This window comes from Mustelus asterias, assembly GCF_964213995.1.
Source record: "Mustelus asterias chromosome X unlocalized genomic scaffold, sMusAst1.hap1.1 SUPER_X_unloc_1, whole genome shotgun sequence".
Classification (NCBI taxonomy): domain Eukaryota; kingdom Metazoa; phylum Chordata; class Chondrichthyes; order Carcharhiniformes; family Triakidae; genus Mustelus; species Mustelus asterias.
In genome coordinates, this window is record NW_027595346.1 from 1 (window position 1) to 493,562 (window position 493,562).

Consider the following 493,562-nt stretch of genomic DNA (forward strand, 5'->3'; position numbering starts at 1 on the left):
GAGAGAGAGAGTGCGTGTGTGAGAGAGAGAGAGTGCGTGTGTGAGAGAGAGAGAGTGCGTGTGTGAGAGAGAGAGAGTGCGTGTGTGAGAGAGAGAGAGTGCGTGTGTGAGAGAGAGAGAGTGCGTGTGTGAGAGAGAGAGAGTGCGTGTGTGAGAGAGAGAGAGTGCGTGTGTGAGAGAGAGAGAGTGCGTGTGTGAGAGAGAGAGAGTGCGTGTGTGAGAGAGAGAGAGTGCGTGTGTGAGAGAGAGAGAGTGCGTGTGTGAGAGAGAGAGAGTGCGTGTGTGAGAGAGAGAGAGTGCGTGTGTGAGAGAGAGAGAGTGCGTGTGTGAGAGAGAGAGAGTGCGTGTGTGAGAGAGAGAGAGTGCGTGTGTGAGAGAGAGAGAGTGCGTGTGTGAGAGAGAGAGAGTGCGTGTGTGAGAGAGAGAGAGTGCGTGTGTGAGAGAGAGAGAGTGCGTGTGTGAGAGAGAGAGAGTGCGTGTGTGAGAGAGAGAGAGTGCGTGTGTGAGAGAGAGAGAGTGCGTGTGTGAGAGAGAGAGAGTGCGTGTGTGAGAGAGAGAGAGTGCGTGTGTGAGAGAGAGAGAGTGCGTGTGTGAGAGAGAGAGAGTGCGTGTGTGAGAGAGAGAGAGTGCGTGTGTGAGAGAGAGAGAGTGCGTGTGTGAGAGAGAGAGAGTGCGTGTGTGAGAGAGAGAGAGTGCGTGTGTGAGAGAGAGAGAGTGCGTGTGTGAGAGAGAGAGAGTGCGTGTGTGAGAGAGAGAGAGTGCGTGTGTGAGAGAGAGAGAGTGCGTGTGTGAGAGAGAGAGAGTGCGTGTGTGAGAGAGAGAGAGTGCGTGTGTGAGAGAGAGAGAGTGCGTGTGTGAGAGAGAGAGAGTGCGTGTGTGAGAGAGAGAGAGTGCGTGTGTGAGAGAGAGAGAGTGCGTGTGTGAGAGAGAGAGAGTGCGTGTGTGAGAGAGAGAGAGTGCGCGTGTGAGAGAGAGAGAGTGCGCGTGTGAGAGAGAGAGAGTGCGCGTGTGAGAGAGAGAGAGTGCGCGTGTGAGAGAGAGAGAGTGCGCGTGTGAGAGAGAGAGAGTGCGCGTGTGAGAGAGAGAGAGTGCGCGTGTGAGAGAGAGAGAGTGCGCGTGTGAGAGAGAGAGAGTGCGCGTGTGAGAGAGAGAGAGTGCGCGTGTGAGAGAGAGAGAGTGCGCGTGTGAGAGAGAGAGAGTGCGCGTGTGAGAGAGAGAGAGTGCGCGTGTGAGAGAGAGAGAGTGCGCGTGTGAGAGAGAGAGAGTGCGCGTGTGAGAGAGAGAGAGTGCGCGTGTGAGAGAGAGAGAGTGCGCGTGTGAGAGAGAGAGAGTGCGCGTGTGAGAGAGAGAGAGTGCGCGTGTGAGAGAGAGAGAGTGCGCGTGTGAGAGAGAGAGAGTGCGCGGTAGAGAGAGAGAGTGCGCGTGTGAGAGAGAGAGAGTGCGCGTGTGAGAGAGAGAGAGTGCGCGTGTGAGAGAGAGAGAGTGCGCGTGTGAGAGAGAGAGAGTGCGCGTGTGAGAGAGAGAGAGTGCGCGTGTGAGAGAGAGAGAGTGCGCGTGTGAGAGAGAGAGAGTGCGCGTGTGAGAGAGAGAGAGTGCGCGTGTGAGAGAGAGAGAGTGCGCGTGTGAGAGAGAGAGAGTGCGCGTGTGAGAGAGAGAGAGTGCGCGTGTGAGAGAGAGAGAGTGCGCGTGTGAGAGAGAGAGAGTGCGCGTGTGAGAGAGAGAGAGTGCGCGTGTGAGAGAGAGAGAGTGCGCGTGTGAGAGAGAGAGAGTGCGCGTGTGAGAGAGAGAGAGTGCGCGTGTGAGAGAGAGAGAGTGCGCGTGTGAGAGAGAGAGAGTGCGCGTGTGAGAGAGAGAGAGTGCGCGTGTGAGAGAGAGAGAGTGCGCGTGTGAGAGAGAGAGAGTGCGCGTGTGAGAGAGAGAGAGTGCGCGTGTGAGAGAGAGAGAGTGCGCGTGTGAGAGAGAGAGAGTGCGCGTGTGAGAGAGAGAGAGTGCGCGTGTGAGAGAGAGAGTGCGCGTGTGGAGAGAGAGAGTGCGCGTGTGAGAGAGAGAGAGTGCGCGTGTGAGAGAGAGAGTGCGCGTGTGCGAGAGAGAGTGCGCGTGTGCGAGAGAGAGTGCGCGTGTGCGAGAGAGAGTGCGCGTGTGCGAGAGAGAGTGCGCGTGTGCGAGAGAGAGTGCGCGTGTGCGAGAGAGAGTGCGCGTGTGCGAGAGAGAGTGCGCGTGTGCGAGAGAGAGTGCGCGTGTGCGAGAGAGAGTGCGCGTGTGCGAGAGAGAGTGCGCGTGTGCGAGAGAGAGTGCGCGTGTGCGAGAGAGAGTGCGCGTGTGTGTGCGAGAGAGAGTGCGCGGTGTGCGAGAGAGAGTGCGCGTGTGCGAGAGAGAGTGCGCGTGTGCGAGAGAGAGTGCGCGTGTGTGCGAGAGAGAGTGCGCGTGTGCGAGAGAGAGTGCGCGGTGTGCGAGAGAGAGTGCGCGTTGTGCGAGAGAGAGTGCGCTGTGTGCGAGAGAGAGTGCGCGTGTGTGTGCGAGAGAGAGTGCGCGTGTGTGTGCGAGAGAGAGTGCGCGTGTGTGTGCGAGAGAGAGTGCGCGTGTGTGTGCGAGAGAGAGTGCGCGTGTGTGTGCGAGAGAGAGTGCGCGTGTGTGTGCGAGAGAGAGTGCGCGTGTGTGTGCGAGAGAGAGTGCGCGTGTGTGTGCGAGAGAGAGTGCGCGTGTGTGTGCGAGAGAGAGTGAGCGTGTGTGTGCGAGAGAGAGTGAGCGTGTGTGTGCGAGAGAGAGTGAGCGTGTGTGTGCGAGAGAGAGTGAGCGTGTGTGTGCGAGAGAGAGTGAGCGTGTGTGTGCGAGAGAGAGTGAGCGTGTGTGTGCGAGAGAGAGTGAGCGTGTGTGTGCGAGAGAGAGTGAGCGTGTGTGTGCGAGAGAGAGTGAGCGTGTGTGTGCGAGAGAGAGTGAGCGTGTGTGTGCGAGAGAGAGTGTGTGTGTGTGTGTGCGAGAGAGAGTGTGTGTTTGTGTGGAGAGAGAGTGTGTGTTTGTGTGTGTGCGAGAGAGAGTGTGTGTTTGTGTGTGTGCGAGAGAGAGTGTGTGTTTGTGTGTGTGCGAGAGAGAGTGTGTGTTTGTGTGTGTGCGAGAGAGAGTGTGTGTTTGTGTGTGTGCGAGAGAGAGTGTGGGTGTGAGAGAGTGTGTTTGTGCGTGTGTGAGAGAGAGTGTGGGTGTGAGAGAGAGTGTGTTTGTGCGTGTGTGAGAGAGAGTGTGTGTGTGAGAGAGAGTGTGTTTGTGCGTGTGTGAGAGAGAGTGTGTGTGTGAGGGTCTGAGAGAGAGTGTGTTTGTGCGTGTGTGAGAGAGTGTGTGTGTGAGGGTGTGAGAGAGAGTGTGTTTGTGTGAGAGAGTGTGTGTGTGAGGGTGTGAGAGAGAGTGTGTTTGTGTGTGTGTGAGAGAGAGTGTGTGTGTGAGGGTGTGAGAGAGAGTGTGTTTGTGTGTGTGTGAGAGAGAGTGTGTGTGTGTGTGTGAGAGAGAGTGTGTTTGTGTGTGTGTGAGAGAGAGTGTGTGTGTGAGGGTGTGAGAGAGAGTGTGTGTGTGTGAGGGTGTGAGAGAGAGTGTGTTTGTGTGTGTGTGAGAGAGAGTGTGTGTGTGAGGGTGTGAGAGAGTGTGTTTGTGTGTGTGTGAGAGAGAGTGTGTGTGTGAGGGTGTGAGAGAGAGTGTGTTTGTGTGTGTGTGAGAGAGAGTGTGTGTGTGAGGGTGTGAGAGAGTGTGTTTGTGTGTGTGTGAGAGAGAGTGTGTGTGTGAGGGTGTGAGAGAGTGTGTTTGTGTGTGTGTGAGAGAGAGTGTGTGTGTGAGGGTGTGAGAGAGAGTGTGTTTGTGCGTGTGTGAGAGAGTGTTTGTGTCTGTGTGAGAGAGAGTGTGTGTGTGAGTGTGGGGATTAAATTCTCTCCATCTCGAGGCCTCACAGTCCCAGTCTGTTAGTCTGCCTGTGTCTCATTGTCTATACCTCCCTGTGCCAGTCCCCAACGCTCTTTCTCAAACTCTCTCAGTCTGTGTCCTGCCTTCCGCTTTTAACCTCTTCTCTCTTCATTTTTTGAATGTATCTTTCTGTTTTCTCACGCTCTCTCTCTCTCTCTCTCTCACTGTCTGACACGCACTCACCATTTGTCTTTCTCTCGCTCTTAGATTTCTTTCCGTTTCTCTTCCCTTCCCTTCAGACTCTCTCTCCAGCCTATCCTCTCTACACCCTGTCCTCTCTCTCCACCCTGTCCTCTCTCTCCACCCTGTCCTCTCTCTCCACCCTGTCCTCTCTCTCCACCCTGTCCTCTCTCTCCACCCTGTCCTCTCTCTCCACCCTGTCCTCTCTCTCCACCCTGTCCTCTCTCTCCACCCTGTCCTCTCTCTCCACCCTGTCCTCTCTCTCCACCCTGTCCTCTCTCTCCACCCTGTCCTCTCTCCACCCTGTCCTCTCTCTCCACCCAGTCCTCTCTCTCCACCCAGTCCTCTCTCTCCGCCCTGTCCTCTCTCTCCACCCAGTCCTCTCTCCACCCTGTCCTCTCTCTCCACCCTGTCCTCTCTCTCCACCCTGTCCTCTCTCCACCCTGTCCTCTCTCTCCACCCTGTCCTCTCTCTCCACCCTGTCCTCTCTCCACCCTGTCCTCTCTCCACCCTGTCCTCTCTCTCCGCCCTGTCCTCTCTCTCCGCCCTGTCCTCTCTCTCCACCCTGTCCTCTCTCTCCACCCTGTCCTCTCTCTCCACCCTGTCCTCTCTCTCCACCCTGTCCTCTCTCTCCACCCTGTCCTCTCTCTCCACCCTGTCCTCTCTCTCCGCCCTGTCCTCTCTCTCCGCCCTGTCCTCTCTCTCCGCCCTGTCCTCTCTCTCCGCCCTGTCCTCTCTCTCCGCCCTGTCCTCTCTCTCCGCCCTGTCCTCTCTCTCCGCCCTGTCCTCTCTCTCCGCCCTGTCCTCTCTCTCCGCCCTGTCCTCTCTCTCCGCCCTGTCCTCTCTCTCCACCCTGTCCTCTCTCTACCCTATCCTCTCTCTCCGCCCTGTCCTCTCTCTCCGCCCTGTCCTCTCTCTCCACCCTGTCCTCTCTCTCCGCCCTGTCCTCTCTCAGCCCTGTCCTCTCTCTCCACCCTGTCCTCTCTCCACCCTGTCCTCTCTCTCCACCCTATCCTCTCTCTCCGCCCTGTCCTCTCTCTCCGCCCTGTCCTCTCTCTCCGCCCTGTCCTCTCTCCGTCCTGTCCTCTCTCTCCACCCTGTCCTCTCTCCGCCCTGTCCTCTCTCTCCGCCCTGTCCTCTCTCCGCCCTGCCTCTCTCTCCACCCTGTCCTCTCTCTCCACCCTGTCCTCTCTCTCCACCCTGTCCTCTCTCCGCCCTGTCCTCTCTCCGTCCTGTCCTCTCTCCGTCCTGTCCTCTCTCCACCCTGTCCTCTCTCCGCCCTGTCCTCTCTCCGCCCTGTCCTCTCTCCGCCCTGTCCTCTCTCTCCGCCCTGTCCTCTCTCTCCACCCTGTCCTCTCTCTCCACCCTGTCCTCTCTCTCCACCCTGTCCTCTCTCCGCCCTGTCCTCTCTCCGCCCTGTCCTCTCTCTCCACCCTGTCCTCTCTCCGCCCTGTCCTCTCTCCGCCCTGTCCTCTCTCCGTCCTGTCCTCTCTCCGTCCTGTCCTCTCTCCGTCCTGTCCTCTCTCCACCCTGTCCTCTCTCCACCCTGTCCTCTCTCCGCCCTGTCCTCTCTCTCCGCCCTGTCCTCTCTCCGCCCTGTCCTCTCTCTCCACCCTGTCCTCTCTCTCCGCCCTGTCCTCTCTCTCCGCCCTGTCCTCTCTCTCCGCCCTGTCCTCTCTCTCCGCCCTGTCCTCTCTCTCCGCCCTGTCCTCTCTCTCCGCCCTGTCCTCTCTCTCCGCCCTGTCCTCTCTCTCCACCCTGTCCTCTCTCCACCCTGTCCTCTCTCTCCACCCTGTCCTCTCTCTCCACCCTGTCCTCTCTCCGCCCTGTCCTCTCTCTCCGCCCTGTCCTCTCTCTCCGCCCTGTCCTCTCTCTCCGCCCTGTCCTCTCTCTCCGCCCTGTCCTCTCTCTCCGCCCTGTCCTCTCTCTCCGCCCTGTCCTCTCTCTCCGCCCTGTCCTCTCTCTCCGCCCTGTCCTCTCTCTCCGCCCTGTCCTCTCTCTCCACCCTGTCCTCTCTCCACCCTGTCCTCTCTCTCCACCCTGTCCTCTCTCCACCCTGTCCTCTCTCTCCACCCTGTCCTCTCTCCACCCTGTCCTCTCTCCACCCAGTCCTCTCTCCACCCTGTCCTCTCTCCACCCTGTCCTCTCTCCACCCTGTCCTCTCTCTCCACCCTGTCCTCTCTCCACCCTGTCCTCTCTCTCCACCCTGTCCTCTCTCCGCCCTGTCCTCTCTCTCCGCCCTGTCCTCTCTCTCCATCCTGTCCCCTCTCTCCACCCTGTCCCCTCTCTCCACCCTGTCCCCTCTCTCCACCCTGTCCCCTCTCTCCACCCTGTCCCCTCTCTCCACCCTGTCCCCTCTCTCCACCCTGTCCGCTCTCTCCGCCCTGTCCTCTCTCTCCACCCTGTCCTCTCTCCACCCTGTCCTCTCTCTCCACCCTGTCCTCTCTCTCCGCCCTGTCCTCTCTCTCCACCCTGTCCTCTCTCCACCCTGTCCTCTCTCTCCACCCTGTCCTCTCTCTCCACCCTGTCCTCTCTCCACCCTGTCCTCTCTCCACCCTGTCCTCTCTCTCCACCCTGTCCTCTCTCCACCCTGTCCTCTCTCTCCGCCCTGTCCTCTCTCCACCCTGTCCTCTCTCTCCAGCCTGTCCTTTCTCTCCGCCCTGTCCTCTCTCCACCCTGTCCTCTCTCCGCCCTGTCCTCTCTCCACCCTGTCCTCTCTCTCCGCCCTGTCCTCTCTCCGCCCTGTCCTCTCTCCACCCTGTCCTCTCTCTCCACCCTGTCCTCTCTCTCCACCCTGTCCTCTCTCTCCACCCTGTCCTCTCTCTCCACCCAGTCCTCTCTCCGCCCTGTCCTCTCTCCACCCTGTCCTCTCTCTCCACCCTGTCCTCTCTCCGCCCTGTCCTCTCTCTCCGCCCTGTCCTCTCTCTCCGCCCTGTCCTCTCTCTCCACCCTGTCCTCTCTCCACCCTGTCCTCTCTCCACCCTGTCCTCTCTCTCCACCCTGTCCTCTCTCCGCCCTGTCCTCTCTCCGCCCTGTCCTCTCTCCACCCAGTCCTCTCTCCGCCCTGTCCTCTCTCTCCGCCCTGTCCTCTCTCTCCGCCCTGTCCTCTCTCTCCGCCCTGTCCTCTCTCTCCGCCCTGTCCTCTCTCCACCCTGTCCTCTCTCCACCCAGTCCTCTCTCCGCCCTGTCCTCTCTCTCCGCCCTGTCCTCTCTCTCCGCCCTGTCCTCTCTCTCCGCCCTGTCCTCTCTCCACCCTGTCCTCTCTCCACCCTGTCCTCTCTCCGTCCAGTCCTCTCTCCGCCCTGTCCTCTCTCTCCACCCTGTCCTCTCTCTCCACCCTGTCCTCTCTCTCCACCCTGTCCTCTCTCTCCGCCCTGTCCTCTCTCTCCGCCCTGTCCTCTCTCTCCGCCCTGTCCTCTCTCTCCGCCCTGTCCTCTCTCTCCACCCTGTCCTCTCTCTCCACCCTGTCCTCTCTCTCCGCCCTGTCCTCTCTCTCCACCCTGTCCTCTCTCTCCGCCCTGTCCTCTCTCTCCGCCCTGTCCTCTCTCTCCGCCCTGTCCTCTCTCTCCGCCCTGTCCTCTCTCTCCACCCTGTCCTCTCTCTCCGCCCAGTCCTCTCTCCGCCCTGTCCTCTCTCTCCACCCTGTCCTCTCTCTCCACCCTGTCCTCTCTCTCCACCCTGTCCTCTCTCTCCGCCCTGTCCTCTCTCCGCCCTGTCCTCTCTCTCCACCCAGTCCTCTCTCCGCCCTGTACTCTCTCTCCACCCTGTCCTCTCTCTCCACCCTGTCCTCTCTCTCCACCCTGTCCTCTCTCTCCACCCAGTCCTCTCTCCACCCTGTCCTCTCTCCACCCTGTCCTCTCTCTCCACCCAGTCCTCTCTCCGCCCTGTCCTCTCTCTCCGCCCTGTCCTCTCTCTCCACCCTGTCCTCTCTCTCCGCCCTGTCCTCTCTCCACCCTGTCCTCTCTCTCCACCCTGTCCTCTCTCTCCACCCTGTCCTCTCTCTCCACCCTATCCTCTCTCTCCACCCTGTTCTCTCTCTCCACCCAGTCCTCTCTCCGTCCTGTCCTCTCTCTCCACCCTGTCCTCTCTCTCCACCCTGTCCTCTCTCTCCACCCTGTCCTCTCTCTCCACCCAGTCCTCTCTCCACCCTGTCCTCTCTCCACCCTGTCCTCTCTCTCCACCCAGTCCTCTCTCCGCCCTGTCCTCTCTCTCCACCCTGTCCTCTCTCTCCGCCCTGTCCTCTCTCCACCCTGTCCTCTCTCTCCACCCTGTCCTCTCTCTCCACCCTGTCCTCTCTCCACCCTGTCCTCTCTCCACCCTGTCCTCTCTCTCCACCCTGTCCTCTCTCTCCACCCTGTCCTCTCTCTCCACCCTGTCCTCTCTCTCCACCCTGTCCTCTCTCCACCCTGTCCTCTCTCTCCGCCCTGTCCTCTCTCTCCACCCTGTCCTCTCTCTCCACCCTGTCCTCTCTCTCCACCCTGTCCTCTCTCTCCACCCTGTCCTCTCTCTCCACCCTGTCCTCTCTCTCCACCCTGTCCTCTCTCTCCGCCCTGTTCTCTCTCTCCACCCTGTCCTCTCTCTCCACCCTGTCCTCTCTGTCCACCCTGTCCTCTCTGTCCACCCTGTCCTCTCTGTCCACCCTGTCCTCTCTGTCCACCCTGTCCTCTCTGTCCACCCTGTCCTCTCTGTCCACCCTGTCCTCTCTCTCCACCCTGTTCTCTCTCTCCACCCTGTTCTCTCTCTCCACCCTGTTCTCTCTCTCCACCCTGTCCTCTCTCCGCCCTGTCCTCTCTCTCCACCCTGTCCTCTCTACACCCTGTCCTCTCTCCACCCTGTCCTCTCTCTCCGCCCTGTCCTCTCTCTCTCCACCCTGTCCTCTCTCTCCACCCTGTCCTCTCTCTCCGCCCTGTCCTCTCTCTCCGCCCTGTCCTCTCTCCACCCTGTTCTCTCTCTCCACCCTGTCCTCTCTCCACCCTGTCCTCTCTCTCCGCCCTGTCCTCTCTCTCCGCCCTGTCCTCTCTCTCCGCCCTGTCCTCTCTCTCCGCCCTGTCCTCTCTCTCCACCCTGTTCTCTCTCTCCACCCTGTCCTCTCTCTCCACCCTGTCCTCTCTCTCCACCCTGTCCTCTCTCTCCACCCTGTCCTCTCTCCACCCTGTCCTCTCTCTCCGCCCTGTCCTCTCTCTCCGCCCTGTCCTCTCTCTCCGCCCTGTCCTCTCTCCACCCTGTTCTCTCTCTCCACCCTGTCCTCTCTCCACCCTGTCCTCTCTCTCCGCCCTGTCCTCTCTCTCCGCCCTGTCCTCTCTCTCCGCCCTGTCCTCTCTCTCCACCCTGTCCTCTCTCCGCCCTGTCCTCTCTCTCCACCCTGTCCTCTCTCCACCCTGTCCTCTCTCCACCCTGTCCTCTCTCTCCGCCCTGTCCTCTCTCTCCACCCTGTCCTCTCTCTCCGCCCTGTCCTCTCTCTCCGCCCTGTCCTCTCTCCACCCTGTTCTCTCTCTCCGCCCTGTCCTCTCTCTCCGCCCTGTCCTCTCTCTCCGCCCTGTCCTCTCTCTCCACCCTGTCCTCTCTCTCCACCCTGTCCTCTCTCTCCACCCTGTCCTCTCTCTCCACCCTGTCCTCTCTCTCCACCCTGTCCTCTCTCTCCACCCTGTCCTCTCTCTCCGCCCTGTCCTCTCTCTCCACCCTGTCCTCTCTCCACCCTGTCCTCTCTCTCCACCCTGTCCTCTCTCTCCACCCTGTCCTCTCTCCACCCTGTCCTCTCTCTCCACCCTGTCCTCTCTCCACCCTGTCCTCTCTCTCCACCCTGTCCCCTCTCTCCACCCTGTCCTCTCTCTCCGCCCTGTCCTCTCTCCACCCTGTCCTCTCTCTCCACCCTGTCCTCTCTCTCCACCCTGTCCTCTCTCCACCCTGTCCTCTCTCTCCACCCAGTCCTCTCTCCGCCCTGTCCTCTCTCTCCACCCAGTCCTCTCTCCGCCCTGTCCTCTCTCTCCACCCAGTCCTCTCTCCACCCTGTCCTCTCTCTCCACCCTGTCCTCTCTCCACCCTGTCCTCTCTCTCCACCCTGTCCCCTCTCTCCACCCTGTCCTCTCTCTCCGCCCTGTCCTCTCTCCACCCTGTCCTCTCTCTCCACCCTGTCCTCTCTCTCCACCCTGTCCTCTCTCCACCCTGTCCTCTCTCTCCACCCAGTCCTCTCTCCGCCCTGTCCTCTCTCTCCACCCAGTCCTCTCTCCGCCCTGTCCTCTCTCTCCACCCAGTCCTCTCTCCACCCTGTCCTCTCTCTCCACCCTGTCCTCTCTCCACCCTGTCCTCTCTCTCCACCCTGTCCTCTCTCTCCACCCTGTCCTCTCTCCACCCTGTCCTCTCTCTCCACCCTGTCCTCTCTCCACCCTGTCCTCTCTCTCCACCCTGTCCTCTCTCTCCACCCTGTCCTCTCTCTCCACCCTGTCCTCTCTCCACCCTGTCCTCTCTCCACCCTGTCCTCTCTCCACCCTGTCCTCTCTCTCCACCCTGTCCTCTCTCCACCCTGTCCTCTCTCTCCACCCTGTCCTCTCTCCACCCTGTCCTCTCTCTCCACCCTGTCCTCTCTCCACCCTGTCCTCTCTCTCCACCCTGTCCTCTCTCCACCCTGTCCTCTCTCTCCACCCTGTCCTCTCTCCACCCTGTCCTCTCTCCACCCTGTCCTCTCTCTCCACCCTGTCCTCTCTCCACCCTGTCCTCTCTCCACCCTGTCCTCTCTCCACCCTGTCCTCTCTCTCCACCCTGTCCTCTCTCCACCCTGTCCTCTCTCTCCACCCTGTCCTCTCTCTCCACCCTGTCCTCTCTCTCCACCCTGTCCTCTCTCCGCCCTGTCCTCTCTCTCCGCCCTGTCCTCTCTCTCCGCCCTGTCCTCTCTCCACCCTGTCCTCTCTCTCCGCCCTGTCCTCTCTCTCCACCATGTCCTCTCTCTCCACCCTGTCCTCTCTCTCCACCCTGTCCTCTCTCTCCACCATGTCCTCTCTCTCCACCCTGTCCTCTCTCTCCACCCTGTCCTCTCTCTCCACCCTGTCCTCTCTCTCCACCCTGTCCTCTCTCTCCACCCTGTCCTCTCTCTCCACCCTGTCCTCTCTCTCCACCCTGTCCTCTCTCCATCCTGTCCTCTCTCTCCACCCTGTCCTCTCTCTCCACCCTGTCCTCTCTCTCCACCCTGTCCTCTCTCTCCACCCTGTCCTCTCTCTCCACCCTGTCCTCTCTCCACCCTGTCCTCTCTCCACCCTGTCCTCTCTCTCCACCCTGTCCTCTCTCTCCACCCTGTCCTCTCTCTCCACCCTGTCCTCTCTCTCCACCCTGTCCTCTCTCTCCACCCTGTCCTCTCTCTCCACCCTGTCCTCTCTCCACCCTGTCCTCTCTCTCCACCCTGTCCTCTCTCTCCACCCTGTCCTCTCTCTCCACCCTGTCCTCTCTCTCCACCCTGTCCTCTCTCTCCACCCTGTCCTCTCTCTCCACCCTGTCCTCTCTCTCCACCCTGTCCTCTCTCTCCACCCTGTCCTCTCTCTCTCTGTCTCTGGGAAATGCAGTGTTCTGACTGTTGATGAGACATGTGCACTTTTAATGGCGTCGTTTTTGTCTCAAGGGCCGACAAGCGTGCTGCTGAGAAAGGGAAGGTGTTTGTGAGTCGCCGCTCGATGCTCGAGTAAGTACCAAAGGTTTTAGCGTGAGCAGTGAAAGCGTGCAGATATTTCCACAGCTGGATGAAACCCCTCCCTGTGCGGACTTACTCAAGTTGCATTTTCAAAAAAGGAATTGCAGAAATACATGAAGGGGAAAGGCAGCAGGGAGATTGGGAGAGATTAGCTGATTGGATAATCTGTGCTGGTTCATTCCAAGTGAATTGTGGAATATGGGGAGCTGGGGCACGTTGCCATGATGGTGTTGAATGGCCGAACAGGATTGAGGGGCCAAATGGTCAGCTTCTGCTCCTTTATGTTCATATTTTGATTCCGGGTGGAAGCGGAGTACGGGACAAAGGACGGACAGACCCTCAACCTGTATGACCCCATTCCCCTCCCCTGCTTCCATAGGGAGGTGGCGGGCAAAGGTCAGACAAGGTTGTATTGGAGCAGTGCACGCCCCCCCGCCTCCAAACTCTTCCCATCAGCCTCCACTGCCCAGCACCGCAAATTCCCTTCACCCTTTTACCCCAGGCTGAGGAAGCTTCTGGAAACCAGTGGAATCGAGAGGGCAGAGTGCATTCTGTTCTGTCCCCATCATAGTGTGCGGGAGAACTGGCCATTGGCGTGGGCAGCCCTTCTCCGGAAGTGGGGCATTGATACCCGCTCGGTGCCAGCTGCCTGTCCAAGGTGTTCATCCTGCCCTCCCGCCCAGGGAGCTGCACCCTGAGCCATGCTCACATTCCCAAGTTGCTTAGCCGTGCGTATGCAATCCGGTCAAATACCATCCTCTTCACTGTTGCTGAATACAGCATCAACCAGCCCAGAGTCACCTGGGAACCGGGAATCCTCTTTGGCCGGAATTCCAGAGTCACCTGGGAAGTCTCACCAGCCAGAATTCCAGAGGCACTCAGGAACCCTTGGCAACTGGAATTCCAGACTCACCCGAGAACAGGGAATCCTCTCTGGCCGGAATTCCAGAGTCACCCGGGAATCCTCGCCAAGCACAATTCCCAAGTCTCTCAGTAACTGGGCTCCGAATGCCGCCTTCCCTGCAATCAGCAGGAGCTTTCCTGCTCTGGCAGCCGACTGGCCTGTGAACGCAGGCAGGGAGATGCCCGAATCTTCGCGCAAAGCTTTCCCGCGCAAATACAACCCCAGCCTGCTGTGCAAATGCCATAGCTTTCGATCGGCAATAGTCGAGGACTCGGTGTGTGTGCTTTTTGGGGAAAGAATGATTGCGAGCACAGCACGAACTTCTGCTGGGGAAAAGATTGGGCTCCCTTTCGTTACAGCTGAAAGAAACATTGCGAGTGAGAGAAATGGATAGTGAGAAATTGCTGCTGATAGCCTGTACCCTGCACAGAGCTACCCAGCCCAGCCTGCTTTGTGACTCACAACTCCCATCTCAGCATCCTCACCATTCCAGCATTGTTTTTTAAAGTTTATTTATTCATCACAAGTAAGGCTTACATTAACACTGCAATGAAGTCACTGTGAAATTCCCCTGGTCACCACACTCCGGTGCCTGTTCGGGTCAATGCACCTAACCAGTACGTCTTTCAGACTGTGGGAGGAAACCGGAGCACCCGGAGGAAACCCACACAGACACGGGGAGAATGTGCAAACTCCACACAGACAGTGGCGCAAGCTGGGAATCGAACCCGGGTCCCTGGCACTGAGGGGCAGCAGTGCTAACCACTGTGCCACCTGAGTTTCTGCTATCATTCCTGCATTCTCCAGTACTCCGGGGGTGGGGGGGTTGAGGGAGGTGGGTGAGGGGGGTAGGTGGGGGGGGTGGGGTGGGTGCGGGGGTGGGTGGGGGTGAGGGGGTGCGAGGGTGGGTGCGGGGGTGGTGGGGGTGCGTGCTAGGGTTGGGGGATGGGTGAGAGGGTTGGGAGGGTGGGTGACAGAGTGGGGGGTGCGGGGGTGGGTGAGGCGGTGGGTGAGGGGGTGGGAGTGTGGGTGCAGGGGTGGGTGAGGGGTTGGGGGGTGTGGGTGAGGGGGTGGGAGTGTGGGGGGGTGGGGGTGTGGGTGCTGGGGTGGGTGAGGGGTTGGGGGTGTGGGTGCGGGGATGGGTGAGGGATTGGGGGGTGTGGGTGCAGGTGTGGGTGAGAGGTTGGGGGGTGCGGGTGAGGAGGTGGGAGTGTGGGGGGTGTGGGTGCGGGGATGGGTGAGGGATTGGGGGGTGAGGGGGTGGGAGTGTGGGGGGTGTGGGTGTGGGGATGGGTGAGGGATTGGGGGGTGAGGGGGTGTGGGGGGTGTGGGTGTGGGTGCGGGGATGGGTGAGGGATTGGGGGGTGAGGGGGTGGGAGTGTGGGGGGTGTGGGTGCGGGGATGGGTGAGGGATTGGGGGGTGAGGGGGTGGGAGTGAGGGGGTGGGAGTGAGGGGGTGGGAGTGTGGGGGGTGTGGGTGTGGGTGCGGGGATGGGTGAGGGATTGGGGGGTGAGGGGATGGGAGTGTGGGGGGTGCAGGTGTGGGTGCGGGGGTGGGTGAGGGGGTGGGGGGGTTGGAGAGTGTGGGTGCAGGGGGGGGCGGGGGGGGTGTGGGTGCAGGTGTGGGGGTGGGGGGTGTGGGTGCAGGGGAGGGGGTGGGGAGGTGTAGGTGAGGGTGTGTGAGGGGGTGGGTGAGTGGGTGAGTGTGTGGGTGGGGGTGTGTGCTTGCGAGGTGGGTGCGGGTGTGGGTGCAGGGGTGGGTGAGGTGGTGGCTGCGGGGGTGGTTGGGGGGGTGTGGCGGTGGGTGCGGGTGTGGGTGCAGGGGTGGGTGGGGGTGTGTGGCTGTGGGGATGGGTGTGGGGATGTTTGAGGGAGTGGGGGATGGGTGCGGGTGTGGGTGCAGGGGTGGGTGTGGGGATGTGCGAGGAAGTGGAGGGGATGGGGGGTGTGGGTGCAGGGATGGGTGAGGGCGTGGGCTGCGGGGTTTTGGATGGTGGGGTTTGGGATAGTGTGGGGGTGCTCGGGGTGATTTGACTCCACTGTTGAGTGAATAGTCAGGGTATTGTTGAATTTGAGAGTGAGCTTGTCTCCAAGTTGTCAGTGTTTAATCTCAGTCTCTCTCTGGTCTTTTGCAGTGAATTGTTTGAGAGTCCCCACATTCGCACAATCTATCACATGTTTATTGCATTGCTGATTGTCTTTGTCGTCAGCACAGTGGCCATGGAATTCATTGATGAGGGCAGGTATGAACACTCAGCGCCGACAGGATCACCTGGACTGACCTCGACACAACACTGACCAATACCAGCATCATCCCATACCCGGGAGCGACTTACACACTGGAATCTAAATGAGAGTTCAGGGTGGTTTATATATAGAATAACAGATACCCGGGAGTGAGTTACAGACTGGAATCTAATCGAGGGGTTCGGGGTGGTTTATATATAGAATAACAGATACCCGGGAGTGAGTTACAGACTGGAATCTATTCGAGGGGTTCAGGGTGGTTTATGTACAGAATAACAGATACCCGGGAGTGAATTACAGACTGGAATCGAATCGAGGGGTTCGGGGTGGTTTATATATAGAATAACAGATACCCGGGAGTGAGTTACAGGCTGGAATCTAATCGAGGGATTCGGGGTGGTTTATATATAGAATAACAGATACCCGGGAGTGAGTTACAGACTGGAATCTATTCGAGGGGTTCAGGGTGGTTTATATATAGAATAACAGATACCCGGGAGTGAGTTACAGACTGGAATCTAATCGAGGGATTCGGGATGGTTTATATATAGAATAACAGATACCCGGGAGTGAGTTACAGACGGGCATCTAAATGAGAGTTCAGGGTGGTTTATATATAGAATAACAGATACCCGGGAGTGAGTTACAGACTGGAATCTAATCGAGGTGTTCGGGGTGGTTTATATATAGAATAACAGATACCCGGGAGCGAATTACAGACTGGAATCTAATCGAGGGGTTCGGGGTTGTTTATATATAGAATAACAGATACCCGGGAGTGAGTTACAGACTGGAATCTAATCGAGGGGTTCGGGGTGGTTTATATATAGAATAACAGATACCCGGGAGTGAGTTACAGACTGGAATCTAATCGAGGGGTTCGGGGTTGTTTATATTTCGAAGAACAGATACCCGGGAGTGAGGTACAGGCTGGAATCTAATCGAGGGGTTCAGGGTGGTTTATCTATAGAATAACAGATACCCGGGAGTGAGTTACAGACTGGAATCTAATCGAGGGGTTCGGGGTGGTTTATATATAGAATAACAGATACCCGGGAGTGAGTTACAGACTGGAATCTAATTGAGGGGGTCGGGGTGGTTAATATATAGAATAACAGATACCCGGGAGTGAGTTACAGACTGGAATCTAATCGAGGGGTTCGGGGTTGTTTATATATAGAATAACAGATACCCGGGAGTGAGGTACAGGCTGGAATCTAATCGAGGGGTTCAGGGTGGTTTATCTATAGAATAACAGATACCCGGGAGTGAGTTACAGACTGGAATCAAATCGAGGGGTTCGGGGTGGTTTATATATAGAATAACAGATACCCGGGAGTGAGTTACAGACTGGAATCTAATCGAGGGGTTCAGGGTGGTTTATATATAGAATAACAGATACCCGGGAGTGAGTTACAGACTGGGATCTAAATGAGAGTTCAGGGTTGTTTATATATAGAATAACAGATACCCGGGAGTGAGTTGCAGACTGGAATCAAATCGAGGGCTTCAGGGTGGTTTATATATAGAATAACAGATACCCGGGAGTGAGTTACAGACTGGGATCTAAATGAGAGTTCAGGGTGGTTTATATATAGAATAACAGATACCCGGGAGTGAGTTACAGACTGGAATCTAATCGAGGGGTTCGGGGTGGTTTATATATAGAATAACAGATACCTGGGAGTGAGTTACAGACTGGAATTTAATCGAGGGGTTCGGGGTGGTTTATATATAGAATAACAGATACCCGGGAGTGAGTTACAGACTGGAATCTAAATGAGAGTTCAGGGTGGTTTATATATAGAATAACAGATACCCGGGAGTGAGTTACAGACAGGAATCTAATCGAGGGGTTCGGGGTGGTTTATATATACAATAACAGATACCCGGGAGTGAGTTACAGACTGGAATCTAATCGAGGGGTTCGGGGTGGTTTATATATAGAATAACAGATACCCGGGAGTGAGTTACAGACTGGAATCTAATCGAGGGGTTCAGGGTGGTTTATATATAGAATAACAGATACCCGGGAGTGAGTTACAGACTGGAATCAAATCGAGGGGTTCGGGGTGGTTTATATATAGAATAACAGATACCCGGGAGTGAGTTACAGACTGGAATCTAATCGAGGGATTCGGGATGGTTTATATATAGAATAACAGATACCCGGGAGTGAGTTACAGACGGGCATCTAAATGAGAGTTCAGGGTGGTTTATATATAGAATAACAGATACCCGGGAGTGAGTTACAGACTGGAATCTAATCGAGGTGTTCGGGGTGGTTTATATATAGAATAACAGATACCCGGGAGCGAATTACAGACTGGAATCTAATCGAGGGGTTCGGGGTTGTTTATATATAGAATAACAGATACCCGGGAGTGAGTTACAGACTGGAATCTAATCGAGGGGTTCGGGGTGGTTTATATATAGAATAACAGATACCCGGGAGTGAGTTACAGACTGGAATCTAATCGAGGGGTTCGGGGTTGTTTATATTTCGAAGAACAGATACCCGGGAGTGAGGTACAGGCTGGAATCTAATCGAGGGGTTCAGGGTGGTTTATCTATAGAATAACAGATACCCGGGAGTGAGTTACAGACTGGAATCTAATCGAGGGGTTCGGGGTGGTTTATATATAGAATAACAGATACCCGGGAGTGAGTTACAGACTGGAATCTAATTGAGGGGGTCGGGGTGGTTAATATATAGAATAACAGATACCCGGGAGTGAGTTACAGACTGGAATCTAATCGAGGGGTTCGGGGTTGTTTATATATAGAATAACAGATACCCGGGAGTGAGGTACAGGCTGGAATCTAATCGAGGGGTTCAGGGTGGTTTATCTATAGAATAACAGATACCCGGGAGTGAGTTACAGACTGGAATCAAATCGAGGGGTTCGGGGTGGTTTATATATAGAATAACAGATACCCGGGAGTGAGTTACAGACTGGAATCTAATCGAGGGGTTCAGGGTGGTTTATATATAGAATAACAGATACCCGGGAGTGAGTTACAGACTGGGATCTAAATGAGAGTTCAGGGTTGTTTATATATAGAATAACAGATACCCGGGAGTGAGTTGCAGACTGGAATCAAATCGAGGGCTTCAGGGTGGTTTATATATAGAATAACAGATACCCGGGAGTGAGTTACAGACTGGGATCTAAATGAGAGTTCAGGGTGGTTTATATATAGAATAACAGATACCCGGGAGTGAGTTACAGACTGGAATCTAATCGAGGGGTTCGGGGTGGTTTATATATAGAATAACAGATACCTGGGAGTGAGTTACAGACTGGAATTTAATCGAGGGGTTCGGGGTGGTTTATATATAGAATAACAGATACCCGGGAGTGAGTTACAGACTGGAATCTAAATGAGAGTTCAGGGTGGTTTATATATAGAATAACAGATACCCGGGAGTGAGTTACAGACAGGAATCTAATCGAGGGGTTCGGGGTGGTTTATATATACAATAACAGATACCCGGGAGTGAGTTACAGACTGGAATCTAATCGAGGGGTTCGGGGTGGTTTATATATAGAATAACAGATACCCGGGAGTGAGTTACAGACTGGAATCTAATCGAGGGGTTCAGGGTGGTTTATATATAGAATAACAGATACCCGGGAGTGAGTTACAGACTGGAATCAAATCGAGGGGTTCGGGGTGGTTTATATATAGAATAACAGATACCCGGGAGTGAGTTACAGACTGGAATCAAATCGAGGGGTTCAGGGTGGTTTATATATAGAATAACAGATACCCGGGAGTGAGTTACAGACTGGAATCTGATCGAGGGGTTTGGGGTGGTTTATATATAGAATAACAGATACCTGGGAGGAGTTACAGGCTGGGATCTAAATGAGAGTTCAGGGTGGTTTATAGATAGAATAACAGATACCCGGGAGTGAGTTACAGACTGGGATCGAATCGAGAGTTCGGGGTTGGTTTATGTATAGAATAACAGATACCCGGGAGTGAGTTACAGACTGGAATCTAAATGAAAGTTCAGGGTGGTTTATATATAGAATAACAGATACCCGGGAGTGAGTTACAGACTGGAATCTAATCGAGGGGTTCGGGATGGTTTATATATAGAATAACAGGTACCCGGGAGTGAGTAACAGACTGGAATCTAATCGAGGGATTCAGGGTGGTTTATAGAATAACAGATACCCGGGAGTGAGTTACAGACTGGGATCTAATCGAGAGTTCAGGGTTGGTTTATAGATCGAATAACAGATACCCGGGAGTGAGTTACAGACTGGAATCTAATCGAGAGATCGGGGTTGGTTTATATATAGAATAAAAGATACCCGAGAGTGAGTTACAGACTGGAATCTAATCGAGGGATTCAGTGTGGTTTATATATAGAATAACAGGTACCTGGGAGTGAGTTACAGACTGGAATCTAATCGAGGGATTCAGGGTGGTTTATATATAGAATAACAGATACTCGGGACTGAGTTACAGACTGGAAACTAATCGAGGGGTTCGGGGTGGTTTATATATAGAATAACAGATACCCGGGAGTGAGTTACAGACTGGAATCTAAATGAGAGTTCAGGGTGGATAATATATAGAATAACAGATACCCGGGAGTGAGTTACAGACTGGAATCTAATCGAGGGATTCAGTGTGGTTTATATATAGAATAACAGGTACCTGGGAGTGAGTTACAGACTGGAATCTAATCGAGGGATTCAGGGTGGTTTATATATAGAATAACAGATACTCGGGACTGAGTTACAGACTGGAAACTAATCGAGGGGTTCGGGGTGGTTTATATATAGAATAACAGATACCCGGGAGTGAGTTACAGACTGGAATCTAAATGAGAGTTCAGGGTGGATAATATATAGAATAACAGATACCCGGGAGTGAGTTACAGACTGGAATCTAATCGAGGAATTCAGGGTGGTTTATAGAATAACAGATACCCGGGAGTGAGTTACAGACTGGGATCTAATCGAGAGTTCGGGGTTGGTTTATAGATAGAATAACAGATACCCGGGAGTGAGTTACAGACTGGAATCTAATCCAGGGGTTCAGGGTGGTTTATATATAGAATAACAGGTACCCGGGAGTGAGTAACAGACTGGAATCTAATCGAGAGTTCAGGGTGGTTTATATATAGAATAACAGACACCCGGGAGTGAGTTACAGACTGGAATCTAATCTAGGGTTACAGGGTGGTTTTTATATAGAATAACAGACACCCGGGAGTGAGTTACAGACTGGAATCTAAATGAGAGTTCAAGGTGGTTTATATATAGAATTGCAGACCCCGGGAGTGAGTTACAGACTGGGATCTAATCGAGAGTTCGGGGTTGGTTTATATATAGAATAACGGATACCCGGGAGTGAGTTACAGACTGGAACCTAATCGAGGGGTTCAGGGTGGTTTATATAGAGAGTAACAGATACCCGGGAGTGAGTTACAGACTGGAATCTAATCGAGGGGTTCGGGGTGGTTTATATACAGAATAACAGATACCCGGGAGTGAGTTACAGACTGGAATCTAATCGAGGGGTTCGGGGTGGTTTATATATAAAGAATAACAGATACCCGGGAGTGAGTTACAGACTGGAATCTAAATGAGAGTTCAGAGTGGTTTATAGATAGAATCACAGACACCCGGGAGTGAGTTACAGACTGGAATCTAAATGAGAGTTCAGGGTGGTTTATATATAGAATAACAGATACCCGGGAGTGAGTTACAGACTGGAATCTAAATGAGAGTTCAGGGTGGTTTATATATACAATAACAGATACCCGGGAGTGAGTTACAGACTGGAATCTAATCGAGAGTTCGGGGTTGGTTTATAGATAGAATAACAGATACCCGGGAGTGAGTTACAGACTGGAATCTAAATGAGAGTTCAGGGTGGTTTATATGTAGAATAACAGATACCCGGGAGTGAGTTACAGACTGGGATCTAATCGAGAGATCGGGGTTGGTTTATATATAGAATCACAGATACCCGGGAGTGAGTTACAGACTGGAACCTAATCGAGTGGTTCAGGGTGGTTTATATGGAGAGTAACAGATACCCGGGAGTGAGTTACAGACTGGAATCTAATCGAGGGATTCAGGGTGGTTTATATATAGACTAACAGGTACCCGGGAGTGAGTTACAGACTGGAATCTAATCGATGGTTCAGGGTGGTTTATATATTGAATAACAGATACCCGGGAGCGACTTACAGACTGGAATCGAAATGAGAGTTCGGGATTGGTTTACATATAGAATAACAGATCCCCGGGAGTGAGTTACAGACTGGAATCTAAATGAGAGTTCAGGGTGGTTTATATGTAGAATAACAGATACCCGGGAGTGAGTTACAGACTGGGATCTAATCGAGAGTTCGGGGTTGGTTTATGTATAGAATAACAGATACCCGGGAGTGAGTTACAGACTGGAATCTAATCGAGGGGTTCGGGATGGTTTATATATAGAATAACAGGTACCCGGGAGTGAGTTACAGACTGGAATCTAATCGAGGGTTTCAGGGTGGTTTATATATAGAATAACAGACACCCGGGAGTGAGTTACAGACTGGAATCTAAATGAGAGTTCAGGGTGGTTTATATATAGAATAACAGATACCCGGGAGTGAGTTACAGACTGGAATCTAATCGAGGGGTTCGGGATGGTTTATATATAGAATAACAGGTACCCGGGAGTGAGTTACAGACTGGGATCGAATCGAGAGTTCTGGGTTGGTTTATATATAGAATAACAGATACCAGGGAGTCAGTCACAGACTGGGATTTAATCGAGAGATCGGGGTTGGTTTATATTTAGAATAACAGATACCCGGGAGTGAGTTACAGACTGGAATCTAAATGAGAGTTCAGGGTTGTTTATATATAGAATAACAGATACCTGGGAGTGAGTTACAGACTGGAATCTAAATGAGAGTTCAGGGTGGTTTATATATAGAATAACAGATACCCGGGAGTGAGTTACAGACTGGAATCTAATCGAGGGGTTCGGGAGGGTTTATATATAGAATAACAGATACCCGGGAGTGAGTTACAGACTAGAATCTAAATGAGAGTTCAGGGTGGGTTATATATAGAATAACAGATACCCGGGAGTGAGTTACAGACTGGAATCTAATCGAGGGATTCAGGGTGGTTTATAGAATAACAGATACCCGGGAGTGAGTTACAGACTGGAATCTAATCGAGGGATTCAGGGTGGTTTATAGAATAACAGATACCCGGGAGTGAGTTACAGACTGGGATCTAATCGAGAGTTCGGGGTTGGTTTATAGATAGAATAACAGATACCCGGAGTGAGTTACAGACTGGAATCTAATCGAGAGATCGGGGTTGGTTTATATATAGAATTAAAGATACCCGGGAGTGAGTGATAGACTGGAATCTAAATGAGAGTTCAGGGTGGTTTATATATAGAATAACAGACACCCGGGAGTGAGTTACAGACTGGAATCTAATTGAGAGTTCGGGGTTGGTTTATATATAGAATAACAGATACCCGGGAGTGAGTTACAGACTGGAATCTAAATGAGAGTTCAGGGTGATTTATATGTAGAATAACAGATACCCGGGAGTGAGTTACAGACTGGAATCTAATCGTGAGTTCGGGGTTGGTTTATACATAGAATCACGGATACCCGGGAGTGAGTTACAGACTGGAACCGAATCGAGGGGTTCAGGGTGGTTTATATAGAGAGTAACAGATACCCGCGAGTGAGTTACAGACTGGAATCTAAATGAGAGTTCAGGGTGGTTTATATATAGAATAACAGATACCCGGGAGTGAGTTACAGACTGGAATCTAATCGAGGGGTTCGGGGTGGTTTATGTATAGAATAATAGATACCCGGGAGTGAGTTACAGACTGGAATCTAAATGCGAGTTCAGGGTGGTTTATATATCGAATAACAGATACCCGGGAGGGAGTTACAGACTGGAATCTAATCGAGGGGTTCGGAGTGGTTTATATCTAGAATAACAGATACCCGGGAGTGAGTTACAGACTGGAATCTAATCGAGGGATTCAGGGTGGTTTATATATAGAATAACAGATACCCCGGAGTGAGTTACAGACTGGGATCTAATCGAGAGTTCGGGGTTGGTTTATATATAGAATAACAGATACCCGGGAGTGAGTCACAGACTGGGATCTAATCGAGAGTTCGGGGTTGGTTTATAGATAGAATAACAGATACCCGGGAGTGAGTTACAGACTGGAATCTAAATGAGAGTTCAGGGTGGTTTATATATAGAATAACAGATACCCGGGAGTGAGTTACAGACTGGAATCTAAATGAGAGTTCAGGGTGGATAATATATAGAATAACAGATACCCGGGAGTGAGTTACAGACTGGAATCTAATCGAGGGATTCAGGGTGGTTTATAGAATAACAGATACCCGGGAGTGAGTTACAGACTGGAATCTAATCGAGAGATCGGGGTTGGTTTATATACAGGATAACAGATACCCGGGAGTGAGTTACAGACTGGAATCGAAATGAGAGTTCAGGGTGGTTTATATATAGAATAACAGATACCCGGGAGTGAGTTACAGACTGGGATCTAATCGAGAGTTCGGGGTTGGTTTATAGATCGAATAACAGATACCCGGAGTGAGTTACAGACTGGAATCTAATCGAGAGATCGGGGTTGGTTTATATATAGAATAATAGATACCTGGGAGTTAGTTATAGACTGGAATCTAAATGAGAGTTCAGGGTGGTTTATATATAGAATAACAGACACCCGGGAGTGAGTTACAGACTGGAATCTAATCGAGGGTTTCAGGGTGGGTTATATATAGAATAACAGATACTCGGGACTGAGTTACAGACTGGGATCTAATCGAGGGGTTCGGGGTGGTTTATATATAGAATAACAGATACCCGGGAGTGAGTTACAGACTGGAAACTAATCGAGGGGTTCGGGGTGGTTTATATCTAGAATAACAGATACCCGGGAGTGAGTTCCAGACTGGAATCTAATCTAGGGTTTCAGGGTGGTTTATATATAGAATAACAGGTACCCGGGAGTGAGTTACAGACTGGAATCTAATCGAGGGTTTCAGGGTGGTTTATATATAGAATAACAGACACCCGGGAGTGAGTTACAGACTGGAATCTAATTGAGGGATTCAGGGTGGTTTATGTGTAGAATAACAGATACCCAGGAGTGAGTAACAGACTGGGATCTAATCGGGAGTTCGGGGTTTGTTTATATATAGAATAACAGATACCCGGGAGTGAGTTACAGACTGGGATCTAATCGAGAGATCGGGGTTGGTTTATATATAGAATAACAGATACCCGGGAGTGAGTCACAGACTGGGATCTAATCGAGAGATCGGGGTTGGTTTATATATAGAATAACAGATACCTGGGAGTGAGTTACAGACTGGAATCTAAATGAGAGTTCTGGGTGGTTTCTATATAGAATAACAGATACCCGGGAGTGAGTTACAGATTGGAATCTAATCGAGGGATTCAGGGTGGTTTATATATAGAATAACAGATACCCGGGAGTGAGTTACAGACTGGAATCTAGTCGAGGTGTTCGGGGGGGTTTATATATAGAATAACAGATACCCGGGAGTGAGTTACAGAATGGAATCTAATCGAGGGATTCAGGGTGGTTTATATGTAGAATAACAGATACCCGGGAGTGAGTTACAGACTGGAATCTAAATGAGAGTTCTGGGTGGTTTATATCGAGAATAACAGATACCCGGGCGTGAGTTACAGACTGGGATCTAATCGAGAGTTCGGGGTTGGTTTATATATAGAATAACAGATACCCGGGAGTGAGTCACAGACTGGGATCTAATCGAGAGATCGGGGTTGGTTTATATATAGAATAACAGATACCTGGGAGTGAGTTACAGACTGGAATCTAAATGAGAGTTCTGGGTGGTTTATATATAGAATAACAGATACGCGGGAGTGAGTTCCAGACTGGAATCTAATCGAGGGGTTCGGGAGGGTTTTCTATAGAATAACAGATACCCGGGAGTGAGTTACAGACTGGAATCTAAATGAGAGTTCAGGGTGGTTTATATATAGAATAACAGATACCCGGGAGTGAGTTACAGACTGGAATCTAATCGAGGGGTTCGGGGGGGTTTATATATAGAATAACAGATACCCGGGAGTGAGTCACAGACTGGAATCTAAATGAGAGTTCAGGGGGGATAATATATAGAATAACAGATACCCGGGAGTGAGTTACAGACTGGAATCTAATCGAGGGATTCAGGGTGGTTTATAGAATAACCGATCCCCGGGAGTGAGTTACAGACTGGAATCTAATCGAGGGATTCAGGGTGGTTTATAGAATAACAGATACCCGGGAGTGAGTTACAGACTTGGATCTAATCGAGAGTTCGGGGTTGGTTTATAGATAGAATAACAGATACCCGGAGTGAGTTACAGACTGGAATCTAATCGAGAGATCGGGGTTCGTTTATATATAGAATAAAAGATACCCGGGAGTGAGTTATAGACTGGAATCTAAATGAGAGTTCAGGGTGGTTTATATATAGAATAACAGACACCCGGGAGTGAGTTACAGACTGGAATCTAATCGAGGGATTCAGGGTGGTTTATATATAGAATAACAGGTACGTGGGAGTGAGTTACAGACTGGAATCTAATCGAGGGGTTCTGGGTGGTTTATATACAGAATGACAGATACTCGGGACTGAGTTACAGACTGGGATCTAATCGAGGCGTTCGGGATGGTTTATATATAGAATATCAGATATCCGGGAGTGAGTTACAGACTGGAATCTTATCGAGAGATCGGGGTTGGTTTTTCTATAGAATAAAAGATACCCGGGAGTGAGTTATAGACTGGAATCTAAATGAGAGTTCAGGGTGGTTTATATATAGAATGACAGACACCCGGGAGTGAGTTACAGACTGGAATCTAATCGAGGGAATCAGGGTGGTTGATATATAGAATAACAGATACCCGGGAGTGAGTTCCAGACTGGGATCTAATCGAGAGTTCGGGGTTGGTTTATAGATAGAATAACAGATACCCGGAGTGAGTTACAGACTGGAATCTGATCGAGAGATCGGGGTTGGTTTATATATAGAATAATAGATACCCGGGAGTGAGTTATAGACTGGAATCTAAATGAGAGTTCAGGGTGGTTTATATATAGAATAACAGATACTCGGGACTGAGTTACAGACTGGGATCGAATCGAGGGGTTCGGGGTGGTTTATATATAGAATAACAGATACCCGGGAGTGAGTTACAGACCGAAATCTAATCTAGGGTTTCAGGGTGGTTTATATATAGAATAACAGGTATCCGGGAGTGAGTTACAGACTGGAATCTAATCGAGGGTTTCAGAGTGGTTTATATATAGAATAACAGACACCCGGGAGTGAGTTACAGACTGGAATCTAAATGAGAGTTCAGGGTGGTTTATATATAGAATAACAGACACCCGGGAGTGAGTTACAGACTGGAATCTAATTGAGGGATTCAGGGTGGTTTATATATAGAATAACAGATACCCAGGAGTGAGTTACAGACTGGAATCTAATCGAGGTATTCAGGGTGGTTTATAGAATAACAGATACCCGGGAGTGAGTTACAGACTGGGATCTAATCGAGAGTTCGGGGTTAGTTTATAGATAGAATAACAGATACCCGGAGTGAGTTACAGACTGGAATCTAATCGAGAGATCGGGGTTGGTTTATATATAGAATAAAAGATACCCGGGAGTGAGTTATATACTGGAATCTAAATGAGAGTTCAGGGTGGTTTATATATAGAATAACAGACACCCGGGAGTGAGTTACAGACTGGAATCTAATCGAGGGATTCAGGGTGGTTTATATATAGAATAACAGATACCCAGGAGTGAGTTACAGACTGGGATCTAATCGAGAGTTCGGGGTTGGTTTATATATAGAATAACGGATACCCGGGCGTGAGTTACAGACTGGAACCTAAACGAGGGGTTCAGGGTGGTTTGTATAGAGAGTAACAGATACCCGGGAGTGAGTTACAGACTGGAATCGAATCGAGGGGTTCGGGGTGGTTTATATATATAAAATAACAGATACCCGGGAGTGAGTTACAGACTGGAATCTAAATGAGAGTTCAGGGTGGTTTATATATAGAATAACAGATACCCGGGAGTGAGTTACAGACTGGAATCTAATCGAGGGGTTCGGGCTGGTTTATGTATAGAATAATAGATACCCGGGAGTGAGTTACAGACTGGAAACTAAATGCGAGTTCAGGGTGGTTTATATATAGAATAACAGATACCCGGGAGTGAGTTACAGACTGGAATCGAATCGAGGGGTTCGGAGTGGTTTATATATAGAATAACAGATCCCCGGGAGTGAGTTACAGACTGGAATCTAATCGAGGGATTCAGGGTGGTTTATATATAGAATAACAGATACCCAGGAGTGAGTTACAGACTGGGATCTAATCGAGAGTTCGGGGTTGGTTTATATATAGAATAACAGATACCCGGGAGTGAGTTACAGACTTGAATCTAAATGAGAGTTCAGGGTGGTTTATACATAGAATAACAGATACCCGGGAGTGAGTTACAGACTGGAATCTAAATGAGAGTTCAGGGTGGTTTATATATAGAATAACAGATACCCGGGAGTGAGTTACAGACTGGGATCTAATCGAGAAATCGGGGTTGGTTTCTATATAGAATAACAGATAACCCGGAGTGAGTTACAGACTGGAATCTAAATGAGAGTTCAGAGTGGTTTATATATAGAATAACAGATACCCGGGAGTGAGTTACAGACTGGGATCTAATCGAGAGTTCGGGGTTAGTTTATATATAGAATAACAGAAACCCGGGAGTGAGTTACAGACTGGAATCTAAATGAGAGTTCAGGGTGGTTCATATATAGAATAACAGATACCCGGGAGTGAGTTACAGACTGGAATCTAAATGAGAGTTCAGGGTGGATAATATATAGAATAACAGATACCCGGGTGTGAGTTACAGACTGGAATCTAATCGAGGGATTCAGGGTGGTTTATAGAATAACAGATACCCGGGAGTGAGTTACAGACTGGGATCTAATCGAGAGTTCGGGGTTGGTTTATCGATAAAATAACAGATACCCGGGAGTGAGTTACAGACTGGAATCTAATCGAGAGATCGGGGTTGGTTTATATATAGGATAACAGGTACCCGGGAGTGAGTTATAGACTGGAATCTAAATGAGAGTTCAGGGTGGTTTATATATAGAATAACAGACACCCGGGAGTGAGTTACAGACTGGAATCTAATCGAGGGATTCAGGGTGGTTTATATATAGACTAACAGGTACCTGGGATTGAGTTACAGACTGGAATCTAATCGAGAGTTCGGGGTTGGTTTATATGTAGAATAACAGGTACCCGGGAGTGAGTTACAGACTGGGATCTTATCGAGAGTTCGGGGTTGGTTTATATATCGAGTAACAGATACCCGGGAGTGAGTTACAGACTGGAATCTAATCGAGGGGTTCGGGGTGGTTTATATACAGAATAACAGATACCCGGGAGTGAGTTACAGACTGGAATCGAATCGAGGGGTTCAGGGTGGTTTATATATATAGAATAACAGATACCCGGGAGTGAGTCACAGACTGGAATCTAAATGAGAGTTCAGGGTGGTTTATATATAGAATAACAGATACCCGGGAGTGAGTTACAGACTGGAATCTAATCGAGGGGTTCGGGGTGGTTTATGTATAGAATAATAGATACCCGGGAGTGAGTTACAGACTGGAAACTAAATGCGAGTTCAGAGTGGTTTATATATAGAATAACAGATACCCGGGAGTGAGTTACAGACTGGATTCGAATCGAGGGGTTCGGAGTGGTTTATATGTAGAATCACAGATACCCGGGAGTGAGTTACAGACTGGAATCTAATCGAGGGATTCAGGGTGGTTTATATATAGAATAACAGATACCCAGGAGTGAGTTACAGACTGGGATCTAATCGAGAGTTCGGGGTTGGTTTATATGTAGAATGATGTGGAGATGCCGGCGTTGGACTGGGGTAAACACAGTAAGAAGTTTAACAACACCAGGTTAAAGTCCAACAGGTTTATTTGGTAGCAAAAGCCACACAAGCTTTCGAGGCTCTGAGCCCCCGAGTCGCGGAGCAGAAACTGATAGCCAGGTTCCGCACACACAAGGACGGCCTCAACCGGGATATTGGGTTTATGTCACACTATTTCACATAAATATTTCTGCTTTTTTCCTCCTGAGTCTTTATCATGCGATCCTAGAATCAGAATTTATGTCACACTATTTGTAACTCCCACAGTTGCGTGGACCTGCAGAGTTTCACTGGCTGTCTTGTCTGGAGACAATACACATCTTTTTAGCCTGTCTTGATGCTCTCTCCACTCCCATTGTTTTGTTTCTTAAAGACTGGATTAGTTGTAAGTATTCGCATTCCAACCATTATTCATGTAAATTGAGTCTGTGTCTTATAAGTTCTGTTTGTGAACAGAATTCCCACTCACCTGAAGAAGGGGCTCAGAGCCTCGAAAGCTTGTGTGGCTTTTGCTACCAAATAAACCTGTTGGACTTTAACCTGGTGTTGTTAAACTTCTTATTATATGTAGAATAACAGATACCCGGGAGTGAGTTACAGACTTGAATCTAAATGAGAGTTCAGGGTGGTTTATACATGGAATAACAGATACCCGGGAGTGAGTTACAGACTGGGATCTAAATGAGAGTTCAGGGTGGTTTATATATAGAATAACAGATACCCGGGAGTGAGTTACAGACTGGAATCTAAATGAGAGTTCAGGGTGGTTTATATGTAGAATAACAGATACCCGGGAGTGAGTTACAGACTGGAATCTAATCGAGGGGTTCGGGGTGGTTTATGTATAGAATAATAGATACCCGGGAGTGAGTTACAGACTGGAATCTAAATGCGAGTTCAGGGTGATTTATATATAGAATCACAGATACCCGGGAGTGAGTTACAGACTGGAATCGAATCGAGGGGTTCGGAGTGGTTTATATCTAGAATAACAGATACCCGGGAGTGAGTTACAGACTGGAATCTAATCGAGGGATTCAGGGTGGTTTATATATCGAAGAACAGATACCCAGGAGTGAGTTTCAGACTGGGATCTAATCGAGAGTTCGGGGTTGGTTTATATATAGAATAACAGATACCCGGGAGTGAGTTACAGACTGGAATCTAATCGAGGGATTCAGGGTCGTTTATAGAATAACAGATACCCGGGAGTGAGTTACAGACTGGGATCTAATCGAGAGTTCGGGGTTGGTTTATCGATAGAATAACAGATACCCGAGAGTGAGTTACAGACTGGAATCTAATCGAGAGATCGGGGTTGGTTTATATATAGGATAACAGATACCCGGGAGTGAGATATAGACTGGAATCTAAATGAGAGTTCAGGGTGGTTTATATATAGAATAACAGACACCCGGGAGTGAGTTACAGACTGGAATCTAATCGAGGGATTCAGGGTGGTTTATATATAGACTAACAGGTACCTGGGATTGAGTTCCAGACTGGAATCTAATCGAGAGTTCGGGGTTGGTTTATATATAGGATAACAGATACCCGGGAGTGAGTTATAGACTGGAATCTAAATGAGAGTTCTGGGTGGTTTATATATAGAATAACAGACACCCGGGAGTGAGTTACAGACTGGAATCTAATCGAGGGATTCAGGGTGGTTTATATATAGACTAACAGGTACCTGGGATTGAGTTCCAGACTGGAATCTAATCGAGAGTTCGGGGTTGGTTTATATGTAGAATAACAGTTACCTGGGAGTGAGTTACAGAGTGGGATCTAATCGAGAGTTCGGGGTTGGTTTATATATAGAATAACGGATACCCGGGCGTGAGTTACAGACTGGAACCTAAACGAGGGGTTCAGGGTGGTTTGTATAGAGAGTAACAGATACCCGGGAGTGAGTTACAGACTGGAATCGAATCGAGGGGTTCGGGGTGGTTTATATATATAAAATAACAGATACCCGGGAGTGAGTTACAGACTGGAATCTAAATGAGAGTTCAGGGTGGTTTATATATAGAATAACAGATACCCGGGAGTGAGTTACAGACTGGAATCTAATCGAGGGGTTCGGGGTGGTTTATGTATAGAATAATAGATACCCGGGAGTGAGTTACAGACTGGAAACTAAATGCGAGTTCAGGGTGGTTTATATATAGAATAACAGATACCCGGGAGTGAGTTACAGACTGGAATCGAATCGAGGGGTTCGGAGTGGTTTATATATAGAATAACAGATCCCCGGGAGTGAGTTACAGACTGGAATCTAATCGAGGGATTCAGGGTGGTTTATATATAGAATAACAGATACCCAGGAGTGAGTTACAGACTGGGATCTAATCGAGAGTTCGGGGTTGGTTTATATATAGAATAACAGATACCCGGGAGTGAGTTACAGACTTGAATCTAAATGAGAGTTCAGGGTGGTTTATACATAGAATAACAGATACCCGGGAGTGAGTTACAGACTGGAATCTAAATGAGAGTTCAGGGTGGTTTATATATAGAATAACAGATACCCGGGAGTGAGTTACAGACTGGGATCTAATCGAGAGTTCGGGGTTGGTTTATATATAGAATAACAGATACCCGGGAGTGAGTTACAGACTGGAATCTAAATGAGAGTTCAGGGTGGATAATATACAGAATAACAGATACCCGGGAGTGAGTTACAGACTGGAATCTAATCGAGAGTTCGGGGTTGGTTTATAGATAGAATAACAGATACCCGGGAGTGAGTTACAGACTGGAATCTAATCGAGAGATCGGGGTTGGTTTATATATAGGATAACAGATACCCGGGAGTGAGTTATAGACTGGAATCTAAATGAGAGTTCAGGGTGGTTTATATATAGAATGACAGATACCCGGGAGTGAGTTCCAGACTGGGATCTAATCGAGAGTTCGGGGTTGGTTTATAGATAGAATAACAGATACCCGGAGTGAGTTACAGACTGGAATCTAATCGAGAGATCGGGGTTGGTTTATATATAGAATAATAGATACCCGGGAGTGAGTTATAGACTGGAATCTAAATGAGAGTTCAGGGTGGTTTATATATAGAATAACAGATACTCGGGACTGAGTTACAGACTGGGATCGAATCGAGGGGTTCGGGGTGGTTTATATATAGAATAACAGATACCCGGGAGTGAGTTACAGACCGAAATCTAATCTAGGGTTTCAGGGTGGTTTATATATAGAATAACAGGTATCCGGGAGTGAGTTACAGACTGGAATCTAATCGAGGGTTTCAGAGTGGTTTATATATAGAATAACAGACACCCGGGAGTGAGTTACAGACTGGAATCTAAATGAGAGTTCAGGGTGGTTTATATATAGAATAACAGACACCCGGGAGTGAGTTACAGACTGGAATCTAATTGAGGGATTCAGGGTGGTTTATATATAGAATAACAGATACCCAGGAGTGAGTTACAGACTGGAATCTAATCGAGGTATTCAGGGTGGTTTATAGAATAACAGATACCCGGGAGTGAGTTACAGACTGGGATCTAATCGAGAGTTCGGGGTTAGTTTATAGATAGAATAACAGATACCCGGAGTGAGTTACAGACTGGAATCTAATCGAGAGATCGGGGTTGGTTTATATATAGAATAAAAGATACCCGGGAGTGAGTTATATACTGGAATCTAAATGAGAGTTCAGGGTGGTTTATATATAGAATAACAGACACCCGGGAGTGAGTTACAGACTGGAATCTAATCGAGGGATTCAGGGTGGTTTATATATAGAATAACAGATACCCAGGAGTGAGTTACAGACTGGGATCTAATCGAGAGTTCGGGGTTGGTTTATATATAGAATAACGGATACCCGGGCGTGAGTTACAGACTGGAACCTAAACGAGGGGTTCAGGGTGGTTTGTATAGAGAGTAACAGATACCCGGGAGTGAGTTACAGACTGGAATCGAATCGAGGGGTTCGGGGTGGTTTATATATATAAAATAACAGATACCCGGGAGTGAGTTACAGACTGGAATCTAAATGAGAGTTCAGGGTGGTTTATATATAGAATAACAGATACCCGGGAGTGAGTTACAGACTGGAATCTAATCGAGGGGTTCGGGCTGGTTTATGTATAGAATAATAGATACCCGGGAGTGAGTTACAGACTGGAAACTAAATGCGAGTTCAGGGTGGTTTATATATAGAATAACAGATACCCGGGAGTGAGTTACAGACTGGAATCGAATCGAGGGGTTCGGAGTGGTTTATATATAGAATAACAGATCCCCGGGAGTGAGTTACAGACTGGAATCTAATCGAGGGATTCAGGGTGGTTTATATATAGAATAACAGATACCCAGGAGTGAGTTACAGACTGGGATCTAATCGAGAGTTCGGGGTTGGTTTATATATAGAATAACAGATACCCGGGAGTGAGTTACAGACTTGAATCTAAATGAGAGTTCAGGGTGGTTTATACATAGAATAACAGATACCCGGGAGTGAGTTACAGACTGGAATCTAAATGAGAGTTCAGGGTGGTTTATATATAGAATAACAGATACCCGGGAGTGAGTTACAGACTGGGATCTAATCGAGAAATCGGGGTTGGTTTCTATATAGAATAACAGATAACCGGGAGTGAGTTACAGACTGGAATCTAAATGAGAGTTCAGAGTGGTTTATATATAGAATAACAGATACCCGGGAGTGAGTTACAGACTGGGATCTAATCGAGAGTTCGGGGTTAGTTTATATATAGAATAACAGAAACCCGGGAGTGAGTTACAGACTGGAATCTAAATGAGAGTTCAGGGTGGTTCATATATAGAATAACAGATACCCGGGAGTGAGTTACAGACTGGAATCTAAATGAGAGTTCAGGGTGGATAATATATAGAATAACAGATACCCGGGTGTGAGTTACAGACTGGAATCTAATCGAGGGATTCAGGGTGGTTTATAGAATAACAGATACCCGGGAGTGAGTTACAGACTGGGATCTAATCGAGAGTTCGGGGTTGGTTTATCGATAAAATAACAGATACCCGGGAGTGAGTTACAGACTGGAATCTAATCGAGAGATCGGGGTTGGTTTATATATAGGATAACAGATACCCGGGAGTGAGTTATAGACTGGAATCTAAATGAGAGTTCAGGGTGGTTTATATATAGAATAACAGACACCCGGGAGTGAGTTACAGACTGGAATCTAATCGAGGGATTCAGGGTGGTTTATATATAGACTAACAGGTACCTGGGATTGAGTTACAGACTGGAATCTAATCGAGAGTTCGGGGTTGGTTTATATGTAGAATAACAGGTACCCGGGAGTGAGTTACAGACTGGGATCTTATCGAGAGTTCGGGGTTGGTTTATATATCGAGTAACAGATACCCGGGAGTGAGTTACAGACTGGAATCTAATCGAGGGGTTCGGGGTGGTTTATATACAGAATAACAGATACCCGGGAGTGAGTTACAGACTGGAATCGAATCGAGGGGTTCAGGGTGGTTTATATATATAGAATAACAGATACCCGGGAGTGAGTGACAGACTGGAATCTAAATGAGAGTTCAGGGTGGTTTATATATAGAATAACAGATACCCGGGAGTGAGTTACAGACTGGAATCTAATCGAGGGGTTCGGGGTGGTTTATGTATAGAATAATAGATACCCGGGAGTGAGTTACAGACTGGAAACTAAATGCGAGTTCAGAGTGGTTTATATATAGAATAACAGATACCCGGGAGTGAGTTACAGACTGGATTCGAATCGAGGGGTTCGGAGTGGTTTATATGTAGAATCACAGATACCCGGGAGTGAGTTACAGACTGGAATCTAATCGAGGGATTCAGGGTGGTTTATATATAGAATAACAGATACCCAGGAGTGAGTTACAGACTGGGATCTAATCGAGAGTTCGGGGTTGGTTTATATGTAGAATAACAGATACCCGGGAGTGAGTTACAGACTTGAATCTAAATGAGAGTTCAGGGTGGTTTATACATGGAATAACAGATACCCAGGAGTGAATTACAGACTGGAATCTAAATGAGAGTTCAGGGTGGTTTATATATAGAATAACAGATACCCGGGAGTGAGTTACAGACTGGGATCTAAATGAGAGTTCAGGGTGGTTTATATATAGAATAACAGATACCCGGGAGTGAGTTACAGACTGGAATCTAAATGAGAGTTCAGGGTGGTTTATATGTAGAATAACAGATACCCGGGAGTGAGTTACAGACTGGAATCTAATCGAGGGGTTCGGGGTGGTTTATGTATAGAATAATAGATACCCGGGAGTGAGTTACAGACTGGAATCTAAATGCGAGTTCAGGGTGATTTATATATAGAATCACAGATACCCGGGAGTGAGTTACAGACTGGAATCGAATCGAGGGGTTCGGAGTGGTTTATATCTAGAATAACAGATACCCGGGAGTGAGTTACAGACTGGAATCTAATCGAGGGATTCAGGGTGGTTTATATATCGAAGAACAGATACCCAGGAGTGAGTTTCAGACTGGGATCTAATCGAGAGTTCGGGGTTGGTTTATATATAGAATAACAGATACCCGGGAGTGAGTTACAGACTGGAATCTAATCGAGGGATTCAGGGTCGTTTATAGAATAACAGATACCCGGGAGTGAGTTACAGACTGGGATCTAATCGAGAGTTCGGGGTTGGTTTATCGATAGAATAACAGATACCCGAGAGTGAGTTACAGACTGGAATCTAATCGAGAGATCGGGGTTGGTTTATATATAGGATAACAGATACCCGGGAGTGAGATATAGACTGGAATCTAAATGAGAGTTCAGGGTGGTTTATATATAGAATAACAGACACCCGGGAGTGAGTTACAGACTGGAATCTAATCGAGGGATTCAGGGTGGTTTATATATAGACTAACAGGTACCTGGGATTGAGTTCCAGACTGGAATCTAATCGAGAGTTCGGGGTTGGTTTATATATAGGATAACAGATACCCGGGAGTGAGTTATAGACTGGAATCTAAATGAGAGTTCAGGGTGGTTTATATATAGAATAACAGACACCCGGGAGTGAGTTACAGACTGGAATCTAATCGAGGGATTCAGGGTGGTTTATATATAGACTAACAGGTACCTGGGATTGAGTTCCAGACTGGAATCTAATCGAGAGTTCGGGGTTGGTTTATATGTAGAATAACAGTTACCTGGGAGTGAGTTACAGAGTGGGATCTAATCGAGAGTTCGGGGTTGGTTTATATATAGAATAACGGATACCCGGGCGTGAGTTACAGACTGGAACCTAAACGAGGGGTTCAGGGTGGTTTGTATAGAGAGTAACAGATACCCGGGAGTGAGTTACAGACTGGAATCGAATCGAGGGGTTCGGGGTGGTTTATATATATAAAATAACAGATACCCGGGAGTGAGTTACAGACTGGAATCTAAATGAGAGTTCAGGGTGGTTTATATATAGAATAACAGATACCCGGGAGTGAGTTACAGACTGGAATCTAATCGAGGGGTTCGGGGTGGTTTATGTATAGAATAATAGATACCCGGGAGTGAGTTACAGACTGGAAACTAAATGCGAGTTCAGGGTGGTTTATATATAGAATAACAGATACCCGGGAGTGAGTTACAGACTGGAATCGAATCGAGGGGTTCGGAGTGGTTTATATATAGAATAACAGATCCCCGGGAGTGAGTTACAGACTGGAATCTAATCGAGGGATTCAGGGTGGTTTATATATAGAATAACAGATACCCAGGAGTGAGTTACAGACTGGGATCTAATCGAGAGTTCGGGGTTGGTTTATATATAGAATAACAGATACCCGGGAGTGAGTTACAGACTTGAATCTAAATGAGAGTTCAGGGTGGTTTATACATAGAATAACAGATACCCGGGAGTGAGTTACAGACTGGAATCTAAATGAGAGTTCAGGGTGGTTTATATATAGAATAACAGATACCCGGGAGTGAGTTACAGACTGGGATCTAATCGAGAGTTCGGGGTTGGTTTATATATAGAATAACAGATACCCGGGAGTGAGTTACAGACTGGAATCTAAATGAGAGTTCAGGGTGGATAATATACAGAATAACAGATACCCGGGAGTGAGTTACAGACTGGAATCTAATCGAGAGTTCGGGGTTGGTTTATAGATAGAATAACAGATACCCGGGAGTGAGTTACAGACTGGAATCTAATCGAGAGATCGGGGTTGGTTTATATATAGGATAACAGATACCCGGGAGTGAGTTATAGACTGGAATCTAAATGAGAGTTCAGGGTGGTTTATATATAGAATGACAGATATCCGGGAGTGAGTTACAGACTGGGATCTAATCGAGAGTTCGGGGTTGGTTTATAGATAGAATAACAGATACCCGGGAGTGAGTTACAGACTGGGATCTAATCGAGAGATCGGGGTTGGTTTATATATAGAATAACAGATACCCGGGAGTGAGTTACAGACTGGAATCTAATCAAGAGTTCAGGGTGGTTTATATATAGAATAACAGACACCCGGGAGTGAGTTACAGACTGGAATCTAATCTAGGGTTTCAGGGTGGTTTTTATATAGAATAACAGACACCCGGGAGTGAGTTACAGACTGGAATCTAAATGAGAGTTCAGGGTGGTTCATATATAGAATAACAGACACCCGGGAGTGAGTTAGACTGGAATCTAATCAAGGGTTTCAGGGTGGTTTATATATAGAATAACAGACACCCGGGAGTGAGTTACAGACTGGAATCTAAATGAGAGTTCAGGGTGGTTTATATATGGAATAACAGGTACCCGGGAGTGAGTGACAGACTGGAATCTAATCGAGAGTTCGGGGTTGGTTTATATATAGAATAACAGATACCCGGGAGTGAGTTCCAGACTGGAATCTAAATGAGAGTTCAGGGTGGTTTATCTGTAGAATAACAGATACCCAGGAGTGAGTTACAGACTGGGATCTAATCGAGAGTTCGGGGTAGTTTCTATATAGCATAACGGATACCCGGGAGTGAGTTACAGACTGGAACCGAATCGAGGGGTTCAGGGTGGTTTATATACAGAATAACAGATGCCCGGGAGTGAGTTACAGACTGGAATCTAATCGAGGGGTTCGGGGTGGTTTATATACAGAATAACAGATGCCCGGGAGTGAGTTACAGACTGGAATCGAATCGAGGGGTTCGGGGTGGTTTATATATATTAAATAACAGATACCCGGGAGTGAGTTACAGACTGGAATCTAATCGAGGGGTTCAGGGTGGTTTATATATAGAATAACAGATACCCGGGAGTGAGTTACAGACTGGAATCTAATCGAGGGGTTCGGGGTGGTTTATGTATAGAATAATAGATACCCGGGAGTGAGTTACAGACTGGAATCTAAATGCGAGTTCAGGGTGGTTTATATATAGAATAACAGATACCCGGGAGTGAGTTACAGACTGGAATCTAATCAAGGGGTTCGGAGTGGTTTATATATAGAATAACAGATACCCGGGAGTGAGTTACAGACTGGAATCTAATCGAGGGATTCAGGGTGGTTTATATATCGAATAACAGATACCCAGGAGTGAGTTACAAACTGGGATCTAATCGAGAGTTCGGGGTTGGTTTATATATAGAATAACAGATACCCGGGAGTGAGTTACAGACTGGGATCTAATCGAGAGATCGGGGTTGGTTTATATATAGAATAACAGATACCCGGGAGTGAGTTACAGACTGGAACCGAATCGAGGGGTTCAGGGTGGTTTATATACAGAATAACAGATGCCCGGGAGTGAGTTACAGACTGGAATCTAATCGAGGGGTTCGGGGTGGTTTATATCCAGAATAGCAGATGCCCGGGAGTGAGTTACAGACTGGAATCGAATCGAGGGGTTCGGGGTGGTTTATATATATTAAATAACAGATACCCGGGAGTGAGTTACAGACTGGAATCTAATCGAGGGGTTCAGGGTGGTTTATATATAGAATAACAGATACCCGGGAGTGAGTTACAGACTGGAATCTAAATGCGAGTTCAGGGTGGTTTATATACAGAATAACAGATACCCGGGAGTGAGTTACAGACTGGAATCTAATCAAGGGGTTCGGAGTGGTTTATATATAGAATAACAGATACCCGGGAGTGAGTTCCAGACTGGAATCTAATCGAGGGATTCAGGGTGGTTAATATATCGAATAACAGATACCCAGGAGTGAGTTACAAACTGGGATCTAATCGAGAGTTCGGGGTTGGTTTATATATAGAATAACAGATACCCGGGAGTGAGTTACAGACTGGGATCTAATCGAGAGATCGGGGTTGGTTTATATATAGAATAACAGATACCCGGGAGTGAGTTACAGACTGGAATCTAAATGAGAGTTCAGGGTGGTTTACATATAGAATAACAGATACCCGGGAGTGAGTTACAGACTGGAATCTAATCGAGAGTTCAGGGTGGTTTATATAGAGAATCACAGACACCCGGGAGTGAGTTACAGACTGGAATCTAAATGAGAGTTCAGGGTGGTTTATATGTAGAATAACAGATACCCGGTAGTGAGTTACAGACTGGAATCTAATCGAGGGGTTCGGAGTGGTTTATATCTAGAATAACAGATACCCGGGAGTGAGTTACAGACTGGAATCTAATCGAGGGATTCAGGGTGGTTTATATATCGAATAACAGATACCCAGGAGTGAGTTACAGACTGGGATCTAATCGAGAGTTCGGGGTTGGTTTATATCTAGAATAACAGATACCCGGGAGTGAGTTACAGACTGGGATCTAATCGAGAGATCGGGGTTGGTTTATATATAGAATAACAGACACCCGGGAGTGAGTTACAGACTGGAATCTAAATGAGAGTTCAGGGTGGTTTATATATAGAATAACAGATACCCGGGAGTGAGTTACAGACTGGGATCTAATCGAGAGTTCGGGGTTAGTTTATATATAGAATAACAGAAACCCGGGAGTGAGTTACAGACTGGAATCTAATCGAGGGGTTCGGGGTGGTTTATATATAGAATAACAGACACCCGGGAGTGAGTTACAGACCAGAATCTAATCGAGGGATTCAGGGTGGTTTATATATAGAATAACAGATACCCGGGAGTGAGTTACAGACTGGAATCTAAATGAGAGTTCAGGGTGAATAATATACAGAATAACAGATACCCGGGAGTGAGTTACAGACTGGAATCTAATCGAGGGATTCAGGGTGGTTCATAGAATAACAGATACCCGGGAGTGAGTTACAGACTGGGATCTAATCGAGAGTTCGGGGTTGGTTTACAGATAGAATAACAGATACCCGGGAGTGAGTTCCAGACTGGAATCTAATCCAGGGGTTCGGGTGGTTTATATATAGAATAACAGATACCCGGGAGTGAGTTACAGACTGGAGTCTAATCGAGGGATTCAGGGTGGTTTATATAGAGAATAACAGACACCCGGGAGTGAGTTACAGACTGGAATCTAATCTAGGGTTTCAGGGTGGTTTATATAGAGAATAACAGACACCTGGGAGTGAGTTACAGACTGGAATCTAAATGAGAGTTCAGGGTGGTTTATATATGGAATAACAGATACCCGGGAGTGAGTTACAGACTGGAATCTAATCGAGAGTTCGGGGTTGGTTTATATATAGAATAACAGATACCCGGGAGTGAGTTCCAGACTGGAATCTAAATGAGAGTTCAGGGTGGTTTATCTGTAGAATAACAGATACCCGGGAGTGAGTTACAGACTGGGATCTAATCGAGAGTTCGGGGTAGTTTATATATAGCATAACGGATACCCGGGAGTGAGTTACAGACTGGAACCGAATCGAGGGGTTCAGGGTGGTTTATATACAGAATAACAGATGCCCGGGAGTGAGTTACAGACTGGAATCTATTCGAGGAGTTCGGGGTGGTTTATATACAGAATAACAGATACCCGGGAGTGAGTTACAGACTGGAATCGAATCGAGGGGTTCGGGGTGGTTTATATATATTAAATAACAGATACCCGGGAGTGAGTTACAGACTGGAATCTAATCGAGGGGTTCAGGGTGGTTTATATATAGAATAACAGATACCCGGGAGTGAGTTACAGACTGGAATCTAACCGAGGGGTTCGGGGTGGTTTATGTATAGAATAATAGATACCCGGGAGTGAGTTACAGACTGGAATCTAAATGCAAGTTCAGGGTGGTTTATATATAGAATAACAGATACCCGGGAGTGAGTTACAGACTGGAATCTAATCAAGGGGTTCGGAGTGGTTTATATATAGAATAACAGATACCCGGGAGTGAGTTACAGACTGGAATCTAATCGAGGGATTCAGGGTGGTTTATATATCGAATAACAGATACCCAGGTGTGAGTTACAAACTGGGATCTAATCGAGAGTTCGGGGTTGGTTTATATATAGAATAACAGATACCCGGGAGTGAGTTACAGACTGGGATCTAATCGAGAGATCGGGGTTGGTTTATATATAGAATAACAGATACCCGGGAGTGAGTTACAGACTGGAATCTAATCGAGAGTTCAGGGTGGTTTATATAGAGAATCACAGACACCCGGGAGTGAGTTACAGACTGGAATCTAAATGAGAGTTCAGGGTGGTTTATATATAGAATAACAGATACCCGGGAGTGAGTTACAGACTGGAATCTAATCGAGGGGTTCGGAGTGGTTTATATCTAGAATAACAGATACCCGGGAGTGAGTTACAGACTGGAATCTAATCGAGGGATTCAGGGTGGTTTATATATCGAATAACAGATACCCAGGAGTGAGTTACAGACTGGGATCTAATCGAGAGTTCGGGGTTGGTTTATATCTAGAATAACAGATACCCGGGAGTGAGTTACAGACTGGGATCTAATCGAGAGATCGGGGTTGGTTTATATTTAGAATTACAGACACCCGGGAGTGAGTTACAGACTGGAATCTAAATGAGAGTTCAGAGTGGTTGATATATAGAATAACAGATACCCGGGAGTGAGTTACAGACTGGGATCTAATCGAGAGTTCGGGGTTAGTTTATATATAGAATAACAGAAACCCGGGAGTGAGTTACAGACTGGAATCTAAATGAGAGTTCAGGGTGGTTCATATATAGAATAACAGATACCCGGGAGTGAGTTACAGACTGGAATCGCAATGAGAGTTCAGGGTGGATAATATATAGAATAACAGATACACGGGAGTGAGTTACAGACGGGAATCTAATCGAGGGATTCAGGGTGGTTTATAGAATAACAGATACCCGGGAGTGAGTTACAGACTGGGATCTAATCGAGAGTTCGGGGTTGGTTTATCGATAGAATAACAGATACCCGGGAGTGAGTTACAGACTGGAATCTAATCGAGAGATCGGGGTTGGTTTATATATCGGATAACAGATACCCGGGAGTGAGTTACAGACTGGAATCTAATCGAGGGATTCAGGGTGGTTTATATATAGACTAACAGGTACCTGGGATTGAGTTACAGACTGGAATCTAATCGAGGGGTTCGGGGGGGGTTTATATATAGAATATCATAGACCCGGGAGTGAGTTACAGACTGGAATCTAATCGAGGGTTCAGGGTGGTTTATATATAGAATAACAGGTACCCGGGAGCGACTTACAGACTGGAATCTAATCGAGGGATTCAGGGTGGTTTATAGAATTACAGATCCCCGGGAGTGAGTTACAGACTGGAATCTAATTGAGGGATTCAGGGTGGTTTATAGAATAACAGATACCCGGGAGTGAGTTACAGACTGGGATCTAATCGAGAGTTCGGGGTTGGTTTATAGATAGAATAACAGATACCCGGAGTGAGTTACAGACTGGAATCTAATCGAGAGATCGGGGTTGGTTTATATAGAGAATTAAAGATACCCGGGAGTGAGTTATAGACTGGAATCTAAATGAGAGTTCAGGGTGGTTTATATATAGAATAACAGACACCCGGGAGTGAGTTACAGACTAGAATCTAATCGAGGGATTCAGGGTGGTTTATATATAGAATAACAGATACCCGGGAGTGAGTTACAGACTGGAATCTAAATGAGAGTTCAGGGTGGATAATATATAGAATAACAGATACCCGGGAGTGAGTTACAGACTGGAATCTAATCGAGGTATTCAGGGTGGTTTATAGAATAACAGATACCCGGGAGTGAGTTACAGACTGGGATCTAATCGAGAGTTCGGGGTTGGTTTATAGATAGAATAACAGATACCCGGGAGTGAGTTCCAGACTGGAATCTAAATGAGAGTTCAGAGTGGTTGATATATAGAATAACAGATACCCGGGAGTGAGTTACAGACTGGGATCTAATCGAGAGTTCGGGGTTAGTTTATATATAGAATAACAGAAACCCGGGAGTGAGTTACAGACTGGAATCTAATCGAGGGGTTCGGGGTGGTTTATATATAGAATAACAGATACCCGGGAGTGAGTTACAGACTGGAATCTAATCTAGGGTTTCAGGGTGGTTTTTATATAGAATAACAGACACCCGGGAGTGAGTTACAGACTGGAATCTAAATGATAGTTCAGGGTGGTTTATATATGGAATAACAGATACCCGGGAGTGAGTTACAGACTGGGATCGAATCGAGAGTTCGGGGTTGGTTTATATATAGAATAACAGATACCCGGGAGTGAGTTACAGACTGGAATCTAAATGAGAGTTCAGGGTGGTTTACATATAGAATAACAGATACCCGGGAGTGAGTTACAGACTGGGATCTAATCGAGAGTTCGGGGTAGTTTCTATATAGCATAACGGATACCCGGGAGTGAGTTACAGACTGGAACCGAATCGAGGGGTTCAGGGTGGTTTATATACAGAATAACAGATGCCCGGGAGTGAGTTACAGACTGGAATCTATTCGAGGAGTTCGGGGTGGTTTATATACAGAATAACAGATACCCGGGAGTGAGTTACAGACTGGAATCGAATCGAGGGGTTCGGGGTGGTTTATATATATTAAATAACAGATACCCGGGAGTGAGTTACAGACTGGAATCTAATCGAGGGGTTCAGGGTGGTTTATATATAGAATAACAGATACCCGGGAGTGAGTTACAGACTGGAATCTAATCGAGGGGTTCGGGGTGGTTTATGTATAGAATAATAGATACCCGGGAGTGAGTTACAGACTGGAATCTGAATGCAAGTTCAGGGTGGTTTATATATAGAATAACAGATACCCGGGAGTGAGTTACAGACTGGAATCTAATCAAGGGGTTCGGAGTGGTTTATATATAGAATAACAGATACCCGGGAGTGAGTTACAGACTGGAATCTAATCGAGGGATTCAGGGTGGTTTATATATCGAATAACAGATACCCAGGTGTGAGTTACAAACTGGGATCTAATCGAGAGTTCGGGGTTGGTTTATATATAGAATAACAGATACCCGGGAGTGAGTTACAGACTGGGATCTAATCGAGAGATCGGGGTTGGTTTATATATAGAATAACAGATACCCGGGAGTGAGTTACAGACTGGAATCTAATCGAGAGTTCAGGGTGGTTTATATAGAGAATCACAGACACCCGGGAGTGAGTTACAGACTGGAATCTAAATGAGAGTTCAGGGTGGTTTATATATAGAATAACAGATACCCGGGAGTGAGTTACAGACTGGAATCTAATCGAGGGGTTCGGAGTTGTTTATATCTAGAATAACAGATACCCGGGAGTGAGTTACAGACTGGAATCTAATCGAGGGATTCAGGGTGGTTTATATATCGAATAACAGATACCCAGGAGTGAGTTACAGACTGGGATCTAATCGAGAGTTCGGGGTTGGTTTATATCTAGAATAACAGATACCCGGGAGTGAGTTACAGACTGGGATCTAATCGAGAGATCGGGGTTGGTTTATATTTAGAATTACAGACACCCGGGAGTGAGTTACAGACTGGAATCTAATCAGAGTGGTTGATATATAGAATAACAGATACCCGGGAGTGAGTTACAGACTGGGATCTGATCGAGAGTTCGGGGTTAGTTTATATATAGAATAACAGAAACCCGGGAGTGAGTTACAGACTGGAATCTAATCGAGGGGTTCGGGGTGGTTTATATATAGAATAACAGATACCCGGGAGTGAGTTACAGACTGGAATCTAATCTAGGGTTTCAGGGTGGTTTTTATATAGAATAACAGACACCCGGGAGTGAGTTACAGACTGGAATCTAAATGATAGTTCAGGGTGGTTTATATATGGAATAACAGATACCCGGGAGTGAGTTACAGACTGGAATCTAATCGAGAGTTCGGGGTTGGTTTATATATAGAATAACAGATACCCGGGAGTGAGTTCCAGACTGGAATCTAAATGAGAGTTCAGGGTGGTTTATATGTAGAATAACAGATACCAGGGAGTGAGTTACAGACTGGGATCTAATCGAGAGTTCGGGGTAGTTTATATATAGAATAACGGATACCCGGGAGTGGGTTACAGACTGGAACCTAATAGAGGGGTTCAGGGTGGTTTATATACAGAATAACAGATGCCCGGGAGTGAGTTACAGACTGGAATCTAATCGAGGGGTTCGGGGTGGTTTATATACAGAACAACAGATGCCCGGGAGTGAGTTACAGACTGGAATCGAATCGAGGGGTTCGGGGTGGTTTATATATATAAAATAACAGATACCCGGGAGTGAGTTACAGACTGGAATCTAATCGAGGGGTTCAGGGTGGTTTATATATAGAATAACAGATACCCGGGAGTGAGTTACAGACTGGAATCCAATCGAGGGGTTCGGGGTGGTTAAAGTATAGAATAATAGATACCCGGGAGTGAGTTACAGACTGGAATCTAAATGCGAGTTCAGGGTGGTTTATATATAGAATAACAGATACCCGGGAGTGAGTTACAGACTGGAATCTAATCGAGGGGTTCGGAGTGGTTTATATAGAGAATAACAGATACCCGGGAGTGAGTTACAGAATGGAATCTAATCGAGGGATTCAGGGTGGTTTATATATAGAATAACAGATACCCAGGAGTGAGTTACAGACTGGGATCGAATCGAGAGTTCGGGGTTGGTTTATATATAGAATAACAGATACCCGGGAGTGAGTTACAGACTGGGATCTAATCGAGAGATCGGGGTTGGTTTATATATAGAATAACAGACACCCGGGAGTGAGTTACAGACTGGAATCTAAATGAGAGTTCAGGGTGGTTTACATATAGAATAACAGATACCCGGGAGTGAGTTACAGACTGGAATCTAATCGAGAGTTCAGGGTGGTTTATATACAGAATAACAGACACCCGGGAGTGAGTTACAGACTGGAATCTAATCTACGGTTTCAGGGTGGTTTATATATAGAATAACAGACACCCGGGAGTGAGTTACAGACTGGTATCTAATCTAGGGTTTCAGGGTGGTTTATATGTAGAATAACGGATACCCGGGAGTGAGTTACAGACTGGAACCTAATCGAGGGGTTCAGGGTGGTTTATATAGAGAGTAACAGATACCGGGGAGTGAGTTACAGACTGGAATCTAATCGAGGGGTTCGGGGTGGTTTATATGTAGAATAACAGATACCAGGGAGTGAGTTACAGACTGGGATCTAATCGAGAGTTCGGGGTAGTTTATATATAGAATAACGGATACCCGGGAGTGAGTTACAGACTGGAACCTAATAGAGGGGTTCAGGGTGGTTTATATACAGAATAACAGATGCCCGGGAGTGAGTTACAGACTGGAATCGAATCGAGGGGTTCGGGGTGGTTTATATATATAAAATAACAGATACCCGGGAGTGAGTTACAGACTGGAATCTAATCGAGGGGTTCAGGGTGGTTTATATATAGAATAACAGATACCCGGGAGTGAGTTACAGACTGGAATCTAATCGAGGGGTTCGGGGTGGTTAAAGTATAGAATAATAGATACCCGGGAGTGAGTTACAGACTGGAATCTAAATGCGAGTTCAGGGTGGTTTATATATAGAATAACAGATACCCGGGAGTGAGTTACAGACTGGAATCTAATCGAGGGGTTCGGAGTGGTTTATATAGAGAATAACAGATACCCGGGAGTGAGTTACAGAATGGAATCTAATCGAGGGATTCAGGGTGGTTTATATATAGAATAACAGATACCCAGGAGTGAGTTACAGACTGGGATCGAATCGAGAGTTCGGGGTTGGTTTATATATAGAATAACAGATACCCGGGAGTGAGTTACAGACTGGGATCTAATCGAGAGATCGGGGTTGGTTTATATATAGAATAACAGACACCCGGGAGTGAGTTACAGACTGGAATCTAAATGAGAGTTCAGGGTGGTTTACATATAGAATAACAGATACCCGGGAGTGAGGTACAGACTGGGATCTAATCGAGAGTTCGGGGTAGTTTCTATATAGCATAACGGATACCCGGGAGTGAGTTACAGACTGGAACCGAATCGAGGGGTTCAGGGTGGTTTATAGACAGAATAACAGATGCCCGGGAGTGAGTTACAGACTGGAATCTATTCGAGGAGTTCGGGGTGGTTTATATACAGAATAACAGATACCCGGGAGTGAGTTACAGACTGGAATCGAATCGAGGGGTTCGGGGTGGTTTATATATATTAAATAACAGATACCCGGGAGTGAGTTACAGACTGGAATCTAATCGAGGGGTTCAGGGTGGTTTATATATAGAATAACAGATACCCGGGAGTGAGTTACAGACTGGAATCTAATCGAGGGGTTCGGGGTGGTTTATGTATAGAATAATAGATACCCGGGAGTGAGTTACAGACTGGAATCTAAATGCAAGTTCAGGGTGGTTTATATATAGAATAACAGATACCCGGGAGTGAGTTACAGACTGGAATCTAATCAAGGGGTTCGGAGTGGTTTATATATAGAATAACAGATACCCGGGAGTGAGTTACAGACTGGAATCTAATCGAGGGATTCAGGGTGGTTTATATATCGAATAACAGATACCCAGGTGTGAGTTACAAACTGGGATCTAATCGAGAGTTCGGGGTTGGTTTATATATAGAATAACAGATACCCGGGAGTGAGTTACAGACTGGGATCTAATCGAGAGATCGGGGTTGGTTTATATATAGAATAACAGATACCCGGGAGTGAGTTACAGACTGGAATCTAATCGAGAGTTCAGGGTGGTTTATATAGAGAATCACAGACACCCGGGAGTGAGTTACAGACTGGAATCTAAATGAGAGTTCAGGGTGGTTTATATATAGAATAACAGATACCCGGGAGTGAGTTACAGACTGGAATCTAATCGAGGGGTTCGGAGTTGTTTATATCTAGAATAACAGATACCCGGGAGTGAGTTACAGACTGGAATCTAATCGAGGGATTCAGGGTGGTTTATATATCGAATAACAGATACCCAGGAGTGAGTTACAGACTGGGATCTAATCGAGAGTTCGGGGTTGGTTTATATCTAGAATAACAGATACCCGGGAGTGAGTTACAGACTGGGATCTAATCGAGAGATCGGGGTTGGTTTATATTTAGAATTACAGACACCCGGGAGTGAGTTACAGACTGGAATCTAATCAGAGTGGTTGATATATAGAATAACAGATACCCGGGAGTGAGTTACAGACTGGGATCTAATCGAGAGTTCGGGGTTAGTTTATATATAGAATAACAGAAACCCGGGAGTGAGTTACAGACTGGAATCTAATCGAGGGGTTCGGGGTGGTTTATATATAGAATAACAGATACCCGGGAGTGAGTTACAGACTGGAATCTAATCTAGGGTTTCAGGGTGGTTTTTATATAGAATAACAGACACCCGGGAGTGAGTTACAGACTGGAATCTAAATGATAGTTCAGGGTGGTTTATATATGGAATAACAGATACCCGGGAGTGAGTTACAGACTGGAATCTAATCGAGAGTTCGGGGTTGGTTTATATATAGAATAACAGATACCCGGGAGTGAGTTCCAGACTGGAATCTAAATGAGAGTTCAGGGTGGTTTATATGTAGAATAACAGATACCAGGGAGTGAGTTACAGACTGGGATCTAATCGAGAGTTCGGGGTAGTTTATATATAGAATAACGGATACCCGGGAGTGAGTTACAGACTGGAACCTAATAGAGGGGTTCAGGGTGGTTTATATACAGAATAACAGATGCCCGGGAGTGAGTTACAGACTGGAATCTAATCGAGGGGTTCGGGGTGGTTTATATACAGAACAACAGATGCCCGGGAGTGAGTTACAGACTGGAATCGAATCGAGGGGTTCGGGGTGGTTTATATATATAAAATAACAGATACCCGGGAGTGAGTTACAGACTGGAATCTAATCGAGGGGTTCAGGGTGGTTTATATATAGAATAACAGATACCCGGGAGTGAGTTACAGACTGGAATTTAATCGAGGGGTTCGGGGTGGTTAAAGTATAGAATAATAGATACCCGGGAGTGAGTTACAGACTGGAATCTAAATGCGAGTTCAGGGTGGTTTATATATAGAATAACAGATACCCGGGAGTGAGTTACAGACTGGAATCTAATCGAGGGGTTCGGAGTGGTTTATATAGAGAATAACAGATACCCGGGAGTGAGTTACAGAATGGAATCTAATCGAGGGATTCAGGGTGGTTTATATATAGAATAACAGATACCCAGGAGTGAGTTACAGACTGGGATCGAATCGAGAGTTCGGGGTTGGTTTATATATAGAATAACAGATACCCGGGAGTGAGTTACAGACTGGGATCTAATCGAGAGATCGGGGTTGGTTTATATATAGAATAACAGACACCCGGGAGTGAGTTACAGACTGGAATCTAAATGAGAGTTCAGGGTGGTTTACATATAGAATAACAGATACCCGGGAGTGAGTTACAGACTGGAATCTAATCGAGAGTTCAGGGTGGTTTATATACAGAATAACAGACACCCGGGAGTGAGTTACAGACTGGAATCTAATCTACGGTTTCAGGGTGGTTTATATATAGAATAACAGACACCCGGGAGTGAGTTACAGACTGGTATCTAATCTAGGGTTTCAGGGTGGTTTATATGTAGAATAACGGATACCCGGGAGTGAGTTACAGACTGGAACCTAATCGAGGGGTTCAGGGTGGTTTATATAGAGAGTAACAGATACCGGGGAGTGAGTTACAGACTGGAATCTAATCGAGGGGTTCGGGGTGGTTTATATACAGAATAACAGATACCCGGGAGTGAGTTCCAGACTGGAATCTAATCGAGGGGTTCGGGGTGGTTTATATATATATAGAATAACAGATACCCGGGAGTGAGTTACAGACTGGAATCTAAATGAGAGTTCAGGATGGTTCTTTATAGAATATACATTATTCATGTAAATTGAGTCTGTGTCTTATAAGTTCTGTTTGTGAACAGAATTCCCACTCACCTGAAGAAGGGGCTCAGAGCCTCGAAAGCTTGTGTGGCTTTTGCTACCAAATAAACCTGTTGGACTTTAACCTGGTGTTGTTAAACTTCTTACTGTCTTTATAGAATAACAGACACCCGGGAGTGAGTTACAGACTGGAATCTAAATGAGAGTTCAGGGTGGTTTATATATAGAATAACAGATACCCGGGAGTGAGTTACAGACTGGAATCTAATCGAGGGGTTCGGGGTGGTTTAAGTATAGAATAATAGATACCCGGGAGTGAGTTACAGACTGGAATCTAAATGCGAGTTCAGGGTGGTTTATATATAGAATAACAGATACCCGGGAGTGAGTTACAGACTGGAATCTAATCGAGGGGTTCGGAGTGGTTTATATATAGAATAACAGACACCCGGGACTGAGTTACAGACTGGAATCTAATCGAGGGATTCAGGGTGGTTTATATATAGAATAACAGATACCCAGGAGTGAGTTACAGACTGGGATCTAATCGAGAGCTCGGGGTTGGTTTTTATATAGAATAACAGATACCCGGGAGTGAGTTACAGACTGGGATCTAATCGAGAGATCGGGGTTGGTTTATATATAGAATAACAGATACCCGGGAGTGAGTTACAGACTGGAGTCTAATCGAGGGATTCAGGGTGGTTTATATATTGAATAACAGGTACCCGGGAGGGAGTTACAGACTGGAATCTAATCGAGAGTTCAGGGTGGTTTATATATAGAATAACAGACACCCGGGAGTGAGTTACAGACTGGAATCTAATCTCGGGTTTCAGGGTGGTTTTTATATAGAATAACAGACACCCGGGAGTGAGTTACAGACTGGAATCTAAATGAGAGTTCAGGGTGGTTTATATATAGAATACCAGACACCCGGGAGTGAGTTACAGACTGGAATCTAAATGAGAGTTCAGGGTGGTTTATATATGGAATAACAGATACCCGGGAGTGAGTTACAGACTGGAATCTAATCGAGAGTTCGGAGTTGGTTTATACATAGAATAACAGATACCCGGGAGTGAGTTACAGACTGGAATCTAAATGACAGTTCAGGGTGGTTTATATGTAGAATAACAGATACCCGGGAGTGAGTTACAGACTGGGATCTCATCGAGAGTTCGGGGTAGCTTATATATAGAATAACGGATACCCGGGAGTGAGTTACAGACTGGAACCTAATCGAGGGGTTCAGGGTGGTTTATATAGAGAGTAACAGATACCCGGGAGTGAGTTACAGACTGGAATCTAATCGAGGGGTTCGGGGTGGTTTATATATATAGAATAACAGATACCCGGGAGTGAGTTACAGACTGGAATCTAAATGAGAGTTCAGGGTGGTTTATATATAGAATAACAGACACCCGGGAGTGAGTTACAGACTGGAATCTAATCTAGGGTTTCAGGGTGGTTTTTATATAGAATAACAGACACCCGGGAGTGAGTTACAGACTGGAATCTAAATGAGAGTTCAGGGTGGTTTATATATAGAATAGCAGACCCCGGGAGTGAGTTACAGACTGGAATCTAATCTAGGGTTTCAGGGTGGTTTACATATAGAATAACTGACACCCGGGAGTGAGTTACAGACTGGAATCTAATCGAGGGATTCAGGGTGGTTTATATATAGAATAACAGATACCCGGGAGTGAGTTACAGACTGGGATCTAATCGAGAGTTCGGTGTTGGTTTATAGATAGAATAACAGATACCCGGGGTGAGTTACAGACTGGAATCTAATCGAGAGATCGGGGTTGGTTTATATATAGAATAATAGATACCCGGGAGTGAGTTATAGACTGGAATCTAAATGAGAGTTCAGGGTGGTTTATATATAGAATAACAGACACCCGGGAGTGAGTTACAGACTGGAATCTAATCGAGGGGTTCAGGGTGGTTTATATATAGAATAACAGATACTCGGGACTGAGTTACAGACTGCGATCGAATCGAGGGGTTCGGGGTGGTTTATATATAGAATAACAGATACCCGGGAGTGAGTTACAGACTGGAAACTAATCGAGGGGTTCGGGGTGGTTTATATATAGAATAACAGGTACCCGGGAGTGAGTTACAGACTGGAATCTAATCGAGGGTTTCAGGGTGGTTTATATATAGAATAACAGACACCCGGGAGTGAGTTACAGACTGGAATCTAAATGAGAGTTTAGGGTGGTTTATATATAGAATAACAGATACCCGGGAGTGAGTTACAGACTGGAATCTAATCGAGGGGTTCGGGGGGGTTTATATATTGAAGAACAGATACCCGGGAGTGAGTTACAGACTGGAATCTAAATGAGAGTTCAGGGTGGTTTATATATAGAATAACAGACACCCGGGAGTGAGTTACAGACTGGAATCTAATTGAGGGATTCAGGGTGGTTTATATATAGAATAACAGATACCCAGGAGTGAGTTACAGACTGGAATCTAATCGAGGGATTCAGGGTGGTTTATATATAGAATAACAGGTACCTGGGAGTGAGTTACAGACTGGAATCTAATCGAGGGGTTCAGGGTGGTTTATATATAGAATAACAGATACTCGGGACTGAGTTACAGACTGGGATCTAATCGAGGGGTTCGGGGTGGTTTATATATAGAATAACAGATACCCGGGAGTGAGTTACAGACTGGAATCTAATCGAGGGATTCAGGGTGGTTTATAGAATAACAGATACCCGGGAGTGAGTTCCAGACTGGGATCTAATCGAGAGTTCGGGGTTGGTTTATAGATAGCATAACAGATACCCGGAGTGAGTTACAGACTGGAATCTAATCGAGAGATCGGGGTTGGTTTATATATAGAATAAAAGATACCCGGGAGTGAGTTATAGACTGGAATCTAAATGAGAGTTCAGGGTGGTTTACATATAGAATAACAGATACCCGGGAGTGAGTTACAGACTGGAATCTAATCGAGAGTTCAGGGTGGTTTATAGAATAACAGATCCCCGGGAGTGAGTTACAGACTGGGATCTAATCGAGAGTTCAGGGTTGGTTTATAGATAGAATAACAGATACCCGGAGTGAGTTACAGACTGGAATCTAATCGAGAGATCGGGGTTGGTTTATATAGAGAATAAAAGATACCCGGGAGTGAGTTATAGACTGGAATCTAAATGAGAGTTCAGGGTGGTTTATATATAGAATAACAGACACCCGGGAGTGAGTTACAGACCAGAATCTAATCGAGGGATTCAGGGTGGTTTATATATAGAATAACAGATACCCGGGAGTGAGTTACAGACTGGAATCTAAATGAGAGTTCAGGGTGGATAATATATAGAATAACAGATACCCGGGAGTGAGTTACAGACTGGAATCTAATCGAGGGATTCAGGGTGGTTTATAGAATAACAGATACCCGGGAGTGAGTTACAGACTGGGATCTAATCGAGAGTTCGGGGTTGGTTTATAGATAGAATAACAGATACCCGGGAGTGAGTTCCAGACTGGAATCTAATCCAGGGGTTCGGGTGGTTTATATATAGAATAACAGATACCCGGGAGTGAGTTACAGACTGGAGTCTAATCGATGGATTCAGGGTGGTTTATATGTAGAATAACAGGTACCCGGGAGTGAGTTACAGACTGGAATCTAATCGAGAGTTCAGGGTGGTTTATATATAGAATAACAGACACCCGGGAGTGAGTTACAGACTGGAATCTAATCTAGGGTTTCAGGGTGGTTTTTATATAGAATAACAGACACCCGGGAGTGAGTTACAGACTGGAATCTAATCGAGGGGTTTGGGGTGGTTTATATATAGAATAACAGATACCCGGGAGTGAGTTACAGACTGGAATCTAAATGAGAGTTCAGGGTGGTTCATATATCGAATAACAGACACCCGGGAGTGACTTACAGACTGGAATCTAATCAAGCGTTTCAGGGTGGTTTATATATAGAATAACAGACACCCGGGAGTGAGTTACAGACTGGAATCTAAATGAGAGTTCAGGGTGGTTTATATATGGAATAACAGATACCCGGGAGTGAGTTACAGACTGGAATCTCATCGAGAGTTCGGGGTTGGTTTATATATAGAATAACAGATACCCGGGAGTGAGTTCCAGACTGGAATCTAAATGAGAGTTCAGGGTGGTTTATATGTAGAATAACAGATACCAGGGAGTGAGTTACAGACTGGGATCTAATCGAGAGTTCGGGGTAGTTTATATATAGAATAACGGATACCCGGGAGTGAGTTACAGACTGGAACCTAATCGAGGGGTTCAGGGTGGTTTATATACAGAATAACAGATGCCCGGGAGTGAGTTACAGACTGGAATCGATTCGAGGGGTTCGGGGTGGTTTATATATATAAAATAACAGATACCCGGGAGTGAGTTACAGACTGGAATCTAATCGAGGGGTTCAGGGTGGTTTATATATAGAATAACAGATACCCGGGTGTGAGTTACAGACTGGAATCTAATCGAGGGGTTCGGGGTGGTTAAAGTATAGAATAATAGATACCCGGGAGTGAGTTACAGACTGGAATCTAAATGCGAGTTCAGGGTGGTTTATATATAGAATAACAGATACCCGGGAGTGAGTTACAGACTGGAATCTAATCGAGGGGTTCGGAGTGGTTTATATAGAGAATAAGAGATTCCCGGGAGTGAGTTACAGAATGGAATCTAATCGAGGGATTCAGGGTGGTTTATATATAGAATAACAGATACCCAGGAGTGAGTTACAGACTGGGATCTAATCGAGAGTTCGGGGTTGGTTTATATATAGAATAACAGATACCCGGGAGTGAGTTACAGACTGGGATGTAATCGAGAGATCGGGGTTGGTTTATATATAGAATAACAGACACCCGGGAGTGAGTTACAGACTGGAATCTAATCGAGGGATTCAGGGTGGTTTTTATATAGAATAACAGACACCCGGGGGTGAGTTACAGACTGGAATCTAAATGAGAGTTCAGGGTGGTTTATATATAGAATAACAGACACCCGGGAGTGAGTTACAGACTGGAATCTAATCTACGGTTTCAGGGTGGTTTTTATATAGAATAACAGACACCCGGGGGTGAGTTACAGACTGGAATCTAAATGAGAGTTCAGGGTGGTTTATATATAGAATAACAGACACCCGGGAGTGAGCTACAGACTGGTATCTAATCTAGGGTTTCAGGGTGGTTTATATGTAGAATAACGGATACCCGGGAGTGAGTTACAGACTGGAACCTAATCGAGGGGTTCAGGGTGGTTTATATAGAGAGTAACAGATACCCGGGAGTGAGTTACAGACTGGAGTCTAATCGAGGGGTTCGGGGTGGTTTATATACAGAATAACAGATACCCGGGAGTGAGTTCCAGACTGGAATCTAATCGAGGGGTTCGGGGTGGTTTATATATATATAGAATAACAGATACCCGGGAGTGAGTTACAGACCGGAATCTAAATGAGAGTTCAGGATGGTTTATATATAGAATAACAGACACCCGGGAGTGAGTTACAGACTGGAATCTAAATGAGAGTTCAGGGTGGTTTATATATAGAATAACAGATACCCGGGAGTGAGTTACAGACTGGAATCTAAATGAGAGTTCAGGGTGGTTTATATATAGAATAACAGATACCCGGGAGTGAGTTACAGACTGGAATCTAATCGAGGGGTTCGGAGTGGTTTAAGTATAGAATAATAGATACCCGGGAGTGAGTTACAGACTGGAATCTAAATGCGAGTTCAGGGTGGTTTATATCTAGAATAACAGATACCCGGGAGTGAGTTACAGACTGGAATCTAATCGAGGGGTTCGGAGTGGTTTATATATAGAATAACAGATACCCGGGAGTGAGTTACAGACTGGAATCTAATCGAGGGATTCAGGGTGGTTTATATATAGAATAACAGATACCCAGGAGTGAGTTACAGACTGGGATCTAATCGAGAGCTCGGGGTTGGTTTTTATATAGAATAACAGATACCCGGGAGTGAGTTACAGACTGGGATCTAATCGAGAGATCGGGGTTGGTTTATATATAGAATAACAGATACCCGGGAGTGAGTTACAGACTGGGATCGAATCGAGAGTTCGGGGTTAGTTTATATATAGAATAACAGCTACCCGGGAGTGAGTTACAGACTGGAGTCTAATCGAGGGATTCAGGGTGGTTTATATATTGAATAACAGGTACCCGGGAGGGAGTTACAGACTGGAATCTAATCGAGAGTTCAGGGTGGTTTATATATAGAATAACAGACACCCGGGAGTGGGTTACAGACTGGAATCTAATCTTGGGTTTCAGGGTGGTTTTTATATAGAATAACAGACACCCGGGAGTGAGTTACAGACTGGAATCTAAATGAGAGTTCAGGGTGGTTTATATATAGAATAACAGATACCCGGGAGTGAGTTACAGACTGGAATCTAAATGAGAGTTCAGGGTGGTTTATATATGGAATAACAGATACCCGGGAGTGAGTTACAGACTGGAATCTAAATGACAGTTCAGGGTGGTTTATATGTAGAATAACAGATACCCGGGAGTGAGTTACAGACTGGGATCTAATCGAGAGTTCGGGGTAGTTTATATATAGAATAACGGATACCCGGGAGTGAGTTACAGACTGGAACCTAATCGAGGGGTTCAGGGTGGTTTATATAGAGAGTAACAGATACCCGGGAGTGAGTTACAGACTGGAATCTAATCGAGGGGTTCGGGGTGGTTTATATACAGAATAACAGATACCCGGGAGTGAGTTACAGACTGGAATCTAATCGAGGGGTTCGGGGTGGTTTATATATATAGAATAACAGATACCCGGGAGTGAGTTACAGACTGGAATCTAAATGAGAGTTCAGGGTGGTTTATATATAGAATAACAGACACCCGGGAGTGAGTTACAGACTGGAATCTAATCTAGGGTTTCAGGGTGGTTTTTATATAGAATAACAGACACCCGGGAGTGAGTTACAGACTGGAATCTAAATGAGAGTTCAGGGTGGTTTATATATAGAATAGCAGACCCCGGGAGTGAGTTACAGACTGGAATCTAATCTAGGGTTTCAGGGTGGTTTACATATAGAATAACAGACACCCGGGAGTGAGTTGCAGACTGGAATCTAATCGAGGGATTCAGGGTGGTTTATATATAGAATAACAGATACCCGGGAGTGAGTTACAGACTGGGATCTAATCGAGAGTTCGGGGTTGGTTTATAGATAGAATAACAGATACCCGGGGTGAGTTACAGACTGGAATCTAATCGAGAGATCGGGGTTGGTTTATATATAGAATAATAGATACCCGGGAGTGAGTTATAGACTGGAATCTAAATGAGAGTTCAGGGTGGTTTATATATAGAATAACAGACACCCGGGAGTGAGTTACAGACTGGAATCTAATCGAGGGGTTCAGGGTGGTTTATATATAGAATAACAGATACTCGGGACTGAGTTACAGACTGGGATCTAATCGAGGGGTTCGGGGTGGTTTATATATAGAATAACAGATACCCGGGAGTGAGTTACAGACTGGAAACTAATCGAGGGGTTCGGGGTGGTTTATATATAGAATAACAGGTACCCGGGAGTGAGTTACAGACTGGAATCTAATCGAGGGTTTCAGGGTGGTTTATATATAGAATAACAGACACCCGGGAGTGAGTTACAGACTGGAATCTAAATGAGAGTTTAGGGTGGTTTATATATAGAATAACAGATACCCGGGAGTGAGTTACAGACTGGAATCTAATCGAGGGGTTCGGGGGGGTTTATATATTGAAGAACAGATACCCGGGAGTGAGTTACAGACTGGAATCTAAATGAGAGTTCAGGGTGGTTTATATATAGAATAACAGACACCCGGGAGTGAGTTACAGACTGGAATCTAATTGAGGGATTCAGGGTGGTTTATATATAGAATAACAGATACCCAGGAGTGAGTTACAGACTGGATTCTAATCGAGGGATTCAGGGTGGTTTATATATAGAATAACAGGTACCTGGGAGTGAGTTACAGACTGGAATCTAATCGAGGGGTTCAGGGTGGTTTATATATAGAATAACAGATACTCGGGACTGAGTTACAGACTGGGATCTAATCGAGGGGTTCGGGGTGGTTTATATATAGAATAACAGATACCCGGGAGTGAGTTACAGACTGGAATCTAATCGAGGGATTCAGGGTGGTTTATAGAATAACAGATACCCGGGAGTTAGTTACAGACTGGAATCTAATCGAGGGATTCAGGGTGGTTTATAGAATAACAGATACCCGGGAGTGAGTTCCAGACTGGGATCTAATCGAGAGTTCGGGGTTGGTTTATAGATCGCATAACAGATACCCGGAGTGAGTTACAGACTGGAATCTAATCGAGAGATCGGGGTTGGTTTATATATAGAATAAAAGATACCCGGGAGTGAGTTATAGACTGGAATCTAAATGAGAGTTCAGGGTGGTTTACATATAGAATAACAGATACCCGGGAGTGAGTTACAGACTGGAATCTAATCGAGAGTTCAGGGTGGTTTATATAGAGAATTACAGACACCCGGGAGTGAGTTACAGACTGGAATCTAAATGAGAGTTCAGGGTGGTTTATATATAGAATAACAGATACCCGGGAGTGAGTTACAGACTGGAATCTAAATGAGAGTTCTGGGTGGTTTATATATTGAATAACAGATACCCGGTAGTGAGTTACAGACTGGAATCTAATCGAGGGGTTCGGAGTGGTTTATATCTAGAATAACAGATACCCGGGAGTGAGTTACAGACTGGAATCTAATCGAGGGATTCAGGGTGGTTTATATATCGAATTACAGATACCCAGGAGTGAGTTACAGACTGGGATCTTATCGAGAGTTCGGGGTTGGTTTATATCTAGAATAACAGATACCCGGGAGTGAGTTACAGACTGGGATCTAATCGAGAGATCGGGGCTGGTTTATATATAGAATAACAGACACCCGGGAGTGAGTTACAGACTGGAATCTATATGAGAGTTCAGGGTGGTTTATATATAGAATAACAGATACCCGGGAGTGAGTTACAGACTGGGATCTAATCGAGAGTTCGGGGTTAGTTTATATATAGAATAACAGAAACCCGGGAGTGAGTTACATACTGGAATCTAAATGAGAGTTCAGGGTGGTTTATATATAGAATAACAGACACCCGGGAGTGAGTTACAGACCAGAATCTAATCGAGGGATTCAGGGTGGTTTATATATAGAATAACAGATACCCGGGAGTGAGTTACAGACTGGAATCTAAATGAGAGTTCAGGGTGGATAATATATAGAATAACAGATACCCGGGAGTGAGTTACAGACTGGAATCTAATCGAGGGATTCAGGGTGGTTTATAGAATAACAGATACCCGGGAGTGAGTTACAGACTGGGATCTAATCGAGAGTTCGGGGTTGGTTTATAGATAGAATAACAGATACCCGGGAGTGAGTTACAGACTGGAATCTAATCGAGGGGTTTGGGGAGGTTTATATACAGAATAACAGATACCTGGGAGTGAGTTCCAGACTGGAATCTAACCAGGGGTGCGGGTGGTTTATATATAGAATAACAGATACCCGGGAGTGAGTTACAGACTGGAGTCTAATCGAGGGATTCAGGGTGGTTTATATATAGAATAACAGGTACCCGGGAGTGAGTTTCAGACTGGAATCTAATCGAGAGTTCAGGGTGGTTCATATATCGAATGACAGACACCCGGGAGTGACTTACAGACTGGAATCTAATCAAGCGTTTCAGGGTGGTTTATATATAGAATAACAGACACCCGGGAGTGAGTTACAGACTGGAATCTAAATGAGAGTTCAGGGTGGTTTATATATGGAATAACAGATACCCGGGAGTGAGTTACAGACTGGAATCTAATCGAGAGTTCGTGGTTGGTTGATATATAGAATAACAGATACCCGGGAGTGAGTTCCAGACTGGAATCGAAATGAGAGTTCAGGGTGGTTTATATGTAGAATAACAGATACCCGGGAGTGAGTTACAGACTGGGATCTAATCGAGAGTTCGGGGTAGTTTATATATAGAATAACGGATACCCGGGAGTGAGTTACAGACTGGAACCTAATCGAGGGGTTCAGGGTGGTTTATATACAGAATAACAGATGCCCGGGAGTGAGTTACAGACTGGAATCTAATCGAGGGGTTCGGGGTGGTTTATATACAGAATAACAGATGCCCGGGAGTGAGTTACAGACTGGAATCGAATCGAGGGGTTCGGGGTGGTTTATATATATATAGAATAAGAGATACCCGGGAGTGAGTTACAGACTGGAATCTAAATGAGAGTTCAGGGTGGTTTATATATAGAATAACAGACACCCGGGAGTGAGTTACAGACTGGAATCTATATGAGAGTTCAGGGTGGTTTATATATAGAATAACAGATACCCGGGAGTGAGTTACAGACTGGAATCTAAATGAGAGTTCAGGGTGGTTTATATATAGAATAACAGATACCCGGGAGTGAGTTACAGACTGGAATCTAATCGAGAGTTCAGGGTGGTTTATATATAGAATAACAGACACCCGGGAGTGGGTTACAGACTGGAATCTAATCTTGGGTTTCAGGATGGTTTTTATATAGAATAACAGACACCCGGGAGTGAGTTACAGACTGGAATCTAAATGAGAGTTCAGGGTGGTTTATATATAGAATAACAGATACCCGGGAGTGAGTTACAGACTGGAATCTAAATGAGAGTTCAGGGTGGTTTATATATGGAATAACAGATACCCGGGAGTGAGTTACAGACTGGAATCTAAATGACGGTTCAGGGTGGTTTATATGTAGAATAACAGATACCCGGGAGTGAGTTACAGACTGGGATCTAATCGAGAGTTCGGGGTAGTTTATATATAGAATAACGGATACCCGGGAGTGAGTTACAGACTGGAACCTAATCGAGGGGTTCAGGGTGGTTTATATAGAGAGTAACAGATACCCGGGAGTGAGTTACAGACTGGAATCTAATCGAGGGGTTCGGGGTGGTTTATATACAGAATAACAGATACCCGGGAGTGAGTTACAGACTGGAATCTAATCGAGGGGTTCGGGGTGGTTTATATATATAGAATAACAGATACCCGGGAGTGAGTTACAGACTGGAATCTAAATGAGAGTTCAGGGTGGTTTATATATAGAATAACAGACACCCGGGAGTGAGTTACAGACTGGAATCTAATCTAGGGTTTCAGGGTGGTTTTTATATAGAATAACAGACACCCGGGAGTGAGTTACAGACTGGAATCTAAATGAGAGTTCAGGGTGGTTTATATATGGAATAGCAGACCCCGGGAGTGAGTTACAGACTGGAATCTAATCTAGGGTTTCAGGGTGGTTTACATATAGAATAACAGACACCCGGGAGTGAGTTACAGACTGGAATCTAATCGAGGGATTCAGGGTGGTTTATATATAGAATAACAGATACCCGGGAGTGAGTTACAGACTGGGATCTAATCGAGAGTTCGGGGTTGGTTTATAGATAGAATAACAGATACCCGGGGTGAGTTACAGACTGGAATCTAATCGAGAGATCGGGGTTGGTTTATATATAGAATAATAGATACCCGGGAGTGAGTTATAGACTGGAATCTAAATGAGAGTTCAGGGTGGTTTATATATAGAATAACAGACACCCGGGAGTGAGTTACAGACTGGAATCTAATCGAGGGGTTCAGGGTGGTTTATATATAGAATAACAGATACTCGGGACTGAGTTACAGACTGGGATCTAATCGAGGGGTTCGGGGTGGTTTATATATAGAATAACAGATACCCGGGAGTGAGTTACAGACTGGAAACTAATCGAGGGGTTCGGGGTGGTTTATATATAGAATAACAGGTACCCGGGAGTGAGTTACAGACTGGAATCTAATCGAGGGTTTCAGGGTGGTTTATATATAGAATAACAGACACCCGGGAGTGAGTTACAGACTGGAATCTAAATGAGAGTTTAGGGTGGTTTATATATAGAATAACAGATACCCGGGAGTGAGTTACAGACTGGAATCTAATCGAGGGGTTCGGGGGGGTTTATATATTGAAGAACAGATACCCGGGAGTGAGTTACAGACTGGAATCTAAATGAGAGTTCAGGGTGGTTTATATATAGAATAACAGACACCCGGGAGTGAGTTACAGACTGGAATCTAATTGAGGGATTCAGGGTGGTTTATATATAGAATAACAGATACCCAGGAGTGAGTTACAGACTGGATTCTAATCGAGGGATTCAGGGTGGTTTATATATAGAATAACAGGATCCTGGGAGTGAGTTACAGACTGGAATCTAATCGAGGGGTTCAGGGTGGTTTATATATAGAATAACAGATACTCGGGACGGAGTTACAGACTGGGATCTAATCGAGGGGTTCGGGGTGGTTTATATATAGAATAACAGATACCCGGGAGTGAGTTACAGACTGGAATCTAATCGAGGGATTCAGGGTGGTTTATAGAATAACAGATACCCGGGAGTTAGTTACAGACTGGAATCGAATCGAGGGGTTCAGGGTGGTTTATATACAGAATAACAGATGCCCGGGAGTGAGTTACAGACTGGAATCTAATCGAGGGGTTCGGGGTGGTTTATATACAGAATAACAGATGCCCGGGAGTGAGTTACAGACTGGAATCGAATCGAGGGGTTCGGGGTGGTTTATATATATAAAATAACAGATACCCGGGAGTGAGTTACAGACTGGAATCTAATCGAGGGGTTCAGGGTGGTTTATATATAGAATAACAGATACCCGGGAGTGAGTTACAGACTGGAATCTAATCGAGGGGTTCGGGGTGGTTAAAGTATAGAATAATAGATACCCGGGAGTGAGTTACAGACTGGAATCTAAATGCGAGTTCAGGGTGGTTTATATATAGAATAACAGATACCCGGGAGTGAGTTACAGACTGGAATCTAATCGAGGGGTTCGGAGTGGTTTATATAGAGAATAAGAGATACCCGGGAGTGAGTTACAGAATGGAATCTAATCGAGGGATTCAGGGTGGTTTATATATAGAATAACAGATACCCAGGAGTGAGTTACAGACTGGGATCTAATCGAGAGTTCGGGGTTGGTTTATATATAGAATAACAGATACCCGGGAGTGAGTTACAGACTGGGATGTAATCGAGAGATCGGGGTTGGTTTATATATAGAATAACAGACACCCGGGAGTGAGTTACAGACTGGAATCTAAATGAGAGTTCAGGGTGGTTTATATATAGAATAACAGATACCCGGGAGTGAGTTACAGACTGGAATCTAAATGAGAGTTCAGGGTGGTTTATATATAGAATAACAGATACCCGGGAGTGAGTTACAGACTGGAATCTAATCGAGGGGTTCGGAGTGGTTTAAGTATAGAATAATAGATACCCGGGAGTGAGTTACAGACTGGAATCTAAATGCGAGTTCAGGGTGGTTTATATATAGAATAACAGATACCCGGGAGTGAGTTACAGACTGGAATCTAATCGAGGGGTTCGGAGTGGTTTATATATAGAATAACAGATACCCGGGAGTGAGTTACAGACTGGAATCTAATCGAGGGATTCAGGGTGGTTTATATATAGAATAACAGATACCCAGGAGTGAGTTACAGACTGGGATCTAATCGAGAGCTCGGGGTTGGTTTTTATATAGAATAACAGATACCCGGGAGTGAGTTACAGACTGGGATCGAATCGAGAGATCGGGGTTGGTTTACATATAGAATAACAGATACCCGGGAGTGAGTTACAGACTGGGATCGAATCGAGAGTTCGGGGTTAGTTTATATATAGAATAACAGATACCCGGGAGTGAGTTACAGACTGGAGTCTAATCGAGGGATTCAGGGTGGTTTATATATTGAATAACAGGTACCCGGGAGGGAGTTACAGACTGGAATCTAATCGAGAGTTCAGGGTGGTTTATATATAGAATAACAGACACCCGGGAGTGAGTTACAGACTGGAATCTAATCTTGGGTTTCAGGGTGGTTTTTATATAGAATAACAGACACCCGGGAGTGAGTTACAGACTGGAATCTAAATGAGAGTTCAGGGTGGTTTATATATAGAATACCAGACACCCGGGAGTGAGTTACAGACTGGAATCTAAATGAGAGTTCAGGGTGGTTTATATATGGAATAACAGATACCCGGGAGTGAGTTACAGACTGGAATCTAATCGAGAGTTCGGAGTTGGTTTATACATAGAATAACAGATACCCGGGAGTGAGTTACAGACTGGAATCTAAATGACAGTTCAGGGTGGTTTATATGTAGAATAACAGATACCCGGGAGTGAGTTACAGACTGGGATCTAATCGAGAGTTCGGGGTAGTTTATATATAGAATAACGGATACCCGGGAGTGAGTTACAGACTGGAACCTAATCGAGGGGTTCAGGGTGGTTTATATAGAGAGTAACAGATACCCGGGAGTGAGTTACAGACTGGAATCTAATCGAGGGGTTCGGGGTGGTTTATATACAGAATAACAGATACCCGGGAGTGAGTTACAGACTGGAATCTAATCGAGGGGTTCGGGGTGGTTTATATATATAGAATAACAGATACCCGGGAGTGAGTTACAGACTGGAATCTAAATGAGAGTTCAGGGTGGTTTATATATAGAATAACAGACACCCGGGAGTGAGTTACAGACTGGAATCTAATCTAGGGTTTCAGGGTGGTTTTTATATAGAATAACAGACACCCGGGAGTGAGTTACAGACTGGAATCTAAATGAGAGTTCAGGGTGGTTTATATATAGAATAGCAGACCCCGGGAGTGAGTTACAGACTGGAATCTAATCTAGGGTTTCAGGGTGGTTTACATATAGAATAACAGACACCCGGGAGTGAGTTGCAGACTGGAATCTAATCGAGGGATTCAGGGTGGTTTATATATAGAATAACAGATACCCGGGAGTGAGTTACAGACTGGGATCTAATCGAGAGTTCGGGGTTGGTTTATAGATAGAATAACAGATACCCGGGGTGAGTTACAGACTGGAATCTAATCGAGAGATCGGGGTTGGTTTATATATAGAATAATAGATACCCGGGAGTGAGTTATAGACTGGAATCTAAATGAGAGTTCAGGGTGGTTTATATATAGAATAACAGACACCCGGGAGTGAGTTACAGACTGGAATCTAATCGAGGGGTTCAGGGTGGTTTATATATAGAATAACAGATACTCGGGACTGAGTTACAGACTGGGATCTAATCGAGGGGTTCGGGGTGGTTTATATATAGAATAACAGATACCCGGGAGTGAGTTACAGACTGGAAACTAATCGAGGGGTTCGGGGTGGTTTATATATAGAATAACAGGTACCCGGGAGTGAGTTACAGACTGGAATCTAATCGAGGGTTTCAGGGTGGTTTATATATAGAATAACAGACACCCGGGAGTGAGTTACAGACTGGAATCTAAATGAGAGTTTAGGGTGGTTTATATATAGAATAACAGATACCCGGGAGTGAGTTACAGACTGGAATCTAATCGAGGGGTTCGGGGGGGTTTATATATTGAAGAACAGATACCCGGGAGTGAGTTACAGACTGGAATCTAAATGAGAGTTCAGGGTGGTTTATATATAGAATAACAGACACCCGGGAGTGAGTTACAGACTGGAATCTAATTGAGGGATTCAGGGTGGTTTATATATAGAATAACAGATACCCAGGAGTGAGTTACAGACTGGATTCTAATCGAGGGATTCAGGGTGGTTTATATATAGAATAACAGGTACCTGGGAGTGAGTTACAGACTGGAATCTAATCGAGGGGTTCAGGGTGGTTTATATATAGAATAACAGATACTCGGGACTGAGTTACAGACTGGGATCTAATCGAGGGGTTCGGGGTGGTTTATATATAGAATAACAGATAACCGGGAGTGAGTTACAGACTGGAATCTAATCGAGGGATTCAGGGTGGTTTATAGAATAACAGATACCCGGGAGTTAGTTACAGACTGGAATCTAATCGAGGGATTCAGGGTGGTTTATAGAATAACAGATACCCGGGAGTGAGTTCCAGACTGGGATCTAATCGAGAGTTCGGGGTTGGTTTATAGATCGCATAACAGATACCCGGAGTGAGTTACAGACTGGAATCTAATCGAGAGATCGGGGTTGGTTTATATATAGAATAAAAGATACCCGGGAGTGAGTTATAGACTGGAATCTAAATGAGAGTTCAGGGTGGTTTACATATAGAATAACAGATACCCGGGAGTGAGTTACAGACTGGAATCTAATCGAGAGTTCAGGGTGGTTTATATAGAGAATTACAGACACCCGGGAGTGAGTTACAGACTGGAATCTAAATGAGAGTTCAGGGTGGTTTATATATAGAATAACAGATACCCGGGAGTGAGTTACAGACTGGAATCTAAATGAGAGTTCTGGGTGGTTTATATATTGAATAACAGATACCCGGTAGTGAGTTACAGACTGGAATCTAATCGAGGGGTTCGGAGTGGTTTATATCTAGAATAACAGATACCCGGGAGTGAGTTACAGACTGGAATCTAATCGAGGGATTCAGGGTGGTTTATATATCGAATTACAGATACCCAGGAGTGAGTTACAGACTGGGATCTTATCGAGAGTTCGGGGTTGGTTTATATCTAGAATAACAGATACCCGGGAGTGAGTTACAGACTGGGATCTAATCGAGAGTTCGGGGTTGGTTTATATATAGAATAACAGACACCCGGGAGTGCGTTACAGACTGGAATCTATATGAGAGTTCAGGGTGGTTTATATATAGAATAACAGATACCCGGGAGTGAGTTACAGACTGGGATCTAATCGAGAGTTCGGGGTTAGTTTATATATAGAATAACAGAAACCCGGGAGTGAGTTACATACTGGAATCTAAATGAGAGTTCAGGGTGGTTTATATATAGAATAACAGACACCCGGGAGTGAGTTACAGACCAGAATCTAATCGAGGGATTCAGGGTGGTTTATATATAGAATAACAGATACCCGGGAGTGAGTTACAGACTGGAATCTAAATGAGAGTTCAGGGTGGATAATATATAGAATAACAGATACCCGGGAGTGAGTTACAGACTGGAATCTAATCGAGGGATTCAGGGTGGTTTATCGAATAACAGATACCCGGGAGTGAGTTACAGACTGGGATCTAATCGAGAGTTCGGGGTTGGTTTATAGATAGAATAACAGATACCCGGGAGTGAGTTACAGACTGGAATCTAATCGAGGGGTTTGGGGAGGTTTATATACAGAATAACAGATACCTGGGAGTGAGTTCCAGACTGGAATCTAACCAGGGGTGCGGGTGGTTTATATATAGAATAACAGATACCCGGGAGTGAGTTACAGACTGGAGTCTAATCGAGGGATTCAGGGTGGTTTATATATAGAATAACAGGTACCCGGGAGTGAGTTTCAGACTGGAATCTAATCGAGAGTTCAGGGTGGTTCATATATCGAATGACAGACACCCGGGAGTGACTTACAGACTGGAATCTAATCAAGCGTTTCAGGGTGGTTTATATATAGAATAACAGACACCCGGGAGTGAGTTACAGACTGGAATCTAAATGAGAGTTCAGGGTGGTTTATATATGGAATAACAGATACCCGGGAGTGAGTTACAGACTGGAATCTAATCGAGAGTTCGTGGTTGGTTGATATATAGAATAACAGATACCCGGGAGTGAGTTCCAGACTGGAATCGAAATGAGAGTTCAGGGTGGTTTATATGTAGAATAACAGATACCCGGGAGTGAGTTACAGACTGGGATCTAATCGAGAGTTCGGGGTAGTTTATATATAGAATAACGGATACCCGGGAGTGAGTTACAGACTGGAACCTAATCGAGGGGTTCAGGGTGGTTTATATACAGAATAACAGATGCCCGGGAGTGAGTTACAGACTGGAATCTAATCGAGGGGTTCGGGGTGGTTTATATACAGAATAACAGATGCCCGGGAGTGAGTTACAGACTGGAATCGAATCGAGGGGTTCGGGGTGGTTTATATATATATAGAATAAGAGATACCCGGGAGTGAGTTACAGACTGGAATCTAAATGAGAGTTCAGGGTGGTTTATATATAGAATAACAGACACCCGGCAGTGAGTTACAGACTGGAATCTATATGAGAGTTCAGGGTGGTTTATATATAGAATAACAGATACCCGGGAGTGAGTTACAGACTGGAATCTAAATGAGAGTTCAGGGTGGTTTATATATAGAATAACAGATACCCGGGAGTGAGTTACAGACTGGAATCTAATCGAGGGGTTCGGGGTGGTTTAAGTATAGAATAATAGATACCCGGGAGTGAGTTACAGACTGGAATCGAAATGCGAGTTCAGGGTGGTTTATATATAGAATAACAGATACCCGGGAGTGAGTTACAGACTGGAATCTAATCGAGGGGTTCGGAGTGGTTTATATATAGAATAACAGATACCCGGGAGTGAGTTACAGACTGGAATCTAATCGAGGGATTCAGGGTGGTTTATATATAGAATAACAGATACCCAGGAGTGAGTTACAGACTGGGATCTAATCGAGAGCTCGGGGTTGGTTTATATATAGAATAACAGATACCCGGGAGTGAGTTACAGACTGGGATCTCATCGAGAGATCGGGGTTGGTTTATATATAGAATAACAGATACCCGGGAGTGAGTTACAGACTGGGATCTAATCGAGAGTTCGGGGTTAGTTTATATATAGAATAACAGATACCCGGGAGTGAGTTACAGACTGGAGTCTAATCGAGGGATTCAGGGTGGTTTATATATTGAATAACAGGTACCCGGGAGTGAGTTACAGACTGGAATCTAATCGAGAGTTCAGAGTGGTTTATATATAGAATAACAGACACCCGGGAGTGAGTTACAGACTGGAATCTAATCTCGGGTTTCAGGGTGGTTTTTATATAGAATAACAGATACCCGGGTGTGAGTTACAGACTGGAATCTAAATGAGAGTTCAGGGTGGTTTATATATAGAATCCCAGACACCCGGGAGTGAGTTACAGACTGGAATCTAAATGAGAGTTCAGGGTGGTTTATATATGGAATAACAGATATCCGGGAGTGAGTTACAGACTGGAATCTAATCGAGAGTTCGGGGTTGGTTTATACATAGAATAACAGATACCCGGGAGTGAGTTACAGACTGGAATCTAAATGAGAGTTCAGGGTGGTTTATATAGAGAGTAACAGATACCCGGGAGTGAGTTACAGACTGGAATATAATCGAGGGGTTCGGGGTGGTTGATATACAGAATAACAGATACCCGGGAGTGAGTTACAGACTGGAATCTAATCGAGGGGTTCGGGGTGGTTTATATATATAGAATAACAGATACCCGGGAGTGAGTTACAGACTGGAATCTAAATGAGAGTTCAGGGTGGTTTATATATAGAATAACAGACACCCGGGAGTGAGTTACAGACTGGAATCTAATCTAGGGTTTCAGGGTGGTTTTTATATAGAATAACAGACACCCGGGAGTGAGTTACAGACTGGAATCTAAATGAGAGTTCAGGGTGGTTTATATATAGAATAACAGACACCCGGGTGTGAGTTACAGACTGGAATCTAATTGAGGGATTCAGGGTGATTTATATGTAGAATAACAGATACTCGGGACTGAGTTACAGACTGGGATCTAATCGAGGGGTTCGGGGTGGTTTATATATAGAATAACAGATACCCGGGAGTGAGTTACAGACTGGAAACTAATCGAGGGGTTCGGGGTGGTTTATATATAGAATAACAGATACCCGGGAGTGAGTTACAGACTGGAATCTAATCTAGGGTTTCAAGGTGGTTTATATATAGAATAACAGGTACCCGGGAGTGAGTTACAGACTGGAATCTAATCGAGGGTTTCAGGGTGGTTTATATATAGAATAACAGACACCCGGGAGTGAGTTACAGACTGGAATCTAAATGAGAGTTTAGGGTGGTTTATATATAGAATAACAGATACCCGGGAGTGAGTTACAGACTGGAATCTAAATGAGAGTTCAGGGTGGTTTATATATAGAATAACAGACACCCGGGAGTGAGTTACAGACTGGAATCTAATTGAGGGATTCAGGGTGGTTTATATATTGAATAACAGATACCCAGGAGTGAGTTACAGACTGGGATCTAATCGAGAGTTCGGGGTTGGTTTATATACAGAATAACAGATACCCGGGAGTGAGTTACAGACTGGGATCTAATCGAGAGATCGGGGTTGGTTTATATATAGAATAACAGATACCCGGGAGTGAGTGACAGACTGGAATCTAAATGAGAGCTCAGGGTGGTTTATATATAGAATAACAGATACCCGGGAGTGAGTTACAGACTGGAATCTAGTCGAGGGGTTCGGGGGGGTTTATATATAGAATAACATATACCCGGGAGTGAGTTACAGACTGGAATCTAAATGAGAGTTCAGGGTGGTTTATATATAGAAAAACAGATACCCGGGAGTGGGTTACAGACTGGGATCGAATCGAGAGTTCGGGGTTGGTTCATATATAGAATAACAGATACCCGGGAGTGAGTCACAGACTGGGATCTCATCGAGAGATCGGGGTTGGTTTATATATAGAACAACAGATACCTGGGAGTGAGTTACAGACTGGAATCTAAATGAGGGTTCAGGGTGGTTTATATATAGAATAACAGATACCCGGGAGTGAGTTACAGACTGGAATCTAATCGAGGGGTTCGGGAGGGTTTTCTATCGAATAACAGATACCCGGGAGTGAGTTTCAGACTGGAATCTAAATGAGAGTTCAGGGTGGTTTATAAATAGAATAACAGATACCCGGCAGTGAGTCACAGACTGGAATCTAATCGAGGGGTTCGTGGGGGTTTATATCTAGAATAACAGATACCCGTGAGTGAGTTACAGACTGGAATCTAAATGAGAGTTCAGGGTGGATAATATACAGAATAACAGATACCCGGGAGTGAGTTACAGACTGGAATCTAATCGAGGGATTCAGGGTGGTTTATAGAATAACAGATACCCGGGAGTGAGTTACAGACTGGAATCTAATCGAGGGATTCCGGGTGGTTTATAGAATAACAGATACCCGGGAGTGAGTTCCAGACTGGAATCTAAATGAGAGTTCAGGGTGGTTTATATATAGAATAACAGATACCCGGGAGTGTGTTACAGACTGGAATCTAATCGAGAGTTCGGGGTTGGTTTATATGTAGAATAACAGATACCCGGGAGTGAGTTACAGACTGGCATCTAATCGAGAGTTCAGGGTGGTTTATATAGAGAGTAATAGATACATGGGAGTGAGTTACAGACTGGAATCTAAATGAGAGTTCAGGGTGGTTTATATATCGAATAACAGATACCCGGGACTGAGTTACAGACTGGAATCTAATCGAGGGGTTCGGAGTGGTTTATATATAGAATAACAGATACCCGGGAGTGAGTTACAGACTGGAATCTAAATGAGAGTTCAGGGTGGTTTATATATAGAATAACAGACACCCGGGAGTGAGTTGCAGACTGGAATCTAATTGAGGGATTCAGGGTGGTTTATATATAGAATAACAGATACCCAGGAGTGAGTTACAGACTGGAATCTAATCGAGGGATTCAGGGTGGTTTATATATAGAATAACAGGGACCTGGGAGTGAGTTACAGACAGGAATCTAATCGAGGGGTTCAGGGTGGTTTATATATAGAATAACAGATACTCGGGACTGAGTTACAGACTGGGATCTAATGGAGGGGTTCGGGGTGGTTTATATATAGAATAACAGATACCCTGGAGTGAGTTACAGACTGGAATCTAATCGAGGGATTCAGGGTGGTTTATCGAATAACAGATACCCGGGAGTTAGTTACAGACTGGAATCTAATCGAGGGATTCAGGGTGGTTTATAGAATAACAGATACCCGGGAGTGAGTTCCAGACTGGGATCTAATCGAGAGTTCGGGGTTGGTTTATAGATAGCATAACAGATACCCGGAGTGAGTTACAGACTGGAATCTAATCGAGAGATCGGGGTTGGTTGAAATATAGAATAAAAGATACCCGGGAGTGAGTTATAGACTGGAATCTAAATGAGAGTTCAGGGCGGTTTATATATAGAATAACAGACACCCGGGAGTGAGTTACAGACTGGAATCTAATCGAGGGGTTCAGGGTGATTTATATGTAGAATAACAGATACTCGGGACTGAGTTACAGACTGGGATCTAATCGAGGGGTTCGGGGTGGTTTATATATAGAATAACAGATACCCGGGAGTGAGTTACAGACTGGAAACTAATCGAGGGGTTCGGGAGGGTTTTCTATAGAATAACAGATACCCGGGAGTGAGTTTCAGACTGGAATCTAAATGAGAGTTCAGGGTGGTTTATAAATAGAATCACAGATACCCGGGAGTGAGTCACAGACTGGAATCTAATCGAGGGGTTCGTGGGGGTTTATATCGAGAATAACAGATACCCGGGAGTGAGTTACAGACTGGAATCTAAATGAGAGTTCAGGGTGGATAATATACAGAATAACAGATACCCGGGAGTGAGTTACAGACTGGAATCTAATCGAGGGATTCAGGGTGGTTTATAGAATAACAGATACCCGGGAGTGAGTTACAGACTGGAATCTAATCGAGGGATTCCGGGTGGTTGATAGAATAACAGATACCCGGGAGTGTGTTACAGACTGGGATCTAATCGAGAGTTCGGGGTTGGTTTATATATAGAATAACAGATACCCGGGAGTGAGTTACAGACTGGATTCTAATCGAGGGGTTCAGGGTGGTTTATAGATAGAATAACAGATACCCGGGAGTGAGTTACAGACTGGGATCTAATCGAGAGTTCGGGGTTGGTTTATAGATAGAATAACAGATACCCGGAGTGAGTTACAGACTGGAATCTAATCGAGAGATCGGGGTTGGTTTATATATAGAATAAAAGATACCCGGGAGTGAGTTATAGACTGGAATCTAAATGAGAGTTCAGGGTGGTTTATATATAGAATAACAGACACCCGGGAGTGAGTTACCGACTGGAATCTAATCGAGGGGTTCGGGGTGGTTTATATATAGAATGACAGATACCCGGGAGTGAGTTACAGACTGGAATCTAATCGAGGGGTTCAGGGTGGTTTATAGAATAACAGATACCCGGGAGTGAGTTACAGACTGGAATCTAATCGAGAGTTCGGGGTTGGTTTATAGATAGAATAACCGACACCCGGGAGTGAGTTACAGACTGGAATCTAAATGACAGTTCAGGGTGGTTTATATATAGAATAACAGACACCCGGGAGTGAGTTACAGACTGGAATCTAATCGAGGGATTCAGGGTGGTTTATATATAGAATAACAGGTACCTGGGAGTGAGTTACAGACTGGAATCTCATCGAGGGGTTCAGGGTGGTTTATATATAGAATAACAGATACCCGGGAGTGAGTTACAGACTGGAAACTGATCGAGGGGTTCGGGGTGGTTTATATATAGAATAACAGATACCCGGGAGTGAGTTACAGACTGGAATCTAATCCAGGGTTTCAGGGTGTTTTCTATATAGAATAACCGACACCCGGGAGTGAGTTACAGACTGGAATCTAAATGAGAGTTCAGGGTGGTTTATATGTAGAATCACAGATACCCGGGAGTGAGTTACAGACTGGAATCAAAATGACAGTTCAGGGTGGTTTATATATAGAATAACAGACACCCGGGAGTGAGTTACAGACTGGAATCTCATCGAGAGTTCGGGGTTGGTTTATATGTAGAATAACGGATACCCGGGAGTGAGTTACAGACTGGAACCTAATCGAGGGGTTCAGGGTGGTTTATATAGAGAGGAATAGATACCCGGGAGTGAGTTACAGACTGGAATCTAATCGAGGGGTTCAGGGTGGTTTATATATAGAATAACAGATACTCGGGACTGAGTTCCAGACTGGGATCTAATCGAGGGGTTCGGGGTGGTTTATATATAGAATAACAGATACCCGGGAGTGTGTTACACACTGGAATCTAAATGAGAGTTCAGGGTGGATAATATATAGAATAACAGATACCCGGGAGTGAGTTACAGACTGGAATCTAATCGAGGGATTCAGGGTGGTTTATAGAATAACAGATACCCGGGAGTGAGTTACAGACTGGAATCTAATCGAGGGATTCAGGGTGGTTTATAGACTAACAGATACCCGGGAGTGAGTTACAGACGGGGATCGAATCGAGAGATCGGGGTTGGTTTATATATAGAATAAAAGATACCCGGGAGTGAGTCATAGACTGGAATCTAAATGAGAGTTCAGGGTGGTTTATATATAGAATAACAGATACCCGGGAGTGAGTTCCAGACTGGGATCTAATCGAGAGTTCGGGGTTGGTTTATATATAGAATAACAGATACCCGGGAGTGAGTTACAGACTGGAATCTAAATGAGAGTTCAGGGTGGTTTATATATAGAATAACAGATACCCGGGAGTGAGTTACAGACTGGAATCTAAATGAGACTTCAGGGTGGATAATATATAGAATATCAGATACCCGGGAGTGAGTTACCGACTGGAATCTAATCGAGGGATTCAGGGTGGTTTATAGAATAACAGATACCCTGGAGTGAGTTACAGACTGGGATCTAATCGAGAGTTCGGGGTTGGTTAATAGAGAGAATAACAGATACCCGGGAGTGAGTTACAGACTGGAATCTAATCGAGAGATCGGGGTTGGTTTATATATAGGATAACAGATACCCGGGAGTGAGTTATAGACTGGAATCTAAATGAGAGTTCAGGGTGGTTTATATATTGAATAACAGATACCCGGGAGTGAGTTACAGACTGGGATCTAATCGAGAGTTCGGGGTTGGTTTATAGATAGAATAACAGATACCCGGGAGTGAGTCACAGACTGGGATCTAATCGAGAGATCGGGGTTGGTTTATATATAGAACAACAGATACCTGGGAGTGAGTTACAGACTGGAATCTAAATGAGAGTTCAGGGTGGTTTATATATAGAATAACAGATACCCGGGAGTGAGTTACAGACTGGAATCTAATCGAGGGGTTCGGGGTTGGTTTATATATAGAATAACAGATACCCGGGAGTGAGTTTCAGACTGGAATCTAAATGAGAGTTCAGGGTGGTTTATATATAGAATAACAGATACCCGGGAGTGAGTTACAGACTGGAATCTAAATGAGAGTTCAGGGTGGATAATATATAGAATAACAGATACCCGGGAGTGAGTTACAGACTGGAATCTAATCGAGGGGTTCAGGGTGGTTTATATGGAGAGTAATAGATACCCGGGAGTGAGTTACAGACTGGAATCTAATCGAGGGGTTCAGGGTGGTTTATATATAGAATAACAGATACCCGGGAGTGAGTCACAGACTGGAATCTAATCGAGGGGTTCGTGGGGGTTTATATCTAGAATAACAGATACCCGGGAGTGAGTTACAGACTGGAATCTAAATGAGAGTTCAGGGTGGATAATATCCAGAATAACAGATACCCGGGAGTGAGTTACAGACTGGAATCTAATCGAGGGATTCAGGGTGGTTTAGAATAACAGATACCCGGGAGTGAGTTACAGACTGGAATCTAATCGAGGGATTCCGGGTGGTTTATAGAATAACAGATACCCGGGAGTGAGTTACAGACTGGGATCTAATCGAGAGTTCGGGGTTGGTTTATATATAGAATAACAGATACCCGGGAGTGAGTTACAGACTGGAATCTAATCGAGGGGTTCAGGGTGGTTTATAGATAGAATAACAGATACCCGGGAGTGAGTTACAGACTGGGATCTAATCGAGAGTTCGGGGTTGGTTTATAGATAGAATAACAGATACCCGGGAGTGAGTTACAGACTGGGATCTAATCGAGAGTTCGGGGTTGGTTTATAGATAGAATAACAGATACCCGGAGTGAGTTACAGACTGGAATCTAATCGAGAGATCGGGGTTGGTTTATATATAGAATAAAAGATACCCGGGAGTGAGTTATAGACTGGAATCTAAATGAGAGTTCAGGGTGGTTTATATATAGAATAACAGACACCCGGGAGTGAGTTACCGACTGGAATCTAATCGAGGGGTTCGGGGTGGTTTATATATAGAATGACAGATACCCGGGAGTGAGTTACAGACTGGAATCTAATCGAGGGGTTCAGGGTGGTTTATAGAATAACAGATACCCGGGAGTGAGTTACAGACTGGAATCTAATCGAGAGTTCGGGGTTGGTTTATAGATAGAATAACCGACACCCGGGAGTGAGTTACAGACTGGAATCTAAATGACAGTTCAGGGTGGTTTATATATAGAATAACAGACACCCGGGAGTGAGTTACAGACTGGAATCTAATCGAGGGATTCAGGGTGGTTTATATATAGAATAACAGGTACCTGGGAGTGTGTTACAGACTGGAATCTCATCGAGGGGTTCAGGGTGGTTTATATATAGAATAACAGATACCCGGGAGTGAGTTACAGACTGGAAACTGATCGAGGGGTTCGGGGTGGTTTATATATAGAATAACAGATACCCGGGAGTGAGTTACAGACTGGAATCTAATCCAGGGTTTCAGGGTGTTTTATATATAGAATAACCGACACCCGGGAGTGAGTTACAGACTGGAATCTAAATGAGAGTTCAGGGTGGTTTATATGTAGAATCACAGATACCCGGGAGTGAGTTACAGACTGGAATCAAAATGACAGTTCAGGGTGGTTTATATATAGAATAACAGACACCCGGGAGTGAGTTACAGACTGGAATCTCATCGAGAGTTCGGGGTTGGTTTATATGTAGAATAACGGATACCCGGGAGTGAGTTACAGACTGGAACCTAATCGAGGGGTTCAGGGTGGTTTATATAGAGAGGAATAGATACCCGGGAGTGAGTTACAGACTGGAATCTAATCGAGGGGTTCAGGGTGGTTTATATATAGAATAACAGATACTCGGGACTGAGTTCCAGACTGGGATCTAATCGAGGGGTTCGGGGTGGTTTATATATAGAATAACAGATACCCGGGAGTGTGTTACACACTGGAATCTAAATGAGAGTTCAGGGTGGATAATATATAGAATAACAGATACCCGGGAGTGAGTTACAGACTGGAATCTAATCGAGGGATTCAGGGTGGTTTATAGAATAACAGATACCCGGGAGTGAGTTACAGACTGGAATCTAATCGAGGGATTCAGGGTGGTTTATAGACTAACAGATACCCGGGAGTGAGTTACAGACGGGGATCGAATCGAGAGATCGGGGTTGGTTTATATATAGAATAAAAGATACCCGGGAGTGAGTCATAGACTGGAATCTAAATGAGAGTTCAGGGTGGTTTATATATAGAATAACAGATACCCGGGAGTGAGTTCCAGACTGGGATCTAATCGAGAGTTCGGGGTTGGTTTATATATAGAATAACAGATACCCGGGAGTGAGTTACAGACTGGAATCTAAATGAGAGTTCAGGGTGGTTTATATATAGAATAACAGATACCCGGGAGTGAGTTACAGACTGGAATCTAAATGAGAGTTCAGGGTGGATAATATATAGAATATCAGATACCCGGGAGTGAGTTACCGACTGGAATCTAATCGAGGGATTCAGGGTGGTTTATAGAATAACAGATACCCTGGAGTGAGTTACAGACTGGGATCTAATCGAGAGTTCGGGGTTGGTTAATAGAGAGAATAACAGATTCCCGGGAGTGAGTTACAGACTGGAATCTAATCGAGAGATCGGGGTTGGTTTATATATAGGATAACAGATACCCGGGAGTGAGTTATAGACTGGAATCTAAATGAGAGTTCAGGGTGGTTTATATATTGAATAACAGATACCCGGGAGTGAGTTACAGACTGGGATCTAATCGAGAGTTCGGGGTTGGTTTATAGATAGAATAACAGATACCCGGGAGTGAGTCACAGACTGGGATCTAATCGAGAGATCGGGGTTGGTTTATATATAGAACAACAGATACCTGGGAGTGAGTTACAGACTGGAATCTAAATGAGAGTTCAGGGTGGTTTATATATAGAATAACAGATACCCGGGAGTGAGTTACAGACTGGAATCTAATCGAGGGGTTCGGGGTTGGTTTATATATAGAATAACAGATACCCGGGAGTGAGTTTCAGACTGTAATCTAAATGAGAGTTCAGGGTGGTTTATATATTGAATAACAGATACCCGGGAGTGAGTTCCAGACTGGGATCTAATCGAGAGTTCGGGGTTGGTTTATAGATAGAATAACAGATACCCGGGAGTGAGTCACAGACTGGGATCTAATCGAGAGATCGGGGTTGGTTTATATATAGAACAACAGATACCTGGGAGTGAGTTACAGACTGGAATCTAAATGAGAGTTCAGGGTGGTTTATATATAGAATAACAGATACCCGGGAGTGAGTTACAGACTGGAATCTAATCGAGGGGTTCGGGGTTGGTTTATATATAGAATAACAGATACCCGGGAGTGGGTTTCAGACTGGAATCTAAATGAGAGTTCAGGGTGGTTTATATATAGAATAACAGATACCTGGGAGTGAGTTACAGACTGGAATCTAAATGAGAGTTCAGGGTGGATAATATATAGAATAACAGATACCCGGGAGTGAGTTACAGACCGGAATCTAATCGAGGGGTTCAGGGTGGTTTATATAGAGAGTAATAGATACCCGGGAGTGAGTTACAGACTGGAATCTAATCGAGGGGTTCAGGGTGGTTTATATATAGAATAACAGAAACTCGGGACTGAGTTACAGACTGGGATCTAATCGAGGGGTTCGGGGTGGTTTATATATAGAATAACAGATACCCGGGAGTGTGTTACAGACTGGAATCTAAATGAGAGTTCAGGGTGGATAATATATAGAATAACAGATACCCGCGAGTGAGTTACAGACTGGAATCTAATCGAGGGATTCAGGGTGGTTTATAGAATAACAGATACCCAGGAGTGACTTACAGACTGGAATCTAATCGAGGGATTCAGGGTGGTTTATAGAATAACAGATACCCGGGAGTGAGTTACAGACTGGGATCTAATCGAGAGTTCGGGGTTGGTTTATAGATAGAATAACAGATACCCGGAGTGAGTTACAGACTGGAATCTAATCGAGAGATCGGGGTTGGTTTATATATAGAATAAAAGATACCCGGGAGTGAGTCATAGACTGGAATCTAAATGAGAGTTCAGGGTGGTTTATAAAGAGAATAACAGACACCCGGGAGTGAGTTACCGACTGGAGTCTCATCGAGGGATTCAGGGTGGTTTATATATAGAATAACAGGTACCTGGGAGTGAGTTACAGACTGGAATCTAATCGAGGGGTTCAGGGTGGTTTATATATAGAATAACAGATACTCGGGACTGAGTTACAGACTGGGATCTAATCGATGGGTTCGGGGTGGTTTATATATAGAATAACAGATACCCGGGAGTGAGTTACAGACTGGAATCTAATCGAGGGATTCAGGGTGGTTTATAGAATAACAGATACCCAGGAGTGAGTTACAGACTGGGATCTCATCGAGAGTTCGGGGTTGGTTTATAGATAGAATAACAGATACCCGGAGTGAGTTACACTTGGAAACTAATCGAGAGATCGGGGTTGGTTGATATATAGAATAAAAGATACCCGGGAGTGAGTTATAGACTGGAATCTAAATGAGAGTTCAGGGTGGTTGAAAAATATAGAATTACAGATACCCGGGAGTGAGTTACAGCCTGGGATCTAATCGAGGGGTTCGGGGTGGTTTATATATAGAATAACAGATACCCGGGAGTGAGTTACAGACTGGAAACTAATCGAGGGGTTCGGGGTGGTTTATATATAGAATAACAGATACCCGGGAGTGAGTTACAGACTGGCATCTAATCTAGGGTTTCAGAGTGTTTTATACATAAAATAACCGACACCCGGGAGTGAGTTACAGACTGGAATCTAAATGAGAGTTCAGGGTGGTTTATATATAGAATAACAGATACCCGGGAGTGTGTTACAGACTGGAATCTAATCGAGAGTTCGGGGTTGGTTTATATAGAACATAGAACATAGAACATTACAGCGCAGAACAGGCCCTTCGGCCCACGATGTTGCACCGACCAGTTAAAAAAAAAAACTGTGACCCTCCAACCTAAACCAATTTCTTTTCGTCCATGAACCTATCTACGGATCTCTTAAACGCCCCCAAACTAGGCGCATTTACTACTGATGCTGGCAGGGCATTCCAATCCCTCACCACCCTCTGGGTAAAGAACCTACCCCTGACATCGGTTCTATAACTACCCCCCCTCAATTTAAAGCCATGCCCCCTCGTGCTGGATTTCTCCATCAGAGGAAAAAGGCTATCACTATCCACCCTATCTAAACCTCTAATCATCTTATATGTTTCAATAAGATCCCCTCTTAGCCGCCGCCTTTCCAGCGAAAACAATCCCAAATCCCTCAGCCTCTCCTCATAGGATCTCCCCTCCATACCAGGCAACATCCTGGTAAACCTCCTCTGCACCCTCTCCAAAGCCTCCACATCCTTCCTGTAATGTGGGGACCAGAACTGCACACAGTACTCCAAGTGCGGCCGCACCAGAGTTGTGTACAGTTGCAACATAACGCTACGACTCCTAAATTCAATCCCCCTACCAATAAACGCCAAGACACCATATGCCTTCTTAACAACCTTATCTACTTGATTCCCAACTTTCAGGGATCTATGCACACATACACCTAGATCCCTCTGCTCCTCCACACTATTCAAAGTCCTCCCGTTAGCCCTATACTCAACACATCTGTTATTCCTACCAAAATGAATTACCTCACACTTCTCCGCATTAAACTCCATCCGCCACCTCTCGGCCCAACTTTGCAACCTGTCTAAGTCTTCCTGCAAACTACGACACCCTTCCTCACTGTCTACCACACCACCGACTTTGGTGTCATCAGCAAATTTGCTAATCCACCCAACTATACCCTCATCCAGATCATTAATAAATATTACAAACAGCAGTGGCCCCAAAACAGATCCCTGAGGTACACCACTTGTAACCGCACTCCATGATGAATATTTACTATCAACCACCACCCTCTGTTTCCTATCCGCTAGCCAATTCCTGATCCAATTTCCTAGATCACCCCCAATCCCATACATCTGCATTTTCTGCAGAAGCCTACCATGGTGAACCTTATCAAACGCCTTACTAAAATCCATATATACCACGTCCACTGCCTTGCCCCCATCCACCTCCTTGGTCACTTTCTCAAAAAACTCAATAAGGTTAGTAAGGCACGACCTACCTGCCACAAAACCATGCTGACTATCACCTATCAATTCATTACTCTCCAAATAACTATAAATCCTATCCCTTATAATTTTTTCCAACATCTTGCCGACAACAGAAGTGAGACACACCGGTCTATAATTCCCGGGGAAGTCTATGTAGAATAACAGATACCCGGGAGTGAGTTACAGACTGGCATCTAATCGAGGGGTTCAGGGTGGTTTATATAGAGAGTAATAGATACATGGGAGTGAGTTACAGACTGGAATCTAATCGAGGGGTTCGGGGTGGTTTATATACAGAATAACAGATACCCGGGAGTGAGTTACAGACTGGAATCTAATCGAGGGGTTCGGGGTGGTTTATATATATAGAATAACAGATACCCGGGAGTGAGTTACAGACTGGAATCTAAATGAGAGTTCAGGGTGGTTGATATATCGAATAACAGATACCCGGGAGTGAGTTACGGACTGGAATCTAATGGAGGGGTTCGGGGTGGTTTATGTATAGAATAATAGATACCCGGGAGTGAGTTACAGACTGGAATCTAAATGCGAGTTCAGGGTGGTTTATATATCGAATAACAGATACCCGGGAGTGAGTTACAGACTGGAATCTAATCGAGGGGTTCGGAGTGGTTTATATATAGAATAACAGATACCCGGGAGTGAGTTACAGACTGGAATCTAAATGAGAGTTCAGGGTGGTTTATATATAGAATAACAGATACCCGGGAGTGAGTTAGTGACTGGAATCTAAATGAGAGTTCAGGGTGGTTTATATATAGAATAACAGATACCCGGGAGTGAGTTACAGACTGGGATCTAATCGAGAGTTCGGGGTTGGTTGATATATAGAATAACAGATACCCGGGAGTGAGTTCCAGACTGGAATCTAAATGAGAGTTCATGGTGGTTCATATATCGAATAACAAATACCCGGGAGTGAGTGACAGACTGGAATCTAAATGAGAGTTCAGGGTGGTTTGTATATAGAATAACAGACACCCGGGAGTGAGTTACAGACTGGAATCTAATCGAGGGATTCAGGGTGGTTTATATAGAGAATAACAGGTACCTGGGAGTGAGTTACAGACTGGAATCTAATCGAGGGGTTCAGGGTGGTTTATATGTAGAATAACAGATACCTGGGAGTGAATTACAGACTGGAATCTAATCGAGGGATTCAGGGTGGTTTATATATAGAATATCAGATACCCGGGAGTGAGTTACAGACTGGAATCTAAATGAGAGTTCAGGGTGGATAATATATAGAATAACAGATACCCGGGAGTGTGTTACAGACTGGAATCTAATCGAGGGATTCAGGGTGGTTTATAGAATAACTGATACCCGGGAGTGAGTTACAGACTGGAATCTAAATGAGAGTTCAGGGTGGTTTATATATAGAATAACAGATACCCGGGAGTGTGTGACAGACTGGAATCGAATCGAGAGTTCGGGGTTGGTTTATATGTAGAATAACAGATACCCGGGAGTGAGTTACAGACTGGCATCTAATCGAGAGTTCAGGGTGGTTTATATAGAGAGTAATAGATACATGGGAGTGAGTTACAGACTGCAATCTAATCGAGGGGTTCGGGGTGGTTTATATACAGAATAACAGATACCCGGGAGTGAGTTACAGACTGGAATCTAATCGAGGGGTTCGGGGTGCTTTATATATATAGAATAACAGATACCCGGGAGTGAGTTACAGACTGGAATCTACATGAGAGTTCAGGGTGGTTTATATATCGAATAACAGATACCCGGGAGTGAGTTACAGACTGGAATCTAATCGAGGGGTTCGGAGTGGTTTATATATAGAATATCAGATACCCGGGAGTGAGTTACAGACTGGAATTTAAATGAGAGTTCAGGGTGGTTTATATATAGAATAACAGATACCCGGGAGTGAGTTACAGACTGGAATCTAAATGAGAGTTCAGGGTGGTTTATATATAGAATAACAGATACCCGGGAGTGAGTTACAGACTGGGATCTAATCGAGAGTTCGGGGTTGGTTTATATATAGAATAACAGATACCCGGGAGTGAGTTACAGACTGGAATCTAAATGAGAGTTCAGGGTGGTTTATATATAGAATAACAAATACCCGGGAGTGAGTTACAGACTGGAATCTAAATGAGAGTTCAGGGTGGTTTGTATATAGAATAACAGACACCCGGGAGTGAGTTACAGACTGGAATCTAATCGAGGGATTCAGGGTGGTTTATATAGAGAATAACAGGTACCTGGGAGTGAGTTACAGACTGGAATCTAATCGAGGGGTTCAGGGTGGTTTATATATAGAATAACAGATACCTGGGAGTGAATTACAGACTGGAATCTAATCGAGGGATTCAGGGTGGTTTATATATAGAATAACAGATACCCGGGAGTGAGTTACAGACTGGAATCTAATCGAGGGATTCAGGGTGGTTTATAGAATGACAGATACCCGGGAGTGAGTTACAGACTGGGATCTAATCGAGAGTTCGGGGTTGGTTTATAGATAGAATAACAGATACCCGGGAGTGAGTTACAGACTGGAATCTAATCGAGGGGTTCGGGTGGTTTATATATAGAATAACAGATACCCGGGAGTGAGTTATAGACTGGAATCTAAATGAGAGTTCAGGGTGGTTTATATGTAGAATAACAGACACCCGGGAGTGAGTTACAGACTGGAGTCTTATCGAGGGATTCAGGGTGGTTTATATATAGAATAACAGATACCCGGGAGTGAGTTACAGACTGGAATCTAATCGAGAGTTCAGGGTGGTTTATATACAGAATAACAGACACCCGGGAGTGAGTTACAGACTGGAATCGAAATGAGAGTTCAGGGTGGTTTATATGTAGAATTACAGACACCCGGGAGTGAGTTACAGACTGGAATCTAATCTAGGGTTTCAGGGTGGTTAATATATAGAATAACACACACCCGGGAGTGAGTTACAGACTGGAATCTAAATGAGAGTTCAGGGTGGTTTATATATCGAATAACAGATACCCGGGAGTGAGTTACAGACTGGAATCTAATCGAGAGTTCGGTGTTGATTCATATATAGAATAACAGATACCCGGGAGTGAGTTACAGACTGGGATCTAATCGAGAGTTCGGGGTTGGTTTATATATAGAATAACGGATACCCGGGAGTGAGTTTCAGACTGGAACCTAATCGAGGGGTTCAGGGTGGTTTATATAGAGAGTAACAGATACCCGGGAGTGAGTTACAGACTGGAATATAATCGAGGGCTTCGGGGTGGTTTATATATAGAATAACAGACACCCGGGAGTGATTTACAGACTGGAGTCTAATCGAGGGATTCAGGGTGGTTTATATATAGCATAACAGGTACCCGGGAGTGAGTTACAGACTGGAATCTAATCGAGAGTTCAGGGTGGTTTATATACAGAATAACAGACACCTGGGAGTGAGTTACAGACTGGAATCTAATCTAGGGTTTCAGGGTGGTTTTTATATAGAATAACAGACACCCGGGAGTGAGTTACAGACTGGAATCTAAATGAGAGTTCAGGGTGGTTTATATATAGAATAACAGATACCCGGGAGTGAGTTACAGACTGGAATCTAAATGAGAGTTCAGGGTGGTTTATATATAGAATAACAGATACCCGGGAGTGAGTTGCAGACTGGAATCTCATCGAGTGGTTCGGAGTGGTTTATATATAGAATAACAGATACCCGGGAGTGAGTTACAGGCTGGAATCTTATCGAGGGATTCAGGGTGGTTTATATATAGAATAACAGATACCCAGGAGTGAGTTACAGACTGGGATCGAATCGAGAGTTCGGGGTTGGTTTATAGATAGAATAACAGATACCCGGAGTGAGTTACAGACTGGAATCAAATCGAGAGATCGGGGTTGGTTTATATATAGAATAACGGATACCCGGGAGTGAGTTACAGACTGGAATCTAAATGAGAGTTCAGGGTGGTTTATATATAGAATAACAGACACCCGGGAGTGAGTTACCGACTGGAATCTAATCGAGGGATTCAGGGTGGTTTATATATAGAATAACAGGTGCCTGGGAGTGAGTTACAGACTGGAATCTAATCGAGGGGTTCAGGGTGGTTTATATATAGAATAACAGACACTCGGGACTGAGTTACAGACTGGGATCTAATCGAGGGGTTCGGGGTGGTTTATACATAGAATAACAGATACCCGGGAGTGAGTTACAGACTGGAATTTAATCGAGGGATTCAGGGTGGTTTATGTATAGAATAACAGATACCCAGGAGTGAGTTACAGACTGGAATCTAATCGAGGGGTTCGGAGTGGTTTATATATAGAATAACAGATACCCGGGAGTGAGTTACAGACTGGAATCTAAATGCGAGTTCAGGGTGGTTTATATATAGAATAACAGATACCCGGGAGTGAGTTACAGACTGGAATCTAATCGAGGGGTTCGGAGTGGTTTATATATAGAATAACAGATACCCGGGAGTGAGTTAAAGACTGGAATCTAAATGAGAGTTCAGGGTGGTTTATATATAGAATAACAGATACCCGGGAGTGAGTTACAGACTGGAATCTAAATGAGAGTTCAGGGTCGTTTATACATAGAATAACAGACACCCGGGAGTGAGTTACAGACTGGAATCTAATTGAGGGATTCAGGGTGGTTTATATATAGAATAACAGATACCCAGGAGTGAGTTACAGACTGGGATCTAATCGAGAGTTCGGGGTTGGTTTATATATAGAATAACAGATACCCGGGAGTGAGTTACAGACTGGGATCTAATCGAGAGATCGGGGTTGGTTGATATATAGAATAACAGATACCCGGGAGTGAGTTACAGACTGGAATCGAAATGAGAGCTCAGGGTGGTTTATATATAGAAAAACAGATACCCGGGAGTGGGTTACAGACTGGGATCTAATCGAGAGTTCTGGGTTGGTTTATATATAGAATAACAGATACCCGGGAGTGAGTCACAGACTGGGATCTAATCGAGAGATCGTGGTTGGTTTATATATAGAACAACAGATACCTGGGAGTGAGTTCCAGACTGGAATCTAAATGAGAGTTCAGGGTGGTTTATATATAGAATAACAGATACCCGGGAGTGAGTTACAGACTGGAATCTAATCGAGGGGTTCGGGAGGGTTTATATATAGAATAACAGATACCCGGGAGTGAGTTTCAGACTGGAATCTAAATGAGAGTTCAGGGTGGTTTATAAATAGAATAACAGATACCCGGGAGTGAGTTACAGACTGGAATCTAATCGAGGGGTTCGGGGGGGTTTATATCTAGAATAACAGATACCCGGGAGTGAGTTACAGACTGGAATCTAATCGAGGGATTCAGGGTGGTATATAGAATAACAGATACCCGGGAGTGAGTTACAGACTGGAACCTAATCGAGGGGTTCAGGGTGGTTTATATAGAGAGTAATTGATACCCGGGAGTGAGTTACAGACTGGAATCTAAGCGAGGGGTTCAGGGTGGTTTATATATAGAATAACAGATACTCGGGACTGAGTGACAGACTGGAATCTAATCGAGGGGTTCGGAGTGGTTTATATATAGAATAACAGATACCCGGGAGTGAGTTACAGACTGGAATCTAAATGCGAGTTCAGGGTGGTTTATATATAGAATAACAGATACCCGGGAGTGAGTTACAGACTGGAATCTAATCGATGGGTTCGGAGTGGTTTATATATAGAATAACAGATACCCGCGAGTGAGTTACAGACTGGAATCTAAATGAGAGTTCAGGGTGGTTTATATATAGAATAACAGATACCCGGGAGTGAGTTACAGACTGGAATCTAAATGAGAGTTCAGGGTCGTTTATATATAGAATAACAGACACCCGGGAGTGAGTTACAGACTGGAATCTAATTGAGGGATTCAGGGTGGTTTATATATAGAATAACAGATACCCAGGAGTGAGTTACAGACTGGGATCTAATCGAGAGTTCGGGGTTGGTTTATATATAGAATAACAGATACCCGGGAGTGAGTTACAGACTGGGATCTAATCGAGAGATTGGGGTTGGTTTATATATAGAATAACAGATACCCGGGAGTGAGTTACAGACTGGAATCGAAATGAGAGCTCAGGGTGGTTTATATATAGAATAACAGATACCCGGGAGTGAGTTACAGACTGGAATCTAATCGATGGGTTCGGGGGGGTTTATATATAGAATAACATATACCCGGGAGTGAGTTACAGACTGGAATCTCGTCGATGGGTTCGGGGGGGTTTATATATAGAATAACATATACCCGGGAGTGAGTTACAGACTGGAATCTAAATGAGAGTTCAGGGTTGTTTATATATAGAATAACAGATACCCGGGAGTGGGTTACAGACTGGGATCTAATCGAGAGTTCGGGGTTGGTTTATATATAAAATAACAGATACCCGGGAGTGAGTTACAGACTGGAATCTAATCGAGGGATTCAGGGTGGTTTATATATAGAATAACAGATACCCAGGAATGAGTTACAGACTGGGATCTAATCGAGAGTTCGGGGTTGGTTTATATATAGAATAACAAATACCCGGGAGTGAGTTACAGACTGGAATCTAATCGAGAGATCGGGGTTGGTTTATATATAGAATAACAGATACCCGGGAGTGAGTTCCAGACTGGAATCTAAATGAGAGTTCAGGGTGGTTTATATATAGAATAACAGATACCCGGGAGTGAGTTACAGACTGGGATCTAATCGAGAGTTCGGGGTTAGTTTATATACAGAATAACAGATACCCGGGAGTGAGTTACAGACTGGAATCTAAATGAGAGTTCAGGGTGGTTTATATATAGAATAACAGATACCCGGGAGTGAGTTACAGACTGGAATCTAAATGAGAGTTCAGGGTGGATAATATATAGAATAACAGATACCCGGGAGTGAGTTACAGACTGGAATCTAATCGAGGGATTCAGGGTGGTTTATCGAATAACAGATACCCGGGAGTGAGTTTCAGACTGGGATCTAATCGAGAGTTCGGGGTTGGTTTATAGATAGAATAACAGATACCCGGGAGTGAGTTACAGACTGGAATCTAATCGAGGTATTCAGGGTGGTTTATATATAGACTAACAGGTACCTGGGATTGAGTTACAGACTGGAATCTAATTGAGGGTTTCGGGGGGGTTTATATATAGAATATCAAAGACCCGGGTGTGAGTTACAGACTGGAATCTAATCGAGGGGTTCGGGATGGTTTATATATAGAATAACAGGTACCCGGGAGTGAGTTACAGACTGGAATCGAATCGAGGGTTTCAGGGTGGTTTATATATAGAATAACAGACACTCGGGAGTGAGTTACAGACTGGAATCTCATCGAGAGTTCGGGGTTGGTTTATAGACAGAATAACAGATACCCGGGAGTGAGTTACAGACTGGAATCTAATCGAGAGATCAGGGTTGGTTTATATATAGAATAACAGATACCCGGGAGTGAGTTACAGTCTGGGATCTAATCGAGAGTTCGGGGTTGGTTTTATAGATAGAATAACAGATACCCGGAGTGAATTACAGACTGGAATCTAATCGAGAGATCGGGGTTGGTTTATATATAGAATAAAAGATACCCGGGAGTGAGTTATAGACTGGAATCTAAATGAGAGTTCAGGGTGGGTTAATATATAGAATAACAGACACCCGGGAGTGAGTTACAGACTGGAATCTCATCGAGGGATTCAGGGTGGTTTATATATAGAATAACAGGTACCTGGGAGTGAGTTACAGACTGGAATCTAATCGAGGGATTCAGGGTGGTTTATATATAGAATAACAGGTACCTGGGAGTGAGTTACAGACTGGACTCTAATCGAGGGGTTCAGGGTGGTTTCTATATAGAATAACAGACACCCGAGAGTGAGTTACAGACTGGAATCTCATCGAGGGATTCAGGGTGGTTTTTATATAGAATAACAGATACCCGGGAGTGAGTTACAGACTGGAATCAAATCGAGGGATTCAGGGTTGGTTTATATATAGAATAACAGATACCCGGGAGTGAGTTACAGACTGGAATCTAATCGAGGGGTTCGGGGTGGTTTATATATAGAATAACAGATACCCGGGAGTGAGTTACAGACTGGAATCTCATCGAGGGATTCAGGGTGGTTTATATATAGAATAACAGATACCCGGGAGTGAGTTACAGACTGGAATCTAATCGAGGGGTTCAGGGTGCTTTATATATAGAAGAACAGATACCTGGGAGTGAGTTACAGACTGGAATCTAATCGAGGAGTTCAGGGTGGTTTATAGAATAACAGATACCCGGGAGTGAGTTACAGACTGGAATCTAATCGAGGGATTCAGGGTGATTTATAGAATAACAGATACCCGGGAGTGAGTTACAGACTGGAATCTAATCGAGAGTTCGGCGTTGGTTTATAGATAGACTAACAGATACCCGGGAGTGAGTTACAGACTGGAATCTAATCCAGGGGTTCGGGTGGTTTATATATAGAATAACAGATACCCGGGAGTGAGTAATAGACTGGAATCTAAATGAGAGTTGAGGGTGGTTGAAATATAGAATAACAGATACCCGGGAGTGAGTTATAGACTGGAATCTAAATGAGAGTTCAGGGTGGTTTATATATAGAATAACAGACACCCGGGAGTGAGTTACACACTGGAGTCTAATCGAGGGATTCAGGGTGGTTTATATATAGAATAACAGGGACCCGGGAGTGAGTTACAGACTGGAATCTAAATGAGAGTTCAGGGTGGTTTATATGTAGAATAACAGATACCCGGGAGTGAGTTACAGACTGGGATCGAATCGAGAGTTCGGGGTTGGTTTATATATAGAATAACGGATTCCCGGGAGTGAGTTACAGACTGGAACCGAATCGAGGGGTTCAGGGTGGTTTATATAGAGACTAACAGATACCCGGGAGTGAGTTACAGACTGGAATCTAATCGAGGGGTTCGGGCTGGTTTATATATATAGAATAACAGATACCCGGGAGTGAGTTACAGACTGGAATCTAAATGAGAGTTCAGGGTGGTTTATATATAGAATAACAGATACCCGGGAGTGAGTTACAGACTGGAATCTAAATGAGAGTTCAGGGTGGTTTATATATAGAATAACAGATACCCGGGAGTGAGTTACAGACTGGAATCTAATCGAGGGGTTCGGGGTGGTTTATGTCCAGAATAGTAGATACCCGGGAGTGAGTTACAGACTGGAATCTAAATGCGAGTTCAGGGTGGTTCATATATAGAATAACAGATACCCGGGAGTGAGTTACAGACTGGAATCTAATCGAGGGGTTCGGAGTGGTTTATATCTAGAATAACAGATACCCGGGAGTGAGTTACAGACTGGAATCTAATCGAGAGATCGGGGTTGGTTTATATATAGAATAACAGATACCCGGGAGTGAGTTACAGACTGGAATCTAAATGAGAGTTCAGGGTGGTTTATATATAGAATAACAGATACCCGGGAGTGAGTTACAGACTGGAATCGAATCGAGAGTTCAGGGTTGGTTTATATATAGAATAACAGATACCCGGGAGTGAGTTACAGACTGGGATCTAATCGAGAGATCGGGGTTGGTTTATATATAGAATAACAGATACCCGGGAGTGAGTTACAGACTGGAATCTAATCGAGGGATTCAGGGTTGTTTATATATAGAATAACAGATACCCAGGAGTGAGTTACAGACTGGGATCGAATCGAGAGTTCGGGGTTGGTTTATATATAGAATAACAGATATCCGGCAGTGAGTTACAGACTGGAATCTAATCGAGGGATTCAGGGTTGTTTATATATAGAATAACAGATACCCAGGAGTGAGTTACAGACTGGGATCGAATCGAGAGTTCGGGGTTGGTTTATATATAGAATAACAGATACCCGGGAGTGAGTTACAGACTGGGATCTAATCGAGAGATCGGGGTTGGTTTATATATAGAATAACAGATACCCGGGAGTGAGTTACAGACTGGAATCTAAATGAGAGTTCAGGGTGGTTTATATATAGAATAACAGATACCCGGGAGTGAGTTACAGACTGGAATCGAATCGAGAGTTCAGGGTGGTTTATATATAGAATAACAGATACCCGGGAGTGAGTTACAGACTGGAATCTAATCTAGGGTTTCAGGGTGGTTTTTATATAGAATAACAGACACCCGGGAGTGAGTTACAGACTGGAATCTAAATGAGAGTTCAGGGTGGTTTATATATAGAATAACAGATACCCGGGAGTGAGTTACAGACTGGAATCTAAATGAGAGTTCAGGGTGGATAATATATAGAATAACAGATACCCGGGAGTGAGTTACAGACTGGAATCTAATCGAGGGATTCAGGGTGGTTTATCGAATAACAGATACCCGGGAGTGAGTTACAGCCTGGAATCTAATCGAGGGGTTCGGGATGGTTTATATATAGAATAACAGGTTCCCGGGAGTGAGTTACAGACTGGAATCTAATCGAGAGTTCGGGGTTGGTTTATATGTAGAATAACAGACACCCGGGAGTGAGTTACAGACTGGAATCTAATCGAGGGGTTCAGTGTGGTTTATATATAGAATAACAGATACCCGGGAGTGAGTTACAGACTGGAATCTAATCGAGGGATTCAGGTTGGTTTATATATAGAATAACAGATGCCCGGGAGTGAGTTACAGACTGGAATCTAAATGAGAGTTCAGGGTGGTTTATATATAGAATAACAGATACCCGAGAGTGAGTTACAGGCTGGAATCTAATCGAGGTGTTCTGGGTGGTTTATATATAGAATAACAGATACCCGAGAGTGAGTTACAGACGGGAATCTAATAGAGGGGTTTGGGGGGTTTTATATATAAAATAACAGACACCCAGGAGTGAGTTAAAGACTGGAATCTAATCGAGGGGTTCGGGGTGGTTTATATATCGAATAACAGATACCCGGGAGTGAGTTACACACTGGGATCTAATCCAGAGTTCGGGGTTGGTTTATACATAGAATAACAGATACCTGGGAGTGAGTGACAGACTGGGATCTAATCGAGAGTTCCGGGTTGGTTTATACATAGAAAAACAGATACCCGGGAGTGAGTTACAGACTGGGATCGAATCGAGAGTTCGGGGTTGGTTTATATATAGAATAACAGACACCCGGGAGTGAGTTACAGACTGGAATATAATCGAGGGGTTAGGGGTGGTTTATATATAGAATAATAGATACCCGGGAGTGAGTTACAGACTGGAATCTAATCGAGGGATTCAGGTTGGTTTATATATAGAATAACAGGTACCTGGGAGTGAGTTACAGACTGGAATCTAATCGAGGGGTTCGGCGGTGTTTATATATAGAATATCAAACACCCGGGAGTGAGTTACAGACTGGAATCTAAATGAGAGTTCAGGGTGGTTTATATATAGAATAACAGATACCCGGGAGTGAGTTACAGACTGGAAACTAATCGAGGGGTTCAGGGTGGTTTATATATAGAATAACAGATACCCTGGAGTGAGTTCCAGACTGGAATCTAATCGAGGTGTTCAGGGTTGTTTATATATAGTATAACAGATACCCGAGAGTGAGTTACAGACTGGAATCTAATCGAGGGGTTTGAGGTGGTTTATATATAGAATAACAGATACCCGGGAGTGAGTTACAGACTGGAAACTAATCGAGGGGTTCGGGGTGGTTTATATATAGAATAACAGATACCCGGGAGTGAGTTACAGACTGGTATCGAATCGAGGGGTTCGGGATGGTTTATATGTAGAGTAACAGATACCCGGGAGTAAGTTACAGACTGGAATCTAAATGAGAGTTCAGGGTGGTTTATATATAGAATAACAGATGCCCGAGAGTGAGTTACAGACTGGAATCTAATCGAGGGGTTCAGGGTGGTTTATATATAAAATAACAGATACCCGAGAGTGAGTTACAGACGGGAATCTCATCGAGGGGTTTGGGGGGTTTTGTATATAAAATAACAGATACCCGGGAGTGAGTTACAGACTGGAATCTAATCGAGGGTTTCGGGGTGGTTGATATATCGACTAACAGATACCCCGGAGTGAGTTACAGACTGGAATCTAATCGAGGGGTTCGGGGTGGTTTATATATATAGAATAACAGATACCCGAGAGTGAGTTACAGACTGGAACCTAATCGAGGGGTTCAGGGTGGTTTATATAGAGAGTAACAGATACCGGGGAGTGAGTTACAGACTGGAATCTAATCGAGGGGTTCGGGGTGGTTTATATACAGAATAACAGATACCCGGAGTGAGTTACAGACTGGAATCTAATCGAGGGGTTCGGGGTGGTTTATATATATAGAAGAACAGATACCCGAGAGTGAGTTACAGACTGAAATCTAAATGAGAGTTCAGGGTGGTTTATATATAGAATAACAGATACCCGGGAGTGAGTTACAGACTGGAATCTAAATGAGAGTTCAGGGTGGTTTATATATAGAATAACAGATACCCGGGAGTGAGTTACAGACTGGAATCTAAATGAGAGTTCAGGGTGGTTTATATATAGAATAACAGATACCCGGGAGTGAGTTTCAGACTGGAATCTAATCGAGGGGTTCGGGGTGGTTTAAGTATAGAATAATAGATACCCGGGAGTGAGTTACAGACTGGAATCTAAATGCGAGTTCAGGGTGGTTTATATATCGAATAACAGATACCCGGGAGTGAGTTACAGACTGGAATCTAATTGAGGGATTCAGGGTGGTTTATATATAGAATAACAGATACCCAGGAATGAGTTACAGACTGGGATCTAATCGAGAGTTCGGGGTTGGTTTATATATAGAATAACAAATACCCGGGAGTGAGTTACAGACTGGAATCTAATCGAGAGATCGGGGTTGGTTTATATATAGAATAACAGATACCCGGGAGTGAGTTACAGACTGGAATCTAAATGAGAGTTCAGGGTGGTTTATATATAGAATAACAGATACCCGGGAGTGAGTTACAGACTGGGATCTAATCGAGAGTTCGGGGTTAGTTTATATACAGAATAACAGATACCCGGGAGTGAGTTACAGACTGGAATCTAAATGAGAGTTCAGGGTGGATAATATATAGAATAACAGATACCCGGGAGTGAGTTACAGACTGGAATCTAATCGAGGGATTCAGGGTGGTTTATCGAATAACAGATACCCGGGAGTGAGTTACAGACTGGGATCTAATCGAGAGTTCGGGGTTGGTTTATAGATAGAATAACAGATACCCGGGAGTGAGTTCCAGACTGGAATCTAATCGAGGGATTCAGGGTGGTTTATACATAGACTAACAGGTACCTGGGATTGAGTTACAGACTGGAATCTAAATGAGAGTTCAGGGTGGTTTATATATAGAATAACAGATACCCGAGAGTGAGTTACAGACGGTAATCGAATAGAGGGGTTTGGGGGGTTTTATATATAAAATAGCAGACACCCAGGAGTGAGTTAAAGACTGGAATCTAATCGAGGGGTTCGGGGTGGTTTATATATCGAATAACAGATTCCCAGGAGTGAGTTACACACTGGGATCTAATCCAGAGTTCGGGGTTGGTTTATACATAGAATAACAGATACCTGGGAGTGAGTGACAGACTGGGATCTAATCGAGAGTTCCGGGTTGGTTTATACATAGAAAAACAGATACCCGGGAGTGAGTTACAGACTGGGATCGAATCGAGAGTTCGGGGTTGGTTTATATATAGAATAACAGACACCCGGGAGTGAGTTACAGACTGGAATATAATCGAGGGGTTAGGGGTGGTTTATATATAGAATAACAGATACCCGGGAGTGAGTTACAGACTGGAATCTAATCGAGGGATTCAGGTTGGTTTATATATAGAATAACAGGTACCTGGGAGTGAGTTACAGACTGGAATCAAATCGAGGGGTTCGGGGTGGTTTATATATAGAATAACAGATACCCGGGAGTGAGTTACAGACTGGAATCGAATCGAGGGGTTCGGGATGGTTTATATGTAGAGTAACAGATACCCGGGAGTAAGTTACAGACTGGAATCGAAATGAGAGTTCAGGGTGGTTTATATATAGAATAACAGATACCCGGGAGTGAGTTACAGACTGGAAACTAATCGAGGGGTTCGGGGTGGTTTATATATAGAATAACAGATACCCGGGACTGAGTTACAGACTGGAATCTAAATGAGAGTTCAGGGTGGTTTATATATAGAATAACAGATACCCGAGAGTGAGTTACAGACTGGAATCTAATCGAGGGGTTCAGGGTGGTTTATATATAAAATAACAGATACCCGAGAGTGAGTTACAGACGGGAATCTCATCGAGGGGTTTGGGGGGTTTTGTATATAAAATAACAGATACCCGGGAGTGAGTTACAGACTGGAATCTAATCGAGGGTTTCGGGGTGGTTGATATATCGACTAACAGATACCCCGGAGTGAGTTACAGACTGGAATCTAATCGAGGTGTTCAGGGTGGTTTATATATAGAATAACAGATACCCGGCAGTGAGTTACAGACTGGAATCTAATCGATGGGTTTGGGGGGGTTTATATATAGAATAACAGAAACCCGGGTGTGAGTTACAGACTGGAATCTAATCGAGGGGTTCAGGGTGGTTTATATATAGAATAACAGATACCCTGGAGTGAGTTCCAGACTGGAATCTAATCGAGGTGTTCAGGGTTGTTTATATATAGTATAACAGATACCCGAGAGTGAGTTACAGACTGGAATCTAATCGAGGGGTTTGAGGTGGTTTATATATAGAATAACAGATACCCGGGAGTGAGTTACAGACTGGAATTTAAATCGAGGGGTTTGAGGTGGTTTATATATAGAATAACTGATACCCGGGAGTGAGTTACAGACTGGAATCTAATCGAGGGATTCAGGGTGGTTTATATATAGAATAACAGAAACCCGGGAGTGAGTTACGGACTGGAATCGAATCGAGGGGTTTGGGGTGATTTATATATAGAATAACAGGTACCCGGGAGTGAGTTACAGACTGGAATCTAATCGAGGGTTTCAGGGTGGTTTATATATCGAATAACAGACACTCGGGAGTGAGTTACAGACTGGAATCTAAATGAGAGTTCAGGGTGGTTTATATATAGAATAACAGACACCCGGGAGTGAGTTACAGACTGGAATCTAAATGAGAGTTCAGGGTGGTTTATATATAGAATAGCAGATACCCGGGAGTGAGTTACAGACTGGAATCTAAATGAGAGTTCAGGGTGGTTTATATATAGAATAACAGATACCCGGGAGTGAGTTACAGACTGGGATCTAATCGAGAGTTCGGGGTTGGTTTATGTATAGAATAACAGATACCCGGGAGTGAGTTACAGACTGGAATCTAAATGAGAGTTCAGGGTGGTTTATATATAGAATAACAGATACCCGGGAGTGAGTTACAGACTGGAATCTAATCGAGAGTTCAGGATGGTTTATATATAGAATAACAGACACCCGGGAGTGAGTTACAGACTGGAATCTAATCTAGGGTTTCAGGGTGGTTTTTATATCGAATAACAGACACCCGGGAGTGAGTTACAGACTGGAATCTAAATGAGAGTTCAGAGTGGTTTATATATAGAATAACAGATACCCGGGAGTGAGTTACAGACTGGAATCTAATCGAGAGTTCGGGGTTGGTTTATATATAGAATAACAGATACCCGGGAGTGAGTTACAGACTGGAATCTAAATGAGAGTTCAGGGTGGTTTATATGTAGAATAACAGATACCCGGGAGTGAGTACAGACTGGGATCTAATCGAGAGTTCGGGGTTGGTTTATACATAGAATAACGGATACCCGGGAGTGAGTTACAGACTGGAACCTAATCGAGGGGTTCAGGGTGGTTTATATAGAGAGTAACAGATACCCGGGAGTGAGTTACAGACTGGAATCTAATCGAGGGGTTCGGGGTGGTTTATATACAGAATAACAGATACCCGGAGTGAGTTACAGACTGGAATCTAATCGAGGGGTTCGGGGTGGTTTATATATATAGAATAACAGATACCCGAGAGTGAGTTACAGACTGAAATCTAAATGAGAGTTCAGGGTGGTTTATATATAGAATAACAGATACCCGGGAGTGAGTTACAGACTGGAATCTAAATGAGAGTTCAGGGTGGTTTATATATAGAATAACAGATACCCGGGAGTGAGTTACAGACTGGAATCTAAATGAGAGTTCAGGGTGGTTTATATATAGAATAACAGATACCCGGGAGTGAGTTTCAGACTGGAATCTAATCGAGGGGTTCGGGGTGGTTTAAGTATAGAATAATAGATACCCGGGAGTGAGTTACAGACTGGAATCTAAATGCGAGTTCAGGGTGGTTTATATATCGAATAACAGATACCCGGGAGTGAGTTACAGACTGGAATCTAATTGAGGGATTCAGGGTGGTTTATATATAGAATAACAGATACCCAGGAATGAGTTACAGACTGGGATCTAATCGAGAGTTCGGGGTTGGTTTATATATAGAATAACAAATACCCGGGAGTGAGTTACAGACTGGAATCTAATCGAGAGATCGGGGTTGGTTTATATATAGAATAACAGATACCCGGGAGTGAGTTACAGACTGGAATCTAAATGAGAGTTCAGGGTGGTTTATATATAGAATAACAGATACCCGGGAGTGAGTTACAGACTGGGATCTAATCGAGAGTTCGGGGTTAGTTTATATACAGAATAACAGATACCCGGGAGTGAGTTACAGACTGGAATCTAAATGAGAGTTCAGGGTGGATAATATATAGAATAACAGATACCCGGGAGTGAGTTACAGACTGGAATCTAATCGAGGGATTCAGGGTGGTTTATCGAATAACAGATACCCGGGAGTGAGTTACAGACTGGGATCTAATCGAGAGTTCGGGGTTGGTTTATAGATAGAATAACAGATACCCGGGAGTGAGTTCCAGACTGGAATCTAATCGAGGGATTCAGGGTGGTTTATATATAGACTAACAGGTACCTGGGATTGAGTTACAGACTGGAATCTAAATGAGAGTTCAGGGTGGTTTATATATAGAATAACAGATACCCGAGAGTGAGTTACAGACGGTAATCGAATAGAGGGGTTTGGGGGGTTTTATATATAAAATAGCAGACACCCAGGAGTGAGTTAAAGACTGGAATCTAATCGAGGGGTTCGGGGTGGTTTATATATCGAATAACAGATTCCCAGGAGTGAGTTACACACTGGGATCTAATCCAGAGTTCGGGGTTGGTTTATACATAGAATAACAGATACCTGGGAGTGAGTGACAGACTGGGATCTAATCGAGAGTTCCGGGTTGGTTTATACATAGAAAAACAGATACCCGGGAGTGAGTTACAGACTGGGATCGAATCGAGAGTTCGGGGTTGGTTTATATATAGAATAACAGACACCCGGGAGTGAGTTACAGACTGGAATATAATCGAGGGGTTAGGGGTGGTTTATATATAGAATAACAGATACCCGGGAGTGAGTTACAGACTGGAATCTAATCGAGGGATTCAGGTTGGTTTATATATAGAATAACAGGTACCTGGGAGTGAGTTACAGACTGGAATCTAATCGAGGGGTTCGGGGTGGTTTATATATAGAATAACAGATACCCGGGAGTGAGTTACAGACTGGAATCGAATCGAGGGGTTCGGGATGGTTTATATGTAGAGTAACAGATACCCGGGAGTAAGTTACAGACTGGAATCGAAATGAGAGTTCAGGGTGGTTTATATATAGAATAACAGATACCCGGGAGTGAGTTACAGACTGGAAACTAATCGAGGGGTTCGGGGTGGTTTATATATAGAATAACAGATACCCGGGAGTGAGTTACAGACTGGAATCGAATCGAGGGGTTCGGGATGGTTTATATGTAGAGTAACAGATACCCGGGAGTAAGTTACAGACTGGAATCTAAATGAGAGTTCAGGGTGGTTTATATATAGAATAACAGATACCCGAGAGTGAGTTACAGACTGGAATCTAATCGAGGGGTTCAGGGTGGTTTATATATAAAATAACAGATACCCGAGAGTGAGTTACAGACGGGAATCTCATCGAGGGGTTTGGGGGGTTTTGTATATAAAATAACAGATACCCGGGAGTGAGTTACAGACTGGAATCTAATCGAGGGTTTCGGGGTGGTTGATATATCGACTAACAGATACCCCGGAGTGAGTTACAGACTGGAATCTAATCGAGGTGTTCAGGGTGGTTTATATATAGAATAACAGATACCCGGCAGTGAGTTACAGACTGGAATCTAATCGATGGGTTTGGGGGGGTTTATATATAGAATAACAGAAACCCGGGTGTGAGTTACAGACTGGAATCTAATCGAGGGGTTCAGGGTGGTTTATATATAGAATAACAGATACCCTGGAGTGAGTTCCAGACTGGAATCTAATCGAGGTGTTCAGGGTTGTTTATATATAGTATGATGTGGAGATGCCGGCGTTGGACTGGGGTAAACACAGTAAGAAGTTTAACAACACCAGGTTAAAGTCCAACAGGTTTATTTGGTAGCAAAAGCCACACAAGCTTTCGAGGCTCTGAGCCCCTTCTTCAGGTGAGTGGGAATTCTGTTCACAAACAGAACTTATAAGACACAGACTCAATTTACATGAATAATGGTTGGAATGCGAATACTTACAACTAATCCAGTCTTTAAGAAACAAAACAATGGGAGTGGAGAGAGCATCAAGACAGGCTAAAAAGATGTGTATTGTCTCCAGACAAGACAGCCAGTGAAACTCTGCAGGTCCACGCAACTGTGGGAGTTACAAATAGTGTGACATAAATTCTGATTCTAGGATCGCATGATAAAGACTCAGGAGGAAAAAAGCAGAAATATTTATGTGAAATAGTGTGACATAAACCCAATATCCCGGTTGAGGCCGTCCTTGTGTGTGCGGAACCTGGCTATCAGTTTCTGCTCCGCGACAGCGCAGAGTCGCGGAGCAGAAACTGATAGCCAGGTTCCGCACACACAAGGACGGCCTCAACCGGGATATTGGGTTTATGTCACACTATTTCACATAAATATTTCTGCTTTTTTCCTCCTGAGTCTTTATCATGCGATCCTAGAATCAGAATTTATGTCACACTATTTGTAACTCCCACAGTTGCGTGGACCTGCAGAGTTTCACTGGCTGTCTTGTCTGGAGACAATACACATCTTTTTAGCCTGTCTTGATGCTCTCTCCACTCCCATTGTTTTGTTTCTTAAATACTGGATTAGTTGTAAGGATTCGCATTCCAACCATTATTCATGTAAATTGAGTCTGTGTCTTATAAGTTCTGTTTGTGAACAGAATTCCCACTCACCTGAAGAAGGGGCTCAGAGCCTCGAAAGCTTGTGTGGCTTTTGCTACCAAATAAACCTGTTGGACTTTAACCTGGTGTTGTTAAACTTCTTACTATATATAGTATAACAGATACCCGAGAGTGAGTTACAGACTGGAATCTAATCGAGGGGTTTGAGGTGGTTTATATATAGAATAACAGATACCCGGGAGTGAGTTACAGACTGGAATTTAAATCGAGGGGTTTGAGGTGGTTTATATATAGAATAACTGATACCCGGGAGTGAGTTACAGACTGGAATCTAATCGAGGGATTCAGGGTGGTTTATATATAGAATAACAGAAACCCGGGAGTGAGTTACGGACTGGAATCGAATCGAGGGGTTTGGGGTGATTTATATATAGAATAACAGGTACCCGGGAGTGAGTTACAGACTGGAATCTAATCGAGGGTTTCAGGGTGGTTTATATATCGAATAACAGACACTCGGGAGTGAGTTACAGACTGGAATCTAAATGAGAGTTCAGGGTGATTTATATATAGAATAACAGACACCCGGGAGTGAGTTACAGACTGGAATCTAAATGAGAGTTCAGGGTGGTTTATATATAGAATAGCAGATACCCGGGAGTGAGTTACAGACTGGAATCTAAATGAGAGTTCAGGGTGGTTTATATATAGAATAACAGATACCCGGGAGTGAGTTACAGACTGGGATCTAATCGAGAGTTCGGGGTTGGTTTATGTATAGAATAACAGATACCCGGGAGTGAGTTACAGACTGGAATCTAAATGAGAGTTCAGGGTGGTTTATATATAGAATAACAGATACCCGGGAGTGAGTTACAGACTGGAATCTAATCGAGAGTTCAGGATGGTTTATATATAGAATAACAGACACCCGGGAGTGAGTTACAGACTGGAATCTAATCTAGGGTTTCAGGGTGGTTTTTATATCGAATAACAGACACCCGGGAGTGAGTTACAGACCGGAATCTAATCGAGAGTTCGGGGTTGGTTTATATATAGAATAACAGATACCCGGGAGTGAGTTACAGACTGGAATCTAAATGAGAGTTCAGGGTGGTTTATATGTAGAATAACAGATACCCGGGAGTGAGTACAGACTGGGATCTAATCGAGAGTTCGGGGTTGGTTTATACATAGAATAACGGATACCCGGGAGTGAGTTACAGACTGGAACCTAATCGAGCGGTTCAGGGTGGTTTATATAGAGAGTAACAGATACCCGGGAGTGAGTTACAGACTGGAATCTAATCGAGGGGTTCGGGGTGGTTTATATACAGAATAACAGATACCCGGAGTGAGTTACAGACTGGAATCTAATCGAGGGGTTCGGGGTGGTTTATATATATAGAATAACAGATACCCGAGAGTGAGTTACAGACTGAAATCTAAATGAGAGTTCAGGGTGGTTTATATATAGAATAACAGATACCCGGGAGTGAGTTACAGACTGGAATCTAAATGAGAGTTCAGGGTGGTTTATATATAGAATAACAGATACCCGGGAGTGAGTTACAGACTGGAATCTAAATGAGAGTTCAGGGTGGTTTATATATAGAATAACAGATACCCGGGAGTGAGTTTCAGACTGGAATCTAATCGAGGGGTTCGGGGTGGTTTAAGTATAGAATAATAGATACCCGGGAGTGAGTTACAGACTGGAATCTAAATGCGAGTTCAGGGTGGTTTATATATCGAATAACAGATACCCGGGAGTGAGTTACAGACTGGAATCTAATTGAGGGATTCAGGGTGGTTTATATATAGAATAACAGATACCCAGGAATGAGTTACAGACTGGGATCTAATCGAGAGTTCGGGGTTGGTTTATATATAGAATAACAAATACCCGGGAGTGAGTTACAGACTGGAATCTAATCGAGAGATCGGGGTTGGTTTATATATAGAATAACAGATACCCGGGAGTGAGTTACAGACTGGAATCTAAATGAGAGTTCAGGGTGGTTTATATATAGAATAACAGATACCCGGGAGTGAGTTACAGACTGGGATCTAATCGAGAGTTCGGGGTTAGTTTATATACAGAATAACAGATACCCGGGAGTGAGTTACAGACTGGAATCTAAATGAGAGTTCAGGGTGGATAATATATAGAATAACAGATACCCGGGAGTGAGTTACAGACTGGAATCTAATCGAGGGATTCAGGGTGGTTTATCGAATAACACATACCCGGGACTGAGTTACAGACTGGGATCTAATCGAGAGTTCGGGGTTGGTTTATAGATAGAATAACAGATACCCGGGAGTGAGTTCCAGACTGGAATCTAATCGAGGGATTCAGGGTGGTTTATAGAGAGACTAACAGGTACCTGGGATTGAGTTCCAGACTGGAATCTAATTGAGGGTTTCGGGGGGGTTTATATATAGAATATCAAAGACCCGGGTGTGAGTTACAGACTGGAATCTAATCGAGGGGTTCGGGATGGTTTATATATAGAATAACAGATACCCGGGAGTGAGTTACAGACTGGAATCTAAATGAGAGTTCAGGGTGGTTTATATATAGAATAACAGATACCCGGGAGTGAGTTACAGACTGGGATCTAATCGAGAGTTCGGGGTTAGTTTATATACAGAATAACAGATACCCGGGAGTGAGTTACAGACTGGAATCTAAATGAGAGTTCAGGGTGGATAATATATAGAATAACAGATACCCGGGAGTGAGTTACAGACTGGAATCTAATCGAGGGATTCAGGGTGGTTTATCGAATAACACATACCCGGGACTGAGTTACAGACTGGGATCTAATCGAGAGTTCGGGGTTGGTTTATAGATAGAATAACAGATACCCGGGAGTGAGTTCCAGACTGGAATCTAATCGAGGGATTCAGGGTGGTTTATAGAGAGACTAACAGGTACCTGGGATTGAGTTCCAGACTGGAATCTAATTGAGGGTTTCGGGGGGGTTTATATATAGAATATCAAAGACCCGGGTGTGAGTTACAGACTGGAATCTAATCGAGGGGTTCGGGATGGTTTATATATAGAATAACAGGTACCCGGGAGTGAGTTACAGACTGGAATCTAATCGAGAGTTCGGGGTTGGTTTATATGTAGAATAACAGACACCCGGGAGTGAGTTACAGACTGGAATCTAATCGAGAGTTCGGGGTTGGTTTATATGTAGAATAACAGACACCCGGGAGTGAGTTACAGACTGGAATCTAATCGAGGGGTTCAGGGTGGTTTATATATAGAATAACAGATACCCGGGAGTGAGTTACAGACTGGAATCTAATCGAGGGATTCAGGTTGGTTTATATATAGAATAACAGATGCCCGGGAGTGAGTTACAGACTGGAATCTAAATGAGAGTTCAGGGTGGTTTATATATAGAATAACAGATACCCGAGAGTGAGTTACAGGCTGGAATCTAATCGAGGGGTTCGGGGTGGTTTATATATAGAATAACAGATACCCGAGAGTGAGTTACAGACGGGAATCGAATCGAGGGGTTTGGGGGGTTTTATATATAAAATAACAGATACCCGGGAGTGAGTTACAGACTGGAATCTAATCGAGGGGTTCGGGGTGGTTTATATTTCGAATAACAGATACCCGGGAGTGAGTTACAGACTGGAATCTCATCGAAGTGTTCGGGGTGGTTTATATATAGAATAACAGATACCCGGGAGTGAGTTACAGACTGGAATCTAATCGAGGGGTTCAGGGTGGTTTATATATAGAATAACAGATACCCGGGAGTGAGTTACAGACTGGAATCTAATCGAGGGGTTCGGGGTGGTTTATATATAGAATAACAGATACCCGGGAGTGAGTTACAGACTGGAATCAAATCGAGGGGTTCGGGGTGGTTTATATATAGAATAACAGATACCCGGGAGTGAGTTACAGACTGGAATCTAACAGAGAGTTCAGGGTGGTTTATATATCGAATAACAGATACCCGGGAGTGAGTTACAGACTGGGATCTAATCCAGAGTTCGGGGTTGGTTTATACATAGAATAACAGATACCTGGGAGTGAGTTACAGACTGGGATCTAATCGAGAGTTCAGGGTTGGTTTATACATAGAATAACAGGTACCTGGGAGTGAGTTACAGACTGGAATCTAATCGAGGGGTTCGGGGGTGTTTATATATAGAATATCAAACACCCGGGAGTGAGTTACAGACTGGAATCGAATGGAGGGGTTCGGGATGGTTTATATATAGAGTAACAGATACCCGGGAGTCAGTTACAGACTGGAATCTAAATGAGAGTTCAGGTTGGTTTATATATAGAACAACAGATACCCGGGAGTGAGTTACAGACTGGAATCTAAATGAGAGTTCAGGGTGGTTTATATATAGAATAACAGATACCCGAGAGTGAGTTACAGACTGGAATCTAATCGAGGGGTTCAGGGTGGTTTATATATCGACTAACAGGTACCTGGGATTGAGTTACAGACTGGAATCTAATTGAGGGTTTCGGGGGGGGTTTATATAGAGAATATCAAAGACCCGGGTGTGAGTTACAGACTGGAATCTAATCGAGGGGTTCGGGATGGTTTATATATAGAATAACAGGGACCCGGGAGTGAGTTACAGACTGGAATCTAATCGAGAGTTCGGGGTTGGTTTATATGTAGAATAACAGACACCCGGGAGTGAGTTACAGACTGGAATCTAATCGAGGGGTTCAGGGTGGTTTATATATAGAATAACAGATACCCGGGAGTGAGTTACAGACTGGAATCTAATCGAGGGATTCAGGTTGGTTTATATATAGAATAACAGATGCCCGGGAGTGAGTTACAGACTGGAATCTAAATGAGAGTTCAGAGTGGTTTATATAGAGAATAACAGATACCCGAGAGTGAGTTATAGGCTGGAATCTAATCGAGGTGTTCTGGGTGGTTTATCTCTAGAATAACAGATACCCGAGAGTGAGTTACAGACGGGAATCTAATAGAGGGGTTTGGGGGGTTTGAAAAATAAAATAACAGACACCCAGGAGTGAGTTAAAGACTGGAATCTAATCGAGGGGTTCGGGGTGGTTTATATATCGAATAACAGATACCCGGGAGTGAGTTACACACTGGGATCTAATCCAGAGTTCGGGGTTGGTTTATACATAGAATAACAGATACCTGGGAGTGAGTGACAGACTGGGATCTAATCGAAAGTTCCGGGTTGGTTTATACATAGAAAAACAGATACCCGGGAGTGAGTTACAGACTGGGATCGAATCGAGAGTTCGGGGTTGGTTTATATATAGAATAACAGACACCCGGGAGTGAGTTACAGACTGGAATATAATCGAGGGGTTAGGGGTGGTTTATATATAGAATAACAGATACCCGGGAGTGAGTTACAGACTGGAATCCAATCGAGGGATTCAGGTTGGTTTATATATAGAATAACAGGGACCTGGGAGTGAGTTACAGACTGGAATCTAATCGAGGGGTTCGGCGGTGTTTATATATAGAATATCAAACACCCGGGAGTGAGTTACAGACTGGAATCTAAATGAGAGTTCAGGGTGGTTTATATATAGAATAACAGATACCCGGGAGTGAGTTACAGACTGGAAACTAATCGAGGGGTTCGGGGTGGTTTATATATGGAATAACAGATACCCGGGAGTGAGTTACAGACTGGAATCTAATCGAGGGGTTCGGGGTGGTTTATATATCGAATAACAGATACCCGGGAGTGAGTTGCAGACTGGAATCTAATCGAGGGGTTCGGGGTGGTTTATATATAGAATAACAGATACCCGGGAGTGAGTTACAGGCTGGAATCTAATAGAAGTGTTCGGGGTGGTTTATATATAGAATAACAGATACCCGAGAGTGAGTTACAGACGGGAATCTAATCGAGGGGTTTGGGGGGTTTTATATATAAAATAACAGATACCCGGGAGTGAGTTACAGACTGGAATCTAATCGAGGGGTTCGGGGTGGTTTATATATAGAATAACAGATACCCGGGAGTGAGTTACAGACTGGAATCTAATCGAAGTGTTCGGGGTGGTTTATATGTAGAATAACAGATACCCGGGAGTGAGTTACAGACTGGAATCTAATCGAGGGGTTCAGGGTGGTTTATATATAGAATAACAGATACCCGGGAGTGAGTTACAGACTGGAATCTAATCGAGGGGTTCGGGGTGGTTTATATATAGAATAACAGATACCCGGGAGTGAGTTACAGACTGGAATCAAATCGAGGGGTTCGGGGTGGTTTATATATAGAATAACAGATACCCGGGAGTGAGTTACAGACTGGAATCTAAATGAGAGTTCAGGGTGGTTTATATATCGAATAACAGATACCCGGGAGTGAGTTACAGACTGGGATCGAATCCAGAGTTCGGGGTTGGTTTATACACAGAAGAACAGATACCTGGGAGTGAGTTACAGACTGGGATCTAATCGAGAGTTCAGGGTTGGTTTATTCATAGAATAACAGGTACCTGGGAGTGAGTTGCAGACTGGAATCTAATCGAGGGGTTCGGGGGTGTTTATATATAGAATATCAAACACCCGGGAGTGAGTTACAGACTGGAATCGAATCGAGGGGTTCGGGATGGTTTATATATAGAGTAACAGATACCCGGGAGTAAGTTACAGACTGGAATCTAAATGAGAGTTCAGGGTGGTTTATATATAGAACAACAGATACCCGGGAGTGAGTTACAGACTGGAATCTAAATGAGAGTTCAGGGTGGTTTATATATAGAATAACAGATACCCGAGAGTGAGTTACAGACTGGAATCTAATCGAGGGGTTCAGGGTGGTTTATATATAAAATAACAGATACCCGAGAGTGAGTTACAGACGGGAATCTAATCGAGGGGTTTGGGGGGTTTTATATATAAAATAACAGATACCCGGGAGTGAGTTACAGACTGGAATCTAATCGAGGGTTTCGGGGTGGTTTATATATCGACTAACAGATACCCCGGAGTGAGTTACAGACTGGAATCTAATCGAGGGGTTCAGGGTGGTTTATATATCGACTAACAGGTACCTGGGATTGAGTTACAGACTGGAATCTAATTGAGGGTTTCGGGGGGGGTTTATATAGAGAATATCAAAGACCCGGGTGTGAGTTACAGACTGGAATCTAATCGAGGGGTTCGGGATGGTTTATATATAGAATAACAGGGACCCGGGAGTGAGTTACAGACTGGAATCTAATCGAGAGTTCGGGGTTGGTTTATATGTAGAATAACAGACACCCGGGAGTGAGTTACAGACTGGAATCTAATCGAGGGGTTCAGGGTGGTTTATATATAGAATAACAGATACCCGGGAGTGAGTTACAGACTGGAATCTAATCGAGGGATTCAGGTTGGTTTATATATAGAATAACAGATGCCCGGGAGTGAGTTACAGACTGGAATCTAAATGAGAGTTCAGAGTGGTTTATATAGAGAATAACAGATACCCGAGAGTGAGTTATAGGCTGGAATCTAATCGAGGTGTTCTGGGTGGTTTATCTCTAGAATAACAGATACCCGAGAGTGAGTTACAGACGGGAATCTAATAGAGGGGTTTGGGGGGTTTGAAAAATAAAATAACAGACACCCAGGAGTGAGTTAAAGACTGGAATCTAATCGAGGGGTTCGGGGTGGTTTATATATCGAATAACAGATACCCGGGAGTGAGTTACACACTGGGATCTAATCCAGAGTTCGGGGTTGGTTTATACATAGAATAACAGATACCTGGGAGTGAGTGACAGACTGGGATCTAATCGAAAGTTCCGGGTTGGTTTATACATAGAAAAACAGATACCCGGGAGTGAGTTACAGACTGGGATCGAATCGAGAGTTCGGGGTTGGTTTATATATAGAATAACAGACACCCGGGAGTGAGTTACAGACTGGAATATAATCGAGGGGTTAGGGGTGGTTTATATATAGAATAACAGATACCCGGGAGTGAGTTACAGACTGGAATCCAATCGAGGGATTCAGGTTGGTTTATATATAGAATAACAGGGACCTGGGAGTGAGTTACAGACTGGAATCTAATCGAGGGGTTCGGCGGTGTTTATATATAGAATATCAAACACCCGGGAGTGAGTTACAGACTGGAATCTAAATGAGAGTTCAGGGTGGTTTATATATAGAATAACAGATACCCGGGAGTGAGTTACAGACTGGAAACTAATCGAGGGGTTCGGGGTGGTTTATATATGGAATAACAGATACCCGGGAGTGAGTTACAGACTGGAATCTAATCGAGGGGTTCGGGGTGGTTTATATATCGAATAACAGATACCCGGGAGTGAGTTGCAGACTGGAATCTAATCGAGGGGTTCGGGGTGGTTTATATATAGAATAACAGATACCCGGGAGTGAGTTACAGGCTGGAATCTAATAGAAGTGTTCGGGGTGGTTTATATATAGAATAACAGATACCCGAGAGTGAGTTACAGACGGGAATCTAATCGAGGGGTTTGGGGGGTTTTATATATAAAATAACAGATACCCGGGAGTGAGTTACAGACTGGAATCTAATCGAGGGGTTCGGGGTGGTTTATATATAGAATAACAGATACCCGGGAGTGAGTTACAGACTGGAATCTAATCGAAGTGTTCGGGGTGGTTTATATGTAGAATAACAGATACCCGGGAGTGAGTTACAGACTGGAATCTAATCGAGGGGTTCAGGGTGGTTTATATATAGAATAACAGATACCCGGGAGTGAGTTACAGACTGGAATCTAATCGAGGGGTTCGGGGTGGTTTATATATAGAATAACAGATACCCGGGAGTGAGTTACAGACTGGAATCAAATCGAGGGGTTCGGGGTGGTTTATATATAGAATAACAGATACCCGGGAGTGAGTTACAGACTGGAATCTAAATGAGAGTTCAGGGTGGTTTATATATCGAATAACAGATACCCGGGAGTGAGTTACAGACTGGGATCGAATCCAGAGTTCGGGGTTGGTTTATACACAGAAGAACAGATACCTGGGAGTGAGTTACAGACTGGGATCTAATCGAGAGTTCAGGGTTGGTTTATACATAGAATAACAGGTACCTGGGAGTGAGTTGCAGACTGGAATCTAATCGAGGGGTTCGGGGGTGTTTATATATAGAATATCAAACACCCGGGAGTGAGTTACAGACTGGAATCGAATCGAGGGGTTCGGGATGGTTTATATATAGAGTAACAGATACCCGGGAGTAAGTTACAGACTGGAATCTAAATGAGAGTTCAGGGTGGTTTATATATAGAACAACAGATACCCGGGAGTGAGTTACAGACTGGAATCTAAATGAGAGTTCAGGGTGGTTTATATATAGAATAACAGATACCCGAGAGTGAGTTACAGACTGGAATCTAATCGAGGGGTTCAGGGTGGTTTATATATAAAATAACAGATACCCGAGAGTGAGTTACAGACGGGAATCTAATCGAGGGGTTTGGGGGGTTTTATATATAAAATAACAGATACCCGGGAGTGAGTTACAGACTGGAATCTAATCGAGGGTTTCGGGGTGGTTTATATATCGACTAACAGATACCCCGGAGTGAGTTACAGACTGGAATCTAATCGAGGTGTTCAGGGTGGTTTATATATAGAATAACAGATACCCGGCAGTGAGTTACAGACTGGAATCTAATCGATGGGTTTGGGGGGGTTTATATATAGAATAACAGAAACCCGGGTGTGAGTTACAGACTGGAATCTAATCGAGGGGTTCACGGTGGTTTATATATAGAATAACAGATACCCGGGAGTGAGTTACAGACTGGAATCTAATCGAGGAGTTCGGGGTGGTTTATATACAGAATAACAGATACCCGGGAGTGAGTTACAGACTGGAATCTAATCGCGGGGTTCGGGGTGGTTTATATATAGAATAACAGATACCCGGCAGTGAGTTACAGACTGGAATCTAATCGATGGGTTTGGGGGGGTTTATATATAGAATAACAGATACCCGGGAGTGAGTTACAGACTGGAATCTAAATGCGAGTTCAGGGTGGTTTATATATCGAATAACAGATACCCGGGAGTGAGTTACAGACTGGAATCTAATCGAGGGGTTCGGAGTGGTTTATATATAGAATAACAGATACCCGGGAGTGAGTTACAGACTGGAATCTAATTGAGGGATTCAGGGTGGTTTATATATAGAATAACAGATACCCAGGAATGAGTTACAGACTGGGATCTAATCGAGAGTTCGGGGTTGGTTTATATATAGAATAACAAATACCCGGGAGTGAGTTACAGACTGGAATCTAATCGAGAGATCGGGGTTGGTTTATATATAGAATAACAGATACCCGGGAGTGAGTTACAGACTGGAATCTAAATGAGAGTTCAGGGTGGTTTATATATAGAATAACAGATACCCGGGAGTGAGTTACAGACTGGGATCTAATCGAGAGTTCGGGGTTAGTTTATATACAGAATAACAGATACCCGGGAGTGAGTTACAGACTGGAATCTAAATGAGAGTTCAGGGTGGATAATATATAGAATAACAGATACCCGGGAGTGAGTTACAGACTGGAATCTAATCGAGGGATTCAGGGTGGTTTATCGAATAACACATACCCGGGACTGAGTTACAGACTGGGATCTAATCGAGAGTTCGGGGTTGGTTTATAGATAGAATAACAGATACCCGGGAGTGAGTTCCAGACTGGAATCTAATCGAGGGATTCAGGGTGGTTTATAGAGAGACTAACAGGTACCTGGGATTGAGTTCCAGACTGGAATCTAATTGAGGGTTTCGGGGGGGTTTATATATAGAATATCAAAGACCCGGGTGTGAGTTACAGACTGGAATCTAATCGAGGGGTTCGGGATGGTTTATATATAGAATAACAGATACCCGGGAGTGAGTTACAGACTGGAATCTAAATGAGAGTTCAGGGTGGTTTATATATAGAATAACAGATACCCGGGAGTGAGTTACAGACTGGGATCTAATCGAGAGTTCGGGGTTAGTTTATATACAGAATAACAGATACCCGGGAGTGAGTTACAGACTGGAATCTAAATGAGAGTTCAGGGTGGATAATATATAGAATAACAGATACCCGGGAGTGAGTTACAGACTGGAATCTAATCGAGGGATTCAGGGTGGTTTATCGAATAACACATACCCGGGACTGAGTTACAGACTGGGATCTAATCGAGAGTTCGGGGTTGGTTTATAGATAGAATAACAGATACCCGGGAGTGAGTTCCAGACTGGAATCTAATCGAGGGATTCAGGGTGGTTTATAGAGAGACTAACAGGTACCTGGGATTGAGTTCCAGACTGGAATCTAATTGAGGGTTTCGGGGGGGTTTATATATAGAATATCAAAGACCCGGGTGTGAGTTACAGACTGGAATCTAATCGAGGGGTTCGGGATGGTTTATATATAGAATAACAGGTACCCGGGAGTGAGTTACAGACTGGAATCTAATCGAGAGTTCGGGGTTGGTTTATATGTAGAATAACAGACACCCGGGAGTGAGTTACAGACTGGAATCTAATCGAGAGTTCGGGGTTGGTTTATATGTAGAATAACAGACACCCGGGAGTGAGTTACAGACTGGAATCTAATCGAGGGGTTCAGGGTGGTTTATATATAGAATAACAGATACCCGGGAGTGAGTTACAGACTGGAATCTAATCGAGGGATTCAGGTTGGTTTATATATAGAATAACAGATGCCCGGGAGTGAGTTACAGACTGGAATCTAAATGAGAGTTCAGGGTGGTTTATATATAGAATAACAGATACCCGAGAGTGAGTTACAGGCTGGAATCTAATCGAGGGGTTCGGGGTGGTTTATATATAGAATAACAGATACCCGAGAGTGAGTTACAGACGGGAATCGAATCGAGGGGTTTGGGGGGTTTTATATATAAAATAACAGATACCCGGGAGTGAGTTACAGACTGGAATCTAATCGAGGGGTTCGGGGTGGTTTATATTTCGAATAACAGATACCCGGGAGTGAGTTACAGACTGGAATCTCATCGAAGTGTTCGGGGTGGTTTATATATAGAATAACAGATACCCGGGAGTGAGTTACAGACTGGAATCTAATCGAGGGGTTCAGGGTGGTTTATATATAGAATAACAGATACCCGGGAGTGAGTTACAGACTGGAATCTAATCGAGGGGTTCGGGGTGGTTTATATATAGAATAACAGATACCCGGGAGTGAGTTACAGACTGGAATCAAATCGAGGGGTTCGGGGTGGTTTATATATAGAATAACAGATACCCGGGAGTGAGTTACAGACTGGAATCTAACAGAGAGTTCAGGGTGGTTTATATATCGAATAACAGATACCCGGGAGTGAGTTACAGACTGGGATCTAATCCAGAGTTCGGGGTTGGTTTATACATAGAATAACAGATACCTGGGAGTGAGTTACAGACTGGGATCTAATCGAGAGTTCAGGGTTGGTTTATACATAGAATAACAGGTACCTGGGAGTGAGTTACAGACTGGAATCTAATCGAGGGGTTCGGGGGTGTTTATATATAGAATATCAAACACCCGGGAGTGAGTTACAGACTGGAATCGAATGGAGGGGTTCGGGATGGTTTATATATAGAGTAACAGATACCCGGGAGTCAGTTACAGACTGGAATCTAAATGAGAGTTCAGGTTGGTTTATATATAGAACAACAGATACCCGGGAGTGAGTTACAGACTGGAATCTAAATGAGAGTTCAGGGTGGTTTATATATAGAATAACAGATACCCGAGAGTGAGTTACAGACTGGAATCTAATCGAGGGGTTCAGGGTGGTTTATATATCGACTAACAGGTACCTGGGATTGAGTTACAGACTGGAATCTAATTGAGGGTTTCGGGGGGGGTTTATATAGAGAATATCAAAGACCCGGGTGTGAGTTACAGACTGGAATCTAATCGAGGGGTTCGGGATGGTTTATATATAGAATAACAGGGACCCGGGAGTGAGTTACAGACTGGAATCTAATCGAGAGTTCGGGGTTGGTTTATATGTAGAATAACAGACACCCGGGAGTGAGTTACAGACTGGAATCTAATCGAGGGGTTCAGGGTGGTTTATATATAGAATAACAGATACCCGGGAGTGAGTTACAGACTGGAATCTAATCGAGGGATTCAGGTTGGTTTATATATAGAATAACAGATGCCCGGGAGTGAGTTACAGACTGGAATCTAAATGAGAGTTCAGAGTGGTTTATATAGAGAATAACAGATACCCGAGAGTGAGTTATAGGCTGGAATCTAATCGAGGTGTTCTGGGTGGTTTATCTCTAGAATAACAGATACCCGAGAGTGAGTTACAGACGGGAATCTAATAGAGGGGTTTGGGGGGTTTGAAAAATAAAATAACAGACACCCAGGAGTGAGTTAAAGACTGGAATCTAATCGAGGGGTTCGGGGTGGTTTATATATCGAATAACAGATACCCGGGAGTGAGTTACACACTGGGATCTAATCCAGAGTTCGGGGTTGGTTTATACATAGAATAACAGATACCTGGGAGTGAGTGACAGACTGGGATCTAATCGAAAGTTCCGGGTTGGTTTATACATAGAAAAACAGATACCCGGGAGTGAGTTACAGACTGGGATCGAATCGAGAGTTCGGGGTTGGTTTATATATAGAATAACAGACACCCGGGAGTGAGTTACAGACTGGAATATAATCGAGGGGTTAGGGGTGGTTTATATATAGAATAACAGATACCCGGGAGTGAGTTACAGACTGGAATCCAATCGAGGGATTCAGGTTGGTTTATATATAGAATAACAGGGACCTGGGAGTGAGTTACAGACTGGAATCTAATCGAGGGGTTCGGCGGTGTTTATATATAGAATATCAAACACCCGGGAGTGAGTTACAGACTGGAATCTAAATGAGAGTTCAGGGTGGTTTATATATAGAATAACAGATACCCGGGAGTGAGTTACAGACTGGAAACTAATCGAGGGGTTCGGGGTGGTTTATATATGGAATAACAGATACCCGGGAGTGAGTTACAGACTGGAATCTAATCGAGGGGTTCGGGGTGGTTTATATATCGAATAACAGATACCCGGGAGTGAGTTGCAGACTGGAATCTAATCGAGGGGTTCGGGGTGGTTTATATATAGAATAACAGATACCCGGGAGTGAGTTACAGGCTGGAATCTAATAGAAGTGTTCGGGGTGGTTTATATATAGAATAACAGATACCCGAGAGTGAGTTACAGACGGGAATCTAATCGAGGGGTTTGGGGGGTTTTATATATAAAATAACAGATACCCGGGAGTGAGTTACAGACTGGAATCTAATCGAGGGGTTCGGGGTGGTTTATATATAGAATAACAGATACCCGGGAGTGAGTTACAGACTGGAATCTAATCGAAGTGTTCGGGGTGGTTTATATGTAGAATAACAGATACCCGGGAGTGAGTTACAGACTGGAATCTAATCGAGGGGTTCAGGGTGGTTTATATATAGAATAACAGATACCCGGGAGTGAGTTACAGACTGGAATCTAATCGAGGGGTTCGGGGTGGTTTATATATAGAATAACAGATACCCGGGAGTGAGTTACAGACTGGAATCAAATCGAGGGGTTCGGGGTGGTTTATATATAGAATAACAGATACCCGGGAGTGAGTTACAGACTGGAATCTAAATGAGAGTTCAGGGTGGTTTATATATCGAATAACAGATACCCGGGAGTGAGTTACAGACTGGGATCGAATCCAGAGTTCGGGGTTGGTTTATACACAGAAGAACAGATACCTGGGAGTGAGTTACAGACTGGGATCTAATCGAGAGTTCAGGGTTGGTTTATTCATAGAATAACAGGTACCTGGGAGTGAGTTGCAGACTGGAATCTAATCGAGGGGTTCGGGGGTGTTTATATATAGAATATCAAACACCCGGGAGTGAGTTACAGACTGGAATCGAATCGAGGGGTTCGGGATGGTTTATATATAGAGTAACAGATACCCGGGAGTAAGTTACAGACTGGAATCTAAATGAGAGTTCAGGGTGGTTTATATATAGAACAACAGATACCCGGGAGTGAGTTACAGACTGGAATCTAAATGAGAGTTCAGGGTGGTTTATATATAGAATAACAGATACCCGAGAGTGAGTTACAGACTGGAATCTAATCGAGGGGTTCAGGGTGGTTTATATATAAAATAACAGATACCCGAGAGTGAGTTACAGACGGGAATCTAATCGAGGGGTTTGGGGGGTTTTATATATAAAATAACAGATACCCGGGAGTGAGTTACAGACTGGAATCTAATCGAGGGTTTCGGGGTGGTTTATATATCGACTAACAGATACCCCGGAGTGAGTTACAGACTGGAATCTAATCGAGGTGTTCAGGGTGGTTTATATATAGAATAACAGATACCCGGCAGTGAGTTACAGACTGGAATCTAATCGATGGGTTTGGGGGGGTTTATATATAGAATAACAGAAACCCGGGTGTGAGTTACAGACTGGAATCTAATCGAGGGGTTCACGGTGGTTTATATATAGAATAACAGATACCCGGGAGTGAGTTACAGACTGGAATCTAATCGAGGAGTTCGGGGTGGTTTATATACAGAATAACAGATACCCGGGAGTGAGTTACAGACTGGAATCTAATCGCGGGGTTCGGGGTGGTTTATATATAGAATAACAGATACCCGGCAGTGAGTTACAGACTGGAATCTAATCGATGGGTTTGGGGGGGTTTATATATAGAATAACAGATACCCTGGAGTGAGTTCCAGACTGGAATCGAATCGAGGTGTTCAGGGTTGTTTATATATAGTATAACAGATACCCGAGAGTGAGTTACAGACTGGAATCTAATCGAGGGGTTTGAGGTGGTTTATATATAGAATAACAGATACCCGGGAGTGAGTTACAGACTGGAATCTAATCGAGGGGTTTGAGGTGGTTTATATATAGAATAACTGATACCCGGGAGTGAGTTACAGACTGGAATCTAATCGAGGGATTCAGGGTGGTTTATATATAGAATAACAGAAACCCGGGAGTGAGTTACGGACTGGAATCTAATCGAGGGGTTTGGGGTGGTTTATATATAGAATAACAGGTACCCGGGAGTGAGTTACAGACTGGAATCTAATCGAGGGTTTCAGGGTGGTTTATATATAGAATAACAGACACTCGGGAGTGAGTTACAGACTGGAATCTAAATGAGAGTTCAGGGTGGTTTATATATAGAATAACAGACACCCGGGAGTGAGTTACAGACTGGAATCTAAATGAGAGTTCAGGGTGGTTTATATATAGAATAACAGATACCCGGGAGTGAGTTACAGACTGGGATCTAATCGAGAGTTCGGGGTTGGTTTATGTATAGAATAACAGATACCCGGGAGTGAGTTACAGACTGGAATCTAAATGAGAGTTCAGGGTGGTTTATATATAGAATAACAGATACCCGGGAGTGAGTTACAGACTGGAATCTAATCGAGAGTTCAGGATGGTTTATATATAGAATAACAGACACCCGGGAGTGAGTTACAGACTGGAATCTAATCTAGGGTTTCAGGGTGGTTTTTATATCGAATAACAGACACCCGGGAGTGAGTTACAGACTGGAATCTAATCGAGAGTTCGGGGTTGGTTTATATATAGAATAACAGATACCCGGGAGTGAGTTACAGACTGGAATCTAAATGAGAGTTCAGGGTGGTTTATATGTAGAATAACAGATACCCGGGAGTGAGTACAGACTGGGATCTAATCGAGAGTTCGGGGTTGGTTTATACATAGAATAACGGATACCCGGGAGTGAGTTACAGACTGGAACCTAATCGAGCGGTTCAGGGTGGTTTATATAGAGAGTAACAGATACCCGGGAGTGAGTTACAGACTGGAATCTAATCGAGGGGTTCGGGGTGGTTTATATACAGAATAACAGATACCCGGAGTGAGTTACAGACTGGAATCTAATCGAGGGGTTCGGGGTGGTTTATATATATAGAATAACAGATACCCGAGAGTGAGTTACAGACTGAAATCTAAATGAGAGTTCAGGGTGGTTTATATATAGAATAACAGATACCCGGGAGTGAGTTACAGACTGGAATCTAAATGAGAGTTCAGGGTGGTTTATATATAGAATAACAGATACCCGGGAGTGAGTTACAGACTGGAATCTAAATGAGAGTTCAGGGTGGTTTATATATAGAATAACAGATACCCGGGAGTGAGTTTCAGACTGGAATCTAATCGAGGGGTTCGGGGTGGTTTAAGTATAGAATAATAGATACCCGGGAGTGAGTTACAGACTGGAATCTAAATGCGAGTTCAGGGTGGTTTATATATCGAATAACAGATACCCGGGAGTGAGTTACAGACTGGAATCTAATTGAGGGATTCAGGGTGGTTTATATATAGAATAACAGATACCCAGGAATGAGTTACAGACTGGGATCTAATCGAGAGTTCGGGGTTGGTTTATATATAGAATAACAAATACCCGGGAGTGAGTTACAGACTGGAATCTAATCGAGAGATCGGGGTTGGTTTATATATAGAATAACAGATACCCGGGAGTGAGTTACAGACTGGAATCTAAATGAGAGTTCAGGGTGGTTTATATATAGAATAACAGATACCCGGGAGTGAGTTACAGACTGGGATCTAATCGAGAGTTCGGGGTTAGTTTATATACAGAATAACAGATACCCGGGAGTGAGTTACAGACTGGAATCTAAATGAGAGTTCAGGGTGGATAATATATAGAATAACAGATACCCGGGAGTGAGTTACAGACTGGAATCTAATCGAGGGATTCAGGGTGGTTTATCGAATAACACATACCCGGGACTGAGTTACAGACTGGGATCTAATCGAGAGTTCGGGGTTGGTTTATAGATAGAATAACAGATACCCGGGAGTGAGTTCCAGACTGGAATCTAATCGAGGGATTCAGGGTGGTTTATAGAGAGACTAACAGGTACCTGGGATTGAGTTCCAGACTGGAATCTAATTGAGGGTTTCGGGGGGGTTTATATATAGAATATCAAAGACCCGGGTGTGAGTTACAGACTGGAATCTAATCGAGGGGTTCGGGATGGTTTATATATAGAATAACAGGTACCCGGGAGTGAGTTACAGACTGGAATCTAATCGAGAGTTCGGGGTTGGTTTATATGTAGAATAACAGACACCCGGGAGTGAGTTACAGACTGGAATCTAATCGAGAGTTCGGGGTTGGTTTATATGTAGAATAACAGACACCCGGGAGTGAGTTACAGACTGGAATCTAATCGAGGGGTTCAGGGTGGTTTATATATAGAATAACAGATACCCGGGAGTGAGTTACAGACTGGAATCTAATCGAGGGATTCAGGTTGGTTTATATATAGAATAACAGATGCCCGGGAGTGAGTTACAGACTGGAATCTAAATGAGAGTTCAGGGTGGTTTATATATAGAATAACAGATACCCGAGAGTGAGTTACAGGCTGGAATCTAATCGAGGGGTTCGGGGTGGTTTATATATAGAATAACAGATACCCGAGAGTGAGTTACAGACGGGAATCGAATCGAGGGGTTTGGGGGGTTTTATATATAAAATAACAGATACCCGGGAGTGAGTTACAGACTGGAATCTAATCGAGGGGTTCGGGGTGGTTTATATTTCGAATAACAGATACCCGGGAGTGAGTTACAGACTGGAATCTCATCGAAGTGTTCGGGGTGGTTTATATATAGAATAACAGATACCCGGGAGTGAGTTACAGACTGGAATCTAATCGAGGGGTTCAGGGTGGTTTATATATAGAATAACAGATACCCGGGAGTGAGTTACAGACTGGAATCTAATCGAGGGGTTCGGGGTGGTTTATATATAGAATAACAGATACCCGGGAGTGAGTTACAGACTGGAATCAAATCGAGGGGTTCGGGGTGGTTTATATATAGAATAACAGATACCCGGGAGTGAGTTACAGACTGGAATCTAACAGAGAGTTCAGGGTGGTTTATATATCGAATAACAGATACCCGGGAGTGAGTTACAGACTGGGATCTAATCCAGAGTTCGGGGTTGGTTTATACATAGAATAACAGATACCTGGGAGTGAGTTACAGACTGGGATCTAATCGAGAGTTCAGGGTTGGTTTATACATAGAATAACAGGTACCTGGGAGTGAGTTACAGACTGGAATCTAATCGAGGGGTTCGGGGGTGTTTATATATAGAATATCAAACACCCGGGAGTGAGTTACAGACTGGAATCGAATGGAGGGGTTCGGGATGGTTTATATATAGAGTAACAGATACCCGGGAGTCAGTTACAGACTGGAATCTAAATGAGAGTTCAGGGTGGTTTATATATAGAACAACAGATACCCGGGAGTGAGTTACAGACTGGAATCTAAATGAGAGTTCAGGGTGGTTTATATATAGAATAACAGATACCCGAGAGTGAGTTACAGACTGGAATCTAATCGAGGGGTTCAGGGTGGTTTATATATCGACTAACAGGTACCTGGGATTGAGTTACAGACTGGAATCTAATTGAGGGTTTCGGGGGGGGTTTATATAGAGAATATCAAAGACCCGGGTGTGAGTTACAGACTGGAATCTAATCGAGGGGTTCGGGATGGTTTATATATAGAATAACAGGGACCCGGGAGTGAGTTACAGACTGGAATCTAATCGAGAGTTCGGGGTTGGTTTATATGTAGAATAACAGACACCCGGGAGTGAGTTACAGACTGGAATCTAATCGAGGGGTTCAGGGTGGTTTATATATAGAATAACAGATACCCGGGAGTGAGTTACAGACTGGAATCTAATCGAGGGATTCAGGTTGGTTTATATATAGAATAACAGATGCCCGGGAGTGAGTTACAGACTGGAATCTAAATGAGAGTTCAGGGTGGTTTATATAGAGAATAACAGATACCCGAGAGTGAGTTATAGGCTGGAATCTAATCGAGGTGTTCTGGGTGGTTTATCTCTAGAATAACAGATACCCGAGAGTGAGTTACAGACGGGAATCTAATAGAGGGGTTTGGGGGGTTTGAAAAATAAAATAACAGACACCCAGGAGTGAGTTAAAGACTGGAATCTAATCGAGGGGTTCGGGGTGGTTTATATATCGAATAACAGATACCCGGGAGTAAGTTACACACTGGGATCTAATCCAGAGTTCGGGGTTGGTTTATACATAGAATAACAGATACCTGGGAGTGAGTGACAGACTGGGATCTAATCGAAAGTTCCGGGTTGGTTTATACATAGAAAAACAGATACCCGGGAGTGAGTTACAGACTGGGATCGAATCGAGAGTTCGGGGTTGGTTTATATATAGAATAACAGACACCCGGGAGTGAGTTACAGACTGGAATATAATCGAGGGGTTAGGGGTGGTTTATATATAGAATAACAGATACCCGGGAGTGAGTTACAGACTGGAATCCAATCGAGGGATTCAGGTTGGTTTATATATAGAATAACAGGGACCTGGGAGTGAGTTACAGACTGGAATCTAATCGAGGGGTTCGGCGGTGTTTATATATAGAATATCAAACACCCGGGAGTGAGTTACAGACTGGAATCTAAATGAGAGTTCAGGGTGGTTTATATATAGAATAACAGATACCCGGGAGTGAGTTACAGACTGGAAACTAATCGAGGGGTTCGGGGTGGTTTATATATGGAATAACAGATACCCGGGAGTGAGTTACAGACTGGAATCTAATCGAGGGGTTCGGGGTGGTTTATATATCGAATAACAGATACCCGGGAGTGAGTTGCAGACTGGAATCTAATCGAGGGGTTCGGGGTGGTTTATATATAGAATAACAGATACCCGGGAGTGAGTTACAGGCTGGAATCTAATAGAAGTGTTCGGGGTGGTTTATATATAGAATAACAGATACCCGAGAGTGAGTTACAGACGGGAATCTAATCGAGGGGTTTGGGGGGTTTTATATATAAAATAACAGATACCCGGGAGTGAGTTACAGACTGGAATCTAATCGAGGGGTTCGGGGTGGTTTATATATAGAATAACAGATACCCGGGAGTGAGTTACAGACTGGAATCTAATCGAAGTGTTCGGGGTGGTTTATATGTAGAATAACAGATACCCGGGAGTGAGTTACAGACTGGAATCTAATCGAGGGGTTCAGGGTGGTTTATATATAGAATAACAGATACCCGGGAGTGAGTTACAGACTGGAATCTAATCGAGGGGTTCGGGGTGGTTTATATATAGAATAACAGATACCCGGGAGTGAGTTACAGACTGGAATCAAATCGAGGGGTTCGGGGTGGTTTATATATAGAATAACAGATACCCGGGAGTGAGTTACAGACTGGAATCTAAATGAGAGTTCAGGGTGGTTTATATATCGAATAACAGATACCCGGGAGTGAGTTACAGACTGGGATCGAATCCAGAGTTCGGGGTTGGTTTATACACAGAAGAACAGATACCTGGGAGTGAGTTACAGACTGGGATCTAATCGAGAGTTCAGGGTTGGTTTATACATAGAATAACAGGTACCTGGGAGTGAGTTGCAGACTGGAATCTAATCGAGGGGTTCGGGGGTGTTTATATATAGAATATCAAACACCCGGGAGTGAGTTACAGACTGGAATCGAATCGAGGGGTTCGGGATGGTTTATATATAGAGTAACAGATACCCGGGAGTAAGTTACAGACTGGAATCTAAATGAGAGTTCAGGGTGGTTTATATATAGAACAACAGATACCCGGGAGTGAGTTACAGACTGGAATCTAAATGAGAGTTCAGGGTGGTTTATATATAGAATAACAGATACCCGAGAGTGAGTTACAGACTGGAATCTAATCGAGGGGTTCAGGGTGGTTTATATATAAAATAACAGATACCCGAGAGTGAGTTACAGACGGGAATCTAATCGAGGGGTTTGGGGGGTTTTATATATAAAATAACAGATACCCGGGAGTGAGTTACAGACTGGAATCTAATCGAGGGTTTCGGGGTGGTTTATATATCGACTAACAGATACCCCGGAGTGAGTTACAGACTGGAATCTAATCGAGGTGTTCAGGGTGGTTTATATATAGAATAACAGATACCCGGCAGTGAGTTACAGACTGGAATCTAATCGATGGGTTTGGGGGGGTTTATATATAGAATAACAGAAACCCGGGTGTGAGTTACAGACTGGAATCTAATCGAGGGGTTCACGGTGGTTTATATATAGAATAACAGATACCCGGGAGTGAGTTACAGACTGGAATCTAATCGAGGAGTTCGGGGTGGTTTATATACAGAATAACAGATACCCGGGAGTGAGTTACAGACTGGAATCTAATCGCGGGGTTCGGGGTGGTTTATATATAGAATAACAGATACCCGGCAGTGAGTTACAGACTGGAATCTAATCGATGGGTTTGGGGGGGTTTATATATAGAATAACAGATACCCTGGAGTGAGTTCCAGACTGGAATCGAATCGAGGTGTTCAGGGTTGTTTATATATAGTATAACAGATACCCGAGAGTGAGTTACAGACTGGAATCTAATCGAGGGGTTTGAGGTGGTTTATATATAGAATAACAGATACCCGGGAGTGAGTTACAGACTGGAATCTAATCGAGGGGTTTGAGGTGGTTTATATATAGAATAACTGATACCCGGGAGTGAGTTACAGACTGGAATCTAATCGAGGGATTCAGGGTGGTTTATATATAGAATAACAGAAACCCGGGAGTGAGTTACGGACTGGAATCTAATCGAGGGGTTTGGGGTGGTTTATATATAGAATAACAGGTACCCGGGAGTGAGTTACAGACTGGAATCTAATCGAGGGTTTCAGGGTGGTTTATATATAGAATAACAGACACTCGGGAGTGAGTTACAGACTGGAATCTAAATGAGAGTTCAGGGTGGTTTATATATAGAATAACAGACACCCGGGAGTGAGTTACAGACTGGAATCTAAATGAGAGTTCAGGGTGGTTTATATATAGAATAGCAGATACCCGGGAGTGAGTTACAGACTGGAATCTAAATGAGAGTTCAGGGTGGTTTATATATAGAATAACAGATACCCGGGAGTGAGTTACAGACTGGGATCTAATCGAGAGTTCGGGGTTGGTTTATGTATAGAATAACAGATACCCGGGAGTGAGTTACTGACTGGAATCTAAATGAGAGTTCAGGGTGGTTTATATATAGAATAACAGATACCCGGGAGTGAGTTACAGACTGGGATCTAATCGAGAGTTCGGGGTTGGTTTACGTATAGAATAACAGATACCCGGGAGTGAGTTACAGACTGGAATCTAATCGAGAGATCGGGGTTGGTTTATATATAGAATAAAAGATCCCCGGGAGTGAGTTACAGACTGGAATCTAAATGAGAGTTCAGGGTGGTTTATATATAGAATAACAGATACCCGGGAGTGAGTTACAGACTGGGATCTCATCGAGAGTTCGGGGTTAGTTTATATACAGAATAACAGATACCCGGGAGTGAGTTACAGACTGGAATCTAAATGAGAGTTCAGGGTGGTTTATATATAGAATAACAGATACCCGGGAGTGACTTACAGACTGGAATCTAAATGAGAGTTCAGGGTGGATAATATATAGAATAACAGATACCCGGGAGTGAGTTACAGACTGGAATGTAATCGAGGGATTCAGGGTGGTTTATCGAATAACAGATACCCGGGAGTGAGTTACAGACTGGGATCTAATCGAGAGTTCGGGGTTGGTTTATAGATAGAATAACAGATACCCGGGAGTGAGTTACAGACTGGAATCTAATCGAGGGTTTCGGGGGGGTTTATATATAGAATATCAAAGACCCGGGTGTGAGTTACAGACTGGAATCTAATCGAGGGGTTCGGGATGGTTTATATATAGAATAACAGGTACCCGGGAGTGAGTTACAGACTGGAATCTAATCGAGTGTTCGGGGTTGGTTTATATGTAGAATAACAGACACCCGGGAGTGAGTTCCAGACTGGAATCTAATCGAGGGGTTCAGGGTGGTTTATATATAGAATAACAGATACCCGGGAGTGAGTTACAGACTGGATTCTAATCGAGGGATTCAGGTTGGTTTATATATAGAATAACAGATGCCCGGGAGTGAGTTACAGACTGGAATCTAAATGAGAGTTCAGGGTGGTTTATATATAGAATAACAGATACCCGAGAGTGAGTTACAGGCTGGAATCTAATCGAGGTGTTCTGGGTGGTTTATATATAGAATAACAGATACCCGAGAGTGAGTTCCAGACCGGAATCTAATAGAGGGGTTTGGGGGGTTTTATATATAAAATAACAGACACCCAGGAGTGAGTTAAAGACTGGAATCTAATCGAGGGGTTCGGGGTGGTTTATATATCGAATAACAGATACCCGGGAGTGAGTTACACACTGGGATCTAATCCAGAGTTCGGGGTTGGTTTATACATAGAAGAACAGATACCTGGGACTGAGTTACAGACTGGGATCTAATCGAGAGTTCCGGGTTGGTTTATACATAGAAAAACAGATACCCGGGAGTGAGTTACAGACTGGGATCGAATCGAGAGTTCGGGGTTGGTTTATATATAGAATAACAGACACCCGGTAGTGAGTTACAGACTGGAATCTAATCGAGGTGTTAGGGGTGGTTTATATATAGAATAACAGATACCCGGGAGTGAGTTACAGACTGGAATCTAATCGAGGGATTCAGGTTGGTTTATATATAAAATAACAGATACCCGAGAGTGAGTTACAGACGGGAATCTAATCGAGGGGTTTGGGGGGTTTTATATATAAAATAACAGATACCCGGGAGTGAGTTACAGACTGGAATCTAATCGAGGGTTTCGGGGTGGTTTATCTATCGACTAACAGATACCCCGGTGTGAGTTACAGACTGGAATCTAATCGAGGTGTTCAGGGTGGTTTATATATAGAATAACAGATACCCGGCAGTGAGTTAGAGACTGGAATCTAATCGATGGGTTTGGGGGGGTTTATATATAGAATAACAGAAACCCGGGTGTGAGTTACAGACTGGAATCTAATCGAGGGGTTCACGGTGGTTTATATATAGAATAACAGATACCCTGGAGTGAGTTCCAGACTGGAATCTAATCGAGGTGTTCAGGGTTGTTTATATATAGTATAACAGATACCCGAGAGTGAGTTACAGACTGGAATCTAATCGAGGGGTTTGAGGTGGTTTATATATAGAATAACAGATACCCGGGAGTGAGTTACAGACTGGAATCTAATCGAGGGGTTTGAGGTGGTTTATATATAGAATAACTGATACCCGGGAGTGAGTTACAGACTGGAATCTAATCGAGGGATTCAGGGTGGTTTATATGTAGAATAACAGAAACCCGGGAGTGAGTTACGGACTGGAATCTCATCGAGGGGTTTGGGGTGGTTTATATATAGAATAACAGGTACCCGGGAGTGAGTTACAGACTGGAATCTAATCGAGGGTTTCAGGGTGGTTTAGATATAGGATAACAGACACTCGGGAGTGAGTTACAGACTGGAATCTAAATGAGAGTTCAGGGTGGTTTATATATAGAATAACAGACACCCGGGAGTGAGTTACAGACTGGAATCTAAATGAGAGTTCAGGGTGGTTTATATATAGAATAGCAGATACCCGGGAGTGAGTTACAGACTGGAATCTAAATGAGAGTTCAGGGTGGTTTATATATAGAATAACAGATACCCGGGAGTGAGTTACAGACTGGGATCTAATCGAGAGTTCGCGGTTGGTTTATGTATAGAATAACAGATACCCGGGAGTGAGTTACTGACTGGAATCTAAATGAGAGTTCAGGGTGGTTTATAGAAAGAATAACAGATACCCGGGAGTGAGTTACAGACTGGGATCTAATCGAGAGTTCGGGGTTGGTTTATGTATAGAATAACAGATACCCGGGAGTGAGTTACAGACTGGAATCTAATCGAGAGATAGGGGTTGGTTTATATATCGAATAACAGACACCCGGGAGTGAGTTACAGACTGGAATCTAAATGAGAGTTCAGGGTGGTTTATATATAGAATAGCAGATACCCGGGAGTGAGTTACAGACTGGAATCTAAATGAGAGTTCAGGGTGGTTTATATATAGAATAACAGACACCCGGGAGTGAGTTACAGACTGGGATCGAATCGAGAGTTCGGGGTTAGTTTATATACAGAATAACAGATACCTGGGAGTGAGTTACAGACTGGAATCTAAATGAGAGTTCAGGGTGGTTTATATATAGAATTACAGATACCCGGGAGTGAGTTACAGACTGGAATCTAAATGAGAGTTCAGGGTGGATAATATATAGAATAACAGATACCCGGGAGTGAGTTACAGACTGGAATCTAATCGAGGGATTCAGGGTGGTTTATCGAATAACAGATACCCGGGAGTGAGTTACAGACTGGGATCTAATCGAGAGTTCGGGGTTGGTTTATAGATAGAATAACAGATACCCGGGAGTGAGTTACAGACTGGAATCTCATCGAGGGATTCAGGGTGGTTTATATATAGACTAACAGGTACCTGGGATTGAGTTACAGACTGGAATCTAATCGAGTGTTCGGGGTTGGTTTATATGTAGAATAACAGACACCCGGGAGTGAGTTACAGACTGGAATCTAATCGAGGGGTTCAGGGTGGTTTATATATAGAATAACAGATACCCGGGAGTGAGTTACAGACTGGAATCTAATCGAGGGATTCAGGTTGGTTTATATATAGAATAACAGATGCCCGGGAGTGAGTTACAGACTGGAATCTAAATGAGAGTTCAGGGTGGTTTATATGTAGAATAACAGATACCCGAGAGTGAGTTACAGGCTGGAATCGAATCGAGGTGTTCTGGGTGGTTTATATATAGAATAACAGATACCCGAGAGTGAGTTACAGACGGGAATCTAATAGAGGGGTTTGGGGGGTTTTATATCTAAAATAACAGACACCCAGGAGTGAGTTAAAGACTGGAATCTAATCGAGGGGTTCGGGGTGGTTTATATATCGAATAACAGATACCCGGGAGTGAGTTACACACTGGGATCTAATCCAGAGTTCGGGGTTGGTTTATACATAGAATAACAGATACCTGGGAGTGAGTGACAGACTGGGATCTAATCGAGAGTTCCGGGTTGGTTTATACATAGAAAAACAGATACCTGGGAGTGAGTTACAGACTGGGATCTAAATGAGAGTTCAGGGTGGTTTATATATCGAATAACAGATACCCGGGAGTGAGTTACAGACTGGAAACTAATCGAGGGGTTCGGGGTGGTTTATATGTAGAATAACAGATACCCGGGAGTGAGTTACAGACTGGAATCTAATCGAGGGGTTCGGGGTGGTTTATATATAGAATAACAGATACCCGGGAGTGAGTTGCAGACTGGAATCTAATCGAGGGGTTCGGGGTGGTTTATATATAGAATAACAGATACCCGGGAGTGAGTTACAGGCTGGAATCTAATCGAGGTGTTCTGGGTGGTTTATATATAGAATAACAGATACCCGAGAGTGAGTTACAGACGGGAATCTAATCGAGGGGTTTGGGGGGTTTTACATATAAAATAACAGATACCCGGGAGTGAGTTTCAGACTGGAATCTAATCGAGGGGTTCGGGGTGGTTTATATATAGAATAACAGATACCCGGGAGTGAGTTACAGACTGGAATCTAATCGAAGTGTTCGGGGTGGTTTATATATAGAATAACAGATACCCGGGAGTGAGTTACAGACTGGAATCTAATCGAGGGGTTCAGGGTGGTTTATATATAGAATAACAGATACCCGGGAGTGAGTTACAGACTGGAATCTAAATGAGAGTTCAGGGTGGTTTATATATCGAATAACAGATACCCGGGAGTGAGTTACAGACTGGAATCTAATCGAGGGATTCAGGGTGGTTTATAGATAGAATAACAGATACTCGGGAGTGAGGTAAAGGCTGGAATCTAAGAGAGGGATTCAGGGTGGTTTATATATATAGAATAACAGATACCCGGGAGTGAGTTACAGACTGGAATCTAATCAAGGGGTTCGGGGTGGTTTATAGAATAACAGATACCCGGGAGTGAGTTACAGACTGGAATCTAATCGAGGGATTCAGGGTGGTTTATATATTGAATTACAGGTACCTGGGAGTGAGTTACAGACTGGAATCTAATCGAGGCTTTCGGGGGGGTTTATATATAGAATATCAAACACCCGGGAGTGAGTTCCAGACTGGAATCTAATGGAGTGTTCGGGGGTGGTTTATACATAGAATAACAGATACCCGGGAGTGAGTTACAGACTGGAATCTAATCGAGGGGTTCGGGGTTCGTTTATACATAGAATAACAGATCCCCGGGAATGAGTTACAGACTGGAATCTAATCGAGGGTTCAGGGTGGTTTATATATAGAGTAACAGATACCCGGGAGTGAGTTACAGACTGGAATCTAATCGAGGGATTCAGGGTGGATTATAGAATAACAGATACCCGGGAGTGAGTTACAGACTGGAATCTAATCGAGGGGTTCAGGGTGGTTTATATATAGAATAACAGGTACCTGGGAGAGAGTTACAGACTGGAATCGAATCGAGGGGTTCAGGGTGGTTTATCTCTAGAATAACAGGTACCTGGGAGTGAGTTACAGACTGGAATCTAATCGAGGGGTTCAGGGTGGTTTATCTCTGGAATAACAGATACCCGGGAGTGAGTTACAGACTGGAATCTAATCGAGGGATTCAGGGTGGTTTATATATAGATTAACAGATACCCGGGAGTGAGTTACAGACTGGAATCTAATCGAGAGTTCAGGGTTGGTTTATACATAGAAAAACAGATACCCGGGAGTGAGTTACAGACTGGGATATAATCGAGAGTTCGGGGTTGGTTTATATATAGAATAACAAACACCCGGGAGTGAGTTACAGACTGGAATCTAATCGAGGTGTTAGGGGTGGTTTATATATGGAATAACAGATACCCGGGAGTGAGTTACAGACTGGAATCTAATCGAGGGGTTCAGGGTGGTTTATATATAGAATAACAGATACCCGGGAGTGAGTTCCAGACTGGAATCTAATCGAGGTGTTCAGGGTTGTTTATATGTTGAATATCAAACACCCGGGAGTGAGTTACAGACTGGAATCTAATCGAGGGTTCAGGGTGGTTTATATATAGAATAACTGATACCCGGGAGTGAGTTACAGACTGGAATCTAATGGAGGGGTTCAGGGTGGTTTATATATAGAATAACAGGTACCTGGGAGTGAGTTACAGACTGGAATCTAATCGAGGGGTTCAGGGTGGTTTATCTCGTGAATAACAGATACCCGGGAGTTAGTTACAGACTGGAATCTAATCGAGGGATTCAGGGTGGTTTATATATAGAATAACAGATACCCGGGAGTGAGTTACAGACTGGAATCTAATCGAGGGGTTCGGGATGTTTTCTATATAGAATAACAGATACCCGGGAGTGAGTTACAGACTGGAATCTAATCGAGGGGTTCGGGGTGGTTTATATATCGAATAACAGACACCCGGGAGTAACTTACAGACTGGAATCTAATCGAGGGGTTCGTGGTGGCTTATATATAGAATAACAGGTACCTGGGAGTGATTTACAGACTGGAATCTAATCAAGGGGTTCAGGGTTTTTTATATATAGAATAACAGATACCCGGGAGTGAGTTACAGACTGGAATCTAACCGAGGGGTTCAGCGTGGTTTATATATAGAATAACAGATACCCGGGAGTGAGTTACAGACTGGAATCTAATCGAGGGATTCAGGGTGGTTTATGTATAGAATAACAGATACCCGGGAGTGAGATACTGACTGGAATCTAAATGAGAGTTCAGGGTGGTTTATATATAGAATAACAGATACCCGGGAGTGAGTTACAGACTGGAATCTAATTGAGGGGTTTGAGGTGGTTTATATATAGAATAACTGATACCCGGGAGTGAGTTACAGACTGGAATCTAATCGAGGGATTCAGGGTGGTTTATATATAGAATAACAGAAACCCGGGAGTGAGTTACGGACTGGAATCTAATCGAGGGGTTTGGGGTGGTTTATATATAGAATAACAGGTACCCGGGAGTGAGTTACAGACTGGAATCTAATCGAGGGGTTCAGGGTGGTTTATATAGAGAATAACAGATACCCGGGAGTGAGTTACAGACTGGAATCTAATCGAGGGGTTCGGGATGGTTTATATATAGAATAACAGGTACCCGGGAGTGAGTTACAGACTGGAATCTAATCGAGGGTTTCAGGGTGGTTTATATATAGAATAACAGACACTCGGGAGTGAGTTCCAGACTGGAATCTAAATGAGAGTTCAGGGTGGTTTATATATAGAATAACAGACACCCGGGAGTGAGTTACAGACTGGAATCTAAATGAGAGTTCAGGGTGGTTTATATATAGAATAGCAGATACCCGGGAGTGAGTTACAGACTGGAATCGAAATGAGAGTTCAGGGTGGTTTATATAAAGAATGACAGATACCCGGGAGTGAGTTACAGACTGGAATCTCATCGATGGGTTCGGGGGAGTTTATATATAGAATAACAGATACCCGGGAGTGAGTTACAGACTGGAATCTAATCGAGAGTTCGGGGTTGGTTTATATATAGAATAACAGATACCCGGGAGTGAGTTACAGACTGGAATCTAATCGAGAGTTCGGGGTTGGTTTATAGATAGAATAACAGATACCCGGGAGTGAGTTACAGACTGGGATCTAATCGAGAGTTTGGGGTTGGTTTACATATAGAATAACAGATACCCGGGAGTGAGTTACAGACTGGAATCTAATCGAGGGATTCAGGGTGGTTTATAGATAGAATAACAGATACTCGGGAGTGAGTTCCAGACTGGAATCTAATCGAGGGATTCAGGGTGGTTTATATATACAATAACAGATACCCGGGAGTGAGTTACAGACTGGAATCTAATCAAGGGGTTTGGGGTGGTTTATAGAATAACAGATACCCGGGAGTGAGTTACAGACTGGAATCTAATCGAGGGATTCAGGGTGGTTTATATATTGAATAACAGGTACCTGGGAGTGAGTTACAGACTGGAATCTAATCGAGGCTTTCGGGGGGGTTTATATATAGAATATCAAACACCCGGGAGTGAGTTACAGACTGGAATCTAATCGAGTGTTCGGGGGTGGTTTATACATAGAATAACAGATACCCGGGAGTGAGTTACAGACTGGAATCTAATCGAGGGGTTCGGGGTTCGTTTATACATAGAATAACAGATACCCGGGAATGAGTTACAGACTGGAATCTAATCGAGGGTTCAGGGTGGTTTATATATAGAGTAACAGATACCCGGGAGTGAGTTACAGACTGGAATCTAATCGAGGGATTCAGGGTGGTTTATAGAATAACAGATACCCGGGAGTGAGTTACAGACTGGAATCTAATCGAGGGGTTCAGGGTGGTTTATATATAGAATAACAGGTACCTGGGAGTGAGTTACAGACTGGAATCTAATCGAGGGGTTCAGGGTGGTTTATCTCTAGAATAACAGGTACCTGGGAGTGAGTTACAGACTGGAATCTAATCGAGGGGTTCAGGGTGGTTTATCTCTAGAATGACAGATACCCGGGAGTGAGTTACAGACTGGAATCTAATCGAGGGATTCAGGGTGGTTTATATATAGAATAACAGATACCCGGGAGTGAGTTACAGTCTGGAATCTAATCGAGAGTTCAGGGTTGGTTTATACATAGAAAAACAGATACCCGGGAGTGAGTTACAGACTGGGATATAATCGAGAGTTCGGGGTTGGTTTATATATAGAATAACAAACACCCGGGAGTGAGTTACAGACTGGAATCTAATCGAGGTGTTAGGGGTGGTTTATATATAGAATAACAGATACCCGGGAGTGAGTTACAGACTGGAATCTAATCGAGGGGTTCAGGGTGGTTTATATATAGAATAACAGATACCCGGGAGTGAGTTCCAGACTGGAATCTAATCGAGGTGTTCAGGGTTGTTTATATATTGAATATCAAACACCCGGGAGTGAGTTACAGACTGGAATCTAATCGAGGGTTCAGGGTGGTTTATATATAGAATAACTGATACCCGGGAGTGAGTTACAGACTGGAATCTAATCGAGGGGTTCAGGGTGGTTTATATATAGAATAACAGGTACCTGGGAGTGAGTTACAGACTGGAATCTAATCGAGGGGTTCAGGGTGGTTTATCTCTAGAATAACAGATACCCGGGAGTGAGTTACAGACTGGAATCTAATCGAGGGATTCAGGGTGGTTTATATATAGAATAACAGATACCCGGGAGTGAGTTACAGACTGGAATCTAATCGAGGGGTTCGGGATGTTTTCTATATAGAATTACAGATACCCGGGAGTGAGTTACAGACTGGAATCTAATCGAGGGGTTCAGGGTGGTTTATATATCGAATAACAGACACCCGGGAGTAAGTTACAGACTGGAATCTAATCGAGGGGTTCGGGGTGGCTTATATATAGAATAACAGGTACCTGGGAGTGATTTACAGACTGGAATCGAATCAAGGGGTTCAGGTTTTTTTATATATAGAATAACAGATACCCGGGAGTGAGTTACAGACTGGAATCTAACCGAGGGGTTCAGGGTGGTTTATATATAGAATAACAGATACCCGGGAGTGAGATACTGACTGGAATCTAAATGAGAGTTCAGGGTGGTTTATATATAGAATAACAGATACCCGGGAGTGAGTTACAGACTGGAATCTAATCCAGGGGTTCGGGATGGTTTATATATAGAATAACAGATACCTGGGAGTGAGTTACAGACTGGAATCTAATTGAGTGGTTTGAGGTGGTTTATATATAGAATAACTGATACCCGGGAGTGAGTTACAGACTGGAATCTAATCGAGGGATTCAGGGTGGTTTATATATAGAATAACAGAAACCCGGGAGTGAGTTACGGACTGGAATCTAATCGAGGGGTTTGGGGTGGTTTATATATAGAATAACAGGTACCCGGGAGTGAGTTACAGACTGGAATCTAATCGAGGGGTTCAGGGTGGTTTATATATAGAATAACAGATACCCGGGAGTGAGTTACAGACTGGAATCTAATCGAGGGGTTCGGGATGGTTTATATATAGAATAACAGGTACCCAGGAGTGAGTTACAGACTGGAATCTAATCGAGGGTTTCAGGGTGGTTTATATATAGAATAACAGACACTCGGGAGTGAGTTACAGACTGGAATCTAATCAAGGGGTTCGGGGTGGTTTATAGAATAACAAATACCCGGGAGTGAGTTACAGACTGGAATCTAATCGAGGGATTCAGGGTGGTTTATATATTGAATAACAGGTACCTGGGAGTGAGTTACAGACTGGAATCTAATCGAGGCTTTCGGGGGGGTTTATGTTTAGAATATCAAACACCCGGGAGTGAGTTACAGACTGGAATCTAATCGAGTGTTCGGGGGTGGTTTATACATAGAATAACAGATACCCGGGAGTGAGTTACAGACTGGAATCTAATCGAGGGGTTCGGGGTTCCTTTATACATAGAATAACAGATACCCGGGAATGAGTGACAGACTGGAATCTAATCGAGGGATTCAGGGTGCTTGATAGAATAACAGATACCCGGGAGTGAGTTACAGACTGGAATCTAATCGAGGGGTTCAGGTGGTTTATATATAGAATAACAGATACCCGGGAGTGAGTTACAGACTGGGATCTAATCCAGAGTTCAGGGTTGGTTTATACATAGAATAACAGATACCTGGGAGTGAGTTACAGACTGGGATCTAATCGAGAGTTCAGGGTTCGTTTATACATAGAAAAACAGATACCCGGGAGTGAGTTACAGACTGGGATCTAATCGAGAGTTCGGGGTTGGTTTATATATAGAATAACAAACACCCGGGAGTGAGTTACAGACTGGAATCTAATCGAGGGGTTAGGGGTGGTTTATATACAGAAGAACAGATTCCCGGGAGTGAGTTACAGACTGGAATCGAATCGAGGAGTTCGGGATGGTTTATATATAGAATAACAGATACCCGGGAGTGAGTTCCAGACTGGAATCTAATCGAGGGGTTTGAGGTGGTTTATATATAGAATAACTGATACCCGGGAGTGAGTTACAGATTGGAATCGAATCGAGGGGTTCGGGGTGGTTTATATATAGAATAACAGATACCCGGGAGTGAGTTACAGATTGGAATTGAATCGAGGGGTTCAGGGTGGTTGATATATAGAATAACAGATACCCGGGAGTGAGTTCCAGACTGGAATCTAATCGAGGGGTTTGAGGTGGTTTATATATAGAATAACTGATACCCGGGAGTGAGTTACAGACTGGAATCTAATCGAGGGGTTCAGGGTGGTTTATATATAGAATAACAGGTACCTGGGAGTGAGTTACAGACTGGAATCTAATCGAGGGGTTCGGAGTGGTTTATATAGAGAATAACAGATACCCGGGAGTGAGTTACAGACTGGAATCTAATCGAGGGATTCAGGGTGGTTTATGTATCGAATAACAGATACCCGGGAGTGAGTTACTGACTGGAATCTAAATGAGAGTTCAGGGTGGTTTATATATAGAATAACAGATACCCGGGAGTGAATTACAGATTGGAATCTAATCGAGGGGTTCAGGGTGGTTTATATATAGAATAACAGATACCCGGGAGTGAGTTCCAGACTGGAATCTAATCGAGGTGTTAGGGGTGGTTTATATATAGAATAACAGATAGCCGGGAGTGAGTTACAGACTGGAATCGAATCGAGGGGTTCAGGGTGGTTTATATATAGAATAACAGATACCCGGGAGTGAGTTACAGACTGGAATCGAATCGAGGGATTCAGGGTGGTTTATATATAGAATAACAGATACCCGGGAGTGAGTTACAGACTGGATTCTAATCGAGAGTTCAGGGTTGGTTTATACATAGAAAAACAGATACCCGGGAGTGAGTTACAGACTGGGATATAATCGAGAGTTCGGGGTTGGTTTATATATAGAATAACAAACACCCGGGAGTGAGTTACAGACTGGAATCGAATCGAGGTGTTAGGGGTGGTTTATATATAGAATAACAGATACCCGGGAGTGAGTTACAGACTGGAATCTAATCGAGGGGTTCAGGGTGGTTTATAGATAGAATAACAGATACCCAGGAGTGAGTTCCAGACTGGAATCTAATCGAGGTGTTCAGGGTTGTTTATATATTGAATATCAAACACCCGGGAGTGAGTTACAGACTGGAATCAAATCGGGGGGTTCGGGGTTGTTTATATATAGAATAACAGATACCCGGGAGTGAGTGACAGACTGGAATCTAATCAAGGGGTTCGGGGTGGTTTATATATAGAATAACAGATACCCGGGAGTGAGTTACAGACTGGAATCTAATCGAGGGTTCAGGGTGGTTTATATATCGAATAACTGATACCCGGGAGTGAGGTACAGACTGGAATCTAATCGAGGGGTTCAGGGTGGTTTATATATAGAATAACAGGTACCTGGGAGTGAGTTACAGACTGGAATCTAATCGAGGGGTTCAGGGTGGTTTATCTCTAGAATAACAGATACCCGGGAGTGAGTTACAGACTGGAATCTAATCGAGGGATTCAGGGTGGTTTATATATAGAATAACAGATACCCGGGAGTGAGTTACAGACTGGAATCTAATCGAGGGGTTCGGGATGTTTTCTATATAGAATAACAGATACCCGGGAGTGAGTTACAGACTGGAATCTAATCGAGGGGTTCGGGGTGGTTTATATATCGAATAACAGACACCCGGGAGTGAGTTACAGACTGGAATCTAATCGAGGGGTTCGGGGTGGCTTATATATAGAATAACAGGTACCTGGGAGTGATTTACAGACTGGAATCTAATCGAGGGGTTCAGGGTTTTTTATATATAGAATAACAGATACCCGGGAGTGAGTTGCAGACTGGAATCTAATCGAGGGGTTCAGGGTGGTTTATATATAGAATAACAGATACCCGGGAGTGAGTTCCAGACTGGAATCTAATCGAGGGATTCAGGGTGGTTTATGTAGAGAATAACAGATACCCGGGAGTGAGATACTGACTGGAATCTAAATGAGAGTCCAGGGTGGTTTATATATAGAATAACAGATACCCGGGAGTGAGTTACAGACTGGAATCTAATCGAGGGGTTCGGGATGGTTTATATATAGAATTACAGATACCCGGGAGTGAGTTACAGACTGGAATCTAATTGAGGGGTTTGAGGTGGTTTATATATAGAATAATTGATACCCGGGAGTGAGTTACAGACTGGAATCTAATCGAGGGATTCAGGGTGGTTTATATCTTGAATAACAGAAACCCGGGAGTGAGTTACGGACTGGAATCTAATCGAGGGGTTTGGGGTGGTTTATATATAGAATAACAGGTACCCGGGAGTGAGTTACAGACTGGAATCTAATCGAGGGGTTCAGGGTCGTTTATATATAGAATAACAGATACCCGGGAGTGAGTTACAGACTGGAATCTAATCGAGGGGTTCGGGATGGTTTATATATAGAATAACAGGTACCCGGGAGTGAGTTACAGACTGGAATCTAATCGAGGGTTTCAGGGTGGTTTATATATGGAATAACAGACACTCGGGAGTGAGTTACAGACTGGAATCTAAATGAGAGTTCAGGGTGGTTTATATATAGAATTACAGACACCCGGGAGTGAGTTACAGACTGGAATCTAATCGATGGGTTCGGGGTAGTTTATATATAGCATAACAGATACCCGGGAGTGAGTTACAGACTGGAATCTAATCGAGAGTTCGGGGTTGGTTTATATATAGAATAACAGATACCCGGGAGTGAGTTACAGACTGGAATCTAATCGAGAGTTCGGGGTTGGTTTATAGATAGAATAACAGATACCCGGGAGTGAGTTACAGACTGGAATCTAATCGAGAGTTCGGGGTTGGTTTACATATAGAATAACAGATACCCGGGAGTGAGTTACAGACTGGAATCTAATCCAGGGGTTCGGGGTGGTTTATAGAATAACAGATACCCGGGAGTCAGTTACAGACAGGAATCTAATCGAGGGATTCAGGGTGGTTGATATATTGAATAACAGGGACCTGGGAGTGAGTTACAGACTGGAATCTAATCGAGGCTTTCGGGGGGGTTTATATATAGAATATCAAACACCCGGGAGTGAGTTACAGACTGGAATCTAATCGAGTGTTCGGGGGTGGTTTATACATAGAATAACAGATACCCGGGAGTGAGTTACAGACTGGAATCTAATCGAGGGGTTCGGGGTTCGTTTATACATAGAATAACAGATACCCGGGAATGAGTTACAGACTGGAATCTAATCGAGGGTTCAGGGTGGTTTATATATAGAGTAACAGATACCCGGGAGTGAGTTACAGACTGGATTCTAATCGAGGGATTCAGGGTGGTTTATAGAATAACTGATACCCGGGAGTGAGTTACAGACTGGAATCTAATCGAGGGGTTCAGGTGGTTTATATATAGAATAACAGATACCCGGGAGTGAGTTACAGACTGGGATCTAATCCAGAGTTCAGGGTTGGTTTATACATAGAATAACAGATACCTGGGAGTGAGTTACAGACTGGGATCTAATCGAGAGTTCAGGGTTGGTTTATACATAGAAAAACAGATACCCGGGAGTGAGTTACAGACTGGAATCTAATCGAGGAGTTCGGGATGGTTTATATATAGAATAACAGATACCCGGGAGTGAGTTCCAGACTGGAATCTAATCGAGGGGTTTGAGGTGGTTTATATATAGAATAACTGATACCCGGGAGTGAGTTACAGATTGGAATCGAATCGAGGGGTTCAGGGTGGTTTATATATAGAATAACAGATACCCGGGAGTGAGTTACAGATTGGAATTGAATCGAGGGGTTCAGGGTGGTTTATATATAGAATAACAGATACCCGGGAGTGAGTTCCAGACTGGAATCTAATCGAGGGGTTTGACGTGGTTTATATATAGAATAACTGATACCCGGGAGTGAGTTACAGACTGGAATCTAATCGAGGGGTTCAGGGTGGTTTATATATAGAATAACAGGTACCTGGGAGTGAGTTACAGACTGGAATCTCATCGAGGTGTTCAGGGTGGTTTATCTCTAGAATAACAGATACCCGGGAGTGAGTTACAGACTGGAATCTAATCGAGGGATTCAGGGTGGTTTATATATAGAATTACAGATACCCGGGAGTGAGTTACAGACTGGAATCTAATCGAGGAGTTCGGGATGGTTTATATATAGAATAACAGATACCCGGGAGTGAGTTACAGACTGGAATCTAATCGAGGGGTTCGGGGTGATTTATATATCGAATAACAGACACCCGTGAGTGAGTTACAGACTGGAATCTAATCGAGGGGTTCGGGGTGGTTTATATATAGAATAACAGGTACCTGGGAGTGAGTTACAGACTGGAATCTAATGGAGGGGTTCAGGGTGGTTTATATATAGAATAACAGATACCCGGGAGTGAGTTACAGACTGGAATCTAATCGAGGGGTTCAGGGTGGTTTATATATAGAATAACAGATACCCGGGAGTGAGTTACAGACTGGAATCTAATCGAGGGATTCAGGGTGGTTTATGTATCGAATAACAGATACCCGGGAGTGAGTTACTGACTGGAATCTAAATGAGAGTCCAGGGTGGTTTATATATAGAATAACAGAGACCCGGGAGTGAATTACAGATTGGAATCGAATCGAGGGGTTCAGGGTGGTTTATATATAGAATAACAGATACCCGGGAGTGAGTTCCAGACTGGAATCTAATCGAGGTGTTCAGGGTTGTTTATATATCGAATAACAGATACCCGGGAGTGAGTTACAGACTGGAATCTAATCGAGGGGTTCGGGGTGGTTTATATATCGAATAACAGACACCCGGGAGTGAGTTACAGACTGGAATCAAATCGAGGGGTTCGGGGTGGTTTATATATAGAATAACAGGTACCTGGGAGTGAGTTACAGACTGGAATCTAATCGAGGGGTTCAGGGTGGTTTATATATAGAATAACAGATACCCGGGAGTGAGTTACAGACTGGAATCTAATCGAGGGATTCAGGGTGGTTTATATATCGAATAACAGATACCCGGGAGTGAGTTACAGACTGGAATCTAATCGAGGGGTTCGGGATGGTTGAGTTTTAGAATAACAGACACCCGGGAGTGAGTTACAGACTGGAATCTAATCGAGGGGTTCGAGTTGGTTTATATATAGAATAACAGATACCCGGGAGTGAGTTACAGACTGGAATCTAATCGAGGGGTTCGGGGTGGTTTATATATAGAATAACAGATACACGGGAGTGAGTTACAGACTGGAATCTAATCTAGGAGTTTGTGGGTTTTATAGAAAGAATAACAGATACCCGGGAGTGAGTTACAGACTGGAATCTAATCGAGGGGTTCGGGGTGGTTTATATATAGAATACCAGATACCCGGGAGTGAGTTACAGACTGGAATCTAATCGAGGGATTCAGGTTGGTTGATATATAGAATAACAGAAACCCGGGAGTGAGTTACAGACTGGGATCTAATCGAGAGTTCGGGGTTGTTTATATATAGAATAACAGATACCCGGGCGTGAGTTACAGACTGGGATCTAATCGAGAGATCGGGGTTGGTTTATATATAGAATAACAGATACCCGGGAGTGAGTTACTGACTGGGATCTAATCGAGAGTTCGGGGTTGTTTATATATAGAATAACAGATACCCGGGAGTGAGTTACAGACTGGGATCTAATCGAGAGATCGGGGTTGGTTTATATATAGAATAACAGGTACCTGGGAGTGAGTTACAGACTGGAATCTAATCGAGGGGTTCGGGGGTGTTTAGAGATATAGAATATCAAACACCCGGGAGTGAGTTACAGACTGGAATCTAATCGAGGGTTCAGGGTGGTTTCTATATAGAGTAACAGATACCCGGGAGTGAGTTACAGACTGGAATCTAAATGAGAGTTTTGGGTGGTTTATATATAGAATAACAGATACCCGGGAGTGAGTTACAGACTGGAATCTAAATGAGAGTTCAGGGTGGTTTACATATAGAATAACAGATACCCGAGAGTGAGTTATAGGCTGGAATCTAATCGAGGTGTTCTGGGTGGTTTATATATAGAATAACAGATACCCGAGAGTGAGTTACAGACGGGAATCTAATCGTGGGGTTTGGGGGGTTTTATATATAAAATAACAGATACCCGGGAGTGAGTTACAGACTGGAATCTAATCGAGGGGTTCGGGGTGGTTTATATATCGAATAACAGATACCCCGGAGTGAGTTCCAGACTGGAATCTAATCGAGGGGTTCGGGGTGGTTTATATATAGAATAACAGATACCCGAGAGTGAGTTACAGGCTGGAATCTAATCGAGGTGTTCTGGGTGGTTTATATATCGAATAACAGATACCCGAGAGTGAGTTACAGACGGGAATCTAATCGAGGGGTTTGGGGGGTTTTATATATAAAATAACAGATACCCGGGAGTGAGTTACAGACTGGAATCTAATCGAGGGGTTCGGGGTGGTTTATGTATCGAATAGCAGATACCCGGGAGTGAGTTACAGACTGGAATCTAATCGAGGTGTTCAGGGTGGTTTATATATAGAATAACAGATACCCGGGAGTGAGTTACAGACTGGAATCTAATCGATGGGTTTCGGGGGGTTTATATATCGAATAACAGAAACCCGGGAGTGAGTTACAGACTGGAATCTAATCGAGGGGTTCAGGGTGGTTTATATACAGAATAACAGATGCCCGGGAGTGAGTTACAGACTGGAATCTAATCGAGGTGTTCAGGGTTGTTTATATATAGAATAACTGATACCCGGGAGTGAGTTACAGACTGGAATCTAATCGAGGGGTTTGAGGTGGTTTATATGTAGAATAACTGATACCCGGGAGTGAGTTACAGACTGGAATCTAATCGAGGGATTCAGGGTGGTTTATATATAGAATAACAGATACCCGGGAGTGAGTTACAGACTGGGATCTAATCGAGAGTTCGGGGTTAGTTTATATACAGAATAACAGATACCCGGGAGTGAGTTACAGACTGGAATCTAAATGAGAGTTCAGGGTGGATAATATATAGAATAACAGATACCCGGGAGTGAGTTACAGACTGGAATCTAATCGAGGGATTCAGGGTGGTTTATCGAATAACAGATACCCGGGAGTGAGTTACAGACTGGGATCTAATCGAGAGTTCGGGGTTGGTTTATAGATAGAATAACAGATACCCGGGAGTGAGTTCCAGACTGGAATCTAATCGAGGGATTCAGGGTGGTTTATATATAGACTAACAGGTACCTGGGATTGAGTTACAGACTGGAATCTAATCGAGGGATTCAGGGTGGTTTATATATAGAATAACAGATACCCGAGAGTGAGCTACAGACGGTAATCGAATAGAGGGGTTTGGGGGGTTTTATATATAAAATAGCAGACACCCAGGAGTGAGTTAAAGACTGGAATCTAATCGAGGGGTTCGGGGTGGTTTATATATCGAATAACAGATACCCAGGAGTGAGTTACACACTGGGATCTAATCCAGAGTTCGGGGTTGGTTTATACATAGAATAACAGATACCTGGGAGTGAGTGACAGACTGGGATCTAATCGAGAGTTCCGGGTTGGTTTATACATAGAAAAACAGATACCCGGGAGTGAGTTACAGACTGGGATCGAATCGAGAGTTCGGGGTTGGTTCATATATAGAATAATAGACACCCGGGAGTGAGTTCCAGACTGGAATATAATCGAGGGGTTAGGGGTGGTTAATATATAGAATAACAGATACCCGGGAGTGAGTTACAGACTGGAATCTAATCGAGGGATTCAGGTTGGTTTATATATAGAATAACAGGTACCTGGGAGTGAGTTACAGACTGGAATCTCATCGAGGGGTTCGGCGGTGTTTATATATAGAATATCAAACACCCGGGAGTGAGTTACAGACTGGAATCTAAATGAGAGTTCAGGGTGGTTTATATATAGAATAACAGATACCCGGGAGTGAGTTACAGACTGGAAACTAATCGAGGGGTTCGGGGTGGTTTATATATAGAATAACAGATACCCGGGAGTGAGTTACAGACTGGAATCTAATCGAGGGGTTCGGGGTGGTTTATATATAGAATAACAGATACCCGGGAGTGAGTTGCAGACTGGAATCTAATCGAGGGGTTCGGGGTGGTTTATATATAGAATAACAGATACCCGGGAGTGAGTTACAGGCTGGAATCTAATCGAGGTGTTCTGGGTGGTTTATATATAGAATAACAGATACCCGAGTGTGAGTTACAGACGGGAATCGAATCGAGGGGTTTCGGGGGTTTTATATATAAAATAACAGATACCCGGGAGTGGGTTACAGACTGGAATCTAATCGAAGTGTTCGGGGTGGTTTATATATAGAATAACAGATACCCGGGAGTGAGTTACAGACTGGAATCTAATCGAGGGGTTCAGGGTGGTTTATATATAGAATAACAGATACCCGGGAGTGAGTTACAGACTGGAATCTAATCGAGGGGTTCGGGGTGGTTTATATATAGAATAACAGATACCCGGGAGTGTGTTACAGACTGGAATCAAATCGAGGGGTTCGGGGTGGTTTATATATAGAATAACAGATACCCGGGAGTGAGTTACAGACTGGAATCTAAATGAGAGTTCAGGGTGGTTTATATATAGAATAACAGATACCCGGGAGTGAGTTACAGACTGGGATCTAATCCAGAGTTCGGGGTTGGTTTATACATAGAATAACAGATACCTGGGAGTGAGTTACAGACTCGGATCTAATCGAGAGTTCAGGGTTGGTTTATACATAGAATAACAGGTACCTGGGAGTGAGTTACAGACTGGAATCTAATCGAGGGGTTCGGGGGTGTTCAAATATAGAATATCAAACACCCGGGAGTGAGTTACAGACTGGAATCGAATCGAGGGGTTCGGGATGGTTTATATGTAGAGTAACAGATACCCGGGAGTAAGTTACAGACTGGAATCTAAATGAGAGTTCAGGGTGGTTTATATATAGAACAACAGATACCCGGGAGTGAGTTACAGACTGGAATCTAAATGAGAGTTCAGGGTGGTTTATATATAGAATAACAGATACCCGAGAGTGAGTTACAGACTGGAATCTAATCGAGGGGTTCAGGGTGGTTTATATATAAAATAACAGATACCCGAGAGTGAGTTACAGACGGGAATCTAATCGAGGGGTTTGGGGGGTTTTATATATAAAATAACAGATACCCGGGAGTGAGTTACAGACTGGAATCTAATCGAGGGTTTCGGGGTGGTTTATATATCGACTAACAGATACCCCGGAGTGAGTTTCAGACTGGAATCTAATCGAGGTGTTCAGGGTGGTTTATATATAGAATAACAGATACCCGGCAGTGAGTTACAGACTGGAATCTAATCGATGGGTTTGGGGGGGTTTATATATAGAATAACAGAAACCCGGGTGTGAGTTACAGACTGGAATCTAATCGAGGGGTTCAGGGTGGTTTATATATAGAATAACAGATACCCTGGAGTGAGTTCCAGACTGGAATCTAATCGAGGTGTTCAGGGTTGTTTATATCTAGTATAACAGATAGCCGAGAGTGAGTTACAGACTGGAATCTAAATGCGAGTTCAGGGTGGTTTATATATCGAATAACAGACACTCGGGAGTGAGTTACAGACTGGAATCTAAATGAGAGTTCAGGGTGGTTTATATATAGAATAACAGACACCCGGGAGTGAGTTACAGACTGGAATCTAAATGAGAGTTCAGGGTGGTTTATATATTGAATAGCAGATACCCGGGAGTGAGTTACAGACTGGAATCTAAATGAGAGTTCAGGGTGGTTTATATATAGAATAACAGATACCCGGGAGTGAGTTACAGACTGGGATCTTATCGAGAGTTCGGGGTTGGTTTATGTATAGAATAACAGATACCCGGGAGTGAGTTACAGACTGGAATCTAAATGAGAGTTCAGGGTGGTTTATATATAGAATAACAGATACCCGGGAGTGAGTTACAGACTGGAATCTAATCGAGAGTTCAGGGTGGTTTATATATAGAATAACAGACACCCGGGAGTGAGTTACAGACTGGAATCTAATCTAGGGTTTCAGGGTGGTTTATATATAGAATAACAGATACCCGGGAGTGAGTTACAGACTGGAATCTAAATGAGAGTTCGGGGTTGGTTTATATATAGAATAACGGATACCCGGGAGTGAGTTACAGACTGGAACCTAATCGAGGGGTTCAGGGTGGTTTATATAGAGAGTAACAGACACCCGGGAGTGAGTTACAGACTGGAATCTAATCGAGGGGTTCGGGGTGGTTTATATAGAGAGTAACAGATACCTGGGAGTGAGTTACAGACTGGAATCTAATCGAGGGGTTCGGGGTGGTTTATATACAGAATAACAGATACCCGGAGTGAGTTACAGACTGGAATCTAATCGAGGGGTTCGGGGTGGTTTATATATATAGAATAACAGATACCCGAGAGTGAGTTACAGACTGAAATCTAAATGAGAGTTCAGGGTGGTTTACATATAGAAGAACAGATACCCGGGAGTGAGTTACAGACTGGAATCTAAATGAGAGTTCAGGGTGGATAATATATAGAATAACAGATACCCGGGAGTGAGTTACAGACTGGAATCTAATCGAGGGATTCAGGGTGGTTTATCGAATAACAGATACCCGGGAGTGAGTTACAGACTGGGATCTAATCGAGAGTTCGGGGTTGGTTTATAGATAGAATAACAGATACCCGGGAGTGAGTTCCAGACTGGAATCTAATCGAGGGATTCAGGGTGGTTTATATATAGACTAACAGGTACCTGGGATTGAGTTACAGACTGGAATCTAATCGAGGGATTCAGGGTGGTTTATATATAGAATAACAGATACCCGAGAGTGAGCTACAGACGGTAATCGAATAGAGGGGTTTGGGGGGTTTTATATATAAAATAGCAGACACCCAGGAGTGAGTTAAAGACTGGAATCTAATCGAGGGGTTCGGGGTGGTTTATATATCGAATAACAGATACCCAGGAGTGAGTTACACACTGGGATCTAATCCAGAGTTCGGGGTTGGTTTATACATAGAATAACAGATACCTGGGAGTGAGTGACAGACTGGGATCTAATCGAGAGTTCCGGGTTGGTTTATACATAGAAAAACAGATACCCGGGAGTGAGTTACAGACTGGGATCGAATCGAGAGTTCGGGGTTGGTTCATATATAGAATAACAGACACCCGGGAGTGAGTTCCAGACTGGAATATAATCGAGGGGTTAGGGGTGGTTAATATATAGAATAACAGATACCCGGGAGTGAGTTACAGACTGGAATCTAATCGAGGGATTCAGGTTGGTTTATATATAGAATAACAGGTACCTGGGAGTGAGTTACAGACTGGAATCTCATCGAGGGGTTCGGCGGTGTTTATATATAGAATATCAAACACCCGGGAGTGAGTTACAGACTGGAATCTAAATGAGAGTTCAGGGTGGTTTATATATAGAATAACAGATACCCGGGAGTGAGTTACAGACTGGAAACTAATCGAGGGGTTCGGGGTGGTTTATATATAGAATAACAGATACCCGGGAGTGAGTTACAGACTGGAATCTAATCGAGGGGTTCGGGGTGGTTTATATATAGAATAACAGATACCCGGGAGTGAGTTGCAGACTGGAATCTAATCGAGGGGTTCGGGGTGGTTTATATATAGAATAACAGATACCCGGGAGTGAGTTACAGGCTGGAATCTAATCGAGGTGTTCTGGGTGGTTTATATATAGAATAACAGATACCCGAGTGTGAGTTACAGACGGGAATCGAATCGAGGGGTTTGGGGGGTTTTATATATAAAATAACAGATACCCGGGAGTGGGTTACAGACTGGAATCTAATCGAAGTGTTCGGGGTGGTTTATATATAGAATAACAGATACCCGGGAGTGAGTTACAGACTGGAATCTAATCGAGGGGTTCAGGGTGGTTTATATATAGAATAACAGATACCCGGGAGTGAGTTACAGACTGGAATCTAATCGAGGGGTTCGGGGTGGTTTATATATAGAATAACAGATACCCGGGAGTGTGTTACAGACTGGAATCAAATCGAGGGGTTCGGGGTGGTTTATATATAGAATAACAGATACCCGGGAGTGAGTTACAGACTGGAATCTAAATGAGAGTTCAGGGTGGTTTATATATAGAATAACAGATACCCGGGAGTGAGTTACAGACTGGGATCTAATCCAGAGTTCGGGGTTGGTTTATACATAGAATAACAGATACCTGGGAGTGAGTTACAGACTCGGATCTAATCGAGAGTTCAGGGTTGGTTTATACATAGAATAACAGGTACCTGGGAGTGAGTTACAGACTGGAATCTAATCGAGGGGTTCGGGGGTGTTCAAATATAGAATATCAAACACCCGGGAGTGAGTTACAGACTGGAATCGAATCGAGGGGTTCGGGATGGTTTATATGTAGAGTAACAGATACCCGGGAGTAAGTTACAGACTGGAATCTAAATGAGAGTTCAGGGTGGTTTATATATAGAACAACAGATACCCGGGAGTGAGTTACAGACTGGAATCTAAATGAGAGTTCAGGGTGGTTTATATATAGAATAACAGATACCCGAGAGTGAGTTACAGACTGGAATCTAATCGAGGGGTTCAGGGTGGTTTATATATAAAATAACAGATACCCGAGAGTGAGTTACAGACGGGAATCTAATCGAGGGGTTTGGGGGGTTTTATATATAAAATAACAGATACCCGGGAGTGAGTTACAGACTGGAATCTAATCGAGGGTTTCGGGGTGGTTTATATATCGACTAACAGATACCCCGGAGTGAGTTTCAGACTGGAATCTAATCGAGGTGTTCAGGGTGGTTTATATATAGAATAACAGATACCCGGCAGTGAGTTACAGACTGGAATCTAATCGATGGGTTTGGGGGGGTTTATATATAGAATAACAGAAACCCGGGTGTGAGTTACAGACTGGAATCTAATCGAGGGGTTCAGGGTGGTTTATATATAGAATAACAGATACCCTGGAGTGAGTTCCAGACTGGAATCTAATCGAGGTGTTCAGGGTTGTTTATATCTAGTATAACAGATAGCCGAGAGTGAGTTACAGACTGGAATCTAAATGCGAGTTCAGGGTGGTTTATATATCGAATAACAGACACTCGGGAGTGAGTTACAGACTGGAATCTAAATGAGAGTTCAGGGTGGTTTATATATAGAATAACAGACACCCGGGAGTGAGTTACAGACTGGAATCTAAATGAGAGTTCAGGGTGGTTTATATATTGAATAGCAGATACCCGGGAGTGAGTTACAGACTGGAATCTAAATGAGAGTTCAGGGTGGTTTATATATAGAATAACAGATACCCGGGAGTGAGTTACAGACTGGGATCTTATCGAGAGTTCGGGGTTGGTTTATGTATAGAATAACAGATACCCGGGAGTGAGTTACAGACTGGAATCTAAATGAGAGTTCAGGGTGGTTTATATATAGAATAACAGATACCCGGGAGTGAGTTACAGACTGGAATCTAATCGAGAGTTCAGGGTGGTTTATATATAGAATAACAGACACCCGGGAGTGAGTTACAGACTGGAATCTAATCTAGGGTTTCAGGGTGGTTTATATATAGAATAACAGATACCCGGGAGTGAGTTACAGACTGGAATCTAAATGAGAGTTCGGGGTTGGTTTATATATAGAATAACGGATACCCGGGAGTGAGTTACAGACTGGAACCTAATCGAGGGGTTCAGGGTGGTTTATATAGAGAGTAACAGACACCCGGGAGTGAGTTACAGACTGGAATCTAATCGAGGGGTTCGGGGTGGTTTATATAGAGAGTAACAGATACCTGGGAGTGAGTTACAGACTGGAATCTAATCGAGGGGTTCGGGGTGGTTTATATACAGAATAACAGATACCCGGAGTGAGTTACAGACTGGAATCTAATCGAGGGGTTCGGGGTGGTTTATATATATAGAATAACAGATACCCGAGAGTGAGTTACAGACTGAAATCTAAATGAGAGTTCAGGGTGGTTTACATATAGAAGAACAGATACCCGGGAGTGAGTTACAGACTGGAATCTAAATGAGAGTTCAGGGTGGTTTATATATAGAATAACAGATACCCGGGAGTGAGTTACAGACTGGAATCTAAATGAGAGTTCAGGGTGGTTTATATATAGAATAACAGATACCCGGGAGTGAGTTTCAGACTGGAATCTAATCGAGGGGTTCGGGGTGGTTTAAGTATAGAATAATAGATACCCGGGAGTGAGTTACAGACTGGAATCTAAATGCGAGTTCAGGGTGGTTTATATATCGAATAACAGATACCCGGGAGTGAGTTACAGACTGGAATCTAATCGAGGGGTTCGGAGTGGTTTATATATAGAATAACAGATACCCGGGAGTGAGTTACAGACTGGAATCTAATTGAGGGATTCAGGGTGGTTTATATATAGAATAACAGATACCCAGGAATGAGTTACAGACTGGGATCTAATCGAGAGTTCGGGGTTGGTTTATATATAGAATAACAAATACCCGGGAGTGAGTTACAGACTGGAATCTAATCGAGAGATCGGGGTTGGTTTATATATAGAATAACAGATACCCGGGAGTGAGTTACAGACTGGAATCTAAATGAGAGTTCAGGGTGGTTTATATATAGAATAACAGATACCCGGGAGTGAGTTACAGACTGGGATCTAATCGAGAGTTCGGGGTTAGTTTATATATAGAATAACAGATACCCGGGAGTGAGTTACAGACTGGAATCTAAATGAGAGTTCAGGGTGGATAATATATAGAATAACAGATACCCGGGAGTGAGTTACAGACTGGAATCTAATCGAGGGATTCAGGGTGGTTTATCGAATAACACATACCCGGGACTGAGTTACAGACTGGGATCTAATCGAGAGTTCGGGGTTGGTTTATAGATAGAATAACAGATACCCGGGAGTGAGTTCCAGACTGGAATCTAATCGAGGGATTCAGGGTGGTTTATAGAGAGACTAACAGGTACCTGGGATTGAGTTCCAGACTGGAATCTAATTGAGGGTTTCGGGGGGGTTTATATATAGAATATCAAAGACCCGGGTGTGAGTTACAGACTGGAATCTAATCGAGGGGTTCGGGATGGTTTCTATATAGAATAACAGGTACCCGGGAGTGAGTTACAGACTGGAATCTAATCGAGAGTTCGGGGTTGGTTTATATGTAGAATAACAGACACCCGGGAGTGAGTTCCAGACTGGAATCTAATCGAGGGGTTCAGGGTGGTTTATATATAGAATAACAGATACCCGGGAGTGAGTTACAGACTGGAATCTAATCGAGGGATTCAGGTTGGTTTATATATAGAATAACAGATGCCCGGGAGTGAGTTACAGACTGGAATCTAAATGAGAGTTCAGGGTGGTTTATATATAGAATAACAGATACCCGAGAGTGAGTTACAGGCTGGAATCTAATCGAGGTGTTCTGGGTGGTTTATATATAGAATAACAGATACCCGAGAGTGAGTTAGAGACGGGAATCTAATAGAGGGGTTTGGGGGGTTTTATATATAAAATAACAGACACCCAGGAGTGAGTTAAAGACTGGAATCTAATCGAGGGGTTCGGGGTGGTTTATATATCGAATAACAGATACCCGAGAGTGAGTTCCACACTGGGATCTAATCCAGAGTTCGGGGTTGGTTTATACATAGAATAACAGATACCTGGGAGTGAGTGACAGACTGGGATCTAATCGAGAGTTCCGGGTTGGTTTATACATAGAAAAACAGATACCCGGGAGTGAGTTACAGACTGGGATCGAATCGAGAGTTCGGGGTTGGTTTATAGATAGAATAACAGACACCCGGGAGTGAGTTACAGACTGGAATATAATCGAGGGGTTAGGGGTGGTTTATATATAGAATAACAGATACCCGGGAGTGAGTTACAGACTGGAATCTGATCGAGGGGTTCGGGGTGGTTTATATATAGAATAACAGATACCCGAGAGTGAGTTACAGACGGGAATCGAATCGAGGGGTTTGGGGGGTTTTATATATAAAATAACAGATGCCCGGCAGTGAGTTACAGACTGGAATCTAATCGAGGGGTTCGGGGTGGTTTATATTTCGAATAACAGATACCCGGGAGTGAGTTACAGACTGGAATCTCATCGAAGTGTTCGGGGTGGTTTATATATAGAATAACAGATACCCGGGAGTGAGTTACAGACTGGAATCTAATCGAGGGGTTCAGGGTGGTTTATATATAGAATAACAGATACCCGGGAGTGAGTTACAGACTGGAATCTAATCGAGGGGTTCGGGGTGGTTTATATATAGAATAACAGATACCCGGGAGTGAGTTACAGACTGGAATCAAATTGAGGGGTTCGGGGTGGTTTATATATAGAATAACAGATACCCGGGAGTGAGTTGCAGACTGGAATCTAAAAGAGAGTTCAGGGTGGTTTATATATCGAATAACAGATACCCGGGAGTGAGTTACAGACTGGGATCGAATCCAGAGATCGGGGTTGGTTTATACATAGAATAACAGATACCTGGGAGTGAGTTACAGACTGGGATCTAATCGAGAGTTCAGGGTTGGTTTATACATAGAATAACAGGTACCTGGGAGTGAGTTACAGACTGGAATCTAATTGAGGGGTTCGGGGGTGTTTATATATAGAATATCAAACACCCGGGAGTGAGTTACAGACTGGAATCGAATGGAGGGGTTCGGGATGGTTTATATATAGAGTAACAGATACCCGGGAGTCAGTTACAGACTGGAATCTAAATGAGAGTTCAGGGTGGTTTATATATAGAACAACAGATACCCGGGAGTGAGTTACAGACTGGAATCTAAATGAGAGTTCAGGGTGGTTTATATATAGAATAACAGATACCCGAGAGTGAGTTACAGACTGGAATCTAATCGAGGGGTTCAGGGTGGTTTATATATAGACTAACAGGTACCTGGGATTGAGTTACAGACTGGAATCTAATTGAGGGTTTCGGGGGGGTTTATATAGAGAATATCAAAGACCCGGGTGTGAGTTACAGACTGGAATCTAATCGAGGGGTTCGGGATGGTTTATATATAGAATAACAGGTACCCGGGAGTGAGTTACAGACTGGAATCTAATCGAGAGTTCGGGGTTGGTTGATATGTAGAATAACAGACACCCGGGAGTGAGTTACAGACTGGAATCTAATCGAGGGGTTCAGGGTGGTTTATATATAGAATAACAGATACCCGGGAGTGAGTTACAGACTGGAATCTAATCGAGGGATTCAGGTTGGTTTATATATAGAATAACAGACACCCAGGAGTGAGTTAAAGACTGGAATCTAATCGAGGGGTTCGGGGTGGTTTATATATCGAATAACAGATACCCGGGAGTGAGTTACACACTGGGATCTAATCCAGAGTTCGGGGTTGGTTTATACATAGAATAACAGATACCTGGGAGTGAGTGACAGACTGGGATCGAATCGAGAGTTCCGGGTTGGTTTATACATAGAAAAACAGATACCCGGGAGTGAGTTACAGACTGGGATCGAATTGAGAGTTCGGGGTTGGTTTATATATAGAATAACAGACACCCGGGAGTGAGTTACAGACTGGAATATAATCGAGGGGTTAGGGGTGGTTTATATACAGAATAACAGATACCCGGGAGTGAGTTACAGACTGGAATCTAATCGAGGGATTCAGGTTGGTTTATATATAGAATAACAGGTACCTGGGAGTGAGTTACAGACTGGAATCTAATCGAGGTGTTCGGCGGTGTTTATATATAGAATATCAAACACCCGGGAGTGAGTTACAGACTGGAATCTAAATGAGAGTTCAGGGTGGTTTATATATAGAATAACAGATACCCGGGAGTGAGTTACAGACTGGAAACTAATCGAGGGGTTCGGGGTGGTTTATATATAGAATAACAGATACCCGGGAGTGAGTTACAGACTGGAATCTAATCGAGGGGTTCGGGGTGGTTTATATATCGAATAACAGATACCCGGGAGTGAGTTGCAGACTGCAATCTAATCGAGGGGTTCGGGGTGGTTTATATATAGCATAACAGATACCCGGGAGTGAGTTACAGGCTGGAATCTAATAGAAGTGTTCGGGGTGGTTTATATATAGAATAACAGATACCCGAGAGTGAGTTACAGACGGGAATCTAATCGAGGGGTTTGGGGGGTTTTATATATAAAATAACAGATACCCGGGAGTGAGTTACAGACTGGAATCTAATCGAGGGGTTCGGGGTGGTTTATATATAGAATAACAGATACCCGGGAGTGAGTTACAGACTGGAATCTAATCGAAGAGTTCGGGGTGGTTTATATGTAGAATAACAGATACCCGGGAGTGAGTTACAGACTGGAATCTAATCGAGGGGTTCAGGGTGGTTTATATATAGAATAACAGATACCCGGGAGTGAGTTACAGACTGGAATCTAATCGAGGGGTTCGGGGTGGTTTATATATAGAATAACAGATACCCGGGAGTGAGTTACAGACTGGAATCAAATCGAGGGGTTCGGGGTGGTTTATATATAGAATAACAGATACCCGGGAGTGAGTTACAGACTGGAATCTAAATGAGAGTTCAGGGTGGTTTATATATCGAATAACAGATACCCGGGAGTGAGTTACAGACTGGGATCGAATCCAGAGTTCGGGGTTGGTTTATACATAGAATAACAGATACCTGGGAGTGAGTTACAGACTGGGATCTAATCGAGAGTTCAGGGTTGGTTTATACATAGAATAACAGGTACCTGGGAGTGAGTTGCAGACTGGAATCTAATCGAGGGGTTCGGGGGTGTTTATATATAGAATATCAAACACCCGGGAGTGAGTTACAGACTGGAATCGAATCGAGGGGTTCGGGATGGTTTATATATAGAGTAACAGATACCCGGGAGTAAGTTACAGACTGGAATCTAAATGAGAGTTCAGGGTGGTTTATATATAGAACAACAGATACCCGGGAGTGAGTTACAGACTGGAATCTAAATGAGAGTTCAGGGTGGTTTATATATAGAATAACAGATACCCGAGAGTGAGTTACAGACTGGAATCTAATCGAGGGGTTCAGGGTGGTTTATATATAAAATAACAGATACCCGATAGTGAGTTACAGACGGGAATCTAATCGAGGGGTTTGGGGGGTTTTATATATAAAATAACAGATACCCGGGAGTGAGTTACAGACTGGAATCTAATCGAGGGTTTCGGGGTGGTTTATATATCGACTAACAGATACCCCGGAGTGAGTTACAGACTGGAATCTAATCGAGGTGTTCAGGGTGGTTTATATATAGAATAACAGATACCCGGCAGTGAGTTACAGACTGGAATCTAATCGATGGGTTTGGGGGGGTTTATATATAGAATAACAGAAACCCGGGTGTGAGTTACAGACTGGAATCTAATCGAGGGGTTCACGGTGGTTTATATATAGAATAACAGATACCCGGGAGTGAGTTACAGACTGGAATCTAATCGAGGAGTTCGGGGTGGTTTATATACAAAATAACAGACACCCGGGAGTGAGTTACAGACTGGAATCTAATCGAGGGGTTCGGGGTGGTTTATATACAGAATAACAGATACCCGGGAGTGAGTTACAGACTGGAATCTAATCGCGGGGTTCGGGGTGGTTTATATATAGAATAACAGATACCCGGCAGTGAGTTACAGACTGGAATCTAATCGATGGGTTTGGGGGGGTTTATATATAGAATAACAGATACCCTGGAGTGAGTTCCAGACTGGAATCGAATCGAGGTGTTCAGGGTTGTTTATATATAGTATAACAGATACCCGAGAGTGAGTTACAGACTGGAATCTAATCGAGGGGTTTGAGGTGGTTTATATATAGAATAACAGATACCCGGGAGTGAGTTACAGACTGGAATCTAATCGAGGGGTTTGAGGTGGTTTATATATAGAATAACTGATACCCGGGAGTGAGTTACAGACTGGAATCTAATCGAGGGATTCAGGGTGGTTTATATATAGAATAACAGAAACCCGGGAGTGAGTTACGGACTGGAATCTAATCGAGGGGTTTGGGGTGGTTTATGTATAGAATAACAGGTACCCGGGAGTGAGTTACAGACTGGAATCTAATCGAGGGTTTCAGGGTGGTTTATATATAGAATAACAGACACTCGGGAGTGAGTTACAGACTGGAATCTAAATGAGAGTTCAGGGTGGTTTATATATAGAATAACAGACACCCGGGAGTGAGTTACAGACTGGAATCTAAATGAGAGTTCAGGGTGGTTTATATATAGAATAGCAGATACCCGGGAGTGAGTTACAGACTGGAATCTAAATGAGAGTTCAGGGTGGTTTATATATAGAATAACAGATACCCGGGAGTGAGTTACAGACTGGGATCTAATCGAGAGTTCGGGGTTGGTTTATGTATAGAATAACAGATACCCGGGAGTGAGTTACTGACTGGAATCTAAATGAGAGTTCAGGGTGGTTTATATATAGAATAACAGATACCCGGGAGTGAGTTACAGACTGGGATCTAATCGAGAGTTCGGGGTTGGTTTACGTATAGAATAACAGATACCCGGGAGTGAGTTACAGACTGGAATCTAATCGAGAGATCGGGGTTGGTTTATATATAGAATAACAGATACCCGGGAGTGAGTTACAGACTGGAATCTAAATGAGAGTTCAGGGTGGTTTATATATAGAATAACAGATACCCGGGAGTGAGTTACAGACTGGGATCTCATCGAGAGTTCGGGGTTAGTTTATATACAGAATAACAGATACCCGGGAGTGAGTTACAGACTGGAATCTAAATGAGAGTTCAGGGTGGTTTATATATAGAATAACAGATACCCGGGAGTGAGTTACAGACTGGAATCTAATCGAGCGATTCAGGGTGGTTTATCGAATAACAGATACCCGGGAGTGAGTTACAGACTGGGATCTAATCGATAGTTCGGGGTTGGTTTATAGATAGAATAACAGATACCCGGGAGTGAGTTACAGACTGGAATCTAATCGAGGGTTTCGGGGGGGTTTATATATAGAATATCAAAGACCCGGGTGTGAGTTACAGACTGGAATCTAATCGAGGGGTTCGGGATGGTTTATATATAGAATAACAGGTACCCGGGAGTGAGTTACAGACTGGAATCTAATCGAGTGTTCGGGGTTGGTTTATATGTAGAATAACAGACACCCGGGAGTGAGTTACAGACTGGAATCTAATCGAGGGGTTCAGGGTGGTTTATATATAGAATAACAGATACCCGGGAGTGAGTTACAGACTGGAATCTAATCGAGGGATTCAGGTTGGTTTATATATAGAATAACAGATGCCCGGGAGTGAGTTACAGACTGGAATCTAAATGAGAGTTCAGGGTGGTTTATATATAGAATAACAGATACCCGAGAGTGAGTTACAGGCTGGAATCTAATCGAGGTGTTCTGGGTGGTTTATATATAGAATAACAGATACCCGAGAGTGAGTTCCAGACGGGAATCTAATAGAGGGGTTTGGGGGGTTTTATATATAAAATAACAGACACCCAGGAGTGAGTTAAAGACTGGAATCTAATCGAGGGGTTCGGGGTGGTTTATATATCGAATAACAGATACCCGGGAGTGAGTTACACACTGGGATCTCATCCAGAGTTCGGGGTTGGTTTATACATAGAAGAACAGATACCTGGGAGTGAGTTACAGACTGGGATCTAATCGAGAGTTCCGGGTTGGTTTATACATAGAAAAACAGATACCCGGGAGTGAGTTACAGACTGGGATCGAATCGAGAGTTCGGGGTTGGTTTCTATATAGAATAACAGACACCCGGGAGTGAGTTACAGACTGGAATCTAATCGAGGTGTTAGGGGTGGTTTATATATAGAATAACAGATACCCGGGAGTGAGTTACAGACTGGAATCTAATCGAGGGATTCAGGTTGGTTTATATATAGAATAACAGGTACCTGGGAGTGAGTTACAGACTGGAATCTAATCGAGGGGTTCAGGGTGGTTTATATATAAAATAACAGATACCCGAGAGTGAGTTACAGACGGGAATCTAATCGAGGGGTTTGGGGGGTTTTATATATAAAATAACAGATACCCGGGAGTGAGTTACAGACTGGAATCTAATCGAGGGTTTCGGGGTGGTTTATATATCGACTAACAGATACCCCGGTGTGAGTTACAGACTGGAATCTAATCGAGGTGTTCAGGGTGGTTTATATATAGAATAACAGATACCCGGCAGTGAGTTACAGACTGGAATCTAATCGATGGGTTTGGGGGGGTTTATATATAGAATAACAGAAACCCGGGTGTGAGTTACAGACTGGAATCTAATCGAGGGGTTCACGGTGGTTTATATATAGAATAACAGATACCCTGGAGTGAGTTCCAGACTGGAATCTAATCGAGGTGTTCAGGGTTGTTTATATATAGTATAACAGATACCCGAGAGTGAGTTACAGACTGGAATCTAATCGAGGGGTTTGAGGTGGTTTATATATAGAATAACAGATACCCGGGAGTGTGTTACAGACTGGAATCTAATCGAGGGGTTTGAGGTGGTTTATATATAGAATAACTGATACCCGGGAGTGAGTTACAGACTGGAATCTAATCGAGGGATTCAGGGTGGTTTATATGTAGAATAACAGAAACCCGGGAGTGAGTTACGGACTGGAATCTCATCGAGGGGTTTGGGGTGGTTTATATATAGAATAACAGGTACCCGGGAGTGAGTTACAGACTGGAATCTAATCGAGGGTTTCAGGGTGGTTTATATATAGAATAACAGATACCCGGGAGTGAGTTACAGACTGGAATCTAAATGAGAGTTCAGGGTGGTTTATATATAGAATAGCAGATACCCGGGAGTGAGTTACAGACTGGAATCTAAATGAGAGTTCAGGGTGGTTTATATATAGAATAACAGATACCCGGGAGTGAGTTACAGACTGGGATCTAATCGAGAGTTCGGGGTTGGTTTATGTATAGAATAACAGATACCCGGGAGTGAGCTACTGACTGGAATCTAAATGAGAGTTCAGGGTGGTTTATATATAGAATAACAGATACCCGGGAGTGAGTTACAGACTGGGATCTAATCGAGAGTTCGGGGTTGGTTTATGTATAGAATAACAGATACCCGGGAGTGAGTTACAGACTGGAATCTAATCGAGAGATAGGGGTTGGTTTATATATAGAATAACAGATACCCGGGAGTGAGTTACAGACTGGAATCTAAATGAGAGTTCAGGGTGGTTTATATATAGAATAACAGACACCCGGGAGTGAGTTACAGACTGGGATCGAATCGAGAGTTCGGGGTTAGTTTATATACAGAATAACAGATACCTGGGAGTGAGTTACAGACTGGAATCTAAATGAGAGTTCAGGGTGGTTTATATATAGAATAACAGATACCCGGGAGTGAGTTACAGACTGGAATCTAAATGAGAGTTCAGGGTGGATAATATATAGAATAACAGATACCCGGGAGTGAGTTACAGACTGGAATCTAATCGAGGGATTCAGGGTGGTTTATCGAATAACAGATACCCGGGAGTGAGTTACAGACTGGGATCTAATCGAGAGTTCGGGGTTGGTTTATAGATAGAATAACAGATACCCGGGAGTGAGTTACAGACTGGAATCTCATCGAGGGATTCAGGGTGGTTTATATATAGACTAACAGGTACCTGGGATTGAGTTACAGACTGGAATCTAATCGAGTGTTCGGGGTTGGTTTATATGTAGAATAACAGACACCCGGGAGTGAGTTACAGACTGGAATCTAATCGAGGGGTTCAGGGTGGTTTATAGATAGAATAACAGATACCCGGGAGTGAGTTACAGACTGGAATCTAATCGAGGGATTCAGGTTGGTTTATATATAGAATAACAGATGCCCGGGAGTGAGTTACAGACTGGAATCTAAATGAGAGTTCAGGGTGGTTTATATGTAGAATAACAGATACCCGAGAGTGAGTTACAGGCTGGAATCGAATCGAGGTGTTCTGGGTGGTTTATATATAGAATAACAGATACCCGAGAGTGAGTTACAGACGGGAATCTAATAGAGGGGTTTGGGGGGTTTTATATCTAAAATAACAGACACCCAGGAGTGAGTTAAAGACTGGAATCTAATCGAGGGGTTCGGGGTGGTTTATATATCGAATAACAGATACCCGGGAGTGAGTTACACACTGGGATCTAATCCAGAGTTCGGGGTTGGTTTATACATAGAATAACAGATACCTGGGAGTGAGTGACAGACTGGGATCTAATCGAGAGTTCCGGGTTGGTTTATACATAGAAAAACAGATACCCGGGAGTGAGTTACAGACTGGGATCTAAATGAGAGTTCAGGGTGGTTTATACATAGAATAACAGATACCCGGGAGTGAGTTACAGACTGGAATTTAATCGAGGGGTTCGGGGTGGTTTATATATAGAATAACAGATACCCGGGAGTGAGTTGCAGACTGGAATCTAATCGAGGGGTTCGGGGTGGTTTATATATAGAATAACAGATACCCGGGAGTGAGTTACAGGCTGGAATCTAATCGAGGTGTTCTGGGTGGTTTATATATAGAATAACAGATACCCGAGAGTGAGTTACAGACGGGAATCTAATCGAGGGGTTTGGGGGGTTTTATATATAAAATAACAGATACCCGGGAGTGAGTTTCAGACTGGAATCTAATCGAGGGGTTCGGGGTGGTTTATATATAGAATAACAGATACCCGGGAGTGAGTTACAGACTGGAATCTAATCGAAGTGTTCGGGGTGGTTTATATATAGAATAACAGATACCCGGGAGTGAGTTACAGACTGGAATCTAATCGAGGGGTTCAGGGTGGTTTATATATAGAATAACAGATACCCGGGAGTGAGTTACAGACTGGAATCTAAATGAGAGTTCAGGGTGGTTTATATATCGAATAACAGATACCCGGGAGTGAGTTACAGACTGGAATCTAATCGAGGGATTCAGGGTGGTTTATAGATAGAATAACAGATACTCGGGAGTGAGGTAAAGGCTGGAATCTAAGAGAGGGATTCAGGGTGGTTTATATATATAGAATAACAGATACCCGGGAGTGAGTTACAGACTGGAATCTAATCAAGGGGTTCGGGGTGGTTTATAGAATAACAGATACCCGGGAGTGAGTTACAGACTGGAATCTAATCGAGGGATTCAGGGTGGTTTATATATTGAATAACAGGTACCTGGGAGTGAGTTACAGACTGGAATCTAATCGAGGCTTTCGGGGGGGTTTATATATAGAATATCAAACACCCGGGAGTGAGTTACAGACTGGAATCTAATGGAGTGTTCGGGGGTGGTTTATACATAGAATAACAGATACCCGGGAGTGAGTTACAGACTGGAATCTAATCGAGGGGTTCGGGGTTCGTTTATACATAGAATAACAGATACCCGGGAATGAGTTACAGACTGGAATATAATCGAGGGGTTCGGGGTGGTTTATATATCGAATAACAGATACCCGGGAGTGAGTTACACACTGGGATCTAATCCAGAGTTCGGGGTTGGTTTATACATAGAATAACAGATACCTGGGAGTGAGTGACAGACTGGGATCTAATCGAGAGTTCCGGGTTGGTTTATACATAGAAAAACAGATACCCGGGAGTGAGTTACAGACTGGGATCTAAATGAGAGTTCAGGGTGGTTTATATATCGAATAACAGATACCCGGGAGTGAGTTACAGACTGGAAACTAATCGAGGGGTTCGGGGTGGTTTATATGTAGAATAACAGATACCCGGGAGTGAGTTACAGACTGGAATTTAATCGAGGGGTTCGGGGTGGTTTATATATAGAATAACAGATACCCGGGAGTGAGTTGCAGACTGGAATCTAATCGAGGGGTTCGGGGTGGTTTATATATAGAATAACAGATACCCGGGAGTGAGTTACAGGCTGGAATCTAATTGAGGTGTTCTGGGTGGTTTATATATAGAATAACAGATACCCGAGAGTGAGTTACAGACGGGAATCTAATCGAGGGGTTTGGGGGGTTTTATATATAAAATAACAGATACCCGGGAGTGAGTTTCAGACTGGAATCTAATCGAGGGGTTCGGGGTGGTTTATATATAGAATAACAGATACCCGGGAGTGAGTTACAGACTGGAATCTAATCGAAGTGTTCGGGGTGGTTTATATATAGAATAACAGATACCCGGGAGTGAGTTACAGACTGGAATCTAATCGAGGGGTTCAGGGTGGTTTATATATAGAATAACAGATACCCGGGAGTGAGTTACAGACTGGAATCTAAATGAGAGTTCAGGGTGGTTTATATATCGAATTACAGATACCCGGGAGTGAGTTACAGACTGGAATCTAATCGAGGGATTCAGGGTGGTTTATAGATAGAATAACAGATACTCGGGAGTGAGGTAAAGGCTGGAATCTAAGAGAGGGATTCAGGGTGGTTTATATATATAGAATACCAGATACCCGGGAGTGAGTTACAGACTGGAATCTAATCAAGGGGTTCGGGGTGGTTTATAGAATAACAGATACCCGGGAGTGAGTTACAGACTGGAATCTAATCGAGGGATTCAGGGTGGTTTATATATTGAATAACAGGTACCTGGGAGTGAGTTACAGACTGGAATCTAATCGAGGCTTTCGGGGGGGTTTATATATAGAATATCAAACACCCGGGAGTGAGTTACAGACTGGAATCTAATGGAGTGTTCGGGGGTGGTTTATACATAGAATAACAGATACCCGGGAGTGAGTTACAGACTGGAATCTAATCGAGGGGTTCGGGGTTCGTTTATACATAGAATAACAGATACCCGGGAATGAGTTACAGACTGGAATCTAATCGAGGGTTCAGGGTGGTTTATATATAGAGTAACAGATACCCGGGAGTGAGTTACAGACTGGAATCTAATCGAGGGATTCAGGGTGGTTTATAGAATAACAGATACCCGGGAGTGAGTTACAGACTGGAATCTAATCGAGGGGTTCAGGGTGGTTTATATATAGAATAACAGGTACCTGGGAGAGAGTTACAGACTGGAATCGAATCGAGGGGTTCAGGGTGGTTTATCTCTAGAATAACAGGTACCTGGGAGTGAGTTACAGACTGGAATCTAATCGAGGGGTTCAGGGTGGTTTATCTCTAGAATAACAGATACCCGGGAGTGAGTTACAGACTGGAATCTAATCGAGGGATTCGGGGTGGTTTATATATAGAATAACAGATACCCGGGAGTGAGTTACAGACTGGAATCTAATCGAGAGTTCAGGGTTGGTTTATACATAGAAAAACAGATACCCGGGAGTGAGTTACAGACTGGGATATAATCGAGAGTTCGGGGTTGGTTTATATATAGAATAACAAACACCCGGGAGTGAGTTACAGACTGGAATCTAATCGAGGTGTTAGGGGTGGTTTATATATGGAATAACAGATACCCGGGAGTGAGTTACAGACTGGAATCTAATCGAGGGGTTCAGGGTGGTTTATATATAGAATAACAGATACCCGGGAGTGAGTTCCAGACTGGAATCTAATCGAGGTGTTCAGGGTTGTTTATATATTGAATATCAAACACCCGGGAGTGAGTTACAGACTGGAATCTAATCGAGGGTTCAGGGTGGTTTATATATAGAATAACTGATACCCGGGAGTGAGTTACAGACTGGAATCTAATCGAGGGGTTCAGGGTGGTTTATATATAGAATAACAGATACCCGGGAGTGAGTTACAGACTGGAATCTAATCGAAGGGTTCGGGATGTTTTCTATATAGAACAACAGATACCCGGGAGTGAGTTACAGACTGGAATCTAATCGAGGGGTTCGGGGTGGTTTATATATCGAATAACAGACACCCGGGAGTAAGTTACAGACTGGAATCTAATCGAGGGGTTCGTGGTGGCTTATATATAGAATAACAGGTACCTGGGAGTGATTTACAGACTGGAATCTAATCAAGGGGTTCAGGGTGGTTTATATATAGAATAACAGATACCCGGGAGTGAGTTCCAGACTGGAATCTAATCGAGGTGTTCAGGGTTGTTTATATATTGAATATCAAACACCCGGGAGTGAGTTACAGACTGGAATCTAATCGAGGGGTTCAGGGTGGTTTATATAGAGAATAACAGATACCCGGGAGTGAGTTACAGACTGGAATCTAATCGAGGGATTCAGGGTGGTTTATGTATAGAATAACAGAGACCCGTGAGTGAGATACTGACTGGAATCTAAATGAGAGTTCAGGGTGGTTTATATATAGAATAACAGACACCCGGGAGTGAGTTACAGACTGGAATCTAAATGAGAGTTCAGGGTGGTTTATATAAAGAATGACAGATACCCGGGAGTGAGTTACAGACTGGAATCTAATCGATGGGTTCGGGGGAGTTTATATATAGAATAACAGATACCCGGGAGTGAGTTACAGACTGGAATCTAATCGAGAGTTCGGGGTTGGTTTATATATAGAATAACAGATACCCGGGAGTGAGTTACAGACTGGAATCTAATCGAGAGTTCGGGGTTGGTTTATAGATAGAATAACAGATACCCGGGAGTGAGTTACAGACTGGGATCTAATCGAGAGTTCGGGGTTGGTTTACATATAGAATAACAGATACCCGGGAGTGAGTTACAGACTGGAATCTAATCGAGGGATTCAGGGTGGTTTATAGATAGAATAACAGATACTCGGGAGTGAGTTCCAGACTGGAATCTAATCGAGGGATTCAGGGTGGTTTATACATACAATAACAGATACCCGGGAGTGAGTTACAGACTGGAATCTAATCAAGGGGTTTGGGGTGGTTTATAGAATAACAGATACCCGGGAGTGAGTTACAGACTGGAATCTAATCGAGGGGTTCGGGGTTCGTTTATACATAGAATAACAGATACCCGGGAATGAGTTACAGACTGGAATCTAATCGAGGGTTCAGGGTGGTTTATATATAGAGTAACAGATACGCGGGAGTGAGTTACAGACTGGAATCTAATCGAGGGATTCAGGGTGGTTTATAGAATAACAGATACCCGGGAGTGAGTTACAGACTGGAATCTAATCGAGGGGTTCAGGGTGGTTTATATATAGAATAACAGGTACCTGGGAGTGAGTTACAGACTGGAATCTAATCGAGGGGTTCAGGGTGGTTTATCTCTAGAATAACAGGTACCTGGGAGTGAGTTACAGACTGGAATCTAATCGAGGGGTTCAGGGTGGTTTATCTCTAGAATAACAGATACCCGGGAGTGAGTTACAGACTGGAATCTAATCGAGGGATTCAGGGTGGTTTATATATAGAATAACAGATACCCGGGAGTGAGTTACAGTCTGGAATCTAATCGAGAGTTCAGGGTTGGTTTATACATAGAAAAACAGATACCCGGGAGTGAGTTACAGACTGGAATCTAATCGAGGTGTTAGGGGTGGTTTATATATAGAATAACAGATACCCGGGAGTGAGTTACAGACTGGAATCTAATCGAGGGGTTCAGGGTGGTTTATATATAGAATAACAGATACCCGGGAGTGAATTCCAGACTGGAATCTAATCGAGGTGTTCAGGGTTGTTTATATATTGAATATCAAACACCCGGGAGTGAGTTACAGACTGGAATCTAATCGAGGATTCAGGGTGGTTTATATATAGAATAACTGATACCCGGGAGTGAGTTACAGACTGGAATCTAATCGAGGGGTTCAGAGTGGTTTATATATAGAATAACAGGTACCTGGGAGTGAGTTACAGACTGGAATCTAATCGAGGGGTTCAGGGTGGTTTATCTCTAGAATAACAGATACCCGGGAGTGAGTTACAGACTGGAATCTAATCGAGGGATTCAGGGTGGTTTATATATAGAATAACAGATACCCGGGAGTGAGTTACAGACTGGAATCTAATCGAGGGGTTCGGGATGTTTTCTATATAGAATAACAGATACCCGGGAGTGAGTTACAGACTGGAATCTAATCGAGGGGTTCAGGGTGGTTTATATATCGAATAACAGACACCCGGGAGTAAGTTACACACTGGAATCTAATCGAGGGGTTCGGGGTGGCTTATATATAGAATAACAGGTACCTGGGAGTGATTTACAGACTGGAATCTAATCAAGGGGTTCAGGGTTTTTTATATATAGAATAACAGATACCCGGGAGTGAGTTACAGACTGGAATCTAACCGAGGGGTTCAGGGTGGTTTATATATAGAATAACAGATACCCGGGAGTGAGATACTGACTGGAATCGAAATGAGAGTTCAGGGTGGTTTATATATAGAATAACAGATACCCGGGAGTGAGTTACAGACTGGAATCTAATCCAGGGGTTCGGGATGGTTTATATATAGAATAACAGATACCTGGGAGTGAGTTACAGACTGGAATCTAATTGAGTGGTTTGAGGTGGTTTATATATAGAATAACTGATACCCGGGAGTGAGTTACAGACTGGAATCTAATCGAGGGATTCAGGGTGGTTTATATATAGAATAACAGAAACCCGGGAGTGAGTTACGGACTGGAATCTAATCGAGGGGTTTGGGGTGGTTTATATATAGAATAACAGGTACCCGGGAGTGAGTTACAGACTGGAATCTAATCGAGGGGTTCAGGGTGGTTTATATATAGAATAACAGATACCCGGGAGTGAGTTACAGACTGGAATCTAATCGAGGGGTTCGGGATGGTTTATATATAGAATAACAGGTACCCGGGAGTGAGTTACAGACTGGAATCTAATCGAGGGTTTCAGGGTGGTTTATATATAGAATAACAGACACTCGGGAGTGAGTCACAGACTGGAATCTAAATGAGAGTTCAGGGTGGTTTATATATAGAATAACAGACACCCGGGAGTGAGTTACAGACTGGAATCTAAATGAGAGTTCAGGGTGGTTTATATATAGAATAGCAGATACCCGGGAGTGAGTTACAGACTGGAATCTAAATGAGAGTTCAGGGTGGTTTATATGAAGAATAACAGATACCCGGGAGTGAGTTACAGACTGGAATCTAATCGATGGGTTCGGGGTAGTTTATATATAGAATAACAGATACCCGGGAGTGAGTTACAGACTGGAATCTAATCGAGAGTTCGGGGTTGGTTTATATATAGAATCACAGATACCCGGGAGTGAGTTACAGACTGGAATCTAATCGAGAGTTCGGGGTTGGTTTATAGATAGAATAACAGATACCCGGGAGTGAGTTACAGACTGGGATCTAATCGAGAGTTCGGGGTTGGTTTACATATAGAATAACAGATACCCGGGAGTGAGTTACAGACTGGAATCTAATCGAGGGATTCAGGGTGGTTTATATATACAATAACAGATACCCGGGAGTGAGTTACAGACTGGAATCTAATCAAGGGGTTCGGGGTGGTTTATAGAATAACAGATACCCGGGAGTGAGTTACAGACTGGAATCTAATCGAGGGATTCAGGGTGGTTTATATATTGAATAACAGGTACCTGGGAGTGAGTTACAGACTGGAATCTAATCGAGGCTTTCGGGGGGGTTTATGTTTAGAATATCAAACACCCGGGAGTGAGTTACAGACTGGAATCTAATCGAGTGTTCGGGGGTGGTTTATACATAGAATAACAGATACCCGGGAGTGAGTTACAGACTGGAATCTAATCGAGGGGTTCGGGGTTCCTTTATACATAGAATAACAGATACCCGGGAATGAGTGACAGACTGGAATCTAATCGAGGGTTCAGGGTGGTTTATATATAGAGTAACAGATACCCGGGAGTGAGTTACAGACTGGAATCTAATCGAGGGATTCAGGGTGCTTGATAGAATAACAGATACCCGGGAGTGAGTTACAGACTGGAATCTAATCGAGGGGTTCAGGTGGTTTATATATAGAATAACAGATACCCGGGAGTGAGTTACAGACTGGGATCTAATCCAGAGTTCAGGGTTGGTTTATACATAGAAAAACAGATACCCGGGAGTGAGTTACAGACTGGGATCTAATCGAGAGTTCGGGGTTGGTTTATATATAGAATAACAAACACCCGGGAGTGAGTTACAGACTGGAATATAATCGAGGGGTTAGGGGTGGTTTATATACAGAAGAACAGATACCCGGGAGTGAGTTACAGACTGGAATCTAATCGAGGAGTTCGGGATGGTTTATATATAGAATAACAGATACCCGGGAGTGAGTTCCAGACTGGAATCTAATCGAGGGGTTTGAGGTGGTTTATATATAGAATAACTGATACCCGGGAGTGAGTTACAGATTGGAATCGAATCGAGGGGTTCGGGGTGGTTTATATATAGAATAACAGATACCCGGGAGTGAGTTACAGATTGGAATCGAATCGAGGGGTTCAGGGTGGTTTATATATAGAATAACAGATACCCGGGAGTGAGTTCCAGACTGGAATCTAATCGAGGGGTTTGAGGTGGTTTATATATAGAATAACTGATACCCGGGAGTGAGTTACAGACTGGAATCTAATCGAGGGGTTCAGGGTGGTTTATATATAGAATAACAGGTACCTGGGAGTGAGTTACAGACTGGAATCTAATCGAGGGGTTCAGGGTGGTTTATCTCTAGAATAACAGATACCCGGGAGTGAGTTACAGACTGGAATCTAATCGAGGGATTCAGGGTGGTTTATGTATCGAATAACAGATACCCGGGAGTGAGTTACTGACTGGAATCTAAATGAGAGTTCAGGGTGGTTTATATATAGAATAACAGATACCCGGGAGTGAATTACAGATTGGAATCTAATCGAGGGGTTCAGGGTGGTTTATATATAGAATAACAGATACCCGGGAGTGAGTTCCAGACTGGAATCTAATCGAGGTGTTAGGGGTGGTTTATATATAGAATAACAGATAGCCGGGAGTGAGTTACAGACTGGAATCGAATCGAGGGGTTCAGGGTGGTTTATATATAGAATAACAGATACCCGGGAGTGAGTTACAGACTGGAATCTAATCGAGGGATTCAGGGTGGTTTATAGAATAACAGATACCCGGGAGTGAGTTACAGACTGGAATCTAATCGAGGGGTTCAGGGTGGTTTATATATAGAATAACAGGTACCTGGGAGTGAGTTACAGACTGGAATCTAATCGAGGGGTTCAGGGTGGTTTATCTCTAGAATAACAGGTACCTGGGAGTGAGTTACAGACTGGAATCTAATCGAGGGGTTCAGGGTGGTTTATCTCTAGAATAACAGATACCCGGGAGTGAGTTACAGACTGGAATCTAATCGAGGGATTCAGGGTGGTTTATATATAGAATAACAGATACCCGGGAGTGAGTTACAGACTGGATTCTAATCGAGAGTTCAGGGTTGGTTTATACATAGAAAAACAGATACCCGGGAGTGAGTTACAGACTGGGATATAATCGAGAGTTCGGGGTTGGTTTATATATAGAATAACAAACACCCGGGAGTGAGTTACAGACTGGAATCTAATCGAGGTGTTAGGGGTGGTTTATATATAGAATAACAGATACCCGGGAGTGAGTTACAGACTGGAATCTAATCGAGGGGTTCAGGGTGGTTTATAGATAGAATAACAGATACCCAGGAGTGAGTTCCAGACTGGAATCTAATCGAGGTGTTCAGGGTTGTTTATATATTGAATATCAAACACCCGGGAGTGAGTTACAGACTGGAATCAAATCGGGGGGTTCGGGGTTGTTTATATATAGAATAACAGATACCCGGGAGTGAGTGACAGACTGGAATATAATCAAGGGGTTCGGGGTGGTTTATATATAGAATAACAGATACCCGGGAGTGAGTTACAGACTGGAATCTAATCGAGGGTTCAGGGTGGTTTATATATCGAATAACTGATACCCGGGAGTGAGTTACAGACTGGAATCTAATCGAGGGGTTCAGGGTGGTTTATATATAGAATAACAGGTACCTGGGAGTGAGTTACAGACTGGAATCTAATCGAGGGGTTCAGGGTGGTTTATCTCTAGAATAACAGATACCCGGGAGTGAGTTACAGACTGGAATCTAATCGAGGGATTCAGGGTGGTTTATATATAGAATAACAGATACCCGGGAGTGAGTTACAGACTGGAATCTAATCGAGGGGTTCGGGATGTTTTCTATATAGAATAACAGATACCCGGGAGTGAGTTACAGACTGGAATCTAATCGAGGGGTTCGGGGTGGTTTATATATCGAATAACAGACACCCGGGAGTGAGTTACAGACTGGAATCTAATCGAGGGGTTCGGGGTGGCTTATATATAGAATAACAGGTACCTGGGAGTGATTTACAGACTGGAATCTAATCGAGGGGTTCAGGGTTTTTTATATATAGAATAACAGATACCCGGGAGTGAGTTACAGACTGGAATCTAATCGAGGGGTTCAGGGTGGTTTATATATAGAATAACAGATACCCGGGAGTGAGTTCCAGACTGGAATCTAATCGAGGGATTCAGGGTGGTTTATGTATAGAATAACAGATACCCGGGAGTGAGATACTGACTGGAATCTAAATGAGAGTCCAGGGTGGTTTATATATAGAATAACAGATACCCGGGAGTGAGTTACAGACTGGAATCTAATCGAGGGGTTCGGGATGGTTTATATATAGAATTACAGATACCCGGGAGTGAGTTACAGACTGGAATCTAATTGAGGGGTTTGAGGTGGTTTATATATAGAATAATTGATACCCGGGAGTGAGTTACAGACTGGAATCTAATCGAGGGATTCAGGGTGGTTTATATCTTGAATAACAGAAACCCGGGAGTGAGTTACGGACTGGAATCTAATCGAGGGGTTTGGGGTGGTTTATATATAGAATAACAGGTACCCGGGAGTGAGTTACAGACTGGAATCTCATCGAGGGGTTCAGGGTCGTTGATATATAGAATAACAGATACCCGGGAGTGAGTGACAGACTGGAATCTAATCGAGGGGTTCGGGATGGTTTATATATAGAATAACAGGTACCCGGGAGTGAGTTACAGACTGGAATCTAATCGAGGGTTTCAGGGTGGTTTATATATGGAATAACAGACACTCGGGAGTGAGTTACAGACTGGAATCTAAATGAGAGTTCAGGGTGGTTTATATATAGAATTACAGACACCCGGGAGTGAGTTACAGACTGGAATCTAATCGATGGGTTCGGGGTAGTTTATATACAGCATAACAGATACCCGGGAGTGAGTTACAGACTGGAATCTAATCGAGAGTTCGGGGTTGGTTTATATATAGAATAACAGATACCCGGGAGTGAGTTACAGACTGGAATCGAATCGAGAGTTCGGGGTTGGTTTATAGATAGAATAACAGATACCCGGGAGTGAGTTACAGACTGGGATCTAATCGAGAGTTCGGGGTTGGTTTACATATAGAATAACAGATACCCGGGAGTGAGTTACAGACTGGAATCTAATCCAGGGGTTCGGGGTGGTTTATAGAATAACAGATACCCGGGAGTGAGTTACAGACAGGAATCTAATCGAGGGATTCAGGGTGGTTTATATATTGAATAACAGGTACCTGGGAGTGAGTTACAGACTGGAATCGAATCGAGGCTTTCGGGGGGGTTTATATATAGAATATCAAACACCCGGGAGTGAGTTACAGACTGGAATCTAATCGAGTGTTCGGGGGTGGTTTATACATAGAATAACAGGTACCCGGGAGTGAGTTACAGACTGGAATCTAATCGAGGGGTTCGGGGTTCGTTTATACATAGAATAACAGATACCCGGGAATGAGTTACAGACTGGAATCTAATCGAGGGTTCAGGGTGGTTTATATATAGAGTAACAGATACCCGGGAGTGAGTTACAGACTGGATTCTAATCGAGGGATTCAGGGTGGTTTATAGAATAACAGATACCCGGGAGTGAGTTACAGACTGGAATCTAATCGAGGGGTTCAGGTGGTTTATATATAGAATAACAGATACCCGGGAGTGAGTTACAGACTGGGATCTAATCCAGAGTTCAGGGTTGGTTTATACATAGAATAGCAGATACCTGGGAGTGAGTTACAGACTGGGATCTAATCGAGAGTTCAGGGTTGGTTTATACATAGAAAAACAGATACCCGGGAGTGAGTTACAGACTGGAATCTAATCGAGGAGTTCGGGATGGTTTATATATAGAATAACAGATACCCGGGAGTGAGTTCCAGACTGGAATCTCATCGAGGGGTTTGAGGTGGTTTATATATAGAATAACTGATACCCGGGATTGAGTTACAGATTGGAATCGAATCGAGGGGTTCAGGGTGGTTTATATATAGAATAACAGATACCCGGGAGTGAGTTACAGATTGGAATCGAATCGAGGGGTTCAGGGTGGTTTATATATAGAATAACAGATACCCGGGAGTGAGTTCCAGACGGGAATCTAATCGAGGGGTTTGAGGTGGTTTATATATAGAATAACTGATACCCGGGAGTGAGTTACAGACTGGAATCTAATCGAGGGGTTCAGGGTGGTTTATATATAGAATAACAGGTACCTGGGAGTGAGTTACAGACTGGAATCTAATCGAGGTGTTCAGGGTGGTTTATCTCTAGAATAACAGATACCCAGGAGTGAGTTACAGACTGGAATCTAATCGAGGGATTCAGGGTGGTTTATATATAGAATAACAGATACCCGGGAGTGAGTTACAGACTGGAATCTAATCGAGGAGTTCGGGATGGTTTATATATAGAATAACAGATACCCGGGAGTGAGTTACAGACTGGAATCGAATCGAGGGGTTCGGGGTGATTTATATATCGAATAACAGACACCCGCGAGTGAGTTACAGACTGGAATCTAATCGAGGGGTTCGGGGTGGTTTATATATAGAATAACAGGTACCTGGGAGTGAGTTACAGACTGGAATCTAATGGAGGGGTTCAGGGTGGTTTATATATAGAATAACAGATACCCGGGAGTGAGTTACAGACTGGAATCTAATCGAGGGGTTCAGGGTGGTTTATATATAGAATAACAGATACCCGGGAGTGAGTTACAGACTGGAATCTAATCGAGGGATTCAGGGTGGTTTATGTATCGAATAACAGATACCCGGGAGTGAGTTACTGACTGGAATCTAAATGAGAGTTCAGGGTGGTTTATATATAGAATAACAGAGACCCGGGAGTGAATTACAGATTGGAATCGAATCGAGGGGTTCAGGGTGGTTTATATATAGAATAACAGATACCCGGGAGTGAGTTCCAGACTGGAATCTAATCGAGGTGTTCAGGGTTGTTTCTATATCGAATAACAGATACCCGGGAGTGAGTTACAGACTGGAATCTAATCGAGGGGTTCGGGGTGGTTTATATATCGAATAACAGACACCCGGGAGTGAGTTACAGACTGGAATCAAATCGAGGGGTTCGGGGTGGTTTATATATAGAATAACAGGTACCTGGGAGTGAGTTACAGACTGGAATCTAATCGAGGGGTTCAGGGTGGTTTATATATAGAATAACAGATACCCGGGAGTGAGTTACAGACTGGAATCTAATCGAGGGATTCAGGGTGGTTTATATATCGAATAACAGATACCCGGGAGTGAGTTACAGACTGGAATCTAATCGAGGGGTTCGGGATGGTTGAGTTTGAGAATAACAGACACCCGGGAGTGAGTTACAGACTGGAATCTAATCGAGGGGTTCGGGTTGGTTTATATATAGAATAACAGATACCCGGGAGTGAGTTACAGACTGGAATCTAATCGAGGGGTTCGGGGTGGTTTATATATAGAATAACAGATACACGGGAGTGAGTTACAGACTGGAATCTAATCGAGGAGTTTGTGGGTTTTATATAAAGAATAACAGATACCCGGGAGTGAGTTACAGACTGGAATCTAATCGAGGGGTTCGGGGTGGTTTATATATAGAATACCAGATACCCGGGAGTGAGTTACAGACTGGAATCTAATCGAGGGATTCTGGTTGGTTGATATATAGAATAACAGAAACCCGGGAGTGAGTTACAGACTGGGATCTAATCGAGAGTTCGGGGTTGTTTATATATAGAATAACAGATACCCGGGCGTGAGTTACAGACTGGGATCTCATCGAGAGACCGGGGTTGGTTTATATATAGAATAACAGATACCCGGGAGTGAGTTACTGACTGGGATCTAATCGAGAGTTCGGGGTTGTTTATATATAGAATAACAGATACCCGGGAGTGAGTTACATACTGGGATCTAATCGAGAGATCGGGGTTGGTTGATATATAGAATAACAGGTACCTGGGAGTGAGTTACAGACTGGAATCTAATCGAGGGGTTCGGGGGTGTTTATATATAGAATATCAAACACCCGGGAGTGAGTTACAGACTGGAATCTAATCGAGGGTTCAGGGTGGTTTCTATATAGAGTAACAGATACCCGGGAGTGAGTTACAGACTGGAATCTAAATGAGAGTTCAGGGTGGTTTATATATAGAATAACAGATACCCGGGAGTGAGTTACAGACTGGAATCTAAATGAGAGTTCAGGGTGGTTTACATATAGAATAACAGATACCCGAGAGTGAGTTATAGGCTGGAATCTAATCGAGGTGTTCTGGGTGGTTTATATATAGAATAACAGATACCCGAGAGTGAGTTACAGACGGGAATCTAATCGTGGGGTTTGTGGGGTTTTATATATAAAATAACAGATACCCGGGAGTGAGTTACAGACTGGAATCGAATCGAGGGGTTCGGGGTGGTTTATATATCGAATAACAGATACCCCGGAGTGAGTTCCAGACTGGAATCTAATCGAGGGGTTCGGGGTGGTTTCTATATAGAATAACAGATACCCGAGAGTGAGTTACAGGCTGGAATCTAATCGAGGTGTTCTGGGTGGTTTATATATCGAATAACAGATACCCGAGAGTGAGTTACAGACGGGAATCTAATCGAGGGGTTTGGGGGGTTTTATATATAAAATAACAGATACCCGGGAGTGAGTAACAGACTGGAATCTAATCGAGGGGTTCGGGGTGGTTTATGTATCGAATAACAGATACCCGGGAGTGAGTTACAGACTGGAATCTAATCGAGGTGTTCAGGGTGGTTTATATATAGAATAACAGATACCCGGGAGTGAGTTACAGACTGGAATCTAATCGATGGGTTTCGGGGGGTTTATATATCGAATAACAGAAACCCGGGTGTGAGTTACAGACTGGAATCTAATCGTGGGGTTCAGGGTGGTTTATATACTGAATAACAGATACCCGGGAGTGAGTTACAGACTGGAATCTAATCGAGGTGTTCAGGGTTGTTTATATATAGAATAACTGATACCCGGGAGTGAGTTACAGACTGGAATCTAATCGAGGGGTTTGAGGTGGTTTATATATAGAATAACTGATACCCGGGAGTGAGTTACAGACTGGAATCTAATCGAGGGATTCAGGGTGGTTTATATATAGAATAACAGATACCCGGGAGTGAGTTACAGACTGGAATCTAATCGAGAGATCGGGGTTGGTTTATATATAGAATAACAGATACCCGGGAGTGAGTTACAGACTGGAATCTAAATGAGAGTTCAGGGTGGTTTATATATAGAATAACAGATACCCGGGAGTGAGTTACAGACTGGGATCTAATCGAGAGTTCGGGGTTAGTTTATATACAGAATAACAGATACCCGGGAGTGAGTTACAGACTGGAATCTAAATGAGAGTTCAGGGTGGATAATATATAGAATAACAGATACCCGGGAGTGAGTTACAGACTGGAATCTCATCGAGGGATTCAGGGTGGTTTATCGAATAACAGATACCCGGGAGTGAGTTACAGACTGGGATCTAATCGAGAGTTCGGGGTTGGTTTATAGATAGAATAACAGATACCCGGGAGTGAGTTCCAGACTGGAATCTAATCGAGGGATTCAGGGTGGTTTATATATAGACTAACAGGTACCTGGGATTGAGTTACAGACTGGAATCTAAATGAGAGTTCAGGGTGGTTTATATATAGAATAACAGATACCCGAGAGTGAGTTACAGACGGTAATCGAATAGAGGGGTTTGGGGGGTTTTATATATAAAATAGCAGACACCCAGGAGTGAGTTAAAGACTGGAATCTAATCGAGGGGTTCGGGGTGGTTCATATATCGAATAACAGATACCCAGGAGTGAGTTACACACTGGGATCTAATCCAGAGTTCGGGGTTGGTTTATACATAGAATAACAGATACCTGGGAGTGAGTGACAGACTGGGATCTAATCGAGAGTTCCGGGTTGGTTTATACATAGAAAAACAGATACCCGGGAGTGAGTTACAGACTGGGATCGAATCGAGAGTTCGGGGTTGGTTTATATATAGAATAACAGACACCCGGGAGTGAGTTACAGACTGGAATATAATCGAGGGGTTAGGGGTGGTTTATATATAGAATAACAGATACCCGGGAGTGAGTTACAGACTGGAATCTAATCGAGGGATTCAGGTTGGTTTATATATAGAATAACAGGTACCTGGGAGTGAGTTACAGACTGGAATCTAATCGAGGGGTTCGGCGGTGTTTATATATAGAATATCAAACACCCGGGAGTGAGTTACAGACTGGAATCTAAATGAGAGTTCAGGGTGGTTTATATATAGAATAACAGATACCCGGGAGTGAGTTACAGACTGGAAACTAATCGAGGGGTTCGGGGTGGTTTATATATAGAATAACAGATACCCGGGAGTGAGTTACAGACTGGAATCTAATCGAGGGGTTCGGGCTGGTTTATATATAGAATAACAGATACCCGGGAGTGAGTTGCAGACTGGAATCTAATCGAGGGGTTCGGGGTTGTTTATATAGAGAATAACAGATACCCGGGAGTGAGTTACAGGCTGGAATCTAATCGAGGTGTTCTGGGTGGTTTATATATAGAATAACAGATACCCGAGAGTGAGTTACAGACGGGAATCTAATCGAGGGGTTTGGGGGGTTTTATATATAAAATAACAGATACCCGGGAGTGAGTTACAGACTGGAATCTAATCGAGGGGTTCGGGGTGGTTTATATATAGAATAACAGATACCCGGGAGTGAGTTACAGACTGGAATCTAATCGAAGTGTTCGGGGTGGTTTATATATAGAATAACAGATACCCGGGAGTGAGTTACAGACTGGAATCTAATCGAGGGGTTCAGGGTGGTTTATATATAGAATAACAGATACCCGGGAGTGAGTTACAGACTGGAATCTAATCGAGGGGTTCGGGGTGGTTTATATATAGAATAACAGATACCCGGGAGTGTGTTACAGACTGGAATCAAATCGAGGGGTTCGGGGTGGTTTATATATAGAATAACAGATACCCGGGAGTGAGTTACAGACTGGAATCTAAATGAGAGTTCAGGGTGGTTTATATATAGAATAACAGATACCCGGGAGTGAGTTACAGACTGGGATCTAATCCAGAGTTCGGGGTTGGTTTATACATAGAATAACAGATACCTGGGAGTGAGTTACAGACTCGGATCTAATCGAGAGTTCAGGGTTGGTTTATACATAGAATAACAGGTACCTGGGAGTGAGTTACAGACTGGAATCTAATCGAGGGGTTCGGGGGTGTTTATATATAGAATATCAAACACCCGGGAGTGAGTTACAGACTGGAATCGAATCGAGGGGTTCGGGATGGTTTATATGTAGAGTAACATATACCCGGGAGTAAGTTACAGACTGGAATCTAAATGAGAGTTCAGGGTGGTTTATATATAGAACAACAGATACCCGGGAGTGAGTTACAGACTGGAATCTAAATGAGAGTTCAGGGTGGTTTATATATAGAATAACAGATACCCGAGAGTGAGTTACAGACTGGAATCTAATCGAGGGGTTCAGGGTGGTTTATATATAAAATAACAGATACCCGAGAGTGAGTTACAGACGGGAATCTAATCGAGGGGTTTGGGGGGTTTTATATATAAAATAACAGATACCCGGGAGTGAGTTACAGACTGGAATCTAATCGAGGGTTTCGGGGTGGTTTATATATCGACTAACAGATACCCCGGAGTGAGTTACAGACTGGAATCTAATCGAGGTGTTCAGGGTGGTTTATATATAGAATAACAGATACCCGGCAGTGAGTTACAGACTGGAATCTAATCGATGGGTTTGGGGGGGTTTATATATAGAATAACAGAAACCCGGGTGTGAGTTACAGACTGGAATCTAATCGAGGGGTTCAGGGTGGTTTATATATAGAATAACAGATACCCTGGAGTGAGTTCCAGACTGGAATCTAATCGAGGTGTTCAGGGTTGTTTATATATAGTATAACAGATAGCCGAGAGTGAGTTACAGACTGGAATCTAATCGAGGGATTCAGGGTGGTTTATATATAGAATAACAGAAACCCGGGAGTGAGTTACGGACTGGAATCGAATCGAGGGGTTTGGGCTGGTTTATATATAGAATAACAGGTACCCGGGAGTGAGTTACAGACTGGAATCTAATCGAGGGTTTCAGGGTGGTTTATATATAGAATAACAGACACTCGGGAGTGAGTTACAGACTGGAATCTAAATGAGAGTTCAGGGTGGTTTATATATAGAATAATAGACACCCGGGAGTGAGTTACAGACTGGAATCTAAATGAGAGTTCAGGGTGGTTTATATATAGAATAGCAGATACCCGGGAGTGAGTTACAGACTGGAATCTAAATGAGAGTTCAGGGTGGTTTATATATAGAATAACAGATACCCGGGAGTGAGTTACAGACTGGGATCTTATCGAGAGTTCGGGGTTGGTTTATGTATAGAATAACAGATACCCGGGAGTGAGTTACAGACTGGAATCTAAATGAGAGTTCAGGGTGGTTTATATATAGAATAACAGATACCCGGGAGTGAGTTACAGACTGGAATCTAATCGAGAGTTCAGGGTGGTTTATATATAGAATAACAGACACCCGGGAGTGAGTTACAGACTGGAATCTAATATAGGGTTTCAGGGTGGTTTATATATAGAATAACAGATACCCGGGAGTGAGTTACAGACTGGGATCTAATCGAGAGTTCGGGGTTGGTTTATGTATAGAATAACAGATACCCGGGAGTGAGTTACAGACTGGAATCTAAATGAGAGTTCAGGGTGGTTTATATATAGAATAACAGATACCCGGGAGTGAGTTACAGACTGGAATCTAATCGAGAGTTCAGGGTGGTTTATATATAGAATAACAGACACCCGGGAGTGAGTTACAGACTGGAATCTAATCTAGGGTTTCAGGGTGGTTTATATATAGAATAACAGATACCCGGGAGTGAGTTACAGACTGGAATCTAAATGAGAGTTCAGGGTGGTTTATATGTAGAATAACAGATACCCGGGAGTGAGTACAGACTGGGATCTAATCAAGAGTTCGGGGTTGGTTTATATATAGAATAACGGATACCCGGGAGTGAGTTACAGACTGGAACCTAATCGAGGGGTTCAGGGTGGTTTATATAGAGAGTAACAGATACCCGGGAGTGAGTTACAGACTGGAATCTAATCGAGGGGTTCGGGGTGGTTTATATACAGAATAACAGATACCCGGAGTGAGTTACAGACTGGAATCTAATCGAGGGGTTCGGGGTGGTTTATATATATAGAATAACAGATACCCGAGAGTGAGTTACAGACTGAAATCTAAATGAGAGTTCAGGGTGGTTTACATATAGAAGAACAGATACCCGGGAGTGAGTTACAGACTGGAATCTAAATGAGAGTTCAGGGTGGTTTATATATAGAATAACAGATACCCGGGAGTGAGTTACAGACTGGAATCTAAATGAGAGTTCAGGGTGGTTTATATATAGAATAACAGATACCCGGGAGTGAGTTTCAGACTGGAATCTAATCGCGGGGTTCGGGGTGGTTTAAGTATAGAATAATAGATACCCGGGAGTGAGTTACAGACTGGAATCTAAATGCGAGTTCAGGGTGGTTTATATATCGAATCACAGATACCCGGGAGTGAGTTACAGACTGGAATCTAATCGAGGGGTTCGGAGTGGTTTATATATAGAATAACAGATACCCGGGAGTGAGTTACAGACTGGAATCTAATTGAGGGATTCAGGGTGGTTTATATATAGAATAACAGATACCCAGGAATGAGTTACAGACTGGGATCTAATCGAGAGTTCGGGGTTGGTTTATATATAGAATAACAAATACCCGGGAGTGAGTTACAGACTGGAATCTAATCGAGAGATCGGGGTTGGTTTATATATAGAATAACAGATACCCGGGAGTGAGTTACAGACTGGAATCTAAATGAGAGTTCAGGGTGGTTTATATATAGAATAACAGATACCCGGGAGTGAGTTACAGACTGGGATCTAATCGAGAGTTCGGGGTTAGTTTATATACAGAATAACAGATACCCGGGAGTGAGTTACAGACTGGAATCTAAATGAGAGTTCAGGGTGGATAATATATAGAATAACAGATACCCGGGAGTGAGTTACAGACTGGAATCTAATCGAGGGATTCAGGGTGGTTTATCGAATAACACATACCCGGGACTGAGTTACAGACTGGGATCTAATCGAGAGTTCGGGGTTGGTTTATAGATAGAATAACAGATACCCGGGAGTGAGTTCCAGACTGGAATCTAATCGAGGGATTCAGGGTGGTTTATAGAGAGACTAACAGGTACCTGGGATTGAGTTCCAGACTGGAATCTAATTGAGGGTTTCGGGGGGGTTTATATATAGAATATCAAAGACCCGGGTGTGAGTTACAGACTGGAATCTAATCGAGGGGTTCGGGATGGTTTATATATAGAATAACAGGTACCCGGGAGTGAGTTACAGACTGGAATCTAATCGAGAGTTCGGGGTTGGTTTATATGTAGAATAACAGACACCCGGGAGTGAGTTACAGACTGGAATCTAATCGAGGGGTTCAGGGTGGTTTATATATAGAATAACAGATACCCGGGAGTGAGTTACAGACTGGAATCTAATCGAGGGATTCAGGTTGGTTTATATATAGAATTACAGATGCCCGGGAGTGAGTTACAGACTGGAATCTAAATGAGAGTTCAGGGTGGTTTATATATAGAAAAACAGATACCCGAGAGTGGGTTATAGGCTGGAATCTAATCGAGGGGTTCACGGTGGTTTATATATAGAATAACAGATACCCGGGAGTGAGTTACAGACTGGAATCTAATCGAGGAGTTCGGGGTGGTTTATATACAAAATAACAGACACCCGGGAGTGAGTTACAGACTGGAATCTAATCGAGGGGTTCGGGGTGGTTTATATACAGAATAACAGATACCCGGGAGTGAGTTACAGACTGGAATCTAATCGCGGGGTTCGGGGTGGTTTATATATAGAATAACAGATACCCGGCAGTGAGTTACAGACTGGAATCTAATCGATGGGTTTGGGGGGGTTTATATATAGAATAACAGATACCCTGGAGTGAGTTCCAGACTGGAATCGAATCGAGGTGTTCAGGGTTGTTTATATATAGTATAACAGATACCCGAGAGTGAGTTACAGACTGGAATCTAATCGAGGGGTTTGAGGTGGTTTATATATAGAATAACAGATACCCGGGAGTGAGTTACAGACTGGAATCTAATCGAGGGGTTTGAGGTGGTTTATATATAGAATAACTGATACCCGGGAGTGAGTTACAGACTGGAATCTAATCGAGGGATTCAGGGTGGTTTATATATAGAATAACAGAAACCCGGGAGTGAGTTACGGACTGGAATCTAATCGAGGGGTTTGGGGTGGTTTATATATAGAATAACAGGTACCCGGGAGTGAGTTACAGACTGGAATCTAATCGAGGGTTTCAGGGTGGTTTATATATAGAATAACAGACACTCGGGAGTGAGTTACAGACTGGAATCTAAATGAGAGTTCAGGGTGGTTTATATATAGAATAACAGACACCCGGGAGTGAGTTACAGACTGGAATCTAAATGAGAGTTCAGGGTGGTTTATATATAGAATAGCAGATACCCGGGAGTGAGTTACAGACTGGAATCGACATGAGAGTTCAGGGTGGTTTATATATAGAATAACAGATACCCGGGAGTGAGTTACAGACTGGGATCTAATCGAGAGTTCGGGGTTGGTTTATGTATAGAATAACAGATACCCGGGAGTGAGTTACTGACTGGAATCTAAATGAGAGTTCAGGGTGGTTTATATATAGAATAACAGATACCCGGGAGTGAGTTACAGACTGGGATCGAATCGAGAGTTCGGGGTTGGTTTACGTATAGAATAACAGATACCCGGGAGTGAGTTACAGACTGGAATCTAATCGAGAGATCGGGGTTGGTTTATATATAGAATAACAGATACCCGGGAGTGAGTTACAGACTGGAATCTAAATGAGAGTTCAGGGTGGTTTATATATAGAATAACAGATACCCGGGAGTGAGTTACAGACTGGGATCTCATCGAGAGTTCGGGGTTAGTTTATATACAGAATAACAGATACCCGGGAGTGAGTTACAGACTGGAATCTAAATGAGAGTTCAGGGTGGTTTATATATAGAATAACAGATACCCGGGAGTGAGTTACAGACTGGAATCTAATCGAGGGATTCAGGGTGGTTTATCGAATAACAGATACCCGGGAGTGAGTTACAGACTGGGATCTAATCGAGAGTTCGGGGTTGGTTTATAGATAGAATAACAGATACCCGGGAGTGAGTTACAGACTGGAATCTAATCGAGGGTTTCGGGGGGGTTTATATATAGAATATCAAAGACCCGGGTGTGAGTTACAGACTGGAATCTAATCGAGGGGTTCGGGATGGTTTATATATAGAATAACAGGTACCCGGGAGTGAGTTACAGACAGGAATCTAATCGAGTGTTCGGGGTTGGTTTATATGTAGAATAACAGACACCCGGGAGTGAGTTACAGACTGGAATCTAATCGAGGGGTTCAGGGTGGTTTCTATATAGAATAACAGATACCCGGGAGTGAGTTACAGACTGGAATCTAATCGAGGGATTCAGGTTGGTTTATATATAGAATAACAGATGCCCGGGAGTGAGTTACAGACTGGAATCTAAATGAGAGTTCAGGGTGGTTTATATATAGAATAACAGATACCCGAGAGTGAGTTGCAGGCTGGAATCTAATCGAGGTGTTCTGGGTGGTTTATATATAGAATAACAGATACCCGAGAGTGAGTTCCAGACGGGAATCTAATAGAGGGGTTTGGGGGGTTTTATATATAAAATAACAGACACCCAGGAGTGAGTTAAAGACTGGAATCTAATCGAGGGGTTCGGGGTGGTTTATATATCGAATAACAGATACCCGGGAGTGAGTTACACACTGGGATCTAATCCAGAGTTCGGGGTTGGTTTATACATAGAAGAACAGATACCCGGGAGTGAGTTACAGACTGGGATCGAATCGAGAGTTCGGGGTTGGTTTATATATAGAATAACAGATACCCGGGAGTGAGTTACAGACTGGGATCTAAATGAGAGTTCAGGGTGGTTTATATATAGAATAACAGATACCCGAGAGTGAGTTACAGGCTGGAATCTAATCGAGGTGTTCTGGGTGGTTTATATATAGAATAACAGAGACCCGGGAGTGAGTTACAGACTGGAATCTAATCGAGGTGTTCAGGGTTGTTTATATATAGAATAACAGATACCCGGGAGTGAGTTACAGACTGGAATCTAATCGAGGGGTTCGGGGTGGTTTATATATCGAATAACAGACACCCGGGAGTGAGTTACAGACTGGAATCAAATCGAGGGGTTCGGGGTGGTTTATATATAGAATAACAGGTACCTGGGAGTGAGTTACAGACTGGAATCTAATCGAGGGGTTCAGGGTGGTTTATATATAGAATTACAGATACCCGGGAGTGAGTTACAGACTGGAATCTAATCGAGGGATTCAGGGTGGTTTATATATCGAATAACAGATACCCGGGAGTGAGTTACAGACTGGAATCTAATCGAGGGGTTCGGGATGGTTGAGTTTTAGAATAACAGACACCCGGGAGTGAGTTACAGACTGGAATCTAATCGAGGGGTTCGGGTTGGTTTATATATAGAATAACAGATACCCGGGTGTGAGTTACAGACTGGAATCTAATCGAGGGGTTCGGGGTGGTTTATATATAGAATAACAGATACACGGGAGTGAGTTACAGACTGGAATCTAATCTAGGAGTTTGTGGGTTTTATAGAAAGAATAACAGATACCCGGGAGTGAGTTACAGACTGGAATCTAATCGAGGGGTTCGGGGTGGTTTATATATAGAATACCAGATACCCGGGAGTGAGTTACAGACTGGAATCTAATCGAGGGATTCAGGTTGGTTGATATATAGAATAACAGAAACCCGGGAGTGAGTTACAGACTGGGATCTAATCGAGAGTTCGGGGTTGTTTATATATAGAATAACAGATACCCGGGCGTGAGTTACAGACTGGGATCTAATCGAGAGATCGGGGTTGGTTTATATATAGAATAACAGATACCCGGGAGTGAGTTACTGACTGGGATCTAATCGAGAGTTCGGGGTTGTTTATATATAGAATAACAGATACCCGGGAGTGAGTTACAGACTGGGATCTAATCGAGAGATCGGGGTTGGTTTATATATAGAATAACAGGTACCTGGGAGTGAGTTACAGACTGGAATCTAATCGAGGGGTTCGGGGGTGTTTATATATAGAATATCAAACACCCGGGAGTGAGTTACAGACTGGAATCTAATCGAGGGTTCAGGGTGGTTTCTATATAGAGTAACAGATACCCGGGAGTGAGTTACAGACTGGAATCTAAATGAGAGTTCAGGGTGGTTTATATATAGAATAACAGATACCCGGGAGTGAGTTACAGACTGGAATCTAAATGAGAGTTCAGGGTGGTTTACATATAGAATAACAGATACCCGAGAGTGAGTTATAGGCTGGAATCTAATCGAGGTGTTCTGGGTGGTTTATATATAGAATAACAGATACCCGAGAGTGAGTTACAGACGGGAATCTAATCGTGGGGTTTGTGGGGTTTTATATATAAAATAACAGATACCCGGGAGTGAGTTACAGACTGGAATCTAATCGAGGGGTTCGGGGTGGTTTATATATCGAATAACAGATACCCCGGAGTGAGTTCCAGACTGGAATCTAATCGAGGGGTTCGGGGTGGTTTATATATAGAATAACAGATACCCGAGAGTGAGTTACAGGCTGGAATCTAATCGAGGTGTTCTGGGTGGTTTATATATCGAATAACAGATACCCGAGAGTGAGTTACAGACGGGAATCTAATCGAGGGGTTTGGGGGGTTTTATATATAAAATAACAGATACCCGGGAGTGAGTTACAGACTGGAATCTAATCGAGGGGTTCGGGGTGGTTTATGTATCGAATAACAGATACCCGGGAGTGAGTTACAGACTGGAATCTAATCGAGGTGTTCAGGGTGGTTTATATATAGAATAACAGATACCCGGGAGTGAGTTACAGACTGGAATCTAATCGATGGGTTTCGGGGGGTTTATATATCGAATAACAGAAACCCGGGTGTGAGTTACTGACTGGAATCTAATCGAGGGGTTCAGGGTGGTTTATATACGGAATAACAGATACCCGGGAGTGAGTTACAGACTGGAATCTAATCGAGGTGTTCAGGGTTGTTTATATATAGAATAACTGATACCCGGGAGTGAGTTACAGACTGGAATCTAATCGAGGGGTTTGAGGTGGTTTATATATAGAATAACTGATACCCGGGAGTGAGTTACAGACTGGAATCTAATCGAGGGATTCAGGGTGGTTTATATATAGAATAACAGATACCCGGGAGTGAGTTACAGACTGGAATCTAATCGAGAGATCGGGGTTGGTTTATATATAGAATAACAGATACCCGGGAGTGAGTTACAGACTGGGATCTAATCGAGAGTTCGGGGTTAGTTTATATACAGAATAACAGATACCCGGGAGTGAGTTACAGACTGGAATCTAAATGAGAGTTCAGGGTGGATAATATATAGAATAACAGATACCCGGGAGTGAGTTACAGACTGGAATCTAATCGAGGGATTCAGGGTGGTTTATCGAATAACAGATACCCGGGAGTGAGTTACAGACTGGGATCTAATCGAGAGTTCGGGGTTGGTTTATAGATAGAATAACAGATACCCGGGAGTGAGTTCCAGACTGGAATCTAATCGAGGGATTCAGGGTGGTTTATATATAGACTAACAGGTACCTGGGATTGAGTTACAGACTGGAATCTAAATGAGAGTTCAGGGTGGTGTATATATAGAATAACAGATACCCGAGAGTGAGTTACAGACGGTAATCGAATAGAGGGGTTTGGGGGGTTTTATATATAAAATAGCAGACACCCAGGAGTGAGTTAAAGACTGGAATCTAATCGAGGGGTTCGGGGTGGTTTATATATCGAATAACAGATACCCAGGAGTGAGTTACACACTGGGATCTAATCCAGAGTTCGGGGTTGGTTTATACATAGAATAACAGATACCTGGGAGTGAGTGACAGACTGGGATCTAATCGAGAGTTCCGGGTTGGTTTATACATAGAAAAACAGATACCCGGGAGTGAGTTACAGACTGGAATATAATCGAGGGGTTAGGGGTGGTTTATATATAGAATAACAGATACCCGGGAGTGAGTTACAGACTGGAATCTAATCGAGGGATTCAGGTTGGTTTATATATAGAATAACAGGTACCTGGGAGTGAGTTACAGACTGGAATCTAATCGAGGGGTTCGGCGGTGTTTATATATAGAATATCAAACACCCGGGAGTGAGTTACAGACTGGAATCTAAATGAGAGTTCAGGGTGGTTTATATATAGAATAACAGATACCCGGGAGTGAGTTACAGACTGGAAACTAATCGAGGGGTTCGGGGTGGTTTATATATAGAATAACAGATACCCGGGAGTGAGTTACAGACTGGAATCTAATCGAGGGGTTCGGGGTGGTTTATATATAGAATAACAGATACCCGGGAGTGAGTTGCAGACTGGAATCTAATCGAGGGGTTCGGGGTGGTTTATATATAGAATAACAGATACCCGGGAGTGAGTTACAGGCTGGAATCTAATCGAGGTGTTCTGGGTGGTTTATATATAGAATAACAGATACCCGAGAGTGAGTTACAGACGGGAATCTAATCGAGGGGTTTGGGGGGTTTTATATATAAAATAACAGATACCCGGGAGTGAGTTACAGACTGGAATCTAATCGAGGGGTTCGGGGTGGTTTATATATAGAATAACAGATACCCGGGAGTGAGTTACAGACTGGAATCTAATCGAAGTGTTCGGGGTGGTTTATATATAGAATAACAGATACCCGGGAGTGAGTTACAGACTGGAATCTAATCGAGGGGTTCAGGGTGGTTTATATATAGAATAACAGATACCCGGGAGTGAGTTACAGACTGGAATCTAATCGAGGGGTTCGGGGTGGTTTATATATAGAATAACAGATACCCGGGAGTGTGTTACAGACTGGAATCAAATCGAGGGGTTCGGGGTGGTTTATATATAGAATAACAGATACCCGGGAGTGAGTTACAGACTGGAATCTGAATGAGAGTTCAGGGTGGTTTATATATAGAATAACAGATACCCGGGAGTGAGTTACAGACTGGGATCTAATCCAGAGTTCGGGGTTGGTTTATACATAGAATAACAGATACCTGGGAGTGAGTTACAGACTCGGATCTAATCGAGAGTTCAGGGTTGGTTTATACATAGAATAACAGGTACCTGGGAGTGAGTTACAGACTGGAATCTAATCGAGGGGTTCGGGGGTGTTTATATATAGAATATCAAACACCCGGGAGTGAGTTACAGACTGGAATCGAATCGAGGGGTTTGGGATGGTTTATATGTAGAGTAACAGATACCCGGGAGTAAGTTACAGACTGGAATCTAAATGAGAGTTCAGGGTGGTTTATATATTGAACAACAGATACCCGGGAGTGAGTTACAGACTGGAATCTCAATGAGAGTTCAGGGTGGTTTATATATAGAATAACAGATACCCGAGAGTGAGTTACAGACTGGAATCTAATCGAGGGGTTCAGGGTGGTTTATATATAAAATAACAGATACCCGAGAGTGAGTTACAGACGGGAATCTAATCGAGGGGTTTGGGGGGTTTTATATATAAAATAACAGATACCCGGGAGTGAGTTACAGACTGGAATCTAATCGAGGGTTTCGGGGTGGTTTATATATCGACTAACAGATACCCCGGAGTGAGTTACAGACTGGAATCTAATCGAGGTGTTCAGGGTGGTTTATATATAGAATAACAGATACCCGGCAGTGAGTTACAGACTGGAATCTAATCGATGGGTTTGGGGGGGTTTATATATAGAATAACAGAAACCCGGGTGTGAGTTACAGACTGGAATCTAATCGAGGGGTTCAGGGTGGTTTATATATAGAATAACAGATACCCTGGAGTGAGTTCCAGACTGGAATCTAATCGAGGTGTTCAGGGTTGTTTATATATAGTATAACAGATAGCCGAGAGTGAGTTACAGACTGGAATCTAATCGAGGGATTCAGGGTGGTTTATATATAGAATAACAGAAACCCGGGAGTGAGTTACGGACTGGAATCGAATCGAGGGGTTTGGGCTGGTTTATATATAGAATAACAGGTACCCGGGAGTGAGTTACAGACTGGAATCTAATCGAGGGTTTCAGGGTGGTTTATATATAGAATAACAGACACTCGGGAGTGAGTTACAGACTGGAATCTAAATGAGAGTTCAGGGTGGTTTGTATATAGAATAACAGACACCCGGGAGTGAGTTACAGACTGGAATCTAAATGAGAGTTCAGAGTGGTTTATATATAGAATAGCAGATACCCGGGAGTGAGTTACAGACTGGAATCTAAATGAGAGTTCAGGGTGGTTTATATATAGAATAACAGATACCCGGGAGTGAGTTACAGACTGGGATCTTATCGAGAGTTCGGGGTTGGTTTATGTATAGAATAACAGATACCCGGGAGTGAGTTACAGACTGGAATCTAAATGAGAGTTCAGGGTGGTTTATATATAGAATAACAGATACCCGGGAGTGAGTTACAGACTGGAATCTAATCGAGAGTTCAGGGTGGTTTATATATAGAATAACAGACACCCGGGAGTGAGTTACAGACTGGAATCTAATCTAGGGTTTCAGGGTGGTTTATATATAGAATAACAGATACCCGGGAGTGAGTTACAGACTGGGATCTAATCGAGAGTTCGGGGTTGGTTTATGTATAGAATAACAGATACCCGGGAGTGAGTTACAGACTGGAATCTAAATGAGAGTTCAGGGTGGTTTATATATAGAATAACAGATACCCGGGAGTGAGTTACAGACTGGAATCTAATCGAGAGTTCAGGGTGGTTTATATATCGAATAACAGACACCCGGGAGTGAGTTACAGACTGGAATCTAATCTAGGGTTTCAGGGTGGTTTATATATAGAATAACAGATACCCGGGAGTGAGTTACAGACTGGAATCTAAATGAGAGTTCAGGGTGGTTTATATGTAGAATAACAGATACCCGGGAGTGAGTACAGACTGGGATCTAATCAAGAGTTCGGGGTTGGTTTATATATAGAATAACGGATACCCGGGAGTGAGTTACAGACTGGAACCTAATCGAGGGGTTCAGGGTGGTTTATATAGAGAGTAACCGATACCCGGGAGTGAGTTACAGACTGGAATCTAATCGAGGGGTTCGGGGTGGTTTATATATATAGAATAACAGATACCCGAGAGTCAGTTACAGACTGAAATCTAAATGAGAGTTCAGTGTGGTTTACATATAGAAGAACAGATACCCGGGAGTGAGTTACAGACTGGAATCTAAATGAGAGTTCAGGGTGGTTTATATATAGAATAACAGATACCCGGGAGTGAGTTACAGACTGGAATCTAAATGAGAGTTCAGGGTGGTTTATATATAGAATAACAGATACCCGGGAGTGAGTTTCAGACTGGAATCTAATCGCGGGGTTCGGGGTGGTTTAAGTATAGAATAATAGATACCCGGGAGTGAGTTACAGACTGGAATCTAAATGCGAGTTCAGGGTGGTTTATATATCGAATAACAGATACCCGGGAGTGAGTTACAGACTGGAATCTAATCGAGGCGTTCGGAGTGGTTTATATATAGAATAACAGATACCCGGGAGTGAGTTACAGACTGGAATCTAATTGAGGGATTCAGGGTGGTTTATATATAGAATAACAGATACCCAGGAATGAGTTACAGACTGGGATCTAATCGAGAGTTCGGGGTTGGTTTATATATAGAATAACAAATACCCGGGAGTGAGTTACAGACTGGAATCTAATCGAGAGATCGGGGTTGGTTTATATATAGAATAACAGATACCCGGGAGTGAGTTACAGACTGGAATCTAAATGAGAGTTCAGGGTGGTTTATATATAGAATAACAGATACCCGGGAGTGAGTTACAGACTGGGATCTAATCGAGAGTTCGGGGTTAGTTTATATACAGAATAACAGATACCCGGGAGTGAGTTACAGACTGGAATCTAAATGAGAGTTCAGGGTGGATAATATATAGAATAACAGATACCCGGGAGTGAGTTACAGACTGGAATCTAATCGAGGGATTCAGGGTGGTTTATCGAATAACACATACCCGGGACTGAGTTACAGACTGGGATCTAATCGAGAGTTCGGGGTTGGTTTATAGATAGAATAACAGATACCCGGGAGTGAGTTCCAGACTGGAATCTAATCGAGGGATTCAGGGTGGTTTATAGAGAGACTAACAGGTACCTGGGATTGAGTTCCAGACTGGAATCTAATTGAGGGTTTCGGGGGGGTTTATATATAGAATATCAAAGACCCGGGTGTGAGTTACAGACTGGAATCTAATCGAGGGGTTCGGGATGGTTTATATATAGAATAACAGGTACCCGGGAGTGAGTTACAGACTGGAATCTAATCGAGAGTTCGGGGTTGGTTTATATGTAGAATAACAGACACCCGGGAGTGAGTTACAGACTGGAATCTAATCGAGGGGTTCAGGGTGGTTTATATATAGAATAACAGATACCCGGGAGTGAGTTACAGACTGGAATCTAATCGAGGGATTCGGGGTGGTTTATATATATAGAATAACAGATACCCGAGAGTCAGTTACAGACTGAAATCTAAATGAGAGTTCAGGGTGGTTTACATTTTGAAGAACAGATACCCGGGAGTGAGTTACAGACTGGAATCTAAATGAGAGTTCAGGGTGGTTTATATATAGAATAACAGATACCCGGGAGTGAGTTACAGACTGGAATCTAAATGAGAGTTCAGGGTGGTTTATATATAGAATAACAGATACCCGGGAGTGAGTTTCAGACTGGAATCTAATCGCGGGGTTCGGGGTGGTTTTAGTATAGAATAATAGATACCCGGGAGTGAGTTACAGACTGGAATCTAAATGCGAGTTCAGGGTGGTTTATATATCGAATAACAGATACCCGGGAGTGAGTTACAGACTGGAATCTAATCGAGGGGTTCGGAGTGGTTTATATATAGAATAACAGATACCCGGGAGTGAGTTACAGACTGGAATCTAATTGAGGAATTCAGGGTGGTTTATATATAGAATAACAGATACCCAGGAATGAGTTACAGACTGGGATCTAATCGAGAGTTCGGGGTTGGTTTATATATAGAATAACAAATACCCGGGAGTGAGTTACAGACTGGAATCTAATCGAGAGATCGGGGTTGGTTTATATATAGAATAACAGATACCCGGGAGTGAGTTACAGACTGGAATCTAAATGCGAGTTCAGGGTGGTTTATATATCGAATAACAGATACCCGGGAGTGAGTTACAGACTGGAATCTAATCGAGGGGTTCGGAGTGGTTTATATATAGAATAACAGATACCCGGGAGTGAGTTACAGACTGGAATCTAATTGAGGGATTCAGGGTGGTTTATATATAGAATAACAGATACCCAGGAATGAGTTACAGACTGGGATCTAATCGAGAGTTCGGGGTTGGTTTATATATAGAATAACAAATACCCGGGAGTGAGTTACAGACTGGAATCTAATCGAGAGATCGGGGTTGGTTTATATATAGAATAACAGATACCCGGGAGTGAGTTACAGACTGGAATCTAAATGAGAGTTCAGGGTGGTTTATATATAGAATAACAGATACCCGGGAGTGAGTTACAGACTGGGATCTAATCGAGAGTTCGGGGTTAGTTTATATACAGAATAACAGATACCCGGGAGTGAGTTACAGACTGGAATCTAAATGAGAGTTCAGGGTGGATAATATATAGAATAACAGATACCCGGGAGTGAGTTACAGTCTGGAATCTAATCGAGGGATTCAGGGTGGTTTATCGAATAACACATACCCGGGACTGAGTTACAGACTGGGATCTAATCGAGGGGTTCGGGATGGTTTATATATAGAATAACAGGTACCCGGGAGTGAGTTACAGACTGGAATCTAATCGAGAGTTCGGGGTTGGTTTATATGTAGAATAACAGACACCCGGGAGTGAGTTACAGACTGGAATCTAATCGAGGGGTTCAGGGTGGTTTATATATAGAATAACAGATACCCGGGAGTGAGTTACAGACTGGAATCTAATCGAGGGATTCAGGTTGGTTTATAAAAAGAATAACAGATGCCCGGGAGTGAGTTACAGACTGGAATCTAAATGAGAGTTCAGGGTGGTTTATATATAGAAAAACAGATACCCGAGAGTGGGTTATAGGCTGGAATCTAATCGAGGGGTTCACGGTGGTTTATATATAGAATAACAGATACCCGGGAGTGAGTTACAGACTGGAATCTAATCGAGGAGTTCGGGGTGGTTTATATACAAAATAACAGACACCCGGGAGTGAGTTACAGACTGGAATCTAATCGAGGGGTTCGGGGTGGTTTATATACAGAATAACAGATACCCGGGAGTGAGTTACAGACTGGAATCTAATCGCGGGGTTCGGGGTGGTTTATATATAGAATAACAGATACCCGGCAGTGAGTTACAGACTGGAATCTAATCGATGGGTTTGGGGGGGTTTATATATAGAATAACAGATACCCTGTAGTGAGTTCCAGACTGGAATCGAATCGAGGTGTTCAGGGTTGTTTATATATAGTATAACAGATACCCGAGAGTGAGTTACAGACTGGAATCTAATCGAGGGGTTTGAGGTGGTTTATATATAGAATAACAGATACCCGGGAGTGAGTTACAGACTGGAATCTAATCGAGGGGTTTGAGGTGGTTTATATATAGAATAACTGATACCCGGGAGTGAGTTACAGACTGGAATCTAATCGAGGGATTCAGGGTGGTTTATATATAGAATAACAGAAACCCGGGAGTGAGTTACGGACTGGAATCTAATCGAGGGGTTTGGGGTGGTTTATATATAGAATAACAGGTACCCGGGAGTGAGTTACAGACTGGAATCTAATCGAGGGTTTCAGGGTGGTTTATATATAGAATAACAGACACTCGGGAGTGAGTTACAGACTGGAATCTAAATGAGAGTTCAGGGTGGTTTATATATAGAATAACAGACACCCGGGAGTGAGTTACAGACTGGAATCTAAATGAGAGTTCAGGGTGGTTTATATATAGAATAGCAGATACCCGGGAGTGAGTTACAGACTGGAATCTAAATGAGAGTTCAGGGTGGTTTATATATAGAATAACAGATACCCGGGAGTGAGTTACAGACTGGGATCTAATCGAGAGTTCGGGGTTGGTTTATGTATAGAATAACAGATACCCGGGAGTGAGTTACTGACTGGAATCTAAATGAGAGTTCAGGGTGGTTTATATATAGAATAGCAGATACCCGGGAGTGAGTTACAGACTGGAATCTAAATGAGAGTTCAGGGTGGTTTATATATAGAATAACAGATACCCGGGAGTGAGTTACAGACTGGGATCTAATCGAGAGTTCGGGGTTGGTTTATGTATAGAATAACAGATACCCGGGAGTGAGTTACTGACTGGAATCTAAATGAGAGTTCAGGGTGGTTTATATAGAGAATAACAGATACCCGGGAGTGAGTTACAGACTGGGATCTAATCGAGAGTTCGGGGTTGGTTTACGTATAGAATAACAGATACCCGGGAGTGAGTTACAGACTGGAATCTAATCGAGAGATCGGGGTTGGTTTATATATAGAATAACAGATACCCGGGAGTGAGTTACAGACTGGGATCTCATCGAGAGTTCGGGGTTAGTTTATATACAGAATAACAGATACCCGGGAGTGAGTTACAGACTGGAATCTAAATGAGAGTTCAGGGTGGTTTATATATAGAATAACAGATACCCGGGAGTGAGTTACAGACTGGAATCTAAATGAGAGTTCAGGGTGGATAATATATAGAATAACAGATACCCGGGAGTGAGTTACAGACTGGAATCTAATCGAGGGATTCAGGGTGGTTTATCGAATAACAGATACCCGGGAGTGAGTTACAGACTGGGATCTAATCGAGAGTTCGGGGTTGGTTTATAGATAGAATAACAGATACCCGGGAGTGAGTTACAGACTGGAATCTAATCGAGGGTTTCGGGGGGGTTTATATATAGAATATCAAAGACCCGGGTGTGAGTTACAGACTGGAATCTAATCGAGGGGTTCGGGATGGTTTATATATAGAATAACAGGTACCCGGGAGTGAGTTACAGACTGGAATCTAATCGAGTGTTCGGGGTTGGTTTATATGTAGAATAACAGACACCCGGGAGTGAGTTACAGACTGGAATCTAATCGAGGGGTTCAGGGTGGTTTATATATAGAATAACAGATACCCGGGAGTGAGTTACAGACTGGAATCTAATCGAGGGATTCAGGTTGGTTTATATATAGAATAACAGATGCCCGGGAGTGAGTTACAGACTGGAATCTAAATGAGAGTTCAGGGTGGTTTATATATAGAATAACAGATACCCGAGAGTGAGTTACAGGCTGGAATCTAATCGAGGTGTTCTGGGTGGTTTATATATAGAATAACAGATACCCGAGAGTGAGTTCCAGACGGGAATCTAATAGAGGGGTTTGGGGGGTTTTATATATAAAATAACAGACACCCAGGAGTGAGTTAAAGACTGGAATCTAATCGAGGGGTTCGGGGTGGTTTATATATCGAATAACAGATACCCGGGAGTGAGTTACACACTGGGATCTAATCCAGAGTTCGGGGTTGGTTTATACATAGAAGAACAGATACCCGGGAGTGAGTTACAGACTGGGATCGAATCGAGAGTTCGGGGTTGGTTTATATAAAGAATAACAGATACCCGGGAGTGAGTTACAGACTGGAATCTAATCGATGGGTTTGGGGGGGTTTATATATAGAATAACAGAAACCCGGCAGTGAGTTACAGACTGGAATCTAATCGATGGGTTAGGGGGGGTTTATATATAGAATAACAGAAACCCGGGTGTGAGTTACAGACTGGAATCTAATCGAGGGGTTCACGGTGGTTTATATATAGAATAACAGATACCCTGGAGTGAGTTCCAGACTGGAATCTAATCGAGGTGTTCAGGGTTGTTTATATATAGTATAACAGATACCCGAGAGTGAGTTACAGACTGGAATCTAATCGAGGGGTTTGAGGTGGTTTATATATAGAATAACAGATACCCGGGAGTGAGTTACAGACTGGAATCTAATCGAGGGGTTTGAGGTGGTTTATATATAGAATAACTGATACCCGGGAGTGAGTTACAGACTGGAATCTAATCGAGGGATTCAGGGTGGTTTATATGTAGAATAACAGAAACCCGGGAGTGAGTTACGGACTGGAATCTCATCGAGGGGTTTGGGGTGGTTTATATATAGAATAACAGGTACCCGGGAGTGAGTTACAGACTGGAATCTAATCGAGGGTTTCAGGGTGGTTTATATATAGAATACAGTAAGAAGTTTAACAACACCAGGTTAAAGTCCAACAGGTTTATTTGGTAGCAAAAGTTTGGGGGGGTTTATATATAGAATAACAGAAACCCGGGTGTGAGTTACAGACTGGAATCTAATCGAGGGGTTCACGGTGGTTTATATATAGAATAACAGATACCCTGGAGTGAGTTCCAGACTGGAATCTAATCGAGGTGTTCAGGGTTGTTTATATATAGTATAACAGATACCCGAGAGTGAGTTACAGACTGGAATCTAATCGAGGGGTTTGAGGTGGTTTATATATAGAATAACAGATACCCGGGAGTGAGTTACAGACTGGAAATAGTTTAACAACTGGAAAAAAATAACTTTTGCTACCAAATAAACCTGTTGGACTTTAACCTGGTGTTGTTAAACTTCTTACTGTGTTTACCCCAGTCCAACGCCGGCATCTCCACATCATATATATAGAATAACAGATACCCGGGAGTGAGTTACAGACTGGAATCTAAATGAGAGTTCAGGGTGGTTTATATATAGAATAGCAGATACCCGGGAGTGAGTTACTGACTGGAATCTAAATGAGAGTTCAGGGTGGTTTATATATAGAATAACAGATACCCGGGAGTGAGTTACAGACTGGGATCTAATCGAGAGTTCGGGGTTGGTTTATGTGTAGAATAACAGATACCCGGGAGTGAGTTACAGACTGGAATCTAATCGAGAGATAGGGGTTGGTTTATATATAGAATAACAGATACCCGGGAGTGAGTTACAGACTGGAATCTAAATGAGAGTTCAGGGTGGTTTATATATAGAATAACAGACACCCGGGAGTGAGTTACAGACTGGGATCGAATCGAGAGTTCGGGGTTAGTTTATATACAGAATAACAGATACCTGGGAGTGAGTTACAGACTGGAATCTAAATGAGAGTTCAGGGTGGTTTATATATAGAATAACAGATACCCGGGAGTGAGTTACAGACTGGAATCTAAATGAGAGTTCAGGGTGGATAATATATAGAATAACAGATACCCGGGAGTGAGTTACAGACTGGAATCTAATCGAGGGATTCAGGGTGGTTTATCGAATAACAGATACCCGGGAGTGAGTTACAGACTGGGATCTAATCGAGAGTTCGGGGTTGGTTTATAGATAGAATAACAGATACCCGGGAGTGAGTTACAGACTGGAATCTCATCGAGGGATTCAGGGTGGTTTATATATAGACTAACAGGTACCTGGGATTGAGTTACAGACTGGAATCTAATCGAGTGTTCGGGGTTGGTTTATATGTAGAATAACAGACACCCGGGAGTGAGTTACAGACTGGAATCTAATCGAGGGGTTCAGGGTGGTTTATATATAGAATAACAGATACCCGGGAGTGAGTTACAGACTGGAATCTAATCGAGGGATTCAGGTTGGTTTATATATAGAATAACAGATGCCCGGGAGTGAGTTACAGACTGGAATCTAAATGAGAGTTCAGGGTGGTTTATATGTAGAATAACAGATACCCGAGAGTGAGTTACAGGCTGGAATCGAATCGAGGTGTTCTGGGTGGTTTATATATAGAATAACAGATACCCGAGAGTGAGTTACAGACGGGAATCTAATAGAGGGGTTTGGGGGGTTTTATATCTAAAATAACAGACACCCAGGAGTGAGTTAAAGACTGGAATCTAATCGAGGGGTTCGGGGTGGTTTATATATCGAATAACAGATACCCGGGAGTGAGTTACACACTGGGATCTAATCCAGAGTTCGGGGTTGGTTTATACATAGAATAACAGATACCTGGGAGTGAGTGACAGACTGGGATCTAATCGAGAGTTCCGGGTTGGTTTATACATAGAAAAACAGATACCCGGGAGTGAGTTACAGACTGGGATCTAAATGAGAGTTCAGGGTGGTTTATATATCGAATAACAGATACCCGGGAGTGAGTTACAGACTGGAAACTAATCGAGGGGTTCGGGGTGGTTTATATGTAGAATAACAGATACCCGGGAGTGAGTTACAGACTGGAATCTAATCGAGGGGTTCGGGGTGGTTTATATATAGAATAACAGATACCCGGGAGTGAGTTGCAGACTGGAATCTAATCGAGGGGTTCGGGGTGGTTTATATATAGAATAACAGATACCCGGGAGTGAGTTACAGGCTGGAATCTAATCGAGGTGTTCTGGGTGGTTTATATATAGAATAACAGATACCCGGGAGTGAGTTTCAGACTGGAATCTAATCGAGGGGTTCGGGGTGGTTTATATATAGAATAACAGATACCCGGGAGTGAGTTACAGACTGGAATCTAATCGAAGTGTTCGGGGTGGTTTATATATAGAATAACAGATACCCGGGAGTGAGTTACAGACTGGAATCTAATCGAGGGGTTCAGGGTGGTTTATATATAGAATAACAGATACCCGGGAGTGAGTTACAGACTGGAATCTAAATGAGAGTTCAGGGTGGTTTATATATCGAATAACAGATACCCGGGAGTGAGTTACAGACTGGAATCTAATCGAGGGATTCAGGGTGGTTTATAGATAGAATAACAGATACTCGGGAGTGAGGTAAAGGCTGGAATCTAAGAGAGGGATTCAGGGTGGTTTATATATATAGAATAACAGATACCCGGGAGTGAGTTACAGACTGGAATCTAATCAAGGGGTTCGGGGTGGTTTATAGAATAACAGATACCCGGGAGTGAGTTACAGACTGGAATCTAATCGAGGGATTCAGGGTGGTTTATATATTGAATAACAGGTACCTGGGAGTGAGTTACAGACTGGAATCTAATCGAGGGGTTCGGGGTTCGTTTATACATAGAATAACAGATACCCGGGAATGAGTTACAGACTGGAATCTAATCGAGGGTTCAGGGTGGTTTATATATAGAGTAACAGATACCCGGGAGTGAGTTACAGACTGGAATCTAATCGAGGGATTCAGGGTGGTTTATAGAATAACAGATACCCGGGAGTGAGTTACAGACTGGAATCTAATCGAGGGGTTCAGGGTGGTTTATATATAGAATAACAGGTACCTGGGAGAGAGTTACAGACTGGAATCGAATCGAGGGGTTCAGGGTTGTTTATCTCTAGAATAACAGGTACCTGGGAGTGAGTTACAGACTGGAATCTAATCGAGGGGTTCAGGGTGGTTTATCTCTAGAATAACAGATACCCGGGAGTGAGTTACAGACTGGAATCTAATCGAGGGATTCAGGGTGGTTTATATATAGAATAACAGATACCCGGGAGTGAGTTACAGACTGGAATCTAATCGAGAGTTCAGGGTTGGTTTATACATAGAAAAACAGATACCCGGGAGTGAGTTACAGACTGGGATATAATCGAGAGTTCGGGGTTGGTTTATATATAGAATAACAAACACCCGGGAGTGAGTTACAGACTGGAATCTAATCGAGGTGTTAGGGGTGGTTTATATATGGAATAACAGATACCCGGGAGTGAGTTACAGACTGGAATCTAATCGAGGGGTTCAGGGTGGTTTATATATAGAATAACAGATACCCGGGAGTGAGTTCCAGACTGGAATCTAAATGAGAGTTCAGGGTGGTTTATATATAGAATAACAGATACCCGGGAGTGAGTTACAGACTGGAAACTAATCGAGGGGTTCGGGGTGGTTTATATATAGAATAACAGATACCCGGGAGTGAGTTACAGACTGGAATCTAATCGAGGGGTTCGGGGTGGTTTATATATAGAATAACAGATACCCGGGAGTGAGTTGCAGACTGGAATCTAATCGAGGGGTTCGGGGTGGTTTATATATAGAATAACAGATACCCGGGAGTGAGTTACAGGCTGGAATCTAATCGAGGTGTTCTGGGTGGTTTATATATAGAATAACAGATACCCGAGAGTGAGTTACAGACGGGAATCTAATCGAGGGGTTTGGGGGGTTTTATATATAAAATAACAGATACCCGGGAGTGAGTTACAGACTGGAATCTAATCGAGGGGTTCGGGGTGGTTTATATATAGAATAACAGATACCCGGGAGTGAGTTACAGACTGGAATCTAATCGAAGTGTTCGGGGTGGTTTATATATAGAATAACAGATACCCGGGAGTGAGTTACAGACTGGAATCTAATCGAGGGGTTCAGGGTGGTTTATATATAGAATAACAGATACCCGGGAGTGAGTTACAGACTGGAATCTAATCGAGGGGTTCGGGGTGGTTTATATATAGAATAACAGATACCCGGGAGTGTGTTACAGACTGGAATCAAATCGAGGGGTTCGGGGTGGTTTATATATAGAATAACAGATACCCGGGAGTGAGTTACAGACTGGAATCTGAATGAGAGTTCAGGGTGGTTTATATATAGAATAACAGATACCCGGGAGTGAGTTACAGACTGGGATCTAATCCAGAGTTCGGGGTTGGTTTATACACAGAATAACAGATACCTGGGAGTGAGTTACAGACTCGGATCTAATCGAGAGTTCAGGGTTGGTTTATACATAGAATAACAGGTACCTGGGAGTGAGTTACAGACTGGAATCTAATCGAGGGGTTCGGGGGTGTTTATATATAGAATATCAAACACCCGGGAGTGAGTTACAGACTGGAATCGAATCGAGGGGTTTGGGATGGTTTATATGTAGAGTAACAGATACCCGGGAGTAAGTTACAGACTGGAATCTAAATGAGAGTTCAGGGTGGTTTATATATAGAACAACAGATACCCGGGAGTGAGTTACAGACTGGAATCTTAATGAGAGTTCAGGGTGGTTTATATATAGAATAACAGATACCCGAGAGTGAGTTACAGACTGGAATCTAATCGAGGGGTTCAGGGTGGTTTATATATAAAATAACAGATACCCGAGAGTGAGTTACAGACGGGAATCTAATCGAGGGGTTTGGGGGGTTTTATATATAAAATAACAGATACCCGGGAGTGAGTTACAGACTGGAATCTAATCGAGGGTTTCGGGGTGGTTTATATATCGACTAACAGATACCCCGGAGTGAGTTACAGACTGGAATCTAATCGAGGTGTTCAGGGTGGTTTATATATAGAATAACAGATACCCGGCAGTGAGTTACAGACTGGAATCTAATCGATGGGTTTGGGGGGGTTTATATATAGAATAACAGAAACCCGGGTGTGAGTTACAGACTGGAATCTAATCGAGGGGTTCAGGGTGGTTTATATATAGAATAACAGATACCCTGGAGTGAGTTCCAGACTGGAATCTAATCGAGGTGTTCAGGGTTGTTTATATATAGTATAACAGATAGCCGAGAGTGAGTTACAGACTGGAATCTAATCGAGGGATTCAGGGTGGTTTATATATAGAATAACAGAAACCCGGGAGTGAGTTACGGACTGGAATCGAATCGAGGGGTTTGGGCTGGTTTATATATAGAATAACAGGTACCCGGGAGTGAGTTACAGACTGGAATCTAATCGAGGGTTTCAGGGTGGTTTATATATAGAATAACAGACACTCGGGAGTGAGTTACAGACTGGAATCTAAATGAGAGTTCAGGGTGGTTTGTATATAGAATAACAGACACCCGGGAGTGAGTTACAGACTGGAATCTAAATGAGAGTTCAGAGTGGTTTATATATAGAATAGCAGATACCCGGGAGTGAGTTACAGACTGGAATCTAAATGAGAGTTCAGGGTGGTTTATATATAGAATAACAGATACCCGGGAGTGAGTTACAGACTGGGATCTTATCGAGAGTTCGGGGTTGGTTTATGTATAGAATAACAGATACCCGGGAGTGAGTTACAGACTGGAATCTAAATGAGAGTTCAGGGTGGTTTATATATAGAATAACAGATACCCGGGAGTGAGTTACAGACTGGAATCTAATCGAGAGTTCAGGGTGGTTTATATATAGAATAACAGACACCCGGGAGTGAGTTACAGACTGGAATCTAATCTAGGGTTTCAGGGTGGTTTATATATAGAATAACAGATACCCGGGAGTGAGTTACAGACTGGGATCTAATCGAGAGTTCGGGGTTGGTTTATGTATAGAATAACAGATACCCGGGAGTGAGTTACAGACTGGAATCTAAATGAGAGTTCAGGGTGGTTTATATATAGAATAACAGATACCCGGGAGTGAGTTACAGACTGGAATCTAATCGAGAGTTCAGGGTGGTTTATATATAGAATAACAGACACCCGGGAGTGAGTTACAGACTGGAATCTAATCTAGGGTTTCAGGGTGGTTTATATAGAGAATAACAGATACCCGGGAGTGAGTTACAGACTGGAATCTAAATGAGAGTTCAGGGTGGTTTATATGTAGAATAACAGATACCCGGGAGTGAGTACAGACTGGGATCTAATCAAGAGTTCGGGGTTGGTTTATATATAGAATAACGGATACCCGGGAGTGAGTTACAGACTGGAACCTAATCGAGGGGTTCAGGGTGGTTTATATAGAGAGTAACAGATACCCGGGAGTGAGTTACAGACTGGAATCTAATCGAGGGGTTCGGGGTGGTTTATATATATAGAATAACAGATACCCGAGAGTCAGTTACAGACTGAAATCTAAATGAGAGTTCAGGGTGGTTTACATATAGAAGAACAGATACCCGGGAGTGAGTTACAGACTGGAATCTAAATGAGAGTTCAGGGTGGTTTATATATAGAATAACAGATACCCGGGAGTGAGTTACAGACTGGAATCTAAATGAGAGCTCAGGGTGGTTTATATATAGAATAACAGATACCCGGGAGTGAGTTTCAGACTGGAATCTAATCGCGGGGTTCGGGGTGGTTTAAGTATAGAATAATAGATACCCGGGAGTGAGTTACAGACTGGAATCTAAATGCGAGTTCAGGGTGGTTTATATATCGAATAACAGATACCCGGGAGTGAGTTACAGACTGGAATCTAATCGAGGGGTTCGGAGTGGTTTATATATAGAATAACAGATACCCGGGAGTGAGTTACAGACTGGAATCTAATTGAGGGATTCAGGGTGGTTTATATATAGAATAACAGATACCCAGGAATGAGTTACAGACTGGGATCTAATCGAGAGTTCGGGGTTGGTTTATATATAGAATAACAAATACCCGGGAGTGAGTTACAGACTGGAATCTAATCGAGAGATCGGGGTTGGTTTATATATAGAATAACAGATACCCGGGAGTGAGTTACAGACTGGAATCTAAATGAGAGTTCAGGGTGGTTTATATATAGAATAACAGATACCCGGGAGTGAGTTACAGACTGGGATCTAATCGAGAGTTCGGGGTTAGTTTATATACAGAATAACAGATACCCGGGAGTGAGTTACAGACTGGAATCTAAATGAGAGTTCAGGGTGGATAATATATAGAATAACAGATACCCGGGAGTGAGTTACAGACTGGAATCTAATCGAGGGATTCAGGGTGGTTTATCGAATAACACATACCCGGGACTGAGTTACAGACTGGGATCTAATCGAGAGTTCGGGGTTGGTTTATAGATAGAATAACAGATACCCGGGAGTGAGTTCCAGACTGGAATCTAATCGAGGGATTCAGGGTGGTTTATAGAGAGACTAACAGGTACCTGGGATTGAGTTCCAGACTGGAATCTAATTGAGGGTTTCGGGGGGGTTTATATATAGAATATCAAAGACCCGGGTGTGAGTTACAGACTGGAATCTAATCGAGGGGTTCGGGATGGTTTATATATAGAATAACAGGTACCCGGGAGTGAGTTACAGACTGGAATCTAATCGAGAGTTCGGGGTTGGTTTATATGTAGAATAACAGACACCCGGGAGTGAGTTACAGACTGGAATCTAATCGAGGGGTTCAGGGTGGTTTATATATAGAATAACAGATACCCGGGAGTGAGTTACAGACTGGAATCTAATCGAGGGATTCGGGGTGGTTTATATATATAGAATAACAGATACCCGAGAGTCAGTTACAGACTGAAATCTAAATGAGAGTTCAGGGTGGTTTACATTTTGAAGAACAGATACCCGGGAGTGAGTTACAGACTGGAATCTAAATGAGAGTTCAGGGTGGTTTATATATAGAATAACAGATACCCGGGAGTGAGTTACAGACTGGAATCTAAATGAGAGTTCAGGGTGGTTTATATATAGAATAACAGATACCCGGGAGTGAGTTTCAGACTGGAATCTAATCGCGGGGTTCGGGGTGGTTTAAGTATAGAATAATAGATACCCGGGAGTGAGTTACAGACTGGAATCTAAATGCGAGTTCAGGGTGGTTTATATATCGAATAACAGATACCCGGGAGTGAGTTACAGACTGGAATCTAATCGAGGGGTTCGGAGTGGTTTATATATAGAATAACAGATACCCGGGAGTGAGTTACAGACTGGAATCTAATTGAGGGATTCAGGGTGGTTTATATATAGAATAACAGATACCCAGGAATGAGTTACAGACTGGGATCTAATCGAGAGTTCGGGGTTGGTTTATATATAGAATAACAAATACCCGGGAGTGAGTTACAGACTGGAATCTAATCGAGAGATCGGGGTTGGTTTATATATAGAATAACAGATACCCGGGAGTGAGTTACAGACTGGAATCTAAATGCGAGTTCAGGGTGGTTTATATATCGAATAACAGATACCCGGGAGTGAGTTACAGACTGGAATCTAATCGAGGGGTTCGGAGTGGTTTATATATAGAATAACAGATACCCGGGAGTGAGTTACAGACTGGAATCTAATTGAGGGATTCAGGGTGGTTTATATATAGAATAACAGATACCCAGGAATGAGTTACAGACTGGGATCTAATCGAGAGTTCGGGGTTGGTTTATATATAGAATAACAAATACCCGGGAGTGAGTTACAGACTGGAATCTAATCGAGAGATCGGGGTTGGTTTATATATAGAATAACAGATACCCGGGAGTGAGTTACAGACTGGAATCTAAATGAGAGTTCAGGGTGGTTTATATATAGAATAACAGATACCCGGGAGTGAGTTACAGACTGGGATCTAATCGAGAGTTCGGGGTTAGTTTATATACAGAATAACAGATACCCGGGAGTGAGTTACAGACTGGAATCTAAATGAGAGTTCAGGGTGGATAATATATAGAATAACAGATACCCGGGAGTGAGTTACAGACTGGAATCTAATCGAGGGATTCAGGGTGGTTTATCGAATAACACATACCCGGGACTGAGTTACAGACTGGGATCTAATCGAGAGTTCGGGGTTGGTTTATAGATAGAATAACAGATACCCGGGAGTGAGTTCCAGACTGGAATCTAATCGAGGGATTCAGGGTGGTTTATAGAGAGACTAACAGGTACCTGGGATTGAGTTCCAGACTGGAATCTAATTGAGGGTTTCGGGGGGGTTTATATATAGAATATCAAAGACCCGGGTGTGAGTTACAGACTGGAATCTAATCGAGGGGTTCGGGATGGTTTATATATAGAATAACAGGTACCCGGGAGTGAGTTACAGACTGGAATCTAATCGAGAGTTCGGGGTTGGTTTATATGTAGAATAACAGACACCCGGGAGTGAGTTACAGACTGGAATCTAATCGAGGGGTTCAGGGTGGTTTATATATAGAATAACAGATACCCGGGAGTGAGTTACAGACTGGAATCTAATCGAGGGATTCAGGTTGGTTTATATATAGAATAACAGATGCCCGGGAGTGAGTTACAGACTGGAATCTAAATGAGAGTTCAGGGTGGTTTATATATAGAAAAACAGATACCCGAGAGTGGGTTATAGGCTGGAATCTAATCGAGGGGTTCACGGTGGTTTATATATAGAATAACAGATACCCGGGAGTGAGTTACAGACTGGAATCTAATCGAGGAGTTCGGGGTGGTTTATATACAAAATAACAGACACCCGGGAGTGAGTTACAGACTGGAATCTAATCGAGGGGTTCGGGGTGGTTTATATACAGAATAACAGATACCCGGGAGTGAGTTACAGACTGGAATCTAATCGCGGGGTTCGGGGTGGTTTATATATAGAATAACAGATACCCGGCAGTGAGTTACAGACTGGAATCTAATCGATGGGTTTGGGGGGGTTTATATATAGAATAACAGATACCCTGGAGTGAGTTCCAGACTGGAATCGAATCGAGGTGTTCAGGGTTGTTTATATATAGTATAACAGATACCCGAGAGTGAGTTACAGACTGGAATCTAATCGAGGGGTTTGAGGTGGTTTATATATAGAATAACAGATACCCGGGAGTGAGTTACAGACTGGAATCTAATCGAGGGGTTTGAGGTGGTTTATATATAGAATAACTGATACCCGGGAGTGAGTTACAGACTGGAATCTAATCGAGGGATTCAGGGTGGTTTATATATAGAATAACAGAAACCCGGGAGTGAGTTACGGACTGGAATCTAATCGAGGGGTTTGGGGTGGTTTATATATAGAATAACAGGTACCCGGGAGTGAGTTACAGACTGGAATCTAATCGAGGGTTTCAGGGTGGTTTATATATAGAATAACAGACACTCGGGAGTGAGTTACAGACTGGAATCTAAATGAGAGTTCAGGGTGGTTTATATATAGAATAACAGACACCCGGGAGTGAGTTACAGACTGGAATCTAAATGAGAGTTCAGGGTGGTTTATATATAGAATAGCAGATACCCGGGAGTGAGTTACAGACTGGAATCTAAATGAGAGTTCAGGGTGGTTTATATATAGAATAACAGATACCCGGGAGTGAGTTACAGACTGGGATCTAATCGAGAGTTCGGGGTTGGTTTATGTATAGAATAACAGATACCCGGGAGTGAGTTACTGACTGGAATCTAAATGAGAGTTCAGGGTGGTTTATATATAGAATAGCAGATACCCGGGAGTGAGTTACAGACTGGAATCTAAATGAGAGTTCAGGGTGGTTTATATATAGAATAACAGATACCCGGGAGTGAGTTACAGACTGGGATCTAATCGAGAGTTCGGGGTTGGTTTATGTATAGAATAACAGATACCCGGGAGTGAGTTACTGACTGGAATCTAAATGAGAGTTCAGGGTGGTTTATATAGAGAATAACAGATACCCGGGAGTGAGTTACAGACTGGGATCTAATCGAGAGTTCGGGGTTGGTTTACGTATAGAATAACAGATACCCGGGAGTGAGTTACAGACTGGAATCTAATCGAGAGATCGGGGTTGGTTTATATATAGAATAACAGATACCCGGGAGTGAGTTACAGACTGGGATCTCATCGAGAGTTCGGGGTTAGTTTATATACAGAATAACAGATACCCGGGAGTGAGTTACAGACTGGAATCTAAATGAGAGTTCAGGGTGGTTTATATATAGAATAACAGATACCCGGGAGTGAGTTACAGACTGGAATCTAAATGAGAGTTCAGGGTGGATAATATATAGAATAACAGATACCCGGGAGTGAGTTACAGACTGGAATCTAATCGAGGGATTCAGGGTGGTTTATCGAATAACAGATACCCGGGAGTGAGTTACAGACTGGGATCTAATCGAGAGTTCGGGGTTGGTTTATAGATAGAATAACAGATACCCGGGAGTGAGTTACAGACTGGAATCTAATCGAGGGTTTCGGGGGGGTTTATATATAGAATATCAAAGACCCGGGTGTGAGTTACAGACTGGAATCTAATCGAGGGGTTCGGGATGGTTTATATATAGAATAACAGGTACCCGGGAGTGAGTTACAGACTGGAATCTAATCGAGTGTTCGGGGTTGGTTTATATGTAGAATAACAGACACCCGGGAGTGAGTTACAGACTGGAATCTAATTGAGGGGTTTGAGGTGGTTTATATATAGAATAACTGATACCCGGGAGTGAGTTACAGACTGGAATCTAAATGAGAGTTCAGGGTGGTTTATATATAGAACAACAGATACCCGGGAGTGAGTTACAGACTGGAATCTTAATGAGAGTTCAGGGTGGTTTATATATAGAATAACAGATACCCGAGAGTGAGTTACAGACTGGAATCTAATCGAGGGGTTCAGGGTGGTTTATATATAAAATAACAGATACCCGAGAGTGAGTTACAGACGGGAATCTAATCGAGGGGTTTGGGGGGTTTTATATATAAAATAACAGATACCCGGGAGTGAGTTACAGACTGGAATCTAATCGAGGGTTTCGGGGTGGTTTATATATCGACTAACAGATACCCCGGAGTGAGTTACAGACTGGAATCTAATCGAGGTGTTCAGGGTGGTTTATATATAGAATAACAGATACCCGGCAGTGAGTTACAGACTGGAATCTAATCGATGGGTTTGGGGGGGTTTATAGATAGAATAACAGAAACCCGGGTGTGAGTTACAGACTGGAATCTAATCGAGGGGTTCAGGGTGGTTTATATATAGAATAACAGATACCCTGGAGTGAGTTCCAGACTGGAATCTAATCGAGGTGTTCAGGGTTGTTTATATATAGTATAACAGATAGCCGAGAGTGAGTTACAGACTGGAATCTAATCGAGGGATTCAGGGTGGTTTATATATAGAATAACAGAAACCCGGGAGTGAGTTACGGACTGGAATCGAATCGAGGGGTTTGGGCTGGTTTATATATAGAATAACAGGTACCCGGGAGTGAGTTACAGACTGGAATCTAATCGAGGGTTTCAGGGTGGTTTATATATAGAATAACAGACACTCGGGAGTGAGTTACAGACTGGAATCTAAATGAGAGTTCAGGGTGGTTTGTATATAGAATAACAGACACCCGGGAGTGAGTTACAGACTGGAATCTAAATGAGAGTTCAGAGTGGTTTATATATAGAATAGCAGATACCCGGGAGTGAGTTACAGACTGGAATCTAAATGAGAGTTCAGGGTGGTTTATATATAGAATAACAGATACCCGGGAGTGAGTTACAGACTGGGATCTTATCGAGAGTTCGGGGTTGGTTTATGTATAGAATAACAGATACCCGGGAGTGAGTTACAGACTGGAATCTAAATGAGAGTTCAGGGTGGTTTATATATAGAATAACAGATACCCGGGAGTGAGTTACAGACTGGAATCTAATCGAGAGTTCAGGGTGGTTTATATATAGAATAACAGACACCCGGGAGTGAGTTACAGACTGGAATCTAATCTAGGGTTTCAGGGTGGTTTATATATAGAATAACAGATACCCGGGAGTGAGTTACAGACTGGGATCTAATCGAGAGTTCGGGGTTGGTTTATGTATAGAATAACAGATACCCGGGAGTGAGTTACAGACTGGAATCTAAATGAGAGTTCAGGGTGGTTTATATATAGAATAACAGATACCCGGGAGTGAGTTACAGACTGGAATCTAATCGAGAGTTCAGGGTGGTTTATATATAGAATAACAGACACCCGGGAGTGAGTTACAGACTGGAATCTAATCTAGGGTTTCAGGGTGGTTTATATAGAGAATAACAGATACCCGGGAGTGAGTTACAGACTGGAATCTAAATGAGAGTTCAGGGTGGTTTATATGTAGAATAACAGATACCCGGGAGTGAGTACAGACTGGGATCTAATCAAGAGTTCGGGGTTGGTTTATATATAGAATAACGGATACCCGGGAGTGAGTTACAGACTGGAACCTAATCGAGGGGTTCAGGGTGGTTTATATAGAGAGTAACAGATACCCGGGAGTGAGTTACAGACTGGAATCTAATCGAGGGGTTCGGGGTGGTTTATATATATAGAATAACAGATACCCGAGAGTCAGTTACAGACTGAAATCTAAATGAGAGTTCAGGGTGGTTTACATATAGAAGAACAGATACCCGGGAGTGAGTTACAGACTGGAATCTAAATGAGAGTTCAGGGTGGTTTATATATAGAATAACAGATACCCGGGAGTGAGTTACAGACTGGAATCTAAATGAGAGTTCAGGGTGGTTTATATATAGAATAACAGATACCCGGGAGTGAGTTTCAGACTGGAATCTAATCGCGGGGTTCGGGGTGGTTTAAGTATAGAATAATAGATACCCGGGAGTGAGTTACAGACTGGAATCTAAATGCGAGTTCAGGGTGGTTTATATATCGAATAACAGATACCCGGGAGTGAGTTACAGACTGGAATCTAATCGAGGGGTTCGGAGTGGTTTATATATAGAATAACAGATACCCGGGAGTGAGTTACAGACTGGAATCTAATTGAGGGATTCAGGGTGGTTTATATATAGAATAACAGATACCCAGGAATGAGTTACAGACTGGGATCTAATCGAGAGTTCGGGGTTGGTTTATATATAGAATAACAAATACCCGGGAGTGAGTTACAGACTGGAATCTAATCGAGAGATCGGGGTTGGTTTATATATAGAATAACAGATACCCGGGAGTGAGTTACAGACTGGAATCTAAATGAGAGTTCAGGGTGGTTTATATATAGAATAACAGATACCCGGGAGTGAGTTACAGACTGGGATCTAATCGAGAGTTCGGGGTTAGTTTATATACAGAATAACAGATACCCGGGAGTGAGTTACAGACTGGAATCTAAATGAGAGTTCAGGGTGGATAATATATAGAATAACAGATACCCGGGAGTGAGTTACAGACTGGAATCTAATCGAGGGATTCAGGGTGGTTTATCGAATAACACATACCCGGGACTGAGTTACAGACTGGGATCTAATCGAGAGTTCGGGGTTGGTTTATAGATAGAATAACAGATACCCGGGAGTGAGTTCCAGACTGGAATCTAATCGAGGGATTCAGGGTGGTTTATAGAGAGACTAACAGGGACCTGGGATTGAGTTCCAGACTGGAATCTAATTGAGGGTTTCGGGGGGGTTTATATATAGAATATCAAAGACCCGGGTGTGAGTTACAGACTGGAATCTAATCGAGGGGTTCGGGATGGTTTATATATAGAATAACAGGTACCCGGGAGTGAGTTACAGACTGGAATCTAATCGAGAGTTCGGGGTTGGTTTATATGTAGAATAACAGACACCCGGGAGTGAGTTACAGACTGGAATCTAATCGAGGGGTTCAGGGTGGTTTATATATAGAATAACAGATACCCGGGAGTGAGTTACAGACTGGAATCTAATCGAGGGATTCGGGGTGGTTTATATATATAGAATAACAGATACCCGAGAGTCAGTTACAGACTGAAATCTAAATGAGAGTTCAGGGTGGTTTACATTTTGAAGAACAGATACCCGGGAGTGAGTTACAGACTGGAATCTAAATGAGAGTTCAGGGTGGTTTATATATAGAATAACAGATACCCGGGAGTGAGTTACAGACTGGAATCTAAATGAGAGTTCAGGGTGGTTTATATATAGAATAACAGATACCCGGGAGTGAGTTTCAGACTGGAATCTAATCGCGGGGTTCGGGGTGGTTTAAGTATAGAATAATAGATACCCGGGAGTGAGTTACAGACTGGAATCTAAATGCGAGTTCAGGGTGGTTTATATATCGAATAACAGATACCCGGGAGTGAGTTACAGACTGGAATCTAATCGAGGGGTTCGGAGTGGTTTATATATAGAATAACAGATACCCGGGAGTGAGTTACAGACTGGAATCTAATTGAGGGATTCAGGGTGGTTTATATATAGAATAACAGATACCCAGGAATGAGTTACAGACTGGGATCTAATCGAGAGTTCGGGGTTGGTTTATATATAGAATAACAAATACCCGGGAGTGAGTTACAGACTGGAATCTAATCGAGAGATCGGGGTTGGTTTATATATAGAATAACAGATACCCGGGAGTGAGTTACAGACTGGAATCTAAATGCGAGTTCAGGGTGGTTTATATATCGAATAACAGATACCCGGGAGTGAGTTACAGACTGGAATCTAATCGAGGGGTTCGGAGTGGTTTATATATAGAATAACAGATACCCGGGAGTGAGTTACAGACTGGAATCTAATTGAGGGATTCAGGGTGGTTTATATATAGAATAACAGATACCCAGGAATGAGTTACAGACTGGGATCTAATCGAGAGTTCGGGGTTGGTTTATATATAGAATAACAAATACCCGGGAGTGAGTTACAGACTGGAATCTAATCGAGAGATCGGGGTTGGTTTATATATAGAATAACAGATACCCGGGAGTGAGTTACAGACTGGAATCTAAATGAGAGTTCAGGGTGGTTTATATATAGAATAACAGATACCCGGGAGTGAGTTACAGACTGGGATCTAATCGAGAGTTCGGGGTTAGTTTATATACAGAATAACAGATACCCGGGAGTGAGTTACAGACTGGAATCTAAATGAGAGTTCAGGGTGGATAATATATAGAATAACAGATACCCGGGAGTGAGTTACAGACTGGAATCTAATCGAGGGATTCAGGGTGGTTTATCGAATAACACATACCCGGGACTGAGTTACAGACTGGGATCTAATCGAGAGTTCGGGGTTGGTTTATAGATAGAATAACAGATACCCGGGAGTGAGTTCCAGACTGGAATCTAATCGAGGGATTCAGGGTGGTTTATAGAGAGACTAACAGGTACCTGGGATTGAGTTCCAGACTGGAATCTAATTGAGGGTTTCGGGGGGGTTTATATATAGAATATCAAAGACCCGGGTGTGAGTTACAGACTGGAATCTAATCGAGGGGTTCGGGATGGTTTATATATAGAATAACAGGTACCCGGGAGTGAGTTACAGACTGGAATCTAATCGAGAGTTCGGGGTTGGTTTATATGTAGAATAACAGACACCCGGGAGTGAGTTACAGACTGGAATCTAATCGAGGGGTTCAGGGTGGTTTATATATAGAATAACAGATACCCGGGAGTGAGTTACAGACTGGAATCTAATCGAGGGATTCAGGTTGGTTTATATATAGAATAACAGATGCCCGGGAGTGAGTTACAGACTGGAATCTAAATGAGAGTTCAGGGTGGTTTATATATAGAAAAACAGATACCCGAGAGTGGGTTATAGGCTGGAATCTAATCGAGGGGTTCACGGTGGTTTATATATAGAATAACAGATACCCGGGAGTGAGTTACAGACTGGAATCTAATCGAGGAGTTCGGGGTGGTTTATATACAAAATAACAGACACCCGGGAGTGAGTTACAGACTGGAATCTAATCGAGGGGTTCGGGGTGGTTTATATACAGAATAACAGATACCCGGGAGTGAGTTACAGACTGGAATCTAATCGCGGGGTTCGGGGTGGTTTATATATAGAATAACAGATACCCGGCAGTGAGTTACAGACTGGAATCTAATCGATGGGTTTGGGGGGGTTTATATATAGAATAACAGATACCCTGGAGTGAGTTCCAGACTGGAATCGAATCGAGGTGTTCAGGGTTGTTTATATATAGTATAACAGATACCCGAGAGTGAGTTACAGACTGGAATCTAATCGAGGGGTTTGAGGTGGTTTATATATAGAATAACAGATACCCGGGAGTGAGTTACAGACTGGAATCTAATCGAGGGGTTTGAGGTGGTTTATATATAGAATAACTGATACCCGGGAGTGAGTTACAGACTGGAATCTAATCGAGGGATTCAGGGTGGTTTATATATAGAATAACAGAAACCCGGGAGTGAGTTACGGACTGGAATCTAATCGAGGGGTTTGGGGTGGTTTATATATAGAATAACAGGTACCCGGGAGTGAGTTACAGACTGGAATCTAATCGAGGGTTTCAGGGTGGTTTATATATAGAATAACAGACACTCGGGAGTGAGTTACAGACTGGAATCTAAATGAGAGTTCAGGGTGGTTTATATATAGAATAACAGACACCCGGGAGTGAGTTACAGACTGGAATCTAAATGAGAGTTCAGGGTGGTTTATATATAGAATAGCAGATACCCGGGAGTGAGTTACAGACTGGAATCTAAATGAGAGTTCAGGGTGGTTTATATATAGAATAACAGATACCCGGGAGTGAGTTACAGACTGGAATCTAAATGAGAGTTCAGGGTGGATAATATATAGAATAACAGATACCCGGGAGTGAGTTACAGACTGGAATCTAATCGAGGGATTCAGGGTGGTTTATCGAATAACACATACCCGGGACTGAGTTACAGACTGGGATCTAATCGAGAGTTCGGGGTTGGTTTATATATAGAATAACAAATACCCGGGAGTGAGTTACAGACTGGAATCTAATCGAGAGATCGGGGTTGGTTTATATATAGAATAACAGATACCCGGGAGTGAGTTACAGACTGGAATCTAAATGAGAGTTCAGGGTGGTTTATATATAGAATAACAGATACCCGGGAGTGAGTTACAGACTGGGATCTAATCGAGAGTTCGGGGTTAGTTTATATACAGAATAACAGATACCCGGGAGTGAGTTACAGACTGGAATCTAAATGAGAGTTCAGGGTGGATAATATATAGAATAACAGATACCCGGGAGTGAGTTACAGACTGGAATCTAATCGAGGGATTCAGGGTGGTTTATCGAATAACACATACCCGGGACTGAGTTACAGACTGGGATCTAATCGAGAGTTCGGGGTTGGTTTATAGATAGAATAACAGATACCCGGGAGTGAGTTCCAGACTGGAATCTAATCGAGGGATTCAGGGTGGTTTATAGAGAGACTAACAGGTACCTGGGATTGAGTTCCAGACTGGAATCTAATTGAGGGTTTCGGGGGGGTTTATATATAGAATATCAAAGACCCGGGTGTGAGTTACAGACTGGAATCTAATCGAGGGGTTCGGGATGGTTTATATATAGAATAACAGGTACCCGGGAGTGAGTTACAGACTGGAATCTAATCGAGAGTTCGGGGTTGGTTTATATGTAGAATAACAGACACCCGGGAGTGAGTTACAGACTGGAATCTAATCGAGGGGTTCAGGGTGGTTTATATATAGAATAACAGATACCCGGGAGTGAGTTACAGACTGGAATCTAATCGAGGGATTCAGGTTGGTTTATATATAGAATAACAGATGCCCGGGAGTGAGTTACAGACTGGAATCTAAATGAGAGTTCAGGGTGGTTTATATATAGAAAAACAGATACCCGAGAGTGGGTTATAGGCTGGAATCTAATCGAGGGGTTCACGGTGGTTTATATATAGAATAACAGATACCCGGGAGTGAGTTACAGACTGGAATCTAATCGAGGAGTTCGGGGTGGTTTATATACAAAATAACAGACACCCGGGAGTGAGTTACAGACTGGAATCTAATCGAGGGGTTCGGGGTGGTTTATATACAGAATAACAGATACCCGGGAGTGAGTTACAGACTGGAATCTAATCGCGGGGTTCGGGGTGGTTTATATATAGAATAACAGATACCCGGCAGTGAGTTACAGACTGGAATCTAATCGATGGGTTTGGGGGGGTTTATATATAGAATAACAGATACCCTGGAGTGAGTTCCAGACTGGAATCGAATCGAGGTGTTCAGGGTTGTTTATATATAGTATAACAGATACCCGAGAGTGAGTTACAGACTGGAATCTAATCGAGGGGTTTGAGGTGGTTTATATATAGAATAACAGATACCCGGGAGTGAGTTACAGACTGGAATCTAATCGAGGGGTTTGAGGTGGTTTATATATAGAATAACTGATACCCGGGAGTGAGTTACAGACTGGAATCTAATCGAGGGATTCAGGGTGGTTTATATATAGAATAACAGAAACCCGGGAGTGAGTTACGGACTGGAATCTAATCGAGGGGTTTGGGGTGGTTTATATATAGAATAACAGGTACCCGGGAGTGAGTTACAGACTGGAATCTAATCGAGGGTTTCAGGGTGGTTTATATATAGAATAACAGACACTCGGGAGTGAGTTACAGACTGGAATCTAAATGAGAGTTCAGGGTGGTTTATATATAGAATAACAGACACCCGGGAGTGAGTTACAGACTGGAATCTAAATGAGAGTTCAGGGTGGTTTATATATAGAATAGCAGATACCCGGGAGTGAGTTACAGACTGGAATCTAAATGAGAGTTCAGGGTGGTTTATATATAGAATAACAGATACCCGGGAGTGAGTTACAGACTGGGATCTAATCGAGAGTTCGGGGTTGGTTTATGTATAGAATAACAGATACCCGGGAGTGAGTTACTGACTGGAATCTAAATGAGAGTTCAGGGTGGTTTATATATAGAATAGCAGATACCCGGGAGTGAGTTACAGACTGGAATCTAAATGAGAGTTCAGGGTGGTTTATATATAGAATAACAGATACCCGGGAGTGAGTTACAGACTGGGATCTAATCGAGAGTTCGGGGTTGGTTTATGTATAGAATAACAGATACCCGGGAGTGAGTTACTGACTGGAATCTAAATGAGAGTTCAGGGTGGTTTATATAGAGAATAACAGATACCCGGGAGTGAGTTACAGACTGGGATCTAATCGAGAGTTCGGGGTTGGTTTACGTATAGAATAACAGATACCCGGGAGTGAGTTACAGACTGGAATCTAATCGAGAGATCGGGGTTGGTTTATATATAGAATAACAGATACCCGGGAGTGAGTTACAGACTGGGATCTCATCGAGAGTTCGGGGTTAGTTTATATACAGAATAACAGATACCCGGGAGTGAGTTACAGACTGGAATCTAAATGAGAGTTCAGGGTGGTTTATATATAGAATAACAGATACCCGGGAGTGAGTTACAGACTGGAATCTAAATGAGAGTTCAGGGTGGATAATATATAGAATAACAGATACCCGGGAGTGAGTTACAGACTGGAATCTAATCGAGGGATTCAGGGTGGTTTATCGAATAACAGATACCCGGGAGTGAGTTACAGACTGGGATCTAATCGAGAGTTCGGGGTTGGTTTATAGATAGAATAACAGATACCCGGGAGTGAGTTACAGACTGGAATCTAATCGAGGGTTTCGGGGGGGTTTATATATAGAATATCAAAGACCCGGGTGTGAGTTACAGACTGGAATCTAATCGAGGGGTTCGGGATGGTTTATATATAGAATAACAGGTACCCGGGAGTGAGTTACAGACTGGAATCTAATCGAGTGTTCGGGGTTGGTTTATATGTAGAATAACAGACACCCGGGAGTGAGTTACAGACTGGAATCTAATTGAGGGGTTTGAGGTGGTTTATATATAGAATAACTGATACCCGGGAGTGAGTTACAGACTGGAATCTAAATGAGAGTTCAGGGTGGTTTATATATAGAACAACAGATACCCGGGAGTGAGTTACAGACTGGAATCTTAATGAGAGTTCAGGGTGGTTTATATATAGAATAACAGATACCCGAGAGTGAGTTACAGACTGGAATCTAATCGAGGGGTTCAGGGTGGTTTATATATAAAATAACAGATACCCGAGAGTGAGTTACAGACGGGAATCTAATCGAGGGGTTTGGGGGGTTTTATATATAAAATAACAGATACCCGGGAGTGAGTTACAGACTGGAATCTAATCGAGGGTTTCGGGGTGGTTTATATATCGACTAACAGATACCCCGGAGTGAGTTACAGACTGGAATCTAATCGAGGTGTTCAGGGTGGTTTATATATAGAATAACAGATACCCGGCAGTGAGTTACAGACTGGAATCTAATCGATGGGTTTGGGGGGGTTTATAGATAGAATAACAGAAACCCGGGTGTGAGTTACAGACTGGAATCTAATCGAGGGGTTCAGGGTGGTTTATATATAGAATAACAGATACCCTGGAGTGAGTTCCAGACTGGAATCTAATCGAGGTGTTCAGGGTTGTTTATATATAGTATAACAGATAGCCGAGAGTGAGTTACAGACTGGAATCTAATCGAGGGATTCAGGGTGGTTTATATATAGAATAACAGAAACCCGGGAGTGAGTTACGGACTGGAATCGAATCGAGGGGTTTGGGCTGGTTTATATATAGAATAACAGGTACCCGGGAGTGAGTTACAGACTGGAATCTAATCGAGGGTTTCAGGGTGGTTTATATATAGAATAACAGACACTCGGGAGTGAGTTACAGACTGGAATCTAAATGAGAGTTCAGGGTGGTTTGTATATAGAATAACAGACACCCGGGAGTGAGTTACAGACTGGAATCTAAATGAGAGTTCAGAGTGGTTTATATATAGAATAGCAGATACCCGGGAGTGAGTTACAGACTGGAATCTAAATGAGAGTTCAGGGTGGTTTATATATAGAATAACAGATACCCGGGAGTGAGTTACAGACTGGGATCTTATCGAGAGTTCGGGGTTGGTTTATGTATAGAATAACAGATACCCGGGAGTGAGTTACAGACTGGAATCTAAATGAGAGTTCAGGGTGGTTTATATATAGAATAACAGATACCCGGGAGTGAGTTACAGACTGGAATCTAATCGAGAGTTCAGGGTGGTTTATATATAGAATAACAGACACCCGGGAGTGAGTTACAGACTGGAATCTAATCTAGGGTTTCAGGGTGGTTTATATATAGAATAACAGATACCCGGGAGTGAGTTACAGACTGGGATCTAATCGAGAGTTCGGGGTTGGTTTATGTATAGAATAACAGATACCCGGGAGTGAGTTACAGACTGGAATCTAAATGAGAGTTCAGGGTGGTTTATATATAGAATAACAGATACCCGGGAGTGAGTTACAGACTGGAATCTAATCGAGAGTTCAGGGTGGTTTATATATAGAATAACAGACACCCGGGAGTGAGTTACAGACTGGAATCTAATCTAGGGTTTCAGGGTGGTTTATATAGAGAATAACAGATACCCGGGAGTGAGTTACAGACTGGAATCTAAATGAGAGTTCAGGGTGGTTTATATGTAGAATAACAGATACCCGGGAGTGAGTACAGACTGGGATCTAATCAAGAGTTCGGGGTTGGTTTATATATAGAATAACGGATACCCGGGAGTGAGTTACAGACTGGAACCTAATCGAGGGGTTCAGGGTGGTTTATATAGAGAGTAACAGATACCCGGGAGTGAGTTACAGACTGGAATCTAATCGAGGGGTTCGGGGTGGTTTATATATATAGAATAACAGATACCCGAGAGTCAGTTACAGACTGAAATCTAAATGAGAGTTCAGGGTGGTTTACATATAGAAGAACAGATACCCGGGAGTGAGTTACAGACTGGAATCTAAATGAGAGTTCAGGGTGGTTTATATATAGAATAACAGATACCCGGGAGTGAGTTACAGACTGGAATCTAAATGAGAGTTCAGGGTGGTTTATATATAGAATAACAGATACCCGGGAGTGAGTTTCAGACTGGAATCTAATCGCGGGGTTCGGGGTGGTTTAAGTATAGAATAATAGATACCCGGGAGTGAGTTACAGACTGGAATCTAAATGCGAGTTCAGGGTGGTTTATATATCGAATAACAGATACCCGGGAGTGAGTTACAGACTGGAATCTAATCGAGGGGTTCGGAGTGGTTTATATATAGAATAACAGATACCCGGGAGTGAGTTACAGACTGGAATCTAATTGAGGGATTCAGGGTGGTTTATATATAGAATAACAGATACCCAGGAATGAGTTACAGACTGGGATCTAATCGAGAGTTCGGGGTTGGTTTATATATAGAATAACAAATACCCGGGAGTGAGTTACAGACTGGAATCTAATCGAGAGATCGGGGTTGGTTTATATATAGAATAACAGATACCCGGGAGTGAGTTACAGACTGGAATCTAAATGAGAGTTCAGGGTGGTTTATATATAGAATAACAGATACCCGGGAGTGAGTTACAGACTGGGATCTAATCGAGAGTTCGGGGTTAGTTTATATACAGAATAACAGATACCCGGGAGTGAGTTACAGACTGGAATCTAAATGAGAGTTCAGGGTGGATAATATATAGAATAACAGATACCCGGGAGTGAGTTACAGACTGGAATCTAATCGAGGGATTCAGGGTGGTTTATCGAATAACACATACCCGGGACTGAGTTACAGACTGGGATCTAATCGAGAGTTCGGGGTTGGTTTATAGATAGAATAACAGATACCCGGGAGTGAGTTCCAGACTGGAATCTAATCGAGGGATTCAGGGTGGTTTATAGAGAGACTAACAGGGACCTGGGATTGAGTTCCAGACTGGAATCTAATTGAGGGTTTCGGGGGGGTTTATATATAGAATATCAAAGACCCGGGTGTGAGTTACAGACTGGAATCTAATCGAGGGGTTCGGGATGGTTTATATATAGAATAACAGGTACCCGGGAGTGAGTTACAGACTGGAATCTAATCGAGAGTTCGGGGTTGGTTTATATGTAGAATAACAGACACCCGGGAGTGAGTTACAGACTGGAATCTAATCGAGGGGTTCAGGGTGGTTTATATATAGAATAACAGATACCCGGGAGTGAGTTACAGACTGGAATCTAATCGAGGGATTCGGGGTGGTTTATATATATAGAATAACAGATACCCGAGAGTCAGTTACAGACTGAAATCTAAATGAGAGTTCAGGGTGGTTTACATTTTGAAGAACAGATACCCGGGAGTGAGTTACAGACTGGAATCTAAATGAGAGTTCAGGGTGGTTTATATATAGAATAACAGATACCCGGGAGTGAGTTACAGACTGGAATCTTAATGAGAGTTCAGGGTGGTTTATATATAGAACAACAGATACCCGGGAGTGAGTTACAGACTGGAATCTTAATGAGAGTTCAGGGTGGTTTATATATAGAATAACAGATACCCGAGAGTGAGTTACAGACTGGAATCTAATCGAGGGGTTCAGGGTGGTTTATATATAAAATAACAGATACCCGAGAGTGAGTTACAGACGGGAATCTAATCGAGGGGTTTGGGGGGTTTTATATATAAAATAACAGATACCCGGGAGTGAGTTACAGACTGGAATCTAATCGAGGGTTTCGGGGTGGTTTATATATCGACTAACAGATACCCCGGAGTGAGTTACAGACTGGAATCTAATCGAGGTGTTCAGGGTGGTTTATATATAGAATAACAGATACCCGGCAGTGAGTTACAGACTGGAATCTAATCGATGGGTTTGGGGGGGTTTATAGATAGAATAACAGAAACCCGGGTGTGAGTTACAGACTGGAATCTAATCGAGGGGTTCAGGGTGGTTTATATATAGAATAACAGATACCCTGGAGTGAGTTCCAGACTGGAATCTAATCGAGGTGTTCAGGGTTGTTTATATATAGTATAACAGATAGCCGAGAGTGAGTTACAGACTGGAATCTAATCGAGGGATTCAGGGTGGTTTATATATAGAATAACAGAAACCCGGGAGTGAGTTACGGACTGGAATCGAATCGAGGGGTTTGGGCTGGTTTATATATAGAATAACAGGTACCCGGGAGTGAGTTACAGACTGGAATCTAATCGAGGGTTTCAGGGTGGTTTATATATAGAATAACAGACACTCGGGAGTGAGTTACAGACTGGAATCTAAATGAGAGTTCAGGGTGGTTTGTATATAGAATAACAGACACCCGGGAGTGAGTTACAGACTGGAATCTAAATGAGAGTTCAGAGTGGTTTATATATAGAATAGCAGATACCCGGGAGTGAGTTACAGACTGGAATCTAAATGAGAGTTCAGGGTGGTTTATATATAGAATAACAGATACCCGGGAGTGAGTTACAGACTGGGATCTTATCGAGAGTTCGGGGTTGGTTTATGTATAGAATAACAGATACCCGGGAGTGAGTTACAGACTGGAATCTAAATGAGAGTTCAGGGTGGTTTATATATAGAATAACAGATACCCGGGAGTGAGTTACAGACTGGAATCTAATCGAGAGTTCAGGGTGGTTTATATATAGAATAACAGACACCCGGGAGTGAGTTACAGACTGGAATCTAATCTAGGGTTTCAGGGTGGTTTATATATAGAATAACAGATACCCGGGAGTGAGTTACAGACTGGGATCTAATCGAGAGTTCGGGGTTGGTTTATGTATAGAATAACAGATACCCGGGAGTGAGTTACAGACTGGAATCTAAATGAGAGTTCAGGGTGGTTTATATATAGAATAACAGATACCCGGGAGTGAGTTACAGACTGGAATCTAATCGAGAGTTCAGGGTGGTTTATATATAGAATAACAGACACCCGGGAGTGAGTTACAGACTGGAATCTAATCTAGGGTTTCAGGGTGGTTTATATAGAGAATAACAGATACCCGGGAGTGAGTTACAGACTGGAATCTAAATGAGAGTTCAGGGTGGTTTATATGTAGAATAACAGATACCCGGGAGTGAGTACAGACTGGGATCTAATCAAGAGTTCGGGGTTGGTTTATATATAGAATAACGGATACCCGGGAGTGAGTTACAGACTGGAACCTAATCGAGGGGTTCAGGGTGGTTTATATAGAGAGTAACAGATACCCGGGAGTGAGTTACAGACTGGAATCTAATCGAGGGGTTCGGGGTGGTTTATATATATAGAATAACAGATACCCGAGAGTCAGTTACAGACTGAAATCTAAATGAGAGTTCAGGGTGGTTTACATATAGAAGAACAGATACCCGGGAGTGAGTTACAGACTGGAATCTAAATGAGAGTTCAGGGTGGTTTATATATAGAATAACAGATACCCGGGAGTGAGTTACAGACTGGAATCTAAATGAGAGTTCAGGGTGGTTTATATATAGAATAACAGATACCCGGGAGTGAGTTTCAGACTGGAATCTAATCGCGGGGTTCGGGGTGGTTTAAGTATAGAATAATAGATACCCGGGAGTGAGTTACAGACTGGAATCTAAATGCGAGTTCAGGGTGGTTTATATATCGAATAACAGATACCCGGGAGTGAGTTACAGACTGGAATCTAATCGAGGGGTTCGGAGTGGTTTATATATAGAATAACAGATACCCGGGAGTGAGTTACAGACTGGAATCTAATTGAGGGATTCAGGGTGGTTTATATATAGAATAACAGATACCCAGGAATGAGTTACAGACTGGGATCTAATCGAGAGTTCGGGGTTGGTTTATATATAGAATAACAAATACCCGGGAGTGAGTTACAGACTGGAATCTAATCGAGAGATCGGGGTTGGTTTATATATAGAATAACAGATACCCGGGAGTGAGTTACAGACTGGAATCTAAATGAGAGTTCAGGGTGGTTTATATATAGAATAACAGATACCCGGGAGTGAGTTACAGACTGGGATCTAATCGAGAGTTCGGGGTTAGTTTATATACAGAATAACAGATACCCGGGAGTGAGTTACAGACTGGAATCTAAATGAGAGTTCAGGGTGGATAATATATAGAATAACAGATACCCGGGAGTGAGTTACAGACTGGAATCTAATCGAGGGATTCAGGGTGGTTTATCGAATAACACATACCCGGGACTGAGTTACAGACTGGGATCTAATCGAGAGTTCGGGGTTGGTTTATAGATAGAATAACAGATACCCGGGAGTGAGTTCCAGACTGGAATCTAATCGAGGGATTCAGGGTGGTTTATAGAGAGACTAACAGGGACCTGGGATTGAGTTCCAGACTGGAATCTAATTGAGGGTTTCGGGGGGGTTTATATATAGAATATCAAAGACCCGGGTGTGAGTTACAGACTGGAATCTAATCGAGGGGTTCGGGATGGTTTATATATAGAATAACAGGTACCCGGGAGTGAGTTACAGACTGGAATCTAATCGAGAGTTCGGGGTTGGTTTATATGTAGAATAACAGACACCCGGGAGTGAGTTACAGACTGGAATCTAATCGAGGGGTTCAGGGTGGTTTATATATAGAATAACAGATACCCGGGAGTGAGTTACAGACTGGAATCTAATCGAGGGATTCGGGGTGGTTTATATATATAGAATAACAGATACCCGAGAGTCAGTTACAGACTGAAATCTAAATGAGAGTTCAGGGTGGTTTACATTTTGAAGAACAGATACCCGGGAGTGAGTTACAGACTGGAATCTAAATGAGAGTTCAGGGTGGTTTATATATAGAATAACAGATACCCGGGAGTGAGTTACAGACTGGAATCTAAATGAGAGTTCAGGGTGGTTTATATATAGAATAACAGATACCCGGGAGTGAGTTTCAGACTGGAATCTAATCGCGGGGTTCGGGGTGGTTTAAGTATAGAATAATAGATACCCGGGAGTGAGTTACAGACTGGAATCTAAATGCGAGTTCAGGGTGGTTTATATATCGAATAACAGATACCCGGGAGTGAGTTACAGACTGGAATCTAATCGAGGGGTTCGGAGTGGTTTATATATAGAATAACAGATACCCGGGAGTGAGTTACAGACTGGAATCTAATTGAGGGATTCAGGGTGGTTTATATATAGAATAACAGATACCCAGGAATGAGTTACAGACTGGGATCTAATCGAGAGTTCGGGGTTGGTTTATATATAGAATAACAAATACCCGGGAGTGAGTTACAGACTGGAATCTAATCGAGAGATCGGGGTTGGTTTATATATAGAATAACAGATACCCGGGAGTGAGTTACAGACTGGAATCTAAATGCGAGTTCAGGGTGGTTTATATATCGAATAACAGATACCCGGGAGTGAGTTACAGACTGGAATCTAATCGAGGGGTTCGGAGTGGTTTATATATAGAATAACAGATACCCGGGAGTGAGTTACAGACTGGAATCTAATTGAGGGATTCAGGGTGGTTTATATATAGAATAACAGATACCCAGGAATGAGTTACAGACTGGGATCTAATCGAGAGTTCGGGGTTGGTTTATATATAGAATAACAAATACCCGGGAGTGAGTTACAGACTGGAATCTAATCGAGAGATCGGGGTTGGTTTATATATAGAATAACAGATACCCGGGAGTGAGTTACAGACTGGAATCTAAATGAGAGTTCAGGGTGGTTTATATATAGAATAACAGATACCCGGGAGTGAGTTACAGACTGGGATCTAATCGAGAGTTCGGGGTTAGTTTATATACAGAATAACAGATACCCGGGAGTGAGTTACAGACTGGAATCTAAATGAGAGTTCAGGGTGGATAATATATAGAATAACAGATACCCGGGAGTGAGTTACAGACTGGAATCTAATCGAGGGATTCAGGGTGGTTTATCGAATAACACATACCCGGGACTGAGTTACAGACTGGGATCTAATCGAGAGTTCGGGGTTGGTTTATAGATAGAATAACAGATACCCGGGAGTGAGTTCCAGACTGGAATCTAATCGAGGGATTCAGGGTGGTTTATAGAGAGACTAACAGGTACCTGGGATTGAGTTCCAGACTGGAATCTAATTGAGGGTTTCGGGGGGGTTTATATATAGAATATCAAAGACCCGGGTGTGAGTTACAGACTGGAATCTAATCGAGGGGTTCGGGATGGTTTATATATAGAATAACAGGTACCCGGGAGTGAGTTACAGACTGGAATCTAATCGAGAGTTCGGGGTTGGTTTATATGTAGAATAACAGACACCCGGGAGTGAGTTACAGACTGGAATCTAATCGAGGGGTTCAGGGTGGTTTATATATAGAATAACAGATACCCGGGAGTGAGTTACAGACTGGAATCTAATCGAGGGATTCAGGTTGGTTTATATATAGAATAACAGATGCCCGGGAGTGAGTTACAGACTGGAATCTAAATGAGAGTTCAGGGTGGTTTATATATAGAAAAACAGATACCCGAGAGTGGGTTATAGGCTGGAATCTAATCGAGGGGTTCACGGTGGTTTATATATAGAATAACAGATACCCGGGAGTGAGTTACAGACTGGAATCTAATCGAGGAGTTCGGGGTGGTTTATATACAAAATAACAGACACCCGGGAGTGAGTTACAGACTGGAATCTAATCGAGGGGTTCGGGGTGGTTTATATACAGAATAACAGATACCCGGGAGTGAGTTACAGACTGGAATCTAATCGCGGGGTTCGGGGTGGTTTATATATAGAATAACAGATACCCGGCAGTGAGTTACAGACTGGAATCTAATCGATGGGTTTGGGGGGGTTTATATATAGAATAACAGATACCCTGGAGTGAGTTCCAGACTGGAATCGAATCGAGGTGTTCAGGGTTGTTTATATATAGTATAACAGATACCCGAGAGTGAGTTACAGACTGGAATCTAATCGAGGGGTTTGAGGTGGTTTATATATAGAATAACAGATACCCGGGAGTGAGTTACAGACTGGAATCTAATCGAGGGGTTTGAGGTGGTTTATATATAGAATAACTGATACCCGGGAGTGAGTTACAGACTGGAATCTAATCGAGGGATTCAGGGTGGTTTATATATAGAATAACAGAAACCCGGGAGTGAGTTACGGACTGGAATCTAATCGAGGGGTTTGGGGTGGTTTATATATAGAATAACAGGTACCCGAGAGTGAGTTACAGACTGGAATCTAATCGAGGGTTTCAGGGTGGTTTATATATAGAATAACAGACACTCGGGAGTGAGTTACAGACTGGAATCTAAATGAGAGTTCAGGGTGGTTTATATATAGAATAACAGACACCCGGGAGTGAGTTACAGACTGGAATCTAAATGAGAGTTCAGGGTGGTTTATATATAGAATAGCAGATACCCGGGAGTGAGTTACAGACTGGAATCTAAATGAGAGTTCAGGGTGGTTTATATATAGAATAACAGATACCCGGGAGTGAGTTACAGACTGGGATCTAATCGAGAGTTCGGGGTTGGTTTATGTATAGAATAACAGATACCCGGGAGTGAGTTACTGACTGGAATCTAAATGAGAGTTCAGGGTGGTTTATATATAGAATAGCAGATACCCGGGAGTGAGTTTCAGACTGGAATCTAAATGAGAGTTCAGGGTGGTTTATATATAGAATAACAGATACCCGGGAGTGAGTTACAGACTGGGATCTAATCGAGAGTTCGGGGTTGGTTTATGTATAGAATAACAGATACCCGGGAGTGAGTTACTGACTGGAATCTAAATGAGAGTTCAGGGTGGTTTATATAGAGAATAACAGATACCCGGGAGTGAGTTACAGACTGGGATCTAATCGAGAGTTCGGGGTTGGTTTACGTATAGAATAACAGATACCCGGGAGTGAGTTACAGACTGGAATCTAATCGAGAGATCGGGGTTGGTTTATATATAGAATAACAGATACCCGGGAGTGAGTTACAGACTGGGATCTCATCGAGAGTTCGGGGTTAGTTTATATACAGAATAACAGATACCCGGGAGTGAGTTACAGACTGGAATGTAAATGAGAGTTCAGGGTGGTTTATATATAGAATAACAGATACCCGGGAGTGAGTTACAGACTGGAATCTAAATGAGAGTTCAGGGTGGATAATATATAGAATAACAGATACCCGGGAGTGAGTTACAGACTGGAATCTAATCGAGGGATTCAGGGTGGTTTATCGAATAACAGATACCCGGGAGTGAGTTACAGACTGGGATCTAATCGAGAGTTCGGGGTTGGTTTATAGATAGAATAACAGATACCCGGGAGTGAGTTACAGACTGGAATCTAATCGAGGGTTTCGGGGGGGTTTATATATAGAATATCAAAGACCCGGGTGTGAGTTACAGACTGGAATCTAATCGAGGGGTTCGGGATGGTTTATATATAGAATAACAGGTACCCGGGAGTGAGTTACAGACTGGAATCTAATCGAGTGTTCGGGGTTGGTTTATATGTAGAATAACAGACACCCGGGAGTGAGTTACAGACTGGAATCTAATCGAGGGGTTCAGGGTGGTTTATATATAGAATAACAGATACCCGGGAGTGAGTTACAGACTGGAATCTAATCGAGGGATTCAGGTTGGTTTATATATAGAATAACAGATGCCCGGGAGTGAGTTACAGACTGGAATCTAAATGAGAGTTCAGGGTGGTTTATATATAGAATAACAGATACCCGAGAGTGAGTTACAGGCTGGAATCTAATCGAGGTGTTCTGGGTGGTTTATATATAGAATAACAGATACCCGAGAGTGAGTTCCAGACGGGAATCTAATAGAGGGGTTTGGGGGGTTTTATATATAAAATAACAGACACCCAGGAGTGAGTTAAAGACTGGAATCTAATCGAGGGGTTCGGGGTGGTTTATATGTCGAATAACAGATACCCGGGAGTGAGTTACACACTGGGATCTAATCCAGAGTTCGGGGTTGGTTTATACATAGAAGAACAGATACCCGGGAGTGAGTTACAGACTGGGATCGAATCGAGAGTTCGGGGTTGGTTTATATAAAGAATAACAGATACCCGGGAGTGAGTTACAGACTGGAATCTAATCGATGGGTTTGGGGGGGTTTATATATAGAATAACAGAAACCCGGCAGTGAGTTACAGACTGGAATCTAATCGATGGGTTTGGGGGGGTTTATATATAGAATAACAGAAACCCGGGTGTGAGTTACAGACTGGAATCTAATCGAGGGGTTCACGGTGGTTTATATATAGAATAACAGATACCCTGGAGTGAGTTCCAGACTGGAATCTAATCGAGGTGTTCAGGGTTGTTTATATATAGTATAACAGATACCCGAGAGTGAGTTACAGACTGGAATCTAATCGAGGGGTTTGAGGTGGTTTATATATAGAATAACAGATACCCGGGAGTGAGTTACAGACTGGAATCTAATCGAGGGGTTTGAGGTGGTTTATATATAGAATAACTGATACCCGGGAGTGAGTTACAGACTGGAATCTAATCGAGGGATTCAGGGTGGTTTATATGTAGAATAACAGAAACCCGGGAGTGAGTTACGGACTGGAATCTCATCGAGGGGTTTGGGGTGGTTTATATATAGAATAACAGGTACCCGGGAGTGAGTTACAGACTGGAATCTAATCGAGGGTTTCAGGGTGGTTTATATATAGAATACAGTAAGAAGTTTAACAACACCAGGTTAAAGTCCAACAGGTTTATTTGGTAGCAAAAGTTTGGGGGGGTTTATATATAGAATAACAGAAACCCGGGTGTGAGTTACAGACTGGAATCTAATCGAGGGGTTCACGGTGGTTTATATATAGAATAACAGATACCCTGGAGTGAGTTCCAGACTGGAATCTAATCGAGGTGTTCAGGGTTGTTTATATATAGTATAACAGATACCCGAGAGTGAGTTACAGACTGGAATCTAATCGAGGGGTTTGAGGTGGTTTATATATAGAATAACAGATACCCGGGAGTGAGTTACAGACTGGAAATAGTTTAACAACTGGAAAAAAATAACTTTTGCTACCAAATAAACCTGTTGGACTTTAACCTGGTGTTGTTAAACTTCTTACTGTGTTTACCCCAGTCCAACGCCGGCATCTCCACATCATATATATAGAATAACAGATACCCGGGAGTGAGTTACAGACTGGAATCTAAATGAGAGTTCAGGGTGGTTTATATATAGAATAGCAGATACCCGGGAGTGAGTTACTGACTGGAATCTAAATGAGAGTTCAGGGTGGTTTATATATAGAATAACAGATACCCGGGAGTGAGTTACAGACTGGGATCTAATCGAGAGTTCGGGGTTGGTTTATGTATAGAATAACAGATACCCGGGAGTGAGTTACAGACTGGAATCTAATCGAGAGATAGGGGTTGGTTTATATATAGAATAACAGATACCCGGGAGTGAGTTACAGACTGGAATCTAAATGAGAGTTCAGGGTGGTTTATATATAGAATAACAGACACCCGGGAGTGAGTTACAGACTGGGATCGAATCGAGAGTTCGGGGTTAGTTTATATACAGAATAACAGATACCTGGGAGTGAGTTACAGACTGGAATCTAAATGAGAGTTCAGGGTGGTTTATATATAGAATAACAGATACCCGGGAGTGAGTTACAGACTGGAATCTAAATGAGAGTTCAGGGTGGATAATATATAGAATAACAGATACCCGGGAGTGAGTTACAGACTGGAATCTCATCGAGGGATTCAGGGTGGTTTATCGAATAACAGATACCCGGGAGTGAGTTACAGACTGGGATCTAATCGAGAGTTCGGGGTTGGTTTATAGATAGAATAACAGATACCCGGGAGTGAGTTACAGACTGGAATCTCATCGAGGGATTCAGGGTGGTTTATATATAGACTAACAGGTACCTGGGATTGAGTTACAGACTGGAATCTAATCGAGTGTTCGGGGTTGGTTTATATGTAGAATAACAGACACCCGGGAGTGAGTTACAGACTGGAATCTAATCGAGGGGTTCAGGGTGGTTTATATATAGAATAACAGATACCCGGGAGTGAGTTACAGACTGGAATCTAATCGAGGGATTCAGGTTGGTTTATATATAGAATAACAGATGCCCGGGAGTGAGTTACAGACTGGAATCTAAATGAGAGTTCAGGGTGGTTTATATGTAGAATAACAGATACCCGAGAGTGAGTTACAGGCTGGAATCGAATCGAGGTGTTCTGGGTGGTTTATATATAGAATAACAGATACCCGAGAGTGAGTTACAGACGGGAATCTAATAGAGGGGTTTGGGGGGTTTTATATCTAAAATAACAGACACCCAGGAGTGAGTTAAAGACTGGAATCTAATCGAGGGGTTCGGGGTGGTTTATATATCGAATAACAGATACCCGGGAGTGAGTTACACACTGGGATCTAATCCAGAGTTCGGGGTTGGTTTATACATAGAATAACAGATACCTGGGAGTGAGTGACAGACTGGGATCTAATCGAGAGTTCCGGGTTGGTTTATACATAGAAAAACAGATACCCGGGAGTGAGTTACAGACTGGGATCTAAATGAGAGTTCAGGGTGGTTTATATATCGAATAACAGATACCCGGGAGTGAGTTACAGACTGGAATCTAATCGAGGGATTCAGGGTGGTTTATATGTAGAATAACAGATACCCGGGAGTGAGTTACAGACTGGAATCTAATCGAGGGGTTCGGGGTGGTTTATATATAGAATAACAGATACCCGGGAGTGAGTTGCAGACTGGAATCTAATCGAGGGGTTCGGGGTGGTTTATATATAGAATAACAGATACCCGGGAGTGAGTTACAGGCTGGAATCTAATCGAGGTGTTCTGGGTGGTTTATATATAGAATAACAGATACCCGAGAGTGAGTTACAGACGGGAATCTAATCGAGGGGTTTGGGGGGTTTTATATATAAAATAACAGATACCCGGGAGTGAGTTTCAGACTGGAATCTAATCGAGGGGTTCGGGGTGGTTTATATATAGAATAACAGATACCCGGGAGTGAGTTACAGACTGGAATCTAATCGAAGTGTTCGGGGTGGTTTATATATAGAATAACAGATACCCGGGAGTGAGTTACAGACTGGAATCTAATCGAGGGGTTCAGGGTGGTTTATATATAGAATAACAGATACCCGGGAGTGAGTTACAGACTGGAATCTAAATGAGAGTTCAGGGTGGTTTATATATCGAATAACAGATACCCGGGAGTGAGTTACAGACTGGAATCTAATCGAGGGATTCAGGGTGGTTTATAGATAGAATAACAGATACTCGGGAGTGAGGTAAAGGCTGGAATCTAAGAGAGGGATTCAGGGTGGTTTATATATATAGAATAACAGATACCCGGGAGTGAGTTACAGACTGGAATCTAATCAAGGGGTTCGGGGTGGTTTATAGAATAACAGATACCCGGGAGTGAGTTACAGACTGGAATCTAATCGAGGGATTCAGGGTGGTTTATATATTGAATAACAGGTACCTGGGAGTGAGTTACAGACTGGAATCTAATCGAGGGGTTCGGGGTTCGTTTATACATAGAATAACAGATACCCGGGAATGAGTTACAGACTGGAATCTAATCGAGGGTTCAGGGTGGTTTATATATAGAGTAACAGATACCCGGGAGTGAGTTACAGACTGGAATCTAATCGAGGGATTCAGGGTGGTTTATAGAATAACAGATACCCGGGAGTGAGTTACAGACTGGAATCTAATCGAGGGGTTCAGGGTGGTTTATATATAGAATAACAGGTACCTGGGAGAGAGTTACAGACTGGAATCGAATCGAGGGGTTCAGGGTTGTTTATCTCTAGAATAACAGGTACCTGGGAGTGAGTTACAGACTGGAATCTAATCGAGGGGTTCAGGGTGGTTTATCTCTAGAATAACAGATACCCGGGAGTGAGTTACAGACTGGAATCTAATCGAGGGATTCAGGGTGGTTTATATATAGAATAACAGATACCCGGGAGTGAGTTACAGACTGGAATCTAATCGAGAGTTCAGGGTTGGTTTATACATAGAAAAACAGATACCCGGGAGTGAGTTACAGACTGGGATATAATCGAGAGTTCGGGGTTGGTTTATATATAGAATAACAAACACCCGGGAGTGAGTTACAGACTGGAATCTAATCGAGGTGTTAGGGGTGGTTTATATATGGAATAACAGATACCCGGGAGTGAGTTACAGACTGGAATCTAATCGAGGGGTTCAGGGTGGTTTATATATAGAATAACAGATACCCGGGAGTGAGTTCCAGACTGGAATCTAATCGAGGTGTTCAGGGTTGTTTATATATTGAATATCAAACACCCGGGAGTGAGTTACAGACTGGAATCTAATCGAGGGTTCAGGGTGGTTTATATATAGAATAACTGATACCCGGGAGTGAGTTACAGACTGGAATCTAATCGAGGGGTTCAGGGTGGTTTATATATAGAATAACAGATACCCGGGAGTGAGTTACAGACTGGAATCTAATCGAGGGGTTCGGGATGTTTTCTATATAGAACAACAGATACCCGGGAGTGAGTTACAGACTGGAATCTAATCGAGGGGTTCGGGGTGGTTTATATATCGAATAACAGACACCCGGGAGTAAGTTACAGACTGGAATCTACTCGAGGGGTTCGTGGTGGCTTATATATAGAATAACAGGTACCTGGGAGTGATTTACAGACTGGAATCTAATCAAGGGGTTCAGGGTGGTTTATATATAGAATAACAGATACCCGGGAGTGAGTTCCAGACTGGAATCTAATCGAGGTGTTCAGGGTTGTTTATATATTGAATATCAAACACCCGGGAGTGAGTTACAGACTGGAATCTAATCGAGGGGTTCAGGGTGGTTTATCTCGAGAATAACAGATACCCGGGAGTTAGTTACAGACTGGAATCTAATCGAGGGATTCAGGGTGGTTTATATATAGAATAACAGATACCCGGGAGTGAGTTACAGACTGGAATCTAATCGAGGGGTTCGGGATGTTTTCTATATAGAACAACAGATACCCGGGAGTGAGTTACAGACTGGAATCTAATCGAGGGGTTCGCGGTGGTTTATATATCGAATAACAGACACCCGGGAGTAAGTTACAGACTGGAATCTAATCGAGGGGTTCGTGGTGGCTTATATATAGAATAACAGGTACCTGGGAGTGATTTACAGACTGGAATCTAATCAAGGGGTTCAGGGTTTTTTATATATAGAATAACAGATACCCGGGAGTGAGTTACAGACTGGAATCTAACCGAGGGGTTCAGCGTGGTTTATATATAGAATAACAGATACCCGGGAGTGAGTTACAGACTGGAATCTAATCGAGGGATTCAGGGTGGTTTATGTATAGAATAACAGATACCCGGGAGTGAGATACTGACTGGAATCTAAATGAGAGTTCAGGGTGGTTTATATATAGAATAACAGATACCCGGGAGTGAGTTACAGACTGGAATCTAATCGAGGGGTTCGGGATGGTTTATATATAGAATAACAGATACCCGGGAGTGAGTTACAGACTGGAATCTAATTGAGGGGTTTGAGGTGGTTTATATATAGAATAACTGATACCCGGGAGTGAGTTACAGACTGGAATCTAATCGAGGGGTTCGGGATGGTTTATATATAGAATAACAGGTACCCGGGAGTGAGTTACAGACTGGAATCTAATCGAGGGTTTCAGGGTGGTTTATATATAGAATAACAGACACTCGGGAGTGAGTTACAGACTGGAATCTAAATGAGAGTTCAGGGTGGTTTATATATAGAATAACAGACACCCGGGAGTGAGTTACAGACTGGAATCTAAATGAGAGTTCAGGGTGGTTTATATATAGAATAGCAGATACCCGGGAGTGAGTTACAGACTGGAATCGAAATGAGAGTTCAGGGTGGTTTATATAAAGAATGACAGATACCCGGGAGTGAGTTACAGACTGGAATCTAATCGATGGGTTCGGGGGAGTTTATATATTGAATAACAGATACCCGGGAGTGAGTTACAGACTGGAATCTAATCGAGAGTTCGGGGTTGGTTTATATATAGAATAACAGATACCCGGGAGTGAGTTACAGACTGGAATCTAATCGAGAGTTCGGGGTTGGTTTATAGATAGAATAACAGATACCCGGGAGTGAGTTACAGACTGGGATCTAATCGAGAGTTCGGGGTTGGTTTACATATAGAATAACAGATACCCGGGAGTGAGTTACAGACTGGAATCTAATCGAGGGATTCAGGGTGGTTTATAGATAGAATAACAGATACTCGGGAGTGAGTTCCAGACTGGAATCTAATCGAAGGATTCAGGGTGGTTTATATATACAATAACAGATACCCGGGAGTGAGTTACAGACTGGAATCTAATCAAGGGGTTTGGGGTGGTTTATAGAATAACAGATACCCGGGAGTGAGTTACAGACTGGAATCTAATCGAGGGGTTCGGGGTTCGTTTATACATAGAATAACAGATACCCGGGAATGAGTTACAGACAGGAATCTAATCGAGGGTTCAGGGTGGTTTATATATAGAGTAACAGATACCCGGGAGTGAGTTACAGACTGGAATCTAATCGAGGGATTCAGGGTGGTTTATAGAATAACAGATACCCGGGAGTGAGTTACAGACTGGAATCTAATCGAGGGGTTCAGGGTGGTTTATGTATAGAATAACAGGTACCTGGGAGTGAGTTACAGACTGGAATCTAATCGAGGGGTTCAGGGTGGTTTATCTCTAGAATAACAGGTACCTGGGAGTGAGTTACAGACTGGAATCTAATCGAGGGGTTCAGGGTGGTTTATCTCTAGAATAACAGATACCCGGGAGTGAGTTACAGACTGGAATCTAATCGAGGGATTCAGGGTGGTTTATATATAGAATAACAGATACCCGGGAGTGAGTTACAGTCTGGAATCTAATCGAGAGTTCAGGGTTGGTTTATACATAGAAAAACAGATACCCGGGAGTGAGTTACAGACTGGGATATAATCGAGAGTTCGGGGTTGGTTTATATATAGAATAACAAACACCCGGGAGTGAGTTACAGACTGGAATCTAATCGAGGTGTTAGGGGTGGTTTATATATAGAATAACAGATACCCGGGAGTGAGTTACAGACTGGAATCTAATCGAGGGGTTCAGGGTGGTTTATATATAGAATAACAGATACCCGGGAGTGAGTTCCAGACTGGAATCTAATCGAGGTGTTCAGGGTTGTTTATATATTGAATATCAAACACCCGGGAGTGAGTTACAGACTGGAATCTAATCGAGGATTCAGGGTGGTTTATATATAGAATAACTGATACCCGGGAGTGAGTTACAGACTGGAATCTAATCGAGGGGTTCAGGGTGGTTTATATATAGAATAACAGGTACCTGGGAGTGAGTTACAGACTGGAATCTAATCGAGGGGTTCAGGGTGGTTTATCTCTAGAATAACAGATACCCGGGAGTGAGTTACAGACTGGAATCTAATCGAGGGATTCAGGGTGGTTTATATATAGAATAACAGATACCCGGGAGTGAGTTACAGACTGGAATCTAATCGAGGGGTTCGGGATGTTTTCTATATAGAATAACAGATACCCGGGAGTGAGTTACAGACTGGAATCTAATCGAGGGGTTCAGGGTTGTTTGTATATCGAATAACAGACACCCGGGAGTAAGTTACACACTGGAATCTAATCGAGGGGTTCGGGGTGGCTTATATATAGAATAACAGGTACCTGGGAGTGATTTACAGACTGGAATCTAATCAAGGGGTTCAGGGTTTTTTATATATAGAATAACAGATACCCGGGAGTGAGTTACAGACTGGAATCTAACCGAGGGGTTCAGGGTGGTTTATATATAGAATAACAGATACCCGGGAGTGAGATACTGACTGGAATCTAAATGAGAGTTCAGGGTGGTTTATATATAGAATAACAGATACCCGGGAGTGAGTTACAGACTGGAATCTAATCCAGGGGTTCGGGATGGTTTATATATAGAATAACAGATACCTGGGAGTGAGTTACAGACTGGAATCTAATTGAGTGGTTTGAGGTGGTTTATATCTCGAATAACTGATACCCGGGAGTGAGTTACAGACTGGAATCTAATCGAGGGATTCAGGGTGGTTTATATATAGAATAACAGAAACCCGGGAGTGAGTTACGGACTGGAATCTAATCGAGGGGTTTGGGGTGGTTTATATATAGAATAACAGGTACCCGGGAGTGAGTTACAGACTGGAATCTAATCGAGGGGTTCAGGGTGGTTTATATATAGAATAACAGATACCCGGGAGTGAGTTACAGACTGGAATCTAATCGAGGGGTTCGGGATGGTTTATATATAGAATAACAGGTACCCGGGAGTGAGTTACAGACTGGAATCTAATCGAGGGTTTCAGGGTGGTTTATACATAGAATAACAGACACTCGGGAGTGAGTTACAGACTGGAATCTAAATGAGAGTTCAGGGTGGTTTATATATAGAATAACAGACACCCGGGAGTGAGTTACAGACTGGAATCTAAATGAGAGTTCAGGGTGGTTTATATATAGAATAGCAGATACCCGGGAGTGAGTTACAGACTGGAATCTAAATGAGAGTTCAGGGTGGTTTATATGAAGAATAACAGATACCCGGGAGTGAGTTACAGACTGGAATCTAATCGATGGGTTCGGGGTAGTTTATATATAGAATAACAGATACCCGGGAGTGAGTTACAGACTGGAATCTAATCGAGAGTTCGGGGTTGGTTTATATATAGAATCACAGATACCCGGGAGTGAGTTACAGACTGGAATCTAATCGAGAGTTCGGGGTTGGTTTATAGATAGAATAACAGATACCCGGGAGTGAGTTACAGACTGGGATCTAATCGAGAGTTCGGGGTTGGTTTACATATAGAATAACAGATACCCGGGAGTGAGTTACAGACTGGAATCTAATCGAGGGATTCAGGGTGGTTTATATATACAATAACAGATACCCGGGAGTGAGTTACAGACTGGAATCTAATCAAGGGGTTCGGGGTGGTTTATAGAATAACAGATACCCGGGAGTGAGTTACAGACTGGAATCTAATCGAGGGATTCAGGGTGGTTTATATATTGAATAACAGGTACCTGGGAGTGAGTTACAGACTGGAATCTAATCGAGGCTTTCGGGGGGGTTTATGTTTAGAATATCAAACACCCGGGAGTGAGTTACAGACTGGAATCTAATCGAGTGTTCGGGGGTGGTTTGTACATAGAATAACAGATACCCGGGAGTGAGTTACAGACTGGAATCTAATCGAGGGGTTCGGGGTTCCTTTATACATAGAATAACAGATACCCGGGAATGAGTGACAGACTGGAATCTAATCGAGGGTTCAGGGTGGTTTATATATAGAGTAACAGATACCCGGGAGTGAGTTACAGACTGGAATCTAATCGAGGGATTCAGGGTGCTTGATAGAATAACAGATACCCGGGAGTGAGTTACAGACTGGAATCTAATCGAGGGGTTCAGGTGGTTTATATATAGAATAACAGATACCCGGGAGTGAGTTACAGACTGGGATCTAATCCAGAGTTCAGGGTTGGTTTATACATAGAATAACAGATACCTGGGAGTGAGTTACAGACTGGGATCTAATCGAGAGTTCAGGGTTGGTTTATACATAGAAAAACAGATACCCGGGAGTGAGTTACAGACTGGGATCTAATCGAGAGTTCGGGGTTGGTTTATATATAGAATAACAAACACCCGGGAGTGAGTTACAGACTGGAATCTAATCGAGGGGTTAGGGGTGGTTTATATACAGAAGAACAGATACCCGGGAGTGAGTTACAGACTGGAATCTAATCGAGGAGTTCGGGATGGTTTATATATAGAATAACAGATACCCGGGAGTGAGTTCCAGACTGGAATCTAATCGAGGGGTTTGAGGTGGTTTATATATAGAATAACTGATACCCGGGAGTGAGTTACAGATTGGAATCGAATCGAGGGGTTCGGGGTGGTTTATATATTGAATAACAGATACCCGGGAGTGAGTTACAGATTGGAATCGAATCGAGGGGTTCAGGGTGGTTTATATATAGAATAACAGATACCCGGGAGTGAGTTCCAGACTGGAATCTAATCGAGGGGTTTGAGGTGGTTTATATCTCGAATAACTGATACCCGGGAGTGAGTTACAGACTGGAATCTAATCGAGGGGTTCAGGGTGGTTTATATATAGAATAACAGGTACCTGGGAGTGAGTTACAGACTGGAATCTAATCGAGGGGTTCAGGGTGGTTTATCTCTAGAATAACAGATACCCGGGAGTGAGTTACTGACTGGAATCTAAATGAGAGTTCAGGGTGGTTTATATATAGAATAACAGATACCCGGGAGTGAATTACAGATTGGAATCTAATCGAGGGGTTCAGGGTGGTTTATATATAGAATAACAGATACCCGGGAGTGAGTTCCAGACTGGAATCTAATCGAGGTGTTAGGGGTGGTTTATATATAGAATAACAGATAGCCGGGAGTGAGTTACAGACTGGAATCGAATCGAGGGGTTCAGGGTGGTTTATATATAGAAGAACAGATACCCGGGAGTGAGTTACAGACTGGAATCTAATCGAGGGATTCAGGGTGGTTTATAGAATAACAGATACCCGGGAGTGAGTTACAGACTGGAATCTAATCGAGGGGTTCAGGGTGGTTTATATATAGAATAACAGGTACCTGGGAGTGAGTTACAGACTGGAATCTAATCGAGGGGTTCAGGGTGGTTTATCTCTAGAATAACAGGTACCTGGGAGTGAGTTACAGACTGGAATCTAATCGAGGGGTTCAGGGTGGTTTATCTCTAGAATAACAGATACCCGGGAGTGAGTTACAGACTGGAATCTAATCGAGGGATTCAGGGTGGTTTATATATAGAATAACAGATACCCGGGAGTGAGTTACAGACTGGATTCTAATCGAGAGTTCAGGGTTGGTTTATACATAGAAAAACAGATACCCGGGAGTGAGTTACAGACTGGGATCTAATCGAGAGTTCGGGGTTGGTTTATATATAGAATAACAAACACCCGGGAGTGAGTTACAGACTGGAATCTAATCGAGGTGTTAGGGGTGGTTTATATATAGAATAACAGATACCCGGGAGTGAGTTACAGACTGGAATCTAATCGAGGGGTTCAGGGTGGTTTATAGATAGAATAACAGATACCCAGGAGTGAGTTCCAGACTGGAATCTAATCGAGGTGTTCAGGGTTGTTTATATATTGAATATCAAACACCCGGGAGTGAGTTACAGACTGGAATCAAATCGGGGGGTTCGGGGTTGTTTATATATAGAATAACAGATACCCGGGAGTGAGTGACAGACTGGAATCTAATCAAGGGGTTCGGGGTGGTTTATATATAGAATAACAGATACCCGGGAGTGAGTTACAGACTGGAATCTAATCGAGGGTTCAGGGTGGTTTATATATCGAATAACTGATACCCGGGAGTGAGTTACAGACTGGAATCTAATCGAGGGGTTCAGGGTGGTTTATATATAGAATAACAGGTACCTGGGAGTGAGTTACAGACTGGAATCTAATCGAGGGGTTCAGGGTGGTTTATCTCTAGAATAACAGATACCCGGGAGTGAGTTACAGACTGGAATCTAATCGAGGGATTCAGGGTGGTTTATATATAGAATAACAGATACCCGGGAGTGAGTTACAGACTGGAATCTAATCGAGGGGTTCGGGATGTTTTCTATATAGAATAACAGATACCCGGGAGTGAGTTACAGACTGGAATCTAATCGAGGGGTTCGGGGTGGTTTATATATCGAATAACAGACACCCGGGAGTGAGTTACAGACTGGAATCTAATCGAGGGGTTCGGGGTGGCTTATATATAGAATAACAGGTACCTGGGAGTGATTTACAGACTGGAATCTAATCGAGGGGTTCAGGGTTTTTTATATATAGAATAACAGATACCCGGGAGTGAGATACTGACTGGAATCTAATCGAGGGGTTCAGGGTGGTTTATATATAGAATAACAGATACCCGGGAGTGAGTTACAGACTGGAATCTAATCGAGGGGTTCGGGATGGTTTATATATAGAATTACAGATACCCGGGAGTGAGTTACAGACTGGAATCGAATTGAGGGGTTTGAGGTGGTTTATATATAGAATAATTGATACCCGGGAGTGAGTTACAGACTGGAATCTAATCGAGGGTTTCAGGGTGGTTTGTATATGGAATAACAGACACTCGGGAGTGAGTTACAGACTGGAATCTAAATGAGAGTTCAGGGTGGTTTATATATAGAATTACAGACACCCGGGAGTGAGTTACAGACTGGAATCTAATCGATGGGTTCGGGGTAGTTTATATACAGCATAACAGATACCCGGGAGTGAGTTACAGACTGGAATCTAATCGAGAGTTCGGGGTTGGTTTATATATAGAATAACAGATACCCGGGAGTGAGTTACAGACTGGAATCTAATCGAGAGTTCGGGGTTGGTTTATAGATAGAATAACAGATACCCGGGAGTGAGTTACAGACTGGGATCTAATCGAGAGTTCGGGGTTGCTTTACATATAGAATAACAGATACCCGGGAGTGAGTTACAGACTGGAATCTAATCCAGGGGTTCGGGGTGGTTTATAGAATAACAGATACCCGGGAGTGAGTTACAGACAGGAATCTAATCGAGGGATTCAGGGTGGTTTATATATTGAATAACAGGTACCTGGGAGTGAGTTACAGACTGGAATCTAATCGAGGCTTTCGGGGGGGTTTATATATAGAATATCAAACACCCGGGAGTGAGTTACAGACTGGAATCTAATCGAGTGTTCGGGGTGGTTTATATATAGAGTAACAGATACCCGGGAGTGAGTTACAGACTGGATTCTAATCGAGGGATTCAGGGTGGTTTATAGAATAACAGATACCCGGGAGTGAGTTACAGACTGGAATCTAATCGAGGGGTTCAGGTGGTTTATATATAGAATAACAGATACCCGGGAGTGAGTTACAGACTGGGATCTAATCCAGAGTTCAGGGTTGGTTTATACATAGAATAACAGATACCTGGGAGTGAGTTACAGACTGGGATCTAATCGAGAGTTCAGGGTTGGTTTATACATAGAAAAACAGATACCCGGGAGTGAGTTACAGACTGGAATCTAATCGAGGAGTTCGGGATGGTTTATATATAGAATAACAGATACCCGGGAGTGAGTTCCAGACTGGAATCTAATCGAGGGGTTTGAGGTGGTTTATATATAGAATAACTGATACCCGGGAGTGAGTTACAGATTGGAATCGAATCGAGGGGTTCAGGGTGGTTTATATATAGAATAACAGATACCCGGGAGTGAGTTACAGATTGGAATCGAATCGAGGGGTTCAGGGTGGTTTATATATAGAATAACAGATACCCGGGAGTGAGTTCCAGACTGGAATCTAATCGAGGGGTTTGAGGTGGTTTATATATAGAATAACTGATACCCGGGAGTGAGTTACAGACTGGAATCTAATCGAGGGGTTCAGGGTGGTTTATATATAGAATAACAGGTACCTGGGAGTGAGTTACAGACTGGAATCTAATCGAGGTGTTCAGGGTGGTTTATCTCTCGAATAACAGATACCCGGGAGTGAGTTACAGACTGGAATCTAATCGAGGGATTCAGGGTGGTTTATATATAGAATAACAGATACCCGGGAGTGAGTTACAGACTGGAATCTAATCGAGGAGTTCGGGATGGTTTATATATAGAATAACAGATACCCGGGAGTGAGTTACAGACTGGAATCTAATCGAGGGGTTCGGGGTGATTTATATATCGAATAACAGACACCCGCGAGTGAGTTACAGACTGGAATCTAATCGAGGGGTTCGGGGTGGATTATATATAGAATAACAGGTACCTGGGAGTGAGTTACAGACTGGAATCTAATGGAGGGGTTCAGGGTGGTTTATATATAGAATAACAGATACCCGGGAGTGAGTTACAGACTGGAATCTAATCGAGGGGTTCAGGGTGGTTTATATATAGAATCACAGATACCCGGGAGTGAGTTACAGACTGGAATCTAATCGAGGGATTCAGGGTGGTTTATGTATCGAATAACAGATACCCGGGAGTGAGTTACTGACTGGAATCTAAATGAGAGTTCAGGGTGGTTTATATATAGAATAACAGAGACCCGGGAGTGAATTACAGATTGGAATCGAATCGAGGGGTTCAGGGTGGTTTATATATAGAATAACAGATACCCGGGAGTGAGTTCCAGACTGGAATCTAATCGAGGTGTTCAGGGTTGTTTATATATCGAATAACTGATACCCGGGAGTGAGTTACAGACTGGAATCTAATCGAGGGGTTCGGGGTGGTTTATATATCGAACAACAGACACCCGGGAGTGAGTTACAGACTGGAATCAAATCGAGGGGTTCGGGGTGGTTTATATATAGAATAACAGGTACCTGGGAGTGAGTTACAGACTGGAATCTAATCGAGGGGTTCAGGGTGGTTTATATATAGAATAACAGATACCCGGGAGTGAGTTACAGACTGGAATCTAATCGAGGGATTCAGGGTGGTTTATATATCGAATAACAGATACCCGGGAGTGAGTTACAGACTGGAATCTAATCGAGGGGTTCGGGATGATTGAGTTTTAGAATAACAGACACCCGGGAGTGAGTTACAGACTGGAATCTAATCGAGGGGTTCGGGTTGGTTTATATATAGAATAACAGATACCCGGGAGTGAGTTACAGACTGGAATCTAATCGAGGGGTTCGGGGTGGTTTATATATAGAATAACAGATACACGGGAGTGAGTTACAGACTGGAATCTAATCTAGGAGTTTGTGGGTTTTATAGAAAGAATAACAGATACCCGGGAGTGAGTTACAGACTGGAATCTAATCGAGGGGTTCGGGGTGGTTTATATATAGAATACCAGATACCCGGGAGTGAGTTACAGACTGGAATCTAATCGAGGGATTCTGGTTGGTTGATATATAGAATAACAGAAACCCGGGAGTGAGTTACAGACTGGGATCTAATCGAGAGTTCGGGGTTGTTTATATATAGAATAACAGATACCCGGGCGTGAGTTACAGACTGGGATCTAATCGAGAGATCGGGGTTGGTTTATATATAGAATAACAGATACCCGGGAGTGAGTTACAGACTGGCATCTAATCGAGAGATCGGGGTTGGTTTATATATAGAATAACAGGTACCTGGGAGTGAGTTACAGACTGGAATCTAATCGAGGGGTTCGGGGGTATTTATATATAGAATATCAAACACCCGGGAGTGAGCTACAGACTGGAATCTAATCGAGGGTTCAGGGTGGTTTCTATATAGAGTAACAGATACCCGGGAGTGAGTTACAGACTGGAATCTAAATGAGAGTTCAGGGTGGTTTATATATAGAATAACAGATACCCGGGAGTGAGTTACAGACTGGAATCTAAATGAGAGTTCAGGGTGGTTTACATATAGAATAACAGATACCCGAGAGTGAGTTATAGGCTGGAATCTAATCGAGGTGTTCTGGGTGGTTTATATATAGAATAACAGATACCCGAGAGTGAGTTACAGACGGGAATCTAATCGTGGGGTTTGGGGGGTTTTATATATAAAATAACAGATACCCGGGAGTGAGTTACAGACTGGAATCTAATCGAGGGGTTCGGGGTGGTTTATATATCGAATAACAGATACCCCGGAGTGAGTTCCAGACTGGAATGTAATCGAGGGGTTCGGGGTGGTTTATATATAGAATAACAGATACCCGAGAGTGAGTTACAGGCTGGAATCTAATCGAGGTGTTCTGGGTGGTTTATATATCGAATAACAGATACCCGAGAGTGAGTTCCAGACGGGAATCTAATCGAGGGGTTTGGGGGGTTTTATATATAAAATAACAGATACCCGGGAGTGAGTTACAGACTGGAATCTAATCGAGGGGTTCGGGGTGGTTTATGTATCGAATAACAGATACCCGGGAGTGAGTTACAGACTGGAATCTAATCGAGGTGTTCAGGGTGGTTTATACATAGAATAACAGATACCCGGGAGTGAGTTACAGACTGGAATCTAATCGATGGGTTTCGGGGGGTTTATATATCGAATAACAGAAACCCGGGTGTGAGTTATAGACTGGAATCTAATCGAGGGGTTCAGGGTGGTTTATATACAGAATAACAGATACCCGGGAGTGAGTTACAGACTGGAATCTAATCGAGGTGTTCAGGGTTGTTTATATATAGAATAACTGATACCCGGGAGTGAGTTACAGACTGGAATCTAATCGAGGGGTTTGAGGTGGTTTATATATAGAATAACTGATACCCGGGAGTGAGTTACAGACTGGAATCTAATCGAGGGATTCAGGGTGGTTTATATATATAGAATAACAGATACCCGGGAGTGAGTTACAGACTGGAATCTAATCGAGGGGTTCGGGGTGGTTGAGTTTTAGAATAACATTCTGGGGAGTGAGTTCCAGACTGGAATCTAATCGAGGGGTTCGGGGTGGTTGAGTTTTAGAATAACATTCTGGGGAGTGAGTTCCAGACTGGAATCTAATCTAGGCGTTTGGGGGTTTTATATATAGAATAACAGATACCCTGGAGTGAGTTACAGACTGGAATCTAATCGAGCGGTTCGGGTTGGTTTATATATAGAATAACAGATACCCGGGAGTGAGTTACAGACTGGAATCTAATCGAGGGGTTCGGGGTGGTTTATATACAGAATAACAGATACCCCGGAGTGAGTTACAGACTGGAATCTAATCGAGGGATTCAGGGTGGTTTATATACAGAATAACAGATACCCGGGAGTGAGTTACAGACTGGAATCTAAATGAGAGTTCAGGGTGGTTTATATATAGAATAACAGATACCCCGGAGTGAGTTACAGACTGGAATCTAATCGAGGGTTCAGGGTGGTTTATATATAGAATAACAGATACCCGGGAGTGAGTTTCAGACTGGAATCTTATCGAGGGGTTCGGGTGGTTTATATATAGAATAACAGATACCCGGGAGTGTGTTACAGACTGGAATCTAATCGAGGGGTTCAGGGTGGTTTATATGTAGAGAATAACAGATACCCTGGAGTGAGTTACAGACTGGAATCTAATCGAGGGATTCAGGGTGGTTTATATATAGAATAACAGATACCCGGGAGTGAGTTACAGACTGGAATCAAATCGAGGGGTTCGGGGTGGTTTATATATAGAATAACAGATACCCGGGACTGAGTTACAGACTGGAATCTAATCGAGGGGTTCGGGGTGGTTTATATATAGAATAACAGATACCCAGGAGTGAGTTACAGACTGGAATCTAATCGAGGGGTTCGGGGTGGTTGAGTTTTAGAATAACATTCTGGGGAGTGAGTTCCAGACTGGAATCTAATCTAGGCGTTTGGGGATTTTATATATAGAATAACAGATACCCTGGAGTGAGTTACAGACTGGAATCTAATCGAGGGGTTCAGGGTGGTTTATATATAGAATAACAGATACCCGGGTGTGAGTTACAGACTGGAATCTAATCGAGGTGTTCGGGTTGGTTTATATATCGAAAAGCAGATACCCGGGAGTGAGTTACAGACTGGAATCTAGTCGAGGGATTCAGGGTGGTTTATATATAGAATAACAGATACCCGGGAGTGAGTTACAGACTGGAATCTAATCGAGGGATTCAGGGTGGTTTATATACAGAATAACAGATACCCGGGAGTGAGTTCCAGACTGGAATCTAAATGAGAGTTCAGGGTGGTTTATATATAGAATAACAGATACCCCGGAGTGAGTTACAGACTGGAATCTAATCGAGGGTTCAGGGTGGTTTATATATAGAATAACAGATACCCGGGAGTGAGTTACAGACTGGAATCTAATCGAGGGGTTCGGGTGGTTTATATATAGAATAACAGATACCCTGGAGTGAGTTACAGACTGGAATCTAATCGAGGGATTCAGGGTGGTTTATATACAGAATAACAGATACCCAGGACTGAGTTACAGACTGGAATCTAATCGAGGGGTTCGGGGTGGTTTATATATAGAATAACAGATACCCAGGAGTGAGTTACAGACTGGAATCTAATCGAGGGGTTCGGGGTGGTTGAGTTTTAGAATAACATTCTGGGGAGTGAGTTCCAGACTGGAATCTAATCTAGGCGTTTGGGGATTTTATATATAGAATAACAGATACCCGGGTGTGAGTTACAGACTGGAATCTAATCGAGCGGTTCGGGTTGGTTTATATATAGAAAAGCAGATACCCGGGAGTGAGTTACAGACTGGAATCTAGTCGAGGGATTCAGGGTGGTTTATATATAGAATAACAGATACCCGGGAGTGAGTTACAGACTGGAATCTAATCGAGGGGTTCGGGGTGGTTTATATACAGAATAACAGATACCCCGGAGTGAGTTACAGACTGGAATCTAATCGAGGGATTCAGGGTGGTTTATATACAGAATAACAGATACCCGGGAGTGAGTTACAGACTGGAATCTAATCGAGGTGTTCAGGGTTGTTTATATATTGAATATCAAACACCCGGGAGTGAGTTACAGACTGGAATCAAATCGGGGGGTTCGGGGTTGTTTATATATAGAATAACAGATACCCGGGAGTGAGTGACAGACTGGAATCTAATCAAGGGGTTCGGGGTGGTTTATATATAGAATAACAGATACCCGGGAGTGAGTTACAGACTGGAATCTAATCGAGGGTTCAGGGTGGTTTATATATCGAATAACTGATACCCGGGAGTGAGTTACAGACTGGAATCTAATCGAGGGGTTCAGGGTGGTTTATATATAGAATAACAGGTACCTGGGAGTGAGTTACAGACTGGAATCTAATCGAGGGGTTCAGGGTGGTTTATCTCTAGAATAACAGATACCCGGGAGTGAGTTACAGACTGGAATCGATTCGAGGGATTCAGGGTGGTTTATATATAGAATAACAGATACCCGGGAGTGAGTTACAGACTGGAATCTAATCGAGGGGTTCGGGATGTTTTCTATATAGAATAACAGATACCCGGGAGTGAGTTACAGACTGGAATCTAATCGAGGGGTTCGGGGTGGTTTATATATCGAATAACAGACACCCGGGAGTGAGTTACAGACTGGAATCTAATCGAGGGGTTCGGGGTGGCTTATATATAGAATAACAGGTACCTGGGAGTGATTTACAGACTGGAATCTAATCGAGGAGTTCAGGGTTTTTTATATATAGAATAACAGATACCCGGGAGTGAGTTACAGACTGGAATCTAATCGAGGGGTTCAGGGTGGTTTATATATAGAATAACAGATACCCGGGAGTGAGTTCCAGACTGGAATCTAATCGAGGGATTCAGGGTGGTTTATGTATAGAATAACAGATACCCGGGAGTGAGATACTGACTGGAATCTAAATGAGAGTCCAGGGTGGTTTATATCTAGAATAGCAGATACCCGGGAGTGAGTTACAGACTGGAATCTAATCGAGGGGTTCGGGATGGTTTATCTATAGAATTACAGATACCCGGGAGTGAGTTACAGACTGGAATCTAATTGAGGGGTTTGAGGTGGTTTATATATAGAATAATTGATACCCGGGAGTGAGTTACAGACTGGAATCTAATCGAGGGATTCAGGGTGGTTTATATCTTGAATAACAGAAACCCGGGAGTGAGTTACGGACTGGAATCTAATCGAGGGGTTTGGGGTGGTTTATATATAGAATAACAGGTACCCGGGAGTGAGTTACAGACTGGAATCTAATCGAGGGGTTCAGGGTCGTTTATATATAGAATAACAGATACCCGGGAGTGAGTTACAGACTGGAATCTAATCGAGGGGTTCGGGATGGTTTATATATAGAATAACAGGTACCCGGGAGTGAGTTACAGACTGGAATCTAATTGAGGGTTTCAGGGTGGTTTATATATGGAATAACAGACACTCGGGAGTGAGTTACAGACTGGAATCTAAATGAGAGTTCAGGGTGGTTTATATATAGAATTACAGACACCCGGGAGTGAGTTACAGACTGGAATCTAATCGATGGGTTCGGGGTAGTTTATATATAGCATAACAGATACCCGGGAGTGAGTTACAGACTGGAATCTAATCGAGAGTTCGGGGTTGGTTTATATATAGAATAACAGATACCCGGGAGTGAGTTACAGACTGGAATCTAATCGAGAGTTCGGGGTTGGTTTATAGATAGAATAACAGATACCCGGGAGTGAGTTACAGACTGGGATCTAATCGAGAGTTCGGGGTTGGTTTACATATAGAATAAAAGATACCCGGGAGTGAGTTACAGACTGGAATCTAATCCAGGGGTTCGGGGTGGTTTATAGAATAACAGATACCCGGGAGTGAGTTACAGACAGGAATCTAATCGAGGGATTCAGGGTGGTTTATATATTGAATAACAGGTACCTGGGAGTGAGTTACAGACTGGAATCTAATCGAGGCTTTCGGGGGGGTTTATATATAGAATATCAAACACCCGGGAGTGAGTTACAGACTGGAATCTAATCGAGTGTTCGGGGGTGGTTTATACATAGAATAACAGGTACCCGGGAGTGAGTTACAGACTGGAATCGAATCGAGGGGTTCGGGGTTCGTTTATACATAGAATAACAGATACCCGGGAATGAGTTACAGACTGGAATCTAATCGAGGGGTTCGGGGTGGTTTATATATCGAATAACAGACACCCGGGAGTGAGTTACAGACTGGAATCAAATCGAGTGGTTCGGGGTGGTTTATATATAGAATAACAGGTACCTGGGAGTGAGTTACAGACTGGAATCTAATCGAGGGGTTCAGGGTGGTTTATATATAGAATTACAGATACCCGGGAGTGAGTTACAGACTGGAATCTAATCGAGGGATTCAGGGTGGTTTATATATCGAATAACAGATACCCGGGAGTGAGTTACAGACTGGAATCTAATCGAGGGGTTCGGGATGGTTGAGTTTTAGAATAACAGACACCCGGGAGTGAGTTACAGACTGGAATCTAATCGAGGGGTTCGGGTTGGTTTATATATAGAATAACAGATACCCGGGAGTGAGTTACAGACTGGAATCTAATCGAGGGGTTCGGGGTGGTTTATATATAGAATAACAGATACACGGGAGTGAGTTACAGACTGGAATCTAATCTAGGAGTTTGTGGGTTTTATAGAAAGAATAACAGATACCCGGGAGTGAGTTACAGACTGGAATCTAATCGAGGGGTTCGGGGTGGTTTATATATAGAATACCAGATACCCGGGAGTGAGTTACAGACTGGAATCTAATCGAGGGATTCTGGTTGGTTGATATATAGAATAACAGAAACCCGGGAGTGAGTTACAGACTGGGATCTAATCGAGAGTTCGGGGTTGTTTATATATAGAATAACAGATACCCGGGCGTGAGTTACAGACTGGGATCTAATCGAGAGATCGGGGTTGGTTTATATATAGAATAACAGATACCCGGGAGTGAGTTACTGACTGGGATCTAATCGAGAGTTCGGGGTTGTTTATATATAGAATAATAGATACCCGGGAGTGAGTTACAGACTGGGATCTAATCGAGAGATCGGGGTTGGTTTATATATAGAATAACAGGTACCTGGGAGTGAGTTACAGACTGGAATCTAATCGAGGGGTTCGGGGGTGTTTATATATAGAATATCAAACACCCGGGAGTGAGCTACAGACTGGAATCTAATCGAGGGTTCAGGGTGGTTTCTATATAGAGTAACAGATACCCGGGAGTGAGTTACAGACTGGAATCTAAATGAGAGTTCAGGGTGGTTTATATATAGAATAACAGATACCCGGGAGTGAGTTACAGACTGGAATCTAAATGAGAGTTCAGGGTGGTTTACATATAGAATAACAGATACCCGAGAGTGAGTTATAGGCTGGAATCGAATCGAGGTGTTCTGGGTGGTTTATATATAGAATAACAGATACCCGAGAGTGAGTTACAGACGGGAATCTAATCGTGGGGTTTGGGGGGTTTTATATATAAAATAACAGATACCCCGGAGTGAGTTCCAGACTGGAATCTAATCGAGGGGTTCGGGGTGGTTTATATATAGAATAACAGATACCCGAGAGTGAGTTACAGGCTGGAATCTAATCGAGGTGTTCTGGGTGGTTTATATATCGAATAACAGATACCCGAGAGTGAGTTACAGACGGGAATCTAATCGAGGGGTTTGGGGGGTTTTATATATAAAATAACAGATACCCGGGAGTGAGTTACAGACTGGAATCTAATCGAGGGGTTCGGGGTGGTTTATGTATCGAATAACAGATACCCGGGAGTGAGTTACAGACTGGAATCTAATCGAGGGGTTCGGGGTGGTTTATATATAGAATAACAGATACACGGGAGTGAGTTACAGACTGGAATCTAATCTAGGAGTTTGTGGGTTTTATAGAAAGAATAACAGATACCCGGGAGTGAGTTACAGACTGGAATCTAATCGAGGGGTTCGGGGTGGTTTATATATAGAATACCAGATACCCGGGAGTGAGTTACAGACTGGAATCTAATCGAGGGATTCTGGTTGGTTGATATATAGAATAACAGAAACCCGGGAGTGAGTTACAGACTGGGATCTAATCGAGAGTTCGGGGTTGTTTATATATAGAATAACAGATACCCGGGCGTGAGTTACAGACTGGGATCTAATCGAGAGATCGGGGTTGGTTTATATATAGAATAACAGATACCCGGGAGTGAGTTACTGACTGGGATCTAATCGAGAGTTCGGGGTTGTTTATATATAGAATAATAGATACCCGGGAGTGAGTTACAGACTGGGATCTAATCGAGAGATCGGGGTTGGTTTATATATAGAATAACAGGTACCTGGGAGTGAGTTACAGACTGGAATCTAATCGAGGGGTTCGGGGGTGTTTATATATAGAATATCAAACACCCGGGAGTGAGCTACAGACTGGAATCTAATCGAGGGTTCAGGGTGGTTTCTATATAGAGTAACAGATACCCGGGAGTGAGTTACAGACTGGAATCTAAATGAGAGTTCAGGGTGGTTTATATATAGAATAACAGATACCCGGGAGTGAGTTACAGACTGGAATCTAAATGAGAGTTCAGGGTGGTTTACATATAGAATAACAGATACCCGAGAGTGAGTTATAGGCTGGAATCGAATCGAGGTGTTCTGGGTGGTTTATATATAGAATAACAGATACCCGAGAGTGAGTTACAGACGGGAATCTAATCGTGGGGTTTGGGGGGTTTTATATATAAAATAACAGATACCCGGGAGTGAGTTACAGACTGGAATCTAATCGAGGGGTTCGGGGTGGTTTATATATCGAATAACAGATACCCCGGAGTGAGTTCCAGACTGGAATCTAATCGAGGGGTTCGGGGTGGTTTATATATAGAATAACAGATACCCGAGAGTGAGTTACAGGCTGGAATCTAATCGAGGTGTTCTGGGTGGTTTATATATCGAATAACAGATACCCGAGAGTGAGTTACAGACGGGAATCTAATCGAGGGGTTTGGGGGGTTTTATATATAAAATAACAGATACCCGGGAGTGAGTTACAGACTGGAATCTAATCGAGGGGTTCGGGGTGGTTTATGTATCGAATAACAGATACCCGGGAGTGAGTTACAGACTGGAATCTAATCGAGGTGTTCAGGGTGGTTTATATATAGAATAACAGATACCCGGGAGTGAGTTACAGACTGGAATCTAATCGATGGGTTTCGGGGGGTTTATATATCGAATAACAGAAACCCGGGTGTGAGTTACAGACTGGAATCTAATCGAGGGGTTCAGGGTGGTTTATATACAGAATAACAGATACCCGGGAGTGAGTTACAGACTGGAATCTAATCGAGGTGTTCAGGGTTGTTTATATATAGAATAACTGATACCCGGGAGTGAGTTACAGACTGGAATCTAATCGAGGGGTTTGAGGTGGTTTATATATACAATAACTGATACCCGGGAGTGAGTTACAGACTGGAATCTAATCGAGGGATTCAGGGTGGTTTATATATATAGAATAACAGATACCCGGGAGTGAGTTACAGACTGGAATCTAATCGAGGGGTTCGGGGTGGTTGAGTTTTAGAATAACATTCTGGGGAGTGAGTTCCAGACTGGAATCTAATCGAGGGGTTCGGGGTGGTTGAGTTTTAGAATAACATTCTGGGGAGTGAGTTCCAGACTGGAATCTTATCTAGGCGTTTGGGGGTTTTATATATAGAATAACAGATACCCTGGAGTGAGTTACAGACTGGAATCTAATCGAGCGGTTCGGGTTGGTTTATATATAGAATAACAGATACCCGGGAGTGAGTTACAGACTGGAATCTAATCGAGGGGTTCGGGGTGGTTTATATACAGAATAACAGATACCCCGGAGTGAGTTACAGACTGGAATCTAATCGAGGGATTCAGGGTGGTTTATATACAGAATAACAGATACCCGGGAGTGAGTTACAGACTGGAATCTAAATGAGAGTTCAGGGTGGTTTATATATAGAATAACAGATACCCCGGAGTGAGTTACAGACTGGAATCTAATCGAGGGTTCAGGGTGGTTTATATATAGAATAACAGATACCCGGGAGTGAGTTTCAGACTGGAATCTTATCGAGGGGTTCGGGTGGTTTATATATAGAATAACAGATACCCGGGAGTGTGTTACAGACTGGAATCTAATCGAGGGGTTCAGGGTGGTTTATATATAGAGAATAACAGATACCCTGGAGTGAGTTACAGACTGGAATCTAATCGAGGGATTCAGGGTGGTTTATATATAGAATAACAGATACCCGGGAGTGAGTTACAGACTGGAATCTAATCGAGGGGTTCGGGGTGGTTTATATATAGAATAACAGATACCCGGGACTGAGTTACAGACTGGAATCTAATCGAGGGGTTCGGGGTGGTTTATATATAGAATAACAGATACCCAGGAGTGAGTTACAGACTGGAATCTAATCGAGGGGTTCGGGGTGGTTGAGTTTTAGAATAACATTCTGGGGAGTGAGTTCCAGACTGGAATCTAATCTAGGCGTTTGGGGATTTTATATATAGAATAACAGATACCCTGGAGTGAGTTACAGACTGGAATCTAATCGAGGGGTTCAGGGTGGTTTATATATAGAATAACAGATACCCTGGAGTGAGTTACGGACTGGAATCTAATCGAGGGGTTCGGGGTGGTTTATATATAGAATAACAGATACCCGGGAGTGAGTTACAGACTGGAATCTAATCGAGGGGTTCAGGGTCGTTTATATATAGAATAACAGATACCCGGGAGTGAGTTACAGACTGGAATCTAATCGAGGGGTTCGGGATGGTTTATATATAGAATAACAGGTACCCGGGAGTGAGTTACAGACTGGAATCTAATCGAGGGTTTCAGGGTGGTTTATATATGGAATAACAGACACTCGGGAGTGAGTTACAGACTGGAATCTAAATGAGAGTTCAGGGTGGTTTATATATAGAATTACAGACACCCGGGAGTGAGTTACAGACTGGAATCTAATCGATGGGTTCGGGGTAGTTTATATATAGCATAACAGATACCCGGGAGTGAGTTACAGACTGGAATCTAATCGAGAGTTCGGGGTTGGTTTATATATAGAATAACAGATACCCGGGAGTGAGTTACAGACTGGAATCTAATCGAGAGTTCGGGGTTGGTTTATAGATAGAATAACAGATACCCGGGAGTGAGTTACAGACTGGGATCTAATCGAGAGTTCGGGGTTGGTTTACATATAGAATAAAAGATACCCGGGAGTGAGTTACAGACTGGAATCTAATCCAGGGGTTCGGGGTGGTTTATAGAATAACAGATACCCGGGAGTGAGTTACAGACAGGAATCTAATCGAGGGATTCAGGGTGGTTTATATATTGAATAACAGGTACCTGGGAGTGAGTTACAGACTGGAATCTAATCGAGGCTTTCGGGGGGGTTTATATATAGAATATCAAACACCCGGGAGTGAGTTACAGACTGGAATCTAATCGAGTGTTCGGGGGTGGTTTATACATAGAATAACAGGTACCCGGGAGTGAGTTACAGACTGGAATCGAATCGAGGGGTTCGGGGTTCGTTTATACATAGAATAACAGATACCCGGGAATGAGTTACAGACTGGAATCTAATCGAGGGTTCAGGGTGGTTTATATATAGAGTAACAGATACCCGGGAGTGAGTTACAGACTGGATTCTAATCGAGGGATTCAGGGTGGTTTATAGAATAACAGATACCCGGGAGTGAGTTACAGACTGGAATCTAATCGAGGGGTTCAGGTGGTTTATATATAGAATAACAGATACCCGGGAGTGAGTTACAGACTGGGATCTAATCCAGAGTTCAGGGTTGGTTTATACATAGAATAACAGATACCTGGGAGTGAGTTACAGACTGGGATCTAATCGAGAGTTCAGGGTTGGTTTATACATAGAAAAACAGATACCCGGGAGTGAGTTACAGACTGGAATCTAATCGAGGAGTTCGGGATGGTTTATATATAGAATAACAGATACCCGGGAGTGAGTTCCAGACTGGAATCTAATCGAGGGGTTTGAGGTGGTTTATATATAGAATAACTGATACCCGGGAGTGAGTTACAGATTGGAATCGAATCGAGGGGTTCAGGGTGGTTTATATATAGAATAACAGATACCCGGGAGTGAGTTACAGATTGGAATCGAATCGAGGGGTTCAGGGTGGTTTATATATAGAATAACAGATACCCGGGAGTGAGTTCCAGACTGGAATCTAATCGAGGGGTTTGAGGTGGTTTATATATAGAATAACTGATACCCGGGAGTGAGTTACAGACTGGAATCTAATCGAGGGGTTCAGGGTGGTTTATATATAGAATAACAGGTACCTGGGAGTGAGTTACAGACTGGAATCTAATCGAGGTGTTCATGGTGGTTTATCTCTAGAATAACAGATACCCGGGAGTGAGTTACAGACTGGAATCTAATCGAGGGATTCAGGGTGGTTTATATATAGAATAACAGATACCCGGGAGTGAGTTACAGACTGGAATCTAATCGAGGAGTTCGGGATGGTTTATATATAGAATAACAGATACCCGGGAGTGAGTTACAGACTGGAATCTAATCGAGGGGTTCGGGGTGATTTATATATCGAATAACAGACACCCGCGAGTGAGTTACAGACTGGAATCTAATCGAGGGGTTCGGGGTGGATTATATATAGAATAACAGGTACCTGGGAGTGAGTTACAGACTGGAATCTAATGGAGGGGTTCAGGGTGGTTTATATATAGAATAACAGATACCCGGGAGTGAGTTACAGACTGGAATCTAATCGAGGGGTTCAGGGTTGTTTATATATAGAATAACAGATACCCGGGAGTGAGTTACAGACTGGAATCTAATCGAGGGATTCAGGGTGGTTTATGTATCGAATAACAGATACCCGGGAGTGAGTTACTGACTGGAATCTAAATGAGAGTTCAGGGTGGTTTATATATAGAATAACAGAGACCCGGGAGTGAATTAAAGATTGGAATCGAATCGAGGGGTTCAGGGTGGTTTATATATAGAATAACAGATACCCGGGAGTGAGTTCCAGACTGGAATCTAATCGAGGTGTTCAGGGTTGTTTATATATCGAATAACAGATACCCGGGAGTGAGTTACAGACTGGAATCTAATCGAGGGGTTCGGGGTGGTTTATATATCGAATAACAGACACCCGGGAGTGAGTTACAGACTGGAATCAAATCGAGGGGTTCGGGGTGGTTTATATATAGAATAACAGGTACCTGGGAGTGAGTTACAGACTGGAATCTAATCGAGGGGTTCAGGGTGGTTTATATATAGAATTACAGATACCCGGGAGTGAGTTACAGACTGGAATCTAATCGAGGGATTCAGGGTGGTTTATATATCGAATAACAGATACCCGGGAGTGAGTTACAGACTGGAATCTAATCGAGGGGTTCGGGATGGTTGAGTTTTAGAATAACAGACACCCGGGAGTGAGTTACAGACTGGAATCTAATCGAGGGGTTCGGGTTGGTTTATATATAGAATAACAGATACCCGGGAGTGAGTTACAGACTGGAATCTAATCGAGGGGTTCGGGGTGGTTTATATATAGAATAACAGATACACGGGAGTGAGTTACAGACTGGAATCTAATCTAGGAGTTTGTGGGTTTTATAGAAAGAATAACAGATACCCGGGAGTGAGTTACAGACTGGAATCTAATCGAGGGGTTCGGGGTGGTTTATATATAGAATACCAGATACCCGGGAGTGAGTTACAGACTGGAATCTAATCGAGGGATTCTGGTTGGTTGATATATAGAATAACAGAAACCCGGGAGTGAGTTACAGACTGGGATCTAATCGAGAGTTCGGGGTTGTTTATATATAGAATAACAGATACCCGGGCGTGAGTTACAGACTGGGATCTAATCGAGAGATCGGGGTTGGTTTATATATAGAATAACAGATACCCGGGAGTGAGTTACTGACTGGGATCTAATCGAGAGTTCGGGGTTGTTTATATATAGAATAATAGATACCCGGGAGTGAGTTACAGACTGGGATCTAATCGAGAGATCGGGGTTGGTTTATATATAGAATAACAGGTACCTGGGAGTGAGTTACAGACTGGAATCTAATCGAGGGGTTCGGGGGTGTTTATATATAGAATATCAAACACCCGGGAGTGAGCTACAGACTGGAATCTAATCGAGGGTTCAGGGTGGTTTCTATATAGAGTAACAGATACCCGGGAGTGAGTTACAGACTGGAATCTAAATGAGAGTTCAGGGTGGTTTATATATAGAATAACAGATACCCGGGAGTGAGTTACAGACTGGAATCTAAATGAGAGTTCAGGGTGGTTTACATATAGAATAACAGATACCCGAGAGTGAGTTATAGGCTGGAATCGAATCGAGGTGTTCTGGGTGGTTTATATATAGAATAACAGATACCCGAGAGTGAGTTACAGACGGGAATCTAATCGTGGGGTTTGGGGGGTTTTATATATAAAATAACAGATACCCGGGAGTGAGTTACAGACTGGAATCTAATCGAGGGGTTCGGGGTGGTTTATATATCGAATAACAGATACCCCGGAGTGAGTTCCAGACTGGAATCTAATCGAGGGGTTCGGGGTGGTTTATATATAGAATAACAGATACCCGAGAGTGAGTTACAGGCTGGAATCTAATCGAGGTGTTCTGGGTGGTTTATATATCGAATAACAGATACCCGAGAGTGAGTTACAGACGGGAATCTAATCGAGGGGTTTGGGGGGTTTTATATATAAAATAACAGATACCCGGGAGTGAGTTACAGACTGGAATCTAATCGAGGGGTTCGGGGTGGTTTATGTATCGAATAACAGATACCCGGGAGTGAGTTACAGACTGGAATCTAATCGAGGTGTTCAGGGTGGTTTATATATAGAATAACAGATACCCGGGAGTGAGTTACAGACTGGAATCTAATCGATGGGTTTCGGGGGGTTTATATATCGAATAACAGAAACCCGGGTGTGAGTTACAGACTGGAATCTAATCGAGGGGTTCAGGGTGGTTTATATACAGAATAACAGATACCCGGGAGTGAGTTACAGACTGGAATCTAATCGAGGTGTTCAGGGTTGTTTATATATAGAATAACTGATACCCGGGAGTGAGTTACAGACTGGAATCTAATCGAGGGGTTTGAGGTGGTTTATATATAGAATAACTGATACCCGGGAGTGAGTTACAGACTGGAATCTAATCGAGGGATTCAGGGTGGTTTATATATATAGAATAACAGATACCCGGGAGTGAGTTACAGACTGGAATCTAATCGAGGGGTTCGGGGTGGTTGAGTTTTAGAATAACATTCTGGGGAGTGAGTTCCAGACTGGAATCTAATCGAGGGGTTCGGGGTGGTTGAGTTTTAGAATAACATTCTGGGGAGTGAGTTCCAGACTGGAATCTAATCTAGGCGTTTGGGGGTTTTATATATAGAATAACAGATACCCTGGAGTGAGTTACAGACTGGAATCTAATCGAGCGGTTCGGGTTGGTTTATATATAGAATAACAGATACCCGGGAGTGAGTTACAGACTGGAATCTAATCGAGGGGTTCGGGGTGGTTTATATACAGAATAACAGATACCCCGGAGTGAGTTACAGACTGGAATCTAATCGAGGGATTCAGGGTGGTTTATATACAGAATAACAGATACCCGGGAGTGAGTTACAGACTGGAATCTAAATGAGAGTTCAGGGTGGTTTATATATAGAATAACAGATACCCCGGAGTGAGTTACAGACTGGAATCTAATCGAGCGTTCAGGGTGGTTTATATATAGAATAACAGATACCCGGGAGTGAGTTTCAGACTGGAATCTTATCGAGGGGTTCGGGTGGTTTATATATAGAATAACAGATACCCGGGAGTGTGTTACAGACTGGAATCTAATCGAGGGGTTCAGGGTGGTTTATATATAGAGAATAACAGATACCCTGGAGTGAGTTACAGACTGGAATCTAATCGAGGGATTCAGGGTGGTTTATATATAGAATAACAGATACCCGGGAGTGAGTTACAGACTGGAATCTAATCGAGGGGTTCGGGGTGGTTTATATATAGAATAACAGATACCCGGGACTGAGTTACAGACTGGAATCTAATCGAGGGGTTCGGGGTGGTTTATATATAGAATAACAGATACCCAGGAGTGAGTTACAGACTGGAATCTAATCGAGGGGTTCGGGGTGGTTGAGTTTTAGAATAACATTCTGGGGAGTGAGTTCCAGACTGGAATCTAATCTAGGCGTTTGGGGATTTTATATATAGAATAACAGATACCCTGGAGTGAGTTACAGACTGGAATCTAATCGAGGGGTTCAGGGTGGTTTATATATAGAATAACAGATACCCGGGTGTGAGTTACAGACTGGAATCTAATCGAGGTGTTCGGGTTGGTTTATATATAGAAAAGCAGATACCCGGGAGTGAGTTACAGACTGGAATCTAGTCGAGGGATTCAGGGTGGTTTATATATAGAATAACAGATACCCGGGAGTGAGTTACAGACTGGAATCTAATCGAGGGATTCAGGGTGGTTTATATACAGAATAACAGATACCCGGGAGTGAGTTCCAGACTGGAATCTAAATGAGAGTTCAGGGTGGTTTATAGATAGAATAACAGATACCCCGGAGTGAGTTACAGACTGGAATCTAATCGAGGGTTCAGGGTGGTTTATATATAGAATAACAGATACCCGGGAGTGAGTTACAGACTGGAATCTAATCGAGGGGTTCGGGTGGTTTATATATAGAATAACAGATACCCTGGAGTGAGTTACAGACTGGAATCTAATCGAGGGGTTCGGGGTGGTTTATATATAGAATAACAGATACCCAGGAGTGAGTTACAGACTGGAATCTAATCGAGGGGTTCGGGGTGGTTGAGTTTTAGAATAACATTCTGGGGAGTGAGTTCCAGACTGGAATCTAATCTAGGCGTTTGGGGATTTTATATATAGAATAACAGATACCCGGGTGTGAGTTACAGACTGGAATCTAATCGAGCGGTTCGGGTTGGTTTATATATAGAAAAGCAGATACCCGGGAGTGAGTTACAGACTGGAATCTAGTCGAGGGATTCAGGGTGGTTTATATATAGAATAACAGATACCCGGGAGTGAGTTACAGACTGGAATCTAATCGAGGGGTTCGGGGTGGTTTATATACAGAATAACAGATACCCGGGAGTGAGTTACAGACTGGAATCTAAATGAGAGTTCAGGGTGGTTTATATATAGAATAACAGATACCCCGGAGTGAGTTACAGACTGGAATCTAATCGAGGGTTCAGGGTGGTTTATATATAGAATAACAGATACCCGGGAGTGAGTTTCAGACTGGAATTTAATCGAGGGGTTCGGGTGGTTTATATATAGAATAACAGATACCCGGGAGTGAGTTACAGACTGGAATCTAATCGAGGGATTCAGGGTGGTTTATATACAGAATAACAGATACCCGGGAGTGAGTTACAGACTGGAATCTAATCGAGGGGTTCGGGGTGGTTTATATACAGAATAACAGATACCCGGGAGTGAGTTACAGACTGGAATCTAAATGAGAGTTCAGGGTGGTTTATATATAGAATAACAGATACCCCGGAGTGAGTTACAGACTGGAATCTAATCGAGGGTTCAGGGTGGTTTATATATAGAATAACAGATACCCGGGAGTGAGTTTCAGACTGGAATTTAATCGAGGGGTTCGGGTGGTTTATATATAGAATAACAGATACCCGGGAGTGAGTTACAGACTGGAATCTAATCGAGGGATTCAGGGTGGTTTATATACAGAATAACAGATACCCGGGAGTGAGTTACAGACTGGAATCTAATCGAGGGGTTCGGGGTGGTTTATATATAGAATAACAGATACCCAGGAGTGAGTTACAGACTGGAATCTAATCGAGGGGTTCAGGGTGGTTTATATATAGAATAACAGATACCCGGGATTGAGGTACAGACTGGAATCCAATCGAGGGGTTCGGGGTGGTTTATCTCTAGAATAACAGATACCCGGGAGTGAATTACAGACTGGAATCTAATCGAGGGATTCAGGGTGGTTTATGTATCGAATAACAGATACCCGGGAGTGAGTTACTGACTGGAATCTAAATGAGAGTTCAGGGTGGTTTATATATAGAATAACAGATACCCGGGAGTGAATTACAAATTGGAATCTAATCGAGGGGTTCAGGGTGGTTTATATATAGAATAACAGATACCCGGGAGTGAGTTCCAGACTGGAATCTAATCGAGGTGTTAGGGGTGGTTTATATATAGAATAACAGATAGCCGGGAGTGAGTTACAGACTGGAATCGAATCGAGGGGTTCAGGGTGGTTTATATATAGAATAACAGATACCCGGGAGTGAGTTACAGACTGGAATCTAATCGAGGGATTCAGGGTGGTTTATAGAATAACAGATACCCGGGAGTGAGTTACAGACTGGAATCTAATCGAGGGGTTCAGGGTGGTTTATATATAGAATAACAGGTACCTGGGAGTGAGTTACAGACTGGAATCTAATCGAGGGGTTCAGGGTGGTTTATCTCTAGAATAACAGGTACCTGGGAGTGAGTTACAGACTGGAATCTAATCGAGGGGTTCAGGGTGGTTTATCTCTAGAATAACAGATACCCGGGAGTGAGTTACAGACTGGAATCTAATCGAGGGATTCAGGGTGGTTTATATATAGAATAACAGATACCCGGGAGTGAGTTACAGACTGGATTCTAATCGAGAGTTCAGGGTTGGTTTATACATAGAAAAACAGATACCCGGGAGTGAGTTACAGACTGGGATATAATCGAGAGTTCGGGGTTGGTTTATATATAGAATAACAAACACCCGGGAGTGAGTTACAGACTGGAATCTAATCGAGGTGTTAGGGGTGGTTTATATATAGAATAACAGATACCCGGGAGTGAGTTACAGACTGGAATCTAATCGAGGTGTTCAGGGTGGTTTATAGATAGAATAACAGATACCCAGGAGTGAGTTCCAGACTGGAATCTAATCGAGGTGTTCAGGGTTGTTTATATATTGAATATCAAACACCCGGGAGTGAGTTACAGACTGGAATCAAATCGGGGGGTTCGGGGTTGTTTATATATAGAATAACAGATACCCGGGAGTGAGTGACAGACTGGAATCTAATCAAGGGGTTCGGGGTGGTTTATATATAGAATAACAGATACCCGGGAGTGAGTTACAGACTGGAATCTAATCGAGGGTTCAGGGTGGTTTATATATCGAATAACTGATACCCGGGAGTGAGTTACAGACTGGAATCTAATCGAGGGGTTCAGGGTGGTTTATATATAGAATAACAGGTACCTGGGAGTGAGTTACAGACTGGAATCTAATCGAGGGGTTCAGGGTGGTTTATCTCTAGAATAACAGATACCCGGGAGTGAGTTACAGACTGGAATCTAATCGAGGGATTCAGGGTGGTTTATATATAGAATAACAGATACCCGGGAGTGAGTTACAGACTGGAATCTAATCGAGGGGTTCGGGATGTTTTCTATATAGAATAACAGATACCCGGGAGTGAGTTACAGACTGGAATCTAATCGAGGGGTTCGGGGTGGTTTATGTATCGAATAACAGACACCCGGGAGTGAGTTACAGACTGGAATCTAATCGAGGGGTTCGGGGTGGCTTATATATAGAATAACAGGTACCTGGGAGTGATTTACAGACTGGAATCTAATCGAGGAGTTCAGGGTTTTTTATATATAGAATAACAGATACCCGGGAGTGAGTTACAGACTGGAATCTAATCGAGGGGTTCAGGGTGGTTTATATATAGAATAACAGATACCCGGGAGTGAGTTCCAGACTGGAATCTAATCGAGGGATTCAGGGTGGTTTATGTATAGAATAACAGATACCCGGGAGTGAGATACTGACTGGAATCTAAATGGGAGTCCAGGGTGGTTTATATATAGAATAGCAGATACCCGGGAGTGAGTTACAGACTGGAATCTAATCGAGGGGTTCGGGATGGTTTATCTATAGAATTACAGATACCCGGGAGTGAGTTACAGACTGGAATCTAATTGAGGGGTTTGAGGTGGTTTATATATAGAATAATTGATACCCGGGAGTGAGTTACAGACTGGAATCTAATCGAGGGATTCAGGGTGGTTTATATCTTGAATAACAGAAACCCGGGAGTGAGTTACGGACTGGAATCTAATCGAGGGGTTTGGGGTGGTTTATATATAGAATAACAGGTACCCGGGAGTGAGTTACAGACTGGAATCTAATCGAGGGGTTCAGGGTCGTTTATATATAGAATAACAGATACCCGGGAGTGAGTTACAGACTGGAATCTAATCGAGGGGTTCGGGATGGTTTATATATAGAATAACAGGTACCCGGGAGTGAGTTACAGACTGGAATCTAATCGAGGGTTTCAGGGTGGTTTATATATGGAATAACAGACACTCGGGAGTGAGTTACAGACTGGAATCTAAATGAGAGTTCAGGGTGGTTTATATATAGAATTACAGACACCCGGGAGTGAGTTACAGACTGGAATCTAATCGATGGGTTCGGGGTAGTTTATATATAGCATAACAGATACCCGGGAGTGAGTTACAGACTGGAATCTAATCGAGAGTTCGGGGTTGGTTTATATATAGAATAACAGATACCCGGGAGTGAGTTACAGACTGGAATCTAATCGAGAGTTCGGGGTTGGTTTATAGATAGAATAACAGATACCCGGGAGTGAGTTACAGACTGGGATCTAATCGAGAGTTCGGGGTTGGTTGACATATAGAATAACAGATACCCGGGAGTGAGTTACAGACTGGAATCTAATCCAGGGGTTCAGGGTGGTTTATATATAGAATAACAGGTACCTGGGAGTGAGTTACAGACTGGAATCTAATCGAGGGGTTCAGGGTGGTTTATCTCTAGAATAACAGGTACCTGGGAGTGAGTTACAGACTGGAATCTAATCGAGGGGTTCAGGGTGGTTTATCTCTAGAATAACAGATACCCGGGAGTGAGTTACAGACTGGAATCTAATCGAGGGATTCAGGGTGGTTTATATATAGAATAACAGATACCCGGGAGTGAGTTACAGTCTGGAATCTAATCGAGAGTTCAGGGTTGGTTTATACATAGAAAAACAGATACCCGGGAGTGAGTTACAGACTGGGATATAATCGAGAGTTCGGGGTTGGTTTATATATAGAATAACAAACACCCGGGAGTGAGTTACAGACTGGAATCTAATCGAGGTGTTAGGGGTGGTTTATATATAGAATAACAGATACCCGGGAGTGAGTTACAGACTGGAATCTAATCGAGGGGTTCAGGGTGGTTTATATATAGAATAACAGATACCCGGGAGTGAGTTCCAGACTGGAATCTAATCGAGGTGTTCAGGGTTGTTTATATATTGAATATCAAACACCCGGGAGTGAGTTACAGACTGGAATCTAATCGAGGATTCAGGGTGGTTTATATATAGAATAACTGATACCCGGGAGTGAGTTACAGACTGGAATCTAATCGAGGGGTTCAGGGTGGTTTATATATAGAATAACAGGTACCTGGGAGTGAGTTACAGACTGGAATCTAATCGAGGGGTTCAGGGTGGTTTATCTCTAGAATAACAGATACCCGGGAGTGAGTTACAGACTGGAATCTAATCGAGGGATTCAGGGTGGTTTATATATAGAATAACAGATACCCGGGAGTGAGTTACAGACTGGAATCTAATCGAGGGGTTCGGGATGTTTTCTATATAGAATAACAGATACCCGGGAGTGAGTTACAGACTGGAATCTAATCGAGGGGTTCAGGGTTGTTTATATATCGAATAACAGACACCCGGGAGTAAGTTACACACTGGAATCTAATCGAGGGGTTCGGGGTGGCTTATATATAGAATAACAGGTACCTGGGAGTGATTTACAGACTGGAATCTAATCAAGGGGTTCAGGGTTTTTTATATATAGAATAACAGATACCCGGGAGTGAGTTACAGACTGGAATCTAACCGAGGGGTTCAGGGTGGTTTATATATAGAATAACAGATACCCGGGAGTGAGATACTGACTGGAATCTAAATGAGAGTTCAGGGTGGTTTATATATAGAATAACAGATACCCGGGAGTGAGTTACAGACTGGAATCTAATCCAGGGGTTCGGGATGGTTTATATATAGAATAACAGATACCTGGGAGTGAGTTACAGACTGGAATCTAATTGAGTGGTTTGAGGTGGTTTATATATAGAATAACTGATACCCGGGAGTGAGTTACAGACTGGAATCTAATCGAGGGATTCAGGGTGGTTTATATATAGAATAACAGAAACCCGGGAGTGAGTTACGGACTGGAATCTAATCGAGGGGTTTGGGGTGGTTTATATATAGAATAACAGGTACCCGGGAGTGAGTTACAGACTGGAATCTAATCGAGGGGTTCAGGGTGGTTTATATATAGAATAACAGATACCCGGGAGTGAGTTACAGACTGGAATCTAATCGAGGGGTTCGGGATGGTTTATATATAGAATAACAGGTACCCGGGAGTGAGTTACAGACTGGAATCTAATCGAGGGTTTCAGGGTGGTTTATACATAGAATAACAGACACTCGGGAGTGAGTTACAGACTGGAATCTAAATGAGAGTTCAGGGTGGTTTATATATAGAATAACAGACACCCGGGAGTGAGTTACAGACTGGAATCTAAATGAGAGTTCAGGGTGGTTTATATATAGAATAGCAGATACCCGGGAGTGAGTTACAGACTGGAATCTAAATGAGAGTTCAGGGTGGTTTATATGAAGAATAACAGATACCCGGGAGTGAGTTACAGACTGGAATCTAATCGATGGGTTCGGGGTAGTTTATATATAGAATAACAGATACCCGGGAGTGAGTTACAGACTGGAATCTAATCGAGAGTTCGGGGTTGGTTTATATATAGAATCACAGATACCCGGGAGTGAGTTACAGACTGGAATCTAATCGAGAGTTCGGGGTTGGTTTATAGATAGAATAACAGATACCCGGGAGTGAGTTACAGACTGGGATCTAATCGAGAGTTCGGGGTTGGTTTACATATAGAATAACAGATACCCGGGAGTGAGTTACAGATTGGAATCTAATCGAGGGATTCAGGGTGGTTTATATATACAATAACAGATACCCGGGAGTGAGTTACAGACTGGAATCTAATCAAGGGGTTCGGGGTGGTTTATAGAATAACAGATACCCGGGAGTGAGTTACAGACTGGAATCTAATCGAGGGATTCAGGGTGGTTTATATATTGAATAACAGGTACCTGGGAGTGAGTTACAGACTGGAATCTAATCGAGGCTTTCGGGGGGGTTTATGTTTAGAATATCAAACACCCGGGAGTGAGTTACAGACTGGAATCTAATCGAGTGTTCGGGGGTGGTTTATACATAGAATAACAGATACCCGGGAGTGAGTTACAGACTGGAATCTAATCGAGGGGTTCGGGGTTCCTTTATACATAGAATAACAGATACCCGGGAATGAGTGACAGACTGGAATCTAATCGAGGGTTCAGGGTGGTTTATATATAGAGTAACAGATACCCGGGAGTGAGTTACAGACTGGAATCTAATCGAGGGATTCAGGGTGCTTGATAGAATAACAGATACCCGGGAGTGAGTTACAGACTGGAATCTAATCGAGGGGTTCAGGTGGTTTATATATAGAATAACAGATACCCGGGAGTGAGTTACAGACTGGGATCTAATCCAGAGTTCAGGGTTGGTTTATACATAGAATAACAGATACCTGGGAGTGAGTTACAGACTGGGATCTAATCGAGAGTTCAGGGTTGGTTTATACATAGAAAAACAGATACCCGGGAGTGAGTTACAGACTGGGATCTAATCGAGAGTTCGGGGTTGGTTTATATATAGAATAACAAACACCCGGGAGTGAGTTACAGACTGGAATCTAATCGAGGGGTTAGGGGTGGTTTATATACAGAAGAACAGATACCCGGGAGTGAGTTACAGACTGGAATCTAATCGAGGAGTTCGGGATGGTTTATATATAGAATAACAGATACCCGGGAGTGAGTTCCAGACTGGAATCTAATCGAGGGGTTTGAGGTGGTTTATATATAGAATAACTGATACCCGGGAGTGAGTTACAGATTGGAATCGAATCGAGGGGTTCGGGGTGGTTTATATATAGAATAACAGATACCCGGGAGTGAGTTACAGATTGGAATCGAATCGAGGGGTTCCGGGTGGTTTATATATAGAATAACAGATACCCGGGAGTGAGTTCCAGACTGGAATCTAATCGAGGGGTTTGAGGTGGTTTATATCTCGAATAACTGATACCCGGGAGTGAGTTACAGACTGGAATCTAATCGAGGGGTTCAGGGTGGTTTATATATAGAATAACAGGTACCTGGGAGTGAGTTACAGACTGGAATCTAATCGAGGGGTTCAGGGTGGTTTATCTCTAGAATAACAGATACCCGGGAGTGAGTTACTGACTGGAATCTAAATGAGAGTTCAGGGTGGTTTATATATAGAATAACAGATACCCGGGAGTGAATTACAGATTGGAATCTAATCGAGGGGTTCAGGGTGGTTTATATATAGAATAACAGATACCCCGGAGTGAGTTCCAGACTGGAATCTAATCGAGGTGTTAGGGGTGGTTTATATATAGAATAACAGATAGCCGGGAGTGAGTTACAGACTGGAATCGAATCGAGGGGTTCAGGGTGGTTTATATATAGAAGAACAGATACCCGGGAGTGAGTTACAGACTGGAATCTAATCGAGGGATTCAGGGTGGTTTATAGAATAACAGATACCCGGGAGTGAGTTACAGACTGGAATCTAATCGAGGGGTTCAGGGTGGTTTATATATAGAATAACAGGTACCTGGGAGTGAGTTACAGACTGGAATCTAATCGAGGGGTTCAGGGTGGTTTATCTCTAGAATAACAGGTACCTGGGAGTGAGTTACAGACTGGAATCTAATCGAGGGGTTCAGGGTGGTTTATCTCTAGAATAACAGATACCCGGGAGTGAGTTACAGACTGGAATCTAATCGAGGGATTCAGGGTGGTTTATATCTTGAATAACAGAAACCCGGGAGTGAGTTACGGACTGGAATCTAATCGAGGGGTTTGGGGTGGTTTATATATAGAATAACAGGTACCCGGGAGTGAGTTACAGACTGGAATCTAATCGAGGGGTTCAGGTTCGTTTATATATAGAATAACAGATACCCGGGAGTGAGTTACAGACTGGAATCTAATCGAGGGGTTCGGGATGGTTTATATATAGAATAACAGGTACCCGGGAGTGAGTTACAGACTGGAATCTAATCGAGGGTTTCAGGGTGGTTTATATATGGAATAACAGACACTCGGGAGTGAGTTACAGACTGGAATCTAAATGAGAGTTCAGGGTGGTTTATATATAGAATTACAGACACCCGGGAGTGAGTTACAGACTGGAATCTAATCGATGGGTTCGGGGTAGTTTATATATAGCATAACAGATACCCGGGAGTGAGTTACAGACTGGAATCTAATCGAGAGTTCGGGGTTGGTTTATATATAGAATAACAGATACCCGGGAGTGAGTTACAGACTGGAATCTAATCGAGAGTTCGGGGTTGGTTTATAGATAGAATAACAGATACCCGGGAGTGAGTTACAGACTGGGATCTAATCGAGAGTTCGGGGTTGGTTGACATATAGAATAACAGATACCCGGGAGTGAGTTACAGACTGGAATCTAATCCAGGGGTTCAGGGTGGTTTATATATAGAATAACAGGTACCTGGGAGTGAGTTACAGACTGGAATCTAATCGAGGGGTTCAGGGTGGTTTATCTCTAGAATAACAGGTACCTGGGAGTGAGTTACAGACTGGAATCTAATCGAGGGGTTCAGGGTGGTTTATCTCTAGAATAACAGATACCCGGGAGTGAGTTACAGACTGGAATCTAATCGAGGGATTCAGGGTGGTTTATATATAGAATAACAGATACCCGGGAGTGAGTTACAGTCTGGAATCTAATCGAGAGTTCAGGGTTGGTTTATACATAGAAAAACAGATACCCGGGAGTGAGTTACAGACTGGGATATAATCGAGAGTTCGGGGTTGGTTTATATATAGAATAACAAACACCCGGGAGTGAGTTACAGACTGGAATCTAATCGAGGTGTTAGGGGTGGTTTATATATAGAATAACAGATACCCGGGAGTGAGTTACAGACTGGAATCTAATCGAGGGGTTCAGGGTGGTTTATATATAGAATAACAGATTCCCGGGAGTGAGTTCCAGACTGGAATCTAATCGAGGTGTTCAGGGTTGTTTATATATTGAATATCAAACACCCGGGAGTGAGTTACAGACTGGAATCTAATCGAGGATTCAGGGTGGTTTATATATAGAATAACTGATACCCGGGAGTGAGTTACAGACTGGAATCTAATCGAGGGGTTCAGGGTGGTTTATATATAGAATAACAGGTACCTGGGAGTGAGTTACAGACTGGAATCTAATCGAGGGGTTCAGGGTGGTTTATCTCTAGAATAACAGATACCCGGGAGTGAGTTACAGACTGGAATCTAATCGAGGGATTCAGGGTGGTTTATATATAGAATAACAGATACCCGGGAGTGAGTTACAGACTGGAATCTAATCGAGGGGTTCGGGATGTTTTCTATATAGAATAACAGATACCCGGGAGTGAGTTACAGACTGGAATCTAATCGAGGGGTTCAGGGTTGTTTATATATCGAATAACAGACACCCGGGAGTAAGTTACACACTGGAATCTAATCGAGGGGTTCGGGGTGGCTTATATATAGAATAACAGGTACCTGGGAGTGATTTACAGACTGGAATCTAATCAAGGGGTTCAGGGTTTTTTATATATAGAATAACAGATACCCGGGAGTGAGTTACAGACTGGAATCTAACCGAGGGGTTCAGGGTGGTTTATATATAGAATAACAGATACCCGGGAGTGATATACTGACTGGAATCTAAATGAGAGTTCAGGGTGGTTTATATATAGAATAACAGATACCCGGGAGTGAGTTACAGACTGGAATCTAATCCAGGGGTTCGGGATGGTTTATATATAGAATAACAGATACCTGGGAGTGAGTTACAGACTGGAATCTAATTGAGTGGTTTGAGGTGGTTTATATATAGAATAACTGATACCCGGGAGTGAGTTACAGACTGGAATCTAATCGAGGGATTCAGGGTGGTTTATATATAGAATAACAGAAACCCGGGAGTGAGTTACGGACTGGAATCTAATCGAGGGGTTTGGGGTGGTTTATATATAGAATAACAGGTACCCGGGAGTGAGTTACAGACTGGAATCTAATCGAGGGGTTCAGGGTGGTTTATATATAGAATAACAGATACCCGGGAGTGAGTTACAGACTGGAATCTAATCGAGGGGTTCGGGATGGTTTATATATAGAATAACAGGTACCCGGGAGTGAGTTACAGACTGGAATCTAATCGAGGGTTTCAGGGTGGTTTATACATAGAATAACAGACACTCGGGAGTGAGTTACAGACTGGAATCTAAATGAGAGTTCAGGGTGGTTTATATATAGAATAACAGACACCCGGGAGTGAGTTACAGACTGGAATCTAAATGAGAGTTCAGGGTGGTTTATATATAGAATAGCAGATACCCGGGAGTGAGTTACAGACTGGAATCTAAATGAGAGTTCAGGGTGGTTTATATGAAGAATAACAGATACCCGGGAGTGAGTTACAGACTGGAATCTAATCGATGGGTTCGGGGTAGTTTATATATAGAATAACAGATACCCGGGAGTGAGTTACAGACTGGAATCTAATCGAGAGTTCGGGGTTGGTTTATATATAGAATCACAGATACCCGGGAGTGAGTTACAGACTGGAATCTAATCGAGAGTTCGGGGTTGGTTTATAGATAGAATAACAGATACCCGGGAGTGAGTTACAGACTGGGATCTAATCGAGAGTTCGGGGTTGGTTTACATATAGAATAACAGATACCCGGGAGTGAGTTACAGATTGGAATCTAATCGAGGGATTCAGGGTGGTTTATATATACAATAACAGATACCCGGGAGTGAGTTACAGACTGGAATCTAATCAAGGGGTTCGGGGTGGTTTATAGAATAACAGATACCCGGGAGTGAGTTACAGACTGGAATCTAATCGAGGGATTCAGGGTGGTTTATATATTGAATAACAGGTACCTGGGAGTGAGTTACAGACTGGAATCTAATCGAGGCTTTCGGGGGGGTTTATGTTTAGAATATCAAACACCCGGGAGTGAGTTACAGACTGGAATCTAATCGAGTGTTCGGGGGTGGTTTATACATAGAATAACAGATACCCGGGAGTGAGTTACAGACTGGAATCTAATCGAGGGGTTCGGGGTTCCTTTATACATAGAATAACAGATACCCGGGAATGAGTGACAGACTGGAATCTAATCGAGGGTTCAGGGTGGTTTATATATAGAGTAACAGATACCCGGGAGTGAGTTACAGACTGGAATCTAATCGAGGGATTCAGGGTGCTTGATAGAATAACAGATACCCGGGAGTGAGTTACAGACTGGAATCTAATCGAGGGGTTCAGGTGGTTTATATATAGAATAACAGATACCCGGGAGTGAGTTACAGACTGGGATCTAATCCAGAGTTCAGGGTTGGTTTATACATAGAATAACAGATACCTGGGAGTGAGTTACAGACTGGGATCTAATCGAGAGTTCAGGGTTGGTTTATACATAGAAAAACAGATACCCGGGAGTGAGTTACAGACTGGGATCTAATCGAGAGTTCGGGGTTGGTTTATATATAGAATAACAAACACCCGGGAGTGAGTTACAGACTGGAATCTAATCGAGGGGTTAGGGGTGGTTTATATACAGAAGAACAGATACCCGGGAGTGAGTTACAGACTGGAATCTAATCGAGGAGTTCGGGATGGTTTATATATAGAATAACAGATACCCGGGAGTGAGTTCCAGACTGGAATCTAATCGAGGGGTTTGAGGTGGTTTATATATAGAATAACTGATACCCGGGAGTGAGTTACAGATTGGAATCGAATCGAGGGGTTCGGGGTGGTTTATATATAGAATAACAGATACCCGGGAGTGAGTTACAGATTGGAATCGAATCGAGGGGTTCAGGGTGGTTTATATATAGAATAACAGATACCCGGGAGTGAGTTCCAGACTGGAATCTAATCGAGGGGTTTGAGGTGGTTTATATCTCGAATAACTGATACCCGGGAGTGAGTTACAGACTGGAATCTAATCGAGGGGTTCAGGGTGGTTTATATATAGAATAACAGGTACCTGGGAGTGAGTTACAGACTGGAATCTAATCGAGGGGTTCAGGGTGGTTTATCTCTAGAATAACAGATACCCGGGAGTGAGTTACTGACTGGAATCTAAATGAGAGTTCAGGGTGGTTTATATATAGAATAACAGATACCCGGGAGTGAATTACAGATTGGAATCTAATCGAGGGGTTCAGGGTGGTTTATATATAGAATAACAGATACCCGGGAGTGAGTTCCAGACTGGAATCTAATCGAGGTGTTCGGGGTGGTTTATATATAGAATAACAGATAGCCGGGAGTGAGTTACAGACTGGAATCGAATCGAGGGGTTCAGGGTGGTTTATATATAGAATAACAGATACCCGGGAGTGAGTTACAGACTGGAATCTAATCGAGGGATTCAGGGTGGTTTATAGAATAACAGATACCCGGGAGTGAGTTACAGACTGGAATCTAATCGAGGGGTTCAGGGTGGTTTATATATAGAATAACAGGTACCTGGGAGTGAGTTACAGACTGGAATCTAATCGAGGGGTTCAGGGTGGTTTATCTCTAGAATAACAGGTACCTGGGAGTGAGTTACAGACTGGAATCTAATCGAGGGGTTCAGGGTGGTTTGTCTCTAGAATAACAGATACCCGGGAGTGAGTTACAGACTGAAATCTAATCGAGGGATTCAGGGTGGTTTATATATAGAATAACAGATACCCGGGAGTGAGTTACAGACTGGATTCTAATCGAGAGTTCAGGGTTGGTTTATACATAGAAAAACAGATACCCGGGAGTGAGTTACAGACTGGGATATAATCGAGAGTTCGGGGTTGGTTTATATATAGAATAACAAACACCCGGGAGTGAGTTACAGACTGGAATCTAATCGAGGTGTTAGGGGTGGTTTATATATAGAATAACACATACCCGGGAGTGAGTTACAGACTGGAATCTAATCGAGGGGTTCAGGGTGGTTTATAGATAGAATAACAGATACCCAGGAGTGAGTTCCAGACTGGAATCTAATCGAGGTGTTCAGGGTTGTTTATATATTGAATATCAAACACCCGGGAGTGAGTTACAGACTGGAATCAAATCGGGGGGTTCGGAGTTGTTTATATATAGAATAACAGATACCCGGGAGTGAGTGACAGACTGGAATCTAATCAAGGGGTTCGGGGTGGTTTATATATAGAATAACAGATACCCGGGAGTGAGTTACAGACTGGAATCTAATCGAGGGTTCAGGGTGGTTTATATATCGAATAACTGATACCCGGGAGTGAGTTACAGACTGGAATCTAATCGAGGGGTTCAGGGTGGTTTATATATAGAATAACAGGTACCTGGGAGTGAGTTACAGACTGGAATCTAATCGAGGGGTTCAGGGTGGTTTATCTCTAGAATAACAGATACCCGGGAGTGAGTTACAGACTGGAATCTAATCGAGGGATTCAGGGTGGTTTATATATAGAATAACAGATACCCGGGAGTGAGTTACAGACTGGAATCTAATCGAGGGGTTCGGGATGTTTTCTATATAGAATAACAGATACCCGGGAGTGAGTTACAGACTGGAATCTAATCGAGGGGTTCGGGGTGGTTTATATATCGAATAACAGACACCCGGGAGTGAGTTACAGACTGGAATCTAATCGAGGGGTTCGGGGTGGCTTATATATAGAATAACAGGTACCTGGGAGTGATTTACAGACTGGAATCTAATCGAGGGGTTCAGGGTTTTTTATATATAGAATAACAGATACCCGGGAGTGAGTTACAGACTGGAATCTAATCGAGCGGTTCAGGGTGGTTTATATATAGAATAACAGATACCCGGGAGTGAGTTCCAGACTGGAATCTAATCGAGGGATTCAGGGTGGTTTATGTATAGAATAACAGATACCCGGGAGTGAGATACTGACTGGAATCTAAATGAGAGTCCAGGGTGGTTTATATATAGAATAACAGATACCCGGGAGTGAGTTACAGACTGGAATCTAATCGAGGGGTTCGGGATGGTTTATATATAGAATTACAGATACCCGGGAGTGAGTTACAGACTGGAATCGAATTGAGGGGTTTGAGGTGGTTTATATATAGAATAATTGATACCCGGGAGTGAGTTACAGACTGGAATCTAATCGAGGGATTCAGGGTGGTTTATATCTTGAATAACAGAAACCCGGGAGTGAGTTACGGACTGGAATCTAATCGAGGGGTTTGGGGTGGTTTATATATAGAATAACAGGTACCCGGGAGTGAGTTACAGACTGGAATCTAATCGAGGGGTTCAGGGTCGTTTATATATAGAATAACAGATACCCGGGAGTGAGTTACAGACTGGAATCTAATCGAGGGGTTCGGGATGGTTTATATATAGAATAACAGGTACCCGGGAGTGAGTTACAGACTGGAATCTAATCGAGGGTTTCAGGGTGGTTTATATATGGAATAACAGACACTCGGGAGTGAGTTACAGACTGGAATCTAAATGAGAGTTCAGGGTGGTTTATATATAGAATTACAGACACCCGGGAGTGAGTTACAGACTGGAATCTAATCGATGGGTTCGGGGTAGTTTATATACAGCATAACAGATACCCGGGAGTGAGTTACAGACTGGAATCTAATCGAGAGTTCGGGGTTGGTTTATATATAGAATAACAGATACCCGGGAGTGAGTTACAGACTGGAATCTAATCGAGAGTTCGGGGTTGGTTTATAGATAGAATAACAGATACCCGGGAGTGAGTTACAGACTGGGATCTAATCGAGAGTTCGGGGTTGCTTTACATATAGAATAACAGATACCCGGGAGTGAGTTACAGACTGGAATCTAATCCAGGGGTTCGGGGTGGTTTATAGAATAACAGATACCCGGGAGTGAGTTACAGACAGGAATCTAATCGAGGGATTCAGGGTGGTTTATATATTGAATAACAGGTACCTGGGAGTGAGTTACAGACTGGAATCTAATCGAGGCTTTCGGGGGGGTTTATATATAGAATATCAAACACCCGGGAGTGAGTTACAGACTGGAATCTAATCGAGTGTTCGGGGTGGGTTATATATAGAGTAACAGATACCCGGGAGTGAGTTACAGACTGGATTCTAATCGAGGGATTCAGGGTGGTTTATAGAATAACAGATACCCGGGAGTGAGTTACAGACTGGAATCTAATCGAGGGGTTCAGGTGGTTTATATATAGAATAACAGATACCCGGGAGTGAGTTACAGACTGGGATCTAATCCAGAGTTCAGGGTTGGTTTATACATAGAATAACAGATACCTGGGAGTGAGTTACAGACTGGGATCTAATCGAGAGTTCAGGGTTGGTTTATACATAGAATAACAGATACCCGGGAGTGAGTTACAGACTGGAATCTAATCGAGGAGTTCGGGATGGTTTATATATAGAATAACAGATACCCGGGAGTGAGTTCCAGACTGGAATCTAATCGAGGGGTTTGAGGTGGTTTATATATAGAATAACTGATACCCGGGAGTGAGTTACAGATTGGAATCGAATCGAGGGGTTCAGGGTGGTTTATATATAGAATAACAGATACCCGGGAGTGAGTTACAGATTGGAATCGAATCGAGGGGTTCAGGGTGGTTTATATATAGAATAACAGATACCCGGGAGTGAGTTCCAGACTGGAATCTAATCGAGGGGTTTGAGGTGGTTTATATATAGAATAACTGATACCCGGGAGTGAGTTACAGACTGGAATCTAATCGAGGGGTTCAGGGTGGTTTATATATAGAATAACAGGTACCTGGGAGTGAGTTACAGACTGGAATCTAATCGAGGTGTTCAGGGTGGTTTATCTCTCGAATAACAGATACCCGGGAGTGAGTTACAGACTGGAATCTAATCGAGGGATTCAGGGTGGTTTATATATAGAATAACAGATACCCGGGAGTGAGTTACAGACTGGAATCTAATCGAGGAGTTCGGGATGGTTTATATATAGAATAACAGATTCCCGGGAGTGAGTTACAGACTGGAATCTAATCGAGGGGTTCGGGGTGATTTATATATCGAATAACAGACACCCGCGAGTGAGTTACAGACTGGAATCTAATCGAGGGGTTCGGGGTGGATTATATATAGAATAACAGGTACCTGGGAGTGAGTTACAGACTGGAATCTAATGGAGGGGTTCAGGGTGGTTTATATATAGAATAACAGATACCCGGGAGTGAGTTACAGACTGGAATCTAATCGAGGGGTTCAGGGTGGTTTATATATAGAATCACAGATACCCGGGAGTGAGTTACAGACTGGAATCTAATCGAGGGATTCAGGGTGGTTTATGTATCGAATAACAGATACCCGGGAGTGAGTTACTGACTGGAATCTAAATGAGAGTTCAGGGTGGTTTATATATAGAATAACAGAGACCCGGGAGTGAATTACAGATTGGAATCGAATCGAGGGGTTCAGGGTGGTTTATATATAGAATAACAGATACCCGGGAGTGAGTTCCAGACTGGAATCTAATCGAGGTGTTCAGGGTTGTTTATATATCGAATAACAGATACCCGGGAGTGAGTTACAGACTGGAATCTAATCGAGGGGTTCGGGGTGGTTTATATATCGAACAACAGACACCCGGGAGTGAGTTACAGACTGGAATCAAATCGAGGGGTTCGGGGTGGTTTATATATAGAATAACAGGTACCTGGGAGTGAGTTACAGACTGGAATCTAATCGAGGGGTTCAGGGTGGTTTATATATAGAATAACAGATACCCGGGAGTGAGTTACAGACTGGAATCTAATCGAGGGATTCAGGGTGGTTTATATATCGAATAACAGATACCCGGGAGTGAGTTACAGACTGGAATCTAATCGAGGGGTTCGGGATGATTGAGTTTTAGAATAACAGACACCCGGGAGTGAGTTACAGACTGGAATCTAATCGAGGGGTTCGGGTTGGTTTATATATAGAATAACAGATACCCGGGAGTGAGTTACAGACTGGAATCTAATCGAGGGGTTCGGGGTGGTTTATATATAGAATAACAGATACACGGGAGTGAGTTACAGACTGGAATCTAATCTAGGAGTTTGTGGGTTTTATAGAAAGAATAACAGATACCCGGGAGTGAGTTACAGACTGGAATCTAATCGAGGGGTTCGGGGTGGTTTATATATAGAATACCAGATACCCGGGAGTGAGTTACAGACTGCAATCGAATCGAGGGATTCTGGTTGGTTGATATATAGAATAACAGAAACCCGGGAGTGAGTTACAGACTGGGATCTAATCGAGAGTTCGGGGTTGTTTATATATAGAATAACAGATACCCGGGCGTGAGTTACAGACTGGAATCTAATCGAGAGTTCGGGGTTGGTTTATATATAGAATAACAGATACCCGGGAGTGAGTTACAGACTGGAATCTAATCGAGAGTTCGGGGTTGGTTTATAGATAGAATAACAGATACCCGGGAGTGAGTTACAGACTGGGATCTAATCGAGAGTTCGGGGTTGGTTGACATATAGAATAACAGATACCCGGGAGTGAGTTACAGACTGGAATCTAATCCAGGGGTTCAGGGTGGTTTATATATAGAATAACAGGTACCTGGGAGTGAGTTACAGACTGGAATCTAATCGAGGGGTTCAGGGTGGTTTATCTCTAGAATAACAGGTACCTGGGAGTGAGTTACAGACTGGAATCTAATCGAGGGGTTCAGGGTGGTTTATCTCTAGAATAACAGATACCCGGGAGTGAGTTACAGACTGGAATCTAATCGAGGGATTCAGGGTGGTTTATATATATAATAACAGATACCCGGGAGTGAGTTACAGTCTGGAATCTAATCGAGAGTTCAGGGTTGGTTTATACATAGAAAAACAGATACCCGGGAGTGAGTTACAGACTGGGATATAATCGAGAGTTCGGGGTTGGTTTATAAATAGAATAACAAACACCCGGGAGTGAGTTACAGACTGGAATCTAATCGAGGTGTTAGGGGTGGTTTATATATAGAATAACAGATACCCGGGAGTGAGTTACAGACTGGAATCTAATCGAGGGGTTCAGGGTGGTTTATATATAGAATAACAGATACCCGGGAGTGAGTTCCAGACTGGAATCTAATCGAGGTGTTCAGGGTTGTTTATATATTGAATATCAAACACCCGGGAGTGAGTTACAGACTGGAATCTAATCGAGGATTCAGGGTGGTTTATATATAGAATAACTGATACCCGGGAGTGAGTTACAGACTGGAATCTAATCGAGGGGTTCAGGGTGGTTTATATATAGAATAACAGGTACCTGGGAGTGAGTTACAGACTGGAATCTAATCGAGGGGTTCAGGGTGGTTTATCTCTAGAATAACAGATACCCGGGAGTGAGTTACAGACTGGAATCTAATCGAGGGATTCAGGGTGGTTTATATATAGAATAACAGATACCCGGGAGTGAGTTACAGACTGGAATCTAATCGAGGGGTTCGGGATGTTTTCTATATAGAATAACAGATACCCGGGAGTGAGTTACAGACTGGAATCTAATCGAGGGGTTCAGGGTTGTTTATATATCGAATAACAGACACCCGGGAGTAAGTTACACACTGGAATCTAATCGAGGGGTTCGGGGTGGCTTATATATAGAATAACAGGTACCTGGGAGTGATTTACAGACTGGAATCTAATCAAGGGGTTCAGGGTTTTTTATATATAGAATAACAGATACCCGGGAGTGAGTTACAGACTGGAATCTAACCGAGGGGTTCAGGGTGGTTTATATATAGAATAACAGATACCCGGGAGTGAGATACTGACTGGAATCTAAATGAGAGTTCAGGGTGGTTTATATATAGAATAACAGATACCCGGGAGTGAGTTACAGACTGGAATCTAATCCAGGGGTTCGGGATGGTTTATATATAGAATAACAGATACCTGGGAGTGAGTTACAGACTGGAATCTAATTGAGTGGTTTGAGGTGGTTTATATATAGAATAACTGATACCCGGGAGTGAGTTACAGACTGGAATCTAATCGAGGGATTCAGGGTGGTTTATATATAGAATAACAGAAACCCGGGAGTGAGTTACGGACTGGAATCTAATCGAGGGGTTTGGGGTGGTTTATATATAGAATAACAGGTACCCGGGAGTGAGTTACAGACTGGAATCTAATCGAGGGGTTCAGGGTGGTTTATATATAGAATAACAGATACCCGGGAGTGAGTTACAGACTGGAATCTAATCGAGGGGTTCGGGATGGTTTATATATAGAATAACAGGTACCCGGGAGTGAGTTACAGACTGGAATCTAATCGAGGGTTTCAGGGTGGTTTATACATAGAATAACAGACACTCGGGAGTGAGTTACAGACTGGAATCTAAATGAGAGTTCAGGGTGGTTTATATGAAGAATAACAGATACCCGGGAGTGAGTTACAGACTGGAATCTAATCGATGGGTTCGGGGTAGTTTATATATAGAATAACAGATACCCGGGAGTGAGTTACAGACTGGAATCTAATCGAGAGTTCGGGGTTGGTTTATATATAGAATCACAGATACCCGGGAGTGAGTTACAGACTGGAATCTAATCGAGAGTTCGGGGTTGGTTTATAGATAGAATAACAGATACCCGGGAGTGAGTTACAGACTGGGATCTAATCGAGAGTTCGGGGTTGGTTTACATATAGAATAACAGATACCCGGGAGTGAGTTACAGATTGGAATCTAATCGAGGGATTCAGGGTGGTTTATATATACAATAACAGATACCCGGGAGTGAGTTACAGACTGGAATCTAATCAAGGGGTTCGGGGTGGTTTATAGAATAACAGATACCCGGGAGTGAGTTACAGACTGGAATCTAATCGAGGGATTCAGGGTGGTTTATATATTGAATAACAGGTACCTGGGAGTGAGTTACAGACTGGAATCTAATCGAGGCTTTCGGGGGGGTTTATGTTTAGAATATCAAACACCCGGGAGTGAGTTACAGACTGGAATCTAATCGAGTGTTCGGGGGTGGTTTATACATAGAATAACAGATACCCGGGAGTGAGTTACAGACTGGAATCTAATCGAGGGGTTCGGGGTTCCTTTATACATAGAATAACAGATACCCGGGAATGAGTGACAGACTGGAATCTAATCGAGGGTTCAGGGTGGTTTATATATAGAGTAACAGATACCCGGGAGTGAGTTACAGACTGGAATCTAATCGAGGGATTCAGGGTGCTTGATAGAATAACAGATACCCGGGAGTGAGTTACAGACTGGAATCTAATCGAGGGGTTCAGGTGGTTTATATATAGAATAACAGATACCCGGGAGTGAGTTACAGACTGGGATCTAATCCAGAGTTCAGGGTTGGTTTATACATAGAATAACAGATACCTGGGAGTGAGTTACAGACTGGGATCTAATCGAGAGTTCAGGGTTGGTTTATACATAGAAAAACAGATACCCGGGAGTGAGTTACAGACTGGGATCTAATCGAGAGTTCGGGGTTGGTTTATATATAGAATAACAAACACCCGGGAGTGAGTTACAGACTGGAATCTAATCGAGGGGTTAGGGGTGGTTTATATACAGAAGAACAGATACCCGGGAGTGAGTTACAGACTGGAATCTAATCGAGGAGTTCGGGATGGTTTATATATAGAATAACAGATACCCGGGAGTGAGTTACAGATTGGAATCGAATCGAGGGGTTCAGGGTGGTTTATATATAGAATAACAGATACCCGGGAGTGAGTTCCAGACTGGAATCTAATCGAGGGGTTTGAGGTGGTTTATATATAGAATAACTGATACCCGGGAGTGAGTTACAGATTGGAATCGAATCGAGGGGTTCGGGGTGGTTTATATATAGAATAACAGATACCCGGGAGTGAGTTACAGATTGGAATCGAATCGAGGGGTTCAGGGTGGTTTATATATAGAATAACAGATACCCGGGAGTGAGTTCCAGACTGGAATCTAATCGAGGGGTTTGAGGTGGTTTATATCTCGAATAACTGATACCCGGGAGTGAGTTACAGACTGGAATCTAATCGAGGGGTTCAGGGTGGTTTATATATAGAATAACAGGTACCTGGGAGTGAGTTACAGACTGGAATCTAATCGAGGGGTTCAGGGTGGTTTATCTCTAGAATAACAGATACCCGGGAGTGAGTTACTGACTGGAATCTAAATGAGAGTTCAGGGTGGTTTATATATAGAATAACAGATACCCGGGAGTGAATTACAGATTGGAATCTAATCGAGGGGTTCAGGGTGGTTTATCTCTAGAATAACAGATACCCGGGAGTGAGTTACAGACTGGAATCTAATCGAGGGATTCAGGGTGGTTTATATATAGAATAACAGATACCCGGGAGTGAGTTACAGACTGGAATCTAATCGAGGGGTTCGGGATGTTTTCTATATAGAATAACAGATACCCGGGAGTGAGTTACAGACTGGAATCTAATCGAGGGGTTCGGGGTGGTTTATATATCGAATAACAGACACCCGGGAGTGAGTTACAGACTGGAATCTAATCGAGGGGTTCGGGGTGGCTTATATATAGAATAACAGGTACCTGGGAGTGATTTACAGACTGGAATCTAATCGAGGGGTTCAGGGTTTTTTATATATAGAATAACAGATACCCGGGAGTGAGTTACAGACTGGAATCTAATCGAGGGGTTCAGGGTGGTTTATATATAGAATAACAGATACCCGGGAGTGAGTTCCAGACTGGAATCTAATCGAGGGATTCAGGGTGGTTTATGTATAGAATAACAGATACCCGGGAGTGAGATACTGACTGGAATCTAAATGAGAGTCCAGGGTGGTTTATATATAGAATAACAGATACCCGGGAGTGAGTTACAGACTGGAATCTAATCGAGGGGTTCGGGATGGTTTATATATAGAAGTACAGATACCCGGGAGTGAGTTACAGACTGGAATCGAATTGAGGGGTTTGAGGTGGTTTATATATAGAATAATTGATACCCGGGAGTGAGTTACAGACTGGAATCTAATCGAGGGATTCAGGGTGGTTTATATCTTGAATAACAGAAACCCGGGAGTGAGTTACGGACTGGAATCTAATCGAGGGGTTTGGGGTGGTTTATATATAGAATAACAGGTACCCGGGAGTGAGTTACAGACTGGAATCTAATCGAGGGGTTCAGGGTCGTTTATATATAGAATAACAGATACCCGGGAGTGAGTTACAGACTGGAATCTAATCGAGGGGTTCGGGATGGTTTATATATAGAGTAACAGGTACCCGGGAGTGAGTTACAGACTGGAATCTAATCGAGGGTTTCAGGGTGGTTTATATATGGAATAACAGACACTCGGGAGTGAGTTACAGACTGGAATCTAAATGAGAGTTCAGGGTGGTTTATATATAGAATTACAGACACCCGGGAGTGAGTTACAGACTGGAATCTAATCGATGGGTTCGGGGTAGTTTATATACAGCATAACAGATACCCGGGAGTGAGTTACAGACTGGAATCTAATCGAGAGTTCGGGGTTGGTTTATATATAGAATAACAGATACCCGGGAGTGAGTTACAGACTGGAATCTAATCGAGAGTTCGGGGTTGGTTTATAGATAGAATAACAGATACCCGGGAGTGAGTTACAGACTGGGATCTAATCGAGAGTTCGGGGTTGCTTTACATATAGAATAACAGATACCCGGGAGTGAGTTACAGACTGGAATCTAATCCAGGGGTTCGGGGTGGTTTATAGAATAACAGATACCCGGGAGTGAGTTACAGACAGGAATCTAATCGAGGGATTCAGGGTGGTTTATATATTGAATAACAGGTACCTGGGAGTGAGTTACAGACTGGAATCTAATCGAGGCTTTCGGGGGGGTTTATATATAGAATATCAAACACCCGGGAGTGAGTTACAGACTGGAATCTAATCGAGTGTTCGGGGTGGTTTATATATAGAGTAACAGATACCCGGGAGTGAGTTACAGACTGGATTCTAATCGAGGGATTCAGGGTGGTTTATAGAATAACAGATACCCGGGAGTGAGTTACAGACTGGAATCTAATCGAGGGGTTCAGGTGGTTTATATATAGAATAACAGATACCCGGGAGTGAGTTACAGACTGGGATCTAATCCAGAGTTCAGGGTTGGTTTATACATAGAATAACAGATACCTGGGAGTGAGTTACAGACTGGGATCTAATCGAGAGTTCAGGGTTGGTTTATACATAGAAAAACAGATACCCGGGAGTGAGTTACAGACTGGAATCTAATCGAGGAGTTCGGGATGGTTTATATATAGAATAACAGATACCCGGGAGTGAGTTCCAGACTGGAATCTAATCGAGGGGTTTGAGGTGGTTTATATATAGAATAACTGATACCCGGGAGTGAGTTACAGATTGGAATCGAATCGAGGGGTTCAGGGTGGTTTGTATATAGAATAACAGATACCCGGGAGTGAGTTACAGATTGGAATCGAATCGAGGGGTTCAGGGTGGTTTATATATAGAATAACAGATACCCGGGAGTGAGTTCCAGACTGGAATCTAATCGAGGGGTTTGAGGTGGTTTATATATAGAATAACTGATACCCGGGAGTGAGTTACAGACTGGAATCTAATCGAGGGGTTCAGGGTGGTTTATATATAGAATAACAGGTACCTGGGAGTGAGTTACAGACTGGAATCTAATCGAGGTGTTCAGGGTGGTTTATCTCTCGAATAACAGATACCCGGGAGTGAGTTACAGACTGGAATCTAATCGAGGGATTCAGGGTGGTTTATATATAGAATAACAGATACCCGGGAGTGAGTTACAGACTGGAATCTAATCGAGGAGTTCGGGATGGTTTATATATAGAATAACAGATACCCGGGAGTGAGTTACAGACTGGAATCTAATCGAGGGGTTCGGGGTGATTTATATATCGAATAACAGACACCCGCGAGTGAGTTACAGACTGGAATCTAATCGAGGGGTTCGGGGTGGATTATATATAGAATAACAGGTACCTGGGAGTGAGTTACAGACTGGAATCTAATGGAGGGGTTCAGGGTGGTTTATATATAGAATAACAGATACCCGGGAGTGAGTTACAGACTGGAATCTAATCGAGGGGTTCAGGGTGGTTTATATATAGAATCACAGATACCCGGGAGTGAGTTACAGACTGGAATCTAATCGAGGGATTCAGGGTGGTTTATGTATCGAATAACAGATACCCGGGAGTGAGTTACTGACTGGAATCTAAATGAGAGTTCAGGGTGGTTTATATATAGAATAACAGAGACCCGGGAGTGAATTACAGATTGGAATCGAATCGAGGGGTTCAGGGTGGTTTATATATAGAATAACAGATACCCGGGAGTGAGTTCCAGACTGGAATCTAATCGAGGTGTTCAGGGTTGTTTATATATCGAATAACAGATACCCGGGAGTGAGTTACAGACTGGAATCTAATCGAGGGGTTCGGGGTGGTTTATATATCGAACAACAGACACCCGGGAGTGAGTTACAGACTGGAATCAAATCGAGGGGTTCGGGGTGGTTTATATATAGAATAACAGGTACCTGGGAGTGAGTTACAGACTGGAATCTAATCGAGGGGTTCAGGGTGGTTTATATATAGAATAACAGATACCCGGGAGTGAGTTACAGACTGGAATCTAATCGAGGGATTCAGGGTGGTTTATATATCGAATAACAGATACCCGGGAGTGAGTTACAGACTGGAATCTAATCGAGGGGTTCGGGATGATTGAGTTTTAGAATAACAGACACCCGGGAGTGAGTTACAGACTGGAATCTAATCGAGGGGTTCGGGTTGGTTTATATATAGAATAACAGATACCCGGGAGTGAGTTACAGACTGGAATCTAATCGAGGGGTTCGGGGTGGTTTATATATAGAATAACAGATACACGGGAGTGAGTTACAGACTGGAATCTAATCTAGGAGTTTGTGGGTTTTATAGAAAGAATAACAGATACCCGGGAGTGAGTTACAGACTGGAATCTAATCGAGGGGTTCGGGGTGGTTTATATATAGAATACCAGATACCCGGGAGTGAGTTACAGACTGGAATCTAATCGAGGGATTCTGGTTGGTTGATATATAGAATAACAGAAACCCGGGAGTGAGTTACAGACTGGGATCTAATCGAGAGTTCGGGGTTGTTTATATATAGAATAACAGATACCCGGGCGTGAGTTACAGACTGGGATCTAATCGAGAGATCGGGGTTGGTTTATATATAGAATAACAGATACCCGGGAGTGAGTTACAGACTGGCATCTAATCGAGAGATCGGGGTTGGTTTATATATAGAATAACAGGTACCTGGGAGTGAGTTACAGACTTGAATCTAATCGAGGGGTTCGGGGGTATTTACATATAGAATATCAAACACCCGGGAGTGAGCTACAGACTGGAATCTAATCGAGGGTTCAGGGTGGTTTCTATATAGAGTAACAGATACCCGGGAGTGAGTTACAGACTGGAATCTAAATGAGAGTTCAGGGTGGTTTATATATAGAATAACAGATACCCGGGAGTGAGTTACAGACTGGAATCTAAATGAGAGTTCAGGGTGGTTTACATATAGAATAACAGATACCCGAGAGTGAGTTATAGGCTGGAATCTAATCGAGGTGTTCTGGGTGGTTTATATTTCGAATAACAGATACCCGAGAGTGAGTTACAGACGGGAATCTAATCGTGGGGTTTGGGGGGTTTTATATATAAAATAACAGATACCCGGGAGTGAGTTACAGACTGGAATCTAATCGAGGGGTTCGGGGTGGTTTATATATCGAATAACAGATACCCCGGAGTGAGTTCCAGACTGGAATCTAATCGAGGGGTTCGGGGTGGTTTATATATAGAATAACAGATACCCGAGAGTGAGTTACAGGCTGGAATCTAATCGAGGTGTTCTGGGTGGTTTATATATCGAATAACAGATACCCGAGAGTGAGTTACAGACGGGAATCTAATCGAGGGGTTTGGGGGGTTTTATATATAAAATAACAGATACCCGGGAGTGAGTTACAGACTGGAATCTAATCGAGGGGTTCGGGGTGGTTTATGTATCGAATAACAGATACCCGGGAGTGAGTTACAGACTGGAATCTAATCGAGGTGTTCAGGGTGGTTTATACATAGAATAACAGATACCCGGGAGTGAGTTACAGACTGGAATCTAATCGATGGGTTTCGGGGGGTTTATATATCGAATAACAGAAACCCGGGTGTGAGTTATAGACTGGAATCTAATCGAGGGGTTCAGGGTGGTTTATATACAGAATAACAGATACCCGGGAGTGAGTTACAGACTGGAATCTAATCGAGGTGTTCAGGTTTGTTTATATATAGAATCACAGATACCCGGGAGTGAGTTACCGACTGGAATCTAATCGAGGGATTCAGGGTGGTTTATGTATCGAATAACAGATACCCGGGAGTGAGTTACTGACTGGAATCTAAATGAGAGTTCAGGGTGGTTTATATATAGAATAACAGAGACCCGGGAGTGAATTACAGATTGGAATCGAATCGAGGGGTTCAGGGTGGTTTATATATAGAATAACAGATACCCGGGAGTGAGTTCCAGACTGGAATCTAATCGAGGTGTTCAGGGTTGTTTATATATCGAATAACAGATACCCGGGAGTGAGTTACAGACTGGAATCTAATCGAGGGGTTCGGGGTGGTTTATATATCGAACAACAGACACCCGGGAGTGAGTTACAGACTGGAATCAAATCGAGGGGTTCGGGGTGGTTTATATATAGAATAACAGGTACCTGGGAGTGAGTTACAGACTGGAATCTAATCGAGGGGTTCAGGGTGGTTTATATATAGAATAACAGATACCCGGGAGTGAGTTACAGACTGGAATCTAATCGAGGGATTCAGGGTGGTTTATATATCGAATAACAGATACCCGGGAGTGAGTTACAGACTGGAATCTAATCGAGGGGTTCGGGATGATTGAGTTTTAGAATAACAGACACCCGGGAGTGAGTTACAGACTGGAATCTAATCGAGGGGTTCGGGTTGGTTTATATATAGAATAACAGATACCCGGGAGTGAGTTACAGACTGGAATCTAATCGAGGGGTTCGGGGTGGTTTATATATAGAATAACAGATACACGGGAGTGAGTTACAGACTGGAATCTAATCTAGGAGTTTGTGGGTTTTATAGAAAGAATAACAGATACCCGGGAGTGAGTTACAGACTGGAATCTAATCGAGGGGTTCGGGGTGGTTTATATATAGAATACCAGATACCCGGGAGTGAGTTACAGACTGGAATCTAATCGAGGGATTCTGGTTGGTTGATATATAGAATAACAGAAACCCGGGAGTGAGTTACAGACTGGGATCTAATCGAGAGTTCGGGGTTGTTTATATATAGAATAACAGATACCCGGGCGTGAGTTACAGACTGGGATCTAATCGAGAGATCGGGGTTGGTTTATATATAGAATAACAGATACCCGGGAGTGAGTTACAGACTGGCATCTAATCGAGAGATCGGGGTTGGTTTATATATAGAATAACAGGTACCTGGGAGTGAGTTACAGACTGGAATCTAATCGAGGGGTTCGGGGGTATTTACATATAGAATATCAAACACCCGGGAGTGAGCTACAGACTGGAATCTAATCGAGGGTTCAGGGTGGTTTCTATATAGAGTAACAGATACCCGGGAGTGAGTTACAGACTGGAATCTAAATGAGAGTTCAGGGTGGTTTATATATAGAATAACAGATACCCGGGAGTGAGTTACAGACTGGAATCTAAATGAGAGTTCAGGGTGGTTTACATATAGAATAACAGATACCCGAGAGTGAGTTATAGGCTGGAATCTAATCGAGGTGTTCTGGGTGGTTTATATATAGAATAACAGATACCCGAGAGTGAGTTACAGACGGGAATCTAATCGTGGGGTTTGGGGGGTTTTATATATAAAATAACAGATACCCGGGAGTGAGTTACAGACTGGAATCTAATCGAGGGGTTCGGGGTGGTTTATATATCGAATAACAGATACCCCGGAGTGAGTTCCAGACTGGAATCTAATCGAGGGGTTCGGGGTGGTTTATATATAGAATAACAGATACCCGAGAGTGAGTTACAGGCTGGAATCTAATCGAGGTGTTCTGGGTGGTTTATATATCGAATAACAGATACCCGAGAGTGAGTTACAGACGGGAATCTAATCGAGGGGTTTGGGGGGTTTTATATATAAAATAACAGATACCCGGGAGTGAGTTACAGACTGGAATCTAATCGAGGGGTTCGGGGTGGTTTATGTATCGAATAACAGATACCCGGGAGTGAGTTACAGACTGGAATCTAATCGAGGTGTTCAGGGTGGTTTATACATAGAATAACAGATACCCGGGAGTGAGTTACAGACTGGAATCTAATCGATGGGTTTCGGGGGGTTTATATATCGAATAACAGAAACCCGGGTGTGAGTTATAGACTGGAATCTAATCGAGGGGTTCAGGGTGGTTTATATACAGAATAACAGATACCCGGGAGTGAGTTACAGACTGGAATCTAATCGAGGTGTTCAGGGTTGTTTATATATAGAATAACTGATACCCGGGAGTGAGTTACAGACTGGAATCTAATCGAGGGGTTTGAGGTGGTTTATATATAGAATAACTGATACCCGGGAGTGAGTTACAGACTGGAATCTAATCGAGGGATTCAGGGTGGTTTATATATATAGAATAACAGATACCCGGGAGTGAGTTACAGACTGGAATCTAATCGAGGGGTTCGGGGTGGTTGAGTTTTAGAATAACATTCTGGGGAGTGAGTTCCAGACTGGAATCTAATCGAGGGGTTCGGGGTGGTTGAGTTTTAGAATAACATTCTGGGGAGTGAGTTCCAGACTGGAATCTAATCTAGGCGTTTGGGGGTTTTATATATAGAATAACAGATACCCTGGAGTGAGTTACAGACTGGAATCTAATCGAGCGGTTCGGGTTGGTTTATATATAGAATAACAGATACCCGGGAGTGAGTTACAGACTGGAATCTAATCGAGGCGTTCGGGGTGGTTTATATACAGAATAACAGATACCCCGGAGTGAGTTACAGACTGGAATCTAATCGAGGGATTCAGGGTGGTTTATATACAGAATAACAGATACCCGGGAGTGGGTTACAGACTGGAATCTAAATGAGAGTTCAGGGTGGTTTATATATAGAATAACAGATACCCCGGAGTGAGTTACAGACTGGAATCTAATCGAGGGTTCAGGGTGGTTTATATATAGAATAACAGATACCCGGGAGTGAGTTTCAGACTGGAATCTTATCGAGGGGTTCGGGTGGTTTATATATAGAATAACAGATACCCGGGAGTGTGTTACAGACTGGAATCTAATCGAGGGGTTCAGGGTGGTTTATATGTAGAGAATAACAGATACCCTGGAGTGAGTTACAGACTGGAATCTAATCGAGGGATTCAGGGTGGTTTATATATAGAATAACAGATACCCGGGAGTGAGTTACAGACTGGAATCTAATCGAGGGGTTCGGGGTGGTTTATATATAGAATAACAGATACCCGGGACTGAGTTACAGACTGGAATCTAATCGAGGGGTTCGGGGTGGTTTATATATAGAATAACAGATACCCAGGAGTGAGTTACAGACTGGAATCTAATCGAGGGGTTCGGGGTGGTTGAGTTTTAGAATAACATTCTGGGGAGTGAGTTCCAGACTGGAATCTAATCTAGGCGTTTGGGGATTTTATATATAGAATAACAGATACCCTGGAGTGAGTTACAGACTGGAATCTAATCGAGGGGTTCAGGGTGGTTTATATATAGAATAACAGATACCCGGGTGTGAGTTACAGACTGGAATCTAATCGAGGTGTTCGGGTTGGTTTATATATCGAAAAGCAGATACCCGGGAGTGAGTTACAGACTGGAATCTAGTCGAGGGATTCAGGGTGGTTTATATATAGAATAACAGATACCCGGGAGTGAGTTACAGACTGGAATCTAATCGAGGGATTCAGGGTGGTTTATATACAGAATAACAGATACCCGGGAGTGAGTTCCAGACTGGAATCTAAATGAGAGTTCAGGGTGGTTTATATATAGAATAACAGATACCCCGGAGTGAGTTACAGACTGGAATCTAATCGAGGGTTCAGGGTGGTTTATATATAGAATAACAGATACCCGGGAGTGAGTTACAGACTGGAATCTAATCGAGGGGTTCGGGTGGTTTATATATAGAATAACAGATACCCTGGAGTGAGTGACAGACTGGAATCTAATCGAGGGATTCAGGGTGGTTTATATACAGAATAACAGATACCCGGGACTGAGTTACAGACTGGAATCTAATCGAGGGGTTCGGGGTGGTTTATATATAGAATAACAGATACCCAGGAGTGAGTTACAGACTGGAATCTAATCGAGGGGTTCGGGGTGGTTGAGTTTTAGAATAACATTCTGGGGAGTGAGTTCCAGACTGGAATCTAATCTAGGCGTTTGGGGATTTTATATATAGAATAACAGATACCCGGGTGTGAGTTACAGACTGGAATCTAATCGAGCGGTTCGGGTTGGTTTATATATAGAAAAGCAGATACCCGGGAGTGAGTTACAGACTGGAATCTAATCGAGGGGTTCGGGGTGGTTTATATACAGAATAACAGATACCCCGGAGTGAGTTACAGACTGGAATCTAATCGAGGGATTCAGGGTGGTTTATATACAGAATAACAGATACCCGGGAGTGAGTTACAGACTGGAATCTCATCGAGGTGTTCAGGGTTGTTTATATATTGAATATCAAACACCCGGGAGTGAGTTACAGACTGGAATCAAATCGGGGGGTTCGGGGTTGTTTATATATAGAATAACAGATACCCGGGAGTGAGTGACAGACTGGAATCTAATCAAGGGGTTCGGGGTGGTTTATATATAGAATAACAGATACCCGGGAGTGAGTTACAGACTGGAATCTAATCGAGGGTTCAGGGTGGTTTATATATCGAATAACTGATACCCGGGAGTGAGTTACAGACTGGAATCTAATCGAGGGGTTCAGGGTGGTTTATATATAGAATAACAGGTACCTGGGAGTGAGTTACAGACTGGAATCTAATCGAGGGGTTCAGGGTGGTTTATCTCTAGAATAACAGATACCCGGGAGTGAGTTACAGACTGGAATCGATTCGAGGGATTCAGGGTGGTTTATATATAGAATAACAGATACCCGGGAGTGAGTTACAGACTGGAATCTAATCGAGGGATTCAGGGTGGTTTATATATCGAATAACAGATACCCGGGAGTGAGTTACAGACTGGAATCTAATCGAGGGGTTCGGGATGGTTGAGTTTTAGAATAACAGACACCCGGGAGTGAGTTACAGACTGGAATCTAATCGAGGGGTTCGGGTTGGTTTATATATAGAATAACAGATACCCGGGAGTGAGTTACAGACTGGAATCTAATCGAGGGGTTCGGGGTGGTTTATATATAGAATAACAGATACACGGGAGTGAGTTACAGACTGGAATCTAATCTAGGAGTTTGTGGGTTTGAGAGAAAGAATAACAGATACCCGGGAGTGAGTTACAGACTGGAATCTAATCGAGGGGTTCGGGGTGGTTTATATATAGAATACCAGATACCCGGGAGTGAGTTACAGACTGGAATCTAATCGAGGGATTCTGGTTGGTTGATATATAGAATAACAGAAACCTGGGAGTGAGTTACAGACTGGGATCTAATCGAGAGTTCGGGGTTGTTTATATATAGAATAACAGATACCCGGGCGTGAGTTACAGACTGGGATCTAATCGAGAGATCGGGGTTGGTTTATATATAGAATAACAGATACCCGGGAGTGAGTTACTGACTGGGATCTAATCGAGAGTTCGGGGTTGTTTATATATAGAATAATAGATACCCGGGAGTGAGTTACAGACTGGGATCTAATCGAGAGATCGGGGTTGGTTTATATATAGAATAACAGGTACCTGGGAGTGAGTTACAGACTGGAATCAAATCGAGGGGTTCGGGGGTGTTTATATATAGAATATCAAACACCCGGGAGTGAGCTACAGACTGGAATCTAATCGAGGGTTCAGGGTGGTTTCTATATAGAGTAACAGATACCCGGGAGTGAGTTACAGACTGGAATCTAAATGAGAGTTCAGGGTGGTTTATATATAGAATAACAGATACCCGGGAGTGAGTTACAGACTGGAATCTAAATGAGAGTTCAGGGTGGTTTACATATAGAATAACAGATACCCGAGAGTGAGTTATAGGCTGGAATCGAATCGAGGTGTTCTGGGTGGTTTATATATAGAATAACAGATACCGGAGAGTGAGTTACAGACGGGAATCTAATCGTGGGGTTTGGGGGGTTTTATATATAAAATAACAGATACCCGGGAGTGAGTTACAGACTGGAATCTAATCGAGGGGTTCGGGGTGGTTTATATATCGAATAACAGATACCCCGGAGTGAGTTCCAGACTGGAATCTAATCGAGGGGTTCGGGGTGGTTTATATATAGAATAACAGATACCCGAGAGTGAGTTACAGGCTGGAATCTAATCGAGGTGTTCTGGGTGGTTTATATATCGAATAACAGATACCCGAGAGTGAGTTACAGACGGGAATCTAATCGAGGGGTTTGGGGGGTTTTATATATAAAATAACAGATACCCGGGAGTGAGTTACAGACTGGAATCTAATCGAGGGGTTCGGGGTGGTTTATGTATCGAATAACAGATACCCGGGAGTGAGTTACAGACTGGAATCTAATCGAGGTGTTCAGGGTGGTTTATATATAGAATAACAGATACCCGGGAGTGAGTTACAGACTGGAATCTAATCGATGGGTTTCGGGGGGTTTATATATCGAATAACAGAAACCCGGGTGTGAGTTACAGACTGGAATCTAATCGAGGGGTTCAGGGTGGTCTATATACAGAATAACAGATACCCGGGAGTGAGTTACAGACTGGAATCTAATCGAGGTGTTCAGGGTTGTTTATATATAGAATAACTGATACCCGGGAGTGAGTTACAGACTGGAATCTAATCGAGGGGTTTGAGGTGGTTTATATATAGAATAACTGATACCCGGGAGTGAGTTACAGACTGGAATCTAATCGAGGGATTCAGGGTGGTTTATATATATAGAATAACAGATACCCGGGAGTGAGTTACAGACTGGAATCTAATCGAGGGGTTCGGGGTGGTTGAGTTTTAGAATAACATTCTGGGGAGTGAGTTCCAGACTGGAATCTAATCGAGGGGTTCGGGGTGGTTGAGATTTAGAATAACATTCTGGGGAGTGAGTTCCAGACTGGAATCTAATCTAGGCGTTTGGGGGTTTTATATATAGAATAACAGATACCCTGGAGTGAGTTACAGACTGGAATCTAATCGAGCGGTTCGGGTTGGTTTATATATAGAATAACAGATACCCGGGAGTGAGTTACAGACTGGAATCTAATCGAGGGGTTCGGGGTGGTTTATATACAGAATAACAGATACCCCGGAGTGAGTTACAGACTGGAATCTAATCGAGGGATTCAGGGTGGTTTATATACAGAATAACAGATACCCGGGAGTGAGTTACAGACTGGAATCTAAATGAGAGTTCAGGGTGGTTTATATATAGAATAACAGATACCCCGGAGTGAGTTACAGACTGGAATCTAATCGAGGGTTCAGGGTGGTTTATATATAGAATAACAGATACCCGGGAGTGAGTTTCAGACTGGAATCTTATCGAGGGGTTCGGGTGGTTTATATATAGAATAACAGATACCCGGTAGTGTGTTACAGACTGGAATCTAATCGAGGGGTTCAGGGTGGTTTATATATAGAGAATAACAGATACCCTGGAGTGAGTTACAGACTGGAATCTAATCGAGGGATTCAGGGTGGTTTATATATAGAATAACAGATACCCGGGAGTGAGTTACAGACTGGAATCTAATCGAGGGGTTCGGGGTGGTTTATATATAGAATAACAGATACCCGGGACTGAGTTACAGACTGGAATCTAATCGAGGGGTTCGGGGTGGTTTATATATAGAATAACAGATACCCAGGAGTGAGTTACAGACTGGAATCTAATCGAGGGGTTCGGGGTGGTTGAGTTTTAGAATAACATTCTGGGGAGTGAGTTCCAGACTGGAATCTAATCTAGGCGTTTGGGGATTTTATATATAGAATAACAGATACCCTGGAGTGAGTTACAGACTGGAATCTAATCGAGGGGTTCAGGGTGGTTTATATATAGAATAACAGATACCCGGGTGTGAGTTACAGACTGGAATCTAATCGAGGTGTTCGGGTTGGTTTATATATAGAAAAGCAGATACCCGGGAGTGAGTTACAGACTGGAATCTAGTCGAGGGATTCAGGGTGGTTTATATATAGAATAACAGATACCCGGGAGTGAGTTACAGACTGGAATCTAATCGAGGGATTCAGGGTGGTTTATATACAGAATAACAGATACCCGGGAGTGAGTTCCAGACTGGAATCTAAATGAGAGTTCAGGGTGGTTTATATATAGAATAACAGATACCCCGGAGTGAGTTACAGACTGGAATCTAATCGAGGGTTCAGGGTGGTTTATATATAGAATAACAGATACCCGGGAGTGAGTTACAGACTGGAATCTAATCGAGGGGTTCGGGTGGTTTATATATAGAATAACAGATACCCTGGAGTGAGTTACAGACTGGAATCTAATCGAGGGATTCAGGGTGGTTTATATACAGAATAACAGATACCCGGGACTGAGTTACAGACTGGAATCTAATCGAGGGGTTCGGGGTGGTTTATATATAGAATAACAGATACCCAGGAGTGAGTTACAGACTGGAATCTAATCGAGGGGTTCGGGGTGGTTGAGTTTTAGAATAACATTCTGGGGAGTGAGTTCCAGACTGGAATCTAATCTAGGCGTTTGGGGATTTTATATATAGAATAACAGATACCCGGGTGTGAGTTACAGACTGGAATCTAATCGAGCGGTTCGGGTTGGTTTATATATAGAAAAGCAGATACCCGGGAGTGAGTTACAGACTGGAATCTAGTCGAGGGATTCAGGGTGGTTTATATATAGAATAACAGATACCCGGGAGTGAGTTACAGACTGGAATCTAATCGAGGGGTTCGGGGTGGTTTATATACAGAATAACAGATACCCCGGAGTGAGTTACAGACTGGAATCTAATCGAGGGATTCAGGGTGGTTTATATACAGAATAACAGATACCCGGGAGTGAGTTACAGACTGGAATCTAAATGAGAGTTCAGGGTGGTTTATATATAGAATAACAGATACCCCGGAGTGAGTTACAGACTGGAATCTAATCGAGGGTTCAGGGTGGTTTATATATAGAATAACAGATACCCGGGAGTGAGTTTCAGACTGGAATTTAATCGAGGGGTTCGGGTGGTTTATATATAGAATAACAGATACCCGGGAGTGAGTTACAGACTGGAATCTAATCGAGGGATTCAGGGTGGTTTATATACAGAATAACAGATACCCGGGAGTGAGTTACAGACTGGAATCTAATCGAGGGGTTCGGGGTGGTTTATATATAGAATAACAGATACCCAGGAGTGAGTTACAGACTGGAATCTAATCGAGGGGTTCAGGGTGGTTTATATATAGAATAACAGATACCCGGGATTGAGGTACAGACTGGAATCCAATCGAGGGGTTCGGGGTGGTTTATCTCTAGAATAACAGATACCCGGGAGTGAGTTACAGACTGGAATCTAATCGAGGGATTCAGGGTGGTTTATGTATCGAATAACAGATACCCGGGAGTGAGTTACTGACTGGAATCTAATTGAGAGTTCAGGGTGGTTTATATATAGAATAACAGATACCCGGGAGTGAATTACAAATTGGAATCTAATCGAGGGGTTCAGGGTGGTTTATATCTCGAATAACAGATACCCGGGAGTGAGTTCCAGACTGGAATCTAATCGAGGTGTTAGGGGTGGTTTATATATAGAATAACAGATAGCCGGGAGTGAGTTACAGACTGGAATCGAATCGAGGGGTTCAGGGTGGTTTATATATAGAATAACAGATACCCGGGAGTGAGTTACAGACTGGAATCTAATCGAGGGATTCAGGGTGGTTTATAGAATAACAGATACCCGGGAGTGAGTTACAGACTGGAATCTAATCGAGGGGTTCAGGGTGGTTTATATATAGAATAACAGGTACCTGGGAGTGAGTTACAGACTGGAATCTAATCGAGGGGTTCAGGGTGGTTTATCTCTAGAATAACAGGTACCTGGGAGTGAGTTACAGACTGGAATCTAATCGAGGGGTTCAGGGTGGTTTATCTCTAGAATAACAGATACCCGGGAGTGAGTTACAGACTGGAATCTAATCGAGGGATTCAGGGTGGTTTATATATAGAATAACAGATACCCGGGAGTGAGTTACAGACTGGATTCTAATCGAGAGTTCAGGGTTGGTTTATACATAGAAAAACAGATACCCGGGAGTGAGTTACAGACTGGGATATAATCGAGAGTTCGGGGTTGGTTTATATATAGAATAACAAACACCCGGGAGTGAGTTACAGACTGGAATCTAATCGAGGTGTTAGGGGTGGTTTATATATAGAATAACAGATACCCGGGAGTGAGTTACAGACTGGAATCTAATCGAGGGGTTCAGGGTGGTTTATAGATAGAATAACAGATACCCAGGAGTGAGTTCCAGACTGGAATCTAATCGAGGTGTTCAGGGTTGTTTATATATTGAATATCAAACACCCGGGAGTGAGTTACAGACTGGAATCAAATCGGGGGGTTCGGGGTTGTTTATATATAGAATAACAGATACCCGGGAGTGAGTGACAGACTGGAATCTAATCAAGGGGTTCGGGGTGGTTTATATATAGAATAACAGATACCCGGGAGTGAGTTACAGACTGGAATCTAATCGAGGGTTCAGGGTGGTTTATATATCGAATAACTGATACCCGGGAGTGAGTTACAGACTGGAATCTAATCGAGGGGTTCAGGGTGGTTTATATATAGAATAACAGGTACCTGGGAGTGAGTTACAGACTGGAATCTAATCGAGGGGTTCAGGGTGGTTTATCTCTAGAATAACAGATACCCGGGAGTGAGTTACAGACTGGAATCTAATCGAGGGATTCAGGGTGGTTTATATATAGAATAACAGATACCCGGGAGTGAGTTACAGACTGGAATCTAATCGAGGGGTTCGGGATGTTTTCTATATAGAATAACAGATACCCGGGAGTGAGTTACAGACTGGAATCTAATCGAGGGGTTCGGGGTGGTTTATATATCGAATAACAGACACCCGGGAGTGAGTTACAGACTGGAATCTAATCGAGGGGTTCGGGGTGGCTTATATATAGAATAACAGGTACCTGGGAGTGATTTACAGACTGGAATCTAATCGAGGAGTTCAGGGTTTTTTATATATAGAATAACAGATACCCGGGAGTGAGTTACAGACTGGAATCTAATCGAGGGGTTCAGGGTGGTTTATATATAGAATAACAGATACCCGGGAGTGAGTTCCAGACTGGAATCTAATCGAGGGATTCAGGGTGGTTTATGTATAGAATAACAGATACCCGGGAGTGAGATACTGACTGGAATCTAAATGGGAGTCCAGGGTGGTTTATATATAGAATAGCAGATACCCGGGAGTGAGTTACAGACTGGAATCTAATCGAGGCGTTCGGGATGGTTTATCTATAGAATTACAGATACCCGGGAGTGAGTTACAGACTGGAATCTAATTGAGGGGTTTGAGGTGGTTTATATATAGAATAATTGATACCCGGGAGTGAGTTACAGACTGGAATCTAATCGAGGGATTCAGGGTGGTTTATATCTTGAATAACAGAAACCCGGGAGTGAGTTACGGACTGGAATCTAATCGAGGGGTTTGGGGTGGTTTATATATAGAATAACAGGTACCCGGGAGTGAGTTACAGACTGGAATCTAATCGAGGGGTTCAGGGTCGTTTATATATAGAATAACAGATACCCGGGAGTGAGTTACAGACTGGAATCTAATCGAGGGGTTCGGGATGGTTTATATATAGAATAACAGGTACCCGGGAGTGAGTTACAGACTGGAATCTAATCGAGGGTTTCAGGGTGGTTTATATATGGAATAACAGACACTCGGGAGTGAGTTACAGACTGGAATCTCAATGAGAGTTCAGGGTGGTTTATATATAGAATTACAGACACCCGGGAGTGAGTTACAGACTGGAATCTAATCGATGGGTTCGGGGTAGTTTATATATAGCATAACAGATACCCGGGAGTGAGTTACAGACTGGAATCTAATCGAGGGTTCGGGGTTGGTTTATATATAGAATAACAGATACCCGGGAGTGAGTTACAGACTGGAATCTAATCGAGAGTTCGGGGTTGGTTTATAGATAGAATAACAGATACCCGGGAGTGAGTTACAGACTGGGATCTAATCGAGAGTTCGGGGTTGGTTGACATATAGAATAACAGATACCCGGGAGTGAGTTACAGACTGGAATCTAATCGAGGGATTCAGGGTGGTTTATAGAATAACAGATACCCGGGAGTGAGTTACAGACAGGAATCTAATCGAGGGATTCAGGGTGGTTTATATATTGAATAACAGGTACCTGGGAGTGAGTTACAGACTGGAATCTAATCGAGGCTTTCGGGGGGGTTTATATATAGAATATCAAACACCCGGGAGTGAGTTACAGACTGGAATCGAATCGAGTGTTCGGGGGTGGTTTATACATAGAATAACAGGTACCCGGGAGTGAGTTACAGACTGGAATCTAATCGAGGGGTTCGGGGTTCGTTTATACATAGAATAACAGATACCCGGGAATGAGTTACAGACTGGAATCTAATCGAGGGTTCAGGGTGGTTTATATATAGAGTAACAGATACCCGGGAGTGAGTTACAGACTGGATTCTAATCGAGGGATTCAGGGTGGTTTATAGAATAACAGATACCCGGGAGTGAGTTACAGACTGGAATCTAATCGAGGGGTTCAGGTGGTTTATATATAGAATAACAGATACCCGGGAGTGAGTTACAGACTGGGATCTAATCCAGAGTTCAGGGTTGGTTTATACATAGAATAACAGATACCTGGGAGTGAGTTACAGACTGGGATCTAATCGAGAGTTCAGGGTTGGTTTATACAGAGAAAAACAGATACCCGGGAGTGAGTTACAGACTGGAATCTAATCGAGGAGTTCGGGATGGTTTATATATAGAATAACAGATACCCGGGAGTGAGTTCCAGACTGGAATCTAATCGAGGGGTTTGAGGTGGTTTATATATAGAATAACTGATACCCGGGAGTGAGTTACAGATTGGAATCGAATCGAGGGGTTCAGGGTGGTTTATATATAGAATAACAGATACCCGGGAGTGAGTTCCAGACTGGAATCTAATCGAGGGGTTTGAGGTGGTTTATATATAGAATAACTGATACCCGGGAGTGAGTTACAGACTGGAATCTAATCGAGGGGTTCAGGGTGGTTTATATATAGAATAACAGGTACCTGGGAGTGAGTTACAGACTGGAATCTAATCGAGGTGTTCAGGGTGGTTTATCTCTAGAATAACAGATACCCGGGAGTGAGTTACAGACTGGAATCTAATCGAGGGATTCAGGGTGGTTTATATATAGAATAACAGATACCCGGGAGTGAGTTACAGACTGGAATCTAATCGAGGAGTTCGGGATGGTTTATATATAGAATAACAGATACCCGGGAGTGAGTTACAGACTGGAATCTAATCGAGGGGTTCGGGGTGATTTATATATCGAATAACAGACACCCGCGAGTGAGTTACAGACTGGAATCTAATCGAGGGGTTCGGGGTGGATTATATATAGAATAACAGGTACCTGGGAGTGAGTTACAGACTGGAATCTAATGGAGGGGTTCAGGGTGGTTTATATATCGAATAACAGATACCCGGGAGTGAGTTACAGACTGGAATCTAATCGAGGGGTTCAGGGTGGTTTATATATAGAATAACAGATACCCGGGAGTGAGTTACAGACTGGAATCTAATCGAGGGATTCAGGGTGGTTTATGTATCGAATAACAGATACCCGGGAGTGAGTTACTGACTGGAATCTAAATGAGAGTTCAGGGTGGTTTATATATAGAATAACAGAGACCCGGGAGTGAATTACAGATTGGAATCGAATCGAGGGGTTCAGGGTGGTTTATATATAGAATAACAGATACCCGGGAGTGAGTTCCAGACTGGAATCTAATCGAGAGTTCGGGGTTGGTTTATATATAGAATAACAAACACCCGGGAGTGAGTTACAGACTGGAATCTAATCGAGGTGTTAGGGGTGGTTTATATATAGAATAACAGATACCCGGGAGTGAGTTACAGACTGGAATCTAATCGAGGGGTTCAGGGTGGTTTATAGATAGAATAACAGATACCCAGGAGTGAGTTCCAGACTGGAATCTAATCGAGGTGTTCAGGGTTGTTTATATATTGAATATCAAACACCCGGGAGTGAGTTACAGACTGGAATCAAATCGGGGGGTTCGGGGTTGTTTATATATAGAATAACAGATACCCGGGAGTGAGTGACAGACTGGAATCTAATCAAGGGGTTCGGGGTGGTTTATATATAGAATAACAGATACCCGGGAGTGAGTTACAGACTGGAATCTAATCGAGGGTTCAGGGTGGTTTATATATCGAATAACTGATACCCGGGAGTGAGTTACAGACTGGAATCTAATCGAGGGGTTCAGGGTGGTTTATATATAGAATAACAGGTACCTGGGAGTGAGTTACAGACTGGAATCTAATCGAGGGGTTCAGGGTGGTTTATCTCTAGAATAACAGATACCCGGGAGTGAGTTACAGACTGGAATCTAATCGAGGGATTCAGGGTGGTTTATATATAGAATAACAGATACCCGGGAGTGAGTTACAGACTGGAATCTAATCGAGGGGTTCGGGATGTTTTCTATATAGAATAACAGATACCCGGGAGTGAGTTACAGACTGGAATCTAATCGAGGGGTTCGGGGTGGTTTATATATCGAATAACAGACACCCGGGAGTGAGTTACAGACTGGAATCTAATCGAGGGGTTCGGGGTGGCTTATATATAGAATAACAGGTACCTGGGAGTGATTTACAGACTGGAATCTAATCGAGGAGTTCAGGGTTTTTTATATATAGAATAACAGATACCCGGGAGTGAGTTACAGACTGGAATCTAATCGAGGGGTTCAGGGTGGTTTATATATAGAATAACAGATACCCGGGAGTGAGTTCCAGACTGGAATCTAATCGAGGGATTCAGGGTGGTTTATGTATAGAATAACAGATACCCGGGAGTGAGATACTGACTGGAATCTAAATGGGAGTCCAGGGTGGTTTATATATAGAATAGCAGATACCCGGGAGTGAGTTACAGACTGGAATCTAATCGAGGGGTTCGGGATGGTTTATCTATAGAATTACAGATACCCGGGAGTGAGTTACAGACTGGAATCTAATTGAGGGGTTTGAGGTGGTTTATATATAGAATAATTGATACCCGGGAGTGAGTTACAGACTGGAATCTAATCGAGGGATTCAGGGTGGTTTATATCTTGAATAACAGAAACCCGGGAGTGAGTTACGGACTGGAATCTAATCGAGGGGTTTGGGGTGGTTTATATATAGAATAACAGGTACCCGGGAGTGAGTTACAGACTGGAATCTAATCGAGGGGTTCAGGGTCGTTTATATATAGAATAACAGATACCCGGGAGTGAGTTACAGACTGGAATCTAATCGAGGGGTTCGGGATGGTTTATATATAGAATAACAGGTACCCGGGAGTGAGTTACAGACTGGAATCTAATCGAGGGTTTCAGGGTGGTTTATATATGGAATAACAGACACTCGGGAGTGAGTTACAGACTGGAATCTAAATGAGAGTTCAGGGTGGTTTATATATAGAATTACAGACACCCGGGAGTGAGTTACAGACTGGAATCTAATCGATGGGTTCGGGGTAGTTTATATATAGCATAACAGATACCCGGGAGTGAGTTACAGACTGGAATCTAATCGAGAGTTCGGGGTTGGTTTATATATAGAATAACAGATACCCGGGAGTGAGTTACAGACTGGAATCTAATCGAGAGTTCGGGGTTGGTTTATAGATAGAATAACAGATACCCGGGAGTGAGTTACAGACTGGGATCTAATCGAGAGTTCGGGGTTGGTTGACATATAGAATAACAGATACCCGGGAGTGAGTTACAGACTGGAATCTAATCCAGGGGTTCGGGGTGGTTTATAGAATAACAGATACCCGGGAGTGAGTTACAGACAGGAATCTAATCGAGGGATTCAGGGTGGTTTATATATTGAATAACAGGTACCTGGGAGTGAGTTACAGACTGGAATCTAATCGAGGCTTTCGGGGGGGTTTATATATAGAATATCAAACACCCGGGAGTGAGTTACAGACTGGAATCGAATCGAGTGTTCGGGGGTGGTTTATACATAGAATAACAGGTACCCGGGAGTGAGTTACAGACTGGAATCTAATCGAGGGGTTCGGGGTTCGTTTATACATAGAATAACAGATACCCGGGAATGAGTTACAGACTGGAATCTAATCGAGGGTTCAGGGTGGTTTATATATAGAGTAACAGATACCCGGGAGTGAGTTACAGACTGGATTCTAATCGAGGGATTCAGGGTGGTTTATAGAATAACAGATACCTGGGAGTGAGTTACAGACTGGGATCTAATCGAGAGTTCAGGGTTGGTTTATACATAGAAAAACAGATACCCGGGAGTGAGTTACAGACTGGAATCTAATCGAGGAGTTCGGGATGGTTTATATATAGAATAACAGATACCCGGGAGTGAGTTCCAGACTGGAATCTAATCGAGGGGTTTGAGGTGGTTTATATATAGAATAACTGATACCCGGGAGTGAGTTACAGATTGGAATCGAATCGAGGGGTTCAGGGTGGTTTATATATAGAATAACAGATACCCGGGAGTGAGTTACAGATTGGAATCGAATCGAGGGGTTCAGGGTGGTTTATATATAGAATAACAGATACCCGGGAGTGAGTTCCAGACTGGAATCTAATCGAGGGGTTTGAGGTGTTTTATATATAGAATAACTGATACCCGGGAGTGAGTTACAGACTGGAATCTAATCGAGGGGTTCAGGGTGGTTTATATATAGAATAACAGGTACCTGGGAGTGAGTTACAGACTGGAATCTAATCGAGGTGTTCAGGGTGGTTTATCTCTAGAATAACAGATACCCGGGAGTGAGTTACAGACTGGAATCTAATCGAGGGATTCAGGGTGGTTTATATATAGAATAACAGATACCCGGGAGTGAGTTACAGACTGGAATCTAATCGAGGAGTTCGGGATGGTTTATATATAGAATAACAGATACCCGGGAGTGAGTTACAGACTGGAATCTAATCGAGGGGTTCGGGGTGATTTATATATCGAATAACAGACACCCGCGAGTGAGTTACAGACTGGAATCTAATCGAGGGGTTCGGGGTGGATTATATATAGAATAACAGGTACCTGGGAGTGAGTTACAGACTGGAATCTAATGGAGGGGTTCAGGGTGGTTTATATATAGAATAACAGATACCCGGGAGTGAGTTACAGACTGGAATCTAATCGAGGGGTTCAGGGTGGTTTATATATAGAATAACAGATACCCGGGAGTGAGTTACAGACTGGAATCTAATCGAGGGATTCAGGGTGGTTTATGTATCGAATAACAGATACCCGGGAGTGAGTTACTGACTGGAATCTAAATGAGAGTTCAGGGTGGTTTATATATAGAATAACAGAGACCCGGGAGTGAATTACAGATTGGAATCGAATCGAGGGGTTCAGGGTGGTTTATATATAGAATAACAGATACCCGGGAGTGAGTTCCAGACTGGAATCTAATCGAGGTGTTCAGGGTTGTTTATATATCGAATAACAGATACCCGGGAGTGAGTTACAGACTGGAATCTAATCGAGGGGTTCGGGGTGGTTTATATATCGAATAACAGACACCCGGGAGTGAGTTACAGACTGGAATCAAATCGAGGGGTTCGGGGTGGTTTATATATAGAATAACAGATACCCGGGAGTGAGTTACAGACTGGGATCTAATCCAGAGTTCAGGGTTGGTTTATACATAGAATAACAGATACCTGGGAGTGAGTTACAGACTGGGATCTAATCGAGAGTTCAGGGTTGGTTTATACATAGAAAAACAGATACCCGGGAGTGAGTTACAGACTGGAATCTAATCGAGGAGTTCGGGATGGTTTATATATAGAATAACAGATACCCGGGAGTGAGTTCCAGACTGGAATCTAATCGAGGGGTTTGAGGTGGTTTATATATAGAATAACTGATACCCGGGAGTGAGTTACAGATTGGAATCGAATCGAGGGGTTCAGGGTGGTTTATAGAGAGAATAACAGATACCCGGGAGTGAGTTACAGATTGGAATCGAATCGAGGGGTTCAGGGTGGTTTATATATAGAATAACAGATACCCGGGAGTGAGTTCCAGACTGGAATCTAATCGAGGGGTTTGAGGTGGTTTATATATAGAATAACTGATACCCGGGAGTGAGTTACAGACTGGAATCTAATCGAGGGGTTCAGGGTGGTTTATATATAGAATAACAGGTACCTGGGAGTGAGTTACAGACTGGAATCTAATCGAGGTGTTCAGGGTGGTTTATCTCTCGAATAACAGATACCCGGGAGTGAGTTACAGACTGGAATCTAATCGAGGGATTCAGGGTGGTTTATATATAGAATAACAGATACCCGGGAGTGAGTTACAGACTGGAATCTAATCGAGGAGTTCGGGATGGTTTATATATAGAATAACAGATACCCGGGAGTGAGTTACAGACTGGAATCTAATCGAGGGGTTCGGGGTGGATTATATATAGAATAACAGGTACCTGGGAGTGAGTTACAGACTGGAATCTAATGGAGGGGTTCAGGGTGGTTTATATATAGAATAACAGATACCCGGGAGTGAGTTACAGACTGGAATCTAATCGAGGGGTTCAGGGTGGTTTATATATAGAATAACAGATACCCGGGAGTGAGTTACAGACTGGAATCTAATCGAGGGATTCAGGGTGGTTTATGTATCGAATAACAGATACCCGGGAGTGAGTTACTGACTGGAATCTAAATGTAGAGTTCAGGGTGGTTTATATATAGAATAACAGATACCCGGGAGTGAGTTCCAGACTGGAATCTAATCGAGGTGTTCAGGGTTGTTTATATATCGAATAACAGATACCCGGGAGTGAGTTACAGACTGGAATCTAATCGAGGGGTTCGGGGTGGTTTATATATCGAATAACAGACACCCGGGAGTGAGTTACAGACTGGAATCAAATCGAGGGGTTCGGGGTGGTTTATATATAGAATAACAGGTACCTGGGAGTGAGTTACAGACTGGAATCTAATCGAGGGGTTCAGGGTGGTTTATATATAGAATTACAGATACCCGGGAGTGAGTTACAGACTGGAATCTAATCGAGGGATTCAGGGTGGTTTATATATCGAATAACAGATACCCGGGAGTGAGTTACAGACTGGAATCTAATCGAGGGGTTCGGGATGGTTGAGTTTTAGAATAACAGACACCCGGGAGTGAGTTACAGACTGGAATCTAATCGAGGGGTTCGGGTTGGTTTATATATAGAATAACAGATACCCGGGAGTGAGTTACAGAGTGGAATCTAATCGAGGGGTTCGGGGTGGTTTATAAAGAGAATAACAGATACACGGGAGTGAGTTACAGACTGGAATCTAATCTAGGAGTTTGTGGGTTTTATAGAAAGAATAACAGATACCCGGGAGTGAGTTACAGACTGGAATCTAATCGAGGGGTTCGGGGTGGTTTATATATAGAATACCAGATACCCGGGAGTGAGTTACAGACTGGAATCTAATCGAGGGATTCTGGTTGGTTGATATATAGAATAACAGAAACCCGGGAGTGAGTTACAGACTGGGATCTAATCGAGAGTTCGGGGTTGTTTATATATAGAATAACAGATACCCGGGCGTGAGTTACAGACTGGGATCTAATCGAGAGATCGGGGTTGGTTTATATATAGAATAACAGATACCCGGGAGTGAGTTACTGACTGGGATCTAATCGAGAGTTCGGGGTTGTTTATATATAGAATAACAGATACCCGGGAGTGAGTTACAGACTGGGATCTAATCAAGAGATCGGGGTTGGTTTATATATAGAATAACAGGTACCTGGGAGTGAGTTACAGACTGGAATCTAATCGAGGGGTTCGGGGGTGTTTATATATAGAATATCAAACACCCGGGAGTGAGCTACAGACTGGAATCTAATCGAGGGTTCAGGGTGGTTTCTATATAGAGTAACAGATACCCGGGAGTGAGTTACAGACTGGAATCTAAATGAGAGTTCAGGGTGGTTTATATATAGAATAACAGATACCCGGGAGTGAGTTACAGACTGGAATCTAAATGAGAGTTCAGGGTGGTTTACATATAGAATAACAGATACCCGAGAGTGAGTTATAGGCTGGAATCTAATCGAGGTGTTCTGGGTGGTTTATATATAGAATAACAGATACCCGAGAGTGAGTTACAGACGGGAATCTAATCGTGGGGTTTGGGGGGTTTTATATATAAAATAACAGATACCCGGGAGTGAGTTACAGACTGGAATCTAATCGAGGGGTTCGGGGTGGTTTATATATCGAATAACAGATACCCCGGAGTGAGTTCCAGACTGGAATCTAATCGAGGGGTTCGGGGTGGTTTATATATAGAATAACAGATACCCGAGAGTGAGTTACAGGCTGGAATCTAATCGAGGTGTTCTGGGTGGTTTATATATCGAATAACAGATACCCGAGAGTGAGTTACAGACGGGAATCTAATCGAGGGGTTTGGGGGGTTTTATATATAAAATAACAGATACCCGGGAGTGAGTTACAGACTGGAATCTAATCGAGGGGTTCGGGGTGGTTTATGTATCGAATAACAGATACCCGGGAGTGAGTTACAGACTGGAATCTAATCGAGGTGTTCAGGGTGGTTTATATATAGAATAACAGATACCCGGGAGTGAGTTACAGACTGGAATCTAATCGATGGGTTTCGGGGGGTTTATATATCGAATAACAGAAACCCGGGTGTGAGTTACAGACTGGAATCTAATCGAGGGGTTCAGGGTGGTTTATATACAGAATAACAGATACCCGGGAGTGAGTTACAGACTGGAATCTAATCGAGGTGTTCAGGGTTGTTTATATATAGAATAACTGATACCCGGGAGTGAGTTACAGACTGGAATCTAATCGAGGGGTTTGAGGTGGTTTATATATAGAATAACTGATACCCGGGAGTGAGTTACAGACTGGAATCTAATCGAGGGATTCAGGGTGGTTTATATATAGAATAACAGATACCCGGGAGTGAGTTACAGGCTGGAATCTAATCGAGGGGTTCGGGGTGGTTGAGTTTTAGAATAACATTCTGGGGAGTGAGTTCCAGACTGGAATCTAATCTAGGCGTTTGGGGGTTTTATATATAGAATAACAGATACCCGGGTGTGAGTTACAGACTGGAATCTAATCGAGCGGTTCGGGTTGGTTTATATATAGAAAAGCAGATACCCGGGAGTGAGTTACAGACTGGAATCTAATCGAGGGGTTCGGGGTGGTTTATATACAGAATAACAGATACCCCGGAGTGAGTTACAGACTGGAATCTAATCGAGGGATTCAGGGTGGTTTATATACAGAATAACAGATACCCGGGAGTGAGTTACAGACTGGAATCTAAATGAGAGTTCAGGGTGGTTTATGTATAGAATAACAGATACCCCGGAGTGAGTTACAGACTGGAATCTAATCGAGGGTTCAGGGTGGTTTATATATAGAATAACAGATACCCGGGAGTGAGTTTCAGACTGGAATCTTATCGAGGGGTTCGGGTGGTTTATATATAGAATAACAGATACCCGGGAGTGTGTTACAGACTGGAATCTAATCGAGGGGTTCAGGGTGGTTTATATATAGAGAATAACAGATACCCTGGAGTGAGTTACAGACTGGAATCTAATCGAGGGATTCAGGGTGGTTTATATATAGAATAACAGATACCCGGGAGTGAGTTACAGACTGGAATCTAATCGAGGGGTTCGGGGTGGTTTATATATAGAATAACAGATACCCGGGACTGAGTTACAGACTGGAATCTAATCGAGGGGTTCGGGGTGGTTTATATATAGAATAACAGATACCCAGGAGTGAGTTACAGACTGGAATCTAATCGAGGGGTTCGGGGTGGTTGAGTTTTAGAATAACATTCTGGGGAGTGAGTTCCAGACTGGAATCTAATCTAGGCGTTTGGGGGTTTTATATATAGAATAACAGATACCCTGGAGTGAGTTACAGACTGGAATCTAATCGAGGGGTTCAGGGTGCTTTATATATAGAATAACAGATACCCGGGTGTGAGTTACAGACTGGAATCTAATCGAGCGGTTCGGGTTGGTTTATATATAGAAAAGCAGATACCCGGGAGTGAGTTACAGACTGGAATCTAGTCGAGGGATTCAGGGTGGTTTATATATAGAATAACAGATACCCGGGAGTGAGTTACAGACTGGAATCTAATCGAGGGATTCAGGGTGGTTTATATACAGAATAACAGATACCCGGGAGTGAGTTCCAGACTGGAATCTAAATGAGAGTTCAGGGTGGTTTATATATAGAATAACAGATACCCCGGAGTGAGTTACAGACTGGAATCTAATCGAGGGTTCAGGGTGGTTTATATATTGAATAACAGATACCCGGGAGTGAGTTACAGACTGGAATCTAATCGAGGGGTTCGGGTGGTTTATATATAGAATAACAGATACCCTGGAGTGAGTTACAGACTGGAATATAATCGAGGGGTTCGGGGTGGTTGAGTTTTAGAATAACATTCTGGGGAGTGAGTTCCAGACTGGAATCTAATCTAGGCGTTTGGGGATTTTATATATAGAATAACAGATACCCGGGTGTGAGTTACAGACTGGAATCTAATCGAGCGGTTCGGGTTGGTTTATATATAGAAAAGCAGATACCCGGGAGTGAGTTACAGACTGGAATCTAGTCGAGGGATTCAGGGTGGTTTATATATAGAATAACAGATACCCGGGAGTGAGTTACAGACTGGAATCTAATCGAGGGGTTCGGGGTGGTTTATATACAGAATAACAGATACCCCGGAGTGAGTTACAGACTGGAATCTAATCGAGGGATTCAGGGTGGTTTATATACAGAATAACAGATACCCGGGAGTGAGTTACAGACTGGAATCTAAATGAGAGTTCAGGGTGGTTTATATCTCGAATAACAGATACCCCGGAGTGAGTTACAGACTGGAATCTAATCGAGGGTTCAGGGTGGTTTATATATAGAATAACAGATACCCGGGAGTGAGTTTCAGACTGGAATCTAATCGAGGGGTTCGGGTGGTTTATATATAGAATAACAGATACCTGGGAGTGAGTTACAGACTCGGATCTAATCGAGGGATTCAGGGTGGTTTATATACAGAATAACAGATACCCGGGAGTGAGTTACAGACTGGAATCTAAATGAGAGTTCAGGGTGGTTTATATATAGAATAACAGATACCCCGGAGTGAGTTACAGACTGGAATCTAATCGAGGGGTTCGGGTGGTTTATATATAGAATAACAGATACCCGGGAGTGAGTTACAGACTGGAATCTAATCGAGGGGTTCGGGGTGGTTTATATATAGAATAACAGATACCCAGGAGTGAGTTACAGACTGGAATCTAATCGAGGGGTTCGGGGTGGTTTATATATAGAATAACAGATACCCGGGATTGAGGTACAGACTGGAATCCAATCGAGGGGTTCGGGGTGGTTTATATATAGAATAACAGATACCCGGGAGTGAGTTACAGACTGGAATCTAATCGAGGGGTTGGTGGGGTTTTATATATAGAATAACAGATCAACAGTATTGGATAGCTGAATTTCATGCAATTTATTGATGGAATGTGTGTATTTGGCAGTGTTTCTTGTTGCATTAGTGTGGACACATTGAAGCGGTGATTCTGGAAACACCATGTCAGTGGAGTGCATGGCATGCAGTGTTCTCTCTCTGCCATTTCACTTCTCCCTTCCTCTGGCTGTCTCACAACACTGCATGCTGATCGAAGCGATTGGGGGATTGGCGCCTGACTTATTTCCTTTCCCTTTTCAGGTTGATCCTGGAATTTGACCTGCTGGCTTTTGCTTTTGGAAAGTTTCCCATCGTGTTGTTTGTCTGGAGTTGCCTCTTTCTCTACACTCTGATCATCCCATATAAAGCGCTGAACATGTGGGCAAGCTGCTATCACCGAGTCAGCCGTCCTCACCTCTACACCATGGCACTTGGATCACTGATTGTCGTCTGCCAAGTCTGTGTCCTCGGAATCTATCCCATCTACGCTGTGATCCAGTACCAACTACCTCCTGCCTCCAGGTTCATCATCATCCTCGAACAGGTACATTTTACACCTCTGTAAATACTCACTGGAATAGAACTCCATTCATTTGGTTTGATTTATTATTGTCACATGTATTGGGATACAGTGAAAAGTATTGTTTCTTGCGCGCTATATAGACAAAGCATACCGTTCGTAGAGAACGAAAGGAGAGGGTGCAGAATGTAGTGTTACAGTTATAGCTAGGGTGTAGAGAAAGATCAACTTAATATCTGGTTTGATTTATTATTGTCACATGTATTGGGATACAGTGAAAAGTATTGTTTCTTGCGTGCTGTACAGACAAAGCATACCGTTCATAGAGAAGGAAAGGAAAGGGTGCAGAATGTAGTGTTACAGTCATAGCTAGGGTGTAGAGAAAGATCAACTTCATGCGAGGTAGGTTCACTCAAAAGTCTGACAGCAGCAGGGAAGAAGCTGTTCTTGAGTCAGTTGGTACGTGACCTCAGACTTTTGTATCTTTTTCCCGACGGAAGGTGGAAGAGAGAATGTCCGGGGTGTGTGGGGTCCTTAATTATGCTGGCTGCTTTGCCGAGGCAGCGGGAAGTGTAGATAGTGTGAATGGATGGCAGGCTGGTTTGCGTGATGGATTGGGCTACATTCACGACCTTTTGTAGTTCCTTGCGGTCTTGGGCAGAGCAGGAGCCATACCAAGCTGTGATACAACCAGAAAGAATGCTTTCTATGGTGCATCTGTAAAAGTTGGTGAGAGTTGTAGCTGACATGCCAAATTTCCTTCGTCTTCTGAGAAAGTAGAGGCATTGGTGGGCTTTCTTAACAATAGTGTCGGCATGGGGGGGGGACCAGGACAGGTTGTTGGTGATCTGGACACCTAAAAACTTGAAGCTCTCGACCATTTCTACTTTGTCCCCATTGATTCCCCATGTTGTCCTTTACGCTTCCTGAAGTCGATGACTGTCTCCTTCATTTTGTTGACATTGAGGGAGAGATTACTGTCGCCGCACCAGTTCACCAGATTCTTTGTCTCATTCCTGTACTCTGTTCATCATTGTTTGAGATCCGACCCACTACGGTGGTGTCGTCAGCAAACTTGAAAATCAAGTTGGAGGGGAATTTGGCCGCACAGTCATAGGTGTATAAGGAGTATAGTAGGGGGCTGAGAACACAGCCTTGTGGGGCACCGGTGTTGAGGATGATCGTGGAGGAGGTGTTGTTGCCTATCCTTCCTGATTGTGGTCTGTGAGTTTGGAAGTTCAGGATCCAGTCGCAGAGGGAGGAGCCGAGGCCCAGGCCACGGAGTTTGGAGATGAGTTTCGTGGGAATAATGGTGTTGAAGGCTGAGCTGTAGTCAATAAATAGGAGTCTGACGTAGGTGTCCTTGTTACCGAGGTGTTCCAGGGTTGAGTGCAGGGCCAGGGAGATGGCGTCTGCTGTGGACCTTTTCTGGCAATAGGCAAACTGTAGTGGATCCAGGCAACCTGGGAGGCTGGAATTGATTGGTGCCATGACTAACCATTCAGTTAATGCTCTGGGGACACGGGTTCAAATCCCAGCATGGCATTTCGAGGAATTTAAATTCAATTCATAAAATCTGGAATGTAAAGCTAGTGTCAGTAATGGTGACCATGAAACTATCATCATAGATAAAAGCAAATTGCTGGAATCTGAAAAAAAACAGAAAATGCTGGAAAATCTCAGCAGATCTGACAGCATCTGTGGGGAGAGAATAGAGCCGATGTTTCGAGTCTGGATGACCCTTCGTCAGAACTCTGAGAGACACAAATAGACACACACACACTCTCACACTCACACATACACTCACACGCACTCAGATATATTACCAGACACAAACATGCTCACACACACGCACATACTCACATGCATATATATACACTCTCACACTAACACACAAATACATACACACACACTCACTCACTCACTCACACACTCGCTCACACACACATACGCATTCTCATACACACATACACACACATTCTCACACACATACACTCTCTCACACATGCACGCACACGCACTCACATCACACTCACATACACGCACCTGATGAAGGAGCAGTGCTCTGAAAGTTCATGATTCCACATAAACCTGTTGGACTTTAACCTGGTGTTGTGAGACTTCTTACTGCACATACACGCAGTCACACTCATATACTCATATTCACATACATAGGCTGCCCCAGTGGCACAGTGGTTAGCACTACTGCCTCACAGCGCCAGGGACCCGGGTTCAATTCCTGGCTTGGGTAACTGTCTGTGTGGAGTTTGCACATTCTCCCCGTGTCTGCATGGGTTTCCTCCGTATGCTCCGGTTTCCTCCCACATTCTGGAAGACGTGCTGGTTCGGTGCATCGGCCATGCTAAATTCTCCCTCAGTGTACTCGAACAGGCAGGAGTGTGGCGACTAGGAGATTTTCACAGTAATTTCATTACAGTGTTAATGTAAGCCAACTTGTGACACCAATAAATAAACTTTAACTTTACACACACACACACGCGCGCGTACCCTCTCACACACGCGCCCTCTCACGCGCGCCCTCTCACGCGCACCCTCTCACACGCGCACCCTCTCACACGCGCGCCCTCTCACACGCGCGCCCTCTCACACGCGCGCCCTCTCACGCGCGCCCTCTCACACGCGCGCCCTCTCACACGCGCGCCCTCTCACACACGCGTGCCCTCTCACACACGTGTGCCCTCTCACACACGTGTGCCCTCTCACACACGTGTGCCCTCTCACACACGCGCGCCCTCTCACACACACGCCCTCTCACGCGCGCCCTCTCACGCGCGCCCTCTCACACGCGCGCCCTCTCACGCGCGCGCCCTCTCACACACGCGCTCTCTCACGCGCGCCCTCTCACACGCGCGCCCTCTCACGCACGCCCTCTCACACGCGCGCCCTCTCACACGCGCACCCTCTCACGCGCGCCCTCTCACACGCGCGCCCTCTCACACGCGCGCCCTCTCACGCGCGCGCCCTCTCACGCGCGCGCCCTCTCACACGCGCGCCCTCTCACGCGCGCCCTCTCACGCGCGCGCCCTCTCACACGCGCCCTCTCACACGCGCGCCCTCTCACATGCGCGCCCTCTCACACGCGCGCCCTCTCACACGCGCGCCCTCTCACACGCGCGCCCTCTCACACGCGCGCCCTCTCACACGCGCGCCCTCTCACACGCGCGCCCTCTCACACGCGCGCCCTCTCACACGCGCGCCCTCTCACACGCGCGCCCTCTCACACGCGCGCCCTCTCACACGCGCGCCCTCTCACACGCGCGCCCTCTCACACGCGCGCCCTCTCACACGCGCGCCCTCTCACACGCGCGCCCTCTCACACGTGCGCCCTCTCACACGCGCGCCCTCTCACACGCGCGCCCTCTCACACGCGCGCCCTCTCACACGCGCGCCCTCTCACACGCGCGCCCTCTCACACGCGCCCTCTCACACGCGCGCCCTCTCACGCGCGCCCTCTCACACGCGCGCCCTCTCACACGCGCCCTCTCACACGCGCGCCCTCTCACACGCGCGCCCTCTCACACGCGCGCCCTCTCACACGCGCGCCCTCTCACACGCGCGCCCTCTCACACGCGCGCCCTCTCACACGCGCGCCCTCTCACGCGCCCTCTCACACGCGCGCCCTCTCACGCGCGCCCTCTCACACGCGCGCCCTCTCACACGCGCGCCCTCTCACACGCGCGCCCTCTCACATGCGCGCCCTCTCACATGCGCCCCCTCCCACCCTGAATTACCTCTGACAGGTTTCTGCTCCGAGTTTACAGCATGCCCTTAGTTGGCCTTTTTCCATTATATTCACCTGTCTGCCTGGTCCAGCCTCGAACCATTAACTCTGCCTCTCTCTCCACAGATGCTCCCTGACCTACTGAGTTTTTCCAGCATTTTCCCTTTTGATTTCAGATTTCCAACATCGACAGTATTTAGGGTTTCATCACAATCGGATATTTGCTTGCTGATTTTCTCTGCGACCAATGCAACTCTTCATCTATTCAGCTGTTCAGTAGATACTTGTTGCGATGTCTGTAAGATATATGCACTTCCCAGGAAGAAGGTGGATAGCTCTGTGGAGAGGGAAGCTTGCTGATGTTTGCCAGTTCCGTGTCTAACTATCATCCCTCCCTCTTCTGCCTCGGGGAATGGCACAGAGCAGGAAAAATTCTTGAATCCATTATCAAGGACTTTATAGCAGAGCATTTAGAAAGCAGTGGCAGGATCAGACAGAGTCAGCATGGATTTATGAAGGGGAAATCATGCTTGACAAATCTGTTGGAATTCTTTGAAGGTGTAACTAGGAGGGTTGACCAGTCAATGTGGTATATTTGGACTTTCAGAAAGCATTTGACAAAGTCCCGCATAAGAGATTATCATGCAAGATTAAAGCGCATGCGATTGGGAGAAGTATATTGAGATGGATAGAAAACTGGTTGGCAGAGAGGAAACAAAGAGTAGGAATTAGTGGGTGCTTTTCAAGTTGGCAGGCAGTAACCAGTGGGGTGCCACAGGGATCAGTGCTGGGACCCCAGCTATTCACAATATATATTAATGATTTGGATGAGGGAACAAAATGTAACATCTCAAAGTTTACAGATGAAACCAAGTTGGGTGGGAGGGTGAACTGTGACGAGGATGCAGAGATCCTTCAGCATGATCTGGACAGGTTGGGTGAGTGGGCTAATCAATGGCAGATGCTGTATAATTTGGATAAATGTGAGGTTATTCACTCTGGAAGCAAAAACAAGGCGGCAGATTACTACCTGAATGGCTGTAAATTGGGAGAGGGGGAGTGTGCAGCGGGACCTGGGTGTCCTTGTGCACCAGTCACTGAAGGTAAGCATGCAGGTGCAGCAGGCGGTAAAGAAGGCAAATGGTATGTTGGCCTTCATTGTGAGAGGTTTCGAGTACAGGAGCAGGGATGTGTTGTTGCAATTATACAGGGCCTTGGTAAGGCAACATCTGGAGTATTGTGTGCAGTTTTGGTCTCCTTTTCTGAGGAAGGATGTTCTTGCTCTTGAGGGAGTGCAGCGAAGGTTTACCAGGCGATTCTGGGGATGGCGGGATTGATGTGAGAGGAGAGATTGACTAGGTTAGGTTTGTTTTCACTGGAGTTCAGACAAATGAGGGGGGATCTCAGAGAGGCTTACAAAGTTCTAACAGGACGAGACAGGGTAGATGCAGGGAGGATGTTCCCGATGGTGGGGAAGTCCAGAACCAGGGGTCACAGTCTGAGGATTCAGGGTAGACCATTTAGGACGGAGGTAAGGAGACATTTCTTCACCCAAGGAGTGGTGAACCTGTGGAATTCATTACCACAGGAAGTAGTTGATGGCAAAACATTGAATGTATTCAAGAGGCGGCTGGATATAGCACTTGGGGCGAATGGGATCAAAGGTTATGGGGGAAAAGCAGGATTAGACTATTGAGTTGGATGATCAGCCATGATCGTAACAAATAGTGGAGCAGGCTCAAAGGGCCAAATGGCCTCCTCCTGCTCCTATCGTCTATGTTTCAATGTATGTTTCTAAGTATGTCCAAATCCTCCCGTCGCCACTTTACATCTTCCTCACAACACACATCCCCCTCTTTGTGTCATCTGTGAACTTGGAAATATTACATTTGCTTCCCACATCCAAATCATTGCTATATATTGTGAACTTGGGTTCGGGTACATTATGTTGGTAGATTACCTCCTACCCTGTGTGCTTTAATTTTGCTAACCAACTTCCTGTGGGGGACTTTATCAAAAGCTTTCTGAAAATCCAAGTATATTATGCCCACCGACTCACCGAAACCAATCCTGCGGGTAACTTCCTCAAAAAACTACAACAGATTTGACAAACACGATTTCCCATTCATAAATCCATGCCCATTGCACTCTGCCCAATGCTACCATTATTATCCAAGTGTGCATTTATCACATTCCTTAGAATAGATTCCAGCATTTTCCCTACCACTGATGTCAGGCAGACAGGTCTGTGGTTCCCTGTTTTTTCTCTCCCTCATTTGCTACCTTCCAATCTTCAGGAACTGTTCAGAATCTAGAGAGTTTTGGAAGACGATCAATACTAATTTCTTTCAATTCCTCATTCTCCCTATCGTCCCTTGGCTCTCTAATTCTGGGAGATTTCTTGTATAGTCCTCAGTGAAGACAGACACAAAGTAACCATTTAGCGTCTCTGCCATTTCTCTATTCCCCATGATAAATTCTCCTGACTCTGCCTGTAATGGACCCACATTTATCTTCGCTAATCTTTTCCATTTACATATGTATAGAAGCTTTTACAGTCTATTTTTATGTTTTTTGCTAGTTTACATTCATATTCCATTCTCCCTTCCTTTATCAGTTTCTTGACCTTCCTTTGCTGTATTCTAAAGTCCTCCCAATCCTCAGGCTATTATTTTTGGTCATTTCATAAGCCTTTGGTTTTAGTTATATACAACCCTTAACTTCCTTTGTTAGCCACAGTTGACTGACTTTTCTTTAGTTACTGTAAACAATGTAATAATTCTTTAAAGATGGCCCATTGCCTACATACCATCATACTTTTCAATGTATTTTCCCAATTCACCTCAGCCAATTTGGGTCTCATATCTTCATAATCTCCTTTGTTCAAATCTAACACCCATGCTTCATAGAATCCTAAAGTGCAGGAGGCCGCCATTCGGCCCATCAAGTCTGCACTGACTACAATCGCATCCAGGCCCTATCCCCATAACCCCATGCATTTACCCAAGCTAGTCCCCCTGACACTAAGGGGCAATTTTAGCATGGCCAATCCACCTAACCCGCACATCTTTGGACTGTGGGAGGAAACTGGAGCGCCCGGAGGAAACCCACGCAGACACGGGGAGAACATACAAACTCCACACTCAGTGACCCAAGCCTGGAATGAAACCCGGGTCCCTGGCTCTGTGAGGTGGAAATGAAAGGAACTGAAGCCTGGTGGTGTGCACAGGCCCCTTGTGGAGATACTGCAGAAATTGTGCAGAGGGGTTCAGAGTGACTTTGTATCAATCAGCATCCAAGCAGAATTTCAGTCATTCTCGAATGGTTAATTGGATTTATTTTTCAACAGATTCGTTTCATGATGAAGAGTTATTCTTTTATCCGAGAAAATGTTCCGAAAGTGCTGAATGCGAAGCTGCAGGAAGGTAAGGGAGGCAGGTGCGGTAACACACATTACTGAACGCAGATCACAATTCACTATGAATCGAGGGCAACAAGCTCAGCCTAGCTTCACGCAGTCGTGGGGTCAAAGCCTCCAACCTGTCAGCAAACCGAATCATCGGAGACACCAAGATTCACTCAAACACTATAGAGGGAGCTTTACTCTGTATCTAACCCGTGCTGTACCTGTCCTGGGAGTGTTTGATGGGGACAGTGTAGAGGGAGCTTTACTCTGTATCTAACCCCGTGCTGTACCTGTCCTGGGAGTGTTTGATGGGGACAGTGGAGAGGGAGCTTTACTCTGTATCTAACCCGTGCTGTACCTGTCCTGGGAGTGTTTGATGGGGGACAGTGTAGAGGGAGTTTTACTCTGTATCTAACCCCATGCTGTACCTGTCCTGGGAGTGTTTGATGGGGGACCGTGTAGAGGGAGATTTACTCTGTATCTGACCCCGTGCTGTACCTGTCCTGGGAGTGTTTGATGGGGACAGTGTAGAGGGAGCTTTACTCTGTATCTAACCCCGTGCTGTACCTGTCCTGCGTGTGTTTAATGGGGGACAGTGCAGAGGGAGCTTTACTCTGTATCTGACCCCGTGCTGTACCTGTCCTGGGAGTGTTTGATGGGGACAGTGTAGAGGGAGCTTTACTCTGTATCTAAATCCGTGCTGTACCTGTCCTGGGAGTGTTTGATGGGCACAGTGCAGAGGGAGCTTTACTCTGTATCTAACCCCGTGCTGTCCCTGTCCTGGGAGTGTTTGATGGGGACAGTGTAGAGGGAGCTTTACTCTGTATCTAACCCCGTGCTGTACCTGTCCTGGGAGTGTTTGATGGGGGACAGTGCAGAGGGAGCTTTACTCTGTATCTAACCCCGTGCTGTACCTGTCCTGGAAGTGTTTGATGGGGGACAGTGTTGAGGGAGCTTTACTCTGAATCTAACCCCGTGCTGTACCTGTCCTGGGAGTGTTTGATGGGGGACAGTGCAGAGGGAGCTTTACTCTGTATCTAACCCCGTGCTGTACCTGTCCTGGAAGTGTTTGATGGGGGACAGTGTTGAGGGAGCTTTACTCTGAATCTAACCCCGTGCTGTACCTGTCCTGGGAGTGTTTGATGGGGGACAGTGCAGAGGGAGCTTTACTCTGTATCTAACCCCGTGCTGTACCTGTCCTGGAAGTGTTTGATGGGGGACAGTGTTGAGGGAGCTTTACTCTGAATCTAACCCCGTGCTGTACCTGTCCTGGGAGTGTTTGAAGGGGGACAGTGTAGAGGGGGCTTTACTCTGTATCTAACCCCATGCTGTACTTGTCCTGGGAGTGTTTGAAGGGGACAGTGTAGAGGGAGCTTTACTCTGTATCTAACCCCGTGCTGTCCCTGTCCTGGGAGTGTTTGATGGGGTCAGTGTAGAGGGAGCTTTACTCTGTATCGAACCCCGTGCTGTACCTGTCCTGGGAGTGTTTGATGGGGGACAGTGTAGAGGGAGCTTTACTCTGTATCTAACCCTGTGCTGTACCTGTCCTGGGAGTGTTTGATGGGGGACAGTGTAGAGGGAGCTTCAGTCTGTATCTAACCCCGTGCTGTACCTGTCCTGGGAGTGTTTGATGGGGGACAGTGTGGAGGGAGCTTTACTCTGTATCTAACCCCGTGCTGTACCTGTCCTGGGAGTGTTTGATGGGGGACAGTGTGGAGGGAGCTTTACTCTGTATCTCACCCCGTGCTGTACCTGTCCTGGGAGTGTTTGATGGGGGACAGTGTGGAGGGAGCTTTACTCTGTATCTGACCCCGTGCTGTACCTGTCCTGGGAGTGTTTGATGGGGACAGTGTCGAGGGAGCTTTACTCTGTATCTAACCCCGTGCTGTACCTGTCCTGGGAGTGTTTGATGGGGACAGTGTAGAGGGAGCTTTACTCTGTATCTAACCCCGTGCTGTACCTGTCCTGGGAGTGTTTGATGGGGACAGTGTAGAGGGAGCTTTACTCTGTATCTAACCCCATGCTGTACGTGTAGATGCACGTGCACAGTGCACATTCTATGTCTGCCTGAATTTCCTTCGAATGCTCCGGTTTCCTCCCACAGTCCGAAAGATTAGAACATTGGAACATAGAACATTCCAGCGCAGTACAGGCCCTTGGGCCCTCGATGTTGCGCCGACCAGTGAAACCAATCTCAAGCCCCTCTAATCTACACGATTCCAATATCATCCATATGTTTATCCAATAACCATTTGAATGCTCTTAATGTTGACGAGTCCACTACTGCTGCAGGCAGGGCATTCCACCCCCTTACTACTCTCTGAGTAAAGAACCTACCTCTAACATCTGTCCTATATCTATCACCCCTCAATTTAAAGCTATGTCCCCTCGTGCTAGCCATCACCATCTGAGAAAAAAGGCTCTCACTATCCACCCTATCTAATCCTCTGATCATCTTGTTTGCCTCTATTAAGTCACCTGTCAAACTTCTTCTCTCCAACGAAAACAACCTCAAGTCCCTCAGCCTTTCCTCATACGATCTTCCCACCATACCAGGCAACATCCTGGTAAATCTCCTCTGCACCCTTTCCAACACTTCCACATCTTTCCTATAATGCGGCGACCAGAACTGTATGCAATACTCCAAGTGCGGCCGCACCAGAGTTTTGTACAGTTGCAGCATGACCTCATGGCTCCGAAACTCAATCCCTCTACCAATAAAGGCTAACACACCGTAAGCCTTCTTAACAACCCTTTCAACCTGGGTGCCAACTTTCAGGGATCTATGCACATGGACACCCAGATCTCTCTGTTCATCCACACTACCAAGTATCTTACCATTAGCCCAGTACTCTGTATTCCTGTTACTCCTTCCAAAGTGAATCACCCCACACTTTTCCGCATTAAACTCCATTTGCCACCTTTCAGCCCAGCTCTGCAGCTTATCTATGTCCCTCTGTACCCTGCCACTTCCCTCCGCACTGTCTACAACTCCACCGACTTTAGTGTAATCCGCAAATTTACTAACCCATCCTTCTACGCCCCCATCCAGGTCATTCATAAAAATGACAAACAGCAGTGGCCCCAAAACAGATCCTTGCGGTACACCACTAGTAACTGAACTCCAGGATGAACATTTCCCATCAACCACCACCCTCTGTTTTCTTATAGCTAGCCAATTCCTGATCCAAACCACTAAATCACCCTCAATCCCAAGCGTCCGTATTTCCTGCAATAGATTACCATGGGGAACCTTATCAAACGCTTTGCTGAAATCCATATACACCACATCAACCGCTTTACCCTCATCCACCTCTTTGGTCACCTTCTCAAAGAACTCAATAAGGTTTGTGAGGCACGACCTACCCTTCACAAAACCGTGTTGACTATCCCTAATCAAATTATTCCTTTCTAGATGCTTATAAATCCTATCTCTTATAATCCTTTCCAATACTTTTCCCACAACAGAAGTAAGGCTCACCGGTCTATAATTACCAGGGTTGTCCCTACTCCCCTTCTTGAACAACGGGACAACATTTGCTCTCCTCCAGTCTTCTGGGACTGTTCCTGTAGACAATGACGACACTAAGATCAAAGCCAAAGGCTCTGCAATCTCCTCTCTAGCCTCCCAGAGAATCCTAGGATAAATCCCATTCGGCCCAGGGGACTTATCTATTTTTACCCTTTCCAGAATTGCTGACACCTCCTCCTTATGAACCTCAATCCTGTCCAGTCCAACAGCCTGCATCTCAGTACTCCCTTCGACAACACTGTCCCTCTCCAGTGTGAATACCGATGAAAAATATTCATTTAGTGCCTCTCCTATCTCTTCAGACTCCACGCACAACTTCCCACTCCTGTCCTTGACTGGCCCTAATCTTACCCTAGTCATTCTTTTACTCCTGACATACCTATAGAAAGCTTTAGGGTTTTCCTTGATCCTACCTGCCAAAGACTTCTCATGTCCCCTCCTGGCTCTTCTTAACTCTTTCTTTAGGTCCTTCCTGGCTAACTTGTAACTCTCAAGCACCCTAACTGAGCCTTCAAGTCTCATCTTAACATAAGTCTCCTTCTTCCTCTTCACAAGAGATTCAACCTCCTTAGTAAACCACGGTTCCCTGACACGACTGCTTCCTCCCTGCCTGACAGGTACATATTTATCAAGGACGCGTAGTAGCTGTTCCTTGAACAAGCTCCACATTACAATTGTGCCCATCCCCTGTAGTTTCCTTCCCCAACCTATGCCAGCTAAATCTCACCTAATCGCATCATAATTTCCTTTCCCCCAGCTATAACTCTTGCCCTTCGGTATATACCTATCCCTTTCCATCGCTACGGTAAACGTAATTGAATTGTGGTCACTGTCACCAAAGTGCTCACCTACCTCCAAATCTAACACCTGGCCTGGTTCATTACCCAGTACCAAATCCAATGTGGCCTCGCTTCTTGTTGGTCTATCTATGTACTGCGTCAGGAAGCCTTCCTGCACACATTGGACAAAAAATGACCCCTCTGAAGTACTCGAACTATAGCTTTTCCAGTCAATATTTGTAAAGTTAAAGTCCCCCAGTACAACTACCCTGTTACTTTCGCTCCTATCCAGAATCATCTTTGCAATCTTTTCCTCTACATCTCTGGAACTTTTCGGAGGTCTATAAAAAACTCCCAACAGGGTGACCTCTCCTTTGCTGTTTCTAACCTCAGCCCAAACTACCTCAGTAGACGAGTCCTCATCAAATGTCCTTTCTGCCACCGTAATACTGTCCTTGACTAACAATGCCACACCTCCCCCTCTTTTACCACCTTCCCTGCACTTACTGAAACATCTAAACCCCGGAACCTGCAACAACCATTCCTGTCCCTGCTCGATCCATGTCTCCGAGATGGCCACAACATCGAAATCCCAGGTACCAACCCATGCTGCAAGCTCGCCCACCTTATTCCGGATGCTCCTGGCGTTGAAGTATACACATTTCAAACCGCCTTTCTGCCTGCCGGTACACTCCTGCGACCCTGAAACCTCATCCATGACCTCACTACTCTCAACCTCCTGTACACTGGAGCTACAATTCAGGTACCCACCCCCCTGCTGAATTAGTTTAAACCCTTCCGAAGAGCATTAGCAAATTTCCCCCCCAAGATATTGGTACCCCTCTGGTTCAGGTGCAGACCATCCTGATTGTAGAGGTCCCACCTACCCCAGAAAGAGCCCCAATTGTCCAGGTATCTGAAACCCTCCCTCCTGCACCATCCCTGTAACCACGTGTTCAACTGCTCTCTCTCCCTATTCCTCTGCTCACTATCCCGTGGCACGGGTAACTAACCTGAGATAACAACTTTGTTTGTTCTAGCCCTAAGCTTCCACCCCAACTCCCTGAATTTCTGCCTTACATCCCCATCCCTTTTCCTACCTATGTCTTGAGTGCCGATGTGAACCACAACTTGGGGCTGGTCCCCCTCTCCCTTCAGGATTTCGAAAACACGATCCGAGACATCGCGGACTCTGGCTCCTGGGAGGCAACACACCGACCGCGAGTCTCTCTCGTTCCCGCAGAATCTCCTATCCGTCCCTTTAACTATGGAGTCCCCAATGACTAATCCTCTACTCCTATCACCCCTTCCCTTCTGAGCCACAAGGACAGACTCTGAGCCAGTGACCTGTACACCATGGCTTATCCCTGCTAAGTCCCCCCCCAACAGCATCCAAAAGTGTACTATCCCCAATTTCTACTACATTTTTTGTTTCTCCCCCCACTTGGATGGCTCCCTGTACCTTGGTGCTGTGGTCAGTTTGCTCATCCTCCCTTTCCCTCCCCTTCTGAGCTGCCGGGCCGGACTCTGCGCCAGAGGCACGGCCACTGTTGCTTCCCCCAGGTAGGCTGCTCCCCCCAACAGCACTTAAACAGGTGTACTTATTTTTAAGGGGCACAGCCCCTTGTGCTGGTTAGGTACATTGGCATGCTGAACTCTCCCTCAGTGTACTTGATCAGGCGCCGGAGTGTGGCAACCAGCGGATTTTCACTGTAACTTCATTGCAGAGACACGCAAGACAGAGAGAGCGAGACGTGGGACAGAAGGAGAGAGACGTGGGTCAGAGGGAGAGAGAGAGAGAGACACGGGACAGAGAGGGAGAGAGAGACGTGGGACAGAAGAGGGAGAGAGTGACTTGGGATAGAGGGGAGTGAGAGAGAGACATGGGACAGAGGAGAGAAAGAGAGACGTGGGACAGAGGAGGGAGAGAGAGAGACGTGGGAGAGGGAGAGAGAAGCGGGACAGAGAGAGAGAGATGTGGGAGAGAGAGAGAGATGTGGGAGAGAGAGAGAGACGTGGGAGAGAGAGAGAGAGAGACGCGGGAGAGAGAGAGAGACACGTGGGAGAGAGAGACGCAGGAGAGAAGAGAGAGAGACGCGCGGGAGAGAGTGAGACACGTGGGAGAGAGAGAGAGAGAGAAAGACACGTGGGAGAGAGAGAGACACGTGGGAGAGGGAGACGCGGGAGAGAGAGACGCGCGGGAGAGGGAGAGAGAGATGCGCGGGAGAGAGAGAGACGCGCGGGAGAGTGTGAGACACGTGGGAGAGAGAGAGAGAATGACACGTGGGAGAGAGAGAGAGACACGTGGAAGAGACACGTGGGAGAGAGAAGTAGAGAGACGCGCGGGAGTGTAAGAGGATGATGCGGGAAAGAGATGGCGAGAAAGGGAGACGCGGGGGAGAGAGACGGAGGGACACACGGGAGAGAGAGACACGCGGGAGAGAGGGACGAGCGGGAGAGAGGGACGCGCGGGAGAGAGGGACGCGCGGGAGAGAGGGACGCGCGGGAGAGAGGGACGCGCGGGAGAGAGGGACGCGCGGGAGAGAGGGACGCGCGGGAGAGAGGGACGCGCGGGAGAGAGGGACGCGCGGGAGAGAGGGACGCGCGGGAGAGAGGGACGCGCGGGAGAGAGGGACCCGCGGGAGAGAGGGACCCGCGGGAGAGAGGGACCCGCGGGAGAGAGGGACGCGCGGGAGAGAGATGGGTGCAGGGCATCAGCACAAGTGACGCCTCAAGTGCATCCTGTGCATGAATGTGGTAACTGAATGAAACACTGAGGTCACTTTGCAAATTCTTTTGTGTGAGTATTATTTTCACAAACTACAATTTTGTTGTCAAAAAACCTTTTTAATTTAGTTAGAATAGTTCTGAAATTGTGGCTACAAAGAGAACTACTGTGTGTGAAATCAGTTTCAGAAACCCTGCCATGAATCCCATCCTGAAAAGGCAGCCAATGATTAGCAAGGTGCTGATGTTGAGGGAACTGCACTCTTTGCGGAATTTCCACTCCTGATATTTATTGCAATAATCTTTCAGCCTGAATGACTTTGCAAGACGTTGCTTACAAATGATTGCTAAATTTACAATTGATCATCTCCATCAGCCAATGGGATCAAGTCCAGGTTTCTTCAACTTCCATCTTTACATTGAAAGGCCGATCAGCTTTGCAGAGTAGGATGAAGTTAACCAGTTGAGGGGTGTGTGATCCACGAACAAACCTGTTCACCTGTCTGCACTTCACTCTGTGATCAAACACTATCAACTCACCTCTGACCCTGAGCCAGTGATTCCCCAATATCTTTTCCTCACCTCTGACCCTGATCCAGTGATGATGTGGAGATGCCGTCGTTGGACTGGGGTAAACACAGTAAGAAGTCTAACAACACCAGGTTAAAATCCAACCTGATAAACCTGATCCAGTGATCCAGTGTCCATACCTCACCTCTGACCCTGATCCAACCAATAAACCTGATCCAGTGATCCAGTGTCCATACCTCACCTCTGACCCTGTTCCAGTGATCCAGTGTCCATTCCTCACCTCTGACCATGATCCAGTGATCTCCCAGTGTCCATACCTCACCTCTGACCCTGATCCAGTGATCCCCCAGTGTCCGTACCTCACCTCTGACCCTGATCCAGTGATCCAGTGTCCATACCTCACCTCTGACCCTGATCCAGTGCCCATTCCTCACCTCTGACCCTGATCCAGTGACCCCCCAGTGTCCATACCTCACCTCTGACCCTGATCCAGTGATCCAGTGTCCACACCTCACCTCTGACCCTGATCCAGTGACCCCCCAGTGTCCACACCTCACCTCTGACCCTGATCCAGTGATCCCCCCCTTTGGCCACAGCTCACATCTGGCCCTCAGCCAGTGATCCACCAGTGTCCCTACCTCACCTCTGACCCTGAGCCAGTGCCCACTGATTGCCCATGCCTGACCTCTGACGCTGATCTAGTGGACGTGTCTCTATATGAGCTGAAACACCCCTGGCTCTGACCTCTGTGTGAAACTCGGATTGAATGAAAATTTGGTTTGTGATGTCATTTGATTTTTTTGTCTTTTATTTGACAGGTGAACTGCTTCAACAGAAAGAGTTCTCAAATTACCTCTACTTCCTGTTCTGCCCCACGCTAATCTATCGGGATTCTTATCCCAGGTTTGTGGTATCACTACACAATGATTCAAGTACAGGCAGCATTGTGTCTTTTCCATGTTTTGACAGGTTACACTGTCCCCTGGTGTTTATCCACACAATGCTGCTCTTCAATTCAGATATCACCCAGACTCAGCAATGGATTGGCCCGGAATAGTCCATCCAGCTCCCTGTTCCCTCGGACGAATATTCCGCCACTTCATATCCGAATCTCTCCTAATATTCCCCTTTCCCAGTTTCATTTTCCGCTCCCCAGAGCAGACTTCCAGTTTCTGCAGCTGCTCCCTGTAACCTGATGGCTTTCTGTCTCTTCCACTGAGGTGGAGATGCCGGCGTTGGACTGGGGTAAACACAGTAAGAAGTCTCACAACATCAGGTTAAAGTCCAACAGGTTTATTTGTAGCAAAAGCCACTAGCTTTCGGAGTGCTGCTCCTTCGTCAGGTGAGTGGGAGTTGTGTTCACAAACAGGGCACATAAAGACACAAACTCAATTTACAAAATAATGGTTGGAATGCGAGTCTTTACAGGTTATCAAGTCTGAAAGGTACAGACAATGTGAGTGGAGAGAGCGTTAAGCACAGGTTAAAGAGATGTGTATTGTCTCCAGACAGGATAGTTAGTGAGATTTTGCAAGTCCAGGCAAGTCGTGGGGTTACAGATAGTGTGACATGAACCCAAGTTCCTGGTTGAGGCCGTCCTCATGTGTGCGGAACTTGGCTATCAGTCTCTGCTCAGCGACTCTGCGTTGTCTGTCGTGAAGGCCGCCTTGGGGAACGCTTACCCGAAGACCAGAGGCCGAATGCCCGTGACCGCTGAAGTGTTCCCCAACAGGAAGAGAACAGTCTTGCCTGGTGATTGTCGAGTGGTGTTCATTCATCCGTTGTCGCAGCGTCTGCATAGTTTCCCCAATGTACCATGCCTCGGGACATCCTTTCCTGCAGCGTATCAGGTAGACAACGTTGGCCGAGTTGCAAGAGTATGTACCGTGTACCTGGTAGATGGTGTTCTCACGTGAGATAATGGCATCTGTGTCGATGATCCGGCACGTCTTGCAGAGGTTGCTGTGGCAGGGTTGTGTGGTGTCGTGGTCACTGTTCTCCTGAAGGCTGGGTAGTTTGCTGCGGACAATGGTCTGTTTGAGGTTGCGTGGTTGTTTGAAGGCAAGAAGTGGGGGTGTGAGGATGGCCTTGGCGAGATGTTCGTCTTCATCAATGACATGTTCAAGGCTCCAGAGGAGATGCCGTAGCTTCTCCGCTCCGGGGAAGTACTGGACGACGAAGGGTACTCTGTCCGCCGTGTCCCGTGTTTGTCTTCTGAGGAGGTCGGTGCGGTTTTTCGCTGTGGCACGTCGGAACTGTCGATCGATGAGTCGAGCGCCATATCCTGTTCTTATGAGGGCATCCTTCAGCGTCTGGAGGTGTCTGTTGCGATCCTCCTCATCCGAGCAGATCCTGTGTATTCGGAGGGCTTGTCCGTAGGGGATGGCTTCTTTAACGTGTTTAGGGTGGAAGTTGGAGAAGTGGAGCATCGTGAGGTTATCCGTGGGCTTGCGGTACAGTGAGGTGCTGAGGTGACCGTCCTTGATGGAGATGCGTGTGTCCAAGAATGCAACCGATTCCGGAGAGTAGTCCATGGTGATTCTGATGGTGGGATGGAACTTGTTGATGTCATCATAGAGTTGTTTCAGTGATTGTTCACCATGAGTCCAAAGGAAGAAAATCTCATCGATGTATCTAGTGTATAGCATCGGTTGAAGGTCCTGTGCGGTGAAGAAGTCTTGTTCGAACCTGTGCATGAAGAGGTTGGCATATTGATGTGCGAATTTGGTCCCCATGGCTGTTCCGTGTGTCTGGATGAAGAACTGTTTGTTGAAGGTGAAGACATTGTGGTCCAGGATGAAGCGGATGAGTTGTAAAATTGCATCTGGAGACTGGCAGTTGTTGGCGCTGAGCACTGAGGCCGTTGCAGCAATGCCATCGTCATGGGGGATGCTGGTGTAGAGTGCCGAGACATCCATTGTGACGAGGAGCGCTCCTGGTTCAACTGCTCCATGTGTGCCGAGTTTCTGTAGGAAGTCCGTAGTGTCGCGACAAAAGCTGGGGGTTCTTTGTACAATGGGTTTCAGGATGCCCTCGACATAGCCGGAGAGGTTCTCGCACTGGGTCCCATTGCCCGATATGATGGGACGGCCGGGTGTGTTTGCCTTGTGTATCTTCGGGAGGCAGTAGAGATCTCCAACGCGGGGAGTACGTGGGATGAGAGCACGGAGGGTGCTCTGAAGGTCCGAATCAAAGGTCTTGATCAGTCTGTTGAGTTGACGGGTGTGTTCTTTGGTCGGATCTGCGGGTAACTGTCTGTAGTGTTCCTCGTTGTTCAGTTGTTGCTACACTTCTTTGCAGTAACCCGTTCTGTTCAGTCTGACGATGGCCCCTCCTTTGTCTGCTGGTTTGATGACAATGTTGCGGTTGGTCTTGAGAGCGCGGATGGCGTTGCGTTGTGCTTGGGTGATGTTCGGGGCTGTCTTGTGAGTGCGGCTGATGAATCTGGTGTTGACGCACCTCCTGACGGCTTGGGCATACATGTCAAGCCTGGGCTTGCAAAATCTCACGAACTGTCATAGAAACATAGAAAAACTACAGCACAAAGACAGGCCCTTCGCCCCACAAGTTGTGCCGAACATATCCCTACCTTTTAGGCCTACCTATAACCCTCCATCCTATTAAATCCCATGTACTCATCCAGGAGTCTCTTAAAAGACCCTATTGAGTTTGCCTCCACCACCACTGACGGCAGCCGATTCCACTCACCCACCACCCTCTGTGTGAAAAACTTCCCCCTAACATTTCCCCTGTACCTACCCCCCAGCACCTTAAACCTGTGTCCTCTCGTAGCAGCCATTTCCACCCTGGGAAAAAGCCTCCGAGAGTCCACCCGATCTATGCCTCTCAACATCTTATATACCTCTATCAGGTCTCCTCTCATCCTACGTCTCTCCAAGGAGAAAAGACCGAGCTCCCTCAGCCTATCCTCATAAGGCATGCCACTCAATCCAGGCAACATCCTTGTAAATCTCCTCTGCACACTTTCAATCTTTTCCACATCCTTCCTGTAATGAGGCGACCAGAACTGAGCACAGTACTCCAAGTGGGGTCTGACGAGGGTCTTATAAAGCTGCATCATTATCCCCGCACTCCTGAACTCAATCCCTCGATTGATAAAGGCCAGCACACCATACGCCGCCTTAACCACCTTCTCCACCTGCGGGGCCGATTTTAGAGTCCTATGGACCCAGACTCCAAGGTCCTTCTGATCCTCTACAGTACTAAGAGTCTTTCCCTTCATATTGTACTCCTTCATCCCATTTGACCTGCCAAAATGGATCACGATGCATTTATCTGGGTTGAAGTCCATCTGCCACTTGTCCGCCCAGTCTTGCATCCTATGTCCCTCTGTAACTTCTGACATCCCTCCAGACTATCCACAACCCCACCAACCTTCGTGTCGTCGGCAAACTTACAAACCCATCCCTCCACTTCCTCATCCAGGTCATTTATGAAAATGACAAACAGCAAGGGTCCCAGAACAGATCCCTGGGGCACGCCACTGGTGACCGACCTCCAATTAGAAAAAGACCCATCTATACCCACTCTCTGCCTCCTTTGGGTAAACACAGTAAGAAGTCTCACAACACCAGGTTAAAGTCCAACAGGTTTATTTGGTAGCAAATACCATAAGCTTTCGGAGCACTGCTCCTTCGTCAGATGGAGTGGAAATGTGCTCTCAAACAGTGCAAACAGACACAAAATCAAGTTGCAGAATACTGATTAGAATGCGAATCCCTAAAGCCAGCCAGGTCTTAAAGGTACAGACAATGTTGGTGGAGGGAGCATTAAACACAGGTCCAGCCAGTTCTGGATCCACAGAGCAGCAGCCCCTTGGATCCCATGCCCTCTCACTTTTTCTAGAAGCCTTGCATGGGGGACCTTATCGAACGCCTTGCTAAAATCCATATAAACCACATCTACCGCTTTCCCTTCGTCAATGTGTTTAGTCACATTTTCGAAGAACTCCACCAGGCTCGTAAGGCACAATCTACCTTTGACAAAGCCATGCTGAGTATTCTTGAGCATACTAAACCTCTCTCAATGCTCATAAATCTTATCCCTCAGGATCTTCTCCATCAGCTTACCAACCACTGAGGTTAGACTCACCGGTCGGTAATTTCCTGGGCTATCCCTATTCCCCTTCTTGAAAATAGGAACCACATCCGCAATCCTCCAATCCTCCGGCACCTCTCCCGTCTCCATCGACGACGCAAAGATCATCGCCAGAGGCTCTGCAATCTCTTCCCTCGCCTCCCACAGTAACCTGGGGTACATCCCATCCGGACCCGGCGACTTATCTATCTTGATGCCATTCAAAGATTCCAGCACAGCCTCTTTCTTAAAATCCACATACTCAAACTTTTCAGTCCACCGCAAGCCCACAGTACATCCACCCAGGTCCTTCTCCTCTGTGAAAACCGAGGCAAAATACTCATTAAGCACCTCTGCCATTTCTACTGGTTCCGTACAGACTTTCCCACCTTCACCTTTTATAGGCCCTATTCCTTCACGTCTCATCCTTTTACTCTTCACATATTTATAGAACGCCTTAGGGTTTTCCTTAATCCTACCTGCCAAGGCCTTCTCGTGACCCCTTCTGGCTCTCCTAATTTCTTTCTTTAGTCCCTTCCTACAAGCCGTATACTCATCTAGATCCCTATCTTCGCCAAGCTCTCTGAACCTTTTGTACGCTTTCCTTTTCTTCCCGACGAGGTCCCGCACAGCTTTCGTGCACCACGGTTCCTTTAACCTACCAACTCCTCCGTCTGCTCGGAACGTTGTCCTGTAGAACTCTAGACAGACATTCCTTGAAAAACTGCCACCTCTCTTCAGTACATTTCCCCGAGAATACCTACTTCCAATTTACTCTAATTTGCTGCCTCATGTCTTCATATTTCCCCTTACTCCATATAAATGCTTTCCGAGCTTGCCTGATCCTCTTTTTCCAATGCAAGCATAAAGGAGATAGAGTTATGATCGCTCTCCCCAAGATGCTTTCCCACTGAGAGATCTGACACCTGTCCAGGCTCATTGGTCAGTATCAGATCAAGTACAGCCTCTCCTCTTGTAGGCTTGTCCACATGCTGTGTCAGGAAACCCTCCTGAACAGACCTAACGAACTCCTCCCCATCCAGTCCCCTTACCCGAGGGATATTCCAATCTATGTTTGGGAAATTAAAGTCTCCCATCACAACAACTCTGCTATTACTGCATGTCTCCAGGATCTGTTTCCCTATCTGCTCCTCCACCTCCCTGTTACTATTGGGCGGCCTATAGAAAACTCCCAGCAAAGTGATCGACCCCTTCCCACTCCGAACTTCCACCCACAGAGACTCTGTAGACAATCCCTCCACAGCATACACCTTCTCTACAGCTGTGACACTATCCCTGATCAGCAGTGCCACTCCACCCCCTCTCTTGCCTCCCTCCCTGTCCTTCCTGAAACATCTGAATCCCGGCACCTGGAGTGTCCAGTCCTGTCCCTGAGACATCCAAGTCTCCGTAATGGCCACCACATCACACTTCCAGACATCAATCCACGCTCTGAGCTCATCCCCTTTATTCACTATACTCCTGGCATTAAAGTAAACACATCTCAATCCTTTGGTCTGAGCTCTCCCCTTCTCCATCCCCCGTCCATCCTCCCTCTTGCACCGTCTACAACCCTTCTCTGTTTGCAAGCATAGAACATAGAACATAGAACATTACAGCGCAGAACAGGCCCTTCGGCCCACGATGTTGCACCGACCAGTTAAAAAAAAAACTGTGACCCTCCAACCTAAACCAATTTCTTTTCGTCCATGAACCTATCTACGGATCTCTTAAACGCCCCCAAACTAGGCGCATTTACTACTGATGCTGGCAGGGCATTCCAATCCCTCACCACCCTCTGGGTAAAGAACCTACCCCTGACATCGGTTCTATAACTACCCCCCCTCAATTTAAAGCCATGCCCCCTCGTGCTGGATTTCTCCATCAGAGGAAAAAGGCTATCACTATCCACCCCAAGCTAACTTCCTCGCTCCCAGTCACCTCGTCTCGATCTCTTCCCCCCAACCTCTCGAGTTTAAACTCTCCCCAGTAGCCTTAGCCAACCTTCCCGCCAGGATATTGGTCCCCCTGGGATTCAAGTACCACCCGTTTTTTGTGTACAGGTCACACCTGCCCCTAAAGAGGCCCCAATGGTCCAGGAACCTGAATCCCTGCCCCCTGCACCAGTCCCTCAGCCACACATTCATCCTCCACCTCACTCCATTCCTGCCCTCACTCTCCCGTGGCACAGGCAGCAATCCTGAGATTACTCCCTTTGCTTTCCTCCTTCTCAGCTGTCTCCCGAATTCCCAATACTCTCTTTTCATGACCCCTTCCCCCTTCCTTCCCACATCAGCGGTACCAATATGTACCGCTACCTCTGGCTCCTCTCCCTCCCCCCTCAGGATTTCCGGGAGTCAACCAGCGACATCCTGGATCCCAGCCCCAGGGAGGCAGACCACCATCCGAGACTCCCGCCTGCGTCCGCAAAAACGCCTGTCCGACCCCCTGACTGTCGAGTCCCCGATTAACACTGCCTTCCTCCTCTTTTCCTTAGCCCTCTGAGTTACAGGGCCGGACTCCACTCTGGAGACACGGCCACTGCTGCTTCCCCCAGGCGGGCTGTCCCCCGCAGCAGTACTCAGGCAGGAGTACTTGTTGTGTCGGGGCACATCCACCGGGGTGCTCTCAATCACCCGAGCTTTACTCTTCCTGGCCGTCACCCACTTGGCCTCCACCCGTGGCCCTGGTGTGACCACCTGATGGTAGCTCTTGTCTATCACCTCCTCATTCTCCCTAAACAGCCTAAGATCCTCGAGCTGCAGTTCCAGCTCCCTAACGTGGTCCCTCAGGAACCGCAGCTTGACACACCCCTCACAGATGTGGATGTCCAGGAGGCCAGGTGCCTCCAGGACCTCCCACATCCTACACTGGGAACAACACACTGGCTTCACACTCATATTTAGCTAATATTAGCCAATGGCATTTGCTACCAAATAAACCTGTTGGACTTTAACGTGGTGTTGTGAGACTTCTTACTGTGTCTCCCACTGAAAGAGTTGTAACAACACCAGGTTAAAGTCCAACAGGTTTATTTGGTAGCAAATGTCATTAGCTTTCGGAGCGCTGCTCCTTCGTCAGATGGAGTGGATATCTGCTCTCAAACAGGGAACAGAGACACAAAATCAAGTTACAGAATACTGATTAGAATGCGAATCCCTACAGCCAGCCAGGTCTTAAAGATACAGACAATGTGAGTGGAGGGAGCAATAAGCACAGGTTAAAGAGATGTGTATTGTCTCCAGACAGGACAGCCAGTGAGATTCTGCAAGTCCAGGAGGCAAGCTCTGGGGGTTACCGAAAGTGTGACATGAACCCAAGATCCTGGTTTAGGCCGTCCTCATGTGTGCGGAACCTGGCTATCAGTTTCTGCTCAGCAACTCTGCGCTGTCGTGTGTTGTGAAGTCCGCCTTGGAGAACGCTTACCCGAAGATCAGAGGCTGAATGCCCGTGACTGCTGAAGTGCTCCCCCACAGGAAGAGAACAGTCTTGCCTGGTGATTGTCGAGCGGTGTTAATTCATCCGTTGTCGTAGCGTCTGGTTGGTTTCCCCAATGTACCATGCCTCGGGACATCCTTTCCTGCAGCGTATCAGGTAGACAACGTTGGCCGAGTTGCAAGAGTAGGTACCGTGTACCTGGTAGATGGTGTTCTCACGTGAGATGATGGCATCCGTGTCGATGATCCGGCACGTCTTGCAGAGGTTGCTGTGGCAGGGTTGTGTGGTGTCATGGTCACTGTTCTCCTGAAGGCTGGGTAGTTTGCTGCGGACAATGGTCTGTTTGAGGTAGTGCGGTTGTTTGAAGGCAAGAAGTGGGGGTGTGGGGATGGCCTTGGCGAGATGTTCGTCTTCATCAATGACATGTTGAAGGCTCCGGAGGAGATGCCGTAGCTTCTCCGCTCCGGGGAAGTACTGGACGACGAAGGGTACTCTGTCCACTGTGTCCCGTGTTTGTCTTCTGAGGAGGTCGGTGCGGTTTTTCGCTGTGGCGCGTCGGAACTGTCGATCGATGAGTCAAGCGCTATATCCTGTTCTTATGAGGGCATCTTTCAGTGTCTGGAGGTGTCTGTTGCGATCCTCCTCATCCGAGCAGATCCTGTGTATACGGAGGGCTTGTCCGTAGGGGATGGCTTCTTTAACGTGTTTAGGGTGAAAGCTGGAGAAGTGGAGCATCGTGAGGTTATCCGTGGGCTTGCGGTACAGTGAGGTGCTGAGGTGACCGTCCTTAATGGAGATGCGTGTGTCCAAGAATGCAACCGATTCCGGAGAGTAGTCCATGGTGAGCCTGATGGTGGGATGGAACTTGTTGATGTCATCATAGAGTTGTTTCAGTGATTGTTCACCATGAGTCCAAAGGAAGAAAATGTCATCGACGTATCTAGTGTATAGCATCGGTTGAAGGTCCCGTGCGGTGAAGAAGTCTTGTTCGAATCTGTGCATGAAGATGTTGGCATATTGAGGTGCGAATTTGGTCCCCATGGCTGTTCCGTGTGTCTGGATGAAGAACTGGTTGTTGAAGGTGAAGATATTGTGGTCCAGGATGAAGCGGATGAGTTGTGGAATTGTGTCTGGAAACTGGCAGTTGTTGGCGTTGAGCACTGAGGCAGTTGCAGCCAGAGCTTCCCCGTGAACCCAGAGCTTCCCCTTGCTGTCTCTCCCCGTGAACCCAGAGCTTCCCCTTGCTGTCTCTCCCCGTGAACCCAGAGCTTCCCCTTGCTGTCTCTCCGACTGAATCCAGAGCTTTCCCTTGCTGTCTCTCCCCGTGAACCCAGAGCTTCCCCTTGCTGTCTCTCCCCGTGAACCCAGAGCTTCCCCTTGCTGTCTCTCCCACTGAACCCAGAGCTTCCCCTTGCTGTCTCTCCCCGTAAACCCAGAGCTTCCCCTTGCTGTCTCTCGCCGTGAACCCAGAGCTTCCCCTTTCTGTCTCTCCCACTGAACCCAGAGCTTCCCCTTGCTGTCTCTCCCCGTGAACACAGAGCTTCCCCTTGCTGTCTCTCCCACTGAACCCAGAGCATCCCCTTGCTGTCTCTCCCACTGAACCCAGAGCTTCCCCTTGCTGCCTCTCCCACTGAACCCAGAGCTTCCCCTTGCTGTCTCTCCTCGTGAACCCAGAGCTTCCCCTTGCTGTCTCTCCTCGTGAACCCAGAGCTTCCCCTTGCTGTCTCTCCCCGTGAACCCAGAGCTTCCCCTTGCTGTCTCTCCCACTGAACCCAGAGCTTCCCCTTGCTGTCTCTCCCACTGAACCCAGAGCTTCCCCTTGCTGTCTCTCCCACTGAACCCAGAGCTTCCCCTTGCTGTCTCTCCCACTGAACCCAGAGCTTCCCCTTGCTGTCACTCCTCGTGAACCCAGAGCTTCCCCTTGCTGTCTCTCCCCGTGAACACAGAGCTTCCCCTTGCTGTCTCTCCCACTGAACCCAGAGCCTCCCCTTGCTGTCTCTCCCACTGAACCCAGAGCTTCCCCTTGCTGTCTCTCCCCGTGAACACAGAGCTTCCCCTTGCTGTCTCTCCCACTGAACCCAGAGCCTCCCCTTGCTGTCTCTCCCACTGAACCCAGAGCTTCCCCTTGCTTTCTCTCCTCGTGAACCCAGAGCTTCCCCTTGCTGTCTCTCCTCGTGAACCCAGAGCTTCCCCTTGCTGTCTCTCCCACTGAACCCAGAGCTTCCCCTTGCTGTCTCTCCCACTGAACCCAGAGCTTCCCCTTGCTGTCTCTCCCCGTGAACACAGAGCTTCTCCTTGCTGTCTCTCCCACTGAACCCAGAGCGTCTCCTTGCTGTCTCTCCCACTGAACCCAGAGCTTCCCCTTGCTGTGTCTCCCACTGAACCCAGAGCTTCCCCTTGCTGTCTCTCCCACTGAACCCAGAACTTCCCCTTGCTGTGTCTCCCACTGAACCCAGAGCTTCCCCTTGCTGTGTCTCCCACTGAACCCAGAGCTTCCCCTTGCTGTCTCTCCCCGTGAACCCAGAACTTCCCCTTGCTGTCTCTCCCACTGAACCCAGAGCTTCCCCTTGCTGTCTCTCCCCGTGAACCCAGAGCTTCCCCTTGCTGTCTCTCCCCGTGAACACAGAGCTTCTCCTTGCTGTCTCTCCCACTGAACCCAGAGCGTCTCCTTGCTGTCTCTCCCCGTGAACCCAGAGCTTCCCCTTGCTGTGTCTCCCACTGAACCCAGAGCTTCCCCTTGCTGTCTCTCCCACTGAACCCAGAACTTCCCCTTGCTGTGTCTCCCACTGAACCCAGAACTTCCCCTTGCTGTCTCTCCCACTGAACCCAGAGCTTCCCCTTGCTGTCTCTCCCCGTGAACCCAGAGCTTCCCCTTGCTGTGTCTCCCACTGAACCCAGAGCTTCCCCTTGCTGTCTCTCCCACTGAACCCAGAGCTTCCCCTTGCTGTCTCTCCCCGTAAACCCAGAGCTTCCCCTTGCTGTCTCTCCCACTGAACCCAGAGCTTCCCCTTGCTGTCTCTCCCCGTGAACCCAGAGCTTCCCCTTGCTGTCTCTCCCACTGAACCCAGAGCTTCCCCTTGCTGTCTCTCCCCGTGAACCCAGAGCTTCCCCTTGCTGTCTCTCCCACTGAACCCAGAGCTTCCCCTTGCTGTCTCTCCTCGTGAACCCAGAGCTTCCCCTTGCTGTCTCTCCCCGTGAACCCAGAGCTTCCCCTTGCTGTCTCTCCCACTGAACCCAGAGCTTCCCCTTGCTGTCTCTCCCCGTGAACCCAGAGCTTCCCCTTGCTGTCTCTCCCCGTGAACCCAGAGCTTCCCCTTGCTGTCTCTCCCACTGAACCCAGAGCTTCCCCTTGCTGTCTCTCCCCGTGAACCCAGAGCTTCCCCTTGCTGTCTCTCCCGCTGAACCCAGAGCTTCCCCTTGCTGTCTCTACTCGTGAACCCAGAGCTTCCCCTTGCTGTCTCTCCCACTGAACCCAGAGCTTCCCCTTGCTGTCTCTCCCCGTAAACCCAGAGCTTCCCCTTGCTGTCTCTCCCACTGAACCCAGAGCTTCCCCTTGCTGTCTCTCCCACTGAACCCAGAGCTTCCCCTTGCTGTCTCTCCCCGTGAACCCAGAGCTTCCCCTTGCTGTCTCTCCCACTGAACCCAGAGCTTCCCCTTGCTGTCTCTCCCACTGAACCCAGAGCTTCCCCTTGCTGTCTCTCCCTGTGAACCCAGAGCTTCCCCTTTCTGTCTCTCCTCGTGAACCCAGAGCATCCCCTTGCTGTCTCTCCCACTGAACCCAGAGCTTCCCCTTGCTGTGTCTCCCACTGAACCCAGAGCTTCCCCTTGCTGTCTCTCCCACTGAACCCAGAGCTTCCCCTTGCTGTCTCTCCCACTGAACCCAGAGCTTCCCCTTGCTGTCTCTCCCCGTGAACCCAGAGCTTCCCCTTGCTGTCTCTCCAACTGAACCCAGAGCTTCCCCTTGCTGTCTCTCCTCGTGAACCCAGAGCTTCCCCTTGCTGTCTCTCCTCGTGAACCCAGAGCTTCCCCTTGCTGTCTCTCCCACTGAACCCAGAGCTTCCCCTTGCTGTCTCTCCTCGTGAACCCAGAGCTTCCCCTTGCTGTCTCTCCTCGTGAACCCAGAGCCTCCCCTTGCTGTCTCTCCCACTGAACCCAGAGCTTCCCCTTGCTGTCTCTCCCACTGAACACAGAGCGTCTCCTTGCTGTCTCTCCCACTGAACCCAGAGCTTCCCCTTGCTGTCTCTCCCCGTGAACCCCGAGCTTCCCCTTGCTGTCTCTCCCACTGAACCCAAAGCTTCCCCTTGCTGTCTCTCCCCGTGAACCCAGAGCTTCCCCTTGCTGTCTCTCCTCGTGAACCCAGAGCTTCCCCTTGCTGTCTCTCCCCGTAAACCCAGAGCTTCCCCTTGCTGTCTCTCCCACTGAACCCAGAGCTTCCCCTTGCTGTGTCTCCCACTGAACCCTGAGCTTCCCCTTGCTGTCTCTCCCCGTGAACCCAGAGCTTCCCCTTGCTGTCTCTCCCACTGAACCCAGAGCTTCCCCTTGCTGTCTCTCCTCGTGAACCCAGAGCTTCCCCTTGCTGTCTCTCCTCGTGAACCCAGAGCTTCCCCTTGCTGTCTCTCCCACTGAACTCAGAGCTTCCCCTTGCTGTCTCTCCCCGTAAACCCAGAGCTTCCCCTTGCTGTCTCTCCTCGTGAACCCAGACCTTCCCCTTGCTGTCTCTCCCCGTGAACCCAGAGCTTCCCCTTGCTGTCTCTCCCACTGAACCCAGAGCTTCCCCTTGCTGTGTCTCCCACTGAACCCAGAGCTTCCCCTTGCTGTCTCTCCCACTGAATCCAGAGCTTGCCCTTGCTGTCTCTCCCCGTAAACCCAGAGCTTCCCCTTGCTGTCTCTCCTCGTGAACCCAGAGCTTCCCCTTGCTGTCTCTCCCACTGAACCCAGAGCTTCCCCTTGCTGTCTCTCCCCGTGAATCCAGAGCTTCCCCTTGCTGTCTCTCCCACTGAACCCAGAGCTTCCCCTTGCTGTGTCTCCCACTGAACCCAGAGCTTCCCCTTGCTGTCTCTCCCCGTGAACCCAGAGCTTCCCCTTGCTGTCTCTCCCCGTGAACCCAGAGCTTCCCCTTGCTGTCTCTCCCACTGAACCCAGAGCCTCCCCTTGCTGTCTCTCCCACTGAACCCAGAGCTTCCCCTTGCTGTCTCTCCTCTTGAACGCAGAGCTTCCCCTTCTTGTGAAGGATCCTCTTGGGATGAGTGATCATAATATGGTGGAATTTCTGATACAGATGGAGGGTGAGAAAGTAGGGTCCCAAACCAGTGTCCTCTGCTTGAACAGAGGGGAGTACGATAGGATGAGGGCTGAATTGGCGAGGGTGGACTGGGAGAGCAGACTGGTAGGTAGGACAGCTGAGGAACAGTGGAGGATTTTTAAGGAGATTTTTTTAAGTACTCAGCAAAAATATATTCCGGTGATAAAGAAGGACTGTAAGAAAAAGGATAACCGGACGTGGATAACGAAGGAAATAAAGGAGAGTATTAGAATAAAATCAGATGCGTACAGAGTGGCCAAAAATAGTGGAGCATTAGTGGATTGGGAAAGCTTTAAAGAAAAACAAAGAACGACTAAGAAAGCGATTAAGAAAGGAAAGATAGATTATGAAACTAAACTAGCTCAAAATATAAAAAATGATAGTAAAAGTTTTTACAAGTATATAAAAAGGAATAGAGTGGCTCGAGTGAATGTTGGACCCTTGGAAGATGAGAGGGGGGATTTAATAGTGGAAAACGAGGAAATGGCTGAGACTTCAAATAAGTTCTTTGTGTCGGTCTTCACGGTGGAAGACACAAATAGTTTGCCGAATATTAGAGATCGAGAGTTGGTGGGAGGGGAGGTCCTTAATACAATTACTGTTACTAAGGAGGTGATGCTTGGTAGACTAATAGGACTGAAGGTAGACAAGTCCCCGGGCCCGGATGGAATGCATCCCAGGGTACTGAAAGAAATGGCTGAGGTAATAGCAGATGCGTTAGTAGTAATTTATCAAAATTCGCTGGACTCTGGGGTAGTGCCGGCTGACTGGAAAACAGCTACTGTTACGCCGCTGTTTAAAAAAGGAAGTAGACAAAAGGCGGGTAACTACAGGCCGGTTAGCTTAACGTCCGTAGTTGGGAAGATGCTAGAGTCCATTATTAAAGAGGAAATAACAGAGCACCTGAATAAGAATGGTTCGATCAAGCAGACGCAGCATGGATTCATGAAGGGAAAGTCGTGTTTGACGAATCTACTGGACTTTTATGAAGATGTCACTAGTGCGGTTGACAGAGGGGAACCGGTGGATGTGGTGTTTTTAGATTTCCAGAAGGCGTTCGATCAGGTGCCTCACAAAAGGTTGCTGCAGAAGATTGGGGTACACGGAGTTAGGGGTAAGGTGTTGGCGTGGATTGGGGATTGGCTATCTAACAGGAAGCAGAGAGTTGGGATAAATGGGTGCTTTTCTGGTTGGCAGTTGGTGACCAGTGGCGTGCCGCAGGGATCGGTGCTGGGGCCTCAATTGTTTACCATTTACATAGATGATCTGGAGGAGGGGACTGAATCTCGGGTATTCAAGTTTGCTGATGACACGAAGGTGAGTGGGAAAGCGAATTGCGTGGAGGACGCGGAAAGTCTGCAGAGAGATTTGGATCGGCTGAGCGAGTGGGCGAGGATCTGGCAGATGGAATATAACGTTAGCAAATGTGAGGTTATCCACTTTGGAAGAAATAATAGGAAATTGGAATATTATTGAAATGGAGAAAAATTACATCGTGCGACTGTGCAGAGGGACCTGGGGGTCCTTGTGCACGAATCGCAAAAACTCAGTCTGCAGGTGATCAAGAAGGTGAATGGAATGTTGGCCTTTATCGCGAGGGGGATAGAATATAAAAGCAGGGAGGTCTTGCTGCAACTGTACAAGGCACTGGTGAGGCCGCAACTGGAGTACTGTGTGCAGTTTTGGTCCCCTTATTTGCGAAAGGATATATTGGCCTTGGAGGGAGTGCAGAGAAGGTTCACCAGGTTGATACCGGAGATGAGGGGTGTAGCTTATGAGGAGAGATTAAACAGATTGGGTCTGTACTCGTTGGAGTTTAGAAGGATGAGGGGTGATCTTATAGAGACATATAAGATAATGAAGGGGCTGGATAGGGTACAGGTGGAGAGATTCTTTCCACTTAGAAGGGAAACCAGAACTAGAGGGCACAGCCTCAAAATAAGTGGGGGCCGGTTCAGAACAGAGTTGAGGGGGAACTTCTTCTCTCAGAGGGTAGTGAATCTCTGGAATTCTCTGCCCATTGAAGTGGTGGAGGCTTCCTCGTTGAATATGTTTAAATCACGGGTAGATAGTTTTCTGATCGATAAGGGAATTAGGGGTTATGGGGAGCAGGCGGGTAAGTGGAACTGATTCGCTTCAGATCAGCCATGATCTTGTTCAATGGCGGGGCAGGCTCGAAGGGCCAGATGGCCTACTCCTGCTCCTATTTCTTATGTTCTTATGTTCTGTCTCTCCTCGTGAACCCAGAGCTTCCCCTTGCTGTCTCTCCCACTGAACCCAGAGCTTCCACTTGCTGTCTCTCCCACTGAACCCAGAGCTTCCCCTTGCTGTCTCTCCCACTGAACCCAGAGCTTCCCCTTGCTGTCTCTCCCCCACTGAACCCAGAGCTTCCCCTTGCTGTCTCTCCTCGTGAACCCAGAGCTTCCCCTTGCTGTCTCTCCCACTGAACCCAGAGCTTCCCCTTGCTGTCTCTCCCACTGAACCCAGAGCTTCCCCTTGCTGTCTCTCCCACTGAACCCAGAGCTTCCCCTTGCTGTCTCTCCCCCACTGAACCCAGAGCTTCCCCTTGCTGTCTCTCCCACTGAACCCAGAGCTTCCCCTTGCTGTCTCTCCCACTGAACCCAGAGCTTCCCCTTGCTGTCTCTCCCACTGAAACCAGAGCTTCCCCTTGCTGTCTCTCCCTGTGAACCCAGAGCTTCCCCTTGCTGTCTCTCCCACTGAACCCAGAGCTTCCCCTTGCTGTCTCTCCCCGTGAACCCAGAGCTTCCCCTTGCTGTCTCTCCCACTGAACCCAGAGCTTCCCCTTGCTGTCTCTCCCTGTGAACCCAGAGCTTCTCCTTGCTGTCTCTCCCACTGAACCCAGAGCTTCCCCTTGCTGTCTCTCCCACTGAACCCAGAGCTTCCCCTTTCTGTCTCTCCCTGTGAACCCAGAGCTTCCCCTTGCTGTCTCTCCCACTGAACCCAGAGCTTCCCCTTGCTGTCTCTCCCACTGAACCCAGAGCTTCCCCTTGCTGTCTCTCCCACTGAACCCAGAGCTTCCCCTTGCTGTCTCTCCCCGTGAACCCAGAGCTTCCCCTTGCTGTCTCTCCCACTGAAAGAAGTCTCACAACACCAGGTTAAAGTCCAACAGGTTTATTTGGTAGCAAATACCATAAGCTTTCGGAGCGCTGCCCCTTCGTCAGATGGAGTGAAAATCTGTTCTCCAACAGTGCACAGAGACACAACATCAAGTTACAGAATACTAATTAGAATGCAAATCTCTACAGCCAGCCAGGTCTGAAAGGTACAGATAATGTGGGTGGAGGGAACATTAAACACAGGTTAAAGAGATGTGTATTGTCTCCAGACAGAACAGCTTGTAAGATCAGGAGGCAAGCTGTGGGGGTTACTGATAATGTGACATAAATCCAACATCCCGGTTTAGGCCGTCCTCATGTGTGCGGAACTTGGCTATCAGTTTCTGCTCAGCGACTCTGCGCTGTCGTGTGTCGTGAAGGCCGCCTTGGAGAACGCTTACCTGAAGATCCAAGGCTGAATGCCCGTGACTGCTGAAGTGCTCCCCCACAGGAAGAGAACAGTTTTGCCTGGTGATTGTCGAGCGGTGTTCATTCATCCGTTGTCGTAGCGTCTGCGTGGTTTCCCCAATGTACCATGCCTCGGGACATCCTTTCCTACAGCGTATCAGGTAGACAACGTTGGCCGAGTTGCAAGAGTATGTACCGTGTACCTGGTAGATGGTGTTCTCACGTGAGATGATGGCATCCGTGTCGATGATCCGGCACGTCTTGCAGAGATTGTGTGGTGTCATGGTCACTGTTCTCCTGAAGGCTGGGTAGTTTGCTGCGGACAATGGTCTGTTTGAGGTTGCGTGGTTGTTTGAAGGCAAGAAGTGGGGGTGTGGGGATGGCCTTGGCGAGATGTTCGTCTTCATCAATGACATGTTGAAGGCTCCGGAGGAGATGACGTAGCTTCTCCTCTCCGGGGAAGTACTGGACAACGAAGGGTACTCTGTCTACTGTGTCCCGTGTTTGTCTTCTGAGGAGGACGGTGCGGTTTTTCGCTGTGGCGCGTCGGAACTGTTGATCAATGAGTCGAGCGCCATATCCTGTTCTTATGAGGGCATCTTTCAGCGTCTGGAGGTGTCCGTTGCGATCCTCCTCATCCGAGCAGATCCTGTGTATTCGGAGAGCTTCCCCTTGCTGTCTCTCCCACTGAACCCAGAGCTTCCCCTTGCTGTCTCTCCTCGTGAACCCAGAGCTTCCCCTTGCTGTCTCTCCCACTGAACCCAGAGCTTCCCCTTGCTGTCTCTCCCCGTAAACCCAGAGCTTCCCCTTGCTGTCTCTCCCACTGAACCCAGAGCTTCCCCTTGCTGTGTCTCCCACTGAACCCAGAGCTTCCCCTTGCTGCCTCTCCCACTGAATCCAGAGCTTGCCCTTGCTGTCTCTCCCCGTAAACCCAGAGCTTCCCCTTGCTGTCTCTCCTCGTGAACCCAGAGCTTCCCCTTGCTGTCTCTCCCACTGAACCCAGAGCTTCCCCTTGCTGTCTCTCCCCGTGAACCCAGAGCTTCCCCTTGCTGTCTCTCCCCGTAAACCCAGAGCTTCCCCTTGCTGTCTCTCCCCGTGAATCCAGAGCTTCCCCTTGCTGTCTCTCCCACTGAACCCAGAGCTTCCCCTTGCTGTGTCTCCCACTGAACCCAGAGCTTCCCCTTGCTGTCTCTCCCCGTGAACCCAGAGCTTCCCCTTGCTGTCTCTCCCCGTGAACCCAGAGCTTCCCCTTGCTGTCTCTCCCACTGAACCCAGAGCCTCCCCTTGCTGTCTCTCCCACTGAACCCAGAGCTTCCCCTTGCTGTCTCTCCTCTTGAACGCAGAGCTTCCCCTTCTTGTGAAGGATCCTCTTGGGATGAGTGATCATAATATGGTGGAATTTCTGATACAGATGGAGGGTGAGAAAGTAGGGTCCCAAACCAGTGTCCTCTGCTTGAACAGAGGGGAGTACGATAGGATGAGGGCTGAATTGGCGAGGGTGGACTGGGAGAGCAGACTGGTAGGTAGGACAGCTGAGGAACAGTGGAGGATTTTTAAGGAGATTTTTTTAAGTACTCAGCAAAAATATATTCCGGTGATAAAGAAGGACTGTAAGAAAAAGGATAACCGGACGTGGATAACGAAGGAAATAAAGGAGAGTATTAGAATAAAATCAGATGCGTACAGAGTGGCCAAAAATAGTGGAGCATTAGTGGATTGGGAAAGCTTTAAAGAAAAACAAAGAACGACTAAGAAAGCGATTAAGAAAGGAAAGATAGATTATGAAACTAAACTAGCTCAAAATATAAAAAATGATAGTAAAAGTTTTTACAAGTATATAAAAAGGAATAGAGTGGCTCGAGTGAATGTTGGACCCTTGGAAGATGAGAGGGGGGATTTAATAGTGGAAAACGAGGAAATGGCTGAGACTTCAAATAAGTTCTTTGTGTCGGTCTTCACGGTGGAAGACACAAATAGTTTGCCGAATATTAGAGATCGAGAGTTGGTGGGAGGGGAGGTCCTTAATACAATTACTGTTACTAAGGAGGTGATGCTTGGTAGACTAATAGGACTGAAGGTAGACAAGTCCCCGGGCCCGGATGGAATGCATCCCAGGGTACTGAAAGAAATGGCTGAGGTAATAGCAGATGCGTTAGTAGTAATTTATCAAAATTCGCTGGACTCTGGGGTAGTGCCGGCTGACTGGAAAACAGCTACTGTTACGCCGCTGTTTAAAAAAGGAAGTAGACAAAAGGCGGGTAACTACAGGCCGGTTAGCTTAACGTCCGTAGTTGGGAAGATGCTAGAGTCCATTATTAAAGAGGAAATAACAGAGCACCTGAATAAGAATGGTTCGATCAAGCAGACGCAGCATGGATTCATGAAGGGAAAGTCGTGTTTGACGAATCTACTGGACTTTTATGAAGATGTCACTAGTGCGGTTGACAGAGGGGAACCGGTGGATGTGGTGTTTTTAGATTTCCAGAAGGCGTTCGATCAGGTGCCTCACAAAAGGTTGCTGCAGAAGATTGGGGTACACGGAGTTAGGGGTAAGGTGTTGGCGTGGATTGGGGATTGGCTATCTAACAGGAAGCAGAGAGTTGGGATAAATGGGTGCTTTTCTGGTTGGCAGTTGGTGACCAGTGGCGTGCCGCAGGGATCGGTGCTGGGGCCTCAATTGTTTACCATTTACATAGATGATCTGGAGGAGGGGACTGAATCTCGGGTATTCAAGTTTGCTGATGACACGAAGGTGAGTGGGAAAGCGAATTGCGTGGAGGACGCGGAAAGTCTGCAGAGAGATTTGGATCGGCTGAGCGAGTGGGCGAGGATCTGGCAGATGGAATATAACGTTAGCAAATGTGAGGTTATCCACTTTGGAAGAAATAATAGGAAATTGGAATATTATTGAAATGGAGAAAAATTACATCGTGCGACTGTGCAGAGGGACCTGGGGGTCCTTGTGCATGAATCGCAAAAACTCAGTCTGCAGGTGCAGCAGGTGATCAAGAAGGCGAATGGAATGTTGGCCTTTATTGCGAAGGGGATAGAATATAAAAGCAGGGAGGTCTTGCTGCAACTGTACAAGGCACTGGTGAGGCCGCAACTGGAGTACTGTGTGCAGTTTTGGTCCCCTTATTTGCGAAAGGATATATTGGCCTTGGAGGGAGTGCAGAGAAGGTTCACCAGGTTGATACCGGAGATGAGGGGTGTAGCTTATGAGGAGAGATTAAACAGATTGGGTCTGTACTCGTTGGAGTTTAGAAGGATGAGGGGTGATCTTATAGAGACATATAAGATAATGAAGGGGCTGGATAGGGTACAGGTGGAGAGATTCTTTCCACTTAGAAGGGAAACCAGAACTAGAGGGCACAGCCTCAAAATAAGTGGGGGCCGGTTCAGAACAGAGTTGAGGGGGAACTTCTTCTCTCAGAGGGTAGTGAATCTCTGGAATTCTCTGCCCATTGAAGTGGTGGAGGCTTCCTCGTTGAATATGTTTAAATCACGGGTAGATAGTTTTCTGATCGATAAGGGAATTAGGGGTTATGGGGAGCAGGCGGGTAAGTGGAACTGATTCGCTTCAGATCAGCCATGATCTTGTTCAATGGCGGGGCAGGCTCGAAGGGCCAGATGGCCTACTCCTGCTCCTATTTCTTATGTTCTTATGTTCTGTCTCTCCTCGTGAACCCAGAGCTTCCCCTTGCTGTCTCTCCCACTGAACCCAGAGCTTCCACTTGCTGTCTCTCCCACTGAACCCAGAGCTTCCCCTTGCTGTCTCTCCCACTGAACCCAGAGCTTCCCCTTGCTGTCTCTCCCCCACTGAACCCAGAGCTTCCCCTTGCTGTCTCTCCTCGTGAACCCAGAGCTTCCCCTTGCTGTCTCTCCCACTGAACCCAGAGCTTCCCCTTGCTGTCTCTCCCACTGAACCCAGAGCTTCCCCTTGCTGTCTCTCCCACTGAACCCAGAGCTTCCCCTTGCTGTCTCTCCCCCACTGAACCCAGAGCTTCCCCTTGCTGTCTCTCCCACTGAACCCAGAGCTTCCCCTTGCTGTCTCTCCCACTGAACCCAGAGCTTCCCCTTGCTGTCTCTCCCACTGAAACCAGAGCTTCCCCTTGCTGTCTCTCCCTGTGAACCCAGAGCTTCCCCTTGCTGTCTCTCCCACTGAACCCAGAGCTTCCCCTTGCTGTCTCTCCCCGTGAACCCAGAGCTTCCCCTTGCTGTCTCTCCCACTGAACCCAGAGCTTCCCCTTGCTGTCTCTCCCTGTGAACCCAGAGCTTCTCCTTGCTGTCTCTCCCACTGAACCCAGAGCTTCCCCTTGCTGTCTCTCCCACTGAACCCAGAGCTTCCCCTTTCTGTCTCTCCCTGTGAACCCAGAGCTTCCCCTTGCTGTCTCTCCCACTGAACCCAGAGCTTCCCCTTGCTGTCTCTCCCACTGAACCCAGAGCTTCCCCTTGCTGTCTCTCCCACTGAACCCAGAGCTTCCCCTTGCTGTCTCTCCCCGTGAACCCAGAGCTTCCCCTTGCTGTCTCTCCCACTGAAAGAAGTCTCACAACACCAGGTTAAAGTCCAACAGGTTTATTTGGTAGCAAATACCATAAGCTTTCGGAGCGCTGCCCCTTCGTCAGATGGAGTGAAAATCTGTTCTCCAACAGTGCACAGAGACACAACATCAAGTTACAGAATACTAATTAGAATGCAAATCTCTACAGCCAGCCAGGTCTGAAAGGTACAGATAATGTGGGTGGAGGGAACATTAAACACAGGTTAAAGAGATGTGTATTGTCTCCAGACAGAACAGCTTGTAAGATCAGGAGGCAAGCTGTGGGGGTTACTGATAATGTGACATAAATCCAACATCCCGGTTTAGGCCGTCCTCATGTGTGCGGAACTTGGCTATCAGTTTCTGCTCAGCGACTCTGCGCTGTCGTGTGTCGTGAAGGCCGCCTTGGAGAACGCTTACCTGAAGATCCAAGGCTGAATGCCCGTGACTGCTGAAGTGCTCCCCCACAGGAAGAGAACAGTTTTGCCTGGTGATTGTCGAGCGGTGTTCATTCATCCGTTGTCGTAGCGTCTGCGTGGTTTCCCCAATGTACCATGCCTCGGGACATCCTTTCCTACAGCGTATCAGGTAGACAACGTTGGCCGAGTTGCAAGAGTATGTACCGTGTACCTGGTAGATGGTGTTCTCACGTGAGATGATGGCATCCGTGTCGATGATCCGGCACGTCTTGCAGAGATTGTGTGGTGTCATGGTCACTGTTCTCCTGAAGGCTGGGTAGTTTGCTGCGGACAATGGTCTGTTTGAGGTTGCGTGGTTGTTTGAAGGCAAGAAGTGGGGGTGTGGGGATGGCCTTGGCGAGATGTTCGTCTTCATCAATGACATGTTGAAGGCTCCGGAGGAGATGACGTAGCTTCTCCTCTCCGGGGAAGTACTGGACAACGAAGGGTACTCTGTCTACTGTGTCCCGTGTTTGTCTTCTGAGGAGGACGGTGCGGTTTTTCGCTGTGGCGCGTCGGAACTGTTGATCAATGAGTCGAGCGCCATATCCTGTTCTTATGAGGGCATCTTTCAGCGTCTGGAGGTGTCCGTTGCGATCCTCCTCATCCGAGCAGATCCTGTGTATTCGGAGAGCTTCCCCTTGCTGTCTCTCCCACTGAACCCAGAGCTTCCCCTTGCTGTCTCTCCTCGTGAACCCAGAGCTTCCCCTTGCTGTCTCTCCCACTGAACCCAGAGCTTCCCCTTGCTGTCTCTCCCCGTAAACCCAGAGCTTCCCCTTGCTGTCTCTCCCACTGAACCCAGAGCTTCCCCTTGCTGTGTCTCCCACTGAACCCAGAGCTTCCCCTTGCTGCCTCTCCCACTGAATCCAGAGCTTGCCCTTGCTGTCTCTCCCCGTAAACCCAGAGCTTCCCCTTGCTGTCTCTCCTCGTGAACCCAGAGCTTCCCCTTGCTGTCTCTCCCACTGAACCCAGAGCTTCCCCTTGCTGTCTCTCCCCGTGAACCCAGAGCTTCCCCTTGCTGTCTCTCCCCGTAAACCCAGAGCTTCCCCTTGCTGTCTCTCCCCGTGAATCCAGAGCTTCCCCTTGCTGTCTCTCCCACTGAACCCAGAGCTTCCCCTTGCTGTGTCTCCCACTGAACCCAGAGCTTCCCCTTGCTGTCTCTCCCCGTGAACCCAGAGCTTCCCCTTGCTGTCTCTCCCCGTGAACCCAGAGCTTCCCCTTGCTGTCTCTCCCACTGAACCCAGAGCCTCCCCTTGCTGTCTCTCCCACTGAACCCAGAGCTTCCCCTTGCTGTCTCTCCTCTTGAACGCAGAGCTTCCCCTTCTTGTGAAGGATCCTCTTGGGATGAGTGATCATAATATGGTGGAATTTCTGATACAGATGGAGGGTGAGAAAGTAGGGTCCCAAACCAGTGTCCTCTGCTTGAACAGAGGGGAGTACGATAGGATGAGGGCTGAATTGGCGAGGGTGGACTGGGAGAGCAGACTGGTAGGTAGGACAGCTGAGGAACAGTGGAGGATTTTTAAGGAGATTTTTTTAAGTACTCAGCAAAAATATATTCCGGTGATAAAGAAGGACTGTAAGAAAAAGGATAACCGGACGTGGATAACGAAGGAAATAAAGGAGAGTATTAGAATAAAATCAGATGCGTACAGAGTGGCCAAAAATAGTGGAGCATTAGTGGATTGGGAAAGCTTTAAAGAAAAACAAAGAACGACTAAGAAAGCGATTAAGAAAGGAAAGATAGATTATGAAACTAAACTAGCTCAAAATATAAAAAATGATAGTAAAAGTTTTTACAAGTATATAAAAAGGAATAGAGTGGCTCGAGTGAATGTTGGACCCTTGGAAGATGAGAGGGGGGATTTAATAGTGGAAAACGAGGAAATGGCTGAGACTTCAAATAAGTTCTTTGTGTCGGTCTTCACGGTGGAAGACACAAATAGTTTGCCGAATATTAGAGATCGAGAGTTGGTGGGAGGGGAGGTCCTTAATACAATTACTGTTACTAAGGAGGTGATGCTTGGTAGACTAATAGGACTGAAGGTAGACAAGTCCCCGGGCCCGGATGGAATGCATCCCAGGGTACTGAAAGAAATGGCTGAGGTAATAGCAGATGCGTTAGTAGTAATTTATCAAAATTCGCTGGACTCTGGGGTAGTGCCGGCTGACTGGAAAACAGCTACTGTTACGCCGCTGTTTAAAAAAGGAAGTAGACAAAAGGCGGGTAACTACAGGCCGGTTAGCTTAACGTCCGTAGTTGGGAAGATGCTAGAGTCCATTATTAAAGAGGAAATAACAGAGCACCTGAATAAGAATGGTTCGATCAAGCAGACGCAGCATGGATTCATGAAGGGAAAGTCGTGTTTGACGAATCTACTGGACTTTTATGAAGATGTCACTAGTGCGGTTGACAGAGGGGAACCGGTGGATGTGGTGTTTTTAGATTTCCAGAAGGCGTTCGATCAGGTGCCTCACAAAAGGTTGCTGCAGAAGATTGGGGTACACGGAGTTAGGGGTAAGGTGTTGGCGTGGATTGGGGATTGGCTATCTAACAGGAAGCAGAGAGTTGGGATAAATGGGTGCTTTTCTGGTTGGCAGTTGGTGACCAGTGGCGTGCCGCAGGGATCGGTGCTGGGGCCTCAATTGTTTACCATTTACATAGATGATCTGGAGGAGGGGACTGAATCTCGGGTATTCAAGTTTGCTGATGACACGAAGGTGAGTGGGAAAGCGAATTGCGTGGAGGACGCGGAAAGTCTGCAGAGAGATTTGGATCGGCTGAGCGAGTGGGCGAGGATCTGGCAGATGGAATATAACGTTAGCAAATGTGAGGTTATCCACTTTGGAAGAAATAATAGGAAATTGGAATATTATTGAAATGGAGAAAAATTACATCGTGCGACTGTGCAGAGGGACCTGGGGGTCCTTGTGCATGAATCGCAAAAACTCAGTCTGCAGGTGCAGCAGGTGATCAAGAAGGCGAATGGAATGTTGGCCTTTATCGCGAGGGGGATAGAATATAAAAGCAGGGAGGTCTTGCTGCAACTGTACAAGGCACTGGTGAGGCCGCAACTGGAGTACTGTGTGCAGTTTTGGTCCCCTTATTTGCGAAAGGATATATTGGCCTTGGAGGGAGTGCAGAGAAGGTTCACCAGGTTGATACCGGAGATGAGGGGTGTAGCTTATGAGGAGAGATTAAACAGATTGGGTCTGTACTCGTTGGAGTTTAGAAGGATGAGGGGTGATCTTATAGAGACATATAAGATAATGAAGGGGCTGGATAGGGTACAGGTGGAGAGATTCTTTCCACTTAGAAGGGAAACCAGAACTAGAGGGCACAGCCTCAAAATAAGTGGGGGCCGGTTCAGAACAGAGTTGAGGGGGAACTTCTTCTCTCAGAGGGTAGTGAATCTCTGGAATTCTCTGCCCATTGAAGTGGTGGAGGCTTCCTCGTTGAATATGTTTAAATCACGGGTAGATAGTTTTCTGATCGATAAGGGAATTAGGGGTTATGGGGAGCAGGCGGGTAAGTGGAACTGATTCGCTTCAGATCAGCCATGATCTTGTTCAATGGCGGGGCAGGCTCGAAGGGCCAGATGGCCTACTCCTGCTCCTATTTCTTATGTTCTTATGTTCTGTCTCTCCTCGTGAACCCAGAGCTTCCCCTTGCTGTCTCTCCCACTGAACCCAGAGCTTCCACTTGCTGTCTCTCCCACTGAACCCAGAGCTTCCCCTTGCTGTCTCTCCCACTGAACCCAGAGCTTCCCCTTGCTGTCTCTCCCCCACTGAACCCAGAGCTTCCCCTTGCTGTCTCTCCTCGTGAACCCAGAGCTTCCCCTTGCTGTCTCTCCCACTGAACCCAGAGCTTCCCCTTGCTGTCTCTCCCACTGAACCCAGAGCTTCCCCTTGCTGTCTCTCCCACTGAACCCAGAGCTTCCCCTTGCTGTCTCTCCCCCACTGAACCCAGAGCTTCCCCTTGCTGTCTCTCCCACTGAACCCAGAGCTTCCCCTTGCTGTCTCTCCCACTGAACCCAGAGCTTCCCCTTGCTGTCTCTCCCACTGAAACCAGAGCTTCCCCTTGCTGTCTCTCCCTGTGAACCCAGAGCTTCCCCTTGCTGTCTCTCCCACTGAACCCAGAGCTTCCCCTTGCTGTCTCTCCCCGTGAACCCAGAGCTTCCCCTTGCTGTCTCTCCCACTGAACCCAGAGCTTCCCCTTGCTGTCTCTCCCTGTGAACCCAGAGCTTCTCCTTGCTGTCTCTCCCACTGAACCCAGAGCTTCCCCTTGCTGTCTCTCCCACTGAACCCAGAGCTTCCCCTTTCTGTCTCTCCCTGTGAACCCAGAGCTTCCCCTTGCTGTCTCTCCCACTGAACCCAGAGCTTCCCCTTGCTGTCTCTCCCACTGAACCCAGAGCTTCCCCTTGCTGTCTCTCCCACTGAACCCAGAGCTTCCCCTTGCTGTCTCTCCCCGTGAACCCAGAGCTTCCCCTTGCTGTCTCTCCCACTGAAAGAAGTCTCACAACACCAGGTTAAAGTCCAACAGGTTTATTTGGTAGCAAATACCATAAGCTTTCGGAGCGCTGCCCCTTCGTCAGATGGAGTGAAAATCTGTTCTCCAACAGTGCACAGAGACACAACATCAAGTTACAGAATACTAATTAGAATGCAAATCTCTACAGCCAGCCAGGTCTGAAAGGTACAGATAATGTGGGTGGAGGGAACATTAAACACAGGTTAAAGAGATGTGTATTGTCTCCAGACAGAACAGCTTGTAAGATCAGGAGGCAAGCTGTGGGGGTTACTGATAATGTGACATAAATCCAACATCCCGGTTTAGGCCGTCCTCATGTGTGCGGAACTTGGCTATCAGTTTCTGCTCAGCGACTCTGCGCTGTCGTGTGTCGTGAAGGCCGCCTTGGAGAACGCTTACCTGAAGATCCAAGGCTGAATGCCCGTGACTGCTGAAGTGCTCCCCCACAGGAAGAGAACAGTTTTGCCTGGTGATTGTCGAGCGGTGTTCATTCATCCGTTGTCGTAGCGTCTGCGTGGTTTCCCCAATGTACCATGCCTCGGGACATCCTTTCCTACAGCGTATCAGGTAGACAACGTTGGCCGAGTTGCAAGAGTATGTACCGTGTACCTGGTAGATGGTGTTCTCACGTGAGATGATGGCATCCGTGTCGATGATCCGGCACGTCTTGCAGAGATTGTGTGGTGTCATGGTCACTGTTCTCCTGAAGGCTGGGTAGTTTGCTGCGGACAATGGTCTGTTTGAGGTTGCGTGGTTGTTTGAAGGCAAGAAGTGGGGGTGTGGGGATGGCCTTGGCGAGATGTTCGTCTTCATCAATGACATGTTGAAGGCTCCGGAGGAGATGACGTAGCTTCTCCTCTCCGGGGAAGTACTGGACAACGAAGGGTACTCTGTCTACTGTGTCCCGTGTTTGTCTTCTGAGGAGGACGGTGCGGTTTTTCGCTGTGGCGCGTCGGAACTGTTGATCAATGAGTCGAGCGCCATATCCTGTTCTTATGAGGGCATCTTTCAGCGTCTGGAGGTGTCCGTTGCGATCCTCCTCATCCGAGCAGATCCTGTGTATTCGGAGAGCTTCCCCTTGCTGTCTCTCCCACTGAACCCAGAGCTTCCCCTTGCTGTCTCTCCTCGTGAACCCAGAGCTTCCCCTTGCTGTCTCTCCCACTGAACCCAGAGCTTCCCCTTGCTGTCTCTCCCCGTAAACCCAGAGCTTCCCCTTGCTGTCTCTCCCACTGAACCCAGAGCTTCCCCTTGCTGTGTCTCCCACTGAACCCAGAGCTTCCCCTTGCTGCCTCTCCCACTGAATCCAGAGCTTGCCCTTGCTGTCTCTCCCCGTAAACCCAGAGCTTCCCCTTGCTGTCTCTCCTCGTGAACCCAGAGCTTCCCCTTGCTGTCTCTCCCACTGAACCCAGAGCTTCCCCTTGCTGTCTCTCCCCGTGAATCCAGAGCTTCCCCTTGCTGTCTCTCCCCGTAAACCCAGAGCTTCCACTTGCTGTCTCTCCCACTGAACCCAGAGCTACCCCTTGCTGTCTCTCCCTGTGAACCCAGAGCTTCCCCTTGCTGTCTCTTCCACTGAACCCAGAGCTTCCCCTTGCTGTCTCTCCCCGTGAACCCAGAGCTTCGCCTTGCTGTCTCTCCCCGTGAATCCAGAGCTTCCCCTTGCTGTCTCTCCCCGTAAACCCAGAGCTTCCCCTTGCTGTCTCTCCCCGTGAACCCAGAGCTTCCCCTTGCTGTCTCTCCCCGTGAACCCAGAGCTTCCCCTTGCTGTCTCTCCCACTGAACCCAGAGCTTCCCCTTGCTGTCTCTCCCACTGAACACAGAGCTTCCCCTTGCTGTCTCTCCCACTGAACCCAGAGCTTCCCCTTGCTGTCTGTCCCACTGAACCCAGAGCTTCCCCTTGCTGTCTCTCCCCGTGAACCCAGAGCTTCCCCTTGCTGTCTCTCCTCGTGAACCCAGAGCTTCTCCTTGCTGCCTCTCCCACTGAACCCAGAGCTTCCCCTTGCTGTCTCTCCCACTGAACCCAGAGCTTCCCCTTGCTGTCTCTCCTCGTGAACCCAGAGCTTCCCCTTGCTGTCTCTCCTCGTGAACCCAGAGCTTCCCCTTGCTGTCTCTCCCCGTGAACCCAGAGCTTCCCCTTGCTGTCTGTCCCACTGAACCCAGAGCTTCCCCTTGCTGTCTCTCCCCGTAAACCCAGAGCTTCCCCTTTGCTGTCTCTCCCACTGAACCCAGAGCTTCCCCTTTGCTGTGTCTCCCACTGAACCCAGAGCTTCCCCTTGCTGTCTCTCCCCGTAAACCCAGAGCTTCCCCTTGCTGTCTCTCCCACTGAACCCAGAGCTTCCCCTTGCTGTCTCTCCTCGTGAACCCAGAGCTTCCCCTTGCTGTCTCTCCCACTGAACCCAGAGCGTCCCCTTGCTGTCTCTCCCACTGAACCCAGAGCTTCCCCTTGCTGTCTCTCCCCGTGAACCCAGAGCTTCCCCTTGCTGTCTCTCCCCGTAAACCCAGAGCTTCCCCTTGCTGTCTCTCCCACTGAACCCAGAGCTTCCCCTTGCTGTCTCTCCCCGTGAACCCAGAGCTTCCCCTTGCTGTCTCTCCCACTGAACCCAGAGCTTCCCCTTGCTGTCTCTCCTCGTGAACCCAGAGCTTCCCCTTGCTGTCTCTCCCACTGAACCCAGAGCTTCCCCTTGCTGTCTCTCCCCGTGAACCCAGAGCTTCCCCTTGCTGTCTCTCCCCGTGAACCCAGAGCTTCCCCTTGCTGTCTCTCCCCGTGAACCCAGAGCTTCCCCTTGCTGTCTCTCCCACTGAACCCAGAGCTTCCCCTTGCTGTCTCTCCCACTGAACCCAGAGCTTCCCCTTGCTGTCTCTCCCACTGAACCCAGAGCTTCCCCTTGCTGTGTCTCCCACTGAACCCAGAGCTTCCCCTTGCTGTCTCTCCCCGTGAACCCAGAGCTTCCCCTTGCTGTCTCTCCCCGTAAACCCAGAGCTTCCCCTTGCTGTCTCTCCCACTGAACCCAGAGCTTCCCCTTGCTGTCTCTCCCACTGAACCCAGAGCTTCCCCTTGCTGTCTCCCCCACTGAACCCAGAGCTTCCCCTTGCTGTCTCTCCCCGTAAACCCAGAGCTTCCCCTTGCTGTCTCTCCTCGTGAACCCAGAGCTTCCCCTTGCTGTCTCTCCTCGTGAACCCAGAGCTTCCCCTTGCTGTCTCTCCTCGTGAACCCAGAGCTTCCCCTTGCTGTCTCTCCCCGTAAACCCAGAGCTTCCCCTTGCTGTCTCTCCCACTGAACCCAGAACTTCCCCTTGCTGTGTCTCCCACTGAACCCAGAGCTTCCCCTTGCTGTCTCTCCTCGTGAACCCAGAGCTTCCCCTTGCTGTCTCTCCTCGTGAACCCAGAGCTTCCCCTTGCTGTCTCTCCCACTGAACCCAGAGCTTCCCCTTGCTGTCTCTCCTCGTGAACCCAGAGCTTCCCCTTGCTGTCTCTCCTCGTGAACCCAGAGCTTCCCCTTGCTGTCTCTCCCACTGAACCCAGAGCTTCCCCTTGCTGTCTCTCCCCGTGAATCCAGAGCTTCCCCTTGCTGTCTCTCCCCGTAAACCCAGAGCTTCCCCTTGCTGTCTCTCCCACTGAACCCAGAGCTTCCCCTTGCTGTCTCTCCCTGTGAACCCAGAGCTTCCCCTTGCTGTCTCTCCCACTGAACCCAGAGCTTCCCCTTGCTGTCTCTCCCCGTGAATCCAGAGCTTCCCCTTGCTGTCTCTCCCACTGAACCCAGAGCTTCCCCTTGCTGTCTCTCCCGCTGAACACAGAGCTTCCCCTTGCTGTCTCTCCCCGTGAACCCAGAGCTTCTCCTTGCTGCCTCTCCCACTGAACCCAGAGCTTCCCCTTGCTGTCTCTCCCACTGAACCCAGAGCTTCCCCTTGCTGTCTCTCCCACTGAACCCAGAGCTTCCCCTTGCTGTCTCTCCCCGTGAACACAGAGCTTCCCCTTGCTGTCTCTCCCACTGAACCCAGAGCTTCCCCTTGCTGTCTCTCCCCGTGAACCCAGAGCTTCCCCTTGCTGTCTCTCCCCGTGAACCCAGAGCTTCCCCTTGCTTTCTCTCCTCGTGAACCCAGAGCTTCCCCTTGCTGTCTCTCCTCGTGAACCCAGAGCTTCCCCTTGCTGTCTCTCCCCGTGAACCCAGAGCTTCCCCTTGCTGTCTCTCCCACTGAACCCAGAGCTTCCCCTTGCTGTCTCTCCCACTGAACCCAGAGCTTCCCCTTGCTGTCTCTCCCACTGAACACAGAGCTTCCCCTTGCTGTCTCTCCCACTGAACCCAGAGCTTCCCCTTGCTGTCTCTCCCCGTGAACCCAGAGCGTCTCCTTGCTGTCTCTCCCACTGAACCCAGAGCTTCCCCTTGCTGTCTCTCCTCGTGAACCACGAGCTTCCCCTTGCTGTCTCTCCTCGTGAACCCAGAGCTTCCCCTTGCTGTCTCTCCCACTGAACCCAGAGCTTCCCCTTGCTGTCTCTCCCCGTGAACCCAGAGCTTCCCCTTGCTGTCTCTCCCCGTGAACCCAGAGCGTCTCCTTGCTGTCTCTCCCACTGAACCCAGAGCTTCCCCTTGCTGTCTCTCCTCGTGAACCACGAGCTTCCCCTTGCTGTCTCTCCCACTGAACCCAGAGCTTCCCCTTGCTGTCTCTCCTCGTGAACCCAGAGCTTCCCCTTGCTGTCTCTCCCCGTGAACCCAGAGCTTCCCCTTGCTGTCTCTCCCACTGAACCCAGAGCTTCCCCTTGCTGTCTCTCCCACTGAACCCAGAGCTTCCCCTTGCTGTCTCTCCCACTGAACCCAGAGCTTCCCCTTGCTGTCTCTCCCACTGAACCCAGAGCTTCCCCTTGCTGTCTCTCCCACTGAACCCAGAGCTTCCCCTTGCTGTCTCTCCCTGTGAACACAGAGCTTCCCCTTGCTGTCTCTCCCCGTGAACCCAGAGCTTCCCCTTGCTGTCTCTCCCCGTGAACCCAGAGCTTCCCCTTGCTTTCTCTCCTCGTGAACCCAGAGCTTCCCCTTGCTGTCTCTCCTCGTGAACCCAGAGCTTCCCCTTGCTGTCTCTCCCCGTGAACCCAGAGCTTCCCCTTGCTGTCTCTCCCACTGAACCCAGAGCTTCCCCTTGCTGTCTCTCCCACTGAACCCAGAGCTTCCCCTTGCTGTCTCTCCCACTGAACACAGAGCTTCCCCTTGCTGTCTCTCCCACTGAACCCAGAGCTTCCCCTTGCTGTCTCTCCCCGTGAACCCAGAGCGTCTCCTTGCTGTCTCTCCCACTGAACCCAGAGCTTCCCCTTGCTGTCTCTCCTCGTGAACCACGAGCTTCCCCTTGCTGTCTCTCCTCGTGAACCCAGAGCTTCCCCTTGCTGTCTCTCCCACTGAACCCAGAGCTTCCCCTTGCTGTCTCTCCCCGTGAACCCAGAGCTTCCCCTTGCTGTCTCTCCCCGTGAACCCAGAGCGTCTCCTTGCTGTCTCTCCCACTGAACCCAGAGCTTCCCCTTGCTGTCTCTCCTCGTGAACCACGAGCTTCCCCTTGCTGTCTCTCCCACTGAACCCAGAGCTTCCCCTTGCTGTCTCTCCTCGTGAACCCAGAGCTTCCCCTTGCTGTCTCTCCCCGTGAACCCAGAGCTTCCCCTTGCTGTCTCTCCCACTGAATCCAGAGCTTCTCCTTGCTGTCTCTCCCACTGAATCCAGAGCTTCTCCTTTCTGTCTCTCCCACTGAACCCAGAGCTTCCCCTTGCTGTCTCTCCCACTGAATCCAGAGCTTCTCCTTTCTGTCTCTCCCACTGAATCCAGAGCTTCTCCTTTCTGTCTCTCCCACTAAATCCAGAGCTTCTCCTTTCTGTCTCTCCCACTGAACCCAGAGCTTCTCCTTTCTAGATTTCCCATGATGCTGTTGTCATTCTCCCAGATAAGCTCTTTACAAAATCCTAACTAACCCCCTCGTGCATTTAGAATGGCCAATCCCTCTAACCCACACATCTTTGGACTGTGGGAGGAAACTGGAGCGCCCGGAGGAAACCCACACAGAGACGGGCCGAATGTGCAGATTCCACACAGTCACCCCAGCTGGGAATGAACCCGGGTCCCTGGCGCTGTGAGGCAGCAGTGCTAACCACTGTGACACCCCCAACTACAGCTACTTTAAAACATTTTATTTTCACTTCACTCATTGTTCATGTTGTCATTCAATGTCATGTCTACTTGTTGTATCTGCCCAGTAAATGGTGCCAGTGTCAGTCGCACTGATGACTCACTCGAACCAGCTTTGGTGCTGGTTCTCTCCTGGTCTGTTTGGCTCACTTCCACAGGAAATATTCAGAAGCTTCCTCCCTGAATGGAGAGATTCAGTGCTTGTGAGTTAAAGTCACGCTCCGATTGGATAAGAAGTGGTTGCATGCTCTGGCTTCTGACACAGTGGGTTCTGGATCCCAGCCCCACTCCACAGCTTGAAGGACAAAGTCTAAGCTGACACTCCAGTGCCGTGCTATCGGAGCGGCACTCTGTTACTTTAACCAAAGGCTCTGCCTCTCTGGTGGTTCTACAAGATCCCACGGCACTATTTCGAAGACCAATGTCCCCGTCGATATTTATGCGTCATTTGATACCCGCTGAAACAGTTTATCTGGTCATCTGTTTGTTTGTTTGTGGGATCTTGCTTTGTGCAGCTTGCCTGTTGTACTTTCTGCATGAGAACAGTGACTACCCTTGTATAGTGCTGCATTGGCAGGACAGTTCTTTGGGATTCCGCGGGAAAAATATCCCAATCAATTTCATCTTGGCTGTTTCATTCCAGAACTCCAAGCATCAGATGGAAGTACGTGGCACTGAACTTTGCTCAGGTGAGAACAACACAAACAACTAAATATCTCACGCAGTCAGTTCACAGACTGGCAAAGAATCAGTGAACTCGCTGCCCTCCAGTGAGCAGTGAGCTCCCACCAGCCCCCCCCAGCTCCCAGACCCCCAAACCCCCTAGCTCCCAGCCCACCCCCCGACTGCCCTCCCCCAGACCCCCTCAGCTCCCCCCCAGCTCCCCGCCCCCCACAGCTCCCCCCCCCCCCCCCAGCTCCCCCCCACCTCCCCTCCTCCCCAGCTCCCCCAGCTCCCCTCCCCACCTCCCCCCCCCAGGTCCCCTCCCCCCCAGCTCCCCTCCCCCCCCCAGCTCCCCCAGCTCCCCTCCCCACCTCCCCCCCCCAGGTCCCCTCCCCCCCAGCTCCCCTCCCCCCCCCAGCTCCCCTCCCCCCCGCAGCTCCCCTCCCCCCCCCCAGCTCCCCCCCCAGCTCCCCTCCCCCCCCCCAGCTCCCCCCCCAGCTCCCCTCCCCTCCAGCTACCCCCCCAGCTCCCCCCTCCCCGGCTCCCCTCCCCCCCAGCTCCCCCCCCCAGCTCCCCCCCCCAGCTCCCCCCCCAGCTCGCCCCTCCCCAGCTCCCCCCCCCAGCTCCCCCCCAGCTCCCCTCCCCCCAGCTCCCCTCCCCCCACAGCTCCCCCCCCAGCTCCCCTCCCCCCAGCTCCCCTCCCCCCAGCTCCCCTCCCCCCAGCTCCCCTCCCCCCAGCTCACCTCCCCCCCCAGCTCCCCCCCCCCAGCTCCCCCCCCACCTCCCCCCCCAGCTCCCCCCTCCCCAGCTCCCCCCCCCAGCTCCCCCCCCAGCTCCCCTCCCCCCAGCTCCCCTCCCCCCACAGCTCCCCTCCCCCCACAGCTCCCCTCCCCCCAGCTCCCCTCCCCCCACAGCTCCCCCCCCAGCTCCCCTCCCCCCAGCTCCCCTCCCCCCAGCTCACCTCCCCCCACAGCTCCCCCCCCCAGCTCCCCCCCCCCAGCTCCCCCCCCACCTCCCCCCCCAGCTCACCCCCCCCCAGCTCCCCTCCCCCCCCCAGCTCCCCTCCCCCCAGCTCCCCTCCCCAGCTTCCCCCCCAGCTCCCCTCTCCAGCTCCCCCGCCCCAGCTCCCCTCCCCAGCTCCCCCCCCACAGCTCACCCCCCAGCTACCCTCCCCCCACAGCTCCCCTCCCCCCACAGCTCCCCCCCCCATCTCCCCTCCCCAGCTCTCCTCCCCCCCAGCTCCCCCCCCCCAGCTCCCCTCCCCCCACAGCTCCCCCCCCCAGCTCCCCTCCCCAGCTCTCCTCCCCCACAGCTCCCCCCCCCCAGCTCCCCTCCCCAGCTCTTCTCCCCCCCAGCTCCTCCCCCCCAGCTCCCCCCCCAGCACCCCTCCCCCCCCCAGCTCCCCCCCCCAGCTCCCCTCCCCCCCCAGCTCCCATCCCCCCAGCTCCCCTCTCCAGCTCCCCTCCCCCCCCCAGCTCCCCTCCCCCCAGCTCCCCTCTCCAGCTCCCCCCCCCCCCCACAGCTCACCCCCCAGCTCCCCCCTCCCCGGCTCCCCTCCCCCCCAGCTCCCCCCCCAGCTCCCCCCTCCCCAGCTCCCCCCCCCAGCTCCCCTTCCCCCAGCTCCCCTCCCCCCAGCTCCCCTCCCCCCAGCTCCCCTCCCCCCACAGCTCCCCCCCCAGCTCCCCTCCCCCCAGCTCACCTCCCCCCACAGCTCCCCCCCCCGCCAGCTCTCCCCCCCCCCAGCTCCCCCCCCCAGCTCCCCCCCCAGCTCCCCCCCCCCCAGCTCCCCTCCCTCCCCCCAGCTCCCCTCCCCCCAGCTCCCCTCCCCCCAGCTCTCCCCCCCAGCTCCCCTCTCCAGCTCCCCCCGCCCCAGCTCCCCTCCCCAGCTCCCCCCCCACAGCTCCCCCCCCAGCTACCCTCCCCCCACAGCTCCCCTCCCCCCACAGCTCCCCCCCCATCTCCCCTCCCCAGCTCTCCTCCCCCCCAGCTCGCCCCCCCCCCCAGCTCCCCTCCCCCCACAGCTCCCCCTCCCAGCTCCCCTCCCCAGCTCTCCTCCTCCCACAGCTCCCCCCCCCAGCTCCCCTCCCCAGCTCTTCTCCCCCCCAGCTCCCCCCCCCCCAGCTCCCCTCCCCAGCTCCCCTCCCCAGCTCCCCTCCCCTCCAGCTACCCCCCCAGCTCCCCCCTCCCCGGCTCCCCTCCCCCCCAGCTCCCCCCCCCAGCTCCCCCCCCAGCTCCCCCCTCCCCAGGCTCCCCCCCAGCTCCCCTCCCCCCAGCTCCCCTCCCCCCACAGCTCCCCCCCCAGCTCCCCTCCCCCCAGCTCCCCTCCCCCCAGCTCCCCTCCCCCCAGCTCACCTCCCCCCCCAGCTCCCCCCCCCAGCTCCCCCCCCCCAGCTCCCCCCCCCACCTCCCCCCTCCCCAGCTCCCCCCCCCAGCTCCCCCCCCAGCTCCCCTCCCCCCAGCTCCCCTCCCCCCACAGCTCCCCCCCCAGCTCCCCTCCCCCCAGCTCCCCTCCCCCCAGCTCACCTCCCCCCACAGCTCCCCCCCCCCAGCTCCCCCCCCCACCTCCCCCCCCAGCTCCCCCCCCCCCAGCTCCCCTCCCCCCCCCAGCTCCCCTCCCCCCAGCTCCCCTCCCCAGCTTCCCCCCCAGCTCCCCTCTCCAGCTCCCCCCGCCCCAGCTCCCCTCCCCAGCTCCCCCCCCTCAGCTCACCCCCCAGCTACCCTCCCCCCACAGCTCCCCTCCCCCCACAGCTCCCCCCCCCCATCTCCCCTCCCCAGCTCTCCTCCCCCCCAGCTCCCCCCCCCCAGCTCCCCTCCCCCCACAGCTCCCCCCCCCAGCTCCCCCCCCCAGCTCCCCTCCCCAGCTCTCCTCCCCCACAGCTCCCCCCCCCAGCTCCCCTCCCCAGCTCTTCTCCCCCCCAGCTCCTCCCCCCCACCTCCCCCCCCAGCACCCCTCCCCCCCCCAGCTCCCCTCCCCCCCCAGCTCCCATCCCCCCAGCTCCCCTCTCCAGCTCCCCTCCCCCCCCCAGCTCCCCTCCCCCCAGCTCCCCTCTCCAGCTCCCCCCCCCCCACAGCTCACCCCCCCAGCTCCCCCCTCCCCGGCTCCCCTCCCCCCCAGCTCCCCCCCCAGCTCCCCCCTCCCCAGCTCCCCCCCCCAGCTCCCCCCCCAGCTCCCCTCCCCCCACAGCTCCCCCCCCAGCTCCCCTCCCCCCAGCTCACCTCCCCCCACAGCTCCCCCCCCCGCCAGCTCTCCCCCCCCCCAGCTCCCCCCCCAGCTCCCCCCCCCCCAGCTCCCCCCCCCCCAGCTCCCCTCCCTCCCCCCAGCTCCCCTCCCTCCCCCCAGCTCCCCTCCCCCCAGCTCCCCTCCCCCCAGCTCTCCCCCCCAGCTCCCCTCTCCAGCTCCCCCCGCCCCAGCTCCCCTCCCCAGCTCCCCCCCCACAGCTCACCCCCAGCTCCCCCCCAGCTACCCTCCCCCCACAGCTCCCCTCCCCCCACAGCTCCCCCCCCATCTCCCCTCCCCAGCTCTCCTCCCCCCCAGCTCGCCCCCCCCCCAGCTCCCCTCCCCCCACAGCTCCCCCTCCCAGCTCCCCTCCCCAGCTCTCCTCCTCCCACAGCTCCCCCCCCCAGCTCCCCCCCCCAGCTCCCCTCCCCAGCTCTTCTCCCCCCCAGCTCCCCCCCCCCCAGCTCCCCTCCCCAGCTCTCCTCCTCCCACAGCTCCCCCCCCCCAGCTCCCCTCCCCAGCTCTTCTCCCCCCCAGCTCCCCCCCCCCAGCTCCCCCCCCCAGCTCCCCTCCCCCCCAGCTCCCCTCCCCCCCAGCTCCCCTCCCCCCCAGCTCCCCTCCCCCCCAGCTCCCCTCCCCCCCTGCTCCCCTCCCCAGCTCCCCTCCCCAGCTCCCCCCCCAGCTCCCCTCCCCAGCTCCCTCCCCAGCTCCCCTCCCCAGCTCCCCTCCCCAGCTCCCCCCTCCCCAGCTCCTCCCCCAGCTCCCAGCAAGCCTGTGCTCCCAGCCAGCCCCCCCCCCCAGACTCCCACAGCCCGGTCCCAGCCCCCCTCTCCAGCCTCTGCAGTGCGATGGATGGATCTCAGGGTGATGGATGGAGCATCAGAGTTTAACTCGCCCAGTAAATGTATGAGGTGGATGTATACTGAGCTGAGAGACAAGAAAGGGTGTTGCCAATGGAATTTAGTTGGCGGTAGATGCGCTAGTTGATTGGATCTGTGTGGGGGATAGTGGCAGAATGATTTCCACCCATTCCCCCTGGAAGGCAGTGGCAGTGTGGTGAGTGGGCTTGCTGAAACTCAGCTAAGTGTTCGCTCGGACGCTCTCGATCTGCAGGATGATGACCTCTCTGTTCTTCGCTCACAGGTTCTCGGTTGCCTCTTCTACTGTTACTTCATCCTGGTGAGGCTCTGTATCCCAGTGTTCACCAACATGAGCAAGCAGCCCTTCAGCACCAAGATGCTTGTCCTATCCATATTCAATGCAACATTGCCAGGTACGGGCTGTGGGAAGGCGCCGGTCTTTTAGGTACAACAGGAGGAAGATCAAATAGACCTCAGGTCACCATAAACACACTCAGTAAGAGGGAGATAATTCGAAAATGATTTGAAGCCTTTGCTTCAGGTCCCTTAGCTTTTTGATATCCAGTGGTATTATCAAGGTGAGATATGAAATTAACAATTGATCTAGTATCGAGTGCTACGTGTGGAAGACAGTTCCAAACTTCTCCAACACTTCGTCTGTCGAAGCGTTTCCAAATTTTGTTCGAAGTTTGCTCCAATATTTAGAATATATCCCCGACTCCTACGCTCACCATTGAAGAGAAATTCTCCCCTCCAATCTACCCTGTCTGTTTCCCCGCAATATGTTGAAAACATTGGCAAAATTGCCACTTACTGTCTAAATTCCAACCCTGGTTTGTGGAATCTCTCCTCGGAGTTTAACTCTTGCTGTCCAGGTATCCCTGGGGTAACTCTACACTGCACTCCCTCCACAGGTCAATCTATCATTTCTCTGATGTGGCTCCCAGAACTGTTCACAGTGACTCAGGGTTAACCAGGGCTGAAGCTTGAATTCTAACCCCTTGCGCTCTAGCCCTCTGGATAGAGAGGTCAGCATTGCGTTACTCTTTCTGATTCTTTTCTGTAACTGTCTGTGTTATGATCCAGGCCAGAAACTCCACAGTGTTTTATGGAGTCAGCCTAGACTGTGGGCAGGATTTTCCTGCCTCGTTCGTCCCGAAACCGTCAAATCCCGCCCGAAATCAATGGATCTTTCCATGATCCGCCCCTCGCTTGCTCCAATTCCCGTGGCGGGCGGGACAGTAAAATTCTGGCCCATTGGTTTTGCACTTTGAATTTGGCATTCGGGTCAGCAGAAGGTGTTTAGTCCAGGGATGATTCAAGTGACCCACTAGGGAGCTTTTATCAAAGTTTATTTAAGAGTACAGTTTTAAAAAAAGAATTAGCATATTTTTTACCAATTACAAGAATCAAAATGATATAATATAAACCTTAACAGCTAGCTATCTATGATGTTCCAAGTCAAACAACAGCCCATAAACCCCTTTCTAGACTTGGCACAAAAAGTAAGTATGCCTCATGTCATGCTGGATTTTGCAGCTTTTTAATAGCTGCCGTGAACTGGTGCTTTGAATATTGAATTAAAACGCTCAGTCTTTCCAGGCCTGGAACTTACAGCATGCCTCTGGAGAGAGAGATAAAGACACCGTCTTCCTCCTAGTAGCTTCTCACAGCAACTCAAAGCCAGCAGAATTTTCAACTCCAGAGAGAGAGGGAAACAGTCTATCTACAGTCCAAACAGCATCTGACGAGCAACAAAACCAAAACCTTGGACCTTGCTATAGGAAAAAACTGTCCCCCAGGCAGCACCTGACCTGTCAATCATCCCCAAATCAAGCCCAGTCAGCAATCCCTAAAGGATAATTAAATCCCCAGGACACTGCATTCGTCCACATTAAAAATAAACATGTTGTCCATTACATTGCTCCAGTAACAATTACGGACACTAGCTACAGACAACATGGCACCAATAAGCTACCGGAGCCTGTTTGAAAAAACCTCAGAGAAACATGATTAAAAATCCATTTCTTAAAGGCACAGTAGTGTCACACTGTGAAATAATCGCTATACCCGGGCCCCGAAATCTCTCTGTTCCTCCAATGTTTCTAGTTTCTCACCGTTTCGAAAGATGCTGTTCCATCCTGTTTAGGACCAAAGTGGATGACCTCACATTGTCCTATGTTGAAATCCATTGGCCAGTTTATCCATTCACTTCAATCTGTCAATATCTCTCAGTCATTTCACAATTCAAACTAAACTGCACATAATACTAATTATCTCAGTCAGTGGATCACTGTGCTTTTCTATCCCAGGATTGAAGTCATTAATCAACTCACTGACAAAGAACAACAACAACAAAGAACAGTACAGCATAGGAACAGGCCCTTCGGCCCACCAAGTCTGTGCCGACACAGATGCCTCTAATCTAATATTTTCTTGCCTCTACATGGTCCATATCCCTCTATTCCCTGCCTATCCATGTATCTATCCAGAATCTCCTTCCACCAGCTCCTCTGGCAGCACGTTCCAGGCATTCACCGCCCTGTGTGTGAAAAACTTCCCCCTTCCACTTTTAACTGATGCCCCTGAGTAATTGAACCTTCGACCCTGGGAAAAAAAGACCATCTAGTCTATCCAAGCCTGTCATAATCTTGTAAACCTCTATCAGGTCCCCCCGCATCCTCCGACGCTCCAATTAAGACAATCCAAGTTTGTTCAACCTTTCTTCATAGTCCATATCCTCCAAACCAGGCAACGTCCTGGTAAATTGGGGCTGCAACACAAATCCTGTGGGACACCAGGAGCTGCCAGTGAGAGGAGTTTCCCATTATTCCGAATTCTCCTGCTCCGCGTGTTCCCCTAATCTGGAACAAGGAGGAAGAGAACATCTATCTTTCTCAATGTGAATGACAAGGCAGCAATATTGTGGGGAGAGAAGGCTGGAGAATGCTGGAATGATGACAGAAACTCCGGTGGCACAGTGGTTAGCACTGCTGCCTCACAGCGCCAGGGACCTGAGTTTGATTACCGGCTCAGGTCACTGCCTGTGTGGAGTTTGCACATTCTCCCCGTGTCTGCGTGGGTTTCCTCCAGGTGTTCTGGTTTCCTCCCACAGTCCAAAAGACATACTGGTTAGGTGGATTGACCTGAACAGGCGCTGGACTGTGGCGACTAGGGGAATTTCACAGTAACATCATTGCAGTGTTAATGTAAGTGTAACCCCCTGCTGATCACTAGATGGGGCTACTATTTAACTGTTCGATTTACAGGATCCTGAATTCCTAGCAGTTGATGTTGAGCTGGATAAATTTCCTGTTTACCCATAAATGCCAGTACAGGCTTGCATGGAAAGGATTTGAGTATGTTTAGCGCGGTGCCTCCAAAAATGTTATTGAGATAAACCTTATCATGAGAAAAGGTTTGGAACAGAATAACAAAAAAATTTAATAACAAATATAATTAGCAGATATAAACAAGTAAAGAATCCCAACTGAAGATTTTCCAATTAACAGTTTCAACCTGAGAAATGTTCAGAATATCACCAAGCACTTTGAATTTTAAACGTTGGGGCCCATCCGTTGGTACACATCTGAAGGAAACCACATTCTGTTACCGTTCCTGTCTGATAGTACTCACTTAACCCTGACACACACACAGTCCAGACGGGTCTACGAGAGGGAAGATGATGGAGCAAGCACACGAGGCAGAGGTGCCGCGAGCTATCTGTGTCGTAACGCAGATCCAGTGCGCTGAAGGCTGTCCTCCTCGGCAGTCATGAAAAACCAAGCAGTTCTACCTGAGAAAGATTCACTTCGAACTGAGTTTTTACTGCCTCTGAAAAGCTTCTCTTCAAAAAACGTGGCTGTCCCTCTTCTGCACACTCCCTCCTCAGCTCTGCAGCTGCTTCACTTCCTGGCACCTTTTTTTCTTCCCGCCCCCAGAACAATCCCATTGGCCCAGCCCACATCACTCAACCAACAGCATCCTGTTCACAGCACCCACCCGGCAAACAGGACACTGAAGCCCACAAGGGACAAAGAACACTGGTAAATGTCTTCCCCACAAATGTTCCTCAGTCCCTTACATAAGCCTTACTTGTGACACTAATAAATAAACTTTACTCTAAACTTTACTTTACTTTGGAAGAAGAGTAGTGGGGAGTCCTACCCAGAGTTCCGGCCAATACTTATCCCTCAACCATTATCATAAAACAGCTTCCCAGCTCGCAATCACTCTCCTCTTTGTGGGATCTTGCTGTGCGCAGATTGGATGCCATTTCCTACATGACAACACTGACTATACTGCAGGAAAGTACTTCATTGGCTGTAGAGCATTATGATGTGTTCAGTGCCAGTCTATAAAACAAACCTTTCTTTGTATTGCTGTTCTCAATGTCCTCTTATAACAGGGAGACAATGGGCGGGATTTTGCAGCCTCGCTCGGGCAAGCCCGGAAATTCCTGCCCGAGGTCAACGGGGATTTCCATTGCCGGACCCTCGGCTGCTCCGGCTTTGGGTGGGTGAGGTGGTAGAGTTCTGGCCTACGTTCTGGTTTATTAATGTTCTTGGGTGGGGCACCCCCCCATACTTGCTCCTGAACTTGGCACTCTTTCCTAGTGTGTGGCACGGTGGGGTAGGTAGGCACTGCAGATGTGCCAGGTGGCGTGTGCACCTGCCTGGGTTACTAGAATTGAGGAACTCATCAGAACTCCATAGACAGACTCAAATCCTGAAGGCCCTGGGTACAGGGAGTTACACTCGTCAACATTAAGAGCATTCAAATGGTTATTGGATAAACATATGGATGATATTGGAATAGTGTAGATTAGAGGGGCTTTAGATTGGTTCCATTGGTCGGCACAACATCGAGGGCCGAAGGGCCTGTACTGCACTGTAATGTTCTATGTTCTAGATGTTGTCAAATAAGGCATCATGGGCGATAGAACATTTTAGAAGATAAATCACTTGAAAATAAGGAGTTTTATGGGTGAAATAAGTTCCAGGATTCCAGCGACAGCGAAGGAACGGCGATATATTTCCTTGTCAGGATGGTGAGTGGCTTGGAGGGGAACTTGCAAGTGGTGGTCTTCCCAGGTATCTGCTGCCTTTGTCCTTCTAGATAGAAGTGGTCGTGGGTTTGGAAGGTGCTGCCGAAGGAACTTTGGTGAGTTCCTGCAGTGCATCTTGTAGATCGCACACACTGCTGCTACTGAGCGTCGGTGGTGGAGGGAGTGAATGTTTGTGGATGGGGTGCCAATAAAGCGGGGCTGCTTTGTCCTGGATGGTGTTGAGCTTCTTGAGTGTTGTTGGAGCTGCACCATCCAGGCAAGTGGGGAGTATTCCAGCACACTCCTGACTTGTGACTTGTAGATGGTTGACAGGCTTTGGGCAGTCAGGAGGTGAGTTACTCACCACACTATTCCCAGCCTCTGACCTGCTCCTGTAGCCATGATGTGGAGATGCCGGTGTTGGACTGGGGTAAACACAGTAAGAAGTCTAACAACACCAGGTTAAAGTCCAACCGGTTTATTTGGTAGCAGATAGTGAGGAGCATTGTCAGAGGCTACAGGAGGATATAGATAGGCTGGAAATTTGGGCAAAGAAATGGCAGATGGAGTTCAATCCTGATAAATGCGAAGTGATGCATTTTGGTAGAAATAATGTAGGGGGGAGCTATATGATAAATGGCAGAACCATAAAGGGTGTAGATACGCAGAGGGACCTGGGTGTGCAAGTCCACAGATCCTTGAAAGTGACGTCACAGGTGGAGAAGGTGGTGAAGAAGGCATATGGCATGCTTGCCTTTATAGGACGGGGCATAGAGTATAAAAGTTGGGGTCTGATGTTGCAGATGTATAGAACGTTGGTTCGGCCGCATCTGGAATACTGCGTCCAGTTCTGGTCGCCACACTACCAGAAGGACGTGGCGGCTTTGGAGAGAGTTCAGAGGAGGTTTACCAGGATGTTACCTGGTATGGAGGGGCTTAGTTATGAGGAGAGATTGGGTAAACTGGGGTTGTTCTCCCTGGAAAGACGGAGGATGAGGGGAGACTTAATAGAGGTGTATAAAATTATGAAAGGCATAGATAGGGTGAACGGTGGGAAGCTTTTCCCCAGGTCGGTGGTGACGTTCACGAGGGGTCATAGGTTCAAGGTGAAGGGGGGGAGGTTTAACACAGATATCAGACGGACATATTTTACAGAGAGTGGTGGGAGCCTGGAATGCGCTGCCGGGCAAGGTGGTGGAGGCGGACACACTGGGAACGTTTAAGACTTATCTAGACAGCCATATGAACGGAGTGGGAATGGAGGAATACAAAAGAATGGTCTAGTTTGGACCAGGGAGCGGCGTGGGCTTGGAGTGCCGAAGGGCCTGTTCGTGTGCTGTATTGTTCTTTGTTCTTTGTTCAAAAGCCACTAGCTTTCGGAACAGGCTGTTCCTTGGTCAGGTGGGTGGGAGTTCTGATGATAAACAGGGCACAAAGACACAAACTCAATTTACATGAATAATGATTGGAATGTGAGTCTTTACAGGTAATCAAGTCTTAAAGGTACAGACAATGTGAGTGGAGGGAGCATTAAGCACAGGTTAAAGAGATGTGTATTGTCTCCAGACAGGACAGCCAGTGAGATTTTGCAAGTCCAGGCAAGTCATGGGGGTTACTGACAGTTAGTGAGCCCAAGATCCCGGTTGAGGCCGTCCTCATGTGTGCGGAACTTGGCTATCAGTTTCTGCTCAGCGACTCTCCGCTGTCGTGTGTCGTGAAGGCCGCCTTGGAGAACACTTACCCGGAGATCAGAGGCTGAATGCCCGTGACCGCTGAAGTGCTCCCCCCACAGGAAGAGAACAGTCTTGCCTGGTGATTGTCGAGCGGTGTTCATTCATCCGTTGTCGTAGCGTCTGCATGGTTTCCCCAATGTACCATGCCTCGGGACATCCTTTCCTGCAGCGTATCAGGTAGACAACGTTGGCCGAGTTGCAAGAGTATGTACCGTGTACCTGGTAGATGGTGTTCTCACGTGAGATGGTGGCATCCGTGTCGATGATCCGGCACGTCTTGCAGAGGTTGCTGTGGCAGGGTTGTGTGGTGTCGTGGTCACTGTTTTCCTGAAGGCTGGGTAGTTTGCTGCGGACAATGGTCTGTTTGAGGTTGTGCGGTTGTTTGAAGACAAGAAGTGGGGGTGTGGGGATGGCCTTGGCGAGATGTTCGTCTTCATATGAAGACGAAAACTACCCAGCCTTCAGGAGAACAGCGACCACAACACCACACAACCCTGCCACACCAACCTCTGCAAGACGTGCCGGATCATCGACACGGATGCCATCATCTCACGTGAGAACACCATTTACCAGGTACACGGTACATACTCTTGCAACTCGGCCAACGTTGTCTACCTGATACGCTGCAGGAAAGGATGTCCCGAGGCATGGTACATTGGGGAAACCATGCAGACGCTGCGACAACGGATGAATGAACACCACTCGACAATCACCAGGCAAGACTGTTCTCTTCCTGTGGGGGAGCACTTCAGCGGTCACGGGCATTCAGCCTCTGATCTCCGGGTAAATGCTCTCCAAGGCGGCCTTCACGACACACGACAGCAGAGAATCGCTGAGCAGAAACTGATAGCCAAGTTCCGCACACATGAGGACGGTCTAAACCGGGATCTTGGGCTCATGTCACACTGTCAGTCATCCCCATGACTTGTCTGAACTTGCAAAATCTCACTAACTTTCCTTTCTGGAAACAATACACATCTTTTTAACCGGTGCCTCATGCTCTCTCCATTCACATTGTCTGTACCTTTAAGACTTGATTACCTGTGAAGACTCACATTCCAATCATTATTCATGTAAATTGAGTTTGTGTCTTTGTGCCCTGTTTGTGATCAGAACTCCCACCCACCTGACCAAGGAACAGCCTGTTCCGAAAGCTAGTGGCTTTTGCTACCAAATAAACCTGTTGGACTTTAACCTGGTGTTGTTAGACTTCTTACTCTGCTCCTATAGCCACAGTGTTCGTATGGCTGGGTCCAGTTCAGTTTCTGCTCAGTGGTAGATAAAGTATTGGTGCTGTGAGACGTGATAACAGATAGCAGAGAGGTGCCACATGAGGGTTTTAAACTGAAACAGCAAACAGGTTTCTTGCAGAGATGTTCACAGTACAGGAGTAAGATCTAGTCTGACCACAAAGCCTGAGGAATACCCAATGGCGTCGCGGTGTGACCACATGATTGTTCTCTTAAACCACACTAACGCCCCAAATATATAACTTGACCCCCATAATAGTTCTGGTATCTTAAGCAGGTTTTGGTGAAGTAGTAAAGTACTCCAGCCTGAGGCCTATGCTTTCCAGCAGCAATAAAGTGGGTCACCTTTGACCTCGTGAGTCATGTGACATATCGCTTCCATCAGTTTGCCGTATTTTGAAAAAGAAAGATTTGCATTTCCATAGTGCCTTTCACAACCGTGGGGCATCTCAACGTGCTTCGCAGCCTCTGAAGCTCTTTTTGAAGTGTTGTGATGTTGGAAGTGTGGCACCCAATCTGTACACAGCAGAATCCCACATCAGCGATGTGGGAATGACCAGATCAGCTGTTTTGGTCATGGTGATTGAGGGATTAATATTGTCCAGGACACCAGGGGGAAGCCTCCCCTGCTCGTTTTTTGTAATAGTGGCCATGGGATCTTTTATTTCCACTCGAGAGGGCAGAATAGGCCTCGACTTCATATCCCGAGACAGAGACAGCCCCTACCTTGAGGGGGCCGCCTCAGTACGCCACTGGGTCAGTGCTACCATGTTCAGGATTGCACCAGGCCTGAGACTAGCTGTGAGCACCGCCACAGGAGATAGGCCAGCACATTCCTAAAACGTTTGAAGGTGAGAGGGGAATGGGGTAAATTCCCAGCCCGGTGCAGAATTGAGCCCCACAGATCCAACACCTGGAGGTACTGCCAGAGGCAGTCTCAGCTGGGGTATGAGAGGGGATGTCAAAATTGGGTTCAGAAGGTGAAATCCTGTCTCTATTGGCAAACCCCCCCCCTCCATCCCCCATTGAGCCTGCTGTGATGCCCCAGGTGGTTGAATAGCTGACTGGGATACCAGAGTGGGGGCCACTAGACTAAAGCCAGATGTCAACACTTTTGCAAAGGCAGGGGATGGGGGGAGTGGGGAATGTTGGGTCTGCTTTAGTTGAATTTAATTTTGGAGTTCGGAGACTCTGGCTGAATAGCCGGGCTGATGCCTGATCTGATCTCTCCTCCAGGTACCTTCCTGCTGCTCCTCACCTTCTTTGCTTTCCTCCATTGCTGGCTGAACGCCTTCGCTGAGATGCTACGTTTTGCAGACAGAATGTTCTACAAGGTAAGGGGCTAAAAAACACAAAATGGCAGCTGAATCAGGTGACCGAGGGCAGTGTCCATCATTGAGGAAATACATCTGATTGACAATCAGGAACATGGATGATAAAGATCAGGGGAGATGGGTGGGGAGAAAGTGCAGGAGAGAATCCGGGGGTTATATCCACGCTGCCCCTGGTTCAGTGAGTGCCTTTAGCAGAGGAGTGTGGGTGTACCTACACCACATGGAGGGAGGGAGTTCCAGAACTGCTATTGGACATCAGTCAGTCCATGTGGTGTAGGTACACCCACAGTGCTGTTACGGAGGGAGTTCCAGGATTGTTATTGGACATCAGTCAGTCCATGTGTTGTAGGTACATCCACAGTGCTGTTAGGGAGGAAGTTCCAGGATTGTTATTGGTCATCAGTCAGTCCATGTGGTGTAGGTACACCCACAGTGCTGTTAGGGAGGAAGTTCCACGATTGTTATTGGTCATCAGTCAGTCCATGATCATGGATAAGGATAGATCTGGTCCTCGGGTTGAAGTTCTGAACTGGAAAAAGGCCAAATTTGATGAAATGAGAAGGGATCTGGGAAGTGTGGATTGGCACAGGCTGTTCTCTGGTAAGGATGTAAATGGAAAGTGGGAGGCCTTCAAAGGAGAAATTTTGAGAGTGCAGAGTTTGTATGTTCCTGTCAGGATTAAAGGCAAAGTAAATAGGAATAAGGAACCTTGGTTCTCGAGGGAGATTGTAACACTGATTAAGAGGAAGAGAGAGTTGTATGAAATGATAAGTCGCCGGGTCCGGATGGGATATACCCCAGGTTCCTGTGGGAGGCGAGGGAAGAGATTGCAGAGCCACTGGCGATGATCTTTGCGTCGTCGATGGAGACGGGAGAGGTGCCGGAGGATTGGAGGATTGCAGATGTGGTTCCTATTTTCAAGAAGGGGAATAGGGTTAGCCCAGGTAATTACCGACCGGTGAGTCTAACCTCAGTGGTTGGTAAACTGATGGAGAAGATCCTGAGGGACAGGATATATGAGCATTTAGAGAGGTTTAGTATGCTCAAGAATGCTCAGCATGGCTTTGTCAAGGGCAGATTGTGCCTTACGAGCCTGGTGGAGTTCTTCGAAAATGTGACTAAACACATTGACGAAGGGAAGGCGGTGGATGTGGTTTATATGGATTTTAGCAAGGCGTTCGATAAGGTCCCCCATGCAAGGCTTCTAGAAATAGTGAGAGGGCATGGGATTCAAGGGGCTGCTGCCCGATGGATCCAGAACTGGCTTGCCCAAAGGATGTGGAGATGCCGGCTTTGGACTGGGGTAAGCACAGTAAGAAGTCTCACAACACCAGGTTAAAGTCCAACAGGTTTATTTGGTAGCAAATACCATAAGCTTTCGGAGCACTGCTCCTTCGTCAGATGGAGTGGATATCCATCTGACGAAGGAGCAGTGCTCCGAAAGCTTATGGTATTTGCTACCAAATAAACCTGTTGGACTTTAACCTGGTGTTGTGAGACTTCTTACTGTGCTTGCCCAAAGGAGGCAGAGAGTGGGTATAGATGGGTCTTTATCTAAATGGAGGTCGGTCACCAGTGGCGTGCCCCAGGGATCTGTTCTGGGACCCTTGCTGTTTGGCATTTTCATAAATGACCTGGATGAGGAAGCGGAGGGATGGGTTGGTAAGTTTGCCGACGACACGAAGGTTGGTGGGGTTGTGGATAGTCTGGAGGGATGTCAGAAGTTACAGAGGGACATAGATAGGATGCAAGACTGGGCGGACAAGTGGCAGATGGACTTCAACCCAGATAAATGCATCGTGATCCATTTTGGTAGATCAAATGGGATGAAGGAGTACAATATAAAGGGAAAGACTCTTAGTACTGTAGAGGATCAGAAGGACCTTGGGGTCCGGGTCCATAGGACTCTAAAATCGGCCCCGCAGGTGGAGGAGGTGGTTAAGGCGGCGTATGTTGTGCTGGCCTTTATCAATCAAGGGATTGAGTTTAGGAGTCTGGGGATAATGATGCAGCTATATAAGACCCTCGTCAGACCCCACTCGGAGGACTGTGCTCAGTTCTGGTCGCCTCACTATAGGAAGGATGTGGAAAAGACTGAAAGGGTGCAGAGGAGATTTACAAGGATGTTGCCTGGATTGAGTGGCATGCCTTATGAGGATAGGCTGAGGGAGCTCGGTCTTTTCTCCTTGGAGAGACGAAGGATGAGAGGAGACCTAATAGAGGTGTATAAGATGTTGAGAGGCATAGATCGGGTGGACTCTCAGAGGCTTTTTCCCAGGGTGGAAATGTCTGCTACGAGAGGACACAGGTTTAGGGTGCTGGGGTGTAGGTACAGGAGAGATGTTAGGGGTAAGTTTTTCACACAGAGGGTGGTGGGCGAGTGGAATCGGCTGCCGTCAGTGGTGGTGGAGGCGAACTCAATAGGGTCTTTTAAGAGACTCCTGGATGAGTACATGGAGCGTAATAGGATGGAGGGTTATAGGTAGGTCTAGAAGGTAGGGATGTGTTCGGCACAACTTGTGGGCCGAAGGGCCTGTTTGTGCTGTAGTTTTTCTATGTTTCTAAATGTAAAGGCAGCAAGGAACAGATCAGATGCTCGAGGAGTATAAAAAGTGCAAGAAGCTACTTAAGAGGGAAATCAGGAGGGCTAAAAGAAGACATGAGGTTGCTTTGGCAGACAGAGTGAAGGAAAATCCAAAGAGTTTCTATAGGTATGTTAGGAGCAAAAGGATAGTAAGGGATAAAATTGGTCCTCTTGAAGACCAGAGTGGTAGACTGTGTATGGAACCAAAAGAGATGGGGGAGATACTAAATGGTTTTTTTGCATCCGTATTTACTGAGGAAACGGGCATGGTGTCTACAGAAATAGGGCAAACTGGTAGGGAGGTCATGGAACCTTTACAGATTAAAGGGGAGGAGGTGCTCGCTGTCTTGAGGCAAATCAGAGTGGATAAATCCCCAGGACCGGACAGGGTATTCCCACGGACCTTGAGGGAAGCTAGTGTCGAACTTGCAGGGGCCCTGGCAGACATATTTAAAATGTCAGTATTCACGGGGGAGGTGCCGGATGATTGGAGGATGGGCTCATGTTGTTCCGTTGTTTAAAAAAGGTTCCAAAAGAAATCCGGGAAATTATAGGCCAGTAAGTTTGACGTCGGTGGTGGGCAGGTTATTGGAAGGTGTGATAAGGGATAGGATCTACAAATATTTGGATAGACAGGGACTTATTAGGGAGAGTCAACATGGCTTTGTGCGTGGTAGGTCGTGTTTGACCAATCTATTAGAGTTTTTGAGGAGGTTACCAGGAAAGTGGATGAAGGGAAGGCGGTGGATGTTGTCTACCTGGATTTCAACAAGGCCTTTGATAAGCTCCCTCATGGGAGGTTAGTTAGGAAGGTTCAGTCACTAGGTATACATGGGGAGGTAGTAAATTGGATTAGACATTGGCTCGATGGAAGAATCTTAAAGTTTGTATCTTAAAGACTTGATTAGCTGTAAGTATTTGCATTCCAACCATTATTCATGTAAATTGAGTCTGTGTCTTTATATGCCCTGTTTGTGAACAGAATTCCCACTCACCTGAAGAAGGGGCTTGGAGCTCTGAAAGCTTGTGTGGCTTTTGCTACCAAATAAACCTGTTGGACTTTAACCTGGTGTTGTTAAACTTCTTACTCAATGGAAGAAGCCAGAGAGTGGTTATGGAGGATTGCCTCTCTGAGTGGAGGCCTGTGACTCGTGGTGTGCCGCAGGGATCGGTGTTGGGTCCATTGTTGTTTGTCATCTATATCAATGACCTGGATGATAATGTGGTAAATTGGATCAGCAAATTTGCTGATGATACAAAGATTGGAGGTGTAGTGGACAGTGAGGAAGGTTTTCAAAGCTTGCAGAGGGATTTGGACCAACTAGAAAAATGGGCTGAAAAATGGCAAATGGAATTTAACGCAGACAAGTGTGAGATATTGCACTTTGGAAGGACAAACCAAAGTAGAACGTATAGGGTAAATGGTAGGACTCTGAAGAGTGCAGTTGAACAGAGGGATCAGGGAATACAGGTACAGAATTCCCTAAAAGTGACGTCACAGGTGGATAGGGTCGTAAAGAGTGCCTTTGGTACATTGGCCTTTATAAATCGGAGTATTGAGTATAAAAGTTGGAGTGTTATGGTAAGGTTATATAAAGCATTGGTGAGGCCGAATTTAGAGTATTGTGTACAGTTTTGGTCACCTCGTTACAGGAAGGATGTAAATAAGGTTGAAAGAGTGCAGAGAAGGTTCACAAGAATGTTGCCGGGACTTGAGAAGCTGAGTTACAGAGAGAGATTGAATAGGTTGGGACTTTATTCCCTGGAGCGTAGAAGATTGAGGGGAGATTTGATAGAGATGTATAAGATTTTGATGGGTATAGATAGAGTGAATGCAAGCAGGCTTTTTCCGCTGAGGCTAGGGGAGAAAAAAACCAGAGGGCATGGGTTAAGGGTGAAAGGAGAAAAGTTTAAAGGGAATATTAGGGGGGGCTTCTTCACGCAGAGAGTGGTGGGAGTGTGGAATGAGCTGCCGGATAAAGTGGTAAATGCGGGGTCACTTTTAACATTTAAGAAAAACTTGGACGGGTTCATGGATGAGAGGGGTGTGGAGGGATATGGTCCAAGTGCAGGTCAGTGGGACTAGGCATAAAATGGTTCGGCACAGACAAGAAGGGCCAAAAGGCCTGTTTCTGAGCTGTAATTTTCTATGGTTCTGTGTGGTGTAGGTACACCCACAGTGCTGTTAGGGAGGGAGTTCCAGGATTGTTTTTGGACAGTCAGTCAGTCCATGTGGTGTAGGTACACCCACAGTGCTGTTAGGGAGGATGTCCCAGGATTTTGACCCAGCAACAGTGGAGGAACGGCTGATACATTTTCAAGTCAGGATGGTGAGTAGCTTGGAGGGGAACCTCCATATGGTGGTGTTCCCAGGTATCTACTGCCCTTGTCCTTCGAGATGGTAGAGATCGTGAGTTTGCAAGGTGCTGTTGAAGGAGCCTCGGTGAGTTCCTGCAGTGTGTCTTGTAGATGGTACACAAGGCTGCTACTGAGCGTCGGTGGTGGAGGGAGTGAATGTTTGTGGATGGGGGGCCAATCAAGCGGGGCTGCCCTGTCCTGGATGGTGTTGAGCTTCTTGAGTGTTGTTGGAGCTGCACCCATCCAGACAAGTGGGGAGTATTCCAGCACACTCCTGACTTGTGCCTTGTAGATGGTGGACAGGCTTTGGGGAGTCAGGAGGTGAGTTACTCGCCGCAAGATTCCTAGCCTCTGACCTGCTCTGATAGCCACAGTATTTATATGGCTGGGTCCTGTTCAGTGTCTGGCCAATGGCAACCCCCAAGATGCTGATAGTGGGGGAATCAGTGATGGTACACCAGCAGGTCCTGTATATCGGCAGATACTGTACACCAGCACACCTGGTATATCCGTAGATCCTGTCTATGAAAAAACCCTGTATACAGGCAGATCTGGTACGTTATTAGATCCAATATATCAGCAGAGACTGTATACCGGTAGATCCTGTATACCAACCAACCATGTGTACCAGTTAATCCAATCGTGTGTACCAGAAGATCTGGTATATCACTAGATTGTGTATATGAAAACATTGCATACTATTAGATCTGGTATACCACCAGCTCCTGTATACCAATTGATTCTGTATATGAGAAAACCTGCATACCAGCAGATCCTGTATATCAGTCGACCCTCTACATGAAGAAGTCCTGTATAATAGCGGATTTGGTATGCCAGGTAGTCCTGTATGTCAGCAGGTTCAGTATACCAGCAGGCCTGGTATCCCAGTAGATCATGTATATCAACAAGTCATGTATACCGGCAAATTCTATATACCAGCAGGTCTGATACACGAGCATATCCTCAATACCCGCAGATCCGGTTTACTAGCAGATCCTGGCGGCACGGTGGTTCGCACTGCTGCCTCACAACGCCAGGAACCTGGGTTCAATTCAGCCTTGAGTCACTGTCTGTGTGGAGTTTACACATTCTCTCCATATCTGCGTGGGTTTCCTCCAGGTGCTCCGGTTTCTTCCCACAGTCCATGCAGGTTAGGTGGATTGGCCATTTTAAATTGTGCTTTAGTATCCAAAGATGTGCCGGTTAGGTGGATTGGCCATGCTAAATTGCCCCTTAGTGTCCAAAGATGTGTAGGTTAGGTGGATTGGCCGTGCTAAATTGCCCCTTAGTGTCCAAAGATGTGTAGGTTAGGTGGATTGGCCATGCTAAATTGCCCCTTAGTGTCCAAAGATGTGCAGGTTAGGTGGATGGCCATGCTAAATTGCCCCATATATGTTGGTGTTTCAGGTTGGGGATATTTTTTTAGTAAGAAGTTTAACAACGCCATGTTAAAGTCCAACAGGTTTATTTGGTAGCAAAAGCCACACAAGCTTTCGGAGCTGCAAGCCCCTTCTTCAGGTGAGTGGGAATTCTGTTCACAAACAGAGCATATAAAGACACAAACTCAATTTACATGAATAATGGTTGGAATGCGAATACTTACAACTAATCAAGTCTTTAAGAAACAAAACAACGTGAGTGGAGTTCTCGCATAACCTCTCCGGCTATGTTGAGGGTATCCTGAAACCCATTGTACAAAGAACCCCCAGCTTTTGTCGCGACACGACGGACTTCCTACAGAAACTCGGCACACATGGAGCAGTTGAACCAGGAGCACTCCTTGTCACAATGGATGTCTCGGCACTCTACACCAGCATCCCCCATGACGATGGCATTGCTGCAACGGCTTCAGTGCTCAGCGCCAACAACTGCCAGTTTCCAGATGCAATTTTACAACTCATCCGCTTCATCCTGGACCACAATATCTTCACCTTCAACAACCAGTTCTTCATCCAGACACACGGAACAGCCATGGGGACCAAATTCGCACCTCAATATGCCAACATCTTCATGCACAGGTTCGAACAAGACTTCTTCACCGCACAGGACCTTCAACCGATGCTATACACTAGATACATCGATGACATTTTCTTCCTTTGGACTCATGGTGAACAATCACTGAAACAACTCTATGATGACATCAACAAGTTCCATCCCACCATCAGACTCACCATAGACGACTCTCCGGAATCGGTTGCATTCTTGGACACACGCGTCTCCATTAAGGACAGTCACCTCAGCACCTCACTGTACCGCAAGCCCACGGATAACCTCACGATGCTCCACTTCTCCAGCTTTCACCCTAAACACGTTAAAGAAGCCATCCCCTACGGACAAGCCCTCCGTATACACAGGATCTGCTCGGATGAGGAGGATCGCAACAGACAGCTCCAGACGCTGAAAGATGCCCTCATAAGAACAGGATATGGCGCTCGACTCATTGATCAACAGTTCCAACGCGCCACAGCGAAAAACCGCACCGACCTCCTCAGAAGACAAACACGGGACACAGTGGACAGAGTACCCTTCGTTGTCCAGTACTTCCCCGGAGCGGAGAAGCTACGGCATCTCCTCCAGAGCCTTGAACATGTCATTGATGAAGACGAACATCTCGCCAAGGCCATCCCCACACCCCCACTTCTTGCCTTCAAACAACCGCACAACCTCAAACAGACCATTGTCCGCAGCAAACTACCCAGCCTTCAGGAGAACAGTGACCATGACACCACACAACCCTGCCACAGCAACTTCTGCAAGACGTGCCGGATCATCGACACAGATGCCATCATCTCACGTGAGAACACCATCCACCAGGTACACGGTACATACTCTTGCAACTCGGCCAACGTTGTCTACCTGATACGCTGCAGGAAAGGATGTCCCGAGGCATGGTACATTGGGGAAACTATGCAGACGCTGCGACAACGGATGAATGAACACCGCTCGACAATCACCAGGCAAGACTGTTCTCTTCCTGTTGGGGAGCACTTCAGCGGTCACGGGCATTCGGCCTCTGATATTCGGGTAATCGTTCTCCAAGGCGGCCTTCGCGACACATGATGGCGCAGAGTCGCTGAGCAGAAACTGATAGCCAAGTTCCGCACACATGAGGACGGCCTAAACCGGGATATTGGGTTCATGTCACACTATTTGTAACTCCCACAGAGTTTCACTGGCTGTCTTGTCTGGAGACAATACACATCTTTTTAGCCTGTCTTGATGCTCTCTCCACTCACATTGTTTCGTCTCTTAAAGACTGGATTAGTTGTAAGTATTCGCATTCCAACCATTATTCATGTAAATTGAGTCTGTGTCTTTATAAGCTCTGTTTGTGAACAGAATTCCCACTCACCTGACGAAGGAGCAGAGCTCCGAAAGCTTGTGTGGTTTTTGCTACCAAATAAACCTGTTGGACTTTAACCTGGTGTTGTTAAACTTCTTACTGTGTTTACCCCAGTCCAACGCCGGCATCTCCACATCATGATATTTTTTTATCCATTGAGAATTTAAACAATTTTTAAGGAGATAGTGTTTCGATTAATGTGAGTATTTTATGGTCCATGTTTGGGGGCAGAATCAGAGAGAAGGATGGTTAGCGATTTACATTTTTAAGCAGGTTCCCATTTTCTAGTTATGATGAGTTTCACTTTGTTCAGGGACCTTTGTGTTATTTTAAAGTGATCCGGGGTGTTAGAGGTTGCCCTTTTCGGGGAGTGTTCTTTTGCTAGTGATGATGAGTTGCCCTGTGGCCAGGGTTCCTTCCATTGTTCAAGGTGATTCAGGGAGTATGGAAATTTTGCAGGGAGAGCCGTTTTGTTAGCTGTGGTGTGCTATCCTGTGTCCAGGGCCCTCCCATTGTTTCAGGTGATTGAGTAATTAAAGATTTGCATTTTTCTTAGGCTCGGCTGTTAATTGTAGCGAGTCCTCATGTGGTCAGCGTGTCCTGTTTTTAGGTGGCTTGAGAAGTTCCAGATTTATACTTTTCTTTTAGGTGTTTGCCTTTTTCAGAGTGAATTCATTTGGGGGTGGGAGTGAGGGTCGGGTTAGTTCTGATCAGGAGATGATGACATTCCCTCACCAGCTGCTTTCTCTGGTGAGTAATTCCCTGCTTTTTGTGCTGCAGGATTGGTGGAATTCCACCTCCTTCGCGAATTACTACAGGACCTGGAACGTGGTGGTCCATGATTGGCTTTACTGCTACATTTACAGAGATTTCCTCCGGGTAAGAGCATCTCGCCAATTCATCCAGCTGTCCCCCCGGGGCTAACAGAACTTCAAACTGATAGGAAACCGCAATACATTGCAATTCACAGCAACTATATCACACACACACACACACACAGATACACACACACTGATACACACCCTGATACACACACACGCTGATACACACACTGATACACACACACACAGATACACACACACTGATACACACCCTGATACACACACACGCTGATACACACATACACACACACACTGATACACACACACTGTACACGCACACACTGATACACACACACACTGATACACACACTGATACGCACACAGATACACACACACACTGATACACACACACGCTGATACACACACACTGATACACACACTGATACACACACTGATACACACACGCACGCACACACACTGATACACACACACACTGATACACACACTCACACACTGATACACACACTCACACACTGATACACACACTGATACACACACGCACGCACACACACTGATACACACACACGCTGATACACACACACTGATACACACACTGATACACACACACACACTGATACACACACTGATACACACACGCACGCACACACACTGATACACACACACACTGATACACACACACACTGATACACACACACACTGATATACACACTGATATACACACACACCCTGATACACACACACTGATACACACACTGATACACACACTGATATACACACTGATATACACACACACCCTGATACACACACACACTGATACACACACACACTGATACATGCACACACACTGATACACACACACACTGATACACACACTGATATACACACTGATATACACACACACCCTGATACACACACTGATATACACACACACACACACACTGATACACACACACACTGATACACACACTGATATACACACTGATATACACACACACCCTGATACACACACTGATATACACACACACACACACACACTGATACACACACACGCTGATACACACACACTGATACACACACTGATACACACACTGATACACACACGCACGCACACACACTGATACACACACACACTGATACACACACTCACACACTGATACACACACTCACACACTGATACACACACTGATACACACACGCACGCACACACACTGATACACACACACGCTGATACACACACACTGATACACACACTGATACACACACACACACTGATACACACACTGATACACACACGCACGCACACACACTGATACACACACACACTGATACACACACACACTGATACACACACACACTGATATACACACTGATATACACACACACCCTGATACACACACACTGATACACACACTGATACACACACTGATATACACACTGATATACACACACACCCTGATACACACACACACTGATACACACACACACTGATACATGCACACACACTGATACACACACACACTGATACACACACTGATATACACACTGATATACACACACACCCTGATACACACACTGATATACACACACACACACACACACTGATACACACACACACTGATACACACACTGATATACACACTGATATACACACACACCCTGATACACACACTGATATACACACACACACACACACACTGATACAGCCACACACACACTGATACAGCCACACACACACTCACTCACACACACACACATATTGATACACACACACACACACACACACACACACTGATACACACACACTCTCACACAGACACACACACACGCACACACTCTCACACACTGATACACACACACACTCACACAGTGATACACACACACTGAAACAGGCGCACACACACACTGATACACACACACTGATACACACACACTGATACACACACACACACACTGATACACACACACACACACTGATACACACACTCTCACACACTGATACACACTCACACACTGATACACACACACACTGATACATGTGCACACACACTGATACACACACACTGATACACACACACAGATACACACACATGCACACACACTGATACACACACACTGATACACACACACAGATACACACACATGCACACACACTGATACACACACACTGATACACACACACACACTGATGCACACACTGATACACACGCACACGCTGATACACACACTGATACACACGCACACGCTGATACACACACTGATACACACACACACTGATACACACACACACACTGATGCACACACTGATACACACACACACTGATACACACACACAAACTGATGCACACACTGATACACACACACGCTGATACACACACTGATACACACACACACACACTGAAACACACACTGATACACACACTGATACACACACACACACTGATACACACACTGATACACACACACACTGATACACACACTGATACACACACACACTGATACACACACACACACACACCGATACACACACACACTGATGCACACACTGATACACACACACACACACGCTGATACACACACTGATACACACACACACACTGAAACACACACTGATACACACACACACACAAACTGATACACACACTGATACACACACACACTGATACACACACACACTGATACACACACACACACTGATACACACACACACTGATACAAACACTGATAGACACACACACTGATACACACACTGATACACACACGCACTGATACACACACGTACGCACACACACTGATACACACACGCACTGATACATGCACACACACTGATACACACACACACTGATACACACACTGATACACACACTGATATACACACACACCCTGATACACACACACTGATACACACACTGATATACACACACACTGATACACACACTGATATACACACACACTGATACACACACTGATACACACACACACACACACACTGATACACACACACTCACTCACACACACACACATATTGATACACACACACACACACACACACACTGATACACACACACTCTCACACAGACACACACACGCACACACTCTCACACACTGATACACACACACACACTCACTCACACACACACACACATATTGATACACACACACACACACACTGATACACACACACTCGCACACAGACACACACACGCACACACACTCACACACTGATACACACACACATATACACACACACTGATACACACACACACACACACTGATACACACACTCTCACACACTGATACACACACACACACACTGATACACACACACTGATACACACACACTGATACACACACACTGATACACACACACTGATACACACACAGATACACACACACGCACACACACTGATACACACACACACACACTGATACACACGCACACACACTGATACACACACACGCACACACACTGATACACACGCACACACAGTGATACACACACACTCACACTGATACACACACGCACACGCACACACACACTGATACACACACACACACACTGATACAGTCACACACACACTGATACAGCCACACACACACTGATACACACACACACACACTGATACACACACACTGATACACACGCACACACACTGATACACACGCACACACACTGATACACACACACGCACACACACTGATACACACGCACACACTCTGATACACACGCACACACACTGATACACACACTGATACACACACACACACACACTGATACACACACTGATACACACACGCACACACACTGATACACACACACACACACTGATACACGCACACACACACACACACACTGATACACGCACTGATACACACACACACACACACTGATACACACACTGATACACACACGCACACACACTGATACACACACACACACACACTGATACACACACACACACACTGATACAGTCACACACACACTGATACAGTCACACACACACTGATACAGCCACACACACACTGATACACACACACACACTGATACACACACACACACTGATACACACACACACACTGATACAGCCACACACACACTGATACACACACACACACTGATACACACACACACACTGATACACACACACTGATACACACACACACACACTGATACACACACACACTCACTCACTCACTCAAACACACACGCACATTCTCACACAAACACACACATGCACACACTCTCACACACTGATACACACACACACTGATACACACGCACACACACTGATACACACACACGCACACACACTGATACACACGCACACACACTCACTCACACTGATACACACACACTCACACTGATACACACACGCACACACACACACACACTGATACACACACACACACTGATACAGTCACACACACACTGATACAGCCACACACACACTGATACACACACACTGATACACACACACACACTGATACACACACACTGATACACACGCACACACACTGATACACACACACGCACACACACTGATACACACGCACACACTCTGATACACACGCACACACACTGATACACACACTGATACACACACACTGATACACACACTGATACACACACGCACACACACTGATACACACACACACACACACACACTGATACACGCACACACACACACACTGATACACGCACTGATACACACACACACACACACACTGATACACACACTGATACACACACGCACACACACTGATACACACACACACACACACTGATACACACACACACACACACACTGATACAGTCACACACACACTGATACAGTCACACACACACTGATACAGCCACACACACACTGATACAGTCACACACACACTGATACAGCCACACACACACTGATACACACACACACACTGATACACACACACACACTGATACACACACACTGATACACACACACACACTGATACACACACACACACACACTGATACACACACACACACTCACTCACTCACTCAAACACACACGCACATTCTCACACAAACACACACATGCACACACTCTCACACACCGATACACACACACACTGATACATGCGCACACACACAAACATACACACGCACACACACTGATACACACGCACATACACAGATATACATATACACACACATACACACACAGACGCGCACACACTGATACGTGCGCACACACACTGATACACACACACGCACCACCCCAGATTTCCACTCTCTCTCTCTCACACATATTCATTGAATGCTTTGTTGCTTACAATAAGTGGCTGTGTTGGAAGAATCACTTCTCTTGCTGCTCTTTAGCTTGGAGCTATTTGATTGGAAGCCTCTCATTCAGAATCGTGGGCTACAAGGAACTCAACCCACAAAGTGTTGCAGCTGTTTTTATCTCAAACCCATTCAGTGTTCCAGGTTTTACTGCAAGTCTCTTTCCAAGATGCAGCCACACTCTGCTTCATTATACATTGACAGGAATGATTGATAATTTGCCATTGATTGGTGTCAGTGTTGGCACACTCGGCATTGTTCAGCAGGTGCCTTCCAATCTTGGGATCACATCGAAAGTTAGACGTTATGTTCTGAATTTTGCCAGCACGGGTTAAGGGTGGCCAGTATTCTGCCGAACATCTGAAGAAGCGTACTGTTTGATACAATCCACCAATCATTGGGACATTCAGCCTACAGACCTGGCATCACACAGGCATTGAAATTCATATAGCATATTACCCATTTGTGTGATAGGCAGAATATATTTTTGGTTTGATGGCAGCACCCTGTTAGCGGAGTGAAACACTTCACCTGTATGAGATATCTTCCCCAACTAATCTGACGTCGATATTTTTGGACCAAACATGACGTCTTTAGGCCCGTTCACAGTGATGCACTGGAACGACGGAGGTTGAGGACGACCTGATAGAAGTCTACAAGATTATGAGAGGCATGGACAGAGTGGATAGTCAGAAGCTTTTTCCCAGGGTGGAAGAGTCAATTACTAGGAGGCACAGGTTTAAGGTGCGAGGGGCAAGGTTTAAAGGAGATGTACGAGGCAGATTTTTCACACAGAGGGTGGTGGGTGCCTGGAACCCGCTGCCGGGGGAGGTAGTGGAAGCGGATACAATAGTGACTTTTAAGGGGCGTCTTGAGAAATACATGAATAGGATGGGAATAGAGGGATATTCGGTGGTGACGTTCACGAGGGTTATAGGTTCAAGGTGAAGGGGGGGAGGTTTAACACGGATATCAGAAGGACATATTTTACACAGAGGGTGGTGGGGGCCTGGAATGCGCTGCCGGGCAAGGTGGTGGGGGCGGACACACTGGGAACGTTTAAGACTTATCTAGATAGCCACATGAACGGAGTGGGAATGGAGGGATACAAAAGAATGGTCTAGTTGGGACCAGGGAGCGGCGCGGGCTTGGAGGGCCGAAGGGCCTGTTCCTGTGCTGTATTGTTCTTTGTTTTTTGATGTGATCAGGGTAGCCATTAGCTCACAGGATAACTTTGATTTGATTTATTATTGTCACATGTATTGGGATGCAGTGAAAAGTATTGTTTCTTATGCGCTATACAGGCAAAGCATACCGTTCATAGAGAAGGAAAGGAGAGTGTGCAGAATGTAGTGTTACAGTCATAGCTAGGGTGTAGAGAAAGATCAACTTAATGCAAGGTAGGTCCATTCAAAAGTCTGACAGCAGCAGGGAAGAAGCTGTTCTTGATTCGGTTGGTACGTGATCTCAGACTTTTGTATCTTTTTCCCGACGGAAGAAGGTGGAAGAGAGAATGTCCGGGGTGCGTGGGGTCCTTAGTTATGCTGGCTGCTTTGCCGAGGCAGCAGGAAGTGTAGACAGAGTCAGTGGATGGGAGGCTGGTTTGCGTGATGGACTGGGCTACATTTACGACCTTTTGTAGTTTCTTGCGGTCTTGGGAAGAGCAGGAGCCATACCAACCTCTGATACATCACGATAGGATGCTATGTATGCGCCTTATTTCAGTGTCAAACTTGCAGACTGAGCCTCGGGCCTTATTTACAATCTTGCAGTGCATGGTGCTGTAGGAATCCCAATGTACATATTGAGCAGTGAAAGTAGCCTTGCGATAAACTAATAGAGAACCCACTCGCAGATTTCTTAAATTGAGGAACGGGAGCTTGTTATACTGCAGCAATTTAAAAATGAATTTGAATGCAGCTTGGAAGCATTACGGTTACGAAGGAAATTCTTGCATGTGGCTGCAGATTCAAATATAGGAAACACATTAGCCCCGAACGTCCTGATTCTATTGTGTTGTGTACTGTAATAGATCGAGAGTAACTTGAGGTGGCTTTAATACAAAAGGCTTTGTTGCAAACAGAATAAATATATATATAAATATATATATACAGCAAGGTCAGACTAGATTGCAATGTGACTGCTTTAAAGTTTAAAGTTTATTTATTTGTGTCACAGGTAGGCTGACATTAACACTGCAATGAAGTTACTGTGAAAATCCCCTAGTTGCCACACTCCAGCACCTGTTCGGGTACACTGAGGGAGAATTTAGCATGGCCAATCCACCTAACCAGCACGTCTTTCAGACTGTGGGAGGAAACCGGAGCACCCGGAGGAAACCCACGCAGACACGGGGAGAATGTGCAAACTCCACACAGACAGTGACCCGAGCCAGGAATTGAACCTGGGTCCCTGGCACTGTGAGGCAGCAGTGCGAACCACTGTGCTACCGTGCTGCCTCTTGGTCAGTCCCAACTCGACCCATGGTCTACACCCTCCTGCCGATTGGCCCAGCCTCCCACCGGGGTGACCCATAGCCTCCTGAACATGGGCCTCGGGAAATTCCCCTCCTCCCCACCATTAAAGGGCCATGTGTGCTGTAACCAAACCCGATCCTGTGCTGAGCAGTTGCTCACGCTGGGACATTGCGAATGGACGGTGAGGTGAAGGCTGGCTGCTGGTTTTTACTCCCTAGCTCTGAATATCCTGATCAGTAGGAGCTGCTAGCTGAAGCCTGCTGAATCGGGACTTTTAGCTTGGAGCCTGCAATCGTGTATCAGCCAGTATCACACTGCTGGAGCACTGACACACACACAGCCATCCGTTTCAAATTCATCCATGCAATGCCTGACTCCAGCAAGGACTGTGTAATGCATTGTGTGGCTCCTGTCTTGTTGCAGATATCTGGGAAGAGGTTTCGAGTGGCTGCCATGCTCTCAGTCTTCATTCTGTCTGCAGTTGTTCACGAGTATGTGCTAACGCTTTGTCTCGGCTATTTCTACCCTGTCATGTTCTGCCTCTTCGCTATCTTTGGAGGTAGGTTTGCGAATACGGTTATCCATAGAATCCCTGCAATGCAAAAAGAGGCCATTCGGCCCAGCGGGTCTGCATCGACACTCCAAAAAAGCATCCCACCCAGGCACTCCCCCTGCCCTATCCCCGTAACCGCACGCATTTTACTGTGGCCAATCCACTGAACCTACACATCTTTGGGCACTCAGGGACAATTTAGCATGGCCAATCCACTTAACCTACACATCTTTGGGCACTAAGGGGCAATTTAGCATGGCCAATCCACTTAACCTACACATCTTTGGACACTAAGGGGCAATTTAGCATGGCCAATCCACTTAACCTGCACATCTTTGGACACTAAGGGACAATTTAGCATGGCCAATCCACTGAACCTACACATCTTTGGACACGAAGGGACAATTTAGCATGGCCAATCCACCTAACCTGCACATCTTTGGACACTAAGGGACAATTTAGCATGGCCAATCCAGCTAACTTGCACTAAGATGGGCCGAATGGCCACATTCTGCTTTAATGTGCACGGCGCATTGTGTCAATAACTTTACTGACCTTCAATATCCTTTTTTTCTAGTCTGTTTCAACTTCATTTTCAATGACAATCGAACGAGTCCTGTGTGGAACATAATGATGTGGGTTTTCCTGTTCATTGGTCAGGGGATCCAGGTGTGTCTGTACTGCCAGGAGTGGTATGCTCAGATCCACTGTCCTGTCACACAGGTTAGTAACATTCTCGCACACACACACAGATGCACACTCACACCCACACTCACACCCACATTCACACACAGGTACACTCACACAGACACATTCACAATCACACAAAGATATACACACTCACGCACACACACTCACACAGATACACTCACACTCACAGAGATACATTCACAATCACACATAGATACTCACATTCACACAAATACTCACACTCACACACACTCTCTCTCACACACACACTCACTCGCACACACTCACTCGCACACACTCACTCGCACACACTCACTCGCACACACTCTCTCACACACACTCTCTCACACACACTCTCTCACACACACTCACACACACACACACTCTCACACACACAGATACACACCCACACTCACACGTACATTCACACACAGGTACACTGACACTTACACAGACACATTCACAATCACACACATATACAAAATCACGCACTCACACTCACACAGATACGCTCACACTCACAGACACATTCACAATCACACATAGATACTCACATTAACACACAAATACTCACATTCACACACACTCTCTCACACACACACTCTCACACACACACACACTCTCACACACACACACTCTCACACACACACACTCTCACACACACTCTCACACTCACTCTCGTACACACTCTCATTCACACACGGATATACACACACACTCAGATACTCACATTCACACACACACACACACACGCACACTCTCACTCTCATTCACTCACACACACACACACACACTCAGATACATACACTCACACACAGATACACACACTCGGACCCAGATACTCTCACTCACACACAAATATTCACTCATACACACTCACACTCTCACTCACACACACACTCACACACATACACACTCTCACTCACACACACTCTCACTCACACATACTCTCTCATACACACACACACACACTCTCACACACACACACACACACACACTCTCACACTCACTCTCGTACACACTCTCACTCACACATACACACACTCACACACAGATACTCACATTCACACACACACACACGCACTCTCACACACACAATCACACACACTCACTCTCATTCACATACACTCACACACAGATACACACACTCACACCCAGATACTCTCATTCACACACAGATACTCACATTCTCACTATCACTCACACACACACACTCTAACTCACACACACACACACACAGATACACACACTCACACACAGATACACACATTCACACACTCATACACACACTCAATCTCACAGACACACACACATTCACTCTCACACACTTACACTCACATGCATACACACACACGCTCACACTCACACACACATACACATTCTCATACTCAGATACTCACACTCTCACACACACTCACACACTCTCACTCTCTCTCTCATTCTCACTCTCACTCACCGACATTCACACTCACACACACACACACACAGATACACCCACACACACACTCACTCACACACAGATATACCCACACAGATACACACACTCAGATATTCACATTCACACAGATACACACACACACACTTACACACGGATACACCCACACACTCACACACAGACACACACACACTCACACTCAGATACTCACATTCACACACAGATACAGACACTCACACACAGATACACACACTCACACTCAGATACTCACATCCGCACATAGGTCCTCACACACTCACACAGACACATTCACAATCACACACAGATACACTCACACTCACACACACACACTCACACTCAGATACTCACATACACACACACATACTCACACTCTCACTATCACTCACACAGATACACACACTCACACTCAGATACATACACTCACACTCAGATACTCACATTCACACACAGATACTCACACTCACACACAGACACACACACACACTCAGATACTCACACTCTCACTATCGCTCACACACACACACACTCGCACACACACACTCTCTCTCTCACACTCACACACTCTCTCTCTCACACACACACACTCTCTCACACACACACACACTCACACACACACACAGATACACTCACACTCACACGTACACACAGATACACTCGCACTCACACTTATACACAGATACACTCGCACTCACACACACACACACTCACCCAGATACACACACATTCACACAGATACACACACTCACATTCAGATACTCACATTCACACACAGATACTCACGCACACACAGATACACACACTCATACACACACACTCACACTCAGATACTCACACTCTCACTATCACTCACACACACTCTCACTCTCACACACACACTCTCACTCTCACACTCTCACACACACACACAGATACATACACACTCACACACACTCTCACACTCGGATACACACACACTCAGATACTCACATTCACACACAGATACTCATACTCTCACTCTCACACACAGACACACAGATACACACACTCACATACTCACATTCACACATATACTCACACTCTCACTATCACTCACACACACATTCTCACTCTCACACACACACTTACTCTCACACACACACATACTCATATACAGATACTCACATTCACACACATACACACACACTCAATCTCACACACACACGCTCGCACACACTCACTCACTCACACTCACACACACTCACTCACACTCACACACACTCACAGACAGATACACACACTCACACGCGCACACACACTCACACTCAGATACTCACATTCACACACCGATACACTCACACACTCACACACACTCTCTCACACTCTCTCACACACTCACACACACTCACACACACTCACACACACTCACTCATATACACCCACACTCACACTCAGATACTCAAACTCACGCACAGATACACACACTCACACACACACACAGATATATACACACACATACTCACACACACACACACGCAAATACTCTCAATCTCACTCTTACTCACACCCACTCACACACTCTCACACTCACATAGGTACACGCACTCATGCACACACACTCACATTCACACACACATACACTCACACAGACGCATTCACAATCACACACAGATATACATACTCACACACGCACACTCACACACAGATACACACACACTCACACAGATACACACACTCACACTCAGATACTCACACTCACACACAGATACACACACACCACACAGATACACACACACTCACACAGATACCCACACTCAGATACTCACATTCACGCACGGATACTCACACTCACACACAAATGCTCACACTCACACACAGATACACACACTCACACTCAGATACTCACATTCACACACAAATACTCACTCACACACACTCTCTCACACACACACTCACTCACACTCTCTTACTCACACTCAGATACTCATATACACACACAGATACTCACATTCACACACAGATACACACACTCACACACACACACTCACACTCAGATACTCACATTCACACACAAATACTCACACTCTCACACTCTCTCACACTCATACACTCTCTCACACACATACACTCTCTCACACACACACACTCACACACACACTCACACACACACTCACTCACACACACACTCACACTCACTCACACACACACTCACTCACACATACTCTCTCACACACACACACACACTCTCACACACACACTCATACTCACACACTCTCTCTCTCACACACACTTACACACACTCTCACTCTCACACACACTCTCACTCACTCACTCTCACACTCACACACACACTCTCACTCTCTCACACACACTCTCACACACACTCTCACACACACTCTCACTCTAACACACACTTACACACACTCGCACTCACACACAATCACACACACAGATACACACACTCACACACAGATATACACACAGATATGCACACACATGCACACTCTCACTCTCACACACACTCACTCACACACTCACTCACACAAACACTCACACAGGTACACACTCACATACATTCACACACAGAGACACTCACACTCACATTCACACACAGATACACTCACACAGACACATTCACAATCGCACACAGATACACACACTCACGCACACACACACACACAAATATACACACTCACACTTAGATGCTCACATTCACACATAGGTACTCACACTCACACACACACACGCACTCACACACGCACTCACACACACACTCACACTCACTCACACTCACTCACACACAGATACGCTCACACTCACACAGACACATTCACAATCACACACAGATACACACACTCACGCACACACACACACTCACACACAAATATACACACTCACACTTAGATGCTCACATTCACACATAGGTACTCACACTCACACACACACGCACTCACACACACACACACCCACACTCACTCACTCACACACAGATACGCTCACACAGACACATTCACAATCACACACAGATACACACACTCACTCACGCACACACACACACTCACACACAAATATACACACACACTTAGATGCTCACATTCACACATAGCTACTCACACTCACGCACTCACACTCACACACTCACATCCACACCCACACTCACTCACACTCACTCACACCCACACTCACACTCTCTCACACAGATAAACACACTCACACACAGATACACACACACAGATACACACTCATACACACACACTCAATCTCACACACTCACTCACTCTCACAGATACACACACTCACACACAGATACACACACTCACACTCACACACAGATGCACACACTCACACTCAGATACTCACATTCACACACAGATACTCACACACACTCTCACACACTCACACACTCTCACATACACGCACTCTCACACTCACTCACACTCACTCATTCACACACGGATACACACACGCACTCAGACACATGCACACACAGACACACGCACATACACGCACACACAGACATACACACGTACATACACGCACACACAGACACGCGCACACGTACATACACACACACACGCACACACAGACACGCACACACGTACATACACGGACACACAGACACACACAAAGACATGCACACACTTACATACACACACAGATACGTGCATACACACACACACACAGCCACACACATGCATGTATATATGTGCATCCCTTGTTTCTTGATGTTTTGAGCTTTAATTCATTTTCTGCTTTTATTCAGAGAACGTTCTGGGAATTGGTGACCCCACGGTCCTGGTCCTGTCGGCTTGAAGCTTAAGGCAGTGGCTGAGTGTGAAGTTTCACATGAAATCTTGTGTTTATCATCAGTTTGATCAGTGTGAGAGGAGACTGGCAGTGTGTGTGTGTGCAATTCCCATTCACTCAGATTCCCCTCTGTTATTTATGTCAGTAAAATGATTGTTAAATCCGCAGCCCTTTAACTGTCCATTCTTCAGTTTGGTAGCAAGTGTCATGCAGCAACTGGTTCCCTTATCAATGATGTGGAGATGCCGGCGTTGGACTGGGGTAAACACAGTAGGAGTTTTAACAACACCAGGTTAAAGTCCAACAGGTTTATTTGGTAGCAAACACCATAAGCTTTCGGAGCAGGGCTGTTGGACTTTAACCTGGTGTTGTTAAAACTCTTACTCCTTTATCAAAGCACAGGCTGTTTGGAATTAGGAACTGGAGCATTGGGCCTGCCCCTGTCGGCGTGCCTACCTGCACTGACTCTCCAACAGAGCATCTTACCCAGGTCCTGTCCCCAAACTATCCCTATAACCTCACACATTTAGCATGGCCAATCCACCTAACCAGCATGTGTTTCAGACTATGGGAGGAAACCGGAGCACCCGGAGGAAACCCACTAGTTACACCTTGCCAGCCCGAGAGAGACCCATTTATATCCACTCTTCGCTTTCTGTTGGTTAGCCAATCCTCTATCCAAGCTAATAAGTTGGGGCAAAATTGTACCATAAAATGGCAGCGTGTTGGTTTTGGCAAGAAAAATGGTGTGTTTCTCTCCAGAGAAACCAGCTGGCTCCCTCTCCAAATCTTCTGACACTCAATCAAAGAATACCAGCTGGGCTTGTTTCACACCGACATGTAGAGGGTCAGGGCCTAAGCTCACTGGCCAGCCCCGCTGTTCTGAGACTGGCCCGCCATTTTTAAAGGGCCCCCTGATCTCCATGCTCAGAGACAGGCCCCCATCCCCTCACGCCACTGACCAGGAGGGCACCACCAACCCCTCACCAAAGAGGGTCATCTTCCCCCCACCCACAACACAGGCATGATGGTGACCCGACTCCTTCCCCCACTCAGGCCTCTCCCCTCAGCCTCCTTCCCCCTGCACCCCCCCGCCACTCAGTCCCCCTTCCCCCTCTGAGCTTCGCCCCCCACTCCCATTCAACCTCCCTTCAGACCACGCATCTTGACAGTGTCAACAATTCACTGCCACCTGGTACCCTGGCACTGACACTCTGGCACCTTGGGCCCTGAGGGGGCTCGAGGAGGTAGGTCCAGTGGCCATTTGCCCCTCTGCTGTTGCCAGGCTGCAGAGAAAAGATCCCTAATGGGTCCCGTGAATTGGATGGGCTTGGGCTGGGGGCAAGGGGTTGACCCATCCACTCTCTGCCGGGATGGGGGTGTCATAGCTGACTGCCCCTCTAACCCTGGCAGACTCGAAGGTCACCCCTGGCATGGCAGCCATGTGATCAATATCTGGACTGGCACGGTGGCACAGTGGTTAGCACTGCACCTCACAGCGCCAGGGACCCGGGTTCAATTCCGGCCTCTGGTCACTGTCTGTGCGGAGTCTACACGTTCTCCCAGTGTCTACGTGGGTTTCCTCCGGGTGCTCCGGTTTCCACCCACAGTCCAAAGATGTGTAGGTTAAATGGATTGGCCATGGTAAATTGCCCCTCACGGTAAATACGTGGGGATCTGGGTGGGATTGTTGTCGGTGCAGACTCGATGGGCCGAATGGCCTCCTTCTGCACTGTGGGGATTCTAAGATTCCTGCCTGTCAGCTGTGAAAATTCTGAAGTGGCCAGGTCATTTTAACCTCCATATCCCCTGGTCATCTGGATGTTAAATCATTGCAGCACTACATTCCAAGGGAGGAAGTGTTAGGTTTTTTAGGGAATATAAAGACTGACAAATCCCCAGGGCCTGATGGAATCTATCCAAGGCTGCTCAGGGAGACGAGCGATGAAATCGCTGGGCCTCTGACGCAAATCTTTGTCTCGTCACTGGACACAGGTGAGGTCCCAGAGGATTGGAGGATAGCGAATGTGGTCCCATTATTTAAGAAGGGTAGGAAGGATAACCTGGGTAATTATAGGCTGGTGAGCTTGACGTCCGTGGTAGGGAAGTTGTTGGAGAGGATTCTTAGAGATACGATGTATGCGCATTTAGAAAGGAATAAACTCATTAATGATAGTCAGCATGGTTTTGTGAGAGGGAGGTCATGCCTCACTAACCTGGTGGAGTTTTTTGAAGAAGTGACTAGAATGGTTGACGAGGGTAGGGCCGTGGATGTCGTCTATATGGACTTTAGTAAAGCGTTTGACAAAGTCCCTCATGGTAGGCTGGTGCAAAAGGTTGGATCGCATGGGATAAAGGGGGAGGTGGCTAGATGGGTGGAGAACTGGCTTGGTCACAGAAGACAGAGGGTGGTGGTGGAAGGGTCTTTTTCCGGCTGGAGGCCTGTGACTAGTGGTGTTCTGCAGGGCTCTGTATTGGGACCTCTGCTGTTTGTGATTTATATAAACGATCTGGAAGAAGGTGTAACTGGGGTGATCAGTAAGTTTGCGGCCGACACAAAAATGGCTGGACTTGCAGATAGTGAGGAACATTGTCAGAGGCTACAGAAGGATATAGATAGGCTGGAAATTTGGGCAAAGAAATGGCAGATGGAGTTCAATCCAGATAAATGCGAAGTGATGCATTTTGGTAGAACTAACGTAGGGGGGAGCTGTACGATAAATGGCAGAACCATAAAGGGTGTAGATACGCAGAGGGACCTGGGTGTGCAAGTCCACAGATCCTTGAAGGTGACGTCACAGGTGGAGAAGGTGGTGAAGAAGGCATATGGCATGCTTGCCTTTATAGGACGGGGCATAGAGTATAAAAGTTGGGGTCTGATGTTGCAGTTGTATAGAACGTTGGTTCGGCCGCATTTGGAATACTGCGCCCAGTTCTGGTCGCCACACTACCAGAAGGACATGGAGGCTTTAGAGAGAGTGCAGAGGAGATTTACCAGGATGTTGCCTGGTATGGAAGGGCTTAGTTATGAGGAGAGATTGGGTAAACTGGGGTTGTTCTCACTGGAAAGACGGAGGATGAGGGGAGACTTAATAGAGGTGTATAAAATTATGAAAGGCATAGATAGGGTGAACGGTGGGAAGCTTTTTCCCAGGTCGGTGGTGACGTTCACGAGGGGTCATAGGTGCAAGGTGAAGGGGGGGAGGTTTAACACGGATATCAGGAGGACGTATTTTACACAGAGGGTGGTGGGGGCTTGGAATGCGCTGCCGGGCAAGGTGGTTGAGGCGGACACACTGGGAACGGTTAAGACTTATCTCGATAGCCACATGAACGGAGTGGGAATGGAGGGATACAAAAGAATGGTCTAGTTTGGACCAGGGAGCGGTGCGGGCTCGGAGGGCCGAAGGGCCTGTTCCTGTGCTGTATTATTCTTTGTTCTTTGTGCAGCAGAGATTTCCCTTTCTCTCTGTCAAATGCTGCAAGTGTGAGCAGATCACTGTGAAGTCCTCTGACAGAGAGGAGATTTCAATTTCATCTGGTGGGTGGAGGGGGGGGGGGTTCCAGTCCACACAGCTGTGCACTCAGCCCCTATGTATGAACACAGCTTTGATTCAAAGTTTCTGAGGCTTCCTAGCAAGCTGACATCTTTGAAACCCTCTCTCTATTGTGCTTAACTCCTTTGATATCTTACAAATTCAAGATGCTGTGTCTTGAAAAGGATTCCATTGACAGCTCAATGAATTTCCATCATCCTCCAGCCACCTGTGTTTATTTTTATTTTCCTTCAGGCTTGAATGCATCTCAAGTACCCCATTGATCCTGACCACAATGTTGACAGTCTAAATCTGATTGATTGCCTGTGGTTTCACTTCCTCTGTTGCAAACCACAATCATTTTGTTACATCCTGCCGGATTTTCTCTTGACTTCATTTGAAAAATAAATAAATGGCCGATCTGGCAGCCAATTTGACGTTGCCCATTTTTCACAATTACTTGATATTGAGGGACAAGAAAGGGACTTCCTTCGTGTATTTAGCCTCCTTCAATGACAATATGCTATACAAGTTAACAATTATCAGATGGTTCAACACATCTGGAACTTCAGGTTAGAAGTTTCCTATTCTGCATAAACCACAGTGTTGTCCACTTTCACTTGGTCTTTTAAATTATCGTTCAAAAAAGAGACATGCTATCAAAACTATTCATCTGCCATTCATCAGGACAGACAGAAGAATGCCAAATTTCAAAGGGAGCAACAATTCATATTTGTTCTCTCACTCAACAATTTCTCCTTTAACTCGTCTCACTTCCTCTAAATTCAAGGTAAATCTCAAGGAGACACGCATGTGGGTGCTATGGGCACCTACTCCGGCCCCCCTCCCACAACTCCTTCATTGGTACATCAATGGCTATATCAGGGTCGCTTCATTCTCTCGTCTGGACCTGGAAAATGTATCCATTTCACTTGCAATTTCCACCCCCCTCACCTTCATGTAGTCCACCTCTGACACTTCTCTTCCCTTCCTTGACCTTTCTGTCTCAATTTTGGGTGATAGACTGGCCACCAGTATTCATTACAAGCCCACCAACTCCCACAGCTATCTGGACTGCAGCTCTTCACACCCCACATCCTGTAAGACTCCATCCCATTCTCTCAGTTCCTTTGCCTCCACCGCATCTGTTCCAATGATGCCATGATAGCTCTTCAGTTCTGACGAAGGGTCATCCAGACTCAAAACGTTGGCTCTATTCTCTCTCCACAGATCATCATCATAGAATCCCGACAGTGCAGAAGGAGACCATTCAGCCCATTGAGTCTGCACCATACAACAATCCCAACCCCCTGCTCTATCCCCACAACCCCATACATTTCCCTTGCTAATCCCTCTAACCTAAACATCCCGGGACACTAAGGGTCAATTTAGCATGGCCAATCAACCTTCTTGTTAAAACATATTAATTAGAACTAGTCATTGTGTAGGTACTTGAGAATTTTAAAGATGTATTTGTATATTTTTAATTTAAAGAATGCCAAATGGATTTGCTTTGAACAATGGGGCATGGATTTCAGCAGTGGGTCTGTATGAAATATCACAGCACTCAGTGCAGACAAGATCGAAGCTATATGGAGAGACCATTGAAATGAGAGACCGATTCACCATTCTGTTCCTTCCCCAACACAAAAATAACAGCTGAAGTGTGCTTGTATTCCAACATGAATGTTATTTTAAAAAATTATTCTTTCACGGGACGTAGGCGTCACTGGCTGGGCTAACATTTATTACCCATCCCTAATTGCCCTGGAACTGAGTGTCTCGCTCGGTCATTTCAGAGGGCAGTTTGAGAGTCAACCACATTGCTGTTGTGGCTCTGGAGTCACATGTAGGCCAGACCGGGTAAGGACGGCAGATTTCCTTCCCGAAAGGACATTAGTGAAGCAGATGGGTTTTTCCGTCAATCGATGATAGTTTCATGGTCACCATTAGAACAAAGAAAAGTACAGCACAGGAACAGGCCCTTCGGCTCTCCAAGCCTGTGCCAATCATGATGCCCTAACTAAACTAAAAACCTTCTGCCCTTACTCTGTCCGTATCCCTCTATTCCCTCCCTATCCATCCAGAAGCCTCTTAAATGTTGCTAATGTGCCTACTTCCACCACCTCCTCTGGCAGCGCGTTCCAGGCACCCACCACTCTCTGCGTGAAAAACCTCCCCCCGCACATCTCCCTTAAACTTTCCCCCTCTCACCTTGAACCTGTGCCCCCTTGTAATTAACACTTCCACCCTGGGGAAAAAGCCTCTGACTATCCACCCTGTCTATGCCTCTCATAATCTTGTAGACCTCTATCAGGTCTCCCCTCAGCCTCCGTCTTTCCAGTGAAAACAATCCTAGTTTATTCACCCTCTCCTCATAGCCAACACCCTCGAGACCAGGCAACATCCTGGTGAACTTTCTTTTCACTCCAAAGCTTCACGTCCTGCTGATAATGTGGTGGCCAGAACTGGAAGCAATACTCCAAATGCGGCCTAACCAAGGTTTTATATAGCTGCAACATGATTTCCCAACTCTTGTACTCGATGCCCCGGCTGATGAAGTTAAGCATGCCATATGCCTTCTTAATCATCTTGGCCACCTGTATTGCCACTTTTCGGGAACTGTGGACCTGCACGCCCAGATCCCTCTGTATGTTAATGTTCCTAAGGGTTCTGCCATTTACAGTATAATTCACTCCTAAATTTGATCCTCCAAAATATATCACCTCACATTTGTCCGGATTAAACTCCATCTGCCATTTCTGTGCCCAGTTCTCCAATCTGTCTATATCCTGTTGGATTCTCTGACAATCCCCGGCACTATCAACAACTCTACCAATCTTCGTGTCATCCACAAACTTACTAATCAGACCACCTACATTTTCCTCCAGATCATTTATATATATACCACAAACAACAGAGGTCCCAACACTGATCCCTGCGGAACACCACGAGCTACAGATCTACATTCTGAAAAACACGCTACTCTGTCTTCTATAACCAAACTAGTTCTGTATCCATCTAGCCAGCCCACCCCGAATCCCATGTAATTTTAGTTTTTGTACCAGTCTGCCATGTGGGACCTTGTCAAACACCTTACTAAAGTCCATATAAACTACATCCACAGCCCTTCCCTCATCAATTATCTTTGTCACCTCTTCAACAAACTGAATCAAGTTGGTGAGACATGACCTTCCCCATACGAAACCATGCTGCCTGTCACTAACTAGTCCATTTTCTTCCAAATGTGCAGATATCCTGTCCCTCAGTATCTTCTCCAAAAGCTTCCCCACCACTGACGTCAGGCTCACTGGCCTATAATTTCCTGGATTATCCCTGCTTCCTTTCTTAAACAGAGGAACAACACTGGCTATTCTCCAGTCCTCTGGAACCTCACTGGTGGTCAAAGAGGATGTGAAGATATCTGTTAAGGCCCCAGCTATTTCTCCCCTTGCCTCCCGCAGTAACCTGGGATAGATCTCATCCGGCCCCGAGTCTGGAGGTGAGTTACTCATCACAGAATTGCCAGCCTCTGACCTGCTGTTGTGGCCACAGTATTTATATGGCTAGTACAAATCAGTTTCTGGCCAATGGTTTATTTAAAGTTTAAAATTTAAAGTTTATTTATTAGTCACAAGTACGCTTACATTAACACTGCAATGAAGTTCGTGAAAAACCCCCTAGTTGCCACACTCCGGCGCCTGAGGGAGAATTTAGCATGGCCAATCCACCTAACCAGCACGTCTTTCGGACTGTGGGAGGAAACCGGAGCACCCGGAGGAAACCCACGCAGACACAGGGAGAACGTGCAAACTCCGCACAGACAGTGACCCAAGCCGGGAATTGAACCCGGGTCCCTGGCGCTGTGAGGCAGCAGTGCTAACCACTGTGCCACCCCCAACCAGTTTCAATTCCAGATTTCATTGATTGAATTTAAATGCCTTGATGAGATATGAACCCAGAACATTAGCCTGGACCTCTGAATTACTCACCCAGTGGCGTTACCTCTACGCCACCGGCTCCCCCTTAAACATGTTAGAAAGGAATGTGAATGGATATTTCAATACCTCTTTGAACTCCTCTCGGAACCTGTTCTGAATCACTGCATAAATAAATGTGTTAGTGCAGCAGCTGAACAGGAGAAGCATGTAGCCGGCTTCTTGGAGGATAAACAGTGGATCGTTGTACCCTGTGTAACTGTAAGGGCTGGAAATTCGGAAATATAAGTAATGCACAGTAAATGTTGCCCACAAGAGTACAAAACTTCCCGATACAGTAAGCAGTAAAATGATGGATTTTCTTCGATTCTCCATCTCTGGATCAGCTTTGCCACATTTCTTGCCACGCAGTGCCCTCCGGACCCGATTTGCCATGACAATAGACCTCACGGTGAGTGCATTCAGCAGCAAGATTGAAATCAGCGGTAAGAAAGGGGTTAAAATGTGGGTAAGGTACGAAAATGTAATCCATGGAGTTTCAGTGTAAAAGTTTGATTTGATGTTGCAGTACCAGGCAATGTTGTTACTGATATACAAAGGTTCCAATGCAAAGCACCAGGGAATATTTCTTAAGCAGCTCAGCACAAACACAGTGGCCACAACCCCAGTCGCCACTTGTTTGGTACAAAACTTCTTTTGAAGCTTCTGGCAGCAAATTGCCACATAGCGATCGACGGTGAAGGCGACTGTCAGCCAGACAGAACTGTCCTTGGCAGCATAAACCAGTAAGGTTTTCAGAGCACACACCGGAGTGATGGACAGGAAGCTGACAGGGAAATAAACAGCAATTATTCGATTCAGCATCACACTGGTGAGAACGACCAGCAGATCAGCTCCAGCCATCGCCACCAGGTAGCAAGTGATGCATTTGGAGAGCCCACACTTCCATCGGATAAGAATCACAATCGCTATGATGTTGCCTGTCAAAAAAACAAACAAGTACCGCAATGAACCAGGCTTGCAGCAAAACAAATCAGCTTTGTGGGACTCCTGAAATTTAAAAAGATGACTGAAATAACACAGAACAAGATGGCGCTACACAGATTGTCAGCTCTACATTCCTCCTGTTACTCAGTTCATTATAAAACGTTATTGGCTGAGGGGTGAGGGTGGATTTCCTATGCAATATCACCCTGTAACATTCAATGGCATTACCATTACTGAATCCCCCCACTATCAACAGCCTGGGCTTGCCATTAACCAGAAACTCAACTGGACCCAGCCAGTTAGACAGGATCTAACCATCTCCCCCTTGCCATTCAATGGCATTACCATTGTTGAGTCCCCCCCTATCAACATCCTGGGGGTTGCCATTGACCAGAAACTGAACAGGACCCAGCCACATAAACACAGTGGCTACAAGAGCAGGTCAGAGGCTGGGAACCCTGCGGTGAGTAACTCACTTCCTGACTCCCCAAAGCCTGTCCACCATCGACAAGGCACAAGTCAGGAGTGTGCTGGAATACTCCCCACTTGCCTGGATGGGTGCAGCTCCAACAACACTCAAGAAGCTCAACACCATCCAGGACAAAGCAGCCCCGCTTGATTGGCACCCCATCTCAAACATTCACTACTTCCACCACCGACGCTCAGTAGTAGCAGTGTGTACTATCTACAAGATGCACTGCAGCAACTCACCAAGACTCCTTAGGCAGCACCTTCCAAACACACACATGAACTCTACCATCCAGAAGGACAAGAGCAGTAGATACCTGGGAACACCACCACCTGGAGGTTCTCCACCCCTCCCACCCCAACCCCCCTTCCCCAAGTCACTCACCATCCTGATTTGGATATATATCGCTATTCCTTCACTGTCGCTGGGTCAAAATCCTGGAACTCCCTCCCTAACAGCACTGTGGGTGTACCTACATCACATGGACTGCAGCGGTTCAAGAAGGCAGCTCATCACCACCTTCTCAAGGGCAACTAGGGATGGGAAAGAAATGCTGACCTACTCAAATAAAAATAAAAATGAACATTGGTGAAGGTGGGTGCTGAGTGATCTGCCCACTCTATACCATGTATAGTACTCACATTGCACTGAGTGATGTTTTCCAGTGGCACTCCACTGTAATATATGGTATAGTCAGAGTGAATCAGTAATGGAAATAGCTTTCAAATCAATCATACTGTCTGCTAGAAATGTACCAAACTCACTTTCAACGTACCGTCAATTCGGCCAATCCAGAAGCGATATCAATCAATCTTAATGAAGCGATATTTGAATAATGAGAATGTGCTGCTCACACAGTCAATTTCCTGCACTAATCCCATTTTCCTGCACTTCTCCCATATCCTTGAATGTTCTGATGTTTCAAATGTTCACCTAAATTTTTTTTTAAAGGTTGTAAGGTTTCCGTCCGCCACTACCTTCCCAGGCAGTGCATTCCAGATTCCAACCACCCTCTGAGTAAAAAAATGTTTTCTCAAATCCCCTCTGAATCTCCTGCCCCTCACCCTAAAACTCTGCCCCCTCGTGACTGACCCCTCAACCAAGGGGAACAGCTGCTCCCCACTCACCCTGTCCATACCCCTTATAATCTTATACACCTCAATCATAGAACATAGAACAGTACAGCACAGAACAGGCCCTTCGGCCCACGATGTTGTGCCGAGCTTTGTCTGAAACCCAAATCACGGGATTTCCTCCCTATCATCCCGAAGTACTCCATGTGCCTATCCAATAGCTTCTTAAATGTTCCTAAAGTTTCTGACTCCACTATCACTGCAGGCAGTCCATTCCACACCCCAACCACTCTCTGAGTAAAAAACCTACCTCGGACATCCTTCCTATATCTCCCACCATGAACCCTATAGTTATGCCGCCGAGTTACCGCTCCATTCACCCGAGGAAATAGTCTTTGAACGTTCACTCTATCTATCCCCCTCATCATCTTATAAACCTCTATCAAGTCTCCTCTCAACCTCCTCCGCTCCAAAGAGAAAAGCCCAAGTTCCCTCGACCTTTCCTCATAATACCTACCCTCCAAACCAGGCAGCATCCTGGTAAATCTCCTTTGCACTCTTTCCAGTGTCTCCACATCCTTCTTATAGTGAGGTGACCAGAACTGCACACAATATTCCAAATGTGGTCTCACCAAGGTCCTGTACAGTTGCAGCATAACCCCACGGCTCTTAAACTCAAACCCCCTGTTAATGAACGCCAACACACGATAGGCCTTCTTCACGGCTCTATCCGCTTGAGTGGCCACCTTCAGAGATCTATGGATATGAACCCCAAGATCTCTCTGTTCCTCCACATTCTTCAGAACCCTACCTTTGACCCTGTAATCCACATTTAAATTTGTCCTACCAAAATGAATCACCTCGCATTTGTCAGGGTTAAACTCCATTTGCCATTTTTCAGCCCAGCTCTGCATCCTATCTATATCTCTTTGCAGCCTACAACCGCCCTCCACCTCATCCACTACTCCACCAATCTTGGTGTCATCAGCAAATTTACTGATCCACCCTTCAGCCCCCTCCTCCAAGTCATTTATAAAAATGACAAATAGCAGAGGACCAAGCACTGATCCCTGTGGCACTCCGCTGGTAACCGGTTTACAGTCCGAAAATTTTCCATCCACCACCACCCTCTGTCTTCTGTTAGATAGCCAGTTACCTATCCAATCGGCCAAACTTCCCTCTATCCCACACATCCTTACTTTCTTCATAAGCCGACCGTGGGGGACTTTATCAAACGCCTTACTAAAATCCATGTATATGACATCAACTGCACTACCTTCATCTACATACTTAGTTACCTCCTCAAAAAATTCTATCAAATTTGTGAGGCAAGACTTGCCCTTCACAAATCCGTGCTGACTATCCCGGATTAAGCTGCATCTTTCTAAATGGTCGTAAATCCTATCCCTAAGGACCTTTTCCATCAACTTACCGACCACCGAAGTAAGACTAACCGGTCTATAATTACCAGGGTCATTTCTATTCCCTTATACAGAGGAACAACATTCGCCACTCTCCAGTCCTCTGGTACCACCCCCGTGGACAGTGAGGACGCAAAGATCAAAGCCAAAGGCTCTGCTATCTCATCCCTTGCCTCCCAAAGAATCCTAGGATATATTTCATCAGGCCCAGGGGACTTATCAACCTTCAGTTTATTCAGAATTGCTAGTACATCTTCCCTCCGAACATCTACTTCCTCCAGCCTATCAGCCTGTGACACCTTCTCTTCCTCAACAACATGGCCCCTCTCCTTGGTGAACACCGAAGAAAAGTATTCATTCATCACCTCTCCTATCTCTTCTGACTCCATGCACAAATTCCCACTGCCGTCCTTGACCGGCCCCAGCCTCACCCTGGTCATTCTTTTTTTCCTCACATAAGAGTAAAAAGCCTTGGGGTTTTCCTTGATCCGACCCGCCAAGGACTTCTCATGCCCCCTCCTAGCTCTCCTAAGCCCCTTTTTCAGCTCATTCCTTGCTAACTTGTAATCCTCCATCGAGCCAACTGAACCTTGTTTTCTCAACCTAACATACGCTTCCTTCTTCCTCTTGACAAGACATTCCACCTCTTTTGTGAACCATGGTTCCCTCACTCGGCCATTTCCTCTCTGCCTGGCAGGGACATACCTATCAAGGACACGCAGTATTTGTTCCTTGAAAAAGTTCCACTTATCATTAGTGCCTTTGCCTGACAATTTTTGTTCCCATCCTATGCTTCCTAATTCCCGCCTGATTGCATCATAATTACCTCTCCCCCAATTGTAAACCTTGCCCTGCCGTATGGCCCTCTCCCTCTCCATTGTAATAACAAAAGACACCGAATTGTGGTCACTATCTTCAAAGTGCTCTCCCACAACCAAATCTAACACTTGGCCTGGTTCACTTCCCAGTACCAAATCCAATGTGGCCCCACCTCTTGTCGGCTTATCCACATATTGTGTCAGGAAACCCTCCTGCACACACTGCACAAAAACTGCCCCATCCGAACTATTCGACCTATAAAGGCTCCAATCAATATTTGGAAAGTTAAAGTCCCCCATGACAACTACCCTGTGACCTCCACACCTATCCATAATCTGCTTAGCAATTTCTTGCTCCACATCTCTATTACTATTTGGGGGCCTATAGTAAACTCCTAACAACGTGACCGCTCCTTTCCTATTCCTAACCTCAGCCCATATTACCTCTTTAGGCAGATCCCCTTCGAAATGCCTTTCTGCAGCCGTTACATTCTCCTTGATTAACAGTGCCAGTCCTCCACCTCTTTTACCAGCTACCCTACACTTACTGAAACATCTATACCCCGGAACTTCCAACAACCATTCCTGCCCTTGTTCTACCCATGTCTCCGTAATGGCCACAACATCGTAGTCCCAAGTGCCAATCCACACCCCAAGTTCATCTACCTTATTTCAGATGCTCCTTGCATTGAAGTAGACACACTTCAACCCACCTTCTTGTCTGCTGGTACCCACCTTTGACCGTGATACCCTTCCCAGTACTTCACTACACTCACTGACCTCATGTTCCCCCTCAGCCTTCTCTGCTCCAGAGAAAACAATCCAAGTCTATCCAGTCTCTCCTTATAGCTCAAATGCTCCATCCCAGGCAGCATCCTGGTGAATCTCCTCTGTACTCCCTCCAGTGCAATCACATCCTTCCTATAGTGAGGTGACCAGAACTGCACACAGTGCTCCAGCTGTGGTCTCACCAACACTCTGTATAACTCCAACATTACCTCCCTGCACTTGTACTCTACACCCCCACTGGTAAAAGCAAGTGTCCCTATCAAAAAGCAACAGAAACTATAGAATTCCAGAAAGAATGAATACCAATCATTAAGGCATATGAATAGGAATTCTCTTCCATTGGGTAGATTTCTTCAGCCAGTGAAACAAATTTGATTTGAGATCTTGATGGAAAATGGATGCTCCATCTTGGAACAGAGAAAAGGTCATTATTATGACCTTCTCAATCCTGGAGTATGTCTCTTCTCAATCCTGGACCTATAATGAGAAGGTCATTATAATGACCTTCTCAATCCTGGAGCATGTCTTGTGAAGTATGGATAAGTCTGAGTAGACTGGGTTGAAATGTGTTCTGTATTTGGCAATTTCAAGTCGGGGTAACATCAGCTGGGAGAATAGTAACTGCCGCAGGACAATTTCAGCCGTGCCTTATGACCTGAAGATGGCAAAAGACCCACAAAAGAACCACAAGTTTGGCATCTATTAGTCTGTTAGAATGAAGCCATGGCAATGTCACATTGATGGGGAGAAGGAATGCAGAAATTAATATTGTTTCTGGCCGTACACCCCTCTTAAAATAATCATACTCCTGTCGCAAGGATAATTGGAATATTTCAAAATGTGTGGGTACCATTCTCGCCAGATTACTTTCAAAAGATCTCATTCCCAATGTGGAAAAAATGCCTGAAATGCATGATAGATAGCCCGATAATCAGGTTCAAGTACACTGATTCAAATACATGGAATCACATTTTTCCCAGTGTTGGGATGAGTAGTTTTTGTTTTTGGCTTGCCTATGTTAAGGATCATTCCGTCATATGCTTCTTATGGAACTGTAATCATAGAATCCCTACAGTGCAGAAGGAGGCCATTCGGCCCATCGAGTCTGCACTGACTCTCTGACATCCCACCCAAGCCCTATTCCCGTAACTCCATATATTTACCCCACTAATCCCCCTAGTCTACACATCTTTGGACACTAAGGGTCAATTTAGCATGGCCAATCCCCCTAACCTACACACCTTTGGACAATAAGGGGCAATTTGGCATGACTAATCCCCCTAGCCTACAAATCTTTGGACACTAAAGGGCAATTTAACATGGCCAATCCACCTAATCTGCACGTCTTTAGAGTGTGGGAGGAAACCGGAGCACCCGGAGGAAACCCAAGCAAACACGGGGAGAACATGCAAACGTCACACACACAGTTACCCAAGACCAGAATTGAACCTGGGTCCCTGGCACTGTGAGGCAGCAGTGCTAACTACTGTACCGCTGTGGCGCCCCTCATGTCAAGGCTGGGCTGCAATGCATGATGGTTACTTTCACTGAAATCTGTCAAAGTTGGAATATGTGTGTGTGTGTGTGGAACTAGCCATGCTGAGTAAAAGCAAAGTTATGTAGATGTAAGGATGCCCACACACCAACTCGCTTCTGCTCCTGAAAGATAGAACGGTTAAATTAATATAATGAATTAATGTGATGTGCATGAATATATGGAAGTCCGTTTGTGCTTTATTATGATGTTTTTTCAAGGCTTAATCTTTGTAGAATAACAATGGGGGAGATAGCGACTTGCTTGGGCAGCATAAGATGATTGTGAAACTACAGAGTTGCAGAGGTTGAGTGAGTAAGAAAAACGTGAATCTCAGAATCTTTGGAAAAACAGGAAAAACTTGCATGAGTCCATGTGTTGGGGCGAAGGGAATCCATGGACTGTCAATGACCTCCATCTGACTAAATCACATTGGTCAGGACAAACTGTGGCCTAGGAATGGCATGATAAGGGATGGGGATAAAATAAATGAGCGACAGGATAGTATTGGCACATCTAGAAGCAGGAACAGCCAACTGGGACATAATTGATATAGAACAAGTCAACATGCTTTCACTGAAGGGAATCCCGATTTGATAATTTGTTTTAGAGTTTTTGGAGGAGGTGGCTAGCAGGGTAGATAAAGGGCAATCAGTCGATGTCGTATACCTGGATTTCCAAAAAGGTATTCGATAAGGTGCCGCACAAAAGGTTAATCGGCAAGATAAGGGCTCAAGAACTTTGAGCGTGGATAGAGAATGCTGCCGGGACTTGATGTATTGAGTTATAAGGAGAGGCTGAATAGACTGGGACTTTTTTCTCTGGAGTGTAGGAGGCTGAGGGGTGACCTTATAGAGGTCTATAAAATAATGAGGGGCATAGACAAGGTAGATAGTCAATATCTTTTCCCAAAGGTAGGGGAGTCTAAAACTAGAGGGCATAGGTTTAAGGTGAGAGGGGAGAGATACAAAAGTGTCCAGAGGGGCAATTGTTTCACACAGAGGGTTGTGAGTGTCTGGAACAAGTTGCCAGAGATCGTAGTAGAGGCGGGTACAATTTTATCTTTTAAAAAGCATTTAGATAGTTACATGGGTACGATGGGTATAGAGGGATATGGGCCAAATGCGGGCAATTGGGATTAGCTTGGGGGTTTTAAAAAAAAAGGGCAGCGTGGACAAGTTGGGCCGAAGGGCCTGTTTCCATGCTGTCAACCTCTGTGACTTTATGACTCTAGAACATAGAACAGTACAGCACAGAACAGGCCCTTCGGCCCACGATGTTGTGCCGAGCTTTATCGGAAACCAAGATCAATTAACTCTAATTGGTTAATGGATAGAAAAGCGAGAGTGGACAGTAATGGGGCTTTTTCAGGTTGGCACTCTCACTCTTCTAAACTCCAGTGAATATAATCCTAACCAACTCTCTCCTCATCTGACTGACCTGCCATCCCAGGAATCAGCCTGGTAAACCCTCGCTGCACTCCCCCAACAGCAAGAACATCTTTCCTCAGATAAGGACACCAAAACTGCACACAATACTCCAGGTGTGGCCTCACCAACACCCTGCACAATTGCATCAAAACATCTCTGTTCCTGTACCCAAATCCTTTCACTATGAAGGCCAACATACCATTTGCCTTCTTTACTGCCTGCTGTACCTGCACGCTTACCTTCAGTGACTGATGCACAAGGACTCCAAGGTCTCGTCGCGAATCCACCTCTCAATTTACACCCATTCGAATAATAATCTGTCTTCCAATTATTGCTGCCCAAGTGGATAACCTCACATTTATCCACATGATACTGCATCTGCCATACAGATGCCCACTCACTCAGCCTGTCCAAATCACACTGAAGCATCTCTGCATCCTCCTCACAGCTCACCCTCCCACCCAACTTTGTATCATCTGCAAATTTGGAGGTAATACATTCAGTTCCCTCTTCCAAATCATTAATATATAATGTGAACGGTTGTGATCCTAGCACAGATCCCTGCGGTACCCCACTAGTCACTGCCTGCCAATCAGAAAAGGACAATCGACATTAATGACTTAGATGAAGAGACAGAGGATAAGGTATATCTAAATTTGCTAACGATACTGAACTAGATGGAAAGGTAAACTGCAGGGAGAACACAGAGAGGCTTCACGGGTGGCACGGTGGAACAGTGGTTAGCACTACTGCCTCACAGCGCCAGGGTCCCGGGTTCAATTCCGGCCTTGGGTTACTATCTGGAGTTTGTACATTCTCCCTGTATCTGCGTGGGTTTCCCCCGGGTGCTCCAGTTTCCTCCCACAGTCCAAAGATGTGCGGGTTATGTGGATTGGCCAAGCTAAATTGCCCCTTAGTGTCAGGGGACTAGCAGGGTAAATATGTGGGGTTATTGGGATAGGGGCTGGGTGAGATTGTGGTCGGTGCTGACTCGATGAGCCAAATGGCCTCCTTCTGCACTGTAGGTTTCTATGAATTCTATGGATACAGAGGATATCTGACGAAGGAGCAGCGCTCCGAAAGCTAATGGTATTTGCTACCAAATAAACCTGTTGGACTTTAACCTGGTGTTGTGAGACTTCTTACAGAGGATATAGACAGGCAAGTCAGCAACAAGATGGTAGATGTTGGGATTTCCGCCCCTCCACCCACAATTTCCACCCCAGGTCAACAGACCTTTCAACGGTCAGTCAAATGTTCTATCCCATCTGCCACAATTCCTGCGGCAGCAGAGGACAAGCGGGAATGTATAAATTTTGCAAGGTGAGGTACCTCTGTTCAAATCTACAGCAAAGGGGGCTTTCTTATCAATACAGTTTTAAGTTGACCCCACAGTCAAAGCAAGACAATGCACCTGAATCGAATTGCGTCCCTATAACGCACGATTGCATTTTATTCCAAAGCAATCATTGGAAATGAATGATTTAAAATTTAACTGCAAAACACAAAACAGTGTTATTCAGGTATGCAGAATGCAGCAAGAAGCTGCAAACATTTCCTGAATCAAATTCCTTACCTTAGATAGAGCGGATATCAGAATTCCTTCCCATTCTATACAACACAATTAGCACGATTTTAAGTTTATTTATTTAGGATCATAGAATCCCTACAGTGCAGAAGGAGGTCATTCGGCCCATTGGGTCTGCACTGACCACAATCCTCCCCAGGCCCTATCCCTGTAACCCCACACATTTACCCTGCTAATCCCTCTAACATACACATCCCGGGACACTAAGGGGCAATTTAGCACGGCAAATGTACCTAATCTGCACATCTTTGGACTCTGGGAGGAAATCAGAGCACCCAGAGGAAACCCACGCAGACGCCACACAGTGACCCAAGGCCAGAATCGAACCCGAGTCTCTGGCGCTGTGAGGCAGCAGTGCTAACCATTGTGCTACCATGCCACCCGTTAGTGTCACAAGTACGCTTACATTAACACTACAATGAAGTTTCTGTGAAAATCCCCCAGTCACCAAACTCCGACGCCTGTTCGGGTACACTGAGGGAGAATTTAGCATGGCCAATGCAACTAACCAGCACGTCTTTCAGACTGTGGGAGGAAACTGGAGCACCCGGAGGAAACCCATGCAGACACGAGGAGAATGTGCAGACTCCGCACAGACAGTGACCCAAGTCAGGAATTGAACCCGGGTCCCTGGCGCTGTGAGGCAGCGGTGCTAACCCACTGTGCCATTATAACGATGCTGTTTTAATGTTTCACCAAATGCAAAACAATGGTCTGGACACCAGCTTGCGGCCAGTGGGGGTAACAGAATAAACGTGAGTCATCTGTCCATATTGGATACACCCACTCACCATTCAAAATACGCCACAATCTCACAAATAGAAACCAAAATTGTGGAATGCAGAGAGGACACTTCCAAAGGGGACACAGGAAGACCAGACATCAGTGTAACAGATGTGTGGGCAATTCACAATTTGTCTGCACTGTCACTTACCTGGAATACCCAGGGCTGCAAGGATAGGATAGCATATTGCATACACAAGCCCATTGGCTGGTTCGTGCATTTCCTGCCAGATACGATGGCCTCTGTTCATACGCGACACAGTGACTCTGACAAGAGCCCCATAAATAATTGGAAGACGGTCTCATATATGCTTGAGTAAAACCTCATGTGACACAATTAGGCAGCATTTGGGATATTATTTACAGTCATTTGAACAAACAGCCGGTGAGAGATGTCATCATGCTTTAGTCAGCCGTGTAACCTTATATGTATCAATACTTTTCCATTTCTCTGTGTGTAGTAAGGATAGGCAACAACACCTCCTCCACGATCATCCTCAACACCGGTGCCCCACAAGGCTGTGTTCTCAGCCCCCTACTATACTCCTTATACACCTATGACAGTGCGGCCAAATTCCTCTCCAACTCGATTTTCAAGTTTGCTGACGACACCACCGTAGTGGGTCGGACCTCAAACAATGATGAGACAGAGTACAGGAATGAGATAAAGAATCTGGTGAACTGGTGCAGCAACAATAATCTCTCCCTCAATGTCAATAAAACAAAAGAGATTGTCATCGACTTCAGGAAGCGTAAAGGAGAACATGCCCCTGTCTACATCAATGGGGATGAAGTAGAAAGGGTCGAGAGCTTCAAGTTTCTAGGTGCCCAGATCACCAACAACCTGTCCTGGTCCCCCCCACGCCGACACTATAGTTAAGAAAGTCCACCAACGCCTCTACTTTCTCAGAAAACTAAGGAAATTCAACATGTCCACTGTGACTCTCACCAATTTTTCAGATGCACCACAGAAAACATCCTTTCTAGATGTATCACAGCTTGGTATGGGCTCCTGCTCTGCCCAAGACCGCAAGGAACAACAAAGAGTTGTGAACGAAGCTCAGTCCATCAGTCAAACGAGCCCCCCATCCATTGACTCTGTCTACACTTTCCGCTGCCTCAGAAAAGCAGACCCTCTTCCACTTTCTTCCGTCGGGAAAAAGATACAAAAGTCTGAGGTCACATACCAACCGACTCAAGAACAGTTTCTTTCCTGCTGCTGTCAGACTTTTGAATGGACTTACCTTGCACTAAGTTGATCTTTCTCTACACCTTAGCTATGACTGTAACACTACATTCTGCACTCTCTTGTTTCCTTCTCTATGAATGGTATGCTTTGTCTGTATAGTGCGCAAGAAACAATACTTTTCACTGTATCCCAATACATGTGACAATAATAAATCAAATCAAACCAAATGTATGCATCTTTAGATGTGTGTATAAGTATATGTATCTAAGTCTGCGTGTGAGAGAGAGAGATAAAGGATGTCAGATCATTTTAAGTGTCCATGGGCTCTGTTTGGACCTGGTGCTGTTTACATCGCAAAGAGAGCCAGCACACCTGCTGTGAAGACAAGCTCAGGATTAAACAGATGCCCAAAGGTTAGATCAGTTTCAGCCCCTCCTGGACCCCCAGCATCACACACGCAAATCTTCAATCCATAGAATCATCGAATCCTTACAGGACAGGATGAGGACATTCGGCCCATCAACTCTCCGAAAAAGCATCTCATCCAGGACCAAACACCTCCCCCACCCTATCCCCGGAACCCCACATATTTAGCATGGCCAATCCACTGAACCTACACAGCTCTGGACACTCAGGGGCAATTTAGCATGGCCAATCCACCTAACCTACACATCTTTGGACACTAAGTGACAATTTAGCATGGCCACTCCACCTAACCTACACATCTTTGGACACTAAGTGACAATTTAGCATGGCCACTCCACCTAACCTACACATCTTTGGACACTCAGTGACAATTTACCATGGCCAATCTACCTAACCTACACATCTTTGGACACTAAGTGACAATTTACCATGGCCAATCTACCTAACCTACACATCTTTGGACACTAAGGGACAATTTACCATGGCCAATCTACCTAACCTACACATCTTTGGACACTAAGGGACAATTGAGCATGGCCAATCTACCTGACCTACACATCTTTGGACACTAAGGGACAATTTAGCATGGCCAATCCACTTAACCTGCACATCTTTGGACACGAAAGGGTAATTTAGCACGGCCACTCCACCTAACCTACACATCTTTGGACACTAAGGGGCAATTTAGCATGGCCAATCCACCTAACCCGCTCATCCTTGGACACTAAGGGGCAGTTTAGCACGGCCAATCTACCTAACCTACACATCTTTGGACACTAAAGGGTAATTTAGCATGGCCAATCCACCTAACCCGCTCATCCTTGGACACTAAGGGGCAGTTTAGCACGGCCAATCTACCTAATCTACACATCTTTGGACACAAGGGGAGAATTTAGCATGGCCAATCCACCTAACCTACACATATTTGGACACTAAGGGGAAATTTAGCATGGCCAATCCACCTAACCTACACATATTTGGACATTAAGGGACAATTTAGCATGGCCAATCCACTTAACGTACACTGCAAATCTTTGGGCACTAAAGGGCAATTTACCATGGTTAATCCACCTAGCCTATACACCTTTGGACACTAAGGGGCAATTTAGCATGGCCAGTCCACTTAACCTGCACATCTTTGGACACTAAGGGGCAGTTTAGCATGGCCAATCCACCTAACCTACACATCTTTGGAGCATGGGAGGAAACCAGAGCACCCAGTGGAAACCCACACAGAAACTGGGAGAATGTGCAAACTCCACACAGACAATGACCCAAGGCAAGAGTTGAACCTGGGTCCATGGCTCTGTGAGGCAGCAGTGCGAACCACTGTGTCGTCAAGTTAATGCACTCAAGGTGATATCAAGAAATGGAGACACTGGATACTGCAAAGGCAATGGGCCCTGATTACATTCTGGCAATAGTACTGAAGACTTGTGCTCCAGAACTTGCCGCTCCCCTAGCCAAGCTCTTCCAGTACAGTTACAACACTGGCATCTACCCGACAATGTGGAAAATTGCCCAGGTGTGTCCTGTACACAAGAAGCAGGACAAATCCAATTGTGTCATACATTGCCCCATCAGTTTACTCTCCATCATCAATAAAGTGAAGGAATGTGCCGTGCGCAGTTCAATCAAGCGGCACACAGCAAGCGGCACAGAGCAAGCGGCACACAGCAAGTGGCACAGAGCAAGCGGCACACAGCAAGTGGCACAGAGCAAGCGGCACACAGCAAGTGGCACAGAGCAAGCGGCACACAGCAAGCGGCACACAGCAAGCGGCACACAGCAAGTGGCACACAGCAAGCGGCACACAGCAAGTGGCACAGAGCAAGTGGCACACAGCAAGCGGCACACAGCAAGTGGCACAGAGCAAGCGGCACACAGCAAGCGGCACACAGCAAGTGGCACACAGCAAGCAGCACACAGCAAGTGGCACAGAGCAAGCAGCACACAGCAAGCGGCACACAGCAAGTGGCACACAGCAAGCGGCACACAGCAAGCAGCACACAGCAAGTGGCACAGAGCAAGCAGCACACAGCAAGTGGCACAGAGCAAGCAGCACACAGCAAGTGGCACACAGCAAGTGGCACAGCGCAAGCAGCACAGAGCAAGTGGCACAGAGCAAGCGGCACACAGCAAGCGGCACACAGCAAGCAGCACACAGCAAGTGGCACAGAGCAAGCAGCACACAGCAAGTGGCACACAGCAAGTGGCACACAGCAAGTGGCACACAGCAAGCATCACACAGCAAGTGGCACACAGCAAGTGGCACACAGCAAGTGGCACAGAGCAAGTGGCACAGAGCAAGCTACACACAGCAAGCGGCACACAGCAAGCGGCACACAGCAAGTCGCACACAGCAAGTGGCACACAGCAAGTGGCACACAGCAAGCATCACACAGCAAGTGGCACACAGCAAGTGGCATACAGCAAGTGGCACACAGCAAGTGGCACACAGCAAGTGGCACAGAGCAAGCGGCACACAGCAAGTGGCACAGAGCAAGTGGCACAGAGCAAGTGGCACACAGCAAGCAGCACACAGCAAGTGGCACACAGCAAGTGGCACACAGAACGCAGCACACAGCAAGCAGCACACAGCAGGCATCACAGAGCAAGCAGCACACAGCAAGTGGCACAGAGCAGGCGGCACAGAGCAAGCGGCACACAGCAAGTGGCACAGAGCAAGCAGCACACAGCAAGTGGCACAGAGCAAGCAGCACACAGCAAGTGGCACACAGCAAGTGGCACAGCGCAAGCAGCACAGAGCAAGTGGCACAGAGCAAGCGGCACACAGCAAGCGGCACACAGCAAGCAGCACACAGCAAGTGGCACAGAGCAAGCAGCACACAGCAAGTGGCACACAGCAAGTGGCACACAGCAAGTGGCACACAGCAAGCATCACACAGCAAGTGGCACACAGCAAGTGGCACACAGCAAGTGGCACAGAGCAAGTGGCACAGAGCAAGCTACACACAGCAAGCGGCACACAGCAAGCGGCACACAGCAAGTCGCACACAGCAAGTGGCACACAGCAAGTGGCACACAGCAAGCATCACACAGCAAGTGGCACACAGCAAGTGGCATACAGCAAGTGGCACACAGCAAGTGGCACACAGCAAGTGGCACAGAGCAAGCGGCACACAGCAAGTGGCACAGAGCAAGTGGCACAGAGCAAGTGGCACACAGCAAGCAGCACACAGCAAGTGGCACACAGCAAGTGGCACACAGAACGCAGCACACAGCAAGCAGCACACAGCAGGCATCACAGAGCAAGCAGCACACAGCATGTGGCACAGAGCAGGCGGCACAGAGCAAGCGGCACACAGCAAGCGGCACAGAGCAAGCGGCACACAGCAAGTGGCACAGAGCAAGCGGCACACAGCAAGTGGCACACAGCAAGCGGCACACAGCAAGCGGCACACAGCAAGCGGCACACAGCAAGTCGCACACAGCAAGTGGCACACAGCAAGTGGCACACAGCAAGCGGCACACAGCAAGCGGCACACAGCAAGCGGCACACAGCAAGTGGCACACAGCAAGCGGCACAGAGCAAGCGGCACACAGCAAGTGTCACACAGCAAGTGGCACACAGCAAGTGGCACACAGCAAGCGGCACACAGCAAGCGGCACACAGCAAGCGGCACACAGCAAGTGGCACACAGCAAGCGGCACAGAGCAAGCGGCACACAGCAAGTGTCACACAGCAAGTGGCACATGGCAAGTGGCACAGAGCAAGCAGCACACAGCAAGTGGCACAGAGCAAGCAGCACACAGCAAGCGGCACAGAGCAAGCAGCACACAGCAAGTGGCACAGAGCAAGTGGCACAGAGCAAGTGGCACACAGCAAGCAGCACACAGCAAGCAGCACACAGCAGGCATCACAGAGCAAGCAGCACACAGCAAGTGGCACAGAGCAAGCAGCACAGAGCAAGCGGCACACGGCAAGTGGCACAGAGCAAGCGGCACACGGCAAGTGGCACAGAGCAAGCGGCACACAGCAAGCGGCACAGAGCAAGCAGCACAGAGCAAGCGGCACAGAGCAAGTGGCACACAGCAAGTGGCACAGAGCAAGTGGCACACAGCAAGCAGCACACAGCAAGCGGCACACAGCAAGCGGCACACAGCAAGCGGCACACAGCAAGCGGCACACAGCAAGCGGCACACAGCAGGCAGCACACAGCAAGCGGCACACAGCAAGCGGCACACAGCAAGTGGCACAGAGCAAGTGGCACACAGCAAGTGGCACACAGCAAGTGGCACACAGCAAGCGGCACACAGCAAGCGGCACACAGCAAGCGGCACACAGCAAGCAGCACAGAGCAAGTGGCACACAGCAAGCGGCACACAGCAAGCGGCACACAGCAAGCGGCACACAGCAAGTGGCACACAGCAAGCAGCACACAGCAAGCGGCACACAGCAAGCGGCACACAGCAAGCGGCACACAGCAAGCGGCACAGAGCAAGTGGCACACAGCAAGCAGCACACAGCAAGTGTCACAGAGCAAGTGGCACAGAGCAAGCAGCACACAGCAAGCGGCACACAGCAAGCGGCACACAGCAAGTGGCACACAGCAAGCGGCACACAGCAAGTGGTACACAGCAAGTGGCACACAGCAAGTGGCACAGAGCAAGTGGCACACAGCAAGTGGTACACAGCAAGCAGCACACAGCAAGTGGCACAGAGCAAGTGTCACAGAGCAAGTGGCACAGAGCAAGCAGCACACAGCAAGTGGTACACAGCAAGTGGCACACAGCAAGTGGCACAGAGCAAGCAGCACACAGCAAGTGGCACAGAGCAAGTGTCACAGAGCAAGTGGCACAGAGCAAGCAGCACACAGCAAGCGGCACACAGCAAGCGGCACACAGCAAGTGGTACACAGTAAGTGGCACACAGCAAGTGGCACACAGCAAGCAGCACACAGCAAGTGGCACACAGCAAGTGGCACACAGAACGCAGCACACAGCAAGCAGCACACAGCAGGCATCACAGAGCAAGCAGCACACAGCATGTGGCACAGAGCAGGCGGCACAGAGCAAGCGGCACACAGCAAGCGGCACAGAGCAAGCGGCACACAGCAAGTGGCACAGAGCAAGCGGCACACAGCAAGTGGCACACAGCAAGCGGCACACAGCAAGCGGCACACAGCAAGCGGCACACAGCAAGTCGCACACAGCAAGTGGCACACAGCAAGTGGCACACAGCAAGCGGCACACAGCAAGCGGCACACAGCAAGCGGCACACAGCAAGTGGCACACAGCAAGCGGCACAGAGCAAGCGGCACACAGCAAGTGTCACACAGCAAGTGGCACACAGCAAGTGGCACACAGCAAGCGGCACACAGCAAGCGGCACACAGCAAGCGGCACACAGCAAGTGGCACACAGCAAGCGGCACAGAGCAAGCGGCACACAGCAAGTGTCACACAGCAAGTGGCACATGGCAAGTGGCACAGAGCAAGCAGCACACAGCAAGTGGCACAGAGCAAGCAGCACACAGCAAGCGGCACAGAGCAAGCAGCACACAGCAAGTGGCACAGAGCAAGTGGCACAGAGCAAGTGGCACACAGCAAGCAGCACACAGCAAGCAGCACACAGCAGGCATCACAGAGCAAGCAGCACACAGCAAGTGGCACAGAGCAAGCAGCACAGAGCAAGCGGCACACGGCAAGTGGCACAGAGCAAGCGGCACACGGCAAGTGGCACAGAGCAAGCGGCACACAGCAAGCGGCACAGAGCAAGCAGCACAGAGCAAGCGGCACAGAGCAAGTGGCACACAGCAAGTGGCACAGAGCAAGTGGCACACAGCAAGCAGCACACAGCAAGCGGCACACAGCAAGCGGCACACAGCAAGCGGCACACAGCAAGCGGCACACAGCAAGCGGCACACAGCAGGCAGCACACAGCAAGCGGCACACAGCAAGCGGCACACAGCAAGTGGCACAGAGCAAGTGGCACACAGCAAGTGGCACACAGCAAGTGGCACACAGCAAGCGGCACACAGCAAGCGGCACACAGCAAGCGGCACACAGCAAGCAGCACAGAGCAAGTGGCACACAGCAAGCGGCACACAGCAAGCGGCACACAGCAAGCGGCACACAGCAAGTGGCACACAGCAAGCAGCACACAGCAAGCGGCACACAGCAAGCGGCACACAGCAAGCGGCACACAGCAAGCGGCACAGAGCAAGTGGCACACAGCAAGCAGCACACAGCAAGTGTCACAGAGCAAGTGGCACAGAGCAAGCAGCACACAGCAAGCGGCACACAGCAAGCGGCACACAGCAAGTGGCACACAGCAAGCGGCACACAGCAAGTGGTACACAGCAAGTGGCACACAGCAAGTGGCACAGAGCAAGTGGCACACAGCAAGTGGTACACAGCAAGCAGCACACAGCAAGTGGCACAGAGCAAGTGTCACAGAGCAAGTGGCACAGAGCAAGCAGCACACAGCAAGTGGTACACAGCAAGTGGCACACAGCAAGTGGCACAGAGCAAGCAGCACACAGCAAGTGGCACAGAGCAAGTGTCACAGAGCAAGTGGCACAGAGCAAGCAGCACACAGCAAGCGGCACACAGCAAGCGGCACACAGCAAGTGGTACACAGTAAGTGGCACACAGCAAGTGGCACACAGCAAGCGGCACACAGCAAGTGCCACACAGCAAGTGGCACAGAGCAAGTGGCACAGAGCAAGTGGCACAGAGCAAGCGGCACACAGCAAGCGGCACACAGCAAGCGGCACACAGCAAGTGGCACACAGCAAGCGGCACACAGCAAGCGGCACACAGCAAGTGGCACACAGCAAGTGGCACAGAGCAAGTGGCACACAGCAAGCAGCACACAGCAAGCAGCACACAGCAAGTGGCACAGAGCAAGCAGCACAGAGCAGGCGGCACAGAGCAAGCGGCACACAGCAAGTGGCACAGAGCAAGCAGCACACAGCAGGCGGCACAGAGCAAGCGGCACACAGCAAGTGGCACACAGCAAGCGGCACACAACAAGCGGCACAGAGCAAGCGGCACACAGCAAGCGGCACAGAGCAAGCGGCACACAGCAAGTGGCACACAGCAAGCGGCACACAACAAGCGGCACACAGCAGGCGGCACAGAGCAAGCGGCACACAGCAAGTGGCACAGAGCAAGCGGCACACAACAAGCGGCACAGAGCAAGCGGCACACAGCAAGCGGCACAGAGCAAGCAGCACACAGCAAGCGGCACACAGCAAGTGGCACACAGCAAGCGGCACACAGCAAGCGGCACACAGCAAGTGGCACACAGCAAGTGGCACACAGCAAGTGGCACACAGCAAGCGGCACACAGCAAGCAGCACACAGCAAGCGGCACACAGCAAGCGGCACACAGCAAGCGGCACACAGCAAGCGGCACACAGCAAGTGGCACACAGCAAGTGGCACACAGCAAGCGGCACACAGCAAGCGGCACACAGCAAGCGGCACACAGCAAGCGGCACACAGCAAGTGGCACACAGCAAGTGGCACACAGCAAGCGGCACACAGCAAGCGGCACACAGCAAGTGCCACACAGCAAGTGGCACAGAGCAAGCGGCACAGAGCAAGCGGCACACAGCAAGCGGCACACAGCAAGCGGCACACAGCAAGCGGGGCACAGCAAGCGGCACACAGAAAGTGGCACACAGCAAGCGGCACACAGCAAGTGGCACAGAGCAGGCGGCACAGAGCAAGTGGCACAGAGCACGCGGCACACAGCAAGTGGCACACAGCAGGTGGCACACAGCAAGCGGCACACAGCAAGTGGCACAGAGCAAGTGGCACACAGCAAGCGGCACACAGCAAGTGGCACAGAGCAAGTGGCACACAGCAAGCAGCACACAGCAAGCAGCACACAGCAAGTGGCACAGAGCAAGCAGCACAGAGCAAGCGGCACACAGCAAGCGGCACAGAGCAAGTGGCACAGAGCAAGCGGCACAGAGCAAGCGGCACACAGCAAGCGGCACAGAGCAAGTGGCACAGAGCAAGCGGCACACAGCAAGTGGCACAGAGCAAGCGGCACACAGCAAGCGGCACACAGCAAGCAGCACACAGCAAGTGGCACAGAGCAAGCGGCACACAGCAAGCGGCACACAGCAAGCAGCATACAGCAAGTGGCACAGAGCAAGCGGCACACAGCAAGTGGCACAGAGCAAGCAGCACACAACAAGCGGCACACAGCAAGCGGCACAGAGCAAGCGGCACACAGCAAGCGGCACACAGCAAGCGGCACACAGCAAGCGGCACGGAGCAAGTGGCACAGAGCAAGTGGCACACAGCAAGCGGAGCACAGCAAGCGGCACACAGAAAGTGGCACACAGCAAGCGGCACACAGCAAGCGGCACACAGCAAGCGGCACACAGCAAGCGGCACACAGCAAGCGGCGCACAGCAAGCGGAGCACAGCAAGCGGCACACAGAAAGTGGCACACAGCAAGCGGCATACAGCAAGTGGCACAGAGCAAGCGGCATACAGCAAGTGGCACAGAGCACGCGGCACACAGCAAGTGGCACACAGCAAGTGGCACACAGCAAGCGGCACACAGCAAGTGGCACAGAGCAAGCGGCACACAGCAAGTGGCACACAGCAAGCGGCACACAGCAAGTGGCACACAGCAAGCGGCACACAGCAAGCGGCACACAGCAAGCGGCACACAGCAAGTGGCACAGAGCAAGCGGCACACAGCAAGCGGCACAGAGCAAGCACCACACAGCAAGCGGCACAAACATCAGTGTGACTGGAAAATCACCATGTTAGGGAGCAGATCAGAAACTCCAGCTGTAATATGAAGTTGGCCGAGCCCCTACGTTATTATGATTATGGCATTCGGGTGATGCACTGTTTCACTCCACATATGATTCAATTAATCCACTAGGGAGCTTTTATCAAAATAAACTTTATTTAAGAACACAGTTCGAATATAACAAAAATAATTAGCATAACGTTTACGCATTCAAATACTTAAACATGACAAAGTATAATTTTTAACAGCTATCCCTCTCTATAGTTCCAATTTAAGCAATATCCCCTTCTTCAGAACCAATTAGCACCAAAAACAGATATGGTCACATGGATGCTAGATTTCCAGCAGTTTAGCATCTCTAGACAGATACAGAAAGACACCTGATTTCTGACTCCCATACAGCAGTTTCCAGAGAAAGATCTACCTTCAAACCGCAGAACTTCAAAAAAAGAGACCTAGTTTCTGGCAGATCTCAGTGTCCAGACTTCCGAGAGAGAAAGAACTATTTTTCTCTAAAGGTCCCAAAAAGCAACTGAATTGGGTTTCTCTCTCTCAGCCTAACCACGCCCAGTCATATGACCTGACCTGTCAATCAACCCAATCAAGCCTCACTCTGAAAAACCCCAGGGGAAAACAGTAAAATAACCACCCTGCATGAGTCCAGATTAAAACAAACATTTTAGCAATTAAAATCAATTACAGGCCGGTGAGCCTTACATCAGTGGCAGGGAAATTATTGGAGAGGATTCTTCGACACAGGATTTATTCCCACTTGGAAATAAGTGGACGTATTCGTGAGAGGCAACATGGTTTTGTGAAGGGGAGGTCGTGTCTCACGAACTTGATCGAGTTTTTCGAGGAAGTGATGAAGATGATTGATGAGGGGAGGGCAGTGGATGTTGTCTACATGGACTTCAGTAAGGCCTTTGACAAGGTCCCTCATGGCAGACTGGTGCAGAAGGTGAAGTCGCATGGGATCAGAGGTGAGCTGGCAAGGTGGATACAAAACTGGCTCGGTCAAAGAAGACAGAGGGCAGCAGTGGAAGGGTGTGTTTCCGACTGGAGGGCTGTGACAAGTGGTGTTCCTCAGGGATCAGTGCTGGGACCTTTGCTGTTTCCAATATATAATATATATATATATGTATATATAAATGATTTGGAGAAAATTGTAACCGGTTTGATTAGTAAGTTTGCGGACGACACAAAGATTGGTGGGATTTGCGGATAGTGATGAGGACCATCAGAGGATATAGATCGGTTGGAGACTTGGGTGGAGAGATGGCAGATGGAATTTAATCCGGACAAATGTGACGTAATGCATTTTGGAAGGTCTAATACAGATAGAAAATATACAGTAAATGGCAGAACCCTAAGGAGTATTGATAGGCAAAGGGATCTGGGTGTACAGGTACACAGGTCACTGAAAGTGGCAATGCAGGTGGAGAAGGTAGTCAAGGCGGCATACGGCATGCTTGCCTTCATCGGCCGGGGCATTGAGTTTAAAAATTGGCAAGTCATGTTGCAGCTTTATAGAACCTTAGTGAGGCCGCACTTGGAATATAGTGTTCAATTCTGGTCGCCACACTACCAGAAGGATGTGGAGGCTTTGGAGAGGATACAGAAAAGATTTACCAGGATGTTGCCTGGTATGGAGGGCATTAGCAATGAAGAGAGGTTGGAGAGACTTGGTTTGTTCTCACTGGAACGATGGAGGTTGAGGGGTGACCTGATAGAAGTCTACAAGATTATGAGAGGCATGGACAGAGTGGATAGTCAGAAGCTTTTTCCCAGGGTGGAAGAGTCAATTACTAGGGGGCACAGGTTGAAGGTGCGAGGGGCAAGTTTTAAAGGAGATGTATGAGGCAGTTTTTTTACACAGTGAGTGGTGGGTGCCTGGAACCTGCTGCCGGGGGAGGGAGTGGAAGCGGATACGATAGTGAGTTTTAAGGGGCGTCTTGACAAATACATGAATAGGATGGGAATAGAGGGATATGGTCCCTGGAAGGGTAGAGGGTTTTAGTTCAGACGGGCAGCATGGTCGGTGCAGGCTTGGAGGGCTGAAGGGCCTGTTCCTGTGCTGTAATTTTCTTTGTTCTTTGTTCTTTGAATCGCCAACAAAGAGTATCAGCAGGCTGGGTGAATACACTGGGTGGGATTTTACCACCTCGCTCGGGCGAGGCTCATAAAATCCCACCTGAAGCCAACGGAGATTTCTGACCTGTGCGCCTCGCCCGCCCTGATTCCGGAGTGGACGAGGCAATAAAATTCCGGCCACTGTCTCTGAATGCTGTGTGAATGATGACAGCAACATGGAAAATCCAGTAACAAAGCCACTTCTCTAAAGATGCTGCAACCACATTGCAAAGCCTCAGAATTGCGATCGCTACAGAATGTGGTTAAGCAAAAGCATCAGAAATGAAATATGCCTTTAGGTAAAAGGGAGAATGCTAAAGGCTGTATGAGTGATTTTGTTTTGATTGCACTGTGTCCCTGTGTAGTGGAAAAAATTATAAAGATGGAGATACGCATAAAATGGCTGCTTGGCACATAAACAGTCACCTGGGAAAGAGACATTAAACAGGCACTGACTTCAGGGCAGACAACCACTTGAGATTAAAACATAAAGGACAGACAGCTATTTAAAGTTAAATATGCAGGAATCAGATCCTGCAGGAAGCCAGACAGGACTTGAGGAAACTCTTTATGATAAGGACAATAAGGTTGGGTAAAGAGATTAGTTACAGGTGGGAACTAGAATACATAGACGCAGGAAAACCAATTACTATGAATTACTGCATGAATAGACTGAAACTAAAGTCATTGATAGGAAATGTATCCATTCATAGAACAACGCGATGTTAACATGCTTATATCTGTATCTGTCTGTATTTGTCTATAACGATGTATTTAACGATCGATCACCTACTTGATTACAACGATGTGATAATGGCTAAATGTCCGGTCCATCTATTGTGTAAAAGGTATAAAGATGGACCGCTCCTATTGTCCCGTTGAGAGAAGGTTTTCTGCTTGTTAGTGCCTTTTCTCCACGAAGCTTCGTTAAAATAAAACTGTATTCTTGAAACCTTCAGCCTGACTCAGTGGTACATTTCCCACAACACCCTGTGTCAGCTCCTTATTGGTGCTGAAGAAGGCTGGACCCATTGCTCTCCAGTCTGCAGTTTAAAAGTATTCCTCTTTTATGCCGTTACATCTGTGTGGGGTCTGCACATTCTCCTCATGTCTGCGTGGGTTTCCTTTGGGTGCTCCAGTTTCCTCCCACAGTCCGAAGATAGGTAGGTTATTTGATCTGATTTGATTTATTATTGTCACATGTATTCGTATACAGTGAAAAGTATTGTTTCTTGCGCGCTATACAGACAGTTAGGTGGATTGGCCACGCTAAATTGCCCCTTAGTTTCAGAGGAACTGGCTAGGGTAAATGCATGGGGTTACGAAGTCGGGCCTGGGTGGGATTGTGGTCGGTGCAGACTCAATGGGCCAAATGGCCTCCTTCTGCACTGTAGGGATTCTATGATTCTATGCTTAATATTCAGACTCTCCAGGTATTTCATTCTGCTTCGATTTCACATTCACAGGACATGCCAAAGAAAATGCAAAAGAAAACATACATAGAAACTAGAAGCAGGAGGAGACCATTCGGCCCTTCCAGCCTGCCCCGCCATTCATTTTGATCACGGCTGATCATCAAATTCAATATCCTGATCCCCCCCTCCCCCATGTCCCTCGATCCCTTTAGCCCCAAGAGTTATATCTAATTTCTTCTTGAAATCACACAATGTTTTGGCCTCAACTACTTTCTGTGGGAGTGAATTCCACACATTCACCACCCTCTGGGTGAAGAAATTTCTCCTCACCTCAGTCCTAAAAGGTTTACCGCTTATCCCCAAATAATGACCCCTGGTTCTGGACTCCCCCACTATCGGGAACATTCTTTCTGAATCTACCCTGTTTAACTCTGTAAGAATTTTATAAGTTTCTATGAGATCCCCTCTCACTCTTCTCAATTCCAGTGAATATAATCTAACCGACTTAGTCTCTCTTCATATGACAGACCTGCCATCCCAGGAATCAGCCTGGGAAACCTTTGCCTCTATAGCAAGAACATCAGATAAGGAGACCAAAACTGACAGTGACCCCTGGACATTGCCATTTTGCCTCTTGGGCATTGCAAGGAGACCAGGCTGGCACTGCCAAGCTGGCAATGCCTAGGGGGCACCCCTCCTTACCCCCTGACCTCCCAGGGGTTCCTCCATAGCCCCCATTCAATCCAGCCAGCTTCTTGCTAGTAGGGAGCTGTTGTAAACCCTGCTGGAGTGTCGGTGGTGGGGGGAGGCTAGCGGGCCCAGACAATTCAGTCCCAGACACTTTCACTGCTAAAGCAGTGCAATGGGCTGGGAGAATCATCCCCATAGAGCTTAAATCAGTTGTATCAGAAAGCGTACACAGAAGAAGAATCTGAGTGCATACAGGAGTGTTATTACATTAAAAATAATGTGTTAATGAGGAGGTAGAGACTTTTACATATTCAGGCGGGTGAGAAATGGGCAGAAATTCATTAAGTTGTATTACCGTTGGGGTATAGGAAGAAGGTGTTGCGAGTGGCACATAAGGTACCAGTAGGAGGTCATTTGGGAGTAAGAGAAACTCAAACTAAAATACAAAAACATTTTTATTGGCCTGGACTGCATCAAGATGTAATTAAATTTTGTCTGTCATGTCACACATGTCATGTGACAGGGAAACCTCAAGCGGTGATAAAACCCACACCCATAATACCCATTCCAGCATTTAAGAAACCATTTACAAGGGCCTTAATTGATTGCGTTGGAACCCTCCCTCAAAGGCAAAGTGGGAATCAATATATTTTGACTATAATGGATATGTCTACTAGGTTTCCAGAGGCTATTCCATTGTGCAATGTTACAGCCAAAAGGATTATGGAGCAGTTACTTCAAGTTTTTACCAGATATGGACTCCCCACAGAAATACAATCAGATCAAGAATCAAATTTTACATCAAAGTTCTTCAGGGAAGTTCTGGATAGCTTAGGAGTAAAACAATTTAACTGCATACCACCCAGAATCGTAGGGAAAGTTAGAGCGGTTGCATCAAACTTTAAGGTGGCATCAAACTTAGGGCAGCACGGTGGCACGGTGGCACGGTGGCACGGTGGTTAGCACTGCTGCCTCACAGCGCCAGGGAACCGGGTTCAATTCCAGCCTTGGGTCACTGTCTGTGTGGAGTCTGTGCGTTCTCCCCATGTCTGCGTGGGTTTCCTCCGGGTGCTCCGGTTTCCTCCCACAGTCCAAAGATGGTCGGGTTGACTGGCCATGCTAAATTGGCCATTAGTGTCAGGGGGATTAGCAGGGAAAATACATGGGACTACGGGGTTTAGGGCCTGGGTGGGATTGTAGTCGGTGCAGACTCGATGGGTCGAATGGCCTCCTTCTGCACTGCAGGGATTCTATGATTTAAAGACCATGATGAGGGCCTACAGCCATGATTATCCAGAAGATGTAGATAAAGGAGTTCCCGATACCATCAACATGATGGGAAATAATGAGATTTTTGGGCTTGAGTGGTTTTTACCGTAAATTTGAACAGACTTTTAGCAGCGTGGCTGCTCCACTGACTGACTTGCTGAAGAAGCGTAGACAATTTCAGTGGCCGGCGGAGTGTCAACAGGCATTTGTCGGCCTGAAGGCCGTGTTAACAACTGCTCCTGTGTTGGCCACACCAAATTATTCAAGGTGGCTATCGACACAAGTGTGTGGGCGTAGGTGCCGTGTTCTTGCAAGTAGACAACAAAAGAATAGAGCTTGGGTATTTTTCCAAAAAAATGAATGATCACCAGAAGAAATATTCAACGATTGTAAAAGAGACTTTGTGTTTGGTGCTGGCTTTGCAACATTTTAAGATTTATGTTGCCAGTAATTCGTCTGAGACAATTGTGTATACTCATGATAATCCATTGACATTTTTGGAGAAATTTAAGACTAAAAATGCCACTAAAAAGGACTACGTGAACATTCATATTTTCTGTGCTAAACCTGTGGCAAGGGTTTTTCTATAGGGAGGTTTGTTTGATTGGAACATTTCATATACTTGTTAAGGGTTATACAATTTTTTTTGTTAATTGATAAAAGTTCTTGCTAATTTTCTTTCTATACATGTTAACTATATTCTTAAATAAACTTTGCTTGATAAAAGCTCCCTAGTGGGTCATTTGAATCATACCCAAGATGAAATATATCATGCTTATCCTGGCCAAATTCAAAGTGCGAAACTTATGATCCAGGTGAACTCCATAAAACACTTCGGAGTTTCTGATGGAGTTATAATACCGGACTATGCGTGGGATTTACGGCCTCATTCATCCTGAAACCGTAAAATCCCGCCTGAGGTCAACGGACCTTTCCATGGTCTGCCCCTCGCCCGCTCCAATTCTCGTGGCAGACGGGACAGTAAAATTCTGGCTATGTGTCAAACTTTAGGGAGAGATTAGTTAGGGCTGGTGAATTGGTTAGACCACATTTAAAGGCGGCACAGCCTGTGATGAAAAAAGAAATGGATAAGAAATCAAAAGTTTGTAGTTTTGTTAGGGAGAAAGTATTAGTACTATTTCCAATGGTAGGTGAACCTTTAAAAGCAAGAATTAACAGCCCTTATCAATTCAAAAGAAAATTGAGTGAGGTGAATTATTTGAAAAGAATCCAGATCGAAGGAAAACTCATAGGGTATGTCTTGTTAATTAACTCAAACAATTTTTTGAAAGGGAAGGAAAGCAGAAGTAGGATGTGTTCATTGTCACAACTCAGAGTGAAGAGACAAATCCAGATGATTCTGAATTTGACATTTCTCAAATGAGATTGGATAATGAGGAAATAATCAGAAATTGGAATAAATTACTGAGTTACCTCCTGGAAGAAAATCAAAATGTCCTGAAAGTGTTATTACAATCACATAGAGCTATATATGGGAACAAGGGGGAGGCAATGGCCAAGTGATATTATCGCTGGACTATTAATCCAGAAACTCAGCGAATGTTCTGGGGACCCGGGTTCGAATCCCACCACGGCAGGTGGTGGAATTTGAATTCAATTAAAAATATCTGGAATTAAGAATCTACTGATGACCATGAAACCATTGTCAATTGTCGGGAAAACACATCTGGTTCACTAATGTCCTTTAGGGAAGGAAATCTGCCGTCCTTACCCGGTCTGGCCTACATGTGACTCCAGAGCCACAGCAATGTGGTTGACTCTTAACTGCCTTCGGGCAACTAGGGATGGGCAAGAAATGCTGGCCAGCCAGCAACGCCCATGTCCCAAGAATGAATTAAAAAAACTGGAACATACTCAAGTAATTCTGCAAGATGCAGATGTAGAAAATGTTGTTCCAATTAAGCAATATCTGTATAAGAGTAAATCCACTCAAGTTGGCACAGGTTCAGAAAGAGAAGTTGATATTTTCTCAGTCTGAGATGCAGATGAAAGTCTCAATCAAACACTGTGAAGTGCTGATGGATCTCAGTTAATAAAGACATGAAGGGATGCAGGTGAGCGCAATGTAAAACTGGTGAACTTCCTGGAAGATGACGTGAATAAGGAAAATGAGCAGGTGTGGAGACAGATGCAAGAAAGGTTGACTGATTTGGAGCTTGTTCCTGAGTTGTTGAAAATAACTGAGCAGAAAGTGCAGGATTGTCAACAGCAGCTTCTCATCTATGAAAAGAACAATGTAGATCAGTCAGCTGTCATATAGAATCCCTGCAGAGCAGAAGGAGGCCATTCGGCCCATTGAGCCTGCACCAACAACAATCCCACCCAGCCCCTATACCCATAGCCCCACTTATTTACCTCATTAATCCCTCTAACCTATGCACCCCGGGACACTAAGGGGCAACTTAGCATGGCCAATCAACTTAACTCACACGTCTTTGGAGTGTGGGAGGAAACCGGAGCACCCGGAGGAAACCCACACAGACATGGAGAGAATGTGCAAACTCCACACAGACAGTGACCCAAGCAGGGAATCGAACCCAGAGCTGTGAGGTAGCAGTGCAAACCACTGTGCCACCGTACCACCCAATGTGATCTCAAGGTGGAGATTGAGGAACAGAAGTATTTTACTACTTTGGACAGAAGAAAAGGACAACAACATGAAGTAAGACTGTGTGATGAAACCGGATCATCATTCCAAATGAACTGCTGGGATATTGAATCCATGCAGCTTGCCCAGACATGGATATCCAGAGAATTAGTACTGTTCATAGTTGATTTTCGAGTAAATTGTGATGGTTTTTGCAAAACCATAACTGCCACAATGATCTCGAAAAACCTGATTACAACAAATCCTGGCATCAAAGAAGCCAATCTGCTATATAGATTGCATCCAAGATTGTCCAATTTGCTGCCTCAACATAGCTTCCTGGGGGGGAGAAGAATATGTAAGAGGGCTTTCTAACAGTTTCAGAATTGGGGATTGTGTTGTAATCGGGTTGGGGAAGCGATGGCCTAGTGGTATTATCACTAGACTATTAATCCAGAAACTAAGCTAATGTTCTGGGGACCCGGGTTCGAATCCCACCACGGTAGGTGGTGGAATTTGAATTCAATAAAAAGAATCTGGAATTAAGAATCTACTGATGACCATGAAACCATTGTCGATTGTCGGAAAAACCCATCTGGTTCACTGATGTCCTTTAGGGAAGGAAATCTGCCGTCCTTACCCGGTCTGGCCTACATGTGACTCCAGAGCCACAGCAAACTGGCAGGACTTGCAGATAGTGAGGAACATTGTCAGAGGCTACAGAAGGATATAGATAGGCTGGAAATTTGGGCAAGGAAATGGCAGATGGAGTTCAATCCTGATAAATGCGAAGTGATGCATTTTGGTGGGAATAATGTAGGGAGGAGCTACACGATAAATGGAAGAACCATAAAGGGTGTAGAGACGCAGAGGGACCTGGGTGTGCAAGTCCACAGATCTTTGAAGGTGACGTCACAGGTGGAGAAGGTGGTGAAGAAGGCATATGGCATGCTTGCCTTTATAGGACGGGGCATAGAGTATAAAAGTTGGGGTCTGATGTTGCAGATGTATAGAACGTTGGTTCGGCCGCATTTGGAATACTGCGTCCAGTTCTGGTCGCCACACTACCAGAAGGACGTGGAGGCTTTGGAGAGAGTACAGAGGAGGTTTACCAGGATGTTGCCTGGTATGGAGGGGCTTGGTTATGAGGAGAGATTGGGGAAACTGGGGTTGTTCTCCTTGGAAAGACGGAGGATGAGGGGAGACTTAATAGAGGTGTATAAAATTATGAAAGGCATAGATAGGGTGAACGGTGGGAAGCTTTTCCCCGGGTCGGTGGTGACGTTCACGAGGGGTCATAGGTTCAAGGTGAAGGGGGGGAGGTTTAACACAGATATCAGAAGGACATATTTCACACAGAGGGTCGTGGGGGCCTGGAATGTGTTGCCGGGCAAGGTGGTGGAGGCGGACACACTGGGAACGTTTAAGACTTATCTAGACAGCTATATGAACGGAGTGGGAATGGAGGGATACAAAAGAGTGGTCTAGTTTGGACCAGGGAGCGGCGCGGGCTAATTGTTCCTGGTTTCTCGTTTCAAGGCTTCATTCTACGATCATCTTGCTGGTGCCAGTACAGAGTGAGACTGCGGATAGTTGGGAACCTGTCTCGGGGTCAGGGAATTCATATGGTGTTCGTGGAAGTGGAAATGACTAGGGTTGGGAAGCATTTTCCGATCGGGGCCATTGTGATCTCCTGGACTCGTTTCGATCGCCTCAGGGGGTCGGAGAGGAATTTCCCAGATTTTTTTTTCCCCATATTGGCCCTGGGGTTTTTCACTCTGGGTTTTCGCCTCTCCCTGGAGATCACATGGTCTGGAATGGGGGGGTGGGGGTGAGTTAATAGGTTGTAATGAACAAAGCATCGTAGCTGTGAGGGACAGCTCGGTGGATAGGATATTGGTATGTAGATAGGCTGGAAAATTGGGCGGGGATCCTGGATTCAGGATTCAATCCTGGACCGGGGAGCGGCGCGGGCTTGGAGGGCCGAAGGGCCTGTTCCTGTGCTGTATTGTTCTTTGTTCTTTGTTCTTTGACTCTCAACTGCCCTCCAAGGGCAACTAGGGATGGGCAATAAATGCTGGCCAGCCAGTGACGCCCATGTCCCAAGAATGAATAAAAGAAATTGAAAGCCACGGGTGAAATTCTTGTGTGAAAACTGGAATAAATCCAGCTGCTTTATTCAGTGGGATTTTCAGGATGAATTTCCCACACTGTGCACTGCAGTGCATGAGCGCAAATCACACTGAAAATCAGTGGGTGAAGCCTATTCCCACTGGAGAGGCCGGCAGCACCGCGCTGAGCATGCGTCAATCTGTCAGCACTGAGATCAGCGCATGCACACTGCCAGCCTCCCAATCGCTGACCAGCCCCGTGACCCCCACATTACTGGCCATGCGACCCCCCGCCCCCCCCCCCCCATCTAGATCGCTGCTCTCCCGGACACGTCTGGGCCAGCCTGACCCCCCTTTCCCCCACAACCTCGATCTCCCCCCCCCCACATTCTCTGGCAGTCCCGCTCTCCCGAAACCTCACCCCCCCCCGACCCTCTCTGCGCCAGGGAGGCCAGGTTAGCACTGCCAGGCTGGCAATGCCCAGTGGGCACCCTCCTTACCCCCGACCCTCCTGCGGGGCCTCCATGGCCTCCCTTCACTCCAGCGGGGTTGAGCCCCCAGCTTCCTGCGAGTGGTGAGCTATGATAAACCCCGCTGGAGTGAAACACCCCTGGCCACGGGGGTCGGGGGGGGGGGGGGGGGGCGGGAGCCCGGTGACTTCAGTCGTGCGCCCACCAATGATATTAAAATTAGATTTTAAATATTCAAATCAGCTTCGTACCGATTTCCGACAGCGAGCTGACGGCACTGGAAATCTGATGGCCGGAGATTCGCGGAGGCTGTTTTGCGCAACGGGGAGCCCGCTAAAAGGCCTCTGCTTATGTCTCCCGGATCACCGCTGGAGTGGTGAAGCAGGCTGGGAGAATCGCCACACACTAGTTAAACATTGGAGACGCTGGAAGAATTTTGCGTGCACCATTTCGCAACAGAGGTGGAGTCGGGCTACCTGACAGAGCAACTAAGTGATGCCGGTCTCTTAGCAACTAAGGCCAGTTAACAACCACGGGACAGGGTTAAAGTGGCCTCTCTGGATGGCCCTGAACACACACAAGTGAACTTGAGGAACGGTGACAAAGTGCCATCATCCTGCAAATGGGGAACTTGGCAAAGGGACAGGAAATTGCAACGTGATATTTTCACAAGCAGTGAGATGTCCCCGGGCTGATTTTCCAGAGGTGCAAGTGGAATAGCTGCACAATGGAAATGGGACATCATTCCAGAGACACTCCAGGATGCAGCTTGTGAAGAGATTGGTTCCACTTCAGACCAATCAGGTAAGTGGAGACGGAGGCTGGGGCCAATCCACCGAACCTGTGCATCTTTGGACACAAAGGTTAGGTGGATTGGCCATGCTAAATTGCCCCTTAGTGTCCAAAGATGTGCAGGTTAGGTGGATTGGCCATGCTAAATTGCCCCTTAGTGTCCAAAGATGTGTAGGTTAGGTGGATTGGCCATGCTAAATTACCCCTGAGTATCAGGGGGATTAGTGGGGTAAATACGTGGGGTTACAGGGATAGGGGCTGGGTGGGATTGAGGTTGGTGCAGGCTCGATAGGCCGAATGCCCTCTTTCTGTGCTGTAGGGATTCGATGATTCTATTCTATGATACTTAGTGACAGATGTGAGCAAGCTTTGAACATTGGAAAGCTCCTTAATCCCCCCTCCATCGCACCTTCCAGTGAATACGATTGTCGGTGTCTTCTGGTGATCAAAAAAAGGAACTGCCCATCAGTTCTACAAATGGAGGCTGCATAAAAATGGCAGCAACAAGAACAGGGGTTAATCAGTCTAAATCATCCACACTCTGATCCACATGAACCTCCTCTCATCCCCTCAATTTTCCAATGTTTATCCAGCGTTTCCTTATGTGCACTTGCGTTACTCGCCTGGTAAGCTACACCTTATCACCAATCTTGTCTAGAAAGGTCCATTGGCTATCTGCACTGTGCACAGTTCCAATCGGAGGTTGATGACAGCTGACCATAGAGTTGCTGTGTCTGTATAGACAAGGCTTGTTCATGAGGCTGTTCAGGCAGCTCAGTCTCAGAGGCGCAGGAGAACTTTTAAAAAATATGTTGAAAAACAGTTTTGAAATAGTTTGGAGAATAGAGTACATTTCCTAATGAATCTGAAGCTTTCACAATCGCTGATTAAAGCTGTTTGTTAAACTGAATGTCACTAATTTGGTGTGCTGTTTCTCATTGTCCCAAAGGCCAATTAGCCTCAGGTATAAGTAACCTCTCCTTTGACTCTCTTAGCAGTTTCAAGCCCTCGCTCTGTGAGACAGAATATGGTCTACCCGACCATCTTTACGTTTGAACGCATCTACTACCCTGTTCTTGCAGCAGTTGGTATTACAGGTAAGGAAATGGTGCAAGCTACAGTGTAATGCAGTCTGTCACTGTGCTTGCATTATAGGGCGGCACGGTGGCACAGTGGTTAGCACTGCTGCCTCACAGCACCAGTGACCTGGGTTCGATTCCCGGCTTAGGGTCACTGTCTGTATGGAGTTTGCACATTCTCCCTGTGTCTGCGTGGGTTTCCTCTGGTTTCCTCCCACAGTGCAAAGATGTGCTGGTTAGGTGCATTGGCCATGCCCAATTCTCCCTCAGTGTACCCGAACAGGTGCCGGAGTGTGGCGACTAGGGGATTTTCACAGTAACTTCATTGCAGTGTTAATATAAGCCTACCTGTGACACAAATAAATAAACTTTAACTTTACTTCTGGTTTAACATATAATCATGATTCTGTTTGTAATGAAGACAGGGATTGAGTATTCGTGTGTGTGCGTGTGGAGATAGAGAGAAAAAGCAAGAGATTCCAGAATCAGTGTATATGTACACTTATAAAGATAATATCTATTTTTTTATTTATTCTTGGGACATGGGCGTCGCTGGCTGGCCAGCATTTATTGTCCATCCCTAGTTGCCCGCAGGTAGTTGAGAGTCAACCACATTGCTGTGGCTCTGGAGTCACATGTAGGCCAGACAAAGTAAGAACAGCAGATTTCCTTCCCTAAAGGACATCAGTGAACCTGATGGGTTTTTCCGACAATCGACAAGGGTTTCATGGTCATCAGTAGATTCTTAATTCCAGATATTCCTGTTCCATTCATTGATTTATTGGACGTTTCCAGTGTAATTTTTTGGTTATTTGTTGTCCACTTCATCAGATGCTTTGATTGAAAGCTAACAACGATTTTTGCATCTTCAGCTGGACAAGGATTGGCGGGCATTGCATGTGTCCCGGAGGCTGGCATCGGGAGATGGCACTGCATTACAGTTCGTTCCGGGTTGGTGTGGCAACGTGCACTTTTTGCCTGCATGTTGGAGTCTGGGCCAATGAGCAGTGACAGTGTAGGCGCTGACTCTTTCCTTCACGTAGCTGAGCAGGAATCTCTCGCACTCTCGCTAGCTGCCAGGTGTTGGAAAGATTGTAGGTTGGTACGCAGACTGTTTGGCCACAATATGAACACACCTTCCCTGGCCATCAAGTCCTTGAAACCAAATTTATTTGTCACGCAGCACCCAGCACTGAACAAGACCTCACAGTGGGTTCAGAACAACATCCTATGATAAAATGCAACACTTTCTCGATCATTTATCTAATCTCATGAAACTCACTTTAGTATCTCTTCAGCAGTGCAGTAAATATCCTGGCGTTCTCTGTTCATCTCTTATTAACTCTGTGAGACTTCAATCTATTGATGGTGATTGGTTTATTTTAGTTACCCCTTCTTCAGTCTCAGAACTAGCTAAAACTAACCCAGGCAGCAACAACATTGGAGTTAGTGTGTAGGTGCTGAGATTGATTCCTTTGTGACGATGTGATATTAATTCTCTTTTCTCTTTCTCTCGTGTAGTTAACATGGTGGCCATTGTGATCCTATCCCGGGGAAAATGTGGCCTCTCCAAATGTATCAGTCGCTACCTGATTGCCATGGCAGCCGCGGACCTTACAGTGGTGATCATTGAAGTCGTACTGAAGCGAATTAACAACATTTACCTGCCAATAAATTTCCTGTTTATCACTCCCATATGTGCCATGAAACTGGTGACAAAGATTGCCGCCCTGGACTGCTCGGTTTGGTTCACAGTTGCTTTCACCTTTGATCGCTTTGTAGCCATTTGTTGTCAGAATCTTAAGACAAGGTATTGTACGCCGAGGACTGCGGGCATAGTTGTCGCGAGTGTGTGCATGATTGGCTGTCTGAGGAGCATCCCGTTCTACTTTATGTACGAACCCCAAATTATAATTAATAATGTTCCATATTTCTGCATCGAAACGCCTGCCTATTACACCTCACCCCTGTGGGCAGCGTACGAGTGGTTCGACAGCATTTTAACTCCTTTAGTGCCAATCTTTTTCATTCTGTTGTTCAATGCTCTCACAGTCAAACATATTATCAAGGCCAATATAGTCCGCAGGGGACTGCGGAATGTTGCCGATAATCAGACCGATTCAGAAAGTGAGAGTCGAAAGAAATCAATGATTTTGCTCTTCACCCTATCTGGAAACTTCATTCTTCTCTGGCTGACGTATGTTATACACTCTTTAAGCTGGCGTGTGAAAAACTACAATTATACAAACAAGTACTACACAAATCCGATATACATCAACCAACAAACGGGATACATGCTGCAGCTACTTAGCTCCTGCACCAACACGTGCATCTACGGGCTGACACAGAGAAAGTTCAGAGAGGAGCTGAAGAATGGGGTGAAATATCTGCTCACACTGAATGGGAGATTATGTCAACTGCAAACAGCTGACAAAAACCTGCAGTGGGCTATGTAGGTTACAATCTAGTCCCTTCCTCGATTCCATACTACCACACCACGTGAAGAAAAAGACTGACCATCTTGATATATCAGCAGCTCTATTAGCACACTTAGCATTGATCAGCAAGTGCTGCCCAACAATGTTTATGTCCATTTGTTCATGAGATGTGGGTGTAGCTAAATGGGCCAGCATTTATTATCCATCCATAATCGCCCCCTGAGAAGCTGGTGGTGAGCTGCCTTCTTGAACCCACTGCAGGCCCTGAGGTGTCGGTACACCCACAGTGCTGTTAGAGAGGGAGTTCCTGGATTTTGACCCAGTGACAGTAAAGGAGCAGTGATATATTTCCAAGTCAGGATGGTGGTGACTTGGAGGGGAATCTCCAGGTGGTGGTGTTCCCAGGTATCTGCTGCTCCTGTCCTTCTAGATGGTAGAGGCGGTGAATTTGGAAGGTGCTGCCTAAGGAACCTCAGTGAGTTGCTGCAGTGCGTCTTGTAGACGGTACACATGGCTGCTACTGAGAGTCGGTGGTGGAGGGAGTGAATGTTTGTGGAAATGGTGCCAATCAAGCGGGGCTGCTTTGTCCTAGATGGTGTCGAGCTTCTTGAGTGTTGTTGGAGCTGCACTCAGCCAGACAAGCGGAAAATATTCTGTCACACTCCTGACTAGTGCCTTGTAGATGGTGGACAGGCTTTGGGGGGAGTCAGGAGGTGTGTTACTCACCGCAGGATTCCCAGCCTCTGATCTGCTCTGGTAGCCACAGTATTTATATGGCTGGGTCCAGTTCAGTGTCTGGTCAATGGTAACCCCCAAGATGCTGATAGTGGGGGATTCAGTGATGGTAATGCCATTCAATGTCAATTGTTGATGGTTAGAGTGTCTCTTATTGGTGATGGTCATTGCCTGGCACTTGTGTGGTGCGAGTGTTACTTGCCACTTGTCAGCCCAAGCCTGGATATTGCCCAGATCTTGTTGTATTTGAACATGGACTGTTTCAGTATCTGAGGAGTCGCGAATGGTGCTGAACATTGTGCAATCATCAGCGAACATCCCCCCTTCTGACCTTATGATGGAGGGAAGGTCATTGATGAAGCAGCTGAAGATGGTTGGGCCTCGGACACGAACCCTGAGGAACTCCTGCAGTGATGTCCTGGAGCTGAGATGATTGACCTCCAACCCCCACAGCCATCTTCCTGTGTACCAGGTGTGACTCCAACCAGCGGAGAGTTTCCCCTCTGATACCCACTGACTCCTATTGCTAGGGCTCCTTGATGTCACTCGGTTGAATGCAGCCTTGATGTCAAGGGCTGTCACTCTCACCTCTGGAATTCAGCTCTTTTGTCCATGTTTGAACCAAGGCTGTAATGAGGTCAGGAGCTGAGTGACCCTGGTGAACCCAAACTGGGCGTCGCTGAGCAGGTTATTGCTGAGCAGGTGCTGCTTGATAGCGCTGTCGATGACCCCTTCCATCACTTTACTGATGATGGAGAGTAGACTGATTGGTCGGTATTTGGCTGGGTTGGATTTGTCCTGCTTTTTGTGTACAGGACACACCTGGGCAATTTTCCACATTGTCGGGTAGATGTTAATCAAGAATTTATCCAGCTCTGCCTTAAAATATTCAGACTCTGCTTTCACTGCCTTTTCAGGAAGAGATTCCAGAGACATACAGCATAGTGAGAAGAAATTTCACCTCATCTCCATTTTAAATGGGTGATCCCTTATATTCAAACAGCGACCCCCCTCGTTCTAGATTATCCCACAAGAGGAAACATCCTCTCCACATCCACCCTGTCAATAAACCTCAGGATCTTTTATGTTTCGATCAAGTCACCTTCTCTCTTCGAAACTCCAGTGGATCCAAACTTAACCACTCCAACGTTTCCTCATAAGACAACCCACTGATTCCTGCCATTAGTCTAGTAAACCTTCGCCAAACGGCTGAACACATTTACATCTTTCCTTAAATACAGAGACCAATATTGTACACAATATCCAGATGTGGTCTCACCAGTGCCCTGTAAAACTGAAGCGTAACATCTCTGCTTTTGTGATCAATTCCCCTCACAATAAATAACATTCTATTACCTTTCCTAATTACTTGCTGTACCTGTATACCGGCCTTTCATGATTCATGCAATCAGACACCCGGTTCCCTCTGCACCTCAGCGCTCTACAATCTCTCACCATTTAGATAATGTGCTTCATTTTAATTCTTCCAGCCAAAATGGACAATTCCACAATTCCCGCATTATAGTCCCTTCACAAGATCCCTTGCCCATTCACTCAGCCCATCCAGCAGCGGGATTCTCGGACCGCGCTCACCCCAAAACCGGAGAATCCCGCCCCGAGGTCAATGGACTTTTGCGTGGTCCACCACCTACCGCCCCTCCCTGCCCCCCCGACCCCCGCCCCTGCTATGATTCCCGTGGCAGGGGGACGTGAGAATTCCCCCCCCCCCCCCATATCTTTTTGTAGCCTCCTTCTGTCCTCTTCAGAACTTACTTTCCTACCTATCTTTGTGTCATCAACAAATTTGGCAACCATCCCATCCACCTCTTCATCCAAGCCAGTTATAGAAATTGTAAATAGTTGAGGTCCCAGCACTGATTCTTGTGACACACCACTCAATACATCCTGCCAATTAGAAAGCGAACTGTTAATGCCAACTCTTTCCTGTTCATAGAATCATTCAGTTCAGAAGAGGTCCTTCGGCCCATCGAGTCCGCGCCAACACATTAGAAATACCTGAACTCCCACCTAATCCCATTGACCAGCACTTGGCCCATTGCCCTGAATGTTATAACGTGCCAAGTGCTCATCCAGGTACTTTCTAAAGGATGTGAGGCATCCCGCCTCCACCACCCTCCCAGGCAGCGCATTCCAGACCATCAGCAGCCTCTGGGTAAAAAGGTTTTTCCTCACATCCCCCTTATATCCCCCCCTAACATCCCCCCAAGGACAGAACGGTGGTACAGTGGTTAGCACTGCTGCCTCACAGCGCCAGGGACCCGGGTTCAATTCCCAGCTTGGGTCATTGTCTGTGTGAAGTCTGCACATTCTCCCCGTGTCTGCGTGGGTTTCCTCCGGGTGCTCTGGTTTCCTCCCACAGTCTGAAAGACATGCTGGTTAGGGTGCATTGGCCATGCTAAATTCTCCCTCAGTGTACCCAAACAGGCGCAGGAGTGTGGCGACTAGGGGATTTTCACAGTAACTTCATCGCAGTGTTAGTATGAGCCTACTTGTGACACAAATAAATAAACTTTAAACTTTTAAACCTCCTGCCCCTCAGCTTGAACCTGTGACCCCTCGTAACTGACCCTTCAACTAAGGGGAACAGCCGCTCCTTATCCACTCTGCCCATGTCTCTCATAATCTTGTACACATCGATCAGGTCATCCCTCAGTCTTCTCTGCTCCAACAAAAACAACCCAAGCCTTACCCAACCCCTCCTCATAACTTAAATGCTCCATCTCAGGCAGCATTCTGGTGAATCTCCTCTGCACCCCCTCCAGTGCGTTCACATCCTTCCTATAATGTGGCAACCAGAACTGCACACAGTGCTCTAGCTGTGGCCTCACCAAAGTTCTATACAACTCCAACATGACTTTCCCTGTTTGTGTAATCTATACCTCGATTGATAAAGACAAGTCTCCCATATGTCTACTTCACCACCCTCCTAACATGCCTTTCCGCCTTCAGAAATCTATGGACAACACATCAGGGTCCCTTTGTTCCACAGAACTTCCTAGTGTCCTGCCATTCATTGAATACTTCCTTGTCAAATTACTCCTTCCAAACCTCACACTTTTCAGGGCCTCTGGCGATGATCTTTGCGTCGTCGATGGTGGCAGGAGAGGTGCCGGAGGATTGGAGGATTGCGGATGTGGTTCCTATTTTCAAGAAGGGGAATAGGGATAGCCCAGGAAATTACCGACTGGTGAGTCTAACCTCAGTGGTTGGTAAGCTGATGGAGAAGATCCTGAGGGACAGGATTTATGAGCATTGAGAGAGGTTTAGTATGCTCAAGAATACTCAGCACGGCTTTGTCAAAGGCAGATCGTGCCTTACGAGCCTGGTGGAGTTCTTCGAAAATGTGATTAAACACATTGACGAAGAGAAAGCGGTAGATATGGTTTATATGGATTTTAGCAAGGCGTTCAATAAGGTCCCCCATGCAAGGCTTCTAGAAAAAGTGAGAGGGCATGGGATCCAAGGGGCTGCTGCCCTGTGGATCCAGAACTGGCTTGCCCAAAGGAGGCAGAGAGTGGGTATAGATGGGTCTTTTTCTAATTGGAGATCAGTCACCAGTGGTGTGCCCCAGGGATCTGTTCTGGGACCCTTGCTGTTTGTCATTTTCATAAATGACCTGGATGAGGAAGTGGAGGGATGGGTTGGTAAGTTTGCTGACGACATGAAGCTTGGTGGGGTTGTGGATAGTCTGGAGGGATGTCAGAAGTTACAGAGGGACATAGATAGGATGCAAGACTGGGCAGAGAAGTGGCAGATGGACTTCAACCCAGATAAATGCGTAGTGGTCCATTTTGGCAGGTCAAATGGGATGAAGGAGTACAATATAAAGGGAAAGACTCTTAGTACAGTAGAGGATCAGAAGGACCTTGGGGTCCGGGTCCATAGGACTCTAAAATCGGCCCCGCAGGTGGAGAAGGTGGTTAAGAAAGCGTTTGGTGTGCTGGCCTTTATCAATCAAGGGATTGAGTTCAGGAGTCTGGGGATAATGATGCAGCTATATAAGACCCTCGTCAGACCCCACTTGGAGTACTGTGCTCAGTTCTGGTCGCCTCACTACAGGAAGGCTGTGGAAAAGATTGAAAGGGTGCAGAGGAGATTTACAAGAATGTTGCCTGGATTGAGTGGCATGCCTTATGAGGATAGGCTGAGGGAGCTCGGTCTTTTCTCCTTGGAGAGATGTAGGATGAGAGGAGACCTAATAGAGGTATATAAGATGTTGAGAGGCATAGATCGGGTGGACCCAGAGGCTTTTTCCCAGGGTGGAAATGGCTGCTACGAGAGGACACAGGTTTAAGGTGCTGGGGTGTAGGTACAGGGGAAATGTTCGGGGGAAGTTTTTCACACAGAGGGTGGTGGGCGAGTGGAATCAGCTGCCGTCAGTGGTGGTGGAGGCAAACTCAATAGGGTCTTTTAAGAGACTCCTGGATGAGTACATGGGACTTAATAGGATGGAGGGTTATAGGTAGGTCTAAAAGGTAGGGATACGTTCGGCACAACTTGTGGGGCCGAAGGGCCTGTTTTGTGCTGTAGTTTTTCTATGTTTCTATGTTCTAAATCCCATCTGCCACTTATCCGCCCATTTGACCATCTCGTCTATACCTTCTTGTCGCCCAAGACACTCAGCCTCATTGTTAACCACCTGGCCAATCTTTGTGTCATCCACAAACTTACTAATCCTACCCCCACATAGTCATCAATGTCATTTATATAAATGGCGAATAATAGGGGACTCAACACAGATCCCTGTGGCACACCACTGGACACCGGGCTTCCAGTCACTAAAGCTAGTCAATTTTCAATCCATGCCAGTATGTTACCCCCGACATCATGAGCTTTTATTTTTCTCAATAACCTTTGATGTGGCACCTTACCAAATGCCTTCTGGAAATCTAAGTTCAGTACATCCACCGATTCCTTTATCCACAGCATGTGACTCCTTCAAAGAACTCCAATAAATTGGTTAAACATGATTTCCCCCTTTCACAAAACCATGTTGACTGTGCCTGATTGCCTTGAACTTATCCAAGTATGCTTTCTATAACTTATTTAATTAAAGCTTCTAACATTTTACCTGCAAAAGATGGTAGCTACCTGGCCTGTCTCCCTCCCTTTTTGAATAATTGGGTGGGGTTTTCCGGTCATGCTCACCCCGAAACCGGACCTGTCAATGGACCTCGCCCGCTCCAATTTCCGTGGTGGGCAGCATGGGAGAATTTGCCTCATCGAATTGCGTTTGCTACCTTCCAATCAAACGGGATTTTCCCCGAGTCCAGGGAGGTTTGGAAAATTAAAATAAATGCAACAAGTATTCCACTAGGTACTTCTTTTAAGACCCCAGTGAAATCCATCAGGACCTGGCCTCTTGTTAGTCACAGCTCCAACAATTTTCCCAGGATCACGTCTCTGAAGGTTGTTCCTCTCTCGCTTCCTTCAATTTCCTCATTTATATTAGCCTGGGTCCCTGGATAACTGGTCACTTTGCTACTCCCTCCTCAATTTGAACATGGCCTGTAGTCTAGCTATTCCGAATAACCACAGGACCATGCTGCTTGATTTGATCAGTCAGTCAATGGCATGCATAGCCTACACAGCTGGCATCACACTGGCACCAAAATCCACAAAAGGCATTGCCTTTGTGGGGTAAGTGGAAGGTATTTTTGCATGGATGGCGGACTCCTTTTCCTGAAAATACCAGTCGTGGATCCACTGCCTAGTACGAGTAATAAATACCTTGCTTAAACTGTGGCCATGATGTGGAGATGCCGGCATTGGACTGGGGTAAACACAGTAAGAACTCTCACAACACCAGGTTAAAGTCCAACAGGTTTATTTGGTAGCATAAGCTTTCGGAGCGCTGCTCCTTCATCAGGTGAGTGCACTTAGCGCTCCGAAAGTTCGTGCTACCAAATAAAGCTATTGGACTGTAGCCTGGTGTTGTGAGACCTGTGGTTCACATTGTTGTATTTCCAGGGTAATGTGGGGTAGACTGGGTGCTTTCCAAGTCCAAAAATGATGCCATTCGGCCCACTTTCCAGTTGACATAATACACAGTGAGCAGTGATCTGATCAGGTTAGCCATTGGTCCACATAATAACCAGTTTAATACAGTTCGTTGAGCCCATGATGTGGCTTATCTCTGCTTGCTGGGAGTGACATAAATTCATACACAGGGAGGCAGCCATTCTCCACAAACTAATGGAATACTTTCAAGTCTTGCTCATTTTTCAAATTACCCAGAAGCTTGGGGAGCCTCTAGATCCCCATAGCTTTGGGCATGGCAATGCTTCGGCCAATCAGAGTCGACTGGTCAACCAATCAGCACTCTTTTTTCCTGTAGTATAAATTGTTGTGATCATTTGAAATTTAGTGCTCTTGTGTTTGGCCTGATGAGTACAAAATGAAAAGCTTTGACAGTATGCACCTCTTTCAGTAATATTCAAGCTCTTCGCCACCCAGCCACAGTTTAAGTACATAGGCCACGATTTTACCGTTTGCCCCGCCCATCGATTTCCGGCGCGAACAGCCTCCCGCCCATTTCCAGCAAGAGGCGGAATAAATTATGTAAATTTATTCTAATCTTCATTTCCATGTGTTTAGCGAGCCCGGCGCCTGGCTCACTTGCCTTTGCGGTCTCGTCGGGAGAGATTCTCTCCAGCGAGGAAAACTCCTGCTCCCCACGAGCGGGGAACGATTGTGTTGCCTCACCGGTAGAACCGGAGACCATTGAGGATACTGCCGGCCTGGCACCTTGGTACTGCCCACCTGGCACCTTGGTACTGCCCACCTGGCACCTTGGTACATAGAACATAGAACAGTACAGCACAGAACAGGCCCTTCGGCCCACGATGTTGTGCCGAGCTTTATCTGAAACCAAGATCAAGCTGTCCCACTCCCTATCATCCTGGTGTGCTCCATGTGCCTATCCAATAACCGCTTAAATGTTTCTAAAGTGTCTGACTCCACTATCACTGCAGGCAGTCCATTCCACACCCCAACCACTCTCTGCGTAAAGAACCTACCTCTGATATCCTTCCTGTATCTCCCACCATGAACCCTATAGTTATGCCCCCTTGTAATAGCTCCATCCACCCGAGGAAATAGTCTTTGAACGTTCACTCTATCTATCCCCTTCATCATTTTATAAACCTCTATTAAGTCTCCCCTCAGCCTCCTCCGCTCCAGAGAGAACAGCCCTAGCTCCCTCAACCTTTCCTCATAAGACCTACCCTCCAAACCAGGCAGCATCCTGGTAAATCTCCTCTGCACTCTCTCCAGCGCTTCCACATCCTTCTTATAGTGAGGTGACCAGAACTGCACACAATATTCCAAATGTGGTCTCACCAAGGTCCTGTACAGTTGCAGCATAACCCCACGCCTCTTAAACTCCAACCCCCTGTTAATAAAAGCTAACACACTATAGGCCTTCACGGCTCTATCCACTTGAGTGGCAACCTTTAGAGATCTGTGGATATGGACCCCAAGATCTCTCTGTTCCTCCACAGTCTTCAGAACCCTACCTTTGACCCTGTAATCCACATTTAAATTAGTCCTCCCAAAATGAATCACCTCACATTTATCAGGGTTAAACTCCATTTGCCATTTTTCAGCCCAGCTTTGCATCCTATCTATGTCTCTTTGCAGCCTACAACAGCCCTCCACCTCATCCACTACTCCACCAATCTTGGTGTCATCAGCAAATTTACTGATCCACCCTTCAGCCCCCTCCTCTAAGTCATTAATAAAAATCACAAAGAGCAGAGGACCAAGCACTGATCCCTGCGGCACTCCGCTAGCAACCTGCCTCCAATCCGAAAATTTTCCATCCACCACCACCCTCTGTCTTCGATCAGATAGCCAGTTACCTATCCAATCGGCCAACTTTCCCTCTATCCCACACCTCCCACCAGGCACCTTGGTACTGCCCACCAGGCAGTGACAGGGGGTGGGGCCTGAAAAGACAGGGCTGAAGGGGGTGGGACCTATGGGGCGGAGCCTGGAGGGGGCTATGGGGGTGTGGCCTGGGTGGGGTGGCGTCAGGTCAGATGGGCCTTTTCGGGGAAGGGGGGTGCGGCCACTGCTGCTGTGCCTGTGATTGGTGAGGCGGGGGGGGGGTGGGGGGCATGATCAGTGTGGATGGCAGAGGGGCGGTGATGTGGAGCTTGTGATCAGCTGCGGGTCCCCACATCTGTAGGGGGGGCAGCTGCTGGGTCAAGGTTGGCTCCAGTAGCAGCGGACTGACAGCTCTCTCTCTCCCTCTGCTGTTGGAATTGCGTCTGTGCAGCCAGAGGTAAGAAGTTTAACAACACCAGGTTAAAGTCCAACAGGTTTATTTGGTAGCAAAAGCCACACTAAACCTGTTGGACTTTAACCTGGTGTTGTTAAACTTCTTACTGTGTTTACCCCAGTCCAACACCGGCATCTCCACATCAGCCAGAGGTCTACAGATGCGCAATAGCTCCCTCTGCTGGCTGATCAGGCTGGCTGATGAGTTTCAATGATATGGAGATGCCGGCGTTGGACTGGGGTAAGCACAGTACAAAAGGTTCAGGGAGCGAGGTAATGTTAGAAATCTAGAAGAGTATACGACTAGTAGGAAGGAACTAAAGAGGGAAATTAGAAGAGCCAGGAGGGGACATGAGAAGACCTTGGCAGACAGGATAAAGGAAAACCCCAAAGCATTCTACAAGTATGTTAAGAGCAAGAGGATAAGATGTGAACGAGTAGGACCTATCAAATGTGACGGTAGAAATAGCAGAGGTACTCAATGAATACTTTGCTTCAGTATTCAGTAGAAAAGGATCTTGGTAGTTGCAGTGCAGACTTGCAGTGGACTGAGAAGATTGAGCATGTGGGCATTAGGAAAGAGGATGTGTTGGAGCTGTTGAAAAGCATCAAGTTAGATACATCGCCGGGACCGGATGGGATGTACCCCAGGTTACTGTGGGAGGCGAGGGAAGAGATTGCTGATCCTCTGGCGATGATCTTTGCATCATCAATGGAGACGGGAGAGGTTCCGGAGGATTGGAGGATAGCAGATGTGGTTCAGTTATTCAAGAAAGGGAGAAGAGTTAGCCCAGGAAATTATAGACCGGTGAGTCTAATCTCAGTGGTAGGTAAGTTGATGGAGAAGATCCTGAGAGGCAGGATTTATGAACATTTGGAAAGGAATAGTATGATCAGACGTAGCCAGCACGGCTTTGTCCGAGGCAGATCATGCCTTACAAGCCTGATTGAGTTTTTTGAAGATGTGACCAGACACTTAGATGGGGGAAGAGCGGTAGATGTGGTTTATATGGATTTCAGTAAGGTGTTTGATAAGGTGCCCCATGCAAGGCTTATGGAGAAAGTGAAGGGGCATGGGATACAAGAGGATGTTGCTTTGTGGATTCAGAACTGGCTTGCCCACAGAAGGCAGAGTGATTGTAGATGGGTCTTTTTCAGAGTGGAGGTCGGTCACCAGTGGGGTGTCCCGGGGATCTGTTCTGGGACCCTTGCTCTTTGTGATTTTTATAAATGACCTGGATGAGGAAGTGGAAGGATGGGTTGGCAAGTTTGCTGATGACACAAAGGTTGGTGGTGTTGTGGATAGTGTAGAGGGATGTCAGCAGTTGCAATGAGACATAGATAAGATGCAAGACTGGGTGGAGAAGTGGCAGATGGACTTCAACCCAGATAAGTGTGTGGTGGTTCATTTTGGCAGGTCGAATAGGATGGAAGAATATAATATTAAGGGTAAGACGCTTGACAGTGTGGAAGAACAGAGGGATCTTGGGGTCTGGGTTCATAGGACGCTCAAAGCGGCGTCGCAGGTAGAGGCTGTGGTTAAGAAGGCGTATGGAATACTGGCCTTCATCAATAGAGGAATTGAGTTTAGAAATTGGGAGATAATACTGCAGCTGTATAGGACCCTGGTCAGACCCCCACCTGGAGTACTGTGCCCAGTTCTGGTCGCCTCATTACAGAAAGGATGTGGGAGCCATAGAACGGGTGCAGAGGAGATTTACGAGGATGTTGCCGGGATTAAGTGGTATGCCTTATGAGGATAGGTTGAGAGAGCTGGGTCTGAAGGATGAGAGGTGACCTGATAGAGGTGTATAAGATGTTGAGGGGTATTGATAGAGTGGATTCTCAGAGGCTTTTACCCAGGGCTGAAATGGTTGTTACGAGAGGCCACAGGTTTAGAGTGCTGGGGAGTAGGTACAGAGGAGATGTTAGGGGTAAGTTTTTCACTGAGGGTGGTGGGTGCGTGGAATCGGCTGCCGGTAGTGGTGGTGGAAGCAGATTCGATTGAGTCTTTTAAGAGAGTTTTGGATAGGTTCATGGAGGTTAGTAAGATAGAGGGTTATAGATGAGCTTAGAAGGTAAGGAAATTGTTCAGCGCAACTTGTGGGCCGAAGGGCCTGTTTGTGCTGTAGCTTTTCTATGTTCTCAGTCTGATGATGAGTTTAACCCCACCCACTGTTTCTGGTAGCTGGTGTTAGGGGGCTGTTAGCTACTCTCACAAGTGACAACTTTCCCTTGGTATTTCTCACGTCCACCCAAACACATTTTACATCTCAATCTCCTGAGCCAGGCTCATTTCTTATTTCTGGGCTGACCTCATCCTTTATTGATGCTGACATTTCACCCAGACATTTTCCCCCATTTTTCCAAATTGTCAGACACACTTGAATATTCAGCACCTCACACCTTGGTCACCTTGCCGTGTCTCAGTAAGTGCCGTCATACCATACCCACTTATCTCTATTTGTGCCATCAATTCATGTATCTCATTAGAATTGGTGTGTGCATCCAGATAAAGAAGATTTAATTATATATATCCCCCATATTCTGATCTTATTTGCTCATTTGTTCATTCTCTCTGGACCTTCCTGTCACACTCTGGCTATCACTTCCCATATCACTACTGTGACCTTAGTGTACCTTGATGAGATTTGGCTTGCCTGGTGTTTTGGGAGGCTATTCTGACTTCAAACTATCCAGAGAACTGCAGACTTCATCTTAAGGACCCAAGTCCAGTATTACATGAGCATTAGTCTTTGCTGAGTTAAACCTGTGAAAATGGTATTTTGTCTCTGGGGTTGGTTTGATTGGAACACATTAGATATCTTTGCTAAGGATGTATACATTATACTGGACGTTTTGTTTCTTGTTTGTAATTGATAAAAGTTCTTGTTAATTTTGTTACTATACATGTTAACTATATTTTTAAATAAATTTGTTTGATAAAAGCTCCCTAGTGGGTCATTTGAATCATACCTGAAGTGAAACATATCATGCTTATCCCAGCCAAATTCAAGAGGCAAAACATATGATCCAAGTGGGCTCCATTAAAAAAACTCTTTCGAGTTTCTGACCTGAACCATAACACTACCCTGCACTGTTGTCTTGTCCTTCTGGTTAACTTTTTGAATTTCCCCTCACGTGAACTAGTTTGCTTAAAGCCCACTGTGCCGCCCTGCCCATGAATCAAAACCTATTTCTGCAACGCCAAACTTTGAGCCACGCATTTGACTCCTTGCTCTGAGTTAACCTATGTCAATTTGCTTGTGGCTCAGGTAAGAATCCAAAGATGGCCAACTTTGTTGTTGTAGTCTTTAATTTAGCCCCTCACGGTTCATACTCGCCAAGGAGAAACTCTTCCTTCTACCCATGACATTGCTATCTGGGTGGAATGCTTCCCCTTCAATCCAATTCTTTTTCTAACTCTGAGGTGGCCATAGAGTCATGGAGGTTTACAGCATGGAAACAGGCCCTTTGGCCCAACCATAGAACCCCTACAGTGCAGAAAGAGGCCATTCGGCCCATCGAGTCTACACCGACAACAATCCCACCCAGGCCCTATCCCCATATCCCTACATATTTACCTGCTAATCCCTCTAACCCCCATATTTACCCGCTAATCCCTCTAATCTACGCATCCCGGGACACTAAGGGGCAATTTAGCTCAGCCAATCAACCTAACCCGCACATCTTTGGACTGTGGGAGGAAACCAGAGCACCCGGAGGAAACCCACGCAGACACGAGGAGAATGTGCAAACTCCGCACAGACAGTGACCCGAGCCGGGAATCGAACCCAGGTCCCTGGAGCTGTGAAGCAGCAGTGCTAACCACTGTGCTACCGTGCCGCCCAACTTGTCTATGCCTCCCAGTTTTTACCATTAAGCTAGTCCCAATTGCCCGCATTTGGCCCATATCCCTCTATACCCATCTTATCCATGTCTAAATGCTTTTTAAAAGACACAATTGTACCCACCTCTACTACTACCTCTGGCAGCTTGTTCCAGACACTCACCACCCTCTGTGTGAAAAAATTACCCCTCTGGACCCTTTTGTCTCTCTCCCCTCTCACCTTAAACTGATGCCCTCTAGTTTTAGACTCCCCTACCATTGGGAAAAGATATTGACTATCTAGCTGATCTCTGCCTCATTATTTTATAGACCTCTGTAAGGTAACCCCTCAGCCTCCTACGCTCCAGAGAAAAAAGTCCCAGTCTATCCAGCCTCTCCTTATAACTCAAATCAGCAAGTGCCAGTAGCATCCTAGTATCCCAGCCATCTTAACCTGGCACCAGGCATGCACTGCAGTCTTTGGGATTTAAGCTCTCAGCTGTGAAGAACAGAACCCATTCCCTGAACTGTACTGTTCTGTGCTAGCCACCACATTCCTGTTTATTCTCTGCGTTTGGCTGTCCCTCTGTAGAAGATGCTGTGGCCAGTTTTCTCATCCTTCCTGCAGTCCCTGCTCTTATCCAAAAAGGCCATAAGAAGGCCAGGTCTTTTGGATAAACGCAAGGGTAAGGCTCCTCCAGTGTTACCTTCTGAATCCCCGTACCCGCCTCATAGTTAAAGCTACTCCCTCCAGTGCCTGGGTATGGGCCACGTCTGAAGTACATAGTCTAAATGATGTGACTATGTCCAGGATCAAGTTTTTTGGTAACTTCCTCTTTCCCTGATGGATTGCAGTTTCTGACACTCAGGGCGAGACATTCCGATCGCGCTCATCCCAAGACTGGAAAATCCTGCCCCAGGTCAAAGGGCCTTTGCTTGGTCTTGTCCCGCCTGCTACAATACCTGTGGCAGGCGAGACAGGAAAATCCCACCCTCAGACTCCTCTTCATCAACTCTGAGCTACTGACACTGACCATAAAGGTGCCCACCAGCACCATATGCTACAGCTGCAACACGTCACCGCCACTGCCAACTTTATTGTATCTTATTTAACCATTTAGGGTTCCAAGGTTAGAAACACCATGCAATGATGATTTGTAGTGGCGTGATATAGTTTAACTGGTGAAGTTATAAATTTGATCCTGTACTCATACCTCCCCAGTACTATAAGAAGTCTCACAACACCAGGTTAAAGTCCAACAGGTTTATTTGGAATCACGAGCTTTCGGAGCACTGCTCCTTCATCAGGGAGTGGCATTCTCCGTTGGTCTCGGGTGGGATCGTACAAACCTCGGGCGGACGTGCCGGTACAATTCCACCCAGAGACTCAATTGCAAGATAATGGTTGGAATGCGAGTCTTTACAGGTACAGACAGTATGAGTGGAGAGAGGGTTAAGTACAGGTTAAAGAATTGTCTCAAATCAGGACAGTTACCTACCTCTCCACTCTCCTGATGAAGGGGCAACGCTCCGAAAGCTCATGATTCCAAATAAACCTGTTGGACTTTAACCTGTTGTGTGAGACTTCTTACTGTGCCAACCCCAGTCCAACGCTGGCATCTCCACATCAGCCCCAGTGCAAGTTTACAAGCTTGCCCCAGTTTGGAGAACAAGGGAATCTTAAAATTCAATATCCAATCACTTACTGTTCGGGACAAGATAAGAAACTCGAAGGTATATTCTGAAGTTAGACGAGTGGGAATTTTCCCGTTCCGCACGCCATGGGAATCGTAGCGGGCCGGGGGCGGGACCATGCAAAGGTCCATTGACTTTGGGCGGGATTTTCTGGCCTTGGGGGCGCGTGCGGTTGGAAAATCCCAACCTCATTCTCACTCTTCCTCAACCCCTCCAAATGGTCGGAATTCTCCCCAACAACTTCTCAGTGTCGAATTTGCGTGAAAACTGGAGTATTTCATGCCAGTTTTTTCAGTGGGAGTTCAGACTCGAATCTCCCACACTCTGTGCACTGCAGAGGTCACCAGTGTGAATCTCATGAAAAACTAGGGGACGGGGCGTATCCCCACTGGTGAGGCTGAAATCAGCGCACTGAGCGGGCCCCAGCGCACGTACCGATCGGTCAGTGCCGCTCTGTCAGCGCCGAGATCTGTCAGTGCCGAGATCTGTCAGTGCTGAGATCTGTCAGTGCCGAGATCTGTCAGTGCCGAGATCTGTCAGTGCCGAGATCTGTCAGTGCCGCTCTGTCAGTGCCGCTCTGTCAGTGCCGAGATCTGTCAGTGCCGATCAGTTAGTGCTGAGATCTGTCAGCGCTGAGATCTGTCAGCGCCGAGATCTGTCAGCGCCGAGATCTGTCAGTGCGGAGATCTGTCCGTGCCGAGATCCGTCAGTGCCGAGATCTGTCAGTGCCGCTCTGTCAGTGCTGAGATCTGTCAGTGCTGAGATCTGTCAGCGCCGAGATCTGTCAGTGCCGCTCTGTCAGTGCTGAGATCTGTCAGCGCTGAGATCTGTCAGCGCCGAGATCTGTCAGTGCCGAGATCTGTCAGTGCCGAGATCTGTCAGTGCGGAGATCCGTCAGTGCCAAGATCTGTCAGTCCTGAGATCTGTCAGTGCCGATCAGTTAGTGCTGAGATCTGTCAGCGCTGAGATCTGTCAGTGCCGAGATCTGTCAGTGCCGAGATCTGTCAGTGCCGAGATCTGTCAGTGCCGATCAGTTAGTGCTGAGATCTGTCAGTGCTGAGATCTGTCAGTGCCGAGATCTGTCAGTGCCGAGATCTGTCAGTGCCGAGATCTGTCAGTGCCGAGATCTGTCAGTGCCGAGATCTGTCAGTGCCGAGATCTGTCAGTGCCGAGATCTGTCAGTGCCGAGATCTGTCAGTGCCGAGATCTGTCAGTGCCGATCAGTTAGTGCCGAGATCTGTCAGTGCCGAGATCTGTCAGTGCCGAGATCTGTCAGTGCCGAGATCTGTCAGTGCCGAGATCTGTCAGTGCCGAGATCTGTCAGTGCCGAGATCTGTCAGTGCCGAGATCTGTCAGTGCCGAGATCTGTCAGTGCCGAGATCTGTCAGCGCCGAGATCTGCCAGCGGAGATCTGTCAGTGCCGAGATCTGTCAGTGCCGAGATCTGTCAGTGCCGAGATCTGTCAGCGCCGAGGTCTGTCAGCGCCGAGGTCTGTCAGCGCCGAGATCTGTCAGCGCCGAGATCTGTCAGCGCCGAGATCTGTCAGCGCCGAGATCAGTCAGCGCCGAGATCTGTCAGTGCCGAGATCTGTCAGTGCCGAGATCTGTCAGCGCCGAGATCTGCCAGCGGAGATCTGTCAGTGCCGAGATCTGTCAGTGCCGAGATCTGTCAGTGCCGAGATCTGTCAGCGCCGAGATCTGTCAGCGCCGAGGTCTGTCAGCGCCGAGATCTGTCAGCGCCGAGATCTGTCAGCGCCGAGATCTGTCAGCGCCGAGATCTGCCAGCGGAGATCTGTCAGTGCCGAGATCTGTCAGTGCCGAGATCTGTCAGTGCCGAGATCTGTCAGCGCCGGGGTCTGTCAGCGCCGAGGTCTGTCAGCGCCGAGGTCTGTCAGCGCCGAGATCTGTCAGCGCCGAGATCTGTCAGCGCCGAGGTCTGTCAGCGCCGAGGTCTGTCAGCGCCGAGGTCTGTCAGCGCCGAGGTCTGTCAGCGCCGAGATCTGTCAGCGCCGAGATCTGTCAGCGCCGAGATCAGTCACTGCCGAGATCTGTCACTGCCGAGATCTGTCAGTGCCGAGATCTGTCAGTGCCGAGATCTGTCAGTGCCGAGATCTGTCAGTGCCGAGATCTGTCAGTGCCGAGATCTGTCAGTGCCGAGATCTGTCAGCGCCGAGATCAGTCACTGCCGAGATCTGTCACTGCCGAGATCTGTCAGTGCCGAGATCTGTCAGTGCCGAGATCTGTCAGTGCCGAGATCTGTCAGTGCCGAGATCTGTCAGTGCCGAGATCTGTCAGCGCCGAGATCTGTCAGCGCCGAGATCTGTCAATGCCGATATCCGTCAGTGCCGAGATCCGTCAGTGCCGAGATCCGTCAGTGCCGAGATCCGTCAGTGCCGAGATCCGTCAGTGCCGAGACCCGTCAGTGCCGAGATCTGTCAGTGCCGAGATCTGTCAGTGCCGAGATCTGTCAGTGCCGAGATCTGTCAGTGCCGTGATCTGTCACTGCCGAGATCAGTCACTGCCGAGATCTGTCGGTGCCGAGATCTGTCGGTGCCGAGATCTGTCAGTGCCGAGATCTGTCAGTGCCGAGATCTGTCAGCGCCGAGATCTGCCAGCGGAGATCTGTCAGTGCCGAGATCTGTCAGTGCCGAGATCTGTCAGCGCCGAGATCTGTCAGCGCCGAGATCTGTCAGCGCCGAGGTCTGTCAGCGCCGAGATCTGTCAGCGCCGAGATCTGTCAGTGCCGATCTGTCAGCGCCGAGATCAGTCAGCGCCGAGATCTGTCAGTGCCGAGATCTGTCAGTGCCGAGATCTGTCAGCGCCGAGATCTGCCAGCGGAGATCTGTCAGTGCCGAGATCTGTCAGTGCCGAGATCTGTCAGTGCCGAGATCTGTCAGCGCCGAGATCTGTCAGCGCCGAGGTCTGTCAGCGCCGAGATCTGTCAGCGCCGAGATCTGTCAGCGCCGAGATCTGTCAGCGCCGAGATCTGCCAGCGGAGATCTGTCAGTGCCGAGATCTGTCAGTGCCGAGATCTGTCAGGGCCGAGATCTGTCAGCGCCGAGGTCTGTCAGCGCCGAGGTCTGTCAGCGCCGAGGTCTGTCAGCGCCGAGGTCTGTCAGCGCCGAGGTCTGTCAGCGCCGAGATCTGTCAGCGCCGAGATCTGTCAGCGCCGAGATCTGTCAGCGCCGAGATCTGTCAGCGCCGAGATCAGTCACTGCCGAGATCTGTCAGTGCCGAGATCTGTCAGTGCCGAGATCTGTCAGTGCCGAGATCTGTCAGTGTTGAGATCTGTCAGTGCCGAGATCTGTCAGTGCCGAGATCTGTCAGTGCCGAGATCTGTCAGTGCCGAGATCTGTCAGTGCCGAGATCTGTCAGCGCCGAGATCTGCCAGCGGAGATCTGTCAGTGCCGAGATCTGTCAGTGCCGAGATCTGTCAGTGCCGAGATCTGTCAGCGCCGAGATCTGTCAGCGCCGAGATCCGTCAGCGCCGATGTCCGTCAGTGCCGAGGTCCGTCAGTGCCGAGATCCGTCAGTGCCGAGATCCGTCAGTGCCGAGATCCGTCAGTGCCGAGATCCGTCAGTGCCGAGATCCGTCAGTGCCGAGATCTGTCAGTGCCGAGATCTGTCACTGCCGAGATCAGTCACTGCCGAGATCTGTCGGTGCCGAGATCTGTCGGTGCCGAGATCTGTCGGTGCCGAGATCTGTCAGTGCCGAGATCTGTCAGTGCCGAGATCTGTCAGTGCCGAGATCTGTCAGTGCCGAGATCTGTCAGTGCCGAGATCTGTCAGTGCCGATCTGTCAGTGCCGAGATCTGTCAGTGCCGAGATCTGTCAGTGCCGAGATCTGTCAGCGCCGAGATCCGTCAGCGCCGATATCTGTCAGTGCCGAGATCTGTCAGTGCTGATCTGTCAGTGCCGAGATCTGTCAGTGCCGAGATCTGTCAGTGCCGAGATCTGTCAGTGCCGAGATCTGTCAGCGCCGAGATCTGTCAGTGCCGAGATCTGTCAGTGCCGATCTGTCAGCGCCGAGATCTGTCAGCGCCGAGATCTGTCAGTGCTGAGGTCTGTCAGTGCCGATCAGTTAGTGCTGAGATCTGTCAGCGCCGAGATCTGTCAGTGCCGATCTGTCAGTGCCGAGATCTGTCAGTGCCGAGTTCTGTCAGTGCCGATCTGTCAGTGCCGAGATCTGTCAGTGCCGATCTGTCAGTGCCGAGATCTGTCAGTGCCGAGATCTGTCAGCGCCGAGATCTGTCAGCGCCGAGATCTGTCAGCGCCGAGATCTGTCAGTGCCGATCTGTCAGTGCTGAGATCTGTCAGTGCCGAGATCTGTCAGTGCCGAGATCTGTCAGTGCCGAGATCTGTCAGTGCCGAGGTCTGTCAGTGCCGAGGTCTGTCAGTGCCGAGGTCTGTCAGTGCCGAGGTCTGTCAGTGCCGAGGTCTGTCAGTGCCGAGATCTGTCAGTGCCGAGATCTGTCAGTGCCGAGATCTGTCAGTGCCGAGATCTGTGTGTGCCGAGATCTGTCAGCGCCGAGATCTGTCAGCGCCGAGATCTGTCAGCGCCGAGATCAGTCAGCGCCGAGATCAGTCACTGCCGAGATCTGTCAGTGTCGAGATCTGTCAGTGCCGAGATCTGTCAGTGCCGAGATCTGTCAGTGCCGAGATCTGTCAGCGCCGAGATCTGCCAGCGGAGATCTGTCAGTGCCGAGATCTGTCAGTGCCGAGATCTGTCAGTGACGAGATCTGTCAGTGCCGAGATCTGTCAGTGCCGAGATCTGTCAGTGCCGAGATCTGTCAGTGCCGAGATCTGTCAGTGCCGAGATCTGTCAGCGCCGAGATCTGTCAGCGCCGAGATCCGTCAGCGCCGAGATCCGTCAGCGCCGAGATCCGTCAGCGCCGAGATCCGTCAGTGCCGAGATCCGTCAGTGCCGAGATCTGTCAGTGCCGAGACCTGTCAGTGCCGAGAACTGTCAGTGCCACTCTGTCAGCGCCGCTCTGTCAGCGCCGAGATCTGTCAGTGCCGAGATCTGTCAGTGCCGATCTGTCAGTGCCGAGATCTGTCAGTGCCGAGATCTGTCAGTGCCGAGATCTGTCAGTGCCGAGATCTGTCAGTGCCGAGATCTGTCAGTGTCGAGATCTATCAGTACCGATCCGTCAGTGCCGAGATCTGTCAGTGCCGAGATCTGTCAGTGCCGATCTGTCAGTGCCGAGATCTGTCAGTGCTTAGATCTGTCAGTGCCGAGATCTGTCACTGCCGAGATCAGTCACTGCCGAGATCAGTCACTGCCGAGATCTGTCGGTGCCGAGATCTGTCGGTGCCGAGATCTGTCAGTGCCGATCTGTCAGTGCCGAGATCTGTCAGTGCCGAGATCTGTCAGTGCCGAGATCTGTCAGTGCCGAGATCTGTCAGTGCCGAGATCTGTCAGCGCCGAGATCTGTCAGTGCTGATCTGTCAGTGCTGATCTGTCAGTGCCGAGATCTGTCAGTGCCGATCTGTCAGTGCTGAGATCTGTCAGTGCCGAGATCTGTCAGTGCCGATCTGTCAGTGCCGAGATCTGTCAGCGCCGAGATCTGTCAGTGCCGAGATCTGTCAGTGCCGATCTGTCAGCGCCGAGATCTGTCAGCGCCGAGATCTGTCAGTGCTGAGGTCTGTCAGTGCCGATCAGTTAGTGCTGAGATCTGTCAGCGCCGAGATCTGTCAGTGCCGATCTGTCAGTGCCGAGATCTGTCAGTGCCGAGATCTGTCAGTGCCGATCTGTCAGTGCCGAGATCTGTCAGTGCCGATCTGTCAGTGCCGAGATCTGTCAGTGCCGAGATCTGTCAGTGCCGAGATCTGTCAGCGCCGAGATCTGTCAGTGCTGAGGTCTGTCAGTGCCGATCAGTTAGTGCTGAGATCTGTCAGCGCCGAGATCTGTCAGTGCCGATCTGTCAGCGCTGAGATCTGTCAGCGTCGAGATCTGTCAGTGCCGATCTGTCAGTGCCGAGATCTGTCAGTGCCGATCTGTCAGTGCCGAGATCTGTCAGTGCCGAGATCTGTCAGTGCCGAGATCTGTCAGCGCCGAGATCTGTCAGTGCTGAGGTCTGTCAGTGCCGATCAGTTAGTGCTGAGATCTGTCAGCGCCGAGATCTGTCAGTGCCGATCTGTCAGCGCTGAGATCTGTCAGCGTCGAGATCTGTCAGTGCCGATCTGTCAGTGCCGAGATCTGTCAGTGCCGATCTGTCAGTGCCGAGATCTGTCAGTGCCGAGATCTGTCAGTGCCGAGATCTGTCAGCGCCGAGATCAGTCACTGCCGAGATCTGTCAGTGCCGAGATCTGTCAGCGTCGAGATCTGTCAGTGCCGATCTGTCAGTGCCGAGATCTGTCAGTGCCGATCTGTCAGTGCCGAGATCTGTCAGTGCCGAGATCTGTCAGTGCCGAGATCTGTCAGCGCCGAGATCTGTCAGTGCCGATCTGTCAGCGCTGAGATCTGTCAGCGTCGAGATCTGTCAGTGCCGATCTGTCAGTGCCGAGATCTGTCAGTGCCGATCTGTCAGTGCCGAGATCTGTCAGTGCCGAGATCTGTCAGTGCCGAGATCTGTCAGCGCCGAGATCTGTCAGTGCTGAGGTCTGAGTGTGCCGATCAGTTAGTGCTGAGATCTGTCAGCGCCGAGATCTGTCAGTGCCGATCTGTCAGCGCTGAGATCTGTCAGCGTCGAGATCTGTCAGTGCCGATCTGTCAGTGCCGAGATCTGTCAGTGCCGATCTGTCAGTGCCGAGATCTGTCAGTGCCGAGATCTGTCAGTGCCGAGATCTGTCAGCGCCGAGATCTGTCAGTGCCGAGATCTGTCAGTGCCGAGATCTGTCAGTGCCGAGATCTGTCAGCGCCGAGATCTGTCAGTGCTGAGGTCTGTCAGTGCCGATCAGTTAGTGCTGAGATCTGTCAGCGCCGAGATCTGTCAGTGCCGATCTGTCAGCGCTGAGATCTGTCAGCGTCGAGATCTGTCAGTGCCGATCTGTCAGTGCCGAGATCTGTCAGTGCCGATCTGTCAGTGCCGAGATCTGTCAGTGCCGAGATCTGTCAGTGCCGAGATCTGTCAGCGCCGAGATCTGTCAGTGCTGAGGTCTGTCAGTGCCGATCAGTTAGTGCTGAGATCTGACAGCGCCGAGATCTGTCAGTGCCGATCTGTCAGCGCTGAGATCTGTCAGCGTCGAGATCTGTCAGTGCCGATCTGTCTGTGCCGAGATCTGTCAGTGCCGATCTGTCAGTGCCGAGATCTGTCAGTGCCGAGATCTGTCAGCGCCGAGATCTGTCAGCGCCGAGATCAGTCACTGCCGAGATCTGTCAGTGCCGAGATCTGTCAGTGCCGAGATCTGTCAGTGCCGAGATCTGTCAGTGCCGAGATCTGTCAGTGCCGAGATCTGTCAGTGCCGAGATCTGTCAGTGCCGAGATCTGTCAGTGCCGAGATCTGTCAGTGCCGAGATCTGTCAGCGCCGAGATCAGTCAATGCCGAGATCTGTCAGTGCCGAGATCTGTCAGCGCTGAGATCTGTCAGCGTCGAGATCTGTCAGTGCCGATCAGTTAGTGCTGAGATCTGTCAGCGCCGAGATCTGTCCGTGCCGAGATCTGTCAGTGCCGAGATCTGTCAGTGCCGAGATCTGTCAATGCCGAGATCTGTCAGCGCCGAGATCTGTCAGTGCCGAGATCTGTCAGTGCCGAGATCTGTGTGTGCCGAGATCTGTCAGTGCCGAGATCTGTCAGTGCCGAGATCTGTGTGTGCCGAGATCTGTCAGTGCCGAGATCTGTCAGTGCCGATCAGTTAGTGCTGAGATCTGTCAGTGCGGAGATCTGTCAGCGCCGAGATCTGTCAGTGCCGAGATCTGTCAGTGCCGAGATCTGTCAGTGCCGAGATCTGTCAGTGCGGAGATCTGTCAGCGCCGAGATCTGTCAGTGCCGGGATCTGTCAGTGCCGAGATCTGTCAGTGCCGAGATCTGTCAGTGCTTAGATCTGTCAGTGCCGAGATCTGTCAGTGCCGAGATCAGTCACTGCCGAGATCTGTCGGTGCCGAGATCCGTCGGTGCCGCTCTGTCAGTGCCGCTCTGTCAGCGCCGAGATCTGTCAGTGCCGAGATCTGTCAGTGCCGATCTGTCAGTACCGAGATCTGTCAGTGCCGAGATCTGTCAGTGCCGAGATCTGTCAGTGCCGAGATCTGTCAGTGCCGAGATCTGTCAGTGCCGAGATCTGTCAGTACCGATCTGTCAGTGCCGAGATCTGTCAGTGCCGAGATCTGTCAGTGCCGAGATCTGTCAGTGCCGATCTGTCAGTGCCGAGATCTGTCAGTGCTTAGATCTGTCAGTGCCGAGATCTGTCGGTGCCGAGATCTGTCGGTGCCGAGATCTGTCAGTGCCGATCTGTCAGTGCCGAGATCTGTCAGTGCCGAGATCTGTCAGTGCCGAGATCTGTCAGTGCCGGGATCTGTCAGTGCCGAGATCTGTCAGTGCCGAGATCTGTCAGTGCCGAGATCTGTCAGCGCCGAGATCAGTCAGTGCTGATCTGTCAGTGCTGATCTGTCAGTGCCGAGATCTGTCAGTGCCGATCTGTCAGTGCTGAGATCTGTCAGTGCCGAGATCTGTCAGTGCCGAGATCTGTCAGTGCCGATCTGTCAGTGCCGATCTGTCAGTGCTGAGATCTGTCAGTGCCGAGATCTGTCAGTGCGGAGATCTGTCAGTGCCGAGATCTGTCAGTGCGGAGATCTGTCAGTGCGGAGATCTGTCAGCGCTGAGATCTGTCAGTGCCGAGATCTGTCAGTGCCGAGATCTGTCAGTGTGGAGATCTGTCAGCGCCGAGATCTGTCAGCGCCGAGATCTGTCAGTGCCGAGATCTGTCAGCACCGAGATCTGCCAGTGCCGATCAGTTAGTGCGGAGATCTGTCAGCGCTGAGATCTGTCAGTGCCGAGATCTGTCAGTGCCGAGATCTGTCAGTGTGGAGATCTGTCAGCGCCGAGATCTGTCAGTGCCGAGATCTGTCAGCACCGAGATCTGCCAGTGCCGATCAGTTAGTGCTGAGATCTGTCAGCGCCGAGATCTGTCAGTGCCGAGATCTGTCAGTGCCGAGATCTGTCAGTGCCGAGATCTGTCAGTGCCGAGATCTGTCAGCGCCGAGATCTGTCAGCGCCGAGATCTGTCAGCGCCGAGATCAGTCACTGCCGAGATCTGTCAGTGCCGAGATCTGTCAGTGCCGAGATCTGTCAGTGCCGAGATCTGTCAGTGCCGAGATCTGTCAGTGCCGAGATCTGTCAGTGCCGAGATCTGTCAGTGCCGAGATCTGTCAGTGCCGAGATCTGTCAGTGCCGAGATCTGTCAGTGCCGAGATCTGTCAGTGCCGAGATCTGTCAGCGCCGAGATCTGTCAATGCCGAGATCTGTCAGTGCCGAGATCTGTCAGCGCTGAGATCTGTCAGCGTCGAGATCTGTCAGTGCCGATCAGTTAGTGCTGAGATCTGTCAGCGCCGAGATCTGTCCGTGCCGAGATCTGTCAGTGCCGAGATCTGTCAGTGCCGAGATCTGTCAATGCCGAGATCTGTCAGCGCCGAGATCTGTCAGTGCCGAGATCTGTCAGTGCCGAGATCTGTGTGTGCCGAGATCTGTCAGTGCCGAGATCTGTCAGTGCCGAGATCTGTGTGTGCCGAGATCTGTCAGTGCCGAGATCTGTCAGTGCCGATCAGTTAGTGCTGAGATCTGTCAGTGCGGAGATCTGTCAGCGCCGAGATCTGTCAGTGCCGAGATCTGTCAGTGCCGAGATCTGTCAGTGCCGAGATCTGTCAGTGCCGAGATCTGTCAGTGCCGAGATCTGTCAGTGCGGAGATCTGTCAGCGCCGAGATCTGTCAGTGCCGGGATCTGTCAGTGCCGAGATCTGTCAGTGCCGAGATCTGTCAGTGCTTAGATCTGTCAGTGCCGAGATCTGTCAGTGCCGAGATCAGTCACTGCCGAGATCTGTCGGTGCCGAGATCCGTCGGTGCCGAGATCTGTCAGTGCCGAGATCTGTCAGTGCCGAGATCTGTCAGTGCCGAGATCTGTCCGTGCCGAGATCTGTCAGTGCCGAGATCTGTCCGTGCCGAGATCTGTCAGTGCCGAGATCTGTCAGTGCCGAGATCTGTCAGTGCCGAGATCTGTCAGTGCGGAGATCTGTCAGCGCCGAGATCTGTCAGTGCCGGGATCTGTCAGTGCCGAGATCTGTCAGTGCCGAGATCTGTCAGTGCTTAGATCTGTCAGTGCCGAGATCTGTCAGTGCCGAGATCAGTCACTGCCGAGATCTGTCGGTGCCGAGATCCGTCGGTGCCGAGATCTGTCAGTGCCGAGATCTGTCAGTGCCGAGATCTGTCAGTGCCGAGATCTGTCCGTGCCGAGATCTGTCAGTGCCGAGATCTGTCCGTGCCGAGATCTGTCAGTGCCGAGATCTGTCAGTGCCGAGATCTGTCAGTGCCGAGATCTGTCCGTGCCGAGATCTGTCAGTGCCGAGATCTGTCCGTGCCGAGATCTGTCAGTGCCGAGATCTGTCAGTGCCGAGATCTGTCAGTGCCGAGATCTGTCAGTGCCGAGATCTGTCCGTGCCGAGATCTGTCAGTGCCGAGATCTGTCAGTGCCGAGATCTGTCAGTGCCGAGATCTGTCAGTGCCGAGATCTGTCAGTGCCGAGATCTGTCAGTGCTGGCCTCCCAGTCGCTGGCCAGCCCCATGACCCCTGCAACGGTCTTGGACAGAGCAGGAGCCATACCAAACGGTTCTCCTGCTCTACTTGACCATTACCCCTGGGGTTATAGCTAGTGGCGCGGCTGGAGGCAACGCCTTTGGCGAGGAGGTACTGCCTCAGCTCATCACTCATGAATAAGCACCCACGGACAGGGTGAAGAACGCGTTCAGGGTCCGAATCACCGTGGCTAAGGTCACGTCCGGGCAGGGGAAGGCAGAAGGGAAACGCGAATATTCATCGATGACATTCAGAAAATAAATATTGCGGTTCGAGGAAGTGAGGGGGCCTTTAAAATCAATGCTAAGGCGCTCAAACGCGCAAGTGGCCTTTATAAGGTGCGCCCCACCTGGCCTATAGAACTGCGGTTTGCACTCTGCGCAGACCCTGCATTGCCTGGTAACCGACCGGACTTCCTCGAGGGAGAAGGGCAGGTTACGGGACTTGACAAAGTGGAAAAATCTGGTGACACCCGGGTGACAGGGACTGTAGCTGAACCAGTTGGGTGCTGGCACATGTTCCACGGGACAGGGCGTCTGGGGGCTCATTGAGCTTCCCAGGCCGGTACATGATGTCATATCTATAGGTGGAGTGCTCAATCCTCCACCGCAAGATCTTGTCATTTTTGATCTTGCCCTTTTGCCTGGTGTTAAACAGGAAGGCAACTGACCGCTTGTCCGTAATTAAGGTGAACCTTTGGCCCGCAAGGTAATGACACCAGTGCCAGACGGCTTCCACAATGGCCTGGGCCTCCTTCTCAACCGAGGAGTGTCGAATCTCAGGGCCTTGTCGGGTCCAGGAAAAAAAGGCCACCGGACGGCCCCTTTGGTTAAGGGTGGCAGCTAGGGCAAAGTCAGACGCATCACTTTCCACTTGGAATGGGATGGATTCATCCACAGCGTGCATCGCGGCCTTCGCGATGTCCGCTTTGATGTCGTCGAAGGCCCGACGGGCCTCCTCCGCCAGGGGAAAAGAGGTGGATTTTAGGAGCGGACGGGCTTTATCTGCGTAACGGGGAACCCACTGGGCATAATAGGAGAAGAAGCCCAGGCATCTCCTCAGTGCTTTGAGAGTAGTAGGGAGGGGAAGCTGCATAAGGGGACGCATACGGGCTGGGTCGGGACCAAGGACACCATTTTCCACCACGTCCCAAGGATAGCGAGGCGGCGTGTCCGAAAGACACACTTCGCCTCATTATATGTCAAATTCAGGAGAGTGGCCGTATGAAGGAATTTTTGTAGGTTGGCATCATGGTCCTGCAGGTCATGGCCGCAGATGGTGACATTATCCAGATACAGGAAAGTGGCCATGGCCCGCTGGAAAACTGAGACCCCATTGGTGACACCAAAGGGGACTAGGAGGATCCTCCGAGCGGATAGGGAGCTGGTGGTAGGCCGATTTTAAATCAATCGTAAAGAAAACCCTATAGTGTGCGATGCGGTTGACTATGTCCGCGATGCGGGGAAGAGGATTTGCATCTAGTTGTGTATACCTGTTTATGGTCTGGCTATAGTCAATCAACATGCAGTGTTTCTCCCCCGATTTAACTACGACCACTTGCGCCCTCCAGGGGCTGGTGCTGGCCTGGATAATCCCTTCCTGGAGCAAACGTTGTACTTCGGACCAAATGAAGGCCGGTCTTCCGCACTATAGCGCCTACTTTTGGTGGCTATAGGCCTGCAATCCGGGGTGAGGTTATCGAATAAAGGGGGGGGGGTAATCCTGAGGGTCGAGAGACTGCAGGTGGTGCGCGAGGGGCGCTGCAGTGACGGTGCCTGGCAGACGGAGAGCGGGGGATGAGGGCCATCGTACTGCAGGGTGACGCTCCTATGATGGCTGAGGAAATCTAACCCCAGCAGTACAGCTGCGCAGAGTCGCGGCAGCACGAGAGCCGATAACGCTCGTAGACTGTGCCCTGTACCGTCAGCGTCACCAAGCAGCACCCGAGGACCTCCACTGAGTGGGAATTCGAAGCCATGGAGATGGTCTGGCTCCAGGGTCGCACGGGAAGGGCGTATTGACGCACTGTGCGAGGGTGTATAAAACTTTCCGTGCTCCCACAGTCAAACAGGCAGTTTTCTGCATGGTCATTTACCTTGATCTCCATTATTGACTTGGAGAGTTGGTGAGGCTGAGATTGGTCCAGACGAATCGATGCCACTGTCGAACCCAGTAAGTATTCATCTTCGTCCACATCTGATGACGTCACGGATGAAGGTTCCCGCTCGGCGTGCCTTGATGACGGCGCCCAAGATGGCGATTTCCACGCCGCTGACTGTATCAAAGATGGCGATTCCCACACATCCGCTGACTGCATCAAAGATGGCGATCTGCGCGCATCCGCTGACTGCATCAAAGATGGCGACTCCCACGCATCCGCTGACTGCATCAAAGATGGCTGCGCCCGCGGAACACACGCGGTGCCACGAGGCTTCGCGATCGGCTTCGCCTGGCAGACTTTGACGAAGTGGCCTTGCTTACCGCATCCGGAGCAGATCGCATCCTTCGCCGGGCAGCAACGCCGAGGATGCTTGGCTTGGCCGCAGAAGTAGCATTTGGGCCCCGCTGGAACAGCCGTCGCGGTGGAACCGTCGATGGAACGGGGTGCAGGGTAGGCCCCGAGATTGCGGGAGGCCGCTTCTAGAGATTCAGCCATCGTGGCCGCTTGCTGGAGATCCAGGCCATCCTGTTCAAGCAGGCGCTGCCGAATGTAAGTAGACTCAACACCCGCGATGTAGGCATCCCGGATCAGGTCCTCCGTGTTCTGAGCGGCTGAAACAGCCTTACAGTCGCAAGCTCTCGCTAGAACCCGCAGGGCGCGCAGAAATTGGGCGCACGATTCTCCTGGCTGCTGCCTACGAGTAGCCAAGAGATGTCTGGCATAGACCACGTTAGGGCTCTTTTGAAACCGCCCTTTTAAGAGTTCTATAGCGTCCACATATGTAGTAGCGTCCCGGAAGATACCGTAGACTGCATCGCTTACGCGGGCGTGGAGCACGTGGAGCTTATCACCGTCGGAGTTGACGACCGCAGAGGCGTTGGTGAAGGCTTCAAAGCAGTCCAGCCAATGGTCAAATTTATCAGAGACTCCGACCTCTTGAGGGTCTAATGTTAACTTGTCGGGTTTTAAAAGCTGCTCCATATCGGTCAAATGTAATGAATAAAATTGATGCGCTATCAATTAGGCAAAAGACTATTTGTGTGCCAATATAACTGTAGGCTTTTATTCATTACAGAACCAGGAGCACATCCTAACAGACAACCGACCCGAACTGAACAAGGGGGAGGAGACAGCCACCTTTATACTAGGTGACAAGGGGAGGAGCCGAGCCGGCAGGGGATGTGTCCAGGCATAACAAACACACAACGGTGGTCCAGGCAGGACAAAGGCACAACTGAAGTCCACCACAATGGTGCATCTGTAGAAGTTGGTGAGAGTCATAGCTGACATGCCAAATTTCCTTAGTCTTCTGAGAAAGTAGAGGCATTGTTGGGCTTTCTTAACTATAGTGTCGGCATGGGGGGACCAGGACAGGTAAAATGTTTTTGTTAATTAATGTTTTCCATTAAACAAATTCTACAAATGCATTATTGAAACATCAAAGCAGAGCAGTTAAATATGAGAATTATAACTGAAGTAAGCAAGGCAGAAGAATACTAATGAGAAGCATATTTACATTTTCCACATCCCAAAATGTGACCGCTCCTTTATTTAACCTCATGCAAGAAGGTATCCAAATCGTGGTCTGAGAAGTTTTGACCTCCCTTCCTCCCAATTACATTTTCAGTTTCCATATTCCATAATGGGTGGCCCGGTGGCACAGTGGTTAGCACTGCTGGCTCACAGCGCCAGGGATCTGGGTTCAATCCCTGGCTTGGGACACTGTCTGTGCGGAGTTTGCACGTTCTCCCTGTGTCTGTGTGGATTTCCTCCTGGTGCTCTGGTTTCCTCCAACAGTCCAAAGACGTGTAGATTAGGTTGATTGGCCATGCTCAATTCACCCGATTTTCAGGTAAATATGTGGGGTTACACGGATAGGGCTTGGGTGGAATTGTGGTCGGTGCAGACTTGATGGGCCAAATGGCCTCCTTCTGCACTGTAGGGATTCTATGATATTCTAAATTAAACATATGAACACTTTTAAGCATGCCACACGTAAAGTTATATAATAATGGAATGCAGATTTAAATAGTAAGTTCACAGATTTAAAAAAATAACAAAACCCATGTTCATTTATACATCTGAAATAATGCTCACCAATATTATTAAAAATTACAATCTAAATGAGCCAATAACAATAGGATTAACTGCTTCAACGAAAGAGCAAACAAAAAGGATTAAAAAATGTCAACATACCTTAATAATAGCAGGCGGTCCTTCTGATCTCTCTGCCTTCACACCAAAACTGCTGTTTCCAAGCTAGACATCAACGGGCATTTCCTAGCTGGCCCTCTCATCGGGAGGGGGAGGGAAGGGTGTGGTTCGGAGCCTTCTGTGCCTGCACAGATTGGCCCCGCTGAAGGCCAAAGGCTGCTGCTCCCATTAGCAGTTAGATTAGATCGCCATTTTGCAATGGAGGAATTCACCAACTTCTAGCAGCCTATTGCCTTCCGCCCGCCGCTAGGCGCAAGTTATTAGCCATCATCAGTCAACGACACTGTGCCCCGTACTTCCTTACACTTCAAATGAATTTACAAACTTTCGTCAAATTAATAAAACCTTACTTTGCCACTTTTACAAAATGTGTGTGTTCTGGGTTCTGATGCACTGACATTTAAAAAGACATTTCGACTTCTCCTTCCAAACAATATGGATAAAACATGATGCCAAATGCTGTCCAATTTTTCTCCATCCCTAGGAATTAAAACCATAAGATTTTGGAGCAGAATTAGGCCACTCGGCCCATCAATTCTGCTCCACCATTTGATCATGGCTGAAAAGTTTCTCAATCCCATTCTCCTGCCTTTTCCCTGTAACCTTTGATCCTCTTACCAACCAAAAACCTATCAATCTCTGTCTTAAATACACTCAATGACCCGGCCTCCTCTGTGTCAATGTATTCCAGATTCACCACCCTCTGGCTGAAGAAATTCCTCCTCATCTCAGTTCTGAAGGGTCGTCCCTTTACTCTGAGGCCATGCCCTCGCATCCTAATCTTTCTTACTAATGGAAACATCTTCCCCACGTCCACTCTATCCAGGCCTTTCAATATCCTGTAAGTTTCAATAAGATCCCCCCTCATCCTTCTAAACTCCATCGAGTACAGACCCAGAGTCCTCAACGCTCCTCATACGACAAGCTCTTCATTCCAGGGATCATTCTTGTGAACCTCCTCTGGACCCTTTCCAAGGCCAGCGCATCCTTCCTTAGATACGGGTCCCAAAACTGCTCACAATACTCCAAATGGGGTCTGACCAGAGCCTTATAAAGGCTCAGAAGTACATCCCTGCTCTTGTATTCTAGCCCTCTCGAAATGAATGCGAACATTGCATTTGCCTTCCTATCTGCCGACTGAACCTGCAGATTAACATTTAGAGAATCCTGAACTCGGACTCCCAAGTCCCTTTGTACTTCCAATTGCTGAATTCTCTCCCCAGTTAGAAAATAGTCTATGCCTCTATTCTTCCTGTAAAAGGTCTCACAACACCAGACATTGGTTCAATTCCCGGCTCGGGTCACTGTCTGTGTGGAGTTTGCACATTCTCCTCGTGTCTGCGTGGGTTTTCTCCGGGTGCTCCGGTTTCCTCCCACAGTCCAAAAATGTGCGGGTTAGGTTGATTGGCCAGGTTAAAAATTGCCCCTTAGAGTCCTGAGATGCATAGGTTAGAGGGATTAGCGGGTAGGGCCTGGGTGGGATGGTAGTCGGTGCAGACTCGATGGGCCGAATGGCCTCCTTCTGCACTGTAGGGTTTCTATGATTCTATGAACACAAGGTTAAAGTCCAACAGGTTTATTTGGTAGCAAACGCCACTAGCTTTCGGAGCGCTGCTCCTTCGTTAGGTAAGTGGGAGTTCTGTTCACAAACAGGGCATATAAAGACACAAACTCAATTTACAGCGCTCCGAAAGCTAGTGGCTTGTGCTACCAAATAAACCTGTTGGACTTTAACCTGGTGTTGTGAGACTTCTTACTGTGTTCACCCCAGTCTCCACTTCTATTCTTCCTACCAGAGTGCATAACCTCACACTTTCCCTCATTGTATTCGATTTGCCACTTCTTTGCTCACTCTCCTAACCTGTCCAAGTCCTTCTGCAGCCCCCCGCTTCCTCAATACTACCTGTCCCTCCTCCTATCTTTGCAAACTTAGCCACAACGTTCCTTCATCTAGACATTGATGTGTAAAGTGAAAAGTTGTGGTCCCAACACTGACCCCTGCGGAACTCCACTGGTGACTGGCTGCCATCCTGAAAAAGACCCCCTTATCCCCATTCTCTGCCTTCTGCCAGTCAGCCAATCTTCTATCCGTGCTAGTACCTTGCTTCTAACAACATGAGCTCTTATCTTACTTAGCAGCCTTCTACGTGGCACCTTGTCAAAGGCCTTCTGGAAATCCAAGTAGATAACATCCACTGGTTCTCCTTTGTCTAACCTGCTTGTTCCCTCCTCAAAGAACTCTTACAGATTTATCAGGCATGACCTCCCCTTGATAAAACCATGCTGACTTTGCCCTATTTTACCATGCACTTCCAAGTATTCCGAAATCTCGACACAAATTTTACCGACACGCCCGCCCCGATTCCGAGGACGGGTGAGGCTCGGAGAACGGCATTCTCCATTGGCCTCGGGTGGGATCGCACGAAACTCGGGCGGAGGTGCCAGTAAAATTCCGCCCCTCACCTTTAATAATGGACTCTAAAATCTTACCAATCACTGAAGTCAGGCTAACCGGCCTATAATTTCCCGGCTGCTGCCTCCCTCCCTTCTTAAACAGCGGTGTTACATTAGCTACTTTCCTGTCCTCTGGTACCCTCCCTGCCTTCAGTGATTCCTGAAAGATCACCACCAATGTCTCCACAATTTCCTCAGCTATCTCTTTTAGAACCCTGGAAGTGTAGTCTGGAACAAGCTGCCAGTGGTAGTAGTAGAGGCGGGTACAATTTTATCTTTTAAAAAGCATTTAGATAGTTACATGGATAAGATGGGTATAGAGGGACATGGGCCAAATGTGGGCAATTTGGATTAGCTTAGGGGTTTAAAGAAAAAGGGCGGTATGGACAAGTTGGGCCAAAGGGCCTGTTTCCATGCTGTAAACCTCTATGACTCTAGTCCATCCTAGCCCTCTCGACATGAATGCGAACATTGCATTTGCCTTCCTATCTGCCGACTGAACCTGCAGATTAACATTTAGAGAATCCTGAACTCGGACTCCCAAGTCCCTTTGTACTTCCAATTGCTGAATTCTCTCCCCAGTTAGAAAATAGTCTATGCCTCTATTCTTCCTGTAAGAAGTCTCACAACACCAGGTTAAAGTCCAACAAGTTTATTTGGTAGCAAAAGCCACTAGCTTTCGGAGCACTGCTCCTTCGTCGGGTAAGTGGGAGTTCTGTTCACAAGCAGAGCTTCCCTAGCACCTTCTCCTTTGTCATTGCCACCATACTCACCTTTTCTCCCTGACTCTCTTGAATTTTTGGTATGTTACTGGTGTCTCCCACTGTGAAGACTGACACAAAGTACCTATTCAGTCCCTCCGCCATTTCTTTGTCCCCCATTAGTACTTCCCCAGCATCATTTTCCAGCCGCCCAATGTCCACTCCTGCCTCTCTCTTACCCTTTATATATCTTTTAAAAACTCTTGTAATCTTCTTTTATGTTAGTAGCTAGCTTACCCTCATAATTCATCTTCTCCCCCTTGTTGCTTTTTTAGTTGTCCTCTGTTGGTCTTTAAAGGCCTCCCAGTTCCCTGGCTTCCCACTAATCTTCACCACATTGTATGCTTTTCCTTTTGCTTTTATGCTGTTCCTGACTTCCCTCATCAGCCATGGCTGACCTGTCCTCTTGCTTCTATTTTGTCTGTATGTTTCAATGCAAGTACACAGTCCCTGTAAACCAACAGGTGAACTGTGGTCAGGCATGCCACACTCTGAAACTGTGCTCAGTAAGTACACAGTCCCTGTAAACCAACAGGTGAACTGTGGTCAGGCATGCCACACTCTGAAACTGTGCTCAGTAAGTACACAGTCCCTGTAAACCAACAGGTGAGCTGTGGTCAGGTACACCACACTCTGAAACTGTTCTCAGTAAGTACACAGTCCCTGTAAACCAACAGGTGAACTGTGGTCAGATACACCACACTCTGAAACTGTTCTCAGTAAGTACATAGTCCCAATAAACCCAACAGGCCAACTGTGGTCAGGTACACCACACTCTGAAACTAAGTGACAGATGGCACCCAATTGAAGGGCTGTGGATTTCTCATCAGATCCCCCAGATATTTATCAAGCTATGAGCCAACTGGACTCACTGGAGCTCTGACTCCCACACCAATGTTTTCAAACTCCACTCACGAAAAGACACAACTTGAAATCTTCTCCCAAACAACACTTTATCTTGAATGTCTTCACCAAGGATCTACTTTCAGCATTTTAGTCTTTCCTTTCAGTATTCCTCTGCCTTGGATTCAACCTTCCATACAATCTCTAAGGTATCCAGCCACACCAACAGAACACTACTGCTTCACAGGCTGTCACCAAACTTTTGATTTACCTCAGATGTTTGGCTTCTTACCTAGCTGACTTTAAATCTAGTCCTTGAGCTGTCTCTGTCAATCAGAATGTTTTCTCGCCCTTTTGTCTGAATTCTCCTGAACAGGACCTTGTTCAACTTCTTGTTCTTTGTTCCTTTAACTTTACTCTCTTCCTGGAACACACTTTCTGCCCCAACTCTCTGGTTCCTGGACTTTCTTGTGTTTTTTTGGAAAGTTTATCCTCCACAAGTCCAAATGAACACTAAACTCAAAAGTTTTTTCTAACCCAAGGTGGCCCTTGGTTGCCAAACAACAGCCTCATCTTTCTTTAACCCTGTTTACTTTCACTTCATAAACCTCTTAATTCCAATGCAGCCACCTTTGCTTAACATGAAGCTAACTAAAGTTTTAGCCGTTTTTGATATAGAAACTTAAAATTAAACTTACTTAAGGCTATACCATATTTCTCATACCCCAAAATACAAATATAGATTACTTCAAATATTCTGTTTCCTAACACTGTTTTCTCTACCTGTCCTGCCACCTTCAATGATTTATGCACATACACACCCAGGCCCCTCTGCTCCTGCACCCCCTTTAGAATTTTACCCTTTCTTTCATATAGTCTCTCTCTCTGTTCTATCGACCAAAATGAATCTCTTCAGATTTCTCCACATTGAACTTCATCTGCCACCTATCTGCCCACTCCCCACTTGTCTATGTCCTTTTGAAAGGTTACACTGTTTTCCTCACAGTTTACAATACTTGCAAGTTTTGTAGCATCTGCAAAATTTGAAATTGTCCCCCGCACACCAAGATCGAGATCATTGATGCCAGTTTAGACAAATTGATAGAGAGAATATACGTTAGACCGGCAAAGAATAAGGCCGGGATTCTCCAACCTCGTCCGCGGCTGCGATTTTCCAGTCCAGCAGTGAATGGAGTTTTGACTGGATGCCAAATTCTCCATTCTCATTGGCAGCAGTGGTGGGGCAAAGGAGACTGCAGAATTCCAACCAGTGAGTTTAAGTTGCCATCGCTGTGACATGCAAGCTGTGGTTTTAACTTCCCTCGGGCCAGACTCTCCAAATATGTTTTAAACTCATATTTTATTACACTGCTAGAGCGAACAGAGGGCAAATCAAAAGAAAACTCATCGTGTTGTAAGCGGACACAAATTTCTGTGATTCCTTAGATTAAATATTTCTTAGAATAAAATCAAATAAATGAAACAGGACAAAGCAGCACCCAGGCACAAAGTGTGAAGAGACAAGCAGGTCTTTTAAAACGCAGAAACAAGGCTGACAAAAGGACTCAGGAACTCACATTAGCATACCCTTCCATTTAATTAAATTGGCTCCAAGGATATCAGGAAGCCCTTATCAAACACTTCAGAAGGTCTCTGAGACCTGGAAGACTTCCTGATATCCAATTAAACACCTATTGTATAAGAAACTCCGGAGATCTCAGACAATTCTCACCTCCCTAGACTGGGCAATCACCAGACTTAACACATCAACTCCGCACCTAAAAACCCATTAAACAGGATGACCATATCAGAAAACCATAAACAAACCATTTACACATCAACTACAGAATACCACTATAACTATAACCCGTTTTGGCGGGCCTTCATAAGACCATAAGACATAGGAGCGGAAGTAAGGCCATTCGGCCCATCGAGTCCACTCCACCATTCAATCATGGTTGATTTCAACTCCATTTACCCGCGCTCTCCCCATAGCCCTTAATTCCTCGAGAAATCAAGAATTTATCAATTTCTGTCTTGAAGACGCTCAACGTCTCGGCCTCCACAGCCCTCTGTGGCAATGAATTCCACAGACCCACCACTCTCTGGCTGAAGAAATTTCTCCTCATCTCTGTTCTAAAGTGACTCCCTTTTATTCTAAGGCTGTGCCCCCGCGTCCTAGTCTCCCCTGCTAATGGAAACAACTTCCCTACGTCCATCCTAAGCCGTTCATTATCTTGTAAGTTTCTATCAGATCTCCCCTCAACCTCCTAAACTCCAATGAATATAATCCCACGATCCTCAGACGTTCATCGTATGAGTACCTTCAGAGTACCTTCGGGACTGTTATTGTGTGTATGTCCTGATTGTACCTCCGTCGACGTAAAGCAATAAAGCTGTGCCATTGTTGAACCTGACTCTGGGTCTGTAGTGGTTGTATTTGCCCACTCGCGCTAACAGTGTAAAGGCGTTCCTGATGCCTTTGGGGCAGGGTATAATGTTTGGAAACAGCAGCAGTTACAGTGAAGGAATAGTAAACTGGAGGCTGATATTGTTTGATTTGATTTATTATTGTCACATGTATTGAGATGTATTTGTGAAAAGTATTGTTTCTTGCACACTGTACAGACAAAGCATACCATTCATAGAGTACATGGGGAGAAGGAAAGAAGAGAGTGCAGAATATAATGTTACAGTCATAGCCAGGGTGCAGAGTAAGATCAGCTTAATATTTGATTTATTATTGTCTCATGTATTAGTATACAGTGAAAAGTATTGTTTCTTGTGAACTACACAGTCAAAGCATACCATTCATAGAGAAGGAAAGGAGATGGTGCAAAATGTAATGTTAAAGTCATAGCTAGGGTGAAGAGAAATATCAACTTAATGCAAGGTAGGTCCATCCAAAAGTCTGACAGCAGCAGGGAAGAAGCTGTTTTTGAGTCGGTTTGTACGTGATCTCAGACTTTTGTATCTTTTTCCTGACGGAAGAAGGTGGAAGAGAGAATGTCCGGGGTGCGTGGGGTCCTTGATTGTGCTGGCTGCTTTTCCAAGGCAGTGGGAAGTGTAGACAGAGTCAATGGATGGGAGGCTGGTTTGCATGATGGACTGGGCTACATTCACTACCCTTTGTAGTTTCTTGCGGTCTTGGGCAGAGCAGGAGCCATACCAACCAGAGTCAACCAGAAAGAGTGCTTTCTATGGTGCATCTGTAAATGTTGGTGAGAGTCGTAGCTGACATGCCAAATTTCCTTAGCCTCCTGAGAAAGTAGAGGTGTTGGTGGGCTTTCTTAACTATAGTGTCGGCATGGGGGGGACCAGGACAGTTTGTTGGTGATCTGGATACCTATAAATTTTTGAAATTCTCGACCATTTCCTTTTCATCCCCATTGATGTAGACAGGGGTGTGTCCTCCACTACACCTCCTGAGTCAATGACAATCTCCTTTGTTGTGTTGACATTGAGGGAGAGATTATTGTTGCCGCACCAGTTCACCAGATTCTCTATCTCATTCCTGTAATCTGTCTCGTCATTGTTTGAGATCCGACCCAGTACGATGGTGTCGTCAGCAAATTTGAAAATTGAGTTGGAGGGGAATTTGGCCGCACAGTCATAGGTGTATAAGGAGTATAGTAGGGAGCTGAGAACACAGTCTTGTGGGGCACCGGTGTTGAGAATGATTGTGGAGGAGGTGTTGTTGCCAATCCGATTGTGTGTGAGAAGATCACAAGGAGAGTTTGTTTGGAGTTGAATTGTTTTGTCAGAAAAACCACAAAAGTAAAAGCTCAAAATTCAAACCCAAAAGTTCTGGCAACACCGAATCAGTCGGACAGCATCGTGGAGAAATATTCATGTCGCATTCATTCAGGGCAATGAGCAAGCTGGAAATGTACAAAAAGAATTGTACAATGTACACTGCACTGAACGTGAGATCCTTAGGGTACAAAGCAGACATGTCCCCTCCAAAAATAAGAATGGTATTGTCAAATCTAGACCCCCACAGTTATCTAGCAAAATACAGGGGAAGATTAAACAGAAAAAGCTTACGATAGTCACAAAAAACTCAACACTGCAGATAGTCCAGAGGAGTACAGAAAGTACAGGGATCCAAGAAGTAAGGAAATCAAAGAGGGGGCCTGAAAAATATTAACAAGCAAGATTAATGAAAATCCAAAAATGTTTCCCCAGTATATAAAGGATAGTTAAGGAAAAAGTGGGACCGATCAGAGATGGAGAAAGGAACTTGTGTGAAGATGCAGAGGGTATGGGAAGAGTTTCAATTTTTTTTGCCATGCTAAATTGCCCCTTAGTGTCCAAAGATGTGGAGGTTAGGTGGATTGGCCTTGGTAAATGTGTGGGGTATGGGGATAGAGCAGGGGATGGGCCTGGGTGGGATGCTCTTTCAGAGAGTCAGTGCAGAACTGATGGGCGGAATGGTCTCCTTCTGTACTGGAGGGATTCGATAATAGCCTGAGCCTTCATTTGCATTAAGTCTAGGTGTATAAATATTTCTGATTGTAAGTGTGATAGAGTGAACAAAAATCGCTGTGCTTATTTTACAGTCTATGTCCCTTTGGAAACCTATTCAACTGTCATTAGAGAATGACAAGTATTATATTAGTCCTATTTCTGTTCACTAGATACTTTGAGATCCTTGGGTAATATATGCATTTGGTAATTTTGACAGGAAGGGTAAAATGTTCGATTATCAAAGGGAACATTGATCGGATTTTACATGAACAACAATCACTTTGGCAAATGGTTCCCACTTGCAAGAAGTTATCAGTTTCCGCCTTCCATTTCCAATAAAGAATTAAAGTGAATGTTGATTGGCAAAGTACAAAGTTGTCCATCATTTTTCATCTGGTCTATTGTGAAGCAGCTTGTCTTGTCCTTTCTCCTGCTTGTCATCTTCTTACCGAATCCTGGCTCCACCCAGGGGGGGCATCGTGGATAAGATTAATCCAACTCAACCTCTCATATTTCAACCAATCATTGACAGCTTAATCTGGTCACTACACAGAATCGTCAATTAGAAATCGGTCGAGAGGGACGGTCTGACCCATTTGACCTCGGCCAGAGCCACTGTGCAATGATCAGAAGCACAATCACCGGGAGTTATTAGGTATTGATCAGGAGCAGGAACCTGGACTCATTCCCCAACACCGTGGGTGGCACGGTGGTTAGCACTGTTGTGTCACAGCACCAGGGACCCAGGTTTGATTCCCAGCTTGGGTCATTGTCTGTGCAGAGTCTGCACATTCTCCCCGTGTCTGCATGGGTTTCCTCCGGGTGCTCCGGTTTCCTCACATGATCTGAAAGATGTGCGGGTTAGGTGGATTGGCCATGCTAAATTGCCCCTTAGTGCCAGGGGCTAGTGTAAATGCATGAGGTTACGGGGATAGGACCTCGGTGGCACCCTTCAGAGTATTGATAGGCAGAGGGATCTGGGTGTACAGGTACACAGGTCACTGAAAGTGGCAATGCAGGTAGAGAAGGTAGTCAAGAAGGCATACGGCATGCTTGCCTTCATAGGCCGGGGCATTGTGTTTAAAAATTGGTAAGTCATGTTGCAGCTTTATAGAACCTTAGTTAGGCTGCACTTGGAATATAGTGTTCAATTCTGGTCGCCACACTGCCAGATGGATGTGGAGGCTTTGGAGAGGGTACAGAAAAGATTTACCAGGATGTTGCCTGATATGGAGGGCATTAGCTATGAGGAGAGGTTGGAGAAACTTGGTTTGTTCTCACTGGAACGACGGAGGTTGAGGGGCGACCTGATAGAAGTCTACAAGATTATGAGAGGCATGGACAGAGTGGATAGTCAGAAGCTTTTTCCCAGGGTGGAAGAGTCAACTATTAGAGGGCACAGGTTTAAGGTGTGAGGGGCAAGGTTTAAAGGAGATGTACGAGGCAAATGTTTTACACAGAGGGTGGTGGGTGCCTGGAACTCGTTGCCGGGGGAGGTAGTGGAAGCAGATACAATAGTGACTTCAAGGTGCGTCTTGACAAATACATGAATAGGATGGGAATAGAGGGATATGGTCCCCGGAAGGGACGTCACATTATGTGACATAATGTGACGTCCTCGTCCTAAACCGGGATGTTGGATTAATGTCACATTATCAGTAACCCCCACAGCTTGCGTTCTGGACTTGTGGGCTGTCCTGTCTGGAGATAATACACATCTCTTTAACCTGTGCTTAATGCTCCCTCCACCCACATTGTCTGTATCTTTAAGACCTGGTTGGCTGTAGGGATTCGCATTCTAATCAGTATTCTGTAACCTGATTTTGTGTCTCTGTGCACTGTTTGAGAGCACATTTCCACTCCATCTGACGAAGGAGCAGCGCTCCGAAAGCTTATGGTATTTGCTACCAAAGAAGCTTCACAGCTCCAGGGTCCCGGGTTCAATTCCCGGCTCGGGTCACTGTGTGTGTGGAGTTTGCACATTCTCCTCGTGTCTGCGTGGGTTTCCTCCGGGTGCTCCGGTTTCCTCCCACAGTCCAAAGATGTGCGGGTTAGGTTGATTGGCCAGGTTAAAAAAAATTGCCCCTTAGAGTCCTGGGATGCGTAGGTTAGAGGGATTAGCGGGTAAAATATGTGGGGGTAGGGCCTGGGTTGGATTGTGGTCGGTGCAGACTCGATGGGCCGAATGGCCTCCTTCTGCACTGTTGGGTTTCTAAAAAAAAAAACCTGTTGGACTTTAACCTGGTGTTGTTAAAACTCTTACTGTGTTCACCCCAGTCCAACGCCGGCATCTCCACATCATGTCTCGTAGATGCAGTGGAGGAGAGGAAGGATACTTTCCACCACCTGGATGGGCTTCGAGCCAGAGGTAGGGAAGTCATAGCGGCCTGGAAGCTAATGGCGGTGGCAGTCATTGCCCGTGAACTGGCACTGAGAATGGCCGGCCACCAGTGCAGGAAGATGATGAATGATCTCATTCGGGCATCCAGGACAGACTGTGCCACAGATGTGAGCACCTGCCAATCCTCCAATCATTTGCGATTTCTTCAGTAAGCGGCATGCTGCCCAGATATCTGCCCCCCCCCTTGCACTCAACTTTGTGTGCTTTGTTCCAGGAAATGACTCAGATGCGCCAGGCCCGTCTGGCATCGCGGCACCCCCTGCTGCAACTCTCCATTACAGCTCGGAGGAAAGCTTGGGCAAAGGCTGCGAGGAAACCTTTGAGGCGAGCACCAATCACTCAGCATAGGCATCCCCATCGCAATCCAGCACCGCAGAGACTATCACCTCATTGGGTCGTTAGTGCTGAGGCTTCTGCAAACGCCGCAGCCTGGAAACCAAGATCGAATTCATATTCTCAACTTGCGCTCAGGACGCAGACGAGCTGCGAAACTCTGCCAAGCAGACGAGACAAAGGAACTACACCATCGACATGCACACCAAGAACAGGAAACTTGAGAAACTCGGCATCTCCACCAGCAGCAACCAAGCCTCCCCCGGTACCACAGTAGGAAACAGTACCACCGCAGGGAAGTCCATTGTCAACTTGTCGGACTACACACTTCAACCAGATGAAATCGAAGTTCTCAGCCAAGGGCTCAACTTTTGCCCCACCACCAAAATAGACCCCATCAGTCTCGCAGCAGACACAGAGGAATTCATCAGGCGAATAAGGCTGCGGGAGTTCTTCCATAAACCCCAAGAGGCCAACAGCGAACACAATGAGACAGCTAATGAACCGGAACAGCCGACAGAGAGATCCGCAGTGCAACCGAAGAGGAAAGAGTCGAATTGGACTCCTCCGGAAGGCCGCTGCCCTCGACTTGACATGTATGCCCAAGCCATCAGGAGGTGCGTCAACACCAAATTCATCAGCTGCAATCACAAGACAGCACCTAACATCACCCAAGCACAACGCAACGCCATCCACGCTCTCAAGACCAACCGCAACATTGTCATCAAACCAACAGACAAAGGAGGGGCCATCGTCATACTGAACAGAACGGATTACTGCAAAGAAGTGTACCGACAACTGAACAACGAGGAACACTCCAGACAGTTACCTGCAGGTCCGACCAAAGAACACACCCGTCAACTCAACACTCTGATCAAGACCTTTGATCCGGACCTTCAGAGCACCCTCCGTGCTCTCATCCCACGTACTCCCCACATTGGAGATCTCGGCACTCGACACCAGCATCCCCCACGCCGATGGCATTGCTGCAACGGCCTCAGAACTCAACGCCGTCAACTGCCAGTTTCCAGATGCAATTTTACAACTCATCCGCTTCATCTGGACCACAATGTCTTCACCTTCAACAACCAGTTCTTCATCCAGACACACGAAACAACCATGGGGACCAAATTCACACCTCAATATGCCAACATCCTCATGCACAGGTTCGAACAAGACCTCTTCACCACACAGGACCGTCAACCGATGCTATACACTAGATACGTCGAAGATATTTTCGTCCTTTGGACTCATGGTGAGCAATCACTGAAACAACTCTATGATGACATCAACAAGTTCCATCCCACCATCAGACTCACCATGGACTACTCTCCGGAATCGGTTGCATTCTTGGACACACGCGTCTCCATTAAGGACGGTCACCTCAGCACCTCACTGCACCGCAAGCCCACGGATAACCTCACGATGCTCCACTTCTCCAGCTTCCACCCTAAACACGTTAAAGAAGCCATCCCCTACGGACAAGCCCTCCGTATACACAGGATCTGCTCGGATGAGGAGGATCGCAACAGACACCTCCAGACGCTGAAAGATGCCCTCATAAGAACAGGATATGGCGCTCGACTCATTGATCGACAGTTCCGACGCGCCACAGCGAAAAACCGCACCGACCTCCTCAGAAGACAAACACGGGACACGGTGGACAGAGTACCCTTCGTCGTCCAGTACTTTCCCGGAGCGGAGAAGCTACGGCATCTCCTCCGGAGCCTTCAACATGTCACCAAGGCCATCCCCACACCCCCACTTCTTGCCTTCAAACAACCGCACAACCTCAAACAGAGCATTGTCCTCAGCAAACTACCCACCCTTCAGGAGAACAGTGACCACGACACCACACAACCCTGCCACAGCAACCTCTGCAAGACGTGCTGGATCATCGACACAGATGCCATCATCTCACGTGAGAACACCATCTACCAGGTACACGGTACATACTCTTGCAACTCGGCCAACGTTGTCTACCTGATACGCTGCAGGAAAGGATGTCCCGAGGCATGGTACATTGGGGAAACCATGCAGACGCTACGACAACGGATGAATGAACACCGCTCGACAATCACCAGGCAAGACTGTTCTCTTCCTGTGGGGGAGCACTTCAGCAGTCACGGGCATTCAGCCTTGGATCTTCAGGTAAGCGTTCTCCAAGGCGGCCTTCGTGACACACGACAGCGCAGAGTCGCTGAGCAGAAACTGATAGCCAAGTTCCGCACACATGAGGACGGCCTAAACCGGGATGTTGGATTTATGTCACATTATCAGTAACCCCCACAGCTTGCCTCCTGGACTTGCGGGCTGTCCTGTCTGGAGACAATACACATCTGTTTAACCTGTGCTTAATGCTCCCTCCAACCACATTGTCTGTATCTTTAAGACCTGGTTGGCTGTAGGGATTTGCATTCTATTCAGTATTTTGTAACTTGATTTTGTGTCTCTGTGCACTGTTTGAGAGCACATTTCCACTCCATCTGACGAAGGAGCAGCGCTCCGAAAGCTAATGGTATTTGCTACCAAATAAACCTGTTGGACTTTAACCTGTTGTTAAAACTCTTACTGTGTCTACGAGACATGCCAGCTCTCCCTCTGTAAATGTTGGGGCAGTCCTTCATGCAGTCATCTTCCTGCCCGTCCGTCTGTGTATGTATCCATCATTGGAACTCAAATACAGCGCTCCCTTGTGAAGGGAGCTCAGCTACAGGCGGTTTGGGTGAGTCACCTGCCTGTCAGGGCATTCCATCAAGACCACAGGCAGGCTGCGTTGTGTAATGAGGGGACCCTGACTCTGGTTACAATTACAATGAGAATCACTCAGTATCTGGGGAACACTGACTCTGGTTACAATTACAATGAGAATCACTCAGTATCTGGGGGACACTGACTCTGGTTACAATTACAATGAGAATCACTCAGTATCTGGGGAACACTGACTCTGGTTACAATTACAATGAGAATCACTCAGTATCTGGGGAACACTGACTCTGGTTACAATTACAATGAGAATCACTCAGTATCTGGGGAACACTGACTCTGGTTACAATTACAATGAGAATCACTCAGTATCTGGGGAACACTGACTCTGGTTACAATTACAATGAGAATCACTCAGTATCTGGGGAACACTGACTCTGGTTACAATTACAATGAGAATCACTCAGTATCTGGGGAACACTGACTCTGGTTACAATTACAATGAGAATCACTCAGTATCTGGGGAACACTGACTCTGGTTACAATTACAATGAGAATCACTCAGTATCTGGGGGACACTGACTCTGGTTACAATTACAATGAGAATCACTCAGTATCTGGGGAACACTGACTCTGGTTACAATTACAATGAGAATCACTCAGTATCTGGGGAACACTGACTCTGGTTACAATTACAATGAGAATCACTCAGTATCTGGGGAACACTGACTCTGGTTACAATTACAATGAGAATCACTCAGTATCTGGGGAACACTGACTCTGGTTACAATTACAATGAGAATCACTCAGTATCTGGGGAACACTGACTCTGGTTACAATTACAATGAGAATCACTCAGTATCTGGGGAACACTGACTCTGGTTACAATTACAATGAGAATCACTCAGTATCTGGGGAACACTGACTCTGGTTACAATTACAATGAGAATCACTCAGTATCTGGGGGACACTGACTCTGGTTACAATTACAATGAGAATCACTCAGTATCTGGGGAACACTGACTCTGGTTACAATTACAATGAGAATCACTCAGTATCTGGGGAACACTGACTCTGGTTACAATTACAATGAGAATCACTCAGTATCTGGGGGACACTGACTCTGGTTACAATTACAATGAGAATCACTCAGTATCTGGGGAACACTGACTCTGGTTACAATTACAATGAGAATCACTCAGTATCTGGGGAACACTGACTCTGGTTACAATTACAATGAGAATCACTCAGTATCTGGGGGACACTGACTCTGGTTACAATTACAATGAGAATCACTCAGTATCTGGGGAACACTGACTCTGGTTACAATTACAATGAGAATCACTCAGTATCTGGGGGACACTGACTCTGGTTACAATTACAATGAGAATCACTCAGTATCTGGGGAACACTGACTCTGGTTACAATTACAATGAGAATCACTCAGTATCTGGGGAACACTGACTCTGGTTACAATTACAATGAGAATCACTCAGTATCTGGGGGACACTGACTCTGGTTACAATTACAATGAGAATCACTCAGTATCTGGGGAACACTGACTCTGGTTACAATTACAATGAGAATCACTCAGTATCTGGGGAACACTGACTCTGGTTACAATTACAATGAGAATCACTCAGTATCTGGGGAACACTGACTCTGGTTACAATTACAATGAGAATCACTCAGTATCTGGGGAACACTGACTCTGGTTACAATTACAATGAGAATCACTCAGTATCTGGGGGACACTGACTCTGGTTACAATTACAATGAGAATCACTCAGTATCTGGGGAACACTGACTCTGGTTACAATTACAATGAGAATCACTCAGTATCTGGGGAACACTGACTCTGGTTACAATTACAATGAGAATCACTCAGTATCTGGGGGACACTGACTCTGGTTACAATTACAATGAGAATCACTCAGTATCTGGGGAACACTGACTCTGGTTACAATTACAATGAGAATCACTCAGTATCTGGGGAACACTGACTCTGGTTACAATTACAATGAGAATCACTCAGTATCTGGGGAACACTGACTCTGGTTACAATTACAATGAGAATCACTCAGTATCTGGGGAACACTGACTCTGGTTACAATTACAATGAGAATCACTCAGTATCTGGGGGACACTGACTCTGGTTACAATTACAATGAGAATCACTCAGTATCTGGGGAACACTGACTCTGGTTACAATTACAATGAGAATCACTCAGTATCTGGGGAACACTGACTCTGGTTACAATTACAATGAGAATCACTCAGTATCTGGGGAACACTGACTCTGGTTACAATTACAATGAGAATCACTCAGTATCTGGGGGACACTGACTCTGGTTACAATTACAATGAGAATCACTCAGTATCTGGGGGACACAGACTCTGGTTACAATTACAATGAGAATCACTCAGTATCTGGGGAACACTGACTCTGGTTACAATTACAATGAGAATCACTCAGTATCTGGGGAACACTGACTCTGGTTACAATTACAATGAGAATCACTCAGTATCTGGGGACACTGACTCTGGTTACAATTACAATGAGAATCACTCAGTATCTGGGGAACACTGACTCTGGTTACAATTACAATGAGAATCACTCAGTATCTGGGGAACACTGACTGGTTACAATTACAATGAGAATCACTCAGTATCTGGGGGACACGGACTCTGGTTACAATTACAATGAGAATCACTCAGTATCTGGGGAACACTGACTCTGGTTACAATTACAATGAGAATCACTCAGTATCTGGGGAACACTGACTCTGGTTACAATTACAATGAGAATCACTCAGTATCTGGGGAACACTGACTCTGGTTACAATTACAATGAGAATCACTCAGTATCTGGGGAACACTGACTCTGGTTACAATTACAATGAGAATCACTCAGTATCTGGGGACACTGACTCTGGTTACAATTACAATGAGAATCACTCAGTATCTGGGGAACACTGACTCTGGTTACAATTACAATGAGAATCACTCAGTATCTGGGGAACACTGACTCTGGTTACAATTACAATGAGAATCACTCAGTATCTGGGGAACACTGACTCTGGTTACAATTACAATGAGAATCACTCAGTATCTGGGGACACTGACTCTGGTTACAATTACAATGAGAATCACTCAGTATCTGGGGACACTGACTCTGGTTACAATTACAATGAGAATCACTCAGTATCTGGGGAACACTGACTCTGGTTACAATTACAATGAGAATCACTCAGTATCTGGGGAACACTGACTCTGGTTACAATTACAATGAGAATCACTCAGTATCTGGGGGACACTGACTCTGGTTACAATTACAATGAGAATCACTCAGTATCTGGGGAACACTGACTCTGGTTACAATTACAATGAGAATCACTCAGTATCTGGGGAACACTGACTCTGGTTACAATTACAATGAGAATCACTCAGTATCTGGGGAACACTGACTCTGGTTACAATTACAATGAGAATCACTCAGTATCTGGGGAACACTGACTCTGGTTACAATTACAATGAGAATCACTCAGTATCTGGGGGACACTGACTCTGGTTACAATTACAATGAGAATCACTCAGTATCTGGGGAACACTGACTCTGGTTACAATTACAATGAGAATCACTCAGTATCTGGGGAACACTGACTCTGGTTACAATTACAATGAGAATCACTCAGTATCTGGGGAACACTGACTCTGGTTACAATTACAATGAGAATCACTCAGTATCTGGGGAACACTGACTCTGGTTACAATTACAATGAGAATCACTCAGTATCTGGGGAACACTGACTCTGGTTACAATTACAATGAGAATCACTCAGTATCTGGGGAACACTGACTCTGGTTACAATTACAATGAGAATCACTCAGTATCTGGGGAACACTGACTCTGGTTACAATTACAATGAGAATCACTCAGTATCTGGGGGACACTGACTCTGGTTACAATTACAATGAGAATCACTCAGTATCTGGGGGAACACTGACTCTGGTTACAATTACAATGAGAATCACTCAGTATCTGGGGAACACTGACTCTGGTTACAATTACAATGAGAATCACTCAGTATCTGGGGGACACTGACTCTGGTTACAATTACAATGAGAATCACTCAGTATCTGGGGGACACTGACTCTGGTTACAATTACAATGAGAATCACTCAGTATCTGGGGGACACTGACTCTGGTTACAATTACAATGAGAATCACTCAGTATCTGGGGAACACTGACTCTGGTTACAATTACAATGAGAATCACTCAGTATCTGGGGGACACTGACTCTGGTTACAATTACAATGAGAATCACTCAGTATCTGGGGGACACTGACTCTGGTTACAATTACAATGAGAATCACTCAGTATCTGGGGGACACTGACTCTGGTTACAATTACAATGAGAATCACTCAGTATCTGGGGACACTGACTCTGGTTACAATTACAATGAGAATCACTCAGTATCTGGGGAACACTGACTCTGGTTACAATTACAATGAGAATCACTCAGTATCTGGGGAACACTGACTCTGGTTACAATTACAATGAGAATCACTCAGTATCTGGGGGAACACTGACTCTGGTTACAATTACAATGAGAATCACTCAGTATCTGGGGAACACTGACTCTGGTTACAATTACAATGAGAATCACTCAGTATCTGGGGGACACTGACTCTGGTTACAATTACAATGAGAATCACTCAGTATCTGGGGAACACTGACTCTGGTTACAATTACAATGAGAATCACTCAGTATCTGGGGAACACTGACTCTGGTTACAATTACAATGAGAATCACTCAGTATCTGGGGGACACTGACTCTGGTTACAATTACAATGAGAATCACTCAGTATCTGGGGGACACTGACTCTGGTTACAATTACAATGAGAATCACTCAGTATCTGGGGACACTGACTCTGGTTACAATTACAATGAGAATCACTCAGTATCTGGGGAACACTGACTCTGGTTACAATTACAATGAGAATCACTCAGTATCTGGGGAACACTGACTCTGGTTACAATTACAATGAGAATCACTCAGTATCTGGGGGACACTGACTCTGGTTACAATTACAATGAGAATCACTCAGTATCTGGGGGACACTGACTCTGGTTACAATTACAATGAGAATCACTCAGTATCTGGGGAACACTGACTCTGGTTACAATTACAATGAGAATCACTCAGTATCTGGGGAACACTGACTCTGGTTACAATTACAATGAGAATCACTCAGTATCTGGGGGACACTGACTCTGGTTACAATTACAATGAGAATCACTCAGTATCTGGGGGAACACTGACTCTGGTTACAATTACAATGAGAATCACTCAGTATCTGGGGGACACTGACTCTGGTTACAATTACAATGAGAATCACTCAGTATCTGGGGAACACTGACTCTGGTTACAATTACAATGAGAATCACTCAGTATCTGGGGAACACTGACTCTGGTTACAATTACAATGAGAATCACTCAGTATCTGGGGGACACTGACTCTGGTTACAATTACAATGAGAATCACTCAGTATCTGGGGGACACTGACTCTGGTTACAATTACAATGAGAATCACTCAGTATCTGGGGAACACTGACTCTGGTTACAATTACAATGAGAATCACTCAGTATCTGGGGAACACTGACTCTGGTTACAATTACAATGAGAATCACTCAGTATCTGGGGGACACTGACTCTGGTTACAATTACAATGAGAATCACTCAGTATCTGGGGGACACTGACTCTGGTTACAATTACAATGAGAATCACTCAGTATCTGGGGAACACTGACTCTGGTTACAATTACAATGAGAATCACTCAGTATCTGGGGGACACTGACTCTGGTTACAATTACAATGAGAATCACTCAGTATCTGGGGACACTGACTCTGGTTACAATTACAATGAGAATCACTCAGTATCTGGGGGACACTGACTCTGGTTACAATTACAATGAGAATCACTCAGTATCTGGGGAACACTGACTCTGGTTACAATTACAATGAGAATCACTCAGTATCTGGGGAACACTGACTCTGGTTACAATTACAATGAGAATCACTCAGTATCTGGGGGACACTGACTCTGGTTACAATTACAATGAGAATCACTCAGTATCTGGGGAACACTGACTCTGGTTACAATTACAATGAGAATCACTCAGTATCTGGGGAACACTGACTCTGGTTACAATTACAATGAGAATCACTCAGTATCTGGGGAACACTGACTCTGGTTACAATTACAATGAGAATCACTCAGTATCTGGGGAACACTGACTCTGGTTACAATTACAATGAGAATCACTCAGTATCTGGGGGACACTGACTCTGGTTACAATTACAATGAGAATCACTCAGTATCTGGGGAACACTGACTCTGGTTACAATTACAATGAGAATCACTCAGTATCTGGGGAACACTGACTCTGGTTACAATTACAATGAGAATCACTCAGTATCTGGGGGACACTGACTCTGGTTACAATTACAATGAGAATCACTCAGTATCTGGGGAACACTGACTCTGGTTACAATTACAATGAGAATCACTCAGTATCTGGGGAACACTGACTCTGGTTACAATTACAATGAGAATCACTCAGTATCTGGGGAACACTGACTCTGGTTACAATTACAATGAGAATCACTCAGTATCTGGGGGACACTGACTCTGGTTACAATTACAATGAGAATCACTCAGTATCTGGGGAACACTGACTCTGGTTACAATTACAATGAGAATCACTCAGTATCTGGGGAACACTGACTCTGGTTACAATTACAATGAGAATCACTCAGTATCTGGGGGACACTGACTCTGGTTACAATTACAATGAGAATCACTCAGTATCTGGGGAACACTGACTCTGGTTACAATTACAATGAGAATCACTCAGTATCTGGGGAACACTGACTCTGGTTACAATTACAATGAGAATCACTCAGTATCTGGGGAACACTGACTCTGGTTACAATTACAATGAGAATCACTCAGTATCTGGGGAACACTGACTCTGGTTACAATTACAATGAGAATCACTCAGTATCTGGGGAACACTGACTCTGGTTACAATTACAATGAGAATCACTCAGTATCTGGGGAACACTGACTCTGGTTACAATTACAATGAGAATCACTCAGTATCTGGGGGACACTGACTCTGGTTACAATTACAATGAGAATCACTCAGTATCTGGGGAACACTGACTCTGGTTACAATTACAATGAGAATCACTCAGTATCTGGGGAACACTGACTCTGGTTACAATTACAATGAGAATCACTCAGTATCTGGGGAACACTGACTCTGGTTACAATTACAATGAGAATCACTCAGTATCTGGGGGACACTGACTCTGGTTACAATTACAATGAGAATCACTCAGTATCTGGGGGACACTGACTCTGGTTACAATTACAATGAGAATCACTCAGTATCTGGGGAACACTGACTCTGGTTACAATTACAATGAGAATCACTCAGTATCTGGGGAACACTGACTCTGGTTACAATTACAATGAGAATCACTCAGTATCTGGGGGACACTGACTCTGGTTACAATTACAATGAGAATCACTCAGTATCTGGGGAACACTGACTCTGGTTACAATTACAATGAGAATCACTCAGTATCTGGGGAACACTGACTCTGGTTACAATTACAATGAGAATCACTCAGTATCTGGGGAACACTGACTCTGGTTACAATTACAATTGAGAATCACTCAGTATCTGGGGAACACTGACTCTGGTTACAATTACAATGAGAATCACTCAGTATCTGGGGGACACTGACTCTGGTTACAATTACAATGAGAATCACTCAGTATCTGGGGAACACTGACTCTGGTTACAATTACAATGAGAATCACTCAGTATCTGGGGAACACTGACTCTGGTTACAATTACAATGAGAATCACTCAGTATCTGGGGGACACTGACTCTGGTTACAATTACAATGAGAATCACTCAGTATCTGGGGAACACTGACTCTGGTTACAATTACAATGAGAATCACTCAGTATCTGGGGGACACTGACTCTGGTTACAATTACAATGAGAATCACTCAGTATCTGGGGGACACTGACTCTGGTTACAATTACAATGAGAATCACTCAGTATCTGGGGGACACTGACTCTGGTTACAATTACAATGAGAATCACTCAGTATCTGGGGACACTGACTCTGGTTACAATTACAATGAGAATCACTCAGTATCTGGGGAACACTGACTCTGGTTACAATTACAATGAGAATCACTCAGTACCTGGGGAACACTGACACTGGTTACAATTACAATGAGAATCACTCAGTATCTGGGGGACACTGACTCTGGTTACAATTACAATGAGAATCACTCAGTATCTGGGGGACACTGACTCTGGTTACAATTACAATGAGAATCACTCAGTATCTGGGGGACACTGACTCTGGTTACAATTACAATGAGAATCACTCAGTATCTGGGGAACACTGACTCTGGTTACAATTACAATGAGAATCACTCAGTATCTGGGGAACACTGACTCTGGTTACAATTACAATGAGAATCACTCAGTATCTGGGGGACACTGACTCTGGTTACAATTACAATGAGAATCACTCAGTATCTGGGGACACTGACTCTGGTTACAATTACAATGAGAATCACTCAGTATCTGGGGGACACTGACTCTGGTTACAATTACAATGAGAATCGCTCAGTATCTGGGGAACACTGACTCTGGTTACAATTACAATGAGAATCACTCAGTATCTGGGGGACACTGACTCTGGTTACAATTACAATGAGAATCACTCAGTATCTGGGGGACACTGACTCTGGTTACAATTACAATGAGAATCACTCAGTATCTGGGGGACACTGACTCTGGTTACAATTACAATGAGAATCACTCAGTATCTGGGGAACACTGACTCTGGTTACAATTACAATGAGAATCACTCAGTATCTGGGGAACACTGACTCTGGTTACAATTACAATGAGAATCACTCAGTATCTGGGGGACACTGACTCTGGTTACAATTACAATGAGAATCACTCAGTATCTGGGGAACACTGACTCTGGTTACAATTACAATGAGAATCACTCAGTATCTGGGGGACACTGACTCTGGTTACAATTACAATGAGAATCACTCAGTATCTGGGGAACACTGACTCTGGTTACAATTACAATGAGAATCACTCAGTATCTGGGGAACACTGACTCTGGTTACAATTACAATGAGAATCACTCAGTATCTGGGGGACACTGACTCTGGTTACAATTACAATGAGAATCACTCAGTATCTGGGGAACACTGACTCTGGTTACAATTACAATGAGAATCACTCAGTATCTGGGGGACACTGACTCTGGTTACAATTACAATGAGAATCGCTCAGTATCTGGGGAACACTGACTCTGGTTACAATTACAATGAGAATCACTCAGTATCTGGGGGACACTGACTCTGGTTACAATTACAATGAGAATCACTCAGTATCTGGGGACACTGACTCTGGTTACAATTACAATGAGAATCACTCAGTATCTGGGGGACACTGACTCTGGTTACAATTACAATGAGAATCACTCAGTATCTGGGGGAACACTGACTCTGGTTACAATTACAATGAGAATCACTCAGTATCTGGGGAACACTGACTCTGGTTACAATTACAATGAGAATCACTCAGTATCTGGGGGACACTGACTCTGGTTACAATTACAATGAGAATCACTCAGTATCTGGGGAACACTGACTCTGGTTACAATTACAATGAGAATCACTCAGTATCTGGGGAACACTGACTCTGGTTACAATTACAATGAGAATCACTCAGTATCTGGGGGACACTGACTCTGGTTACAATTACAATGAGAATCACTCAGTATCTGGGGGAACACTGACTCTGGTTACAATTACAATGAGAATCACTCAGTATCTGGGGAACACTGACTCTGGTTACAATTACAATGAGAATCACTCAGTATCTGGGGAACACTGACTCTGGTTACAATTACAATGAGAATCACTCAGTATCTGGGGAACACTGACTCTGGTTACAATTACAATGAGAATCACTCAGTATCTGGGGGACACTGACTCTGGTTACAATTACAATGAGAATCACTCAGTATCTGGGGAACACTGACTCTGGTTACAATTACAATGAGAATCACTCAGTATCTGGGGAACACTGACTCTGGTTACAATTACAATGAGAATCACTCAGTATCTGGGGGACACTGACTCTGGTTACAATTACAATGAGAATCACTCAGTATCTGGGGAACACTGACTCTGGTTACAATTACAATGAGAATCACTCAGTATCTGGGGAACACTGACTCTGGTTACAATTACAATGAGAATCACTCAGTATCTGGGGAACACTGACTCTGGTTACAATTACAATGAGAATCACTCAGTATCTGGGGAACACTGACTCTGGTTACAATTACAATGAGAATCACTCAGTATCTGGGGGACACTGACTCTGGTTACAATTACAATGAGAATCACTCAGTATCTGGGGGAACACTGACTCTGGTTACAATTACAATGAGAATCACTCAGTATCTGGGGAACACTGACTCTGGTTACAATTACAATGAGAATCACTCAGTATCTGGGGGACACTGACTCTGGTTACAATTACAATGAGAATCACTCAGTATCTGGGGGACACTGACTCTGGTTACAATTACAATGAGAATCACTCAGTATCTGGGGGACACTGACTCTGGTTACAATTACAATGAGAATCACTCAGTATCTGGGGAACACTGACTCTGGTTACAATTACA

The 493,562-nt window shown here is 45.9% G+C and overlaps 1 protein-coding gene across 1 annotated transcript; it reads left to right on the forward strand.

The window, feature by feature from the left end:
• Positions 1-11,693: 11,693 nt before the first annotated feature.
• On the forward strand, positions 11,694-395,506 carry LOC144491327 (sterol O-acyltransferase 1-like). The gene is made up of 12 exons (XM_078208990.1): positions 11,694-11,788; positions 14,837-14,944; positions 309,867-310,149; positions 317,217-317,292; positions 325,661-325,745; positions 358,531-358,576; positions 362,911-363,040; positions 371,894-371,991; positions 381,057-381,155; positions 389,327-389,462; positions 390,034-390,179; positions 395,321-395,506. Exons 1-12 carry the CDS (start codon positions 11,694-11,696, stop codon positions 395,375-395,377), a joined length of 1,359 nt encoding a protein of 452 aa, XP_078065116.1. The 3' UTR covers positions 395,378-395,506.
• The last annotated feature ends 98,056 nt before the right edge of the window (positions 395,507-493,562 follow it).

Excerpts from the sequence above, each read along its gene's own strand:
- LOC144491327 (XM_078208990.1), top strand. The coding sequence starts at position 11,694 with ATGTGCACTTTTAATGGCGTCGTTTTTGTCTCAAGGGCCGACAAGCGT. Across the intron at positions 14,945-309,866 it reads GAATTCATTGATGAGGGCAG|GTTGATCCTGGAATTTGACC; the intron begins GTATGAACACTC and ends TTCCCTTTTCAG. Across the intron at positions 325,746-358,530 it reads TATCGGGATTCTTATCCCAG|AACTCCAAGCATCAGATGGA; the intron begins GTTTGTGGTATC and ends GTTTCATTCCAG.